General features: G+C 33.1%; 2 protein-coding genes across 2 annotated transcripts; one reads left to right on the top strand and one right to left on the bottom strand.

The window, feature by feature from the left end:
• The first annotated feature begins 14,596 nt into the window (after positions 1–14,596).
• On the top strand, positions 14,597–98,730 carry LOC118193063 (DNA repair-scaffolding protein-like). The gene is made up of 17 exons (XM_085811984.1): positions 14,597–14,848; positions 14,925–15,111; positions 47,448–48,169; positions 50,448–50,608; positions 52,304–52,395; positions 57,978–58,293; positions 60,481–60,587; positions 60,987–61,194; positions 69,771–69,935; positions 74,378–74,438; positions 76,982–77,122; positions 79,180–79,372; positions 85,131–85,316; positions 88,843–88,930; positions 91,685–91,799; positions 91,882–91,935; positions 98,518–98,730. The coding sequence occupies exons 1-17, from the start codon at positions 14,828–14,830 to the stop codon at positions 98,644–98,646; spliced, it is 2,946 nt and encodes a 981-aa protein (XP_085668110.1). The 5' UTR covers positions 14,597–14,827; the 3' UTR covers positions 98,647–98,730.
• A 32,652-nt stretch (positions 98,731–131,382) lies between these two features.
• On the bottom strand, positions 131,383–358,071 carry LOC118193064 (uncharacterized). The gene is made up of 2 exons (XM_035364103.2): positions 357,188–358,071; positions 131,383–132,175 (listed from the first exon to the last, which is right to left on the bottom strand). The coding sequence occupies exons 1-2, from the start codon at positions 357,413–357,415 to the stop codon at positions 132,005–132,007; spliced, it is 399 nt and encodes a 132-aa protein (XP_035219994.1). The 5' UTR covers positions 357,416–358,071; the 3' UTR covers positions 131,383–132,004.
• Between the last annotated feature and the right edge of the window lie 218,645 nt (positions 358,072–576,716).

The following is a 576,716-nucleotide window of genomic DNA, read 5'->3' as shown; positions in this document are numbered from 1 at the left end:
AGCATGTGGAAGACCAAATTTGAAATTTGAAATTTGTTTTATGATCGATTTCCTATTTTTTAAAACTTTGACGAATTTTTGATTAACAAACTCAAGGATTTCAAAGCGAGCAATGGCAACGTTGTGCAGAAAAAACATTTTTATCTCCAGCGCGTGAGTCTCTGTATCGGAAATTCTAAAGATAGGCTCGTTTTAAAACTATTTTGCGATATTGCTGTTGCACTGGATCTTATGGTTTAAGTGCGAGGAACATGATATTTAATAAAGAAAGGTAACACACAAAATGTTAAAAAACGCCCCTTTGGACGTAATTTAAAATCTGAAACATTTCAGATTTTTTTTTTTTTTTTTTTTTTTTTTTTTTTTTTTTTAAGTGAAAATACATCGATGGGACACCGAGTTTGTGCAATTCTTTGACTTCTTAATTTGCTTTCGTTTGGCGGCGATCTTTAAATTGTGCCTTCCGGGCGCCGAATTTGGCGTCAAAAAAGAATCGCCAAACCAACAAGGGGCACCCAAAGGTAAACTTTTACCTGTAGTTTTTTATTTTTGAAATACATTGCATCCCGAAAAAAATGGATAATTACAAAATGAAAGCATTTATATAAAGTAATGTATATTAAACTATAATCATTATGCTAATAGTCTTGAAGGCATTATTATTATTCATGCAAGATAATTTACGTATTTTCATTTTTTATATTTCTGATATTTATTAATAAGTGTCATAAAACCAGGGTCTGTAAGGTCCTTAAGAGTCCTTAAAAGTCCTTAGATTTTCTGGAATCGATTTTTGGTCCTTAAAAGTCTTTAATTTCGACCAAATCCGAAAGGAGGTCCTTAATTTTTATCTTCTGAAATTTTTGTCTGTTTTTACAACTGCCATTTTAATGTGAATTAGCATTTTGGACGAACATTTTTGACGATTCATTGACAAATATAATTATCTTTTGAGTGTGTGAATAGGCTCATGGATTATAATTCGTTTCTATTTCTAATACAAACAATGTGAAACTTAAGTTTCTGAGCAAGAAGTGAAATATATAAACATTTGGAAATTGCTTCATTTTTTCTAATGAAAAGATCTTAAACTACTTTTCGCTTTAGGGAATGTGAATTCTTTATTAAACGGTTCCAAATTTTGCGACTTATCAACATTTTGGGGATTTTAAGATCAGTTTCTGTAAAATATTTTTAATTCGGAAATCTTGGAATTTTTCAACAATATTTTTTTAAACATTATAACATTAATCATTTTCATTAAAATAATGGTAATGTATTGAAATCTCCCAATGGCTCTCTATCGTGGTTCTGCAGGCAAATGATGCCTGGAGGTCATTGTTACGAATTGGCTATCTCAGATTTCTGATGTCACTATCACAGCGAAATATGTGGGTTTGACTTAGACTCTATAATTGACCGAGCTATTGCGAAGAGCAATGTTGCCGGTTTCAAAATTAAAGCCCAAGGGCACTTGACATAAATAAATCCGGACTTGGAGAAAATCTCAGATGAGAAAACGGAGATAAGTGGAAGAAGAGAAGTACCAAAAGGAGCAAGACAATCCAATCGGACAAGTTCGCAAAAGGTGACGAGCGATCATAGCTTTCAAGGAGGACCGAAGACAATGGAAATCAATGACAATAATACGAGAAGATACACTACAGCAATAGTTCCAATGACAAATTCAAATATAATAAAATAACAACAACAATCGGTAGTGCTAAATACAACACAATACAAAACAACTACACAACACAATTTAAATACAATTCTTCAACGAAGCAACAGAAGAACTTCAATCAAAATCAGATGCATTGGAAGTGTAAATAGCTAACAAATGAGGATCTAAGTGAAAAAGTTGTCGTCTCCTCCCATGAAGGTGTGGGCTGCAAGTGGTCTGACGCTTCTATCTTCGAAGAGAATTTCATAATTAAAGACTTGTGAGTAATTAACAAAGTCACATTGCACAGCTTTGTTGAAGAATTTTTCATTAGATCTTCTGATGTAATCTGGAATCGTCTCAAGTTTTAAGTCTCTGTGTAAAAGTTTATTGCGGATAAGATAGTGAGAATCGGTAATAATGCGCAGAAATTTGTTTTGCACTACTTGTAATTGATGCAGTGGAGTTTGAGTGACCGTGTTCCAAGCAGGAGCAGCATAACAAAATATCGGTCGAATGCAAGTGGTATATATATGTTTTTTGGTACGCAAGCTAAGATTTGAATATTTTCCAATGACCGGGAGAAATCTGCATATTATGCCCATGGCTTTGCTCTTGACACTATTAATGTGATTAGACCATGTGAGCCTTTGGTTCAAAATAATTCCTAAGTATTTGGCCTTTGTGACCAGAGGAACAGCTTCCTGAAAAAGGTAGAGGTCTTTAAAAGCAATGTTTTTCTTAGTTTTGCTAAGAATTAAAAGTTGTGACTTGCTAGCATTGATTTTTACTCGCCAATTTGTGCACCAGTATGTGTGGGTTCGCTCTCTAACATGGACTTTTATGCTCCTCGCAGATGACGTATTCTGAGTGCAGCGCCACCTATTTGCATATTGCAGTTTTACTCAGCTACTCTTACTTGGCAACATATACAACTTTTACACCGGTTTGACTTATTTTTGAGGGAGTTATCGCTATTTTGGGGATTTTTTCTTAATTTATGATAACCAGTGTATTTGAAAGTTTTACCTCTTATACAAGAAGTCTTTTTCTTAACATGTTTATCTTTTCTTTGTTTTCTCTACTTTTCACTAGACACAAGTATAGAAAGATATCAAAAATGCTTCTAATCTTATCACATGGACAAGCATTTACAGAAAGAAATTTTTCTATTAATGACAATTTAAAAGAGTCATCTTATATGTCTCAGTGCATCATCAATGGCATAGCTAGGGTGGGGCAAGAGGGGACATCTGTTCCCGGGCGCAGCACCCAAGAAGTACCAAATTGATGTTACACAATTTTAGAATGGAATGTTTTTCAATCTTGGCATACAGAAGGGGGCGTAAAATCTTCAGTTGTCCTCGAGCGCTGAAAACTCTAGCTATGGCTTTGTGCATCACACACAGGTCTGGCGCTAAGCATATTCCCACCTGATGCAATCTCTGTGTATCCTAAATTCTGCTGCCTAGTGCTTTCCTAAATTCTAAAATGCTGCCATTTCTAGAATTTTGTTGTTCAATGTGTCACTAAATTCTAAAAATTCTACACTGGCTCTGTAACCGTCCCTTACCATACATCTTTTCATATTTATTCTGATACCTTTTCCTATGCATTCTAAATCCATTTAGTTTTTTAGAATAACGGAACTCTTTAAGGGGGCTCATACACCTTAAACCCCTTAACACCCTTCGAATATGTGACTGTTGCAAGAACTGGGATATTTTATTTATATTAAAAGCAATTACTTCCAACTTTTTACATCTGACTACATAATATAGCTGCTTTGGAAATTAGTAACCAGAAAGTTTGTGTTGCCACAAATATTTTTGTAATTTAATCCGCTTTGTGACAAAATATTTCGTCATGTTTCCACCTTACGCGCAGGATATTTTAAAAATGGTTAATGGTACATACTTGAAATTTTGTGGAATTCTTTATATGAGCCCTATTTTTTAACTGAACTAAAAAATCTGATGAATGTTTTAATATTAAAAAATTTTATGGACGGAAACATTACAGGTTTTCTTTAATAAAATACATTTTATAAACTCGACTCCAAATAAAATAAAAATTGAACATGGAATTCTTAGAATTTTTGGTTCACGGTAATTTCCAAATGTTATAAAAGCTATATATTAAATATGGAATTAAATTATGCAACAGAATGTTTTAAACTGTGCGCGCAAGGTGGAAACATGACGAAAAATGTTGTCAAAAAGCGGATTAAATTATAAAAATATTTGTGGCAACACAAACTTTCTGATCACTATTTCAGAAAGCAGCTATATTATGTAGTCAGCTGTAAAAAGTTGGAAGTAATTGCTTTTAAAATAAATAAGTTATCCCAATTCTTACAACAGTCACATATTCAAAGATCTTATGGGTTTTAAGGTGTACGAGTCCCCTTAATTAAATACAAAAATTCTAAAATTAAGAGGAAATATATTGAAAAAAGAAATCAAATACATGAACCGAAAGAAAATTATTTTTCAAAGATAGTATATACAGTTATTATTATATGTAAATTTAGCAATTGTTTATAATTTCAGCCTTTGCTATAATTTTCCGTTTCCGTTTTTCTCACCAGAATGAAAATCACTTAAAATAATTTTTAAACTAAGGTTTTGGGGTTGTAAGCTGAATTTGTTTCTGGCCTTCGCTTACACGGGGCATTGGTTCCTAGTCGCTCTGGTAATATGCAATTATTCGTCTTTGCGTTATCGCTGCTGATATTTGAATTTGTTACGCGATAACTGTTACGACGAGTTACGAGTTTGTTTTGACGTGTTACTCAGATTAAAATTAAATCGTGCAGTGTTTAATTACTAGTTCACAATTTTAGTTTGAATTTACTGTTCCTGCTTAATTGGATCACCATAATCTGTAATTGATTTTGCTAGCATAAGAACATGCCTTTACGTCCTAAGGTCTTTTAGAATAAAGCGGTTTATTTAAACATTTATCTGATTTTGTGTTTACTTTCAGAAATGGCGATAATTTGATTCACGTCTGTCAGAGGTTTTGGAATATTTAACTTTTATCAGATCAAGTAAAATCTCATAAGTACATAGTCGAGAGATTGACAAGTCAGGAGCTAAAGGGTATCGAACTAGCTAATTTAATTATTTGTAACTAACAGGTTGCCCTTAAAAGTTATCTCTGCATATTAAAGTGAGTTATTGCCTTTCATTAATCTTTACCATAATCAAAAGATACAGCACAAAAATAAAAAAAAAATAATGTAAAACTTAATTGTTTGCATCTGGTGAGACTTAAATAATGCAAACAGCGTATCACCTCTGACGCCTTAGTGGCTTATTGGAATCTTAAAATGCATTAACTGGGTTACAACAACTGGGTAACACGAAGTGTTAACACTAACTGCGTCAGACAGGCAGAGCACAGCTAACCTTCAAAACTTGCCAACCGTGCCTACATCAGGCTTTATGGTTTGATCTGATCAGCAGGCCTATAGGCAGCAGCAGCGGTGGCAACAGCCAGTCTTCTGTAACGAATCCTGCTGATTATGATTTTACTTCTCATTTTAACCTATGCCATTGGCATAAAATCTACCTGCTCTTTACCAAACCTCTAAACCTAGCAAGTATATGACAAAAAGAGATATAAAATAAAAAAATCAACTTAGTAAAACATAAATAAAATGTCACTAATCTTCTTTAAAATATGTCGTACTATTATAAGGTATTTCTCCCACCTTCTTAGCATGCCGTCGTGGTGAAGTGGTCAGCACACTCGAAGCGTATTCAAGAGGTCCGTAGCTCGAGTTCCAGTGAGGGCATTGCTCATTTTCCATCTCCTGCTAAAAGATTTCCTGCTAAAAGCTGAATTAGAAAGATCAATCTATCGACTTCTACATTACAAAGAGGACCTTCACACTAAAAAAGATTTACATCTATCCTATGCCAGCATAGAAAGCTTCCAAGATCCCCCTGACTTACACCCAGGAGATCTACCCATCCTTTCTTGGTGCAAATCGCCACCTCAGGACAACAAAGAGAGATTTTTTCTGACGGTTCAAAAATTTCAGGACGAGTAGGGGCAGCTTTCACGGTCTTTTCGAACAATGAAGAAATTTATCAAGCACAATTCCGTCTAAGCAATCATGCTTCAGTCTTCCAAGCCGAGTCCCTAGCACTCAAAGACGCAGCACTATGGTTAGGTACGCAACCAGCAGCTCACACTTCATTCTTCACAGATAGCATGAGCGTTCTGAATGCGCTGAATTCCTTTCCTCCAAAACATCCGCACACGGCAGCACTTAGAGAGATCTTCTTGACGTTAGGCTCTTCCATACCTTTAAAGATCAACTGGATAAAAGGACATACCGGGCAGAAAGGCAACGAACGAGCGGATGAACTAGCTAAGACTGCAGCTCTCAAACCAGAAATTGACAAGGAAGTTCCGCTTTCCGCAGAAGTTTCAATAAGGCTCCTCAAGACAGCATTTCAAGAGACATGGTCATCACGATGGCAGGAAGAAGAGACAGGAAGATTTACTTACAACATCTTCCCAATACCTTCTCTCAAGAGGCTGAAATGCAACCGACTCTTCCTCCAAGCCTGTACCAACCAGCGTATTACAGACGTTTCCTCAGAAGGGACGTGAACTGTTCTTGCGGTTTTCGCGGGGAAGACGCGGACGCACTTCATTACCTGCTCTCCTGCCCTCTTCTGGAAGCCTGCTCTCCTCTGTCTGCTCTCCTTTGCCTGCTCTCCTTTGCCTGCTCTCCTCTGGAAGGAAAGAACTGCTGTCGAAGGTGCCCTCTGACAGAGCACCTTCGACAGCAGTTCTTTCCTTCCGACTACATCACATATCCTGTGAATAGACTGTTCACGGACTATTACTGCAACAATGGTATCTTAGAGATAATGAAGCAAGTGAATGAAAATAATTATATCCAAGAAACTACAGATTAAAGTAAAATGTAGAAAGGCGGCCTAACCGTCAGATTGCTAGCAATGACTAGGATGACTTCCTAACCCTGTAGTGCCATTAACTCAGTTTGGCGGAACAGGTTAAGTAAAGTGACTATATCTGCTGCTTCCTAAAATTATAATGTCTCTGCAGTGGCGCCCGAACTAAAATAGGTGGTGGTTGATGATTGTCTACCACCAGGGTTTGGCGATTATGTCCCCTAATTCCCAGTCGCCCTTTAAAAGGGGGAGAAAAACCTTATAAGGTAGAAGATTTAATGCTACCCGATAAATTTTATAAAGTTTATATTTTATTCTCAAATTTGTTTTATAATTATGTTTATTAAATTATGTTTAATAATAATGCATTCTACTTGCGAATCTAATTTATTCTTAGAATAATATCCCAAAAATGAAATTCAGGCATAGCAAATATTTTTAATTTAATTTATTCAGTTCCCATTTGCTGAGAGGTCCTTAATTTTTTTCTTTAATGGTCCTCAAATGTCCTTAAAAATACTTAATTTCCATGTGAAGAAATGTGTGCAAACCCTGAAAACGTGTAGATTTGAAATACGTACGATAATATTATGACAATTTTATTACTGTAAATAAAGGTATAAACAATAAACTGAAAATATTGTTTTACAGCAATACAATAAGTGAAATTTTTATTTATAAATGTTCTTTTAAAGTTCCGTACTCCAAGTTTTAGATTTTAGCTTTTTAATCAAATCAATAAATTCCTGTTTTTCGATACATCCTTCACATACAGCATTCATATCAAATAAAATATCTTTAAGCTGTGTAATGCTTAACTTTTTTAAGTCCTCTTTCAAAATATTTGGTTTTATTTTATACCGAAGGTCGCATATTTGCTCATCCAATTTTCTTAGCTTCGTGCAAATTTTTATTGGTGGCAATCCCCAGCTCATAGGCTTAACCATTTCAGATAAAATTTTCGTTGGAGATTCATTCAGACCTCCAAGATAATAGCAAAATCGCCTTGTCGTGTAATCAGCTGTTTGACAGAATTCAATGAATTTCTGCTCTATTGCTTGAGGAGAAGGCTGGTGCTCTTCAGATAAATACTTAGTGAATTGTTTTAGGCTTTCGACACACACCTCACATTGTAGTTCATTCATATTTCTTCTGGGTAAAGTTAAAAGCACAACGAATAAAATTAAATATACTTTAAACATGTTAAAACTTGAATAACAAAATGAAATCAACTTGAATAACTTCGTCTAGAAAAGTAGAAACAACTCACAATTATAAATTTATTAATAATATTCTGTTGCCATCAATTTTAGTTCAATTCTTTTCACGTAATGAGTCAACGAATCCAATGAATATATATTAAAAAAAAAAAATTCTGAAATGTTTCAGATTTTAAATTACGTCCAAAGGGGCGTTTTTTAACATTTTGTGTGTTACCTTTCTTTATTAAATATCATGTTCCTCGCACTTAAACCATAAGATCCAGTGCAACAGCAATATCGCAAAATAGTTTTGAAACGAGCATATCTTTAGAATTTCCGATACAGAGACTCACGCGCTGGAGATAAAAATGTTTTTTCTGCACAACGTTGCCATTGCTCGCTTTGAAATCCTTGAGTTTGTTAATCAAAAATTCGTCAAAGTTTTAAAAAATAGGAAATCGATCATAAAACAAATTTCAAATTTCAAATTTGGTCTTCCACATGCTCATATTCGTTGGAGGATTACGTTATTGAAAATTCGATGACTCTATGTACCGTTATTTTATGACAATGTGAGAAATATACATACATTTACGCAGATTTTCATTATTTAATTTCTTCAAATATAATGCAAGACTCTAACATTTTATGGCAACACTTTGAAAAGTGAACCGACATTTATCCGTCCGACGCAAAATGCCAAAACGAAACTAATAGTCCTTCGGGATTCAAATCCCTTTGGACTAATAAGTTATAGTGGAATAATAAAAATGAATATGATATTTTCTCAAATATTCTAGGGCTGTGTGTTAAAATATATCATTTGTACATGTAGTAAATTGTTTCTGCTCTAGCAAACCTAGACATAATTACTATTTTCATCAATCTGCATAATATTAAATTTAAGTATCTATGGAAAGAACATGGCTTGAAAGCAGCTGAGCAAGGAAAAAATCTGATGCGGACACCACATAACTTCTTTATACGGAATATTAAATTATACGCATTTTTTGCTGCATTTCATTTAAACTTATTTCCCCGAATATCATTAGAGATAGATTTCTCATTCAATTAATTCAGTTCTCAATTCGCGAAAAGGCAAAAATGCATAAAAAATTAAAAATATTTTCATTACAAATCGCAAAATATTGAAAAAAAATGAAACACCAAATACAGTTAATTTTTTTAAATTATAATTAAAATTACAATTTCTATGCAAAAGCCAGCAATTCGGCCAGCAGACAACAAGGCAGATTTTTCTGTGCACAAAAAAAGTTTAATTTTGGTCCCACTTGGCAAAAAGACACTGAAGGTGCAGAAGCTAAATTCACTATTCTGCTGAGTTTCAAATGTAAACAAATATTGCAAACAAAAATTAGGCTTATCCGCACTTAAAAAAAATTTAAATTGTTGACAATTCTACAAATATTGCATGCAAATTAACTATTAACTAACTAAAGGCATAAAAATCTTAACCGGAAGATAGGAACAACATAATTCAATTATTTTTAAAGCAAAAAAAAAAAAAAGTATGCAATTTACCAACATATAAGAATAAAAACATTGAGCTCACTGAGCCGAGTAGCAGAGTGAGTATATATACATAAGACATAAAGTAAGAAACTTAGACTTAATGTTAAATAAAGACCAAAAATTTTGAAATTCACAATTAATAAATTTCAAATAATTCTATAAATGCAACAAATAATTAAATAAATGTTAAAACCAAAGCTTTTAAACAAGTAATACGCCAATTCTAAAAAACTTGTTAAAGAAATTTAAAGAAAAAAGAACATAAGAGGAATTCAATCAACTTTAAAGAAATTATGTTTTAGTTCTGGTTTAATCAACAGATGGCGCCAGTAACTTATCTCCTGTCCAGGCTTTCTTAGCTTATCATTATATCTTATCTCGTTCATTTGCGCTTTTGCAGCTGAGGATGATATTTCGGTAAAACCATCAAAACTAGTCCTGTGAAATTTGAAAATACAATGCTGATTTTTGTTGTTTGACTTCTAAATTAATAAGTTTCTAAATATTCTTACAGTTTTCCCTTTCCTCAAGTAATTTAGAAAGCAAACTTCCCTAAATTTAAGAATGGATTCGTTCGCATAGTGATTGTTCTCGTCTTATTAATTCATTTGCTCGTGGCTTTGTGTGCATGGGCTGTGAATGATGACGCTATACTAGGGAAGAACTTCAAGGAAACTATTGCTCTTGCTCTATTGCTCTTGATAGTTCTGAAGATCATATATCAGAGACGCTTTTGCGTGACTTCTGTAATAAACTCCAAAGCCGTATAGGCCAAGATTTTCAAAAGCGTAGGTAAATACTATTTCTGTCACAAGCCCACTGCACCAGCCGTTCAAAATTCAAAGTTTTGAATATCATCGCATGTGGAAAGACAGACCGACCAATGATGAGCAGGATGACAAAGGCGACGACTGCGAAAGACTTGCAAGCTGTAGCAGATGGCACAGACGACAGTTCCTATAGGACAGACAACACTAAATGATCTTAGGCCTAAGCAGTAACAGTGGACAAAATAAGAACGCGCAAGATTCAAGGTACAAGGAAGCAGATATGAAGATATACGAGTATTATTACATATTGTAATTTTTATATTAATATGGATTCTTGTTACAATGTAGGTTCTATTAAATAAATAACTGTGCGATAGTTACTGGTAGTTTATTCATGAACACTTTTCATTTGTTATATTTTGACTGCAATCTCGTCTTGCGTCCTTCGAAGATTGAATGATTCGTATAATTTTCCGTTCTATCTTAGTCCCATAATTACTGCTCCGTCGGAAAAATAACGTTATAGGGGCAAGTCTATTTAACATTGAGATAAATGGATAAAGACATATGCCTACAGACAACAAAAGCGTTATATAAAAACTTTTAATGCAGCTGTCTCTTTCTGCTTTTTTTAAAAATATTTCCAACACTACTGGCCTTTACCCTATATAGGTATCTCAAAGCACAGGCAACATAGGCAGCGATTTAGAGCACCTTTTGCCAGTTACATTTTTCTCATAACAGGCAAATAAATATAAGTATATTTCAATCTGTATTTATTTACCAAAGAAATATTGATTATATTATCTCCTAATATAAATTTAGTAGAATGTATCAAAATGAGGGATGATACATTCAATCATTCAATCGGTAGAATTTTGATACATTCTACTTCTGGGTTCCCTCATTTTGATACATTCTACTAAATTTATATTAGGAGATAATATAATCAATATTTCTTTAGTAAATAAATTATTATTATCTTGCAGCTATTGCGCAAGTATTAGAAAAAACTTGTTTTCGATTTCAATGAATTTTAGATCATTCAGTATTTTACTCTGTATTAATATATTAATTTATAAAGAATGCTTACAGTTCCGACTGCTTGGAATACTTTAAGTGCTAGAACTTGACCTGGCTTTGCCAGTAGTAACAAATGTAAATACTGTTTTGTTCATGTAAGAAATCAATATTTTTATACGATTTTGATCAGGAATTATTTTGGCAATAGTAATGCTCATTTATATTTCCTTAATTCTCTTCTCCCTCCCAGAATAAAATGATTTGACACTTATTATTTTGTTCATAAAGTTTCGTGTATAATTTGAGAATTACAATTTTTTATCTGGTGAATCATAATTTTTGTAATCTATACTATTTAAAACTTTTTGAGTAACATCTTGCTGTGTGATTATTTACTTTTTTGAATAAGAATTTGATTTGGTTTAACAATTTAAATTTTTCGAAGGAAATGAAAATCAGTCCACTTCAAATATAAATAAAAATTGCTTTATTACCAAACAGTAAATTATTTCAGCCATACAAGCGCACTGACCACTAATTAAAGCTTACCTCTGGTAGCAGCTAACCATGGATTATGAGGTTTATTATTATTATTATTATTATTATTATTATTATTATTATTATTATTATTATTATTTGGTTTTGTTTTGTTTTGTTTTTTCCCCCAGAGTCTGATAGCTTGTACATCACAGCTCAAAAGACATACTTTTAACTTAACACATTCAAGTAAATAATAATTTGAAGCTTGCCACTAAAAAAATAATTGTAATAATCCAAACCATTTAAATAAATATATAATTTGGTATATGTACATACCTTTTCATTTGCATGAATATAAATGAAATGCATATATATGTTTCCAAAGGCTATCTTTGCCCACATTTTCATGTTATTTAATTTTAAAACACTATTATGTGCATGTATATCTACAGGATCTTTCAATGTATATCCTTCACATGACAACTTCTCAATGCAACTCATTTCAAATTGTAGGGTTTCCCTTAGTTTACATAATAAATTATTTTAAGTTTGGTACTTTTCCTGAACCTCTCATTTCCTCGTCAAGATGCAAATAGTTAAGTGAAAAGAGTATAAATACGGACGATCATTATAGTTTATTCAGAACGTAATTTCGCTAGCCACCGCATGTTCCTTGTTTGTCCTTACTGTTACGCTGAGTTCTTATACGCCTTTTGGGCCATTTAATAAGTATATCTCCGGGTAGGTTGTTGAGTCAGCTTAGTTAGCTTTAAATTTAATTGTTAGTTCATCACTACTCTTTATCTTTGAATTTATTGTGAAATTATTCTTAAGTTCCACTTTAAGTCGTTGGTGTTATTGTAAAGACGAAATACATGCAATTGTGTTAAGAATTTAAAGAATAATAAAGGGTTATTTCCCCCTTCGTCTGTGCTGTATTTTACCTGGCGACTAAGAAACCTGGCAACTTCTCGCACATTCTTTCTGTGCGAGAAGTCGCCAGGTTTCTTAGTGAGATCTTTTGAACTTTATGATAGTAAAGAGAGTTAGATCTCACAAAATCTATCATCTCAGGTCTGGAAAGAGCCACCTGAAGTATATGCAAGAACTGTACCTAAAGCGAACTATCACAATAATAACTCCATCATATAATAAGCAAAAAATATTCACTTGACATATTTATTAAATTAAACTTGAAAACAGGAAGCATAATAGCTGTTTACTTATATATGAAGTATAATGTTGTTTTATTTTACTATGCAAACTGACAATATTTTGAAGGGAAAACTGAAACATATGTAATTTAGCAAAACGGTCTGTCTTGGATCAAATATGAATTCTTGATGAAATTTCTAAGAGAAACTGGCTTAATTTACATGACTCATGATATGTGTAGTGGGAAAATCATCAGTAAACGCATTCTGTTGCCAAGAATTAATCCCATGTTGCATTTCCAATGTTTAAGGGTTTTATTTTCATTATTATTTGTTGCCTGACAAAATCAAACTAAAAAATCTCAACATTCAGTTCTTAGAATGAAATACTACTGACTAAAAAATAAATTAACAAATAAATAAAAAAATTTTTAAAAAAATTTTCAAATATCACTTAGAGAAAAAAAAATAGTGTTGACATTTTTTGTACTTCTTAGAATACATTTAGCTTTAAAGATGTGTTTTGCTCAATCAAGCCTTTAATTCATTCCTCTTTGAAAAATTTCATCCGATAAAAGATACTAAAAATTAGACAGCGGATTTCTGTGTAGAAAATTTAGACATGAAATAAGTTAAAAGCGATTATATAAACTATTAAATGAATTATTCTGTATGCCTGCTTATTTTTTTTATGGAAATACTTGGCATTTTCAGGACACAAAAAGTGCTTCAAAGAACTTCAAAGAAATAATAGTGCAAACACATTAATCAATTAAATTGAAATAAATAATGGGATGTAATTTAAAAGACAGAAATAATTTAATGTAAGAGATTTAGATTTAAAAAAATTTGCACACACAAATGATTTATAAGATTTTATAAGGTTTTTATTTTATAAATAACTTTGAAATTGAATATGGCATTTTGACCTATAAACATGAGTGGATACTGAAACAGTGATGAATATATAAGAATATTATAATTTTCAGTAAGTTTTCTTATTGAATAATAAATTCTGACAGTCCAATGCTATAAGACTAGGGTCTAAGTTTGCATAAAATAAAAGAACTTAAGTAATTTCTGTAGCCTTTTTGTGAATAAACTGAAGAGTTTTTAACTAATTACTCGTCCTCGCTTGCAATTAGAACCATCATTAAATCCCTATTTTATCTAATCATTTCCTTAACATTAGCATGTATATAGATTGACTTTGTAACTGATAATTATTTCTTGCAAATTATTCTCTTGCTGGTGAACTATTAACAACACTTTCTATTGCTGAGTTAGGGTTAACAACCTTCGCTCTCACTACCGCCTGCCGTGTACCTCGGCTGCTTGTGCGCATGCGCGAACGTAGGTGGTGTGAATAGCCTATTAGCTATTTGCACCGTCGGTGCGATTAGCCACTGCGGAATGGAGAACGGGGTTACTGATCGAAGGAATCTTTTTGAAAAAGTTAACCAAAAGTCGCTGTACAAAACGATTTAAGGAAATAATTTTGGCTGCATTATGAATGTCCTCGTTCGTAACAAACCAAGGGACTTTGTAAATTTGCCAAGGGCCATAATATTTTGGTTATGTTTTCTGTTAGTAAATGCTGCTGCGCCCCACACGAGACTTGCGTAAGTCAGAATAAGCCTTATCATTGATTCATAGAGCAAGACCTTGTTTTTCGTGGACAGGTCGCTTTTTCTACCGAAAAAAGACAGTAATTGTGATTTGACAACCTTCGCAAACATGACTCGTCCAAAAAATAGAAATTAAAGTGCTGCCATCTACGAACGATAGTCGTAAGAAATTTTACACAGTCATTAAGTTTTCTAAAAGTGGCAACATGTTTTTGATTTTTGGCGCTGCGCTTGTAAACAAAAAAAATGTAATACTATGAAGTGATTTCAGACTATTAAATAAAAGCATGTCATTTCGATATTTGCCAAAATTTACGTAGCGATTCCATTAAAAAAACGCAGGCATTATGTCAGATTGTATGTTACATCTGTAAAATATACGTTACACTTTGCGTTTCTTATACTAGTATCTTGATCGAAGGTCGTCTGCTGATGTGATGGCACTTTCTGTGTCAAAGGTATTTATTTAATAAGAAAAAAAAAGTATTAAATGAAAGAAGGAATATTTTTGTATACTCGTTTAATCTTTTTCAGGATCCTGAATCCAGGTATGCATTTTTAAAAAGGCGTCGGTTTCCAAAGGTTCCTAAATGCAAGCTTAATAAAGTATCGTCCGATAAAGGATGGAATGTTTGTTCTCTTGGATTTGATGAAGGTATTGTTTCTTCGCCAAGGAAACGGAGTCGATTTGCAAATAAATTTTCATCAAGTAAACTTCTGAGTGAGTTTTTTTTTTTAATACTAAAGTTAGTTTTCCCAGTTTTGACTGTAATCAGCATTTTTCATTATTTCCATTCATTTAATTATTTCTGAGTTCATGATTCTTTTTTTCGTTTATATTATTCTGTGTAATTTTAGGAAGAGTAATATGATTAGTGTGAAATAATTAAAGGTCATGATACTCATTTACATTATTTTTGCTATAATATGCAATTAATCTGAGTTCATTTGCTTTCAAATACAGTGTCTCACAAAAGTGATGGGACACTTGTGCTTTACAAAAGGAAATTGTAGTAAAATAATTTAAAAAACATGTAAAAATGTTTTGTGGGTGTGTTTCATACTTAAATTTAGTAACAATTATTACATAACATACATTTTCTCAAAATATTAAAATATTAATTTAATAAAAATACAATTGTTTAGAACGGATCAAAAAATGGCTCACATAAGTGATGGGACACTTACTTTTCCATGAAATATTTATCCAAAAATTTTACTTTTTAAAAGGTTTTAATATTTTGTTGGATTTCCTTTTACTTTTAAAACATGATTTAATCTTCTTGGGATGGATTCGACAAATTTTTTTGTGATTTCTGGAGTAATTTTACCCCATCCTTCTTGAAACACCGATTTTAATTGTTGTTTTGAAGAAATGGTGTGTTTGCAAATTCTTGATTCCAATTCTTGCCAAATATTCTGTATGGGATTTAAGTCTGGAGATTATGGTGGTGTTTTTATTATTTCAGGACAGTTATACAGCAGCCAGAGTCTAATGTTCAAAGCAGTGTATGTGGGGTCATTGTCCTGGTAGAATTTAAAATCATTATGAAGGTTCAATTTTCGCACTGAAGATTTCAAATTTTGATTTAAAATGTCAATATACTTGTACTGATCCATTATACTGTCAATAAAAACAAGAGTACCAACTCCAGCAGACGACATATACCCCCTTACAATAACTCCTCCTCCACCATGTTTTACTGTTGGCACCAAGTTCTGTTTTCGAAATTCTTCCCTGGGTTTTCTCCACACCAAGATTCTACCGTCAGAACCAAATATATTAAATTTACTCTCATCAGCAAATATAACTTAATTCCAGTAATCAGAATTCTTATTTATGTGGGATTTTGTGAAAGCCAGTTTGAGTTTTCTATTCTTTTCATTTACGAAGAATTTTTTCCTGGCTGCTCTACTGTGATATCCAGCAGACCGAATTACTCTTCTAATAGTCTCAGGTTTAACAATTACTCCATATAATGCTTGTAAATCAGCAGCAACTTTAGGAGCACTCATTCTTGGATTTTTTTTAATATTTCGAATGATAATTCGCTTTATTCCATTGGATAGCTTCGATGGTCGGCCATGTCTTCTTTTATCCTGAATCATATGATTCTTTTTATATCGTTTAATGATATTGTAAACTGTTGAATGACTCAAGTTAACTGTTTCAGGAGTTTCTCTAATAGATTTTCCACGTTGAATATGCAAATTAATAACTAGTTTTCGAATTTCAGGTAAAGTTTCTTTTCGTTTAGCATTCGTGGCTGCACAGAGCTAAAAAACACAAAAATTCCAAAACAAACTGGAGAGAAAGACTGCAGACGATTATATAAATTACTGCCAATTGCTTTTGAGTAAAAATAAAAACCTAAAAAAAATATTTTTATTGTAGTACGTAGTAGTATCTAATGGTGTCCCATCACTTATGTGAGCCATTTTTTGCTCCGTTCTAAACAATTGTATTTTTATTAAATTATTATTTTAATATTTTGAGAAAATGTATGTTATGTAATAATTGTTACTAAATTTAAGTATGAAACACACCCACAAAAAATTTTTACATGTTTTTTAATTTATTTTATTACAGTTTCCTTTTGTAAAGCACAAGTGTCCCATCACTTTTGTGAGACATTGTAGAAGATTTACGATTGTAAAGAAGATTCATAGATATGAAACTACGAGTTTTCATCTGCATAGAACCCGTTGGCGCTGTTGCATTTTTACTCGCCAGGCTTGATGAGTCGAGCCATAAGCGCGATATTTTGTAAACGGGGCTATTAGTATATGTAAATTCAAGTTAGCAGACAATGTTAGTAAAAATTCACAGATAATAAGTATGTAGATGTAAAACTAACAGGTTAAATGTGATGTACGAAAATAAATTTGTATTAAATTCAAGTTAGCACAGAAAACAATGTATTAAACATAACAGGAAGTAAAAATTCATTTAAGAAATAACAATTAGTATTTTTATACTTACGTTTACATTATACTTATATGTATTTTCTCTAATTTGTATAGAATACTAATATTTCTATTACAAGTGTCTTTTTTCATTATTAAGTACTTTGCCTGTTGATTGATGTATTTCGGTAAGAGCCATGCCCATGTAATAAATTAATGAATGCATGACCTAACCATTTTACATAGTTTTCAGTATTTTTTTTTTTCCAAGTTACTTGCATACAGCTTAAAGCATTTTTCGTTGAAACAAATACCTGTCCTTTTTCATAATATATTTCACAATACAAATAACCTTCAACAGTTATCAAATTGGTGAATCTTCGGATTATGGTAATTTGGCAATTTTTTGGGAAAACTTTGGCGACCAACCCGGCTACAGCAACCTGCTAGTTTTGGGGGTAGGACGCCATTTTGTTTTCACGAAGTAAAGGCATTTCTTTTTTTACTCAACATTTTTTCCAACAATTTGGTAGCCGAATTACGCTTATACTAAAACTTTTATGGAACAAAGGTGCTTAATCAAGATTAGGTGCGAAATTGCGAGCTTGCCACGTTTTTAAGAATTGCATACACATGATATCCACGTACACGTCAACCTATTTTCACTTAAAAAATATCCCAGAATTGCACAAAAATGGCATTGCGCACAATCTTGACTTTATCCATGTACACATCGACCTATTTTCACTTAAAAAGTCAAAGAAAATTGACAAAATTCCAATTCTTCCTACTCTTGTAAAAAGGGCCAAACAAATAAGTGGGCGATTCTGCACTTTAGCAGCAAAATTGTTTCTAAGTGCTTAGTAGCTAAAATCACGATTGGAATTTTCCGGAAAATGTCTCATAATCTCTCATTTCTCTGAGACAAAATAATCTGTGATTCGAACTGTGTACTTCTCAGATTATTGCTAATGTCCTAGCTAGTAACCTTTATTGCCTTATCAAAATGTCGCCGAACTACCTGTTACCATATTCCAAAGATTAGCCATCAAATTTTCTTCAGTAGCATTGTTAATGAAACTAGAACTTTATACATTTTAAAATAATTATATGGGTTGGAAACCTCATAGTTCTGCGTGCTTACAGCTGTTAATAATTAAGAACGGCTGATCTTTAGAATATGGTAACTGGTAGTTTGGCGATATTTTGGAGGCAATAAAGGTTACTACCTGGGACTTTGGTAATAATGTGAGCAGTACTCAGTTCCAATTACGCATTATTTTGTGTGAGGGAAATAAGAGATCATGGGATATGTAATGTAATATTAATGGACGAATTACGGTTCTTTAATCGGAAAAGGGGGGAATTTGGAAAAATATCTGTGGCTGTATATTATTTTGTATTAAGCTTCATTGTGTGTTGTGTGAAGTAGGGTTGAATAATTTTGGGATTGTATGGCACTGTCTAAAGTGAATTCTAGATTTTTAATGCGTTTGTGTGATAATTCAAAAGAATTGGTTGAATGGTGCATGAGTGTAGGTTTAATTGCGGATAAGTATGAATGTCCAAAATGTGGGAATGAAATGAGATTGTGTGAAAGGAAGGATATTACTGATAAGTTTGAATGGCGGTGCAAGAAATCTGGTGAAAATGGACATTTTGTGAAACGGAGTGTAAGGAAGGGTACATGGTTTTAATTATAATTTTATTGAATCCATAATAAAAGTGTATCCACCATGTAAGCAAGATTCTGAAGAAGATTAGGTAAGTTAGTATTTTTAATTATTTGAGGATATTATTTTTATGCATTGTTCTAAATGTAAGGTGGAAGTAAAGTAATTTGGTATTATTGGGAAAATTGTTATTAGCAATAATTTAGTTTAAAGTAATTAGGATTGTAAGCTAATTTTTATTAATTTAATGTATGTGCTTATTTATATTTTAAGTAGTGTTTTTGAATTTAATTATATTTTAATTAAATGATAGTTATTTTGTGAATTGTATGTTTGTAGGAATTTGGTATACGTTTTAGTTGAAGTAAATGTGCATGGAAATAATTTAAATATTTGACACTAAGTATTTGTAATGTTTGCGGTATGAATTCGTTGGTGACGTTTATAATAAAATAGATAATTTAGAGGTAAAAGTTTTTGGATATTTTATTTATTTTATATGTGGAAATGTTCATATTTGGAAAGGGTATATACTTTTTCGTTATTAGGTAATTTCATATATGTTCTTTTTAACGGGTTTAAAGATTCAGAAAATTGTCATGCATTTTCGTGAAATTTTTCTAATTTATGAGAAAAAAGCAGTGTACATGGATATAGTGAAGAGTGTGCGCAATGCCATTTTTGTGCAATTCTGGGATTTTTTTTTAAGTAAAAATAAGTCGACGTGTACATGGTTTAGTGATATTTTAATTAAGTGATAGTTATTTTGTGAATTTTATGTTTGTAGGAAATTGGTATACGTTTTAGTTGAAGTAAACGTGCATGGAAATAATTTAAATATTTGACACTAAGTATTTTTAATGCTTGCGGTATGAATTCGTTGGTGATGTTTATAATATAATAGATGATTTAGAGGTAAAAGTTTTTGGATATTTTATTTATTTTATGTGTGGAAATGTTCATATTTGGAAAGGGTATATACTTTTTCGCGATCAGGTAATTTCATATATGTTCTTTTTACCGGGTTTAAAGATTCAGAAAATTGTCATGTATTTTCGTGAAATTTTTCTAATTTATGAGAAAAAAGCTGTGTACATGGATATAGTGAAGAGTGTGTGCAATGCCATTTTGGTGTAATTCTGGGATGTTTTTTTAAGTAAAAATAAGTCGACGTGTACATGGTTTATGTGTATGTGTTATTTTGGAAGTAAGGAGTATGGTATTGTGCACTTTTTCCCAATTTTGCAGTGAATATTTGTCATGATTAAGCAGTTTTGTTAGATAAAATTTCTAGCATAACTGTAATTTGGCTAGTAGATTGTTGGAAGAAGTGTTCAGTAGATAAAAAGAAAAGAAACATGTCTTTACTTCGTGAAGACAAAATGGTGGCGGGAAAAAAAAAGATAGAGGGTTGCTGTAGGAGAGTTGGTCGCCAAATTTTTGCCAAAAAATTGCCAAGTTACCATAATCTAAAGATCAACCATTAAGAACATAACGTGAACAGCCATGTTACAAATTAGCATTCACCCCTCCCGCCATATTTTCTTCCTTGAATCCCGGACTGACGAGCCGAGAACCGGCATCTTTCTCCGAAAACTTCTTTAATTATGCAAAAATATTTCTATCTATTCGTTGTTAAAAAATTCAGAAAAAATAATAATAAATAAGAGAAGAATAATATAAATCTCCAAATGCGAACAACGACAAGCTTCGCACAAGCGAATAGGATGAATTAGCTTGGTTACCAGGTTTGAACTATTATCGCCAAAGTTGGCGATGTTTACATTTACCGGGTTCTCTGCGGAAGTGCTTCCAAAACTACTCTTATGTACGCCCTCGCTTGGCAACAGATTTCTTGCCAAATATTTTTGGTGAGAAACTCCACGCTGCCATATTACTATCTAAATTTTTGGTCGACATTTCAAAGCCTAAAATATCTTCAAAAACATAGTTTTCGCAGGTGCAAAAACCAGGTTTTGAGCACACAATTTAAGCTAAAATTCCGAATCAAAAAGAAAAAAAATTAGATAGCAAAGTCGTAAAGTTTTTAACCAAAAATATTTGACAAGAATCCCTGTACACAGAGATCTGTTTTAACTTTAAAAAAATCACAGAATTGCGCAGTCTATGCAGCAAAGGAATCTATGAACTATGCACACCTCACTTAAATAAATTAACATAACAACAAATTACAAACAATACCATGTACACAGCATTCTGTTTAAACTTTAAAAAAATATCTGCAAATTGCACAATCTAGGTATTGCGCACTAATCAACAAAATAAACTGAAATAACTAAAATAAATTATAAACAATTCAAAAAACAATAATAACAACAGAAATTCATTCTAAAAAAACAATGAACATAACATTCTATAAAATAAGAAAACAACAATAAAATAAAATGCACTTACCATGAATGAATGCCTCTTCGAACAGCAGAAATATCAATTTCAAGCATTACCAAAACAATTTCACCACAAATTTGTTGAAAGATTTTCCTTTCAGAACAGTGATGGAAAAAACATATAAACCACCAAATAAATCTCAAAATCGCATTTCCGATTATAACTAGGGAATGTAGCTTTAACATGCCACATAAACTCTATCATATTTACATGACAGCCAGACTCACTATCCACAAAATTCATACTATTTTTCACAAATAAGTGTTCAAAAACCTTCTTTTCCGAAATCCTTGTAGAATTTCCAGCCACCCTAAAACAGTTTTACCAGGCATGCAACTAAAATTTTGCCAACCCATCTTTCATTGCATCATAAACCATTTATTTGAAACCACCCACCACATGAACCAACCAGCAACTAAAACCACTACAGTGAAATCCAAGTTTCCACATAAAAAGGGTTGCCATAGCAACCAAAACCATCGCAGAATACGCAATCGCACCAAAAACCAGTGCAGAACACATATCGCCACATTTGGCGACTTCAGGGCGTATATAAGAGTAGTACCATAAATATCATAGAATGACTTCGATAATATGAATTAACTGTTATTTAACCCCTTCGCGACGACTGTCACGTCTACGTGCCAGCAACGAACACACTAACTTCCCGGCCGACATGCAGGCGTGCCAGAGCATTTTCCCGTTTAGCCCCGACTGTCACGTATTTGTGCCCGCGTCCTGGAACGTTTTAAAAACTATAATTTCTGCCACAAGTTGGCACTGTATGTCCATATGGTTTCAGATACATGTACATTAGACCTTCTACTCGAAATGAGAGAAGTATGACTCACATACACGTGTTTTTGATTATATAAACAAATGTGGAAATAAATGTTTCCGAATGGCGTGATTTATGTCATCTCTTTAAATTCGCACATGGTAGTTGTTTATTTAAGTAGAGAAGTTTTATTTTCGCTAAAGCGTTGGGTATTTCGGTTTGCAGTTCAGTTTTTAGAGAATAATTAGATCTTGTTAGACGTGAATTCTTTCTGTTTTTACCGTTGAAATGTCGAAGCGTCGAAAATGTTTAACAGAGCATGAAATAGCAAAAATGATGCAAAATATTTCAGATATTGATTCTGAAACAGATTCTGATAGTAGTGATAGTGATACTATGATATATTCTGATCATAAAGAATCTGGTGAATCTAATGATGATGAGGACACTCGGCATACAGATGTCCGAAATGTCCTCATCATCATTAATCCTTAATTAATTAATGTCCTCATCATCAATGTCATTATTACAAGTGCAAGGAATGTAATGTAGGACTGTGTGTAGATCCCTGTTTTTAAATTTTTCATACGAAAAGAGAATTTTAAGTAATATATTTAGTTTTCAGATGTATAATGTTAAAAGTCATAAAATGGTGAGTAATGAAAATAAAATGTGCAAAATATGTATTTAAACAAGAAATAAGGTAATTAAAGTATATATATAAAAATATCTATAAAGCATAAGCCGTTTAAATACTCTATAGAGCATTATTAAACAATGCGTTGATACTTCGGAAATTTCATGGATTTAGGCTTAGTAGCAAAAAAGCCCCCGGCCCTGGAGAGACGCTCGCGGAAGACACTGCCGGCCTCCGCGATAAGCGCGCATTTGCGCTACCCGGCGCGAAGGGTTAAGAAAGGAGGTAAAATTTAAAATCAAAACCGTAAAGCAAATAAAAAAATATCTGCAAAAAGAAAGGTAAAAGTATATTTAAGAGTACCCCTTTGCAAAACTTGGTGATTTTTGGCAGTAGATGAATACCGAGTTTGTGCAATTCTTTGAATTGTTATTTTGGCTTGTGTAGCAAAAATCACCACTACACAAAACCAAAATAACAAGACAAAGAATTGCTCAAACATGGTATCCATGTACACATCGACCTATTTTTCATTTTAAAAAAATCATCCATGGCATTGCACACTCCCTTGACTTTATCCATGTACACATTGATCTATTTCCACATAAAAAAACATCAGAGAATTGTACAAACTAGGCTTTGCGCACTCCCTTGAGTTTGCCCATGTACACATCGATATATTTTCACTTAAAAAGTCAAAGGAGCACCCAATTCTACAGTAGAGGCAAACAAAAAATACATAATCTCAATAAACTACATTTTAACGAAACAATAAAATAACATAAAAAGGAAAAACATGTTATGCATTTAAGCACTAAACAAAGCAAATATTGACTTATTTAGAAATTCCTTTGCCTTCAGTCTGTGGCACACAAAATTCATTAATAGCATCCAAAAACTTCCTAAAATGATCTGAACTAGAATCCGTATATCGGCGGCGTCACATAAATTCACAAAAATAAGAGTAAAAAACATAGTTCTGGACTGTCTGGAAAATGGCTACTAAGTAAACCTTCATTTACACACCAGTCAATTAATGCACTCTTCCCCTTTCGTTTCAAATCGTACATCCTACTACATTCAGCCATTGTACCGTCTAAACAATGAAACAAGCAATGCACTTTCTAACCAACACACATCACAAAAGCCCTTACAAAACATCCCATGTTTCAAAATTTCCTGGAATAATGCAAACGTCTACGTCATAATAAGGTTTCCATAACATTCAACTACTTAGGTTACCATAAATGAAGCAACAACTTCACGATAATACAAGGGTACCCTATAAAAAAAATCAATAATATTTTATAAGACAAATTTCAGAATAAAAACAAAACAAAAAAAAATTAAGAAAAAAAGTCTTTTGAATTTCATTAAGATATTTCAGGAAGAAAATATAGCTTTCTCTTCCTGAGAAGTGAAAAGGGGACGGGAAGCAAAATATAACAAGAAAGGAATTTGAATACAGTTTTTCATTGCAGAGCAGTTGACTTAGCCTAAGAAAATTGTTTTCTAATTGTTAAAATAACATGAAAAGTGAGAAATTAAAATTTTTAAGAATGTCACTACGTAGAATAAAATAAATTTTTTACGTCATACAAAATCTAAGCCAGTTGCTTATAAAGTTGGCATTTTGTAGATGTGGGCACTTCATTAGATATAAAAAATAATAAAACTTTTTTACTTCCTTGTACAAAGTAGAGGAAATATTGTAATTGTGGAAAATTTTGGTTTTCAGATTTCAGTAGAAATACCCATTTTGACTACTTTTGTGTGACGTCTTTGTGTACGGACAGAATAATGGAAACTACTCCAAAAAGTATTCGAAATTGATTTTTTGGTACTTTTCCTTTTTGGCGGCACGAATCTCGCCAAGCAGACTTTATCAGCGACAACATACAGTAAAAATGTTAACAAGTGTTAATTCTAAGAATTTTGTAGTTTGAATTTTATTATTATTTTTTTCATTTTAATATTGCTTAAAATTTTGTAAAAAGCCAATAAATAAATGCAATAAATTTGTAAAAAGACATTAATTTAAGAATTTACTATGCTTTTGGGATTCAACATCCTGATTTGTCGGCTCATATCACGTGACTCCAAGGTTATTCTCATCTCACGTAAACTACGCTACAAAAATCTAATCCTGCCAGTAATTATTTACATTAATTTCAAGTTAAATCTTAAAATTGGCATACAAATTTAAAAAAAGAATTATTTCAATTCGTACGAATAGCTTACTCAGAAATTATGTAAAACCGCAGTGCTTTATTTCACTAGTGTATTGTCATCTGAATTGATGAATTTAATCCTTGACCTTGCCTTTTCTGTATTTTCGCCTTCGGGTGAGCCGTATGATTGCATCCTAATTGACTTAATTACCGCGAGCGGCATCTCTGATAAAAATTCTATGTAATTGTATGCCAGTATTGAAAGAAATAATCAATATGATAAGAAATAGCTGCGAATTGTTTTGAAAACGAGGCGTAAAAGGTTACCAGTGAAGATATTCCATTTTGCACCAGTTTCATCATTACTGACGATTTTATCGCCTGCGCCGGCAAAACAGAAAAGTACCAATTTTTTTTTGTGTCATCTGTACATACATATATATCTCACATAACTGATAAACAATTAAAACATTGAAAAAATGTATATGGGACTTCTATAACATCTAATTAGGCACCTCCTTTTTTATTGCAATTAGCAGTAGCAAAAGTGTGTTATGTGACTTAAAAGTACTTACCTTGTCTTTATTTTTGTAAATGTTGGCCGTATACATATACTTCCAATTACAGAAGTGTTTTAAATGACAAAAATATTCATGTTTTAGCAATTTCAAATTTAGAAAAAAAAATTAATTTTGAACAAATAACAAAATGTAACTTTTAATGCAGTCTTTCAGCTCCTATATTTATATCTGGGAAAGTTTTATGTTACTTATGGCGGGGCGGGGGCAAATATGAGATGTTTGACTCCTGTGCAACAAAAATTGACATGGATATTTAATTTCAAGATTTGCAATTTTTTATGTCATTTTAAACTTGCCTTGAGGGATTGGTTAGTTAAGCTAGAATAATTTGAGGTAAAAGTATATTTTAGGGTATCCCTTGGCAAAAATTCGCGGTACATGGATACTAAATTTGTGCAATTCTTTGACTTGTTATTTTGACTTTGTGAAGCGGCGGTTTTTGCCCTAAAAATCTCTGCTACACAAAGCCAAAATAACAAGACCAGGAATTGCACAAATTCGGTATCCATGTACACATCAACCTATTTTTCACTTAAAAAAAATCCCAGAATTGCACGAAGAATGGCATTTTGCACTCCCTTTATCCATGTACACATCAACCTATTTTCACTTAAAAAAGCATCAGAGAATTGCACGAACTGGGCTAAATCACACAAAGACAAAATAGCAAGACAAAGAACTGCACAAACTCTGTATCCATGTACTCATCGACCTATTTTCACTTAAAAAAAGTTCCAGAATTGCACAAAAATGGCTTTGCCCACTCCCTTGACTTTATCCATGTACACATCGACCTATTTTCACTTAGAAAAACATCAGAGAATTGCACAAACTATGCCTTACGTACACCCTTGAGTTTGTCCATGTACACATTGATATATTTTCAAAAGAGCACCCAGTTCTACACTAGAGGCAAACAAAAAATACATAATCTCAGCCAATAAACTACATTTTTAACCAAACAATAAAATAACATAAAAAAGGAAAAACCTGTTATGTAGTTTAGCATTACACAAAGCAAATATCCACTTACCTTATTTAGAAATTCGTCCGTCTTCATTCTGTGGCACACAAAATTCTTTAACAGCATCCAAAAACTTCCTAAAATGATCTGAACTACAATCCGTATATCGGCGTCGCAACATAAATTCACAAAAATAAGAGTCAAAAACGTAGTTCCGAACTGTTCAGAAAATGGCTACTAAGTAAACCTTCATTTACACACCAGTCAATTAATGCACTCTTCTCGTTTCGTTTCAAATCATACAGAAACTTCAAATTAATCCTACTACATTCAGCCACTGTACCATCTAAACAATGAAACAAGTAATGTACTTCTAAGCAACACACACCACAAAAGCCCGTGCAAAACATCCCGTGATTCAAAACTTCCCAGAATAATGCAAACGATTACGTAATAATGGGGTTTCCATAACATTCAACTACTCAGCTTACCATAAATGTAACAACAATTTGGCGATAAATGAAACAACTTGGCGATAAATGAAACAACAACTTTGTGATAATGCCAGGGGTACCTTAGAGTCAACTCTAACCTAATTTGAGGAAATAAGTTTAAATGAAATGCAGCAAAAAAAAAAAAAAAAAATGTGTAATTTAATAGGCATACAAAGAATTAATGTGGTATCCAAATGAGATTTTTTCCATTTAGTTACGATAAGCATACTAAAATTCAAGATATGAGGATAAATAAATGAGGATAAATAATGTGAAATCAGAACTAAAAAAAAATGCATCTGTAGCATATGCAGAAAAGAAACCAAATACAATCAAAAGTCGTTAATCCGGACTCGTCGGGACTTTGGCGATTCCGGATTATCGATTTTTCTGGATTATAAATCATCAGTTTAAATCTGGTAAGATGGCATGCAGAAATTATAAAATTAAAAATATGAAACCGTAATTTATGAAACAAAGAACAATTATGATCTAAAGGGTATCAAAATTTACAAAAAAAAAAAAAAAAAAGCTTAATATTTATTTGTTTACTTTATTAAACATTTCTTTAAATGCAAGTTGTTATGTTGCTTCGTTTTATGTGATAATACTTTCTCTTTAATTCTATAAACAGACATAATTTCTTGTTCAGTTACAAAGTTCCACTGTTCAAGTCCTATAATTGCTGTGTCGAGAATACCGACTAATTTGTCAATCGAAATTTTTTTGTTTTCAATAACCTCTGTGTCTCTTTCTTCACTATCGGAAGCGAATTATAATGAGGAGGAATTTGATTTAAATCATCTCAAAGATGGAGTACATCGAGATGAAATACTACATTTAGTAAGGAATTATAAGCCAAATAAAATAAAAACATCTGCCCTGAAGATAAGAATAGTGCTGACAGATCAACTTCCAATTCATTGTGCCCCCCCCCCCCCCCGCCCGCAGAGCAGCGTGAAATTGATAAACATATTTCGGAATGGTTAGAGAAAAGAAAGATATGCCTTAATCCATGTTTTGCAGCAATTCCACTTTTTGTTTAATGGAATTCGAAACTACTTTCGCTTTGTAGATCCTTTACATATTAGTAAATATATATCGGAAATTCTATTTGACATAATCGGAAGTTCAAGCTTACTTTTATAAAATTGCTCTAACAGTCTGCAAAAAATAATAAGCCGCATCCAATTCGAAGTTTAAGGAACAACGCAATCTGCAACATTAACTGAATTAGATAATTTTAGCTTAGCTTATACCGTCCGTTATACATTAAATGTGCATGCATAAACGTATTATTCCGGATTATAGATCATTCTGGATTATGGGTGTCCGAATTAACGACTTTTGACTGTATTACTGTTCAGTATTAAAAATTTTTCCTTTTAATTTGAAATGATTAAAGACATATATTTGAAATGATTAAAGACATATTAATTGTATGTTAGTATTCACATATTATTATCTTGCATGCCCAACAGCATTCTACATTTTATTTTTCATAGAAAAAATGAAGAACTTATATACATAGTTTTTCAGAAGCCTAATGCTTTCTCATAACAGAAGTAATACAGTCAAAAGTCGTTAATCCGGACTCATCGGGACTTCGGCGATTCCGGATTATAGATCATCAGTTTAAATCTCGTAAGATCGCATGCAGAAATTCTAAAATTAAAAATATGAAACCGTAATTTATGAAATAAAGAACAATTATGATCTAAAGGGTATCAAAATTTACAAAAAAAAAAAAAAAGGCTTAATATTTATTTGTTTACTTTATTAAACATTTCTTTCAATGTAAGTTGTTTAAGTTGCTTCGTTTTATGTGATAATACTTTCTCTTTAATTCTATAAACAGACATAAATTCTTGTTCAGTTACAAAGTTCTGCTGTTCAAGTCCCATTAATTGCTGTGCCGAGAATACCGACTAACTTGTCAATCGAAATTTTTTCGTTTTTACTAACCTCTCTGTCACATTCTTCATATCTTTATCCATTTTTTTGCAGCAATTCAACTTTTTGTTTGTTGGACACCGAAACATACTTTCGTTTTGTAGATCCTTTGGAAGTTCCTGCATCGGAAATTCTATTTGACATAATCGAAAGTTCAAGTTTACTTTTATAAAATTGTTCTTACAGTCTGCAAAAAATAATAAGCGGGATCCAATTCGAAGATTAAGGAACAACGCAATCATTAACATTAACTGAAATAGATAATTAGATAATTTTAGCTTACACCATCCGTTATACATTAAACGCGCAGGCGAAAATGTATTCTGCACTTGCGCACACGCATATGCGCAGTAGTCAAGGTCTTACGCGCACACGTAAAACGCTTAAGAAAGAAGGTAAAATTTAAAATCAAAACCGTAAAGCAAATAAAAAAATATCTGCAAAAAGAAAGGTAAAAGTATATTTAAGAGTACCCCTTTGCAAAACTTGGTGATTTTTGGCAGTAGATGAATACCGAGTTTGTGCAATTCTTTGAATTGTTATTTTGGCTTGTGTAGCAAAAATCACCACTACACAAAACCAAAATAACAAGACAAAGAATTGCTCAAACATGGTATCCATGTACACATCGACCTATTTTTCATTTTAAAAAAATCATCCATGGCATTGCACACTCCCTTGACTTTATCCATGTACACATTGATCTATTTCCACATAAAAAAACATCAGAGAATTGTACAAACTAGGCTTTGCGCACTCCCTTGAGTTTGCCCACTCCCTTGAGTTTGCCCATGTACACATCGATATATTTTCACTTAAAAAGTCAAAGGAGCACCCAATTCTACAGTAGAGGCAAACAAAAAATACATAATCTCAATAAACTACATTTTAACGAAACAATAAAATAACATAAAAAGAAAAAACATGTTATGCATTTAAGCACTAAACAAAGCAAATATTGACTTATTTACTAAACAAAGCAAATATTGACTTATTTAGAAATTCCTTTGCCTTCAGTCTGTGGCACACAAAATTCATTAATAGCATCCAAAAACTTCCTAAAATGATCTGAACTAGAATCCGTATATCGGCGGCGTCACATAAATTCACAAAAATAAGAGTAAAAAACATAGTTCCGGACTGTCTGGAAAATGGCTACTAAGTAAACCTTCATTTACACACCAGTCAATTAATGCACTCTTCCCCTTTCGTTTCAAATCGTACATCCTACTACATTCAGCCATTGTACCGTCTAAACAATGAAACAAGCAATGCACTTTCTAACCAACACACATCACAAAAGCCCTTACAAAACATCCCATGTTTCAAAATTTCCTGGAATAATGCAAACGACTACGTCATAATAAGGTTTCCATAACATTCAACTACTCAGGTTACCATAAATGAAGCAACAACTTCACGATAATACAAGGGTACCCTATAAAAAAAATCAATAATATTTTATAAGACAAATTTCAGAATAAAAACAAAACAAAAAAAAATTAAGAAAAAAAGTCTTTTGAATTTCATTAAGATATTTCAGGAAGAAAATATAGCTTTCTCTTCCTGAGAAGTGAAAAGGGGGCGGGAAGCAAAATATAACAAGAAAGGAATTTGAATACAGTTTTTCATTGCAGAGCAGTTGACTTAGCCTAAGAAAATTGTTTTCTAATTGTTAAAATAACATGAAAAGTGAGAAATTAAAATTTTTAAGAATGTCACTACGTAGAATAAAATAAATTTTTTACGTCATACAAAATCTAAGCCAGTTGCTTATAAAGTTGGCATTTTGTAGATGTGGGCACTTCATTAGATATAAAAAATAATAAAACTTTTTTACTTCCTTGTACAAAGTAGAGGAAATATTGTAATTGTGGAAAATTTTGGTTTTCAGATTTCAGTAGAAATACCCATTTTGACTACTTTTGTGTGACGTCTTTGTGTACGGACAGAATAATGGAAACTACTCAAAAAAGGATTCGAAATTGATTTTTTGGTACTTTTCCTTTTTGGTGGCACGAATCTCGCCAAGCAGACTTTATCAGCGACAACATACAGTAAAAATGTTAACAAGTGTTAATTCTAAGAATTTTGTAGTTTGAATTTTATTATTATTTTTTTCATTTTAATATTGCTTAAAATTTTGTAAAAAGCCAATAAATAAATGCAATAAATTTGTAAAAAGACATTAATTTAAGAATTTACTATGCTTTTGGGATTCAACATCCTGATTTGTCGGCTCATATCACGTGACTCCAAGGTTATTCTCATCTCACGTAAACTACGCTACAAAAATCTAATCCTGCCAGTAATTATTTACATTAATTTCAAGTTAAATCTTAAAATTGGCATACAAATTTAAAAAAAGAATTATTTCAATTCGTACGAATAGCTTACTCAGAAATTATGTAAAACCGCAGTGCTTTATTTCACTAGTGTATTGTCATCTGAATTGATGAATTTAATCCTTGACCTTGCCTTTTCTGTATTTTCGCCTTCGGGTGAGCCGTATGATTGCATCCTAATTGACTTAATTACCGCGAGCGGCATCTCTGATAAAAATTCTATGTAATTGTATGCCAGTATTGAAAGAAATAATCAATATGATAAGAAATAGCTGCGAATTGTTTTGAAAACGAGGCGTAAAAGGTTACCAGTGAAGATATTCCATTTTGCACCAGTTTCATCATTACTGACGATTTTATCGCCTGCGCCGGCAAAACAGAAAAGTACCAATTTTTTTTTGTGTCATCTGTACATACATATATATCTCACATAACTGATAAACAATTAAAACATTGAAAAAATGTATATGGGACTTCTATAACATCTAATTAGGCACCTCCTTTTTTATTGCAATTAGCAGTAGCAAAAGTGTGTTATGTGACTTAAAAGTACTTACCTTGTCTTTATTTTTGTAAATGTTGGCCGTATACATATACTTCCAATTACAGAAGTGTTTTAAATGACAAAAATATTCATGTTTTAGCAATTTCAAATTTAGAAAAAAAAATTAATTTTGAACAAATAACAAAATGTAACTTTTAATGCAGTCTTTCAGCTCCTATATTTATATCTGGGAAAGTTTTATGTTACTTATGGCGGGGCGGGGGCAAATATGAGATGTTTGACTCCTGTGCAACAAAAATTGACATGGATATTTAATTTCAAGATTTGCAATTTTTTATGTCATTTTAAACTTGCCTTGAGGGATTGGTTAGTTAAGCTAGAATAATTTGAGGTAAAAGTATATTTTAGGGTATCCCTTGGCAAAAATTCGCGGTACATGGATACTAAATTTGTGCAATTCTTTGACTTGTTATTTTGACTTTGTGAAGCGGCGGTTTTTGCCCTAAAAATCTCTGCTACACAAAGCCAAAATAACAAGACCAGGAATTGCACAAATTCGGTATCCATGTACACATCAACCTATTTTTCACTTAAAAAAAATCCCAGAATTGCACGAAGAATGGCATTTTGCACTCCCTTTATCCATGTACACATCAACCTATATTCACTTAAAAAAGCATCAGAGAATTGCACGAACTGGGCTAAATCACACAAAGACAAAATAGCAAGACAAAGAACTGCACAAACTCTGTATCCATGTACTCATCGACCTATTTTCACTTAAAAAAAGTTCCAGAATTGCACAAAAATGGCTTTGCCCACTCCCTTGACTTTATCCATGTACACATCGACCTATTTTCACTTAGAAAAACATCAGAGAATTGCACAAACTATGCCTTACGTACACCCTTGAGTTTGTCCATGTACACATTGATATATTTTCAAAAGAGCACCCAGTTCTACACTAGAGGCAAACAAAAAATACATAATCTCAGCCAATAAACTACATTTTTAACCAAACAATAAAATAACATAAAAAAGGAAAAACCTGTTATGTAGTTTAGCATTACACAAAGCAAATATCCACTTACCTTATTTAGAAATTCGTCCGTCTTCATTCTGTGGCACACAAAATTCTTTAACAGCATCCAAAAACTTCCTAAAATGATCTGAACTACAATCCGTATATCGGCGTCGCAACATAAATTCACAAAAATAAGAGTCAAAAACGTAGTTCCGAACTGTTCAGAAAATGGCTACTAAGTAAACCTTCATTTACACACCAGTCAATTAATGCACTCTTCTCGTTTCGTTTCAAATCATACAGAAACTTCAAATTAATCCTACTACATTCAGCCACTGTACCATCTAAACAATGAAACAAGTAATGTACTTCTAAGCAACACACACCACAAAAGCCCGTGCAAAACATCCCGTGATTCAAAACTTCCCAGAATAATGCAAACGATTACGTAATAATGGGGTTTCCATAACATTCAACTACTCAGCTTACCATAAATGTAACAACAATTTGGCGATAAATGAAACAACTTGGCGATAAATGAAACAACAACTTTGTGATAATGCCAGGGGTACCTTAGAGTCAACTCTAACCTAATTTGAGGAAATAAGTTTAAATGAAATGCAGCAAAAAAAAAAAAAAAAATGTGTAATTTAATAGGCATACAAAGAATTAATGTGGTATCCAAATGAGATTTTTTCCATTTAGTTACGATAAGCATACTAAAATTCAAGATATGAGGATAAATAAATGAGGATAAATAATGTGAAATCAGAACTAAAAAAAAATGCATCTGTAGCATATGCAGAAAAGAAACCAAATACAATCAAAAGTCGTTAATCCGGACTCGTCGGGACTTTGGCGATTCCGGATTATCGATTTTTCTGGATTATAAATCATCAGTTTAAATCTGGTAAGATGGCATGCAGAAATTATAAAATTAAAAATATGAAACCGTAATTTATGAAACAAAGAACAATTATGATCTAAAGGGTATCAAAATTTACAAAAAAAAAAAAAAAAAAGCTTAATATTTATTTGTTTACTTTATTAAACATTTCTTTAAATGCAAGTTGTTATGTTGCTTCGTTTTATGTGATAATACTTTCTCTTTAATTCTATAAACAGACATAATTTCTTGTTCAGTTACAAAGTTCCACTGTTCAAGTCCTATAATTGCTGTGTCGAGAATACCGACTAATTTGTCAATCGAAATTTTTTTGTTTTCAATAACCTCTGTGTCTCTTTCTTCACTATCGGAAGCGAATTATAATGAGGAGGAATTTGATTTAAATCATCTCAAAGATGGAGTACATCGAGATGAAATACTACATTTAGTAAGGAATTATAAGCCAAATAAAATAAAAACATCTGCCCTGAAGATAAGAATAGTGCTGACAGATCAACTTCCAATTCATTGTGCCCCCCCCCCCCCGCCCGCAGAGCAGCGTGAAATTGATAAACATATTTCGGAATGGTTAGAGAAAAGAAAGATATGCCTTAATCCATGTTTTGCAGCAATTCCACTTTTTGTTTAATGGAATTCGAAACTACTTTCGCTTTGTAGATCCTTTACATATTAGTAAATATATATCGGAAATTCTATTTGACATAATCGGAAGTTCAAGCTTACTTTTATAAAATTGCTCTAACAGTCTGCAAAAAATAATAAGCCGCATCCAATTCGAAGTTTAAGGAACAACGCAATCTGCAACATTAACTGAATTAGATAATTTTAGCTTAGCTTATACCGTCCGTTATACATTAAATGTGCATGCATAAACGTATTATTCCGGATTATAGATCATTCTGGATTATGGGTGTCCGAATTAACGACTTTTGACTGTATTACTGTTCAGTATTAAAAATTTTTCCTTTTAATTTGAAATGATTAAAGACATATATTTGAAATGATTAAAGACATATTAATTGTATGTTAGTATTCACATATTATTATCTTGCATGCCCAACAGCATTCTACATTTTATTTTTCATAGAAAAAATGAAGAACTTATATACATAGTTTTTCAGAAGCCTAATGCTTTCTCATAACAGAAGTAATACAGTCAAAAGTCGTTAATCCGGACTCATCGGGACTTCGGCGATTCCGGATTATAGATCATCAGTTTAAATCTCGTAAGATCGCATGCAGAAATTCTAAAATTAAAAATATGAAACCGTAATTTATGAAATAAAGAACAATTATGATCTAAAGGGTATCAAAATTTACAAAAAAAAAAAAAAAAAAAAAAGGCTTAATATTTATTTGTTTACTTTATTAAACATTTCTTTCAATGTAAGTTGTTTAAGTTGCTTCGTTTTATGTGATAATACTTTCTCTTTAATTCTATAAACAGACATAAATTCTTGTTCAGTTACAAAGTTCTGCTGTTCAAGTCCCATTAATTGCTGTGCCGAGAATACCGACTAACTTGTCAATCGAAATTTTTTCGTTTTTACTAACCTCTCTGTCACATTCTTCATATCTTTATCCATTTTTTTGCAGCAATTCAACTTTTTGTTTGTTGGACACCGAAACATACTTTCGTTTTGTAGATCCTTTGGAAGTTCCTGCATCGGAAATTCTATTTGACATAATCGAAAGTTCAAGTTTACTTTTATAAAATTGTTCTTACAGTCTGCAAAAAATAATAAGCGGGATCCAATTCGAAGATTAAGGAACAACGCAATCATTAACATTAACTGAAATAGATAATTAGATAATTTTAGCTTACACCATCCGTTATACATTAAACGCGCAGGCGAAAATGTATTCTGCACTTGCGCACACGCATATGCGCAGTAGTCAAGGTCTTACGCGCACACGTAAAACGCTTAAGAAAGAAGGTAAAATTTAAAATCAAAACCGTAAAGCAAATAAAAAAATATCTGCAAAAAGAAAGGTAAAAGTATATTTAAGAGTACCCCTTTGCAAAACTTGGTGATTTTTGGCAGTAGATGAATACCGAGTTTGTGCAATTCTTTGAATTGTTATTTTGGCTTGTGTAGCAAAAATCACCACTACACAAAACCAAAATAACAAGACAAAGAATTGCTCAAACATGGTATCCATGTACACATCGACCTATTTTTCATTTTAAAAAAATCATCCATGGCATTGCACACTCCCTTGACTTTATCCATGTACACATTGATCTATTTCCACATAAAAAAACATCAGAGAATTGTACAAACTAGGCTTTGCGCACTCCCTTGAGTTTGCCCACTCCCTTGAGTTTGCCCATGTACACATCGATATATTTTCACTTAAAAAGTCAAAGGAGCACCCAATTCTACAGTAGAGGCAAACAAAAAATACATAATCTCAATAAACTACATTTTAACGAAACAATAAAATAACATAAAAAGGAAAAACATGTTATGCATTTAAGCACTAAACAAAGCAAATATTGACTTATTTACTAAACAAAGCAAATATTGACTTATTTAGAAATTCCTTTGCCTTCAGTCTGTGGCACACAAAATTCATTAATAGCATCCAAAAACTTCCTAAAATGATCTGAACTAGAATCCGTATATCGGCGGCGTCACATAAATTCACAAAAATAAGAGTAAAAAACATAGTTCCGGACTGTCTGGAAAATGGCTACTAAGTAAACCTTCATTTACACACCAGTCAATTAATGCACTCTTCCCCTTTCGTTTCAAATCGTACATCCTACTACATTCAGCCATTGTACCGTCTAAACAATGAAACAAGCAATGCACTTTCTAACCAACACACATCACAAAAGCCCTTACAAAACATCCCATGTTTCAAAATTTCCTGGAATAATGCAAACGACTACGTCATAATAAGGTTTCCATAACATTCAACTACTCAGGTTACCATAAATGAAGCAACAACTTCACGATAATACAAGGGTACCCTATAAAAAAAATCAATAATATTTTATAAGACAAATTTCAGAATAAAAACAAAACAAAAAAAAATTAAGAAAAAAAGTCTTTTGAATTTCATTAAGATATTTCAGGAAGAAAATATAGCTTTCTCTTCCTGAGAAGTGAAAAGGGGGCGGGAAGCAAAATATAACAAGAAAGGAATTTGAATACAGTTTTTCATTGCAGAGCAGTTGACTTAGCCTAAGAAAATTGTTTTCTAATTGTTAAAATAACATGAAAAGTGAGAAATTAAAATTTTTAAGAATGTCACTACGTAGAATAAAATAAATTTTTTACGTCATACAAAATCTAAGCCAGTTGCTTATAAAGTTGGCATTTTGTAGATGTGGGCACTTCATTAGATATAAAAAATAATAAAACTTTTTTACTTCCTTGTACAAAGTAGAGGAAATATTGTAATTGTGGAAAATTTTGGTTTTCAGATTTCAGTAGAAATACCCATTTTGACTACTTTTGTGTGACGTCTTTGTGTACGGACAGAATAATGGAAACTACTCAAAAAAGGATTCGAAATTGATTTTTTGGTACTTTTCCTTTTTGGCGGCACGAATCTCGCCAAGCAGACTTTATCAGCGACAACATACAGTAAAAATGTTAACAAGTGTTAATTCTAAGAATTTTGTAGTTTGAATTTTATTATTATTTTTTTCATTTTAATATGGCTTAAAATTTTGTAAAAAGCCAATAAATAAATGCAATAAATTTGTAAAAAGACATTAATTTAAGAATTTACTATGCTTTTGGGATTCAACATCCTGATTTGTCGGCTCATATCACGTGACTCCAAGGTTATTCTCATCTCACGTAAACTACGCTACAAAAATCTAATCCTGCCAGTAATTATTTACATTAATTTCAAGTTAAATCTTAAAATTGGCATACAAATTTAAAAAAAGAATTATTTCAATTCGTACGAATAGCTTACTCAGAAATTATGTAAAACCGCAGTGCTTTATTTCACTAGTGTATTGTCATCTGAATTGATGAATTTAATCCTTGACCTTGCCTTTTCTGTATTTTCGCCTTCGGGTGAGCCGTATGATTGCATCCTAATTGACTTAATTACCGCGAGCGGCATCTCTGATAAAAATTCTATGTAATTGTATGCCAGTATTGAAAGAAATAATCAATATGATAAGAAATAGCTGCGAATTGTTTTGAAAACGAGGCGTAAAAGGTTACCAGTGAAGATATTCCATTTTGCACCAGTTTCATCATTACTGACGATTTTATCGCCTGCGCCGGCAAAACAGAAAAGTACCAATTTTTTTTTGTGTCATCTGTACATACATATATATCTCACATAACTGATAAACAATTAAAACATTGAAAAAATGTGTATGGGACTTCTATAACATCTAATTAGGCACCTCCTTTTTTTATTGCAATTAGCAGTAGCAAAAGTGTGTTATGTGACTTAAAAGTACTTACCTTGTCTTTATTTTTGTAAATGTTGGCCGTATACATATACTTCCAATTACAGAAGTGTTTTAAATGACAAAAATATTCATGTTTTAACAATTTCAAATTTAGAAAAAAAAATTAATTTTGAACAAATAACAAAATGTAACTTTTAATGCAGTCTTTCAGCTCCTATATTTATATCTGGGAAAGTTTTATGTTACTTATGGCGGGGCGGGGGCAAATATGAGATGTTTGACTCCTCTGCAACAAAAATTGACATGGATATTTAATTTCAAGATTTGCAATTTTTTATGTCATTTTAAACTTGCCTTGAGGGATTGGTTAGTTAAGCTAGAATAATTTGAGGTAAAAGTATATTTTAGGGTATCCCTTGGCGAAAATTTGCGGTACATGGATACTAAGTTTGTGCAATTCTTTGACTTGTTATTTTGACTTTGTGAAGCGGCGGTTTTTGCCCTAAAAATCGCTGCTACACAAAGCCAAAATAACAAGACCAGGAATTGCACAAATTCGGTATCCATGTACACATCAACCTATTTTTCACTTAAAAAAAATCCCAGAATTGCACGAAGAATGGCATTTTGCACTCCCTTTATCCATGTACACATCAACCTATTTTCACTTAAAAAAGCATCAGAGAATTGCACGAACTGGGCTAAATCACACAAAGACAAAATAGCAAGACAAAGAACTGCACAAACTCTGTATCCATGTACTCATCGACCTATTTTCACTTAAAAAATGTTCCAGAATTGCACAAAAATGGCTTTGCCCACTCCCTTGACTTTATCCATGTACACATCGACCTATTTTCACTTAGAAAAACATCAGAGAATTGCACAAACTATGCCTTACGTACACCCTTGAGTTTGTCCATGTACACATTGATATATTTTCAAAAGAGCACCCAGTTCTACACTAGAGGCAAACAAAAAATACATAATCTCAGCCAATAAACTACATTTTTAACCAAACAATAAAATAACATAAAAAAGGAAAAACCTGTTATGTAGTTTAGCATTACACAAAGCAAATATCCACTTACCTTATTTAGAAATTCGTCCGTCTTCATTCTGTGGCACACAAAATTCTTTAACAGCATCCAAAAACTTCCTAAAATGATCTGAACTACAATCCGTATATCGGCGTCACAACATAAATTCACAAAAATAAGAGTCAAAAACGTAGTTCCGAACTGTTCAGAAAATGGCTACTAAGTAAACCTTCATTTACACACCAGTCAATTAATGCACTCTTCTCCTTTCGTTTCAAATCATACAGAAACTTCAAATTAATCCTACTACATTCAGCCACTGTACCATCTAAACAATGAAACAAGTAATGTACTTCTAAGCAACACACACCACAAAAGCCCTTGCAAAACATCCCGTGATTCAAAACTTCCCAGAACAATGCAAACGATTACGTAATAATGGGGTTTCCATAACATTCAACTACTCAGCTTACCATAAATGTAACAACAATTTGGCGATAAATGAAATAACTTGGCGATAAATGAAACAACAACTTTGTGATAATGCCAGGGGTACCTTAGAGTCAACTCTAACCTAATTTGAGGAAATAAGTTTAAATGAAATGCAGCAAAAAAAAAAAAAATGTGTAATTTAATAGGCATACAAAGAATTAATGTGGTATCCAAATGAGATTTTTTCCATTTAGTTACGATAAGCATACTAAAATTCAAGATATGAGGATAAATAAATGAGGATAAATAATGTGAAATCAGAACTAAAAAAAAATGCATCTGTAGCATATGCAGAAAAGAAACCAAATACAATCAAAAGTCGTTAATCCGGACTCGTCGGGACTTTGGCGATTCCGGATTATCGATTTTTCTGGATTATAAATCATCAGTTTAAATCTGGTAAGATGGCATGCAGAAATTATAAAATTAAAAATATGAAACCGTAATTTATGAAACAAAGAACAATTATGATCTAAAGGGTATCAAAATTTACAAAAAAAAAAAAAAAGTTTAATATTTATTTGTTTACTTCATTAAACATTTCTTTAAATGCAAGTTGTTATGTTGCTTCATTTTATGTGATAATACTTTCTCTTTAATTCTATAAACAGACATAATTTCTTGTTCAGTTACAAAGTTCCACTGTTCAAGTCCTATAATTGCTGTGTCGAGAATACCGACTAATTTGTCAATCGAAATTTTTTTGTTTTCAATAACCTCTGTGTCTCTTTCTTCACTATCGGAAGCGAATTATAATGAGGAGGAATTTGATTTAAATCATCTCAAAGATGGAGTACATCGAGATGAAATACTACATTTAGTAAGGAATTATAAGCCAAATAAAATAAAAACATCTGCCCTGAAGATAAGAATAGTGCTGACAGATCAACTTCCAATTCATTGTGCCCCCCCCCCCCGCCCGCAGAGCAGCGTGAAATTGATAAACATATTTCGGAATGGTTAGAGAAAAGAAAGATATGCCTTAATCCATGTTTTGCAGCAATTCCACTTTTTGTTTAATGGAATTCGAAACTACTTTCGCTTTGTAGATCCTTTACATATTAGTAAATATATATCGGAAATTCTATTTGACATAATCGGAAGTTCAAGCTTACTTTTATAAAATTGCTCTAACAGTCTGCAAAAAATAATAAGCCGCATCCAATTCGAAGTTTAAGGAACAACGCAATCTGCAACATTAACTGAATTAGATAATTTTAGCTTAGCTTATACCGTCCGTTATACATTAAATGTGCATGCATAAACGTATTATTCCGGATTATAGATCATTCTGGATTATGGGTGTCCGAATTAACGACTTTTGACTGTATTACTGTTCAGTATTAAAAATTTTTCCTTTTAATTTGAAATGATTAAAGACATATATTTGAAATGATTAAAGACATATTAATTGTATGTTAGTATTCACATATTATTATCTTGCATGCCCAACAGCATTCTACATTTTATTTTTCATAGAAAAAATGAAGAACTTATATACATAGTTTTTCAGAAGCCTAATGCTTTCTCATAACAGAAGTAATACAGTCAAAAGTCGTTAATCCGGACTCATCGGGACTTCGGCGATTCCGGATTATAGATCATCAGTTTAAATCTCGTAAGATCGCATGCAGAAATTCTAAAATTAAAAATATGAAACCGTAATTTATGAAATAAAGAACAATTATGATCTAAAGGGTATCAAAATTTACAAAAAAAAAAAAAAAAAGGCTTAATATTTATTTGTTTACTTTATTAAACATTTCTTTCAATGTAAGTTGTTTAAGTTGCTTCGTTTTATGTGATAATACTTTCTCTTTAATTCTATAAACAGACATAAATTCTTGTTCAGTTACAAAGTTCTGCTGTTCAAGTCCCATTAATTGCTGTGCCGAGAATACCGACTAACTTGTCAATCGAAATTTTTTCGTTTTTACTAACCTCTCTGTCACATTCTTCATATCTTTATCCATTTTTTTTTGCAGCAATTCAACTTTTTGTTTGTTGGACACCGAAACATACTTTCGTTTTGTAGATCCTTTGGAAGTTCCTGCATCGGAAATTCTATTTGACATAATCGAAAGTTCAAGTTTACTTTTATAAAATTGTTCTTACAGTCTGCAAAAAATAATAAGCGGGATCCAATTCGAAGATTAAGGAACAACGCAATCATTAACATTAACTGAAATAGATAATTAGATAATTTTAGCTTACACCATCCGTTATACATTAAACGCGCAGGCGAAAATGTATTCTGCACTTGCGCACACGCATATGCGCAGTAGTCAAGGTCTTACGCGCACACGTAAAACGCCTGTGCGCATGTGCCAACGTGGCGCATACGCAGAAAGTTTTTAGCTTTGAGGTCCAGATTATAGATCATTCCGGATTATGGGTGTCCGAATTAACGACTTTTGACTGTACAGTACAAAGTTCGAGATCCATCCAGTATCCTGAATGATCTATAATCCAGACCTCAATGCCACCAAGAACTTTTTTAATTTTTTTTTTTTTTTTTTTTTGTATGTATTATGCATGTGCATTTGATTCCTTACCCCACATATAATAAAACACGTGGAGAGTCCCAATTCGTAATTTCTCTTCGGCACTAAATAAAATACCTTGTTATTGAAGAAACAAACATTTTAGTAAATTTGTATGATCAAGAATTTGTCTTCAATCTGTATTTACTTGGTGTACATCTCAAACCAAAACATTCTACGTAGATACATCATTGATTTTACCTGTTAAATTTTATATTCCTGATGCCAACGTGGTGAATCATTACTTATTATATTTTGCTTTCATCAATGCATGTTTATCAACAGATGACAGCTTCAGTAATGACTCATGTAGCAAGGCCTAAACAATTTTTGTATGTTGGTAATTGAATAATAAAGAGTATGGTAACCTTTTACATTGACAGTACACTTAGTGATGATTACAGATTTAAGTTAAATGGTGCAAAAAATGTTGACGAGGAAAAATTTAACAAAAATTTCTTTCCATATGCTAAAAATAGATTTTCTTAATGATACTCATAGGCCAAAACATAACATTTAGTGCTGTTTGAATTAAGAATAACCGATTTGTTATTCACATAAACCCAGAACCAGCCCCAGGGCTCATATGGCCGCGCTGGGCGGCAGAATTTAGGAAAGGCAAAGGGAGGCACTTGCTAGCAGAATTTAGGACCCACTGAGATCAGGCAGTAAGATATTTAGCACCTGCCCTCAATTAAGTCTGAAGTATATGTAGGAATTTATTTATTCAGAACTCAGATAAACCTTAAGCATGTGCAAGAAAAGACATAAGTATAATAACTAAACTAATACAATTCAGGCTTAATTGTCTCAAAGCGTGATAGAAGCAAGATAAAATTTAACGGAGCAACTTGTCTTTAGGTTTCAATTTCATGGTACTTAGCCAAATATGTATAATGAGCGATAGCTAAATTTTATGATCGTAGCCGCGAAATTTAATGGTTTTCCGATATCGCAAACCAAAGGTGAAATTTTTGAATTAAAGGATTTTGTAAAGAAATGTGAAGAAGTGGTAATAAATGAAGATGATATAAGAGAAGTTTTTCATTGTGATGACTATGCTCCTCAATCATGATTTAGTTAATGGGCAGCAAAATCTGTAGTTCTGTTCTAGATCCAGAAAATACTGCTAAATAATAAGTGAAGAAAGTGACAGAGAGTTTACTGAAAATGAAAAAATTTCGACTGACAAGTTAGTCGGAATTCTCGACACTGCAGTTGCAGGACTTCAGCAATGTAACTGAACAAAAAATTATGTCCGTAGAATTAAAGAGAAAGTATTAGTACAAAAAATGAAGCAACTTTAACACCTTACACTAAAAGAAATGTTTACTAAAGTAATCATATAAATATTAAGCTTTCTTTTTTTTTTTTTTTTTTTTTTTTTTTTTGTGTGTGTGTGTGTGTGTGTAAATTTTGATGCCCTTTTCTTTGTATTTTTTAAGCATTTATGAGATTATAAATTTTAACATTTATATCATAAATTGGTAATACTTATATAAGTGATAATCATTATTTCATAAATCACAATTTAATTTTTTTTTTAAATTTTATAATTTCTACATGCCATTTTATTAGATTTAAACTGATGACCTAATATTCGGAAAAATCCCAAATCTAGAATCTCTGAAGTCCCGACGAGTCCGGATCTCGGACGTTGCGCTGTACTTGTATAACCGTAACATTAATTTCACAACAGCTTCACTATATAAACATTGACTCAGTTTTGTTGCTAAGCTATTATTTTTTTTAATAACAGCATTTTTTAATTGTGGTATTTAAATTTTCTGTTATATATAGAAAGAAACACACTAAATGGAAAAGAAAAAAAAAAAAATCTGTAATTAAATAATCTCAGTGCAAGTCCTTATTCTTCAACAGGAACACACTATTGTGAACATACAATATGGAATGGATATTTCCACTGAACAATTTTAGTTGGATAACAGCTACCAGGTATACAAGTATGAAATTGTGGATTTTGTTTTAAAAAAAAAAATGTTAAATTTGAAAGAATGATAAAAAAAGGCTTTATTCAAAGTATGCTTATTACACATCTTTTATATATTTTTTTGTTGGCTGCTTCTTTGACTTCTTAAGCGAATATAGATCGATGTGTATAAAGTCAAGGGAGTGCGCAATGCCTAGTTTGTACGATTCTCTGATGTTTTTTTAAGTGAAAGTAGGTCGATGTGTACATGGATACCAAGTTTGTGCAACTCTTTGACTTGTTATTTTTTATTTGTGTAGTGATTTTTGCGCCAAAAATCGCCACTACACAAAGCCAAAATAACAAGTCAAAGAATTGCTCAAACTTGGTGTCCTTGTACTGCTAAAAATCTCCAATTATCTCCAAGGGGTATATATATATATAGCATATATATATATATATATCCAAGGGGTATATAAATATATGTTTACCGAGCCATTTTTTTCACATCTTCTGGTAAGTTGCATGGGGTAGAACTTCCCAGCTGAATGCTTCCAACGTGTCGCGAACCGCTTTTGCCATATGTGATGGAGCATTGTCATAAAGAAAATTGGCTTTGCTTTGCTCTTTCGGTATTTTGCCCTTTTTTCAAGAAGTGAATGGTTCAAATTGGTCATTTGTTGTTAGTAATGTTTAGTATTAAACATTTTCCCAGGTTTTAACAGCTCATAGTAGACCATGTCTCTGTGGTCCCACCAAACAGAGAGCATCGTCTTTCTGCCAAAGCAATTCGGTCTTGCAATTGATTGTGGATGGTGTGCCTGGGTCTATCATGATTTTTTATGCCTTGGGATTCTCAAAATAAATCCACTTTTCATCCCTGTATCTATATGATGGAAAAATGACTTCCTTTCATACTGAGCAAGCAAAATCTCACATGTGTTTTGTGCTTTTCCATTTGTCTATCATTCAACTGAGATGGTAGCCATCTACTGATCTTCTGAATCTCTCCCAATCTCTGGTAGATGATTGGAAACAGCTTGTTGACTAATGCCCAATTGCTCGGCGAGTTGTTTTTGTGTTTGTGAATCATTCTTCATCCAACAATGCTTGTAATTCCACATCTTTGCTTTTTTTTTTTTTTTTTTTTTTAAGTTTTCCACATTCTTTGTCTGCAATCATCGAAGTCACCACTTTTGAAATGCCAAAACCATCGTTCACATGTGTGTTGCGAAGGAGCATGTTCACCATAAGCTTCTTGAAGTAATCAGTAGGATTCATCAGTAGTTTTCTTCAAGTGAATACAAAAAATTAATGCTGTCTGTGAATGCTCTTTGTTCAGTATAAATTTCGACATATTGAGCACAACACCATGCACATATTTTTCCAATTTATCACTTATGTGCATCTGACACTTGTTGACGACACATCAAAATGGTGCAGTGTCAAATCATTATAGCACAAAGTGCATTGATACACCATCTGCATTTCATGCTTGTACACCTGGTAAGTTATTTCTAACTTTATAACAGTTAAGAAGCTAATTTCTATAATTAAATAAATTATTATCTATATATGTAGGCACTCGTGATTAATATAACCACCTGGTGCATTTCACTGAGTTTTTACAGAAAAAAAATCCCCCCTTTCTACTACCACTTAACCTACATCAAGTTGCTTCTCCTACCACTTAATTAATGTCAGTTCCTCTGCCCAATAGTAAATAAATTGCTGTACTGTTCCAAACAGTGTTTTGAAACTACTGAATCCGTGGACAAACATATGTTGTATTCTTTCCTTTACTTGCTTTTCTCCTCCTACAAATACTTTTATTGATATCTAGTTGTATTTAATGGCCATTTTCACATATTCATAGGCATCTTTTTTGGCAGAAAACTATACCATCTCTTTCAGTTTTCTGTAAATAAAAGATTTTTAGGATTAGAAAGAAAGAAAGGGAGAAAAAAGAAAGCAAATACATTAACATGTGAAATGTTCAGAGCTGTTTTTGTGATGAGATTATAAATTGTTAATATTTATATCATAAATTGCTAATACTTATATGAACGATAATGTGGGGGTTTAATTGGACCTTTTGTCATCTACTGTAGATGCTATGCTGAGTCAATACATGGTATAATTTAATAACTTAAATGATAATTCCAGAATGGATGAAGCATATTTTAATTCAGAATAATAAAAAAGATGTTAGGGTTACAACAATTTTTTTTATTTTCAGTTTTTTGTTGCCAATCTAGAGAAACTAAACTTTGCAATAACAAAGATAATATTAGACATAAGAGGGAGCTGCTACACATCATGAGCAAACTACAAATAATTGTTATTAGAACTGCTGGACATTTGAAGATGGTTGTATTGCCTATTATCGATAATCCTGCTAAATCCCAGTCCCCCTTAAAATAGGGAATATATAAGGTATTTTCTTTCTCCTTTCTGCATGCCTTCATAGTGTAATGGTAGCAAACTCGTTATGTATTCGAGAGGTTCAGGTTCAAGTCCCAACGAGAGCATTGCTCATTTTTCATGTTTCTTGCTTCAAAAATCCTAACGACTCTACATCATGTTTCTTATGCTGGGAATATTAAACTGTATTTTGGCACATCTCAAAGTTTATTTATTATTTATACTCATTAGTCATTCTTTCATTTTTTAATTTATTTTTGCTCTCCTGCTGTACAGAGTTGAAAATAATTTTAAAATTGTGTCTGTGTGTCAGCTTGTTTTCCTGTTTTTCACTTCCTTACAAGTCCAAAGTTAAAACTTGTCATTTATGGAATCTTAAGTCAGTTTCTGAATATAAACCCATACACATTTATAACTGCCATTTAAATGTATTGATTTAACTCTTTAGGCAGTCAGTATATCAGTTTTATGTTCAATATCCGAATTTAATCCCTTAGTCAATATTGCAAAGTATCTGAATTGCTTGACAGAAGTAGCTGCCCAGATGGGAAAGTGGTTAGCGACTCTGACTGCCGTACCAAAGAACCTGAGTTTGAATCCCATTGAAGGCATGTATGTAAATTGTCTGTCCCTTCATAGGGGGTAATAGTAGCTCAGCTACTAGGTGCATCCATAAGTGACCTGACCACTTTGAGCCTTAGTAGTGACCAATGTCTATGATGACTTGTGCCCGTCATTGGGGGGGGGATGCTTGTGGGAAGTGACTGTGCCAACTAAAGGCTTTAAAAAGTTCCAAATTGTTAACTGTTAGTTTCTCTCAAAGTTAAGACTAAATATTTTTTAATTTCATATTTAATGATTTATATTTTTACATATTTATTTTTCAGCTAATGAAATTCAAGAGAATCCTGAGTGTGAAGATCAGTCTAGAGAAAATTACCTCTCAGAAAGGAGATGGAAATATTTGAAACAAAAATCAGTGCTTCTAAATATTGAAAACATTCAGTCTGAATTTACTGCTCATAGAAAAAGAATATCCTCTATCTGTGATGACAATTCATTTCAAATCGAAAATGACTTATCACAGACACAGAGTAATCATCCTTTAGATTCATATCATAGGACAAAACAGAATGCTTCTGTACTTTTAAAAGTGAAAGATATTCAAGAAACATTTTTGAATGATAGATCTCTTATTTCTTTCAAGCCATTTTCATCAGAGAATTTGACTTTATCAAGTGTTTCGAATCTTGAGCAAAGAAATGAGTATAAAATGATATTTTCTCATCCTGGTAAATTTAGTGATTTTTCAACAGTATTTTCAACTGATTATTTAAATTTTAGTTTTGGGAATAATCAAAAGCTTGTTGATTCCTCAGCTTTACCCTTAAAAAAACAGGGATCTGATATTAGTATTCCTTTGAAATCAGCAAATAATTTACCTGTTATGCCTGAATTGAAAAGTGTTATAAAAGAAATATGTGATAATTTAAATGTTGAAAATCTTGATAAGCACAAAAATACTGATTATAAAGAACAGTTTCATATTTTAAATACTGAAAATGTTAAAAAATGCAAAGAGGGTGATTGTACCAATAAACAACTTCATGTAAGTATGATCTCAATTTTTTAATAGTTCTCTTCAAAGTTAATTATTTATTGAATTATATGTCATATTCCATGTAATTTTAATTATGTAATATTCCATGGAATTATAATAAGTGATTACAATATGTAGTGTATAATGACTGATTCACATTACAAATTAAATAAAGAACTGATGCTTATTAATAATTACAGTAACTAATCGAATTCAAACTCTCACATAATTTCAGCTGAAAAATGTCAGGACATTTAAATAAATCTAACTATGTCCATTTTTCTTTAGGCAAAAATTATTCTGTAATATATACTGATTTGATCTTTCAATGTGTGCATATACAGTAGCTTGCATTTGTTTTCGGACAATTGTTTTTTTCAGTTTTATTTGCAAACATTAGTTACTAAATATAAGCAAAATGACTTTTTCTTTCACTTATAATATTGATCATCTATTAAAATCAGCTTGTTTTGAAAATAGTTATTCAAAGAATTTTTGGTAAACAAGTAATTTATTCAAAAAGTTCTGGAAGTGAACTCACATAAGTATTCAGACAATTCGAATAAACAGTTTATGTCTAATAAAAACATCAAAATAATGAGACATTCAATATTTCTATTCTTTAGTTAATATTGCACTTTGGCATGGATTAAGTTTTTTTATATAAGAATGTTCCAATTGTTTCACTGCTACATAAGACATGCTTTTAGTAGAACTTTCGAAGACGTGTCGTGTTCCCTTATTCTTTTCTTCATCTCACTCCATATATGTTCCGTAGGATTTAAGTCCTGAAAATATGAAGATTTGTTAACTTCAGGGCAATTATGCAATAACAGCAACTGAACATTTAGAGCTGTTAACCTGATAGAACTTAAATGTATTTTGCATTCCAAATTTTCATACAGATGCTTTCAGATTTTCATTAAGAATATTTATACTAATCCATATTATTTTTGATAAATATTAACCAGAATAATAATCAGAAATCAATGTTATCAGAGATAATGAATGTTGCATTTCAACCACCCGCAAAAAGAAACCCAGCAATTGGAAAAATAATCAATTTGCATTACACTTGCTTTTACTTGAGTACCCTATTACCCATTCCTACACTGTGTGAGTAAAAATTAAAACATAGTTACACAGGAGGTTCGAATAATAAATTGATCCAGTTAGCATGTCTGTACTTTGAACTTTGTACTGTATGTCCTACTGATATACTAAACCAAATTCATCAGTGTAAACTTAGAAAGAAATAATAATAATAAATAATAAAAAAACCTTTTAGTAGCTCAGGGGATAAATGGGTATTCGAAACAATTTATATATAAGTTAAGACTTTTGAATATCAATAGTAAATGACATTCTGTTTTCAAGAGGTATTTCTAAAATTTCTGTTCTAATTATGAAATAACAATCTGTCATTTAGTGCATTCACCCAGTTTATAATTGTCTAAAAACTTATCATATTTTTCATCCAAATCCAAATTATTCATATCCAAATTTAGACTTTTGCTTCAAATCTGACCACTTCACAAAGTCTTTTTTTTTTTTTTTTTTTTTTTTTTTTTTTTGTTTGTTTGTTTGTTTGTTTTTTTGTATATGTGCAGAAAGCAGTATTCCATGCTCAAGACAATTCTGAAAGGCATTTTATCATTCTTATTTTCAAAGAATTTTTCTTTTTGTTTTATCGAATGGTGATCACTTGCCTTTTTTCAGCATTGGCCACTCCTAAGGTCAGCAGTGGTGGCCATTTTATTGTGAAAGCACCTAAAAGGCAGTCACCGTTACATCCTGTGAGAGGACAGACAATTTACATCCATGCTTTCTCCAGGATTTGAACCCGGGCCCCTCAGTATTGCAATCAGCTTCCCTAACCACTGTACTATCTCAGTGGCTTTTATAAAGAATGTAAAGAATTTGTTTTATAACCTTTGAAAATTTCAGATCTTTATAGCATTTATTGTATTGCCATCTGCAATGAATGTGTTTGCAAAATTTGAGCTCAGTAGCTTATAAGGGAATAGCTGAAAAATTGGATAATGCAATAATGATTCTATTGAAAAATACCAACTAGTTCACTGGAAACTTATAAAACATAGCCGGTTTTAAAAGAAAATTTAGAAAGTTGCCAAACTGATATTTTTATCATTATATTCAAGTTTTGCCACTTACTTTACAGTTGACATGCAACTATATTTTCCTTTAAATTGGTGTTTCCAACACATAAATGTATTTTGCTGAATTCTTAAATTATTGAATAAGCAGTTTAAAATCATGATTTTAGAATGGTTCTGAATTCAAAGCCACAACAATTTTGGAAAGTAAAACTTCTGGCAAAGGCAGCAATTGGGTACATTCCTTGAAATGGACAGAGGCATGTGAGAAAAATGAAAGTACTGATTGCAGTGATCAAGCTGGAAAGAAAATTTTAAAGAATCTCGTGCAGTAAGTTTAAATCTGTTTATGTTGTTCATGCATGCATGTATATTATTCTTCATATAAATAGCTTATTTCAAATCATTCCCTCTTCTTCTGTAGTGTAGGAAAACTTCCAGAACTTGTCATTCTTAAAGGTATGACAGGCTAATCCCTTAAAGTGGACAAAAGATTTTTATTTATTTTTTATTTTATTATAATGAAAGTTAAGTAAAGTTGAAGTGACCAATCTTTTTTTTTTTTTTTTTTTTTTTTTTTTTTTTTTTTTTTTATGATAACAATATACTTAATACTGGGGATTTATATGGAAGTCACCAGTGACTAGTTGCTTTGATAGGCAAGGGGCCCTTCAATTTAATTTAATTAAAAATTTTTTAATTTATTCCTCTATCTGAGATTGATGATTTGTTGATTGATTTCTAATGTTTGACAACTTTTAGGTCTCTGATCACCAACAGTTTTGACAGGCACTGGTTCACTTTGTTTTCTTTTTAATTTAAAACTGTAAATTTACTGCAGTGCCTGCACTAGTGACCTAGGTTACAGGTCTAGGATGATGACCATCCTATCAATAAGCTGCATAATGTATAGCGCATTAGACAATGTTTTTGTAAATTTTAGAGAGTTACGATACAATTGCATTTTAACTGCACAACTTTATTTGTATGGAGGGAATAGAATCATCACACAGAAGTGCTAAATAGTTAGTTTCTCACTCGCAAATTTTTCTTCTTTTAATAGTTGCATATAGAAAATTAATGTTTCAATTGATTTAGTCACTCTGAAATTTTGTATGTAATCTAATTTTGTAATTCTTTGTACTTTAAAAATTTATTATTGTTATTTCATTAATCCACTTTGATAAATGTTAAGTTGTTTTACAACAAATCAGAGTTATTTGAGCCAATAGTGGAATGTAAGATAGAATTTTTTCTGCCATTGTCATATGTGTTATTTTAAGTGATTGAAATTAAATCATGTGTTATATATATATGTATGTGTGTGTGTGGTAATAGTTTCTGTAGTAGAACACAGGTGGCTGAATCTGTAATGGACAGCAAGAAATTTTATGGCTTAGAGATGTTGAAACTCGAATCCACAATGAATAAGAAATTTGGAAGTCAAGGTATATTTAATTTCAGTTTTATTTCAGTAAACATGTGTTGTGACCACAAAAAAGTTGGCACATTATTTATGCCTATTCCAGAAGTTAGCATTTTTGATAAATTTACAGTAAGAAAGAAGGAGCAGACAGACTGCAGTCCAGCTAGGCCAAAGTGTACAATGCAAGTGTGTTATGTTCAGGGTGAAATCTCAATTGTGACTTAGTTTTGATTCTCAATGCATTTTAATTGGATAATTAATACTACTCTAAAATTACTATTGGCTGTTTTAGTTCTATTTACATCACCAGAATTATGTAAGAGTCATATGACATGGATTAATCTCGAAATGATGCAGTGCAGAGAAATTGCTCTTTTTAGAATAGAAAAGGAGAATTAATTTACGCTGCTAATTTATTCTTTTCATATTCTTTATTTATATTTGTATGTATAAAATATTGCAAGTATTGTTTTTATTCCTTATTAATAATTAAATAAGAAATTAGAATAAATAATAACTAAGCAAATATTACAAAACACATTCAAAATATTTAATCAAATAAAATTAACACTATGAAAATGCATTAACTTATTTTCATAGGGGAGGTTTTGCGGAACAGTTGTTGAAACTACAGAGGCTAGAGCTGTCAGATAAAGTTATTTGGAATCATAAATTTCATAAAAGGAAAAAAGGTATTTTTAATATTTTTAAGCATTCCTTTTCAATTTAAAAAATCAACAGTGCTTTTCTACCTGCATATCTTCAAACCAGGCCTTAAATTTAGGCCTGGCCTGAAGGGAAGACCAGGCCTGAAGGGCTTCAGCATTTGCCATTTTTTGAGTAAAATCATTACACCATCTGAAGTCCCAAATAAGATGAGCTCTGTTACTTTAATTTATAAAACTTAGCTGTTTGCAATATATTTAATTTATTTATTTTTTATTTGTCACTTTATATTTTATTTAATTATAAATTATTTATTATCTTTTTTTTTTTTTTTTTTTTTTTTTTTTTTTTTTTTTTTTTTAACCTCCTTACCTGGTGATATTTCATAAGGACATAACATTTCTAAATTTAGAAATTAAGCACTACCTTAAGTTACAAAATTATAATTTGTGATCAAGTGTATTATATTGGAGTCTGAGCATCTGCCAAATTCAAACAGTAATCTGGAGCCCCAGATTATATACTGTGCCTTTTTACTCCTTAAATTTTTTTCACTGATCTTGGTTACATTCTTCTGATGATTGTATTTGACAATGCATTTCTGATTTCAACAATTCCACTACATTAGTTTTGGGAAAACTAGATTAATGATTTGGTTTGTCCTTCTTTGACATTTTCATACTACTTTGTGATCATAATAGGCTGGAAAATATATGTTTAGGCTGATATCTATACAGACAGGTACAGGCAGAAGTGGTGAGACACCGTAATTTCACTATTTTTTGTATAGGTATATTCCTACTGTACTAAATGTGAGGGAGAATATTCCAGGGGTGGTCTGAGGTTTTCCCACCCATCTTCCTCTTAAACCAATCTCTCGAAAGAGCTTTAGGCTCATTTAAGTGCCTCCTTGCTGCACAGACACTCTATACATGCAAACATCCATGCTTTCTCTGGGATTCAAACCTGTTCCTTTTGGTATGGCAATCTGCATCACTGATCACTATCCTTTCTGGATGGCTATCTAGATAGAAAGGCCAGTCAGAGACCTTTTCAAATATTCTGGGCTTTTCATTTTGTTCACTTGTCAATGCTTCCAGAGTGAAATTTTATATTTACTTTATAAATGTGATTCACATGGTATGTTTCCCATCATAGGGATAAGTTTGTCTGTAGCTAAGTGTCCAATAGCACTTAGCTATGCAGTTTATCTCTTAGCTAATAATAAGTGATTTGTATTTTTATTTTAAGCCTGATATAATAGATGTTTTGTGAAACTTAGTGTTTTATTCCAAGTCCTTACTCAGTGTTTGCCATACGTGTATTCATTTATACCATTAAAGAATTTATGTTGTAGTTTTACACATAGTGAATCTATCTACATAGTTTTGTATATATCTGTATAAGCTATCTAATCTTTACAATTAAACCCCACTATAATGAACTTCAAGGGACTGGAAGTTTGGTTCACTGTATCCAATCTGATTTAAAAAAAAAAAAAAAAGGTTTTTACAAAATTATTAAAAATCAAATGATGAAACATACACACACACACACACACACCAAAAAATGTTATTAGCATTGTCATATTTACCCAAATAAGTGAATAATAAGTCTAATTAAAAAATCATATTAAGATTTAATTACAATATCTAATTTTTGAAAAGTCATATTAAGATAAATTACAATTATTATTTTATATGCAGCAATCAAATTTATTGGACATTCTTATCCGGGTTCATTATAATAATTTTACATAATAAATTACTTAGTATAAATATCACTTCCTTCTCTTGAATTACACATTTATAAGTATAAATGTTTTATCCACAAAATCCACTGTTTTATCCATAAAAATGTAAAAAAACTGAAAATGAATTTGCCCTTAAATTTTACCTAACTTTTGAATGCAAAAATAATCTGTTATTTTCTGTTGCTGCAATGCAGATTGCAGAAAAAAAATATTCATATTTTTGTCCAAAAGTTGAAAAGATTCCATCACTTCCAATTTTACTGTTTGTGTGAATAAAATAATGATATTAAATAATTTATTATATGCATTGCAGTCTTGGTATCTGCTATGGTTGGGAATATATTTTCTGTGTGTTACATTTTCTAAACATTCTCATCATCAGAACAAGATGCTTCACTGTTAGCATTTTTCATTTTAATTCCTGTCACAATATCTTCAGCTCTTGAATCTTTACAAGTAACAACATTATTATTGCATGATTGAAAAACTCTGTATCACATTGTGGAACTATTGAAAAGCCCCCTTTTTTTTTTTTTTTTTTTTCCCTTAGTGATAAGTAAATCCTCATTTTCATCTTCCTCTTCAGCACCTTTTACTGACCAGCATATCATATCACAAACAGTTTTGGATAGCTGATTCTGCAACAAGTCAGCAAGACTTTTCTATTATTAATATTCCATCAAAAGGAATATCATATTCGACACGATTGTCTTACTTTTCCAAAATGCTTAAAGCAGTCTGTTTCTTGTAATGACACTTCAGGTTCTAATCACATCGTGGTGTATAGATGGCAGCATCAAAGTTGCATTCAGGGCAAGGAAACAGTCTAATTCCATTCTAAGTTTCTTTCTACTGTCTTTGTATGCAGTAGAGTTGCCAGTTGAGAGAAAATCTTTTGTTTTTTGGCCAAGCATTCATCATACCACTTTCACAACTCTTCTCCAAGCAGCTTTTGACATCATCCATGCTTTACAATTAACTTTGAGAAAATGGAATGAGTGTTCACATTTAAACATCTTGAGTCTTAAGATTTTTGAATTACTTAAAGCTTATAATGCATTCATATTGGCACACAAGAACTATGATTCAGACTTTTGACAGTCATCAGCCTTGAACAAAGTTGTGTCTGACAGCTCATTCAAAGAATTTGGATGGACTCAAAGAATTCATTGACGTTATTTGATTTAGTGGCACGTATATCATATACATATCCTAATATATGTTTGTGTTCCAGAACTGAGTTCATGCCTGTCTTGTAAATCATTGATTTTGAACAAAAATTAAAGTGGATATGAAGTTAAAAGAAAATTAATATAAAAGTGTTACCTTTATGAATGGAATGTGGATTTTAACCTTATTAATGTGAACAATTTTAACAGTTTGTAATTTTTTCATTAAATGTTGCAAAATTTCCAAAATAAATAAATAGTTTGATATATTCAGTTTTCATACTTTTGGAAGTTTATTGTAGCAGTATAAAATAAAATTTAAGTGCATCAGAAATTGGATAGGACCGAAAGGCTCGTTCATATATCTGGGCATTCATTATAAGCCAGGTTCATTTCAGTGATGTTGAACTGTATCTAACGGGGCCATACATAGTGGAGCCATCCTAGTCCGTGATATTCATTCTGTTAGTTACTATGTAGCAGTTGCATATATGTAGTTCAGTTTGAAAATGTTGATAGAACTCGGTGACTGTGCAGGAAAAGAACAGCATGCTGTTATCTGTTTCAGGGAAGGGGAGGAGCGAAAGGAAGCATGAAGGATATTCATAAAGAATTATTTTCTATTTATTGTTTTCGAGCACAGGTGAGTTGAGAAAGCATTTGAAGCAGGTGATAATGATGTTCAAGATGAAGTTTTAATGTCTCTGAGACAGAAACACAAAACATTTTATTCAGTTGCTATTACAGCACTGATAAAATGATTGGACAAGTATATCAATAATTATGAAGATTATGGTGAGAAATAAAAGTAGTTTTTTTCAGGTGAAAATCTCATTAGGTTATTTTGTAGTTGTCTATTGTGATTTACTTATTGACTTCCTCTCATATTATCAGATTGTATTTGAATCCTGTACCTGGTAAAATTTGTCTTCACTATAATAATAACTGAATTTAAATGTGGTATAACAGAATTTTCATGATTTGTATCATAATACAGAGGATAACAAAACCTTTTAGAATCACTTTTTGTGCTATATGGCAGGGATTTTCCACCAGGAGGGAATTCTTCCTCTGGAGAAATTTCATGTATTTTAGAAATCAAATTTTAGATTTAAAAGTTTAGAAAGAAGGGGGAAATTATTGTCTAGCAATTATAAAAGGAGTGCTTGGGACTAAAAGTTTTGAGAACTGCTATCTAGTTCTTTAATTTTACAAAATTTAGTAATTTTTAAAGAAGACTGGCTTTTTTGTATTTGATTAGTACTTTGTTTGATATTTAAAGTACATAATCTTATTGTGGAGAGATTTTCTTTCTTCTTCTTATAACTTTTAAACATTTTTAAGGTTTGATGCAGCAAAAACCTCTCTCATATATACAGGGTGCATCAGAAAAATGTATGCACACTTTGAACTGCCGTAGAAAATTTATTTTCCAACCTACAAAGTTAAATTTTTAGAAAAAGTGAGGATATAGTCTAAATTGAAAAATAAGTGTACTTTCTGATCAAACAGAATGTTTGAAATGGTGTTTAAAATAATATGTTCAAAACGGTAGCCCTCATCTATAAATTTCTGAAAATAAATCACGACTGATTCCATCCTCGCACACAAAATGGGATTTCTGCACACACCGCTTGAATCTGATCCCAAAACATGTCGAGGTAACATGGTTTACAACAGTACACCTCATCGTTTACTTTGTTTCATAAGAAAAATTGAGGGGTGCAACGTCTGGAGAGTGTGCAGGAAACTTGATTGGCTCCCTGCATCCTATCCATCGCTCTGTTAAATTATCATTCGCTACTAGCACTTACACCACATTCAAGTGATCCTTGCCTTGAAGATTTTTGTGGTGACCATTTAAACAGTTTCAACTATAAAACTGAGGATTCATCACATGTAGCCATGTAAGGTATCGCTGATTGACCTTTCTGCACATCACACAGTGTTCCATGAACCTTAAATTTTTCTCGTAGGCATGTAATTATTAACCTTGAAGGTTGATCATTCCTATACTCAACATCTGCACTGTCACTGAACCACAACAACATTCTCAAACTTTTTAGTACCTAGATAACCTGCTTCCGTTCTTGCAAGTTCAAACATACATTCGTCATGTCAATGTTATTCTCTTGGCATTAACTGTGTTGCGCAGCTAGACAGCTTACTTTGCTGCCATATGTTGAGGAAATGTAACTTTACTTTCTTTTATAAACTTAACCTTGTAGGAATGATAATAAATTTTATACAACAGTTCAAAGTGTGTATACATTTTTGTGAGGCACCCTGTATATATCTATTTAGATTTGAAGACATGTTTAGTAGGATTAGATTTTTTCCTCCACTGTTTAAACTGAGACAGGATCTGGGAATATTCAGAAGCTTATATCTGCTTAAATTAATGCTGACTGCTTCTTTGCTTTGCACTATTTTGGTACTACAAAAGGTTGTGCAGGGTGGGGGCAAAAATAGTTTAAAAATTAAAATGATAGACAATGTCAAAAATCATCCCATCCATTTTTTTGTTTTGTTGTTATCCTGTAAACTGCATTATTAGTGCATAAAATATATCATCATCTATCTAGCCATATGAAATGGAAATAATTTAATAATTTTCATTATGATGTAAGTAGCAGCTGCTGTTATAATTTTGTAAATTGTATTTTTATTTTCTGATTCTTTTTAGATATCTGCAATAGTTTGAATTTAAAGATTACTGCAGTTTCATATTTTGGAGATCTTGTTATAACAAAATGCATATTATTGAATTCACATGCATCTTTCTACAACAATGCTAGAAATAAATTTGATTTAAATTGTGAAGACTCTGAAATTGAGCATTCGAACACCATCATTTCTGCCCCTGTTAACAATGTAGATAGCTCTTTCAATGGAAATGAACGATCATTGTATCCAAAGATATTCTGTGTTCTTTTCAGAAGAAATTTATTTTGTAAACAGCAGTTGAAAGTAAGAGAAACCTTTCACCTATTTGAACCTTGGTAAGATTACTTTAAATAGTTTTTTTTAGTAAATTACGTGAGAAATATTTTCAAAAGCTTTAAAAATCATTTTATCTGCTTTTTGTTAAAAAATGTGTGTTATCTATGTAGAAAAAATAATGCTAGTTGTGCTGATTTTTATTTTCCAATATTTATTTATTTTTGTTTTTCTTTATAATATTTTTTATTATAAAAAATTTATTTGTTGCAAAACATTTTTACAGATAGACCTAAACATAATTACAGTTATTGTACTTTTAATTCTCCGAATTTTTGTTATTTTTCTTTTTTTTTTTTTAAATCTTTGTTTGATATATGTTCACTTACTGTTTTACTCTTTTTATGTAGGATAATAATGGAAAGTTAACTTTTTGAGTGACATGACTGCTTTAATTCAGCCATGAAATTTTCTATCACTTAATATACAGTCAAAAGTCGTTAATCCAGACTCGTCGGGACTTCGGCGATTCCGGATTATCGATTTTTCCGGATTATAGATCATCAGTTTAAATCTCGTAAGATGCCATGCAGAAATTCTAAAATTAAAAATATGAAACTGTAATTTATGAAATAAAGAACAATTATGATCTAAAGGGTATCAAAAAATTACAAAAAAAAAGCTTAATATTTATTTGTTTACTTTATTAAACATTTCTTTCAACGTAAGTTGTTTAAGTTGCTTCATTTTATGTGATAATGCTTTCTCTTTAATTCTATAAACAGACATAATTTCTTGTTCAGTTACAAAGTTCCACTGTTCAAGTCCCGCAATTGCTGTGCCGAGAATACCGATATTTTTGTTTGATGGACATAGAAACATACTTTCATTTTGTAGATCCTTTGGGAGCTCCAGCATCGGAAATTCTATTTGACATAATCGAAAGTTCAAGTTTACTTTTATAAAATTGCTCTTACAGTTTGCAAAAAATAATAAGCCTGATCCAATTCGAAGATTAAGGAAGAACGCAATCATCAACATTAATGGAAATAGATAATTTTAGCTTTTACCATCCGTTATACATTAAACGAGCAGGTGAAAACATATTCTGCGCTTGTGCAGACGCATATGCGCAGTCGTAAAGGTCTTACGCGCACGCGTAAAACGCCTGTGCACATGTGTCAACGCGGCGCATGCGCAGACAGTTTTTAGCTTTGAGGTCCGAATTATAGATCATTCCGGATTATGGGTGTCCGAATTAACGACTTTTGACTGTATATTGATTCTGATTTCATCAACAGATGGCACCACTTGCTTATTCTTGTCCAGGCTTTCTTATCTTATCTAATCATAATTTCCTATTTTGTTCATTTGCAGTTTTGCAGCTAAGGATGGTGGTTCCGTAAAACCATCGAAACTAGTCCTGTGAAAATTTTGAAAATATAACGCTGATTTTTGTTAAACAACAAAAATCAGCGTTATATTTTCAAAATTCTTCTGAATACTTCTGAATTAGTAATTTTATAAATGTTAATAGAAAAATGATAGTTTTAAGTAGTCCTCCTGCATTACTTAAATGCAACAGTGGCTGAGCGGTAAAGTCACTGAACACCGGGAGTTCGATTCCAAGTGAACGAGCTAACTACATGGCCGTTTTCCAGGTTTTTCCCATGTGTAATGAGGAGCTGAGCTAATTTCCCTTAGAAAATTCTCTACGAAAGCGTATCTTCCTTTAGGCAAATTGCTCTCACATGCTTTGCTGTAATCAAATAAACCAGACCAGCTTATGTATTCTTTATATTACTTTTCTGACTCAGATTTGTGGCTTATTAGTAAAAAAAAAGAGCAATTCATATTGATAAGTAAAATAAATGTATGTACTGATTTTGTTAACAAATAGTAGTTTCCTAAAGTTAAAATTTTTTCTAGATTTTTAATTCAAATATGTTGCCATCTGTCGGCAACAGAAGTGCAAATTTATTCTATAAACAACAATAATTTAAATGTATCATTTAGACCTTTAGAAATTTTTAAGACTACAATTTATAGTCTTAAAATATTTTAAAAAATTAATTTCAGAAAATTGAACATTGTATACTCTGTAGGATATTTTTTATAGTTTCTGTTTTATTTTGTGGTGTGTTTCCAACTTATATTTATTGTAGCGAATGAAGTCTCACTTTATAAAGTAGTTAATATTTGCTGTAAAGCTCATTATATTTAGTTACTGATAATTGCGTTTCTTTCAGGCATATCATCTCCCTAACTTCTGTGCCATTTCCAGTCATCCTGAATACTTATTTTATTGAGTCAGAAAAATTTCAGCCTGTGAAAGATTTTGCGTGCCCTCAGTGTAGTAAGTATATTGGTTTATGTTTAAAATGTTTTTATTATTGCGTCTTTCAGAATTTACGATAAAGAATACTTTTCTCTCATTTTTTAAAGTATGTTTAAATATTATTCTTTAAATACAAAATGTATAGTTCCGATGTTATATTAATTGAAATGCTTTATAGAAAGTTTATTCTTGTATTTAATTTTGTTTCTCAAGAAGCTTATTATTGTTATTTATTTATTATTTTTTTCACAGGAAGCATTAAATATGAATATTTCTTTCTTATAATTTCTTTTTTTTTAGCTTGCTTATAAATGCATTACTTAGTATTATTTTCTTGAATTATAATGTTATTCTATTTTCTTCTATAATATCTGAAAAATTTTTAAATATTCAGTTATAAGCATTTTCATCTTATAGATGAACATGAAATACCTGACATTTTAAAGACTTTACAGCACAGCCGTGTGTCTGCTACTCAGAAAAAAATTCCTAGCTTGGATGAGCAAATGTTGTTTTTTTCACGATGGAACTACGTAACATTGACTGCTCGAGTTCAGAGGATATGGGAAAACAAAATTTCATCTAGAGGAAGAGAAAATTGTATCAGTTTAGAAGATAATACTAGGTAACAATTTATAATTGTATGTTTTATATATATTTTTTTTTTTTTTTAAATAGTATACTTTTGCATAAAATAATTACTGTATTTGCTGGCGTATAAGACCCCCTTTTTGCACACATTTTTGAAGGATGAAACTTTAGTACTGATCATTATAATGACTTTACAGTATTTTAAATATAAAGTAATACTTTCTGCAAATATCTAATCTATTTGGAAAGTACACCTTTTAATCTTCTTAGTCAAAACCCAGACATTCATCTCCAGAGCTAAATGAAGAGTCACTCACAATCTCTTCTAAATCAGCATCTGAGCCCTCATACAATAAATTGTCCCTGTTCTGTACAATCCAGTGCATTGCTAATGTCACACTTCCTAAATGATTTAACCACTGTCTCAGTTGTCACAACATTACATAAAGCTTGATGGATGCAACAAAATTTGACCCATTCACAAGCGACATACAAGACGCACCCCATTTTTCAAATCTATTTTTAAAGAAAAGAAGTGTGTCTTATATGCTGGCAAATATGGTATGTAAAAATTTTAATCTATTTTTATTCAGGTTGTTATTCAAATTTAAAAGTTAGCAGAAATGTTAATTACTTTCTTTACTATATACTGAATTAAAAGAAATTCTGGTTTTTAAAAAAAATTCTGAAGACAATAAAGCCCCGTTCACATGCAACGCTCTTTCACACAGCCACAGTTCGTATTGGGAGAAACGAGGATATGAAGGGCTTTCGCCTTCAGGATCAGTTCAGATGCACATCATCTTCCATCCCTTAACCCATAAGCCACTGCGAGCAATGAATGATGTCACAAACGCAAATCAGATTGGCGGATTTCTAACGTTTACTTAATCTTTTTTGACATTGTTTACTATTGCTATAAAATGCTATCGGAGTTTAATTCCTCAATTAATTAAAATACATTTAAACTAATTAAAAATGCAATTTATATAAGAGACCAAATGATTAAAAGAAGAAAAGAAACCATATATGCTGCTGAGCGGTTTTAAATAAAATGTTTTGTGGCTGCTAAAATTTCAAACTTTGCTTTTCGAAAAAAAGAATAAAATGACAAATTAATAACATTAATATTAATTATAAGTAATTATAAATGTTTGAATATTGATTATAAACATTTTATAAAATATATTAAAATTAATTAATATGTTAAAATTGTTCTGAACATGTTTCACGAAGATTTTAAATAAAAGCTTGTAATTTATGTTTATATCAACCAATTGATTAGCACTAGGTTTTATTTTATATATATATATCTAATGAAATTCAGTAATAAAATTTTTAAGAAATTTGAATTGATTTAATGATCGTATAGGCAGTTTCTTTAAACTGCGTTTTCTCAGTTTGCATTTTTTTCGATAAATCCCTTTATTTAAAGTCCTAGAACTTATATAGGGTGACTCGAGAAATGCCTACATGTAAAAAGCCCACAGGAAAAATGCTCACAGAATAATGCTCACAGGTATAAAAGCTCACAGGAAAAAAGCCCACAAGGAAATATGCCCTCATAGAAAAAAGCTCACATGGGAAAATGCTCACTTAGAAATATGCTCATATGAAAAAAAGCTCACATGAAATATGTTCACATTGACAAATGCTCACATTAACCTTTTCAGCGGCAGTAAATAAAAGCATGAAAACTGGAGTAAAATTTTGCATGTACTGTAATATTTTATACCACTGCCCCTGTATGACATTTTTTCCTGTAACTGCCAATAATTAATTTTTGTTTCTTTACTCTATTTTTGTATGCTTTTGATGTGTATCGATAGAAATTGATGTTTGAATGTAGTTATTCAAGTTTGGAGTCAAAACTTACAGAAATTAAAAATTTTAGAAATAAAATTAACATTTTTAGGCACTTGGATGATACCTCTCAGTTGAACATTGCGAAGCAGCCTTCAGAAAATCTCCTAAAACTACAAATTGTTATGAAGGCTCTCATAATGTACTAAATTCATTATTTAATTGTAGCCATCCCAGTATGTGGTTTTTATTTGACAGGCTGAAAAAAGATTTAGCCTCTCAACGTTTTTTATTAGCTAATGTAAATACAGGATGTACTGAAGTAAAAAAAAGAAAACATGAAAACTTACATTTGGTAATCGTGAATCATGCAAGAAAATATGATGAAATCAATGATAAAATTAAATATTTTATGTAATTTAAATAAAATAATCATTCTAAATTCTCATTCATTATTCATTATTCTTCTAAATGTTTATATTATAAAATGTGTAACTTATATTTATTATTATTTTATTTTTTTAACAATTAAAGTTGTAATAATTTTTCACTGTATAATTCTGTTTCATGTTTACTTCCTTTCTCCTCTCCTTTTCTTAATTCAAAATGGCCAATTTGTTAATCTTGTGTAACAACTGAATCTGCACATAAGTTATAAAGTTTTTTAAATATATACCATAGATGTTTTGGTAATTTAAATAATTTTTCTTTAGAAAATTCAAGTAGGTGAATGATGTTCAAATCGATTAATTATTGATTCATTAATGTAAGGACATTTCTATAAGAATTACTTATCAGTGGGCTTATTTCCATGTGAGCATACTTCTGTGTGTGCTTTTTTATGTGTGAGCATTTTTCCATGTGAGCTTTTTTCTATGTGCGCATATTTCTGTGTTGGTTTTTTTCCTGTGAGCATTATTCCTGTGCACTTTTTTCCTGTGGGCTTTTTTCCTGGAACCCTTATATAGATATGGCCTAAATTATTAAATACTTTTACCATTTAATTAATATTATATACTTTAGAGAAACAATAATGAGTTTCGCAAAATACTGACAAAAATTATTTGAAGTGGACATGTGATTGAAATCATATTTGTTTCAAAGTTTTTGCATAAAAATGTGTTTTTATTTTTGCACAGAAACTAATTAATTTATTGCAAAATCGATCCTTTAAGTTATTAAGAACTTTCTAATAAATACAATAAGAAAATATGGGGGAAAATCATTGAAAATTGTAGGAGATAAATGACATTTTAATTGTAAACTTTTCTTCCAAAACTTTAAAATTAAAAAAAAAAAAATACTGGCAATTTTTTTTTTCTCAGCTTAAAATTATTTTGTCTTACAAAACCATTTAATAACAATCATAAAAGTAGATGAAAGTTCTTAAATAAAAAAATCATTCAAAAGGTACCGCATCCCTTGTCAAGTTGAAGCCGATTTGCACATCTTTAGTTTTAGTTTGAACAGTATTTCTGGAATACCCAGCATCAGATAACTTTGTCCATACAAATTTCCATATTTCGTACAGTTCTATATAATTTTTTGGATGATATTGCATCCTCATATATCTACCAATGTGATTGTTTCGCTCCCAGTCCAGCGAGCTGTCAGTTGCACATTAGCCATGTTGTTTGTTAAAATTAAATGAACCACGCAATCGCGCAGTGCAGTATGGGAAATCTCCCCATTTGCCCTGCTCCCGAGAGGTGGGAATGTTCTACCTCCAATTCGGAGAGGCAGTTAATGCTTGTCGCCATGTGAATGGGACACTTTGGAAGAACTAGTTTTCGCTACCAGTCGAATCTGCTCTTGTGAATGGGGCTTAAGATAAGGACAATTTGAATTCAGCTTACAGCTGTGAATTCCTTATAAATCTGAAAGCTTACCAAATCAGAAAGAAATTCAGGATCTTTTGTGTTCCAAGATTACTTTCACCATGCAGTTTCCTCTGCAGCAAACTTCTAGCAAAAAACACTTTTATTATCAGCTTATTTTAACTATGGTAAATTTTTCTAACAATAGGAAATGCCAGTACTTGCGTTTTATCTCTTTGGCTGTGGAAGTTGGCTTCCATCAAACCATGAGTTACCCAAGGTCCTGCCAAAGTTACACCAGTCACTTTTGAAGAATTCTGAAGAAACTGATTCCTATTTATTTAATCAATAATCACACATCACTTTTTATTTACTTGCTATTTTGTTATGCCCTTAAGTTTTATTGAAAGCCCTGCTTAGAATGCTATGAGTACAAACTTTCTCAGATTATTTATTGTTCCAGTTGACTTTTGTCAGCCATATACAGCTGTTCTTTTCTCCATTCAACACATACTAATTTTCTCAGTCAGCTGTAAATAAGCTGAAGTATAGTTACAAGTGTGATTCTACAATGCTGGAATTATGTTCATTTTCAACTGGATATTCTCTTGTCATAATTTTTCATGTTGCATGGCCATTTAGGATGCCATAACTTTGAAAAACAATCCACTGGTTACTGTTCTGTAGAAGGCTTGTCCCAAATTTTAATTATATTATTCAAAATGCAGGAAAAACATGCAGCTATAACAATTAATTCATATCCTTGCTCATAAACAAAACATGGCTTATACAGAATCAGATTGTGTTACATCAAATGAAAATGCAGATGTTATGATTGTGTTGTTATGTCATGCTTATCCATTATTGGTGCAAGATTGCTCTGCTTGAGAATGGCAGTTGATGGGATAATATGTAAGTACCGGAACATATTTCATAGGTTAATTACTTCAATAAATGAACAAAATTGAATAAGCAATATTAAAACATTTTATTGACAGTATTTGCTTTGAAAACAAGAACCGTACTCTAAGATATAAGAGTAACACATTTAATTTAATGGTGTGCAATAGGCAACATTGTCATGCAGATCTTTCTGTACAAAAATATGCACTTTTCCTCTAAAGGTAATTGATGTTGTTTTTGATTTGGTGTATTTTCTTGGCACCAGATGTCACCAGTTTGATATGGCTTCATTCTACTAATCTGACTATACTACTTTACCTTAAGTGTTATTTATGCAACCATGTTTTTCATCTAAATATGTTTTTTACTCCCTCTGGTTTCATAACTTGGCATTTACTAAGAGATGAAGAAGTAGTTATACTGTTTCTTTAAGAAACAGATATTCTCAAGGAAAGATTATGTTGAAATAACCATGTCATAAATTTAAAATGTGACTTCTTGCTGGGAAGAAAAAAGGTGTTCAAAACACTAAAATGGTTTGCTAGATTATGGAGTTTTATGAACCAAAATTTGCATCAAGTGAATATCAACACAATGGTTGACTGGAATAATTATCTCACAGAGATTTGTGCCAGTTTGTTGTTATATCATCCTAATGTGAAATTGATGGCTGCAACAAAATTCTGGAAATTAATAAAATCTTATAAAAGAAAAAAATCTAATTTGGACACCACACATGACTTAACACAGCATATTAAATTATGCACATTTTTTGCTGCACTTCTTTTAATCTTATTTTCTCAAATTATTCCAACTTAATTAACTGATCCTTCAAATCAAGTTGAAAATGACATAAAAAATTAGGAATTTTGAAATTAAATATCCCAATCAATTTTTGTCATATGGGAGCCAAACGTCTTGCGTTTTTATTTTTTTCATAATGAGTATAAAACTTTCTCAAATGTAAGTATGGGAACTGGGAGATAGCATTGAAAGTTAGATTTTGTTATTTGTCAAAGTTTATTTATTTATTTTTTTTTTTAATTCAACATTGCCCAAACATGAATATTTTTGTCATTTAAAACATTTATGTAGATAAAAGTATATGACTACAATCAATAATTACGAAATAGCTTAAGTAAGGACTCTTAAGCTGTGTAAGTGGGGGGGGGGGGTCCATATGTACTTTTGGTACTGCTGATTACAGTGAAAAAAGGAAGGTGCACACTAGATGTTACAGAAGTCCCATATATCAAATTTCAGTGTTCTACTGCTAGTCGTTTTTGAGTTATAGGAATTATGTACATACAGACATGAAACACTCCATTTTGGAATAAAAATTTTTTATTCTATTTGTACAATTGTTCTTTATTTTGTACTTACTAATTGCGGAGGTATGAGAATATTGTTAAGAAAAGAAAGAAAATCTGAAAGGATTTCAGTTTTAACATTGGTCCAAAGGGTTTGTTAAGGGTTTTATACCCTCACTGAGCAGCACAGGTTACCAATCTGCTCTTGAACTCATGGCTGCTAACAAAGTTTTTTTTTTTTTTTTTTTTTTTTTTTTAGCATAATCACAAAATATTTAAAAACAGCATATCTTTAGAATTCCCCGATAGAGTGTTAGGGAATGCCATACATTGTTTATATTAGCTGTATCATTTCTTTAAAAAGTAGCTGTTCATACAGCCAATTGCCTAAAATAATTAACATGAAAGGAAAAAAGTATATAATGAGTCTGCTTGTGTAATATCATAAAAATATTTAATATTTATGATTAGAAATCTCATGATTTTAATGCATTTTTATTTAAATCAATTTTATCAAAAAGTATTCCTAAGAACTGTGTTTATTTCTTTTAAATCACTTAGTTTGTTATGCAGTCAACTTTCAGATTAAATCAGAAAGTTAAATATCTTAAACTTTAATGAATGACACCATACTGTGGTAATAAAAATATGTATTTTATTCCCAACAGTGGCAGCACATTGCTTTCATATAGCTGAATTTGTTGATTAAAACTGAAGGATGGATATGGCAGTAGTCTGATGCACAAAAGAGTATTTTATTTTGAAGTGTTGTCATTTCCCACTTTCAAATCACCGAGTTTGTTAATCAAAAATTGAATAAATTGGTAAAAAATATGAAATAGATAAAAAAAGTCAAAATTCAAAATTTGAGATTCCAGTAGCACTTGTTTGGATGGAGGACTATGTCTATTTAAACTTAGCTGGCTGTAGGTGCCATCACTTTTCCACAATGCATGGAACATACATACAGATTTTTTGTTATTTAATTTTTTTAAAAAATAGTGTATGCGGATAGCATTGGTGACAATAATTTGAAAAATGATTGAGACACAAAAGTGTTGCAGACAGAAAGTGAGTTTTGAGACTAATATAACTTCTAGTGCTAAAAAATTATGTCGAATACTGAAAAATTTGTAAGGCTCATCTGTCTCATCCTTTTCATTAAACTTGTTTTATTTATGCCTTAGTTTGTGTTCCTGTGCTTTATATATTAATTAGTTAAACAAGATAGTGCATTTACTGTTAATTTCATTAATATATGGATAACTCATCATTGTTGTTTTATTTTCTTACACTTATAAAAAAAGATAGATTTGGATTCCCAAAAGGGCACTGAACATTCAGCTTTTTCTGAAAGTTACAGTAAACCAAAAAAATTTGAGAAACACTGCTGTAAATATATTTAATTTAGTTACTCTACATCATTCATTGCAAAAGACAGATTTTGTAATAAATATGTAAAGTAAATAAATCCCAAATATGTCGATTCCACTTATTAGTTTTCTGTTTTTGTTTAATTTTGGCCTTTTTTCATGTTAAAAATTTCTGAAAATATTTCTGTGAGTGAATTCAGAAATGCTGTTAGTGGTATTATGCATATGTGTAGCTTCATAGTGCCCTCCCTTTTTTGGAAAGAGAGGTTTGTTTTTCATTTTCATATTGCTTTTCTCTCTTTTTCTTTTTCTTTATTTTATTTTACTTTTGTATTTTAATGCTTTGATTGCGTTATTTTGAATAAGTTCACTAGGGTTGTGTTCTTTAAAGGAAGAGTTTATAAACTGCTCGTGAATATACCGTGTTGTCTTTATTTTAACTGTTACATATTTTATTTTCATATTTATACATTATAATTGCTTTTATTTTTACATTTGTGTAATTCTTTAAATAAATCTGAATGAGGGAACCTCATATCTACTCTGAGAAGCAGAAAAGAGTAAGATTAGAATTCCAAGATGAACTTACAACAGTATTGTGAAAGCAAATAAACCATACCAAAAGTTGCAGGGTGTGATTTATTTATCAGAGCAAAAACTCAAAGCAGAAGCTCAGAATGGTGTCTCGTACACTAAAAATTTCATGTGCCGCGAGAGGAAAAAAGTCCAATGCTTGATATTGGTGAGCAAAGAGGCTAAACCACAGGTCTAGTTCCTCATGCAGGATATTCTGCCTCTCAGAGTAGAAAGTGAACCTATCTTCCATAGAAATTATTGTACATTTTTATTATGGATACTATCACCCTTCTTATTTTTGTAAAAACAATTTAAACTTGTAGAGACATTAGGTATTTTGGGGAGCAGGAAAGATGAAAAATGAGCAATCGCCTTTGCCGGGAATCGAACCACGGACCTCTGGAATACTGGCCCAGCATGCAGAACCACTATACCATGAAGGCATGCTAGGAAAGTGTGAGAAATACCATATAGACTCCCCCCTTTTTAAAGTATGACTGGGGTTTTTAGGGGACCCAATCGTGAAATTCTGGGTGGGGAGAAATCATCACCCACCACCCTTTTAGTTGGGCACCACTGTAGAGACATTAGGCATTTTGGGAAGCAGGAAAGATGAAAAATGAGCAATTGCCTTCGCCGGGTATCGAACCATCGACCTCTGGAATACGGGCCCAGTGTGCAAAACCACTACACCATGAAGCCACGCTAGGAAGGCAGAAGAAATACCTTATAAACTCACTCTGTAGATACACACACTTACATATATGTATATGCATCGCATTATTATGTATACATAAATCTATAATAGTTCATACTCTTGTGTTTCAGTTTCTCAATGCTGTTGCAGACTCAAGATGGAATATTCTGTGAATTATGTATAAAATCAAATTTTTTATACTTACAAACCTTATGGTCTGAAATAATTGAAAATGGAGAAGGCAAATGCTACATATTTCATGATCTGCTTGTGACTCATAGATATCATTGTAAAAAGTAAGGATATGGCTACTTTTTATTAAATTTCTGTATTTTATTAATCATGTATAGGTCTTCACTGTGTATGTGATAACAATGTTTTATCAGTAAAATAAAAAACTTCAAAACTTGATTGTTATCAGCTTTATGTAATCAAGTATGAAATGATAACTGCATACAGAAATTAAATGCAACAGTATATTCTGCTAACACAAATACATAATTTATGATAATATGCAGGATACAAGAGGCATTATAATTCAAATAGTCTCATTTTAGGATGGCATTCATAAATCCACAAGACTACTTACATGACTTTTGTCACTTAATATGCGCTATCTGTTCACCACACAATATCAATTGAGCTAGTAATTTCTTGCACAGGGTTGCCATAGATTTAATGGATTACCACAATACTGTCTCTCAGTGCAAAGCACAAGACTGCAAGTGTCATAGGGTAAATTTGGTATGCCCAGATGTGTGAATAGTCTTTGAACTAGTTTGGGATGTTCCGAGATTGGGATTTGGGATACTGCTACAGGATAGTGCATAAGTACCTTCACAATTTTAAATTAAAAAAAGTATATGAAAAGTTTAAATTTATATTTTGAAGCTCATAATACAAAGTGTGTTTCTTGAAGTTTTTATTTATGAAAAATGGTGCCTAACAAATGATATCTCCTTTTACGATTACAAATTATGAGCTCTTTTTAGTACATCTTCCATCTTCTAAGTATTTCTGTTGTCTTTGCATCTCCTACTGATCCTCTCTGTTCAAATTTGGCTACAAGGTACAATATCATGTGGTTAGAAGGAGCATATCTGACATTAAAATATCATCAAAGGTTTCTTTGAGTAGGAATAATGCTTCTTCCATTTTCCAAGTAAAAAAAAAATATGATCTTTATCCTTTCTTCAGATATGTATCACACCATATCAAAACTCCCGGAAAGAACTAACAGAAATTTCCAGAAAGAATTATTGAAATTAAAAATTGTGAAAGTACTTTTGCATCACCCTGTATTTTGAACATTCTTACCACATGCCACTGATGGCAGTAACTTGTCTTTTGTTCATGTTCATAATAAATGCTTTGTCATACTTTGAGATTAATTTGAAAATATCATCATAAGGCAATCAAAGAGATCACCCACATAGTTATCAATGCAAACAAAAACATGTGAAATGTACTAGATGACAAAAATGGTGTGTAAGGTGCAAGGTGTTTGGACTAGAATAAATCTTTACATCATTTACTTTAGTTTTTGTACAGATGTTGATCCAGTATGGAGAATTTGGAGCTATCAAACAGGGATGAAAAAATATCTGGTACTCTTAATCATTGTTCTGTTGTACTGTCTTAGCAAAATTACTGTACAAATTGGCTTCAAGTGAGACAATTGGAAGTGCTTCAGCTCATTACACTTGGTTCACTTCATTTTTTTAAATGTAAAATAATAATAATAATAATAATAAAGTACATAAACAACAGTTATAAAATTCTTGAACATGCAAAGCACATAGATTAATTAGCTTTATATTAGGAGTGTCTAATAATGTATTGGTTTGCTTTGTGTGGCTTAGAGATAATGAGGAACTTTTTACAAGACTTCAAATTTTTCTGCTGCAATAGCTTGTTTGGTTCATGGAGTGCCATCAACAGCCTTCACTATGCATTGTAATATTTTTTATTTGCACTTATTTTTATTTGTTTTATGTTCAGAATCAAAAGAATTTAAAGACCAAGACTTCATGGAAATATTTCTCAGTAATTGTGGCAAGGTACGTTGTAATATTAAAAGACAGTGTAATTGTTAAAGTGAGATTCTTGTAGACATGATGATGTTGACTAATAGCTTCCCATTCTACTAGTTATCTACTGCTTCTAAGGTAATAATAATGCATTTGAACTATGCCAAATAAAGCTTATCAGATAAAAATATCAATTCAGTCAGTTTATTGAATTACAAAATGGGTAGAAGAATATAGCCTGAAGTTCAGTTAAATGTTGCATGGTATATGTAGAAATAGGCCAGACTGCTGCAGTTTCCTATTTCCAAGGAATACCTCTGGCAGGATGAGATATAATTTTTTTTTTTTTTTTTATGCATCAGGGTTGGAATGATTGATGTTATTTTTAGATTCGAATATGTATGGTTGATTAGTGTGTGCTGTTCTTTTAGAAGAATAATTAATTAATGCACATGCACAAGTTACAGTAGTTTCACACAACATTGGCACCAAGTGTTCCTTCATTATTGTTTTAAATGTGTAAACTAAAGTGGCAAAACATTTGGCTTACTTAAGTACTAGTGTCTAGCTCGTTCGTATGTGTACATTAATAAAAATGATCAATGACAACATTAGAATATTAATGAGGTGAATTTGGGAGGTTATTTCAAGCCAGTGATTTCACAACAAACCGTAATGCAGTTCCCCTCCTTAGATATCACTGTAAAATGGTATCCAATAGTGACATAAGATTTGCATAGTATTTCTTGTCCTCCAGATTTAAATCCTGAATACGAGAGAACCTTTAGTAGCTAGACGAATGGTAAAATGCAATTTTATCACCTATATGTATCTGTATATGATGGTGATTTTTATTATTTTGCTGGCATAAACTATATTGGCGGAAGAATAGGCCTTTCTTATTGGTGTTCAAATGATGTGCACTAAAATCTCTGTATGCCTTTCTTGTTAAAGAAAACTTTATAGTTTCCTAGTGATTTTAAGAAAATACATCCTAAAGTTTAGGAGCCACTACTATCTGCACTGCTTTCTGCTGGCAGGATAATGTAGTTTCCTTTAGACAAAGGTACATACATCTGCCTGAATTAGTTGGAAAATGGGAATTAGATAACCAGACTATGTAGTTTCATTCATTGCATGGTCTAAGGTTGATATCCGAGTATATGGAAGGCTATTATCTGATGCCATGGTGAGAACAGTGATACTTTGCTGATAACTATCAGATTTAATGAAATGTTAGGTATACTGTATTGATGATTTGAGTGATAACAACATTGAAATGGACTGAGATTTGTTTGCTCTTTTATTTAGGTGATTACTACCTTTTTTAAGGACGTGTAATCTTGTTTTTGCTTTGCTGTGGTTGTTCACTCTTTTTATGCACTTTTTGATAATGGTTCACAACAAATCCAGTGAAACCTTATTACTGTTATGAAAAGAAGAGCATTTCTACTTAAAAGGTAGAAAGTGCTGAACCCATCTTCTGGACAATATACCTATGGCCAAATGATGATAAAACATGTCTCTAATTCTCATCTATCAAATCTGCATTGAATCATGATTTCTAAGATTCACAAGATCATGCATTCATTGTGTAGTTCAACTATTTCCAGCCCTGAGAAGGAGGCAGCTGTAATGTTACATGTAAGAGATAATAATGTTTCTTGAGGGAAGGGGATGAAAAATAGAATATTTCTAATATGAAACTAATTCAGCATATAATTCAGGGGGAAAATAATGTGTTTTTTATTACTATTATTTCCTTTATTGTATAGTAATTCTTTCAAAATTTATTTTACTGTGTAAAATTTAAATGCTATTTTAGGTCATTGGTGAATATCTATGTTTTTTATCAACAAATGTAAGGAAATTCTAGTTTTGAATAAATGTAAAGTGGGATCGACAGATATTATATTTAGCACTGTTAAGAAGAAACTAACCACATATAGGTTTGGCATTCAGTTTTCTTTAAAATATTCATTTTCCAAAGCTGCACAGTTTATCCAGCCTTGTTATCATTGCTGGGTGTATCACTGCTAGAATTCTTTTTCTAGGTTAGCAGCTGCTTTCTACATCCATTTTAAGTAATAAAGTATTAAAATAATGGCAATAAATTAATAAAGTAATGGCTATAAATTTTCCTCCATTGCATGGAATATTATTTGGATTCGAGGATTGCATTTGATAACTACATCTTATTTCTGAGAACATATTGTCAGGATACAGTTTATGGTATTCTGTAAACAGCTGCTATACCTATCATATATAATAGCCTAGTGTTCTTATAATTCAGTTTCTGTAACATAATTTTCTGAAGAAATGAGCATAGAACATTTTTCTGTAGAGAAAGTGATGCCATACAGAAGGGATGCCACTCTTCAATTAAATGTACCTAGTCATATGTCACTAAAGCCAGCTATGTTCATTACTGTTTACATCTCCAACTTTCATGAGAAAATACATATATCAGTCATCATACCAAAATACTAATAACATGTTCCAGTTTAATGTTCTTCACATTCAACAAATGGCAGTTCAAATGTCACAGGAAGTGCACATTTAAGTTTTCTTAGACATTATAAAGATTATTAATAAACATCAAGAAACTTACAGAGTACAAGCATGTCTGAAAATTATGCAGAATAAAAGCTAGTAGTTTACTAAATTGTTATTTTTTTAAATTTTATTCTTTATTTTCCTTTTTTTAGGTATTTACAGTTATTCCAAGTTATCCATGCACTCTCTCAGAAGCAAGCAGAGTATGAACATGTAAGTTGATATTGTTTACTTTATAAAAATACTCTGCCTTTTCTTATCTTTTATTTTACTGATTATTAAATATTCCTGCTTTAATTTATTATGTAAATTGATATCCAGTTGCATCATGCTGAAAAAGATGGACATGACAGAATGTTTTTCATGTGCAATTTTTAGTTTGATTGAAACATAGCAATACAAAAAATATTTTTCTTTGACTAAGTTTTAACTGTACTTTTATATTTTGTTTAAGTGAATATGTAATGATTTATTTATTTCCATTTTTTCCCGTAATTATGGCGCTATATATATATGAAGCGCTGTGTAGACAGGCCATGTATCATCAGTTGAAACAAGTACCCTATTTGCCAGTCTATAAGACGCACCCCCTTTTGCAATCACTTTTGCTTGATGAATAATAATTTTTTGTTGAGACTGAAAGTCCTGCTTCTCTGTGGTCTAAACTCCAAGTATTCAGTTCTGACTCAAGTTCAGGGCATTGTTTAGTTCCCCTTTGTAGATTATGTTATAAGGAGGCCTTCTTAGCATGCCTTTGTGGTGTAATGGAGAGCATGCTCGGCCCGTATTCAAGAGCTCTGAGGTTCGAGTTCCAGCGAGGGCATTGCACATTTTTCATGTCTCCTACTTTGAAGTAACCTAATGGCTCTACAGTAGTGCCTGAACTAAAAAAGGTGGAGGAGGATGATTCTCCACCACCAGGATTTGGCAACTGGTTCCCCTAATCCCCAGTCGGCCTTTAAAAGGAGGAGTACGTAAAGTATTTCTCCCGCCTTCTTAGCATGCCTTCGTGGTGTAAGAGTCAGTATGCTCTGCGCGTGTTCGAGAATTCAGAGTCCCAAGGAAGCATCACATTTTTTATGTGTCCTGCTTTGAAATAACCTAATGGCTCTACAATGTTTATTGTGAGTTGCTTTTTTCAGATTCCTTGCTGATTCCGCCAAGTTCTTATCATTATCTCAGTTGGGGGTGCCCCGAAATGCCTCTCTTCAGTCCTGTTTCCATGTTCTTTAGCATATGCAATTATATGTTGTTTGTATGTTATGTTATAGCAATGCTGACATTGTTTTTTGAGCCATAACTAGCCAATGAATTTTTAAAAAATTTAACAGTAGAAATTTCGCACACTTAAAAGTCAAAAGTCATTTACAAAAATTGGAAAGTTTAAATGAACCCAGCTGTGATCGTCGATGACAGGCATGTGCATTCACTGAACTTTATGTAACTGTAATATTCTCACACTTCACAAGGAAATAAGGAAAAAAAAAATCACCTAACTCCAAACAGAGGAGATTTCCAGAAATGAATGTAATCAAAAACTGAGTACCAACATAGAAGACGCACCCAGTTTTCAGACCTATTTTCAAAGAAAAAAATGCATTTTATACGCCGTCATATCCGGTAATTATAAGAAGAAGCAATATCTGGTGAATATAGCAGGAAGAGTAGAACTTCTCATTTAAGTGTTTTTGTGTAGGTTTTGACCAGCACTGCAAAATGTAGATGAGTGTTGTCTTGTCTGGAGTAGTAGTGGACACATTTTTCTTTGCATACTCGACTCAGTCTCATGAATTATGTTTGGTAGAAAATCCCAGTAATAGTAGTTATATTTGGTTTGAACTACTCATATTGCATAATACCAAGTTGATCCCACCATATATGCAATAGGTTTTTTTTTTTTTTTTTTTTTTTTTTTTTCCCCCATGAATATTTGGCTGGCTGTAGATGTTAAAGCATTGGCCAGGTGGTCCCCAGGATTTCTTCTTGTTTGAGTATTGTAGTTGATCCATTTTTCATCACCAGCGACTATATGATGCAAAAAATCATTTCATTTATACTTGGGAAGCAGCACATCATGTGTAAAAAGTCAGCACTCAACGTTCTTGGCTTCAGTTCAGATGGGACACAATTTCCTTGCTTTTGAATCATTGATGTGAAATTGTTTGTTGAGTCACTCCTAACGTAAGTGCAAGTTCTACATGCATTTAGCATGATGATTACCTTCAAAAATGCTTTCAATTCAAAGTCTTCATAGACTTTCATCTTTCTGCTCCATTCTTTGTCTTAGACATCAAAATCACTGTTCTTAAACTTTTGAAACCACTTTCGACATCTTCTCTCACTTAAGACAGCCTCACTATATGCTTCTACAAGCAATCAATGTGCCTCACCTGCAGATTTCTTCAAATTAAAGAAGTAAATCAAAAGCCCCGCAAATGATGCTCATTTGGCTTGCAACTCGACATTTTTGCACGAAAAAAATATACGATGCTGATGCAAAATTGCTAATATTTCAAGGTTATGCTGCTAGCAGATATCCAGCCTTATGGTGTAATGTTTTATATCAGGCAATTATAACCATAACTTACTGGTGGTGCCATTTTTTTTAAACGGCAGAGGCCTTATTTGTATTCTGAATATATGTATATATATATGTTTTTATAGAGTAGGGAAAATATTTAAAAATATGATTTCCTTCTTGCGCATAATATATTGAAATAAATTATTGTATTTATTTACATTTTTCTTTTATTTAGTTTCCTGTGCCTGTAAGAAAATTTTGCTATCAATTTATGCCCAGCGCTGTATCAAGTGTAACTACTTTAGATGAAATAAGTCAAGAAAAATTTCCTGTGTATAGTAATTTTGACATTCAACCTCTCAGTATGTTTCAAAAGGTAATGAATGATTATTTTAAAGTTATTATTTATAAATGTCAATATGTTACTGAATCTGATGTTTTGCTGATTTATCTTTAAAAAAACAATTTTTGATTTTATAAAATTGCAATATTTAAATTTATTAAACTATTTTATTTTGATCAGGAATAACTCATATCATTGCTTCCAGACATAGTTTAGGAATAATTTTTTATCACTAGAATTCAAAGGAAAATAAAATAGTGTGGAAAAATATTTTTTTAATGAAAATTTCTTTAAAAAATGCATTATCATTTTTAAAATTGTGCAAATTTATTTTTTTCCCTGAGTAAAATTTAGTATTTAGTAATTGATCTATTATAAAGATTTATATAGAATTTTATGAAATCTTATGTTTAAATAGCTAATACGTAGCTGTCAATTCTCAAATTTTTCCATCTCATCTTCCAATTTCCTGGTAGATCACAGAATTCCCCAGTTTTTAATTTTTAGCCTTGACTAAGGATAATATTTCATAGTCATAAAGGAAGCTTTTGAATTAATGAAACTTTAATTGTGTAAATTCCATTTCTCCATCTCTTTGTTTTGAAGCATAATTTTTCGTATTAAATTTTATTTAATCTGATTTATCTTAATCTACTGGACATCTGTAAAATTTTGGTAAAGATTCAAGTATGTTTAACCAGCTAATATTTGTATTTAATTTTGTTTTACATTAATTTATGGTACATTGCTAAGTTTATCCACTTTCCTAATCTTTAATTTGATTTTTGTCACATTTAAAAGTACTTTGATAAATAAGAGCTCTTCTTCTCTACTTAAGCTTTTCTGAGTGTAAAATTGTGAGATAATTAGGAAATGAAATTTGCTAAGGAATACAAAATTTAGTATTCTCTGATTAAATAGTAATATATTTTGCATCATATTATAACAAGTTCGGTAACCTAAATTATGCATTATTAAACCGACTTAAGTTAATTTAAGTTAAAAATTATAACCAGAATAATAAATTAAATGTGAAAATAATATATTTTTTATCATGTTATACTCTGTTTAATAACTAAAATTCTGCATTATAAAATTATTTTAAATTAAATTTGTCAATTTGCATATTGAAGTCATATTGTAGCACAATCCTATAATCTCGCAGTTTCTCATGTTTGAAGGTAGGCGGCTATGTATAACTATTGAAATGGCAAGTAAATGTGGACTTCTTTATCTTCCTTCTAACAAAGCAAGATCTGAATAAGTGTCAGTGTATTTTACTTTGAGTTATAGAAATATATATATATATATAAGTGAAACATATATAAAACTGTTCAAATTATAGCAGTTTCTAATTTCTATAAACAATTTTGTTCAATATATGCATATGTATTTTTCAGTAACATTTTAAGGGCGATTATAATTTCTATATAAATTATTTTAATATTTCTCTGAATTTATCTGTAGTTGCACTTGAAGTTAGTGCTGTAAGAATTAAAATATCAGTTAAAAAGCATAATCTTTCCTATATTGAAAGTTCAGTGATGCAGGAAAGCAGTTGATTTTTCAGAAATGTTTCAAATTAATCAGTTAGAACAAAAAACATCTTGAATGTAAATCATTTAAAACTTTATTTAAAAAGTTAATTGTATGTTTCAGATTTTTTTTTAAGCCTTTAATTTTGTTATGTTTCTGTAATATAGTAAGTTGGTACATGAATAAATTTGTCTGCACTTTCATTCTTTAAAATGCTTTTTACTTACATTTTGTTTCTTAAAAAAGATAAGATATGTTTTTCTTTTGGGTATCCCTCTTTCCCCACTTTCTGTTTGTCGCTATTTGGCTCCTTTTTCAACAGGACAGCTAATTAGAATTAGATCTGCAGCTTAAATTGTACTCCAAAATACTACAAATACCCATAATTTAATTAGCTTGTGAAATTACTATTGCTGAATCATAAAGAATTTCATTATCAAACAAGCACTAATATTTGTTATTTAAATTAATTGTTTTTCCTTGAAATGGTTCATATGCATTTATCTCTCTGTTTTTTAAATTTATAACATTATATATTCCTTTTTCATTTGCAGGTTGCTCAATGTGATCGTTTTACATGCATTGGTAAAGTTTTATTGGAATTTAAGAATGAATATTACATGACTGATGAATCTCTTATAAATATGTCTTCAAAATATGTGAAATTTAAGTTTGCACCATTATTTCAAATTGATGAAAGTGTTGTTGGTTCTATTGTTTTACTTAAGGAAGCAGTGTTTGATGAAGGTATGTATATACACTGCTGGCCATTAAAATTGAAACTCCATGAAGGAAAGCAAATACAAAAAAGATATTTATTGCAAATAAACAGTATGGCATGAATACAAAATGTTTAAATTTGTAAACAGTTTGGAGATGTACAGAGGTGTGAAATTAGTAGAAACAGCTACTATCCCAGGCAGCTAAAGCGGCCCTTAGCCGGTTAGGCATGGAGTCGAACTGAGCTTGGATGACAAAAATGGGCAACTCATTTCATGCTGCTTCAAATCTATGCCACACTTCATCAACCATATTAGCTGGAGAGGGGTGGTGGGCCCGTTTCTTAGCAGCCCATAACCAGATGTTTTCAGTGGGTGACAGATCTGGAGACTGTGCAGGCAAAGGCAGCAATCGAATACCCTGTGTAACGAGGAAGGTCAGAGCAAGACCTGCAACATGTGGTCTTGCATTATCTTTTATTGGAAGTGGGTGTTTGGTAGGCCTCGAAGATAGAGCACAGCCACTGAATGTAAGGTGTTAGAAATGTACCGATCTGAATTCAAATTGCCATCGATCCAAACTAAAGATGTGCATATCCTGTACCCAATGGCTGCCCAAACAATCACACCAGGTGCAGGGCCTCTATGCCGCTATCGAATGCAAGCAGGCAACATGTGGTCTCCTCGGTGCCTCCAGACACATATACGGCCATCAGATTACTGAACGCAGAACCGAGACTCGACTGAAAAGACGACATTGTGCCATCCTGTATCCAGCTTTGTCATTCGGCACCCCAGAGTTGCCGTCTCTCTCTATGCTGCATTGTCAAGAGAAGCCAAAGTAGTGGTCGCCATACTGATAGTCCATGCTGCTGCAAACCTCGACACATTGTACGAGCCAAAACTGGGTGTGCTGCAAATGTGTTCATTTTCTGACAACTGTGATGTGGTTGTATTGTTTTGCAGGGCTGACTTCACAATGTGTCTACCCTTTCGAGCGTTAGTCATGAGAGGCTTTGAGACCCTGCATGCCGTTCAATATGACCCTCAACAACCCATAGATTCCATATTCACATGGATATCACACAGTGGTTGGATGTCGACCAGTGCGACAGGCGATATCATGGAACGATAATCTACATTCTTGATACACGACAATCTTGCTTCTATCTAATTCCAACATTTGCTGGTACACATTTCTTCTTTTTTTTCAAGGCATAACGATATTCTCAGCAAACTCCGACCTTGCAAAGTGCTTTCCGAGAAATCCATTGCACAGCTTTTTTTTTATGCAGTGCTTTAGATGTCGTTTCTCCTGCGTAGTCTAAATGCACTGAAATACTAATCATTTACATATCGCAACCTCTTCTTCCTTTTATGTGATTTTTGACATTCATTGGATCATTCCTTCTTAGTGTTGCAATTTTAATGGCCAGCAGCGTATTTCATTATTATATATACTCAGTTAGTTTAAACTGCTGCAGTTAAAATTATTTGTTAATTTTTTACTACAATTCATATTTAATAATATATAATTGTTTTTAGTAATTGAGATAGGCTTTTCCTCTGTATGTTTCACTCTGATTTATAATATATCAACTTAATACAACTAAATTAATGTAATGTATAAAATAATGTATTTTGATAAGAGTCTTAAGCTCCTTTATTTTGCATTTTGTTCAATTGCTCAGTTGCTATTATAAATAACAGTCCCTTTCTTTGAAATGATATAATAAATATTTAGAAGGTGTTTTAAGCATAACATTTTTACTTTTATATATCCAATACATAATTAATTGAACCAACTTATGGCTGATGAACTTTCTGTAACTTATTCACTCTGCTTTCCTCTGCTGAAATCTTTTAGTTTGTTTACTTTTTTCAGCTTATGGATCTACTGTAAAAGTTTTTAATTTTCTCAAAACTTAAGTGTCTAGTAAACTTAAGTAATTTTTCCTAGTAAGTTAATTTTTCTTCTGAGTTTATTTCATTAATTAATTAATAATAGTTTAACAAACTCTTACTTTTTTTTGCACTCCCATTGCAGTAACAAAATTACTTCTGAAATGTAAAATGAAAATACTCCGTTGGGGGAGAAAAGTCTCTTTGATTGATCTTAAAATTATTATAATATTTATGACACCACCCCTGTATTAAATAAACTCAATTAGTTTAGTCAAAAATCCACTATACAAGTAGGACTCTTTTGTATCTAGAAAGAAACTCTTCCAGCAAGCTAAATATGTTTATGCTATTTATGGTGCATAGCTTAAATGCAAATTAGCCATTATATAGAAAATGTTAATAAAGATATAAACTGTAAAAAAATATGTACTAAATGTTTGCAATAAATTAAAGTATTTTATTTGGATAGAATAAAATGTTTGTATGCTTCTTAGCAGTGGCTGCTAAAATGCAGTTAGTGAGTGACCTCTGCAGAAAGTCCAAAGGCAGATTTTTTAGGTTGTGAAAATTTTATAAATTTATATTTTTGTTACATATTCATATATGTTTAGGATCTTATATATAATTAGGATTTGATTTATAATTGTTAATTCCTAGATATTGTTTGTTCATCATTATTTCATGACATTTTCTTTAAGATATCTTCTTTCTCCCATACTCTATTCTTAGAATAATTGACTGCTTTCATAATAAACTGCTACCTAATGCATGGTCCTAAAATATAAACCAAATTTGGGAAACACTGTGTTATACATTATTAACAAGCTTTATAAATTATTAGTATATTATATTAAAAGAGTTGTAAAATTGCACATTATCTGTGGTATAATCTGGACTGGTATTTCTTGCGTGGTATTCTAATGGTGTCCAATTTCAAGGAACAGCAGCCCTAATAACTTGGTATGACAAAACTTGTTTGTTAAATAAGAGAAGTATATAAAGTGAAGAACATAGGACAAGTTAAATGTGATAATTTTTTTAACCCAACGGGCATTAGCCCCGAAGGACTATTAATTTCGTTTTGGCATTTTGCGTCGAATTGCTATAAACAGGGTATCACTTTTCAAATTTCTGCCAATAAATGTTAGAGCACTGCATTATATTTAAAGAAATTAAATAATGAAGAATCTGCATAAATGTATGTATGTTTTCTGTTTAAAAAACAACAGCACTTAGAGCCATCAAATTTTGAATAACATAATCCTTGACCCGAATATGTGCATCTAGAAGCCCTAATTTGGAATTTCTTTTATTATCTGTGTCATACTTTGTAAAACTTTAAAGATTTTTGTTTTTTTATTAACAAACTCAACGATTTCAAGGCGAGCAACAGCAACACTGTGGGGAGAAATAAATATTTTTATCTCCAGCACATGAGGCTGTGTATCGGAAATTCTAAAGATATACTCTTTTTAAAGTATTTTGTGATATTGCTAATGAATTGAATTTTATGGTTTAAATGGGAAATACATGATATTTAATAAATATAGGTAACACACAAAACGTTAAAAAAAAAAAGTTCCCTCTGGGCATAATATAAAATCTGAAAACTTTCAGATATTTTTTTTTTATTATTAAATTTATTAAGTAATGATTTTATACTGAAACTTTTCAGTTGTTTCTGTATTGTATCCCATCATATGCTAAATAAAAAAATGAAAACATTACTTTAAGTTGTAAATTAAAATTAAATGCATAAAATTTGGATGGTGTGTCAATTTTTAGCTGCGTTTCTATAACATGGATTCCATTATAAATATTTTATTTCTTAATGCTGCAATTTAATTAAATGTAATTTGCTTTTCTTATGATGTTACAAAAGGCTTCTATATCTTATTTGTGTAAGTTTGATCTCCATTGAGCAGGCAGAAGCTTTTTTTACTGCAGAGAATTTTAATTAATTTTTCGGGCTGTTTTGATAGAAAACTAAATATTTGATGTAGCTAAGAAATACATTTCTTTAATTCATACAAAATAATAATAATAATAATAATAGTTTTGCAATCTTTCTTTTTGTTTCTCTTTTAATGATATTTATAAATTTGTAAGCTCACATGAATAAAAAACATTTTAGGTATAAAAAAGTAATGCTTGTTTAAATCAGAAAAATTATATTGCAGTAAGACATATTGTCCTTAGCCTCTTCAAAATATTCCTGCTCACTTTTAATATTCATGCGCTATAATTTTCAACACTTTCTAATGAATTCTGGAAGTCATTTCTTATGAATGTCTTTGGTTGTATTTATGGTTGCCTCGGTGTCTTGAATCATTTCCAAATGTTAACTTTTCATAGTCATTTTGACTTTGAGACAATGTCCAGAAGTCATATGGTGCCAAACTTGGTGAATAAGGTGGATGAAGACACACTAATATTTGTGTTTGACAGAAGTTATTGTACCTAAAGAGATTTCTGATCCAATGTTGTCATAATAGAAGATGAAATTGTTTGCCCATTTCTTAGGATGTTTGTTATATATATATGTATATTTACCAGTACACTAATAAGCCCTTATAATATTTAAAATTTGTTCTCAGAATCCTAACCATTAAGTGATGAAATTCTTAAAAAAGCTGAATTCTGAGGTAGTGCAATTCTACAACTCCAATGAAATTCAGAAAAAGAGTTGCTTTTATCAAAGTTTGTGGAACAAATTTCACATTTAACTTGTCCTATGTTCAAGTCTGTGGCCAAAATACTTTAAGTGATTTCAAAAGAAAAGTTCAAATCCTTAGAAATTGTCCTAATAATAAATAATCTATTGATTTAATCATTTCCTTAAATCTTCAGCAATTTTCTTCAGTTAAATAAAATGTCATTGTTATTGTATTTTTCATTATTCATGGCACACTATAAAATGCATCATCTTTCAACTTTAGCTCACAGCCAATTGACTGCTCTAAAAACGTTGAAATTTATCACTGATTTTTGATATTATGTTTCCTATATTGAAGATATCTACCTTTCTGTTGATGATGTGCATACCAGTCTTCATATTTTTTTAGCCCAAAAGTAATTCACTCATTCAAGTCTGTTGCCATTCAGAAAAGTGTAAGATATTCGTAAGATATTCAGTTCTTTCATATTTAATCTCTCTTGTGTGTTACTTAATAATTTAAGTAACGCACATTAAAAATCATAGATGCAGGTCTTAAGAACATTATTTTTTTTTTACTTTTTAATCTGATTTAAAATGAAAATGCATTTAATTCATGATGGATCTAATTTAAAACATTAAATATTTTCTTAGAATTACTTCTATGTTTTTTCATTTTTTTAAATATACAGAAGATATACAATGCTCTCGTGATAGTTTAAATGCATATTCTTCTGATATAAAAGATTTTGCTTTTCCACCTGAACCATCTCTACTGATAAACCATATTGAACTTTAAAAGAGTTTTTTTTTTTTTTTTGCTATTGTTAAAATCTGAACCCTTTCAGATATTTTTCTTTCAGCCTTTATAGTTATATTCTGATCTACAGACCCAGGGCTGGATTAAGACTTTTAGAGACTCTAAATCATTCAAAAGATTTCAGTGTCCTCATGTATGTTTCTGCCAGTTTTTTCTTCATTCCTTCTCTCTCTTGCTTTTGGTTTAGCTACACCATGCAGTCCATGATATAACCAGCAATAAGAAATACTATTTTGGTGCCCCCTTTCTACCTAAGGACATTTTGTGGTGCCCCATTTCCATGATGTCCTAAGCACAGCCTTATATTAACGATTAATCTGGCCTTGTACAGGCCTTAATATTTTTTAATTATTTAAGAAGCTTTGAGATGTTATGTATTGATGTCTTAATTGACTTTTTTTTTAGATTGTCTTGAGATTGATAAATATTGCAAATTTGTTATTTTGGCAAAGTCAGCAGAAACAGCTGGTAGTGTAAAGTTACCATCAGCTACCTTAAAAAGAATAAAAGAATTTGCTTGTGTTAATTTACTGCATGTGATGTCTCCTCTACATTTGCATTCAAATTTATCAGATCTGGTAATTGTTGAAGGTATGTTATAGTTTTATAATATATTTAAAATTATTGTTTTATTATCATCTGAAAGACCTTTTTAGATGTTATTATTAAACTCCTAGATTATATCTCACGTTATTGGCATTAAAAAGATAATATATTGGCATTAAAAAGATTTCTCCTAGATATAAATCAAAACCCTGAAATCAAATATAAAGGCAAATGCAAAGCTTTGTTGAGCTATGGGGTATAAGATCTTTCATCTATTTCCATATTATAGAAGTATTTGCCAGACTATTGTGTAAACACAATCTCTATTTAAACATATTTTTAGAAAGTGTTGTCAGTATTCTACCTTTACTGTAATTAATAAAAGTTGTTCTTTGTAATTCAACTGCATGTAAATTATCAAATTATCACTTATATCATAAAGAAAATTTAATGATATTTTAAAATTCCATAGCTACATTACTATATAAGGGTGCCCCACCATAATTTGAGCAGTTTAAATACAAGGTTTTTTTTTTTTTTTTCAACCTCCGATTGCATAGTATGATGGCCAGGCATGTGGTAGGTGGTTGGTATGCATAGTAGGCGACTGTGCACTTCCCCCTCCACATGCTCTGTCACTGGCGGGTTCAACACGCCATTTCCTGTTGAGTTGTAGTCACATAAACATGGCTGTCGCTATTGATTCTTGTGCCAAATGTGAATTGCGAGCCATTATTCATTTCTTGCAGGCAGAAAGGAACAGTGCATTGAAAATTCATCAAAGACTGAGTCAAGTGTATGGAGACAGCTTCATGAGTGATGGTGTTGTTCATGAATGGTGTGGAAAGTTTAAAGATGGCAGAACTGATGTGCATGATGAAGGAGGTCAAGAATGCAAGTGTATACATTGTTCAACGAGTCGACCAAGCGGTTAAGGAAAATCAAAGGTTCACCATAAGTGAATTATCGATGAAATTTCTGGAAGTTTCAAGATCTTCCCTGTACTCTATCGTTACTGAACAGTTGCGGTACAGATAAGTTTGCACTCGCTGGATCTCGCAGATGTTGACTGTCGACCACAAAACTCGCCGAATGGCTGCATTGGAGTTACTTGACCGTTACAATACTGATGGAGAAGATTTTTTGAAATCCGTTGTGACAGGTGATGAGACATGTGTTCAGTATGAAACGTGCAAAACAAAATGACAGTCACCACAATGGATGAACACAAATTCTCCAAAAAGACCCACAAAACTCAAACGAAAATTTTCAACCGTAAGGTTATGGCAACTGTTTTTTGGAACCTAAAAGATGTGTTGCTTGTGGAGTTTATTCAGCCTGGAACAACAATTAATGCAGACTCATATTGTGAAATTTTGCGACCCTTACAAAGAGCTGTTCAAAACAAACAAAGAGACATGCTGACTTCTGGAATTGATTTGATCCACAACAATGCCCGTCCTTACAGTGCTTGTGTAACCCAATGGCTTCTTCAGCAATTTCATTGGGACATTTTCGAACACTCGACATATAGTCTCGACCTAGTGCCGATTGACTTTCATCTTTTCCCTGAACTAAAGTAGTGGCTTGGGGGGCAGTGCTTCGAAAATGATGGGAAGCTCAAAGAAACCATCACAACTCACGTCCAATCATTAGTGGGAACATTTTATGAAAAGGGTATTGCAAAGCACAGATATGACAAATGCCTCAGTCATCAAGATAATTATGTAGAGAAATAACCTGTATTGTACATTACTTTTGGTAATAAAATCTTTTTTCTGTATTCAACCGTCTTTTCTTTATAGCCCATAGGAGGTTGAAAAAAAAAATAGCCTAAGTAATTATACAGAGAAATAACCTGTATTGTACATTACTTTCGGTAATAAAATCTTTTTTCTATATTCAACCATCTTTTCTTTATAGCCCATAGGAGGTTGAAAAAAATAGCCTAAGTGTATATAATATATATGTATATATATTTAATAATTTATGTCTTTATTTTTTTTGATAATTTGTCTAACTGATATTATTTGTAATTTGTGAGGTATCCAATTAGTAATTTTTATGAATGTTTGTAGCATGTAGTTGAAAAATATATTGTGAAAATAAATACTTAAATTTCTGTCTAGTGACAAAAAAACTTGAAATAAAGTGCTGGAAAAAGAAATGTGTAGTTTACAAAAGCATACCATGCACATAAAAGAAATTCATGTGAATAAAAAAGACAAATTATTAAATATGATAATACTTATTTAAAATATTTAGTTAAAATAGTGAATGCCTTTTTTATTATTAATTTATTTTTAAAAGAAAAAACTGATAAATTTGAAGAAAAGTTTATATTATATATATTTAAACTTTTCTTCAAACAGGGCCCACCAGCGGCCGAGGAATAAAGTCGCTGAACACTGGTAGTTCGGTCCGAGGTTCAAATCCCGCAAACAGGCTGACTGCATGAGTGTTTGTGGGGTTTTCCCCATGTGTAACATGTATACAAGCCAGTTTCCCTTAGAAAGTCCTCCATGAAGGCTTCCCTCCCCTCATGCAGATAGCCCTTGAGGCTTTGCCGTAATTAAATAACCTAACCTATCAAACTTATTAGTTGGAAGTTTGTATATGTTTTCTCTAGAATATTGAGCATAATACATTTTAAAATATGATCAGGATTCCCAGGAATAAAGTGATTACCTGAGTGCTGAAGAAAGAGTTTTAGGAAACCTGTCTTACCTAATCAAATGATAAAAATATGCTAATAAAAACAAAAATGCAAATGTTCACATTTCAAAATGTGATATTGCTAATAACAATCATGATGCATATTACATGCCATGAACATTGCTAAGGATTTCATAGGAATTTTAAAAGCCATATAAAATGTATCTGTTAGACTTTCATACTTTAGTGTTTACTTTATCTCCCTATGCATATATTCAGCTTTTTGCTTTAAGTATTTATGATTTCACTCAACCCAAAATTAAATCACTATCAGATGCACAGAAATTTACATTATGTTTTATTTCATAATTTAAACTTTTATTCACTTGCTACTGAGTTTGCTGAAAATACCAGTGTTTGTTATGTCATTGCAACCAGCATATTGAACTGGTTACTTAAAGCTAATGACAACATAAAAGATTTATAAAAAAAAATAATAATAATATATTCAGTATCTAGAAGAAAATGTATTATTTAATGGCTAGTGAAGTAGGTTTTTTGGACAAGTTATACGTCGTGATTCAGCCATCTGATATAATTTTTGAAAAACATGTGGACCTAAAAATATAAAATATATAGGATATAAAAGAGCAATAATTATGTAGCTTAGAAGCAAAGCTGAATTCAATTTGAAATTTTTCCCAGATATAAATGATTTTTTTGATTGATTAAAGTGAAATCTGTTTATTGTTTTAATTCTTATTCTATTCTAGTTCTATTCTGGTCTAGTAATAATTCTATTCTAATTTTTTATAACTTCATTTTTGTGTCTTTCCATTCCTTTAGGATAAAATTTTATGATATTTTTATAATTTTTTAAATAGTTATAAAATTTTATTTATTTTTTGTTTATTAGGCATAATTACACATGTGGATGAAAAGGAAGCTATGTCATGGTTGGAGTGTAGTTTCTGCTTCAAAGATAATTTATTACAGGATGCAAAGTATGTCTCAGCAGAAAAGTTTGATGAAGTATTTGTGTGTAGAGTTGTATAAAAGTATATTTCTCCTTTGTTCTAAAGCAATTCTTTTTAAAATTAAAAATAATTAATAAATTGTAATTAATAAACTGTAATTTTGGCTGCATCCCCTTTCTGTCTTAAAACTAATTGTGTCATCTGAAAATTAATCCACGTTATATCATCTACAATGTGATGGCTCTTGTCCAATCACTGTTCAAAATTTAAATGAAGAGAGCAATTCTATAAATACCCCAGCTGCTGAATATGCACATACATTTTCTACTCTCTCTGACCCTGCTTACATGTGTTTCCTTCCTTCGCTGTATCATCTATTGTTTAAAGTTTTGTAAAATTGTAAGGATGCTTATTGTATGCATAAATGATGTATGATGAAGATATGTAACAAGAATACCAGGAATAAGTTATGTGGTGAACTCAGCTCATTCATTTGCAAGTCTATCGTTCCATATCTGCAACAGTTTAAAGCTATCTTCTAATTAAATAAATAAAAAATATAAAATTAGGTATTTTATAAGATGTATTTTTTTGATTAAATCTAAAATAGTTTAAAATACATGAGTTCATATTTTATAAGATAATTAATTTCAGAAATGATAAATAATAGAAACTATTTTATTTCTGCCAATTCCTATCATAGTTGGAAATAAAGTAGATTGTATTTTTTATCATTTTTTAAAATTAGTCATGCTATAAAAGATGAGTTCGTGCAGTTTGAGCTTTTTAGATGCACTGATTAAAAATGTTTTAATTATTAAATAAAGGAGGACTATTTTTTTTTTTCCTAGACCAAGAAGATCAATACTTTCTTTTGCATTTGTTAAATTTTCCAAATATCTGTTTAATTAAATTTTTAATTTAATTCTTACTATTTTTTATTAATTTTCATTCCTGAATGGAAACGATTTTTCAAAAGAATGATTTTCAAAAGCAGTGATTTTTCAAAAGAAATTTTTATATAAGGTAAAGGATTGAATTTCCTTGCGGGTTTCCCTTTAAAGAGATTATCATTAAATCTGAATAGTCAAACAATTGTATGATCAAAGATTTTCTTGCATCTTCCATTTTCTAATGGAAGCTAAACAACAAGACTTCAGTCCATCATCTTCTTGTTAAACAATTTGATACCAAAAAATTATAGCAGAATTCTAAACAGAAATGCATTTTCTAGTGCTTATTTCAGTTTCAAGTTATCTAGAACGCATTTGATCAAACTTAAATGAAATTAGACATTATCATAATTCTTAAAATTGCGAAGACTGTAATTGTAAGTAAGAAGCAAAATTATAAGTATGATTATGACGTACTAAACATGAAACTTCATGGAATAAATGAACAAGCAAACAAAAAGAAGAACAATCTTATAGATTTGCACAAATAATAATAAATTAAAATTTATTAATTATTATTAAATAATAAATAAATTCTTATTTATAATTTGAATCACTTATGTTTCAGCAATTATTGTAGTTTTTTCATTCACTGTAAACAAGCAGAACCTCACACATTTTAAATAAACTCATTCCTTTTGGAAATGTTTATAAATGAATTTTTTCTCAATTTATATGACATCAGAAGATATTAGTGTGATTCATTTTTTTCTTTTCTCTCTTTAAAATGTAAAAATTATGCATCAATTGGAAAGCAGGAGTTACAATACTAATACACAAGTGAAGAGCCTTATGAAACATTTCCATTTAACTTTCTAATGCCTAAAAATGTTGGGCTTAAAATTTTTTTAAAAATCCATAGTAATCTATAATAAAGAATGCTTATCAATCATACTTGTCATTGTGTTCAAATGTTCGTGTTTATTATTCATCATTGTATTAATGAAGAGCATGATTTGTCAGCATTCATCAATTCAGAAGCATTCATTCCGGTTCTGTATAGTTAACCTCAGTTTACATTTCTTCTTCTTCTACTTCTTCTTCTTCTTAGTGAATAGATGCTCTTCATCATCAGTGTTTTATGAACATTTTAAAGGGTTCAATACATTGAGTTTTAATAAAATTTTAAAATGTTTTTCGAGCTTTTAAGCCAACATTTTATATACATATTAATAAATCTGTCCTGCAACTTTCCTATTGGTATTAAAATGAGAATATATGGCAGATCTGTTTATGTGTGTCATATGCATTAAAAGAAATGGTAAATTGTAACATAAATGTAATTTTTCAGATCTTTCTTTTAACAAGTATTTAAATTTTTGAACCATTAAAATGTTTTAAAATTTCTATGCTTGTTCCTAATAATGTATGATCAAATCTTATTTTTGATTTGTTCATAAAAGTGATAAAACTTTTTATAATAAAACATTAAAATTCTAAAATCTTACAAAATTTATAAAAAAACAGACTACTAGTTGAATAAAAATTAAAACAAAAAAGTTTTTAGGTTAGAATGTAATACAAGACAATAATTTTAAGAAGCTAGCATAAAAATAATGTTGAGAAAATATTTAATACTATCAATTTTCTGCATTTTAATTAAAGAAATTTTAATATTTTGGGAATGAAAACCATTTCTAATTATAAACTTTTGGTGTAGTATAGTTGAAATAAAAACATGCAATATAATGGTAATTAAACAAGAAGTTGTAAAAACCTTCTGGTCCGTACTGTCAAATTTGTATTTTAGATATTAATATTACCTCCAGAAAAATAATTATTTGTTTTTTGTTTAGTGATTTTTAAGCATTTTTTTAATTCTTTGTAGTTCCATTATTTATTGTGAAGATTGCTCACGTATTGTTCCAAAACCTATCCTAAATGTGAAAATGGAAGTGATCATTTGTGACCAAAATGTGCCATCTTCAGGTGTAAAGATTCAGGTAACTCAAATTGTATTTGCATATGCATAGTTCTTCTGCTTTAACTAATTGAATATTTAAAATTTGCATCTTTTCTCTCTAGCTTTTGCCGTCAACAATCAAAAGCATTCTTCAGATAAGTGAGGATATTTTTCAGGTAAGGATTTATTTATTTTCGTGCTATCATTAAGAATATATCATTTTATGTTTCAGCATAATATTATTAAACAAATTAAAGCTGTGTTCAAATGCATAAATGCATTTAGAGAGCTAACAAATAAATATTCTAAGTGAAGTGAAGCTCCTAAACATTTTGTGGCCTTGAGTTATATTTTTATTTAGTTCAGAAAGAAACCTTGAAAGTCCCCATTGCTGTGCAAATCACAATAATTAGATGGCAACCATTTAGGAATACTTCTTGTACATGTATATATGTGTGTATACATATAGAAACCAAATAATGTAAATATTAATAATTGCCTTACTTTTGGAGGTTATAAATCAAGTAAATAAAAAAGAGCTTTTGAGAAAATTTGCCAAAATGATTGCATTTTATCTTTTTTAAATATGTATGTATGCTCAATAGAAAGTAATGTAAACAAATAAATCACTGTAATAACTTTTTTCGGCATCAAAATGAATTTTGGGAAAATTTGAGCAATCTTTTGAGAATAATTTTCCACATTTTTTTTCAAATAGGCTGCTGACTTTTCAATGTAATAACCCATATTTTCTTCAGATTCCAATACTAGCGCCTAGATCATTAATGAAAAAGAAGGTTGATGATAAATGCATAACCTATTGGAACATTCAAATGTCTGTGCATATTCTGCAGATTATACGAAGATATTTGATTGCTTCAATATAGATGCAGGCCATTTCTCGTTAATTACCTAAACTAAGTTGCAAAAGTTATTACTAACATCAAACTATTATTGTGTGTGCTTTGTTGATGCTCATTGAATCAGCACTGCATAAGATGAATCACTATCTCACTGAAAATTATGGCCTTCTTTTTTCTGATTGTGTCATAAATTCAGTCAATGAGCATAGTAATTCTCTAAAATTATTATTATTTTCCTTATCGAATTTTAGAATATCTTTCTCTTTAAGTACTTTATTTGTGTGTGCTGTTGCAATTCCTCAGTAGTGCTGTGCCTGTCATCAGTAGTGCTGTGAAATTATCGATTTTTCCGGATTATAGATCATCAATTTAAATCTCGTAAGATGGCATGCAGAAATTCTAAAATTAAAAATATGAAACCGTAATGTATGAAATAAAGAAAAATTATGATCTAAAGGGTATCAAAATTTACAAAAAAAAAAAAAAAAAAATTAATATTTATTTGTTTACTTTATTAAACTTTTCTTTCAATGTAAGTTGTTTAAGTTGCTTCGTTTTATGTGATAATACTTTCTCTTTAATTCTATAAACAAACATAATTTCTTGTTCAGTTACAAAGTTCCGCTGTTCAAGTCCCGTTAATTGCTGTGCCAAGAATACCGACTAACTTGTCAATCGAAATTTTTTCGTTTTCACTAACCTCTCTGTCACATTCTTCATGTCTTTATCCATTTTTTGCAGCAATTCCACTTTTTGTTTGTTGGACATCAAAACATACTTTCGTTTTGTAGATCCTTTGGAAGTTCCAGCATCGGAAATTCTATTTGAGATAATCGAAAGTTCAAGTTTACTTTTATAAAATTGCTCTTATAGTCTGCAAAAAATAATAAGCGGGATCCAATTCGAAGATTAAGGAACAACGCAATCATTAACATTAACTGAAATAGATAATTAGATAATTTTAGCTTACACCGTCCGTTATACATTAAATGCGCTGGCGAAAACGTATTCTGCACTTGTGCACACGCATATGCGCAGTAGTCAAGGTCTTACGTGCACGCGTAAAACGCCTGTGCGCATGTGCCAACGCGGCGCATGCGCAGAAAGTTTTCAGCTTTGAGGTCCAGATTATGGGTGTCCGAATTAACGACTTTTGTTAGTATTTTATTAGGATTTTAAATTAGTATTTTCTTATATATGTGTAAGAAAAATAGAAAAAAAATATGTAAAAGAGCAAAAGATAAATTATGAATTAGCAACGTAAATTAATTTCCCCTCTGTATTCTAAAAATAATAATCTCTATTTGCACTACATCATTCCGAGATTAATCCATGTCATATGACTCTTACATGATTCTGATGATGTAAATGGAATTAAAACTCAAACAGCCAATAATAATTTTACAGCAGTACTAATTGTTCAAACAAAATGCATTTAAAACCAAAACTAACTCAGTCTGAATTAAGATTTCACCCTAAACATAACACACTTGCTTGCCACTCTTCGATCTAGTTGGACTGCTGTCTGCTGCTTCCTTCCTGCTTACTGGAAATTCATCAAAAATGTAAACTTTTGGAATAGGCATAAATAATGTGCCAACTTGTTTGTGGCCGCTACATGTTTGTTGAAATAAAAGTTGAATTAAATCTACCTCGACTGCCAAATTTCTTATTCATTGTGGATTGGAGTTTCAACATCTCTAAGCCATTGAAATTCTCACTGTTCATTACAGATTCAACCATCTGTGTTCTACTACAGAATCTATTACATACTATATATATATATGTCCGTATACTTTTTGTGTGGCCTATAGCAACTAAAAAGGGAGGTGCACAACTACATGTTATAGCAGTCCCATATACAAAATTTCAATGTCCTGAGGCTACTAGTTTTTGAGTTGTGCTAAATGCATACATATGTACTTACAGACATCGCAAAAAAAATTTCTTCTGAATACATTTTAATTCCATTTTACAATCTGTTTTGTAAAAAAGAGTCTATTTTTCTGTTCATACATAGAGATGTCACACAAAAATATCATTAAATTGGATTCAAGAGTGGTCAAAATGGGTATTTTTGTTGAAATATGATACCCAAAATTTTTCACGATTACAATGCTTCCTGTATGTTGTACAACGAAGTAAAAGTAAAACATGTTTTGCTATATTTTATTGCTCTTCAAGCAAAAGAATTGCATACATTTAAAAACATATTTTCACCTCATAAGAAATTAGACTAAAACCTTAATGGCTAATATATATATATACATACATATATATAAGTAATATATATGTGTATGGGTGTGTCGGTACACATGTGTGTATATGTATTGGTGTGTGTATTTATGGGATATATATACATATATCTCTCTCTAAATACACTGGGCATCAAAATTAAAGGATAATGAGAGAAAATCTGCTCTCTAAGTTAATGTTGCAACCAGTGCCCAATGCTGTAATTATTTTGTTAATTAAATACAATTGAATGCAAAATTGCACTGCCATGCATATATTAGTGCAAGAAATATGCAAACTCAGTGATTGACAATATGGTGTGCAGTAAAAGAATACTGGAATTCTGGTCTGTAGTCTCATTTAAAGTGAATGGTTTCTGGGAGTGATAGTATTTAGTAATTACGGATGTTAGGCATCATTTAAGTGAAGGTCAAAGTGGCGAATAATTGGTAGAATCACAAGAGGTGAAATACATGGAGGTCACCCAAGATTGAATATCCCTCAAAGTGTCATATCAAGAGTATGAAGCTACTTTTTAAGTACTGGATCAGTTGATAGGCAGCCTCAAGGTTGACGAGGAGCAACAACTACATCAGAAGACTGTTTTCTTTCATTGTCAGCTCAGAGAATCAATGAAGTGACTACAAGTAATTTGATTTTAGATCTTCAGGCTGCCACAGGAACTTGAATTAGCCATTCTATTCCTGCACGAAAGCTTAACGAGTTTGGACGACTGTATGCGAGAAAACCAATGGTTTGTATCCCATTCACTCTAGTTTCCAGAGGTGCCCATTTAAACTGGAGTTGTCATCATGTTCATTGGACCAAGATGTCTGGGCCCGAGTATTGTTTACTGACAAGTCCAGATATAGACTGAACAGTGATTCTAGGTGTGTTTTGATTGGAAGAGGGAAAGGACTATGCAACTTGCCTTCCCTTTTCTATGAAATATCCCATTTCTGTGACTGCAGTTTAATGGTTTGGGGAGGAATCATGACCAATGGCCACACCGAGTTGCATATCTTTCAAGTAAGGTTCTGTAACCGCTCGGAGATTTGTTTATGGACAAGCTAATTTGTTATTATAGACAAGGTATTGGAGCTTCGAGTTAGACTGTTTAGGGGTGCTATTAGCCCAGAGTTTTTGTTAAAGGTTGAGCATTTGTGGTGTCAGAATACTTGCAAACAGAAGATATCACTCGAATGGACTGGTCACCCTTATTCACTCGAACTTCATTGTGCATGTGTGTGCTGTTTCTTTTATTTATTATTATTTTCTTTCTGGAGAAGATAATTTTTTGTTTAAACAATTTTGTATTTCTCAATAATTTTTAATAATTAAGCTATTTTATAGTTTTCCATATACTGATAACTGCCAGTAATGCATCTTTGAGCAAGTCAATAATGATCAGTTTGGACTATGTCAGCCTCACAGTCACCTTTCTCATCCTAAACATTTGCATCATACTGCTATATTGTACCTTTCCCTTCGCTACCCTTACACTGCAATCTTTAATTGACCCAGCACCTGTTTATGGAATCACTGCATTATTCAGACCTTGTAAAATTAGAGTAAGAGACATAAGAAAATGCGGGTCATATGATCTCAAATATTTAGCTGGAAAATGCAGTGAATATGTGTATTGTGTATTTAAAAAAAAAATATTCATATATTTATATTTGATTATGAAAATGAATATGCTTTCTGTTGTACTAGCATTCCAATAAACTCCAACAATTTTAAACGTGATTACCTGTAATCTGTGCTTAATAAAAATATAAATAAATAAAATTATGGTTTTTAGACAATGTAGCATAACAAATTTAATGACGTTTTCTGGTATATATAAAAACATTGATAAAAATTTCTTAAAAGAAGTAACTGATATTTTCAAAAGTACACTGTATTTATAACATAATTGGTTAGAAGAAATAAATTAATTTTATTATCAAACTTACTTAACATTTTCTGTGGTCACTGCAGTGCTGTATTGTTATAATAAATATGGATCATGAATTACTACTTCAAATTTTTTTGCTTTAGATAAACTTTTACTCTTGAGTACATTTTATGTATTCTATCTTTTAATATTAGTTTTCAATTTAGTGATTAATTCAGTGTGAAATTATGTAGCATGTGTCAAGAATTTATTTGTCTACTCTTTTTTAGATATTTTATCCTAACTTAAATGTGCACCAGTTTCCAAAAGTTAAACAGTATACTGAAATTGCAATATATTAGCTAAAAAATTTTTGAATTTTTGATATTACAAATAAAAGCAAGTTGCATCAAAAGTCACAAATAAAAGCAAATCCCATTTAAATACAATACACCATAAAACCACCTATTTAGGAGGAAATTCCTATTCAATGAATGATGGTATATTAAACAATTTCCAGTTAACCAAAGTATAAAAATGAGTGCTCTATATTGCAGAATTGCATTATAGAGCCATAGGCAGATTAGAAGCAGGTCAATGACTGTTTGATATTGCAAGATACCTAAATGTCAACCATCCATGATAAGCCAGTCATAGTACCAATTTCTAAGTACTGGTTCACCCTCTCAAAGACCTACCAAAGGTAAGCTAAGAGTTACAACATCTGCAGATGACCAGCATTTATGACTTAGTGCACATCGCAACAGGACTGCAACTCCATCTCAGCTTAGTTCTGTGCTTAAAGAGATCTGTATGCTAGGCGACTAGCATTGGATGTTCTATTTACTCCCCCCACAAATAGGAGCATTTAAATTGGGCACACAGTCCATGTAAATTGGGCTGAAAATCAGTGGAGGTCTGTTCTGTTAACTGATGAATCCTGCTTTGCTTTACAGAGTTATTCTCAATGCATTTGTATATGGAGAGAAGCAAACACTCAATATCTTCCATTTAACATAAGGGAAAGGAGTGTTCTTGCATGGTGAGGAGTATCTTTAGATGGATGCACATACCTGTATATGCTTCCACGTGGAAGTCTGAATTCTGAAAGGTACAGAGACTGATGTACCAGACCCTACTTTTTGAAATTATGTCTGTGTGCTGCCACAGTTGATAATACTTAAATTTTGCAAGCAGGTAATGCACACTCTTGCACTGCTTGCCTCGTGCACCAGTTTCTTGGGGGGGGGGGCTGTAGTCCTAATGGAATGGCAAGCATGCTCTCTCGATCTTAAATCCATTGAGGATGGGTGGGATGGTTCTTGGGAGATATGTTGCGAGCCTCCAACACCCTCCCCAAACCTTAAATGGGCTTAGAACTGCTTTACAAAATCAGTGGGTTTTGCTATCCATGCAGCTCATTGACAACATTATAAACAGCTAGACATCACTGTCAGGTCTGTATTGCTACTTGAAGTAATCATACTCACTATTGAGTTTTTTTTTTTTTTTTTTTTTTTTTTTTTTTTTTTTTTTGTTAAACAGTGTATTTAACATAAAAATTTTTTAAAAAATGGAAAATGTAAATAAAATTCAGAAAGATATGACTTACAAATCTTCAAAATTCACTAATCTGCACAATCCTTGGTTTTAAGGAATTCAGTTTATAGGAATTCTGCTTACGTAGTTTACATTTATTCATAAATACTGATAATATTTTCCACTGTATTATTTAATGATAGAATGACATTTTATAGCAATATTTTTCCTTTCTTTTTTAGCCTCAGTGCAGTGTTACTGATGTATTGGGTAAAAAGATAGGACCCCTGTGTTGTTACATGAGAACTTCTGAAGAATCAGGTGAAAAGAAAATATTTCATCTCACTGAAATTCAATCAGCTGTCAGCTAAATGTTTTGTGCAGTAAATAATTGTATAAAATGTGTAAATTTCATAGCACTTTTTTTGTAATAAATCACCACTGTTATGAATCCATTTGTATAAATTGTTTTTTATTTTACAAAATTTCCTCTAATACATTACTGTTGAGCATAGCTGTTTTTTGCTCAAAATACATACTTGCTCAAAGCTGTGTTGCTCCTCAATGCATTTTGAGCATTTGAATCCATTTTAAAGATCTATTATTCTTATAAATTGTATCTCATTTTAAAGAGAGTTTCCTAAGTGATTAAAAAACTACACATTTAACATATCAACTATGATAAAAAGGGTGACTTTGAGAAGCAAAAGTGATGTAGCTTAGTTCCGTCTTCAGTTGTTAACTGTTCTAATAACAGGATTTTTGTAAGTAAAACTACCACATGTCACATGCAAAGCTGAGAGCCATACCTTTGAGTTGCTATATACTTCTTATTTATTATTAATTTTTTTTAATTTGAAAGTAAATTGTCTGCAGATAGTCTGCTTATATATGCTAAGGTTGTTGTGTACATAATAAAGATGTGTCCTGTAATAAAATTGCCATGAAATATAGATTTTCCTTTCTTGATAGTTAGAAGGCATGGTGGTCATATTGCTATGACTTAAAGACTGATACTCAGGGCAAGGAAACTGTAATGTAAAATGACTGCATTTTTATTTAATTGCCACTTTGCTTGAGAAAGTGAAATGTCTTCATGTTTTGTAACCAGGTGATTGGCAAATTACATATCAAAATAAAATGTTGTATGTCCATAAGATTTTCATTAATAAATAATAATAACAAAAAACAATAGAGGCTGATTTTTGAGGGCATACTTTATAAATGATGGATTCCAAGATCACGTGAAATGATAAATAATTGTGATTAACGCTTCTTTTATGCCAACAAAGAAGCAAAGATGCAAACAAATAAAGCATTTCAAAGCTTAATGTATTATTCAAGCTTATATTATAGCTTGTAGCATCCTGTTGTTCTTATGATCTGGGCTTTCATGAAATAATGAGATCGCATAATGTTGAAGGCAAAAGGACTGCTGTCTTGTATATTTATGTTATAAATAGAAAAATGTTAATTTCATTATGTAAGCAAATTCAAAGTCAGCAGTCTATTCATTAGTCTGGTATATCTATTGACATGTGTAGTAAACAGATTATTTATACATACTATTGGGAAAGCCCGCCAGATGAGCGGGCTGCAGCCAAAGCAAAATTTATAAATTCTATGTGCAGTTGAAAAAAACATGTATAAAAACATTTTAGTATGAATGAAATCAGTTCGTTCTTTCTAAGCAACAAACAATTCGTAAATCATGTTTTTGTTGGCAAATCAGGAAACAAAAACTTGACACATCAGGTTAATACATATGACATCATGATTAATGTCATGCAACAATTTTTTCTTAATATCAACAAAAAAAATTAATGTGGTTATAACATACTATGCCAGTTATCCTAACCTGAAACAAAAAAGTTGCCAACAGCAGCTATATATTTAAAATGCTGACATTAACAAAAAAAATTTTGAAATACAATGATGTCGCATGCTTTTTTCATCATCAGAATATGACCTTATGTAATAAAAATACATTTAATGTTTGCAATATTATTTCTAATTCATATTTTGTAAAACTTTTTATTTTTATTAACTAGCTCTATGATTTGAAAGTGAGCAGTGGCAACATTTTTCGAAAGCGGATTTTTATCTCCAGTGTGTGAGACTGTTGCCACTCAGAAAAATGAGTGTGAAAGTTAACATTTTCAGAGCCTTTGAGTAATATCTCAGTTGATAAAAGTCTTAATATGAAATTGGTCGAAAGTGTTTCCCACAAATTTTTGAAATCCGAGGGACGAGTACCTCTCTCGAAATGAGAAAATCTCAGATTGAAATGTTTGTTTGTGTGATGTTACAAACAAACATTTCAATCTGAATCAGATCAGTTCATTCTTTTCAAGCAACAACCGATTTGTAAATAATATTTTTTGTGCCCATACCAGGAAAGAAAATCTTTTTGACACATCAAGTTGATATGCATGTGTATTTTAATAGTATAGACATGCAGTCATGAAATTATTGTGGTGTGCTCGATTTTAATCCGTTTGAAAACCTTTGGATGAAACTGAAACAGCAGGCTGCTGCAAAACATCTAAAAAAAAATAGTACAGCAATGGAAGCCATAATTCCATATCAGCATCATTTAACATTAACTAGAAAGTCTTAAAAGCTTGTGAATAAAATTTGTCAAAGGTTTTCCACTTCCAATCTGAATAATAAAAAACAAAAGCTGCTATATTCAGTAGTTATTGCCAAATTTTATTCAGTTTTATGCATTCAGACGTGTCTCTAATGTTCAATAAATAATGTAAAGAGCTTTAAGGGGTTTTGTGTATTTTTAATTTTTTCTTTTGGTTTTAATAGTTGTAGTCTGAAAAAAAAAAATTTTATATTAGTTTTAGCATTCATTTTCATCTTCCCATCAAATATAAATATCAATTTTAAGTATCAGTATTTTAAATTTCTGAAAGCTTTTAAATTATTTACAAAATTACATCAAAAACTGCATATTATTTATTTCATTTTCACTTTTTATTATTTTTAAAATGCAAGTTTCAAATGTCAAAAATGCATATGTGCATGAGGTGTTGCAGGATTTTTTAACATAACTGTTTCAGTTCATTTTTTGTATTACTGCTGAAAAATAAAATTAATGATACTATATTTTTTAAGGAATAGATTTTTAAAAGGATAGGTTGCTGTATTTAAATAGATTGTGATATGTAATTTAATAAATTTACTTTATATGTTTATAACATTTTATTAAATTGGTTGTTAATGGGTTCAAGTTTTATATCTTAATTTTAATTCAGATAGACACCAGTGTAATTTAAGCTAGTGTGATATTGGGCGTATAAATGGAAATTTGAAACCTAGAGTTATCGTCATGTGCATTGATCTTTTTGTGGTTGCTTTATATATATTTCATTAAGCTGCTAAATTCTTTTTTATTTTTTAACATCAGAGATTCTGTTAGTCTCGAAACTCACTTTTTGTTTGTATCATTTTCGTGTCCAAATCACTTTACAAATTGTTGCTAGCAAATGTTAAGTCAATGTATTATTTTAAAAAATTATATAATGAAGAATTTGGATATAGGTATGGGTGTCCCTTGCATTATGGAAAAATGACAGCTCCCCTAAAAGCCACCAGATTTTTAATATATGTAGTCCTCCACCCGAGCATAGACACCTCAAAGCCCGAATTTTAAATTAAAAAATTGTTTTGATTTATTTCATTATTTTGTGAAAATTTAATGAATTTTTATTCTACCAATTCAGTGATTTGAAAGCAAGAAGTGGCAACAGAGCCGGGAAAAGTGTGAGGCAAATGCTTGCCTCAGGTGAACAACTAGACGGGGTGCCAAATTAGCTACAGAAATTTAGAAATTCATTCTGAAAAAGAAATTCTGATTCGACTTTGAAAACACATCAAGCAGCAGCATAAGATTTGAAATAATTTTCTTATAAATCCTTCAGCTGAATTAAGCAAAGAATTTATATACTAATTTTTCTCAAAAGTGCTGAGGTGTGCATCAATGTGTATACTGCTGAATTTAATTTTAGCTTGTTATAATCAGCTGCATAGGCTAAATTTGCCAAGAACGCACCAATGTTAATATTCCCTACTATCATTCTTTAATATGGACTACAGGTTTTACTTCATCATAACAAACTATTCAAAGTTTACTGATTAAGTTTATATAGTATTGCAACAGCTTAACCTTTGTTGCAGATGACCTAGGAAAGCCTGAATGCAGTAGCATTGAAAGATCAAATGTAGATGTTTGCAGATGAAATGTACCATATTATCAGGCCTTTTCTTCTTTTGTGTAAAATTTGTTGTTGAACAAGGCCCATGGTGCGAGGTTGTGTCTATACTGAATCTACGGCAGAACTGTGTTGTTGGTTGTACTCATGATTATTTCTGAAACACATTCCTGGACTGATTAAATGAATCATGTATTAGTCTAATATCTCGTTCTTTGTTATGCCTAAAATGCAAAGATGTCTAAGGTAAGACATGACTTCTTTCTCTTTCTTTTTTGACTTGTTTTATTGTATACAATGAAATGATAAAATTAATTTAGCATCGCAAAATAGAAAAGGAAGTTGGAAGATTTAAGACAAACCATTGTGTCTAATTCTTATATAACTGATATTGACACATGTTTTAAAAGTGTAGTTCTTCTATGTTGATCATAAGGTAACCAGTATAAAATATATATTTTTTTGAAAAACCTGTTCTTGTAAAAGGAATTGTAAAAAATACAGTTTTGAAAAGATTGAAAATGAAGGAAGATATATAAATGAATGTGATGAAAAGATCTTATTTAAAGATTTGAAAAATGAAAATGAAATTGAAACATATGAATCAGTTAGACCAGACTGGCCACACATTGAAACCCCTTAGCTAACTGATGAGCTGGATAAAAGTAAGGAACTAAATCTTATTAATTTTAAATCTTTGCTTATTGTAAGTGTATGATGAAAACAACAGTTTATAAAAACATTTTCTGACAGCCCATCTATTGGCCATATTTTAAAAAAAGGGTTAGCTAGCAAACAAAGTTTTCTTCGAGCTCAAATAAGCTTTCCTTGCTTTTATAATAGATTTGAATGATGAGCAGTATGTGAATATTAAAGAACTGGCTCGTTGATTAATCTACTATAATAAAGTTTGGAGTTTGAGGCGGTAATAAATTTATTGTGGGAGCAAATTATTGCAGAATTTATGTAACAAAATTACAGTTCATATTAAAATATGAGATACTGTTAGTTATAGACATGTGCTAAACAATTATCTAAAGAAACATTTTATGTGCCAGTGTTGTCTATCAGCCACCATTAAATTAAATATGTTATTCTTATCCGTTAATAGTGCTGTTATTTTCAAAGCAAGTATTGCCAGAGAAATGTTTTTAAAAGTATGTTATTCTGTTTCTTTCATTGTTCATTGAAATAAATGACTAGAGATATATTCTTTATATATTTTATTTTAAAAAAACTGTACCGCTGTTGAAATGACACAGCCATATTCGATTTTTAATTCTTTCTAAAATCAAGGAAGTAAAACAGTTTTCTTTGATATTTGACTATACACCAAATACTTGGCATCAGCAACAATTGTGTCAGATTATTCGATAAGTATAGATATAGTTAACTTGTTTTGTGCATGTATATATTTCTTCTTCCTCCCCCCTCCCCAAATGGTCGGATAAATTTCATCATACACCAGGGGCACGAATTTACCGCTTTGCCTCAGGTGAAAAATTGTGTTGGCACGGCTCTGAATGGCAACACTGTTCGAAATAAAGCCTTTATATCTCCAGGGTGCCTGACTTTTGCCATTCAGCAAAATGTAACATGTTTATATTTCAGTTTTAAATCCACAAATTCAGCTGTGTTAATGCAGTGTGTTTATCACTGCTTCAAATAGCATGCCTATTATTTTCATGCACCAGCATGTTGCCATTCAGTAAAGTATAAGATATTTAATCTTTCTGATACAGAGTAGTGAATCAAGTGATTGAAAGACAATAAACACAGTTCTTGGAAATATTTTTCTACTTTTTAATCTGGTTAATTTAAATAAAAATGCATTTAAATCATGAGATGTCTAATTAGAAATATTAAATATTTTTATAAAATAATACTAGCTCATTAAAGTCATTATATACTTTTCTCATTTTTTATGAAAACTCATGGCCGAACAAGTGGATAATATTCAAAGAAATAATATAGTGAATATAAAAAAAAAATGTATGGCAATTCTAACATACTATCAGAACTTCTGAAGATATGCCGTTTTAAAATATTTTGTGATTTTGTTTCTGAATTTTATGTGCCGTAAGTGCGAAAAAAGTAATAAAGCTAAAAAGACAATATATATATATATATATATATATTCAAGAGTGAGTCCTAGAGCAGATTGGTAATGTTCAGCAAGAACATAAAAAACTTTTAATAAATCTTCTGGTGCGATGTTAAAATCTGAATTCTTTCAAATTTTTTTTTTTTTTTTTTTTAATTTTTTTTTTTTTAATGTATAAATATAGTGCATATATTGGTGTGTTTGCAGACATAATGTTTACTGTTTATAATAAGTGCAATAAACTGAATTTAACATCTCAGTGGTTTTTAATTATTTTTCTTTACTACGAGTACTGATACATACAGTAAATCTTTTCCCAGATATTCCAAAATTTTGCATTGAGGACTTATATTATGATTCTAAAACTGTATCTTCTATTAATTTTGCTATTGTTAAAAATTAAATAAACAGTTAAACTGTAACTGCAGTAATTTGTTTTCAAAAGTAAATGGGTTAGGCAGGTAAAAGTAAGAATAAAAGTTTTAAAAAATTTTGGTTTTAAATAAGTGTATTAAAATTATTCTTGAAAGCAGGAAATGACTACCTTCTGCAATAGTTTCAGTAAAATAATATTCTGATTGTTAATTAAAACTAAATATTTTCGGCGATATTGCAATATTAAAATACTGTAATGTTAAATCTCTCCCCTCCCTTGCCGATACAATGTGATGCAACGCACTTTCAAAATGCTTGAAAAAGTCTATACTAGATGGCGCTGTAAGTCCGTGAGTGTGAAGCATGTTGTGGGCGAAGTCATATTCCTCGCCTTTGATGACCTAAATTAAAAAGCTGGTAGTTGACAGAGCGGTTTTTTTGGCCGTGGGTTAGAAAGGGAACCCCAAATATGCCCCTGGCCCAAATGCCTCTTTCGGACATAACTTTCCCGTAAGGGTAGCCACCTGCGGGTCATGCAGTGTAATTAGAATTAAGATAAGGTAGAAAAAAAGGTCAAAATGGGGAAAAACACTTTCCTTACCTCCAAATAGTCATCTTCAAACTTGGAATAATCAAAACGATAATGAGTCAAAGACGTGAATGATGAATTAATAAAAATAAATTTGAATGTTAATCACACGTCTTTGATTTCCTGATAGCTTTTTATTGCATTTTTACGATATCATTATTGTATGAATAATTTTCATTTGATGATTTATGCTATTTTTCTATGCAGTTGATACAGAATTCTCTGTGGGAACTCTTTTTATGTAAGCTGAATACCTAATTCCTTATGCTATGCTTTTAATTCATGGTTTCTTCTTTCCTTCTATATAACGTTCATTTTAAAATTAGAACTCTAACTTTTTGCTCTTTACACTGCCTCCTACCCCGTGATAAAATATTATTATAGTTAATTGCACTATCCGTGCAAACTGATAGCAAATAGATACTGTGACGAAATAGCTTCATTTCCATTCAAGGAAACAAATCTCGGGAAAATATATACAGTGTAGGATATACAGACCTTTAGCAGCAAATCGCTTAAGCGAACGCTAGGCCGACATGATCAAACTTTCGTTCCCGCCAGCGATGTACATGATCCGTTTAACGCAAATTTCAGTTTGCATGGAATATTTAGTCCGTTGTGTTAGTAGATTTTTTTCATTTAACAAGACTTTTCCCGAGTTGTCAACTTAACCAACGTAAGTTCAATTCGCTCTTTTCCGCTCACATGCAACAGGTCGTCTTCAGCCTTGGAACACGGCATTATTGCTCTTCTGAAGAAGTCATCACAAGCGACTTGTGAGAGCTGCAATTCGCACTGCTGAAAAGGAAACGAAACTAGGAATGTGCTTCATGCAATAAAAGCTGACACTCCATTCTCGAAATCCAACGCGTACAGAATTGTTTTAGCAAAACATGAAGACATAAAGACTAATCAGTTAGAAGGTGACAACGATACCATTTCACATCACTAATGGGATATACTATAATAAACGTTGCGAAAGCACATGTTAGTTCTCTGGAGTTTGTTAGTGCACATGCCGTTAACGAACGCACATGAGGATGTTGCCGTGTGGACGCCCAGTGGAATCTGATGTACAAGTAGTTGTGTTTGAGGTGCAAGAAGTGTCCGAAGATAATGGGGAAGCACAGTATCATTTCTCCCACGCACCTTTAAGTGTTACACGCCTTCGACATTTAAAGAATGTTTTGCTGGAACATCTAAATTGACCGCTTTGATCGAAGCCATGAGTACATTTAGCCGTAAAGTTACCAGATATTTTTGTTCCCATCTGCGATAGCACAATATTCAGGAATTTTTCACACACACACAGAAAAAAGAAGAAGAAAAAAAAAAAAAAACTTTGAGTACATTTTTTTTCAAGTTACTGTACAGTAATTCATGTAATACTGTAGTGTTTTCTGCGGCGACATACTTAACATACTGTAGTCCGTATGCACTTACAAATTGTAAATGGGTAATGTGTAGAAAAACTATTCCAAAAATAAAATTTGAGTCTCCAGCTAACAGTAAATCTTGGTTTTTCGGTCCCTTCAGATTCGTCTTAACGGGGCTCTCTCTCTATATATATATATATTGAAAATATTGTAATAAAGGTAAATGTAAATAAATCAAATTCTTCTATACCAGCTATTTAGCATATGGCAATAGAAACGCATTTAAAATTTAAGCAAGAATGCAGATATTAAAAAAAATATTGTTAGTTGTATGTATTACAAATTAAATGTATTTTATATCAATTACATATATTACGAAAAAGAATAAAATAAAAATTGAAATTATTAAAAGCTGCATTTATTGCTTTTAGATCGCCGTCTAGCATTCAAAATTTGAAAAGTAAATTGAAGATCTTGTGCTTTGCTCTATTGCAACACTCTGAAAGTACGTGAGTGTGCGTGGAATATTAATTAGAGGTCTTAATTTTCATCAGCGTACCATCGGCCTAGCCGTAAAATCGTTGAAAGCCAGTAATTCATTAGAATTAAATTCAAATCCAGAACAGGCTGGATGCACGAGAGATTTGGAAGGTATTCCCATGCATAGTATAAATGTGAGTTACTTTCCTTTAAAAGGCCCTCCACGAAAGCATCCCTCCGTTACGCAGATTGTCCTCGTATACTGTGCCATAATCTAAATGATCCGTAGTCCAACTTAATTTTCGTCCTATGGCAACACTTGCCCAAAGCTGTTGGTATTTTTGTCTTCTCGTCCGTTAATTTCCTAAGCATGTCTACGAATTTTATTATTATTATTATTTTATTTATTTATTTTCAGGAAAAAAATTTTATTTCAAATGCAAAACAGATTTCTCCGAAGTGTAGAAAAGCGGTGTCGAAATGTTACGTTTTTATGAAACATTTTCATAAAATCCATGTTCGAAATTAAAGTTTCGAATTTTATTTCCTTTAATTTGGGTGTTTCCATATATACGGGGTTAAAATTAGCTTCAAACGCGACTGTGCTGTTACATTGATTTTGTTTAAATAATGAAACTGATTAAAAATCTCCTGGCCGTTATAAAATTTAAAATGAAAAGAACGGCAGAAAGAAAGTTGTTCATACTAAAAAATCAGAAATCTCAGAACACTGTAGTATAGAAAACTTATATAAATGCGCAGGCGCATGTCTGAAAAAATTGAAACAACGTTAGGGGGTACTGAAAAGAAAAAAAGAAGCGGAATAATTTAAATAGTATATTCTATGCATTTCAGAAATCCTTCAAAAACACAGGGAAAGCCAGTGAGTTTTCGTTGGCACCTCGACAACGACTAAGTCTGACTCTTGAGAATATTCATAATTTTTAATGGCATGTCAGTGAGCCATTTGGCACTTGCGCTGGGCAATTCGGAGACGCTACACTTCTTGCGGTTCTGTGCTACTTCAAAGTGTCAACCTACCAGAACAACACAGACAGACAGACAACTTTTTATCTGATCTTACCTTCTAACTATAGTAAACGCAATTAAAATTGGAGGTTTTAAAATAAAACCTCTTTTTTAGCATGTCACACAGAAATAATAGAATAACAGAAATTAAATCTGCAACTTGCGAGAAATGTAGAACAAACGCTGAAGTACAATTAAAGCGTGAAATACAAAATATCACACTCTATGTGAGCTTTGGCTCAGATCCTAAATATTCGCGAAGCAAATACGGCTTGCCAAATTCGTGAATTTTCTACATTCTATCGATTCAAGTCATGCAGCGGGGAAGCATAAACAGTGTAACAGGTTAGTACAGTCAGTATCAATATGCAAAAAAAATCTCTCAAGGAATACTATGAATTTCCTTAAGGAATTTTATAGTATATCTTCCTATATATTTGTGTTAACATAAAATTTTCTTCATAGTTTTGTTTCTTATATTTTTGTAAACAATTTTGCCTGTTTGCTTTTGCATTATAAACAAAGGATTCGGGAAATGAATGTTTGTACTCTCATCGGCTAGAAGTCCAAGCTTAATATTGAAGAATTTGTTAATAGAAAACATCGATTTCTTGTAAACATTGATACCAATCTTACTAACTGATGAGCTTAAAGATATCTCGAATGTAAGGCACTTCCAGCGAAATACATAACGAAGCGACATGAGCACAAAGAAATTAAGGGCATATTTCTTGCGGTGTGTTCAGGTGCATGGAAAAGAAAAGTGCGAATTGAGTTTTGGTACTAGGGTCTTAATAACCTTAGCTGTGTACAAAGTCGAATGACGGGATCCAAATTGGATATTTCTCGGTATGCATAGCTTTCCTGGAGACTAAAGTGGAAATTCTTTCTTCGAGAGATTTGTAAACTAAGACATTAAATTTTTAAAAAAAAGTGCCATTAATCTAAACCTTAGGATTATATTAAACATATGTTACGGTGAAACACCGTAATCTGGAGAATGTTGACTTTCACCGGTGAACGTCAACATTCACATAGTCTCTTGGTGTATGTCCGAAATATTTTCCAAATATTCTTATTTCTGACTTACACCGGTCAATGTCGACATTCACCATGTACTAATGGTGAATGTTGAACATATAACAATATTATATTTTCTTCTCCGTAATTCAGTCGCGAATAAACGCGCTCGAGACTTTAAATAAGAACATGAGAACCTAAAACACACAACACATTCAAAATGAGAAAATAAAATAATAGTTAAAAACTTACTTTATTATACAGTATGTTCTAAATGAGAAAATAAAATAACAGTAATGAAAAACTTACTAAATTATGTGATTCAAATCTCATTTATTGCAACAACTTAAACTATTATGGCACTTTATGACCTCTCTTTTCGACTTTCACCGGAGCATATCTGTGATTGTCGACATACACCGGTGAGGGTCCGAATATACAAGAATGTAGTGAAATATTCGGTCTGTCACCGACGCATTTGTGAATGTTGATATTCTCCGGTGAAAGTCGACATTCTCCAATTTCGGTCTTTCACGGTAACATATATATTGTTGTAACATTTTCTAGAATATTGAAAGAATTCCGTACGTTAGCAACGACACTAGATCTACGATAACCCATAACACCTGTTTGAGAAAGTGTCTCTGGTAGCCGAAATCAGTAGAACTGAAACAAAATCTATGAGAATCATAAATTTTATTGCAAGTCCGTACGCTGGTTGGAACATGAATTCCTGCAGTTGACTCAAGACTTTCAGAGGTAGTAATGATAACCAGGGAAGATGCGATGCTAAAGAATCTGTTGAGTCAAAAAACTGAATTTCAGGCTAAAGATGCATCCAATCCTAAGTATTTTAGTAACTATACGAAAGACTGCGTTTCACACTTTTATTAGGTTTCTGCTTATGCTGGGGAATAAAAAAATCGATTAATAATTTTGTTTAATTTCCATTCTTAATCAAATAAGTTGGTGAATGGAATATTATCTTGAAAAACCTTTCATGGAAGATCCTTCGTCGTTGTTGGAAATCATCCGGTTTCTATGTATGTAGTCTTCGTTTTCTTAATGTGTCCCATTTTAAGAATATATGCAGCGATTGCTAAGGAAGATTTCATGCTCCACAATTACTTCTCTCTTCAGAAATCACTAATGCGTTTTGTATTTTTTCCCATAAACGTTGTTGCATTTATTAAGCCAGAGGATTCAAAAAGTGTGATGTTGCTAAACTTTTTACTTTACTAAAAAAAAAAAAAAAAAACATGTGACATTTCGGTTGTCAAGAGCTCCGAACCTTTTTCTTAAAATACTAAAGCAATCTTCTTGAAATGCTGTCGGATATATCTATATGAAGAATTTTCTACTTCCTTTAAAAGCGAGATTTAAAATTGTGTTCAATAGGTGAGATTAAAAGCTGGAAACATTTCATTCGATTGACATTTTGTTCTTCCCATACTCGTTTTGATTTCATTTTTTAAACGGGGCTTTTGCGCAATATTTCTGAGCTCCCGGGATTAGTTTTTGAAATGAAAAGGAATAGTTTGGGTTTTTGCTGGTCTTTAAAAAAGTTTATTCTTTAAATCTGGAAAAGATGGAGTACGAAAACATTGCTGAGGTATTTTTTCAAATTTATGTCTATTTTTTTGCTGTTGGTGAAATACCTCTTAAATTCTTCTAAAATATCTAGAATGATCGAAAGATTATATTTAAGAACTTATCAGGTATTTCTCCCACTTCCCTAGCGTCCTTCGTGGGGTAATGGTAGCACGCTGGGCCGGTATTCCAGAGGTCCGTGGTTCGATTCCCGGCGAAGGCGTTTACTAATTTTTCATCTCTCTGTCTTCCAATCAGACTTAATGTCTCTACAAACTTAATAAATACGTAAGGTTTCGAATTTGAATTCTATGTAAAGTTGGTGGCAACATAATTTCGCAAGTGCGTAGCTGAATCGCTAATGTGTTGGTCAGATATGCTCTGTTTCTTTTCTTTTCGTGTATTATGGATGTAATATCGGTTGTTTAAAGTAAAATTAAGTTTCTGTCTTTAAAAGGCCTTCACCAAAAATGCATTATAAATTAAATTTTAAGAAATACAGAATGGAATACAGGAAAATACAGAATGTATTTAGCTTATGGACAATTAGGCTTATGCATTCCGTATTTAACTGGCTTCGAGGTCTAAGGATAATTTTTAGTTCAATAATTAAATTAATAATGTATTCTGCGCATCTGAGCCAGCCAACCTGATACAAATTTCGCTGGTGCAACATCTTTGCCGGTAGTCTCATTGTTTATACCGTCGCTTATGTGTGTCATTTTCGCTTTAACCTCTGAGGTTTATCTATTTATTTTAACTTATAGTTCATTTTAAGTTGAAAGACTTTCCTATTATTCTCTTTTCACCCATGCTTTTCATACCAGAATGTAAATAGCGAGAGTTTATTCAGATTAAGGACAAAGAAGTACTGAGCAAGTGGTTCGGAAGTTAGTTTTAGAGTGTGTCTTCTTATTTCACGCCACGTTGTGCTGTGATTAATAGCTACTTGAATTAGCGGCGTTGAGTGTTTCTAGCCATTCTGCTTTGTCTCGCCGGTTTACTACAAACCAGAGACCTTCCTGCTCGTTAAAGTATCCTGTGAGCTGTTAGGCTAATCTACCAGACTTTGAAATTATTATTCGTTACGTATTTCTGTTAAGCCAGAAGTGCTTAGCTTATTGTAAACCCAAGTTGGGACATTTGTTTAGTTGAGTTCAAATAAAAGGGTCTTATACACCCCCTTCTTCTGATTTCTGTTTTGTTTCACAAGGCTAGAAGATAATTCTTCAACAGTCCTTTTAAAGTTCATAGTGTATGCTCCCGAAGAGGCATAGACTTTGCAAACTTTCGGTTTCGATTTTGAGAGTATGTCTTTATCTTTATAGTCATGCCTTGAAAGCAAATCAGATTCTAATTGTCAAGCATCTATTCCGTCTTTAGCACTACAGTTATCTTCCTAGTAATGTTAGAGTATCATCTTGGGGAGAGAGGTACTTCCAGTAAAGAAGCTATTAATGCCGTATTAATTCCGTACTGATTTCTTTTTTGATCTTCTGTGTCTTCCTACTGAACTTTTCATAAACGTTTCTTTATATAATGTTCTGTTTAGCTGCAGTAAAAGCATTAACTTACGAGTATCTGTAACGTATTTTCACATTCCTTCCATTCTGAAATGAATCCCTTAATATCAGTACAGCGAATATAGTACAATATTTTGATTCTAATGGAATAAAATAACTGAACTAAAACACATCTGGCAAATATTTTTCAAAGATAAATTTTGATTTATTAACAACAATACTATTCCTGTTTTAATACATAATTTTGAAAGATTCATTATTTCGGAATAGTTAGTAATTCGGTAAAATTTGCGATTTTAATATGCAAATCACATTTGTAGAGATCAGGTGATCGTGGAGGCCATAGATCCTTAGAGACAGTCCTGTGGCGTGTGCTGTTGCGCCGTCCTGCCATCGAATGATGTTAAAGCGTTTCCGTTTCTCCTCTGATGCCATGTCCAGTTCGATTTATCTTCAGACACCTACATCTACATAATGCTCACAACAGGTTTTACCCGACTTATATTTTCGTAACTGTTAGTCGTAGTCTCAAACTGCAAGTCTCAAAATGGTTTTAAGGGACGCATCGATTCATCGTTTTGGCATTATAATGCATTTTTATGATTGCACACGAATAGACTGACTGCTTTGTTGGTTTTCGTAGTTTTCCCCGTGTGTTATGTGAATACAAGCTAGTTTTTCTTAGAAAGTCCTCCACGAAGTCATTCTGTCCCTTAGGCACATAGCCCTTGGGTGCTTTGGCATATTCACACCCACGGGTTTTTATTTTTTTTTAATGTTTATTTTTTTATTTTATTTTATTTTATTTTTTTATTTTCATTTTTATTTTATTTTATTTATTTATTTTATTTTATTTTATTTATTTATTTATTTATTTCCCCTTATGTACTCTTTTTATTATTGCGAAAAGATCATCTCCCCCTCCCAAATTTAGAGGATTTTTTTAATATGTTTGATAAATTAAACAATTAAACTACAAAAAGTTGTAGAAAATGTTGATAAATACCAGAACTTTAATAAAAGTAGTTTTTATATTCATAAACTAAAGCTGAATACCTAATAGCCAAATAAAAGGCTGACCGCATCCCCCTGAAACTCTGAAACTCCCCTTATTAGGAACCCCTGACCTAACATAACCTCGGCAAGGTGTCTGCCGATAACATCGCGGCAAAAACATCGCGGATGAAACCGTCGCGGAGAAAACAACGCAAAGAAAAAACATTGCACTTCTGAAACATCGTGGTACAAAATATCGTCGTCGAAAATAAAGCGGCTCAAAAACTTCGCGGTTTAAAAACATCGTCGTCGAAAATATCGGGGTAAAAAATAAAATATCTACAAATCATCGCATGACGATAACATCGCAGACAAGTGGCTTTTTTCAGGCTTTAATAATTGTAAATGGATATTCCCATAATTATTTGTGAGCGCAAGATGGAAAGAAGGATAATTTTTGCTTTCCTATTTATTATTAACTAATAAATTTTTGCTTATAAAGTTTTTTTATTTTTTACAGAAGCAGTTTTTACTTCCTTGTACGAAGTAAAAAGGAAGTATTGTAATCGCGAAAAGTTTCAGGCAGCATATTTCAACGAAAATATCCATTTTGACCGCTATCGAATGCAATTTAACGATGTTTTTGCGTCATATCTGTACGTAAGGACAGAATAAAAGACTCTTTTCCTTCAAAAAAATTATAAAACTGCTTTAAAACAAATTCTGAAGAGAATTTTTCGTGGCGTCTGTACGAACGTATGTACGTTCGTGCGTACGTACGTATCTCGCATAACTCAAAAACGAGTAGCCTCAGAACGTTGAAATTTTGTATATAGGACAGCTATAACATGTAGATGTGCACCTCGTATTTTGGTTGCAATCGGCAGCACCAAACGTATATAAATATATTTATATATATATCCACTCTATTACCCGGCTCAGTAATCTCAGTTTCTTTACTCTTATATGTTTGTAAATTGTACATTTTTTGCTTTAAAAATGATTGAATTATGTTGTTTTTATCTTCCGGTTAAGGATTTTATGCCTTTAGTAAATCTGTGTGCAATATTTTTAGAATTATCAGCAATTTTAAAGTTGTTTAATTGCCGCTAAGCCTGTTTCTAATGACGGCCATTGATGTTTACATTTGAAACAGGAGACTAGTGGATTTGTTGCCAATCTAGAGAAACTAAGCTTCGCAACAACAAAGATAACGCTTTCATTTATTATTGCGAATTAAATCATGCTTAATCCATTTTGGAATTTTTTCGGAGAAATAAATGTTTAAGATTTACTTCATAATTTTTAATATAGATAGTTTGAGTTTTTATGTATTTTTGCCTTGCCACGAAGTGAGAACTGAATTAATTATATGGAAATACACGAGTCGTCTGTGAAAAACTGTCTCCTCCCCCCCCCCCCACGTTTTAGATATATTATACACTGACTACCAATAAGTATTTTGACACCTGTGGTAGAAAAGAAAAACTAACTTTATTGAAAATCAACAGTTGGTAGAGCCTCCACGAGAGGTAATTACAGCGTGAACCCTCCGGGGCACACTTTCCACAAGTCTTTGTATGACAGCTAATGGTATTTTCTTCCACTCGGCTTGGAGAAGACATAGAAGTTCATTCACCGATTTTGCACGGGTAGTGCACCCCTGAATTCGGCGATGCAACTCGTCCCAGAGGTTCTCGATAGGGTTCAGGTCTGGACTCTGGGAAGGCCAGTCCATTCGATGAACTCCATTGGCCCCATACCAAGCCTTGGTTAACGTCGAAACATGACAACTGGCATTGTCGTCCTGAAAGTAACAGGGGTCCAACCCGTAAAACTGCCACAACGTAGGAAGAACATTGTCATCCAATATAGTTCAGTAGGCATCGGAGTTGAGCTTACCATGAATGGGGACCAAGGGTCCCAGCCCATACCAGGAGAAACACCCCCAGACCATAATTCCACCTCCGCCGAACTTGACTGTTGGCACAATTCATTCTGGCAGGAGACGTTCTCCAGGTAGACGCCAGACCCAGACCCTGCCATCCGAAAGGTAAAGGGTGAACCTTGATTCGTCACTCCAAAGAACCCGTTTCCACTGATCTACGGTCCAATTTCGATGTGCTTTGCACCACATTAACCGAGCAACGCGGTTGAACTTTGTGATCAAAGGCTTATGGGCAGCAGCGCACGAACATGAAAACCAAGCAGATGTGCTTCCTTACGGATGGTATTCATTGAAACAATACTCCCGGATGCCTGTTGAAGCTCCTCGCGGATGAGGTCCATCGGTTGGGTGCGGTTCTTCCGAATTTCTCTGGACACCACTCGTCGGTCTCTAGCTCCCAGTTTCGTTGGTCTGCCGACTCGGGGCACATTCCGACAATCACCGCTCACCTTCCACTTCTTAATCACATAGGCCACTGTCGATTTTGGGTACTTCAGATGGCTAGATATGTCCCTTAAGGATCGGTCACATTTGTGATACCCGAGAATTATACCTTTCTCGAAATCAGAGAGCTCCGAACTGCGAGGCATCTTGCATGCAACTAAAGCCGATGCTGTTTTCTACACGATATATATCGGCGGAGTCCGTGACGTACCTTAGGACCGCAGATATCGTCATTTGCATAGGTGTCCAAATATTTATTGGTAGTCAGTGTAGTATTTGAATAGAACATGTGGCAACGTTTAGATAATTCTTCAGATGATATAAATTTTGTGCATTCTGAGTTATAAAATGAATGAAATGTAATGCTGCTAAATAAACCTAGTGCCAGAGTGTCATTATGGTTAAATAAATATAGTGAATTTTAAAGAGTGCATTTATTCTATTGTGTTTATGCGCTATCTTCGATGTAGATTTAATTCAATCCAATAAGTTTAAATGAAATGCAACAAAATTTGCGTATAATTTAATATTCCGTACTAGGACGTCATGTGGTGTACACATTAGATTTTTATTTTATAGCAAAGCAAAATCGCCTAAAAATGTGCGAACTAGCTCTTATGTCAAGTTTGAAAATAATAGTGTAGCAAATTAAATAAAGAAAAAAAATCTTTGTGCTGTGCATTTTTGATTTATTACATTATGGGTCTTTACTGAAATTTTACTTTTCCTGTACTTTATTTCTCTGTTTCCTTTATCACTTTTTTATAACATTTATCCGTAAGAAAGGATAGAATTTTATCACGTAGCAAACTGCATGAGGTATTTTTCATGTAACCTGGTTTCATAAGTACCAGAACCAACTGGTTTCATCTGCTCTTCCTTGTGCATTTAATCGAGTTTGAACAGGTTTTTTTTTTTTTTCTTTTCGCAAGCAGTCTTTAGAAGATATAAATTAGCTTTTTTCAATTAATTTGCTGAGAATGTTGGAGAGGATGTTCCCAAACTAATTTCTTCCTTCTAAATTAAATCTATTTGGCAAAAGCAGATTTAATTTTTCTTTTCTTGTGTGCATTACAAGCTAGACATATGTTACGTATATTCTTACTTCCGTATTATGGCAATACACACATTTTTATGATGGAATGGAGATTTATGTTATTGTGGGAGATTTACTTGATTTCTAATCAATTAAATTTTTTATTGCTTTGAAGTGTGCATGCTTAAAACTAAACGATTCATAGCTATTGAAAGAATTCAATTAAAAAGGCGGCACACATATTTTTTCTCTTTATTTTATTTTTGAGAAACTTCCGCGTGAAATGATGAGTTTTCTCAGAGAACGGAGATTTAGCGATGGCTAGAAACGCTATCCAGTAGGGTTTAATCCATTCAACCATCAATTTTTTTCGTAACTCTTTGTGCTTCCTGCAGGAATTGAAACAATCTTACAAAAATCCAGACGCCGTATTATCTACATTGCTTTGCTGTTTCATGCTTGAAAGAATAACAAATAAGAGTAAATTCATGTCTGTATCAAAAGTATTTGTATTTTGACCTCTACATTAATATGAAAGACTGTCTAACCATCTTATGTCGTATTTGGTAGCATGTTGATCGTATTTAGCAGCACTTTTAATATCACATTGCGGAGAAGAGAGGCATCTGGGAGCAGGAAACTGCTGAAAACAAAGACTGACTTTTTGTATCGATTCGAACGCAAAAGAGTTCATTAGTTTAGTACAGAGAAAAAAAATTTTGAAAATTCAACTGAGCCCTCGACAGGGGTTGAAGTATTTTAGTTGCTAGACGTATATGCTAACAGCTGCACCACTCGACAGAATGGAGAGAATATATTTATTATTTGGAATTACCGCAAAGCCATCGAGGGCTATTTGCCTAAGGAGAGGGATGCCATCGTAGAGAAATTTCCAAGAGAATCTTTGTAGAGTCATTAGGACTTTTTTTTTTTTCCTTTTGAAGCAGGAGACGTGAAACATTTTACTTCCCAGTACGAATTAAAGGAAGTATTGTAATCGCGAAAAATTTCGAGCATCGTGTTTCTACGAAAATATCCATTTGAATTATGTTTTTTGCTTGACATCTGTACGTACGGACAGAATAAATCACTCTTTTTTTTTTCTCAAAACGGTTTGTAAAATGAATTTAAAATAGATTCAGAAGAGATTATTTTCGTGACGTCTGTACGTATGTATCTCGCATAACTAAAGACCGAGGAGCCGTAGAACGTTGGAATTTTGTATATGGGACTGCTGTAATTTGTAGCTCAGCACCTCTCTTTGAAAAGTCAAGATCCTTCTGTGTAATCAACAACGATTTAAATTATTTAAATATACTTTCCCTAAACACTTTTTAATTTTCATTAATCTACCGAATAATAAATCACAAATTACAATTTAATTAATTACAGCTTCCAATTTCTGATTTCTCCAATAGCACATCTTTACTATATAAATTTTCTTTTCATTTCCAAGGCGATAATCTAAGCATATATACATTACAAAGTCTGTAATCCGGACGTCCATTATCCGAAATGATATATAATACGGATCTCAAAGCCACAAACTTTATTTTGTATGTCTTACGCATGCGCTTTTACCACAAAAAACGAAGCAACTTAAACAACTTACATTGAAAGAAATGTAAAAAAATGTTTAATAAAATAAACAAACGAAAATTAAGTTGTTTTTTTTTTTTTTTTTTTTTTTTTTTTTTTTTTTGTAAATTTTGATACCCTTAAGATCATAATTACTCTTTATTTCATAAATTACGGTTTCATATTTTTAATTGTTCAATTTCTGCATGCCAGCTTACCAGATTTAAATAGATGATCTATAATCCGGAAAAACCCTTAATCCGGAATCGACGAAGTCCCGACGAGTCAAGATTACCTACTTTGTACTGTATATGACATAATAAAAGCAAGGAAATAACGGAGCAGTGTCGATGAGCATGTAGATCCATATTGAAGAGGAAGAATTCTGAATGCGTAATTTTTATTTATTTATTTATTTACCATCAGATGAGCAGCTGCGGCGCCTTTAAGACATTCAGCTTTTATGCTGAACTGATGGAAGCATCTACCACTGTGTTGTTATATATAAAATAAAACAAAATTTTAAAATTTGGATAATTACATAATAAAAAAATAAATATCAAGAAATAAATGTATAAATACATAAATAGATACAATAAATAAAAATTAAAAATTTAGAATTAGATAAAAGCCTAAATACAATGTTGTTATGTATAAAATCAATATAGTATTAGAATTTTGAGAATTATATAAATTTAAAAAAATTAAATGTATAAATATATAATATCTAAATAAATATGTAAGTAAATGAAACATAAATACTTAAGTAAATACTTAAGAACATCATTAGAAATTTTGAAAATGAACAAACAACATAATGTATGAAAATAGTAGAGCCTGAGAATGTAAGATTTTGTAAAGAGTTTAGAATAAGAGTATAGTTTTTTATTATGGAGAGTGATTGAATAACAGTTGATGAAAAATAGTATTTAAATGAATTAGGGTGGCTTGAATGAAAAGGAAATTCTCGACAGAGAATAACTCTTGAGTAAAAGTTTTGACTAATAATCTTGTGTTGAGACTTTATTAATATATTTAAGATTAATATATTAAGGAGATGGAGTTAGAAAATATTCTTAAATTCTTGATTGAGCTTGGGAGATCTTGAAGATATACTTAAATAAAGATGGTCTTGAGTGAAAGCATGGAAATGTATTTTTAAAAAGTAAGTAATTAAAATGAGATAGCAAAAAGGATGGCGTATTAAGTACGGTAAATGAACATAGAATAATATGATGAACATAGAATGATAAATGATGAGAATAATAAATGAACATAGAGTAATATGATTGCGTAGTATGCTAATGTGTTGCCTTTGTAATATCTAAGAAACTTGGCAGTCGAGGCGGTTTTAATTCCATTTTTATATGCGATTGATATTTGGGGTCACAGTTCACTTGTCACTCTAACTGTGCCTATTTAAGAACATTTACATTTTTGCTATTATAGCGATAGCAAGCAAGACAGTGAAGTTTATCCTAGCAGTGTAGAGAGCGAAGCTGAACTGTGTAGTTATGCAAGATGGAAGCACATGAAGAGAAAGGTTTGGGCTTGAGTTAAAAGTTTGAGTTCACAATTATTACGTCACCAGCGCTCATGCAAAAAGGAACGATATAGAAATGATGCAATGGAGATAAGTTCTTACGATTTTTTTAACAGAGAAGGAGAATTACAGTTTTACCCGTTAGTTTAAATTATAATTTTGATGTATATATTTTTTATTTACATATTTTTTATCTTACACACACACACACTCACACACACACACACACATATATATATATATATATATATATATATTGTTACGTGCGTACAGGTTCATAATAGATTGAATGCCCGCAGAAACCATGACAGTTTAATAAAATTTATTTTACCAAAAGAAATACTTCACAGTTCTGGAACATTCGACAAAAATACTCGTACAGTTCTTCATAGTATCACAGAATAAAATCAATAATTACACTTCAAACTACTAAGAACGTTAAACACCAGATGCGCTTGCATTACGTTGCATATCCGTTGAGAAGCTGATGCTATGCCCGGTCTTATATAGTTTCCTCCCGGCCGCTTAGAGATTTCTAGTACTTCTCGAAATTACTGGAATGCATATGAGGGCCGGATACAGTTATAGTTGAATATATAGAGAGAGTAATTATGGTTATTCAGTTACAATACCCATTACAGTTATACAGGATCGGACGAAAATGCCGCCAGTGACTGCCTGACTGTATACTAAGTTTGGCGTCGCCAAAAGGGCGTTAGCCCGAATCGGTTGTCTTGAAACGGGATTTTGCGGTGTATCACTTTAAATGTCTGAATCACTTTTCAGACCGTTGCCATAAAATATTATCGCCGTGTTTTACTTTTAAAGAAATTAAATAATGAAGAATCTGCATGAATGTATGTATGTTTCTCACACTGCGAAAAGAAGAGGGTGCTTTGGGTCATCAAATTTTGAATAACGTTGTCCTCCACCCAAGCATGTGCGCCTGGAATTTCGAACTTTGCATTTTGAATTTCATAGTATGCAAAACGTTAATGAATTTTTAGCAAATTCAGCGATTTGAAAGCGAGCAATGGCAACACTGTACCGACTAAAACATTGTTATTTCCAGTGCGCGAGACTGTCAATCGAAAATTCTAAAGATATCGTGTTCTTAAATATATCGCAATTTTGCTATTCAACTGAATTTTATGTGGCATGAGTGTGAAGAATATGATATTTAGTAAATAAATTTTGCACACAGAACGCTAATAATAATAATAATAATAATAATAATAATAATAATAATAACGTTTTGCAAGCCATTTTACTAAGAAAACTATACATTGATATGTTAAACTAAAGGAAGACTGAAAAATAAATTCGAAAATTATATAAGTATGCCTACACTTCACATTTCATCGAAAATTCTAAACGCATGCTACTTTTAAAATTTTTATAATTATTCTATTGATTTGTATATAACGTAAGTGAAAAAAAAAAAAAAAAAAAAAAAAAATGGTGCGCGATAATAAAGCTAAAAAGGCAAAAAGAAATTGTTTAGCAGGAGTGAGTGCAGAGAGCTCAGCGGCAGCTTAGAAAAACCATAACAAACCCTTTTGGACGACAGTTAAAATTTCAGCTTTGTCTGATATTTGGCGGGGCGTAAGAGGAGAGCAAATCATCCGGATAATTGGTATTTCGGATTTTTGAATATGCACATCTGTAGTTCTATTGTACTTCAGATTTTCTAGTCTAGCCAGTTTATTGTCTCGGTATGGTCAAAGAATTTTAAAATTTTAGTGGAGGACAAAATTTTAAAACGATCTTCTTATAAAGCTATTAGCATGACTGCCCTTTTAAGTCGACAGTTCTCGAATTGTATTAATGAGGTAACCTCCATAATGCATTTTGCGATGTAATCAGTTCATGCAAGTGATATTACTGTGAGACTCTCCATTTCGTAATTCTCTACTAGCATCCATTAAATATTTTATTTCCTTCATCCGTTTACTCAAAGTAGCTGAAGATTATACCCTGAAGTTGCTTTGAAGTTATTATTTCTGTTTCTTGTAAAACGTAATTCATTTTAGCCGTACGAAACTATCATTACCTGTCATTCGAAACCGTAATTTAGCTTCGAAAATTATATAAGCAGAAATATCTAAAATACATCTTTGTCCAGTCCTTAATTTAGAAATTCTAAATTCATTGAAATTAACATATTAAAGAGGAAATTATAAATTGAAAGTTGAAATTCATTGAAATTATACACTGAAATTATGTTGCTGATGTAGTAATAGTAATAGCTTGAATATTAAAAACTGTTTCGAATTTCCCGCAAAGATTATAAACTTCATTATTTATTACGATATTACATTGATAAAAATTAGCGAAGATAACTCCTATCAACAACTTTGGATTTCTAATGTCTAATGTGTATCAAAAACTAAATTTCTAATGGATTTCTAATGTCAAGTGGAATGATTCAGCTCCTAATAATAATGCTGGAAAATGAATTCAGTTTTGAAGGGATTTTGCAGCTATTGAGTCTATTAAAATTCCTGGGAATATTCATGCAGAGAAATCGCAGTTGCACGCATTTTGTGATGCTTCAGAACTTGCATATGCAGCAATGATTTATTCACTGTAATAACTTGAGGGCGAGTGTAAAGTAAATATTGTAGTCACGGTTGCTCCTAATTAAGCCGTTAACATGTTTCCAGACTGGAAATGAGTGCAACTCATTTACTTTCCAAAGCAAGTTCTTTGAGGAATATTGAGTAATTACAAATTTGAAATCTTTGCATGGACTGATTCTAGGGTTGTACTAGCATGGTTATTATCACCTTCTTGTAGACGGAAAACTTGCATCGCTAACCAAACGTCGGAAATCTTTGAGGTTTTCCCGATATTTCCGGAACAGAATTCCAATGATTTATCTAGAAACCTTGCTTCTAGAGCTTGATTCAGTTGATTCTAAAGCTTGCTTCAGATCTTGTTTCTAGAGCTTGCTTCAGTTGATTCTAGAGCTTGCTTCAGACCTTGATTCTAGAGCTTGCTTCAGATCTTGTTTCTAGAGCATGCTTCAGTTGATTCTAGAGCTTGCTTCAGACCTTGATTCTAGAGCTTGCTTCAGATCTTGTTTCTAGAGCTTGCTTCAGTTGATTCTAGAGCTTGCTTCAGTTGATTCTAGAGCTTGCTTCAGACCTTGATTCTAGAGCTTGCTTCAGACCTTGCTTCTAGACTTTGCTTCAGTTGATTCTAAAGCTTGCTTCAGACTTTGCTTCTAGAGCTTGCTTCAGTTGTTTCTAGAGCTTGCTTCAGACCTTGCTTCTAGAGCTTGCTTCAATTGTTTCTAGACCTTGCTTCTAGAGCTTGCTTCAGTTGTTTCTAGACCTTGCTTCTAAAGCTTGCTTCAGTTGTTTCTAGACCTTGCTTCAGTTGATTCTATAGCTTACTTCAGACCTTGCTTCTAGAGGAGTTTTCTGAGAAGTACAGTTTACCTGTTATTTGTCCTGTCATTTAACTCTGTCAGATGAATGCATCACGTGATTCATAATTATACTTAAAGCTAAGTACAGGGTGGTCACCTGTTGTTATAAATACGGCCCGGTAGGGTAACTGTTTCGAGAATACCAATTTCTTATCTTCCCTGTCATTCAGCTTTGCCAATTGAAAGAATATTAGACTTTATGTTTTGTAGCTTTAATTTTTGGAAGAATTAATCTTTAAATAAACTGACCTATCATAATTTATTTCAATTCATTAAAAGTGTTCCAGTTACAGTTTTATACCGTTCCTTAGAGGAACAAAAAACATTGTGCTTAAGACATGCCATTTAAGAATTTGTATGTCCTGTGTCATTCACACATCTGTTAACTTTCTCCAGTTGGGATCTTTAACAGTTCCGACACGTCCAAATTTATTACCGCTTACAGACGCTCTATCGGATACTAAGATTCAGTTACTTATAGAAAACCTTTTCTAACGGAATAATATGTAATTTAAAGTTTGCATTTATAACAGTATTATGCAGGTAAAATGATGATACACGAAACAGTATTACGTAACACAAAATTCTCAACTCAATATTCAAAATTAATTTTCAAATGCAGAAATGATAGAGTCACGTGTCCCTGAAAGACCTTTCCTAGTACCAGTACTTTTCAAACTTTATAATGATAATTTTCCTAGCCTAAACAGTGTATGTTGTTCAGTGTCAAGTTATGCTAATACATTATGTTGATACAACTGCTTTGATGCCGTCGCAGACACATAGCTGACGAGATATTTAACCGACAGCTGTTAGCCGACACAGGCATTTAACCAATACGGACATTTAGCTGATAGGATATTTACAAACATTTAGCTGACAGGGCATTTTAGCTGGCTTAGCTGACAGGATATTTACAATTATTTAGCTGACAGGACATTTAATCAACAAGGACAGTTTAGCTGGCAAGGCACTTTGGCAACATCTACATTTAGTCGACAAGAGTTAACGGACAGGGCACTTAGCTGACGAGGACATTTAGCCGACTATATCTGACAATGCCTACAGTTAGAGAAAAACATGCGATAATGTTTTAGTAAAACCTATCCATATTAATCAGATATATCGTTTTCAGGGTACGCAGTGAAAAGGTTTATGAGCAAGTACGACATTTTTATCTTTATTTATTGCCATGCAGAATATACTCGTAGATTTTAAGAAAAGCAATCTTAGGTTGGCATAGATTTTGAAATCACTTTCGCTTATCAGGTATAGGTCCATTTCAGGAGGGATGGCTGAAGAAAATTTCAGTAGTGAGAGATGTGAAACGGTTTATATGTAAATCAACGGGTGGACCAAAGAGAAAATGAATGTAGCATGATCTGTCCATGAAAACATTAATGAAATGGGAAAAAGCTAAGGTATCAGAATTCCGAAAGCTTTGGAAAGACCTAGGTTGTATGTCTGCTCAAATTTCAAATTTTGCTTTTTTTTTTTAAAGTGAATAAAACGACAAATTAATATTGTTACGGATTTGGTATTTAAATAGCTAATGTTAGTAGAATTACAAATTAAATGGTTTTATTCCCGCTTGCAGGGCTTGAAGAATATTAAAAGAAAGCTAAGCCGGAAAATTAAAAATACAAAAGCACGTGCCTTTAACATTTAATAAATAAATATCTCTTTTAATTTATATTTAATTTGAATAAATGTAATTGACTAGTGTATTTAATTGTAACCATAATTCTACTCTTTTTGCTTTCAAGAAATTGCTAGAATTATCTCGTGCGGCCGATTTAGAAAGCTATAAAAGCCAGAAAGAGGGCATCTCAATTTGAGGTTGGATCATAATTATGAGAAATTTTGTGCATTCTTAGTTAAAAAAATCACTTGCGACGAAGACTGCTCTTCTTGTTTTTTTGTTGTGATAGCGATAATGATTCTACTTATTCGAAGTATTCAAGAAAATCGACTACATCCAAAGAGATGCCTGTAGTTGCTTCAGATGACCCGGCGCTTCAAAGTATAATTGCTACTCTAATTTTTACTAAGAAAAGTAAATCCTAGAGAAGAGAAAAGAAAACCGCAGGAAGTCCTAAGAAATAATACCGATAATACTAAAAATTCAAACACTCCCCTTCAAATTTTGCAGCAGTAGTTAACAAACACAGAAAAGTTTTTCCTGATTTAACAGAAGCTATCTCGCAAGAATATCTTAATACTCAGTTTCCGACTAACCCAAAAGATCTCTCACTCAAATTAGAAAACGAAACCGCCGATAAATTAAACTGTATTGAGTCTATGATGACATTAATCTTCCCACCAGCGATAGAAATGCGTTCAAAGTTACAAGAATAAATTCAACAAAATCAGTTCATTTTAGCAAGCGTTCAGAACACCCCAGCTCGCAAATTCTAAAACAGATAATAAAACAATAAATCGGAATGACTTGCAAACTCCAAAGAACACAGCGAAGAGTCCATCCCACCACCAGATATTCCGCAAAATAACATATTTGAAACTCTTAACGAAAATAACGAAGCTATGGAAGTTACAGATGAAACGCAGACGACTACAACACAGAATAACGCAGAAAATAAAACGAAAATTTCCCCATTTGTCAGTCCAGAAAACGATGTTGATTGCCCTGAAATAGAAAAAATGCTGAGAGAAATATGTAAAAACGAATTTGAAGTTACAATCAAAGCCAGACAGATTTTCATTTACACTACCACCGAAGCTGATTATAAAGCTACAGTTAATAAATTCCAGAAAGCACAGATTAGTTTTCATACCTACCAAATTTCCTCAGCCTCTTCAATTAAAGTTATACTTAAGAATATCCCAAGATCCTACACAGAGCAAGCAATTCACGCAGACTTAAAACGCAGAAGCTTCCCTATAATTAAAAAGCAATTCACAAAGAAAGTAGAAGACCAAATTATCTGTTTACCAATATTTTTCCTTGAACTAAAAAGAAATTCTGCAGGAGAGAAGATTCATTAATTAAAAAATATGTTCGGATTCAATATCACAATAGAAAAATACCAGCCCAAAAAACTCCCAATTCAATGTTTCAATTGCCAGGAGTTCGGGCGCTCCCAAAATAATTGCTTTAAAAAGGTCAGGTGCTGTAAGTGCGGACAAAATCACAGATCCAATACCTGTAAATTAAAACCAGATGAAAAACCAACTTGCATTTACTGTCACGAAAATCACGTTTCTTCTTATCGTGGTTGTAAGGTATACAGAAAAAGATTCAATCATTTAGAGAAGCTAGAAAAACCACAAGAAATTCCTACTAAAGATTACTTCCCCGAATTCATTCAAGCTTCAGGCCAAACTAATCAAGAAATGCCTAAAAACCTTTATAGTGACAAAGTTAAGCAGAAAAACCCGCAGGAAAATTTAGCAGAAATCATTAACATTTTCAAAGATCAGAAAACCCTTTATCTCATGAAATCAATAACCACAATACCTCAGAGAATTAAATCAGCTAAATCAAATATGCGAAAACTTTGTCTAGCTTTTCAAGCGATCGAGATGATTTTGAACTTTACAGATCAAGATTAATTTGCAGCTTCTTTCAAGACAAGCATAACAGAGCGGCAGAAATCCTCAAGCTGCAGATCCTCACATCGTGAAGCCACGTTTACTTCTCTACTAGAGACTCTGCACGAGGTGCAAAAATTACGTTCTATCTTACTGGATTCAACTCATCATTAAAGACACACTACTTATAATATATTGGTAAAGGCCACACTAGGCCGATTGCCTCTTAATTGTGTTTTTACTGTAGCGAATTCGCAGTGAAATCGGATAAGCTTTCTGTTTTGAATTAAGTTCTGTTGAGTGTTTGAGTAGTTTAAAAGATAACTACTGTGAGATACTGCGATATTATACGCGTATCTGTGAAAATTTAAGCATTTTTTTTATTTGTTGTAATAATAATAAATTTTATTCAATTTTCATCGGACTTGTGCATTCACTTTACTATGAACCCGTACGCACGCAACAATATTATTAATATTCATTATAAGTGTTTTAATATCGGTTATAAATGTTTCAAAAATATATTATAATTACTTCATGTATTAAAATTGTTTTGAACATGTTTTACGAAACAGAAAAGTGTAAAGGAAAATTGTACTTGCATTTTATAATTTTTCTGCAATATTTCTGGCGAGATAAGGTTTTAAATAAATGATTGTAATTTACGTTTATATTAAGCAATTAAATGGTACTAGATTTATTTTATATGTATATATGTGATGTACCTGCTTTTGTCCGGAATAAATAGATTGGTGAAGAATCATAGACGTAGTCCAAGCTCAAAGTATCAGACGATAAGTTTAAAAAACAAGATCCATTTATTATTATTCAGGAGAAATAGCAGTTACAAAAATCAGATCTCCGAAGTAAATAAAAAAGAACTACTAATAACTTTTTGTATGAAGTTTACTGCATCGTTACATTAAAGAAAAGACCCCGATATTCCTTTGCGAGTCCTTTTATAGCCTCTGGAAAGGCGGAGCTTCCAAGAAATGACGTCAGCCATTCCAGTTCGCTTTAAATATCTCCAGAACAGTCTATAACTGTACGTGTAGAAAAGGCGGGAAAAACAACTTGACTACGGGGCCGTGGATTTAATTCCACGTACTTTCAAATAAGAGACCGTCGCCATTAAAAATGAAAAGAACATACAGTTAGATTTTAAGTGTATTTTTGACTATGGTATTTTATTATTACATATATGTATTGAAGTACAGTAATAAAATTTTTCAAAAAATTTGAAATGATTTAATGACCATTTAGAGAGTTTACATTCTTTAAACTGCGTTTTCTCTGTTTGTATTTTTTTCGATAAATACTTTTACTTAAAGTCCTAAGACTTGTAGAGATATGACTGAATTATTTAATATTTTTACTGCTTGTTGAGAATTATATACTATTTAATAGAAACAAGGGTAGGTTTTAGAAAATACTGAAAAGCAAAATTATTGGAAGTGAAAATGTGATTGAGATCATATTTTTTTTAAAGTTTTTACGTAAAAATGTCTTTTAGTTTTTTCCCACAAACTAATATATTAATTGCAAAATCGATCCTTTACGTAACTGAAGAAACGTAAGAAAACTGTAATAAACACAATAAAAAATTTTAAGGAAAAACATTGGAAATTGTAGAAGAAAGGCATTTTAACTGTTAGGTTTTTTTTTTTTTTTTTTTTTTTTTTTTTTCCCCAAAAAATTTTAATTAAAAAAATTACTGGCAAAAACGTTTTTCAGCATAAAATCATTCACAAAACACGGTATTTTCTGAGAACCTATTTAAAGTGTTAAAAGAGGGTTTGTTGTGGCTTTAACTTATACAAGAAATTTTAAATAGTGGTTAATATCGTTTTCTTTGTTTTTGGAATGGCAACGAAAAGATTGTTCATTTTTTTTTTTGTTCTAAAGAGTTGTTCATGTTTGCTTTAATAAAGATTATTTTCGAATTAAACAATGTGGATTAAAGTTATTTAATGAGATTAATTTGGAGTCGGGAAGCAATAGTTTTACCTGTTTTTAAAGGTTAAAAATTCTCCGAGTCATTTTCAATTTAAATTAAAATTGGAAATATTCATTATGTAGCTAATTCTTAATTTAAAATCAAACTTCATGATGGAGAGTTTATCTACAGTGTCTCAAAAAAGTGATGGGACACTTGTGCTTTACAAAAGGAAACTGCAAAAAAATAAATTTAAAAAACATGTAAAATTTTTTGTGGGTGTGTTTCATTCATACTTAAATTTAGTAACAATTATTACATAACATACATTTTCTCAAAATATTAAAATATTAATTTAATAAAAATACAATTGTTTAGAACGGACCAGAAAATGGCTCATTTAAGTGATGGGACACTACCTACTATGCAACAAAAATCGTCTGAAGTAAGCAATAAAAATATCTTTTGGGGTATTTATTTTTATTCAAAAGCAATTGCCAATAATTTATAAAATCGTCTGCAGTATTTCTCTCCAGTTTGTTTTGGAATTTTTGTGTTTTTTACCTCTGTGCAGCCATGAATGCTAAACGAAAAGAAACTTTGCCTGGAATTCGAAAATTAGTTATTAATTTGCATATTGAACGTGGAAAATCTATTAGAGAAATTACTGAAACAGTTAACTTCAGTCATTCAACAGTTTTCAATATCATTAAACGATATAAAAAGAATCATATGATTCAGGATAAAAGAAGACCTGAACGACCATCAAAGCTATCCAATGGAATAAAGCGAATTATCGTTCGAAATATTTAAAAAAAAAATCCAAGAATGAGTGCTCCTAAAGTTTCTGCTGATTTACAAGCATTATATGGAGTAATTGTTAATTCTGAGACTATTAGAAGAGTAATTCGATCTACTGGATATCACGGTAGAGCAGCCAGGAAAAAATTCTTCGTAAGTGAAAAGAATAGAAACCTCAGACTGGCTTTCGCAAAATCCATCATAAATAAGAATTCTGATTACTGGAATGAAGTTACATTCGCTGATGAGAGTAAATTTAATATATTTGATTCTGACGGTAGAATCTTGGTGTGGAGAAAACCCAGGGAAGAATTTCGCAAACAGAACTTGGTGCCGACAGTAAAATATGGTGGAGGAGGAGTTATGGTATGGGGGTATATGACGTCCGCTGGAGTTGGTAATCTTGTTTTTATTGACAGTATAATGGATCAGTACAAGTATATTGATATTTTAAATCAAAATTTGAAATCTTCACCACGAAAGTTGAACCTTCATAACGATTTTAAATTCTACCAGGACAATGACCCCAAGCACAGTGCTTTGAACGTTAGACTCTGGAACTGTCCTGAAATAATAAAAGCACCCCCACAATCTCCACAATTAAATCCCATAGAGAATATTTGGCAAGAATTAGAATCAAGAATTCGCAAACACACCATTCTTTCAAAACAACAATTAAAATCGGTGCTTCAAGACGAATGGGGTAAAATCACTCCAGAAATCACAAAAAAATTAGTCGAATCCATCCCAAGAAGATTAAATCATGTTTTAAAAGTAAAAGGAAATCCAACAAAATGTTAAAATCTTTTAAAAAGTAAAATTTTTGGATAAATATTTGATGGAAAAGTAAGTGTCCCATCACTTAAGTGAGCCATTTTCTGCTCCGTTCTAAACAATTGTATTTTTTTTATTAAATTAATATTTTAATATTTTGAGAAAATGTATGTTATGTAATAATTGTTACTAAATTTAAGTATGACACACACCCACAAAAAATTTTACATGTTTTTTAAATTTATTTTATTGCACTTTCCTTTTGTAAAGCACAAGTGTCCCATCACTTTTTTGAGACACTGTACATCTATTTATAGGAAATGACTGAGAGTATATGGTAAGGAAAAGCTTTAGTTCTGTTGCTGTTGTGTTCATCCTGGTAAAGAGTGCAAGATTGCGTCTGTTATAATTCCTTCTGAATTGAACTGCTGTTGAAGAATTATTTTATTTAAAATCGTATTTTGTACTTGAATGTACAGAAGTTGTTTAAAGTTAAAATTAAAGCTAGAAACATTTAATATATATTTCACTCTTAGTTTAGAATGACGACCCAGACTTTCTATGATTCATGCCATTATTTTAAAATAAAGCATTTACTACTGATATTAAATGAATAAGTAACCTCAATACGAATAAAAAGAAGAGATAAATAAAATTTTCAGTAAAAGATGAAACGAAACCATTAATATTATAATTCATTTTAATTTTGAAGACAAGCCTAAAGATTATTCTCCATGAATAAAATTTTAATTAATACCCGAATGCATTCATTTTACAATTCATTTTAATTTTGAATAAAAGCATAAACCTTATATGTATGATCAATGAAAAATTTTTGAAATACGCATAATAATAAGAGAGGATTAAATATAACAAAACATAAGAATTAAATATAAAAAAATTAAATGATAATTAAAGAATGATAATATTAAGGAAAAGAAATAAAAAATAAAGTATAATAAAATAACAATAATAAGCAAACATAAAGCATAAAAATGTGAATAAATATAAAAGTTTAATAATAAAAAGGATTAAATATAACAAAAAAATAAGAATTAAACATGAAATAATAAAAATTATATTTAAAGTATAAGAAAAGGAATAAAAAAATAAAAATCTAGTATAATAATATAACAATAATAAACAATTACAAACATAAAAATGTGGAAAAAATAAAAAATAGTCATAAAATAATTCAGTCATTCAGTTCGTGCCAGATGACAAGTTGATGAATGAAAGCTAAACAGCTTGTCTTACAAATTTTCACATTTTAGGTCTTTTTGGCCTAATCCTGCAGCCAAATGTTTGCCTACCAAAACCCAGAGGGAAATTAGAATGAGCAAGTAGACAGATTCATCCTATAATAAGGTGGATTCTTATTCCAAATGTGACTCAGTCCAGATATGTTTGATGATAGCATTATAAACGAGAAAACAAATGACACTCCTTAAGGCTTCAACTTTCTGACGCTGAGATAGATGACATAATTCTTCCTGTTCAACATTGTTTGCTCCAACCAGTTGTTTGAGTGTTGTTTTCTGTTTCATCTGAGAGGAAGAATATAATAACGCATATAAATACATACACCAAGAAATTGAACACCGCTGTTGGAAGGACAAAATAGGAAAGTTTTATTGGAAAAACGAAGAACATTTTTATAAATATCTCAAACTCAAAATGAAAATAAATGTAGCTTCACGAATGTTTAAAATTTTTTTATTTGTGCTGCGATGCGCGCTAGACTATCTGAAACTATCTACGCAGTTGCAAAGCGTTACCATGGTTATCAGTTTTTGCGTTACCATGGTTATTGTTAAAAAATAAAAGAAAAATGGCTGTTCTGAAGATCTGAAGTTATATTTTAATTGTTTATTAGAAAAGCTGATTTCCTTTTATTATTGGTCAAATGTAATTTCTAAAATAATTTGTCAGAATTCGGGCAAAAAATGATAAAAAAATAAACAAAAAAATGTTTCTTGTTAACCAAAGAAGGATACTTATATTCATATAGGTAACTCAAATAATTTGTTTTACAGTTAGATCTTTACGGAACCACTTTTCCTAAAGCACACGTATGCATATACATGCACGCATATAAAGGGAGTGCTTTCGAGATGATGCAAGTACAAACAATGTATGCCTTTTCCCCCATAATTTAAAAAAATATATATCCTTTAAACTAGGCTTTCTTTTTTGGGGGGACGGTTGGGTTAAGGCACAAGTTTTAAATGTGTAATACATACATTATCATTTAATATGTGATAAAGATATGTGCATGAAATATGTTTTCAAACTCAGCAAACAGAAGTCATTGATGCAAATTGCACCATTTCTGATTCGGTGACTTTGTTGGTCGACAGTTCTTCGAAAGGCTTAATATTTTGGCCCTACCGAGAATTTATATTGATACGGATTGTTATTGATACGGATATGTTATTGATACGGATATGTTTGTATTTAAGAAAAGTATCGGATGTCTTTGTATTTAAAACTTACTTAGACACTTAAGAAAACTTTACTAAGCGTAAAATATCGCAATTATTGAATTAATCCTTATTTTTATTACCGAAATTAATTGATCCTTCGGAATTATACCATTGATGAAAAATGGATTCGATTTCAAAGGGGTTGGAGTGTATTAAAATAATTATACATATTAATGCAGAGGCAGTTACACGATTTTGTGACGCATCAGAATTTGCATGGGCAGCATTTCAGGCTAAGAACTTGTAAGCGAGATCAAATACTAGTTTAGTTGCGAAGAATACGGTTTTTTCACTTAAGCCTTTATGTGTTCCTTAATAACAAATGAGTGCAACACATTTACTGTCAAAGCTTGTTAGCTGAATGCTTTCGTGATGATGTGGATGATCAGGAAGCGCATTTTGTTACTTATCTGCAGCTTTTTAATATCAAAATTTTATCTGTATGCCTTTTGAAAAGGGCAACTATATGTATACTTTTATCAAAAATACTTAAATCTCATGTTTGCCAGGTGTTCTGTGTAATTTTAAAGTATTAAATCTTTATAAAAAAAGTTATTGCTTATGGGTTCTCTTTAGATTCAATTCACACAGAATCGATGATAGCTTGATAAAATTTGCTTTCACAAAACAAACACGTAACAATTCTGGAACTTTCCACAAAAGTATTCGTATAGCTCTTCTCAGTAGGAGAGAGCACAATCAGTATTTACCACTTCAAACTGATAAACACAACGCAATGTGAAGGTCATCAAATGAGCGAAGCTCGCAATAATCTCACAACTCTGAGCTAAGAACTGAGAAACTGATGTTTTGTTCGATATCATATAATATATACAGTAGATTCTCCCCGGCCGGGCGGAGAAGCCTCTAGTATCTTTCACTGCTCGAAATTACTGGAAGGCATATACGGTTAGGCCCATATCACACGGCGTTTGTTTCACACGAACAACTGTTTCGGGCAATTTTTCTGCCTCGTTTGCTATTGAAAGAAAGACGTGCGACTTTTTCCTTCCTTTCCAAAAAAATTTGCAAGTTGTTTGTTTTCACCCAATCAGCTATCAGTTTCGAATGCTATCAGCTTGTTTGTAGTGGGGAACCAGTTTTCCCTGTGTTAACCCCAAAGCGATCTATGGTGATTGGCTGTTGTGACAAAGCAGAAAAATTGTTCCTAACAGTTGTTCTTCCGAAACAAACCGACGTATGATAGCAGCTTATTAAAGATAAGTATAAGGGCTGGACATGATTAAGTTACTGTAGCGATCTCAACGGACTATATTTCTTGAAAGGCGCGCGACTCGGATAGAGACAAAGGAGAACAGGTGGTGACGTGTCTCGAGGCGAGGAGAAATCAGACCAGGGTCGCCGGAGTACACTGGAACTCCGGACTTTATGACTCCGGACTGTGAGTACACTCCTGTACATTCCTGTACACACAGGAGCTACACTCCTGTGAGTACACTCCTGTACATTCCTGTACACACAGGAGCTACACTCCTGTGAGTTTCGATTTAAAAATGCTGTAAATACCTGCACAGTTTAAGGAACTTGTGTAAAATAAATTCTAATTTGAATGTGGATAAGTTGTATCTTACTTTATAAGGTTTTATAAGGCATTCTAATATATATTTAGTAGAAACACCCCTAAATTGATGACTCGGTGTCGCAGCACGCACATGGACTGAAAATTGGGAATCTTATTCCATCGACGAAGCACGAAACTTGAGTGAACTTTACCTCAGCGGAACTTACAGCTAGTTATTTTCTCTTCCGAAATATTCAATTTATTTGGTAAAATGGCAAATAACGACACAGATCAAGCCACGGGAAATACAGGTGACGGAGGACGGGGACGCCTGGTGTTTAACAGAAGTAAACAGGTATATGTCTCGCGGCCTACCCTATCTAGCGGCAACAACTCCATGGAGCCGCACGAGGCCACCTCGGGAGTTTATTGAAGAATTTTACGTAATTGTGCGTGGCCATATAGGGGCGTCTTAAGAATACATTAGTTTTGATCGATAGGCGAATGATTTGTTACATCTTGGTTTGTTAAACATAAATTACAGCACATACAAACTCATACACTTATAGTTGCACATATAAAGACACATACAAAACACGTGTAAAACACATATAAGAGCACATATAAAACATGTAAACACATTATAGAATAATAGAAATTAGATGTTAGTTCGCACACACTTATACAAATAAAACGTATACTTATAATGAAACATAATTAAAGTAATATATATTATTATACACTTACACATTTAAAGACACATATAGATCACATGTAAAATGCGCATATAAAACATACATAAAACATGCAGACACACTGTAGAATATTAGTAGATTGCTTGCACTTGTACAAGCAATGTACACAATGCTTATATACTTTGAGTAGTTACGCAGTGCTTATATTAGATACACGATGCTTGTAGATAGCTACACAGTGCGAAATCATATAGGTACACAGTACGAATAGATACACAATGCGAGATCAGATAGACTATGCTTGTAGAGTATTAGTTATTAGATTGCACACAATTACATAGACAGAATAAAACACTGTACAACAAAATAACACACAGTTTTTACACGCAGCACCATGCCACGTGAAATACAGCACATGTAGCGGTGAAAGCTTCTCCCTTCTGGCGAGCAAATCCGGAAGAAAGCCAGTTCGCGTTGGCCGGTGTAACAGCGGAATGGCACGAAATTTCACCACGTAGTTTCCGCTTTACAACCTGAAGAGTTAGCGGTTGTCGGAGACATTATTCTTAACTCTCTAGCCGAGGCTCCATATACGGCGATCAAAAACTGTCTGTGTACGCAATATGCAGATACGGAAGAACAGCGCTCAGATACCTCATTTCCGGAATGCAGCTTGGCGACAATAAGCTGTCACGCCTCTTACTGGTGATGCGAAGTAAGGCTGGCTCACGAATGAGTGACGATTTTCTTAAATCGCTTTTCCTGCAACGACTGCCGACGCATGCACAACAGATTTTAGTCATTTCCAGTGACAAGTTAGACAAGCTAGCCGAGATGGCCGATGATATCATGGAAGCCACCGGAAACAGTGCTTCAGTGTTTGAAGTAAAAACTGTGACTGTGCGCTAAAGAATTATTAATGGATATTTCATGTCGCCTTTCTCGGATTGAAACACGTTCCAGATCTCATTCAACCGAACGAGAGCAGCAGAACAAAAGAGGCCGTTCATCAAGCCGTCAACAACGAGGTAACACAGAGCATTGCTGGTACCATCAGCGTTTCAAAGAAAAAGCTACCATGTGCACAAAACCTTATACCTTCCACTAGGGGAAAACTAGTGCCGCCATCACTCGACTCTTTGGGTGACGGCAAAACCGAGATTTATCGTTTATACCCCTTAGATAAATCCACAGCGTCAAAGTATCTGATTGATACGGGAGCAGATATCTCGGTAGTTCCGCCCACAATTACGAAGCGCAATCAGCCACCCGCCAAGCGTCAACCTTTTGCTGCAAATGGCACTACAATACCTACTTTTGGCTAAAAACTCATTAAATTGGACTTATCTTTATAACAGAGCAATAATTTTCTAACTAAACTCCCTGCAGTTCTGATGCGCACTTATCGATGAAATCTGAACCCAGCATCTGAACATTAATCTGCCATTGATCTGAAATGTAATTCGGTATAAAAGATAACTGCGTCACAACTCCCCCTCTCTTTTCTTCTGCTTCGACTTTCCAATAGGCTTCGTGGCCTTGCCGCTAGCAACGCAGCTTCTTTCCTAATTTCGTACATTTCGTAGTACTTTTCTAATTTCGTACACTGTTTAGGAAGATGTAAGCTGTATAAAATTGCGGGGTGCATAGCGCATCCACAGAGATGATGTGCATTATCAAGAAATAAAATTATGTTTCCAAAATTAGCGGCTTCGAGTGTCGTCATACTAACTACGCAGTAAAGCCTCTCCAAGCTATTACAATGCGGAGAACCATTGTCATTCCGTTGCAACTTTCTTTTACCATGCCATGTTATTACATATGCTTATATATATATATATATATATATATATATATAATTTATTAAAAAAATATTGACCACATTATCTCCCAAGATTAACCCCAGCAGAATTATCCAAAAATAGTGAATCCATAGTAAGACCAATTCCGAGCCGATGAAGAATTTCGGAAACGCAACCCTTCTGAGTAAGACGCGAAGAAAACACTTTGCCCACTTCCCACTGGAAAGAACGTGTGTTAATTGGTGCCTTTTCTGGTTTTGTATATCTTCATGTGCATTTTCTTTTCTTATTGTATATATTTTGGATTTCAATTTTATTTTTTGATTTGTTTTTGCAGACATTACATTGTATTTCTTATGTGTCGTGGTTTTCTAATGTTTATTTCAATTGCTTTGACTTCTTTTTCATAATGCCAATTTCAAATGTTTAATTTTTACAGATAGTTTTGTATTAACCTTTTGAGGCCGGGGCTTTGGTAGCAGTAAAAGCTACCAAAAGACGGGAAATCTTGAACCGAATGCTTTCCCCCCCGTTAAGAAATCACCTCCTATTTGCAACAAAGATTCTTGTGTAGTTTAATGGATTCTCAGAGGGGTGCATCTATGTCGGAAAAGGGAGATCTTTGAAAGAGATAAGTGGTTGAAAACCCAGGGACGTCAAATTTGACATTTCATCCCACTTTTCAGCCTGTTAAATGGGGGAAAAAGACATGGCCAATAAAGTGGACAACCCCGTCCATTCAAACAGGGAATACAACTGCAAATATATTGGCCATCCGTCTACAAAAGGTTAAAATGCATAAACACGGGGGTGTCGGGGGACAATTACTCGAGTGATTTATCAATTTTACTGCAGGGGCTGCTTTTCACTTAGAATTGAATTAGCGAAAATGCTTAATCGGAGTGAGTTCTTTGATGCTCTGTATTGGTTCTTGGTCCTTCGGTTCACGGAGGTATTTGGCCTGGCTTGAATTGCCGGTTTGGCATCGCCTTATTACTTGAGTGGAAGACGAAACAGCTTCGTGTTTATTTCTTAATTATTGTTCATTGAACGGGGGTTGGTTTGTTCCCCTTGAAATGTCAACTAATTTCCGATCAATAGCAATAATTACTTGCTTTTAATTTAATTACTTGCTTTTGATTTGATTTCTTTTTGCAATTGAAATTTTGTTATTCATGATTTAATTCCGGTCCCCGTTGGACATTTTTGGCAATTTGCATTTGGAATGTTTTGGAACAGTTTTCGGAATTGGACTTACTATGTATTCACTATTTTTGGACAATTCTGCTGGAGTTAATCTTTGGAGATAATGTGGTCAATATTTCTTTGATAAATAAATTATTATTAACTTAATTTGCAGCAATTGCGCAAGTAGTAGAATAACTCGATTTCGAACTAAGTGAATTTAAGATCATACAACATTATATATATATATATGGCACTAGCCGTTTATAGGCTTTGGCCACTACAAAGGCCGAAAACGGTGGTCATTTTATTATGCAAGCACCTAGCAGGCGGTTACCATTACCTCCTATGTAGGGACAGACAATTTAGAACCATGCCTTTTCCGGGATTCGAACCCCGGCCCTTTGTTATCACAGAAGCACCGCTGGAAAGCACTGAAAAGTTTAATTTGATTATCGCAGTAAAAGTATTGTAAATATGAATTCATATAATGTTTAAATGTACACATAGCTGTCATGATTTTATGTATCTATCATATGTAACTTGTACAAGACAATGATTGTAATCAACATATCTATGCTTATACACAGGCCTTGTATGCCCATGTAATATTTATATGTATATTTTTACACGGAGGAAATTTTTCCTTCTGCCAGGATGACTATTAACACTGTAAGACTTTTACAACAAAGTCAGGTCAGTGGTTATCTCAGGGGGCGCTGAGTAGGCACCCCTAACTACTATACCGTATAGGTGGTTATTAATAAATATTTACCATATTCAATTAACATTGAGCAGCTAACATTTTTAGAGCTAATTTTTTAAAAAGTGCTAGTGCGATTTTTCCAAACCTGGCACTTCGGTGTAAACTAAATCTTAAAATGAAATATGGAAAAAAAAAAAAAAAAGAGTTATGTCATTTGATAAACAGTCCGATTTGGTTCAAAATACTTATGCTAGAACAACGCTATATAAAAATCTAACATACACATGTATAATTCCCGCTTTTGAGATATGAAACACGCAAGTTAAATTTCGTCAACCTGTCCGATAGAACGGGAGATAAAAAAACTGTTTCTTTTCTTTTCTTTTTTTTTTTTTTTTTTTTTTTTTTTTTTGTGCAAGGCGTACGTTAGTTTTCTATTTTTAAATAATTTCATGTCATCATTATAATAAAACTGCGCTGTTGCTGTCATTTTCATTGCTCTAAATTTATTAATGGACAACGACTTCTAAGAGCATGTAACTTTGATTTTCAAATCATTTTTTTTTTTTCCAAAAGAAAAGGAACCATCCAACAAAACATCTCTGTGAATATATCTAACGCATCAAAAAACACGTCACGTGTTTTTGTATTCCGTTGTGTTAACATCCGTACGTACTGCTGAGAGCTGTAACAAATGAGTCTGGAAAGGCGTAAACAAATTTGTCTCCACAACCTGTTCTTGTATCACTTTCTTTCGGTACTTCGCAGAATTATTCACGGTAACTAAAAGTTCAAGGCGTGTTCTTCACATACAGAGTCCTCAAAACGTGTTTGCTTCCTTCAAGATCAAATGCATAACAATGTTACCCACTGAGCGCACCTTTCTTATTCTTAGGTCGCACGTGCTTTAAATTGCCCAAAAATGAGAGGAAATACAGCCCATTGCCGTTCCTTTATTCATACTTTATCTTATCGCAAATGTTTTTGACAAATTCGACTTTTGACTAACTGTTCCGGTGTCGATTACTTTGTTTTGTGGTTTAGTTGTTTTTGTGCTTTGAAATTCACTAAAAAGAAACCGAGACAGTAGGTCAGCGAACTCCACAATGAAAAACAAAATCACCACTGAGGAGTTTTAAGGGAGGCGGACTGCTCGCATTTACATAAAATTCTCATAAAATCAATTTTGTACAAAATGTTGTACATAGTGAATCACCAGGTTTCGTGTAGAGGTATAAATAGAACACAAGTTAGAAGTTATTGTTGAGTACCTAATCTAAAGGGCTACTGACTTGAAAACTTTGAATGTTTTCTAAATTGTGCATCATTTATGTAAATTTCTTTTTAACCGTTCGTTTCTTTAACCTAACCGTAAAAAGTGAATAATGATTTTAATGAATCCAGCTAATAATTAATAATAATTGACATGAATCTGCGTTTAGCGTTTACTGGTTTTAAATCGCTTGGTTTGTTAATTAATAAGAGAATAAATTTGAAAGAAAATTAAATACTATCTTATGTTTTGCTGAACCAAAACGCACTTCCGAGTGAAAGATAAAAATATTTTAATTCTGGCAGAAGCAACACATTTATTTTTTAAATCGTTGAGTTTGTTGATTAAATTCGAAAGACAATTATATTGCGCGTTACCGAGTGGCAATACACTTCTCTTATATCGTCAAGTTTTCTGACTGAATTTAAAACGTAAATATCGTACGTTTTGCCGATGATAGCACAAAACTTAATCGCTGACTTTTTAATCAAACGATCCCTAAATTCGCGCAAAATGAAATAAATAAAAAACGAATTCAACTTTCAAAATTCGGCCTTCGAAATGGGCTTGTTCCAGTGGAGGTCTAGGTATGTCCAAAATTTGGTAGCACTAGGTGCCGACGTTTTTCATAATGCGAAGAACACATACAGATTCTTCATTATTTAATAATAAGCATAAGTGTCCAACCTTTCAGATATTCGGTACTGCATATCTCAAAAGACATCTTCCAGTGAATCACTGCTCGACAAAACTATGTCAGGATCCACACAGAGGATTTAATATTCATTAAAATCCACAATATAATTTACCTATGTTACTATTACGTGTAATAAAATTACAATTTCCTTATTCCAAAGGATGTTTATCAGAAGAAAAAAAAACTATGAATATATTTATTATGAACAACGAATTTCGTTTTTTGAAAGCTATCTCATGTAAAGGGAATTGGAACCGAAAGGAATCAGGACCGTCAAACTGTATTCAAAAAAGGACTTTGTACAAGCTTATACAGATGGTTCATCTGATGAGACAATCACTAATAGAGGTTCTCTAACTTTACACACGAGCTTTTGGCAATAGCAGGGGCACATAACGTGTATCCATCACTTCCCATTTCTGAGTAAGTAAAAAGACTCGTTGAATTTTGGGATTCAAAGGCAGATTTACAGGCGATCCTGGATGGAAACTCTCTGATCACCAGCGTGATCCGCTTACGCCTAAATGAAATTCAGAAGTTAGATAAGGTCTGCATTCTTCAATGTTTGTCAGCGCATGATAATATCACAGTTAACGAGAACGCAGATAAACTAATAGAAGAGGGTCGGAATCTCAACAACAATAATAGCGTAAATGTCACCCTCTCCAACGCAAATGCCATGGCCAAATACAGATTGAAGGAACGTTCAATTTCAATAAAGCACCAGTTCCATAACATCAATGGAGATCGACTACAGTCATAAAATCATAATCAGGCTTAGAATTGGCCATCACAGATGATTTAAAATTGACAGAGAGGGTAGGAAAACCTACAGAAATTGTGATAAATGCCTCGTACACATAATTGAGAATTGCACACACTTTCGATTGTCCGGCCATCCTTGCTGAATTATTCAAAATTGTGGTCTTACGTAAGAGACCGAGCCTCTGCAATGAAGACATTTTGCAGATTGACAGGATTGTCATCCTTGCCCTTGGCACTATTTGAATAGACTTTATCAGAGACATGACATCAACAGCAATAACCTCGTCTATATCTCGTTTGACTGATATGTGAATGATTGCTAAGACTATATTAAAGACGTTATTAGGATATTGTTACGTTATTTTCTGACACCAGTTGTTACGTTATTTTCTTCCTTCACGTTCCAACGAGGTTCGTGTGGATTTGGAGTGAATAACGGTGACAGCACTTGATGGAATATCGAAACACACTTTATTGGCCGGTTTTAATCAGAACAGCTCCAAAGTCACGTTTTAAGCGCCGTTCCCACTGGGGTTTATTTGAGCTAACGTTGTCGGTTTCATGTGTCGAGTAGCTCCGCTGTGCCTGCAGTTCAGATTTTTCGACTTGCTGCCCTATGTGGAAAAATTAGTTTGGGAGATGGGTCGACTACGTTAGCTGTGTTCGTTGACTCAGATGAATCCTAGTGGGAACGGCCCTTTACAGTCGTCGAAGATCTACTATAAACTCGATGGAACAATTAGCGATACAGCTTTCAGGTTATCAGGCTATAACGGCGGAGACAGCTTCACTGCAAAACACCAGAGTACAGCTCCCGACTCTGCTTGGTCGTTCTTGGAACTCCACGTACTCTCGAGACTTTCCGCGATACAACTCGCGACGCACTCGACGACACACAGAGCACAGCTCCCGACTCTTAGGTTCAGTCGTTCCCGGAACTCAACACACTCTCTCGACGTTACACTAAGAGACTCTTTCGATGCACTCGGCACTCGCTGCCCGGCTGTCATCTCTATCGACTCCTCACGGACTGACTAACTCGAGATACTAACTGCGGACCACCAGAGTTTATATAGCTTTCGGCTTGTGTTCGAGAACATTCTGGGCTAAACCAGTAAGAATTCGTTCCAGAAGATTCTCCATCCGTCCATGGCATATCGCCAATTGTGTCGCTAAATGGGCGTTTTCTCTCCAAATGCGGCAACCTCGCCTTCCCTTGCCATTTTATGGCAACCCTAAACCTGCTTTGCGGGGAAGCTATCTCACCGCGCCTCTGTATTTCGTAACAATGTTTTCTAGTTATGTATTTGAAATGTTTGTATCGAAGGAACATTTGTTTGCATATATATTTTTTTAATGACCGGGCGCTTAATTTAATAGCCTTATGTCACTACAAGGGCTAGAAGTGGTGGCTATTTCATTATGGAAGCACCTAATAGGTGGCCACCGTCGCCACCTGCGAATGGACGGACAGTGACAACTGCGCCTTCTCCGGGATTCGAACCTGTGCCCATAGCTACATCAGTTAAGCTCATTAACCCAGTACCGACTGGGCGGCTGTTTGAAGATATACATGCGGTGAAATACAGATGCCATGAAAAATGAAAGTTCGTGAACTTCTAAAAGGCTTTCTTCAGATATGACAGATTTATTTATTTAACTTTCTTTTCATTGCATATTAAACTGCAGCTCTGCTACTCCCTCTTCCATTCGTGGGTAAGTTAGATATCAACTGAGAATAGAGCATAGAGTAGAACTGAGAACAGAGTATAAATGAGAACTGAGTATATGATAAAGCCTATTTTTGAAATGTAGTTGGATTATATAAAATCTTGAAATCTACTTTCAAAATCTTGTTACCAAATAATAATCAGTACTGGAAATTATTCGATGCGTTCAATGAATTCCAGACAAAATTCCCACATAAATTAAGTTGGTGTTTATAATGTGAGGCTGCCACAGTTGCAGTTTGATTTAGAAAATGCTTTTTTTTTTTAATGCATCACTGATATTTGCCACTAACGTTTAAGATATGTATTCAGCAATGGGCCATAGTCACTAACTTCAAAAAATTATCCTGTAAACTTTACATCCCTACTTTAGACTATCCAAACTCGTATAATTCTCAAAACAAATGATGGAATCGTTTGGCTTTGATGTGTGCTTCCTCGTTTGATTGTAGAAAGACATGTTAATTAATTATTAAGCTATTGTTAAATTATTAAAGTATGAAAAGTATTAAATATCATAAAATATCTAAAAACGTCATTTGTTAAATAAAAAAAAAATCTCAACTGGAATTAATTCCAAATAACAGTTTTGCGAAACATTTGTGGCAACACCAGTCGATTTCTTTGGTTTTGATTCAGAAGCAAAGGGCTAAATTCGTTCTATTTTAAATAATAACATAGTAGTTACTGAAAATAACTTGGTGTTAGTAGTTTGTAGTAATAATGCTTAAGCTTTATCATATTAAGGCTTATACGATTAAGCTTAATATGATAAAGCTAATTAATTTAGAAGTCAAACAACAAAATTCAGCGTTATATTTGCAAATTTTCACAGGACTAGTTTCGATGGTTTTACCGAACCATCATCCTCGGCTGAAATGAGATAAAATAAGATGATGATAATTATTTTTACCTAAGGATAAAGCTTGTCATTTGTTTCTAGTTTGAATGCTGTATCGATATAGAAAACCAGTATCTATTCCTTAGATGTAGAAAGAAGAAAATTCAAGGCTTCTTCCTGATCACATTCAAATATGAAAAAATGAAATTAAGGATTAGTAAGTTTTTCTGGTACTTTTCTGTTCTACGCATGTGTCAAAGCACCAAATGTGGTATGCCAAATGTGGTTTTGTGGTATTGCTTGTTAAACTGAATTTTTGTAGTTTAAGTGTGAAGATGTGGTGTGTGGTGTGGTGTATTTAATTATGGCAAAGCACACTAGGGCTATCTGCCTAAGGGGAGGGATGCCTTTCGTGGAGGACTTTCTAAGGGAAACTGGCTCGTATACACGTTACACATGGGGAAAACCACGAAAACGCCCATGCAGCCAGTCCGTTCGCGGGATTCGAACCTCGGACCGAACTACCAGTGTTCAGCGTCTTTACCGCTCGGCCGCTGGTGGGCTTAAGTGTGAAGAATATTATATTTAATAAATAAAGGTAACACACAAAACGTAAAACAAACTACCTTTTTGGGCATAATATAACAGCTGAAAGCTTTAAGATTTCTTTTAAAAAATTTTTAAAAGGTTTTTTTTAATAATTTTTCTTCCCCCCCCCTGGGGGGATGGATATAACATTAGCTTCCTAAGTAACGGAACACGTTAAAACCTCTCGGTAGCTCCTTAACGTAACGCAGATGACTTTCGTGAACTCAGTTTGCATAATTTATGGTTTGAGCGAATATTGTGACGAACCAAGGAGAGATAGGATAGAATTTATCTTAAAATTAACTTTTAGGAAAATTTCCTAATTTTCGCAGTGTAAGCTTTAAAGTTTTTAAGTTTTAAGCTTTTTCAGTTTAAAAATAAACATTTTGGAAAAAATATCTAAAAACTTTAAATTACAGTCTGAAAACTCGAAACGTTGGTCATTAAATTTCAAAAGTTAAAACATATTAAAAAATTAAAACTATAAAAATCATAAGCTTAAAAAAGAAATCGCAGTTGGAGTTTGGTTCCCAGATTTTGGTTAATTTTGGTTTCAGTTTAACATCTGAAATGGTTTTAAGATAAACAGTTACGACAGACTTATTAGTTTAAGAATTAAAATCCCAGAAACCAATGATATAAATCATAAAATATTATATTCAAAACTAGCTGTTAGTAACAGCAATACCAAATAATAAGAAAGAATTTTCTGTGATATTACTTCATCGTAAACTGTACGTAAATTATACGTAAGTTATTTAATTGTCAGGTAGAAACTTATGGGCTTATTAAATATAAACCCAATGACTTGAGAAGTACCTGTGTATTTACTTCACTTATTCAATTTGCCCAGCAGGGCTATTGATTTCGTTTTGGTGTTTTGCATTGGTTCACTATAAACGTCGGTTCACTTTTCAAATTGTTGCCACCAAATATTTAAGCCCTGTATTATATTTGAAGAAATTAAATAATGAAGAATCTGCATAAATATATGTGTGTCTCTCGCATTGTGATAAAACAACGGTACTTACAGCTATCAAATTTTGAATAATGTACTTTTCCAATGGAATATGGGGATCTGGAAGCCAAAATTTGTAATTTGTTTTATTATCGATTTCATATTTTGTAAAACTTTAACGAATTTTTAATTAACAAACTCAACAATTTCAAAGCGAAGAATGGCAACACTAAACGGGAAAAACAAATTATCTCCAGCGCGCGAGTCTCTGTATCGGAAATTCTAAAAATATGCTCGTTTTAAAATTATTTTGCGATATTGCTGTTGAACTGAATTTTTTGGTTTAAGTGCGAAGAACATGATATTTAATAAATAAAGGTGGCACATAAAACGGTAAAAAAACGTCCCTTTGGGTATAATATAAAATCTGAAAGCTTTCGGATTTTTTTATTCACTTATTATGCTCGAATATTTACTTCAAGTTAAAATATTTTGTGTTATATTACGAAGCGAATGTTCGAGAACTGAAACAATAAACACCTCAAAGAGCTTTCGTTCGATGTGTCAAAGAAGACTCTCATACTTAATACATCACAAGGGCAAATCGGAGAAAAATATTTTAATCCCAGATATTCGTAATTCATTTATGCAGTTTCAAATAAAAAATACTTGTGAGGCATACGTATCGATATAACTTATTTACTTCCTTCATCATTGTTTCTCGAAATCATCTCATTTCTGACTTAGATAGATTAAAACCTAGAACAATCAAGCTGTTGGATGATTTCTTATTCATGTTCTTTTTGCAATTTTTTAATGTATTCTGAAATTTTTCTTAATAGATTTCCCAACAGCGGAAAGCGGAAACGAAATTGTAAAAATTTATTTTTCAATTAGGAGTCATTTCGTTTTTCCATTCTCTTCTCGCTGATGGGTTTTGTTTTTTTGCAAGTTTTAAGAAGAACACAAAACCTTTGTGTTTTCCTATTTTATAATTACTTTGAGAATATGAGGAAACTCCGAGTTTTGCCGTGATAAATTTATTACGTCGAAATGCAATGTCAGGACATATTGTTTTGCCATTAGGAAGTAGTGTGAGAAAAATTTTGAAACAGTTCTGGTAAATGCAATAACAAAAAACTGAAACGAAAATGTTAGTTCTGATGCTTAATCCTTTGGAAAGACATGTGCAGCAAATTCAATAAAAAAAACTGTTTTTTATATTGCTGCGAAGTGCTACATTTTTAGCATTGTTGTCAGAATAATTTTGTTTTATACAGAACCTGACAAATAGTTGCATAAATCAAGAAACAAAAGAAAATTGTGCGAAAAACAAAAGTTAAGTTAATGCTAAGCTTTAAGTTTATCAAAATGATAATATTATTACTAAATAACTTTATAATGTTGTTTTATAGTTTCCTTAATTACTCTTTTCAAAATCTAAATACGTCAGCCATTTGTATGCGAGTCCTGGTTCCCGCTGGAGGAGGCAGAGTTTGTAATTTGATGCAAGCCTCTTCGACACCTTTAGAGATGCAGGAACCCCCTTGAGGTGTTGTTATTACAGACAGAAGTGTAACTGAACTATATGTATTTACTCATAGGTGTCCATTATACAGGGTTCAGCAGCGTTCATAGCGTAATTTGGCTTGCGTAGCACAATGACGTACTGCATGTATGCGCGCCAGCTGCCGCATTCGTGTACTAATGAGCTGCCATTTCGAGTGTGACAGTGATATGGATCGGTGGAGCGCAGAGCATCGTGCCTTCGCTGTTGAAAGTTATTTCAAGAATAACTACTCTGTTATTGCTACCCAGCGTCTATTTCGGCAAACTTTCAACTTGGGACGTCTTGGGAAAGTTTCAGATGGACGGACCATTGCGACAGACATGTCCGGGTAGAGTAATTTCTCGTTTTGGTGACATTTCCTGGCCACATCGCTCACCTGATCTTTCATGTGCAGACTTTTTCCTTTGGGGCACCCTGAAGCAAGACGTTTTCTGAACACGTTGTACCACCATTCCTGGATCGCATCAGAACTGTCACAGGGAATATGTTACGCCGAGTTATGGCAAGCTTCCAACGCCGCCTAGATGAATGTGTTGTGCAGAGGGGGCATCATTTGACAGGCATCCTATTCAAAAAGTAATCCACGTAATGGACAACGACTTACGCTTTAGTCAATGGCATACCTTTAACTATTAATTGATATAAGAGGTAATAAATAAATTACAGTTACTGCCTTATGGTGTGTTTTTAATATCCTACTACGAACGCGGCCGCACCCTATACTTCCATTCCACCAGTACCAGTATCAGTTTCCTTAATTTTATTGTTGATTTATATAGTCCTTCACATTTGCCAGCTGTATTATGAAGGCACACGTAAAGGAAAATCCAGCTTATCTGAATTATGGAAAGGGAAGAAGGATATTTTGGATTAAATGTGTCTCAAATAACCGATGTGTAGCATTCCTTTATGTGAATTAACCAGTTATTTTATGTTTTGGATCTTTACTGTCACTCCTTTCTTCCGGTTTCCCTCCAGAATGCAAAACTGGTCGCGTGTATTTAAGATTACGCTTTTGGATCGTAAGATCGAGAGTGTTTTTCCTCTCGAGGCCACGCTAGTAGGTTGCTCGATGAAATAAGATTTGTAGTCTTCGGCCTTGCGTTACAATTGCCAATACTGAATCCACGCCGGTTAGATAAGTGAGCCAACTTCGCATTAAACTGATTTAAGCAGTCTTTGGCTACTAGCTTATTTAAGTTTAGCGTTATTTTGAGTTACCTCACCACAAGTGGTTGGTTGAAGAGTTGGTAAGAACGAGATATGCCGATGTGCCTTCTATTCTTCTTATGGTTTTAAATAAAACGGTCTTTTGCCCCCTTCTTAAGTTTTAATTGTTATTTTAGACTTAGCGATAATTGACTTAACCTTTACCAATATGCTAGACACCTTTTAGATGATTGCAAAATATGCAAACTTTATAGATGGAAATTATTCGGCAATTCAGAGACAGGAATAAATGGGAATAATACAGCTAAACAAAAGTATGTATTACAATATAAATCCATATATACCTTATTTAAATTGAAGAGGAGGGGCTCTTCTAAGCTTTGTTCTTATAAAACTCGCAAGCAGCTATGCTATATCAATGTTTTATGAATGTATATCAGCTAGTATAGCTTCATTACTTTATTCAACTAACTTTTATGAGTTCTGAGGTTTTCGAAGGGCATAGCAAGAAATGTTGTGTTTAGCGATAAGCTAAGCGCATAATAAGCTACCATAGCATACAAAATAAAAAAAAAAGTAAAATAAAAAAATCATTCTCGATTATTTTGAAAAAATAATCTAGGATGTTAATATTATTATGCATAATGTATCGTGGAAATATTTATTTCGCCTCTTGTATATCTGTAAGAGTACGGCTTCAAATGATAAGTGGAAATAATAACGGTCAATTTGTATATTACTCCTGTATGCACTTTTCTCCTTTTTAAATAAAGTGCAACATTATTGTGTTTACATACCCACACAGTCCATATAGTCCTCATTTTTGTACTATAAAAGTTGCTTCGTCCTGATTTTATCTTCGCTAACTTATACTTATTTCCTTTAAACGGACTTCGGTGTCTACTTGTAGTTTATGCCGTTTGATATCATATGCAAGATTGACAGGAAAATATTTCAAGGCTAATATATTGCAGTTCTTATTATATTCGATAAGAAAATGGAATTATCCAAGCCTCATCTTAGAAGATAAATACTTTCATAAGTCTGTTTCTCCCGCCTTCTTAGCGTGCCTTTGTGGTGTAGTGGTTTGCATGCTGGGCGCGTATTTCAGAGGTCCGTGATGAAGGCGTTCTCATTTTTCATCTTGCCTGCTTCCAAAAATACATAATGTCTATACAGTGGCGTCCGAACTAAAAGGGTGGTGGATGTTGATTATCTACTCCCAAAATTTGGCGATTGGATCCCCTAAAAAAGCACCAGTCGCCCTTTAAAAGGGGGAGTACATAAGGTATTTCTCCCGCCTTCTTGGCATGCCTTCGTGGTGTGGTGGTCTGCATTCTGGGTGCGTATTCCAGAGGTCCGTGGTTCGATTCCCGGCGAAGGCATTGGTCATTTTCATCACTCCTGCTTCCAAAATACCTAATGTCTCGACACTTTCTTTACTATGTGAATTTCACATTCAAATATCCAGGTTTACCATGTAAGTTAATGCGATCAAATGCTATGAGATCTTATTCTGTGAAAACAAAATAGTGATAATATAATACCAAATTAATAAATGAATGCCATTTAGCCTATTTATAAGAAGTGATCGCAAAGATTTTCGACTTCCTCTATTTCTTTCCCGATATCAGACATGACTATCTTATACTGGGTTTTGTGGAGATTATGTAAGGATCTTCCTTTGGACAAGCCATGTCTTGCGGTGTTTAATCACAGCGAGTGGAAATACTTGTTGTTGTAGGTGAGGAAGGCATTTTTAAGAAAATGTGACAGAAGTGAGATTTCGTATCTTATCAATTATAAAATGCCCCATTTTTATTTTCTGGAATTATTCTACTTGATTCTTGTTATTTGAAAAATAAAAATCATGATGCGTATGTAACATTTCGCAGAGCTATAGAACGTACTTTTCTAGTTTATAAATATAACTTCTGATAACTCTACAGTATGCAAACTCAATGCTGTTATTCTTCTTCTTTCTCTTTTTTTTTTTTTTTTTTTTTTTTTTTTTGAAACAGATGACTGCGCAATAGTAGTCTTTGTTACATTCTCTGATTAAAGAAGTTCTAAGTTCAATGACGATACAAAATTCGATACGAGTTCGAGTTAACTTTTCATATCAACGCGTGGTTAAATATAGCTCCCCGAAAGCCTGAAGTTCAATATTCAGTAGCGTAGTATGTTATTTTGGGAACATTAGATAACATAAATCTGAATTATCAGTTATGTTTAGACTCCTGTTGCTATTTCAGGCGTTTCGAGGCGACGGTGCTCAAGTAGCATCATTCAGGAAATATTTTACAATTGGTTTATTTAGCATTTCAGAATTACGCAACAAAATATTTGACGAAGTCTCAGACAGATTATTTAATAACGTAAACAAAATCTCACAGCATTATTTTAACAACATTAAAAAAATCCGATGTGTGCACCATATGACTTCCTTGTATGGAATATTAAATTATACGCATTTTTTCTTGCATTTCATTTAAACATATTCGATTGAATTAAACCTACTTCGCCGACAGCGCATAAACCACAATAGAATAAATGCATTCTTTAAAATTCACTTTGTTTACCATAGCGACACTCTGGCGCTAGGTTCACTTAACAGTACTATATTTCGTTCATATTATAACTCAGAATGCACAAAATTTATATCATTTAAAGAATTATCTAATCGTTGCCACATGTTCTATTCAAATACTATAATAAAGCTAGAACTATGTATAAAAGAAATTAAGCAAATAAAACAAAAAAGAAACAGTTTTTCACAGACGATTGAGTATTTCTCATTCAATTAATTCAGTTTTCACTTCGCGACAAGGCAAAAATACATAAAAACTCAAAATATCTGTATTAAAAATTACGAAGTAAATCTTAAACGCTATTTTCTCGATAAAATTCCAGAAAGGATTAAACATGATTTTAATAATAAATGAAGGCGTTATCTTTGTTGTTGCGAAGCTAAGTTTCTCTAGATTGGCAACAAATCCACTAGTCTCCTGTTTCAAATGTAAACAATCAATGGCCGCCATAAAAAAAAGGCTTAGCGGCACTTAGACAACTTTAAAATTGTTGATAATTCTAAAAATATTGCAGACAGATTTACTAAAGGCATAAAAACCTTAACCGGAAGATAAGAACAACATAATTCAATCATTTTTAAAGCAACAAATGTACAATTTACAAACATATAAGAGTAAAGAAACTGAGATCACGGAGCCGGATAGCAGAGTGGATATATAAAAATATATATATATATTTATATACGTTTGGTGCGGCCGATTGCAACCAAAATACGAGGTGCACATCTACATATTATAGCACTCCTATATACAAAATTTCAAAACGTTCTGAGGCTACTCGTTTTTGAGTTATGCGAGATACGTACGTACATACGTTCGTACAGACGTCACGACAAATTCTCTTCAGAATTAATTTTAAAGCAGTTTTATAATTTTTTGGGAGGAAAAAAGTGTTTTATTCTTATGTTATGTTTTTATTCTTATTCTTCTGTTATGTTTGTCCTTACATACAGATATCACGGAAATACATCGTTAAATTGCATTTGAAAGAGTTCAAAATGGGATATTTTCATTGAAATATGCTGCCTGAAATTTTTCGCGATTACAATACAAGGAAGTAAAAAGTAAAAGTTCGTACAAGGAAGTAAAAAGGGAGAAAATGCATGCCATGTTCCATAGCCCTCACGCATGTAAGCGTATCTTTATCTTTTGACTTTAAAATGTCTATTCATGAGGTTACTCCTAGACTTAGATGTGATGCAGGATGCATAACATTAATTGCAGTTTATCTCTCTGAAACTCTCTGAGCTAGAAGCATGAAAGGATTACCAAAATAATTTTGCCATTTTACGAACTAAGTTTGAGACTGTAGGATAGAAAAGAACCGTAATCGTGTTTTGGAGGCTATATTTTGAGCATTTTTCATGACACCTCCATGCAACAGAGGTAAAAAGTGGAGATACAGAGGAAAAACATATGGGATTGAAAATTATAAATGTTTTTGTAACTTAATATTAGGAAAACTATATTCCTATAAGTCAATCGAAATTTATTACAACGAAATCGAATTCCCGTAATCAATTAGAAGTGGTAGATTGGAACTACAATCAAAATTTTAATAATTTAGCTGATTCGACATGATTGATACAGAAGATAGTTTTACCATTTTCAAGGATCGTTGAGAAAACGACGTCTCAGCGTAGAAATCCGACGTCGGTGTATGAAAGTCGTATAAAAAGTCGGTGTATGAAACGAACTTTGATCTTGAAATGATCTTTGCAAGACCAGTTTCTTACCCTTCTTACCATTTTTTTTCTAACCCTTCTTACCAAATTGCAAATTTAGTACAGTACTTCAATAAAAATAGGCTGAATTTTTCTGCATTAAAAACCTTTTCAATAAATGAATTGAAAAATTAATATTAATTAAAAAGATATGTTCGAAAATTTACTTAAATCTATCTAACGCTATGAATCACGGGATCACTTTTTACTTCCTTGTATGAAGTAAAGGAAGTATAGTAATCGCGAAAAAATTCTTATTTCAAAGAAAATATCCAGACTGACCGCTTTTGAATCCATTTCAACGATTTTTTTTTAAATTTTAAATTTTTTTTATCTGTATGCACGGACATAATAAAGGACTTTCCCCCCCCAAAAGGAATTGTAAAAGGGATGTAAAATAGATTCAGAGAAGATTTTTCGTGACGTGTCTACGTATGTATGTATCTCTTGTAGAGACATTATGTATTTTTGGAAGCAAATGAGCAACGCCTTCGCCGAGAGTCGAATTGTGGACCTCTGGAATACGCGCCCAGCGTGCAGACCACCACACCACGAAGGCATGCTAGGAAGGCATGAAATACCTTATATACTCCCCCTTTTAAAGAGCGACTGGGGTTTTTAGGGGACCCAATCACCAAATTCTGGGTGTGGAGAATCATCGTCCACCACTTTTTTAGTTCGGGCGCCACTGTAGAGACAATAGGTATTTTTGGAAGTAGGCAAGATGAAAAATAAGCAATGCCTTCACCGTGAATCGAACCGCGGACCTCTGGAATACACTCCCATGTGTGCAGACCACCACACCACGAAGATATGCTAGGAAGGCGGGAGAAATACTTTATACTCTTATAAATCAAAAGCAATTAGCCGTAGAACATTCAAATTTGCAGCAGGCGTAAAACGTTGATATGGGCTGTTATAATATGCAGCTGTGCACCTCCCTATTTGTTTTTATTTTCATATATATGTTGGTAACGTATGCGTTTTTTGCTTTATAAGTGGTTGACTTATGTTGTACTTATGTTCCGGTTCAGTTTTTTATGCTTTTAGTTAATTTGCATGCAATAGTTGTAGAATTACCAACAATTTCAAAGCGGCAGCTAAGCCTAAGTTGGCGGCTGTTAGTTTACATTTCAAACTCTTAGCAAAACAGTGAATTAAGTTTATCTGATGGACCAACTGCAGTGTCTTTTTGCCCAGCGGGACCAGAAGTTAACTTTACCTTTTTGAGCACAGAAAATTTTGTCTTCCTGCCCGTTGACCAGATTGCATGTTTTGTCGTAGAATCTCTAATTTTAACTGCAAAAACTGTTTCTTTTAGCTGTATTTGGTGTTTTAGGTTTTTCTGGATTTTACAGTTTTTAATGAAGATGTTTTGTTTAATGTATTTTTGCTTTACCGCGAAGTGATAAAAAATGGATTGAATAAAAAATATATTTCTAAAGAATTTGGAGAAAATAAGTTTATGAGGTATTTCTCCCGCCTTCTTGGCATGCCTCCATGGTGTGGTGATCTGAACGCTGGGCGCGTATTCCAGAGGCCGCGGTTCGGTTCCCGGCGAAGACGTTGCATATTTTTCATCTCTCCTGCTTCCGAAGTAACCCTAATGATTCTACAATTTTAAATGAAGTGCAGCAAAACTGTATATAATTTAATAGGCCGTACAAGGGAATCATGTCGAGTCTATACCAGATATTTCTCTATACCATTTTTGTGAAGAAATGTCTAAACGAAAGAATAAGTGTAAAATCATTGCAAAACTTGCAACTCTAATCCCGTAAATTAAAAGGGTGAAACTGTTAACTCAGAAATTCCTACTGTAGTTATTTTTAATATTTTTTTCTGCTTACCTGAGGTTATTTAATCGATTAATCGTGATAACACGAAGGTTATCTTTTCTAAGTGGAGGGATGCCTGCCTCGAGGATTTTCTAAGGACTTACATTCACATTATACATGGATTCAAACATGAACCTACCCATGCAGGACTCATACATGCTTTATTCATGGAATTCAATTGGTGTCAAACTACCAGTATCAGCGGTTTTAATGGGAACAGTTTGGACACTGAACAACAGATTACAACGTAATAAACATTTAGGTAAAAATTTTTAAGATACAATATGAGTTTTTATAAGAGATTTATTTATTTAAAAAGAAGTAAAATTACTGTGGGAAATTCTGTTTCTGAAGCCATAATTTTTCTCATAAAATTAAATCATTTCAAATAATTTGTTATCAAAATACTTTTAACTTTTTATTATGCCGTTTATTCAAATGAGATATCAATGAAGATGACATTTATGAAAAAACATTGTGATGGAATTTCATGACATCAAAAATGTTCCTGTTTTTATTTCGTTCTGTTCTTATCACAATTCTCCATTCCCCTTTACGTTGAGAATATCGGGAATCGAACCACAGAGCTCTGGAATACCGACCCAGCATGCAGAACCACTAGACCAAGAAAGAACGCTAGAAAGGCGGGAGAAATACATTATAATATTACAAATACTTATGCCAGTGTTGTTATTGCGAAAGATGTTTCCGACGCTATGTACACTTTCGCTATCGTGCTTTGTTATAGTTTAGAGATTTCTGAAAATTTTTTAGAAGTACGGAAAAAAAATTCACAAGTATTTTCAATCACTAAACAGCAAAACTATTATTTCAAAGAAATAAAGGAAACTTTCCCGAGAAAACAATCTATTCCGTGGTGAAAAATTTATATCATACGTTTTTTATTTGTGGTTAATATAAAGCAGACGAGAGAATTGCTTTCAGATATAAAGTAAAGCAGAAACAGAAGTCTTGCTTGCATAAAAGCATTTATAGATACTCTATAATATGCGATGTTTTCCTTTCTCCGATGGATGCGAGGCTTCTAAGAAATGAAAATAACGATAAAGAGGATTCTTAGAATTTCATTACGTTATATTATTTTTTTTAGCTAAAATTGTATTAATCTCATTATACATTTTCTTGGAATTTTGCTGTTTATTTTTTAAAATATAATACGACTTCGAAAATTTACCTTCATCATTTTGTTTATTCTTTAACTATTTTATTCCCCCTTTTATAACTATTATGAAACTCTCGACGCAGTCTTCGAATATTCCACGAATGAGTAGTTTCCATTTCATAGTTTGAAATTCACTGCAGTAGAAGAACATTTGATAAGGGTTATAACTCAAAACCTGAAATTTCAGAATATTCTGAATAAGAGACGTTTTTAGAATATTTAATTTTAATGTTTATTCTCGGATATCAATAACTTCAAATATCTTACAAAATTCACCCCAGTAGGACATTTCTTCTTTGCTGATATAGTGATTAATTATAATCAACATCTTTACACAATTTTGAATACAGGCAGGAAAGGTTCCCAGTTTTCTTCACTATCGGAACATGAAACGGCGGCCATGTTTATGAGATCAAGCCACTGCTATGAGTCGGTAGAATATTCTTTATTTATATTTTTATTATATTGATTTATTATATAAAAATTTGCGATACAATGCAGCACTGTGTTAAAGTTTTGTTCTAATGTAAATAAAGAGGATATTAATAGCGTACCGTGCCTATTAAAGTATGACGACTTCTTGTGAAATATAAATGCAATATTAATTGTATTAAAGCGTTCTAAATAATAAATGCGGTACTTTAAAGATATACGACTACTGTCTTTTACATGGTACTTTTCCAAAATTGTCTTAAAAAGTTTGCAAAACAGATATTTTTATTTATTCATAAAAATATTGTAATTAAATAACGATATACTTCATATAAATGTGGCAACGTAATTTAGATCTTAGCATATGTCATTGCATGTTAAGGAACAACGATATCAGTTGTAAACAGATACAGGAAAATGTATATAATATTATTTACTTATTCATTAAGTCTTTTTTACATCTGGAAAAAAAAAAGAAAATTCCATGGTAATATTTTTCAATGTGTTTTGCAAATTAATTTACTAATGCTTTCTGAAAAAATATAGTACCTCAGAGATCGCTTTAGATGTTCTTTTCGTATATCCGTACGCAAGATTAAGATCCTGTATTTCTTCTTCTTACTCTTCTTCAAAAAAGTACGATTGACTCTGGGTGGAAGGCAGGAAGATTCACTTTCCAAGTTGAATTCTGTCTTCTAACCTACTTGCTTTTTTATGCTGCAGTACTGTAGAGTACTAAAGGTATTTTTTTTTATTTTGTTTCAAACTGAAGAGAAAATAACAACTAATTAGATAATCGATGTATTTAAAACTCGTTAAAATTTCAGATCCTTTGAACGCGATAAATTCAAGTTTTTGTAAAATATTTGCAACATATACAGACTTTAAATTTAAATTGGACAAATTTTTCAGTTCAAGAGCTAAAATCTGATGAGATCTTTTTATCGTTTTCATTCTACATAAGCAGTTAAAAATGAAACGCAGAACAACTCATTAAATAATTAATATATACAAGTTTCACAATTAATCATTTTCCACTTAACCATAATCACTATAAATGTCCGTTTCACTTTTCGAACTGTTGCCACCAAATGTTGGAGTCCTGCGTTATATTTGAAGAAATTAAATAATGCAAAATATGCATAAATGTATGTATATTTCTCGCATTGGGATAAAACAACGGTACATAGAGCCATCGAATTTTGAATGACGTAATCCTCCTACGAATATAGGCATGTGGAAGACCAAATTTGAAATTTGGAATTTGTTTTATTATCGATTTCATATTTTCTAAAACTTTAACGAATTTTTGAGTAACAAACTCAACGATTTAAAAGCGAGCAATGGCACCACTCTACGGGGAAAAAAAGACCTTTTTATCTCCAGCGCGCGGAAATGTGTATCGGAAATTCTAAAGATGTGCTCATTTTAAAATTATTTTGCGACATTGCTTGCGACATTTTGACCATAAAATTCAGTTCGAAAAGAACATGATATTTAATAAATAAAAGTAACGCACAAAACTTTAAAAATACGTCACTTTGGACGTAATTTAAAATCTGAAACCTTTCAGAATTTTTTTTTTTCCTTTTTTTTTTTATCGGCGTAGTTGCCAACAAGCTCATTGCTGTTTTAAAACACATAAATCTCGGAAGGTTGTGCGGTGACCACACCAGCCTTTTTGTACGAATACTAAAGCGAATTTCGCTAATTTGAGCAGGGAAGAAATAGAGAAAAAGAAGCCTAAAATTTTGAATTTGTGAATGACGAAAACAGGAATACATTGAATTTTAAACTACGTTCATTTACTCGCAACACAAAAACAGAAATAGATGAAAGATTTATTGATACGTTAAAATCTTCAGTTTCGAGAGAATAATATTATGAGTGCTGTGGAAAGAAATGCAAAGCATTAGAGCCAAAAATTCTTTTATCTTATTTAGTGATTTCTCAAAGTCCAGAAACTTGTAATCTTTAAGTACTTAGTTTACTTATTGCTATTATTAGATACTTAGGTTTTGATAATAATTAATAATCAAGTGCAGACATAAGTTCCTTTCTTTGTCAAATTTTCATCAAAATACTAGCAGGCAAGCCCTCTAGATGAGCGCACTGCGGCCAAAGCAAAATTTATTAAGTTCTATGCGCACGTGAAAAGAAAACGAATAAAAATATTTCAATGTGAATGAAATGAGTTCATTCTTTCCAAGCAACAACCAATTCATAAATAATTTTTTTTTTGTTGCCAAACCAGGAAAGAAAACCTGCTGATACTTTAGGTTAATACGTATACGTATGACGTCATGATTTAAATTTAATGTAATATAACAACTTTTTCTCAATATTAATAAAACAATTAACACGTAACAGTAACATACTGTGTCAATTATCCTAACCTGAAACAAAAAAGTTACCAATAGCAGTTATTTATTTAAAATGCTGACATTAACGAAAACTTTTCCACATAAAATGTCGTCACATGAAACTGCATGCTTTCCATAACGTCAGAACATGACATTATATGATAATAATATATTTAATGTTTGACAATGGTATTTTTAGTCCTAAGGGGCAATTTTCCCTGAAGGACTATTAATTTTGTTTTGCCATTTTGCATCGAAAACTTTAAGAGGCTGTATCACTTTTCAAATCGTTGCCACCATATAATATCGCCCTGACTTATATTTAAAGAAATTAAATAATGAAGAATCTGCATAAATGCATGTATGTTTCTCGCATTGTGATAAAACAACGGTACCTAGAGCCATTAAAATTTGAATAACGTAATCTTCCATAGAATAAGGGAATGTGGAAGCCCTAATTTTGAATTTGAAATTTGTTTTGTTATCGATTTCAGATTTTGTAACACTTCAACGAATTTTTGACTAAAAAACTAAGCGAGCAACACTGTACGAAAAAAAAATATCTTCAGCGCGCGAGACTCTGTATCGGAAATTCTAAAGATAGGTTCATTTTAAAATTAATTTGCGATATTGCTGTTGAACTGAATTTTATAGTTTGAGTACGTAGAACATAATATTTAATAAATAAAGGTAACACACAATGTTAAAAAACGCCCCTTTGGACGTAATTTAAAATCTGAAACATTTCATATTTTTTTATTTCATATTTTGTAAAGCTTACAAATTTTTTGTTAACAAACTCTACCATTTGAATGCTAGAGTAAAAACACTTTATTCAAAATAAAGTAAATGAATCCAGTGACAATTTGATTCAAATAAAATGTCTTCGAAATAAAGTAGATTTTATCTCCAGGGTACAAGACTGTTGCCACTCGGGAAAATGATGGTGAAAATTAAAATGTTCAGATTTTCTGATTAATGTCTCGGCTGATTAAAGTTGTACGAAGATGAGAATGGTCGAAATGGCTTCACACGAATTTTTAGAATCGGGATATACCGCTCTCAAAACTTAACTCCCAGCCTTTCCAGAGGAGATAATGCGACGAACAGACTTTAATAGTGTAGATAGTAATGATACAGGTACTTAAAAGGTAATTCATCAGTTACGTGCTTTGCTTTTCATTTCTTTGAACATATTCCTTTTCTATTCTTATATGTCTAAGAAAATTTTATGTAATGTTTAGAAAGATATGTTTTTTTTTTTTTTTTTTTTTTTTTTTTTTTTTTTCCCTTCAAACATTTAAACTGCTCTATTCTCAGGTGACATATATTCCAAACAATGTTTCCAGTTTAAATCTCAATTCAAATCCTAAAGCAACCAGGCAAAAAAATTCTAAAATATCACGCAAGCAAGCCTTCATACACGCTTCGATTTTTTTTAATTGACAAGGGATAATAAAAGAGCAACTGTCTTTGGGAATAAAATATGATAAAAAAGTTTCTTTCCGTTCTATTTATTCTTATTTTAATTATTCATTACGTCCTTTTTGATATTTCTAATTATTTCCTATAGAAATTAATCATTTAAACAAAGCATTATTTCATTTTGTTTTCGCTTTCTTTGTAGACAAGAGAATTTCATTTTAAGCATTTTTAATGAAGTGTACAATTGAGTGAAGTTTAAATGTAACATGGTGGTAACTAGTATTTTTGATTACTCAATATTTCTCGTCAAATGGAATTATACTTTTTCGATAGCATTACACGTATGATTAAATTTGATTTTGTTACGAATAGAAATTAAAATAAACAGACATTACACACGCTAATTTTTAAATAAAAATTATCCTTATATAAACTTTTTATTAAAATATATAAATATATATATAATTATATAAATTATTTATCCCTTATATTATATAAATTATTTATCTCTTATTAGTCCAAAGGGATTTCAGTCCCGAAGGACTATTGCTTTCGTTTTGGCATTTTGCGTCGGACTCATAAACGTCGGTTCACTTTTCAAACTGTTGCCACAAAATGTTAAAGTCCTGCATTATATTTGAAGAAATTAAATAATGAAAAATCTGCATAAATGATTGTCTATTTCTCGCATTGTGATAAAACAATGGTACATAGAGCCATCGAATTTTGAATGACGAAATCCTACTGCGAATATGGGCATCTGAAATCCCGAATTTGGAATTTGTTTTATTATAGATTTTATATTTTGTAAAACTTTAACGAATTTTTGATTTACAAACTCAATGCTTTAAAAGCGAGAAATGGCAACGTTATATAGAAAAAAAATACTTTTATCTCCAGCTCGCGAGACTGTGTATATCGGAAATTCTAAAGATATGCTTAATTTAACATTATTTTGCGATATTGCTCTTGAACTGAATTTTATGGTTTAAGTGCAAAGAACATGATATTTAATAAATAAAGGTAACACTCAAAACGTTAAAAAAACGCCCCTTTGGACGTAATTTAAAATCTGAAAAATTTCAGATTTTTTTTTTTATAAATTATTTATCCGTATTTAAACTAGCCGTTTGCGAGGCCTAAATACTAGCCTCAATAATAGCTTTTGCCTTTTCCAACTGAAGAATTAATTATGGAAAAGAAAACTCTATACTTATTTTAATGAACTTAGCTAGGCTAATTTTGTGAAAATGTTCAGTAACTCTAATTAGACATTTTATGATTTAAATATATTTTTACTTAAATCAATCCTTTTAAGCAGAAAGAGTATTCTTAAGTTTGCCGTTTTTTAATCGCTTTGTTTATTAATCAATTACAGACAGATTAAATTTGAAAATTAAATATCGTAGTTTTTTCCTAATGGCAACAAGCCGGCGATTGGAAGACAAAGTATTTCGAACAGAAATAGTCTGTTTGAGCAGTGCTGCCATTTCTCGCTTTTTAAGTTGCTGAATACGTTAATAAAAAATTCATTAAATTTATACAAAATATGAAATAACTGAAAAAAATTCGAAATTCAAAATTCGAGCTTTGAGGCGTGCATTTTTGTGTAGAAGATTATGTGTATTCAAAATTTGGCGGCTCTAGGTACTGTCGCATACATTCATACATGCAAACACAGAAACTCTTTATTTAATAATAACGGTAAAGAATGCTAGAAATATGCGATGAATAAAAACAAATTGCTTGATTATTTTAATGTGACGTACATACCAAAGAAATAAAAGCTAAAAATTATCAAAAATCAGAAATCAACTTTTATTTACTTGGCTTTAAATGTTATTAAGACTAATATTAAGATTGTTCAATACGAACACAAAACTGAATACTTAAGACTGCCTGTTTATTTCAAAAGAATTAAAGTACAATGTGTCTTTTATTGACTTTACGCTCAAATTGGTTTTTCAGTAATAAAATTATTCACAACAGAGATATTGGTTTTCTTTATCTATTCATATGAGATAAGAGTGAGTTGCTTAAGATGTAATCTGTACAAAATTTGAAGGATGCATACCGCACACACAGTGATGATGTGCATTATCAAGAAATAAAATTATGTGTGGAATTTATCGTTATGTGTGTTCTTCGAGTGTCATCTTGTTAATTACGCAGTTATAGTACTGAGAACCATCGCCAATCCGTTGCTTTCCACCAAGTCATCTTATTGGAATAATGACGCAATCTTATCACAATAATGACGCAATGATATTACACACACATTTATATGCATGTCCATATTTATAGATATATATGTATATTCCCTTACTTGGCTTAGAAGTCTTTATATAAGTCGTAACTGTTCGTCGTAGACATATATTTACAATTACGGAAGTGTTTTAAATAATGAAAATATTCGTGTTTTGGGAATGTCAAATTAAAAAAATTAATTTTAGTTAAATAACGAAATTTATCTTTTAATACGCCCTCCCGTTCCTATACTTATATTCGGTATTGCTACTCAGCAACTTATTTTATATATAGAGGCAAATGACACTGATGTCGCACTGATTCAGGAGCCGCACTTTTATAAAGGTGTTCTTCCTGGCTTTCCAATAAAATATAAAGTTTACTATGATTCCGAAGCAGAAGTTGTCAAGTCTGCTGTTATTGTTCGCAACCAGAATCTTTCTCCTTTTTTGGACTTAAATCATACAGTTTATAATACTGTTGTTTTAGATATAAAAATCAATGGATCTGACTTGACTATTTGTTCCGCTTATTTCGAGCCCCAAACTAATATTGACATAGAACTATTAAAAATTTCAAAAATTTTAACGATGAAGAAACCATGCAATTTTTTATGTGGTATGGATTCGAATAGCAAATCAGCGATTTGGCATAGTCCTAGTACTGATGCTAGGGGAACGAAACTTAGTGATTTTATTAGTGCGAATCATTTGTTTCTACTTTGTATGAAAATCGCGGACCTACTTTCTGTTCCACGCAAGACTCGAGTTATATTGACCTTACGCTTTGTAGCTTAGGACTGCTGCCATACGTTCAAGGTTGGGATATCTCTGAGGAAGATTCTCTTTCTGACCATAAAATGATTATCTTTGAACTTGTTTTATGCCGTCCGATTATATCTTCTAATTTGTGTACTTTTAATTTAAAAAGAGCGAACTGGTTTTTATTTACTGAACTTTGTAAGAGAGAATTGTGTAACTTGAATATCCTTCTTAACAGTTGCTCTGATTGTATTGCATTAGAAAATGTTGTAAACAGACTTTCTACCGTTGTTTTTAATTGTGCTTTACTTTCAATTCTGATGAAGAAAAGTAAGAAGAATGGGGTCCCTTGGTGGTCTAAGGAAATTGATTGTTATAGAAAGCATGTAAATGCTGCTAGGCGTAGATTCCAGAGAGAAAGAAACTGTCTTCTTAAAAATATTTATAAAATTAAATATTTCGAATTGCGGCATAAGTACAAGGCTAAATTAGCTAATGCTAAGCTTGAGTCGTGGAGAAATTTTCTATCAACTATTACTGTTCACAATGTCTGGAAATCTATATATAAGTATGGGGTCAAGACCAATTTTGCGAAAAGGATTGAGATTTCGGGAATTAAACTCCCGGATGGCAGTGTTACTTCGAGTTTGAGTGATACAATTGTTGCTATAATGACAAAGAATTTTCCAAGAGATTATGCGCGTGATGATAGAAATTCTCATAGAACTATGCGCACTGAGTCTGATGGACCTTATATTTCTTTTATGGACTGTCTGTTCTCTACTTCAGAAGTTAACAGTGTTATTAAAAATCTCAAGAAGAACAAATCACCTGGGCTTGACTCTCTTTCTAATGAAATGATACAGCACTTTCATGCGGTGGATAGCACATTTCTACACAAACTTTTCAACCTTTGTTTACAATTAGCAGTTTTTCCAGCACAATGGAAGAGAGCTCGGGTTGTTTTGATTCCTAAAACGTTAGATACGAGAACCCCTTATCTTGATAATATTAGATGCATTAGTCTTTTTCCTACTTTGGGAAAATGTCTTGAAACTCTCTTCATTAACAGAATAAATTGGTATTTGAGACAAAAATGCTTTTATAATCATTCTCAGTTCGGATTTACTCCTCGGAAGTCCGCTGAAGACGCCATTATTCGCCTTTGTAATATCTTGCAGTGGGCAAAGAAAATGAAGTATACTACACTTCTTATTTTCCTGGATTTCAAAGGAGCTTTCGATAATGCTTGGTGGCCATCTATCTTAAAAATTTTAAAAGATGCTGGTATACCACATAATATCTATAACCTTCTTAAAAGCTTCTTGAACGAGAGGACTGCTGAGCTTCAGCTTGGGAACGAAGCTAAGGTTTATTCTCTAGAAAAAGGCTGTCCTCAAGGCTCTGTATCCGGACCTACTCTTTGGAACATAATCATAAATGATCTTTTAAGTCATCTCGACGGTTGTTTAAAAATTGCGTTTGCAGACGACTTACTATTAATTTTCCAAGGAAGGATTTTGAATAACATTCTTTTGAGAGCACAAGAAGTTCTAGATTTTGTCTCCAGTTGGGCGATTTCTCATAAACTCACTTTCAATCCTTCAAAAAGTAAAGTTATGCTTGTTCCCAGTACGTTTGATGAACAAAATATTGCTTCTTTGATGCTCGATAATTCTCCGTTGGAATTTGTAGAAAATGTTAAATATCTTGGTGTCATTCTTGACCAAAAACTAACATGGAAAAAGCACATTGAATTCCTTTCTGCTAAATGTGAAAAAATTATTAATGGCTTTCACCGAATTGCCAAAAATACTTTTGGAGTAAGCTACGATGTTAAGAAACTCATGTATAAGCAGTGTATTGTACCTTTCATTTCGTACGGCTGTCGTGCTTGGGGACATGTTCTTGCCAAGAAGGTTAACAAAAGAAATTTAAGAAAAATTCAACGGAGAATTCTTCTTCGTATTATTAGTGGTTATAGAACCTTAAGCTATGAGGCTACTTTTGTTCTTGCAGGAGTTCCGCTTATTGATTTTGAAATTGCATATAAGAATAATATTTTTGAGTCATTGGCAACTCATGCTTCGGAAGACTGTATTAATGGAATTGTCCCCTTCACTGATCTTCCTCATCCCGCTTCTTTAGAACCCATTAATTTCTGCGATTATAAAGAGACTGCTGAAATAAATTTTCATATGGTTTTCTTTACAGATGGCAGCAAGATGAACAACAAGGTTGGCCTTGCATTTGTTCTTTTTGAAGGCAATTCCGAGATTTGTTTTCTTAGACACCGTATACGGAATGAATGTACAGTTTTTCAAGCAGAACTTCTGTGCATTTATCTTGCCGTCAAGTGGATCCAGGATCATGGGACAGCCTCCTCAAAGTACCTTATTTGTTCTGATTCTCTTTCTTCTCTTCAACTTTTGAACAGTATTACCAGCTGCGATAAATTAGTTATCGAAACCCTAGTAACTGTTAGTTCACTTAGAATTAGAGGTATTGATATCTGCTTTGCTTATGTGCGTGCTTATCATGGTTTCTACGGAAATGAAAGAGCTGATTTCTTAGCTAAAGATGCCTTAAATTTACCCATTGATATCAACATTAGCATTCCAAAGAGTTATTGGAAGTCCTTTCATTATAAAAAGCTTTTAGCTATGTGGAATGAGGAATACATTTCATCTTGTAATGCGGAAGTCACTAAAAAGTTCCTTCCTTCTATTTACCATAGACTGAATTCCGAGTCTTTCCTCTCGTTAAATTTTAAAGTGTCTCAGTTTTTATCTGGTCACGGTAAATTTGCAAGTTATCTGTTTCGTTTTAATCTACGATCAAACAATTTATGTGAATGTTCAAAAAGAGTTCCTCAGGATGTGGAACATTTGATTTTCTCGTGCCCTACATTTGATGGCCCTAGATTATGCTTACAGAACGATTTGAAAATGTTCGGAGTGACTTGGCCAGTGAACGTATCTGTTTTCGTGAAGTCCAGACTGCTGTTCTCTGCTTTTGTTCGCTTTATTTATGCATGTAATTTTTAATGTTTATTTATACATGTAACCTTTAATGTTCTAGTTAACTTACTTCTGTAAGCCCCGTGTTGTACATATGTGGTGCACGGGGAGTCTGTATGTTCTCAAAGGAAAAAAAGAAAAAGTTTTATAATAGTGCTGAACAAATAAAATTATAAGAAAGCTGACTCTCGTATGACGAAAACTGACATGCTTTGCAATTTTCCGTGTCATTTTCAACTTGCCTTCAGGGGTTGGTTAATCAAGATAGAATGAAGCGAGAAAATAAGTTTAAATGAAGTTATTACAGCTTTATTTTGAAAACACAAATGTATTTATAAAGTACTTTTCTTATTTTGTATTATGTAATATGAAAAGGAAAATGGCTGTGTAGAGAAGGCATTCAAAATTTTCAAATGAACAATAACAATAAAATAATTCTAAGCAGTTCATTAGCTAATTTTGTGTGAACAGAAACGCAGCTATTTTCTCAGGAAATGGGGTTCTAATAAAGTCTCATCTACCTCCTCTTGACAACGTTGAATCAGATTTTGATTGTATTTCTTCCCCATTTTTTATGCACTTTTTTATGTTTTCGTGTATTTCTTTTATTTTGTTATGTATTTCTTGTGTTTTCAAAACTTCTTCGAATTGTAAACTACCGAATTTTACATTTTTCATTCGCAAAAAATTTCAAAGTAATACTAATTTGAAATTCATTTTCTGTCAGGTCTTTGAATAGGTTAGTTCAAAATTATTTATTTTTTTAGTCTTTATTTAATTAATTTTTCAGCAGCATTTTGCGCAGAAATAATTTTAAGATCTTTTTGTCTAAACAAAAGTCCTGCAATACTACATATATGCTAAATATGCTAAAAAAAATATAAATTTTAAGCAATGTACACCTTTCGGTAACGATTACAATGCAGAAACATTTACGTATTAAGTAGTCACGATTCTTTAGAGACTAAACATGCCTCACAAGGTTTCAGATATGCTTTATGCAGTTAACCTTCTTACTGAAAATTTATGGGCTGAAATTGGTTCCATTCCTTTCACTTTCTGTCAGCAGAAGAGAAAAATATAGAAGGTGAAGGCAGGAAAAGATAAATAAAAGAGGATGAAAAAGAATTCATCCCATTGACCTACTACCGGCAGGCAGAACCTGTTCCTGGCAGACTACAGTTAAGACTCTTTCCATTGCCATAATCAAAGAATCTCAGTCACAGAAATGCAAACCAATAATTAAGCAAAATTCTTTAAATTCTGAAGAAAATTCTCTGAACTTATTTTATATATTTGCGTAATTTTATACAAAAATATATCCATGGGTAATGCTATTTATTGCCACATGTAATCCAATAACTTTGAAAATTCAGTTCACAAGAAAGCGGCATTCAGAAGATTAATTCGTTAGCATTTTAAGTGTACTAGCTAGCTGTTAATTGCAGCTGATGTAATGGCAGTTCAAACTTCGAATTCGTTTACTGGCTAAAGATAAAATATTGCTTTCCGACGTTTTGTTTTTGTTTTTATAATTATTAGTGCAGACTTCAAAAATCTTTTGATTATTAGTTTTCATTCTGCGCAATAAAAGAACAGTTTTATACCTCCCGTTCTATTGAGGCGATTGCCAAAATCTAACTTGCGTTTTTCATGTCTCAAAAGCGCAATTTAGGATAAATATTTGATTTATATACAGTATTCTTCTAACATAAGAGTAAGGTCTGAAAGTTTTATCTCCTCAACGTTAACTGAATTTTGCACGTATTTATATTAATAACTCTTCTTTTTATTACACTTATTATTTTTATTACTCTTTTTATTATTCTTGTTATTTATTTTTTCTTTCATAGTTCAAAATTTAAGTTGAATCCAAACAAAATTCGCATATATTTTCTGATTTATTCTTAAAATTTGTATTTTTTAGTAAATTTTATAAATTTTTTGAAAACATTTTTGATTATAACCTACAAATTTTTTTATCATCACCTTAAAGTAGAGGTATTTATTTCTAGGTAAACATCCAAAACATTAGACTTTTTTATTAAGCGATAGTAACGCCAAATTTGGTTTAAGCACTTTGTTAAAATTATTTGAATGTATCAACGATGCACATTTTTTAATCCGATAATTGTCAATGAAAAAGAAAGGAAACTAGCTTACCATAAATTAAGAATTTCGCCAAGAGACGCAAACCTTGGCGCAAATTGAAATAAGTGCCCCATCGGTGAATTTCTCACCAAATTTACAAAATTTAACATTTAGGTTTTTATAAATCATAGAAATAAAATATGAAAAACAAATCGGTATGTCATTTCAGAAAAAGTCCGATTTTGTGTGTCAAAATACCTATGTTAGAACAAAACTGTATATAAATCTTAAGTTTGCCACCTAGACGGTATAGTGGTTAGAGAAGCTTACTGCGCTACTCAAAGTCCAGGTTCGAAAGTGAACCAAGGCATGGTTGTAACGGTCCGTCCCTGCATAGGAAGCAACGGTGGCCAACTTGAAAATTAGGAAGTAAATCTTAAGCACTCATGAATAAAATTTCAGAATGGATTGAGCATGATTTAATTCGCAATCACAAAAGAAAGCGTTATCTTTGTTGTTGCGAAGCTTAGTTTCTCTAGATTGGTAATAAATACTTTATTTTGCCAAGTTTCAAATGTAAACAAACATGGAGACCATCGCAAAAATAATTAGGCTTAGCCGCACTTAAATAGATTTTAAATTATTGATAACTCCACAAATATTGCATACAGATTTACTAAAGGCGTAAAAACATAAACCGAAAGATAAGAACATAATTCAGTCATTTTTAAAGACAAAAAGGAACAATTTACAAACATATAAGAGTAAAGAAACTTAGATCACTGAGCCGGGTAACAGAGTGGATATACATATATATATACATATATTTATATACGTTTGGTGCAGCCGATTGCAACCAAAATATGAGGTTGACATCTACATATTATAGCAGTCCTATTTACAGACTTTCAATGTTCTGAGGCTACTCGTTTTTGAGTTATGCGAGATACGTACGCACGTACAGACATCACGAAAAATTCTCTTCAGAATTCATTTTAAATCAGTTTTTATAATTTTTTGGGTGGAAAAGTGTCTTTTATTCTGTCCTAACGTACAGATGTCACGCAAAAAGATAGTTAAATTGCATTCGATAGCGGTCAGAATGAATATTTTCGTTGAAATCTGATGCCTGAAAATTTTCGCGTTTACAATACTTGCTTTTACTTCGTACAAGAAAGTAAAAAAGCGTATTGTTTTCCTGTTCTTCATTTATAGGTTACTTTTGAATGCAGGAATCACGAAAAATCAATTGATTCCTCACCGTTATTTGGAACATTCAGCTGATAGCTGAATATTCCACCACGGAAGTACGTATCCGATAATTCCTTAAAAAACTATGAAAATATATGTGTCTTTATAATATCGATATGAAAAGTTTTATTGTGTCTTCATTTATTGTGTTTATTTCCAAGGTTAAATAAATAAGTTTCATAAATTAAACATGTCAATATAACAAGCAGACGTATTTAACACCGATTTCTTTTGAGTAATATGATTAGAACAATATCATTTCTTTGCCCATGTTCTATATTACGTTGGTAGAAAAGAATTGCATGAACTATCACTTATAATAACTTTAAGTTACGTAAATGATCCGAATCAAAATAAAAGTTTTTGCAAAAAATAAAAGTTTTTGCAAAGCGATATCATCTAGTGTATACCAGAATCCCATTATCATAAACGATAATTTTTTGGTCATGTCGTTATCATGTAAAATGCGAAGATTTGCATTTTCGCTCAAGGCGCTGAACAATTATATTTACGTTTGTTAAACATATGCGAGATAATTTTTATTCTAAATTATTCTACTTTTCGTTACGCAGTTGGATTTTTTGCAGAGGTGATTTAATACGTATTTTCAATTTCTTTTCGGTAATAAAATATGTAAATTAAAAATTCGTTTTGAATTTGAATTTTTATTATTGAATTTCGATTACATTTTGTTTAATTACTAATAATCGCTCATTCAAGAATATTAGCTCAAACGTTATTCGCTAATGAGTCAATGTTACTTTGAATATTGATTCTCAACATAATATAGAATGCGAATTACACAGACTAAATGAAATAACAACCCACCCTAATACCAGTTTATTATGGATAGAATGGAGGGAATTTTTATTAGCCCAAAGGAGCGTTAGATCAGAAGTCTATTAATTTCGTTTTGTCATTTTGCGTCGATTCACTTTTCAAACTGTTGCCACCAAATATTATCGCCCTGTATTATATATAAAGAAATGAAATAATGAAGAATCTGCATAAACGTATGTATGTTTCTCGCATTGTGATAAACAATGGTACCTAGAGCCATCCAATTTTGAATAACGTAATCCTCCATCCGAATATGGGCATCTGGAAAACCAAATTTGAAATTTGTTTCATTATCGATTTCATATTTTGTAAAACATTAACGAATTTTTGATTAAGAAACTCAACGATTTCAAAGCGAGCCATGGCAACACTGTACGGGATAAAATATTTTTATCTCCAGCGCGCGAGACTGTGTATCAGAAATTTTAAAGATATGCTCATTTAAAAAATATTTCGCAATATTGCTGTTGAATTGAATTTTATGATTTAAATACGAAGAACATGATATTTTAGTAAATAAAGGTAACACAGAAAACTTTAAAAACACATCCCTTTACTGCCATCGCCGGCGCTATCAACAGTACTCCTACTCCAGCGCCATTAACGGCAATGCTAATTAATAGCAATTAGCACTTTGCTTGGCTAGAAACAACAACAAACCATCCAAGCAATCAGGTTTCTGAATTTCTGAAAGCCCAGGTAATTGGCCGTCTGTTGTACTTGTCTTCTGCAGATAACTATTTGCGTTGGATTATTTGATACGGATTTCCTGTCTGTGATGAGGGAACTTTCATGAAGGTTTCTCCAAGGAAAACTGGCGCATGTTTGCGTTGAGGATAGCTACAAAAATCTGACATAGCTAACCTGCATAGTTGCTGAGAGTGGAATTCGGACAAAGTACCAGGTTTTGTGCCTTAGCCACTCATCGACGGACAGAACCTAAGACATGAAATCTTTCCTTCCATAGACGTGGTTTAATTCTATTGGGGAGCAATCATAATAAATGGTGACATTATCTGCATAGCTGAACAGAAGTTCTACAGAAATTTCTACAGAAGGTCTATAACCATGTAGATTAACTCCTGTATGAGAACTGTAAGAGCAGTAACTGCACAAAAGAAGGGTTAAAAGTATCCTTTATTAATTTTTTTAAATTTATAATGCGTCAACTTGATGCTAACAAACTACGCCTCTGCTTGGGCGGTAACTGAAATCAAAGAACTAACTAAAGATTTGAAGATATGTACAACTCGTCGAACTAAACTACAGGGCTCAGAATAATTCCTGTTTCTTAAACCCTCGTCGAAAACTAGTGGTAGCAAGTAAATGCAATTAAGCTACGCGAACCAGCAATAGCTCTGGAAGCAGACGTTTAAGCAACAGAGGTGACGGCAATAGCATAACTCACCTTTTTCTTTCCTACTGAACCTCGATTATTAAACTCTTTCGAGGTAGAATTTGCATTCCTTCATGCGCGCTACCAAATTTAAATATTTTGGCACTAACAATTAGGGAAATGAAAGCTTATAGGAAAGAATAACAAATTAAATAAATTGGTTATTTAAAATAAATATAAATGACTACAACCGATCAGAGGTACAAAAAGAGAATTCTTGTATTTCCAAGCAATTCCAAATAAGGCTGTTTAGGGGCAATAAAACAAGAGTTTATCTTAAGAGACGATGCTGCTACATTTTGCTGAGAATATATAGTAAATGAATGCTTTGAAAGAGAGGATATATAGCGTGGCTATATTGGATAGCTTAATTTGTCAGACCTCTGTCCTATTGAATATATCTGGGATTCTTAGCCAGCGAGTGGCAACGTACTTAAGGACTCCAGGAGCTCAGATCTGTCGTTCTGGAAGTAATGTATTCGTCTCAGTGGATTAAATTCTTAATTTAATGAATTCCATAGTGAGAAGCAGTTGGAAATGTTTCGTAATGCCTACATGTCAGTTCGTAGTGATTAGTCTGCGCCAATCATTTCTATGCAAGCTAATGGGTAAACCTGACATTTCTCTTATATAATATCTACATTTTGTCTACTGTCTGCAACTCTGCGGTCTATAAATCGTTTAATGTACCTGCTTAACGTACATCTGCATTAAAATGTAAACTTAAGTTAGAAACACAGAGCATTACTTTTCGTGCATCTCAAATAATGCCGAATTTTCTAAGTTATATTCTTTTCCACATCAGTATACATATCACGTACAGATTGATGATTTACTGAATTAATTATGGTGAATTCGAATTCGATATTTTTAACATAATTGTTTCCTTTTTAGATTTTTATCGAACGAATATTCGTTCGTTCTTATTTAACGAATTGATTTGATGCAACGAATTCGTTATTTAACGAATTGATTTGATTCGTTCGTTTTTATTTAACGAATTGATTTGATGCGTTCGAACGTTTTTATTTAACGAATTTATTGGATGCAAATAAGCATCCAATAAATTCTTAAATAAATTTAACGAACAAGAGCTTATTTTTAAAAATCCATAGATCATAATAAAAAGTTTTTATTATTATTTAGATGCTACCCTTTATTTCATTTCCACTCTGTAACTTTTGACAATCCTGCAAATTTTGTTGCATTCATAACCTTTAAGATTTTAATACATATTTAGAAAAACTATATTCGTAGAATATTTTTTTTTCTGAATATACTTTTCGTGTTAAAAGATTTCGTTTCTTGTGCTACTTAAAAGTGGAATTGCTAATAATGACAGCCTGCTTTTGCGATGTTTTTGAAACACAGGAATTTTCACGCTTCGTTCTATGCATGATTCAGCATAGTATATGGATTATATGCTCAGTTTCTGTTGTCTTAAACGGTCACCTGGTATGTGGGCGTTATTTTTTTATTTATATTTTTTCTCTGTTCTTTATTCATAATCTGCGGCGATTTGACCTCAACGGAGGCTGTTTGGGCGGATTTTCAACCCGACTTTCTTCCGGCGACCCAAATTTACTTTCTATCCTTCTACTGTGATAAGAAACTAACCTTGCCCTTTTACGTCAAAAGAAATTTCTACTGTTACTTTTATTTGTCGCATTCAAAATTTCATTGTTCACTTTCTTAATTAGTGTAATTGACTTTGTTTGTCGATTCAGAAATAAGCTTTCGATGATTATAAATGACGACTTGTTTAATAAGATCGAGCTGAGGTTACCTAAATTAAGAAACGGAGTTCTTGAGAAGGCAAGTAATAACCAAGAAGATGTATGAGATTGTAAAGCCAGATACAAAACTGAAAGTACGCTATGTAGCATTTTAATGTTAAAAGATTAACTGGTAGAGAAGTTATTATACATAATTCCTCATGAAATGTCATACTCGGAAAGGGGATTTTATAATTTTTAACACGCGGTATGTTATTGTAAATTTATTCGTTCAAATCGATATTAAAATGCTCAGTGTATTATGTAGGTTAGCTAATGTGCAGTATGACTTCATTATGACTAATTTGTTACTATACAACCTTCTTCAGGGCAAGTGGACATTCAAGTTTATGGTTTATGTTCAAGACTGTTCTCAGAGTGGCCTGAGGTTTCTGAATGTTCACGCAGAAATTTCAGTAAGCACATATTTCAGAGCTGGAATTCACTACATTGAAAGCGTTTTGGGTAGACCATCAATAAGAGTTGTATATTTTGTTGATGGATATTTTGACTCCCTGTGAAGTCCCATCGACGTCCAGAATTTTGGTTGTTGTTGGATATTGTGACTCCCTGTGAAGTCCCATCGACTTCCAGAATGTTGTTGATGGATATTTTGATTCCCTGGGAAGTCACATCGACGTCCAGAGTGTTGTTGATGGATATTTTGACTCCCTCTGAAGTCCCATCGACGTCTAGAATGTTGTTGATGGATATTTTGACTCCCTGTGAAGTCCCATCGACGTCTAGAATGTTGTTGATGGATATTTTGACTCCCTGTGAAGTCCCATCGACGTCCAGAATTTTGGTTGTTGTTGGATATTGTGACTCCCTGTGAAGTACCATCGACGTCCAGAATGTTGTTGATGGATATTTTGACTCCCTGTGAAGTCCCATCGACGTCCAGAGTGTTGTTGATGGATATTTTGACTCCCTGTGAAGTCCCATCGACGTCTAGAATGTTGTTGATGGATATTTTGACTCCCTGTGAAGTCCCATCGACGTCCAGAATGTTGTTGATGGATATTTTGATTCCCTGTGAAGTCCCATCGATGTCCAGAGTGTTGTTGATGGATATTTTGACTCCCTGTGAAGTCCCATCGACGTCCAGAATGTTGTTGATGGATATTTTGACTCCCTGTGAAGTCCCATCGACGTTCAGAATGTTCGCAGCTGTTGTTTGATTCGGCCACCGCAGAACCCCAGTCTTAATCCCTTTGAATCTTTCTCACGAGAATATAAACAAATTCGACGGAAATGAAAGCCATTCTTGTAGGATATGACACCAAATTTTCTAACGGTTTGTCTAAAAGTTTCACAAATTCTTCCATTTCAGAACGATTATAAGCTAACTTGCAAGGTATGAACATGTAGTACCATATCTTGGTTAGCCATCCTGCAATGAATATTTTAAAAGTATTTTCATGTCATGTATGAATCTATATATGGAAAATGTCATAAACTATTTTCAGTGTAAAATATACTCCAACCTAAGTGTTTTTGTTCTAATTTTGCATTCTGTACTGGAGTATGTTTCTTCAATGCAGACAAATGATTGAGATTTTTTGCGGAACAGATCGCTCGCTGCAAAATAATTTGCAAGGATTTAAATTGTTCCTCACCAGGATTTGGAAACTGTGTTTCCTAATGCCCAGTCGCCCTTTAAAAAGGGAATTACATAAGTTATGTTCTTCATTCTTTCCGCGTTCCTGCGTGGTATCATTAGAAGAATACTCGACGCGTATTCGAGAGGTCCAGGGTTCTGTTCCCGTCCCCGTATTTTTCATGTCTCCTTCCTCAAACAGTCCGAATGATTCTATAATTTAGTTTTCTAAATCCCCTCATTTAAAAAAGTTCAGTCTGCTTGTTGTTTTCTGTAGTAAATTACTGTGTTAACTAAAGTCTCCTTCTAACTAGGTAAGAATAGTGAAAATTAATAATTTGGTTTTGGTAACAACTTTAATTTGGGGATGTTTCTCTTGTATAATTTCCAAAACTTAGTGTACTCTGCGTTCTGAATTAGAGCCGTAATTGAATACCTCCTTTAGTGCAATCAACACTTCTTGCATTATAATATTAAGATCAAATATATCTAACCAGAGGCTCTATTAGCCATGATGGCGTATTCAAATTTTCAGTGTCTTCGAAACGAATATTAAGATCTTCTTTAAAAATTTTTAAGTGGTTTATGTATGTAACAATAAAACTCCTCATGCAGTTTTCAGTCATGGTATTTTTTGGTTGTGTTCTCTTTTGTATTTCTGCGTCGTACATTTTTATATTGCCCATAGTGCGTATGAAATGTATACGTTTTTCAAAAAAGTTATTATTCATTAAAAAATTATATTAAATAATGTTTGTGTATTTTTACCACGACTTTCCCTAACTCCCTTATCTGATTGCTTAATTAGGACATGGTGGTGTAGCTTTATACCACAAAACAATTAATTATATATTTTATGAATAATTTGTTTTTGTAATCAAGGGAATCTGATCTGAATTGACAGTTTATATTCTGCTATCGAACCCCAATAGCCGCCTTGTTCATCGTTGACTCCCTTTAAAATTTCACTGACTTCTAAAAGCCTAATACGGGCACCATTAGGAACCCTTGTTCGTGGCAAACCTGAAGAAGAGTGGGATCATTTTATATAATTTCCCGGTACTTTTAGATATCTTGAAACACGGATATCCTAAAAAATACAGACAGACATGCAATACAGCTGAGCTAGGAAGATTCAGGCTAAACTGAACTGAAAAAAGCTGTGACATACATAATGTATATACATGTTTTCGTACCCAGCATGTTAGAAAACTCATGGCATTAATAATATTGTTAGTGACCGGGATATGTTATAATTTTGTTTTTACAATATTTCGCGATATTGAACCGGGTTGCAAAAGGGATTAAAATTATTTCCATTGTAATGTATGAGAAACAGCGACCTACAAAATGAACGAATCGCATAGCGAGTACCACCGAAAAACTGATTGTGTTCACTTTGAGAGACACCAGAGTGTATAGAAAAATAAGAATGTAAATAAATAAATAAAAAATCTGAAAGCTTTCAGATTTTACATTACGCCCAAAAGGGCGTTTTTTTAACGTTTTATGTGTTACTTTTATTTATTAAATATCATGTTCTTCGCACTTAAACCATAAAATTCAATTCAACAGCAATATGGCAAAATAATTTTTAAATGAGATTATCTTTAAAAAATTTCCGATTTTTGTTTTCAGTACATTGTTGCCATTGCTCGCTTTGAAATCGTTGAGTTTGTTAATCAAAAATTCATTGAAGTGTTACAAAATATGAAATCGTTAATAAAACAAATTTCAAATTAGGGCTTCCAGATGCCCATATTCGATGGAAGATTACATTATTCAAAATTTGATGGCTCTAGTTATCGTCGTTTTATTACACTGCAGAAACACACATACATTTATGCAGATTCTTCATTATTCAATTTCTTTAAATGTAACACAGGGCGATAATATTTGGTGGCAACAATTTGAAAAGTGAATCAACGTTTGTAATCAATCGACTCAAAATACCGAAACGAAATTAATAGTCCTTCTGGGAAATCTGCCCCTTTGGACTAATAACAATATAAATTCTTACCTTTAACAAAAATATATAGATAATAACAATATGTATATTTAATAATGACATAAATTATTACATTTATCTGTATTACCTTTTTTTTATGACAACCATCAGAATAGATGTTTTTAAAAATATGGTAAAAATAAACAAAACCACGCGCAAATGCGAGGTAGTTTTCCTAGCAGATACCTTCATAAAGGCGGTCATCTCTTTATTTTTCCTTCACGACCTATATGCGGATATTGTATTTTGCAATGTTCAGAAAAAGAACTATCAAAATATCTTGCAGATCAAAATAGCGTGACATATGTATGGTGATTCTGCAATTTTTTTTAAATGTTCCTGGTAGATCACACATGCAGGACTTGATGCAGTGCATGTTGAAGTTATTCTACAAAAAGATAACAGATGTCTTCATTACCGTACTTTGAAAGGAAACTATATAAACACATTTTCGTTTAAAATAAGTGTTGTAAAAAGTTAAAGGCATTTCAACTGTGGTATCTTGTTTTACAGTGATCAATTTATCATTTCAGTAATCTGAAGACCCGTTTCGACTCCCGACTAAAGTACCTGCAGGTTAATTCTCACGAAACTTCGAATATATCTACAGAGTTAAAAAATAAACGATGAATTATTTTAATATTCGTTTATGATAGACATAGTTTTAAGAAGGGCAGCGTAAGACAAAATTCTTCTTCTATTCAGGTCAGTACGGTAATTATAAAGTTCAATTAGCACAAAATTTCATTCAGAGTAACTAACTCAATACTGGATAAATGTGATTTGGTTTAGTTTATTATGGCAAAGCCCACTAGGGATTTTTGCCTAAGGGAAGGGATGAGTTCGTGGAAGACTTTCTAAAGAAAACTGGCTCCGGTACAAGTTACACATGGGAGAAACCACGAAAAACCCCATGCAGTCAGCCTGTTCGCCTGGAATGGAACCTAGATAGGAACTACCAGAGTTCAGCGATTTTACAGCTCAATGGCTCGTGTGCCCTGTATTTCTCTTTCAGTTTTCTCTGAAACAAAGTTCGGAAATACCTTTGCTCCGGAAAGCATTAAATGAACTCAATTACTGTTCATAATGGCAAATATTTTCACAACGTTTACAAATGATTATTGCATAAATAATTATAAACTGTGTAAAATGAACCCATTCATGAACGAAATTTCTATGTTCTAGATGCATAGATAAATTGGCTGTTTCGTTGTTAATAACTCCGACAGTGAAAGAGAAAGGAAAAAATGTCAAAGAAAAAGAAGAAATAGGGCCAAAACTCATCAGTCCCTTCAAGGAAGAAGAGATTCCGAGTTTCACAACTTTCTCCTTCTCTAAACATTGCTGGCGGCAAGGCAAGAATACGAGGTTAGATCTACAAGGAAAAGTTAAACGTTACGGAATTTTTCTCAACCGTTTTTCGATGTTACGTGAAAAAGAAAGCCGAATTTCTTTCAAACGGTGATTCTTCTGTTTCGTCGATTAGGTAACAATTTTTGAAGTAGAGATGATAAATTTGCTCTGTAAGAAAAGTTTGCAAAAGAAACGAAGTGAAGTGAGTTACCATTTCACTTAGTTAAGGCTGTAAAAACACAAATTTGTGCTTCAGATGTGAAATTATTATAAATTAGTAAATTTATCTTTGAATATTTATTATTTTTTTACATTTTTAGCCGAAAGAGACATAGTCCCGAATGGGATATTAGTTCCGAAACGGAACACTATCCACCAAATATTATCACCCTGTGTTATATTTAAAGGAGTAATGAAGAATCTGAATGAATGTATGCATGTTTCTCCCATTGTGAAAAAACAACTGTACCTAGAACCATCAAATTTTGAATAACGTAGTTTTCCACTCGAACATGGGCACCTGGAAGCAGGAATTTTGAATTTCATATCTGTTTTATTAGCTATTTCATATTTTGCAAATTGTTAAACGATGTTTTTTTTTTTTTTTTTTTTTTTTTTTTGATTAACAAAGTCAATGATTTCAAAGCGAGCAATGGCAACACTTTACGGAAGAAAGCATTTTTATCTCCAGCGCGCGAAGCTGGATGTTGGAAATTCTAAAGATATGCTGCCTTTAAATATTTTGTGACTTTGCTGTTGAATGGAGTTTTACGTCGCGTAAGCGCCAAGAAAGTGATATTTAATACATAAAGTAAGAGCACGAAAAGTTCATAATATAAAGATAAGAAAAAGTTCTGTGAAGCCATCTTATTTCATCATCGTCTTTAACTGAGCATTCATATGACGTACAGAAAAAAGACTGAAAAAAGGAGAAACATGTTTTGCCAACACTTAACGCTGCATCGAGAATTCTAAACTGTAATTTTGCTGTTGAACTGTATATGGCGTAAGTGCGAAGAAAATTATTCTTAATAATGAAGCTAAAAAGACAAAAAAAAAAATCTGATGTGTACACCACATGAATATCTTGTGCGGAATATTAAATTATACGCATTTTTTTCTTGAATTGCATTTAAATTGATTGGATTGAATTAAATCTACTTCGTCGACAGCGCATAAACCACAATAGAATAAATGCACTCTTTAAAATTCACTATATTTGTTTACTACAACGATACTCTGAATGAACAAAATTTATATCATTTGAAGAATTATCATTGCTACGTGTTCTATTCAAATACTATAATAAAGCTAAAACGATGTATGAAAGAAATTAAGCAAACAAAACAAGACCATTTCACAGACCATTCAGTATTTCTCATTCAATTAATTCAGTTCTCACTTCGCGACAAGGCAAAAATACGTAAAAACTCAAAATATCTGCATTAAAAATTACGAAGTAAATCTTAAACACTTATTTACTCGAAAAAATTCCAGAAAGAATTAAGCGTGATTTAATTCGCAATAATAAATGAAGGTGTTATTTTTGTGTTGCGAAGCTTAGTCTCTCTAGACTGGCAACACATCTACAATTCTGCTGTTTCAAATGTAAACAAATATGTCCGCCATGTTATTTAAAACTTAAACCGCACTTAAACAGCTTTTAAATTGTTGATAATTGCACAAATATTGCTTCCAGAATTACGAAAGGCATAAAAACCTTAACCGGAAGATAAAAAGAACATAATTCAATCATTTTTAAAGCAAAAAATGTTTTTACAGACATATAAGAATTTACAGACATATAAGAGTAAAGAAACTGAGATCACTGAGCCGGGTAACAGAGTGGATATATATATAAATATATTTATATACGTTTGGTGCGGCCGATTGCAATTAAAATACGAGGTGGACATCTACATGTTATAGCAGTCCTATATACAAAATTTCAACGTTCTGAGGCTACTTGTTTTTGAGTAAGTACGTTCGTACATACGTTCGTACAGACGCCACGAAAAATTATCTTCAGAATTAATTTTAAAGCAGTTTTATAATTTTTTGGAGGAAACTTTTATTCTGTCCATACGTACAGATATCACGCAAAAACATCGTTAAATTGCATTCGATAGCGGTCAAAATGGATATTTTCGTTGAAATATGTTGCCTGAAACTTTTTTCGCGATTACAATACTTCCTTTTTACTTCGTACAGGGAAGTAAAAATGGTTAGTAGGAGTGAGTGTAATAGCAGACTGTTAGACTGCGTGCTCAGCGAGAGCGTAAAAACCTTAACAAACCCTTTTGGGCGACATTTAAAATCTGAAATCTTTCAATTTTTTTTCCTTAATTTTTTATTGTAAATAAATAAATAAATAAATAATAAATTTTAAAAATAAAAACGTCGTTTACCTATATTTAAAAAGTTTAATTCTGTAAATGTAATAGATTGGTCCGAATAACTGTAGCTCTACATTATCCAGAGGGACACGTGCACTGTATTGTCCTGCACGCTGCACTTGAGGAATACATGATACTTTTCTCTCCATTCACAGAGACCTTAATTGCACTCACTGCAAAGAAAATTTACTTGAGATTTCTGTATGTGGTGTAAATATAATCTAAATAGCACTCTTGTATCGTGGGAAAGAAAACTACAAAGTAAAAACTAAACAGAAAAGGGTTTACTATTAACTACTAAGCGAAAAATGTAAACCCTCTCTATGACGATCACCTATGCTTCAAGACAATTCCGGTCTTTGATGATCGTCTTGCAAAAGACGACTATTGGTGATGACAGTAACTGATTTACGTAATACATTTACAGTATTCAAAATTTTTAGAATCTGTTAAAAAATAGAAGTCCGCTATATCGGTTATTAATAAAATTCCAAATTAATCCCAAAGAATTAAATAACAAAACAAAAAAGTCTTGGAAAATGTCTTATATTATCCACGACTTTCTCAAATACTCTTAACTAAGTGAAAACTATTTTAAAATACATAAAACAGGTCTTATGATTTTAAACAGATTCCTACGCTAAATGTTATGCAGTAGTTTTAAAAGAACGCACTGTTCCTAGACAGAAATTTGCCTGCTAATTTTTCTGCTTTGGTTAATCATTTCCTTATAGAAGAGCTTAAATTTCATGAATAAGTAAACCATCTTAATGTTTCCTTAACAATGACCTAATTCTTTTAACTTGTTTAACAGTAAATAGTTCTTGTGATTTCCAATTTGTATGACATTCCACTTTTATCTTAAATGTACTCCAATTTTATCTTGTTTGTAATTAATTATTCATTACACTAGCGTAGCCTACCTGGCGTAGCCAGCTAAAATAGTTATTCATTACCTGGCGTAGCCAGCTAAAATAGTTATTAGAAAAAAGGAAATATATGTAGTGCTTTCAGTGAGTCCAGCTAGCGTTATTTCACATGTGGTGACCTAGTAATTAATAATAAAAGAGATGAAAAACGTTTATTCCTTTTAAATCGCTTAATTTCGTAATCAGTGACAGAGAGATTAAATTTGCAAGAAGTAGACGGGAAAGTGAGTAGTGACACTGACTACAGTACCAAACCCAGAAAAAGGCATGGGTGTAAAAAAAATATGAAAGCGTTCAAATTTTATATTAGGTTTACATATGTGGTTCCGAGACTAATAGCCCTTCTGGACTAACTCCCTTTTGGGTTAAGAATTGCAAGAAATGTCAGATATCTTATCCTATGCCAAATAGTAGCAAACTGACGCTACAGAGATAAATGTATTTTATTCCTAGCAGTGGCCACATATTTCTTTTAAGTCGCAGATTTTGTTGGCTAAATTTGAAACGCATATACAGTGTCTCAAAAAAGTGATGGGACACTTGTGCTTTACAAAAGGAAACTGCAATAAAATAAATTTAAAAAACATGTAAAATTTTTTGTGGGTGTGTTTCATACTTAAATTTAGTAACAATTATTACATAATATACATTTTCTCAAAATATTAAAATATTAATTTAATAAAAATGCAATTCTTTAGAACGGAGCAGAAAATGGCTCACTTAAATTATGGGACACTTACTTTTCCATCAAATATTTATCCAAAAATTTTACTTTTTAAAAGGTTTTAATATTTTGTTGGATTTCCTTTTACTTTTAAAACATGATTTAATCTTCTTGGGATGGATTCGACTAATTTTTTGGGGATTTCTGGAGTGATTTTACCCCATTAATCTTGAAGCACCGATTTTAATTGTTGTTTTGAAGAAATGTTGTGTTTGCGAATTCTTGATTCCAATTCTTGCCAAATATTCTCTATGGGATTTAATTGTGGAGATTGTGGGGGTGTTTTTATTATTTCAGGACAGTTATACAGCAGCCAGAGTATAACGTTCAAAGCACTGTGCTTGGGGTCATTGTCCTGGTAGAATTTAAAACAGTTATGAAGGTTCAATTTTCGTGCTGAAGATTTCAAATTTTGATTTAAAATGTCAATATACTTGTACTGATCCATTATACTGTCAATAAAAACAAGACTACCGACCTCAGCGGACGACATACACCCCCATACCATAACTCCTCCTCCACCATGTTTTACTGCTGGCACCAAGTTCTGTTTGTGAAATTCTTCCCTGGGTTTTCTCCACACCAAGATTCTACCGTCAGAACCAAATATATTAAATTTACTCTCATCAGCAAATGTAACTTCATTCCAGTAATCAGAATTCTTATTTATGTTGGATTTTGGGAAAACCAGTCTGAGTTTTCTATTCTTTTCACTTACGAAGAATTTTTTCCTGGCTGCTCTACCGTGATATCCAGTAGATCGACTTACTCTTCTAATAGTCTCAGAATTAACAATTACTCCATATAATGCTTGTAAATCAGAAGCAACTTTAGGAGCACTCATTCTTGGATTTTTTTGTGACTCATTCTTGGATGACACATTTTAAATATTTCGAATGATAATTCGCTTTATTCCATTGGATAGCTTTGATGGTCGGCCAGGTCTTCTTTTATCCTGAATCATATGATTCTTTTTATATCGTTTAATGATATTGAAAACTGTTGAATGACTCAAGTTAACTGTTTCAGTAGTTTCTCTAATAGATTTTCCAAGTTCAATATGCAAATTAATAACTAATATTCGAATTCCAGGCAAAGTTTCTTTTCGTTTAACATTCATGGCTGCACAGAGCTAAAAAACAAAAAAATTCCAAAACAAACTGGAGAGAAATACTGCAGACGATTTTATAAATTATTGGCAATTGCTTTTGAGTAAAAATAAATACCCCAAAAGATATTTTTATTGCTTACTTCAGACGATTTTTGTTGCATAGTACGTAGTGTCCCATCACTTAAGTGAGCCATTTTCTGCTCCGTTCTGAACAATTGTATTTTTATTAAATTAATATTTTAATATTTTGAGAAAATGTATGTTATGCAATAATTGTTACTAAATTTAAGTATGAAACACACACACAAAAAATGTTACATTTTTTTTTAAATTTATTTTATTGCAGTTTCCTTTTGTAAAGCACAAGTGTCCCATCACTTTTTTGAGACACTGTATTTTACGCTTTACTGAGTTGCAACATAGTTCTTTTAAATCGCGGAGTTTTTTGATTAAATTTGGAACATGAATATCTTATGTATTGCCGAGTGGCGCCACATGGCTTTTAAATCGCGAAGTTTGTTAATCAGAATTTCATCAAATTTGCACAAATAATTAAACCGATAAAGAACAAATTCCAAATTTGGTCTTCCAAGTGCACAAGTTAGGGTGGAACACGTACTTTCAAAATTTAGTGGCTCTATGGGCTGCCGTTTTTCCAATGCAAAGAACATATATGCATACATACTATGTATGTTTTAATTATTTAACTATGGAGATAGTGGTGTTTTCATCTACAGTACCTTAGTTACTTTTTGTTTACTTTTTTTAGTTCTATGCATATTTGAAAGTATGAAATAGTCAATAATTTTAGTGGTTACTAGTAAGCCCTCGTTTCTCTAACGAATGAAATAAGTGAACATGTGAAATTCGCCACGGTAAGCATTGCATGGGAATGGGAATGGGAGATTCGAAAATAAATTGAAATTTAAAGTTGTGGACTGTAGCTACGAAACTAATTTTCTTTTAAATTCATCTTTTATTGTATTCGAAAATTAACCTCTCAATTAGGAGCCATTCAAAAATCCAAGCAACAAATTTCTCATCGAACAAGCTATTAAAAAAGAAAAAAGAATTACAAAAAAAAAAAAAAAAAAAAAATCTGAAATGTTTCAGATTTTAAATTACGTCCAAAGGGGCGTTTTTTAACATTTTGTGTGTTACCTTTTTTTATTAAGTATCATGTTCCTCGCACTTAAACCATAAGATCCAGTGCAACAGCAATATCGCAAAATAGTTTTAAAACGAGCATATCTTTAGAATTTCCGATACAGAGACTCACGCGCTGGAGATAAAAATGTTTTTTCTGCACAACGTTGCCATTGCTCGCTTTGAAATCCTTGAGTTTGTTAATCAAAAATTCGTCAAAGTTTTAAAAAATAGGAAATCGATCATAAAACAAATTTCAAATTTCAAATTTGGTCTTCCACATGCTCATATTCGTTGGAGGATTACGTTATTCAAAATTCGATGACTCTATGTACCGTTGTTTTATCACAATACGAGAAATATACATACATTTATGCAGATTTTTCATTATTTAATTTCTTCAAATATAATGCAGGACTCTAACATTTTGTGGCAACAGTTTGAAAAGTGAACCGACATTTATGAGTCCGACGCAAAATGCCAAAACGAAACTAATAGTCCTTCGGGATTCAAATTCCTTTGGACTAACAAACGATATTGATTACAAGATTACAAGATTCGTTGTTAGGCAACTAAGTTAGAGGCGAAAGGTTTCGCATAGCACAGACGATCAGGCGCCAACAAGTTGTATACACATTTTGGGACTTGGCTATAAGACTAAATTAAATTAAATAATAAATAAATAATATTGAATACAAATTAAAAGAAAGTGGATCAGCTATTTTATTATTTTATTTTACATCATAACTCAGACCTTTCGCAATGAGCAGTAAAGTTAACAAAATAAATCAACTCATGAAATTAATCAAAACTTTTACGGTACACAGTGTCTCGGATAAAGCCATTGTTAAACATCGTTCAACATTTTAAACATTAATCACCTGAGTGCGTCCGCGCCATTTCTCTTTCTCTTCACCTTTTCTAATATAAGATTGAGAGATAATAAAAGATTCTTTTCGTTAACTTTATAAATGTTCTTGAGTCATAATTGTTTAAGGATAGCAACTGTTATCATATTAGTTTGCCCACAACTTAAATTTTGTAAAATACGTAGATTCCTGGTTAACCAGATTAACAATGTTCGTTTTAAAAAAATTAAATTTTTTTATAGCCAAGAATGGAAAAGTTACATCGACCTTAAAAACAAAAACTCTGCCAAAAACAAAAAATTCTAAGCGACATTTTTACGCGAGTGTTATCAGAGTTCTTTTGTAAATATTGTATATTGTTTATGAATGCCATTTGATTATTCTAATGTTATTTATATTACTTTTTTTTTCAATTTAAATACTTGAAGTGGCTGTCAAAAGTATTCGTACACTTACGAGTTTCAGTGAAATTATGCTTTATTCATTAATAAAAATTAATATTTGAGAATGAGAATTGTTTAATAATATCTGGAAATTTCTCGTAGCAAATATGCATTAGTTATTTTATGAACAAAATAAAACTTTTATGGGGGGAATTAGTAATTAAAAATGAACAGAAAAGTTACCTCACAAAAGTCTTCATACACTTTAAAGAAATCTCACATATTAGTAAATATTGTAGTATATCAGTTAATTAGAATTTTGTAGGATATCTTGTAGAATTTATGACTGTTTTTAAACGTATGGGCATCGGGTTCAACAGATTTTTCTTTGTAATATCTGCACCAATGTTCTTCCAACATTCCTGTTTCTAGTTCGGTTTTCGTTTTTTTTTTTTTTTTTTTTTTTTTGTCGTGGCTTCGTACTGACCTCTAGTTCTCTCCAACTGCTTTTTGTCCGGTTTTAATCTAGGACTGAGGTGGTATTTTCAGACATGCAGATAATTATAGACACACCAAAGGCGAACATTGAGGGAAATGTGCTTAGGATCGTTATCGTGATAAAAAATAAAGTTGCTTCCAATACAGAAATTTTGGGTGGACAATTTAAAGTTATCTTTCAAAATACGAAAATAAAGAGCATGGCTCATCAGGCCAACTAAATTACCTAATCCTGAGGTGAAAGAATACTTCCACCGCCGGGTTTTAATGTTCCAACCAAGATCTTGTGATTTAAGTTATAAGGTGTTTTCTCGCTCCTTTTAGCATGTCTTTCTGGTCTAACTGTTAGCACTCGACGCGTATTCGAGAGGTCCAGGGTTCGAGTTCCTGTAAGGGAATTGCTCATTTTTCGCGTTTCCTACTTCAAAAATCCTAATGACTACAGTGGCGCCCGAACTAAAAAAGGTGGTGGATCCTTCACCACGGCGGAGGAATTTTTGATTTGGCGATTGGGTCCCCTAATCCTCAGTCTCAATGGAAAGGGGGAGTATATTAGGTATTTTATCTCTTCTTCCAGCATGCCTTCGTGGTGTAACGGTTAGCAAACTCGGCACGTCCACTACAGGATTCGAGTCCCGTCGAAGGCAGTGCACGTTTTTCACATTCACTGCTTCCAAAAAATCCTAATGACTCTACAGAGGTCCTCATTTTTTATGCTGCATATAAATTATATGCCCATCGGAAACAAAAATGCTAAATTTGCTTTCATCTTCAAATAAGACATGATTCCAGTATGTTTAAGGCTTATTTACCTATTTTGTGAAGGAAAGAACAAACGTTCCATTTTTTGTACTTAGCAAAACATTTTCTTCGAGCAGCGCGCTATTGTAATCCAGCTGATCTGAGTACTCGTCGAACAGTTTCAGGTGAGATTAAAGTCGAAAATTTATCAGTAAATTCTGTAGAAATCTTTGCAGCATTCAAACTTAAATTTTTTACAAATTGTCGAAGTATAAATAACTATAAATCTCGGATCACATTGAGATAACTTTGCCGGACGGTTTCTGCTTACTTTATTTTCGATCCGATTTTCTTCTTAAAGCTTTTTATCACATACTGCACCGTGAAATGGGATAAGTTTTCTAATTTAGCGAAATCTCGGATCAATTTTCTACCCTTATGATGAAAAAAGATCAGTTTTCCAGTGATGTTTGTTGTTTTCTTACGACTACAGCCCACTTTTAAATATTGAATAAAATATAACGAAGTGAACAAACAAAGAATAAAACCAAGCGAATTTTTAGACGTCATCAAAATACAAAATAAGAAAAAGAAATGGCAGACGATAATTTGATTTATGAAATTTTACGAAATTGTTTCATTCCATGATCACTTTTGTGGAGTGTTTTATCTATGCCTCCGTAACTTTTTCAGTTTTAGAAAAAGAAAATAAATCCGTATTAAAAAGTAAAAAAGACTAGTTTTATTCAAAATCGCATAGAGATGATATGAAAAAAATATTACGCTTTTATATTCGAATTCATTTCCGTACTGCAACGCTTTTCTATAAATTCTTAGTATACGAACACTTTTGAGAGAAACTGTATTTAATTTAAGTAATTAAATGCAGTTTTTCTACTTAAAAATATGGGTAAATTCGTAATAGTAAATCTTCTGTTGGATTACAGTATTAGTCATTTCTCTTCCTTGCGTTTTTATATTGCTTTCTGATTAACTGTGATTTCGAGTTAACACGTACAGTGTCTCAAAAATGTGATGGGTCACTTGTGCTTTACAAAAGGAAACTGTAATAAAATAAATTAAAAAAACATGTAAAAATTTTTGTGGATGTGTTTCATACTTAAATTTAGTAACAATTATTGCATAACATAGATTTTCTCAAAATATTAAAATATTAATTAAAAAAATACAATTGTTTAGAACGGAGCAAAAAATGGCTCACATAAGTGATGGGACACTTACTTTTCCATCAAATATTTATCCAAAAAGTTTACTTTTTAAAAGGTTTTAATATTTTGTTGGATTTCCTTTTACTTTTAAAACATGATTTAATCTTCTTGGGATGGATTCGATTAATTTTTTTTTTTTTTTTTTTTTTTTTTTTTGTGATTTCTGGAGTGATTTTACCCCATTCGTCTTGAAGCACCGATTTTAATTGTTGTTTTGAAGAAATGGTGTTTTTGCGAATTCTTGATTCCAATTCTTGCCAAATATTCTCTATGGGATTTAAGTCTGGAGATTGTGGTGGTGTTTTTATTATTTCAGGACAGTTATACTGCAGCCAGAGTCTAACGTTCAAAGCAGTGTGCTTGGGATCATTGTCCTGGTAGAATTTTAAATCGTTATGAAGGTTCAATTTTCGTGTTGAAGGATTCAAATTTTGATTTAAAATGTCAATATACTTGTACTGATCCATTATATTGTCAATAAAAACAAGATTATCAACTCCAGCGGACGACATACACCCCCATACCATAACTCCTCCTCCACCATGTTTTACTGTTGGCTCCAAGTTCTGTTTGCGAAATTCTTCCCTGGGTTTTCTCCACACCAAGATTCTACCGTCAGAACCAAATACATTAAATTTACTCTCATCAGCAAATATAACTTCATTCCAGTAATCAAAATTCTTATTTATGTTGAATTTTGCGAAAGCCAGTCTGAGTTTTCTATTCTTTTCGCTTACGAAGAATTTTTCCCTGGCTGCTCTACCATGATATCCAGCAGATAGAATTACTCTTCTAATAGTCTCATTAACAATTACTCCATATAATGCTTGTAAATCAGCAGCAACATTAGGAGCACTCATTCTTGGATTTTTTTTAATATTTCGAACGATAATTCGCTTTATTCTATTGGATAGCTTTGACGGTCGGCCAGGTCTTCCTCTATCCTGAACCATATGATTCTTTTTATATCGTTTAATGATATTGAAAACTGTTGAATGACTCAAGTTAACTGTTTCAGCAGTTTCTCTAATAGATTTTCCACGTTCAATATGCAAATTAATAACTAATTTTCGAATTTCAGGCAAAGTTTCTTTTCGTTTAGCATTCATGGCTGCACAGAGCTAAAAAACACAAAAATTCCAAAACAAACTGGAGAGAAATACTGCAGACGATTTTATAAATTATTGCCAATTGCTTTTGAGTAAAAATAAAACCCCCCCAAAATATTTTTATTGTAGTACGTAGTAGTATCTAATGGTGTCCCATTACTTATGTGAGCCATTTTTTGCTCCGTGTTAAACAATTGTACATTTATTAAATTAATATTTTAATATTTTGAGAAAATGTATATTATGTAATAATTGCTACTAAATTTAAGTATGAAACACACCCACAAAAAATTTTTACATGTTTTTCTAATTTATTTTTTTACAGTTTCCTTTTGTAAAGCACAAGTGTCCCATCACTTTTGTGAGACACTGTAAATACATTGCAAACCGAATGGTTTCTGATAGAAATACATTTATCAGTTTATACTATATTCGAAAATATTTTACATGAACACTGAAGTTAAGACATTTATGGCGATTACGAAGTTAATCGAAGTTTACGAAGTGTCTGTCGATTTAAAGATCATCTTCTTTTCTTGCAGAAGTATATTATAGCAATACGTATATCTTTAGAAGTATTTCTTATATAAGTTTATTATACACCGGTATGAATAATGATTGGTATCGGTGTTTAATTGCATTTTTGGAAATGCTGGCTTTTTTTAAAATTAGGCGAAAGAGCAGACTTAGATATGTACGAAACCCAAATATCTAAAATGTTAAATTCAGGTTCAATAACAATAGCCAGGCGTCTTATCACTCCATACTAATTAGTTGCTTAATCTTCTACGAAAGCAAGACCAACTCGGGAAGAAGATTTTTTGCGAGGTTTAGTCTGTGTTTTGGCAGAATGCCAGCCACAGTTGCGTTTAGGACGGTTGAACTATAGCAGGTCTTTTCGTGCTGCACCCTAGGTAACGCTATAACGATTGCCGCCCATCTCTTTCGCCTAACGACCTAAGGGTCAATGGCCTGGCATTTGTTTGTTTGATTCTTCAAAGATCTGTCTGAATTATGATGCAAATATGTACATGCAAACACCTCAATGTCAAAGTTATGTCGGATATATTTTTCTCATATGATAAAACCATACGACTCATCTTATAAGCAAAGAACACACTTTATTTCCCTTTCAAACGTCAGGAAAGTATAAGAAGTTGACGAAGAAGTAGAACACCTAGTTCTTTGGGTTTTTACCAAATTTTATGTCTTGCTTAATGCTCCTAACAATGCTTTATTAAATTAAATGTGTTATGCATTTGTAACTTTTAATAATTTTACTGACCTAAAAAAGTGCCAATTATTATTATCTCGAATGAGTTGTTTACTATTTCCTTCTCAGTACAATATGATGATCATCTGAAGATTGCCGGTAGTAATAAATCAAATTTTTTTCTGCTCTTTCAAGTAGCTTATCTTCTTCCGAATTTTAAAATAATGGGTATGCTGACTTCCGGTTACATATAAGAAAATTGACATTCGCTGATGATATATTTTTCCATTTCAACTTACTTCAAAACCTTTTTCTTCTTTTCTTTTACTTTTTCCCCTACAAACACAATATGAGGACAAAGATGGTAATGAGTGAAGAGTAAAACAAACTCAGAAACACAATAGTCTTCACCGTTTTTATTTCATAAGCTTCATTAACTCAAAAGAAATGGGTTCCTGGAATTTATTTCCTTTTCTGAATTTTCCATGCAATTAAATTTCTATAGAGAACGATTCGCGCATTTTTAAAAGCTTCGTCGCCTTTTTTTTCCTTCGGGAATAACCAAAAGAAAAACAAACGGATTAATTGTTCGCAATGTGAAACGATTGTAGGTGAAGAAAATTAATTTTTTTTTTCTTTCTGAAAATAACATATTTTCCGGAGATGAAAGCGAAAGTAAAAATTATAATCCTCCATTTTTATTAAAAATACAGGAAACGTAACGCTGTAGCATCATTACATTATTTTGAACCAGGAGGTGTGAAAAATGTGCAACGATCTCGCCGGGACTGGAAACTGGACCTCTGGAACACACTCCGAGTGTGGTACCGTTACACCACGAAGGCATGCGGTAAAAAGAGGGAGAAAATAGTATTTTATGTACTCCCCATTTTAAAGAGACAGGCGATTGGTGACTAGGGGACCCAATCGCCAAATCCTGGTGGAGACGAATTATCATCCAGCTCCTTACAGTTCTGGCGTCACTTGTAGAGTCATTAAGTTTTTTGTTGCTGGAGCCGTGAAACATGTGCAGTGCCCTCGCTGAGAGTCGAATCCTGGGCCTTTCGAATATGCGTCCAGTAGGCTTCCAATTACACTACGAAGACATACGGAAAGGAGACAAAAAATACCTTACATACGACCTTTTTAAAGCGCGACGAAGAATTAGGGGACACGATCGCCAAATCCTGGTATTGATGAGTTGTCGTCCACCACGTTTAAGTTCCGACGCTACTTATATAGCCATTAGGTTTCTTGATGCTGGAGACAGGAAAAATATGCAGTACCCTCGCGGGGTCTCGAAACCTGGACCTCTCGAATACGTGTCGAGTATGCTTCCAATTACACCACGAAGACATGCGAAATGGAAAGAGAAAATACCTTATAAGGCTTATGGGTTGTAAACTGCTTCGTTCACTATTTTATAGCCCGACAATGTTTTTGTAAAGCCACAGAGCACTTTTTCTCAATCTTTATTAGGATTCAAATACATTTGATTTAACATGAATTGAAAATAAATATTTTATTTCTTTTTAGGCTTGTTTCACGCGTGCTCTTTTTAACACTATTGTAACAAGCCAACTTCTAAAATTGACTCTAATGTGGAGTGTCTTGGGAAATGTCAACATAAACTGAAGCTGTTGACAGCCTCGTTTAAAGAATCATGTAAGCTCTTATTCAAAACACGAACACAACGATTAATAACTGGATTCGTTCGTAAAACCGTGAATCCAGTGCTCCAGAAGACAATTGTTCTGATTTTGTTCAAGAGATCATGGAAAGAAACCCATTAAAAAGGGAAAAAGATACAGTCCACAACATTTCTAATGATAGCAGCGTTTTTACAATCATACGCAAAATGTATAAGCCGTTTACTATCAAAACGGAAAACGAAGAAAACCTTACTATGCACGAAACTGACTTTTTTTTAAAAACTCAAATTTTAGAAACGCGATTTACGTTGTTTCAATATTTATTCGAGTCTATTGCCATTGAGTAAAATGTAAGATTTCTTATCTCTCGTTTTTAATCCATCTGTTATTGAGGAACAAACGAAGCTGTTGTACAGTCATTCGGTTGTATAGATCGTGAGAAACGTGCAATGCCATCACCGGAATTTGAGCTCTAGATCTCCCGAAAACACGTCGAGCTTGCTTCCAGTTACACCACGAAGGCATGAGGAAAGGAGGAAGAAAATAATTTAACCCGTTTAAAAGCAATAAATGTAGATCTTAAGAACAGTACCTTTTTATTTCAAAATTTGATTCAATCAAATGATAATGCACTTAATTTATGCTGTATTTATATACAGTTTTTCTTGTTGTTGTCGTGTCTACGTTGAAGCCTTTCAAATAGTCCCATGGGTGAAGACGATAGCCTTGGCAATCTGCAAAATGTTATCCTCGTAGAGGTTCGGTCTCTTACACGATACCCCAGTTTTTAACAATTCATCAAGGATGGCCAAACAATAAATGTATGCAGCTTTCAATTCTATTATCACAGTTTCTATAGGTTTTCCTTTCTTCTCTGTTAATTATCAATCTTCTGTGATGGATAGTTCTAAGCCTGACTATTGTTTCAGTTATAAGTCGATCTCCACTGATGTTATGGAGTCATTAGGTTATTTTGAAGCAGGAGATGTAAAAAATGTGCAACGCTTTTGCCAGGACTCGAACCTGGACCTCTCGAATACGCGCCGAGTGTTACACCACGAAGACATGCTAAGTACTAAGGCGAGCTTGGGCTTGTCAGAAGAGTGGACTATGCTATACCTACCTACCCTTATCGTGCGTTATTGGAATTTGAATGTTGCGTGAGTCTGTATTTGGCCGTGGGATTTGCGTCAGAGAAGGTGACATTTACGTTTTTATTGTTGCTGAGATTTCCAGCCTCTTTTACCAGTTTATCTACGTTCCCGTGACCTGTAGTGTTGACATGCCCTGGCAATTATTTAACAATGCAGACCTTATGTTACTTCTAAATCCTCGTTTAAGCGGAAGTGGATCTCGTTAGTAATAACTTGGTGATTCCGTTGGTGATGTTAGAAAGAAGAAAAGAAATTACAAACGTGCTTTATTTAGTATTTAACAGTGAAGTTATAAGGTATTTCTCCCGCCTTCTTAGCATGCCTCCGTGGTGCAGTGGTCAGCACGCTCGGCGCGTATTCGAGAGGCCCGTGGTTCGAGTCCCGGCGAAGGTGTTGCTCATTTCTCATCTCCTGCTTCCAAAAAACCCTAATGTCTCTACAGTGCCGCCCGAACTAAAAGAGGTGGTGGATGACAATTCTCGACCACCAGGATTTATTGATTGTGTTCCCTAATCCCGAGTCGCTCTTTAAAGGGGAAGTATGTAAGGTGTATTTATCCCGCCTTCTTAACATGCGTTCGTGGTGTTACACGAAGGCATGCTAAGAAGGCAATACAGAATGTCTGCACGCATTCGAGAGGTCGTCGTATTCGAGAGGTATTCGTCGTATTCGAGAGGTATGCAGCGCGTATTCGAGAGGTTCGTGGTTCGATTCCCGGGGAGGGCATAGCTCATTTTTCAAGTCTCCTGCTTCCAAAAATTCCTAATGTCTCTACAATGTACGTAATTAAAAACATTAAATATTTTTTTATAGAATTATGTTGTATACTTCTCAAATCTATTTTTTCACTTTAATGCGTTTCACTTTTCACTAGTTACTTGTCATTCGGAAAAAAGCAAAATATTATTCTTTCATATTTAATCTGTCTGTTATTAATTATTGCTTAAAAATAGTAGATGCAGTTCTTCAAAACATTACTACGATTATCATTATTATATACCGCCATAGCTTGGAGCGTCACATTCTGTTTTTATGTATCACTTTAGTGTTTATATCACTTTTTTCAAATGGGTTGCCACTCGGCAATGTTTAAGACATTTATTTGTGCTTCGGATTTAATAAAAGAATTTAGCTATTTAAAAATAAATGTATTGCCCGATATATTAGAATGTTTTTATCATCCACTTTCCAGTTCGTTGCTATTTGGAGAAGCGTAACTTGTTTATTTGTTTAAAGTTTAATCTGGCTGTTATAGATTTAATTTAAGCGATTCAAATGCAATAAACGCAGTTCTTTATCTCTGTTATTAATGACTAGCTGTATAAGATATTTCTCCGCCTTCTTAGCATGCCTTCGTAGTGTGGTGGTCTACACACTGGGCGTGTATTCCATAAGTCCGTGGTTCGATTCCCGTCGGAGGCGTTGCTCATTTTTCATGACTCCTGTTTCCGAAAAATACCTAAAGTCTCTACAGTGGCGCCCGAACTAAAAGGGTGGTGGATGATGATTCTCCACACCCAGGATTTGGCGATTGGTCACCTTAAACCCCAGTCGCCCTTCAAAACAGGGGGTATATAAGGTATTTCTCTCGCTTTCTTAGCATGCCTTCCTAGTCTGGTGGTCTGCACACTGGGCGTGTATTCCAGAGGTCCGTGGTTCGATTCCCGGTGAAAGAGCTGCTCATTTTTCATGAGTCCTGCTTCCTAAAAAATACCTAATGTTTCTACAACTGCACCAGTGAAATTACACCAGACGTATTTATTAGTAACTTGTTATAACTTGTTAAGTATTATATATTTCTGTTCTGTAGTAAAAATTTTAGACGGCTGGCGTCGAGGTTCAAGACTAAGGGCCCTTTTGGACCAAAAAATTAGGTCACCAAGAACTCTAAAAATGTGTTACTTTTTAAAAAATTTGTGATTTTGCTATTTAATTTTCTCTGTGGCGTAATTGGTGTAAGTGTGCATAAAGTAACGTTTAATACTAAAGTCAAAAAGACAAAAAAACAGTTCTTTAGGTCATCTTGTTGTGAAATCTGAACATTGACATGATAAAATGAGATAAGACAGGACAAAAATATAAGAAAATGTGTGGCAAGACTTAACAATCTATTCGAAATTCTAAAAATATGCTACTTTTAAAAATTATCTAATTTTATTGCTGCATTTTAGTATGGGGCGTAAAGCCGATGAAAGCGACGTTTAATAATAAAAGACGGAAAAGATGTGTTAGCCGGAGCGAGTCCAAACTGTGAGCTCAGGGAAAGCATAAAGGGAAAATGTTTTTTAGGTATTTGTATGTTTTCGTCAAGTATGTTTTTCATTTCAAGTGCAAATTTACTTCAATACACTTTCGTTGCATATTATTATTATATGCGTATTTTATTTAAATAATAAAATAATAAGCTTAAAAACGGATATTTAAAATTTTTTAAAATTAATTTTTCTGATTTTTTCCCCCAAAACCTATTATGAGTATTTTAGCCTATAGATGAATGTGTCTAAAAATAAAATAGCAATTTTTCAAACGCCCTTTTTGCTTCCCTGTACGAAGTGAAAAGGAAGTATCGTAATCGCGAAAAGTTTCAGGTATCATATTTCAACGAAAATATCCATTTTGACCGCTATCGAATGCAATTTAACGATGTTTATGCCTGACATCTGTACGTGAGTACATGATAAAGGACTCTTTTCCTCCCCCCAAAAAAATTATAAAACTGCTTTAAAATGAATTCTCAAGAGAATTTTTCGTGGTGTCTGTACGTACGTACGTATCACGCGTAACTCAAAAACGAGTAGCCCCAGAACGTTGAAATTTTCTATGAAGGACTGCTATAACATGTAGATGTGCACCTCGTATTTTGGTTGCAATCGGCCGCACCAAAAGTATATAAATATGTGTATATGCTACTCCGGTCAATGAGTTCAGTTTCTTTATTCTTATTCGTTTGTAAATTGTGCATTTTTTTGCTTTAAAAATGTTTAAATTATGTTGTTCTTAACTTTCGGTTAAGGTTTTTATGACTTTAGTAAATCTGCATGCAATATTTGTGGAATTATCAAAAATGTAAAAGTTGTTGAAGTGCCGCTAACCCTAATTATTTTTGCTATGGCGGCCATATTTGTTTACATTTGAAACTTAGCACAATAGCACATTTATTGTCAATCTAGAGAAAGTAAGCATCGCAAAAATAAAGATAAACACTTCTTTTATTATTGCAAATTAAATCATGCTTAATCCATTCTGGAACTTATTCGAGGAAATAAGTGTTTAAGATTTACAGTATTTTAACAGAATATGTGGAAACGGTTAGATAATTCTTCAGATGATATAAATTGTGTGCATTCTATTCGCTATGGTAAACAAATATAGTGAAGTTTAAAGAGTGCATTTATTCTATTGTGGTTTATGCGCTATCGACGAAGTACATTTAATTCAATCCAATAAGCTTAAATGGAATGCAAGAAAAAATACGTAAAATTTAATATTTAATATTCCGTAAAAGGAAGTTATGTGGTGTATACATCAGATTTTTCCATAATCAACGAAACCTGAAATGAAAGAATAACTCTATGATATATACACATATGCATTACATGCTATTAAGTCAATTAATCCTAAACAGCAATCCACATGTTATGATTCAGATTTACATATATAAGACGAGTCAGAAATATGCGTACGATCTTCTAGTATATAATAATATATCAAATATTGTAAAATTTGATATATCTAAAATATTATATCAAATTCGAAACTTTATTTTTTTCTTTTCAGGTATGAGTCACATTTTAAAGCTTATATCATTAGCAATATGATACTGAACGCGCAGCAGCAAGTTACGGTTGCAGTGGGAATGCTTGCACTCGCAATAATCCTGATGCCATGAAAATGGAAGGATGGGATTTTAATGCTATATTTTTGTCTTCGACTGCGAGAAAGTGAAGAAAACATCTACTTACAACAGGAAACATCTAGGAAAAAGAACATCCTGAAACGACTCGCAGTAGCATCGATGCAACAACGTCGTAATAATTGTGGAAACGTTCCAAACGACCAGCAGTTTGAAGTACTGTATATTCTGGTGTATAATGCACACCTTTAATTTCAAACTACATTTTCTAATTTTTAGGGTACATTCGCCATATACCGCGCACCCTTTCCTTTATGAAGAAACTTGAAAAGTAAATGTGCGGTGCAGTTATCTTTTGAAGTCGTCCATTCGAAGATTTTTCGCAGGCTTTTGAACAATGGTATACTGAATTGAAAAGGAAATGCTTGAGAAACTAAATAATTCTGAAAAGAGGGTGAGTTGTATTCAATGCAGATGTGCACAAGAATGTTATTCTACGGTTTCGAAAATAAAGGAAGTAATTTGGTGTACGAATATACTTCCGACTCAAATGAATTCAAGGAATTAAGAGTCAGGTATTTTATCCTTCTTTAATCATTTGGAGCCACGATTCCATGATTTGTAAGTAAACATCGACGGCTTTAGTCAAATTGTATTTTCTTTAAGACCGAGGGCTTTCATTTTAGATCATGCGATCAGACATGTAGCCATTTTTAACACTATCTGTACATATATGCAAACCAAATATATATATTTACTTTTTGGTTGAAACCCTTCACTTTCAGTGTAACGTGGGTGGCTTTAATTTGGTTTACTTCTAGGGCCAACCCCTGTTTTATTACAAGGGAGCAGTGCATTTCTGAGATGATGGGCTTTGGAGACATCTTCGTTGCTCGTCTGTGCTTTAAACTTTCTTTTTCCAACACCTTGAACACCTGGATAAACACCGACACATGTCAAATTAGTATTCACCTGCCATTAATGAAAACAAATAGCTAGTCTTTTGCTCAGGTTAAGCGTTAAACATTTAAAACAAAACATCCCCATTTTTAGCTCGCAAACAAGGTTAAAAGATACCGCATAATGACGCAACGATCACTTTCACCTTCGACGAAAGCACCCCCTCGAGGATAAACCAAGGCAGCTCTTGAACCACCTTCATTGCGGTTTTCTCTTATCCTTCACTGCAATGATTTTTCTTATGTCAGAGTACTGTAAATTCGAAACTTGGAAGCTGAATGCGGATGAATATGTTTAAAGAGTTAAACAGGACGCTATGCCATCAAGAGAGGGGTTGAATCCACATTAAAAGCTGCAACTTGTCGATCTCTCTTTTAGCCAGATAAATTATTCTTAAAATCTAAAATGAAATATAATAAAATAATAAACATTTGCTTTTTTGCAACTTCTAAGCCACTTTGCACATTATTTTATGATATACTGAAATGAATAAATGTGTTAAAATATAATTAATATTAGTATAATTTATTATATTACTTTAGTACCACTTTTAATCACTCAGTATTGTTTTTCAGATCCAATAAATATATCAGTAATTAGGCGCATTCTTTTAGTTTGCTGTCGTAATATTGTATCTTTCTTGTTTGTTGGCCGTTAATCAAATGGCGTCGAATTTAAATGATAAGTTTCGTTTTTTTCGTTTTTTTTAAATATATTTCTTTAATAAATTCAACTACACCCAGTTTACACAAATCAAACTGCTAGCGTATAATAATTAAATATTCATACATAAAAACTAATAATAATCCAATAACGTAGTTTAATTAAAAGTAAGTATTAAAACAGCTATAAGTCAGATATATTCTAGCGATTAAATTCTATAAGCAATAACTCGAAAGCCTGTTGCCAACGCAGGGCAACGAATAGTTGTAAATAAAATTACGAGAAGCTTGAAACTAAATATTTCTCTTACCTTAAACTTCGTTAATGCTTTCTGCTTTCTTTTTCTTTACGTAAACTGTTTTATGTTCTTATTTGCTAGATTATTTTTAATGAACTTCAAAACAAACACCAGCAATAGACATTTATTAACGAAAATTTGTTTTTGAAGGGCATTTTATGATTTATTTTAATAACTGATTAATATTCTTCTCAATAAAAACTTCCGTCTTTTCTTCAATTGGCACTATTAAAATTGTGAAAATTTATTTAAATTAAAGTATAGTAGGTTCTTTCTTAGCAGAACGCTATTTCTTAATAGTTATTCTCTTTTTCTTAGCAGAAGAGTATCAAAAAGAATTAAGAGGCTATTGCAAATTAAAGCTGACATTTTATCTTACGCCCACCAGCGGCCGAGCGGTAAAGTTGCTGAACACTGGTAGTTCGGTCCGAGGTTCGAATCCCGCGAACGGGCTGGCTGCATGGGCGTTTTCGTGGTTTTCCCCATGTGTAACGTGTATACGAGCCAGTTTCCCTTAGAAAGTCCTCCACGAAAGGCATCCCTCCCCTTAGGCAGATAGCCCTAGTGTGCTTTGCCATAATTAAATACACCACACCACCACCATTTTATCTTACATATATATGTATGTATAATTAGATATATATATAATGCAAAATAAAATAAGATAAAGTAAATACTAATACGTTTACAATGCATCCCATATTCAGTTCTGTGTAACTTATATGCAAAAATCAAAAACACAGTGGCAAACTGCAAAAAAAGGGGTCAAAACATGCCAAAACCAAAAATGAAAACAAAAAAAATTACATCTTTCGCTGTATCGTCATCAGGGGGTTGGTGAAAGGAAATAAATTAAACAAAAACAAAAATAAAAATCCCAAAGGTTTTCAGATTTTAAATTACGTCCGAAGGGGCGTTTATTTAACAGTCTGTGTGTTACCCTTATTTATTAAATATCACGTTCTACGTACTCAAAATTCAGTTCAAAAGTAATACCGCAAAATAATTTTAAAATGAACATATCCTTTAGAATTTCCGATACAGAGTCTCGCGCGCTGGAAATAAAAAAGTTTTTTTTTTTTTTTTCGTACAGTGTTGCCATTCCTCGCTTTGAAACCGTTTAATTTTTTAATCAAAAATTCGTTGAAGTGTTACAAAATATGAAATCGATAATAAAACAAATTTCAATTTCAAATTTGGGTTTCCACATGCCCATATTCTATGGAAGATTACGTTATTCAAATTTTGATGGCTTTAGGTACGTTTTTTTACCACTATGCGAGAAACATACATACATTCATGCAGATTATTCATTATTTAATATCTTTAAATATAATACATGACGATAATATTTGGTGGCAACAATTTGAAAAGTGATTCGCCGTTTTTAGTTTTCGACGCAAAATGCCAAAACGAATTCAATAGTCCTTCAGGGCAAATTTAACCTTTGGGTTAATATATTATTAGTCCAAAGAAACATAAACGCCTGTTTCTGTGCGAATAAAGACACGAATTAAAGGTTAAAATTTAAAATAATCTAAAATAATTAAATTAAATTTAAAATAAATTAAAATTTGATTTAGAAAATAAAAATTTAAAAAGAAAAAAGAAAACAAAAATAAAAGAGGAGTTCGTTCTTAAATTCTGTAACATTAGAGAAACAAAAGTTTTGAAATGGGAAAAAATATACTGGACCTTTATCACCGTCAGAGCAGCTGTTCCACTTGGAGATGGTGCTTAACAGCCTATTTAAACCCTGTCAATGATTCTAATTTTGTTCCCTGATATACCATTATCTTGCAAAAATATATATATTACTCATCTGTTTTACTGCTATTTGTTCTAGTAGGGTGCCATGTAGTTATTTAGTCAATTGGAGAGGCCAAGATTGTATTGGACCTGTAGTAAATTTCTACTAGAATTTTTTTTTTTTTTTTTTAATTTTCATTTTTGATTTTGGTCAATTTTACCCCCTTTTTCTTGCACTTTGCCACTCTACTATGGTGGCTGAATTCTGGTTTTGTTTTTCCATATGGTTAATTTGGAATTAAACAGGGAAAGAATTTTAAACGCATTTATTTCGCAATGTTATTACTTCTTGTTGCTGCGTTCAGTGTGCAGTTGAATTGGGTTTTGTACATTCTTCTCCGTATATATTTTTTGTATTTTTTGTAATTTTGTATTTCAAACATCTATAATTCTTCAGGTTTGTTGGTTTTATTTTACATATTTATAGGGAATACAGAATTTTGCTGGCTTTGAATTTCATTTTTGTCATTACATACAAAAACACACACACATATTTCTATTAATATATATAGATAGATAGAAATTGAGTGTATTGTTGATACAAAAAATAAGGCTGGATATCTGGCACTTTTTACTTCCATGTACAAAGTAAAGGAAATACTGTAATCACGAAAAATTTCGGGTATCACATTTGAAAAAAAATATCCATTTCAGCCACTCTCGAAACCATTGGAGCAATGTTTCTGCGTGATATCTGTACGCATGGGCAGAATAAACGGCAGTTTTTGCCAACAAATATTGTACAATGGGTTTAAAAAGATTCAGAAGGAAGTTTTTTCTTAACATCTGTAGTGTGCATGTATGTATGTATGTATGTATCTTGCACAACTCAAGAACGAGTAGCCGTAGAACGTTGAGATGTTGTATATGGGACTACTATAACATGTAGTTGTGCACCTCCCTCTTTTTGCGATCGGCTGCATTTTTTGCTATCGGCATATATATATATATATATATATTCCCTCTCTCTCGGCGAGCTTAGATTTTTTTTATACTTATATGTTGGTAAATTGTGCATTTGTTTGCTTTAAAAGTGATTGATTTATGTGGTTTTTATGTTCCGGTTAAGGTTTTTATGCCTTTAGTTAATTTGCATGCAATAGTTGTAGAATTATCAACAATTTCAAAGTGGCGAGTTAAGCTAATGAACCGCCATTTGTTTACATTTGAAACTCAGTAGAATAGTGAATTAAGTGAGTTTCTGCATGTTCAGTGCCTTTTTGTTGGGTTGGACCAGAAGTAAACTTTCAGTTTTGTGCACCGAAAAATCTGCCTTCTTGCCCGCTGGCCAAATTGCTTAATTTTGCATAGAAAATCTAATTTTCATTCTAAATTTTCTTTAACTGTTTGAACTGCATTTGGTGTTTTGGGTTTTTAATGAAGACTTTTGGAGGTTTTATGCATTTTTGCTTTGCCGCGAAGTATCATTTTAATTAATTGGATGAGAAACATATCTCTAATGAAATTCTAGAAAATACGTTTAAATAAATTGTAGTAAAACATGTGTATAATTTAAGAACAAGGAGGTCATGTGGTGTCCATCAGATGATCATCGTTATTCGAAGCTCTTTTGACCTGAAACATTATCTTTATTCTGTAGCACACTAATATATTTTATGAAACATTAGCAGTTTTTTGGCAAATGGAGACAGAATATATCACAAAGCGAAAATAACTAAACACGTGTCCATTTTAAAAAAGTTACAGCATGAACTATCTGCATGTTAGTGCATGACAAGAAGAAGCGGTAGATAAAATATTCACAAAGCAAAAACAAACGTTAGAAAACGAAATATTACGCTGCTGACGTTAGATTAGTAGCTAATTGCTCAAGAGAGGGACGCAATATCTCTTCGTCGCTGTTATTTTATTTAAATTTTCGATTTAACTATGATTAGACGAAAGGATTTACTTTCACATTTGGTATAATATAAGCAGGGTCGAATTTACATATAAGCTACACAAGCTATAGCGTAGGGCCCCCACTTTATTTTGCCCCCCCCTCCAAATTAAAATATAGTATAAATAGTATTAAAACATATTATAACAGACTTACAAAGAGTCCCATATCTCAAATATCTTAGGGCCTTATCAAGTCTAAATCTGGCTGACGCATTTCAGAAAGCTGTATTATACGCATTTAGGGTAGAAAGGGGTAATGATCAAATTAAAAGCGATACTTAACGATCTGTTGACAATTAGTTTTATTTTACTCCTTATGTTATATGTACGTATACATATGTACATGTAATTGCTTTATTTTTCCTTTATCAAAATTTCACTTTGGGAGAAAATTACAGTTTGTTTCTTTGATCTGAACTTTGTTCTCTTTTAGGCTCCCCCCTCCTTCGTCCAAGTTTGTTCTAACAGGTAATTACAGAAGGCGGAGGAAAAAGGAAAAGTGTAGGCTCCCTCGTTTTTTCTTAGCCACAGCACATACATACTATGTATCAGAAATTGCAGACGAATTATTCCAACTCCATCCATCATCCCATGTCTCAGTATCGCAGGACGATAAACCTGACAACCCACTCCTAAATCTCCCCCTTTCTTCTCGTTTCACAATATCTAGACAACCCCCTTTCGAATTCGCGACACGTTCGTATAATATCTCCTAGGCCAAGGTAAAGGAAAAGTGCGAACTTAAAGAAAGAAAATGATAATAAAAAGAGAAAAAAATTCTTAAACGAGTTAGAAACACTTTCTTTAACGAGCTCCGTAGAAACCAGGTCAGCCGTAGCAGAAGAGCATTCGAGCCAACAGGTAGTTGTCTCAACAGAAAGGGGCCCCCTTCAAAGGCTCGTGTGGATCACGTGATCTGCCGCAGGTTAACCCCATTTCATTATGCTGTTGCCAGATTCGACATCGCTCATCTTTTTAAAATGCTTGGGTGGCAACGCTGTAGGCTGAAACTGACTTGAAATTCAATAACTTTCACATTCCATATACAGCAAATTTGGTTTTATCCTGTACCGACGTTACGGCTTAATAATCGAAATTTGTAACGGTAAGAGAAGGAAGAATTTTTTTCATTCCGTACACGTAGTAACGGGAATTTCAACGTCTGAAATCATTTCTTCCGGAAAATCCAAGCTCGTGGTGAAGAGAGCTCATTTTCTATTCATAATAATTTTATGATTATCCTATATACTCTCTGCATAAAACGTTTATTAAAACTCGACAAACCAGATTTAATTTTTGTCCTGAAAAGAATAAAAAATAAATGGATGACACCGAAAATCGATTAAACATTTCTAATCGCTCTCCATCGCTGTTTCTTGCAAACTGTATTCGTATGTTTTTTGTTGTCGAAACAGAACAAACGCTCCTATATACTCGTAATATTTTATTGCTTCTCGATGGCAACGAAACTACTACTAAAAGCAGTCTGGGAAATGTTTCATTGTTATTATAAATTACCGATATTATATAACGAAACCTCTTTTGAAAATGATCTGCCGATTTAAAAAGTACGAGTATTCACAGTTACCTTTTTAATGCTAAATGAAAAATTAAACAGTAGGAGGTATTAGCTATTCTTTGAGAGTTTAAATATTATCTTTCAGAGCTTATTATCTATAGCTGCAAACAATCCTCTGCATTTGTTTGCATGTCTTGTTTTCGTCCAAAGGGGCAATTTGCTTAGGAGGGCTACTAATTTCGTTTTGGCATTTTGCTTTGATTCACTATAAACGATGAATCCTTTTTAATTTCTGTTGCCACCAAATATTACAGCCCTGTGTTATATTTCAAGAGATTGAATAGTGAATAATCTGCATAAATGTATGTATGTTTTTCGTATTGTGATAATACAACTGTACCTGGAGCCATCCAATTTTGAATAACGTAATACTCCTGTGAATATGGGCATCGGGAAGCCCAAATTTGAATTCGGAATTTGTTTTATTACCGATTTCGTATTTTGTAACACTTTAACGAATTTTGATTAACAAACACAACAATTTCAAGGCGAGTAATGGCAATACTATACTGAAAAGAAAATATTTTTATCTCCAGTGCGTGGGACTGTGTATCGGAAATTCTAAATATAAGCTCACTTTAAAATAATTTTGCGATATTGCTGTTGAACTGAATTTTGTGATTTAAGTGCGAAGAACATGATTTTAAGTAAGTAAAGGTAACACAGGAAACTTTAAAAAAAACGCCCCTTTGGGCGCAGTGTAAAATCTGAAAGCTTTCAGATTTTTTTTTTCCATGAAACAAACCATTATTCACTAGGCATAATACAAAGTGTCATCAGCTATGGACTAACATCAATCAAAACAAGGACAGTAACCTAACATCAATCAAAACAAGAACAGTAACCAATGCAACGTCGTTCATCAGACTATCAGTTACTTCATTACAGTCATTATTTCAGTTACTTTGAAAGATCTAAATAACTCCTATTCAATGACGTACTCAGCTATGTGCAGAGATTTTACAGTAACGAATACAGTCAACATTCTAAAGTTACTAAGGGTATACGTTGCTTAGATCCACCGATCATATAGGCCAGTAAACCAAGAAATAATATATTCCAGCATGGAATTATTGTTATTATTGTCTACGTGGTAGTATGTTAGCATGGCGAACATTTATCCTTTTCCTAGCGATATGTAAAGACGTCCAAATTAAGATCACCAGACCCAGTATTTGTTACGCTAGTTTTCCCCACAAAACCCAATCAAACTTGAACTCGCAGATTGGCAGTTGAAATATTGTTCCATTGAAGACCAGAATTTTTCACAGTAGTTGGATTATTGCTAATTATATACTTCAGACTCACTTGTAGAAAAATAAACATAGTGTTATGAATTTTGCATTTACATAGCTAATTTTTAGTAGAATTATAATTAAAATTGTTTTATTTCCCCGTGCAATGCAGCGCGTTATAAATTTTAAGAGATATCTACGAAAAGTAGAAATATACACTGGTGTGCAAAACTTAAGCAACAGGTGTTCTTTTGGCCATAACTCCACAAATAATCATCTGAGAGACATGAAATTCAGAAATGAGAAACAGAATTTTGTATTTAAACGATGACAAAAGAATAGTAGCGCAAAAATGAATACAATGCCTACAGTATGGAATCAAACAAAAAAAGGCTTTATTGAAGTTATAGTATCGTTACACATGATTGTCTGCACAAGAGGAAGAACAACAAGCAAATGTTTCTTAGTATGGGATATGCCCTCCTGTTACTGCAATGGTTGCTTCGCACCGTCTCTTCATACCCAGCACCATATTGTCCAACAAATCATCAGGTAAGAGTGTCCATTCCTCAATCAGCGTCTGTTCAGTTGTTGGGTGTTCCCGGAGGATGTAATCGTGCCGCAAGTCGTCTCCCTAAAGCATGCCACACATGTTCTATGGGATTTAAATCAAAGGAATACGGTAGCCAATCCATTCCAGTGATATCTTCCCTTTCCAGTAGCTTCTGAAAAACAGGATTCCGGTGTGGCCATGTATTGTCATCCATAAAAACGAAATCTGCTCCAATGGCACCTCGGAACAGACGCGCATGGGGAAGGATTACTTCCTCACAATAGCGATCTCCGGTTACAGAACTTCTGTCGAAAACGTGAAGCTCTGTCCGTCCGTGCAGCATAACGCTTCTCCAGACGAGAACTCCAGGACCACCGTAACGGTCTCTTTCCGTGATGTTGCTGGAATGAAACCGTGTCCCGACCTCTCTCCAAATCAACTGGTGTTGAGAATCTCTTGTAGCACTACAACGACTCTCATCCGTAAAGAGGACAAAACTCCATTGATGAGATGTCCAAGTTTGTGCTCCTTGCATCTCTCTAAACGGTGGCGCCGATGGCCAACTTTCAAACGGATGCAGGGTTCAAAACGGCGGACATTCTGCAAAAGGCTACCTTCTGCGTCTGGATACGGAGCCGTCTGGACACAGTTAACCGCGACACTTGTCGCTGTACACACTTGTTGAGTTATGGCACTTCCTGACTGGTTTCGGGCGCTTTTTGACTTCAGGACGATATATCGGTCATCCACAGCAGTTGCTTCCCTGCGGCGGCAAACACCAACCTTTCTAAAAACTGTACCTGTTGTTTGTAAGGCTTTCCAAGTGCGCAAAACGACACTTTTGTTGATTCCGAGCTCTTGAGCTACACTGGCGACACTATGCTCCTCCTCTAGCTTTCCGATCATTCTTCCACGTGCGAAGTCATCCAGGTCATTTCTTCTAGCCATATTTCATGAAAGAACTCATCTGTACTTGAATTGAATGTCTTTAATTGCGTCTCCGTCCTTCCTTTTATTGTAGTCTCGATCTGAGTGCGCCGACTGCACGTGTTTTGTGTACCGTCACGTCGCCTGTGACGTTTTGTTCCTGACATTTGCATATGCACGATCGTTCTACTGAATTGCGTATTCATTGTACTGATCGAAAGAACCCCTTTTCTTCAATTTTATGGCTATCTGATTAAAATTTACATTGTTGCTCTTTGTTAAGTTTTGCACACCAGTGTACTAGCACGTGCATTTAACAATGAATAAATGAAAGCTATAAAATGCCAAACAGGGAACATCTCATCTCAGTTGTTGTTTAGTAAGCTACTCTTGTTATTGCTGATGGGATTAACTTTCTCTGCGCCGTGAATTGCGTTCTACATATTTAACGTTTTTAGTACTTTATAGCTACTGATTATATTGCGTGATACAGTGATATTCTAAAATTGTACGAATATCTCTGAGGAGAAATCTGGCGTCCTGTTATATTTCTTGCGATAAGCAAAAAATTAACCTTTTATTGGACTTGTGCATTCAATTTCTTACGAACCCGTACACATACAACAATAGAAGCGATCATAGCATGATTATGATAGGGTTCCTCGGCGGCTGGAAGAAGTAAAACGCCTCTTTATATGAATCAAAATTTTATATTTTAAAATGGCTGAGTGCTTCAAACAGTTGTATCACTATTTTTGTACTCATTTTTCTGAATTTTTATGCTAATTTAAGAGACACGTACGGACCTATAAATTACTTCAAAATGCAAACTTCTTTTTGAAGAGTGAACTATTGCTAGGAAAATGCCAATCTGTAAATGCGAGAAAATGGGAAACAATAGAAGATATATTAACACTGTTTAAAAATTTTAGAAGCTTGGGAAAAGTAAAGAAAAGGACAAGCTTGGTATTGTAAAACAATGAGTAAATAAGAAACAGCTAAATATGTTAGGAGTATATAAAAATATCTAAATCTTCAAATAATGGAAAAAATATCGACTCTGAAAACATTCAAGAAGAATCAACAAGAAAAAGAAAATAGCTTTAACATAAATACTCCACGAGACTTTAGTGTCTTAAAGGCTGTACTCTAGTGATTTAAGAAGTTACCTATTTCAGTTAAAAGCTAAATATTAAGATTTATATCGACGACCAATACTTATCACAAGCATGGCAAAGAAATATATTTATTGTTAAATGCGTACGGGTTCACGAGGGACTGATTGCCCATACAACACACGATAGATTGATAAAATATATTTTCCCAAAAGAAACACTTTATAGTTCTGGAATCTTACATAAAAGTACTCATACAGCTCTTCTCAATATCACGTGGCACAGTCAGTAGTTGCCATTTCAAACTCCTAAGAGCGTTAAACACAAGGCAATGCAAAGCGAATCTAAAGAGCGAAGCTCTCCCGGAGATATCTGAATACTCCGAAGTCGATTCTGAACTAAAAACTGAGAAATTGATACTCTCTCTCTGGTCTTATACAGTACAAAGTCTGAAATCCGGACGTCCATTATCCGGACCTCAAAATCCCCATCAACGTTTTTTCTCGTAGGCTTTACGCATGCGCATTTGATTCCCCCCTCCGCGCATAATAAAACATCTGGAGAGTCTTGATTCTTAATTTCACTAAATAAAATGTCTTGTTATTGAAGAAAAAATCATTTTAGTATCAATTTGTACGATCAGTAATTTGGATCCGTTTTGCTGCGTATCTGCTTTGGCACACATCTCAAGCCGAAACATTTCACATAGATACATCGTTGATCTGACGCCAATTTGGCGAATCATTATTTATTATACTTTCCTTTCATCACCGCATGTTTATCAAAATATGACAACTTGAGTAATGACTCATGTAGCGATGCCTAAACAAATTTTTTATGTTAGTAATTGAATAATAAAGGGCGTATGGTGAGCTTTAACAGATTTAAGTTAAATGCGCTAAAATATTGACGAGAAAAAATTTACCGAAAATTTCTTTCCATAGGCTAAAAATAGATTTTATTGACGGTACTCATAGATCCAAAGATTACATTTAGGGCTATTTGAATTAAGGATAACTGATTTGTTATTCACATAAACCCAAAACCAGCGCCAGGGCTCGTATCGTCGCATCGAGTCGCAGAATTTAGGACCCACAGAGACTGCATGAAGCGGTAAGATATTTAGCGCCGGCCCTCAGTAAGGCTTAAGTATATGTGGGAATTTACTTATTCAGAAATCTGATAACCCTTAAGCATGTGCAAGAAATAGAGTATAATAAATAACTAATACAATTCAGGCTTAAGTGCGCAATAGAAGCAAGATAAAATTTAACAGAACAGCTAGTCGCCAAGCTCATAATGCATAGCCAAATATATATAGTGAACCACAAATTTTAAAGGTTTTCGGATATCGCAAAACAAAGGTGAAATTTTCCAATTAACGGATTTTGTAAAGAAATGTGGAGAAGCGGTAATAAATGATGATGATATAAAAAAAGTTTTTCATTGTGATGACGATGCTTTTCAATCATCAGTAAATTACTGAATGGCGAAATCTGTAGTATGATTTAGATCCAGAAAATACCGCTACCGATAGTGAAGAAAGTGACAGAGAAGTTACTGAAAGCGAGAAAATTTCGATTGACAAGTTAGTCGGAATTCTCGAAACAGCAGTTACAGGACTTCAACAATGTAACTAAACAAGAGATTATGTTTGTCTACAGGATTACAGAGAAAGTATTAGCACAAAAATCGAAGCAACTTAAACAACTTACATTGAAAGGAATGTTTACTAAGCTAAACAAATAAATATTAAGCTTTTTTTTTTTTGTAAATTTTGATACCTTTTAGATCATAAATACTTCATTATTTCATAAATCACGATTTCATATTTTTAATTTTATAATTTTCTACATGCCATCTTACTAGATTTAAATTGATGATCTAATATCCCGAAAAATCCCAAATCCGGAATCGCCGAAGTCCCGACGAGTCCGGATTTCGGACTTTGTACTGCATAGTTTTCCTCCCCAGCGCCGTGAAAGTTCTTGTACCTTCAATTTCTCGAAATTACTGGAAGGCATTTATGATTAAAGTTATATATAAGGGTCGGATACGGTTACAGATACAGATAGAGATCCATTACAGTTATTCATTTCCAGTGTCAATAACTGTTATACAGAGACTGGACTAAAATGTTGCCAAATGTTCACAAAGTTTGTAGACTTTTGAGGAATTCTCGCCAAATTTGGAGACAAAAACCAGTCGCCAAATCATCGCCAGCTTGGCTGTCTCGCCAATTTAGCGAGATAGCTATTTACCACAGTGTTAAATAGATTTACCCCTGTGATCTTATTTTTCCGCCGCAGCTTCGCTCTCTTCAGACTTTTCATGTTACGTTATACAAAAATTATTGCAATTTTACATGTGCTCTCACTAAAATTAATTACATTACACAAAATTCGTAACAATATTTAAATTAAAGGAAGTCATAATTCACAATTAAATCCATCAACGTAGAAACAGTGTCAGAGATATGGGTACGGTCAGGTAACTTACTTCAATCTCCAAAAGTGGATGGGGCATTATTTAATTTAAATAGCTTATTAAGAGCAAGCTTGAAGCTATCAAATAGAAATATATCGGAATGAATTTGATGCGTCTGTCATGGATGCATAAAATATCTAAGCCTCAGAAGCTAGCAAAGCAGGTCTAATTGCTAAAGTCCTAATACCACCCATTCTATGACTCGGATTATACCTAAATACTAAATTTTGCAAAATAAGGTGAGAAACTTACCGAAAATTTAAAACATTTACATTGGCGCATTTGTTTCAGTTTGCGCCAAGAGTAATTCACTTGGTTAACTTCTTAATTTAGGGTAACCTATCTTCCTTTCCCTTTCATTGTGCACAATAAGAGAAAATCTGATGTGTACACCACATGACTTCCTTGTACGGAATATTAAATCATACGCATTTTTTCTTGCATTTCATTTAAACTTATTGGATTCAGTTAAATCTACTTCGCCCATAGCGAATAAATTACAATAGAATAAATGCATTCTTTTAAATTCACTCTTTAAAATTGCTTACCATATATATTAATACCATATGCCACCACCATATATTTATATGTACCACCATATATTATATATGTATACCATATATATATACCATATATACCATATATTTATATATGCTTACCATATATAAATCTACTTCGTCGATAGCGCATAAACCGCGACAGAATAAATGCACTCTTTAAAATTCACTGTATTTGTTTATCATAACGACACTCTGGCCCTAGATTCACTTAACAGCGTTATATTTCGTTCATATTATAACTCAGAATGCACAAATTTATACCATTTGAAGAATTATCTAATCGTTGCCACATGTTCTATTCAAATACTATAATAAATCGAAAACGATGTATAAAAGAAATTAAGCAAAAAAAAAAAAACTAAAACGCAACAGTTTTTCACCAGACGATTCAGTATTTCTCATTCAATAAATTTAGTGCTCACTTCGCGAAAAAGCTCAAAATATCTATATTAAAAATTATGAAGTAAATCTAAAACACTTATTTCCTGGAAAAAATTCCAGAAAGGATTAAGCATGATTTAATTTGCAAAAATAAATGAAGTCGTAATCTTTGTTGTTGGGAAGCGTAGTCTCTCTAGATTGGCAACAAATCTATTATTCTGCTGTTTCAAATGCAAACAAATATTTCCGCCATGTGATTAAAAATTAGGCTTAACCGCACTTAAGCAGCTTTTAAATTGTTCATAATTATACAAATATTGCTTTCAAATTTCTTAAAGGCATAAAAACCTTAACCGGAAGATAAGAACAACATAATTCAATTATTTTAAAGCAAAAAATGCACAATTTACAAACATATAAGAGTAAAGAAACTGAGATCACTAAGCCTGGTAACAGAGTGAATATATATGTAAATATATTCACTCTGTTACGTTTGGTGCAACCGATTGCAACGAAAATACGAGGTGCACATCTACATGTTATAGCAGTCCTATATACAAAATTGCAACGTTCTGAGACTACTCGTTTTTGAGTTATGCGAGATACATACGTATGTACGTACGTACGTACAAACACCACAAAAAATTCTCTTCAGAATTTATTGTAAAGCAGTTTTATATTATTTTTTTGGGGAAAAGAGGCTTTTATTCTGTCCTTACGTACAGATGTCACGCAAAAACATCGTTAAATAGCATTCGATCGCAGTGAAAATGGATATTTTCGTTGAAATATGCTGCCTGAAACTCCCGATTACAATATTTTCTTTTTACTTCGTACAAGGAAGTAAAAAGCTGTATTAATAAAAATTTACCAAACTCAGTTAACACTGAGAGCTAAAGTTTTGACAGCTAATTTTTTAAACACTATTCGTGCAATTTTTACGAACGGCACTTTATCATAATTGGTCATAATGTGAGTCGTAGAATCGAAATATGGAAATGAAATCTGTATGTCATTTCAGAAAAGTCCTATTTTGTGTCAAAACACCTATGACAGAATAACGCTACATATAAATCAAATATATATCCTAAGTCACAGTTCCGACACATGAAAAACGCAAGTTAAATTTCGTCAATCTGCTAAATACAACGGAAGATATAAAACTGTCCTTCCCTTTTTTTGTACGGAGTGTATCGTTAAGGAAGTGTTAATTCTACGAGTATTTTGACTTATATAATACACCTCAAAATCTAACATGTTAAACGGGTAAGCATCTTATTTTAAATTAGTATGACAAATCCTGAAAAACTTTCAGTCCTGTGTTGCAAGTAGACAAGTTTAACAAGGTTATGCTGATCCTTCTTATCCCATTGAAAAGCAATTAGAAGTATCTATCAAATCTTCTCTGAACAAAGTCTTCAAGAAATCATTTTTCACCTTCTTTTTATCATTTTCTTCCACAGATAGAATGAAAGAGATGGCCGTCCTTCCTCTGCTCTCGAAACGCCCAACCCAATCGCACCTGCCAACGCAGTTATAGCCACACTTTTTCAAGTTCTCATGAAAAAAGAATGTAAAGGAGAAGGAGTTAGTGACCTCTCCCCTTTTTCTACCCTCTCGCTAACCTCAATTCGGCGGAATTGGAAGTCCCAACATTTCGGCTGAACTTCCTCATGGAATCCTGGACCCCACGCTACCTGTTCAATGACTCCTGCGTCCATTTCCAAAATTTACCCAAGGACGCTCGTGAAGATCATAAAACTGCGCAACTCCGGTCCTATGCCTTCCGGTTAAGGTTTTTATTATGTGAGAAAAAGGTTCTTCATTTCATCTTCACGTGTGTCCTAAATTGTCGAAAGGTTATTTAGTGATTGCTGTCAGTTTTCCGATCGTTTTTGTTCACGTTTATCCCAACAGCGCCCAATGATTAATAGTGAAAATTACTTTCATTATAATTACTTAATGGGATACATGCGTTGAAATGGGTTCTAAGTATTTCCTATATATTTCCTATATATCTAAGGCGTGCCGCAAAATGATAAATCCCATTTTAAAACGGCGTTTTATAGTAAATCAAAATTTTTAATAAATCATGCATAAAAATAGAAAACTTTTCGTAGTTTTATAACATTTCACATTTTACATTCAAAGTACAACTAAATTTCAATATATGGTAAATTATTCGTCTAAAGGGGCTTTGTCTCTGAGGGACTATTGCTTTCGTTTTGCGATTTTGCGTCAAATCACTCTGAATGTCCGTTTCACTTTTCAAACTGTTGCCACCAGTCGTGCATTATATTTGAAGAAATTAATAATGAAGAATATGCATAAATGTTTATATCTTTCTCGCACTGTGATAAAACAAAAGTACCTATAGCCATGCAATTTTGAATAACGTAATCCTCCTCCTAATGGGCATTTGGAAGTCCAAATTTGAAATTTGTTTTATCATCGATTTTGTTTTGTCAGACATTAAATAATTTTTATTAAGAATCTCAACGATTTCAAAGCGAGCAATGGCAACACTGTACGAAAAAAAAAAAACATTTTTATCTCCAGCGCGCGAGTCTCTGTATCGGAAATTCTAAAGATATGCTCATTTTAAAGTTACTTTGCGATATTGCTGTTGAACTGAGTTTTATGGTTTAAGTGCGAAGAACATGATATTTAAATATAAAGGTAACACAGAAAACGTTAAAAAAACGCTCTTTTGGGTGTAATTTAAAATTCAGATTTTCCCTTTTTAAATTTTAACTAAATTAAAATTTTTATTTATTAAATATTTATGAAAAATGGTAGTAATAATGAAACATGGAAAACATCGGTATGTCATTTCAGAAAACTCTGATTTTGCGTCAAAACATCTATGTTTGAACAACAAATTCAAATATATTGAATAAATTCAAATTTGTCTTTTGTTTGAAATTTAAAGTGTGGTATCTGTAAGAAATTTCTCTTCATTTCACTTTGTAATTTAAACGTACTTACAGCTAAATATTACATTTCAACACTAAAATTTATTTCAAATAGTTCTAATATTTTGAATTGATACCAAGTAACAAACAAACAATTAGACCAAATAATGACAACCTATTCTCTTTCTATTATTTATTAAACTTTCTTTCATTCAATTAATTCAGTTTTTACTTCGCAACAAGACAAAAATACATAAAAGCTCAAAATATCTGAATTAAAAATTACTAATTATTAAAAATTAAGTAAATCTTAAACACTTATTTCCTCAAAAAAATTCCAGAAAGGATTAAGCATGATTTAATTCGCAATAATAAATGAAGGCGTTATTTTTGTTGTTGCGAAGCTTAGTCTCTCTAGATTGGCAACAAATCTACAATTCTGCTGTTTCAAATGTAAACAAACATGTCCGCCATGTTATTTAAAACTTAACCGCACTTAAACAGCTTTTAAATTGTTGATAATTGTACAAATATTGCTTTCAGAATTACGAAAGGCATAAAACCCTTAACCGGAAGATAAGAACAACATAATTTAATCATTTTTAAAGCAAAAAATGTACAATTTACGAACATATAAGAGTAAAGAAACTGAGATCACTGTGCCGAGTAGTGGATATATATATAAATATAGTATTTATATACGTTTGGTGCGTCCGATTGCAACCAAAATACGAGGTGCACATCTACATGTTATAGCAGTCCTATATACAAAATTTCAACGTTCTGAGGCTACTCGTTTTTGAGTTATGCGAGATACGTACGTACGTACGTACGTTCGTACGCTCGTACGTACATACGTTCGTACAGACGCCACGAAAAATTCTCTTCAGAATAAATTTTAAAGCAGCTTTATAATTTTTTTGGAGGAAACGAGTCTTTTATTCTGTCCTTACATACAGATATCACGCAAAAACATCGTTAAATTGCATTCGATAACGGTCAAAATGGATATTTTCGTTGAAATATGCTGCCTGAAACTTTTCGCGATTACAATACTTCCTTTTTACTTCGTACAAGGAAGTAATAAGTATGCGTCATTTAGTGAAAAGGGCTCATCGCCCTACAATCAGACACAACCACTAACTTATGAATTTTGAAGCAAAATTTAAAAATTCCGTGAGCCTTTTTCAGGAATCGAATCCGAGTCTTTGGTTATTGAATTGATTTGCTGTTTACTATAACATAACATGAAAGAAAAAGGCTTTCATTTGTATTTTAAAATGATCTAAGAATGTCGTAAATTCTAGAAATGGAATTTTCTCGTTGTAAGTACCTGTATGTCGTGCTTCAGTTGATCCCCTTCGTAAAAATTTTAACTTAAATCTAATTTTTGTAATGAAGTTCTGTACTTGAAAAGGAACTGCTATTTGATAGGTTATGGCAAAACACGTGACAGAATATTTGCTATAAGAGGATACCTTCATGGAGGGATTTCTAATTGAAAGTGGTACATATTCAAGCTACAAACGGGGAAAATACGAAAACCTTACGTATCCACCTTGTTTATCAGAAACTTAGTTCGACACGAACTACCAGCATTCAACGGTCTTATTCATTTAGCCACTAATGAACGAGATAACGGTTTGCAAAGAAAACCAAGTGAGTGCTAGAAGAAGAAATGGTTGAAAGAAGATGTGTAGAATTGATTCAGCTCCTGCTATCAGATTATAAAGAATTTTCGACTTCCAAACGGCGTTTTGTCATGGAGTAAATGGCAGTATATTCTTCTAGTAGTCAGAAGATTCGAACTTTGAAACCCCCGCAAGAGCATGGCTGATTTCTTATTTTTTTCAGGCTCAAACGGTAGCCTTTCAGTTGGACCTGACTAAAATGTAGTGAGCGGTAACTTATCACAATTTGAATTTGGTTGACTGGGTCTCGTCCTCCTCTCCCCATCCGCCTTTTATGTGGGTGAGAACATAAGGAATTTTCTCCTACTTTATCATGAGCTTTCCTGTTTTAACTTGCAGCACGTTCGGCTGGTAAAGAGTTCGAATCCCAGTGACAGCATAACTGAATTTCTATGTTTCTTGACTGTGATGACATTACACAGCTCCACAAAATCATTATCAGGATCACTTACAAAAGCTTATATGAAATATGGATTTTTAGTAACATTAAACATTTTTCCTCAACTTTTTAGCTTTGATCTAGAATGCATTAAATCTATAGGACGCTAACTGTCTAATACTTACTCAAAGTCTTTCAGACACAAGTAGATTAATAAGCAAATTATCGAAAATATTATCATAAGTCTTAAAATGGTTTATATAACTTTTTATTAACTATTTATATGAAAAAGAGGTACAACTTGCGCGCACAAATAAACTCCACTGCGTAAGGATGTTTAAAATAACAAAGCTGAAATTTCAATTGAAGGTGCTGTAGTCCGAACTACACAAATTCGCCTACTCAAGCTGCCTAAAAACTTCAAATTGTAGAGACATTATTTTTTTTTTTTTTTTTTTTTTTTTTTTTAGTACATGAAAAATTAGCAATGCCCTGGCCGGGACTTGAACCTGGAGCTGTCGAATACGCTCTGATTTTGCTACCGTTGCAGCACAAAGGCATGCAGAAAAGAGGGAGAAAATACCTTTTTAATCCTTTCCGGCACGCTACCTTTTAAAGTCGGAGTTTTGATAAAAAAAAAAAAAAAAAAAAAAAAAGGTAGGCAGTCTAATTAGGCCTAGAGGAGTACAAAAGTAAAATTTTCTGAAGATAGCACTTATTGTTTTAATTCTGTGGGTGTGCCCACAAACTGATGAATAGAGCTTCGAAAAGAGTGCTGAAACGAGCATTGTTGTCAATGAACTGACCGATGAGATGCGGAGAAACAAAAAATACAGACTCTCAGCTGTCCTAGATTATCGGTGAGCCCGGTCTGGGCACACCTAGGGTTCGCCGTTTGATTTTAGCAAAAATTTCAAGGTACAAATTTAAAACTAATATAGAATTAGGAGATTAGTATACAGCCAAAAATATAACATAGAAATTTCTTTTCAAACAATTCCTTTTATATCCTAAACAAAATCTGGAAGATTTCTTTGAAAAATGAGGGTCTTAAAAAACTAAACATGGCTAAAACATATGGACTAGTTTGTGTTGAGCTGCCATCTACTATAAATAAAGAAGGTTCAGAGTAAACTATAGTAATCTATAAATCCTTTTCCATTCAATTTTTCTGTGCGTACAGAAGGAAATTTTTAGGTGTGTCCAGACCGGACACACTGTGCCGCAAAGGGTTAAAGAGAGGGATTAGGGGACCTTATCGCCAAATCCTGGTGGTAAAGAATCATCATACACCATATTTTAGTTCGTGCGCCACTGTAGAGTCATTAGTTTTTTTTTTTTTTTTTTTTTTTTTTTTTTTTTTTTAAATAGGAAACACGAAAAATGAGCCCTGCCGTCGCTCGGACTCGAACTTGGACCTCTTGAATATGCGCCGAGTGTGCTACCGTTACACCACGAAGGTAAGCAGAAAGGAGTGAGAAAATACCTTGTAAAATGGTGCATTTTAAAATCGGCTAGCAAAATGGCTGCAGCCGAAATATTACCTGTCGCCACCTCTATATATAAAACATTCAAAATTCTCGACTGAAAACATTGCCATCTAGTTTTCAACTTTTTTAATGCTATGGAAAGGAGAAGTGAAAGTTTAGATCATCATAATTGATAAATTAACATAAAATACTTTACAAATAGTGCTCTTTCCTTTCTTAATCTATATAACTGGCACGTAAAATTGGTAACAAATATTTATGAACATATATATTAAATTACAAACCAGTTATTTTCGTAAAAAGTCCCTAAATGATACATGTTTTTGTCATTACAATTCCATTTCCACTTCAAGTTTATATAAATTTGTATGATTTCAGATGCAATTGGCAATTAATATTGAAATGTTTTAGGCGAACTTATTTGGACAAGAGGATTTAACCAAATTAAAATTCTCCTTTCTTCGCCACCTTCTGCCAAAGCCTTCTATTCCAATTTTTACTGTGCCTGTGGTAATTACATCTTAGAATATCTTCAAAAGAAATAAATTACTTTTTTCTTCTCTAAGTGCTTTCCAGATTTTGAATTTTCCTACACCTAAGCAATGAGATAAAGAAGTCCATAGATAATAAAATTACCGCAGAGTTACGTAAAAGAGTGAAATCTGTAAAAATAAATTAGGTTCTTAACAGTCTGGGAAGACATTTAAGCGCCAGAATCGGACTAAGTAACGGAATTAATCCGGCGCTCGGCGTTCCCGAGCCCTAAACGTGTAATTGAATTTTGTAATCTGGAAGCTGTGTCGCTGTGACCGTAATTACAATGTCATTTACAGGTGCGTTTCGCTGAAGACGAATAAAGTAGGCTTAAATTTAAAGGCATCGAAAATGCTGAATGAAAACCTACAATTTAGCGGGAACGTAACAAGAAACAAATATAAATTCCGTGAATTCATTTCGCAAAATTTCACGATGCTATGTTTATCACAGAAAATGTGAAGGATGTAAAAGATATTTTTAATCATTTTCAGATATTACATTACTAGAACAAAATTTTAAAATGCCCACCAGTAAAAGATTTGAGGACGAAAAAACATGGTGCAGAAAATTCGCCAACATCCATCTACATCAACTTCCCTGGATTTTTTACTTCTTTGTACGAAGTAAAGGAAGAATCGTAATAGCGAAAAACTTCGGGTATAATATTCAACGAAAATATCCATTTAAACTACTCTCGAAAAGATTTGAATGAAGTTTTTGCGTGACATCTGTACGTACGGACAGAATAAAGGACAGTTTTTGCCAAAACAGGATTATAAAATGGATTTTTAAGATGGATTGAGAAGAGATTCCTTTTCTTAAACGTCTGTACGTACGTACGTATGTATGTATATATCTCGCATAACTCAAGAACGAGTAGCCGTAGAACGTTGAAATTTTCTGTATAGGGCTTATATAACATGTAGTTGTGCACCTCCCTTTTTTGTTACAACCGGCTGCCCTAATTATATATATATATATATATGTATTCTCCCTTTCATACCTGTCTCGATGAGCAATTTTTTTATTCTTATGTGTTGGTAAAAATTATGCATTTTTTGCTTTAAAAGTGATTGCAATTTGTAATTTTTAATGTTACGGTGAAAGTTTTTATGCTTTTAAGTTACTCTGCATGTAATAGTTGTAGAATTGTCAAGAATTTAAAAGTTCAAGTGCTGGGTTAAGCCTAACGAAAGGTCATTTGTTTACGTCTGAAACTCAGCAGAATTGTTAATTCAGTTTCTGCACCTCCAACGTCTTTTTGCCGAGTGGGACCAGTAACCAGTAAGTAACCAGTAAGTAAACTTTCCGTTTTGTGCACCAAAAAAATCTGTCTTTTTTGTCGTTTGCCAAATTGTTTGTTTTTGCTTAGAAACTCTAATAGTAAAAATCTTTTTTTACTGTTTTAGTTGTATTTGGTGTCTTATATTTTTCTGTATTTTACAATTTTTAAAGAAGATATTTTGAGTTTTTATGTATTTTTGTTTGCTGCGAAATGAGAACTGAATTAATTGAATGAGAAACATATCTCTAATGAAATTCGAGGAATTAAGTTTAAACGAAATGCAGCACAAAATGTGTATAATTTAATAGGCCATGCAAGGAAGTCATGTGGTTAGATTATTACATGTTATTACATGTTACATGGTTAGATTATTACGTGCATACATTATTACATACAAGGAAGTCATGGGGTTAGATTCATAAGATTATTTTTTATAGCGAAGCAAAGCGCAAAACAATTTCCAAGCCACATTCGCTAAAGCTTGCTGAGATTATAAGCAGCATTAAATTAAACATCTCAAGCTGTTTCAGCGTTATTATGTATAATGGAGGTTTAATAATTCCATTTATTAGGTAATAGATGGTTTCGCAAACAGACGCGCCATTTTTCGAGTTTCCGCTAAAGTTAATCGTCATAATTTATGATTTTGCGACATGTAAAGTCTACAGTGGTGTAATGGAACATGAGCGTGATTCTCCAAAGCGCCAATTCAACAGATGTGTTTTTGGTTATTTTATCTTCACGGAAAAATCGATTAACGGGTGCATTTAGCAAGATATGTTACCAGAGTGGTTTGTTCCCTCAGTTGAAAGAAGCGGTTCCCGGCTACATTCTGTAGTAAGACGGTGCTCCACTACACCGGCATAAAAACTTACACCATTACCTGAACGATAGTGTACCCCATTGCGGTACTGCCGTGCTGGGTCAAACGATATGCCATTGATTTGTTGGCCACCGAGGTCTCCAGATCTAACTTCATGTGATTTTTTTCCTATGGGGTTTTGATAAACGCAAAGTGTTCGTTCCTTCATTTCCCCAGGACTTAACAGCAACTGAAGCAGCGACTGGAGTGCGAGAGTCACTAACGACTGTAACAGGAGTACCGCAAGGATATTTCCCGTGTCACCCCAAGGGCACACATGGAATATCTGTAGAAACTTGGATGACTTTAGTTTCACTGTAAATTTGATTTATCAAAATAAAATAATTACAGCGTTAGCAGCTATGGTTTCTTTTTGTCCCATTCAGTATGAATCGCCCTGTTTATGGATTGGCCGTTTGGAGGGTTTCAAGAGAGATATCTTTTTGGATGGCATTTTAATTGGTAAAGCTTGTACGTACCTTGCCCCCCAAAAATGCCACAGTTCTATATCTCCCGTTTTACTGGGGCGATTGACGAACTTCAACTTGCGTTTTTCATGTCTCGAAAGCGAGACATAGGATATGTATTAAGTATATGTACATAGTATTGCTCTAATATAAGTGTTTTGACACACAAAATCGGACTTTATTTTTGAAATGACATGCCGATTGTTTTCCACATTTAAATTCTACTATTCAAATTATGCCAAACTGGCAAGTTTTGTAAAAATCGAACGAGTATTTTTTTAAAAATCAGTTCTCAAAATCTTAGCTCCTCAATGTTAATTGAATTTGGTATATGTTTATTAATATCCCTTTTTTTATTAAACTTATTCCTTCTCCCAGAGTTTGAAATTTAGGCCTAATCCAAATATAATTGGAACATTTTTTATGATTTATTTTAAAATCTGTATTTTTAGATATTTTTTATAAATTTTTCGAAAAACATTTTTTATTATAAACTGCAAAATTTTTAACGTCATCTTAAACCAGATGTATTTCTAGGCACACCTTCAAAAAATTAGAGTTTTTATTCACACTTTTCTAAGATATTCGTCAATTTGCATTTTGGCGCATTTTGAAATTTGGCATATTCGTTATAAGGGATAATAACGCCAAGTGAGGTTTATGCAATTTGTTAAATTTATTTCAAAGTATGAACGATGACCTTTTTCCCTCTGGTGTACAATGAAAAAAAATCTGATGTGTACACCACATGACTTCCTTGTACGGAATATTAAATTATACGCATTTTTTCTTGCGTATTTTCATTTAAACTTATTGGATTGAATTAAATCTACTTCGCCGACAGCGCATAAACCACAATAGAATAAATGCATTCTTTAAAATTCACTCTAGTATTTGTTTATCATAGCGCTCTGGCGCTAGATTCACTTAACAGTATTAATAATTATATAACAGTTAACTTATATAATAATTATATAACGGAAACTAAGTTAACTGTTATATAATCCAATAATTATATAACAGTTAACTTATATATTTCGTTCATATTATAACTCATAATGCACAAAATTTATATCATTTAAAGAATAGAATTATCTAATCGTTGCCACATGTTCTATTCAAATACTATAATAAAACTAGAATGATGTATAAAAGAAATTAAGCAACAAAACAAAAAAGAAACAGTTTTTCACAGAAGATTGAGTATTTTTCATTCAATTAATTCAGTTCTCACTTCGCGACAAGGCAAAAATAGATAAAAACTCAAAATATCTATATTAAACACTTAGTTCCTCGAAAAAATTCCAGAAAGGATTAAGCATAATTTAATTGTCAATAATAAATGAAGGCGTTATCTTTGTTGTTGCTAAGGTAAGTTTCTCCAGATTGACAACAAATCCACTAGTCTGCTGTTTCAAATGTAAACAATGAATGGCCGCCATAAAAAAAGGCTTAACGGCACTTAAACAACTTCAAAATTTTTGATAATTCTAAAAATTCTGCATACAGATTTACTAAAGGCATAAAAACCTTAACCGGAAGATAAAAACAACATAGTTCAATCATTTTTAAAGCAAAAAATGTACAATTTACAAACATATAAGAGTAAAGAAACTGAGATCACTGAGCCGGGTAACAGAGTGGATATATTTATAAATATATTTATATACTTTTGGCGCGGCCGATTGAAACCAAAATACAAGGTGCACATCTACATGTTGTAGTAGTCTTATATACAAAATTTCAACGTTCTGAGGCTACTCGTTTTTGAGTTATGCGAGATACGTACGTACATACGTTCGTACAGACGCCACGAAAACGTCTCTTCAGAATTAATTTTAAAGCAGTTTTATAATTTTTTTGGCGGAAACGAGTCTTTTATTCTGTTCTTACGTACAGACATCAAGCAAAAACATCGTTAAATTGCATTCGATAGCGGTCAAAATGGATATTTTCGTTGAAATATGCTGCCTGAAACTTTTCGCGATTACAATACTTCCTTTTTACTTCGTACAAGGAAGTAAAAAGGAAAGGAAAATAGGTTGCTATAAATTAAGAAGTTCGCCAACTAAATTATCCTTGGCGCAAACTGAAAAAGATGCGCCAAAATAAATTTGTGAATTTCTCCATACATTTCCCACCAAACTTTATAAAATTTAATGTCTAGGCATAATTTGAATCGTAGAATCGAAATATGGGAAAAAATTAGTATGTTATTTCAGAAAAGTCTGATTTTGTGTCAAAATACCTATGTTAGATCAATGCTATATATAAATGTAATATATATCTTAAGTCTCGCTTTCGAGACATGAAAAACACAATTTCAATTTTGACAATCGGCTCAGTAGAACGGTGAATATAAAACTGTGTCACCCCCCCCCGCAGTGTACATATATTCATTTACCATGTACAAAATAACACTAATCTTGCGCAGCCTGATGATTGTCGGTACCGTTACAAGGTAAATTTTACCGTTACAAGGTAAATTGCCGGTACCGTTACAAGGTAAATTGCTGGTGATTAGAAGCTTCATCCATTTGATCAATGATGCTCCATGATGAGTTTATTAATATTCATTTTTATTTTCCATATAGTTTCTTCCAAAAAACCGTTTCTTCTGACTTTGTCGGTTAAAAGCTAGATTATGTACTTATTATATAATAAAAGCAATATTTACTCCAACTGCCTTTTCAAATACTAATGATAACAGGACATGTTAAACTCTTACATTTATCTGATGTACTAAAATTTTAATTCATTATTAGTTGACTAATTATATTGTAGATATTTTTGTTTTCAATTTTTGCTAAGCAGATTAAGTTTTTGTTTTCCAGGCTCTTTGTTTTTTGGTTTGCTTATTATAATAAAATATTTAGTTGAAAATTAATCCCCAAGAATTTTTTTCTTCGCATCGAAACAATGACTCGTTTTCTGCATGGAAAAGTGAAGATAAATGTGGCAAAGAGAATAAAATCATTTAATCTTTATTAAATATGTAAACATGACTAACTGACAGCTTATAAAAATAGCGTTTAAAGTCTTTATTTTATTGCAGTTATTTAATAAACATATTGAGAGGATTCTATCATTTTTTACTAATTTAATGAACAATTGAAACGTTTGTAATTCATATAAAAAATCTGCCAGGATTCGAATAGTTAATCCAAAAATCAGAACAAAGCCACAAGTTTCAGTGAACTTTTAATTACCAGCAGAAAAACCACTGTTGCCAAGATTTAAAGCAAAATGGTCAAATACTGATTTGATATATAAATATGGCAACTAATCTTAAACATATTACAGCAGATTTTCAAACGCAAAGATAAAAAAAAAATCGAGAAATAGTGGGAAGCTTAATTAAAGCTATTAGAAACTGAGAATTTCGGATTTTTTGTGTTTATTTTTTTCCTACTTAGTATATGAACTCCATTTTCCCTATTTTTCCCCAACATATAAGTATTTTCTTAGTTATTGATATTTTTGTCGTATTTCGACTACATTCTTTTTCGGAGCTAAAGATGGAGGTTTCTCCGTAAGAACTCTTAAATTCTTTGTAACATTTTATAATTATTTGTGTCTTATTGAAGTTCCTTTTATGTATATTTTTAAAATATGTAAGATTTATTATTTAAATTAACCAGTTGTTTATATACTTTCAGTCTTTACTTTTAATTTCCTCATCGGAATGTAAATCAAGGTAAAGAGTATTTAAGCTGAGGTTTTTGCATTGCAAAACAAAGCGTGTTTCTGCCTCTCTGATAAGTTAGTAATTACTCGACTTTGTGCTATTGCTGCCGACTTTTAAATCTGACATGCCGTTTAGAGTTTTTGAACCAACTTAAATTATGTAGTTTTTGACTGCTAGTCTTATGTTTTAAGTTTGAATATTACTGTTACTTATGTTACATTCCCACAAGTGGAGGTTGATTCTGTTACCATAAGAAATGAGTTTGTTGATTTAGAAGTCAAACAACAAAAATCAGCTGATTTTTGTTATTTGACTTCTAAATTAATACTTGTTTGGTATGTTATTGTATCTTAATTAAGTGAGTTTATGTTGAGTTTTCTGTTTTAATGAAAAGGGTCTTTAAACCTTTTCAAGTCGCTTTAATTACTTCAGACACGGCGATAATTCGCTTTACGCCTGTTAAGAATTTGAAACAAGGCTCCCGAAAGAAACCATACTCTACAAGTATTATGCATTTTATTTATTTATTCATTGCATTATATATAATAATTTTAGCATGTATTTTGTTTTATTGAATTTGATACTACATGTACTTGCAAGCGTTCATTTCAAGTATAATGCTGTAAACTGTAGCATCAGAATTCTAAAAATAGCTTCTATAAACAGAGATATAAACAAAAATGTTCCTGGTGATTTTTGGCACCATTTTTTTCGCCAAATTGGTGACACTTGGAGATTTTTTGCCAACTTGGCGCCTTTTTAGAATTTTTCCATTTTCAGAGCTCTATTAGCCCAAAAGTGATGTTAGTTCTGAGAGAGATACTACTTTCGAAAGGGCATTTTATATCGAAACGTTTAAATGCGCTGTATCACTTTTCAGATTGCTGCCACCAAATATTATCGCCCTGTCTCATATTTAAAGAAATTAAATAATGAAGATTTTGAATGAATGTATGTATTTTTCTCGCATTCTGAAAAAACACAACGATACCTAGAGCCATTAAATTTTGAATAACGCAGTTCTTCACCCTAACATGGGCACCTGGGAGCCCGAACATTAAATTTCTAATTTGTTTTATTATCTATTTCATATTTTGCAAATTTTCAACGCATTTTTGATTAACAAACTCAATGTTTTCAAAGCGAGCAACACTATACAGAATAAAACATTTAAAAAAAACTCCAGCGTGTGAAACTGTCTATCGGAAATTCTAAAGATATGCTGTTTTTAAATATTTTGTGATTTTGGTATTGAATCGAATTATATGTGGCGTAAGCACCAAGAGCGTGATATTCAATAAATAAAATAAACACACAGAACGCTAATAATAATAGAAAAATTGTAAAGCCATCTTAGAAAACTGAGCATTGATTATGATAAACTGAGAAAAGACTGAAGAAAAAAAAAAAAGAAAAATTTATGCCAACACTCTTAATGCTTCATCAAAAATTCCAAAAGCATACTGCTTTTAAAATTTTCGTTATTTTGTTGTTGAAGCTGTATATGGCGTAAGTGAGAAATAATACTAAATACAAAAAAAATCTGATGTCTGCACCACATGACTTCATTGTACGGAATATTAAATTATACCCATTTTTCTCGCATTACATGTAAACTTATTGAATTAAATCTACTTCGTCGATAGTGCATAAACCACAATAGAATAAATGCACTCTTTAAAACTTCACTATATTTGTTTACCATAGCCTCACTCTGAGCCTGGTTCACTTAACAGCGTCACATTTCATTCATTTTTTTAACTCAGAATGCACAAAATTGATATCTTCTTAAGAATTATCTAATCGTTGCCACATGTTCTATTCAAATACTATAATAAATCTAAAACGATGTATAAAAGAAATTAAGCAAATAACAACAACCAAAAAAAAAAAAAAAAAAAGAAAGAAAGAAACAGTTTTTTGCAGACGATTCAGTATTTCTCATTCAATTAATTCAGTTCTCACTTCGCGACAAGGCAAAAATACATTAAAACTCAAGATGTCCGTATTGAAAATTATGAAGTAAATCTGAAACACTCATTTCGTCGAATAAATTCCAGAATGAATTAAGCATGACTTAATTTGCAATAGTAAATGAAGGCGTTATCTTTGTTTTGCGAAGCTTTTTTTCTTTAGATTGGCAACAAATCTACAATTATTCTGTTTTAAATGTAAACAAGCAATGGCCACCATGGAAAAAACTATTAGGCTTAGCTGCACTTAAACAACTTTTAAATTGTTAATAGGTCTAAAAATATATTGCATACAGGTTTACTAAAGGCATAAAAACCTTAACCGGAAGATAAGAACAACATAATTCAATCATTTTTAAAGCAAAAAAGTGCACAATTTACAAACATATAATAATAAAGAAACTGAGATCACTGAGCCGAGTAACAGAATGGATATATATATACATATATTTATATACTTTTCATGCGGCCAATTGCAACCAAAATACGAGGTGCACATGTACATGTTAGAACAGTCCAATATACAAAATTACAACGTTGTGAGGCTACTCGTTTTTGAGTTATGCGAGATGCATACGTACGTACGCACAGACGCCACGAAAAATTCTCTTCAGAATTCATTTTAAATTAGTTTTACAATTTTTTTGGGAGAAAAAGAGTCCTTTATCCTGTCCTTACGTTAAACTCAAAAACATCGTTAAATTGCATTCGATAGCGGTGAAAATGGATATTTGCGTTGAAATATGATGCCTGAAACTTTTCGAGATTACAGTACTTCCTTTTTACTTCGTGCAAGGAAGTAAAAAGAAGGTTCAGCAGGATTGCAAGACAGAACGGTAGACTGCGAGCTCAGCAAAGCGTAGAAAACCTTAGCAAATTTTTTGGGGCAACCGTTAAAATCTGAAACCTTCCAAACATTTGTTTCTCTGAAGCTTCCAGAATGTCGGAGATCTCTATTAAAAGGCTGCATTAAACAGTGGGAGTGAATCTAAGCTTAGAATCAGCTTAATCATGACTCCAGAATCCTACTGTTATATTGATTTACTGTTCAGTGATTAATAGTTTACAGTTGATATCGATGACTGTAAGTGATATCGGTGTTGTGCGATATTTTTTGCGCATGTAAAAGAAAATTTGTCTTATCTCTGTTGTTTTCCTTGAGATATTAACAGCTGTGTTACTTTTCTTTATGCTGTTGTTTACTTGAATAAAGATGTCCATTTTTTCTCTCATACGTGCTGTATTTATTAAAAAGACTTCGAGAATCCGTAACTCGCAACAATATTCCGTGCTATAATGTATGACTGTGATCATAGTATTGAATAAAACGAAGGAATTCAGTAAATCCTGTCATAACGGACTTATTGTTTTCCATGATCGCATTGAATAAGAGAATCCTTTACTATGCTGCACAATGTTTGCCATAAATAACTACTGTAACTTAAACGAGAATTTCCTCCGAAAACCACTCCACAAGCAACTTTAAAATATTTACTTGAGAAACATAACATACAAGAACAAAAAAGAAATATAAGAATACAGCTCGGAGTGGAAAGCATATCTTCAAGCTATTGTCGGTTCCTAAGTAAGTATATTGTATATTGTCTTTTTGCTGTTTGTTTCGAGCGTCGGTAAGGTCCACTTCAAAACTTACGATCCTAGCTTGCTGTTAGAGGGACAGCGCACTAGGAAGAAAGGACTCCCAGATCTGGCTTATTAAATGTCTAAACGCGGTTAAATTCCCCAACCCCTAGATGCTATCCAAGGAGGCATAACCTCGCCGGTCAACCCAGGGGACTTAATTAAGGTACAATAACACGGCGAACAAGTATTAATTTAGAAGTCAAGCAACAAAAATCAGCGTTATATTTTCAAATTTTCGCAGAACTACTTTCGATGGTTTTACCGAACCCTTATCCTCAGCTGCAAAAATGAATGAAATTCATTCATTTGCGCTTCTGGGGCTGAGGATGATGATTCAGTAAAACCATCGAAACTAGACCTGTGAAAATCGGAAAATATAACGCTGATTTTTGTTGTTTGACTTCTAAATTAATATCAGGGGGACTTATATGACGCACACAATCTGGGATTATATTTCGCAAGTCAGAGGTGAACTTCAAGTCCACCAACGAAGTCCATCCGTAAGTGTTTCCAAGGCGAACCTGCTGGAGAGACTCAATTGTTGGATAGCCGAGTCTCTTCAACAGTAGAACCTCAAATGAAGGGAGAAAAACTTTTGTTCCATTTCGGAACTTGCCTAAAATCGCGAAACATTGTAAAAATGAATATTATATAGGACAATAAAAACGCCGCCAACACTAAAAATGCTGCGAATTTATTAGTTTATGATTTATAAAAGTATTTACATATGCTATTTGCATGTACATATGCTCCCAGTTTTTTCCTGCAGTTTAATCCGAATCTTCCCAATCTTTCACTGAATTTAGAAAACTGTTTAAACTTCTCGCACGATTTCGCACTATTTGTTTCGCAGAAATGACAACGAGGGAAAGGCAGGATTCGAACTGTTGAAAAAGAGTTAACATGTTCGTGTCAGGTTTGATGTTCGAAACAAATGAACTTGCCAGGGTAAGTACGATATTGTGAGCTCCGTGATTTATATTTGTTAACGATATTCAACAGCCGTTGTTTTCCTTTTATTTTAGACGGAGTTTTGTTTTTGTAGTTTGGCAACAGGAACAAAAATTAGAATAATGTTTTGATTTCCTTAAGCGTGTAAGTAAATAAAGTTTGGCTTTCTTAATGTAAATGTTTCTTAATGAAAATGTAATTGTTTATTTCAAATATTTCTTTTCAAGTGTTATAGAATGAATTCAGATTTAATTTAACGACTGAATGAAATAATATTCAGGTAGATTCAACGCAATATACGATGTTGACGAATACAGCTGCATTTTAAGTACGCTTATTCATTTTCGAATGAAATTTGACACACACGGATTTCGTATTCTCTAAGTTGACTTGTCACGTGAAACTTTAGACAACATTCGACAATTTTAATAGCGCACTCAAAAGGGATCTTTGAATTAATTAGAATTCGACTGTTGAATTTGAGGAATTATTGAGTCTGAACATACCTTCGTAAAACTTAGAAGTTGGTGAATACAAAAACTGATATTTTGATTATGGAAGAAATATTAAAGTTCGAAAAAAAAGCATTCTATATCGCTTATAATAAATCGCTGATGATAAAAGTGTTATCGAAAATTGAAAAATATTTTAGTAAACAGTTGATGTTTTAGAACTTTTGACACTATTAAGCTTTAAATTAGCCACTTTTAAAGAAACTTAAACCGAAATCGAGAGTCGAATAAACGAAGACGAAATAAAAAGTTAAATTTTTAACTGATCAGAATATGAAGGAAATTAAAAACAAAAGTAGATGGACGTGTTAAACAATTCGATAGTAATAATTTTCAAGCACAGTTCCCAGCATTTCTGATATAAGAACAGTCGAAGAGCCCAATTTGTTGCAAATAAATTTTATGGAGTAGCTGGTAAATACTTTGATACTACTGAATTTTAGAATCAATGCAAGAATGCAATCCATAATAATTCCTCTTTATATGACAATACTAAATTTAATTATTTAAAATCATTGTTTGGTGGAATAGCAGCGAACGCCATTAACGGATTTAACGCAACTGAAAAGAATTATGCTGATGCCATAAAATTGTGACAGGAACGTTTTCAAAAGGCAGAATATGCTTATACATGCTTAAGTAATTTATTGAATCGTAGTGTTTTGAAAACTTCTGATGATGTACTACCTGAATCTTGTAATTATATGATAAACGCGAAAGGTAGATTCTTCGTTTAGAAGCACTTTACTATCATCAGGCACATATTATGGCTTACTTTGTCCCATATTATTGAAATTGTTGTCACTAATGTAACTCCTCAAACAGAGGTAAAAAATGGAATGTCGAAACTTTGATCAATTTTCATCGAAACGGGCATTCGCTGTTGACAAAACAAAGTCTAAGGAGTCTACTAATTAAAAATTAATGAATTTAACGAGAAACATAAATACATGGATAAAACACAGATTAATTCTAAACGTTTGTTTGGTGATAATCACCTGCAAGATCTAGTATCTTCATAGCTACAGAACACAAATAATTTCATTGGTTGATAAAACCTTGTGCATATTTTGCAGCAGCCTTGAACACAATAGTGAGATATACGAGTACATAAATGCAAATCAAAAGAAGGAATTCTTAAAAACACGGGACAGGTGTTGATTTTGTTGAAAACCGAAAGATAGAATTCAGAATTATCCAAAAAGTGGTTTATGTTCTTTTTGATGGGGAAAACTCTGCTACAAAAGGAAGAAATCTAAAATCGGAAATGCTAAACTAGACAGAGTAGTAAAATGCTGCCTCAGACCGCATTACAAATGAAAGAAATAAAAGTTTTATTACATACAGTTTTTTAGAATTAATATGTCTAAGATAAACAAATTATTCAATAACGGAAGTTAACAAGCATTAGTTAGGAGTGTATTTAGATCTTCGTATTAAAAATATGTAGGTGGAAATTCACACTTTTATATCAAAACAACCAAATAGACAAAAATGTCCGCTTGGTAGAATTTAAATAAAAAGCATTTTGGATGGAACGGAGTTGATTATTCATGCATTAGACATCTATGAAATGTCTAACGCAGCTTTTAAATCCCCTCCCATGCAGATTTATGACTCATTAAATCAAGAGCAATTGTCTTAACAGATGTTCCGGGGAGTTCAACGTTCGATATATATAATAGTGTAGTATGAGCCGATAATTACTAAAAAAATTTAAAGAAGAAGATCGAGTAACTAAATTATTTTTTAACCGCTACCGAAACAAAAATAGCATAGCTTTTGATAGGGGAACTATTTAAAAAAATTCCAAAGACATGCAGTGAAAATGTACCTTCTGTTTGCAACGAGACACCAGTTTTGATTGAATCTACAAATATCGAAAAAGCTTTGGAATTTATATCTTGTGGGCATTCGAAACCAAATAGAAATTAAAAATAACCATGAAAAAGAATTAATTGCCCTTGAACATTTAAAAAAAACTATTACTAGGCGTGACGACTGCCATTATGAGGTTAGATTATAATGGATTGAAAAAACAAAACATTTGAAGAATAATTTCGACAGGGCCAAACAGTCAAATGTTTCTTGCGAGTGGTGTAATAAAGAAGTAATTGAAAATGGCTTAACATCGAAAACTCGTGCATTTATCTGCCACATAGAAGAGATTTTAAATAAAATTTGATTACTATGTTAAGATCAGTATTTTATGCTTCTTGAGGGATGAATTCACTTTCCTTAAACGATTCCTATAAAAAAGAAGCGAATTTTCTCGAACAAATACCATTGATTTTAACTAGGTTTCAAAACAAATTAATAGGAGTTATTTCAGATATTCGGAAAGCTTTACTTCAAATATCCGTGGCCTGGCCAAATCATAACTTTCTGGAGTAACACTTGGGAATCTCAAGACGCAATCGAATAGCAGCGATCTGGGGCTTACACTAATCTTAACTAACTCAAGTACAATTTTCCTAGGTGTTACAAAGGTTTTGGGTGAGTTTTCTTCAGTTTCTTTATCTCAGGAAGCGGAAGAAATTCGCAATGTCCTCGCCCGGATTCGAACTCCGGACCTACTGAATACACGTCCAGTATACTTCCGTGTACACTCCAATGGCATGCGGAATGAGAGGACAAAATACTACCTTGTACACTCCCCCTTTTAAGGGGGACTGGAAATAGGGGAACACAATCGCCAAATCTTGGTGGCGACGAAATATCGTGCACCACCTTTTACAAGACTTGCTGTTTATGCTTCTGGCCTAATAATGAAAAAACGAATGTTTATGATCGAAATTGGTTTTATTGTTTTTCGAAATATTCTTCGCGAAGATAATGCATTTTTTTCATACGCTTGAACCAATTTTTGAAGCACTTTTCCCACTCCGATCGAAATAACTCCAAACCATGCATTTCGAATGCATCAACCTCTTCTTTGGTTGTCGCAAATCGCTGACCATGTAATTTATTTTTGATATGCAGGAATAAAAAAAGTCGTTGGGTGCCAAGTCAGGACTGTAGGTGGATGACCCATTAATTCGATGTTTTGGTTCATCAAAAATTCCTTTGTTTGAGCCGATGTGTGAGAGCTCGCATTGTCGTGATGAAGAATGATTCGCCTCTTCATCTGCTTTTTTCGAATTTCTCCGATGACTTTCGGCAAACAAATGGTCGTGTACCATTCGAAATTGACCGTCCTGCGTTGCTCTAACACCACGTGATCGGTAATGCCGAAGAAACAGGCAACCATTTGCTTCGATGTGCTTCTTCTACAAACAACTTCTGTTGGATTCGGCTCGTCTTGGAAGACCCATGCAGTCGACTGCTGCTTTATTTCGGCCTCATACGCATAGGTCCATGATTTGTCACCTGTGTAGATGTTATAGACAGTCTTTAATGCACTTTGAACTTATTTCTCCAATATTTCCTTGCAACAATCGAGACGAGCCTTCTTCTTATACAGGATCCAAAGCGAACAAATCTTTTTACGACTAAATGTTCATGTAATATCTTATTAAAGCTTGTCCTACTAATACCCGAAAGATACTTCAATTTCACGGTATTTCACGTGATGATCTTACTTTGTCAGTTCACATACAGCATCGATATTTTCTGGCACAACAAACGATTTTGGACGACCTTCACGGAATTCGTCCTGGAGCGAACGTCGACCACAATTGAATTCGTTATACCCGATTTTTACAGTGCTGTAGGATGGTGCTTTATCACTGTATAAAGAATTAAGTTCATCGAAACACTCTTATCTTGATAATCCACGTCGAATGTTATGAAAAATAATCGCGCGAAAATGTTCTCTACTCAAGTCCCTTTTTTTGCCCGAGATGAATTTTTCAATTTACTTAAACAGCACAAATCTCGCTAAAATAACAAAATGCTGTGAAGTCGTTATCGTTAAAATATAAAACTTTCGATTGGAATCGTCTGCGGTCGCCATAATATAGCAACCTTTGTAGTTGGAGGACACTTGTAGAGTCGGGTTTTTTTCGACGATGTCAAGAAACTAAAGAAATCCTTTTTTTTTTTTTTTTTTTTTTTAGTCCAAAGGGATTTTAGTCCCGAAGGACTATTGCTTTCGTTTTGGCATTTTGCGTCGGACTCATAAACGTCGGTTCACTTTTCAAACTGTTGCCACAAAATGTTAGAGTCCTGCATTATATTTGAAGAAATTAAATAATGAAAAATCTGCATAAATGATTGTCTATTTCTCGCATTGTGATAAAACAATGGTACCTAGAGCCATCGAATTTTGAATGACGAAATCCTACTGCGAATATGGGCATCTGAAATCCCAAATTTGGATTTTGTTTTATTATAGATTTTATATTTTGTAAAACTTTAACGAATTTTTGATTTACAAACTCGATGCTTTAAAAGCGAGAAATGGCAACGTTATATAGAAAAAAAAATACTTTTATCTCCAGCTCGCGAGACTGTGTATATCGGAAATTTTAAAGATAAGCTTAATTTAACATTATTTTGCGATATTGCTCTTGAACTGAATTTTATGGTTTAAGTGCAAAGAACATGATATTTAATAAATAAAGGTAACACTCAAAACGTTAAAAAAACGCCCCCTTTGGACGTAATTTAAAATCTGAAAAATTTCAGATTTTTTTAGTCCAAAGGGATTTGAATCCCGAAGGACTATTAGTTTCGTTTTGGCATTTTGCGTCGGACTCATAAATGTCGGTTCACTTTTCAAACTGTTGCCACAAAATGTTAGAGTCCTGCATTATATTTGAAGAAATTAAATAATGAAAAATCTGCATAAATGTATGTATATTTCTCGTATTGTGATAAAACAATGGTACATAGTCATTGAATTTTGAATAACGTAATCTTCCAACGAATATGAGCATGTGGAAGACCAAATTTGAAATTTGAAATTTGTTTTATGATCGATTTCCTATTTTTTAAAACTTTGACGAATTTTTGATTAACAAACTCAAGGATTTCAAAGCGAGCAATGGCAACGTTGTGCAGAAAAAACATTTTTATCTCCAGCGCGTGAGTCTCTGTATCGGAAATTCTAAAGATATGCTCGTTTTAAAACTATTTTGCGATATTGCTGTTGCACTGGATCTTAGCACTGGTTTAAGTGCGAGGAACATATTTAATAAAGAAAGGTAACACACAAAATGTTAAAAAACGCCCCTTTGGACGTAATTTAAAATCTGAAACATTTCAGATTTTTTTTTTTTTTTTTTTTTTTTTTTTGGTGTGTGTGTGTGTGTGTATAAAAGTTTGAAGAAATCGTTGCCTTTATACAAAAAACAAATCTTACTATTTCGCATATAATTTCACTAAAATTATTTACTTACGTACAAAATTCGTAACAACGCAAAGTATTTTGGGGGAAGTGAAGGTAATTCTGTCACAATCCGTTCTTTTTTGACGCAAGTTTCGTCCGTATTTCTTTCATTTATTTTAAAACAAATTTTCAAAGCTTTTGGGACAGGATAAACTGTGGATATTTGAAACCTCAAGCTGAATCTGTGCACATGAGAGTAAGCATAGAAACTAAATGCTCAAAATCAATATTGTGATCAAATCTTGTGGAAATTTGAACTAAAATTTTATTCTGGTTGGACTTAAAACTGATGAATTTCAAACTACTCTGTTAAAATGTTTGAAAATTGCATTTTTAGCTGGCCTAGATTGAAATGAAATAAATTATGAAATCTGGACGATCAAAAGCTGCATCCTGAAAATATCCGATCACCATCTCTCTCAAATTTTCCAAAGAGATTTTCTAAATTCTTCCAGTCGAAGAATTCTAAGCATTTATTACCTAGATCTATTCCGTAAATGTTGTACAAGCCATTTCAGAAAAAGTTATCATCATTCTTTCTTTTTATCGAAATACTAATTCAATGCCAGATTTGTCTTACGAAGGAAGCGTCAACAGTAGATTAGCATAGCTGTGTGATATAATTTTTTTATCTGTCTTGTGGTTATGAGAAATAGCATAAACAAACAAATAATGCCATAAAACAGGGTCAAAAGTTTAGTGCTCAAGCACTCGACTGTCGTTTTTTTGTCAATTTCCCCCCCCCTTTTGCTTCTTATCTTATCAGCAGTATGTTGTCCACAATCTTCTTTATTCTCGAACACAGTACATGAAATAAATAGGGATGAATATAATTACATTTTCCTACATTTGAAACGAAGCATAGGTCTCATGAATACACTCCGAGAACTGAGTGAAAATCGTCAAGATTATATATAGAACGAATATTCGTAATATTTGTAGAACGGTTAATTTATTTCCTTTCTCCAGCGAAAAAACGTTCTACTAGAACAAACATAGAGATTGATGTTTTTGACAGACAAATAGCCATATGTGTCGTAACATCAGTTCCTTCGTCAAATACATACGTATTACCGCTGCAGTGGAAGTCACCAAATTTTCGTAATATATCAAACTGTATTGCGCATAACCATTCGACAAGAAGCCATTCGCATTAGAATCCTTTAGTGAAGCAAGGCCGCCATTTTCAATTGCGTTTTCTTGCATTTCAAATTCCAAGCATTTTTATAGTGATGCCTTAAATTCAGTTTTAAAATATCGTAGGTGGAATTTGACAGCAATGAAAGAAACTGCGGCAAACTTTCTGTAGGAATACGGTATTTTGATGCAAAATTGCTAAAGAAAACAACGATGAGATACGCTTAGAAGACAGTCGGTGCAGAATGCCGAGATTATGTCATTCCCTAATTTTTTAAGCGAAAACAGATCGCTGTGTACATAGGAAAAAGAACAGAGCTAAAAAATTTGCAGAAAAATTTCGCGAAGAATGAGTGTTATTTTTATACGTCATATAATCCTTTAGTGAAGCAAAGCCGCCATTTTCAACTGAGTTTTCTTGCATTTAAAATTCCAAGCATTTTTATAGTGATGTCTTAAATTCAGTTTTAAAATATGGCTGGTGGAATTTGACAGCAATGAAAGAAACTACGGCAAACGTTCTGCAGGAATACAGTATTTTGATGCAAAATTGCTAAAGAAAACAACGATGAGATACGCTTAGTAGACATTCGGTGCAGAATGCCGAGATTATGTCATTCCCTAATTTTTTAAGTGAAAAAAGATCGCTGTGTACACAGGAAAAGGAACAGAGCTAACAAAATTGCAGAAAAATTTCGCGAAGAATGAGTGTTATTTTTATACGTCATATAATCCTTATTTAAAAATTAAAATTTGTGTTTAAAATTTATAAAATATGTTTTCCTTATATGTTAATAATATTTGCCAGCATAAATAGTTTCAGAATGTTTTAATCAAATTACAAAAATTTCCACTTCCTTGAGATCAGTAATTTTTACGTTTCATTTGTAAAATAAAGCGTCATATTGGCTGTTAGAAGACTGGGGTTCAGAGCTGAACCTCCGATAGGCAGTGTTGACTTCTGAAAAAACCTATGAGAAAAGTGTTGACTTCTGAAAAAACCTATGAGAAAAGTGATTAACTTTATATATATTTCCTCTAATATAATAATAATTTTGGGAATAGATTGATTTTCAGACTTTTGCATCAAAATACTCGTTGTTGTTATTGTTGTGAGTTAGTTATCTCACTTGTCTGACTGTAACATAACATCAGAACAAGCGCAAGAAATTCATCGCGGCAAGAAGGGTAATATTGCGCCTGTCATTGGCAATAGCCTTGCTCCCATACAGGTAACATTTGATATTTTTTGGAAGCAGGCAAGATAAAAAATGAGCAATCACCTTTGCCGGGAATCGAACCACGGACCTATGGAATACCGGCCCAATGTGCTGGCCATTACACCACGAAGGCACGCTAGGAAGGCTGGAGAAGTACCTTATACCCCTACCAACGAAATCTCGAGAGGACTTCTGGATCTCCGCATATTTATAGTGCCTCCATGCCGCACGGATACTATACATTTACAATTTTCCATGCCTTCTATGGCGTTCGAACCAGGGTCCTTCAGTACGGCAGTCACGTCGCTAACCACTAGCACGGTTGGATGGCTCAAAATGCTTCATATGTAGTGGAATTTCGATCATCGTTGCACAAATCGCGAATACCATCACAACATAATACTTTCTGCTCTGCCTTGCTGTATTTAAACAAGTTACGTCCATTCTCAGTTGGTAGGAGTTTTGCAACCTACAATTAGTTTAATTCTAAATTTAATTCCGGAGGACAATAAATCTCGGATAATTGTAATCGCTGATACCAGGATATTGAGGCATAAATGTTTGTTAAAATCTGGAAGAGAAAAAGATTTAAAAATTAATAAAATTGTTACTGTGAATCATTTAAAAAGTTATATACATTTATGAGGGAAAAAACACTTACGCTTCTGTAATTCTAGGTTTTAAAAGTAAGTTAAAAAAAAGGAGAATAAAAATTGAAAATAGTAAAATAAGCGAAAAAATAGCGAGTATAAAGGTAGCTAAAAAAGGTGCCTTTGTATTGTAGGTAGATAATTCATAATTTTTGGTGATCTTTGAAAACTACTATTCTCAATCTGAGTTAAATAATTTTAGACATAAAAACCTCTTGGGGGAGGAGGGTGAGAAGAAAAGTTTGTAATACGAAGCACAATCTAATATCTCAAAGAAAATATTGCCATAAAAATTGTTTTAGTTATGTAAGGCTGCCACTTCATCGGTGACGAATGGGAGAGAAGGAAATTTAAGAAACATGATAAATTTAGACAAATATTACGCTTTCCGTTTTAAAAAACTTCTGTTCGCTACTGCTAACAAAAAAAACTAAAGCTAAAAAAGAACTAATATCCATTTTTAAATCTTGTTTCTTCATTTTTCGAACGAAATAAGCTACCTAAACAGAAAAGCACTAAAATATTGAAAACTTTTAATACATTTTAACATTAAAAAAGAAATGCAGAAAGAGGCGAGACATTTATACGTTATTACAAAATCTCGTAACCATTTCATTTTTAATGCAAAAGATTGGATGGCTGGTTTTTTGAATATGACAGTGCACTCGAGTGCTATCTCCTAAGGAAATAGATGCCTTCATGGAGGATTTTATGGGGTTCTGGTTTGGTTTATTTGATTATGGCAAAGCATGCTAGGGCTATCTGCATAAGGGGAAGGATGATTACGTGAAACGACATGTTAAGGAAAACTGGTTTAGGATACACATAGGCGAAACCATAGAAACCCCTTTGTAGCAAGCTTGTTCTCTTGGAATCGAAACCAGGGTGAACTGTCAGTATTCAGTGGTCTTAACCATTCGGCCACTAGTGAACGACTTTCTAGGGGAAATTGGCTCTTATTCACGTTACACACGGAGAAAAGCAAGGAAACTTAACATGCAACTAGCCCGTTTGCTTGGCGATTGTAAACCCAAGAAGCAGAATTAGAGTTGATTGTTTACTGTTATAGAAACCTGTTTTATTTATAATGCTCATAGTATGAAACAATATTATATTAAAATATTCTTAAGAGGCCCAGATAAGAGGTCATATTATAGAGTAGAGGTGGCTAATGTGATTGCGGTTAGTTATCATTCGGATAATGTTACCGAATTGCGGATGTCTTGCTCTTTTGTATATGAAAACATTAAAAATACATAATTTACTCGTTCGATTATTGATCGATTTTGTTCGATTAGACTTTGCCGGCTCATGGAACCTTTAGAACTCTATAGGTTTTTCGGGAAACTCATCCCACCTTTAGAAAAATATATCTTAAAATAATATTCAAAGTAGATGAACATGCTATAGGTATTTATGTAAACATAATTAAAGAAAAGTACTGTAAATTTTATTAAAATATTTTAACATAAAATTAACGTAATTTACTCTTAAGTAGCATTAACTCGTGCTTCGGGTATCACCTACCCTTGCACTGTATTTAGTGACAGGTGTGTGTTTGGAATTTTTTACACAAACTCTCGAAGTCTAGATCTGATCATGTTATCTATAGTCGCCTTTCATATTCTGCATTTAATTTGATTCTATATTTTTTGTTTTTGTTGCCACACACGTCGAGAAAGATTTTTCACTGAAATACGCTGCTCCAAATGGCATCGAAATGTTTATAGCTGAGTGGGAAACTTATGAGTATCCTGCATGAATGTGCAATGAAACATTTATAAGCTGCTCTTAAATTTAGATTTGAATTTCGAATCTGTTGATACATAAGTTGTTCTTTTTTCCTTCATTGGTAAGTCTTCTGATTTATCGTTAGTATTCAAACGGATATTTTATCCAGTCTTACTTAGTTTCGTTTCTGGGAAATATTTTCTTACAATTTTCTTCATTTAAAAAGGTACTCCTTTGTATAAGTCCAAAGGGGCTTTGTTCCTGCAGGACTATTTCGTTTTGCAATTTTGCGTTGAATCACTATAAATGTCCGTTTCACTTTTCAAACTGTTGCCACCAAATGTTAGAGTCCTGCATTATATTTGAAGAAATTAAATAATGAAAAATCTGCATAGATGTATGTATACTTCTCTCTTTGCGATAAAACAACGGTACATAGAGCCATCGAATTTTGAATGACGTCATCCTCCTACGAATATGGGCATGTGGAAGATCAAATTTGAAATTTGGAATTTGTTTTATGATCGATTTCATATTTTGTAAAACTTCAACGAATTGTTGATTGACAAACTCAAGTATTTCAAAGCGAGCAATGGCAACACTCTATGGGGAAAAAATATTTTTATCTCCAGCGCGCGGAACTGTGTATCGGAAATTCTAAAGATAGGCTCATTTTAAAATTATTTTGCGACATTGCTATTGAACTGAAATTTATTATTTAAGAGCGAAGAACATGATATTTAATAAATAAAGGTAACACACAAAACGTTAAAAAAACGCTCCTTTGGACGTCATTTAAAGTCTGAAATCTTTCAGATTTTTTTTTATGTCTAATTTAAAATTGTTCACTACCATTTTTTTTAAACACTGTCGTGTAAATTTGATCAATTTTTCATTACAAAACTGTTTAGTTTTTCTAAGTATTACACTTCATTCTTTTTGACATATGATGATGACCAGAGCCGGATTTAGATAATGCTCTAAGCTAATTGAGATATGGAGCCCTATATAAGTCTGTTATAAATATTGTAACTTTTTGGGGGTCCCCAAGAAAGTGGGGGTACATTTACCTACAGACTAGTTTTAAAACAACATGTTAAATTTTAAAACTAATCTGTAACTAAATTTATTTTCAGATATTTTAGATGATAAACATTAGTCAACTAGTATGAGTTTTTCATAATTTTCTTTTCGAATTTTTATTTTGATTCGCGAGACTCTAGGGTTCGGCCCATGGAACACAGTTTCAAGAACACTGGATTATTGTGATCAATGATTCGATTAATATGATCGAAGTGTCTTATATTAGAAAGGGCGAATGTGTGTGCCGTGGATGCAGCCAGCTGATCAAGATCACGGCGAATTCCTTTTCCTCCGGACGAATTTTCCCCTACCTGTGGGAAAAGTAAGTATTTGTTGTTTAGCACTGATAATTTAGCAACTTATTATTACGTTTTTGTTAAAGCAAAGGCGAGTTTTCTGTTTCGAAGTTTGAATTTAGTTTAAATAACTAAATATGTGCATTAATATTTGACAATATTTTTAGGCGAAACATTGTCTACAGCGAAGTTTTTGATTCATTTCATCAGTTCCTTTGTTAATTGTTTAAATAATTTGTTAGTTTCTTAGTGTTGCGCAAATTTTCAGTTATATTGTAATTAACCTACCTCCGTTTAATCTTTATTTAATATTATTTACGCATTATTTAATTTCATTTTCACATCATTAAATCTCAAAATGTATAAGCAACTTTAATGCCGGATTTATTCCCTAATTTTTAACCCTCACATTCTCATTTCCCATCTATTCTCATATTCCCATCCCCATTCTTATTCTCATCCCCTTCTTTATTCGGGGCACTGTAGAACCCGGGGCTTGCTATGTAGAATAAATGTTTTAAACTAAAGTCGCTAAATAAGTTAAAAATGCTTTATAAAAATTGCCAAGCTGTAAAGAAATGTCGCCAAATAAGAGATTAAGTAGCCAAATATCTTAATTTCCGTTTTAGTCAACCATTTAAAATTAGGTAAAAAACAACTACATCTGACTTTTTGAATTATTTTTAATTGAAAACCAACTAAGGTGTTCAATAACTTTCTTAATTTTGAGTGGATTAAACACAGGTGCTTCTTCTTCAGGAGCAAAAAATAACTTCTTTTTTTTTTTTTTTTTTTTTTTTTCTTTTCTGAAAACATGTAAGCCAAACTAAGGTTACTTTTTGGCCCCTAATTTTAAATTTCACACTGGGAAGTTCTTTCCCGATGAAGGATGCCTTGCTAGTTGATGGCACAGCATCGGCCAGAAGTTTTATGAACATTTCCAGAAGTTTTATGAACATTTCATAAACAAGCTTATTTATTTTTCTAATTAAAATTCTCTGAAAAAGGCCAACTATATCTTTCTAATTACAGTTACATTAAATTAGTTATATTCTATAGCTACTTTTAAGGATACATTTCCTCATCGTTTACTGTTATGAAAATAGCCATGGACAAATGTGATCCCAATTTTAAGCGGCGCTTACTTGATGTGAAAGATGAAGATTATAAGATATTACGCATCGTTGATTGGTAACAACGTATATTTATATTAGACGTGTTTGATTTAAAACTGGCAAAAATAACACGTCTTCGAGATGATAAAAACTCTTTCATGTTTAAGAATAAAAGCTGGTAGTCAATTCAAATATGAAGCCCCCTGTTTTCGTAAAGAATAAATAAATTGTAGTCAAGAACATTTTCGCCACAATATTTATACCAGCTACATCTAGGAATTTCTTCGGTAGATAGACAGAAACGAGACATAAAGCGGATCGAAAGATTATTTCAAATAGCTTACGCGTTGCTAAGGCAACAGCTGTCAGGCTTAATGACGGGCGTTGCCAATTCACTATGCACTAAATTTTCGCCCTGAGATCTGAGGAGATCCTTTACCTTAAATAAGTAAACAAAATCTCAGAGAAGTTGACATATCACGTCACCTCAGGGATTGATCTCCTTTTTAGAGATCAGAGAATGTTTCTTTCCTCTTTATTTCGTATTCTAATTTAAGCGCGCTTATATATTATCGTAGAAAATTGGGGAAGAAGCTTTAGATGGGTCTATGTATTTAAGATGTTACTGAATATATTTTTGAAGTTTGTAAAGAGATAAGTTCCGTGAGAGCATCTCAGTAGCTGTTTATGTCCCAAGCACTCGCAACTAAATTAAGTCTTTAAAATCACATGAATTATTTGTGTTCTAGAGGATAACAGATTTTGTTTAAGATTCCAAAGTATTATTTTTTGAATATGTAAAAACTTAAAAAAGAAATCTGAAGTGTTTCAGATTTTAGTGGTCGCGCAGAAGGGTTTGTTAAGGTTTTTTACGCTCTCGTTGAGCTCGCAGTCTACCAGTTTGCTGTTACACTCACTCCTATTAACCCATTTGTCTTTTGTTGTTTTTTAGCTTTATTATTAAGCATCGTTTTCTTCGCCCTTACGCCACATACAATTACACCAAAATTACAAAAACTTTAGAAGCGGCATGGCAGTATACATTTAGATTTCTCAATGCACCTCTAAGTGTTGGCATACATTTTTCAGTTTTTTCCAGTCTTCTCTCAGTTCATCATATCAGTGTTCCTTTTTCTTACTAAGATGGCTTTACAAAACTTTTTTTTTTTGTATTTTTATTATTAATGTTTTGGGTGTTTGTTCACTTTATTTATTAACTATTATAATAATATATAATATTATAAAATTATAATTTTAAAATTATATATTTATTTATAATATATAACCACCTCCATAATTTAACCACCTCGGTGCGGTTAGAGAGGCGACAACAGTTTAATTTATATATTTATCTTGGTGCATACGCCACGAATTTCCAATTAGAGCAGCGGTTTGCATATCTTTAGATTTCTCGCGCGCTGGAGATAAAAAAAATTGGACTCCGAACACTGTTGTCACTGCTCGCTTTGAAAATCGCTGTGTCTGTTAAACAAAAATATGAAATAGATAATAAAATAAATTCGAAATTCAAAATTCGAGCTTCCAGGTAGGTATGTTCGGATGGAGCACTACGTTGTTCAAAATTCGATGGCTCTCGGTGACGCTTTTTTTTAAATACCTGAAACATGCGTACATTTATTAATTAATTTCTTCATTATTTAATTTCTTTAATACAGGGCGATAATATTTGGTGGCAACAGTTTGAAAAGTAATACAACTCATTTAACTGTTTCGGTCCAAAATTCCGTTTCAAAACTAATATCCCATTCGGGACTAACGTCCATTTTCAGCTAATAAAGAAAATTTAATTTTACAGAAATGTCCAATTAATAGCTAAGATTTGAAACGAAACCTAGATCATCTTTTCCTAATTTGACTATTGTATGACTGTCAAGTTGTTGTGACCATTATGTTTTAAGTTTGACTGACAGTTTTGAGAGAATCTGTGTCCTGTATTCCTTGGCTCGTTACGATTGCCGCTCGGACCAGAGGTTTATACAAACTGAAGGCAAGCACCGTAGTTTAAATGTAGGATGTTAATCTTAAGAGCATCTTGTTGGAAATTGTTCTGTGCGTTTGTTGTTGCTGTCCTAACCGGTATAACGGCAACAACGATAGGGTAGCGGGCTATCCTATCGTTGGGTTCTCCTTCGAATTTCCAGAGATTCCTTGCATGTTTCAAAGTGTATAATGCCACTGCTGCAAGGGAGCACTTAAAATGCTGGTGAGGCAAAAGCCCTGGTGTGGTAGGGAAGAAGGATAAGAAAACCTCGGATCCGTCCTCTTCCCCAGGTGTTCTTCATCAAACCGGATCGAAATTTCCCCTTTCTCAGGAGTGTTAAATCCTTCTGTTGTGCACCCTAAGCAAAGCTCTCGGTAAGAAGATATCTAAACGACTACCGGGTTAAGTGTTCCCCGACGCATGCAAAGTGCCCGGTCCTTTGGAGAAGAAGAAAAAAATATGTTTGCTGCCTTGGCTCTGGACATCGTCTGCAATTACTGTGTAAGAACTACCAGTTCCTTCCGAGGGTCCACCTCGGTGCGGTAGAGAGGTGACAATGTTTCCCAAAAGGGAAGCGGCCAACCTACCAAGCTGCGGCCAGGTTCCAGTATGGGAGCAGATCTTGGTGGTACATTTAAACATCAAGGTACATAAAGATGTCTTCGGTAGTGAGGACTTCACTTCGGCTTGGCGACGAACCTTAATGAAGTAGTTCTGTCAGGGCAGTTTCGGCGTGTACCAAACATACCGCTGATAGGCCTTACTTTAAGCTTGGAACCAGGCAATGCCAAATTATATAAGAGTTGCCTACAAGGTTTGGCTGCGCTCAGTAAACGTTTAAGAAAGTTAGGTATCTATTCCTGCCCTAGTGTAGTTGTTGATTTGAGCCAGGTTACTGTCTTAAACCCATTGTAACCTTAGCCTAAAAGGCAAGCAACTCGCTGTTATAAATCTTAACGAGAAGTGCTCAGTTTTACTTTACTATCATTTTAATTTCGTAACTACCACAAGTCATGATTTATATAGTTTATGTTAAGTTTTACTTTTGTGTTTTATCTTGTATTTTTTGAGTAGTGGCAGAAAAGATAACACGTCAAGTAACACTAACGCCATAGACTTTAGCGGATAGCCGTTATTTATTTAAGACACATAATTCTAAGTTTATTTTCTGGAGAATTTCTAGAGTAAAAGAAAACAGAATATCAATAAATATCACATGTAGCCTTACCATTAAATTTTCGCTCACTTAAAAATAAAAAATGAAATTAAAAAAATGACTGGGAAGTTTTTGCCTCAGTTGTTAGAAAACAGCTGTATAGCATATAAGCATTATTCTTCACTTTTCTTTTTATAATCTCGTTACTATTACGTTACTTTTTGTAACTTACAAAACAGCATTTTCGATTTCTCATTATCCAGGGATTTTTAACCGTTGAAAAAATCGCAGCTTTTATTTTTTATCGAAAATGTATCTACCTGCAAACATACTTTATTCACAAAAAGCTTTGTTTCTGCCAAAAGAAGAAAAGCGGCAAATCTAGAAAGTACTCCTTGTAGAATTGCCGCATGCATAACTGCAGCAATTTTTTTTTTTTTTTTTTTTTTTTTTTTTTTTTTTTTTGATTCCGTGGTAAAAACCATGTAATGGTCATATCTATCTTTAGTTATCTTTATGCTTATTTTTCGTTTTTTGGAAGTCACAGTTGCTATGGTAACCGTACAAAAGGAACAAAAAACGATAATATAACTCAATTTTATCTATGTTATATGTATACTGAGGTAAAATTGGTCATGTTAAGAGATACTAGCCTCTATTTCCGAAAGCTGTGCAATTATTACAATAATATCTGTTTTCTCGTAAAATCTCCAAGTAAATGTCTAGCGCATAGAGCATTTTTATTTCATTAATTATGCTATACATGGAAATTTCATTAGCTGAAGTATCCTTTTAGTTTAAAATTTCACTAACATTTAACAATTAGTTTTTAATTAAGGTACTAACACAGTTTAAGATAGGGTATTTCCATAGAAATATCCATTTTGACCGATCTCGAATCCATTTAGACGATTTTTGTTTGTTTGTTTGACGTCTGGACATGCGCAGAGAATAAAAAACACTTTTTACGAAAGAGGACTGTAAAATGGATTTAAAATGGTTTCAAAAGTTATTTTTTCGTGACATCTCTACATACTTATGTACGTATGTATCTGTGTACTTATCTAGCAAAACTCAAAAACGATTAAACTTTAGAACGTTGAAATTTTGTATGTTGGCCTGCTATAACATCTTGTTATCCACCTCCCTTTTCTATGCAACATATATATATATATATTAATAATTAATTTCAATATGATTATCTCCTAAAACATTAATGTAATGGAAAATTATTTAAAAAGAAGTACTATTGAAATGGCAGATTTTTATATGTGTAAATCTTAGTAAAGGTATTATGTATTTTGTAAACAAAAGTTGAAATATGTATTAAATTTAAAGAAGAATTTTAAATATAAAAATATAAAAATTGTCGATTCCATAGAAAGATCCTGAATTTTTCAAGAGTAGTTATTCGCTTTCTATAAAATCAACAACAATTCAATATGACCGCCTTTCGTCCCTCTCGCATTTTTAAACAAACCTCCTGCGCAAAAATGTAAAAAAAAGCAAACTAATATAATTTTTTAATTTGAATCTTTGAATTTCAATAAATGTAAAAGAAATTTCCCGATGTGGTGTAAGACGATACGCGTAGATACAATAAATGTATTATGCTACTAAACAAGATGTTAAACTTAAAATAAGAATAAGAAACAATAGTTACAAAGTAAAATTAAGTGAACAGAAACAAATATAATATAACTGTAACACATTTTAAATGGTCTTAACCACATTTTGATTTATACATTGGCCAAAACTAATTTTAATATTTACTTACTATTGTTACTCTAGCTAAATATTGTAATAGCTATTTTCCTATTGAAAATGAAGGTGTGTGTGCAGCAACATGCTGCACATATATGTAAATATATGTGTAGCGTGCTGAATATATACATATATATAAAGTATAATAATAAAATACGATGGCTACGCTAATAATGGCTTGGCAACCTTAAAACTGACTATTCTAAAATTGGTGTTCTCCTCCCTAAATTCATCTGTTCTCCCAAATTAAAAATCTTTCCACGTTACATAACAAACTAAAATTAACCAATTGTAGCTTAGATTTACTTATGCACCTACGTAGTATAAATAGTGCTTGACGTGGAGTTACGTCATACCTTTTCCTATTCTGCCAAGCAAACATCTCCGCGCTGCTTATGCTTTCTTGTCTAAGATACTTGCGTCGTACTTTAAAAAACCGTGTACATAAAAATTATCGTATTTAACTATTATGGATAATTACATTGTCTGCCAAAATGATAATGATTTGATATGCGTAAAAATATAGATTGTGACGCTTTAAATTCAGTTTCGTTAGCTGCATCATCCTGCCTTCATCCTCAGCCATCACGACTACATCTTAAAATATTACATGTAAATGCAGATTCTTTTTGGAGTCATAAATACCTTTACATGAAATACCAATTAAAAATTAAGTATAGACAGTATATGATATTATTTGTACCTGTAAAATATATCGCTATCACTGATCATCAAGTTCAAGGTCAGTAGATAAACTTGCTTTATCTGCCTAAAACTCTGTACACTTAATTCTAGTTCACAGCTTTCACATTAGGCACTTTTCAACGCTAGAGGTGAATGGCTCATATAAAGTACAGAACTGGAAGAAAACACAAAGGGAGTTGAAATGAGTTTGCCTTTGAGCAGAGTCAGTGACGTCACCGAAGAGCAAACACTGTAATATAGCAAACTTAAGCTGAAACTGACGGATTCCATCAGTAAACTGATGAATAAAATTAACTGTTTTCTAGTAGTAAACCACCCATTGCCAAAACATATTGGAATTTAAAAGGTTTTGCTCCAGTTACATCGAATTCAGGAAAGTCATCATGAGTAAAGGATGATTTAATTTAGTTGGCGTTGGTTTTATAGAATTTTCCATCATTTTAAGTGAAGCATGCAAGAAAATTACTCTTTTTCGAGAAATAATAACAATCTGTACATTGTAAATGTCTGACAGGGCAAAGAACAATATCCTGTTTATCTTACCTCCAGGAATGATTCTTTTAGCATCATGGAAGACAGGTTAAGACCTCCAGGCGGAATTATGTTTCCCTAATAGTCGTCTATACATAATTTACCTTGACACTGCAATTTTAGAAGTAGTGGCGAAGAAAGGGAAACTTGCTTTATCTACCTAAAACTCTATACACATAATTCTAGTTCACAGCTTTAACCAGCTACCTGTTTTGGGTGACTATGGTCTAAACCGGGAATTCTTATTTTTAGTCCAAAGGGGCTTTGTCCCTGAAGGACTATTGTTTTCGTTTTGCGATTTTGCGTCGGACTCATAAACGTCGGTTCACTTTTCAAACTGTTGCCACAAAATGTTAGAGTCCTGCATTATATTTGAAGAAATTAAATAATGAAAAATCTGCATAAATGATTGTCTATTTCTCGCATTGTGATAAAACAATGGTACCTAGAGCCATCGAATTTTGAATGACGAAATCCTACTGCGAATATGGGCATCTGAAATCCCAAATTTGGATTTTGTTTTATTATAGATTTTATATTTTGTAAAACTTTAACGAATTTTTGATTTACAAACTCGATGCTTTAAAAGCGAGAAATGGCAACGTTATATAGAAAAAAAAAAATACTTTTATCTCCAGCTCGCGAGACTGTGTATATCGGAAATTTTAAAGATAAGCTTAATTTAACATTATTTTGCGATATTGCTCTTGAACTGAATTTTATGGTTTAAGTGCAAAGAACATGATATTTAATAAATAAAGGTAACACTCAAAACGTTAAAAAAACGCCCCTTTGGACGTAATTTAAAATCTGAAACATTTCAGATTTTTTTTTTTTTTTCGGCCTTTGTCCCTGAAGGACTATTGTTTTCGTTTTGCAATTTTGCGTCGATTTACTAAAAACGGCGAATCACTTTTCAAACTGTTGCCACCAAATGTTAGAGGCCTGCATTATATTTGAAGAAATTAAATAATGAAAAATCTGCATAAATGCATGTATATTTCTCGCATTGTGATAAAACAACGGTACATAGAGCCATCGAATTTGGAATGACGTAATCCTCTTACGAATATGGGCATGTGGAAGACCAAATTTGAAATTTGGAATTTGTTTTATGATCGATTTCCTATTTTGTAAAACTTTAACGAATTTTTGATTAACAAACTCAAGGATTTCAAAGAGAGGAATGGCAACGTTGTGCAGAAAAAACATTTTTATCTCCAACGCGTGAGTCTCTGTATCAGAAATTCTAAAGGGGATATGTTCATTTTAAAACTATTTTGCGATACTGCTGTTGAACTGAATTTTATGGTTTAAGTGTGAAGAAGGTGATATTTAATAAATAAATTTAACACACAAAATGTTAAAAAAATGCCCCTTTGAACGTAATTTAAGATCTGAAACATTTCAGATTTTCCTTTTTTGTTTATTTTGTTATTTATTTATTTATTTATTTATTTAATTTTGCATGTACATCTTTTAAAGGAGTTGTTTTCTTCATCGACCCTCTTACATTTTCCTTTAGAGTATACAGCCTACAACGTAATCATAATACAAGAAATTGCACTTAAATAACTTACAGGTAACAATTAGACCAAGAATATACACAGAGATGGGAAAAAATGGCTTCTGATATTTATGACTTATTATTTTTGTGTTGTTATTACTTTTTATTTTACAGGATGTTCGTTTTTTGTTATGAAAACGTGTTTGTTTAAACGAATCTTCGGAAATTACATAAAACTTGGATTTTAATTGCCCTGTTGATGACTTTTTTAATTATTTGGAATAAAATTTCTTAATTCTTAAATCACATCGTTCAAAACGCAATCAACCTAAACTAGACTAGACGATTTTGATTGAGCAATCAACCTGTTTCTTGTTTTCAGTGTTAAATTATTAATTTGACTAAAGCATGCTTAAGTGAGAAGAGGCTATGTTTTTTGGTGTTCCTGCGTTTTATTTATTTATTTATTTATTTTTGTATTGCACTTATAGCATAAAATATATATAATTTTATGGGTTAGTGTGCAAATCTTTAGCAGCTTTTCTGACTTTGACCGTCATTCCATAAAAAATAAACTGGGAGATATTAAATTCATACTACAGAGAGACAAAGCTTTAAAGGATGAGAGAAGTGTAACAGAAAACATAAATAGGTGGCATACAGTACGGAAGGAACAAAAAAACGCTTCTTTGACAGAATAGCGTTGGTACAAAAAACAGTTTGGCAAAGCAGGAGAACAGCAAATCAAAAAGCCTTAGTAAGGGATTCATACACTACCGAGCGAATAGAGAAAGGCTTTATTGACAGAATTGCTTTGCTACGAAATACGTTCTGGTCAAGAAGGAGAACAACAAACCGAAGAACCTTAGTAAGGGATATGAAAGCTTACTAAGCATGTAAACCTCCCTAACTGCAATAATTAAATGCGTTTCAGGGTCTGTTAATACTCAATACCAGATTATCTAATGTCCTTTGAGATAAGTGTTCCCGTTAACTCTTCTGTGGACATCTTTACTTTCGAGGAGCTCTTCACCAACATGAGGCTGCGTCGCCATGTATTCTTATCTATAAAAACAAAAATGGGTTCCAATGGCACCTCGGAAAAGATGCACATGAGGGAAGATAACTTCATCACAGTAACGATGTCCCGGAATGTGAACCTCTGTCGAAAATGGGAACTGCGTGCTTTCATCGTCCCCATACAAGCAAGCATGGTCCTTCTTCCTGAAGTTAGAGAGATGAAAGTCTGTCCGTACTTCTGTCCATATCAACTGGCTCTGAGAATCGTTTGTCATATTGAAACGACTTTCATCGGTGAACAGGATGTGACTCCATCGATGAGGTGCCTAGTCTTTGTGTTCTCTGCACCACGGTAAACGTTGCGACCAATGGACTGCTGACAGGGGTATACAGCGTTCAGGATGGCGGGCGAAGACACCATTTTTCTGAAGTCGAATAGCCACAATAAACAGGGACACATGTTGTCCGCTTGCCAAGCGTAACTGCTAAATAATTTTGCCAGCTCTCTGGTTTCGGTCTCTTTTCGCCTTCTGGTTACCAGATACCTTTGGTTAATCGGTTATCAGATACCGCTGGGTTTTTTGATCGACCAAAAAACTTTGCTTACAGCTGTAAGTTGTCTTGCACTGTGCTTGATGACTCTTCGCGTTTTGCGTGCTCTGACGTGATTTCTAGCCTCATGGTGCTGATATTTGCACATGCGTCACCTTTCTACTAAGCTGGTTGTTCATTGTACATATCGCAAAATCTCTTTTCAAGATTTTCACGGTTGTTTGTTGAAAAATGGATTTGCTGCTTAAGCTTTGCACACTAGTGCATTTTAAAATATTGTTGCTTTTTTTAAAAATATGTTAAATAATTTTAGAGTATTTTCCCCTTATATTTGTTTAATACGATTTCTTCCTTACGACATGGTATACTTTTATATCAACACACGATTATTTTTATTAATTTTATTAATACTATAATTATTATTTTGTAGTCAACGGGTTTTTGAGTATACTAATCAATTGTCCATCCATATTCGGTCTTTGGCTCCCAGTCGACCACTTGATCACCTCTGACATTTTAAAATTTTACACATTCCCCAGAGGTAAAAGCTGACCCCACTGGAAATCCCTGGTTTAAATCCTTGGCGATGTTTTCACGTTTTGGAAGACTAGCCTTTGAGCAAATGTTCTTTTAGGATTCGAAAGTCAAGTTTGCTTATGTTATTTCCTCTTAATCTATTTTATAGTGGAAACGTATTGTTTAAAATCATATTTACCCTATCACAATCACTGGTCTTCAAGAAAAGTGCTATGAGAATATAATATTCAATAGAAATTAATTGCATTTCAAATTTAATAAATTTTGTTTTTCATAATTGTTACAGATTTTTTGTGCTTATTCAGGAAATCCAGTTTACCTTTCGAAAAACTTTTTTGTGAAAGATTCTTCTTTAATCTTTGTTAAAAACAGCCAAACTATAATTTGCTTTACTTTAAATGATTTTGTACTTTATTTTAATCCTTCATCAACAATTGTTCATTTAATAATTGTCTGCTTTACTGAAGAGAGAAGAAAAACTTAAGTAAAATGAAATGCGCATAAGTGTTTGCATAAAAAATGCACTGCATGCAGTTACAGTGATTAGTCGACTCATGTGAGTGAAGAAGGTTATTTCTGAAATTTTCTTCCTGCTATGATTATGTATTAGGTGGCAAGAGATTTCCTTATTATTACCCAATTAACCTAGATATAACACCGCATTTGAGCTTCGTAACGGGAAAGAAAATTAGTTCAACACAAAATACATTTACTCTTGAAATTCTCATTCCTTTTTGCTTATTAATATTCATTTTGGATGGAAAGCGTATTTTAAGTACTAACATGAACATAATTTCTAAGAAAGACAGTATTGTCATTTTGTATCGTGTATTTGGTCCGCATGCATTTTGAGTTTGACACCACTGCATTATTTAATGGAACAGCTTTGATTACATGTTTGAATTAAGGGGTCTCATACACCTTAAACCTCTTATGATTTTCGAATATGCTACTGTTACAAGAATTGCGATATTTTATTTATTTTAAAAGCAATTACTTCCAACCTTTTACAGCTGACTACGTAATATAGCTGCTCTGGAAACTAGTAACCAGAAAGTTTGTGTTGCCACAAATATTTTTGTAATTTAATCCTCTTTGTGAGAAAATATTTCGCCATGTTTTCACCTTGCGCGCATGATATTTTAAAAATGGCTAATGGTACATACTTGAAATTGGATGGAATTCTTTATATGGGCAATATTTTCTAAATGAACCCAAATTCTGATGAATATTTTAATACTGAAAAATTTTATGGACGAAAAAGTTACAGATTTTTTTAATAAAATACATTTCATAAACTCAACTCAAAATAAAATAAAAATTTAACATGAAATTTTTAGAATTTTAGGTTCACAGTAGTTTTCAAATGTTATAAAAGCTATATATTAAATATGGAATTAAATTATGTAACAGAATGTTTTAAACTGTGCGCGCAATGTGGAAACATGACGAAAAATTTTGTCACAAAGAGGATTAAATTATAAAAAATATTTGTGGCAACACAAACTTTCTGATTATTATTTCAGAAAGAAGCTATATTATAGCTGTAAAAAGTTGGAAGTAATTCCTTTTAAAATAAATAAATTATCCCAATTCTTGCAACAGTCACATATTCGAAGATCTTACAGGTTTTAAGGTGTATGAGTCCCCTTAAGAAAAGGAAAAAAATATTAGATTCATATATCGGGATGTCAATAAAATAATTTCGGCTTGCACAAACGAATAGCGTTATGTTCGTTTTGTTATTCTTCTGTAAATCTTACAACTTTTTTTCTTTTTAGATTTTGCAGCTGACACTTTTAGGTTGCTACCGGAAACATTAATTGTATTTTTGTTTACATCTGTTAGCATGGGGTGCAAAAATAAACATTTCCGACACATTTTATTATTTTTTTTTATTTTCATAAAGGCAAGAAAGCGGCTGAGACTCACAAAGAGATATATGAATAGTGTATGGTGTTGATTGCTTAATAGAACGCATGTGTCAGAACTGGTTTTGTTCTAGAGGTTTTTTACTTGAGGATGACCAATGTTCTAGCCGACCTTCTGAAGTTGATCACGATAAAATTAAAGCTATAATTGAATCGAATAGTCGAATAGTGCGAGAAATTGCAAAAAGGTTAAATACATCACACAGAATAATAGAAAATCGCAGATCTCTTCAGAGGTTCAATATTTCGGTTCCGCATGAATTGAAACAAATTCACACAACACAACGAATCAATACGCATTTCAAACGAGACACAATTGGCCCTTTCTTTGAAATGAAACTAATTATCACGAATTACCAATTGCTGATGAAAAATGGATGGTCTATGACAACATGAATCGACGAAGTTTATGACCAAACCATGATACTTCAGCAAGAGTCAAGTTATATCAAAAGATAAACTGCATTAGAAAAAGAGTCTGCTGCCAAATTGGTGGGATTAAAACGGTGTTGTGTATTTTAAGCTTCTTCCTAGCAACCAAACGATCAGTCAGAAGTTTACTGTCAACAACTTATCAAACTGTTTAACCTCTTCGTCGTCCGTAACGCGTATAGCGCGTTCAAGTGAAACATCCGCAGGACGGCCGTAACGCGCTTCAAGCGTTCTTCTACATTTTAAAACTTTTAAACGTTTAAAACGCTTTCTAAATGTTTACTTGTTTGAGATTTTACTTTTCTTTGTTCTAATACCTCCTAGAGGGCAGCTCTAATTATACATTCTATTTCTAATTGAATTTACCCCGGGTTTTCTGAATATTCGCGCCATTTTTAATAACATACAAGACAGTGAGAGATGGCTTCAACGTCTACTCAACAGAAAAAGAGAAAAAATGAGGTCGTGAATTGGAAAGACAAGACGGATATACCTTTGATGAGTACAGTTCATATAACTCGATGACTGATGTTGGAACACGGAAAAGAACTTTAAAAAAAACAATAATTGTAAAAGATTACAACAACAAAATGGGAAGAGTGGACCGCCTGGATCAGATGTTATCAAATTATCCTGCTGTGAGAAATAAGCAGAGATATTATTTTTCAATTCTGCTTTATTTCCTTATAATATTACTTAATATTCATTGACATTCATCCACTACGAAAGTTGTGTATGGAAAGTTCGGATGTACAGAGAAAACAACATTACACGCTACGAAAAACAGACGGCCTCTGGAGAGAAATTTTCGCGGACAGGAGAGGACGGCGAAAGGGTTAAAAACTGTTTCTTTTTGGAAGAAGCAATAGAAGACAAAAAGGCCAGAATTGATAAATAACAAAGGAATTGTGTTCCACTACGACAATTAGATTACTGGAGTTTGGCTAGGAGAGGATTTCTCATCCTCCATATAGCCCCGACCTGACACTATCGGATTATCATTTATTTCGAAATTTACAAAGCTTGTTAGATAAAAATGTTAGTTATAACGATGACCTCAAACCGCACTTGGTTACGTTTTTTCCTGATAAGAACCAAAACTTCTATGAGCATCGAATCAGGAAGTTATCAGAAAGATGGTAAAAGTTTATAAGGTATTTCTCCAGCCTTCTTAGCGTGCCTTCGTGGTATAGTGGTCTGCACGCTGGACGCGTATTCCAGAAGTCCGCGGTTCGATTCCTGGCGAAGGAGGCGCTGTTTATTTTTCAAGTCTCTTGCTTCCAAAAATGACCGAATGTCTCTACAAGGTTACCGAACAGAATGGAAGATGTCTGAGTGATTAAAGTTCAGTTTATATATATATAACCGATATAGACACGATATGACTTCCTTGTCCAGTCTATTAAATTATACACATTTTGCTGCATTTCATGTAAGCTTATTCCCTCGAATTTTATTAGAGGTATTAATTTCTCAGTCAATTAATTCAGCTCTCACTTCGCAGCAAGGCAACAATGCATAAAAACTCAAAACATCTTCATTAAAAATAGTAAAATACAGATAAACCTAAAACACCAAATACAGTTAAAAACAATTTAAAAAAACAATTTTTACAATTAAAATTAGAGTTTTTACGCAAGAGCAAGCAATTTGACCAGGGACAAGATGACAGATTTTTTTTTTTTTTTTTCCTTGGTCCACAAAACTGAAAATTCACTTTTGGATCCATTCGGCAAAACGTTGCAAGACTTAATGGTGAAGCTGATGCAGAAACAGACCTAAAGATTCACTGTACTAATAAGAGTTTCAAATGTAAAACAAATGGAGCTTCGTTAGGCTTAGTGTCACGTTGTTTTAAGATGGTAAGCAACTTTTAAATTGCTGATAATTCTGCAGATATTGCACAAAGATTAGTTAAAGATATAAAAAATTTAACCGGAACATAAGAACAACATAATTCAATCCCTTTTAAAGAAAAAATGCACAATTTAACAACATATAAGAATAAAAATCTGAGCTCAACGAGTCGGGTAATAGAGTGTGCATATATATATATACTATATATACTTTTGGTGCGGCCGATTGTAACGAAAAGGGAGGTGCACAACTGCATGTTATAGCAGTCTCATATACAAAATTTCAAAGTTCTGAGGCTACTCGTTTTTGAGTTATGCTAGATACATACATAAGTATGTAGTCGCATCACGAAAAAATCTCTTTTGAATTCATTTCAAATCCATTTTACAATTCATTTTGGGAAAAAGAGTCCTTTATTCTGTCCGTATATACAGATGTCACAGAAAAAAAATCGTTCAAATGGATTCGAGAGAGGATAAAATGGATATTATCGTTGAAACAGGATACCCGAACGTTTTCGCAATTACAATACTCCTTTTACTTTATACAAGGAAGTAAAAATTTTCCACTCTAAAAAACCGAAATTATTTTCTTGTCAACCCGATATTTTTATATGCGTGAGAATTTAAAGCAAAACTTTTCTACGCAGTATTATCGGTTACAGCCGAAAACATCGCGGACGAAAACGTCGCGGAGAAAACAACGCAAGGCGAAAACATCGTGTTACAAAACATCGTGGGAGAAAACATCGCAAAGAGAAAACATCGCAGTTCTAAAACATCGTGGTACAAAACGTCGTCGACGAAAATAAAGCGGTTAAAAAACTTCGCAGTTTAAAAACATCGTCGTCGAAAATATCGTGGTAAAAATAAAGTATATACAAATCATCGCATGACGATAACATCGCAGACATGCTTTTTTCAGGCTTTAATAACTGTAAATGGATATTCCCATAATGATTTGTGATCGCAAGATGTAAGGAAGGAAAATTTTTACTTTCACATTTTTTTATTAACTAATAAATTTTTGCTGAAAAAATAAGAAGGAAACTTGAGCATAGAAAATTAAATGCAACTTAATAGATTATACTTTTTATGAAAAATTACCAGTAAAAACTTTATAAAAAACGATTTATTAATGGTCTTTGTTAGTTAACTATGTCGGTTTAAAATTCTATTAAGTGCTATAAGTTGCATTAATTTTCTATGCTGAAGTTTCCTTTTTATTTTCTCAGCAAAGATTTAATATTTAATAAAAAATATGAAAGTAAAAATTATCCTTCTTTACATCATGCGCTCACAAATCATTATGAGAATATCCATTTTCAGTTATTAAAGCCTGAAAAAAGCATGTCTGCGATGTTATCGTCATGCGATGATTTGTAGATACTTTATTTTTTACCACGATATTTTCGACGACGGTGTTTTTAAACTGCGAAGTTTTTGAACCGCTTTATTTTCGGCGACGATGTTTTGTACCACGATGTTTTAGAACTGCGATGTTTTCTCTTTGCGATGTTTTCTCCCACGATGTTTTGTGGCTCGACGTTTTCGCCTTGTGTTGTTTTCTCCGCGACGTTTTCGTCCGCGATGTTTTTGCCGCGATGTTATCGGCGGACACCGTATTATCAGTAGATTTTGTGTAACCAGTATAACCACCTCGAAATATTTTTCTTCAATTTAACAAAAAAATTTAAAAGTTTAAAATCATACATATTAGTCATCGTGGTATACATTATTTATAGAGAATAATCCAAGAATTTTTTTTATGATTTACTTAACGTAACAGGAAATATACAAAGCTCGCTTTCATTTTTACTAGAAGTCTGGTTTTGGCTTTTCTGTAACACATATCCTATTTCCATTTAAAGCTGACTCTCAAACAGAGGGTTCCAATTATTGATGAATTGTTTTCGCATTTTATATAAATTTCGCAATCTCCAAAATTGAAAATATTTTTGAAATTGGATATGGTTTTTAAAAGCTTGCAGACAAACTGCGTTACTTTAAAATATTTAAAGTATTAAGGAAGAGTTTAAAACGTAATGAATACATGAAATTCTTATCCAAAATAATCTGCTCAATTCTTAATGGCCATTACATACATGCAGACGTATTAACAAGAAATTTTCTTTTTGAATTAAATTGTTAATAACATGTTAGTACGTAGGCACTGAATGCCAGGCGATTTATGCTATTTTATTATTAATTGTAAAGTACCAACTCAAATCTTAATAACCGCCCCGACTTCTGGTCCCATCTGACTTCTAATCAGAAAACTCTGATGGGGACACCACATGATTTCCTTGTACGGCCTATTATATTGTACACATTTGCATTTCATTTAAACTTAGTTTTTCGAAATTATATTAACTCAGTTAAGTCTCACTTCGCGGCAAGACGAAAATACATGAAAACTCAAAATATCTTCATCGAAAATTTTAAAATATGGAAAAGCATAAAACATGAAATACAGTTAAAAGAATAAAAAAAAAAATTAGAATCAAAATTACAGTTTCTGCGCAAAAGCAAGTAATTCGGTCAGCGGGCAAGTAGGCAGATTTTTAGGGGCACAAAACTGAAAGTTTACTTTTGGTCTCACTCAGCATAAAAACACTGAAGGTGCATAAAGTGACTGAATTCACTACTCGGCTCAATTTCAAATGTAAATAAATGTTGCTGCTCCTATTTAGTTAATCTGCATGCAATAGTTGTAGAATTAGGCTTAGCCAAATTCTACAACTATTGCATGCATATTAACTAAATGCATAAAAACCTTAACCGAAATATAAGAACAACATAATTCAGTCATTTTTAGAGCAAAAAATGCACAATTTACCAGCATATAAGAATTTAAATACGTGAGCTCACCGAGCCGAGTAACAGATCGGGTATATATGTATACTTTTGATGCGGCCGATTATAAACAAAAAGGGAGTAGTCCTATGGTACAAAAAGTAGTCCTATATACAAAATTTCAACGTTCTGAGGCTACTCGTTTTTGAGTTATTCGAAATATATACGTACAGATGTCAGGAAAAAATCTCTTCTGAACCCGCTTTAAATCCATTTTGGGAAAAAGAGTCCTTTATTCTGTTCTTACGTATACATGTCACGTAATTGCGTTCAATAGTGGTCAAAAAGAATATTTTCGTTGAAATATGATATCCGAAATTTTTCGAGATTACAGTACTCTCTTTACTTAGAGCAAGGAAGTAAAATACGCAGCGAAGTTAAATGGTTGAGTAAAAATGTTATTAATGCATCGACATGACTGTTACACAAATTGAAAATTATCGGAACTCTGCTAGTAGAATTCAGCTAACGTGCAGGTAAAAAAAAAAAAAAAATGTACTACTTCAATCTTAAATCAAGGTTAAATTGTATGTAGAATGCACTGTTGTTAGCAAAGCCCAGGCTAACCTTAGCTACTCCAGCTTCAAAGGGAATTACGGCACGGAAATGTTTGCTAGCAAGCTAATTGCAAAAGCAAAAGCATGAAATAAAGTATCAGCCATTCGCCTAAGCTTCCAAACACTCTCTCTGGTAAACTGCTAAACTTGACACTTGCTTATTCTTTTAACTAATCAACGTAGTGATTAAAGCTGAAGAAAATAGAAGCGTAGAAAAACTAAGATAGCTTAAAAGGTATTTTCTCCCACGTTTCTGCACAAATATAACCTAATGACAGCAAACTCATTAATTAATATATAACCTTGCAGACTCCTTTTGCAAATAACAAATAATACAAATACCTATTAATAATTATCGAAAAATAAACTGTAGCATTAATAGAAGAATTTCTTGTTTTTATGAATTTTTATAAGCGTTTATTTACTTTAATCATCTATATCATAAGAATAAATTTCCTGATATTATAACGTTCAAAATATATGCTGTAAGTGTTTTATGCTACCCACAAAGCTTCCGTTAAACATGAAGCTATTAATAGTCGGTTATTTGTACATTCTTAGAAGGAGTTTTAACACCGCTATATCTCAGCCCCCATAACGCCAACATTATTAAAGGCCAGCTGCATTTAGAATTAGTTCATTACCTATTTCGATAAGGTATAGCTTATTTCTATGGATGCATATATAATAGGCTGTGAAAATAATTTATTTGTTAATTTTACATGAATCTTTTGTGCACACAGAAAACTGAGATATGGATGCTAATTCTTCAGTCGCGAAAAACAATTCAATAGAATTAACAGTCCTAACATATACATTAGACCATTGTTACCAAGTTTCTGTTTATAGACGAAATTTGTTTCAATGCTTCTTAGACATGAGTCTGATTTTTTACATCTTTGTACGAAGCAAGGAAAATATTGTAGTCGCGAAAAATTTCGGATATCATATTTCAACGAAAATATCCATTTCAAACCATTCTCGAAACTATTTGAACGATTTTTCTGCGTTACATCACTACGTTCGGATAGAATAAAAGACTGTTTTTGCCCAAAAAGGGTTGTAAAATTAATTTTAAATGGACTCAGACAGATTTTATTATTGATGTCTGCATAATAAAATCATATTGTTTTAAAATTTTCTATTTATTCTTTCAAACTGAGCATTTTAAATATATTTATTAATATAAATTTTCCAGAATTTGACTTTATTTATTTGAATTGCGTTTCTTTCGGAAGAATACTTTGTAACTCAGACTACGATGCGTTTGAAAACTGCATACATTAAAAGAGAAAATACAGTAAAGCACAGTTTAACACGCCTTTCAATGTACGTACGTATGAATAACTCACCAACGAATCGCTGTTAAACGTTTAAATTTTGTATATGAGACTGCTACAACACGTAGTTGTGCACCTCCCTTTTCTTTACAATCGGCTGCACCAATCTTATACAAATATACATATATAAAGGCATAGAGTAAGAAATTTAGAACTAATTTTTCACAAACACCAAAAATTGAAATTTATAATTAATAAATTTCAAATAATCTTACAAATACAACAAAGAATTTTAAAAAGTTAAAAACAAAACTTTTCAAACAAGCAAATACACACACACATACATATTCCCCCTCTGTTTCCTGCCTCGCTGAGCTTAGCTCTTTTATTCTCATGCATTACAAAATAGAGCATTTTTTGCTTTAAAAGTGATTGAATTATGTTGTTTTTATGTTCACGTTAAGGTTTTCATGCCTTTAGTTAATCTGCATGCAATAGTTGTAGAATTATCAACAATTTAAAAGTTTAAGTGGAGAGTTAAGCCTAACGGACCACCATTTGTGTACATTTGAAACTCAGTAGTATAGTGAATTATGTCAATTTTTGCACCTTCAATGTCTTTTTGCCGAGTGGGACCAAACGTAAATATTCTGTTTAGTACAACGAAAAATCTGCCTTCTTGGCCACTGGCCACATTGCTGGTTTTTGTTGCCTAGAAACTAATTTTAATTGTAAAAATTGTTTATTTAACTGTTGGTGACTTATGTTTTTCTGTATTTAGAATTTTTAAAGAAGATGTTTTGAAATTTTATGCATTTTTGCTTTGTCGCGAAGTGAGAACTGAACTGATTGACTGAAGAATATATCTCTAATGAAATTCGAGGAAATATTTTTTTAAAGCGAAGTGCATCAAAATATGTGTATAATTCAATAGGCCGCAGGAAGTCACGTGGTGTCCATATCAGATATTTTTTTCCTTTAACTATTAATAGATAAAGAAATAGAAAATTCAATTAACTGAGCAAATAAAGCTTTAAAATTTCGTTCATTATTTATTAGGGAATAATTTAAGACGTCTTGTATGCTTGCCATCATTAACTAACCTCGAGGTTAAAAGCCTATTTAGAGAATAATCCCTTTGTCTTAAAGTGCGACAAAGTCAGGGAAAAGATGTAAAAGAACCCTTTATTAGCTCAAATAAAGTTTCACATATGGCCCCAAATAGTGCTTACGATTGCCAACACTTTTGGCTTAACTCAGAATGTAATCGCTAGAAAATCAAGATAGCAACGTGGCCTTCAGACAGACAGAACATGCTCTGATTTTTTCTCTGACTGATGAACGTTTCAATATCACATTTGAATACATCGCGCTAGCCGATTTGCATTTTGGCAAGAAAGTGTGATTAAAAGCAAGAGAAATAGGAAAGGTTTCTTAAACATAAAATAACTGTTAAGTAAATTAAATAAATCCCTACAAATTCACTTGAGTAAAGTTTTACGATATGCTCTGGTCACTATATTTATACTGCAAACAAGGCATTTGAAATTCCAAGCAGGATATTTTAATAACATTAAGTTATTAGCTATTACTCTTATACCTTTTGCTTAATCTTGAGTTTTCAATAGAATTAAGGAATAAAGGTTGAATTACTTTGTTTTTACATTGCTTATGTAATCCTAAACAACTTATTTGAACTTAAGTGGAGGATCAGAATTTATATTTAAAAAAAAAATAAATCTGATAAACTTATTATCAGCAATTTACAAAAATATATATTAACAAGCACAGCAACAAAAAGAAATGTTACATCAGCAAAAGTTTAAAAATTTTCATGTTAATAAAATACTGGCAAATCGTACATTGGGTGTTTTCAGTTGTGCATCTGAATAACGATGAAATCACTCTAGAAGATAAATTTGAATATTTAAAGGCAAATTGTTTGTTAATCAAGCTTGCCACATATTTTTAATTTAATTCGAAAATTTTAACACTTTTGTCACCTAAGGGGACATGCGTCTCTTTCTCGACAGCTAGTACTATTTAGTATTAAATGATAGCGAGATCATACTAAGCTATTGTAATTCTTAGAGTTACAAAATATGATGAGATGCTATTCCAAATTTTAACTTATAATGCGATTACATAATAAGGCGATTTTAGAACACCGTATGATTTTAATGTATTTTTAGAAATGGTGAAACTTTCTGTCAAGATGATAACTTATTAAAATAACAGGCCTTTTGCAAGAAGGCAATGATTTTGCCTAAGAACAGGAAATCCATTTTTGATATCCCTCTTACTGACAGAAATGCAAGAATTAGGACAAAACTTCATAACTGTTTAGCTTAATACGATAAATTTTCTAAGATTTGTCAAAAAAGAAAGCAAACAAACATGTAAAAAATATAAGGAAAAGGCCAAGCACTGAAATAAAAGTGTAACTGTCCCAATACCTTTCTTCTTGTTTCCTTCCAAGCGTTATGGACGTAAAATTCCTTATCAAGGAATGGCTTACATGGTAAACTTCCGTATCGAAGAATGGTTTCATTCGTTATACAGAGGCTGTTCGCACATTTTTTAGACGATTTTGGTACGCGGTAATAAAATATTGTTTGCGGCAAAAGAAGTAATTGCAATTGTACTATGTTTTTAAAAGCTTCGTCTGTAGCTTGAAAGTTTTGTTTTTATTCAAAATGGCGAATTTAACAAAGCAGTGGTTCGAAGGCTACATTTGCGCTCTTTCCGAAGAGAAATATGCATACTCCGTTATCCAAAAACGATGTGAGAGTTATGGTTTTGTGATATCTAAAGCGTCGATAGGTAATATCATCAACAAGAAAGGAAAAAAAGTCCAATTGGAGCCTCAAGTGAGACAAAAATTCCAAACAAGTATCCAAGAAAAAAACGGACATCTTCGACTATTGCAAAGGTACGTTGTTTAATGTTAAAAGAAAATCTCCCTACTCAAAGAACAGTTCCAAAATCATTAAAATGCTCGTGTCCACTGTAAACAAAATGATAAACGTTGATTTAAATCTTAAGAAAGCGAAAAACCGCAATGTGCATCTTCTTCTTCCACAGCATATTGCTCAGCGCAGGACACGCTGCAGAATTCTATATGAGAAACACTTATTCAAAGAAAAATGGAAAACAATTGTCACAATAGATGAAGCATGGGTGTATTTAAATGACTGTAACAAAAAAAGAGCCATTTATTATCATAAAAGGGGAGAAAAAGATTTAAGTACATGATTCAAAGAATTGAAAGAAAGTTTTTCTAAGGGATTCATGATTGTTGCTGGTTTTTCTTATAATGGCAAGTTAAAAATAAAGAGAGTGCAAAAAATGTCAAGATTAACTCCAAATACTACCAGGAATATATTTTATCGCCAATTTTTCTGAATGAAATACCATCGCTTTACCCACAGTGCCGTCAATCTGTGAGACTCCATCAGAACAAATCTGGCAGTCACACATCAAAATCCACTGTAAATTTCCTAAAAGAAATGGAACAAAAACCTGGTATCAAGGCCATACCCTTCACTGATATCCCTACTAAATCTCCCGGTGTGTCACCTATGGAGTTTTGTGCTTTCGGACTTTTAAAAACTGCATTATCCAAAGGTTGTCCCAAAACCCTAACAGGCCTCTGGAAAGCTCTTCGGGAGGAATGGGATAGAATACCTCTTTTGCCACTTCAAAAGGCATTATTATCCAGGAAATTGCGGTGTCGAAAGATAGTTCAGAATAAGGGATGTCAAACAGAACATTTAAAACACAAGAATTTTATGTAACTTAGTTTTGTGAATACAATATTCATAATCTAAAAAATGTGTGAACAGCCTCTGTACAGGAAACTTTCTGACAGATTGGTATGAATCCGGTGTCGGGTTGAATGTATATTTCGAGAAAAGGAGTCAAGCTAATTTGGAATTATAATCAAGAACATTCCGTTTATTCATGGCATTTGCAGATCTCTGAAATTTTAGAGCCAAATTCGTAATACTGGAAGACATTACGGTTTTGTATATGCAAGATTTGTATGTCAAGCCTTCCTTACGTATTCGTTGCAAATGGATGGAATGGAAGGAGTTGTATACCTTTCTTCTGTCGAGGATTTTTTTCACTGCCCGATCTAAGATTAAGCTTTTCAATTTATGCTGTCATTGATAACCAATGTCTAGAACATTGGTTATCAATGTCTAGACATTGGTTATAAATGTCTTAGAACTGTCTTATAAATGTCTTAGAACTGTCTACAAATGTCTTAGAACTGTCTTAGAACTGTTAAACTTTCCTGTTAGTTGTTAACAGAATATTAATGCCTAATCTTGCTCGCAAAGGCTCACTTATGGTCACAAAATAACCTCCTGGAATCTGGTGATTCCGTTGCCAGATACTAAACACCTTGTTAAGTAATTTACACTTCGACTAAAAGCATTTTTACTAGCTATAAGAGATGAAATAATGTAATTCTGTTGCTTTTTGTATTTAATGGTACTTTTAACACTAATTCATGAAACAGTATTTTATGCAATTCAATACATAAATTAATTTTATATGAGAGTTGTTTGCATATCTGAAGTGAGCAAAATTAATTTTTTAGTTAATCATTTTATAGAATAGTTGATGTTTAGTGAGAAGTTTTATTTTCGTTTATTTAAATGAATTTTTCTAACGAATTCTTTTTTCTTTCTGAGAAAAGAAAACTGTAGTCAGATTTATTCTCCTCATTCGTAATGTTTTTCAATTAGATAATACCCCTAAAACTGCTAATATCGATACAATAATCGTATTGTCATCATGAGCAGTGCATAGTTACGACTAAAATGCCACATCTTTTAGCTAGTCTATCGGGAAAGAACAAAGTTCTCTACCGCTGAAAAAACTCTGTTCTGTGTCCGTCTCAGGCTTCGTCCCCATTTTGTGGTAAAAAATAGCATTAGTTTGGCTAAAACAAACCCTAAAGTCCATATCAGCAACCATCCAAATGCAGACGAAACAGAATGGAAGAAACGTGGAATACATCTGGCAAATGGCTTTCAAAAACTCCTGAGACACGAAGCATGTAGGGTAAAAAAAAGGGGGAAATCTGCAAAGGAAAGAACCAAGGAAAAAGAATACTCGGCATGTGTACTCTTGCCTCTTTATGGAAGAAATGCGACTCGGGAAAAGTGCGGATAAAAAATTCCCCTGTCTTACTGTATATTTCCTCGCATTAAGGGAATTGTATTCTAGAACTATTTTTCCGAGCATTTCTTAGATAGCACAACAAACGAAATGCATGTTCCTGACATGCAACTGAGCGGTTATAGGTGTGAAAAGCAATTTTCCTTTCTGTTCTCTATTAAAGGTATGATACATATAATTCGGGACTGGCAAGACTTTTTTTAATGGCTTATCTTGGTTAAGTCAAATAAAAGTTTACCTGTGAGCAATAATTGGATAATTAAGACACAATAACACGCCGAATAAATACTAATTCAGAAATCAAACAACAAAAATCAGCGTTATATTTACAAAGTTTTCACAGGACTAGTTTCGATGGTTTTACCGAACCACCATCTTCAGCTGCAAAACCGCAAATGAACAAGATAGGAAATAATGATTAGATAAGATAAGAAAGCCTGGACAAGAATAAGCAAGTGGCGCCATCTGTTGGTAAAACCAGAACTAAAACATAATTTCTTTAAAGGCCGAAGGCAAATTTGGATTGGAATTAGGATCGTTAACTAGAACAGAAAGATTTTTATGAATGTGAAATGCCTCTAGAAAATCCAGTTCTCCAATGGAAGATGTTTTTTGAATAATTTTGGCAGCAGAAAAACTGAAAGTGTGGTTTTCGGACCAACAATGTTGAGCAACAGAAGACTTCTGTGTTTCCTTTTTTCTAACATATGCCTCATGTTCCTTGACGCGAAATTTTAAGGCTCTCTTAGTTTGGCCAATGTAAATTAAACCACACTGGCAAGGAATCCTATAAATACCCCAGGAATTCATATCCGGAATGGGGTCCTTGAGTATGGAACTCGGAATTTTATTGATGGGAGAATAAACAACCCGAAAGTTAAATTTCTGCAAAATATGTGCAACTTTATAGCTAATTGATGGAAAGAAGGGAATGACAACAGAATTTTTATAATCTCCTAAAACAAGATTGTGCCTTTTAGTGTGTTGAGATGAGAATTTTTTAACTGCTTGATTAATAATGTTGGGTGGAAAGCCCCTGTCAATAGCTATTGCTTTTAAATACTTTAGTTCTTCATCAAGGGCTAGTTCGGAGGAGCAAACTTGAAGAGCACGGAAAACATAGGAATAAAATGAAGCTAACTTTTGTTTAGTCGGATGACATGATTTAAAGTGTGGTGGAAGGCAAACCGATGAAGGTTTACGGTAAACTGTAGTACTGAAGTTGGATGTGTTACGTGTGACCAGAATGTCGAGAAACGGAAGAGAATTGCAAGTCTCAAGTTCAAAAGTGAACTGAATAGCAGGATCAATAGAATTCATTGTTGAAAGAACTTTATTTAAATCATCTTTATTACCTTCAAACAGGGTAAAAGTATCGTCTACGTAGCGGAACCATGCCGGGAAGTTTAAAGTTTCAAACAATTTTGATTCATAATAATGCATGTAGATATCAGCCAGGATGGGACTGAGGGGACTTCCCATGGCTAATCCCTCAGTTTGCTTGTAATATTTATTTTGGAAAACAAAATGTGTTTGTTTCAAACAGAGTTGAGTGAGAGAAATTAGCTCATCAATTTCGATGCATTTCATTTCTCTTGCATCGAAATTGATGAGCTAATTTCTCTCACTCAACTCTGTTTGAAACAAACACATTTTGTTTTCCAAAATAAATATTACAAGCAAACTGAGGGATTAGCCATGGGAAGTCCCCTCAGTCCCATCCTGGCTGATATCTACATGCATTATTATGAATCAAAATTGTTTGAAACTTTAAACTTCCCGGCATGGTTCCGCTACGTAGACGATACTTTTACCCTGTTTGAAGGTAATAAAGATGATTTAAATAAAGTTCTTTCAACAATGAATTCTATTGATCCTGCTATTCAGTTCACTTTTGAACTTGAGACTTGCAATTCTCTTCCGTTTCTCGACATTCTGGTCACACGTAACACATCCAACTTCAGTACTACAGTTTACCGTAAACCTTCATCGGTTTGCCTTCCACCACACTTTAAATCATGTCATCCGACTAAACAAAAGTTAGCTTCATTTTATTCCTATGTTTTCCGTGCTCTTCAAGTTTGCTCCTCCGAACTAGCCCTTGATGAAGAACTAAAGTATTTAAAAGCAATAGCTATTGACAGGGGCTTTCCACCCAACATTATTAATCAAGCAGTTAAAAAATTCTCATCTCAACACACTAAAAGGCACAATCTTGTTTTAGGAGATTATAAAAATTCTGTTGTCATTCCCTTCTTTCCATCAATTAGCTATAAAGTTGCACATATTTTGCAGAAATTTAACTTTCGGGTTGTTTATTCTCCCATCAATAAAATTCCGAGTTCCATACTCAAGGACCCCATTCCGGATATGAATTCCTGGGGTATTTATAGGATTCCTTGCCAGTGTGGTTTAATTTACATTGGCCAAACTAAGAGAGCCTTAAAATTTCGCGTCAAGGAACATGAGGCATATGTTAGAAAAAAGGAAACACAGAAGTCTTCTGTTGCTCAACATTGTTGGTCCGAAAACCACACTTTCAGTTTTTCTGCTGCCAAAATTATTCAAAAAACATCTTCCATTGGAGAACTGGATTTTCTAGAGGCATTTCACATTCATAAAAATCTTTCTGTTCTAGTTAACGATCCTAATTCCAATCCAAATTTGCCTTCGGCCTTTAAAGAAATTATGTTTTAGTTCTGGTTTTACCAACAGATGGCGCCACTTGCTTATTCTTGTCCAGGCTTTCTTATCTTATCTAATCATTATTTCCTATCTTGTTCATTTGCGGTTTTGCAGCTGAAGATGGTGGTTCGGTAAAACCATCGAAACTAGTCCTGTGAAAACTTTGTAAATATAACGCTGATTTTTGTTGTTTGATTTCTGAATTAATAATTGGATAGCCAGCATTTGAGATGCTAAACATCAAGATTAAACTTGTTATCATGTCCATCAGTTCATGCCCAAATGTTACGAATCCATAACACTGTTTACAGTTTCACTGGTAGATAATAAAACATTCACTTGCAATGAGTTTGGAACTTCATGTCATTATATGCTTTCGCCTTCCTTTCGGTATGCCTTCGTGGTGTAAAGGAGCGTATACACTCGGCGCGTATTTGAGAGGTTCAGGTTCGAGTTCCGGCGAGCGCATTGCTTATTTTTCATGTACTGCTGCTTCAAAGTAACCTAATGACTCTACAGTGGCGACCGAACTAAAAGGTTGTGGATGACGATTCTTCACCACCATGATTTGCGATTGGGTTCCCTAACTCCAGTCACTCTTTAAAAAGGGAGTGCATATAAGGCAGTGCTCCGCAACCGGTGTGCCGCGGCACACTGGTGTGCCATGAGTAGGATATAGGTGTGCCGCAATCAAATACATGTATTTGACATTTTGCAATTTTTTATCATGTATTTAATACACAATGACAAATTTTTCCTTAATAATGTCTATTTTAAATGTTTTTATATATTTCACTGTTGTGTGGTTGTCTGTGTGATTGTAAGTGTGTCAGCATTTAAATTTTTTCGGCACTTCCTTGATAACTCGGAACTTTTTGGTGTGGCACGAAATTCCAGAAAGATTTTTTGTGCGTCGCAGGTGAGAAAAGGTTGCGGAGCACTGATATAAGGTACTAGAAGAGGACGCAGCCCGGTTCACATAACCAAACAACTTGGTCTTACAGTCATAACATGCCACGCCGAATATAAGGCTTTTTTTTCTCCTTTCTGCACGCCTGCGTGGTGTAACGGTATCTAACTGGACGCGACGAGAGGTCCAGGATCGCGTCCCTGCGAGGGCATTGCTCATTTTACAGGAAATCTTGTTTCAAAATATCCTAATGACTCTAAAATATAAAAGAACTGGCTAAATTTTAACTAAAATAACTAACAGCAATTCTGAGTTTTATAATTAAATATAAATTGACATAATGCTTCAATCTGTTTAAAATTAAAATCTCGGGCTATATACGTATTATTAACAAATGCGAGTTCAATTCACGAGGATCTAGTCACAGAGGCTAGCAATTTTGCACTGCATTTTTACTATTGCTGGCATTTACATCCTGACGTCCAGTTGTGTCTCTAACAATATTTGCTTACTTATGCAATTAATGAGCTAGAAACGAAGAGTAAAGTAATATATAGCTAAAATAAAAATTGGTCGGTTTGCAAGGATTATTTTATCTTCTGTAGTGCTTTTGCCGTGGTGTGAGTTGTTAATATTACCAGCTGATAAATGGGAGATCCGTGGCTCCAAACACCCTTGACACAGCAGTTGATTTTTCATGTTTATTGTTCCAAAATGTGTAATGGTCTTTACACTGGAACCCGAACTAAAATGTTTAAATTATTACAACTTGGATATGATTGAGTGGGACTCGTGTCTCTCCCTAGTCGCCATTTAAGTGGAGAAAAATTTAGGAAGTTAAAGCGTGCTGCCCCTTGCTGCAAACAGGTCTTACGTGCATCTAGAAATATCCTTTGTTCAAGTATTCGCAATGGTATAGTTGATTTCTCGTGCTTTCCAATTTCGAAGTACCTAATAATAACATCATAAATTTAATTCGAAGTAAAAAAAAAACCTAGAAAATAATTTTTAGTCCAAAGTGGCGATTTGCCCTGAAAGGCTATTAATTTCGTTTTGGCATTTTGCGTTGGTTCAATATAAACAGCTTTTCACTTTTCAAATTGCTGCCACCAAATATTACAGCCTTGCATTATATTTAAAAAAATTAAATAATGGGGAATCTGCATGAATATATGTATGCTTCTCGCACTGTGAAAAAACAACGGCACCTAGAGATATCAAATTTTGAATAACGTAGTCCTCCACTGGAAGCCCAAATCTGGAAGCCCAAATTTGGAATTTATTTATTATCTATTTCTTATTTTGTAAACCTTTAACGAATTTTTGATTAACAACGATTTTAAAGCGAGCAATAGCAACACTGTAAGGAAAAAAAATTAAAGGTAGAAACACCAGCGCTCGAGATTGTTTATCGGAAATTCTAAAGACATGCGTTTTTTTAATATTTTGTTATATTGCTGTTGAAATGAATTTTAAGTTTAAGTGCGAAGAACATGATATTTAATAATTAAAAGTAACACCCAAAATGTTAAAAACTCCGCTTCGGATGTAATCTTATTTTATTTTTTTTTATATTGTTTGTTTATTTTGGTAAGATTTAAATTTAAACCTATTTTGACCTTATCTAATTCTCATTCCAGTTTTCTATATGAAAATAAGTTAAGACTATATAAAGTTAAGACTTTAATAAAATTTAGAACTCATTGAAAATTATAACCAGGAATCATATTTTACGAAAAACTATTGTAAAATTTTATGCCTTACCTTAAATTCGCTACTGTGCAAAACTTATCCAAGACCGTAATCCCTCCGAGTGTTTACAGTAATTATTTGGCTTCGAAAGTGACTTTATTTAAAAGAATTTTTATAAACGTCTAAGCCGTTACCAAAGTATCGGGAAAAATTAATTACTTTAGAGATGAATCAGCATTTTCTTCAAATCGAAATGTATAGATATTTTGTTCTTTTGAAAAATTCCAACTAACAGATATTTTGCATAAGATTTATTTACTAAATTTCTTTTATTTTTATTTGTGCCGTATTCTTAATTTTGTAGTCATTCGAAAACTCGTTTTGGTTACTTTGAATAAGTAGGCTTAAGTAGGAAAATATTAACAAAACTCTTTAAAACTTTTACAGAGTAATACAGAGAAAAATATGTAATTAGATGATCACCAACTTCTGCTATTGTTCTTTAGAAATGAGTTAAAAGCCAGCATGGCTGAGTTACTAACAGAGAATAGGAAGCTATACTTCAGAACACAGTGTTTAGTTGCTTAGTTTCTCCCATTTTTTTACTAAATTATTAAATGTAAATTAAAGACAACGTTCTGCGCCATTTCGTTTTGTGAAAGGTTTCAAAGAGGTGCTCTGTTTTCATAAAACATGAGAAACCTCTTTAATAACTGCGACGCGTTTTCGTTCTTAAAACTGTTGTTCATATTTAGCGCTTCGAAAATACGGTATTAAAGAAAATTGCGGAGGTAATCTTTTATAATTAAATCTCAAATATAGTAAAGAAATAAAGTATCACAGAATCATGCGAATAAATGTGTTTATCTCTGTTTTTATTTATTTACATCGCATGTACTGAAGCGTAATAGCATGTTTAAGCGTAATACTGTACTGCATTGTATAACGCAATCTTTTTTCCCCACAAAAATATGTGAATGTACATTTTAATCATTAAATGCTTAGTATTAGAATAAAAAGTGTTTTTAAAAAATATGCGAGTGAATATAATTAATTACGCTCCATAAAATGAGACATCGGTTACTTTATATGCAACTGAGCTGTTTTATATGATCCTTGTTGATGTTGTAATTAGAATTTGATTTTTAAATCAAAAGGAATGGGCTCTTTTTAAATCAGATTCTAAATGGTTTACAGTGCTAGTTCGAGCTTTAAATTACAGGGTTGCAAGTGTAATGTATTTTGCAGTAATTGACAAAACAGATAATCTTCTTAGTAGAACATAAATTTTAATTCTAGTTCACGGAGATAGATAAATTTTATACAATTCTTAAGTGGCAAAATTTTCATACTACTGCTAGTTGGTAAAAACTTCAGAATTCTAATTTTAAAACAATTTCTCACGTTGCTAAGGCAACGGTTACATAATACAAATATGGCGTTGCCACTTCAACAATAAATATAGTTATTTATTAAATAACAAGATATTACATAAGCATCCATGTATTCTCCGCGATTCGAACCCAGGGCCCTCGGCACGGCAGTCAGCGACGCTAACCATATACAGTGACATACTCTTAATTGGAAAGAGACGGAGTGAATAAGTTATAACTTTGTCACTTGTATACCAGAATGTCTGATTGGAGCAAAGGGGGAACATTTCTCACGTCGGTGCAGTCAGTAAATTTGGTTGGCCAGCCAACAGTTGGTAGTGCTTTAGTATTCTGGTATTTATAACTTTTTTCCCCTACAAAAATTGGTACTTCTGATGTATATTTTTCAATAGTTGGTTTTAATATACCCAGCTGATATTGTTCAGTATAATGTATCAGAATGACTTCTTATATCCAAGCTATCACTGACTTCTAGAGTAAACATTCTATGTAAACTCAGAATCACAATGCATAAAAAATATGATGTGTACACCACATGACTTCCCTGTACGGAATATTAAATTATACGTATTTTTTCCTGCATTTCATTTAAACTTATTGGATTGAATTAAATCTACGTCGCCGACAGCGCATAAACCACAATAGAATAACTGCATTCTTTAAAATTCACTCTATTTGTTTACCATAGCGACACTCTGGCGCTACGTTCCCTTAACAGTATTATATTTCGTTCATATTATAACTCAGAATGCACAACATTTATATCATTTAAAGAGTTATCTAATCGTTGCCACATGTTCTACTCAAATACTATAATAAAGCTAGAACGATGTATAAAAGAAATTAAGTAAACAAAACAAAAAAGGAAACAGTTTTTCACAGACGATTCAGTATTTCTCATTCAATTAACTCAGTTCTCACTTCGCGACAAGGCAAAATACATAAAAACTCAAAATATCTATATTAAAAATTACGAAGTAAATCTTAAACACTTATTTCCTGGAAAAAATTCCAGAAAGGATTAAGCATGATTTAATTGGCAATAATAAATGAAGGCGTTATCTTTGTTGTTGCGAAGCTAAGTTTCTCTAGATTGGCAAGAAATCCACTAGTCTGCTGTTTCAAATGTAAACAACGAATGGCCGCGGCACTTAAAATAAAGGCTTAGCGGCACTTAAACAACTTTAAAATTGTTGATAATTCTAAAAATATTGCATACAGATTTACTAAAGTCATAAAAACCTTAACCGAAAGATAAAAATATCATAATTCAATCCTTTTTAAAGCAAAAAATTTACAATTTACAAACATATAAGAGTAAAGAAACTGAGATCACTGAGCCGGGTAACAGAGTGGATGTATATATAAATATATTTATATACCTTTGGTGCGGCCGATTGCAACCAAAATACGAGGTGCACATCTACATGTTATAGCAGTCCTATATACAAAATTTCAACGTTTTGAGGCTACTCGTTTTTGAGTTATGCGAGATACGTACGCACGTACGTACATACCTTCGTACAGACGCCACAAAAAATTCTCTTCAGAATTGATTTTAAAGCAGTTTTATAATTTTTCGGGAGGAAACGAGTCTTTTATTCTGTCCTTACGTACAGATATCACGCAAAAACAACGTTAAATTGCATTCGATAGCGGTCAAAATGGATATTTTCGTTGAAATGTGCTGCCTGAAACTTTTCGCGATTACAATACTTCCTTTTTACTTCGTACAAGGAAGTAAAAATTGCTAAAATCCTCATTCAGCAAAGTCTTGACTCTCAGTACTCTGACTTAATATCTGAACTTTTTAATAACCACAGGTCCCATCTTCCGAAGTAACTTTATAAATTCCTCTACAAATTTTAATATTGTATAGAGATTTTTGGCTAGACCTAGCGACAAAGAATGCTGCACCAATTGAATACAAATGCTGATATGCATATAACAGGCGGTACACCAACTCAGCTGGTGGCAAGTAAGTAACGTAAGTTAGCTTTAATAGGTGTTTGGCTGGTGCTGTTTATTTATGCTTGTCTACCTTATATCAATACCTATGTGGAATTGTGCTTATTTTTTGCATGAATTAAAAATGCAGCTAACAGAAATTTCTTTCAAGTAGCAAAGTTTAGATTTTCAAGTAGAAATTTGATTTTTTACTTTTTTACTCTCAGTATTATTTAGGTATTTTTTATAAATATTTAGTAAATAAAATTTTTAATTTAGTTTGAATTTTTTTTCAGTTTGACAAAAAAAATTAAAGAAGAAACCAGGCTCATCAGCTGCTTTCAGATCAAGCATTTAGCGCGTATGCTGCTCTACCATACAAAATGGCAATTTTCTTTACATCCGTAATTTTTAATCCAAAATGATTTTGACCATTTCATCTGTCCAAAGTGGCATCGATCCACACCTAGGATAGTAGAATCTTTATTTTATATTACATATATACGTCTACAGATTATCTCTACATATAATAAAAGAAAGAGTCTGTTCGTGTGCGTGTTTCGTTCGTGCTTACGCGTAAGCTAATAGACCCAGGACTACGAAATTTGGTATATAGGTGCATCTAGACAAGAGCCAGTGCACCTCGAAGCGATTTTTTCAAAATCCGAATCAGATTTGTTTTATTTTATCTTTTTTGATGAAATCGCATCATTTTCAATAGTTGCATTCTTTTAGAAATGTGGCTTTGGCAACAGATTTTCACTCAACGCTTTGTAGACTAGACTGGACTGCTGATTGTTAAAAATATGAGATAAGTTATTATTAATTATACACGCAACACGCACATCGCTATCTTCTTATTCTGACGCGCATGTGTCTCGTGAGGCACATGGTTATTGCTTTCTGACGATAGTTTCATTCTTTTAGAAATGTGGTTTTGGCAACAGTTTTTCATTCATTGCTTTGGATACTGGACTGCTGACTGTTTTCTCTCGAAAATATGAGATTTATTGCTTATTTCGTTGTAATTTTTTTTATATTATGTTTTAATTACATAAAAATTTTGTATATATTTTTTAGGAAACAAAAAACTTCTTTTATAACATTTGAATTCTTAAGATTTTGAAACGAGAAGTTGGTTAATTTAGTCATTAGGATAATTAATATTTGTGTTAAGGGATATTGCTTATTTCATTGTAATTTTTTTATGTATGATACATTTTTACTGAAATTTCTGTTTTTTCCTTTTTTGTTGTTGTTGTTCGTTTTTTTGATAAAGTTGTTCTGTGGAGTAAAATTCTGTGTAGTTTTTAAATTTAATGTTTGGTGTTTGTTCCCTTTAGGTATTTTTCTGGTACATTTAAAAGCAAGACGAAGACTGGCCGCGTAACAGCTAGTATTAGATAGCTACTTGCGTGAATTGAGTGCTACCTGCGTAACAGCTAGTATTAGATTTACCTGCGTGAATGACCGTAGCCTACAGCCTTACAGGCTTCCTAAAAAACTTTATAAATAGGCACAAACATGCAGCTTTAGTGCTTCACATGTTTGGAGAATGAGATTTAGAAGCCATGACAACGCAGCTGTACTATTACTTTCGTAAAGAAGGGGAAAGAAGTGAAACGTCTAGAAGTCCCCCATCAAAGAAAGTTTCCGAGCAATAGAAAAACGGCTCCGACCTTGAGTCCGAGGCTATTCACCCTTTGCCTGTATCGATCTTTTGCTCTGCAGCTCCCCCAATCCGACCCTCTCGCCACAACGAGAGAAAGTTCTTTCGCCCCAGATTAAAAACTTGGCTTGGGAGGCGAATTCAACCAATGGCTTTAATGGACAGCGCGAAAAAAAAAAAGAAAATCTAAGGATCATTGACGTAAATGATCGGGTCTCCGGTATCGTTTGCGTTCAAAGATCTGATTGGATATGGAACGCATTTTTTACTATTAACATCTTAATGACACATGCAGTTTTCCTTACTCTTATTTCATTGCAATTGCTTTATTTAGAGTTTAACTCGGTTTAGTTTTTAACATTTTGTATGTTTCTCCGGATTTGGTTTCGCTTTCTGTTGCCTTTAAGATGAGCCTCATACGAGATCTCATTTTTAGAAATTTTCTAGTCATACGTGTGCTCTTTTCAGCAGAAAATCCAACGTAGCGATTCTTACATCCATGCTGAATCATGTTGTTTCATAACATGTAAAACATTTTGTAAAGAAGAAGATAGTTTGGAAAAACGTATCTTGGTAAACAAATCACATTACTCATATTCGTATTCGTTTACCAAGTTGCTTTGCTATTCTGTAACACAAGAGCACATGAGATGAATGACTAATTCCTTGATGTCTATAAGTGATTGTCTTCTTTCGCTTAAAAATGATTGAGGAGCGGACGAATTCTATTGACCAATTCCACTTTGGTGAAGAATTATTATCCATTATCTATAAGTCTAGCGAAAACTGTACAGAATGTGAACTTAAAATAAAGTAGCTTAGAAAAGCAAATTGTGCCCCAGCCTGATCTCGAACCTGCGGCGGGTGTTCAGACTGCTGCATCGCAATAACAGCATTACACAACAAGAACATATGAGAGTAACGAACATATTAATTCCTTACATGTTTTAATAAAATCATAACCTATCGTAAATGAGGTAGAGTCATTAGGTTATTTTGAAGCAAGAGACGTCAAAAATTTGCAATGTCCTTGTCGGGACTCTAACCTGGACCTGTCAAATACGCACCGAGTGTACTGCCGTTACACCACAAAGGCATGCTTGAATGATCGAGAAAATACCCTATATACCCCCTTTTAAAGAGGGACTGAGGATTAGAGGATTCAGTCACCAAATCCTGGTGGTGACGAGTTACTGTCCATCACATTTTAGCTCAGCGCCACTGTAGAGTCCTTAAGGTTTTGGTTCTTTTATGTTGGAAATGGGAAAAATGTGCAATGCCGTCGCCGGGTCTCGAGCCTGGACCTCTCGAATGTGCGCCAAGTGTGCTACAGTGACACCACGAAGGCATGCTTGAAAGAGGGAGAAAATATGTAATTGGTAAAATTAACTGTGACCTCTTGCACGTATGTATGTAATCATAACATTTCTAAAGTGATTTGAAGTTAACTGACAGGCGGGAAGGTGATACCAATATAGTCATTTATTTAGAAGGGCACTTCAAGGTCATTTCTTTCGCCTAAATCTATGGCCTACCAATGACCGAGCGATAAAGTCGTTGAACGCTGATAGCTCGGTCCGAGGTTCGAATTCCTCGAACGGGCTGTCGGTATGGGCATATATTCGTGGCATATTCCATGTGCAACGTTTATACAAGCCAGTTTTCCTTAGAAAATTCTCCACGAAGGCATCCTCACCCTTAGGTAGATAGCCCTCAAGTGCTTTGCTAAAAGCAAATAAACCAAACCAAACCAAACCTTGTCCCCAGATCTTGACTCATAACTATAACAACGATTGCAGCAGAAAAAGACTAAATGCTCTAATTTGTTTTAAAATCGCCTAATTCCCTCTGCACAGTGATGACGATGGTACACGTTACGATCGTAAATGACGGGAGGGTCGCAACCTTAACTTCTCTATTTTAATAATAGTAACTTATCCGGGCTTCATTCCACTGACGGACTTCACAACACTGTCATAGGCTTCATCATATCTGATGTGAATACGACAAAGTTTGTCTTGCGAAGCCCGCCACAAAGGTTGTCTGCCTTAAACAAACAGCCCATAAGCGCTTTGTTATAATGAATAACTTATTTAACATAAATTAACCAACTAGTTTGTTCTGCATTGGTTGTATCTTTAATGTATGTGTTCTTTCTAGGACAAAATAGTTCCTTTAACAACAGATGATTACCATTCACGCAGGAATTTAAATCAAAAATATTAATTCACCTAATAATCACATCGCAAAAAAGGTCATTCACATGTTTTTAATCATCCGTCATTTTTAAACATTTTAGAGTTATGAGCTTTCCGAAGCAGGAAACAACTGCGATAATCTCGCTAGGATTCGAACACCGGACCTCATGACTACCATCCGGGAGTGCTTCCAATTACACCACACAAGCACACGGTAAGCAGGGAGAAAATACCTTACGAATGGGAGTGAGTCAATTTCACTGAAGTTATACGTGAAACTGTATTATCTTTTGTATAACGTAACATGAAATGCTTGCGAAAGCGAAACTCTCCCAGAAGAATAAGGTTACAGGTGCAAGTCTATTGAACACTCAGACAAATGGCTATCTCGCCAAAATTGGCGAAATATTGTAATGTTTAAATACCATAATATTTGTTCTAAATTTTGTTGAATCTTTAATCCATTATCATATATTCTTTAGGACTCACCATTTGACGGCTGGAAGAACTCAAAATGGCGTAGAAGAGAAACATCATCAACTTATGGACAAACACAGAAAAGACCATATTCGAATGTTCGAATGCAAGCTGATGCCAGTTGAAAAATATAAATTGTTAAAAATAGATTATTTTATTTTATTATGCAAAATAGAATTTCGGATTAAATGCAACGACTTATTGGTGATTCAGTAAATAAATAGATAACTTGAGAACAACATGTTGTTGCCATTTCTTTGTTATTAAAAAATATATTTTATAGAATTCGGAACATCTTAGATGCACAAAATGTTGAAGCTTAGGCTGAGGCTTAGACGCATTTCTGCAGCGTGTTTTTGATTCGGTGTGTTTACCAGCTACTTTACTTTTTACCACGTTGTTTTGTTTGACGATTTTTTTTTTTTTTTTTTCAAATTGTGAAATTATACAATCAGTTTATTTTCCACAACGATGTTTTGCACCGCGATGTCTTAGAACCACGAAGGTTTTAACCTTGTATGTTTTCTTAGTATTGTAACAGAACTATTTAACTGTAACCGAACTATTGTATTGAACGCCATCTAGTGGCGAAAAGGAAAAACGGCAGCCGACCTCCAGCCGCCATGATGATAGGTTACCATGTACTAGATATCTCTGTAATTCTAATGTTTGATATTCCATTTCGCATAGTTTCATTTTTTATGTATAGTTTTGTTTGTAACCGTTCCCACGTGCTCTGTTAATTTTAGATCTAACCCGGCATTAGTGTCTATTGACAAACGGCTACATCACAGTATGATATTTTTCGTGACGATGCTTTTTTCTTGCATTTACTTTCTTCGCAACATTCTCGACAGGATGTTTTCACTGATACCTAATAAAAGTTATATAAAACAGTAATCGTTTATTTCTGACAACATTTTAAGTCATAGGTGTCTTTTGATTTAAATATTAAGCATTTTATTTACCAAAATTACAACGACACTTTTGCTTAGTATTTATAGCTTTAAATTAATGTGCTTTACCTTTTTATAGTTTATTATGGAATATTTTGTGAAGAAGTAAACATTTGTTTAAAAAATAAGGCCGCTGCAAACGTTTCTTAAATGCTGGACTTCTATGCACACTGCGGGAAAAAAAAAAAAAAAAAAAAAAAAAGACAGTTCTATCTAAATTCAACTTGCGTTCTTCCTGTCTCGAAAGCGCGACTTAGGATATGTATTAGATTTATATATAACATTGTTCTAATATAGGTATTTTGACACAAAATCGGACTTTTTCTGAAGCATACTAATTGTTTCCCCATATTTCGACTCTATGACTTAGATTACGACAAACTGCCAAGTTTTGTAAAAATTGCACGAGTAGTTTTTAAAAAAATAGCTCTAAAAATTTTAGCTCCTCAATATTAATTGAGTTTGGTATATATTTATATAATCTCTCTTTTTTATTAAACTTATTTGATTCTTCCTTTCACGTTTCGAAATTCCGGTTCATTCCAAATAAAATTTACCCATTTTTTATGTTTTATTTTTAAAATTTGTATTTTTAAGTAATTTTTATAAATTTTTCAAAAACATTTTTAATTATAACCTATAACATCTTTACCATCATCTTAAAGCAGACGTATTTCTAAGCATACCTGCAAAAAAATTACAGTTTTTTATTCAAAACTTCCGAAGATATACGCAAATTTATATATTTATATATTGGTATTTGAAATTTGGCATATTTGTTCAGAGCGATAAAACATCAAATGTGGTTTAGACACTTTGCTAAAATTATTTGGAAGTAGAAACGATGTGACTTTTTTTTCCGCTCATGCACAATGTAAAAAATTAGGAACGAGGTGCCTTTTTTTCTGCTTCAGCATAATGGAAGGGAAAGGAAAATGGGTTGCCACATATTAAGAGGTCCGCCAAGTGAATTATTCTTGGCGCAAACTGAAAAAAATTGTGCTAAAATAAATTTTTGAATTTCTTCGTACATTTTGCTCCAAATTTTACAAAATTTAATATCTGGGTATAATTTGAGTCATAGAATTGAAATATGGAAAAATTTGGTATGTTATTTCAGAAAAAGTCCGATTTTGTGTCAAAATATCTATGTTAGAACAATGCTATATATAAATTTGATATATATCCTAAGTGACGGTTTCGAGATATGAAAAACGCAATTTGAAGTTTGTCAATCGGACCAGTAAAATGGGAGATATAGAGCTGTCCTTTTTTTTCCGCAGTGTACATGTTATCGGCAATGTATATGCAAGTCGGCATTCTGTAGAATACCTAGGCATTTTATACAAAGCCAAAAACTGGCTGACAATGTATGAAACGAATGACATTTCATACATTTCCTTAACATAACATAGAATGCCAAATGACAAACCGGTAAATTATGAAATAAATTTCCAATTCGTTTCAAATATCCATGCATTTCATATACTTTGATACGTTGCGTTCTTTAATAAGAAAGACATAAACTTTGTTTTGCAGAATCTGTGAGGTTATTATTATATTGAACGCTTAAGGTTTTTATGCTTTTCGTTAATCTGCAGGCAATATCTGTAGAATTTTCAACAATTTAAAAGTTGTTTTAAGTGCGGCTAAGCCTTATTTTTTCGTACCATAGCAGCCACATTTTTTTTTATATATTTGAAACTTAGCAGAATAGTAAATTAAGTCTTTCTGCACCTTCAGTGTCTTTTTGCCCAGTGGGAACAAACTGGAACTTAGAGTTTTGTGCAATAAAAATCTGCCTTCTTGCCTGCTGGTCGAATTGCTTGTTTTTGCGCAGAAACTCTAATTTTAATTGTAAATTTTCTTTTATATTGTTTTAATTGTTTTTGATGTTTTATGTTTTTCTATATTTTTCAAATTTTAATGAAGATAGTTCGGGTTTTTATGTATTTTTGCCTTGCCGCGAAAAGAAAACTGAATTAATTGAATGAGAAATATATCTGTAATTAAATCCGAGGAAATAAATGTTTCGTATTAACGGCAAATATTGTCTATCTCGGACAGAGTTAATGTTTACGAGTAGCGCATGCGCATTAGGTAAGCGGCGCTAAATCGTCTGTGAAAAACTGTTTCTTTCTCATTTCTTTAATTTCTTTTACACATCGTTTCAGATTTATTATAGTATTTGAATAGAACATGTGGCAACGATTAGATAATTCTGCAGATGATATAATTATTGCGCATTCTGAATTATAAAATGAATGAAGTTACGCTGTTAAGTGAAGCTAACGCCACAGTGTCAAACAAATATAGTGAATTTTAAAGAGTGCATTTCTTCTATTGTGGTTTATGCGCTATCGACGAAGTAGATTAAATTCAATTCAATATGATTAAAGAAATGCGGGGAAAAAAAAGCGGATGATTTAATACTACATACAAGGAAGTCATGTGGTGTACACATCAGATTTAGACACTAGTCAAATAGTATGAGGAATATTCCTTGAAGACCATTGTTCTATAGCAGGTCTCAGCAACTTGTTCGGAATTTTTCTTTCTCCTGTAAAAGTACTTTCACTGTTCGTCACTTGTACGTGCAGGACAGTTGCCGATGCCGTAAGTTGCTGGATATTATTCCATTTTTATGAGGTCAAGGATAACTCTCTCTCTTTTTTCCCATGGGGCCTCTCATGTCCTGCAGGTAGAGGAAAGTGTTATTCTAAATTCCAGTTATGCCGCCTTTAATGGGCACGTTTCGGCTTAAGAATTATGTGCCCGATCCCCTTTATCTGCCCACTTTCATGTTTTTCTATTTGTTCTTTTCTTTCTTTTCGTGTTTCAGCTCTTCTTTTAATTTCTTGAGGAGATCTGGTCTAGCCACTAAGTTAAATGACCTTTAGAGGTGAAACATTTTTGGAAAGGGGGTACAGACGAGGGGGAGAGAAGCCAGTAGTAACATTCTAAAGTATTTCAAGAATGATTCTGAGAAGTTGACGATAGTTTTTCCCCGAAGAATACCTTTCAAGTGATAACGCAGATGTAGAATAGTACTTTTCTACACCTTTGATAATAAATATGAAGAACTACTTACGAAATGTATGATGCACAAGTGATATTTCAGATAAATGTTTGGCAACGGTTTTGAAGACTGCTGTTATCAAGAGTTCATTTTGCTATTAAGTTCAAGGAAATGCTATCAAAATTTTAGAAGTTATTAGTTTTACATTTCTTACATTCAAGGTTTGGTTAAAAAATAAACTTATCTGGTTTATGCTGACGGGTAGAAGGAAGTTTGAAAGTAATGATGAAAAGAATTTTAAAACCCGATAACAGAGGAATTTAGTAACAGTTTCTGTTAGCAGCAGTCTTCTGAAAATGATTCACACTTTTTTTCTTTCATTTTAGGTAAAATTCCGGTGAGTCATTTTGCGCTTTTAAAATTCTAATGCTTTTTCCTTCGTGAATTTTAATTTTCGAATGCTACTTTGTCTTTAAACTGATGCTGGTAAATTCTGAAAGGACTTGTTTTTTATCAAGTCTAAAAAAAAGAAGAAATGTTTTAGTTTCAAACTTACGAAATTTAAGTCAGTCGTGATCCTGCAGTCTTAGTTTATTATAATATCTACGAATGTTTGGTCCCACTAAGCAAAACGACATTCAAGTTGCAAAAACTGACTTAATTCACTCTTCTACTGATTTTCAACGGTAAAGAAATGGAGATTCATTAGGCTTAACTCGCCACTTTTAAATTGTTGACAATTGTACAACTATTGAATACAAATTAACTAAAAGCATAAAAAATTCTTAACCGTAACATAAAAACCATATAATTCAATCACTTTTAAAGCCAAAAATGTACAATTAACCAACATAGGAGAATAAAAATGTAATCTCACCGAGTCATGTAACAGAGTGAGACTATATCTGTATATATATGTATGATTGGTGCAGACGATTGCAACGCAAAAGGGAGGTGCACACAAAAGCAGCCCTTTATTAGGTCCATACGTACAGATATCATGTCAAAAAGCAGTTGAAATTGATATTTTCTTTGAAATAAGATACACAAATATGTCACCGGAAAATTTTCGCGTTTACAATACTTTCTTTATTTCGTACAAGCACGTAAGTTGGCTGCACAAATGGGAATTTTTCTAGTATTATAGCAGACGCAAAATATTATAAAAATACGCGAATAATTGAAAATGATTTTCCTTTCAAAATACTTTGTCGCGTAAAAGTTAGTGTGCGCTCTTAGAAAGCATATCCGTATTTCAAACTTAGCTTCAAGAATTCTTTTCAGGCTATTTAAAGTTAAGTCCTTAGGAATTCCATGAACATATATTTCTTATTCCTACTTCGGGGCTTACAGTTTATTTACAACTTCCAATTACTGAAATTCTGAGAAATAGCTTTCAAAAATCAAAAGGAAGAATTTCCAGAATTCCCAGATAAAAATTTTCGGATGAAATTTTTTTTCATGCATTGAGTATTTGGTGAATTTCTGCAGCTGCCACAAAAAAAGAGTTTACAATTTTTCTGAGACATAATTCGTACTAGAGAAAGATTTTATAGTAAACATCGTGTGTTACGGACTTGAAAGATAAAATTTTATATTTGACAAGGTCTTTCTTAACTTCTCAGAGTTCGTGATGTATAAGTATCGGCATCCAAAAACATAAAAGCTTACGTATCGTTCTTTTTAAAGAATAAAAACATTAACACTCTTATTCTTTTACAAAGCAGTTTGAGATAAAAGGCAAGCATATCCTCTAAGCCCGTGATTTACAGTCTTGAAAGATTGAAAGAAAATTGCAAAGATCTCATAAAATCTATAAACACAGAACGTTGGCCGATTGTTAGCTATGCAGTTGGACCATAGATAATTGAAAATGCGTTAGTTTGACAAATCATGTTTCAGCTGCAATCTTTTAATATTTGTTTATATTCTTGAAGGCAGAAATATCAATCTAAAGAACAAGATGTATTAGGTGTAACTGGTATAGGTGCGGACATAGATGCTAAGTGGTGGCATAGATGCATATTATAAGATACCAGAAAAGGGCGCTGTCTAACACACCAAACCAAACAAGTTGGTCATATGGTGATAACAAGCCACGCTGCATATTATAAGGTATTTTCTGTCTTCTTTCTGAATGTCTTCGTGGTGTAACGGTAGCACGTTCGGAGCGTATGCGAGGGGCCCAGGATCGAGACCCGGTGAGGGCATTGCTCATTTTCATGTCTCCTGCTTCGAAATAATCTAATAACTCTACAGCAGGGCCCGAACTAAAAGGTGGTGGATGATGATTCTTCACCACCCCGATTTGGCAACTGTGTATCCCCAATCGCCGTTTAAAAGGGGAAGTATACATATATAAGATATTATTTGTAACTTTAAGTGTAACAGACTGAAAGCGGCAATTTTCTCCCTTCTTTCTGCATGCCATCGTAGTGTAACGGCAGCACACTTGGCGAGTATTCATGAGGTCCAGGTTCGAGTCCTGGCGAGGACATTGCTAATTTTTCATATATCCTGCTTCGAAACAACCTAATAAATCTACAATATTATTAGACATGCTTAGCTGTCCTGAACTAATACTGCTGCTGAATACTGAACGGTGTCTGAACTCTAACTGCAGTCTCTTAGATAGCTAATGTATGTCAATGATGATGTATGTCCCACAATACTCCAACTTCATTCAAATACTGTGATGTACTTTTGCGTACAGCTCCATAGACTAAGTAGTTTATTGTGTGTAGGAATGGTTGGATCATAAAGATGTGGAAAATCTTGAACAGATTTTAGATTCGCTTGATTTTACTTTGTGGTGTTGCGCGGTCCCAACCTACGCGCAACAATAATAGTGACTGCTATGAACTGGAAAGTGCACAAAACTCTTAACTCCCTTTTAATTCTACTTTAGAAGTTACAGATGCGTGCACTTGACGCTCACAAACTACGCCGACCCGGCGGTAAATAAAAATAAGAAACTAAAAATGAATAATAACAAGTTACTACTTACGAGGCTCTCTAAACGTAACTAACCTAACCGCGTTCTAAGATACCGCTGATATTTCAGCAAACTTCTGAATATTAAGTTGAAAGACTCGACTATCTGCCGAGGCAAGCACACAGGCCGAAACGCGTGGTTCTTCAATTTCTACCTAGCACACCTTCACGCTCGTGAAGCAAGAAAGCACACTTACGAACTTGTTTCCCTTGTATTTAACTCAAATTACTTCCGCTGACAATTTGAATACTTTGCGCGTTCTACTAAAATTTACATACTCTAGCATTGGCAATTCCAGGGGAAAGTAAGGTTTGACAGGAAAGATAGTTTAAACTTAAAATAAATGTTAGTTAAAATAAATATAAACCCTACAACTTTAACAACCCATTTAAAGTAACACGACGATTCACATTGCACACATGTGAGTAAGTATGTAGTAGTATTATGAAAGACATCAAATAAAAAAATTATATACATTGTACAATATAATTTCTATCATTACTTATGACCTATTGCAAGCGTGATGGTAATTTGTGAACCCCATTTTTGAAAAATGTCTTGTCGTTAGATATGAAGCACCTAAGAAGTGCTTCACTGACATCTACTTGAATTTGTTTCCCTTCAAAAAATTTCACAAGGAGTGAAACAAGCGATAATTGGAGGTTTCTAGATCAGGGAAGTATGGTGGATGTGGCATAATATCTCTGCCTAATTCTACGATTTTTCTGAAGGATTTCCAAAACAGCATGTGGTCTGACATTATTATGATGTAATATGATGCGCTTTCTACTGAACATCACCAGCCTTCTTTGTTTGACTGCTTTGTTTAAATCATCCACGTGCTGACAGTATCTTTCCGAATTGAGCTTTTCATGAGGTTTCAGAAGCTGGTAACGTATTGATTTTTTGACGTCCAATCATATACACAGAAATACGAAACTAAAGAACAAGATGTATTAGGTATAACTGGCATAGATGAGGACATAGATGCTAAGTGGCATAGATGCATATTATAAGATACCAGAAAAGGGCGCTGCCCGACACACCAAACCAAACACGTTGGTCATATGGTGATAACAGGCCACTCCGCATACCTGCCACATTTTCTATTCAAGCTCAAGCTCGTTTTACAGCTAATGACAGGTTGTTCGGGATCGCAGTATGCTCTTTTTTCAACGATACCTGTCGATATTTTCGTAGGTAATCTCTTTTCGTCACCAATCACCATGTGGGCCAAGAAGGGTTCGTTTTTTTCTGAGCAAGCAGAGATGTGTATAAGACGACTCAATCATACAAAATTCTCTCATTTAACTCATAAGGCGCCCATAAATCAATGTTAGTTTACTAATGTGGTCCAAAATAATTTGTTAAGCTTTTCCGCAATCTCCGATGTTGTCAAGAAAGAATCGTGCTCTGCCATTATCTTGACAATATCGTCATCGATAAAGATGGTCGCTGAGAAATTGACTTATCAAGTCAAAATCACCTTCAAAACTTTCGATCCATCTTCTAGACGTGGTACCCGAAAATGCACCTCCATCAAGAACTTTCACTAAATTTCAACACACTTTTGTACCATTTCTACCTTGTTGGAATCCATACAAATTACAGTGTCGTAAATGAACCTTATCGGTAGTCATGTTTACACGACTTCATCTCGTTAATAAAGATATGAGACATTTTTGTTTCAGTTAATTTAGAATAACACATGTGCATAAATGCAATGATAAAGAGGGACGATCATATGTGTCTCAAATGAACACGTGCATGCCTGTTGACGCTTCAAATGACATTATCCGGCAGAGCATTCCGGTAAACTTGATATGAGACAATGAAGATATATTGACAAGGCAGCTGAATGAAGTTCCTGTCTCTTTTCTGAAGTAAGTGAGACTATTCAAACAGCTTCCTTGCACAGTATTATAAAATATTTTAAAGTGTTATAGAAATGCATAGTTGAGGTTATAACTACCAAGGACGAGTACCAAGTACGTAAATAGAAGAACCAATTAAATGTCGAGTGAATGGTGATAATTCAACGAATTCTAGGAACAGCTGTTACAACTTTTATCAGCATTCCCTGAATTATAACTGAATCATAAACTTGTAGAGACATTACGTTATTTCGAAACAGGAGACATGGAAAATGAGCAATGCCCTCACCGGGACTCGAACCTCGGGCTTCTAAGATACCTGCTGGCACGAAGGCTTACTAAGAAAGCGGGAGAAATACCTTACATCCTCCCCCTTTTAAAGGGCGACTGGGGATTAGGAGACCCAATCTCCAAATCCTTGTGGTGGACAATCATCATCATCCACCTTTTTTAGTTCGGACACCACTGTAGGGACATTAGGCGATTTCGAAGCAGGAGACATATGGTCACTTTACTTAACCTGTTCCGCCAAACTGAGTTAATGGCACTACAGGGTTAGGAAGTCATCCTAGTCATTGCTAGCAATCTGACGGTTAGGCCGCCTTTCTACATTTTACTTTAATCTGTAGTTTCTTGGATATAATTATTTTCATTCACTTGCTTCATTATCTCTAAGATGCCCTTGTTGCAGTAATAGTCCGTGAACAGTCTATTCACAGGATATGTGATGTAGTCGGAAGGAAAGAACTGCTGTCGAAGGTGCTCTGTCAGAGGGCAGGAGAGCAGGTAATGAAGTGCGTCCGCGTCTTCCCCGCGAAAACCGCAAGAACAGTTGACGTCCCGTCTGAGGAAACGTCTGTAATACGCTGGGAATTTCCCGTGGTTGGTACAGGCTTGGAGGAAGAGTCGGTTGCATTTCAGCCTCTCGAGAGAAGGTATTGGGAAGATGTTGTAAGTAAATCTTCCTGTCTCTTCTTCCTGCCATCGTGATGACCTTGTCTCTTGAAATGCTATTTTGAGGAGCCTTTTTGCAACTTCTGCGGAAAGCGGAACTTCCTTGTCAATTTCTGGTATGAGAGCTGCAGTCTTAGCTAGTTCATCCGCTCGTTCGTTGCCTTTCTGCCCGGTATGTCCTTTTATCCAGTTGATCTTCAAAGGTATGGAAGAGCCTAACGTCAAGAAGATCTCTCTAAGTGCTACTGTGTGCGGATGTTTTGGAGGAAAGGAATTCAGCGCATTCAGAACGCTCATGCTATCTGTGAAGAATCAAGTGTGAGCTGCTGGTTGCGTACCTAACCATAGTGCTGCTTCTTTGAGTGCTAGGGACTCGGCTTGGGAGACTGAAGCATGATTGCTTAGACGGAATTGTGCTTGATAAATTTCTTCATTGTTCGAAAAGACCGTGAACTCTGCCCCTACTCGTCCTGAAATTTTTTGAACCGTGAGAAAAAATCTCTCTTTGTTGTCCTGAGGGTGGCGATTTGCACCAGGAAAGGATGGGTAGATCTCCTGGGTGTAAGTCAGGGGGATCTTGGAAGCTTTCTATGCTGGCATAGGATAGATGTAAATCTTTTTTAGTGTGAAGGTCCTCTTTGTAATGTAGAAGTCGATAGATTGATCTTTCTAATTCTGCTTTTAGGTCGAGTGGGAGCGTGCCAGCTAAAACCTGAAGTGCTGCGGTTGATGTGGTGCTATACGCACTGGTGATTTTTAACAGGATTACTCGCTGTATTTGATGTAGTTTTTGACATATTCTTGCTGTGCCATTCATCCAGACTGGGCAGCCGTAGAGGATCAATTGCATTAAGGTATAGATGTTTTAACAGCCCCCCCCCTTTGGCTCCACTTATCTGTGATTATCCTGTTTAGTTTATTGATGATTCGATGCGTCTTATCTCGGACTTCCGTAAGATGTGACACGCACGTGAGCTTCTTATCAAGCATGAATCCGAGGTATTTAATGGTATTCTGGCGTCGCTGTGGATGCCCTTCCCACTTTATGCGTGGTGGATTCGCGTCTATTTTTGAACTTTTTGGAAAGACTATCATCTGTGTCTTTTCAATACTGAAACACAGTTTGTTGTCTTGACTCCATTTTGCAAGCAATTTGAGTGCTGCGTCTGCTTTACGCTCTATTGTTGTCCTATTGCCTCCGTCTATTATGAGTATAATATCGTCGGCGTAAGCTTGTATCTTGGCATTGTCTCCAAAGTTGATGTTCAGCGCTGAGTCTGCAATTATGTTCCACAAGATGGGTCCGATATTAGACCCCTGTGGGGCTCCTTTGTGGTAATTCATCGTGATATTTAAGCCGTCTCTTTTGTAGGTCACTTGACGTTCTGTGAGGTAGCTTGCGATCAGTTGGTAAAGATTCTTTGGACAAAAAATGAGCAATAGCTTTGCCGGGAATCGAACCTCGGACCTCTCGAATACGCGCCGAGTGCGCTGGCCGTTGCAACACGAAGGCATGCTAAAAAAATGGGAGAAAGACCTTATAGAATCTTAAAGAATTTAAAGGACACAGACACTTTTACATTATATTAAAACTCCTGCGAAGATTTTAATATGATGTAAAAGTGTTTTATTTAGTAAATGACTAATTAATAAAGAAAGTTTACTAATGTTTAATCTATAATTATAATATAATAGATGGAAGTTTTTTTTTATTTTTTTATTTAACGCTTTTGGTTATTTGAATTTGAGGGTATGATGAAAATTCTTTTTAGAAATTGTAATTCTCACAGTGAAATTTACTTATGTTTTTGTTAGGGAAATTAAAATATTACGAATTTTGCATATATGGAAATAATTTTAGTGAAATTATACGAAATTTGTAGTATCTCTTGCATAATACTATAACATGAAAGGTCTCGGGAATGTGAAGCTTCACCGGAAAAATAAGTCTATAGGGGCAAGTCCATTTAACATTGAGGTAAATGGCTAAGGCAGACTGGGGATAGTTTTTAAAGTCTTTTCGATTTCCCGAAGTTGCAGGGAACCATAGTATATCGTAACAGCCACAAAGCCTCTGACCAAAGTCTAGCTAAATAAATTCCAAGTTTTGCAAGAAATCTTCAAATGTCGCCAATGTTGGCGATCATTTGGCAGCACTTTGGTCAGGCCCTGTGGAGCTGTCACGGTATACTATGCTTTCCGGCAACTTGGAGAAATCGAAAATAATGGGAATTTCTTGGCAGTCGGGGGAAAACTATGCAAAATCGAATAAAGGATCAGTTTTCAGTTTAATTAAGAGCTGAGTTCAGACTTTAGCTCAGACTTTTGAGAAATCCCCGTGCGAGCTTACGCATTGAGGCTTCTTATATTAACTATTGTATCTTAGCTTCCTTATATTGTTTTGCGTTTAACGTTCATGTTAGTTTGAGGGGGTAATTACTGATTGTTCTCTGCGATAATGAGCTGAGCTGTACAAGTACTTTTGAGAAGGGTTCCGGAACTGTAAAATGGTACATTAATAATAATTAAAAATGAATAAAATAAATTTCATCAAACTGTCATCGGTTCTGTGCGCATTGAATTGATTAAGAGCCTTTACGCACGTAACAATAACATACCACTTTGCATGAGATGATATGTGTACTGAAGTGAAGAAACTGTTACGCCAATTTCAGTCAATTAAAGTTGTAAGCAAGTTTAATTAATTACCTTAAATAAAAATCGGATACTGCAATTAACGCTTTTTTAAATAAATTTAAGAAGAATAAGCTAGCAATACTTTCCTGAGTGATATCAAAATTACTATTATCCCAGAATTTTCTTTAGTTATGAAATACCACCCCCCTTCCCGGAGGTCGACCTGGAGAATTCTGCGAAGCTAGTGGCTAGGATCTGTACCCAGGCAGTCTCAGCCACTGGCGTATACAAATTCAGAACCTAATAGAAAGGTTACTTATTGGTCGGCGCGTGGCTCTGGCACGTCCTAAAGCAGACGGCTCTAGTAACTCGGGGTAGCGTCCCGGGTTTGCTGGGTAACGTCCCTCTGTGACGAGTACCCCAAGCGACTGGTAGATAGCAAACGGAGGATAAGTGACGCCCTGGGAGTCTGTGTCACTCCAGGTGAGTCGGCGCCAATCCCTCCAAGGTTCTAGGACAGGGCTGAACCCCTGGGCCTAGTCCGGCGGGGGGCGTGAGGTTAGTGTGCTTAGTTCACGGGAAGGGGAACGCCCATTATATCATAGTTCAGTTATGAAAAAAAGAAAGAACTTGAGAAATTTCTATAAAACTTCATGATAAAATTGGAAATATCATGAAATGTACTCCGTCTCTTTAACTTAACACAGTCTTGGGGATCGTTACATTTCCAAAAATATCGTTTTAAATCATAATTTAGTTTTAATTTCTTCTGTAGTTTTCTAATGCTACATTTAAAAACAATACAAATAAGTTTTTTTTTTTTTTTTTTTTTTTTTTGTTGTTGTTTGTTTGTTTTGCAAAGAATGTAAAAATAAGTCATTTTTTCATTTAGAAATTTAGTGAACTTCCCGTTTCTTTAATTTCGATCGGATCTTTTATTTACTAAATATTGCTTCTTATGGTCTCTTCTCTTCGCGTGTATAAGAACGATATTCTTTACTATTCATGACAGTTGTTGACAACTGTAGAGCTCGAATTTCTTTAGAACTCACCTTTTCTTTAATGCATTAGATGCGTTTATTTCAGTTTTATTTTTACGTTGCCATCATTTTTATCCCAAAGGGCCAATTTCCTCAGAAGGACTAATAATTTCATTCTTGCGTTCATTCACTATCTGCGTTGTTTCAGTTTTCAAATTGTTGCCACCAAATATTATCGCTCTTCATTATTTATTTACAGAAATTTAATAATGAAGAATCTGCATAAATGTATGTATGTTCCTCGCATTGGGATAAGACAACGGTACCTATAGCCATCACATTTTCAATAACGTAATCTTTCGCCGAATGTGGGCACCTAGTAGCCCTAACTTGGAATTTGTTATATTATCGGTTTTATAATTTGTAAAACTTTAACGAAATTTTGATTAACAAACTCAAGGATTTCAAAGCGATCCATGGCAACGCTGTACAGAAAAACACATTTTTATCTCCAGCGCGCCAGACTGTGTATCCGAAATGCTAAAGATATGCTCGTTTTAAAATTATTGTGCAATATTGCTGTTAAAAACCGAATTTTATGGTTTAAGTGTGAAGACCATGATGTTTAATAAATAAAAGTAACACAGAAATCGTTAAAAAAAAAAAAAACGCCCCTTTGGACGTAATTTAAAATCTGAAACCTTTCAGATTTTTTTTTTTTTTTTTTTTTTTTTTTTTTTAAGTTCATACGTACGTTGCACCTAACACATAAATGCCTCTCTGAATATCTTACATGATATTTTTATGAACTCCATACGTAATAAAAAGCAAAACATTGAATTATACATATTATGAGCTATTATTACCAATTAACTCATACGAACGATCCCAGTTTCCTGTGATTAATCTTTGTGCACAATATACACCCCCTTAAAGATGTTATTCCATAACTAGAAAATCCATTACTCTCATCAGTTCGTCTTCAAGGTCATCCACGCACTGCTTCTAAGTCCTGGCAAAGGCCGTAAACAACCCAATAAGCCCCGGCAACACCATAAAGCTCGTATTTGCCTTTTTCGAGTTGAGTGATGCGTCTCCACGGGCACCGGAGGAGCGTCGCCATAGAAACAAGGTTCAGCGTCCTACTTTGACTGACAGCGCCATCTGTCGGACAGCTTGATCATTAAGAAGTTCAGGTGGGTTATGTAATTGCCAGTGTATTGAGACGACCGAACGGAGGAAAAGTAAATTTTGCTTGATGTTTAATATGGCTTAGGAACGAAAGAGAAAGATTATCGTCCTCTGAGATTCGCGTATTTTTCGGCTTCGACCAATAGCTTTATTTTCGAATTTTTAACGGAATTTTTCGAATTAGCTCATTTAAACCATGAAAATAAAATTATAACTTTGTTTCTTTTTTAATTTTTTTTCTTTTTTCTTTTTTTTCTTTTTGTATGAGACAAACTTTCCTTTCCACTGACAATTAATAACATATGTAATTGATGAATTTTTGCCTCTTGATTAAAATTTAATAAAATATATTTCTAAGGTTGTATGTCATGTGCATTGTAGTACAAGATGACAACCCAGGGAAAAAATTACGTACTACGTTATGTGAAAAGGAAGTACTGGTGTAGAGACATTAGGTTATTTCGAAGCAGGAGTCATGAACAATGAGCAATGCCCTTGCCAAGACTCGAACCTCGGACCCCTCGAATACGCGCCAAGTGTGCTGACAATTACACCACGAGGGCATGCTAGAAGGGCGGAAGGTACACTTTATATTAGATCTTAAAGAAAAATATTAAATTATTAATTTCCTTTGTTTAGAACAATTTGCGTTTATTTCTGTCCTCTAAAATGAATTTAATGTAAAACTGATTTACTAGATTACGATATTGAAAACCTTTGCAAAATAGCAACCTTATTTTTGGAGTAAATTTTAATCAAAACTCTAACCATTTTTAGAATGATCGGATACACGTCTGTCTTGTTCAGGAGCGAAAAAAAAAAATCCCAGTGCTCCTAAAGAAGAGGGACTTGTGTCTGATTATCATCGAAATCCATAAAGTGTTTTTTTAAAAAATTTAAGCCAAAATAAGATTACTGTTTTTCAAAATGTTGTTTCGGCATGTTTATCTTCTCTAAATTAAAACATGCGTGGCAGATACAGAGTGCATATCAAAACTTACAAACTTACCTCACTGTAATCTTCTATAAATTCAAGAGCTATAGCTATCAGCTATCGTAGGAGTTCATTTGTAATCCTAGCAATTAAATATGAGCATTTAAAGTCTGGTTTTGCTGTTTAAACTTATGTAACAGTTCATTTTTCAGACATTAAGATACTATATGTGTACTACAGCGTAAAATATATAGCATAAAATAATAGTATATAAAATAGTGTAAACAGTTATCCTTTTAGCAGATTTTGTTGAATAACTTCACTGTTTATAAATAGTGAAATGTGTAGCTGATGAATATTTACTTTTTTCGCTCAAAGGCGCTAGCCATAAGGGCTATTAATCTAGGAATGGAATTTTGCGCTGAATTATAAACAGCTGAATCAGTTTTCGAATTGTTGCCACCAAATATCATTGCCCTGTATTACATTTAAGGAAATTAAATAATAAAGAATCTGCATGAATGTATGTATGTTTCTCGTATCGTGAAAAAAGCAACGGTACCTAGAGCCGTCAAGTTCTGAATAACGTAATCGTCCACCCGAATACGGGCACCTGAAAGCCCAAATTTGGAATTTGTTTTATCGTCTGTTTCACATTTTATTAATCTTTAACGAATTTTTGATTAACAAACTCAACGATTTCAAAGCCTAAAATGCTAACACTGTATGGATAAATCAGCATTTTTATCCACACCGCGCAAGACTCTGTATTGGAAATTCTAAAGATAGGCTTGTTTTAAAATTATTTTGCGATATTGATGTTGAATTGAATTTTATGGTTTAAGTGCAAAACACGTGATATTTAATAAATAAAGGTAACGCACAAAACGTTAAAAAAAGTCCTTTTGGGAGTAATGTTAAATTGGAGAGCTTTAAGTTTTTCTTTTTTTTTCCCTTTTCTTTTGTTTTCCTTTTTTTTTTTGTGTGTGTGTGTTATGTGTGTTAAAAGAAATTCATTCATTTGACAAAAGCATTTGCTTACGGTTACCAACGGTCATGAAAATAAAGGTTGGGTAAGGACTTTTGTGAACACAGTATGTATATATTGCTCATCATATATATATATATTGCTCATCAAATTGAGCGTTTTATTTAATGTGTAGAATTCTATTATGCTATGTAACACAAATATTTCGCACATACGTTAACACTATTTTTTATATATATTGCACTCTTCTTGTCATAAAACTAATTGAAATGCCATTTGGAGATCATAATGAAGATAGAACACGTTTATTCACCAAACGCTACCCACAGAAATAACAATGCAATCAGTTCGTCGTTACATATCTCTTGTAATTTATCTAACTGAATTTTACACGTTGTAGAGACGTGTAAAGACGTTGTAGAGACGTTGTAGACACGAGGTATTTTTTGAAAGCAAGAGAGATAGAAAAATTAGCAACGCCTTCACCGGGAATCGAACGGCGGACGTCTGGAATAGGCGCTCAGCGTGCAGACCACCCCACCACGAAGGCATGCGAAGAAGGCGAGGGAAATACCTCATAGCGTGACTCACAACAGGTGCCAAATTTCATTTGGTCAGTCGCAATTACTTATTACGTATCACGCGACCCACAGTAGTTGAAAACAGTTTGTAATACTGAGTTATATATTAAACAGGACCAAACTGTAATTCTTTGCCCAGTTAGATGTGTCTGCATTGTAAGGAATACTGTATTTGTGAAATTTCATCAAAATTCGAAACAGCTGTCGCTATAAGCTGCTCAACAATCAATAATTTAATTCGTTGAATTGCGTTTTGTATACAACAATTGCAATTTAATTCTAAAATAACATGCAAAATAGCAAATACAAAACAAATCATTCCATTCTGTGACTTCCGCCTGTTTATAGAGCAGCAAAATGAAGAACAGGAAAAACAAATGCATTCTAACAGTGCTCTACGAGTCTTATATAATCATACTATAAACATATATAGTTGAAGTTTAAATGGAAAGCTAAAAGTATGTGATTATCTATTTCGTATAGAATAAATTAAATAGTTTAAGTAATAAATTGTAACAGTTTAAGTAATTAAATAGTTTAATTAAATAGTTATAATAGTATTCTCAATATTTGTGCAATATCCAACAGACTGTGTTGCTATTTTTTATGCCCAAGTAAAATATCAGTTTATTTAAAATAAATTTTTATTTGTACAGAAATTTTCTACAACGCATTTTATCCAACACACGCGTTTTTGTTCTTTCTTGACAACTGCGTATGAGCAAAAGAAGTGCGTAATTGTAAAGAAACAATCGCTGATTCTGTTCGGCAAATTGTTAATCCAGAGGCGCAAATTGCCCGGAAGTTAATTTCGTTTTGGCATTTTGCGTTGATTCATTATAAATGTCGGTTTACTTTTGAAATTGTTGCCACCAATTATTATAGCCCTGTTTTATAATTAAAGAAATTAAATAATGAAGAATCTGCATGAATGTATGTTTATTTCTTGCATTGGGATAAAACAGTGGTATCTAAAGCCATCCAATTTGAATAACGTACGTTTCCGCCCGAATATGGGCATTTGGAAGCCCAAATTTGGAATTTGAAATTTATTTTATTATCTATTTCATATTTTGAAAACTTTAAAGAATTTTTCATTAACAAACTCAACGATTTCAAAGCGAGCAATGGCCAAACTGTACGAAAAAAAATATTTTTATCTCCACCGCGCGAGACTATGTATCGGAAATTCTAAAGATATGCTCATTTTAAAATTATTTTGCGATATTGCTGTTGAACTGAATTTTTTGGTTTAAGGGCGAAGAACATGATATTTAATAAATAAAGGTAACACAAAAAATGTTGGAAAAAAGTCCCTTTGGGCGTAATGTAAAATCTGAAAGCTTTCAGATATTTTTGTGTGTATTTGTTGTTCTAAAGTAAAGATTTTAGCATAGGAAAGACCAGCAAACATTCATTTCATATCAATTTACTTTTACGAGAGTAATCAGTAGGCAATTATTAAAATAATTATAAATTATTAAAATAAGTTAAAAAAAACTGAAAAAATATGAAAACTTTCAGATTTCATATAACACTCAAAGGGGCGCTTTTTTAACGTTTTGTGTGTTACCTTTATTTATTAAATATAATGTCTTTAGCACTTAAACCATAAAATTTAATTTAACAGCAGTATTACAAAACATTTAAAAAGAGCGTACCTTTAGGATTGCCGATGCACAGTCTCGCACGTTGGAGAAAATTTTTCTTTCAGTGTTGTTATTGGTCGCTTTGAAATCGCTGAGTTTGTTAATCAAACATTCTTTAATGTTTGACAAAATATGAAAGGGATAATATAACAAATTCCAGATTCCAAACTTGAGCTTCCAAATGCCCATATTCGTGTAGAGGATTACGTTATTCAGAATATGATGTTTCTGGGTACCGTGGTTTTCTCACAGTGCGGGAAAATTACACACATTTATGCATATTCTTCGTTACTTAATTAATGCAGGGCGATAAGAAACGATTTGAAAAGTGAAACGCCATCTTATAGTTGACGATGCAAAATGCCAAAACGAAATTAATATCCCTTCTAAGAAAATTTCCCTTTTGGACAAAAAACAAAATTTGGAGATCAGAAAAAAAAATTACTTTTCTTTTAATCTGAAAGGGAGATTTTCCAGAACTTGGTGTTGGTGTATTTAATTATGGCAAAGCACACGAGGGCTATCTGTTTAAGGGGAGGGATGCCTTTCGTGGAGGACTTTCTAAGGGAGACTGGCTCGTATACACGTTACACATGGGGAAAACCACGAAAACGCCCATGCAGCCAGCCCATTCGCAGGATTCGAACCTCGGACCGAACTACCAGTGTTCAGCGACTTTACCGCTCGGCCGCTGGTGGGCTCATTCTGGAATTATCATTTAAGTTATTAAATTATTTCAAAATTTGATAGAATTTCAGAACTTGATAGAAGCTATTGAAGTCGATATAACACAAAAAAATATTTTTAGACTTATTGATAATCACAGTAATTAAAATTCCCGAAATCTTTATTCATATATTTGAAACACCGTTTTTTTTTCTTTCCGCAAATTTTTTTACTGCTTTACTTGATAAAATTTCCTTTTCAAGCTTTAGAAAATCTAGAATCACATTTCATCCCCAAATAAATATTATTATCGAACTATTATTCTTGCTTCATTTTTAAATGTCGTCCAACTGTATAACGTTCTTACGCGAATTCAACAGTTATTATGATTTTGATCCTTACTTTAACGTCTTCTTTCCTTATTTCCATAATGTGAATTAGATTATTTTTGTGTTTTTAAGCTCAGGGTTTTGACAAGACAGAAGAGCGCCTGGCCCTCTCTTACCGGTATTTGCATTCTCTTTCCGCCAATTACTTTACACTTACACGCCAGTAAAGTTAGCTGAGTCATCTTATTTGTTTGATTCTTAGTCTTAGTTGATATGGGTAGTCTGAGAATATCTTATTCAACGTTTAAATTTAAGTGTCTTTTACTGTATGATTTACATTGGCACTAATAGTAGTAGCTGTAAATGATGTTGTTTCTTTTTTTGCGTTGTCCACTATAAACGACGAATCACTTTCAAACTGTTGCCATCAAATCTATCGCCCTATATTATTTTTAAAGAAATTAAGCAATGTCAGATTGCTGTATGTTTATTGCGTTGTGAAAAAAAAAAACGGTACTTAGCTCCGTCAAATTTTAAATTCTTGTCAATTTGGCGCTCATTCTACAAAAATAATCTAATTCACATTATGGTGAGGAATACGGAAAGAAGACGTTAAAGTAAGGATCAAAATCATAATAACTGTTGAATTAGCGTAAGAACTTTATACAGTTGGACGACGTAATTCTCCACTCGAATTTTGAGTTTTAAATTGGTTTTATAATCTGTTCCATATTTTGGAAAACTGTAACGAATTTTGGATTGAAAAACTCAACGATTTCAAAGCGAGCGGTGGCAACACCGTACGGAATAAAACATTTAAATCTCCAGCGCATGAGACTGTCTATCGAAAATTTTAAAGCTATGCTTGTTTTTAAATATTTTGTGCTTTTGCTATTGAATCGAATTGTATTTGGCTTAAACACCACAAACGCGATATTTAAAAAATAAAATAAACACTCAAAATGTTAATAATAAAAAGACAAAATAGGTACTTTTTAAAGCCATGTTAGTAAGAAAACTGAACGTTGATATGATGAACTGAGAAATGGCCGAAAGAACAGAAACATGCATGCCAAGATTTAAAGCTGCATCGAGAATTCTACTATGTTATTTTTAAAATTATTCCAGTTTTGCTGAATTATATATGGAATAAGTGCAATGAAATTTATGCTTAATAATAAAGCTAAAAAGGAAAAAAATATGATGTGTACACCACATGATTTCCTTGCACGGAATATTAAATTATACGCATTTTTTCTTGCATTTCATTTAAAGTTATTGGATTGAATTAAATCTACTTCGCCGACACGGCATAAACCCCAATAGAATAAATGCATTTTTTAAAATTCACTTTAGTATGTGTTTACATAGCGGCAATCTGGCGCTAGATTCACTTAACAGTATTTATTATATTTCGTTCATATTATAACTCATAATGCACAAAATTTATATCATTTAAAGAATAGAATTATCTAATAGTTGCCACATGTTCTATTCAAATACTATAATAAAGCTAGGAATAAAGCTAGAATGATGTTTAAATGAAATTAAGAAACAGTTTTTCACAGACGATTGAGTATTTCTCATTCAATTACTTCAGTTCTCACTTCGTGAGAAGGCAAAAATACATAAAAACTCAAAATATCTATATTAAAAATTAAGAAGTAAATCTTAAACACTTATTTCCTCGAAAAAATTCCAGAAAAGATTAAGCATGATTTAATTAGCAATAATAAATGAAGGCGTTATCTTTGTTGTTGCGAAGCTAAGTTTCTCTAGATTGGCAACAAATCCACTAGTCTACTGTTTCAAATGTAAACAATCAATGGCCGCCATCAAGAAAAAAAAAAAAAAAAAACGCTTTGCGGCACTTAAACAACTTTAAGATTGTTGATAATTCTAAAAATATTGCATACAGATTTACTAAAGGCATAAAAACCTTAACCGGAAGATAAAAACAACATAATTCAATCATTTTTTAAAGCAAAAAATGTACAATTTACAAGCATATACGAGTAAAGAAACTGAGATCACTGATCTGGGTAACAGAGTGGATATATATATATATATAAATATATTTATATACGTTTGGTACGGCCGATTGCAACCAAAATACGAGGTGCACATCTACATGTTGTAGCAGTCCTATACAAAATTTCAACGTTCTGAGGCTACTCGTTTTAGAGTTATGCGAGATACGTACGTACGTACGTTCGTACAGACGCCACGAAAAATTCTTTTCAGAATTAATTTTAAAGCAGTTTTATAATTTTTTTGTGGGAAACGTGTCTTTTATTCTGTTCCTTACGTACAGATATTATGCAAAACCATCGTTAATTTGCATTCGATAGCGGTCAAAATGGGTATTTTCGTTGAAATATGCTGCCTGAATCTTTTCGCGATTAGAATACTTCCTTTTTATTTCGTACAAGGAAGTAAAAAGTGGTTAGTAGGAGAGAGTGTAACAGCACACTAGTAGATTGCGAACTTAGCGAGAGCGTAGAAAATCTTAACAAACTCCTTTGGGTGACGTTAAAATCTGAAATCTTTCAGATTTTTTTTTTTTTTTTTCGTTCTACTCTGTTGCCATTCGAGAAAATGTAAGAAAGTAATTTTTCATAATAAATCTGTCTGTTATAAATTAAGGAACTATTTAAAAGGAATAGATAAAATTCTTAGAAATATTATTTTTTTACTTTTTAATCGGATTTATTTAAACAAAATGCTTTTAATTCGTGACCTATCTTGCTAACAACATTTAGCATTTTTAAAGAATGATATTGCATATTTTTTTTTTTTTTTTTTTTTTTACTTTTCAAGTATGCAAAAAGCATATAAGGTTCCCATGTTAATCTAAATGCATATTCATCATATATTCTATAAAATACTCCGTTCTTTCACCTGGACGATCTTTATTTGATAATCTCTATTGAATAACCATATTAAACTTTAAATCTACAATTCTGGGCAATAATTAATATGTGTTTTAAAACATTTTTATGAATATTTATAAATTTGTTCTAAATTTAGCATACGATTTTTATTAACATGAAACTTCTTGACATTGTTACATTTCTTCACATTACTAATTCGGATTAAATTTTTGTATTTTATGAAAACGGACATTAGCTCGTAAATACTTGAGAATAGTTAATTTTAACCAGTTCAAGTCTTAAAGTTTTGACTATTAGCTATTTACCGTTAAAAGGAATATGCTTTCAAGGTCATTCAACTTTTCCATTTTTCGTGAGAATTTAGACTGCTTTCAAAAATGGCAGACAAATACAACAGACTACGTCGATAAGGATATCAAAGCTGATAAGAGGAGTGATTCTTATTTTTCGATAACAGCCCATCGCAGTCATTTTCTCAATGTCAAATAAAAGCATAAAAGTGTAGCGTGATGAAAATTGTATCTGGGAAAAACTTTATCATACTATTTCGTTGTACAATACTTAGACTCTTATTCAAGTTTAAATTTTCTTTAAAATGCTTTCGTATTTTTTTTAAATTAGAAAACTACTATTAATATATAAATGCATCAATAGGTGTTTCAACCGAAGTAACTTGAACACTACTTGCTAAAAATAAGAGTAATCAGACATTTTTTTTTAAATACTAGCCGCTTCTGCGGCGAACGGTCTAAAATAGTTATTATAAGAAAGAGACTGTATAAGGTGTCTTCTCCCTCGTTCCAGAATTGGGAATTTGTTTTCTTATCGATTTCATATTTTGTAAAACTTTAACGAATTTTTGATTGACAAACGCAACGATTTAAAAGCGAGCAATGGCAACACTCTACGGAATAAAAAAACCTTTTTATCTTCAGCGCACGGAACTGTGTATCGGAAATTCTACAGATATGCTCATTTTAAAATTATTTTGCGACATTGCTACTTAATTGAATTTTATGGTTTAAGTGCGAAAAATGTGATATTTAATAAATAAAGGTAACACACAAAATGTTAAAAAAACGCCCCTTTGGCCGTAATTTGAAATCTGAAACCTTTCAGATTTTTTTTCCTTCAGATTTGATTCTGAGCGTCAATTTGAGAAAGAATTTGAAACTTCTGATTCTCCAAAGAATCATTGAAATCATTGCTAGCCATTGAAATCAAAGTAGGGGTTTAAAGATGATTTTTGGAAAGGTGTATAACATGTGGCACATTGGACACCTGAACATAATAAACCGTAATTTAACGGGAATACTAGACCGGAAAGATTCGCCATCCCTGCATAGAAGAGAGCCGCTCTGTTTTAGTTGGAAGCAAGCAAGCTGGAAAAAAGTGACGAATTCAGCAAAAAGCCTGGGAGAATGTAAAACGTTTTGGTTCCAAAAACGCGTTTTAATTTCAACTGAAACTTTATTCGCTGTTTGCCTAAAACGTATGTACATTCGTATGATATGGATTAATTTCAAACGAAGCAGTTTAGATTGAAATATTATAAATATTCACTACCGAAAAGGGACCGGAAAGGGAAAAACCTGAATTAAAATGAAGAATAAAAGGAGCTATTGACAATTAAAATCAGAAGTTTGCTTTACATAATTTTACTTACATATATAATGATTTTAATTAATTTTAGTGTAATTTCATTAGATCTAGCTAGTAATTAATAATAGCAGAGATGAAGGTCTGCGTTTATTGATTTTAAATCTGTTAATTTGTTAATTAATAAGAGACAGATTAAGTTTGAAAGGAAAAATAAATAACCGCCAAATGTCAACAAATTGGCACAAGGAAGATAAAACTATTTTATATCGGGCAGCGCCAAGATATTTCTTTTAAGTTACTGAGTTTTTCAATTAAATTTAAAACATTCACTTTCTGTGTGGCAGCACAAAGAACTCTCAAAATTTTTTTTTAATCTAAGGAAGATTTATAATTGCTCAGCCCACCAAACGATCCGAGGAAAAATGAAATCTGAATTCATGAAATTTATGTAACTAATTTATTACACCGTTCTTTTCAAATAATTCAATTAAAATATTTAATGCATTTTTATAGATATTTAGATTTTTATAGATATTATAGATATTTAGAATAACATAGAAATGTTATATATCTTACAAAATGAATATATATATGTGATGTACCAGCTTTTGTCCGGAATAAATAGATTGGTGAAGAATCATAAATGTAGTCGTAGCTTAAATTATCAGACGATAAGTTTAAAAAAGAGGATCCATTTATTATTATTCAGGAAAAATAGCAGTTCCAAAATCAGATATCCGGAGTAAATAAAAAGAATTACTAATAACTTTTTGTATGAAGTTTACTGCATCGTTACATTAAAGAAAATACTAAGTACTAAATAAAAAAGTACTAAAATAAAATTTTAACTTCAAATGCGAGTTTTATAACCAATCACATAATATGGAACGTAATATCATAATTTCAAATTACTGCGCGAATATTTGAAATGCTGAATATTCAAAAGATACAAACGTATAAAGTTTACCATTCAGAAAACAGATTGTTAGAATATTCAAGAGGACAATTAAAAAAAAATTTATTTCAACTAATTATTCCTTTAATCGAATACTCAAAATTTCAATTTCGAGCCAAGAGACAGACCATTTGGTGCATTTCCATATTTGGCGAATAATGTTTCACTTGGCGATTTCTAACGCCAATTTTATATAAAAAAATTATTTTAGTTATTTTAGCAGTAACCAATTCTTTAAGCAATTTGTTGTTTATCTTTCCTTTCTTCTTTGCTTTTTATTTTCAAATTATTTTTCTTTCCTTTTTCTTTTCTTTTGTGTCGTGTTAACTAATCACTTTGTTTCTCTTCAAGCATTTTATTTACCTTTAATTTCGATGGATACTTAACCCTTTTTCTAAAGGAAGGGATTTATTTTATGGTTCTAACGGTTTACTTCACTGATTTAATAATATTACTTATGCTAATATTATACTTATACTAAAATACTTATGCTAATATTTTGACAATGTTTTCAAAATGATGTCGGTTTTTATCTACAGATACGCGCATGGAATGTTTCGACTATTTTATTTAATTAGCACTGAAATAATACCGGTTTTAAATACATACTTCTGACATGTGCAGATGATATATTTATCCACACAAAACCTCATTATAGGTCAAATGCAACGTATTCCTTCAAAACTTCACATTCAATTACTAACTTATGCCTGCTTTTCAGACTCCGAAGAATGCAAAAATACAACTTTAAACAAACAAATATATTTTTAAATATTCTTAAGCTGTTCATTTTTAAGCCGCATTTGCTATTTCATAAGTTTATATAAGTCTTTAAAATCAATCTGAACCGAAGCCGAATTCTTTGACACTTTCTGTGTGGCAGCACAAAAAACTCTCAACACTTTTCTTTTTAATATGTGGAAGACTTATAATTGCTCAGCCCACCAAACGATACGAGGAAAAAATGAAATCTGAATTCATGAAATTTATGTAACTACAGTGTCTCAAAAAAGTGATGGGACACTTGTGCTTTACAAAAAGAAACTGTAATAAAATAAATTAAAAAAACATGTAAAACTTTTTTGTGGGTGTGTTTCATACTTAAATTTAGTAATTTAAGTATTACATAACATACATTTTTTCAAAATATTAAAATATTAATTTAATAAAAATACAATTGTTTAGAACGGAGCAAAAAATGGCTCACATAAGTGATGGCACACTACGTACTATGCAACAAAAATCGTCTGAAGTAAGCAATAAAAATATCTTTCGGGGTATTTATTTTTACTCAAAAGCAATTGGCAATAACTTATAAAATCGTCTGCAGTATTTCTCTTCAGTTTGTTTTGGAATTTTTGTGTTTTTTTAGCTCTCTGCAGCTATGAATCCTAAACGAAAAGAAACTTTGCCTGAAATTCGAAAATTAGTTATTAATTTGCATATTGAACGTGGAAAACCTACTAGAGAAACAGCTGAAACAGTTAACTTGAGTCCTTCAACAGTTTTCAATATCATTAAACGATATAAAAAGAATCATATGATCCAGGATAAAAGAAGACCTGGCCGACCATCAAAGCTATCCAATGGAATAAAGCGAATTATCGTTCGAAATATTTAAAAAAAATCCAAGAATGAGTGCTCCTAAAGTTGCTGCTGTATGGAGTAATTGTTAATTCTGAGATTATTAGAAGAGTAATTCGACCTTCTGGATATCACGGTAGAGCAGCCAGGAAAAAATTCTTCGTAAGTGAAAAGAATAGAAAACTCAGACTGGCTTTCACAAAATCCAACATAAATAAGAATTCTGATTACTGGAATGAAGTTATATTTGCTGATGAGAGTAAATTTAATATATTTGGTTCTGACGGTAGAATCTTGGTGTGGAGAAAACCCAGGGAAGAATTTCGCAAACAGAACTTGGTGCCAACAGTAAAACATGGTGGAGGAGGAGTTATGGTATGGGGCTGTATGTCGTCCGCTGGAGTAGGTAATCTTGTTTTTATTGACAGTATAATGGATCAGTACAAGTATATTGACATTTTAAATCAAAATTTGAAATCTTCAGCACGAAAATTGAACCTTCATAACGATTTTAAATTCTACCAGGACAATGACCCCAAGCACAGTGCTTTGAACACTGGCTGCTGTATAACTGTCCTGAAATAATAAAAACACCCCCACAATCTCCATAATTAAATCCTATAGAGAATATTTGGCAAGAATTAGAATCAAGAATTCGCAAACACACCGTTTCTTCAAAACAACAATTAAAATCGGTGCTTCAAGAAGAATGGTTTAAAATCACTCCAGAAATCACAAAAAAATTAGTCGAATCCATCCCAAGAAGATTAAATCATGTTTTAAAAGTAAAAGGAAATCCAACAAAATATTAAAACCTTTTAAAAAGTAAAATTTTTGGATAAATATTTGATGGAAAAGTAAGTGTCCCATCACTTAAGTGAGCCATTTTCTGCTCCGTTCTAAACAATTGTATTTTTATTAAATTAATATTTTAATATTTTGAAAAAATGTATGTTATGTAATAATTGTTACTAAATTTAAGTATGAAACACACCCACAAAAAATTTTACATGTTTTTTAAATTTATTTTATTGCAGTTTCCTTTTGTAAAGCACAAGTATCCCATCACTTTTGTGAGACACTGTATTTGATGGAAAAGTAAGTGTCCCATCACTTATGTGTGCCATTTTTTGCTCCGTTCTAAACAATTGCATTTTTATTAAATTAATATTTTAATATTTTGAGAAAATGTATGTTATGTAATAATTGTTACTAAATTTAAGTATGAAACACACCCACAAAAAATTTTTACTGTTTTTTAAATTTATTTTACTACAGTTTCCTTTTGTAAAGCACAAGTGTCCCATCACTTTTTTGAGACACTGTATTTTATTACACCGTTCTTTTCAAATAGTTCAATTAAAATATTTAATGCATTTCTCTTAGCGCATAAATATAAGAATTTAAACACTGTATTTGTCAAATGCAAATTTTGTAATTTTTCGTTTTGCGAATAATATCTATCGAAATAAAAAGAATATTTTTATATTCTCTCGCTATGAAATTTCATTGGAAAAAGATATATACTTCTTCCCTTGTCATGAGGCTGTTATAATAGTGACAAAAGATCGTCTGCCAAATATGACAGACAAATTTTAACAAACGCTTTTCCCCTTCTACTAAATGGAAGCATGCTGTTATTTAAGAGCTCAACTGATAAGGATTTATTCCTACTCTTTTGAAGTAAAGGTACTAAATCTCTCCTTTTCAAGTTCTGTTAATGGAAATGCTAGCGATAAGTGTATGGAAATTAACCGAGTACTGCAAATTATTTCAGTAATGCACTTCATATGTTTGCCTTTTTTAAATTCTAGAGGCATATCTGGCAACCCGAATGTTGTCTGATGGAAGATCGAATAACAAAAAGATTTAAATTCCTTTTTTTTTCTCTTTTCGGCAAATGTGAAATATTGTTAAAACAGATGACTAATGAAGTTTTCTTCACATTTTTCTCACATGATTATATGAAACTGGAATGTATGCATAAGTATTCTATCTTTTATCAATATTCTTTATATATATAAAAAAACTGGTAGTAATTCTTACGCAGCTATTTTTTTTACAAAAATATTATTTTAAAAGCTATTAGATTTAATTTAATTGACTCATTCTAGCTAGCTCTTTTTGAACTAATAATATTTTTAAGAATAAATATAAGAGGTAAATGTGCCATTACTTCTATTAAAGGAACACTTTAAATAGAAGACCTTCCTTAATTACTACTACAGTGCTTTAGAGTTCGAATCTTTAGTACATTTTGATAACTATAGTGGCTCTCATTTGTTTCCTAGCAATTATTTCTTTTTCAACTTTAGTTGAAACTTTAGTTTAGTTGATATCAGAAACTAAATGTTAGCGAAATGTGCTTTTCTTTCACGTATACTATGGATGATATGTTTTAAAGCCTTCTTATTTTGAAAAAGGTTATTTGAAATTTTTGGGGTTTGAAAAAAAAAGGTTATTCAGAACGTTCTGAAAATGAACTCGCATTAAGTATTCGAACACTTTTTGAACAAGCACTATATATTTAACAAAGACATGGAAATAACGGACTATCCAATACTTCGCTTGATATTTTTTAACTAAAATTACATTTTTCAGCACTTTCGCACGGATTTAACTGATTTTTCTCAATAAGAAAGTTTCACCTTTTTCCATCCCTCTGCAAGAATTCTTTTAATAGAGTATTTAAAGAAATGTCCTGCTTACTTACTTTTTTTCTGCAACCTACTTCACACATATTTGATAGGATTTTACGAATACATACGTGTGTTCATTTATGAATGAATACACATATTCGCATATAACTTCAGGATAGCTGAATGACATGAGGGAATATTCAAGACTCTATGTGTAGGATCGTTACTTTGACAGAACATGTATTTTATATTCTACGTTTTATTGAAGATGCTTTCAGTGTTTCATTAGCAATATTCGTATATTTATACTGATCTATTTTTATTCCCAAGGGGCAATTTGCCCAGAAGGGTTATTAACTTCGTTCTGGCATTTTGCGTTGGTTAACTATAAATGGCGTTTCACTTTTCAAATTGTTGCCACCAAATAGTTGAAACCTTCATTATATTTTAAGAAATTAAATAATGAAGAAGCTGCATGAATGTATGTATGTTTCTCACACTGTGAAAAACAACGGTACCTAGAGATATCAAATTTTATATAACGTAGTCCTCCACTCGAATATGGGCATCTGGAAGCCCAAATTTGGAATTTGTTTAGTTACCTAGTTCATATTTTGTAAAACGTTAACAAATTTTTATTAACGAACTTTACGATTTCAAAGCGAATGGCAACACTCTACCGGAAAAACATATTTTTATTTCCAGGCGCGAGGCTGTGTATCGGCAATTCTAAAGATGCCCTCTTTTTAAATTGTTTTGTGATACTGCTGTTGAATTGAATTTTGTGGTTTAACTGCGAAGAACATGATATTTAATAAATAAAGGTAGCACTCAAAATGTTGACAATCGTCTCTTTGGGCGTAATATAAAATCTGAAAGCCTTCATATTTTTCTTTTCTTTTTTTGGTCCAAAAAGGCTTTGTCCCTGAAGGACTATAGTTTTCGTTTTGCGATTTTGCGCTAAAAACTTTAAAAGGCTGTATCACTTTTCAAATCGTTGCCACCAAATACCATCGCCCTGTATTATATTTGAAGAAATTAAATAATGAAGAATCTGCATAAATGTAGGTATGTTTCTCGCATTGTGATAAAACAACGGTACCTAGAGCCATCCAATGTTTGCGAATATGGGCATCTGAAAGTCCAAACTTGAAATTTGGAATTTGTTTCTATTATCGATTTCATATTGTGTAAAACTTTAACGAATTTTTGATTAACAAACTCAACTATTTAAAAGCGAGCAATGGCAACACTCTAAGAGGGAAAAAAAACTTTTTAAATGCAGCGCGCGGAACTGTGTATCGGAAATTCTATTCTCATTTTAAAATTATTTTGCGACATTGCTGTTGAACTGAATTTTATGGTTTAAGTGCGAAGAACATGATATAAATAATAAAGGTGACACACAAAACGTTAAATAAACGCCCTTTAGACGTAATTTAAAATCTGAAACGTTTCAGACTTTTTTGTTTCTGTTATTTTTTCCCCTTTCTTTTTTGTATTTTTGGTGGCTGGCTGTGAAAAAATTAATCTTAATACATATTTTAAATTGTTAACCATCGCTATGGAACGCGTATGGCTTTCAGAACCATATTTTACGGGAAAAGGTACCATCTTACAAAGGACGTATACTTTGTATTGACAGCTGTCTCAACAAGAAAAATAAATCAACAAGAAAAACAAACTCATAATATTGTAATACAAAGATCTTGACACATGTCTGTACTAGAACATGGTTCTCCGGAAGAAAACGAAAATAAAGTCTCATTCATAATATGCTCCCAAGCTTTTATTAAATCTTCTTAGAATTTAAATATCAAACGAAAATTTAGAAAAATCCTTCTTAGAGAATGTGTTTTAGATTACCATTCTTTCGGAAACTTTGTATGCAGTTGAACGAAAACAGTACGATAACATGTTTGGCATACGATATCGTTTCCATTAGATCCTGTTTATTAATGTATGCGCGAAGAGCGGTCATAAAATAATAAGCATAATAGAAACCGCAATCTAATCTCGGTCTTTTTGTTGAGAGGAAATTGGTGGTAACAGTTGCAGTTCAACTTTTTCACTTGTTTACGGAGAAGTGATCGAAAACACTTAATCACGTAGAGTTCGTGACGTCACCGGGAATTGAGGTTGCCACTGAGACTTGTACACAATGCGTAGCTCTGGTGACTTGCCAAAAATCACGCGCTTACATCCGGCTGTTGTTTTAATTTATGCCTAGGAAATTCAGATAAAAGTCTTAGAACACCTACGTTAGAGTTTCACCGCCGCTTACATCAGGCCCAGATGTGAGTCGGCAAATCGCCCTAGTTATTTTAACTCAACATTCACGTACGTTTCTTCTCCTACTAAAGAAAATTTATTAAATACCTTTTATAATAATAATTGCTACCAACGCCGTCAAACGGAAGCTATGCTTTTTTTTTTTACTTCCTTGTACGAAGTAAAAAGGAAGTATTGTAATCGCGAAAAGTTTCAGGCAGCATATTTCAACGAAAATATCCATTTTGACCGCTATCGAATGCAATTTAACGATGTTTTTGCGTGATATCTGTACGTAAGGACAAACTAAAATACTCTTTTCCTCCAAAAAAATTATAAAACTGCTTTAAAATTAATTCTGAAGAGAATTTTTCGTGGCGTCTGTACGAACGTATGTACGTACGTATCTCGCATAACTCAAAAACGAGTAGCCTCAGAACGTTGAAATTTTGTATATAGGACTGCTATAACATGTAGATGTGAACCTCGTATTTTGGTTACAATCGGCCGCACCAAACGTATATAAATATATTTATATATGTATCCACTCTGTTACCCGGCTCAGTGATCTCAGTTTCTTTACTCTTATATGTTTGTAAATTGTACTTTTTTGCTTTAAAAATGATTGTATTATGTTGTTTTTATCTTCCGGTTAAGGTTTTTATGCCTTTAGTAAATCTATATGCAATATTTTTAGAATCATCAACAATTTTAAAGTTGTGTAAGTGCCGCTAAGCCTTTTTTTATGGCGGTCATTGATGTTTACATTTGAAACTGGAGACTAGCGGATTTGTTGCCAATCTAGAGAAACTTAGCTTCGCAACAACAAAGATAACGCATTGATTTATTATTGCCAATTAAATCACGCTTAATTCTTTCTGGAATTTTTTCGAGGAAATAAGTGTTTAAGATTTACATCGTAATTTTTAATATAGATATTTTGAGTTTTTATCTATTTTTGCCTTCTCGCGAAGTGAGAACTGAATTAATTAAATGAGAAATACTCTATCGTCTGTGAAAAACTGTTTCTTTTTTGTTTTGTTTGCTTAATTTCTTTTATACATCATTCTAGCTTTATTATAGTATTTGAATAGAACATGTGGCAACGATTAGATAATTCTATTCTTTAAATAATATAAATTTTGTGCATTATGAGTTATAATATGAACGAAATATATAAGTTAACTGTTATATAATTATTAATACTGTTAAGTGAATCTAGCGCCAGAGTGTCGCTATGGTAAACAAATACTAGAGTGAATTTTAAAGAATGTATTTATTCTATTGTGGTTTATACGCTGTCGGCGAAGTAGATTTAATTCAATCAAATAAGTGTTTAAATGAAATGCAAGAAAAATGCGTATAATTTAATATTCCAATTTAATATTCCAATACAAGGAAGTCATGTGGTATACACATCAGATTTTTTTTTACTGAATCCAGCTAATGTTACCTCCCGGATCAAGCTAGGATTTAATAATAACTGCGTTTATTGTTTTTAAATCGTATAGTTTGTTAATCAATTACAAACATATTAAACTGCAAAGAAAAATTAAATATCGCCAAATGGAAGCAAACTGGCGCGTGGAAGATAAAAACATTTTATATCGGGCAGTGGCAACCAATTTCATTCAAACTGCTGAGTTACTTTAGCAAATTTCATATGTAAATATCTTAAGCTTTGCCGTGTGGCAACACGTTGCTTTTTCATTTCCAAATTTATTAATAAAAAATTCATTAAATATGCATAAATATGAAATAAGTAAATTAAAAACAAATTTGAAATCCAAAGTTCCGGCTTCGAAATGTACGTACGTAGGTGGAAGCCTGCGCGTGTTCAAAATTTGGTGGCTCTAGGTGCTGTCATTTTTCCGCAGTGAGAAGTACCTACGTACATACGTATGACAGTAATACATAATCGATTCTTCATTATGTTGTGTTGATCATATGTATACAATAATGAAAGCGCATGTGCCACACAACAAATTCAAGCCAAAACTGATTAAAGTTTTAGCCCAGAAGGGATTTTAGTCTCGAAACGGCATTTTGCGTCAAATCACTAAAAGCGTCGAATCACTTTTCACATTGTTGCCACTAAATATTATCGCCCTGTATTTTATTTAAAGAAGTTAAATAATGAAGTTCAATTCAACAGCAATATCGCAAAATAATTTAAAAAGAGCAAATCGTATGCACAGTCTCGCGCGCTGGAAATAATTTTTTTTTTCCTCCGTAGAGTGTTGCCATTGTTCACTTTGAAATCGTAGAGTTTGTTAATCAAAAATTCGTTAAAGTTTTACGAAACATGAAATTGATAATGAAACAGATTTCAGATTCCATATTTGGGCTTCCAGATGCCCATATTCGAGTGGAGCACTACGTTATTCAAAATTTGATGTCTCTAGGTACAGTCGTTTCTTCGCAGCGCGAGAAACATACATACATTCACGCAGATTGTTCATTATTTAATTTCTTTAAATATAATGCAGGGCTCTAATATTTGGTGGCAACAATTTGAAAAGTGGAATGCCGTTTAGAGTGAGCCAACGCAAAAGGCCGAAACGAAATTAATAGCATTTTCGGCAAATTGCCTAAACCTGTTAAAAACAGAAAAATGTATGCCAACACGTCACGAGAATTCCAAATGTATGCTGCTATTGTGTTTTTAAAATTTTGTAATTTTGCTGTTGAATTATATATGACGTAAGTGCGCAGAAAAATGATATATTAATAATAAAGCTAAGAAGACAAATATATATATATATATATATATATGGTTTAGTAGTAATTAGTGTAATAGAAAACTGGCAGCGTGCAAGCTCAGCGGAAATGTAATCAACTTTAACAAACCCTTTTGGGCAACCGTTAAAATCTGAAACCTTTCGGATTTTCTTAAAATTTTAATGTTATATTAGTTCTTCACTCTAACAAAGACTCACAGCTCGTGTGTAACAAAATACTTCCGCTGATTACAGGATTATCGGAACATAACAGTTAAAGTGAATTAGACCATGGAATTCAAAAGAACTCGCAGCACATATGTTGAAGTAATTGGAATTATCTAATTAAAAATGTTCATAAAGGAGAACAACAGTGAGAACAAAAGACTGGCTTTTTGTTTCGTTTGGTTTCGTTTAATTAAATATAGTTGTTTATACAGTTAAATCATGTATTTATAATACAGGGTGTTTATAAAGTCCTGGACCCATTTTGATGTTTAATAACTCATAAAATAATAAAGATAGATTAAAATTAATAACATAAATGGTTAGATAAGTCGATATTCAGTTTCACGCCAGGTACCGGCAAACATGTCGACATCCACAGAGGCTATTGCAATTGTAATTCTGGCTTTTAGGTCATCAATGTTCGACACTCTCCTCCTGTAAATGTTGTCCTTTACAAATCACCAAAGGAACAAGTCTGTAACATTGCAATAGTTTCCAAAAACAAAAGAGAGAGAAATGTAATTATTAAGCAGACGATATTTAGAAAAGTAGAGATATTTAGACTGAAAAATGAAATTATCTGAAATTAACCACACGCGCAGACGATATTTACAAAAGTAAAGATATTCAAACCTGAAAAGGAAAATACTACATAAGTTATTCCATTAATAAATGCCATAAGTTTGTTTATATCTTTATTATTTTATGAGTTATTAAACATCAAAATGGGTCCGGGTCTTTATAAACACCCTGTATAATAGCTGAAACCAATGTGGAAAGATCTTGAGTAAATGGGTTAGATAGCACTTTCTGCAGGAAATTCTACTTCTTGTTCAGTTTTTTAATGCCAAGAGATAAGGCCTTTTCGATCATATTTGAAAACATCTTGAGCGAAGTCTAATACGGTACGAATGTACTTGACAGTCAAAGTAGAATATGCGATTAAAAATGAAAGCGTTCCAATTTTAGATGGAAGCTGCGATATGATAATGAATTTTGAAAACACGTGCAAAGCACCTCATTTATTTATTATTCATCGGATGTATCTTTCACTAAATAAACTTAAGCAGATTCGACTTTAGAATTAAATTATCTAATCTGTGTGTCTTTGTTATTTCTTAAATGATGCGTTTTGCAATGCTCATAATAAGTCAAAGAGCAGAATAAGAGGTAAATATTTTGAAAGAAATGACTAGAGAACTAAATGAGCAGATTTATAAAATCAAGTCATTTAAAATGTGTTTTTGTTATTAATAACTACACTCATGTCCATAAATTAAGGATAATTCGAAGTCACGCGGAAATCAAACTTGGATGGAATTATTCTGGATTCCAGAACTGACCTGCATGTTCAAATTGGAACCATGACAAGCCAAATCTATCGGGACGACATTCTGGAACAACACAATTTATGTTTATAGATGACAACGCCCGTCCTCACCGTGCAAACATCGTAAGCGAATGCCTGCAATCGGAGGATATCACCCGTATGGACTGGCCAGCAGTCTCACCGGACTTGAATCCAGTAGAGCACGTGTGGGACATGATTGGCAGAAAGGATGCAGCCCGTCAACCTCCTCCTACATGTCTACCGGAACTTCGAAGAGCATTGCTTTTTGAGTGGTGTAATATCCCCCAAGATCAGATCGATAATTTGATACTCAGCATGCCGAGGCGTTGTACGGATTGTATTGCATCGTCTGGGAGACATACAATGTATTAACAATCATACCAACCATGTAATACTGGTTTTTTGTAAATAGGTTTTTTTTTTTTTTTTTTTTTTTTTTTTTGTAATTTGCTCCAGGGAGAAAAAATAAATATATCACCTGTAAAATCACTACACACATCTTCAAGAATCATATGCAAATTTCGGGAAGTAACCAGATGACACCGATGGTACGTCACAATGACGAGAGTGTAAGAGAGTGATATATAAGGAATACAGGCAAAGAAGTAAAATTGTCTGCAGGCGCTTTATAAGCATTTCAGTGCAATAACCGAATAGTTATGACCCAAAGGACACATTTGGATGATTTTTTTACGTGGTAGAATTATCGGCCGTCTGGAATGTGGGCGTACCCAACTGGAAGTATCAGACGAACTTGGAATTGCCCAGAGTGTCACCTCCAGGCTTTGGCAACGATTCCACGATGATGGTAATGTGAGTAGACGTTACAGCACAGATCGCCCCAGAGTTACATCGCCGATTGAGGACCGGTATTTGGCAGTTACTGCAGAAAGAAACAGGCGGAGCACAGCCTCAGACCTGTCTCGTCAGCTTTCTTCAGCCACTGGTACGACAATTTCAAGGCAGATCGTGTACAGACGCTTAGGGCAGATTGGTCTATATGCTCGTAGACCTGTCAGATGCGTTCCACTTACTGCAACTCACTGTCGCCTGCGGTTAGCCTGGAGTAGAGAGCATGCATTGTGGACACCGCAACAGTGGGCTTGTGTGATGTTTTCCGACGAGTTCAGGTTTAGCTTGCAGTCTGATTCTCGCCGGACTTTCATATGGAGAGCTCCAGGTACCCGTTACTACCAAGAAAACCTCATTGAACGACACCGTTACGGTGGTGCAGGAGTGCTCGTTTGGGACGGAATTATTCTAGATTCCAGAACTGACCTGCATGTTCAAATTGGAACCATGACAAGCCATATCTATCGGGACGTCATTCTGGAACAACACAATTTATGTTTATAGATGACAACGCCCGTCCTCACCGTGCAAACATCGTAAGCGAATGCCTGCAATCGGAGGATATCACCCGTATGGACTGGCCAGCAGTCTCACCGGACTTGAATCCAGTAGAGCACGTGTGGGACATGATTGGCAGAAAGGATGCAGCCCGTCAACCTCCTCCTACATGTCTACCGGAACTTCGAAGAGCATTGCTTTTTGAGTGGTGTAATATCCCCCAAGATCAGATCGATAATTTGATACTCAGCATGCCTAAGCGTTGTACAGGGTTACAGCCGAAAACATCGCGGCAAAAACATCGCTGACGAAAACGTCGCGGAGAAAGCAACGCAAGGCGAAAACGTGGTGCTACAAAACATCGTGGGAGAAAACATCGCAAAGAGAAAACATAGCAGTCCTAAAACATCGTGGTACAAAACATCGTCGTCGAAAATAAAGCGGTTCAAAAACTTCGCAATTTAAAAACATCGCCGTCGAAAATATCGTGGTGAAAAATAAAGTATCTACAAATCATCGCATGACGATAACATTGCAGACATGCTTTTTTCATACATGCTTTTCGCAAACATGCGTTAATAACTGTAAATGGATATTGCCATAATGATTTGTGAGCGCAAAATGGAAAGAAGTATAATTTTTACTTTCACATTTTTTTATTAACTAATAAATTTTTTCTGAAAAAGTAAGAAGGAAACTTAAGCATAGCAAATTAATGCAACTTATAGCAATTAATAGAATTTTAAACCGACATAGTTAACTAACAAAGGCCATTAATAAATCATTTTTTATAAAGTTTTTATTGGTAATTTTTCATGAAAAGTATAATCTATAAGTTGCATTTAATTTTCTATGCTTAAGTTTCCTTCTTACTTTTTCAGAAAAAATTTATTAGTTAATAAAAAATGTGAAAGTAAAAATTATCCTTCTTTACATTTTGCGCTCACAAATCTTTATGTTAATATTCATTTACAGTTATTAAAACATGTATGGAAAAAGCATGTCTGCGATGTTATCGTCATGCGATGATTTGTAGATACTTTATTTTTTACTACGATATTTTCGACGACGATGTTTTTAAACTGCGAAGTTTTTGAACCGCTTTATTTTCGACGACGATGTTTTGTACCATGATGTTTTCTCTTTGCGATGTTTTCTCCCACGATGTTTTGTAGCACGATGTTTTCGCCTTGCGTTGTTTTCTCCGCGACATTTTCGTCCGCGATGTTTTTGCCGCGATGTTATCGGCGGCACCGTTGTACAGACAGTATTGCATCGTCTGGGAGACATACAATATATTAACAATCATACCAACCATGTAATATTGTTTTTTTTTTGTAAATAGGTTCTTTTTGTAATTTGCTCCAGGGAGAAAAAATCTCTAATTTTTTTAATAATATCAAACATATAGCATATTTTTTTGCTCTTTATCTTTTGTTTAATAAATAAGCTTTACAAATATGTCAAATTTGTTTTGCTTCTAACTCTTCCTTTGCCTGATTTTGCATTATCCTTAATTTATGGACATGAGTGTAGTTGTAGATTTTTCACATAATCTGGTAATGCTATTTCAAAAACCCTAACAGATGTGGAGCAAAATATCGCTATACCTAAAACAACGACAAAGTCGTGAGAGCGTTAAAAATAACCTTTTTTATTTAAACAGAATTAAGACTATAAAAGCTCTCTCTTGTGATGCAATATATAAGTCATACCTCACGGTAATACAACTAAACAGAACAATGAAAGCGAAATCAAACGTCGAACAGCACTCAAGGACCACCCAATTAAATATTACTAGAAATTGGCTCACTGCTCTACCGGAGTGTTAGTATCAAAGCGTCGGCAGCGATAGACTGAAAATCTGAATAATTACAACTATCAGAGCTAGCTGGAAACTAATAACTGTAAACACATGCGATGCCATTCTGGTGAGGAATACGGAAAGGAGAAGTTACAGCAAAGAGTTAATTCATAACTAACTGGTTAATGAATACAAAATTCCTTATGTAGTCTATTAACGCATCCTAACCGAGGTTTTGTGAAAGGAAAAAGATATAAAATATTTTAAGTTAATTATTTCGATTTATTTAACAAAACCTGTTTATAAAATGTGTATAAATATTATATATTTTGTATGTATGTGTGTTAAGGTAAACTTAAAATTTGTAATAACCACTGAAGGCTTCATTTTACATTGGTTATTTCCCTTTTGTAACTAAAAAAATAGTAAAACATTTAAAATAAATCTCTCTGATATACATAAATCCAAAATGACAGGATTTATAATAGGATTCTTATATAAAACAAGAGATTGCCGGATTGTCTAGTATGTCTGAACTGCTCCATCTTCCATGATTAAGGAATTCAGCAAGTAGTGATCTTGTCCCTTCTGCACCCTGTGGAATGGATTAGCAACGACTGCATGAATTTCAAGAATTGCAACGACTGACTATTATAATACCACAGCAACGTGTTCTGAAACTGCAATACAACATAGACGAAGACATAGTTAAAAAATCTGATGCGTACACCACATGACTTCCTTGTACGGAATATTAAATTATGCGCATTTTTTCTTGCATTTTATTTAAACTTATTAGATTGAATTAAACCTACTGCGCCGACAGCGAATAAACCACAATAGAATAAATGCATTCTTTAAAATTCACTTTGTTTACCATAGCGACACTCTGGCGCTAGGTTTACTTAACAGTATTATATATCATTCATATTATAACTCAGAATGCACAAAATTTATATCATTTAAAGAATTATCTAATCGTTGCCACATGTTCTATTCAAATACTATAATAAAGCTAGAACTATGTATAAAAGAAATTAAGCAAATAAAACAAAAAAGAAACAGTTTTTCACAGACGATTGAGTATTTCTCATTTAATTAATTCAGTTCTTACTTCGCGAGAAGGCAAAAATACAGAAAAACTCAAAATATCTATATTAAAAATTACGAAGTAAATCTCAAACGCTTATTTCCTCGAAAAAATTCCAGAAAGAATTAAGCATGATTTAATTGGCAATAATAAATGAATGCGTTATCTTTGTTGTTGCGAAGCTAAGTTTCTCTAGATTGGCAACAAATCCACTAGTCTCCTGTTTCAAATGTAAACATCAATGGCCGCCATTAAAGCAGGCTTAGCGGCAATTAAACAACTTTAAAATTGCTGATAATTCTAAACATATTGCACACAGATTTACTAAAGGCATAAAATTCTTAACCGGAAGATAGAAACAACATAATTCAATCACTTTTAAAGAAAAAAATGTACAATTTACAAACATATAAGAGTAAAGAAACTGAGATCACTGAGCCGGGTAACAGAGTGGATATATATACAAATATATTTATATACGTTTGGTGCTGCCGATTGCAACCAAAATACGAGATGCACATCTACATGTTATAGCAGTCCTGTATACAAAATTTCAACGTTCTGAGGCTACTCGTTTTTGAGTTATGCGAGATACGTACGTACGCACGTACGTACATACGTTCGTACAGACGCCACGAAAAATTCTCTTCAGAATTAATTTTAAAGCAGTTTTATAATTTTATTGAAGGAAAAGAGTATTTTATTCTGTCCTTACGTACAGATATCACGCAAAAACATCGTTAAATTGCATTCGATAGCGGTCAAAATGGATAGTTTCGTTGAAATATGCTGCCTGAAACTTTTCGCGATTACAATACTTCCTTTTTACTTCGTACAAAGAAGTAAAAACGATAGAAATGTAGCGCTGTTAAGTGAACCCAAGGGCAGAGTGTCGCTATGGTAAACAAATATAGTGAATTTTAAAAAGTGCATTTATTCTATTGTGGTTTATGCGCTATCGACGAAGTAGATTTAATTGTAAACAAATATAGTGAATTTTAAAGAGGGCTTTTATTCTATTGTATTTTATGCGCTATCGACGAAGTAGATTTAATTCAATCCAATACGTTTAAGTTAAATGCAAGAAAAAATGGGTATAATTAAATATCCCGTACAGGAAGTCAAGTGGTACACACATCAGATTTTTTCTCTTCGTTTTTGGTAATAAATAGACAATTTTTTGCTGCACTCGTTTAGGCAAACCCCTGCTTCATCAAAGTTCGTAACTCATTTCTTTTTATCTCCCGATAAATAGTTTTCTTATAAGGTTCTAGAAATTATTCTGCGTTTAGCCACATGCCTCGACAACAGCTGGTGAACATAATGTTTTTTTAGCTTTTTTATACTGTAAATGCAGGCTTATTATTTTATTTGTTATTAGTACAGATGTATTTAGCGACTTCGCAACCGATATCAGCGTTGGCAGCTTTTCCTTGTTACCGACGATTTAACTTTAGAAACATTAGAAGCAGTACATTTCTCTGGTACTCTTTCGAGTCTTCTTTCCATGTAAAAGTAATAATTGACGATTTTTCCTTTTCCGATAAATAATGTTGCTTATTTTACTCTTAGAAATTTTAATATCGTGCATTTCCCAAGATTTTTTGAATTATGAAATAGAAATATTTCTCTTCGGAAAGTGCAGAAACATATCCTTTGATCCACAGCCTGTTTATATGAGACATTTTGAAAGAAGAATAAATTCAAAAGTAGCAGACGATATTTCTCATATCAAATAATAAGCTGTTTCCAGAAATTTTTATTCCAAAATATTTGCTTGTTTTAAAATTCTTAATCGAAACCGTTCGAAAAATGTGTAAACATCCTCTGTAAGTGTGGATTTAATCTAATTGCACGATTAGAATCAAAAATCATAAAAAATCCTTCTTTAGTGTCTCATTACATCATCAAGATTATTTCCAGATTGATCTGGTCAGAAATAGTTCAGGTAAAACATCGAAAATAGGCTAATTTGGACGCTTGTCACTACAGAATTTCAAGAATAGGCAAATACTCTTTGAAATAGGAGGTTTTTCATATCAAATATGCTTCAGATACTGACTAGATATATGAAACAAATGGAAGGATAGAATAATTCAGATTCTGGTTTGCCTCATATCTTGCTTAAATCTGTGGGATGAATGCGTTTAAGAGCAGACGATTTTACCAAAAAGGGAGGCAAGGAGAGAATGAAAGTGCATGCTCATAATGAGCAGGTTATCTTCAGTGAAGATTGGGGGAAAAGGAAATAATAGGAATAAAAGAATAAAAATATTTTGTATTATTGGTGTTGAACTGAATTTTATGGTTTAAGTGCGAAGAACGTGATGCTTAATAAATAAAGGTGTGATGTTGCGCGGCCCCAACTTGCCCGCAACAGTAGTAGTGACTGCTATGAACTGGAAATTACACAAACTCTTAAGAAGGGTTTAACTCCCTTTTTATTCCACTTTAGAAGTTACAGATGCGTTCACTTGACGCTCACAAACTACGCCGACCCGGCGGTTAAATAAAAATAGGAAAGTACAACTAAAAATAAATAACAGTATGAATAAATAACAAGTCACTGCCTACGAGGCTCTATAAACGTGACTAACTTAACCACGTTTTAAGATACAGCTGAGATTTCAGCAAACTTTCTGGATAAGAAGTTGAAAGATTCAACTAACTGCCGAAGTAGGCACACAGGCCGAAACGTGCGGTTCTTAAATTTCTACCTAGCAACCTTCACGCTCGTGAATCAAGAAAGCACACCTACAAACTCGTTTCCCTTCTATTTAACTCAAAATTACTTCTGCTGAAAATTTGAATACTCTGCGCGCTCTACTAAAATGTACATACTCTGGCATTGGCAATTCCAGGGGGAAGTAAATGCTTGACAGGAAAGATAGCTTAAAATAAATGTTAGTTAAAATAAATATAAACCCTACAAAGGTAACACACGAAAGATTAAAAAACTCTCTTTTAAGGCGTAATATAAAATCTGAAAACTTCAGATTTTCTTTCCTTTTCTTTTTTTTTTTTTTTTTTTCCTTTTCTTTTTTTTTTTTTTTTTCTTTAACTTTTATTTTTCTTTTACTATTTATTTTTCTATATTGTGTTTTATACTTACTTCTCTAAGCTCCAAGTGGTACTTTGTGGCACAAGGAGAATTCTTTGTGTTTAAAGTTTTAAAAAAAGTGAAAGAATTCGTATAATAATTTGGTAGCTTTGAAATTATGATTTTATGAGCACTTCTTTGCAGTCTCTTTGTACACAAGAAATTGCGTAATCATATAAGGGAGAAACTTCGAATTACCGGGAGTTTCTTCACTTATCGTTATGATGGATCGTAAAGAATGCTCAAATGTTTTATTAAAAACACGAATCGGAAATAATATGTTTATATTTGATCAATCATAAAAGTTATGTTGCTCTCGTGTAATCTGTAAGATATTTTTGTCTCATTACTGCATCTTTTCGTAGTAGAATTGGAAAGCACGTCTGGTTACAAATCGGGAAGTTCGGAGTTCAAATTCCGGCAAAAGTGCTGCACATTTTTCTCGTCTCCTGTTCCGAAATTAAACTAAAATGGCTGTTTCAATTTACTCCAAATTTAAGGAAGATAAATTTTGCATAATATGATTACTATGCAAAATTACAGGTGATATATAACGCATATCTACCAACTGAAATTAGTTTAAAAGTAATTAAGAAATCCTTTTATTAGGTTGAAGAGATTTTTGTCCGAGGTTGAAAGGAATCAAAGTTTGTTATCAATCCAGATAACTGCGTATGAGAAATTTTCAGTCGCTTTTTTCTCAATATCTCGCTGATTGCTATCATGTAATCTAAAAAACTGCTTTGTAATTCGATAAAGGTTTACAGGCAAAACGAAAAAAAGAAAAAAAAGAAAGCTTAAATTCTGTAACTGATAAACGTGATACACGGCGTTAGAAACAGCCGTTATTAATTACATAACGTCCAAAAAAAGGATGACTCAGTGACGCTTAGAATCCTTAAATGCAGCTAGTGGCTAAAAGCAGATGAAACCTTTTGAAATCCCTTTCATTTGGAGGTAAAACCTAAAAATAATTCAAAGGTGTTAACCCATGAAAATGAGCTGTTGGGATAATCCTTACGGATATGAAAATTTATTTGAAAAAATCTGATGTGTACACCACATCACTTCCTTCTGCGGAATATTAAATTATACGCATTTTCCTGCATTTCATTTAAACATATTGAATTAAATCTACTTCGTCGATAGCACATAAACCACAATAGAATAAATGCACTCCTTAAAGTTCACTATATTTATTTAGCATAGCGACACTTCGCTAGGTTGACTTAACAGCGTTACATTTCATTCATTTTATAACTCAGAGTGCACAAAATTTATATCATATGAAGATTTACCACAAGTTTTATTCAAATACTACAATAAATCTAAAACGGTATATAAAAGAAATTAAACAAATAAAAAAGAAAGTTTTTCGCAAACGATTCAGCGCCGCTTACCTAATACGCATGCGCTACTAATTAATTGAGTTCGCGGCAAGGCAAAAATACATCAAAATTCAAAATATTTTGATTAACAATTAGATAAACATAGAAAAAATTTAGAAATTAAAAATTAAAAAATTAGAAATTAAAAATTAGAACTTAGAATTCACAAAAAAGTAAAAAAAATATAGAAAAAAATAAAACACCAATTACAGTTAAAACAATTAAAAAAACAATTTTTACAATTAAAATTACAGTTACTACGCAAAAACAAACTAATAACTTAAATGATAATTCCATAATGAATTAAGTCATCACTTAATGCACAATAGTAAAAGAAGACGTTATTCTGTTGTTGCGAAGCTGAGTTTTCCTAGATTGGCATCAAATCCATTATTCTTCTAAGTTTCAAATGTAAACAAATATGGCTGCAATGGTAAAGAAAAATTAGACTTAGCCGCACTTAAAAAAACTTTTAAATTCTGAATAATTCCGCAATTACTGCATGCAGGTTAACTAAAGGCATGAAAACCTTAACCGGAACATATGAACAACACAATTCAATCATTTTTAAAGCAAAAAGTGCACAATTTACAAACATGCAAGAATAAAGAAACTGAGTTCACTGAGCCGAGTAACAGAGTGGATATATATATACATTTATATACTTTTGGTGCGGCCGTTTGCAACGAAAATGAAAAATGCACGTCTACATGTTATAGCATACCTATATACAAAATTTCAACGTTCTGAGGCTACTCGTTTTTGAGTTATGCGGGATAGGTTTTGATTACTCGTTATTTGACTCGTTTTTGAGTTATGCGAGATAGATTTTTTATTAAAGAGATAGACGCCACGAAAAAATCTTTTTAAAATTCATTTTAAATCATATTTATAATTTTTTGGGAGGAAAAGAGTCATTTATTCTGTCCTTACGCACAGATGTCACGCAAAAACATCGTTAAATTGCATTCGATAGTGGCGAAAATGGATATTTTAGTTGAAATATGATACGCGAAATTTTTCGCGATTACAATACTTCCTTTTTACTTCGTACAAGGAAGTAAAAACTAAACATGCGTCTTTAAATCTGTATTATGACTTTCTCCTTCTTTTTCACAGTATTATCAGAATGAGCATGTGAATTTTATCGTGACGAAGATAGCAGAATTGGGTTTATCGATAACTGGCACTAGTAAGGTGCCGGCACTGTGCATCTTACTAGTGCCAGTACGACTTTGCGCAACACTTCTCTCTCATTTATGAAGAATAATCCCCTAAAGGACGAACCAAAAGTCTCTTTCAGTACCATCAAACAACACAATAGAAGTTTCGCCTATCTATATATTTTAAGGGACCATTCATATGATAGTCTAGTCGTCATTATAGTCAGTCATAGTCGGTGTAAAAGTCCGTTTACACCTGCGGAACTGAGTTAAGCTTCAGCCAGTCAGAAAAGGTAATGTCGCGTGGTCGTGAATGCGCAGCTGACTCAGGAAAACCTTCGACCGAATGTCAGTTCGAGTTTGCTTTGCTATAATTAGTCGGTTTTTATACCATGCTGGCATAAAGTAAAAAAGTTAGTACATTTATGCGAAACGATTATACCAGTGTTTGTAATGTAGTAAGAGCTGGCTGCCTAGCAACGAAGCTTGGCTTATAGTTCTGATGACCACAAAGCCTTCGTCTGAACGAAGCCTTAGTGTTCCCATGCCGCAGAGACACTATACACTTATAAGCGTCCAAACCTTCTTCGGGATTCAACCCCGGGCCCAAATATACGGCAGCCAACAATGCTAACCACTACACTGAGCAACTACATCAGGCCCGCGTTTCTAAAAGCAACTGATAAGTAAAGTCTGCCAGAAATTAAATTGAAATGGTAGCAATTTCATATCGAAAACAACTTAATTTAGTGACTGGAAAACGAGCACTATGCAGCATCCATTTTAATTTTACCGGAATATTTTCAAAAGGGTCTTTAAATTTCAAAAACTATTAACTGTGATTCAGTTTAAGCATTAACTACTTTAATTAAAATCAAAATCAACTGTAGATTTCAAAATGGACATGCAATCAACTTCAAGTAAATTTATTTAAGATAAACCTGTCTAGAAAACATTTGTAGAGACATTAGGTATTTTGGAAGCAAGAGAGATGAAAAATGAGCAACGCCTTAGACGGGAATCGAACCTCGGACCTCTGGAATACCGGCCCAGTGTGCAGACCATTACACCACGAAGGCATGCCAAGAAGGCGGGAGAACTACCTTGTAAACTTTCCGGAGCTTGAGGAAGTCGCTTTTTTCATGGTAACAATTTTTTGAAAGCAAGTGCGTTTTCAAGCAATATTCTCCCATAAGAAGCATACAAAAGTAAAATGCGAACAAAGATTCCAGATCACCATCTTGAACCTACATTATACAAACGGTGCCTCGTCTACCAAACTAGATAGAGATTAGCTGATATTGCTTACTGTAAATAATATAATGTATTATAAATAATAAGAATTTACTAGCTAAAGCTAAAAATGCTACGTTCATATTTTCAGATTAAAAGCATTTATAACGCTTTCAAACTTCTAAACCATTACATTTTTCAGAGCATTTATCAACTATGCGACATTACGAGTATTATTTTCCCAGCACCTTGAAATAGAGTTGATTCTCTGTTGCCATTTACGGTGGATAAATCTTTAAATTTTCTTTCTAATTGCAATGAACTATGAGATTTAAAAGCAATAAAGATGTTTCTAAATTAAAATTCTGCTTTATTTGTTTAATAATAATCTAACTGATATAATTTATAATGCATAAAACTACCGCAATTTATTACAGTACATATAATATTACAACGTAAATTAAATGTTTTATTATAACTGAAAGAAGAAATTTTTAACATCATATATTACACAATATTTTCTTCCATAAAAATATTTTTGTTTTAAAAGCAAACGTAATTTTTTATCAGACGATATCGCAACGTAAGTTATACTGTCGTTTTTAAAAAGTATTAAATTTTGCTTATGGAGCTTGATATATCTTCCTTAGGCCGTGCTGTTAAATGTACTATAGTTGTGAAGGTTTACGGAAAAGAGGTGAAATTTAAATAAAATTAATTCGTTATTAAAATTTGAAAGTAATTTAAAATCACTAACTCTAAGATTTTCCCGAGGTATTACAATCTATCAATACAGCTTTGCAATTTTCAGTTTGTAGCATAAATGAAAATTGGCAACAGCTTTATTGTTCACTCGGGCGTGACTTAGAAGAGAGTTGCTAGTTTACGCTGAACATGATCGGAGTAATGTGAGGCAATTACATCTATAAAGCCCATCGCATAAAACGCTTTGTGTTTGCATTCATTAAGCCGCATTGTTTTCTGTTCCTGACCTTCTCTTCTTGAGCGTATGACGTCAGTGGCTCATAGTCTTCTCCAAAGCTACTACCGCCATGAGGAACTAATGCCATTGTGTCTTCGTTCCTCCCGCTTCTGTAAGCGAAGTGGCGTCATTAACCTTCAGCGTTAGGAAGAGCTAAACATTCTCTGTCTATTAACCTTGATGAAAAGTATAATAGCGCAACGATACAAAAAAGAAGAAAATATAAATACATTATACATTTCAAATTAGTATAATGCTATACAAAAAAAAAGTATAAAAAAGAATTTATTTTATTGTGTCGATTGCGTATACACATAGGATGAATAAAAAATATAGCTATACGTTGTTAGTAAATACGATATGTTATTGTCTAATGTAGAGATAAATGGTAATTGGTATATTAATTTGAAAATTTTTCACGTATTCGAGCTCATATCAACGCCCTCTTGGCGCAAATATAAGCATAATTTATACAGTAAGAGAGCAGTGGACATGCAATAGGAATCTACAGTTGCAACACAGTCGTTTATGTTTGCAAATTGCCCTTGCTACAACTGGTCACTGCTCAGAATGATCTTACGTCACGGGGGGGGGGGTACTGAAGGGACGTGATTTTAATCCTACATTGTTGTCGTCGACTGTAGAAAAGCGGAGGAGAGAAAACGACTGCTTACAATAAAGAGCATCCGCCAAAAGAAAATCTCCTGAAAGCACTTGCAGTATATATGTACATATGCAGCGACATTTGTAAAGATTGTAAAAGGCGTCTGAAACAGTGAGCATTTTGAGGAAATAAAATAAATCCGGTTGGTATTTTTATGCATTGTTCTTAGTTTAATTTAACTCTTTCGCATCGATTGAGGACAAATTCTATTCCTCCCTAACATCTGAAACGCCCGTGTATACTAATTTTTATTGGAATGATTTCCTCTCCGCCTTGTTATAAATACTATATACTATAACGTTAGCAATAACGTTATAGTATATAGTATTTATAACAGTATATAAATACTATAACGTTAGCAATAACTAACTTAAGTGAAGTGATTACTTTTCTTTTGGAGATCTTTGTGCGGTTCCACCCACTGTGTGCATTTCCCCCCTAGGGCAGGATTGCAAATGCGAACGCTACAAAGAAGAGAAAAGGAGTATTCAAATAAGAAAGCTACTTTAGTTTCTCCAAAAGAATTAATGACATATCATTTACCAACTATCAAAAACAATCAACTATGCACTAACGTGATGGGGAAAAAACTGAGTAGAAAATGGACGCAAGCGTTCAGGCGACCTGCCGATCGATGTCTAAATACACTGGTGGTGATTAGGGGAACTTCGCTGTCAAAGGGTTAGAAACTTATATTTTAAATAGCACTACCTCCCTTCTCTTAAGCCATAAGCATACCACACGAGGCAGTGGAATGTGTAATCATATTTCTGACTCATCCTATTCATTAAGAATTCGAACATTTCATTACTGATGATATAAAAATAATAACACTAAGTTTTGTATGGCATATACATTAAGATAACAATTTTAAGCATTCCCAGAAAGATTTTGGAATTTCAAGCGCTGAATATTACGCAAACTGATTTTGTAACAGAAAAGAGCATTAGCATTGTTGACTGATTACATTGAACTTCATTATTTATCTAACACTAAAAGAATGCAATAATAAAAATAGTTCTTTATTACTCATTATACTCTAATTATTCTTTAATTCATTTTAGATAACGCCTCGAAAACATGTTACTGATTGCAGTTAACTATAAAATCTAGCACATCATAAATAAAGATCTGACATCAATGCGTGTGATCTTATATTTATTTTTGGTAGCTTGAACATCAGCTTAACCCTCTAACCGGTGAAGAGCTTCGCTAAGAAAGTCTAAATTTCCTAAAATTGCCACGAAGAACAGATATATATCCTTCTAGCATTTTGCGTTGGTTCACTATAAAAGTCTGAACCACTTTTCAAATTGTTGCCACCAAATATTAGAAACGTGCATTATATTATATTTAAAGTAATTAAATAATGAAGAATCTACATGAATGTATGTACGTTTCTCGCATTGTCAAAAACCAACGGTACCTAGACACATCAAAACTTGCATAACGTAGTCCTCCACTCGAATATCTAAAAACCCAAATTCCGAATCTGCAATTTGTTTTATTATCTATTTCATATTTTGTAAAACTTCAACTAATTTTTCATTAACAAACTCAACGATTTTAAAGCGTTCCATTAACATTAACATCGTATGCATCTTCAAGCACGGAAATTTTATGCGCTAGGTTTCTTTATAGTTCTTCTGGTATTATGTTGGTAGCATAGCAACGCGAGGACGTTACGATGTCTAACAGCATTTTACGCCGAATGACTTTGAATGTCTGTATCACTTTTCAAATGTCGTTTTGAATCCCCTGGGGGAAAATAAGTCCCTTTAGGCGTAATATAAAATCTCAAAGCAATCATACTTTTTTAAAAAAATACTATAACTGTTGTAAAATCTTAGCTGAATCTGAGTTCCCTAAGAGCCAGAATATCGAAGAACCGTGTAGCGACTATTCGCTGAGTTCTTGTAAGTAAGAAGTCCAAAAAAGGTTTAAATTTATCCTTTATATTCCAACTCAAAATAAGTTAACAGGCGGCCCCCTTCTCGTGCTTACAATAAGCCTCCAGTGGAGCTTAAGATCACCGGCGTATACGAGCAGGCACGTAACACTAAGCTCAGACTAGCAGTAACAACGTGGCAGAAAGGCAGACTCTTCTGAAGTGAGCCAGACTTGAGCTTAAATACTCGTTTCTACTTCTTTTACATAAATCGTAATCCTGAAAATTCTTTCTGGCAGGTAAACGTATGGTGAGAAATGAGAAGGTAAAGGAAAGGCTTGCTCCAAAATAAAAATAGCTATAAGAAAAATAAAATAAACCCTACACTATGATAAATTAAATACGTTTCTAATATACGGTATAATATGTGGAATGGATTGAAAATTTTCAATTTTACCTTCTCTATATTATCGCTCTACATCTGAATGAAAATCACACAGAGATGGTAAAATTTTGCAATCAGTTGGTACAGGTGGCAAATTTCTGTTCATGTTGTTGCGTTCTACGGGTTCGTGGATTTGGAGTGACTGATGAAGAACGAAATGAAGAATTAAAATACAATTCATTAGCCAGTATTACTCAGGGCAGTTCAACAGACACGTTAACAGTCGTCGGAAAACTCCGTTAAACACTCTGAAACAATCAGCACAGCCTTCAGGTTATAACGGGAAAGACAGCTTCGGCAAAGCACCAAGCTACAGCTCCCGACTCGGTCGATCGCTCACGGAACTCAAGACAACTCAACGTATTCTAGATACTCTCCAAGATAAAACTCACGATACACTGCTACTTCGCGTACAGGCAGTGTTCATATAGCTCTTGACCTGCCTTCGAGATCATTCTGAGGCAAACCAGTACTAATTCTTTCCAGAATGTTCTCTCTCCGTCCATGGCATATCTCCAATTTTGTCGTTAAATGTAGCCAAATTGGCGTTTTCGCGCCAAATATGGCAACCGTGGCTTCCTTTACCATTTTCTGGCAACCCTAAACCTGCTTTGCGGGGAAGATATCTTACCGCAGCTGGGCATTCGCAACAATGTTTTGAAATAATTTTATACAAATAGAAATGTTTTTTTTTTAATAGCGGGCCCTTGCCGATGCCGGCATCGGCCACTCCTAAGGCCAGATGTGGTGGTCTCTTTATTACGGAGGCACCTACCTTTGCTCCCCTGAAGGGACAGATAATTTTTACATCCATGCCTTCTCCGGGATTCGAACCCGGGCCTTTCCGCATCGCAGTCAGGCTCCCTTATCTACTATACCGCCTGGGCGACACAAATAGAAATGTAACATTTTGTGTTTTAATAGTTTCTCGTTTGTGTTGTTTTACATTCAAAAACGAAATGCAGAAATAAACAGTGGAGTTTTTAAATTAAGATTTTTTTAAACTTCAGTTTTAAAATATTATTCTGCACGAGTTCATCTCGCGAATTACGTTTATTTAAAAAGAGAAAATAAATATTCATAAAATTTTCATATTTTTTGTAATAATTATTTTCCATATGGCAAACTTATCTACGAGTTAGAACGCAGTCTGAAATGATTTCCACTACAAATTAATTTCTGTCTCCCTCCCTCCCCCCACTTAAATTTCCTTTTTATGATCAGTAAAACTGTTTACCTAATGTGGATAGATAGTCTTTCATTGTTTTTTTTTTTCCTCTAGACCATCGTATAAAGTAAATATAATAGTTTTAAAAACAATTCTGTTTTTTAAATGACCGATAATAATTCGACATTCTGCGTTACGTGTTTCCGAAGACAACGATAAGGTCCAAGAGGGTGTGTTCGTTTCAAATGGAACCTTCGATCGGTGGACTATGAACTCGTTCAGAGCGTTATCAAAAATTATTCGATCGAATTTCTGCGGTCACAGAATGGAACTCCTGTTCTGTGCCAGAAGATAATCGTTACGTCTTGAGTAGGTATACAAATAAAAAGCGATAAGTAAATTCAGAAGTTGAACATGGTCATGCACATGACCTTTTTCTTTATAGGTTGCACATTTTGTGATTAAACCATGAGTGGTGGTAGGATTTGCTCGATAAAATGACCGATTTAACTATACTTTCGAAGAAATCATGTTTCTTGGTAATTTCTCTTCTTAATTAATCTGTACATGTTTTCATGGACTTTTTTTAATATATATATATATTGAATTAACATTCAGAGCTCACGAATTTTTTAAACCCGTGTTACACGACATATGAGTCACATCTACTTCCAGGTTTTATTACAAATCTAAAGCAACTCTCTAAAATACATGAGAACATAAAATATATGACAATTTATTACTGCATGCGAAAAATAGGGATCATGGTTGAGGTTCTGCGACAAATGATTTTAAAATTAAGGCAGTCTTAGGAATTTCCCTTTCATGTCCCCAAAAGATATTTAATTTTCTATTCAAATATTGTTTGTTCTATCTGTATGAAATCGAACGCAGTCTACTAGACCATTGCAAGAAAAAAATATTTGTATTACTAAAAAATAAGTTGAAAAATAATGAGTTTTTATGATAAAAAGTATTAAATCTTTTCATGAATACGATACATAGATGTATCATTTTCAAATCAAATTAAAATTTCTATTATATACAGGGCGGTCACCAAAAAACTTCCTCCATACATGAACCCCTCTAGCGACCCCTCTGAACTCATCGAAATGATATTTCAGATGCTGCTATTTAAAGGTGAGCTCAATATTGTGATGATTTAAAACAGAGCTCTCACGGTTACGGTTACTGTAAAAACCTTTCAAGATTTTCAAATGGCAACGCAAACTTTTCTCCTGCGAGAATTGATCAGTGCATTGAAAAACCACAATTGGCGTTGGAAAGATATGCATATGACGAAAATTGTTGGCTTGCAAAGAGCAAAATGTAAAAGACCAATGGCAGCGCAAGAGAGGTGGGGGGGGATTTTATCGGGATTAGAAGTTTTCTACGTGCTTACCTTTGCAGACTATAACGCATTGCATGCGGGAGATTGTTGACAACAATGGCGAACGTCACATGGCAGAAAGAATCCGTAGAAATTCGCATTTTATGACAGCTTTCAATTCTGACAAATTTCGTGTATTTGATATATCTGCCTTAGACTTCAGGCAAGTGCAGATCCAGAAATCCATCTTAGGGAGGTCGGAAGACCACAGTGGCCACGAAACTGCAAATTTATGGGAGATGACTCTATCTTGAAAACTTGCAATTTCAATAAAAGTTTTTTTTTTCTTGTCCTTTCATGTGTTGTCATCTGCCTTTTAAAATGCTATTCTTTGCAAATGTTTTACTCCGGCAGTCTGGGTCGTACATGTATCGTTCTAACGCCATTTATGGTTTTTCAGTGCACTGATCACTTTGAGCACGGAGAAAAGTGGGTGTTGCCGTTCGAAAATTTCAAAATTCTTTCACTGTAAACGTAACCGTTAGGGCTCTATTATTTAAATCATCACAATCTCGAGCGCATAGCATCAAATAACAATATCTGAAACTTCATTTCGATTGGTGTGTAACGTGTATACGAGCCAGTTTTCCTTAGAAAGTCCTCCACGAAGGCATTCCTTCCTTTAGGCAGATAGTTCTCGAGGCTTTGCCATAATCACACACACACACACATCATTTCGATTGGGTGAGCGGATAAGCCTCTAGACTTCATATATCGAATAAGTTTTTTTATGACCACGCTGTATACTATTTAAGAATCTAACCTAAGAAGTTTGTTAAATATAGTACACTATAAGTATACTATATATAAGAAACGCATATATCAGAAACGCAATATTGAGAGTTAATTGTTAACACAATCAAAGCATTAATCTCAGAAAAAGTCTAATCTTTTAACTAAAATTACCGCTATCGATTGCAAATAAGAATATCAGCTTTTTTCTTCAGACGTTTCTGATGCATTTTAATTAAAAAATTAGGAAAGTTAGCAAAGAATTAGAAATTTCATATTTATTGAGGTATACACTGATGTCAAAATCACAGAAAACTAAGTAAATCTTTTGAAAAGCGATCAACCTTTATTCTGTATAAATCTGTAGGAAAAACATTTTGGTCGGTCCATTCTGCTTATATTTTCTGTTACAAATATAGGTAGCATCATTTTTATAAATTCACTTGCAGTGAGAAACTGGAACATGGAGATTTAAATCACTATGAAGTTTTGCTAAAGCATCAGACCTCTCATTTCCAAAATTTCCCCAGTGTCCACGAAAAGCAAAATAAATGTGGATATCAAGACCTTTCAAATTTTTTATAACAACCTGAATTTTAACAAGTTTTTCTAAAACACCAATTTTTTTCACTAATTGTAGCGAAGAAACAGAATCACTACGTATTAAAATTCGCATTGATCTCAAACCGCTACAAAAATTTTGAATTTTTTCATAGCAAGTTTCAAGCATAGCAACTCAGCCTAAAAAACTGAGCATTCATCACTAATTCTGCACTCCTTGAAGATTATTTCTTGTTTATCTTCATAAACAATAAAAGCAAGGTCAACCTTATCATTCATCTTACTTCCGTCAGTAAAACGAATTAATTGGTACCCTTCAAGAATGGTATCGCAAAAGACAACTGGTACAAAGTTCCTGTCAAAAAGATTCGGCTAAGAAAAAACTGAAATATTGACGTCGAGAAAATTTGAAGATGAATACCTGCAAATGCTATCCTTCATCGCAAAATGTGTCTAAGATTATATTTTATGCATCTTCGCTAGATAGTTTCCACTTCATTATCCTACGCATACACTGCTATGTTCATCAGAAATAAAATAATAACGATTATAAAATTCTACAATAATGATATGCATATTTCGGTACTTTTCTTTTAGCGTTGTGCCATTTACAGCCAAACATAAGCCTTGGCGGGAAATCTAACTAGATGGCGGCTACCCTAGCGATACATAATACTTTATCAAAATAAAATGAATATGCAAAAATCGTTTAAATATATATAACGTTTATGGGCGCCATGCCAAAGCTGTGCGCGATGCCACATTTGTGCAATTCTCTGATGTTTTTATGACCAAATAGATTGCTGAGTTTATGGTGAAAACTGTTGTTTACAACAGCTATTGCGTGCATATTAAACACTGCACGGCTATTCATTGTACTACAATTTATTACACGGTATTAAAAGGCAACCACATTTGGCGCTTCAGCCTAAATTTGGTGGTTTGTGCCCCATTAACAGAAGAGTAGCCATATTTCTTTCATTTACTGTAAATTTCTGTACTCAAAAATATTTTAATTACATTTTCCAAATTATTTTAATAATGCTGGGAAACGCCCATATTACAGTTAAATTCATTAAAATTACAATAACGTATTATATGTATTATAACCCGCATTATAATTAAGAAAAACTATCACTAACAATTTTCCAGCTGTTTAATCCGAAGAGTGATTTCATTTGATTAAGTAAATTCGAAAGAAAAACAGTACGCTGTAAATAACGGAAAAATAAACATGAATAGACATACAGAAGGATCAATGATTACAAGAGGATATGAATATTATTGCAAGAGAACAGAAAATTAACGACTACACAAACAATTTATTTTTACCATTGAGGAATTTGCTTTTAATCGAATGATTTAAATAGGTTTATGTATTCTGCAATACGTGCACTTAAATTACCCACTTTTGTGAATAAAAGCGATTTCCAAATACGACACGGCCCACCAAGCCGTATATGCAAAGTTGCTAAACACAGGTATTTCAGTACGGGGTTCGAATTCCGATGAAAAGGCAGATTGCATGAGCTTTTTCATGATTTTTCCCATGTGTAGAGCGCAGACGAAGCAGTTTTCCTTAGAAAGGCTTCCACGAAGCCACCCCTTCCATTAGGCAGATAGAGCTCGAGTGCTTTGCCGTAATCCAATAAACCAAACCATACCCATATATTATAATACCATCTACTTTCACTGATAAAATCATCACCGTAGATATTTATCCAATCATAATGAAATCCGATGCATTTCTATGATTCAATCATAAAGAAATATGATAAAGTTTACACCCTATGACTTCCTTGTACGGAATATTAAATCAAACGCATTTTTTCTTACATTCCATTTAAACTTTTGAATTGAGTTAATTCTACTTTGTCGATAGCGCATAAACCACAATAGAATAAATGCACTCTTTAAAACACTACCATAGCGACCATACCGTTTACCATAGCGACACTCTGGCGCTAGGTTCACTTAACAGCGTTATATTTCGTTCATTTTATAACTCAGAATGCACAAATTTATATCATTTGAAGAATTATCTAATCGTTGCCACATGTTCTATTCAAATACTATAATAAAGCTAGAACGTTGTACAAAAGAAATTCAGCAAACAAAACAAAAAAAGAAACAGTTTTCTACAGACGATTCAGTATTCCTCATCCAATTAATTCAGTTCTCACCTCGCGACATAGCAAAAATAGATAAAAACTCAAAATATCTATATTAAAAGTCACGAAGTAAATCTTAAACACTTTCCTCGAAAAAAAATTCCAGAAAGCATTAAGCAGGATTTAATTCGCAATAATAAATGAAAGCGTTATGCTTGTTGTTGCGAAGCTTAGTCTCTCTAGATTGGCAACAAATCTACTATTCTGCTGTTTCAAATGTAAACAAACATGTCCGCCATGATGTTTAAAACTTGAGGCTTAACCGCACTTATACAGATTTTAAATTGTAGATAATTGTACAAATATCGCTTGCAGATTTACTAAAGGCATAAAAACCTTAACCGGACGATAAGAACAGCATAATTAAATCATTTTTAAAGCAAAAAATGCATAATTTACAAACATTTAAGAATAAAAAGAAACTGAGCTCACTGAGGCGAGTAACAAAGTGGATATATATATACATATATTTGTATACTTTTGGTGGGGCCGATTGCAACCAAAATACGAGGTGCATATCTACATGTTACAGTTGTCCTACATACAAAATTTCAACGTTCTGAGGCTACTCGTTTTTGAGTTATGCGAGATACGTACGTAGGCACAGACGCCACGAAAAATTGTCCTCAGAATTCATTTTAAATCAGTTTTATATTTTTTTGGGGAAAAAGAGTCCTTTATTCTGTCCTTACTTGCGGATGTCATGCAAAAACATCATTAAATTGCGTCGGACAGCGGTCAAAATCGATATTTTGTTTGAAATATGATACCCGAAATTTTTCGCGATTACAATACTTCCTTTTTATTTCGTACAAGGAAGTAAAAATGACGCAGGCATTTTACAGAAGCGAAGTGAGGAGATATTAGCAAGGTAGAAGCTAGCAGAATAATAAGGACGAAATCAACTCCTCGGGTGTATTTATACCAGAGTAGATGCGATTCTAGAGACAAGCTATGATTGGTTAATATTAGTTTTAGTTGCCCTTTTCCAGTAGCATTACATAACATGAAAAATCTCGAATTTGGGAGAAAGATGAATTTAGGAGGAGAGTACCAAATCTAGAATGTTAATTTTGAGATCGCCAATTGTTTTTAAAGCAGCTATATATTTTTTATATCTTTTATATATATATATATATATATATATAATAACAATTTTTTTTTAATCTTAATTTAATCGTGCCTTGTACTTTCGGGCATTACGATTGTAATGTTCCAACCTATTATTTACAGCTATATGTGTTGAACCTTGAGAACTCGTAAGCGAATAATTGCTTTAGTACAGTAAATAGAGAACAGAACTCGGGAAAGGTTAAATACCCTTAATATCTCAAAATAATAATTTAACAATTGACTCCTTCTCCGAGTTTACAGCAAAGCCTCCACCTGGGATTGAACTCAGGAATACTAAAACTTAACTAAACTTAACTAAAGAGATATAGCCGAAGCTATAAAGATTCTACAAGAGTTGGTCCCTTAACGCTAACTAAACGGAGAAGCTATCAAGGGCCAGTACGGCCGAGCGTAGAAATAGCTTTAGACAGATTATAGCGAAAAGGCAAACACGTGGTGGCTAGAATCTCTGGCTCTCTAACGAAGTCAGTAGAACTTCACTGTTAAATACTTTCTCCTCCTTCACTTGCATTTAACCGCTAGTCTAAAAACACGTTCTGGCAGGAACTTGTAAGCTGAAATTAGGAGAGATAGGACAGTGGTTTAACTAAAAATAACTGTTAGCAACTTAGGATAAACCTTACAAGGTGCTGAAAAATTATCATTAAGACATAAAGTATGAAATTTAGAACTAATTTTTCACAAAGACCAAAAATTGAAATTCCCACTCTGTTACCTGGTTCGGTAAGCTTAGTTTTTTTATTCTTATATGGTAAAATGTGCATTTTTTGATTTAAAAGTGATTGAATTATGTAATTTTAACGTTCCATTTAAGGTTTTTATGCCTTTAGTTAATCTGCATGCAATCGTTATGGAATTATCATCAATTTAGAACTTAAAGTAAAAGTGGTAAGTTAAGCCTAACGAACCGCCATTTGTTTATATTTGAAACTCAGTAGCATAGCGAATTAAGCCATCAGTGTCTCATTGCAGAGCTGCCTTTTTGCCCGCTGGCCGAATTGCTTGTTTTTGCGTAGAAACTCTAATTTTAATTATAAAAATTGAATTTTTAACTGTATTTGGTGTTTGTGCTTTTCCGTATTTTACATTTTTAGTAAAGATGTTTAGAGTTTTTATGTAATTTTGCTTTGCCGTGACGTGAGAATTAAAATTAATTCAATGAGAAATATATAACTAACGAAATTCGAGGAAATAAGTTTAAATGAAATTCAACAAAAAATGTGTATAATTTGATAGGCCATAGAAGGACATATTTTGTTCACATAATTTTTTTTTTTTTTTATTGTTTTCGTAAATGAAAAATTCTTATTAGCTAAACGATTTTATCTTTTAATGAATTCTTTCATTTACATTCAATCTTCAGAACTCATTCTTTAGAATTCGCAAATTAAAGTGGGTTGCATAACCGATATTTAAGTCTTAGAAGAATTTTGCAGGTACACCGAAAGTGTCCTTTTACTGCCACATTTATTTGTCAAGGAAAGAATATTTTTTTCCCTGTATTTACAAATAAAACAAATTAAATATCTTCTATCATTCCTAATCTTTAAAAAATCAAATATTTACTTTTTTGAAAAAAGTTAAAAGATCTTATTCCTTAATATCACATTTACACACCGTGTACTGGCATTTTTAAACCCTTTACCTCACTGAATAGCGTTTTTAACATAGCTTTTTGGCTTTTGATAATACCTGTGCGCATTCAGCTGAATCTCAAGGTCGGACACTTATTTCCTTCGCATTTTATTTTTTAACTTTTCTGAATGGACACAAGTCCCACAAGGACGGAATCGCAGCACGCCCTTCCGATTGGCCGGCGGCAATTCTGACGTAGGTTTTTGATGGTCAAGGTCGACAGCCATCTTGAATGCGAAGGAATATTCATCAAGTTCAGATACGATTTTTTTTCAACCCTTTCTTTCTCGTTCGCTTCTTCTTTCCCTCCTCCTTTCTTACTTTCTGGTTGATGATGTTTCTTCATTTTACCGTTATGTATGATGTAATGGTTTTCGTCTGCGTCTACAAATGATTGCCTAAACTATTTTTCGCATTTGTTTGAGGAGTTAAGAAATTCAAATTAACTTTTGCTTCTTTTATATTTTTTTTAATTCCATTGTTTCGATGATAACTTCAATAATTTTAAACAGTTATTATTGCGAAGATGAGAAAATATGATATGTTGAATTTTTCATACATTTACAAGGCAGTTTTCATTTATATGCACCGTTACGTTAAATTCACCCACTTTTGTAACTTCTCAGAAACTGCATTTAAAAGAAACAAATGTGCTGACACACTCCAAAATATTTTCATTGAGTCAAAACTTTCAACATAGGAATTGAGATTATAATATTCAAAATTTAAATTTACCCCTTCCCCTATTTAATTGTTTTTAGTTTTCTTTAAATTTGTTATATCGCGTAGATAAAAACTCTAACTTTTTATAATTAACAGAAAAAACAGTTTTTTATAATTAACAGTAAAAACAGTTTTTTTTAGTGTATCTTGTCGATATCAATATTTTGAAGCAGCATCTTTTTGCACAGATTCACCGTAAGTACCATTCAAGACTAATAGCCTTTCTGGGATAATGCCCCTTAGACAGAATTTTTTTACTAAATAAAGAACATTTTGCTACATATGTTTCAAAATATGCATACAGAAATGCTGCGACAGAAAAAAATTCAAGTTTCTACTTATTTTCTTTCAGAAATCTAAAATATGGTATCTGCAAAAAGTTTCTGTTAGACACATTTTATAATTCAAATACATTGAGAGCTAAATACCAACATTTTCCCTACTGATACTTATTCAAAACATCTGATGTGTACACCACACGACTTCCTTATACGGAACATTAAATTATACGCAGTTTTCTGCATTTCATTTAAACATATTGAATTAACAGTTAACGAATTTTGAATCAAGTCTACTTCGTTCATAGCGCATAAATCACAATAGAATTTGAAAATCTTTAAAAGCACACTTTAAAGTTCACTATATTTATTTACCATGGCGACACTTCGGCGCAGGTTCACTTAACAGCGTTACATCACATTCATTTAACTCAGAGTGCACAAAAATTATATCATCTGAAGAATTATCACATGTTCTATTCAAATACTATAATAAATCTAAAACGATGTATAAAAGAAATTAAACAAATAAAAAAGAAACAGTTTTTCCCAGACGATTCAGCGCCGCTTACCTAATGCGCATGCGCTACTAATTAATTCAGTTCTCACTGCGCGGCAAGACAAAAATACATAAAAATTCAAACTACTTTCATTAAAAATTCCATAGAACAACATAAAACACCAAGTACAACTAAAACAATTACAAAAACAATTTTTACAATTAAAATTACAGTTTCTACGCAAAAACAAGCAATTCGCCCAGCGGGCAAGAAGGCAGGTTTTCCGGTGCACAAAACTGAAAGTGTATTTTTGGTCTCACTCGGCACTGAAGCGTAGAAACTGACTGAATTTATTGTGGACTCTATGTTGAGTCAATATATGAGATAATTTAATAACTTAAATGATAATTCCAGAATGAATTAAGCATAATTTAATTTGGAAAAAAAAAAAAAAAAAAAAAAAAACCAGGAAGACGTTACTTTGTTGTGGCGAAGCTCAGTTTCTCTAGATTGGCAACAAATCCACTATTCTGCTAGGTTTCAAATGTAAACAAATATGGCTGCTATGGGAAAATTTAGGCTTAACCGCGCTTAAAGAACTTTTAAATTGTTCATAATTCTACAATTATAACATGGAGGTTAACTAAAGGCATAAAATACTTTTGGTGCGGCCGAAATACAAGGTACTCATCTTAATGTTGTAGTAGTTCTATATACAAAATTTCAACGTTCTTAGGCTATTCGTTTTCGAGTTACGCGTGATACGTACATACATACGCACGTACGTACAGATACCAGGAAAAAAAATCTCTTCAAAATCCACTTTAAGTCAGTTTTATAACTTTTTGGCGTGAAAAATAATCTTTCATTCTGCCCTTACGTACAGGTGTCACGCAAAAACATCGTTAAAGCGCATTCGATAGCGGTCAAATTGATATTTTCATTGAAATATGATACCCGAAATTTTTCGCGAATACAATCTTTCCTTTTTACTTCGTAGAAGAAGTATAAACTGCAATATGTCGAGGCAACCACTAAATAACTTAATTCTTACTTAAATTAAAAAGAAATACATGAAACCTTTCAAGAAGGGCAAAACGTGAAAATAAATAATGACAGCTTGTTCTCTTGCTTTGATTCATTACATTTTTCTACGAAGCATTCCGAAAAAATACACATTTTTTATGTAAATAATTACAAACTTCTTTGTTTCGTGTGACATATTTCAGTTATAAAATCTCATGACATTTCGATCTTCATAAAGTTTGTTAGCTTGAAGGAAAAATTAATAGAAAACATCTTCATCACAAACTGCAGATACTCATCGGCACTTTCTCTGGATTCGTAGAATTATTCATTTTCAATTATGGAAGAAAACTGTTCATATGGAAGCATATTTCCCAAAAAAGCAATTGTTCTTATTGCAAAAATATATAGTATTTATATATAGTAAATATATAGTATTCATAGTATTTATCTTTTGCGAAGTACTAATAAAATTTAATCAAATTTGAATCATCAAATCTTTGAATAAGATTAATATTACAGTGTAAATTAATTAGCTCAATTTCTGAAGAATTACTAAGATTTATTTTTAGTAAAAATAATAATAATAATAATCTGAAATTCCAAACCAAATTATTAAAATCTTAAACTTGTTCTTCAAGTTCTAATCATAAAAATGCTAGTAAATTTATGGGAAGTGTATCTGAGGGATACATAAATTTGTTTCGTGGGCCACATCCTGCCCGCAGGCAGCCAGTTTGAGATCGCTTGCTTAAAATCCATTCGCAGATTTACTTTAAATAAAATAAACGAAATCCGTATTAAAACAGAGAACTAAACTGCACCATTTTTAGCCCAAAGCGGCGGTAGCCCAGAAAGGCTATTTTAGTCTCAAAACGGCATTTTGTGGCGTTTCATCATAAACGGCGAATCACTTTTCAAATTGTTGCCACAAAATATTAGAGCCCTGTGTTATATTTAAAGAAATTAAATAAAAAAAATCCTCCATGTACGTAGGTATGTTTCTCGCATTATGAAAAAATGACGGTACCTACACAGCCGTCAAATTTTGAATAACGTAATCCTCCACCCGATTATGGGCACTTGGAAGCTAGAATTTTGAATCTCGAATTTGTTTTATTATCTATTTCCTCTTTTGTAAAACATTAACGAATTTTTGATTAACAAACTCAACTATTTCAAAGCGATCAATGGCAACACTGTACGGAAAAACACTTTTATCTCTAACGCGCGAGACTGTGTTCGGAAATTCTAATGATATGCTGATTTTAAAACAATTTTGCGACATTGCTGTTGAACTGAATTTTATGTGTAAGTGCAAAGAACGGGACATTTAATAAATAAAGGTAGCACACAAAACGTTAAGCACACAAGCGTTAAAACACAACTTGTTGCAAGTGCTGTACATTTAATATGATCATGCATAATCCATAAATTTAACAGAGTAATTTCATGATTCCACATATTTCATACATTGTTTTCTTTAATAAGAAAGACATAAATTTTGTTTTGTACAATTTTAATATTTCTTTGCATGTTATGAATTTTTTTTTTTTTTTTTTTTAAAGCCCAGAAGGGCTATTAATTTCGTTTAGGCATTTTACGTCGATTTACTATAAACGGTGAATCACTTTTCAAATTGCTGCCACCAAATATTATCTCCCTGTGTTATATTTAAAGAAATTAAATAATGAAGAATCTGCATAAAATGTATCTTTCTCATATTGTGCTAAAACAACGGTACCTAGTGACATCCAGTTTTGAATAATTCTTAATCATTTCGAAAATTCCAAAATTCTAAATTGTGCAAATTTGGAATTTGTCTTATAATCTATTTCATGTTTTGTAAAGCATTTATGAGTTTTTGATTAAGAAATTCAACAATTTTAAAGCTAGCCATGGCAACACTGTGAGACATTAGCTATATTTTTTATAGCAGGAAAGATGAAAAATAGCAACCGCCTTTGCCGGGAATCGAACCACGGACCTCTGGAATACCGGCCCAGCTTGCAGAACCACTACATCACGAAGGCACGCTAGGAAAATGGGAGAAATACCTTATATACTCCCCTTTTTAAAGGGCGACTGGAGGTTTTAGGGGACCCAATTGCCAAATCCTGGGTGTGGAGAATATTCATCCAATACCCTTTTAGTTTGGGCGCCACTTTAGAGACATTAGGATTTTTTGGAACAAGAGAGATTCAAAATTTAGCAACCGCCTTCGCAGGGAATCGAATACCGGCCCAGTGTGCAGAACCACTACACCACGAAGGCACGCTAGGAGAGCGAGAGAATAACCTTATAACTCTACGAAAAAAAAAATGTTTCTATCTCCAGCGCGTGAAACTGTGTATCGGAAATTCTAAATACCTCGTTTAAAATTATTTTGAGATTTTGCTGTTGAAATGAATTTAATGCTTTAAGTGCGAAGAACAAGATATTTAATAAATAAAGGTAAGACACGAAACGGTAAAAAATAGCCCCTTTGTTCGTAATGTAAAATCTGAAAGCTTTCAGAATTAGTTTTTTCCTTATTTTTAACCTATCTAGTGTTTTATACTGAAATTACTATCGAGAGAATCAAATATGCCGCTATATTAAATTGAAAACTAGCATCGTAAACAAGCGCTATTAAGTGGAATAACTTGAATAAATATATAAATTTTTATGGATAATTACAAAATAGTCGTCGAAGTTATAGTAACTGTTTGCGCATTGTTTTAGACGCAAATAAATGATTTACCATAGACGTAGAACCAAAGAACAGTAATTTCACTGACAGACGAGAAGCAACACACGAATGATCCGAATGGAGAACCAAATATTTTACTGCTCTCTTCGTATTTCTATTTCCTAGTATTTCTCGCAATTATTTTCTCGGAAACTGGATTTAGTTTACTGTGCACAAAACGGAGGCGGAGACCGAATGGGTCTGATCCCAACTACCACAACAGCTAAATCAGATCTGGATCAAGAAAAAAGAAAGCATCTCATATGACCAAAACGAAAATAGAAACTCCGGTTAACGGAATGCAAATTTAAATAGTTTATTTGGAAAACAGACCTCGAGATTCTATTTCAGATTCCACCTGCCAAGTTCCCGGAAGCCTGACATTGGGTATTTCGATTACTCCCACCTCCGTCCTCAAGGTCAATAAACAAATCAACGTGATGAATAATTAACAATAAAACTTGGCGATGTTAAAAATGAAGGGAATCCAATAATGAGTGAGTGATAGATACAGTTACAAAAGTACTAATGAGCAATGTTAAAGAAATATTACAGTAGCTGAACAATATAATCGTTATGTGAATATCGGTTTAAATAAAGTCATTAGATGATGAAAGCGAATTTCTGTAATAGTCGTCGATGCTTTTAAATAAATCACTTTCCTTGATTGATTACCTGCATAATCTGAGTAGAAACCTACTAAAATCGCTTAGAATTCATAGGAAAGAGGAAATACTGTAAATTTTCGAATATACAGGGTGGATATGAAAGAGAAGGCAGAACTTTAGGGGATCATAAACGGTAACTATACGAGCTAATATTCGTCATAGACTGTATGGTCGGAAAGCGAGCGGTGAGAAGTTACAGGGTAGTTTTCCAGTGTCATATTTAAAGAATTAACGCAATGAAAGGACATGCTTCAGAAAACATTTTATTAACAGAAAGTGCTTATAGAAATTGCTCCAAAAGACTTTATGCCAGCTGTAATGTAGGCTTTACCCCTGTGGGATAGGGATTGATGCACACCAGGCATTTCCCGAATATCGCCAGCAACAACGGCGATCCTGTCGACTAAGCTCCATGTTGGTTTTATCGGGACACATGTAGATTAGGCTTTTCATATGGCCCCACAAGAAAAGCACAAACAAGAGAGATCCGGTGAGCTTGGTGGCCAAGCTATGGGACCACCTTAACCAATCCATAGCCCTGGAAATTTTGTGGTTCGTATAACCACCAAACCTCTCGGCAAACCTCTTCCTTTGGGCTAAGAATATTTTAAAACACCCTATCTTTAGAATTTCCGATAGACAGTCTCGAGCGCTGGAGATAAAATATAAGTTTTTATGTACAGTGTTGCCACTGCTCGTTAGAAAATCATTGAATTTGTTTATCAAAAGTTATTTAAAGTCTCACAAAACTTGAAATACACAATAAAATATAAAATAGCGTATCTTTATAATTTCCGATAGCGCTGGAGAGGATTCTTTTTCTCCCCCGTACAGTGTTGCTATTGCTTGCTTTGAAATCGTTGAGTTTGCTAATCAAAAATTCGCTAATGTTTTACAAACTATGAAATGCACAGTAAAATAAGTTGGAAATTCCAAATTCGGGCATCCAGGTGGAGGACTACGTTATTCAAAATTGGATGGCGCTAGGCACCGTTGTTTTTTTCACAATGCGAGAAGCATGCATACATTCATGTAAATTCTCCATTATTTAATTTCTTTAAATATAATATATTGCAATAATATTTAGTGGCAGCAATTTGAAGAGTGATTCAGACGTTTATAGTGATTCAACGCAAAATCCCGTTTTGAGACTAACAGCTCTTCTGGGTAACGTTCCTTTGGGCTGAAAAGAGAGAAAGTAATTTACATATTTTGCTAAATCGTGCTATACGATTAAACCCCTGATGAAGATGAAGCAAAAGGAAAATGTAAAATATTTCTTCCCTCTTTTTTCCCTTTTTCCTTTTCGGTTTTAACATTTTTTGCACCATTCATGCAATTTACTACAGTGGTTCTATTTTTTTTTATTATTAATGCATACGGTTTGAATTGAATATGGGAGGGGTTTTAAACATATTAAATTAATTTATTTTGCATTATTACCGCCATTTGTTGCTGCTACCAGCGTACAATATGTAATGAAGCACACTGATTGCAATGAAGCAAACTTAGAACTAATGAAGCAGACATATTGACGGCTCAGAATGTTGATCCACAACGAAAACCAGCTTAGCAGCCCGAGCAGATTAAATATTCATCTTTATTCATAAAACACGTTGTGGCCACAAACTACTTAGCAAACTACTCGGGCTTATTTCAAAACGTTTGCATTTTTTATAGCTTTGCAAATGAAAAAGATTCTAAAAATTACATTTATTTTTATAAAATCTTAAATTAATAAATTATACTTTACAATTATTAGCTCAAAGGGGCTTTGCCCCCGGAAAGGACTGTTTTTTTCGTTTTGCGATTTTGCGTTGAATCACTATAAATGTCCGTTTCACTTTTCAAACTGTTGCCACCAAATGTTAGAGTCGTGCATTATATTTGAAGAAATTAAATAATGAAAAATCTGCATAAATGTATGTATATTTCTCGCATTGTGATAAAACAACGGTACATAGAGCCATCGAATTTTCAATAACGTCATCCTCCTACGAATATGGGCATGAGGAAGACCAAATTTGAAAATTTGGAATTTGTTTTATTTTCGATTTCATATTTCGTAAAACTTTAACGAATTTTTGAGTAACAAACTCAACGATTTGAAAGCGAGCAATGGCAACAAACTACGGGGAAGGGGGGGGGGGGAAACCTTTTTATCTCCAGCGCGCGGAACTGTGTATGGGAAATTCTAAAGATAGGCTCATTTTTAAATTATTTTGCGACATTGCTATTGAACTGAAATTTATGGTTGAAGTGCGAAGAACATGATATTTAATAAATAAAGGTAACACATAAAACGTTAAAAAAAAACGCCTCTTTGGACGTAATTTGAAATCTGAAACCTTTCAATTTTTTTTTTCTTTTAGTGTTTTTTTAATTAATTATGCATGTCAAAATTTTATAATTTACCTTTCTCTTCATTTGTTATTGCTTTAACCTTTTTCTTTAAAAAGGTTTCTCTGTCGCTAAGCCTTTTACTCCTTGAAGCATATATAAGACAAATGAAATATAATTTAAATTAGCAATAGCCTTTTAATGCTTAGTTTTAATTTGAGTATTACCCTTCTCTATTTTAAAAATAGCAACCCTTTTCTGTACTGCATTTCGAGACTAATCCGCGTTATATGACTCTGACATAACGCTGATGATGCAAATGGAGCTAAAAACTCGAACAGCCAATAATATTTTGCTGCATTATTAAGGAGATACATTCCGATGACCTCATTGATCGCGTGACTGATGTATACCGAGCGGAATGTATCTCATTATCCAATCAAATCAACTGGAACCGAAACTAACTCATTCCGAATTAATATATCATCTTGAACACAAGACTTTCTGCACTTCGGCCCAGATGGATTGCTGCTTGCTTCTCTCTTTTTACCTCAAACTTGTCAAAACTGTAATCGTTTTGAAATAGGCACGAGTAGTGAGTGTGCCTGTTTGTTTGTGGCCGCAAAATGTTACCGAAATAAAAAAGAATATTTAATGGGCCTCGGCTGCCACGTTCCTATTCATTATGGATCGACATCTTCATTATCTACGCAATCAAATTACTACTGTTCATTACATTTAAGTTTGATTCATTGCAATGTACAATATCATTACAGCTAAGTCTTCTTTATTACATATATTACGCATACATATAGTATTTCTGTAGCTTCATATGACAGATATATTACAATAATTCTGTATGATGATTAAACAGAGTGTTAAAGGTAGTCAAAACCACATACTATTTTATGAACTTAAAACAAGCTGTCTGGTAATAATGATTAGGCGTCTCATAAAGCGCCAAATCTGGTAACCCTAGCTATGTCTCTAAAGGTTGAATTCTCGGAAACTAAAAGGAAATTTTCAGTCCGGCGACTTCATAGAAGGCGAGGTAACAGCGGAGGAATGGGATTTGAGATAATTTTTTCATTTTTGTATCCGTCATTAGGCAGCAATGTTTTAAATCGTCTTGTGCTCTATTAACCCATTGCTTTTCCGTTAAACATTTAAAAGGATATTTAATGTGTCATTGAGGCTAGAATTTTATTCAGTTTCATTGCTGGTGAATACAGAGTAAAATCACACAGATTCGGTATGATTTGAACTCTGCATAACGACACAATTTAATACTTTCGGACAATTTGTATTACGTTCACTGTTAATATTCATTTTTATGAGGAATGCTAATTAACGGGTATAAATGACAGAAAAATGTTTGTCATTTAAAAATTTTATTGTTTTATGAGTCACATATGAACACAACAAATAAATTTACGTAATCATGCGAAACTCAGTATCTTATACAATACAAAACAACTTCAGTAATCTGGTCTAACAGAGGCAACATCCCATTCGATACTCATATTTCATTTTTTATATAAATTAATGCAAATTAATGTATAATTAAATACAAACATATATTTCATTTATTTATTTATTTATTATTTTTGTTTATTAGCCCAAAGGAGCGTTAACCCAGAAGTAGTGTTATTCTCAAAACAGCATTTTGCGTTGAATCGCTATAAAATACTGAATCACTTTGCAAATTGTTGCCACCAAATATTATAGCCCTGCATTATATTCCAGCCTTCCCAAGCTTCGAGACCCAGACCACCCGATAGCTAGCTGGACGTGCTTCCTGTTACACCACGAAGTCAGTTAGTAAAAGGGGACAAAATACCTTACATTCTTCCCCACTTAAAGGGCGACTCGTGAGTAGAGGACATGATCGGGAAATCTTGGAGGTGACGAATTATCGGTCTCCTCTCTGCAGAGGTTCGAGCGCCACTGTAGGATCATTAGACTTGCCAAAGCAAGACACATGATAAATAGGCAATGCCTTTGCCGAGATTCAGACTCTGATTGCTACCCAGATGCTATCATCTTCCAATTAGATTACGAAGCAGGTAGGTGACAGGTGACGGAGGACGGGGACATAGGTAAACAGGCATATGTCCCACGCCCTCCACTGTCTCGAAGCAGCAACTCCCTAACGCTGCACCGGGAGTTTACATGGCCATACAGGGGCTAGGTGTCAAGTAGATGTTACATAGGACGTTGTTTATAAGACAAAGTAACTTAAAAGAATATGAAGGATAGCATTAAAACGCTAAAATACAGATATAAGCTAAAACACATAGATACACAAAAATAAACATAAAAACACACTCATAATTACATAACATAAAGACATAAAAACACACACGAGAATACATAACATGACACATAGAATACATACGGAAACACATAGAGCACATAAATGCAAATATTGCACACATAGGAAACATATCAGACATAGTAAGGTGTGCGTAAAGCAGAAGCGCTATGCGGAAATATGCTCAATACCCATAATAAATAATGTACATACTTTCATTAGATGCGTGTGTTGCATGATTTATATATGTTTCGTTGCGTACATTACATTGCTGCATTGTACGGGTATTATGCATTTCGATCTGCGATAATTACAGGAAGGATTCATGGTTACATTAGAGACATACAATACATTGGATAAATACACTACATTAGGAACATACGTTACTTCATTAGAGACTTGCATTACATTATTTTCATATATGTTACGGTGCATACTCTACATTGGGTACATTGTACGAATTTTATGCATTTCGATCTTGTATAGTTACAGTTATACAATTCTGGAAGGCTTCATGGTTACATTAGAGACATACGATACATTAGATGAATACTCTACATTAGGAACATACATTACTTGATTAGAGACTTGCATTGCATTATTTACATATATGTTACGGTGCATACACTACATTGGGTACATTGTACGAATTTTATGCATTTCGATCTTGTATAGTTACAGTTATACAATTCTGGAAGGATTCATGCTTACATTAGAGACATACGATACATTAGATGAATACACTACATTAGGAACATACATTACTTCATTAGGGACTTGCATTACATTATTTACATATATGTTACGGTGCAAACACTACATTGGGTACATTGTACGAATTTTATGCATTTCGATCTTGTGCAGTTACAGTTATACAATTCTGGAAGGATTCATGGTTACATTAGAGACATACGATACATTAGATGAATACACTACATTAGGAACATACATTACTTCATTAGAGTCTTGCATTGCATTATTTACATATATGTTACGGTGCATACACTACATTGGGTACATTGGACGAATTTTATGCATTTCGATCTTGTGCAGTTACAGTTATACAATTCTGGAAGGATTCATGGTTACGGTACATTAGATGAATACTCTACATTAGGAACATACATTACTTCATTAGAGACTTGCATTACATTACTTACATACGTTACGGTGTAAATACATTACTTTACATTTGGTACTACGAAGCAGGCAGTAAGGAAGGAAAAAATACCTTACACAGCTACTGCAAAATATGTGCTCTGTGAGTGTAATGTACTGCAACTACGAAAAGAATTCGGCAGGCAAATTTCTCTAAAGTTTGAACATGCTAGTATCTATTTGTGCATGTCAGTATGTAAAGTATTCGCAAGATAATACTGCTTTATGAAGGTAATACAATGTTATCTACGATCTAAAATGATACAGGAAATTAAAAGGGAAAAATATCTAAAAAGGAAAAAACTAAGGAAAGGAAAACAAAAGTCCCTTCAATATAGTTCCGAAGGCACAAGACAAATTTTATATTAATTGATTAAAAGTAATTTTGAAAAGCTATCAGGCTATGCATTTTAAAGTAATTTACAGCAAAATTTGAAACTTTTATATTTTATATTTCGGCCAAAGGGGCGTTTTTTTAACCTTTTGTGATATAGCTTTACTTATTAAATATCATGTTCTTAGCACTTAAAACACATAAAATCAATAGCAATATCACAAAATATTTAAAAACAGAAAAATTTTTAGAACGTCGGATAGACAGTCTCGCGCTGGAGATAAAAATGTTCTTTCTGTACAGTGTTGCCATTGCTTTGAAATCGTTGAGTTTGTTAATCGAAAATTCGTTAAAGTTTTTTAAAATATGAAATAGATAATAAAACAAATTCGAAATTCAAAATTCGGGTGTTCAGATGCCCCTGTTTGGGTGGAGGATTACGTTATTCAGAATTTGATGACTGCACGTATTATCGTTTTTCTCACAATGTGAGAAATATACATACATTCATTTTTTAATTTCTTTAACTGCAATACAGAGCGATAATATTTGGTGGCAATAATTTAAAAAGTGTTTCGCCGTTTATAAAGAAACGCCACAAAATGCCGGTTTGAGACTAATAGCCCTTCTGGGCTATCGCCTCTTTGGGCTAATAATCTTCTAGAATCAAGAAAATGTAGATTAAAATTGTGTTTGTGTTAGCTCTTTCCGCCGTATTTTATAATCCTACATGCTGAAATAAGTATGTTGTAATTGGGAATTAAGTGAAAATAAGCTTAGAATTTTAGATTTGTTTCATTGAAATTCTTATGCACCTTAAATAATGCTTCAAAATCAGTTTTTCAATATGTTTGTAATTTATATGTTGATGAAAAACTAAATCACCTATAAAACTTTAGAATACAAAAAAATATTATGCACATACATATATTTCTTATGCTGATAAATTATGTAATATTTTAAATAAGCAGTGGAAAAACATTTTTAGATGATTTCATGAATGGAATAAATGAAATTAAAACTATAGATAAACAACATACAGTTGAAACATTTATGAATGGGTTGGCAACCCATCCATAAATGTTTCAACTGTATGTTGTTTATCTATAGTTATAACTATAGTTTATCTATAGTTATCTATAGTTAATATTTTAAATAAGCAGTGGAAAAACATTTTTTAGATGATTTCATGAATGGAATAAATGAAATTAAAACTATAGATAAACAACATACAGTTGAAACATTTATGGATGGGTTGGCAAGCAGACAAATTTTCCCCCTTGTTCTAAACATACAGAAGATCTGATGCCTTATATAAAGAGAAATAGAAGAAATCAAAATAAAGGAAATTCTGAGATATATCTAATCACATTAATTAATTCTACTTAAACTGACTCAAAACTGTTTTTCAGTTGATGAATTAATTTCGATTAGAGTTTTCTATGTCACGAAAATCCATTATTTTTTTAATTCATCGTATTAATTTTATTCTTGATTATCTAAAAGTTTTTATTCATGTCATTTTAAAAATCTGATTTTGTGCTTTCTTTTTTCTTAACAGATGGCGCTACGTGCCCAGTTGTTTTTTACGAAGTAACCAGTGCGTCTGCGCGTAATAATTTGATTCTGAAGAAGGAAGACAGCTGCTTTGTCTTTCGAAAAAATACTGAGCTTTTTTTAAATATTACAAGCGCTAAACGGAAGGTACAGTATTAGTAGCATTTAAAAAACTTCTCTTAGCAAAGAAGAAGATAGCTTATGATAGCCCCAGAGTTCAAGGACAAAAACAACAAACATTTTGTAAACAAGTGCAAGGTGCTTTAACTAATTTGCGTTAAATGATAAGTCAGCATCCCATAACTGTATGATAAAAGTTATACCAAAATGAATCATGCCGAATTATAATTTCTCATCAAGTTGTGGAAATTATTTTTAAATTAAAAACTTTTTTTTCATAAGTGTTTAACCCACACACTTAAAATGTTGTTTCTGGTGTTATTTTGATTGGCAGATAAATAGATCTGCTCCTAAAGGAGTCTGACTTTCAAGAGTCCATTCTTCTTTCTTGATAACGCTGCTTCAGGTTGCCATTCTGAAAAAAGTAAATAAAGGAGTACTTGACAGAAAGCCAACGTCTTCTTTTCTTTCGTACTTCATAACTGAAGTATTACACTGCTGAAACACAAAAGCTGATAAACAAGATTAAGATTCACCTCCGTTCTAGAGAAAACGTTGAGGAATTATAAACAAGTCGCCTATTTTTCATGATGAGGCTTTTATTAAAGACATGCAAAAGTGAAACTGTCATCTAAATTAAAGCAACCAAAAAAAAAAAAAAGGAATTAATTTTTTTAGTAAGCCCGAATAATTACATAATTCACTATTAGGAATTATCTGAATTAATTCTTTTTTACTTAGAAATGGTTATATCTTTTATTTAAAAATTAATTATTTCAGTTTTTGAAATTTATTATTGATTCGTTCTATTAATCAAAATTCATTTCAGCTCTCCTTCGTTGTATTGCAACGAAGAAAAATACAATGGAAGAGTTTAATGATAACATATTACAGTGTACGCCAAAATATCTGGTTGTCTGAAAATTTATGACGCATTTTTCGTTGTTCTTCAAAGGTTCTTTATATACCACGAAAGAAATTTTAAAGAGAGCGAAACAAGTGAAAACCTCAGGGCACACGATCAGGAGGTTATGATATGCGTGGCAATGCTTTTCATCCAAACTCGATTAACTTTTGGCAGGAGATGAAATTTGCGTGTTATCTCGTATTATCGGGATGAAATGCAGTTCCTCCACGATTAATGAGTTCTAGAAGTTTCTGGAAGGTGGGTTCGTTCAAATTGTCCATTTGGCGACAACACGCATTCGATTTGTTGGCTCGTTGGTAGGAGCTTGGAACAAGACCGTACACAAGTTTGATCACCTTACAAAAATTATTGAGGTTTGGATGAAAAGCGTGGTACTTTTCCATTTCGTCGGCGCAAATCTCGCCAAGCAGACTTTATTGGCGACAACATACAAAAGCCAATAAGTAAAAAGAATAAATTTATAAAAAGACGTTAATTTAAGAATTTACTATGCTTTCATGGTTCAACATATCCTGATTCGCCGGTTCATATCACTTCACCCCAAGTGATCTCATCTCACGTAAACTACGTCACAAAAATCTAATTTTCTCAGTAATTATCTACTTTAATTTCACGTTAAATCTTAATTTGGAATATAAGTTTAAATGCAAGAATTATTTTAATTCGTACGAATAGCTTACTCAGAAATTATGTAAAACCGCAGTGCTTTACTTCGCTAGTGCATTCTCGTTAGAATTGTTGAATTTAGCCCTCGACTTTGCCTTTTCTATATTTTCGCCTTCGGGTGAGCGGTGTGATTGCTTCCTAATTGACTTAATTACCGCGAATGGCCTTAAGGCATAAAATTGAACTATCTAGGTAAACATTCTATGTAATTGTATGCCAGTATTGAAAGAAACAATCAATCTAACAAGAAATGGCTGCGACTTGTTTTGAAAGTGAGGCGTCAAAGGTTACCAGCGAGGATATTCTGTTTGGCATCAACTGGCGACTTTATCGTCTGCGCCGGCAAAACGGAAAAGTACCAAAAGTGTTGCCACGCGTATCATACTCGCCTGATCTTGAGCCCTCAGATCTTCACATTGTTTCGCTCTCTTCAAAATTTCTTTCGTCGTATAACATTCAATTCAAACGAGGCCGTAAATCAGCACCTTGTTCAGCTTTTCGCCGACAAAGCCAAGCTGTTTTGTGAATGAAGAATTAACGTAGCTCATTAAAAGAAAGAAAAAAAAATATCAAACAAAGTGGGCAATATATTATTGACTGATCATTGTTCTTTAGATAACTAAAGAACCTTTGATGAACACAGAAAAAATGTGTACACTAATATATCCATTTCATTTTCAGGTTCGTTAGATTAGAAAGTTCTTTTGATGATAGGTTGTAGAGTCTTTAGGTTTTATTGATCCTAGAATGTGAGAAGTGCCCCCGCCAGGACTCGAACTTTGGACCTCCCGAGTACGCCTCGAGAGTGCTTGTAGTTACACAACGAATACTTGCGGAAAGGACCGAGAAAATACCTTATATACTCCTTCTTTTCAAGGGCGTCTGACGATTAGAGAACCCAGTCGCCAAATTCTGGTAGTGAAGAATTATCGTCCACCACCTTTTAGTTCTGGAGCAACTTGTTATTAGGTTTTTTTGAAGTAGAGTGACTACGTTTTTTGAAGCAGGAGATGTGATAAACGTGTAGTACCCTCGTCAGGACTCGAACCCTGGACCTCTCGAATACGCGTCGAGTGTGCTTCCAGTTACACTCAGAAGGCATGTGGAAAGAAGAGAGAAAAAAATTAAAAAAAGTTTCAAAGTTATAAACTTATAAAGTTCCAAATCTTGTCTTTTTTTCAAACAGAAGCAGGTAGTAATGCATACAATAATTAGTTTTGGCAAATAAAAACTAAGTATTATTATTCAAACTAGCGTACTATTCCAAACTGGTACAATAACGGATTGTTAAAATCTCTACATTTAATAAAAGGAAGAGTCTCTCTGTCTGTGTGTGTGAGTTTCGTTAGTGCTGCGCGTAAGTTACGAGACTTAGGGTTCGATATTTGGTACATAAAGGATGCGTCTAGACAAGAACCAGTGCACCTCGAAACGATTTTTTCAAAATTCGAATGAGATTTTTTTTTTTTTTTTTAATTTTAGGTTTTTTCATGAAATCGCATCATTTTGAGACATAATGGGCTAAAGGAACAATGGCACGCAGCCATTGTTGCTGATATATCACTGTTGCCATTGTTACTGTTATCAGCACTGTTGCCACTCGAAAAAATGAGGACGATAATTCTGTGCAGTTTTTAAATTTAATGTTTCTCTTGGATACTGGACGTCTGTCGTGAGAAAAATGACAAAATTGCATCAATTTATATTTGCGTTTTCAGAATTTTTTTCTATAAGTTTCTTGAAAGAATTCTTTTTCTAGAAGATTCTTGAACGTATGCCTCAGCCAGCAAGAAAAAAGAAATATTTGAGTACAAGTGAGCAAGTGATAGAGAACGCGGAGATATCCAAAGAAAAAGAATCGGAACGAGAGAGTGGTAGGACTTTTAGAATACCATTCAAGGCAAGGGAAAGGCTCCGAAGAGAGAAACATAAGGCAAAAAAATAATAGGAGCGCTGCCATCCAGATTTTCGACGAAACTCTGTGTTTCAAAAATGGCGGCCATATTGATTTCACCAGAAATCGTGGATAATAGAAATAAATTTACGACTATTATAGACGATTTTAAAAGAAAGAAGTATTAAAGAATGATTAATAAAAATGATTAAGGTTAAAAGGATGTAATTTTAAAAACAGTGCCGAAAAATCTCACCTTTGCTTGGCTTTCCCAAATGTAATCCTTCAGTAATCCATAATCCATCAAAAATCCTCTAAAAAGTTCATACTCTCTTGTTAATTCATTCATAAAATATCTGTTTGGTATGCCTGGCTTTCCCAAACTTTTACGCTTGTTTGAAAATTCCCATTTTAAATTTTCCTTTAAAATCTCTTGATACTTATTTACAACATCACTAACAGCAGCAGGTTTAGAGCAATCCATAACTAAATACAAAAATCTGATCTCCAAAACAGTATTCTCCACAATATCTGAGTGTTAAACACTCGCCGAAAATAGTGTTACGAATTTTGTGTTTAGATAGTTAATTTTAGTACAATTCTAATTAAAAAATGTTGTATTTCCGCGTGCAATGCGGCGCGAGATAAATTTTAAGAGAAGGTATGCCGTAAACGTAAGAATACAGGGGCACGTGCATTTAACTATGGATATCTCGGTAATTTGTATTGAAATTGAATAAATGTAACTGACTACTGTATTAGCTCTAACCGTAATTCCATCCTCTTGTTTACATTGCGTTTGACGAATAGTATGGGTTACTACATCATATCATTTATCGCCGCTCTTGGCGATATTTTTTGGTTAAAATTCTGGGTGGGCTATACTGAAGCTGTGCCGTAGAAAATAACAAAAATGAGCAAGCAGGTCAGTAATTACTTATGCTTGTAAATAGTGCAGAATACTAACAAGCAAATAAATTCAAATCTAAGTTCATATTCAAATCATGGGTTTTCTGATGAAACTTTTTGATAAATGCTATCACGAACTATTTAATCGCGCAGTGTGTTGGCCATCAAACTGATGGCGAATATATATTAAGAAAAAAAGAAGGTCAAAGCCGTCAATAAGAGGTCACGCGAAACGCGCGATGCGAAAGCTCATGCCATCTCGGAAAACATTGCTTAGAACAAAACAACTTTCGATAAGGTTCCAGAAATCTTTCTCTGCGACATCAGATAGTGAAACGAGCCCCCAAATATTTTCATATTTATCCAATAGAAAAAGAGAATGTTGGTGCTGTATAATCATATCGCAATCAGCTGACGTAGTTTAAAGGGGGGGGATAAGAAAGCAGAGCCTTTTAACTCATGATTCAGGTGGGGAGGAAAAGGGATAAATACGATCTCGCGATCCTCAAGTGGCGTAAATAAGATAAGAAGTGGTGTTATGAAATTTGAAAAAGAATTTACGCTGGTCTATAGCAGTTGACAGCTTAGATTCTATGTTCTACATGTTATTTACCTATATGTAAATGGAACCGGATACACTAAGCGACGAGAATGTTTTTCGTCACATTATCGCTCGCCGAATGGGGGCAAGTAAGGGGAATATGCGAGAGATGATGATAAAGATATACAGCTGCAAGGCAGAGAAAGTCAGCGACAGGAAAAAAGGCTGTAGACAAACACTCATAGAAACTTTATGAGGTTTTACTTGATCTGAAACTAATGATGAGTCCAAAACCTCTAAGGCTGCCATCACACATCCATTCGTTTAGGACCAAGAACTGTTTCAAACAATTTTTCTACTTGCTTTACCACTAAAAGAAAGACGCAAGAATTATTCTTTCCTTTCAATAAATAAATAAATAAATAAATAAAATAAATAAATAAATATAATTGTAAGTTCGTTTTCAGCAACCAATCAGCTTTCAGAATCGAGTCCCCCCATCATCAACCATCATTTGCAATGGTGAACAAATTTCTCATTCATATGGCACCCACCTGAAGTAATTCCTGGTGATTGTCTGTTTTATGTCATGACACAAAGCAGAAAAGTTGTTCTTTTGAAATGTTTTGAATGTGTGATAAGACCTAACAAACGTGAAGCGAATTATGGCTGTATCTGAAAGTAACTAAAGTCTTGGGAAAGTTTAAACAACCTTTTTATTTAAACAGACTTTAGGACAGGTGTTATCAACCAGGACGAAATTTGCTTCAGGTGGAAACGCGGCAAAGTAGGCCAGAAACACATTCTCTGTTACAATCCAAAAACGTCATTTCAAATAATAGCTAAATCATTCTGGTGAGAAAACGTGAAGAAGTTATAGTAAAGGCTGAAATTATAGATAACTGATTAGTTTAAATAATAACGTTACAACTTTCAAAATTTGGCTCATCAAGCAAATTAGACGAAGGAGATATAGATGCTCCAAAAAAAAAAAAAACACTATATGGTACCGTTGGAATATTTGGAACAATAAATGGAATATTTTTAACAAGTCCTGAAGACCGTTTCTTTGTGATACTTTCATTACCTTCAAAACGGAACAGAGCATTCAGATTAACACAAAGGAATATGGAGTTCTCTTGCCAAAACCATTTCGTCAGAGATATCTTTCTTGTAATACCTATTTCCGAAGACAGAGGACACTTAAAAATGTTGAACGGCGGTACTTCGGGAAATTGGCTGTTTGCTAGACCACGTGGCAAATAAATGCATACAGCATAACACAAAGGTTTAAAAATTTTGAAAAGAATACACTTAAAGACGTATACAACGTTACAATGGAAAGACTAAGCTATGCATTTTTTAACGTCAAAAAGAAATAAATACGATTCTTAATGAAACTTTTAACACAATTTCCTATCAATCAATAGATTTCATTTTTGATCCTGGTAGATAGAAGATAAAATTTCAAAATGTTCTATATGTAATGAATACCAGAACCAAAACGTAAGAGAGCCTATGATACCACATGAAATTCCCAATTTACCTTCGTATAAAGTTGCGACAGATTTACAGTGGATGGACAAAAATATGGAAACACCTTGTGAAATGCATGTTTGAAAAGAAAGATTGATTTTAATGAAATATGTAGGTGGCGCTGGCGTTTTTGACTACTGACGCCACCTATACAACTTCGTAAATGTGCTAAACAGTTCAGTTGTTGTCGGAGTACTGTTATGTGAGGTTGTCATTGCATTATGTCAGAGTTAACAGACTTCGAACGTAGGCAAATTGTTGGAGCACGTATGGTAGGTGCTTCCGTAAGCAAGGTAGCCGAGGTGTTTAGTGTTTCAAGAGGTACTGTATCGAAGATTTATTCCGCATATTTGAAAAGCGGAAAAACATCATCTGCTAAATCACAGCGCGGACGAAAGTGTGTCCTGAGTGATCGTGACAGACGATCATTAAGATCAATTGTGACGAAAAATAAGAAGACCACAGCTGTAAAAGTTACTGCCGAAATGAATGTTGTGTTACCGAACCCTGTGAGTACCAAAACAATTAGAAGGGAGCTTCATAAACAGGGAATTGCTGGCCGTGCTGCAATTGAGAAGCCACTCATCAGTGATGCTAATGCCCGTAACAGAAAAAGGTGGTGTTTAAGTCATAAAGCCTGGACTATAGAGCAGTGGAAGCGAGTAATATGGTCTGACGAGTCTTCTTTCACATTGTTTCCCCACTTCTGGCCGAGTTTACGTCTGGAGAACGCCATCTCAAGCCTGTAATACAGACTGCTTGTTGCCAAAAGTGAAACATGGCGGGGGTTCTGTTATGGTTTGGGCAGCCGTATCGTGGTTCTCTGCCAGCCCCATGATAACTGTGTCAGGGCACATGACTGCCAAGACTTATGTGAACATTTTGGCCGATCGAGTTCATCCCATGATACAAACTTTGTTCCCCGATGGTGATGGTGTCTTCCAAGACGACAAAGCCCCTGTTCACACAGCTCACATTGTCCAGGACTGGTTTTCTGAGCACGAGGATGAGTTGTCCCATCTCCCCTGGCCACCACAGTCACCAGACCTGAATATTATCGAACCTTTGTGGTCTACATTGGAACGGAAAGTGCGTTCTCGTTATCCACCGCCAACATCGTTATCTGAACTTGCCACCGTTTTGCAGGAAGAATGGTATAATATTCCCTTGGCAAACATACAGGAACTGTATTTATTCATTCCGAGAAGACTGCAAGCTGTTTTGGATGCCAGCGGTTTTCCTACACCATATTAAGCAGCAAAGAAACATGTTTTTTGAAAGGTGTTTCCATATTTTTGTCCAACCTCTGTATTTGAGATTAACAAAGATGTATATTTATTAATTGTAGATTACTATTCCAACTTTTTTGAAATCTTCAAACTACCGGATACTCGAAGTCAGACAGTGATCAGTTACACGAAATCTCATTTTGCAAGATACGGTATACCATTGATAGTGATATCTGATAATGGACCTCAGTTTGCAAGTAAGGAATTTGCAAAATTTGCAAAGAAATACCAATTTAAACATACAACAAGCAGTCCATACCATCCACAGTCGAACGGATTAGCAGAGCGTTCAGTACAAACGGCGAAGAAATTGTTAAAGAAAGCTCAAGCAGATCATGCTGATCCTTATCACTCCAACTAATGAGATGCTAGGATCACCAGCTCAACGACTTATGAGTAGAAGAACAAGAACAATTCTTCCTACATCTGAAGAATTACTTAAACCTCAAGTTGTGAAAAATGTAAAAGAAAATATCAACCAAGAAAGAACTAAACAGAAGTCATATTATGATCGTCATACAAAAACATTACCATCGCTAAATAAAGGAGGTTGTGTTCGGGTATATCAAGATAATCGCTGGAAACCAGCAGTTGTAGAAGTGCATAAGACGCCTAGATCATATATACTTAGATCAGGTGGATCAGTATTGAGAAGAAATAGAAAAGATATTAGAGAAAACAGTTCAGCTGTGGATGAGAATATCAGAGGAACAGAACAAGGAGTTAATACACAGAAAACAGATGTAAAAGGATATGATTCCAGATATTCTCAAGGGCAAAGTTTAGAAGATCAATTACCAAACTCTGCTAACTCAAAAACAAGGTACGGTGAGCTAAGAACTAGAAGTGGGCGAGTGATTAGAAAGCCGGCCAGATATTTGGACTGATTTTAGGCTGTTAAAACTTTTGAACTCTTTAAAAAAACGGAAGATGTAATATTTAATAATTTGTAAATAGTAACATTTAATATTTAGTAATTTATAATTGGCAACACTTTGGATACAGATTTGAAAATAGAACTATGCTGGTATTGCAGCTCTCTGTGATTATACATTTTAAGATTGTAAATAAATAGTTTTTAAAAGCTAAAAGTGTACCCTCATAATTTTATACCCACCAGATGAGGGAGTTGCAGTTAAAGCAAAATTTATAAGTTCTATGTACTCCTGTAAAGCAAATGCATGAAAACATAGCAATATGAAAGAAATTATTTCATTCTTTCCCAGCAAAAACCAATTCGTAAATAATTTTTTATTGCCGAACCAGGAAACTAAAACTTTTGACACTTCAGGTTAATATGTAAGACGTCATTATTTAAATTTAATATTCATTTAATATTTCCTATTTAATATTAAATTCAACACCATTTTCTGAATATTAATAAAAGAATTAATGTGGCAATAATATATTGTGTCAATTATACTAATCTGAAACAAAAAAGTGCCAACAGCGCCTATTTATTTAAAATGCTAACATTAACGAACAATTTTCGACAGGCAATGACGTCACATGCAATCGCGTACTTTCTTCAATGTCAGAATATGATCTTATATAATAATAATATGTTTAAAGTTTGGCAATGCTATTTTTGTTTCATATTTTGTAACACTTAAAAATTTTTTATTGACAAACTCTGCGATTTGAAAGCGAGGAGTGGCAACACGTTTCGAAATAAAGCAGATTTTTATCTCCAAAGCGCAAAACTGTTGCCACTCGGAAAAATGAGTGCGAAAATGATCGCTTTCAGAGTTTTTAATTGATATTTCGGCTGATTAAAGTCGTTCGAAGATGATAATGGTCGAAATTGGCTTCGCACGAATTTTTTGGAATCAGAAATAATGTACTTAATGTTTGGCAATGCTATTTTTATTTCATATTTTGTAAAAATCACAAATTTTTTATTAAAAATCTTTACGATTTGAAAGCGAGCAGTGGCAACATGTTTCAAAATAAAGCAGATTTTTAACTCAAGCGTGCGAAACTGTTGCCACTCGAAAGGATGAGGGCGAAACTAAGCGTTTTCAAAGTTTTTAATTAATATCTCCGCTAATTAAAGTCGTACGAATATGAGAATGGTCGAAATGGCTTCCACGAATTTTTGGAATTCAATGAGTACTTTTCTCTAACTTCAACTCCTTGCCGTTCCAGAGGAAATAAGGCCACAAACAAACATACGCGAAAAGATTTTAATAGTATAAATTCTATAGCTGTATTAAGGCCGCAAGTCACCGAAAACAGAAGTCTTAGGAACCTCAAAACTCGTAAAAGTTTTATGCTATGTAAAGTTACCAAAAATGAACTTAATGTGCAATTAATTACACTGAATATATTATTACTCGTAGTTGCACTGCCAAGGAAATGAGACAGAAAGTGATAGAAAAATTAATATTGAAGTTGTCCGCGAAATAAAACTTGCAACGCAAATATGCAACGCTGATGTCACGGATGTAGACAACATGAGACTCTTTCCTGGCAGTAACACAACGGTATTTGATGTATAGGTGTATTGCGGGAAAAGCATGTCTATGACATTGTAAAGAAAAAGTTGAAAATATTGTTACGAAACAATCCGATAGAATTTTTATGCAGATGAGATTCTTACGGATCTCGAGCGCTAGTTGCGAAAGCGATGGGTGCTTCGAACTTTCAGGTGACAGCTTGGATGGTCTGTGCTTTAAAATATCGTTAGCAAAGATCTGATATGCAACTAATATTTGAAACGTGCAGACCTGCGTATTCCCTATTGGTTATTGAAAAATGGATTTTGTAAACTTTTATTAAGGTATCCAAATGTTCACATTCTTTTATTTGTTTCAGATAAAGAAATAGGGAATATTTCTTAGAGGTTTTAAAATTTTGCCGTCGTTATGAAGTTTGCTAGTAACATTTTTCAAAAATAATGAAACACATAAAGCAAATATTAAGAATGTGAAACGTTGTATGTAAAATGAGTCAATGTTTAATTATTTGTAATGTGAAATGTTTATTTTCATTTTAAAAGTTAATGATTATTATCATATGATAAAAGAAGATATTGGTGATGAAATGTGGTAATTGATGATTATTTCAGATGGTCGGTACATATGTCGTTACTTTCGTAGCAAAGGATTATTCACGGCCCACTACCGGCCGAGCGGTAAAAGAAACTGACTGCTGACAGTTCGGTCTGGGGTTTGAGTCACGTAGAACCGGCTGGCTGCATGGGCGTTTTCGTGTTTTTTCCCTCTTGTGTAAAGTCGATACGAGCCAGTTTCCTTTAAAAAGACCTCCATGGGGCACTCCTCGCCTTCCGTGTAGTGCCTAAAGGCGGAACAAGTTAATAAGTATAAAAAAATTGAAAGATTTCAAATTTTGGACTAAAAAAAAAGAATTATTCATCTTCAAGTGCGAAAGTTTTCTCTGTATGGATGAAATATGATAGAGGTAAATGTGTTCTCAATGAAAGTCTTAAAAAATTTTATAATGGTTTCTAGCTACCATATGTATGATGTACCGACACAATGCATGTGCATACACTTTTACCATCTAATATTAAGTTAGGTTTTCGATGAGTCCAGTTTAGAAATGCTGGAAACTATAGAGACCTTCTTTACCATTACAATAAACCCTTGTTAATACGAATCACAAGGGACAGAAAAATCGTGTTAAAATTATTCGTATTAACTATGAGCACAAATTTTATTTTTGAAATAGTTTTTTCTACACCCTAACTATTTATAGTATATACTGCGCCAAAAGAAATAAATAAATTAAATTAAATTAAATTTTAAAAAAAGTGGGACAGTTTTATATCTCCGGTTCTATTGGGCCGATTGACGAAATTCAAATTGATTTTTCATTTCTCGGAAGTGCAATTTAGGATATATATTAGATTTATATACAGCATTGTCTAATATAGGCATTTTGACACAAAATCGGACTTTTTCTGAAATAACATGCCAAATTTTTTCTTCGATTCTATGAGTAAAATTATGCCTAAATATTAAATTTTGTAAAATTTAGTGAGAAATTGAAAGATATATTTTGTCGCAATTTTTTATGTTTGCGCCAAGAACAATTTACTTGGCGAATTTCTTAATCTATGGCAACCTATTTTCCTTTCTTTTTTTTCACTGTGCACGAGCGGGGAAAAAGTCATCATTCACACTTTCAAATAATTTTAACAAAATGTGTAAACCACATTTGGCGTTATTCATCTTCAAGGTAAATGAATTTCAACATTTTGGATTCTTGAGATTTCCACATCGCTTATAACAAATAAGCCAAATTTCAAAACGCTCCAATATGTAAATTCACCTACATCTTAGAAAACTTTGAATGAAAAATTCTAATTTTTGCAGGTATGTTAAGAATTACATCTACTTTAAGATGATGGTAAAAAATTTATAGGGTGTAATTCAAAATTTTTTCGAAAAATTGATAAAAAATTATTTAATAATAAATGATAAAAAAATGGATGAATTGTATTTGAAATGAACCTGAATTTCAAAATGTGAAAGTAAAAATCAAATAAGTTTAATAAAAAAAAGAGATATTTGTTCATGAAAACCGAGTGCTCATCATAAGCAAGCTCTTGTTAAGAAGGGTTTACTGTATTTTTTTCTGATCACCGTATTAAGATATTCGCTTCTAGTAATTATATAATATTGTTGCGTTCTACGGGTTCGCGGATTTGGAGTAATTGATGATAACACTTGATGAGGAATCAAAAAAAAAAAAATTATTCGCCAGTATTACACAGGATAGTTCGAAAGACACGTTTATACTCGTCGAGAAACTACGATAAACATGATGAACCAATCAGCAACACAGCCTTCAGGTTATAACGGTAAAGACAGCTTCACGGCAAAGCACTAAAGTACAGCTCCCGACTCGGTAGATCGCTGTCGAGCTATCTCCAAACTCAAGACACTACTTCTTCTCTGTACAGGCAGGGTGTATATAGTTTTAACCTGCCTTCGAGAATATTCCCGAGAAAACCGCAAAAAAGGCGTTCTACAATGTTATCGCACCGTTTATGGCATATCGCTAATTGTGTCACCAAATATCGCCAAATGGATGATTTCGCGCCTACATCTGGAAACCCCGCCTTTTCCTACTTTTCTGGCAATTCTAACATCGGTTTGCGAAAAAGCTTCTCACCGCTCAACCGCTGGGCATTTCTCGAGAAGCTACTGAGAGCTTATAACGATTCATTGTTCAACAATATAATTCGAATCATACACCAGATGTGACCATAGACTACATTTCTCAGAGTCCAATGATGCGATACAAGTCAGATAACCAAAAAAGGCTGATGTGGACATCACGTGATTTCCTTGTACGATCTGTTAAACAATACACATTTCTTTGCTACAATGCATTTAAATTTTAATTCCTCGAATTTCATTAGAGATATATTTCTCATTCAACCAGTTCACTTCTCAATTCGCGGCAAGAAACTTCAAAACATCTTCATTAAAAATTGAAAACAACCGAAAAACCTAAAACGCTAAATAAAGTTAAAAAGAGTTTAAAAAAAAACAATTTTTGCAATTAAAATTAGAGTTTGTATGCAAAAGCAAGCACTTAGACTAACGGAGAGGAAAACAAAATTTTCAATAGACAAAACTGAAACTGCCGCCACATTAGGCCTAGCGACACTTTAACTGTTAAATTGTTTATAATTCTAAAACTATTGCCTGCAAATTAACTAAAGGTATAAAAACCTTACCCGTAACATAAGAACAACATAATTCAATCACTTTTAAAGCAAAAAATGTACAATTTACAAACATATGAGAATAAAAACGTAGAGTTTACAGTTCATCGTTGTATGGCTAATCGTTTTTGAGCTCTGCAAAATACATACGTATGTACGTACAGACGTCACAAAAAAAAACCCTTCTGAATCTATTGCAAATCCATTCTACAATACGTTTAAAAAAACATTCCTTTATTCTATTCGTACGCATAGACTTCAAGCAAAAAATCGTTCAAATAGATTGGAGAGCGATCAAAATGGATATTTCAGTTGAAATACGATACCGAAATTTTTTGCGATTTCAATACTTCCTTTACTTCATACAAGGAAGAAAAAATGAATGAAAGAGTGAAGGCATGCTTATGACGCTAGATTTGAAAACTAAAATTTGTTGGATGACTTTTAGTTGATAGGACTTTCCAATTAAATTCATAATTAAGACCAACATCAATTTAAGAATTATGTTTCAAAGAAAGACGGTGTTTTGATACTGTCAGCAATTCTAAGATATGCCTATCTCTAAAATATTTCCATTACTTCACGAAATTTCAGCTGCCCATGTCTAGCCTCTTTGAAAGCATGCACCAGCAACTACATTTCCTGCACGGGATATACAAAAATTAAACTAAGAATGAAAATTCCCAATGAACATTTTGAATACATTCTTCAGAATATTTACCAAATTTGTTAAATTAGGAAACTTTGGGTAACTCCATCTTGGGCATTCTGGACCTTTGTGAAATTCTAACAGCATATGAAGATCCTTTTCTCTGTTATCGTAACTATACCGTGTGACTGTCAGCAAAAAAGTAAAGATCGTTTGCTGAAGTATTTTCATACCACATAAATTTGTCATTCATTCTAGAACTTCTATATAATATCTCATTTACATATTCCTGCATTGTATTGAAAAGAACAACGCATATAACTGAAGCTTTCATAGTGCTCCGTTATTTTCTTCCTTTGGTACGTTTGTAACAGAGTTCGTGCGGATTTGTAGTGAATGACGAAGACAGTACTTGACGAAGTGTCAAAAACGCAATTTGTTAGTCAGTATTATTCAAGATAGCTCCAAAATCACGTTTTTAAAGTCTTCGAAGACCTACTATAGACACACTGACACAATCAGCGACACAGCCTTCACACTATCAGGCTGTAACGGTGAAGACAGCTTCACAGCAAAGCACAAGAGTACAGCTCCCGACTCTGCTCTGTCGTGCTCGGAACTTCACGTACTCTCGAGACTCTCTACGCTACAACTCGCAATGCACCCGACGATACACTAGAGTACAGCTCCCGACTCCTCGGTTCAGTTATTGCCTGAGCCGAACACACTCTTTCGACGATGCACTAACTGCGATACACTAAGAGACTCTTTCGGTGCACTCGACGGCCAACTCGGCACTCACTGACTCTCTATCAACTCGATGGACTGTCACTAACTAACTGACTGACCAACTCTCCGCGTAACGGTACGGTTTATATAGCTTTTGGCTTGTGTTCGAGAACATTCTGAGCTAAACTGGTAAGAGTTCGTTCCAGAAGTTTCTCCATCCGTCTATGGCATATGGCCAATTGTTTCGCCAAATGGGTGATTTCTCGCCAAATGTGGCAACCCTGCCTTCCGTCCCCTTTTACGGCAACCCTGAACCTGCTTTGCAGGGAAGCTATCTTAAAGGGCCTGGACATTTCGTAACAATAGGAAAGATAACATAGCAGAATTACCTGTGAAAATAAATTAAAAAAAAAAATTAGAGTTATTTCTATATCTCCTTTTCTATTGGACCGATTGATGGAATTCAACTTGGGTTTCTCATGTTTTGAAAGCGCTACTTAAGATATGTGTTAGATTTATATATAGCATTGTTCTAATCTAGGTATTTTGACACAAAATCGGACTTTTTCTGAAATGACATACCAATTTTTTTCCATATTTCAATTCTACGACTCAAATTATGCCTAACTATTAAATCGCATTTTTTTCAGTTTGAGCCGCCAATAATTTACTTGGCGAAATTTTCAATTTGTAGCAACCTATTTTCGTTTCCCTTTTTGCATTGTAAACGTGCGGAAATCGTTCATTGTTTCAAACATAATTTTAACAAAGTGCGTAAACCATATTTGGCGTTATTATCGCTTATAACAAATATGCCAAATTTTAAAACGCGTCAATATGTAAATTCAAGCATTTTTAAAAATTATTTTAAAATACAAATTTTAAAAATAAACCATAAAAAATGGGGGAATTTTATTTGGAATGAACCCAAATTTCGAATTCTAGGAGAAGGAATCAAGTAAGTTTAATGAAAAAAAAAAAAAAAAAAAGAGAGAGATTACTAAATATATATCAAATTCCAATTAATATTGAGGAACTAAAATTTTGGAAGCTAATTTTTTAAAAACTATTGGAGCGATTTTTACAAAACTTGGCAGTTTGGCATAATTTGAGTTATAGAAGCGAAATACGGAAACAAAAATGGCATGTCACTTCAGAAAAAGTCCGATTTTGTGTTAAAATACCCATATTATAACAATGTTATATATAAATCTAATACTTATCCTAAGTCGCGCTTTCGAGACATGAAAAATACCGATGATTAATATAAGAATCCAATGAAAATTATCAAAGAACATAATTATTTAAAAGCAAACATCGAACATTCTTTTTCGTAGCATCTTCAATACAAAATTCAAATCCAAAGTTCTAAGCTTCACTCTCGTTGCCAAATTAAGCATTAAAACAAAGTAAACAAATTTTCAGTTTCACAGCGCCATCTCGTTCGGAGAAGAGTCTGCGCAGATAGTAAACTAATTAACTCAATTTTTACAAAAGAAGTAACGACATCAACCACAAATGAAAATAAAGGAAAAGTACTGGAAATAAATTTTTAACTAATTTTTAGAGAAGCGTAGAGCTAATAAATCTTTCAGCTGCTTTATTATATTCCCGAATTTTATGCTTTATATATTTTTCTATCGGTAGCTAATTAGCATTTTAGTCTTCTTACTTTTCTCGTCGTTTTACTAGAACCCACTTTTTGTGAACACGAAAAAGTACACAACAAAGTAAGACTTAATAAATACAGAGTGAACAAAAGACTTAAAAAGTAGAGTGAAATAAAATAATTTATGTGATTTAAAAGACACTGTTATTACTTTAGTTTGAACTTAACCTTAATACAATGATTTGTCTCCTTAACATTTCGTCTAAAAAGGATTTCTGAAGTTTTAAACAGCAGTAGCTTCGAGAGATTTTGAGACACACAGAAAACACTTTATTTACCTTTGGGGTAAATTTAATTAAATTACTTTAGCGCAGGCTAGTTGGAGGTAGAGAGCCAAGTAAGCGTATGTAGTTACGCTTCTGTTGCAATGCAGATGGCTATATGAATTTGCATTGTGTTGTCTTGTCGGAATGTACTTTTGTTAACTTCTGGTTATTTTCAAGTCTTCAAAACAAAAGGTAATAAAGGTAATATTATAAGGTATTTCTCCCACTTTCCTAGCGTCCTTCGTGGTGTAGTGGTTCTGCACACTGAGCCGGTATTTCAGAGGTCCGTGGTTCGATTCCCGGCGAAGGCGGTTGCTAATTTTTCATCTCTTTGGCTTCCAAAATATCCTAATGTCTCTACAGTGGCGCCCGAACTAAAAGGGTTGTGGATGATGATTCTCCACACCCAGGATTTGGCGACTAGGTCCCCTAAAACCCTAGTCGCCCTTTAAAAAGGGGAGTATATAAGGTATTTCTCCCACTTTCCTAGCGTCCTTCGTGGCGTAGTGGTTCTGCACACTGAGCCGGTATTTCAGAGGTCCGTGGTTCGATTCCCGGCGAAGGCGGTTGCTAATTTTTCATCTCTTTGGCTTCCAAAATATCCTAATGTCTCTACAATATTAAAGCAAATGTGAAGTCCCTCTTTCATAAGTTTACGAAGTTTTGACGTTAAGGAAATGATGTTATTTGGTTTATTAGATTATGGCAAAGCACACGAGGGCTTTCTGCCTAAGGGGGAGGATGCTTTAATGGAGGACTTTCTAAGAGAAACTGGCTCGTATACACATTACACATTGGAAAAAGCACAAAATTGCCCATGCAGCCAGTCCGTTCAGTGGGATTCGAGACTTGAACCGAACTACCAGTATTCAACTACTTTACCACTAGGCCGTTGGTGGGCTTTGTTAGGAACGTCTTTTGAAAAATGTTTCCAAATTTCATGGAGCCTTACGTTATGTTACGGTTATATTACGTTACGATATCAAAGCCTTATCACCATTTTTTGTCAAGGATTCCTATTGCAACAACACACTTCAGTGTTACACTGCAGTATATTAGTAGACGTATATCACCTGTGACGAAAACACGTATATCCCCTCTGACCAGTTTCCTTAATGTTTGTCGGTAACTATAGGTTTCACGGGTTTCGGTGTACTTTAGCTCTGACTAACAATGCCCTTTTTGGCTATATTTAATTTGAACAGTTTATCTACATTTATTGCACTGTTCCACTACAGTGATTTTATTAATTGCCAGGACCCATATGCCATGGCGATTAACTGCTATGGAGAGAAGCAGTGTCATTTGATTTATTTTATTTTTCAAAATTTATCCCAATTTACTCCACTGTTCCACAGCGCTTACCACTGAGAGCTGACATCCATTGAATATCAACCTCTAGCTTATCGGTAACCAACAGTATTCAAAAGCCCCGGTGAGTTTCGAGTTAGTTTTAATTCAAAACATATACTTAAATTTATTGTATGTGCTAGGCTAATTGACACCTCTTCATTGATTTCAAAGAGAGCAAACTCTTCCCAGTGATAATGATGTCGTCCAGCGCTGATGACCGATGTATTTCGCTGAATACCGTGTTTTGCAATCGCTGTTTATTTCTTGGGACAAAACAGCACCGACAAATTAATTCTGTAGACAAAACATAAGTGCCCTTTTTTTCCCTTTCAACCTCGGCAACTCTGCCCGGGATAACGGTATTAGCCTACGGTATTAAAAATCCAAACTGTAATAAACGGTAACATTGCAATCTTTTCGTTTGCCACTACTACGCCAACACCGTTATGTCGATAGCCAAAAAATCTTTACGAGATTACAATCCTATACTGCTGTGTGTGACACGACATTTAGAACCTTCTCTTCGAGTCTACCCTCTTCTTTTATCCAATCTTAGCATACTCTTTCACCAGAAACAGTCAGCACCTCGCGACAATGTCGTGAAAGAAGCAGTGAGCTTTCCCATACGAATAAAGTGTCCTTTTCAAAAACCGCTTATCTTACAGTTGACGTTGCAGATACACAGGTATCCTTAAGGGATTATAACATCTAGCGACGGTCACTGTTAGATAGGACTTTTCTGAGAAAGGAGATTCTGGTAGCACTGCTTTAAACGGGAGGATTCCAAAAGAAAAACAGTTCCCATGGAAGCAAAGTCCCGCCTAGCTACGGAAACGGATTTTTTTAAACCTCGCCGAAAATGTTTCAGTTGGAGCTCTGTCCCGGGTAGAGATCAACCAATCAGACGAAAGTTCTGCTTCTGAAGGATCACGTGATCCCAAACTGAGCTATAATCGATTACTGTTTGGTGTTCAAGTCTTTGTAGTAAGTGAAAATAGTAACCTCGCTACGTGGGTTTCCTGGAAATGTGCGGGTTCCGAGAATTGTTCCTTTCGACGTCAAGTCCCTCGTAGCGGAAACATAACGTGATTGGGACTTTACTCGCCGCTGAATATGGACTAAAATTCGTAAATTGCGATGAAGCTCTTCTGAAAGGATCAAGGCTAACTCACATATGGAAGCACTTTTAATTCATATTTGCTTAATACTTTGAAATATATGGGCCAATGAGACTGAAATGTTAATCACTTGTTTTGTATTTATTATTTTGTCTATGATCAAAAAATAAACGTTGTAGCTACATTCTTTTTTTAGGTGTCCTGTTTTTGAAAAACAGTTGTGTTTATACTTCTACTCTATCGAGTTGTGATGTGATGACATGTAGTCATCCTGGAATAGAAAGGTCGAAGTAACAACACAAAATATCGATTTATTTTTGCGTTTTATGTACACAATTTATCCAGGAATATAAACACTTTCCTCTCGCTTCACCTTATTTCCTACAACTTGAAAAGGCCAGGGTGAAACCCAACTTGTGAAACTATTACTGATATCTTAGGACTACGTGCGGGAATTTCCGCCTAGTGAAGAGGAAGTGAAAGTAAATTAAACTACTCCAGCTTCTAGCCACTTGTTTCTTGGAATAACTTTTAAGGCTATAGATATCAAGACATTTATTTGGATAGTTTTCGTTTTCTTGCTTCAAAATTTACAATTGCCACCACTGTCATATTAAAAAAATGTTTAATTAATCGCGCATCGTTTATATAACTCGATGATTTCGAAATAGATTTATTTATGGCATCCGAATAGATTAGTGCAAACTATGCACTAATATGTATGTATCATGTAAAATCAGAATATTTTTATTCACTTTAAAATTCAGATCTTAAACTTATTTTTGGCATCCGAATAGATTAGTACGAACTTATGCACTGTATGAACTATGTACTATGTGTATCGTGTTAGAATCAGAATATTTTTTTAATTCACTTTAAAAGTCAAATCTTAGATTTATTTGTGGTATCCGAATGGATTAGTACGAACTATGCACTGTATGAACTATGCACTATGTGTATCGTGTTAGAATCAGAATATCTTTTTAATTCACTTTAAAAATCAAATCCTAGATTTATTTGTGGCATCCGAATGGATTAGTACGAACTATGCACTAATATTTTTGTATGATATTAAAATCAGAATATTTTTATTTACTTTAAAAATCAAATTTTAGATTTATTTACGACATCTGAATGGATTAGTACGATCTGTATATCACGTTCGAATCAGAATATTTTTATTCGCTATAGAAATAACTTCTTAATGAAGGATAATTTATAATAATCACCATTAATTTTACTATACTACTAAATGGATTTAATTGGAATTGCTGACAAATTAATACTTTTCTACCAATAAATATTCATAATGTTTACTTTTGCGTCCTATGAGTATAACAATTAGTGTTTTAATAAATACTTCATAATGGAAAATGCGTTGTCCTAAGTTAGTAACAGATATTGAATTTTAAAAGCAAAATGAAACTTTGTTTTTCTTAGCAGCATGAAATCAAAACTGAACGCTACAGGTTTATGCATCGTTTAATAAAAAACTGCTTATAAAAAACGTACTTCGTAATTAATTACTGACAGAAATTGCATTTGTTTCCATTTTTGAAAATGGCATCATGTGAGAAAGGGAAATGTTGCCAAACTATACACCTTAATATTCCTTTCTTTAAAATACCTGAAAAGTGTTTTGGCTTGTTTCTTTTACTCAATGGATTACGTATTCTGACGAAATAAAATATAAAAACATGGTTTTTATATTTTAAAATGATAAACACATGGTTATGTCTTGAATAATAAAAAACTTTCACTGTTAAACGCTCACGCAGTGTTAATTTTCGTTGGAAAAGTAGTAGCAAAGTTTTTCCTGTATCGTCTGATTTGCCAATTTTGAACAGCTGATTTTAAATATACGATTTTACGTGTTATATTTTAAATTTCTGAAAACTTAAATTAGTTAGCCTTTCATAAATTGCTCAGCATAAAATTGTTTCAATGCTTAGCTTAAAATTGTTGTGAAACATTTACCAAGGTCAATGAAATTTCTTTTAAGCACGTGATGTTCTTTTCTTTTCAATTTAAAATTTGAATAGTAAACTCTTCGAAGTATTAGATCATAATCTCAAATTTTCAGATTCCTGTTCTTTGAATATTTGCGTATCATGTGTATATATGTACGATTAAAATTCCCTATAATTAAGTAAAATTTTTTATTTACTCGTTTCACGCTGCAATGATGTTACCTTATATCAGTTTTAAAACGTTCAGCTATACTCTGAAAAATTATGAGCCCAAATGGAATAATATGCGAAATGGCAAAACGAAATTAATACTCCACGTTTTGGCATTTTGCATTGGTTCGCTATAAAAGTGTGAATCACGTTTCAAATTGTTGCCGGTAAATATTAGCGCCCTGAATTATATTTAAAGAAATTAAATGATGAAGAATCTGCATGATTGTTTCTCGAGTAGTCCTTCACTCGAATATGGGCATCTGGAAGCCCAAATTTGGAATTTGGAATAAATTTTATTATCTATTTCATATTTTGTAAGACTTTAACGAATTTTCAATTAACAAACTCAACTATATCAAAATCGTTCCATTAACAATTAACAAACTCAATTATATCAAAATCGTTCCATTAACATGACAACGCGTGCATCTTCAAGCACGGATATTTTATGCGTGAGGTTTTTTTTTACATTTCTTACTGGTATTATATTGGTAGCGTAGGAAGGCAAAGACGTTACAATGTCTAACGGTATTTTGAGTCTAATGATTGAATGTTTGTATCACTTTTCAAATCCCGTTTTGAATCCCCCGTGGGAGGAAAACGCCCCTTTGGGAATGATATAAAATCTGAAAGCTTTCAAATTTTACTTTTTAGTCCAAAGGGATTTGAATCCCGAAGGACTATTAGTTTCGTTTTGGCATTTTGCGTCGGACTCATAAATGTCGGTTCACTTTTCAAACTGTTGCCACAAAATGTTAGAGTCCTGCATTATATTTGAAGAAATTAAATAATGAAAAATCTGCATAAATGTATGTATATTTCTCGTATTGTGATAAAACAACGGTACATAGAGTCATCGAATTTTGAATAACGTAATCCTCCAACGAATATGAGCATGTGGAAGACCAAATTTGAAATTTGAAATTTGTTTTATGATCGATTTCCTATTTTTTAAAACTTTGACGAATTTTTGATTAACAAACTCAAGGATTTCAAAGCGAGCAATGGCAACGTTGTGCAGAAAAAACATTTTTATCTCCAGCGCGTGAGTCTCTGTATCGGAAATTCTAAAGATATGCTCGTTTTAAAACTATTTTGCGATATTGCTGTTGCACTGGATCTTATGGTTTAAGTGCGAGAAACATGATATTTAATAAAGAAAGGTAACACACAAAATGTTAAAAAACGCCCCTTTGGACGTAATTTAAAATCTGAAACATTTCAGATTTTTATTTATTTATTTATTTATTTATTTATTTTTTTGTATTGCAGATTTTTTTATTATCACATTTTGGGGACTACAAAATACATTTTATTATTGCTAAAATAAAACCAAATTTCATAAACCTGTTATAGTGTGAAGTATAATGCTAAGAGTTGACAAGTTGTAACACCGGCCATGTATCACAAAGTTATAAATAATACAAAATTAGCTATGAATTATATCGCAAAATTTTAATTACAATTGATAGTAATCCTGTAGGTACAAGATATTGTTGCGTGCGTACGGGTTCGTTACGAAATGAATGCACAAGTCCGATGGAAAATGAAGAAAATTTACTATTATCACAACAAATATGATTAATTGTCCTCAAATAATCGTACAGTGTCACAATATATCACAGTAGTATCTTCTAACTACTCAAACGTTCAAGAGAACTTAATTCAAAACAGCTAAAGAAAGCTAATCCGCGAATTCGCTACAATCAGCAAGAGCAGTTTTCTAAACAAAGTCTTAAAACAACAACAAGCTAACTAAAATAACTGACTGACTGAATTGAGAGGTTTTGCTTCTTTTTATAAGATTTTTCAATCGCGCGCGAGAGCTTTCTGGAACTTTCTCGAAATTAAAAAGAGATATTTATTAAATGTTACATGCACGCGCTCTTGTATTTTCAATTTTCCGGCTTAGCTTTCTTTTAATATTCGTCACGCGCTGCACTGCGCTGGAAATAAAACCATTTAATTTACAATTTAACTAATATTAGCTTTTTAAATACCAAATCCGTAACACTGCCCCCCTCCCAAGGACTGCACCTCCCAAGGCAGTACTATCCCTGGACAGGAAGTCAAACTTACAAATGTGGCATAAATGCAATAATAAGCATTACATTTCAATAATAAACAACATGAACAATAAATGCAATAGCTAACTTTAAACAAATCAAATACAAAATACAAATCAAATCAAATACATATTTAGAAACAAAAAGGACCATGGTCTTACACTATTTACAATTATTTACATTACGTACTATGGCCATAGTAATGAGCTAACCTGTCGTAATGAACGACTTTAGATTTAGAGTTCGAAGACTTACGGATCCGAACTACGAGGTGATTCAGCCTGTTTAAGACCATGTACGGACCATCCCAAGGTGACTGTAATTTATACCTGACTCCTTTTCGTCGAATCCGGTTCCACAACCACACCTTGTCTCCTTCGTTGAGTCTGTGTCCAGTAGCGCTCGTGTCGTATCTCGTCTTCACTTTCTCCGTCGTTAAGTTGACTCGCTTTCGTACAGAACGGTGCATCACTTCAAACCGGGCCTGGACATCTTGGATGTGTTCCTCAGGCGATGAAGGCGCATCCGTAGGTTGACCAAACAGGCGTTCACAAGGCAGATGAAGGGCTCGACCAAAGAGCATCTGGGATGGAGAATAGCTGGTAGTCTTGCGTTTCTTTTCGACCCTGGCATGATTTCGGCAGCTTCTCGAGCTGGTTCTTTCGGACAAAGCGTCGGCATTTCCAGGTGAGAATCCCTTCTGAGGATGGATAGTCATGTCTTCAGATCCTGAAAGCAGTTTATTGTTTTTGAAGTCTAAGGAAAAATTGTGTTTCCTTAAAATGTCCAGTCCAAGTATGCATGGATCTGTAATATCCGCCACATATGCCGTGTGATGGTAGGCGGCAATTCCAAACGTGATGTTCAAGTTTAATTTTCCAGCTATGATGATCTTGTCACCAGACGCAGTCTGAAGGGTAACATAGGATGGTGTCCAAATAAGTTTATCTTTAAACTGTTCAGCTAAATCTTTCCTAATGATGGTAACATTAGCTCCTGTGTCAATGATCATATTGCAAGGAACTCCATCGATATGCCCATTGATGGACAGTCCGTTACTGTTGCCACTCACCGTAGAAATCTTGAGTGCTTTAAAACAAGGTTTTTCATTCTCTGGCAACCTCCGTTCCTCGATATGGTCATTCATTTGTTTCCTCCGTCGCCGTTGGGAAATGGTCTCAATTTCCGTGCTTCGGGGTGTTCTGCAGTTCCTTCGTACGTGGCCTTCAGTTCCACAGTTCCACCATTTTGGTTTCTTGTCACTCCTTTTTCGTTCGATGGAATTTAATTGTCTGTTCAACTCGTCTGTCTTATTTTCCGTGCTCTGGGGAGTTCTGCAGTTCCTTCACACGTAGCCTTCAACACCGCAGTTCCAGCAGTTTAGAACTGGTTTCTTTTCACTTCTGTTCCGTCTCAAGCCACTGACTTGTCTGGTAAAATCATCTCTACGAGTTGTTTGCTGGGCTGCCTCGAACTTCATGGCGTACAACAGAGCGCTTTTTATGTCCTTAACATCCGCCATTCGCAGTGCTTTCTGTATTTCAGGGTCCCGGATGCCATCTATGAAATATTGCAGGGGCAGGATTTCCCTTGTTTCTGTCGGGCACTCCGAAAAGGCGAGATGGGATAGCCTTTCAACATCTGTGCCGAGTTCCTGAAGTGTTTCGGTGGGCTTCTGTTGACGGGATTTTAATTGAAGCCTGCTGTACTCTTTAAACATTTTTCGCCGAAGCGCAGCTCTAAAGCGCCGGATAGAGCTTCGAAATCTAGCCTTTGATTTTCGGGAAGCGTCTGCAGGAAATCCGCTGCGTCTGCTCTCAGAGAAGCGGCGAGATGACAGACCTTAGCTTGGGAATCCCATCCATTCGCATCCGCAACTATAGAAAATTGGGTCTTATACACCTGCCAGGATGTCTTTCCATCACATGTCGACAGCTTCAGACAGGGACGAGCAGGCATGGGTAGAAATTTTAAACCATCCGAAAGGCTCCCTGCCATCGCTACGAATTTCTTTAAATTATCATCTTCTCTGGCAACTTCAGAAACCCTGTCATCAATCTGTTGTTGGACGGCAGAAACTCTTCCTTCTATCCGTTGCTCCACATCGGAAACTCTTTCTTCCATTTGATCGTTCACTGAAGAAACTCTATAATCGATTTGTTGTTCTACGGCCGAAATTCTCTGTTCTATTTGTTCTTTGACAGAAGAAACGTTTTCTCCAATTTGCCCAACTTTGTTTTCAACCGCGTCTATTCTGCCTTCTATAGCTTCAAATTTGTTTTCTATTATGCATGTGATTTCTTTCTTAGTTTCCTCTTGGCCCACATTCATTTCTGCTTTAACAGCTTCCATTTTTTCTTGAACTGTTTCCATTTCCTTTTTAACGGATTATTCCATCTTTTTCTGACCAGCTTCCATCTTTTCCTGACCAGATTTCATCTCATCTTTCATTTCTTCTTGTCCCGCTTTCATTTTCTCCTTAAACGAGGCAAAGGCTGATATCAACTGCCTCAATTGTTCTTCCATCGCTCTGGTTATTGGCATTCAAATCCCACTTCTGACACCAAAAATTGTTGCGTGGGAACGGGTTCGTTACGAAATGAATGCACAAGTCCGATGAAAAATGAAGAAAATTTATTATTGTCACAACAAATATGATTAATTGTCCTCAAATAATCGTGCAGTATCACAATATACCACAGTAGTATCTTCTAACTACTCAAACGTTCAAGAGAACTTAATTCAAAACAGCTAAAGAAAGCTAATCCGCGAATTCGCTACAATCAACAAGAGCAGTTTTCTAAACAAACTCTTAAAACAACAAGCTAACTAAAATAACTGACTGACTGAATTGAGAGGTTTTGCTTTTATAAGATTATATATTATAAGATATAATATATAATCTTATATACTTTTTATAAGATTTTTCAATCGCGCGCGAGAGCTTTCTGGAACTTTCTCGAAATTAAAAAGAGATATTAAATGTTACATGCACGCGCTCTTGTATTTTCAATTTTCCGGCTTAGCTTTCTTTTAATATTCGTTACGCGCTGCACTGCGCGGGAAATAAAACCATTTAATTTACAATTCAACTAACATTAGCTATTTAAGTACCAAATCCGTAACAATATCATGGTAATAATTAAAAATTAGGAGTGTCTAAATATTGTTGCACAATAAAATATCCTCCCCCTAAATTATGTTTCCCACTAGAAACCTAGATTCGTCTTACATGGTCCTTTGGGTTTTGTCGTCGGAAAAGTGCATTGATTGTAGTATATATTAAGTGTATAAACATGAATTATTTAAACGTAAATGAACAAAAGCTTTTAAAGGTTTTACGTTTTTCGATTCGAGAATGTTTCCCTTCTTGCAGAGTAATCCCAGATTCATTAACATTTAAAATCGCGCTGTAAAAAGCAAAAACAGATAAATCAGTCATTATCTTAATTAGTAAACTGCCTGTCAACAATCATGATAAAATTTTATTATCCGTTTCAGAGTGCGAGTTAGAAGTCCAAGAACACCGATCATAAAAACACTCGCTAAAAGTTAAATCGACGAAGGATCTAATTTTCAGAGACCATTCAAGACTCATTTGCTGAACTGATTTCCACTCTTCGTTATTCTTTCTTAAACGCATATATGCTAGTTATTTATTAGAGTCTACGTTAACTTGCTTCACAGATGTATACAGTTACAGAATATTGTATCTCCTACTCAGTAAAAAATTATTTGCCAAGTAAAAACGGAACTATAGTCAAAAATGTCTACAGAGTAATTACATGCAGTTGACAGGGTTGTTGACAAGGTTGACGCGCTAGTTGTTTTTATTCGGTTGATGTTATCGAATTGCCGCAGTCTTGCATTTGAAAACATGGAAAATATATCGGTTATTGTCATCAACAATTCGGTTATTATCCAAAATATTATATAATAATTTTTTTAAAGTAAGGTAGCTTCAAAAGTTATAAAAATTGCCAAGTAACCGTGAAATGTCGCCAAATCGAGGATTAAGTCGCCAAACAGCTTGGTTTCTGTATTAGTCAATCATTTCAAATTACGGGAAAAAAAAAAAAACCATCTTAATTTTGACATGGAATTTTAATAACTCTGCTGATTTTGAGGGCGATCAGATACAAGTCTAAGGAAAGCTAAGTTTTCTTTTCATTGCCTAGTTTAAAATTTTACATTAGAAAGTTTCCTGTTGTGTTGTTGTTTTTGTGACGTATCTCGTTTGTCTGATAGTAACATCAGAACAAGCCTACGAATTTCATTACCTTTGCCAAGAGCCTTGAACTCCATACAGGTAGGGTTCCCACCTCTCCCGGAATTCCGGGATTCTCCCGAAATTGAGTCCTGAAAATTATAATCTCCCGTCTTCCGGAAGGAATTTAAAATAAATATTACTCTCCCGGAATATCAAGTTTCTCGAAAATTAACGACACAATGCACACGGACGAAATGCTTGAGAGCATCGAAAATCACACGACCACGCACAGCAGCCAAAGAACGTCTATGTATATCAATACATATTCTTTGCTGCAACGATCTACGATGAGCGGTGAGTAAGCGCATTACGGGATGAGTCGTGGTTCCATGCGCCCTCATCTCCCCTCACCCTCTCATTTTCAATCCATTCTTTCATTTAGTCTGCAATTAGCTAGCTAGCTATCTACAAACAAGTGCGTATTTTGAAGTTATTTAAATGCTTTCATAATAATGTCTAGTGAAAAAAAAACGATTCTGATTCTGCAAGTAAACAAGTACTACAAAAAAAAAAAGACAAAATATTCGACGTCGTTTTCAAGACAAGTGGTTAACTCAATTTGATTAGCTTATGAAGAGAGACAACTTTAACGGAGACTGTAAAGTATGTCGGAAAACGGTTAATATTAAGTACGAAGATGTTAGAGCTTTAACTGGACATTCCCAAAGGCAAGAAACGCCAGTCGCTAATATTGATTAGGGATTCTTCGCAATCGGTTTCGAACTTTTTCAGGAAGAAACCTTCAGAAGAACAAGACAATATATCAGCAATTGAAATGACTTCAGTCTATCATAGAATTAAGAAGCATCACTCTTTTAATAGCCAGGATTGCACAAATTGTTATAGCACTCTACTTCCAGATTCTTCTTTTCCAAAAACGATTTCTTGTGGTAGAACAAAATGTATAAGTATTTGCGAGAGTGTGCTTGCTCCTGCAGTTAAAAAAATACTTTTAAACGAGATTAAGGAGGCATAGATTTTTTTCAGTTCCGGCTGAAAAAAAAAACTTTTTATTCTTTTCCCGGAGTTTGACAGCCAAGAGGTGGCAACGCTACATACTGGGAGTATTTTGCTCAGTTCCGTCTCTAGTTTTGATGGAGAGCACCACGTAAAAAAAAACGGGGACCAGGTCCGTGAGTTTCCCCACTCGTCTTACCCTACCACCAACCTATCGATAGGACTTTCGGCTCGCCATATATTTAGAGTGCCACATGCCGAAAACGTACTACACAATTACCAGCATGCATGCCTTCTCCGGAATTCGAACACAGGCCCTTTGATACCGCAGCAGGCTTCCCTAATTACGATACCATCTGGGCAGCGAAAAGTTCTCTTTCAGTAAGGAATGTCCTCCCAATATTAAGATTAGGGTTAGGACATCGGTCAACTAATTTCTAGAAACATAATAAAGAGTTTTTAAACAAACTTTTGCATTAAAGACATTGCAGGTCTCATTAAATTCTTTGATGATGGAGACGTGAAAAACGTGAAATACCCTCGCCGGGATTCGAACTCCAAACCTCCAAATACGAGTCAAGTATCCTTCTAATTATGCTACAAAGGCATGTGGAAAGGAGGGAGACATTGCTTTATAATATTATAAACAGTTTCTATACAAACTTTCTCGTTTTCCCAGTTAAAATGTTCTGGAAGTATCTCTTTGTATGTTTTTGCTTATATTTATATTAAATTAGTTAAATTACATTGCTATTTTGAAGGATACTTTTTCTCATAGTTTAATGTCATCATTCGACTAATGTTTTCAGAGTAGACAAAAGGCGGTGTATATACATTAGGGTGTGCATACTGATTCATACAAAACAAATACTTCCGATATATGAATAATTTTGTAACTAAATAGATGCCTTAATTGGTTTTGGTTTATCTAATTTTAGTTGTTTTTAGTCTATCAAAGCGCGTCACGGCTATCCGCGCAAGAAAGCGATGCCTTGGTGGAAGACTTTACAAGGGAAACTAGTCGTAGATACGTTACACATGATGAAAATCACGAAACCGCCCATGCGGCTGACCCGTTCATCGAACCTAGGTCATAACTAGCAGTGTTCAGCGACCCAGTCCCTGGTGAGCCTTCCTCCAGTTGAGTGTTTTTCCCCATGTGTAACGTGTATACGAGCCAGTTTCCCTTAGAAAGTCCTCCACGAAGGCATCCCTTTCCTTAGGCAGATAGTCCTAGCGTGCTTTGCCGTATTCTCAATACACCGTACACCATACCTTCAGTTGAGAGTTGTAACTTTCATTGAAGTGGTTGTATTATTCATTAGATTAATGGGTACTATTCCGTTTTGAGGACCGTAAAAAATTTGCAGCGAAAATGTATGCGCAAAAACGCCAAATCTAGCAAACGCGCCATTTAAGAGCTCGCCAAATCTAGCGTACTCCCTGATTTCAGATTGCGTAAGTTTATATAGTTCTATATTTCTTAAGACGACAGTGAAATACTAGTTTAATTTTTAAATTCTTTTTTGATATCCTATGGATTTAACAATTTGGGAACTGCTCGTGCCGAAACGACTGCAATAGAATTTTGAGTAAAGTGCAGAATCACCCACTGCTTGACGCGTTTTTAAGAATTGCACATACCCGGTATACACATCGACTTATTTTCACTTAAAACAATTCCCGGAATTGCACAAAAATGGCACTGCGCACACCCTTGACTTTATCTATGTACACATCGACCTATTTTCACTTAAAACGTAAAAGAAAATTGGCAAAAATCCAATTCTTTTTACCCTTGTAAAAAGCGGCAAGCAAATAAGTGGGTGATTCTGCACTTTACCGAGAGTTTTTTCAGAGAAAAGGCATCATTCATTATAGAAAATTATGTTTGAACAACCAACGAGATGAAATTATGCTTTAGCGATAACTCGGTAGCGAAATAGCGATGCAGGCATCCATTCAGTTATGTTTAGCAATTTTTATATAAATTATAATAATGATCTGAAATAGTTATTTACTCTTATGCTTCCATTCGGTCATGTTTAGCCTTTTTTATATAAATTATAATAATAAAAAAGTATTATACGAAATTAACCTTTCACCTAAATTAAAACATCAATCTTATTAGATAGTTATTTACTTTTATACTTCCTTTCTTGCGTTAGGGTTGCCGCAATTATTTTTGGCAGCACTGCCATCAACAATAGTTTGGCGATTTTTTACGGCCCTCAAAACTGAATAGTACCAATTAATGATAGTTAACTATTAAAAAAAATCAATAAAGAATAGCATTGATTAATTGAAAAAATAAAAGCAGACTGGTTTTAAAACAGACTAATTTAAAATAATAATGCGAGATTATTGGAAATTACCATAAAAATGATAGTAGAATATTGCTAATAGAATATTGAGATTAAAAACTTTTTGAATAGCAATCAATCAATCAATAATCAAGATATAATCTTCTCCGAGGTAAATCTAAATAAGTGATATACAATATAAAACTTAACAATAAAAAATAGCTGGAAAAGCAATTGGGCAAATTAATTAACCTCCAGGAACTTGTAAAAATAGAAAATTAAAAAAAAAAAATTCCGATACTTTGAAATCTGGTCAGTTTTTGTGGTATGGAAGTCAACCATGTTGTATTTTATTTTTTAGAAAGAGTATAAACTTTTGCTAAATGTAACTATATGAACCGGAATGATCGTAAAAAAGATTTACTTTCATAATTTTTACAAAATACTTTTCTTAATTTAAAATTATCATAGCATGAATATTTGCTTCATTTAAATCATTTTTCTTTTTTCGAAATATTATCCGGCATTTGTAAATTTAAAAATTAAACCATGATATTTGAATTTTTAGAAAAGTAAATACAACTTTCTGCAGTGCATTTTCAGATATACTTTGCGTTCTTCGTTAACTTTAATATATTGAACTTAATTATGTCATGTTTCATTCATTATATGGTATGACAAATAAACCTGTGTTAAAAATTTTTAAAAATCAGTTATTGAAAAGATTTTCACATTTTGAAGCGAAACTAAATTGAATTTTATTAATATTTTACTCAAACATATTCACGTTATGCATTTCAGTACAAGAGATTTTTAAATTTTTCAAAATATATATGATTTTCTAAGCGAATTTTAATTAAATACTATAATGTGCATTATCTTTCGCAATATATGTATATAAATTTAAGAAAAAAAATAAAATCCATTTAAAATATTTACGCTTGTAAACTACCAGGCATTTCTGTAATTTAAATGATTAGAAATGCAATATATTAGCTATATAAAAACTAGTAGCTTTAACAAAACATTTAACGTATATACATCTACTCAGGAAACAACCTTATAATCGCCACATAAAAGTCACTCCTAATGCTGTATTATATTTATTTTAATACTCTTGTTGCCAAAAAATTTCATTAATTCTTAGATTATTTTTAAAAGTCACTATTAATGTTGTATTATGTTTACTTTAATACTCTTGTTGCCACAAAATTTCATATTATATTAATTTTAATACTCTTGTTGCCACAAAATTTCATATTATATTTATTTTAATACTCTTGTTGCCAAAACATTTCATTAATTCTTAGCTTATTTTTAAAAGTCACTATTAATGTTGTATTATATTTACTTTAATACTCTTGTTGCCACAAAATTTCATATTATATTTATTTGAATACTCTTGTTGCTAAAACATTTCATTAATTCTTAGCTTATTTTTAAAAGTCACTATTAATGTTGTATTATATTTACTTTAATACTCTTGTTGCCACAAAATTTCATATAATTCGTAGCTTATTTTTAACTGAATCTTATTTTTAACTGAATTAGAATATGAAAAATTATTTATACTTTTTATTTTCAATTTATGAATGGCAATCACTTGCAATTAGAAATATGAACCAATAACTGTTTACTTCGCTGTTTTTTAACTATAGCTGCTGGTTATTCGGTAACGCTTTTTACATTATAGTTTTATATTATTTATTTAAACAGTTAAGATATTCTAACCGATGACAAAGCCTAACTAAAATATTTGGTACTTTTCCGTTTTGCCGGCGCAAACGATAAAGTCGCCAATAATGGTTTAACTGATGCCAGATGGAATATCTTCGCTGGTAACCTTTTACGCCTCAGTTTCAAAACAAGTTGCAGCCACTTCTTATCAGATTGTTTCTTTCAATACTGGCATACAATAATATAGAATTTTTACACGATATTTAAATTTTATCCCATAAGACAATTCACGGTAATTAAGTTAATTAGAACGCAATTACACCGCTCATCCAAAGGCGAAATCAAGTGTTAAATTCATCAATTCTAATGAGAATGCACTAGCGAAGTAAAGCACTGCGGTTTTACATAATTTCTGAGTAAGCTATTCGTACGAATTGAAATAATTCTTGCATTTAAACTTGTATTCCAAATTAAGATTTAACTTGAAATTAATTACTGAGAGAATTAGATTTTAGTTTACGTGAGATGAGATCACTTGGGGTCACGTGATACGAACCGGCGAATCAGGATTTTGAACCATGAAATCATAGTAAATTCTTAAATTAATGTCTTTTTACAAATTTATTGGCTTTTTACAAAATTTTAAACCATATTAAAATATTTATGCCTTCAAAATGAAAAATAAAAAAATTCTTAGAATTAACATTTTTTATGTGTATACTGTATGTTGTCACCAACAAAGTCTGCTTGGCGAGATTTGCGCCGGCGAAAAGGAAATGTACCAAAAATTTTAATTTATGTTTCAGTAAAAATATTGTATTAGCCTTGGCTTCAGTTCCCTTCACAGCATCGAATACAACTTTATAACCTTCATTTTATCTCTCAGTTATCGCTGACTTTCAAGGCAAGACGATTTCTGTAAAAAAAACTCAAAATTTGGAACTTTCTGCTGACTCGAAATCTCAGGAAATCAGGCGACCAGCCTACGTATTCTTTATCACCAGTGAAAAGATCACTTGGAGTTCGGACTCTCCGATAAGATAAAAGCTTCTGAGAGAGACCTCTTATCTGATAAGCGTTTCATTTTTTCTTTTTCCTTATTTTTTGGATTGTCCTTGCAGATAAAGAAGATTGCAGTTTTCGACCTCGCATTTGGTTTCAAATCTGATTTTTCTAGCTTGTAGAATTGAGATAAAAAAAAATATGGCGAATTTAATGTAGCTTGAATTTTATTCACTCAACAAATTGCGACTGAGATTTTAACAAGATTCTAACTTAGTTTTCTACTAATAAAAATTAAGCAAAATTCGATTTTTTGGGTGAAAGGAATTTAAATTATATTTTTAACGTAGTTATAACTTCTAAACCAAAAAGGTACAGAAGTCTGTAATACGTATACTTCGGTTCTTATCAGCGATAAGGACCACGGTTGGCGATTGTTCCGACTACGCTTTCGAGTTCCGGTGTAAGCTTATAGAGTTTGACTTGCTTTAGTAGCAAAAATAAGAATCAAACTTCCAACAAATTAGAAAAGCGAATTATCGCTGTGTTTGAACTAACGACAGAGATTTGAGAAAGACAAAACAATCTTTTTATTAAATCAGAGACTGGCTCTAGTGTAGAATTGGGTGCCCCTTCAATTAGCGACAAATTTTGTTAAATTAAACCTCATTTCTGGTTACCATGGTAGTTTTAACTTTGTTTTAACTTCCTGATTTTTTTTTTTAAATGAAAGTAGATGGTTACAGCCGAAAACATCTCGGCAAAAACAACGCGGACAAAAACGTCGCAAAGAAAACAACAACGCAAGGCGAAAACGTCGTGGCACAAAACATCGTGGAAGCAAATAAAGCAAAGAGAAAACTTCGCAGTTCTAAGACATTGTGGTACAAAATATCGTGGTCGAAAATACAGCGGTGCAAAAACTTCGCAGGTTAAAAACATCGTCGTCGAAAATATCGTGGTAAAAAATAAAGTACCTACAAATTATATATATATATATGCAATGCTTATGTACATGCATAAAAATAAATTGTTCATAAATGTTACGTAAATGTAAACTCATTATCTATATATATATAAAGAAGAAAGTCTGTATGTTTGGTTGCCCTCTAATAACACAGTCACTACTCTAGCTATCGTCACCAAACTTTTTACAATTCTTTTCTGGGTCCTGGAAAAAGTCGACGTCCACTTTTTTCCAAAAAAAAGTAGCTAAAATCAGAGATGTTAATTAAAAACTAAGAAAAATGATAATTTCCGCTCTCATTTTTCCGAGTGGCAACAGTCTTGCAAGCTGTCTTATTTCGAATGTTGTTGCCACTGCTCACTTTCAAATCCTGGAGTTTGTTAATAAAAAATTTCTAAGTTTTACGATGAAAAAAAAATAGCATTGCCAAACATTAAATATATTCCCGATTCCAAAAATTCATAGGAAGCCATTTCGACTATTCCCGTCTTCGTACGACTTTAATCAGCCGAGATATTAATTAAAAACTCCGAAAAGATTAATTTTCGCATTCATTTTTCCGAGTGGCAACAGTGTCGCGCGTTGAAGACAAAAATGCTTTATTTCGAAAATTGTTGCTACTGCTTGCTTTCAAATAGTAGAATTTGTTAATCAAAAATTTGTAAGTTTTACAAAATCTATATATGTCTGTTTCTTTGTTCGCGTTATTCATTTTTGATCAATTATGATCAATTTTTTGCCACATTTAATGGATGAAACTTGAGCTTTTTACGACCACCTGATTAGAAAGACGAAAATCATTAAAAACTGCGTGCCATTTTGCTGATATAATGAGAAAGAATTTATTTATTTTTCTGTCTACAGTTTTTACGTGGGTTCCACATCGCATCAGACTGAAAAATGTACGACTATGAATCGTATTTTTTACATCGTTACTAGAGAAGGATTACAGCGGTATCGTTCTCTCTGTTCTTAGACACATTACTGTCAATCTAACTTACTCATCGGGTACTTCCGCTAGTGTTAAAATAAAAGGCTAATTTATAGGTATATGAAGTATCATGATTACAGTAAATTCTAGATAGAATCGACTTACGAGAGATTATCGAAGCGGCATTTTTCGTAAGCCGAGGTTTATCATTATTTGCTGTTTCATATTTCTGTGTCACGTTCTAATAATTATCACAATATAATGTTACGAATTGTGTACTTAAGTAATTTTAGAGAATTATAAGTAAAATTATCGTATTTTTCTGTGTGATGTAGTCGGAAACAAATTTTACTAGAAAGCTATGCCGGAAAAGTAAGAATACAGGAGCAGGTGCATTTAACATTGAGTAAATAGACATCTCTCGGTAATTTGTATTGAAATTGAATAAATGTAATTGACCACTATGTTATCTGTAACAGTAATTCCACCCTCGTGTTGCTTTGCAGTAATTTAGAGAAGCAGAAAGTACTGGGAATATCTCGCGGCCGATTGAAAACTATTTAAAGCCGAAATGAGAGCACCTGCTCTCAGGTCTTTAGTTAGCTGCTGTTGTTATTGTTACGAGTTCAGCGTAAGATCGGATTAGCTTTCTCTTTAGATGAGCTTTACATTGAGTTGTATGAGCTTTACATTGAGTTGTGTTTAACGTTCTTAGTAGTTTGTAGTGCAAATACTGATTATACTGTGTGATACTGTGAACGCTTGTACTGTGAATATTTCTGTGGAAAACTGCAGAGTTCTAAAATGTTTCTCTTGATAAAAATAAATTTTTATTAACCTATTATCAGATTTTTTGTTCAATCTATTACGAACCCGTACGCACGCAAGAATATTACAAATTTTCTTTGCATTGAATATTGCAAATAACAGACGTACGATAGACTAGTCATGTTTAGAAAAATTTGTTATTTAAATTTTCATAATAATGTTCATTCAGGTTATCTATTTAAACTTATCTTTTCTACCAGTACTATAGAATTCTAATTATCCAGATTTCAATTATCCGGAACATCAAATCTGCGAAACTCCAACTGCAGCTTATTTTTTTAGCACCAAAGACGCTATTAGTCTCAAACTTCCCATTTTTATTTGTATCATTTTAGAACGTTGCCACCAAACGTTTTCTTTATTTATTAATTTTATAAAAAATAATGCAGCGAATATAAAAATATGTCTGGCTACATTTGAAAGTGGAGTTCTAAAGATATATCATGTAAAAGATTTTTAATTTTCCAATTTCAGTTTATTTGATAAGATATTTGACTTTCTTTTAATCGATCTGGTACTGATTTACAAATAAAGCGATTTAAAAGCAATAAACGAATTACCATTTGACCCGTGAAGTGACAGTAGCTTGATTTATTAAAAGTAGCTCGATTTATTATTTATTTTATTATATACATGTATATATATATATATATATATATTCTTTTTCATAGTAATTAAGTAATTATATTATTATAAATATATATTAACGAGGACCATCGGCAAGTTATTTAAAAGGTGAAACGGACACCTAAAACGATTCGACGCAAAAGTGAGGTTCGAGAACAATATCCCTTCTGGGCTAAATACATGTATAGCAACACTTAACACTATATCGGGATTCTTAAATATATGCTTTATAAAAACAAATTGTGATTTTCCTGTTGAATTTTATGTGACATAAGTGCCAAGAAGGTAATGTTTAATAATAGGTTAAACCAAAAAAAGTTCTCTCAGCAGGAGTGAGTCCAAGACCGGATAATAATCGAAAATTTAAAAATTAAGCTAATAGAATTTTAAAACGATTAACAAGGACTCAATTGGAATTAAAAGTCCTTCCTAACGGTTTTAACGAAGTGTGTTCAAGATGGATATAATTCGAAGACTTCGAAAAATCAGAATGAATGCTTTCCACGAGCAATTCGAATTAAAAAGTAATACAGTTGACAGTCGTTATAATGAACGTTCCATCACAACATCCGATACTAAAAGTACGCGCTGATTAGTGCTTTAAATTTATTTTCATTATAGCGAACATTCAATACAGCGTCCCTTTTTAGTACGTGAAGTGTTATAGCGAGCATCATCTGTATTAACTTTTCTTGATAAGTCGTATTTACTTAATTAAGGAAATTCAATAGTTCTGAGCTTTTAGAATGAGAAATGAAAAATTTTAGAAATGTGTTTTTAATTTTCTTTTTTCGTTTTATTCTTTAGAAGCCAAAATTAGAAATTTTGCGTAAGCCATAGAATCATACTCCACAGCTTGTTTGTAGCATCTGTAAATGCTAAGCAGTTTAGTTTAGTTTATTATTATGAAAAAACACACTAGGGCTATCTACCCTATGGGGAGAGATGCCTTCGTGGAGGACCTTTTGAGGGAACTGGCTCGTATACATGGGAAAGCCATGAAAAGGCTCATGCAGCCAGCTAGTTCGCCTGGATTCAAACCCAGGTCAGAACTACCAGTATTCAGCGAATTTACCGCTCCGCTGCTGGCGGATTGTTATATGCTAAGATCCTTCAGTTAGCTAAGTATATAATTCTACTATCGTTTTTAGATAATTTTAAAATGCGTATTAAGTTAAATTGTAATTTATTTCAAAATGCAATTCGTTTTTATAAGGAATTTTACTTTTCTGACATTTTACATTTTTATCTTATAACTATTCTAACTTAAAAAACAAAGAAAAAAATTTTCAGTCCAAAGGGGCTTTATTCCTGAAGAGCTATTGTTTTCGTTTTGCAATTTTGCGTGGTTCACTATAAATGACCGTTTCACTTTTCAAACTGTTGCCACCAAATGTTAAGAGTCCTGCATTACATTTAAAGAAATTAAATAATGAAAAATCTGCATAAATGTTTGTATATTTCTCGCATTGTGATAAAACAACGGTACATTGAGCCATCGAATTTTTAACGACGTAATCCTCCTACGAATATGGGAATATGGAAGCCCAAATTTGAAGCTTGGAATTTATTTTATGATCGATTTCCTCTTTTGTAAAACTTTAACGAATTTTTGATTAACAAACTCAAGGATTTCAAAGCGAGCCATGGCAACGTTGTACAGAAAAAGCATTTTTAATCTCCTACGCGCGAGACTCTGCATCGGAAATTCTAAAGATATACGCTCAATTTAAAAATATTTTGCGATGTTGCTCTTGAAATGAATTTTATAGTTTACGTGCGAAGAACGTGATATTTAATAAATAAAGGTAACGGACAAAATGTTAAGAATTAAACGCGCCTTTGGACGTAATTTAAAATCTAAAAGATTTCAGATTTCCTTTTTTTTTTTTTTTTTTTTTTTTTTTTTTTTTTTTTTTCCCTCCTGTTGTTGTTACGCAGTTCCCTATCATATTTCTTACAAAACATTTCTACTGTTGAAAACGAAAAACAAGCAAAAAACAAAACAAATTGCAGAATTCAAAGAAAACACTCTATTAATTTCCGCTATCACTTTCGAGTGGACATACGCAGTAAATTCTGTACGAGAACCATGCGGCTCTTTGTCGTTATCATATTCTGAACAATTGCTTGCGTCACTTTTGCTATCATTGTTAAAATTTCTAGCTATAAATTTCTGAATTTAATTATATTTCAAAATTTGCTATGCTCTAAATAATTTTTATCGTACATGCAAGCATCAGTTTCCGATTTGGCTAGTTTATATGAACAATTCGCCCACAAATTTTTGGGACTAAGTTTGTACTAACATACATCTTTAATATCTCTATAGGAACTATGAACAAAATTATAAAATCTAATTTAAAGCTAACAAAAACAAATAAGAACAAACAAACAAACAAAAGCACGATGTTCATCGCCTAACGCCGCATCATGTTTCTCAGCGTAAGATATGTGCAGGTTGCTGTACGAAAATTATTTGGCAGGTGAAGAATGGAAATATATAGTTACAACTGATGCGGCTTCGATATACATATCTGATTGGAATAGAAAAAGATTCATTTATTACCGAAAAAGAGGAAAAAAAGTATGAATATAGTGATTCAGAGAAAACAAGGAAAGCTTTTCCTAAAGAGTTTATTTACTCTTATAACGGAAAATTTAAAATAAGGAAAGTACAAAAAAATTTCGAAATTTATACGGATTACCACCAGAAATATGTTTTAACACCTATTTTTAAAGAAGTAATTTATCCAGACAATCAAGACAATTTATCCTTTATCCAGACAATCTTCAATGTAATAAGTTCCGTCAGAATAAGACTCCAAGCCATACCTGTAAATCTACTCTATATTAAAAAAAATGAAAAATGAAACCGAAAAGAAAGCGCACTCTAAATGCATCCTACCCAAGTCCCCTGATGTGTCTCCTATGGATTACTGTTCATCTGGACTTTTAAAACAAGCTCTTTATAAGCGGCATTTCAAACATTGGTTGGACTCAGGAAGATTGTGAAAGAGGAGTAGAGGAAAAGAACATTTATCTGGAAATCAAGATGTAGTATGATAGTTCAATAAAAGAGCTATCAGGCTGAAATATTAAAAATTAAAATTCTAAGATTTGTTTATATATAAATCTTTGCAAAATTGTTACAAAAATGTGTGAACACTCTCTCTATATATGCATGTTTGATACTACCATTTGCAATGAAACATAGAGGCGCACAACAGGATGTTATAGCAGTCTCATGTATAACATTTCTACGTTCTACGTCTAATCGTTTTTGAGTCGTGCGAAATACATACGAACAGATATCACAAAAGAAACCAATCTGAATCCATTTTATAACCCTTTTGAATTAAAGAGTACATTATTATGTGAGTACATATACAGACGTCAAAATTACAAATACAGACGTCAAAATTGTCAAAATGTTTAACTCATTTTGAAACATAATAAAAAGTAAAAAATAAAAATCTGTCCTGAATTTTTGTAGACTCACTGTGTGTTAACTTCTGGTCATCTCAAGCATGCTTATCTTCTTAGGATTTATCAGATATAATGAGAACAATTTTAAAAGGAAGCAAATATAAGGAAAACAACAAGAGAAACAAATTTTTATCGAATTGAAATGAAAGTGAAACTTACGAATACTTTAACAAAGGTTTAACATCAACAAATAATCAGTGGTGAGTTGTGATATGTCTACGGTGAGCGCATTTCTCCTTAAGTGGAAAGAATAAATTATTTCATTTATTCTAACTAACGTACAACTTTTCAGCGTAAGCACACTAAGGAGAAAAAAAAAAAAAAAAAGACAGTTCTATATCTCCCTTTCTACTAGAATGATTGCCGAAATTCAAATTGCGTTTTTCATGTATATTAAATTTATATATACACTGTTCTAATATAGGTATTTTGACACAAAATCGGACTTTCTTTGAAATGACATGCCAATTTTTTTACATATATTTCGATTCTACGATTCAAATTATGTCTAAATGTTAATTTTGTAAAATTTGGTGCGAAATTTACGGAAAAATTCAAAAATTTATCTTGGCGCCTTTTTTCTCAGTTTGCGCCAAGAATAATTCACTTGGCGAACTTCTTAATATATGGCAACTTATTTTCCTTTCCCTTCTACTGTGCAGGACCGGAAAAAAGTCACGGCGTTCCTCGCTTTTACATTGTGCATGAACGGTAAAAAAATCACATCGTTTCTACTTTCAAGTAATTTTAACAAAGTACCTAAACTACATTTGGCGTTATAACAAAATATGCCAAATTTCAAAAGGCGCCAATATGTAAATTCGGTGGCCTCCGATAACATCGCGGCAAAAACATCGCGGACGAAAACGTCGCGGAGAAAACAATGCAATGCGAAAACGTCGTGCTACAAAACATCGTGGGAGAAAACATCGCAAAGAGAAAACATCGCAGTTCTAAAACATCGTGGTACAAAACATCGTCGTCGAAAATAAAGCGGTTCAAAAACTTCGCAGTTTAAAAACATCGTCGTCGAAAATATCGTGGTAAAAAATAAAGTATCTACAAACCATCGCATGACAATAACATCGCAGACATGCTTTTTTCAGGTTTTAATAACTGTAAATGGATATTCCCATAATGATTTGTGAACGCAAGATGAAAAGAAGGATAATTTTTACTTTCATATTCTTTATTAACTAATAAATGTTTCCTGAGAAAATAAAAAAAGAAACTTAGTCATAGAAAATTAATGCAACTTAAGCATTTAATATAATTTTAAACCGACATAGTTAACTAACAAAGGCCATTAATAAATCCTTTTTTATAAAGTTTTTACTGGTAATTTTTCATGAAAAGTATAATCTATAAGTTGCATTTAATTTTCTATGCTTAAGTTTCTTTCTTACTTTTTCAATAAACATTTATTAGTTAATAAAGAATATGAAAGTAAAAATTATCCTTCTTTCCATCTTGCGCTCACAAATCATTATGGAAATATCCATTTACAGTTATTAAAGCCTGAAAAAATCATGTCTGCGATGTTATCGTCACGCGATGAGTTGTAGATACTTTATTTTTTACCACGATATTTTCGACGACGATATTTTTAAACTGCGAAGTTTTTGAACCGCTTTATTTTCGACGACGATGTTTTGTACCACGATGTTTTAAAACTGCGATGTTTTCTCTTTGCGATGTTTTCTCCCACGATGTTTTGTAGCACGACGTTTTCGCCTTGCGTTGTTTTCTCTTTGCGATGTTTTCTCCCACGATGTTTTGTAGCACGACGTTTTCGCCTTGCGTTGTTTTCTCCGCGACGTTTTCGTCCGCGATGTTTTTGCCACGATGTTTTCGGCTGTAACCGTAAATTCACGTATATCGTAGGAAACTTTGAATAAAAAAACTCTAATTTTTTGCAGGTGTACTTAGAAGCACATCTACTCTAAGATGATAGTAAAGATTGTATAGGTTATAATTCAAAATTTTTATCGAAAAATTTATAAAAATTATTTAAAAATACAAATTTTAAAAATAAATGGTAAAAAATGGGTGAATTTTATTTTAAATGAACCTAAATTTTGAAATGTGAAAGGAAGAATGAAATAAGTTTAATAAAAAATGAGCTAGATATTAATTAATATATATTAAATTAAATTAACACTGAGGAGCTGAAATTTTGAGAGCTAACTTTTTGAAAACTATTCGTGCCATTTTTACAAAACTTGGCAGTCTGGCATAATTTGAGTCGTAGAATCGAAATATGGAAAAACTGCCATGTTATTTCAGAAAAAGTCCGATTTTGTGCCGAAATTCCTATATTAGAACAATGCTATGTATAAATCTAATACACATCTGTAAGTCGTGCTAAGAATTGTGTCAATCGGAGTAGAACGGGAGATATAGAACTGCCCCCCCCTTTTTTTTGGCACAGTGTACCAACAGCTGCAGCTTCAGCTAGCATAAATGATTAGCAATCCATCTAATCGCACGAATGTTTAGCAATCTGTCTAATAATAAACGATTAGCAAACCATCTGATAGCGGAAATGATTAGCAATCCACCACACAGCATAAATGATTAGCAGCCTAAAGCAGCATAATGTGATGAAGAAAAAGCCAAGATTACACCAGTTTTCAACATTAAAAGTTATATGTACTGATACACCTTTTCGGTCACCCTAGTCGGTGTAGTTAGCGATGCTTGCCGTCGTATCGATGGGCCCGGATTCGAATTCCGGAGATGATTTGGATATCTTTGTAAATGTATATTCCGGAGATGACCTTGGATCTTTGTATTGTTTGCGGCAAGGGGATACTCAAAATACATGGCGAGCCGAAAGCTCTCTCGAGTGGTGTGGTGGTAAGGAGAAAGGAGTGTTAAACCCTTGGATCTATCCCCTGGGGGATTCTCCCTTAAAACTGGGATGGAACTGGCCAAAGTCATTTTGTCACCTAAACTGTGTTCAAATATTAATTCAGAAGTTAAACCATAAAAATCAGCGTTATATTTTCAAATTTTCACAGGACTAGTTTCGATGGTTTTACCGAACCACCATCGTCAGCTGCAAAAGCGTAAATCAACGAGATAGGATATAATGATTAGATAAGATAAGAAAGCCTGGACAGAAAATAAGCTAGTGGCGCTATCTGTTGATGAAACCAGAACTAAAACATAATTTCTTTAAAGGCTGAAGGTAAAGATGGATTGGAATTCGTTAACTAGAACAGAAAGATTTTTCCCAAGAAAATGACAAACGCTATTGTCAGAAAAGTGAGATAAATCAAAATACAAAAATACATTTTCGATCTGAAACGTGAAACTTTAACTGTGTAGTCCCTAGGATTTGAACTATGAATCTTCCGCTGCTAGTTGGACGTAATTCGAGAGAATCTGATTATTTCTTACAAAGTATTATTTATCTTATTCAAAGAAATCTACTAATCAGCACACATTTAAATAAAATATTTTAATGATTACACACACAAAAAAAGTAGTGTTTGTAAAACGAAATGCACTGTGTCAAATATTCGTTTACTATATAAATAGTTACTGCGTAAATGAATTTAGAAAAATATCCAATGCTTTAATATCATGTTTTAAATCCTTCGATCTTTTGATGCTTTCCGAGTTATCGGTTTTATCAAATCCTCTTACTTCAATAGAATTTTTTATGAATGGATTACGAATCAAAATACTTTATTTTAATCTTTTTATGTAGGAATAAAAAAAAAGTAAACGTTAAGTAATTATAATCATTAATTCCCATAAATTTAACACCTTCATTTTAAGTACTACTTTTTTCGATAATTTTATTTTTAAAGTATTTCTTCTTTTGCTTCTATTCAATAAGTTTTAAAAAGTGGCTTTGGTATATTCTTACGTTTCTCGGCTTAAAATTAAAAATAACCTTCACAATTAATCTTTCGTTAATTGCATTGTTTTATCAAATGTTTTATTTTATAATATAAGAAACAATTTTTTTTTTACATTCGCAATCAATTTTATTTCTTTAATTGAAATAATTAGTTTTACTTAAAGTGATTTTTATATTATATCCTTAAACGATTTACTACCGAAATTCTGAAATAACTTAAGTGAATAAAAAATTTTAAAAAAATAATAACAAAATCTAAAAGTTTTCAGTTTTTATATTACGCTCAAAAGGGGTGTTTTTTTTTTTCAACGTTTTGTGTGTTACCTTTATTTATTAAATATCATGTTCTTCGCTCTTAAACGATAAAATTCAGTTTAAAAGCAGTATTATGGAATATTTAAAATGAGCATATCTTTAGAACTTCCGATACACAGTCTCGCGCTGGAGATAAAAATGTTTTTTCTGTACAATGTTGCCATTGTTCGCTTTGAAATCCTTGAATTTGTTAATCAAAAATTCGGTAAAGTTTTCCAAAATATGAAATAGATAATAAAACAAATTCCTTCCAGATGCCCATTGTCATGTATCTGGTTTCGGTCGTCCAATCAGCTGCCTACCTCGCGGTTTTCAAAATGCTCTAATGTTCCTGATTTTTGTTTGGAAATCCATTTCACCTCCTTCGCAACGTTAGTCGGCTTAATACGTTTTTGTTTTTTAAAGTCGTTAACACCATTGTACTTGGCATTCAGTGTATAACAGCCAAGTCACTAATATGCCACCTTAACGCGTTTAAACAACATCTTTTTCCACCTCCGTGGAGGCCCACCAGCGGCCGAGCGGTAAAGTCGCTGAACACTGGTAGTTTGGTCCGAGTCCCGCGAACGGGCTGGCTGCATGGGTGATTTCGTGGTTTTCCCCATGTGTAACGTGTATACGACCGAGATTCCCTTAGAAAGTCCTCCACGAAGGCATCCCTCCCCTTAGGCAGATAGCCCTAGTGTGCTCTGCCATAATTAAATACACCACCACCACACCACCTCCGTGGCGATCTTAACAATATTCAATCTTTGCTTTTTACTTCCTAGTACAAAATAAAGGGAATATTGTAATCTCGAAAAATTTCGGGTATCGTATTTCAACGAAAATATTCATTGTGACTGCTCTCAAATCCAATTTAACGATGTTTTAGCGTGACATCTGTACGTACGTGACATCTGTAATACAATAAAAAACTTTTTCCCCCCCCCAAACGGATTGTAAAATGGATTTGAAACAGATTCAGAAGAGATTTTTTTTCATGACGTCTGTAATTACGTACGTACGTATGTATGTATCTTGCATAACTCAAAAACGAGTAGTAGACTCAAAATGTTAAAATTTTGTATATGGAACTGCTATAACATGTAGTTGTGCATCTCTTCCTTTGGTTGCAATCAGGCTCACCAAGCATATATAATTTCAGTTCTTGTTCTTTGTGATAAATTAGTTCTATAACCAAACTACCATAAGCAAAAAACTCACCTGTGCTTTTTAATTAACTTTAATTACGGAAACACAATTAAAATAAAACATTACATTTAAGGATTTTATAATTACACATTTAAGTTACAAAATAAACGAGGCAGTTTATTTAACGAGGCAGAACACCAAGTTTAGATTCTGATTCCAGTGCACTGACTGACAGGCTATTGCAATTTTTTTGCCTTAAAAGTGGTTGAATTATGTTAATCTTATGTTCCGGTTTAGGTTTTTATGCCTTTAGATAATCTGCATGCAATAGCTGTAGAATTATCAACACTTAAATGTTCTTTAAGTGGTACTAAGCCTAATAAAGCCGCCATTTGAAACTTAATAGAATAGTGAAGTAAAAAGTTTCCAGTTTTGTGCTCAGAAAAATCTGTCTTCCCGCTCGCTGGCTGGATTGCTTGTTTTTGCGTAGAATAATTTTAATTCGAAAAATTGTTTTTAAGTATATCTGGTGTTTTGTGTTTTTCTGTACTTTACAATTTTTAATGAAGATGTTTTGAGTTTTTATGCATTTTTGCCTTGCCGTGAAGCGAGAATTGAATTGGTTGAATGAGAAATATATCTCTAATGAATTTCGAAGAAATAGGTTCAGATGAAATGCAGCAAAACATTTGTATAATTTAACTTCTGACAACTGACATGTAACTGACATGTGGTGTCCACATAAGATTTTTTTTCTTCCTATCACTAAAACTCGTTGTTAATGAATTTACAAAAGATTTAGGTGAAGAAAACCCATAATCACTTGAAAAATCAGAATTGAATAGTAGCAACGAGCATACTGATGACCATATCATTGTCTCGAAAGATGTAAATAAATGTAGAGCGAGTAGTCGTGGTTCATCGAACTCCCAGTCGTATTCCAAACAAACATTTTCCAGTCCAAACAAGACATACACCAAGTTGGACGTAGTTCAAAGCGGATGCATTCCGAGGTACACTGCGGGAGGGGGGGAAGGAGACAGTTCTATGCCTCCCGTTCTACTGGGCCGATTAACGAAATTAAAATGCGTTTTCTGTGTCTCGAAAGCGCGACTTAGGATATATATTAGATTTATATATAGCTTTGTTCTAACATAAGTATTCTGACGCAAAATCGGACTTTTTCTGAAACAACATACCATTTTCTTTTCTTTCTTTTCCGTATTTCGATTCTACGACTCAAATTATGCCTATATAATAAATTTTGTAATTTTTGGTGAGAAATTCATAAAGAAATTTAAAAATTTATCTTGGCGAATTTTTTTTTTTTTTTTTTTTTTTTTTTTTTAGTTTGCGCCAAGAATGGCGAACTTTTTAATTTATAGCAACCTATTTTTTTTTCCTTTTTCTACATTGTCCGCGAGCGGAAAAAAGTCACCACCTTTCAAATTATTTTAACAAAGTGCGTAAACCATACTTTCGTTATTATCGCTTATAATAAATACACCAAATTTCAAAACGTGCCAAAGTGTAAATTCACGTATAAAAAAAAATATTTCTAATTTTTTTGCTGGTATGCTTAGAAATACATCTACTTTAAGAGTACGGCTAAACTTTTATAGGTTATAATACAAAACGTTTTTCGAAAAATTTATGAAAATTATTTAAAAATAAAATTTTTTTAAATAAAATAAATCATAAAAAGTAGGCGAGTTTTATTTGGAATGAACCTAAAATTTGAAATATGAAAGGGAGAATCAAATAAGTCTAATAAAAAAAGAGATATTAATAAATATATATAAAATTCAATGAACATTAAGGAGCTAAAATTTTGATAGTTAATTTTTTAAAAACTACTCGCGCGATTTTTACAAAATTTGGCCCTTTGGCATCATTTGAGTCGTAGAATCAAAATACAGAAAAAAATTGGCATGCCATTTCAGAAAAAGTCCAGTTTTGTGTCAAAATACCTGTATTAGACCAATGTTATATATAAATCTAACACATAATCCTAAATCGCGCTATCGAGATATGAAAAACGCGAGTTGAATTTCTTCAATCGCCCCCCCCCCCTTTTTTAGCGCAGTGTACCACTCTATAGATACACAATTTTATACTAACTGATGCTTTGTGTATTGCTGTTTGATACATGTATATTGTTTCGTATCCATGCTGTTGTTTACATAGTGGCTGTACGTTCACTTGTAAAAGAAGCATCTCTATGTGCCCGGTCTGCTCTTTACCACTACTAATACATTAATATTACTATCAAAACCTTAACGTTATTTGTACGCCACGTATTTTCTGGCTGGAATGTATGCTTTTCCACAATCCCTTTTCAGCTTCCAGACTATTCAAAATATAGTCTTATTATATTACGAGGTTCAGAAAAAATTGTGTAAAGATTAAATTGACACGCAAAATAACATTTAAGCACATCTGGCAATGCTATGTGAAATATACTCGGGAAAATGAACGACACTTTACTTCATTTTTTTTCACAACAAAGTTGGGGGAGGATGGAAACTGTTATGCACCCTAAACACACAAATTTCTCCTGTTGTTACTGTACCCTAGCCAAAAAAAATCCTGGATTCCTCTAGTTCTTGTAAAGGTTGGTTTCCAGAGGAATGGTGAGAGTTCGTTGTTTTCTGCCAAAGAAATTGGACGAGAGAAACAGAACAACTTGACAACAAATCACAGTAAGATCACCTAAAGCAAAGTCCTCGGAGTAGTCAAGGTTGCGACTTCTTTTTTATGACTTTAAAGTGCGTAAATAAAAAAAGAGAACTTCAAACATAAATGTCATTCGAAATGTAAACAATTTCTTCTGGAACGCTCCTATTCGGCTTCGTGCCAGATTTTTTATTTTTTGCAAAAGCGATCATTCGCCTCGGTTTTTTCAAGCTTGGATAACATACCATTGAAAAGAGTGAATTTTGTGGATCTAGATCTTACAGTGCTCCAATTAATTAATTACCTTTTCAAATGGCATTGCAATAAGCTCGAGTCATATGACTGTCTTTGCAGTATGGAGGTACTTAAAACCTCTCAACGTGAGCTCCTTGCATGCAGTGCAAGATTTACGTGTAAGGGCTACACAAGCTAGCTTTAGGACCCCCACTTTCTTGGGCTCCCCCAAAAAATAAAATATAGTATAAAAGGCTTATAAAAGGCCCCATATCTCAAACAGCTTAGGGCTTTATCAAGTCTAAATCCGGCTTTGCTTGTATGGAAGGGCGAAGGAAAAGGATGGGACAAGATTCTCGTAATCACTTTCCTGGGCTGCTTGAAGTCAAATGGTATGAAGATTTGCAGTACATATTTGTATTTGCTTTGGTTAAAATAATTCGGTTTAATCCATTGATTGAATACCTTGTTTGGGCAGCAAACTTAAAACGAAAAATGTTTTGCCACAAACAAAGGTACCCAGTAATACATCGCATCCTAGGTTAGATACATCTATAACTGCGTCAAACGGCGGATAATAGAAAATATTATAAATTGTTCTGTTTTTAACCCAAAGGAAAAATTTGTCCAAAAGGGCTATTAATTTCGTTTTAGAATTTTGCGTCGATTCACTATAAACGGCGAATCACTTTTAAAATTGTTGCCACCAAATTTTATCGCTCTGTATTATATTTAAAGAAATTAAATAATGAAGAATCTGCATAAATGTATGTATGTCTCTCGCACAGTGATAAAACGACGGTACCCACATCCATCCAATTTTGAATAATGTACATTTCCACCATTTGTTTTCTTATCGATTTCATATTTTGAAACACTTTAACTAATTTTTGATTAAAAACTCAACGATTTCAAAGCGAGCAATGGCAACACTGTACGGAAAAAAAAATTATCTCCAGCGCTAGACTGTGTATCGAAAATTCTAAAGATATGCTCTTTTAAATATTTTGTGATATTGCTGTTGAATTTAATTTTATGATTTAAGTGCGAAGAACATGATGTTTAATAAATAAAGGTAACACACGAAAAGTTAAAAAAACTCCCCTTTGGGAGTAATATAAAATCTAAAAGCTTTTTTGTTAATTTTATAAATTATGGTAAAGATTTATTAAGAAAGTAGTCGTTTTAGGTTCGTGACTGTCGTTGTGATGTCAAAAGAGAATGTATACTTACTTATTTTAGTCTCTGTTTTTACATACTTCCATTCATTCAGATGATAGTTACATCATTCAAGAAACTACGAAAACAAAATATTCTAAATTATAAGCTAATAAGTTTCAAAAAATGTCATGACCAGTCATGGTAATCATGCTACTGAGAATGCTAGTGGAGACTACATTTATAAATTAGAATGCTCTGCTGATCATCTTACTCTTGTCCCCTTCAAAAGCAATTTTTTTAAATACTTTACTACCAGTATACTTCTGCTTGAAAAATATAATTAACCCGGCGGAAGTCGCACCAAGAAAAGTTACTAGAGTGGGCGCGTAGGGTATCACATACCCCAATATTTAAAATACGATAGAAATAGTTTTATTTAGTTTTAAAGCTGGTTTCCTTGTTCTCGTGTATTATAAATACGTGAATAATAATTGGGTTTGAAAAAAATTAATTTCCAAAATAACCTTAGAGTTAAAATTAAGATAAATGAAAATATAAAAAAATAAACATCATGCCTCTAAGATTCATTGCATCTCTAATACACCATGCTTATTTTATTTCTTCACACTTTGAACGAAATACATTCATGTGCTCTTGGCACAGAATGTTTTCACATTTTAAACATTACATTCAAGTTCTTCTGCCCTTCGCGCGAGGGCAAAAAATTTATCACATCTTTCATACTTAGTTGTTTCGAATTTCATGTATTCGTTTTAATTCTTCGTCGAAACTTCTGCTTTTGTTTTGCATGCAGTACGTCAATTTCTTGGAAAAGTATTAATCTCTGCTCTTTGTTCAATACTTTTTTTCGTTAATTGTAATGCTAAGTCCTTCAAAAACAGACTTCTGCTTCTGGTTGGTGGATTAGCAGTTGAATGCAATATAATTCAAGCATTTATTACAGTGGAGGAAAGAAAATTACCATTGGCCACCTCCTTGTTATTCTGGCAATTGAATAATTGGCTGACATTTCATCCCCCATATCCACTGCTCCTTTAATCATATTATAAAAACATGTAATTCCTGACGTTTTATTTTCTCCAATAGTATCATCCATAGTATGATCGTTGTATAATGTTGAAAGCATAAGAACAGTTTTTCCTTTTTTAGGGACATTAGGAATTAATGTTTTATCTTTTTCGAATCCAAAACAGTGTAGAAAATATTCCTAGTTTCATCTTCAGTTTCCGAAATGTAATCTTCCTCGCTTTCAAATATTTCTAGTAAATCTTTTAGGCGTTGCATCTCCAATTCATAGGGAGTCATTCTTTTTACCTTTACCATAACGCGGTTAGAAATTTTCAAGAATTTAATGTCAAGTACTTTAAAATCACTTGCGAGTAGAAATATTTAATGTTACACTTTAGAATTAAATTTCTGAACTAAATATTCGGTCAGAAAAACACTTACGCGGACAGGCGCGTGGGGTGTGTCATACCCCAGTTCCAACAAAATACCGATAAATATTTTTCTGAAACACACAGACAAAGAAAAAGCGGTTCTGAAAGTCAACCACAATTAGAAACTCAGCTACTGAATGCAGCACAGAATTTCAGTTTCTCAAGTTAGGACTATTCCACTTTTATGTAAGGGTGGGGTATGATACACCCCACGCGCCTTCCCGCGGGTTAATCAATAGGAATTTAACTTATATTTAATGATATGGATGAGCCTTCCGATTCTTGCACGGCTATTCTCAGTTTCAATGTTTGCTGGTAAGATAAAGTCTGAGATCGGCACTTACATCAAGTTGATTTCGATCCTTTATTTTTATGTGAGTTTATAGTGAAAATCCTTTCTTAGACAAATACATAGAAGCAAAGTGAATTATAAACTTTAAAGAACCGTTTTACACTTCATTGGTAGGTGGGCCCAGAAGTTATGACAGTTTGATATTTTCAAAATCGCAATGGAAAAGATCGAGAACACAAGAAAATTTGTTATACTTACCACTTGGAAAATAACTTTAAAATTCTGACATTAGAGCTTCGAGAAGCGAACGCATATCATTCCATAATTCTTTTCCGGTAAGGATAAAATTTTCTATTAGAAACGATTCTGAGGCTGGAAATCGGTAAATCTTCCCAGTCTTACACATCTGACTCACAAACCAAGTTTCCTCTCATATCCCTTTACTTTTATATGTTTATTGAGGACAATCAAAGAATCATTTTGTAGACAAAGATTTAGCTCATTTATCGGGTCATTTATCGCGCGCATTAAGAGTATGCGTGGAATTCGCTATGACGCATTTACTAAAACAATACAATTTTGAAACTGTTGAAACTTGTCATCGTTTGACTAACATATTATTCAGCTCATCACCAACTTTCGTAAATATCGAACGCATTTTAGTACCCATACGAGATGAATATAATCAGAGTTGTCAGGACCAAATCAAACGATTCATTCAGAAATTTATAGTGAACAACTTTGCCGTCTAACTCAGAATTGATCAAAAAACACCCACGATGGGTGAATATCAAGAGAGCGTTGTTTCATCATGATAACGCTAGACCGCATACGGCTCGAGCAACGCTGCAAAAAATGAGTGAATTTAATTGGGAGCTTTTGCTATATCCTGCTTACTCCACAGATATTGCCCCAAGTGGTTTTCACTTATTTCGTGCCTTACAAAATTCTTTACTGGGAAAAAAATTAAATTCTAAACAGGATGTACACAATGAACTTTGATGTTTTTTTGCATCAAAACCAGAGTCTTTCTACAGCAATGGCATAAAACAGCTGCCTGTAAGATGGCGAGACATTGTATATAATGGAGGAAAATATATAATTGATTAAAATTTTAAATTGTGTTTTTTTTTTATATTATTTAAAAATTCACCAAAAAATGCTCACGAATTTACAGACTAACACAATAGTTTTGAGAACATATATGAAGATATGCCTGTGTACTTAGCCACATGTCATCAGCAAGAAATTATATAAAATCTCATTAGTTTCATTTACAAATAACTACATAATTTTGAAGATCTAGGAAGATTATTCGAGCAGGCTTTGAGACCATTTGTGATCGACGGAATCCATTTCAAGAAACGCTGCGATGGACGAATTAAAAATAGCCTTCACGTCATACCACCAGATACAGGTACTCGATAATCACGATAGAGCTTTCGTATAGCCGATTTATCATCATTATACGGGTAACAATCAAGCTTAGACTTGAAAATAGGTTGCATTATGGTTTCTTAATTTGCTAATACGAACGCTCAAAATAAAAGCAAAAAAGAGTCTCAACACAATAAATATCAAATGTCTTTAATTTTTCTTGAGTGTTTTAATTTGAAATTTAATTTAAAATAAAATGCGATGCTATATTGTATACCAGAAACTAAAAAAAAGATATATAAGAGCATTGGAGCATTAAATTTTAGAAAATGAGAGGAAAATTGTTCCTAACAAATGTGATACTTGTCAAGCACGAAATTGCACAATAATTTTGAATTGAAAATTTTTTCTCGGGAAGTTTCCATGAAAGTATTACTGTATATTTTGTAAAGCAGTATTTTATCATTTTGTACTAAATTAGATAACATTATCTCATTTAGAACTAGAATTAGTGTATAACAGGTCTATTTTTATCCCGACTATTAGTTTCGAAACGGAATTTGGCAGCGTATTACTTTTCAAACTGTTGCCACGAAATATTATCGTCCCGAATTACTTTTACGGTAATGAAATAATGAAGAATTTACATAAATGTATGTATCCTCGCACTGTGAAAAAACGACGGTACCTAGCGCCATCAGATTTTGAATAACGTTGTTCTCCACCCGAACCTGGAAGCCCGAATTTTTAATTTAGAATTTTATACTTCATATTTTATAAAACGTCTTTGTGACTTTACCTCTCATTTAAATTGTGGTGTAAATGCCAAAAACGAATGATATTTAATTAATAAATTTGATGCAACGTTAATAATAAAGAGAAAAAAAAACGTTTTGTAAGCCATCGTTGCACCATACATTCCTCTGTACTAAGAATGAAGTACGATGATATGATAAACTCAGAAAAGGCTGAAAAAAGATGTAAAATATATGCCAACACTTCATCGGGAACTCTAAACACGTGCTGCTTTATAAATGTTTGTAATTTTGTTGTGTTGTAGAGACATCAGGATTGTTTGGGAGATGGAAAATTAGCAACGCCTTCGCCGGGAATCGAACTACGAACCTCTGAATACCGGCTCAGTCTGCTGACCACTGCACCACGAAGGCGGGGGAAATACCTTACATACTCCCCCTTTTAAAGGGCGAATGAGGTTTTTTTTAGGGGACCCACTCGCCAAATCCTGGGTGTGGAGAGTCATCATCCAGAACCTTTTTAGTTCGGGCGCCACTGTAGAGACATTACGTTAATTGGAAAAGATGGACAGATGACAAATTAGCAACGCCTTCGCCGGGAATCGAACCACGGAACTCTGAATGCCGGCTCAGTGTGCTGACCACTGCACCACGAAGGCACGCTAGGAAGGCGGGAGAAATACTTTACAGTGTAATTGTACATGGCATATGTGCGAAGAAATTCACGCTTAATAATAAAGCTAACAACACAAAGGAAATGAGTTAGCAGGAGTGAGTGCAACTGCAGAGTAGTAGGCTGCGAACACAGCGAGAGCGTAGAAAAGCCTTAACAAACCTTTTTGGGCGATCTTTCAAATCTCAGTACTTTAGGAAAATATCCATTTTAAACGCTATCGAATGCAATTTAACGATGTTTTTGCGTGATATCTGTACGTAAGGACAGAATAAAATACTCTTTTCCTCCAAAAAATTATAAAACTGCTTTAAAATGAATTCCGAAGAGAATTTTTCGTGGCGTCTGTACGAACGTATGTACGTACGTACGAATCTCGCATAACTCAAAAACGAGTAGCCTCAGAACGTTGAAATTTTGTACATAGGACTGCTATAATATGTAGATGTGCACCTCGTATTTTGGTTGCAATCGGCCGTACCAAACGTATATAAATATATTTATATATATCCACTCTGTTACCCGGCTCAGTGATCTCAGTTTCTTTACTCTTATATGTTTGTAAATTGTACATTTTTTGCTTTAAAAATGATTGAATTATGTTGTTCTTATCTTCCGGTTAAGGTTTTTATGGCTTTAGTAAATCTTTATGCAATATTTTTAGAATTATCAACAATTTTAAAGTTGTTTAAGTGTCGCTAAGCCTAATAATTTTTTTGATGGCGGCCATTGCTCGTTTACCTTTGAAACAGCAGGATAGTAGATTTGTTGTCAATCTAGAGAAACGTAGCTTCGCAACAACAAAGATAACGCCTTCATTTATGATTGCGAATTAAATCATGCTTAATCCTTTCTGGAATTTTTTCGAGGAAATAAGCGTTTAAGATTTACTTCGTAATTTCTAATACAGATATTTTGAGTTTTTATGTATTTTTGTCTTGTCGCGAAGTGAGAACTGAATTAATTGAATGAGAAATACTGAATGGTCTGTGAAATGGTCTTGTTTTGTTTGCTTAATTTCTTTCATACATCGTTCTAGCTTTATTATAGTATTTGAATAGAACACGTGGCAACGATTAGATAATTCTTTAAATGATATAAATTTTGTGCATTCTGAGTTATAATATGAACGAAATATAATCCTGTTAAGTGAACCTAGCGCCAGAGTGTCGCTGTGGTAAACAATAGAGTGAATTTTAAAGAATGCATTTATTTTATTGTGGTTTATGCGCTGTCGGCGAAGTAGATTTAATTCAATCCAATATGTTTAAATGAAATGCAAGAAAAATTGCGTATAATTCACTTTTCCGTACAAGGAAGTCATGTGGTGTACACATCAGATTATTTTATTCATTATTAATTCATTATTAATTCCGGTGAACTCTGTAAGTGGTTTTTGGCTAACAGAAATCGGTGGTTGAAAAAATAACGGGTAATGTAATTTCCACTGTAGTAAAATATACGTACTATTACGCTTATAATGTATTTTATCTCCTTCTGGGAAGATATGAAACTGCCTAATCTTAAGCAGACAACAAAACGACGAAGAAACGTTAAACGTCTAAGGTACGTCAAAGCACTACATGAATTTGCAATTCTTTGATAGATTTTTAACTACATTGCATCTTACGCAATTTCAAGAGATGATGCAATGATAAAAAAATATTCCTGCTAAAGCAGGATGTTTTTACAAATGTTACAAACCACGCATTACAATGTTACCACGCATTCATATTTGAATGATGTCATGACAACATATGGTACGTTCGAGCTGTCACATTCATCGTTTTACGGTACGTTGTCTCCTGTTGAACATTTTGTAATTCTTAAATTTTCACCAATTTTTAAGTTTCAATTTTTGATAAAATTTTGTGAGTCATACACTTATTTTATATGTCATGTATTTAAATTATTTTTATATAACAAAAACCTGTTGTTCGGTGTATCATTATTTTGCATTAACTTTTATTAGCACAAACACGCAATTTGCCCAGAAGGGCTATTCATTTCGCTTTGGCATTTAACGTCGTCCACTATTAAACAATGCTTCACTTTTCAAATTGTTGCCATCAAATATTAGAGCCCTGCATTATAGTTAAAGATATTAAATAGTGAAGAATCTGCGTGAATGTATGTATGTTTCTCGCTTTGTGAAAAATCGACAGTACGTCTAGAGGCATCCCATTTTGAATAACGTAGTCCTCCACTCGAATATGGGCATCTGGAAACTCAAATTTGGCATTTTGCATTTGTTTTATTATCCATTTCATATTTTGTAACACATTAACGAATTTTTGATTAAGAAACTCGACAATTTCAAAGAGTGCAATGGCAACAGTGTACGAAAAAAAAAAACCTTTTTATCTCCAGCGCTCGAAACTGTGTATCGGAAATTCTAAAGATATGCTCTTTTTAAACATTTTGCGATATTGCTATTGAATTGAATTTTATCGTTTAAGTGCGGAGAGCATGATATTTAATACATAAAGGGCTTAACACAAAACGTTAAAAAAACGCCCCTTTGGGCGTAATATAAAATCTGAAAGCTTTCAGATATGTATACCTGCAATGAAAGCACAAATTTGGAAGCACTGCTGAGATTTAGATGCGAAGCTACTTCATGCTTAGAGCGTCCATCCATTTTGAAGAAGAAGCAGTCGAGCCGGATGAAGTTCCATATTCATTTAAATTCGCATTGATGGCCACAATTCACTTGGCACTTTACTCGTGCCTATTAAAGAACATTTACATATTTGATTACTGTTGCGATAGGAAGCAAGCAGAGCGAAATTGTCCAAACAGTGCACAGAGAGAAGTTGAAGTGAAAAAGTGACGTCTCATATCAGAGAAAGAAGGGAGGGAGTCAAAAGTTTCAGTTTTAAGTTTTGGTTTATAATTTGGTGATTGGTCAAGAGACATATGCATTGCGCTTTACGTAAAATCACATGATTAATTTGATTGACGCTGTTTAGACTTACGGCGTTATTAAGACGGAGAGAGGAAGTTTCCAAATTAAATAAAAAATAAAAGATGTTATAGTCAATTAAATTTAGAAGTTTGCTTTCATATTTTTTATCTTACACGCAGACACACACACATATAGTATATATATATATATATACTGTAAGTACTATAACTAAATATGACTTTAACAACCTGTTACAAATCGATGGCAAAATGTTTAGCTTTATATCTTGTCTATGCTATCGACTTTACCGAAAATAAAATATGATGATTATGATACAACTTGCTGGCAGCATATAGATTTTAAACATATATTTTTCTAATAATGTTCAAATGAGTACTTAGTATGATTTTTTAACGCGTTTTCAGTCCAAAGGGATTTGAATCCCGAAGGACTATAGTTTCGTTTTGGCATTTTGCGTCGGACTCATAAATGTCGGTTCACTTTTCAAACTGTTGCCACAAAATGTTAGAGTCCTGCATTATATTTGAAGAAATTAAATAATGAAAAATCTGCATAAATGTATGTATATTTCTCGTATTGTGATAAAACAACAGTACATAGAGTCATCGAATTTTGAATAACGTAATCCTCCAACGAATATGAGCATGTGGAAGACCAAATTTGAAATTTGAAATTTGTTTTATGATCGATTTCCTATTTTTTAAAACTTTGACGAATTTTTGATTAACAAACTCAAGGATTTCAAAGCGAGCAATGGCAACGTTGTGCAGAAAAAACATTTTTATCTCCAGCGCGTGAGTCTCTGTATCGGAAATTCTAAAGATATGCTCGTTTTAAAACTATTTTGCGATATTGCTGTTGCACTGGATCTTATGGTTTAAGTGCGAGGAACATGATATTTAATAAAGAAAGGTAACACACAAAATGTTAAAAAAACGCCCCTTTGGACGTAATTTAAAATCTGAAACATTTCAGATTTTTTTTTTTTTTTTTTTTTTCCTTATATTTTTCTTTTGCACCATTTTATATTAGAAAAAGAAAAGCAAAGCGAAATTTTTAAAACTTTTAATTTGAATTTCGATTTTATTCAACACTAAAGATTTAATTTTCTGAGATAGCAAAGGCAGGGGCTACTTTTATTTAAATATTTGCTTGTTTTTTTTAAACATTTTTAAAACGTTTTTATACTTTTTTTAAAAATTAGAAACATTGTAATGATAAACGCTGTTATGAGGTATCGCTTTGTAATCTGAGATTTTCAGACTGCAATCTAATTTCTTTTTCTTTTATTAACGATATTTGAATTGCAAATTTATGACGAATAGAAAGGTTTACCTAATAAGAATAACGCAGTCTTACAAAATCACATTTATTCTTTTACATTCCAACCCATTCCTCATTTTATTCGTTTGAAAAACAATATTTTGTTTTAAATGGCCGGTAGCAACGTCATGCTTTGTGTTGTATCTTTTCGAAGAGTCTCACAAAAATCAGAATAATGTGTTCGTTTCAGTGGGGTATTCGAGAATATTGTAGTGGCACCTGACTCTCTCTCTCTCTCTCTCTCTCTCTCTATATATATATATATATATACAGAGAGAGAGAGAGAAAACAAGTTAAAAAAAATTCCTAATTCGTACGCCAAAAAGTTGCTTAGATACTGTGGTTCCGTTGACAATATTAACATAAGTAAAATAAAGTGCAATGAAAGGTGTAAATATAAAAGATTAACTAAATAATATTTATAATATTTAAGTAATATTTGAATATTTACAACGAAAATTTAATACTAATTGTAAGTAATATGCTGATCAAAGTAAGGCATATTTTAAACATTAGAATTAAAGTTAGATATATAGATATACATATATAGATATGTCAACAAGTTTTTTTTCCCTAATCAAACAGTTATGTTCTTTTTTCAAACTATAATTTACTTTTCGATATTTTGACATAATCTTTTTTTATGTAATTTTGTATTCAAGAAATGAAATGTGTTAGCAAACATCAAAACTTTCGAAACTGAAATTTCGTTTTTGATTTGAGATTTAATTTAGTACTTATTAATAATAGTAACGTTAAATTTATCAACTGGACGCGCTAGATATATTCGAATCGAATTTCTGATTAAAATAATTTGTTTCTAATGATTACAAGGCCACTTGCTCGCAGCCGCTTAAAATGGCTATCATAAATAATAATAGTAATAATCATAATGATAATTTTCGTGAGTCCAATAATTTTACGGGTCCAGCCTATAATTAATAATAATACAGATGAAGGATTGCGTATATTGCTTTTAAATCACTCAGTTAGTTAATCACGAAAAGAAGAATTATACTTGAAAGAATTTAATATTTTACGCTTTGCCAAATGGCAACACTTTGGCGAGGGGGAAATAAATTTTTTTTATTTCCGGCAGTGGCAAAATATTCCTTTTGAATCACTGAGTTTTCTTATTTAATTTAAAATATAATAAAAAATAAATAAAAATCTGAAAGGTTTCAGATTTTAAATTACATCCAAAGGAGCGTTTTTTTAACATTTTGTGTGCTACCTTTATTTATTAAATAATTTTTTAATAAATAATAAAATTATTTATTAAATATCGTGTTTTACGCACTTAACATTCAGTTCAACACCAATATCGCAAAAGAATTTTAAATTGAGCATATCGTTAGAATTTTCGATACACAGTGTCACGCGCTGGAGATAAAAATGTTTTTTCTGTACAACGTTGCCATTGCTAGCTTTGAAATTGTTGAGTTTGTTAATCAAAAATTAGAGTTTTTATTCAAAATTTTCGAAAATATACATGAAATTACATATTGGCGCGTTTTGAAATTTGGCATCTTTTTTTTTGAGCGATAATAACGCCAAATGTGGTTTATGCAATTTTGTTAAAATTATTTGAAAGTATGAACCATGACTTTTTTTTCCTCTCGTCTGCAATGCAAAAAATTCGTTAAAGTTTTGCAAAATATGAAATCGATAATAAAACAAATTTCAAATTCAAATTAGGGCTTCCATATGGCCATATTCTATGGAAGATTACGTTATTTAAATTTTGATGGCTCTATGTACCGTTGTTTTATCACAATGCGAGAAACATACATATAGTTATGTAGATTCTTCATTATTTAATTTCTTTAAATATAATGCAGAGCGATAATATTTGCTGGCAGCAATTTGAAAAGTAAACAACGGTTATCGTGAATCGACGCAAAATGCCAAAACGAAATTAATAGTCCTTCTTTGCAAATTGTCCCTTTGGACTAAAAAACATTGTTTAAAGTATTTATAATTTGGCATTTTTGGTTTTCGAATTAGGAAAAAATGAGCATTTCTGAGAAGTATGATCAAAATTATATTCTCTGAAACCATTACTTCCACAGAAAACGAAAATCATCGAACGTAAAGTGATCGCCTTAGGGAAACTTCACTGCACATTATTTTAGTTTTAATTAATTATGGAGACTTAATATGATTGTATTTAATTAAAACTAATAAAGTTGAAATTAATGAATATGTAATTTTTTCATATTTTTAATGCTTTTGTGTATAACGTTTTAAGGAACACGCATCAAATACCAAATAACACTTTCAGAAATTCCAAGGTCGAGAACAGAAATGGGTTTGAAAGCCTAAACTGTAAATCCATTTCACCTTATCTTTGCCTTTGTTTCTTTTGGGGGCAAAGTGGGGGTAATTTGGCAATTTAATGCATTTATGATTTCCATCGTCTATTCTTTTCAGTGGTTATGTCCACTTGTTTACCTTTCTTCTGTAGTCAGACAGGCTGGCTAAAAATTCGAAAGGTGCTTTAAAACCTCTTTACCCTAACTCTCCCGCATTTATGTGGGTGCCATTCTTGATGGAGCTATCAACTTCGAAGATAGCTAATTGTACAAGATGTCCAGGGAACAACAACTTGTTTCGGATTCGATACCATATTGGCGGCAGTTTACCAGTTGGTGAGGTCTGAGGCGACTAGGAAGATAAAAACACCTTATTTTGTCTCGGCCATACACCGAAAAGACAGGTCGACGACGAAGTCCACGACGGGAGCAACACTGTCCATTGTGTGTATCTTTTAGGAGGGATGGGGTAGGATGGTAGTTACCAGACAGTCTGAAGCTCTTCATCGTGTGATATAGACCATGATAATTGCTGAATACTTGTATGTGACACGAAGAATCACCTTTTAGTGGGGATGCTTTTGTTATGGGTGAAGTGTCGCCTTCGGATAGATGTCTTCGACATGGAGGATGGTCTTCGACGCCATAAACTGACCAACCAATTAATCTCACCTGGCTGTCAAGCTCGAAATCTTGGCAGGCAGTGAGTAGCGTTGTTTTACGATGCTTAACTGGATCTTTTTTTGAAGATGAATGAAAATTCCAATGAGCTGGGGAATGACTTTAGATAGCTCCGGAATTCTCATTAAGGGACAACTAGAGGAAATACTTGTCGCGCTTTCAACCTCCCTGAAGACATTCCAGAAGGGTTATTCATGCAGTGATTTTTTTCTATTTATAACTTGATAAAATCACAAATCATGGGAACTTGGGGACAAAGAGACTTAATTTTGAGAAATGCTTCGATTTGGTGAACTAATTCTATTCAATAATATTAATATAATAATTAATAATTAATATTCAAGTATTGCTAAATCGAAGATTTTCAACGGATTTTAGCTGACTTTGCATTTGAAACAAGAACACATTTTAAACTAAAATTTTTATAAACATTTATTAATAACACATATGTATATAAATAATATTAGTTATAGTATTTTACTAACATAAAACCCATTCCGGTGAGTAGAGTTGTTAAAATTGAATTATCTGAAATATAACAGTTTATATTCGCTGTTATTAAAATGTTTTAACAAATATAGATTTATAAATTCATATTCAGAGAACCATTACAGACCACGAAGTTTTTAAGTATTTTTTATCTTCTTTTTTCTTTTCTCAAATTTTTACTTGTATTAAAAATTTAACATATTGCAAAGAAAAATTTCATTTGATTTTCGAAAATATTATTTTTAAATATTATTTTTAAATTTAAAAGAAGAAAAAAAAAGGTTTCGCTGATATATTTTAAATCTGAAACAATTTGTTGTTTCGCAATACAAAATTTAAAATAGTAAAATTATTTTACAGATTTTTATGTTTTATGAAAACACCGCAATTTCTTCGAAGTATAATGAATTCTAAAAACATTTTTCAGTACATATCAGATGAGTTTTGTTGTTCTGTCAGTAAATTCGTAACATGCGAAATACTTCCAGTATTCCAAGAGAGGATTTTTGAAATTAGTTTTTATTTACGAGATATCACGAGTTCCCCCCCTGACATTTTTTAATACCTTGCAACTCTATTGATTTTATTATTAATTTTTCCAGTTTTATTTTTAAAATATAGGTTCGGTAATTTTAAAATTTTAATTATCCCCAAAATACAAATTCATCGTTTCTTTTGTGCAAACACAGAGCCACAGTATTTTCTTCTTGTGATTAAGAGGAAACAAGAAGTTTAAGAGAACAATTTTGAAGGTCTTATATCACTTTACTCGTAAATTATATTAAAAATAAAGCTGTTAGTGAAGATGTATCCAAGAATTTGTCTAATAGAATAGAATAGTAAGTTCTGTTGCTGTCAGATGCCAAAATAGGGTTGAGAAAATTAGGAAGAAAATTGTCCATTGTTTAAAAAAAATAATATGTAAATATATTGTAGTATAAGTAGCTAAATACGTATTTTCTAATACTTTAGATAAATATATATATTCTGTAATACTTTGAAATACTTTGTTGATAAAGTATGCGATATACATATACTTCTTCTGAACAATGCTATAGGTATTTATTTGTACGTTTAGTTGCAGAAAATACTTAATATGTGTTATTCAGAAAACAGTATTATCCGTAATAGCAACTAGTTCTCTAGTTTTATCTCGACTAGTACGCATAACTATGGCTCTGCTCTCGATAGGAAACGAGATTAAGAATTAATAATAAAAAGCGAAAACATATACTGTGAAATTATTTATTTATTATGCTTGTATATTTATCGGGGAGGGGAATCCTGTTTATTTCTTAAAACAGAACATTGTATTCCAAAATACAGTTTACGCTGACCTAAAAAAACGTTTGTCCTTCCGTTAAAAATAAGGGCGTGAAAAAATACGGGGAAAAAAGGTCTCGTCCCCTCCCATCAGAACAGTTAAAGCGAACCAAGTCAAAGAAATCCGAATAATTATGTTCCGTTCTTACGTTGTGGAATTCTGTTGTTTTAAAAATCAGCTGTGCCGAGAGTTCTTTTATTTATTTGTTTTTTACCGTTATATTTGCGGTTATGCCAAATGAGAAGACGTCGTTGCCAAAATATGTGCGTAAAAAAGTACCGGAAAAAACTGCACGTGCGTTGAAAAGCTCAGAAACCTCTCAGTCGCCCTTGATTTTAATGCGCTGTTTTTGCTCATCGACATTGAGTTTCTAATTTCGACTTTGCGCCATTGTATGGTCGTTGTTTGACTATGACTAGATTCATACATTATTCGAATTATATTTTTAATTTCACTCAAATTTTAATTCGTACTTTCTATTTGAGTTTTATATTATTCGGATAATACAGAATAAATAAATTATTAATTTACATTTAATATAGAAAACATCGTTTATTTTATACGTTATTCGAATTATTACTTTTAATTCCTTATACAGATAAATATAATATTAATTATTGGTTCCTGTATTTTGTTAATTATCACATAATTTAGAAAAACTAGGATTTAAACAAGATAATAGTTAAACATTATATACATGATTTGAATTAGTTATTTGACTTAAGAGCATTTTTATTTCTGCTATTTATATATAAAGGTATTTGTCTTAAAGACAACTAATACGCAGTTTTGATGCACAAAATTCAGGTTGCGAAGCATATGTAAGATTAAATTTAAGTCGCTAAGATAAAGTTTTTGCCAAAAGTTTAATTGTACAGTACGACCAGTTGTCAAAATAACGAAGCTAAAATGAGATTAAGACTACTCATAATATTAAATAAATTACACTTAGGCTGATTGTTATCCAAATATCTAAAAATTTAGAATTTAGATATTTGAACAGCCGGGCACTTCTGAATTGTTTCGGGGGCATTTTGGTGGCCGTTGCTGATCCTAGCCTTTTAGATAGATGGCGCTGGAGGTGTTAACTTGTAGAGTCTTTTTTTTTTTTTTTTTTTTTTTTTTTTTTTTTTTTTTAAATAAAGCAGGAGACATGAAAAATGTGCAATGCCCTCTACCTGGAGCTCTCCAATATGCGGGAGAAAATGCCTTATATATCTCCCCCTTTTAATGAGCGACTGGTGATTAGGGAACCCAGTCGCTACATCATGGTGATGAAGAATCCATCATCCACCACTTTTTAGTTCGGGCGCCACTGTTGTGTCATTAGGATTTTTTGAAGCTGAAGGTGCAATACCCTCACCAACTGGACCTCTCGATTACACATCGAGTGTGCTACCGTTACATCCCGAAGGCATGAAGATAGGATGGTAAAAATGCCTTATAAACTGAAAAGAGAATAAAACAAATATACTGTGAGCTGCAAAGAGAAATGTAATAGCACTTGAATTCATACGAAAATATGAGCATCTGCAACACTTGAAATATTCACCTGAGAAGGGAACAACCACTGCAGTATACCAATTGAAATTAATGACAGGAATACTGCAAAAAATCCATGTGCTACTGGGGATGCAGAAAGATGCGCCGGAGATTACCCTACAATCAAAAAGACGATCATCATCAGCATCCAAGAATGAAAAAATAGGCTGCGCAGTTTCTTCAACTAAAAACTGTGCAACCTGCAAAACTGGAAAAAAAAGTTCATGTTAATTCAATAAATTTTACATCTTTTTTCATAAATGCTTTACAATTTTTATTAAAATAAAAATAATTTGGAAGGTATATTTATTTCATTAAATTTAATTTATGCAGTTAAATAAAAAAATTAATTTTTATATATATTTCTTGACACATTCAAGAAATTAACTGCATTGCACCAGCACGTTCCTTCTATAATTTGCGCAAGACGAATCATGCGCAGACTTCCGATGTTATGCCCTTCTACCATGCTCTACTGTAAGACGTGAAAATTAACGCTGGTTACGGTAAAATAAAGTAATGCGCATAATAACGTTCTACACTAGCAACCTTATTCCATTAAATTAAATAAAAATTAAGATCTGAAAGTGTTCAGATTTTAATGATCGCCCAATAGGGCTCTTTTAAAATTTAATGTGGTTTATCAGTAGACTAATATAAAAACGTTACATATCTTCTGTTTATTTAAAAAGGGGAAAAAATATGTTACTTAATTCTATAAAAATATTTCATAAAAAATTCATAAACATTTTCCTTAAAATGTCCCATTTTATAAAAATCAAATAAATCACATTTCATAAAAATATTGCTATATCGTTATTAAATGCATTTTAATTTAAATCAATGAAATTAAAATGTAAAAAAATAACATTTCTAGGAACTGCATCTCTTGCTTTTAATTTCTTAGTCTTCTTATCGGTAGTTAGACAGATTAAAAATGAAAGAATAATATCTTACGTTTTTCCGAATGGCAACAGGCTTGAATGAAAAGTTCAACAAAACGTATTTACATAGTACTACACAAAATCGCGTTTCGAGACGAATACCTTTGAGCTGTTAAAAAGAAAATTCGGCTAGCCTTTAATTTATGGCATACCTCACTATTTTTAACATTCATAGAATAAGCAAGTAACAAAGATCCCAATTTCAAATACTCGAGTATTATAACCGCAATATTTTTCTTTTTTGAGAGAAACCAAGAGATTCAGCACTGAAAGCACTGAAATGAAAAAAAAATATAGAAAATTAGAAAACATGTCTTGCTAATTACAGCAGTGCTACAAGCTTTCATAATATATGTCATTTGAATATATTTTACAACGAGTTTACATTTTAAATAATTTCAGTTAAGTATATTATTTTTAAAAAATACAGATTAAAATCATCAATATGTGCGTTATTACTTTTATATAATTCCTTTAAAAAATAAATATTTATACTATCAAAAATTGTCCTTGTTACTTTCCAGCTTAAACAATTTGTGATAGTTAGCTAATGGACTAATAATAGTTATATTTAAAAAGCTTATGTTTTCCCGAATGGCAATAATCTAAGAAATGATTAAAAGGGAATTTGGGTGAGGTATAATCTAGACATCTCTGACGATTACTGGCAAGTCGCGAAGATTCGCTCGCCCTAGAGCAAACGATATATTCTGTAAAATAAAGAAGTTCCAATACTATTGCTTTAAAAAAAGTATTAAATACACGTCTACTCATCTGACAGAATACGTTTCTATCTCTTTTAACGTAGAGTAAAACGTTCAAAAATAATACAGAAATGAATAACGGTATGTATGTTCTTTATTTCCAATATTTCTCAATAGATGGCGCTACAAGTACAGCTTTAAATTTTTTTATTTACTTTATTAACTTTTTGTTTTATTTACGAATGGCTTCCAGCAGTTTTGTTCCTTGAAGTAGAGAGATCTTGGTTCTCTCGAAATGCATGAAGCATTTTTATCGTGTTAACTATAGTCTACGATTGAAATAACTAACATTCATTTGCACAATTTTTGTTGGGGTTTAAATAGTGCAAATGTGTTCACTCTAGTTGTAAATATCTAAAATTTTAACTTTAAAAATGGTGCGGTTTTAGAAGTCATGTAATGGCAGGAAGAAAATTAAACATTAGAAAATTAGTAACATCAATTAAATAATCATGTATCAATGAAATTAACATATATTCATAACAATATTTTAATACATTAAAATACCTAACACAAAATTATTGATCTCTTTAAAAATTCCTCTTCGTAGGTTACCCTTCCTCATCAGTGGCTAAGTGGTTAAAACAACTGAATACTGGTAGTTCGGCTTGGTTTGGGCTGGAACTTTTCCCAATGCGTAGCATGAATATAAGGTAACTTTTCTTAGAAAATCCACCAAGAAGGCATCCCTTCCTTCAGACTGTTAGCCCTAGTTGCTTTGCTACATTCAAATAACCTAGCCTTGTATGTTTTCCAGCCTAGAGCAAAAATTTATGCATTAATAAACATGAAAGCTGGTGAAAATGTTTGAAATTTACAGAAAAATTTGTAGTCGAGACATAAAATATATGTAGTTTTTTATCCATGCAGTTATTTTTCTTAAAGTAGTCTTTTACTAGTATTTATTAATATCTACAAAAAACACTGCATTGAACTTGCAGGTACAAAGTTTAGCTTTTACCTAGAGTCCTCTATAGTGGCTTATGGCTTGCAATGAATTGCTTAATAATTCGAAGTCATTAGGATTGCAGATTTAGAAGATTCAGCAAAATGGTCAAATACCGACGAGAAGTTCTGAAAAATTTTATTAGAAGAAAAATAAATTACGAATAGCTTTATTTTGGTTAGAAAAGTAATCAGAAAATTAAATTAATATCCTTTTGAAAATATAACATTATAAAGCCTTCTATGTACAAATTAAGCTTTTTAATTAATTATCAACTTAGAATTCATCGCGTAAAAGTGCTTTACAACTTATATGAAATAAATAATATGTGTCTAACGCTACCCTAAGACACTTATTAGTATGGGTGTACTTGTTGTGGTTGCTTATACTCACTTGTCTGACGTAGTCATCCCAAACCCGCGAAATTCCTCGCGGCTAAGAGGGCAAGATTACGCCTTCCGTTGGCAACAGCCTTGAGCACCTAACAGGTGACAGTGCGATTTGGATCAGTTCCGCCCCCCCTCGATTTTGATGGAGAGTACCCCGGGAGGGGGAACGGGTCCGAGGGTCTCCCACCCTTCTCCCCTTCTACCAAACCACAGGACAGGACTTTTGGTTCGCCGCATATTTGCCGCCATGCCGCCCTGACGCTATACATTTACAAACATGCATGCCTTCTCCGGGACATGAACTCCGATTCGGGCAACATTACCTGGCATCTTCTAGAGCGCCTTAACATGATACAGAGGCCTTCGTCAGTTGACTGTGCCGGTGGGGCGCCAATCCACCGAACAGCCCGCAGGAACTTCTCATATTCATCGCCACAATCCATCACACTAAGGGCTGCGCGGGGAGCCGTCCCCCCCGGCACAGCGCTTAATATCTGCATGAGAGCGTTCCCGCAGCGAAGGCAAGGGACACGACAGTACCAGTACGGTCCCTGCCAAGCTCGCGCCCACCATAGGATGGACCTATGGTTCTAGTCCTGTGAAGGGTTCTAGTCCTTCTCCGGGATTCGAATCCAGGAATTTTGGCACGGCAGTCAGCGACACTAAACACTATACCGGTTGGACGGCATGGGGGTACTTAAAATACATGGCCAAAAAGTTACCCTCGAGTAGTTTGGTGGAAGCAGAAGAGAGATGGAAGACCCTTGACCCAATTCTCTGCTGGATTCTCCATTGACACCTACATAGTTACAGCTGTTGGACTGTACCTGTACGACCAACTGATGAAATTCCGGTATGCACCCGTTTCTGCCTGCATTTGTACCGGAGTATTTATGGTAAATGCTGCCGCTCTACAAGGTATACGATCCTTCATTTATCATCCCAAATTCCTAAAAAATCATTTATTAGTTTTTCAGAATTATTGCCATTCATGATTGAGATCTTTTATTTGTATTTCAAATTAAAGTGTATTGTTAAATTGTCTAAAAGCTATACTCATATTTCTTTATAAATCACATGTTTTTTTAATAACATCTATAATTTTTAAAATTTGTCATTCACACAGTTTTGCAAGTTTCTCATTCTACGAAGCATAGGTCTTTCATTTATCAACGAAGTCCTGTGTGAAATTTCTTTATACATCTGATTTATAACACACGTTAAGCATACTTTTTTATAAACATTTATCTCGTTATTTTAATTATTTAATGATATTTTTAATGTTATGTATTACATACATCGGCGAAGGCTAGTCAACTAAAATCAAGGATTTTCAACTAAGTCTCAATAACTGTAGACACGATCTTTGGAAATTTTAACGGCTAAATGCCATTAAAATTGAGGAATGAAAAATAAACTTTCCTTAAAAAACTGACATCAATTACAATTTCTTAGTTTTAGTTTTATTTCTAGAAGGATTTGGGGGTTCCTAAAATAAAACAATGCTTTCTTTTTTGGGGGGCGGAGGGGTTGAAGTTATACAACAGCTGCGAATGGTAGTTTGAGTGCACATAAAATTTGTCTTCAACGCACTATGGAGTTAACTCCTTATTTACCACGTACGATTCAAAATAATGGTTAATCGGAGGGCAGTTGAAAAATCTCAGCTAAGGATAAAAACAATATCCTAATTAACAGAAAAATGCTATTAACTACTCAAGCGATGCTTTCAAGCAGAGTAATTCATCTGTTTGCGTAAATTATATCAGCATTCAAAACAAACAGAACATATTATAATGTAGAAAGAATAACGATCAATAGAAAAATGTTAGATCTTTAGAATATTTAATGGATTGGCAATCTACCAGATATTGTGTGCTATCCCCACCGTTGCTAATTTTCCATTTCTCTTAAGAAAAATGCCGTGATTCGGAAATGACAGAGTAAAAGTTCAGTGTAATTATACGTAGTTAATTGAACTCGAAATAATCTTTTAATAATTCAAACTGCGAATATTTTGTTAACAAGTCCGGTTGCCATCAAGACGCTATAAATAATAATTAAAAACTTGTTAAGTCAGCTGCCCCTCACACTGTATAGTAGTAATCGTTATAACTTAAAACTGAAGGTCTTGTTTAGATGAACTGAACTGAAGATCATAAGAAGTGTCTGCAAATGTCTTAATATGTCGTTCGGGACGTAAATTCGAAATTACCTCTACTGCGTCTCTTACATTAAAAGTTACATGTCACTCTTTTCGATATTGGTGGCTAACGGTGCCGCGTGCCGTATTAGATAGAGTTCGAATCCTCGAGAAATCATGAATGCTTGTATATGTATAGTGTCTTTGCTGCACGTAGGTACTTTTTAGTACCATCAAGCCAGAAGTCCCTTTGCATTCATCCTCCTCTCCCCCTTCCTGAGTTTCCCCCCATCAAAATTGGAATAGAGCTGAGCAAAGATGGCCAAGAGCTTAGATAACGACTTCTTCCTCTCAGCATCTATGGAAAGTCCTATAAGAAGTCTAAAACCTTAACCAATGACTTCTTCCTCTTGGCCTTTGGATCCATCCTCTTTCCATGGTTTTCTCCATCAAAACTGGAATGCAGCTGAACAAACTCTTATAAGATATCCAAGAGCTGTCCACCGGCTCCTTGCACTTAGCACCTAGATAAATTTTCATAAGAAGTCTAACAGCTTGGTCAACGATTTCCCCTTCTTGGCTTTTGGATCCACCTCTCCGACATTTTTTCCATCAAAATTAGAACAGAGTCCAAGAGTTTGTCCACCGACTTCTTGTGCTTGGCACCTAGGTAAACTTCCATAAAAAGTCTAACAGTTTGGTCAACGATTTCCCCTTCTTGGCTTTTGGATCCACCTCTACTCTCCGACATTTTTTCCATCAAAATTAGAACGGAGTTCAAGAGTTTGTCCATCGACTTCTTGTGCTTGGCACCTAGGTAAACTTCCATAAAATGTCTAACAGTTTGGTCAACGATTTCTCCTTCTTGGCTTTTGGATCCATTTCCACTCTCCGACATTTCCTCTATCAAAATTAATACGGAGTCCAAGAGCTTGTCCACCGACTTCTTGTGCATGCTTGGCACCTAGGTAAACTTCCACAAAAGGTCTAACAGTTTGGTCAACGATTTCCTCCTGTTAGCTTTTGGATTCATCTCCACTCTCCGACATTTTCTCCATCAAAATTAGAACGGAGCTAGGCAAACTCTTATAAGAAGTCCAAGAACCTACCCAACGACTTCTTCCTCATAGCATGTGGATCAATTCCTTCCTCCACGAAACTTTCTTCGTCAAAATTAGAAGGACTTGGGCAATTTCCTATGATATGTTGAAAGGCTTGTCCAAAGACTTATCCTATAAGATATTAAAAGACTTCTTCCTCTTGGCCATCAGAAGGATTAGTCGCAACAAAAGCAAAATGTTTATGTTGTGTCATTGTTCATTTATGATTCTGACACAAAATATAAAAGTTCAATGCAGCTCTTTCGAGCAGAGTAAAAATGAAATACTCGCAATTTAAGTAAATGGGTAGTTCATGTAATGAGCGATTAACCACCTTTCAGACTTACGTGATTAATTGTTTTTGTGGTACTGTGATATCGGTTTGATCTGTAATATAAATTACCACATTTATATAATTGGCTCTATAGATTTAATATGTAATCTAACAAAGGAAGAGTCCAAAAATTACTAAATATTTAAAAATTTTCTGAATTTCCAAAGCAGTTTTCATTGTATATTACAAAATTATGCTGTCTCTTTTGCTTTTGAACGGTTGCTGCGAACTTTCAACTGTTCTCTAGCCCGCTATGAAGCTGCATATTTTTTAAACTGGAAGAAAAGCCAGCACAGGATTGTGTGACATTCTCGGATCATTATTATGTGTTTCATCTCCTGTAAACAACTCAGCCGCCATGTTCAGATGATAACGACTTATTTTTAGCATAAATGACCACACAGATTCCTAGACTTCAATCTCTACGAGTTTTCACTTCGGAACTACCTTGATATTCTTAATAATAGTTATTTTACTTTGTTAGACTTTCCTGTCCCTTCTGATTTCTCTCGCGTTTCCTCGCCAGGATGTAAATGAGTTAGGGTGAACGAGAGAGTATTTGAACTGAAATAGCGAAATGGTTATTCAGAGCGTGGTTTCGCTACTGAGAGCGCACGTTGTTAATTCTAGCCGCTGTTTGAGCTCTGAATCTCGACTTCGCATTCTTGCCGCTGAAATTAGCCTTTCGCAGGTTCAGGTTTCTGAGTCAACCTGATATGTTAAATCGAATTGTGTAGTCTTGCAAGTGGTTGGTGACTGTCTAAGCAGGTAAGTCCGTGCCGTCTGTAAACTATTGTGATCAATAAATGGACTTTAAAACCCACCTCCAGTTGTATTCATCTTCGAGTATTTGCGAGAAGTCGCAACACAGTCTATTAAGTACACTCGTGTCCATAAATTAAGGATAATTCGGAGTCACGCGGAAATCGAACTCTAAAATAAATATATCACCTGTAAAATCACTACACACATCTTCAAGAATCATATGCAAATTTCAGTAAGTAACCAGATGACACCGATGGTACGTCACAATGACGAGAGTGTAAGAGAGTGATATACAAGGAATACAGGCAAAGAAGTAAAATTGTTCGCAGGCGCTATATAAGCATTTCCGTGCAATAACCGAATAGTTATGACACAAAGGACGCATTTGGATGATTTTTTACGTGGTAGAATTATCGGCCGTATGGAATGTCGGCGTACCCAACTGGAAGTATCAGACGAACTTGGAATTGCCCAGAGTGTCATCTCCAGGCTTTGGCAACGATTCCAAGATGATGGTAATGTGAGTAGACGTTACAGCACAGGTCGCCCCAGAGTTACATCGCGGATTGAGGACCGGTATTTGGCTTTTACTGGCAAAAGAAACAGGCGGAGCACAGCCTCAGACCTGTCTCGTCAGCTCTCTTCAGCCACTGGTACGACAATTTCAAGGCAGACCGTGTACAGACGCTTAGGAAAGATTGGTCTATATGCTGGTAGACCTGTCAGATGCGTTCCACTTACTGCAACTCACTGTCGCCTGCGGTTAGCCTGGAGTAGAGAGCATGCATTGTGGACACCGCAACAGTGGGCTTGTGTGATGTTTTCCGACGAGTCCAGGTTTATCTTGCCGTCTCGCCGGACTTTCATATGGAGAGCTCCAGGTACCCGTTACCACCAAGAAAACATCATTGAACGACACCGTTACGGTGGTGCAGGAGTGCTCGTTTGGGGTGGAATTATTCTGGGTTCCAGAACTGACCTGCATGTTCAAATTGGAACCATGACAAGCCAAATCTATCGGGACGTCATTCTGGAACAACATGTACGTTTGTTTCGGGGCGCCATGGGCGCACAATTTGTGTTTATCGATGACAACGCCCGTCCTCACCGTGCAAACAGCGTAAGCGAATGCCTTCAATCGGAGGATATCACCCGTATGGACTGGCCAGCATTCTCACCGCACTTGAATCCAGTAGAGCACGTGTGGGACATGCTTGGCCGACGAGTTGCAGCCCGTCAACCTCCTCCTACATGTGTACCGGAACTTCGGACAGCATTGCTTTTTGAGTAGTGTAATATTCTTCAAGATCAGATCGATAATTTGATACTCAGCATGCCTAGGCGTTGTACGGACTGTATTGCATCGTCTGGGAGACATACAATGGATTAACAATCATACTAACCATGTAATATTGGTTTTTGTAAATAGTTTTTTTTTTTTTTTTTTTTTTGTTTGTAATTTGCTCCAGGAAGAAAAAATCGCTAAGTTTTTTAATAACATGAAACATATAGCATCTTTTTTTTTGCTCTTTACCTTTTGTTTAATAAATAAGTTTTACAAATAAAACAAATTTGTTTTCCTTCTAACTCTTCCTTTCCCTGATTTTGCAGTATCCTTAATTTATGGACATGAGTGTAGATCTAGTTGCAGTGTATGTTAGCAGAAAAAACTAGATCCTACAACCCCAATTCGGTCGTCAAGTGTTAGTAAAATGAAATGTTATTTCTGTTGACCATAAGTTTGTAACTCATCTTTAGGACAATGCTCAATAATGATAGCTACTATCCTGCTGTATTATAATATTTTGTGTTATTTTATAAATGAATCGCCAGCTGGTGGACATAACAATAATTAAAAATTCATACCGAAAAAATTTCTTTAAAATTTCTTAATATATTTATTTTTGTTGTGCATTCCAAATTCATAGAAATATGAATTTTTTAAATATTTATTGACTTTGGGAAACAAATGAAACATTTATAATGAGGGGGGGAATATCTGAAAGGGATCATAATTTAACGACGTGCACGAGGATTTGTTAAGTTTTTTTTACGCTTTCCTGAGATCGAAGTTTACCATTCTGTTCTTAGACTCACTCTGGTATGAAAAAAAAAATCATTATTGTTGTTGTTGCCTTTTTAACTTTATTAGTAAACATAGCTTTTTTTTCGTACTTTTTTTAAATAAAACTCAATAATAAAATCACAAAATTTTTCAAAGCAGCTTATTTTTAAATTCCTTGATAGAATGTTAAGTGTTGCCATACACTTTTTTTTTATATTCACTACATTATTTCATTAAAAATAAAACATGACAATAACAAATAAAAACAAATAAAGCTTGGTGTGAGTCAGAGGTCTCAAACGGACGGCCTCCGAAGCAATTTTATGCATCCCGCGAAAACATTTCAATCATGTATTTATTGCAAATACGATGTTACAAAGAAACGTAATTAAACTCGAAAATGAATAACGTATCACATATTGTAAAACGGAGCTAATTAAATTAGAATGTGATATAAATCTTGTTCATAAATAAGAAAATAGAGATTTTATTAATTTTTATACTTTTTTTTCAAAAAAAATTAGTCCAGTTACGATTTTTTTCGCTCAGAATAACCGTTTTCTTTGCGGATACATTTTATATATGAACAGAGATTCTTTTTCATAATTGAAAACTAATGAGAAAAGAACTCGATTGAAGGATAAGTATCTGAATTCCATGAGGAAGATAATACTTAATCAATTTTCTTCAAGGCTGCAAAGCTTATCAGATTCGAAATGTCATCAGTTGCCAAGCTGTAGTAAGAAATAAAGAGGTTTATAATTATTCACATACAATCAGACGAATTTTTATTTATACTTCGAAGAAAAATTTTGTAAATAAGACAAAGAGTCTAGATTATTATTATTAATTCTCAAGGTTGGTTTCATTGATAAATTTTTTCTAAAAACTTCGATATTTTAAATTTGTTTATTTTTGTTTTAAATTAAATTATTTAATGATTCATTAAATATGTTTAAATTATTCGAAGGAAATGTCAGTTTAAGAATTTAATATCTATCTGTTACTATAGTGTAAATAGCAAAAATGTCTTACAATCATCAGACTTTAGATTTCAGACAGAAAATAAATATAAATTTGAATTTTTTTTTTCTTTTGCGATACTATTATTATTGTTTTGTATGTTTTAATAAGTATTTAGTAAGGTAATTTAATTTTTTTTAACAATTAAATTTACAGTTCCTACGCAAACACCAACACGTAGTGTTCAGACACTGAAGGCGTAGAAACTGAATTTATTGTGGACGCTATGCTGAGTCAATATATATAAGATTATTTAATAACTTAAGCAATAATTCCAGAATGGATTAAGCTTAATTTAATTCAAAATAATAAAAAAAAAGTTACTTTGTTATTGCGAAGCTTAGTTTCTCTAGATTGGCAACAAATCCACTATTCTGCTAAGTTTCAAATATAAACAAATATGGCTGATATGGTAAAAAAATTAGGTTTAGCCGAACTTAAAGAACTTTTAAATTGTTGATAATTCTAGAACTATAACATGCAGGTTACCTAAAGTCATAAAAACCTTAACCGCGAGATAAGAACAACATAATTCAATAATTTTTAAAGCAAAAAATGCACAATTCACAAACATATAAGAATAAAGAAACTGAGATCGCTGAGCCGAGTAACAGAGTGGATATGTATAAATAGAAATATTTATGTACTTTTGGTGCGGCCGTTTGCCATCAAAATGGAACGTGCACATCTACATGTTATAGCAGTCCTATATACAAAATTTCAACGTTCTGAGGCGATTCCTTTTTGAGTTATGAGAGATGCATACATATATACGTACGTACAGATGGTCAGGAAAAAATCTCTTCAGAATCCATTTTAAATTAGTTTTATAATTTTTTTTGGGGGGGGAAGTGTTCTTTATTGTGTCGTTACGTACAGATGTAAAGCAAAAACATCGTTAAATTGCATTCGATAGCGGTCAAAATGGATATTTCCGTTGAAATATGGTCCCCGGAATTTTTCATGATTACAATACTTCTTTTACTTTGTACGAGGAAGTAAAAACCAAACCAATTTGAGTTCTAGACGACTGGTGTAAAGTCACCAGTCGTCTAGTCTTTTCATCCAACTGAAAAGAGCTAGAACTGTTAAATGTGGACATCATGTAAGTGAAATAAAGTCAACAGATATTTTCCTTTAATTTATTTTCCTCCGTGTAATAAATTATTAATTACATGTATGAAATTAATAATAATATTTCAACAAGTAATTAAACTTATTAAATACTTATTAAATGAAATACGTTTTAAATTTATAAATATAATTATAGCATAGCATATTGGCATATAATATTTCAGTTTTTTAGCTATTTATTGAAATGTGCCAAATAAAGAAAAAAGGGGAAAAAGAGAGGGAGAAAGGGGGAAGACATTTCTGACACGTGGGTCATAAAAAGGGGAATACAGCAATAAAGATTCAGAACAATGGTAAGTACATTTATAATACGAGTTCTATAGTTCTTAATATTTCCGTTTCGCTAAAATGACGGTGGCTTCGATTGCTACAGGAATGTCCATTCGAATTAATTATATTATCTGTAGGTTTTTTTTTTTAAATAGAGCCATAATTAGACAAAAACTTGAGCAACAGGATTTAAATAATTTTTCCAAGGGAGGAAAAAAATGTATTGCACACATACACGATACATGATATCCTGTAATTATATCAAGAAGCGAAGGGACCTTCCTTCACATAAATGTCTTTACCGCAAATATTCTGAAATCTTTTCCTTTCTTTAATTTCTGGCAAGTTCAAGAGTAAGGTCAGATTAGCATAGAAAGTGCCGGAATGAAGAAATCTGATGAATATGATTACATTCAATATGTCAGACTGACATGAGGCTGTCACGCATGGTGTGACCATTAATGGAGTAGGCGTGTACAAAGGGGTCATAAATGTTATAATAGCGCGGTCAGATATGATCGTAATTTGTCGCGAACGCATAAAGTCGTTAAACTGGAAGTTTTTTTTTTTTTTTTTATTTATTTCAAATTCATGTTGTCATTTACAGATTGCCTGTGTTGCCAGATTCAGAAATTTATGTTTTTATCTTCCTCTCTATTCTGTTTCGAAAGGAATACCTGATTTACCTGGCTTTACAAAAAATCGAATGATTCTTTTTCTTTAACGATACTATTAGTCCAAAGGGGCAATTTGCCCAGAAGGACTATTAATTTCGTTTTGTCATTTTGCGTCGATTCACCACAAGCTTGTATCACTTTTCAAATTGTTGCCACCAAATATTAGAGCCTTGTATTATATTTAACGAAATTAAATAATGAAGAATCTGTATAAATGTATGTACGTTTCTCGCATTGTGATAAAACAACGGTACCTAGGGCCATTTAATTTTGAATAACGTAATTCTCCTGCGAATATGGGCATCTGGAAGCGCAAATTTGAAATTTGGAATTTGTTTTATTATCGTATAAGGTATTTTTCCCGCTTTCCTAGCGTGCCTTCGTGGTGTAGCGGTTCTGCACGCTGGGCCAGTATTCCAGAGATCAGTGGTTCGATTCCCGGTGAAGGCGTTTGCTTATTTTTCGTCTTGTCTGCTTCTAAAAAATCCTAATGTCTCTACAATCCATTTCATATTTGTAAACCTTTAACGAATTTTTTATTAACAAACTCAAAGCTTTCAAAGCCAGCAGTGGCAACACTGTACGGAATAAAACATTTTTTTCTTCAACTCACGATACTGTCTATCGGAAATTCTTAAGATATGCTGTTTTTAAATATTTAGCGATTTTTTGTTCATTCGAACTGTGGCGTAAGCGCCAAGAACGTAATATTTAATAAATAAATAAATAAATAAATAAATAAAATCTGAAATGTTTCAGATTTTAAATTACGTCCAAAGGGGCGTTTTTTAACATTTTGTGTGTTACCTTTCTTTATTAAATATGTTCCTCGCACTTAAACCATAAGATCCAGTGCAACAGCAATATCGCAAAATAGTTTTAAAACGAGCATATCTTTAGAATTTCCGATACAGAGACTCACGCGCTGGAGATAAAAATGCTTTTTCTGCACAACGTTGCCATTGCTCGCTTTGAAATCCTTGAGTGTGTTAATCAAAAATTCGTCAAAGTTTTAAAAAATAGGAAATCGATCATAAAACAAATTTCAAATTTCAAATTTGGTCTTCCACATGCTCATATTCGTTGGAGGATTACGTTATTCAAAATTCGATGACTCTATGTACCGTTATTTTATGACAATGTGAGAAATATACATACATTTACGCAGATTTTCATTATTTAATTTCTTCAAATATAATGCAGGACTCTAACATTTTATGGCAACAGTTTGAAAAGTGAACCGACATTTATCCGTCCGACGCAGAATGCCAAAACGAAACTAATAGTCCTTCGGGATTCAAATCCCTTTGGACTAATAACACACAAAACGTTAATAAAATAATAATAAAGGCAAAAATAATTTCTGTAAAGCCATCTTAGTAGAAAAACTGAACATTGATATAATGAAGTAGCAAAAGAGTGAAAAAAAAGCTGAAAATGGATAGCAAATTACCGCTGCATCAATAATTCTAATCGTATACTACTATGTTGCTTTTAAAATTCTTGTAATATTGCTGTTGAATTATATGTGGTTAAAATGGAATGAAAATGATGTTTAATAAAAAAGCTAAAAACACAACAAAAGTGATTTAGTAGGAATGAGTTTTACAGTTGAATAGTAGACCGCTAGCTCAGTGAGAGCATAAAAAACTTTAACAGACCCTTACCCTTTTGGGGGACCGTTAAAATCTGAATATTTTCAAATTTTTTGCATTTTACTTTCGTTATTTTTCGTATGCTGGTCGCATACGTTAATAAAGTTTATATGCATACAGAGAAGCATTTCTCAGTGTAAATTAAATTTCTGTTGAAAGCTTGCTCTTTGTTGATTGCATATTGCATCAGGCAAGCGGGAGACTCAAGAACGCAAGAGTTAATTTAGATATTTTTACTTCATTCATCTACGACAACAATATGAAACTTTTTCCCGCTTCAATGACTCTTCCCTAACTCACCATAAAAACAGTCAACGTAAATAACAGCTATGCTATTCAATAAAGAATGGCTCCATTTTCCGTGAAAAAAATGCTGATGGTTCTGTAGATTTAGTTATAGGCGCGTTTGAAGTAGACCTGTTTGCAAAAAACAAAATCATGAAGTTGTTTCACTCAAAAGGCAGACATCTATCTTTCGTGTAGTGTGTATATAACCTACTTAATTTTCGCTTCTAAACTTAGCGTTCTTTGAAAATTGGGCCGTGTTTGCGAGTAGTGTTATGTCATTCAAGTCGCGTCAAAACAGCAGTAGAAACTCAACATGAGGGAATTTTCTAAAGCCATCATTAAGCTTTCGCAGGTTTAAAAATTTTACAAATGAAAAAAAATTCTGAAATCAACGATGGGTTCGTTGCTTTTGTAATTAGTTTAACTGGACAGATCGTAGATAGTAATGTCATTATTGACGATGGATCGTATTTTGAAAATGCTCTTTAACTTGCGGAGAGATCAAAAGACAACTTCATCAAGGTAACACAAAATGTGTTTCCTACTGTGCAAGCTTAGAGTAGAATACTTACCATATCCATAAAATAGTTGTAGTATTAAATGTAGGCAGGGTAAAGTAAAAATATCGGTATAATTGCGGTTAGAAGAGATTTCAAACCAGTTTACCGCAACGTGGCTTCAAACGCGTTCCAAGGAATGCCAGTGATGGTTATATTGTTGAAACAAAAGTACAGGGTTATTACAAATGACTGTCGGGTTTTGGAATCTTACAGTTTGCAAGTCATGGACTACATATTTTCTTCTGTTCACATAAAGAGAAGACAATAACTTAAATTTTTAAATTAGCAGGAGAAAATGTTCATGTGGTGCATCTTCTAAAACACGTGATTTCTAGTTTCAAAATGAAAAGTTTAAAGAAGAAAGAGTTTTATAGGTTATACTACGTGTTTATCCATTCTCACATGTGATTCGAACGTAATATGAGACAGAATCATTAAGACACCAGAGCATTCTGAGATTTTATCGAGAGTTCAAGAAGACCAGACAAAAGGAAAAACCTCAAATGTCCAAGCTTTTTTATTCCAAACAGGGAAGGAATTTAAAGAGAATTTCGTTCGCAGCCCATAGAAATCAACAAATCGTTCTGTTCTCACACCGGATATTGCACCGCGAACCATTTAGAAGATTTTGCGACTGCTACTGCAACTGAAACCATTTCCAAACGTTGCAGCATTCAGAGCCAACAATGAGAAGAATACAGCAAGCAACATGAATTTTGTAATCACAGCGGGAAGTAAAGCAAACGACACTTTTCTTGATTGTCTACGATACTCATTAATGAAACGATGTCTTAGTTTTTTGGAATAATAAATCGTCGCAATATTCAGATATGAAGCACGAAAAATTATCTTGTACAGGCATGTGATTAATCTAAGACAAATATCTTCTGCACCATTTTACAGACGATAAGGGTGTAAGAAGCCGCCTTTTTTTTCTGGTTCGAGAATACTGCGTAAGACATTTATATGCTTCTGTTGTTATTTGCTCAAATGAAAGATACCAAAACATTTCACATTCCCACTGGATGAGCCGCCGCCTCATTGTCATAACGAAGCACTACGCTATCTGTATAATGATCTTTCAAGTCATTGGATTAGTCAAAATGTGCACGATTTAGCATTGCAAGATGTGTGTTAAATTAATTTTTTTTTTTTTTACCCCCAGCGAATTTTATACTTTCCGGGTATACTAAAACTATGTTTTTGCGCCTCTATTGCTAAAAGTATTGGAGGAGTTTCAATACAGCATTACTGCTTATTTAGAGACCATTACTTGAGAAATGTTAGACTGTGTGTGGCAAAACTTCAGTACTCCTCAGACATGGATTGTGAAATAATTGGAGCACACATCAACTATCACACACGAAGTGTTTTGAGTGAGATTTGAAATATTTATAAATTATTTTCTCCCTCCTTTTTGATGCCTTCGTGGTGCAACGGTAGCACACTCAGCGCATATTCGAGAGGTCCAGGTTCGAGTTCCAGCGAGGCACTGCACATTTTTCACATGTCTCTACAGTGTCCTAATGTCTCTACAGTAGCACCCGATCTAAAAGGTAGTGGATGATGATTCTTCACCGCCATGGTTTGAAGTTTGAGTCCAATAATCCTCAGTCATCGTTTTAAGATTTTCACCCTCCTTTCTGCATGCCTTCGGTGTAACGGTATTCCACTAGACACGTATTCAAAAAGGTCCAAGTTGGAGTCCTGGCAACTCTATTGCTCATTTATCACGTTTCCTGCTTAAAAAATAGCGAAGTCTCTACAATCTTACTCATGTTTTGCAACTGTAGTAATATGCTTACAATAGGATGGACACGTTTCTAAACTTCAGATCCTTCAGCTAGCTGTAGAAAGAGTATCTTAATGTCATGCACTTTTTTCCCTAGGAATTACATTTATTAGCATATGTTATTTAAAAATGTTCTGGAATCAGTGTTGTTAATAAATCAAAAAACCTTTAAAATAAAAACAGATATATTTTTAAATGGCGTCGGCAAAGAAACAAGAATTTCCATTTAAATAATTCAGATCGTTATCAACGTATATGAAGCAATTCTATCGTTTATTATTTCTTTCTCTTTTAAATGAATAGTCAAACTTTAGGAAAGATCATGCAACAAGTATGTAGTTTAAGCGGCTTTCCTCATATCTCACTAGATAGCAGCTATTCTTATGCTAGACATTCCATGGCACTTTGACTGTTTTTAGCACATAGTTTCAATTTATCATTTGATGCACTCGAATATCAGATGAGAAATTATTGCCATCATAAACTCTTTAAGCTTTCATCTTCAGCTAGGAGATTCCATTGCATTGTGAAAAAAGCATGCATCCATAAAGCAACTGAACTATAGCTTTGAAATTGGACATGCAGATTTTTTGGAACTGTGTAAATGTAGAGAATTTCAGTGCACTTATAACGCAGAGCTGATTCAAAGCTCTGAGTTCATCGTGCAGTATTTAAAAAACGCAGGTGTTCTTATTCTGAGGTAATTTTACCTGAATTTTTTCTTTGATATTTTAAGCTGTGTTCAGAGATTTCTTCTAAAAGCACCCCACGGTGCCTTGAAAAATTATTGATTAGAGGCAGTTGGTCTAACAGATATATCAACAGCCGTCTTTTCCGAAGAGATATGGTAGCTCTTCGGGGTTCACAACAATGGCTCAAAAAAAGCACAGTTAAATAATGTAGATTTAAATCACGAATCTGTCTTGTTGATGGCCACTGCACGTGTGTATGTCAACAGACTTGTGATTCCGCATTGGCTGTCGAAAGCCACATGACCATCACATATGATATACAGCAACTTGGAAAGCCATCTTTTAGGACAGTCAGTCTGCTCTGACTGTGCTACAAGCTGATCTGATGGTTCGCAAATACATCGGCATTCTGCAGCAAATTACACTGCCTATGCTATCAAGACAACCAGGTGCCCAACACCGGGGTGCCAAATGTTAACTTGAGCTGCGTACGTTAAAAATGGCCTATTAAATCTACAGAATTGCTAAGAAACTCTATTCGCTTATTGATAGCATTTCTAAGGAACATATTCCGCTTTATGATTACCAGGTCTATATTACATTCTCCCTCGCTTATTATTCAAGGCAAGGAAACAAAACTTTTAGAAACTTCATTTTTCGTAAAGCCAAGTACCAAGTAATACAATATATATTCTTTGTTTCGTGCAGAATAACTTTGTTCTCATAGATTTAAAAATGGACAGCATAAGAGATTATGTATACATACTCAGTTTTTCTCTAAGGTAACTACTGAGCATTTTAAAAGAAAAATATGGTGAGTCTTTCCTTTTCAATATCAACTCGAGTTTAACGATAATTTCTGTAGAGATTTCTAGGGAGTGAATGAATTTTCTGAGATTGAGTAATACGGTTCAGGATATGCATATAGCTGCAAGACATTTTCCAGGTACCATTCCAATTAAAATTTATAATTTGGATCTAGAAGTCTCGTGATTGAACTCATTAACTGTGCGCGTGGCGCCAGATCAAAAGACAACGTAAGCGATAACCGAAATACCATAGGCCTGACGTGTAAAGGATGGAAGGAAAAAAATTGCCGTTCTGAATGAAGTGCACACACGAGGCTTGCGCAGTACCGGACGGAAAATTACAATAAAAACGGCTTTTAACCCTTTCCATGTCGACTGCCTGGATTCGAATTTGCATATAGAGTAGTAAAAAAGTGCTTGTAATTTGCCATGACCTTGGTAAGAAAGCGGCTCGCGCTTCTGTTGTTTCCCCCACCGCCTTTCTTCGTTCGATGAGCAGTCAGTCACGGTCGCGAGTGTGGTAGGAACGAACTCCGAATATTCAAATTAGAGTAACCAAAGGGTTGTGTTTTTCTGTTGTGTTCTGTATTTTACGCGAAAATTATGCTAATTAATGAATTATGGCGGCCCTTTGTCTGCCTGCAAGTGTCCCGGAGAAGTTGGGAAAGATTTCGACTCATTGTTTTAATTGAAATAAAATAGAATGATGGCGGGTATTTTTGGAGGAAATATAAATATGGTTGACAGAAAGGGGAAAAAATAGCCCTCCCTTTTTTTTTTTTTTTTTTCGTGTTGCTTTTTTTGACCTCCAAGAAGGAAATTATGATTACGCAAAAGTGGTTTGTAGCATTCTTATTTCATGAATGAGCAATTTTGAAGCTTTAATTTATATCTTAGCCATACCTCATTCCGTTTAACCGTTTCATGTAAATGTCAAAAATTCTTATGTGAGAGCCATCGGAATTTTTTCTCTCTCTCAGCTAAGTTTTTAAAATTTAATGTCTGTAGCAACCATTTTCAACCTTCCATTTATTTCTTTATTTTTGATTTAAATTACGAACCGATACTGTATTTAGTTTTTGTTCTTCATTGATAAAGCCATTTTGAAATTAATCTTCAATTTTTTTTACAAACGCTTGCAAACATTTTAATGATTTGTAATAAACGAAAATGCAAATTTCAACACAGACTTTTAGTTATTAAATTTAAGAGATTTATCCTATAATTTGCCTAATGCGTTTTTGACGGAAAATTTTCCAATTACGTTATATATGAACGAATCACATAAATGCAATTTGCGTCGTATTTTAAATTCTTTGCAACTTTAAGTTAGATACTAAAGCTCTGCATATGTGATGTATCTTACTTTCTCGCTTGTTTTTTGTTATAAATTCTAATACACAGCTTTAGAAATATTTTTTATATCGTTTTAAAATACGTAAACATGTCTTAAATTTAAGGATAAAAATCCTTGCAAAAATACTCACGATTCCTACAATGAAATTTCCCTTTCTTTTTCAGAATCACGTTTTTTCTAAAACAGTTTGAAATTTATGAATAAGTCAATTAATTTACAGTTCCTAAATTATGACCTAATTGTTTTAACTTGTTTAGAAGAATTTAAAGCTTATAAAATATTACTCTTGTCACCCAGGATTTTCGATTGTATAGCATCTCACTCTGAACTTAAATACAGGGTGTTTATAAAGTCCCGGATCCATTTTGATGTTTAATAACTCATAAAATAATGAAGATATAAACAAACTTAGGGCATTTATTGATGGAATAAGTTATATATTTTCCTTTTCAGGTTTGAATATCTTTACTTTTGTAAATATCGTCTGCGCGTGTAGTTAATTTCATTTTCCAGTCTAAATATCTGTACTTTTCTAAATATCGTCTACTTATTAATTGCATTTTTATTTCTTTTGTTTTTGGCATCTTTCTGGCATTGTTAATCGCCATAACGAGCGCATATGGGGATCTGAAAACCCCCATGAATACCTGAGGCACAAAGGGATTCCCCAAAGGTTAATGTGTGGTGTGGACTAATGCACGACCGAGTCATTGGGCCTTTCTTTTTTACAGAAAAGACGGTCTCGTCAGTCGTATACTTAGACACGTTGGAAAACTTCGTATTTCCACAACTAGAAGAGCTTCAGCCACATGTCTTTTTGCAACAAGATGGTGCACCACCTCATTGGAGTACCATCGTTCGTAGTTCTTTGAATGACCATTTTACAGGAAGATGGATTGGGCGAGGAGATCCAATTCCTTGGCCACCCATATCACCTGATATAACGCCGCTGGACTTTTTCCTTTGGGGATTTGTAAAGGACAACGTTTACAGGAGGAGAGTGTCGAACATTGATGACCTAAAAGCCATAATTACAACCGCAATAGCCTTTGTGGATGCCGACATGCTTGCAGGTACTTGGCGTGAAATTGAATATCGACTTGATATTCTCCGTGCGTCGAAGGGGGCACACGTGGAAATTCATTGACAAGGGTCATGAAACTTTTTGAGTCTATCTAACCATTTATGTTATTAATTTTAATCTATCTTTATTATTTTATGAGTTATTAAACAGCAAAATGGGTCCAGGACTTTATAAACACCCTAGCAGCGTTTCTCGATCGGTGATCCGCGCCTTGTAAGTGGTCCTTGAAGTCCGTCCTAGATTTCCAAAAGCAACGAAAAAAAATAATATTCAAATTATCTGCGTGTATCATACTATAGATAAAAATCTAGAGTTTGCAAATTTCACATGGCAGTTATTTATAACTTTTTCTCCCCAATTCCGAATTTAAGAAATTTCTTACGTAGTTTATAAATATTGAGCGTTTCTGTTTTACATTTTCAAATTCAGGTTACGGGTGTTTGTAAAACTTTCACTTACACCGCGTTGACGCACGAGCGTAGAAGTGATTCATTCTACGCTTAACGGATGTGAAAAGAGTGATTCTTCCGTTCCAATAACTAAACAATTACTCACGAATTGTTTTTGTTATCGATGCAACCGGGTGAGAATATGACTCTTACTGGACTGAAAAAGAAATGAAATAAAACATTTTCTTTAATATAAATTTACCGTCAAATTACATCTACTTAACCTACGAAAACGGTTCATCAATAAAACTTAATGACCTGAAAATCAGGGTGGAAATGAAATCGGTCCGTTGATACTACTTACTAAGTAATCACTACATCGCTTACCTTGTTGACCAATCAGGCGTGGGTAATAGTATGCGAACCTTGGTTTCACTTTTTTCGCGACCTGTCTCTAAATATAGATATTGAAGGATTAAAATTTCTGATTTTTGTTGATTTTAATGTCAAATATGGTTAAAAAAAGTAAAATCTGAAAGTTTTCAAAAAATGTTTAAAAACAGCTTATCTTTAGAATTTCCAATAAACAGTGTGGCGCGCTGGAGATAAAAATGTTTGATTCCCCTATAGTGTTGCCACTGCTCACTTTAAAATCGTTGAATTTTTAATCAAAAATTCATATATCAAAGTTTTACAAAATATGAAATAGACAATAAAACAAATTCTAAGTTCAGACTTCCAGATATTCGGGTGGAGCGCTACGTTGTTCAAAATTTAATAACTCTAGGTAACGTTGTTTTTTCACAATGCAAGAAACATACAAATATTCGTGCAGATCCTTCATTATTTAATTTCTTTAAATAAAATACAGGGCGATAATATTTGGTGGCAACAATTTGAAAAGAGATTCAGACTTTTATAGTAAGTGAACGCAGAATTCCGTTTTGAGATTAGTAGCCTTTCTTGGTTAACGCCATTTGCGGTAAAGATGATTAAAAAAATGTATAGAATTTATTTTAGTAAGTATTACTTTAGCGCGGGGGTAGTAGTAAGTATTAGCGCGGGGGGGGGAACCCAATATAAAAATTTAGTAATTTTTAATCTAATAATTTAATAAAAATAATCGAATAATTTCAGAGATTGTAGATTAACCTCTCCAAAAATTTATTATCAAAAGTTTTAAAAAATTGAATTACAAATATAAAACTTGTAAGATTAAAGAGAAATTGTAATTTGATCTTAATATGCAGCATATCATTTTAACGCTTCTAATTATTGAACCTGAACAGTTACAATAGGTCTGCACGTCTCAGAATGGGTTCTCCAGAAAGTGGACAGTGTAAAATCCGATATTTAAAATGGACTGCTCCAAATACTAAAATCAAATGATACAGAAAAAAAAAAAAAAAAAAAAAAAAAAACTGTTATGTAACCGGCAGCGAAATATTTCTAGTACTTTCTGCTTCTCGAAATTACTTGAAAGCAATACGAGGGTGGAATTACGGTTACAGCTAAAATTTATTCAATTTAAACGCCCTTAAACGATAAAATTCAGTTCAAGAGCAAATTACCGGGATTTAACATCTACTCAGTGTTAAATGCACGTGTTTTCTTACTTTTCCGACAGGGCATTTTTCTTAAAAATCTGCCTCGCACAACATTACACAGAAAAATACAACAATTTTACATATAATTCGACTAAAATTACCTAACTAAGTACAAAATTTGTAGCAATATGATTATCCTCGCAGAAGTCCTAGTGATATCTGCAGAAACATCGGGTTGCAGGTCATTGCAATTGAGAAATATTGCGGTAATTATGTGTAAGAAATTAGTGTTACACAAGTAATTTCTTATCCCGTGCTCCTCATCATTTTCCGAGACTAAGTCTTCCATATGCATTAATAAAAAGAAAACTGAATGCATAATTGTTGTAAATATTACGCTCTAGAAAGCTAAGTATAACAAGTCAAGGACTGGCAATAAACCCTTTGTTACCTAACACAAACAACAGGTGATTCTATATTTTAAAATCAACCATTAAGTCACAAGATGTCCGTTGCGAAAGTATCCATTGCGACATAATGTGGGTGACATGCATCACCTAATACATTCAATTGTGGTTTTTTTTTTTAGAGAATGAAGGGTAATGAAGCTTAAATAAGTACATTTCAAATTATTATTCTTTTAATTACACCTGATTTTTAAACTTTTAAAATGATTTTCCCGTAGTTTATAAAAGCTGCTGAAAAAGTCTGCGAAACGCAATAACCGGATTCCAGTTATCCGGATCAATTTTTGTTTTGTTTAACCAAACTAAAAGACAGCTTGTTGTTAATTTATTTATGTGCTTTTAATTTTTTCGTTAAATATAATAAATGCACAAAAAAAAGTTACATCATTGTTTTATATCAGTTATTTAAGTTGTTTATCAGTTATTTAAGTTGTTAGTTGTTGTTTGTTGTTTTAAAGATTATTGTTTATCGTTAATAAAGAAATAACACTGTAGTTATACTTAATTGCAATCCCAAAGGGCGTTAGTCCAGAAGGACAATAAATTTCGTTTTGGCATTTTGCGTTGGTTCACGATAAACGTAGGTTCACTTTTCAAACTGTTGCCACCAAATATTACTGCTTGTGTTATATTTAAAGAAATTAAATAATGAAGAATCTGCACAAATGTATGCATGTTTCTGGCATTGTGATAAAACAACGGTACCTAGAGCCATCCAGTTTTGAATAACGAAATTTTCCATAGAATATGGGCATGTGGAAGCCCTAATTTGAATTTGTAATTTGTTTTACTATCGATTTCACATTTTGTAACATTTCGACGAATTTTTTATTAAAGGATTTCAAAGCGAGCAATGGCAAGATTGTACGGGATAAAAAAAATCTGAAAGGTTTCAGATTTTAAATTACATCCAAAGGGGCGTTTTTTTAATATTTTGTCTGTTACCTTTATTTATTAAATATCACGTTCTTCGCCCTTAAACGATAAAATTCAGTTCAAGAGCAATAACCCAAAATAGTTTTAAATTGAGCATATCCTTTAGTATTTCCGATACGCAGTCTCTCGCACTGGACATAAAAATGTTTTTTCTGTACAACGTTGCCATTGCTCGGTTTAAAATCCTTGAGTTTTTTAATCAAAAATTTGTTAAAGTTTTACAAAGTATGAAATCGATCATAAAACAAATTCCAAATTTCAAATTTGGGGTTCTGCATGCCCATATTCGCAGTAGGATGACGTCATTCAAAATTTGATGGCTCAATGTACCGTTGTTTTATCACAATGCGAGAAATATACATACATTTAAGTAGATTTTTCATCATTTAATTTCTTCAAATATATAATGCAGGAATCAACATTTGGTGGCAACAGTTTATAGTGAAACGGACATTTATAGTGAACCAACGCAAAATCGCAAAACGTAAACAATAGTCCTTCAGGGACAAAGCCCATTTGGACCAAAAAAAAAAAAAAAAAAAAAAAAAAAAAAAAAAAAAAAAAACCTTTTTATCTCCAGCGCGCGAGACTGTGTATCGGAAATTCTAAAGATACGCTCATTTTATAATTATTTTGCGATATTCCTGTTGAACTGAATTTTATGGTAGAATATATAATATTTAATAAATAAAGGTAACACACAAAACGTCGAAAAAACGCCCCTTTGGATGCAATTTAAAATCTGAAACCTTTGAGATTTTTTTTCTTTTTGTTTTGTTTTGTTTTTTGTTTCTTATACTTCAAATGAAAAATAATGCCTGCTTGCTTCTTTGTTTAATGCAATACAAGGAAGGGAGGATAAGTTGGCTTTGGATTTTTTAGGCTATAGCAAAGTACATGAAGGTAATTTGCCTGAGAGATTGGTTTGGTGTGGTTTAGTTGATTACGACAAAGCACACTGGTGCTATCTGCCTACGGGGTGGGATGCTTTTTAAAAGCTGCCTGAAAAGAGGATGGAGGATATTTTAAGTAAATTTTAAGTCTTCATATGATATAGGGGAAGCCGCGAAACCTGCCATGTTGCCACCCATTTCATCAGGATTTTGAACCCAGTTTGAAGTTTCGATGACCAATGCAGTGCCGTCTTAACAACAGTACGAGTCCTTGTACAAGTTGCTGTGAGCTCTAATACAACAATCATTCACAGAAACAGAATGTAAATGGATTAGTATGGGGCACTAAGGGCCGCTGGGAATGTGCATTAAGACGACTCTGGTTTAGCGGATTTATTGCTCGGCAGTTAGTTAGCCACTAAATAATAATCGTAAGAATAAGCAATAAATAAGAGACAAAATTATGTAAAAAATTTTAGAGCCTTTATTAACTTTATTAGGGAAAAATTAATTTCGTTGTTTTAATTTAGTTGAAAGAGAAATGAGTTGCGCGATTAAAGAAATAGATTAAAAACGCTGAACCTTCTCTAAGAGGACCACCCAGTATTTTAGATGACAGTTACCGATTTATGTCATGGATTTATTTAGGTTAAGCTGCTGAAATCTGTTAAAGAAAGATATTGAAATAGAAATATTTTTTATCTTGATTTACGAATATATCTATATTAATAAAATTAAGATTTACTGTGATGTAGCCATTCCTCAATAGACACTAATGCCGGCTAGATCTAAAAGGATTTATTAACAGAGCACGCAGGAACAGCTACAATATATATATACAGCGGTGGCCAAAATTGTGGACACTTTTATGTATGGAAATTTTTATGATTTTGAACTTTATATGCTTACAGAAAATGTTACGTTTCGCAAAATGCAAACTTGTATATATCATTTTAAAGAGAATTTATTACTGAATTCAATACAAAACACAAAATTCAATTATTTGCAATACAAAAAAAGTTATATGTACTTTAATATAAATAAAAAACACAGTTATGAAGTGGTTTGTAATGTCTAGCTTTCCTGACCAATCACTGTTCTTGTTCTGAGAACCAATCAAATGTTAGTAACTGCCAGTAGAAGCTGACATCATGTTTACACTTGAAACAATTTATTATTATACTTTGTTCTGTAGAAGGAGAACTTGTTTCTTATACACTGCAATTACAAGTAGAAATTTTTGTAAAAATTTTTAATATTTAGTCAAGAAGCAATGACATCAAATAAACGAGTAGATTGGACACCTAGAAAGAGATGTAATATGATTGTGTTACGAGAAAGTGGTCTTTCCTATGATGAAATTGCAAGACAGGTGGGTGGTTCAGTGACTACATCTGGAGTCCGAAAGTTTTGTTTACGATATCAGGAGACAAATTCAATAAAAAAACAAAGAAGGAAAAGGCCGAAAAAGGTGCACCACATCTATTGATGACAGAAGAATAAAAAGACTATGAGACTATGTCTCCAAGATAGAAAAATGTCATCAGCGGCCATTCGGAAGTGATCTGAATGATGCTGGTGTTTCTGCCAGTTCAAGAACGATCAGAAGATTAACAGATGTTGGACTGAGAGGTAGAATTCCACGAAAAAAACCTTATCTTAATTTTCAGCAACGAAAAAAAGACTACAGTGGGCAAAGGAACACATTAATTGGACCGATGATCAGTGGTCACAAGTTATATGGAGTGATGAAACTAAGATATCGTTATTCGGTAGAGATAGGCGAAAATATGTAAGACATAGAATAGGAGAAGAGCTACATCCTGACTGCATTCAAGCAACTATGAAGAACCCAGTTAGTGTTATGATTTGTCAAGCATGTCAGCAGATGGTATTGGTCGCCTTCATGTCATCGATGGGAAACTGAATGCCAGAAAATACATTGACACTATTCTAGAACCAAAACTTCTACCTTCCATCAGAGATCTCTTTGCCAACAATGCTTCGTTTATTTTTCAGCAGGAATCTGCTTCTTGCCACACGGCCAAAATATCGAAAGAGTGGTTTCGTACAAAGAGCATTAAATTGCTGTCATGGACAGGAAACAGTCCTGACCTCAATCCTATCGAAAATTTGTGGCACCGTTTGAAAACTCTTGTCCGAATGAGGCGCCTACCAAATAAAAGGGAACTAATTGAGGCTATAATTGTTTCCTGGCATCGTGTAATAACGAAAGAAGAGCTTAAAACTCTTGTCAGCTCAATAAAACGTCGATGTGAAGCTGTGATAAAAAATAAAGGGTACCCTACTAAGTACTGATAACTCACTGCAATCATCATTATCTAATGTATATCGATAACTATTATCGTTTAACTTTTTTTTGTATTGCAAATAATTGAATTTTGTGTTTTGTATTGAATTCAGTAATAAACTCTCTTTAAAATGATATATACAAGTTTGCATTTTGTGAAACGTAACGTTTTCTATAAGCATACAAAGTTCAAAAACATAAAAATTTCCAAAAGTATCCACGATTTTGGCCACCACTGTATGTAACATATACCAAATGGAACATCAAACATTAGAATTACAGAGACATCTAGTACATAGTAACTTATCATCATGGCGGCTGGAGGTCTACTGCCGTTTTTCCTCTTCGCCACTAGACGACGTTTCAGTAAAATAGTTCAGTTACAGTTAAATAGTTCATGGTGTTCAATAAAATAGTTCGATTACAGTTAAATAGTTCTGTAACATTACAAAGATAAATAGCGAAATGTAGCCCCAAAATTTATTTTATATCGAACTTTTTAAAATATTCTTAATGAATAATTTCTAGAATATTTAAAAGCAGATCTTACGTTTAAAGGGCAAAAAAGCGCTACGATTATTTTACGTTATAAATTTAATTAATTAATGAATTTTACGTTGTTTAGGAATTTCAAAATTTCTGCTTATTAAAGTAATCATCAAAATGAAGCATATTTTCTTTATTTGATTGATTGTTTTCTTTTATTCCTTTTGTTTGATGATAACAAAATAAACGATTAATGAAATTATTCATTAATTGTTTATTTTGTTTTATAACACATAGCGAAATATCGACATTTTGGTTTCTACGTCTTGTTATAGTGTGCTGTTTTCCTTAAGTAAATGATGTTTCCTAACAGCCATTTCAGGGGTCCTCGACTCGTAATAATGGAATGTACTCGACAGTGTAATAATGTACTGTACATATCAATGTAAAATTTACATATGCATGTTACAAAGCTGGATGTAAAATATCGACTAAGGCTCGAACCTAGGTCCTCCTACTCTACGAATGGGCAACTTACTTTGATGTATTACCATACCATAAACAGATTCTCTTAATTCCTTTTGAAATCTGATCTCAATCAGAAGCGCGTTTGTACTTGAAATCTGTAGTGCAATCTGACAGTGACCTTGTGAAAGGCACACATGGATTACATTCGCTGGAATATCAAAACCGGCATATCACGTCATCAAGGTCAAATCATCCAATTCGCGTGCTCAAGTCATCTCCCGTCATCTTTCTGATTGCAAGCTTTCTTGATTGCTTTAAAATTGCTGACATATTTTTTATTAATTTAAATGCATTGGATTTAAAAAATATTAACTATTTTTATTCCTTTCAAAATTGTTAGCTTTCTTAGTTAAAAATAATAACTTACCGTAATCCTCTCTGAGCGAAAGGTGAAGTCAGTAATCTTTTAACATTTATTTCATTTAAAAAAATTATTTCAATAAATTTGCAGCGTAAAATACATTTGATATAGAAATTCATAAATTCTCTGGGGGAGGAAGTTTAAAAAACTTTTGTTTGACAACTATTTAACCAACATGATATTCGTTAATAATCTCATTAATAAATGTGTAGATAGCATTAGGTATTTTTATTTTGTAGCAATAGATCGAAAAATGTGTAATGACTTCAAAATCAGGAACTCTCAACTGCTAGACGTGCTTCCAGTTATACTGTGAAGGCACGCCGTAAAGAGGCAGAAAATACCTTATATTCTCCCTCACCACACCCACAGTTAAAAGGCGACTAAGGAGCAAGGGGCTTAGTCGGCAAATCTCGGTTGTATAGAACGTAGAAGGTTGAACTTGTAATGAATAGGAAACTGGCAGCCGAGGCAAATTAAATCTTCATTTTATTTTCAGTGAACATGTTGCGGTCACAAACAACTTGGCACATTGCTCGTGCGTATTTTCAGAATATTTGCATTTTTGAATACTATTGCGATAGGAAGAGAACGCAGCGAAATGGAAAGGCATCCAAGCAGCAATAGAGACACAAGCGAAGTAAGCATTTATCCAGTATGGCAGCTCACTAGGGAGGAAAATTTTGGTTTGCGTTAGAAAGGTTTCAGCTCAGAGTTTAGGTACCGAAATATCTACGTCATCAGCGTTACACAAGCTTTGTGTTATAGATCAATCTAGAAGTGACGCAGTTCAGAAATGTTATTATTATTTTTAGAGTAAAGAGAAAATAACCAAATTAAAAAAGAGCAATTAAAAGACTATTACAAAATCAATTATAAAACTGATTAACATGTTTTTTATCTTACATATATATAACGATGCACAGGCCTGCTCCGAGATTTTCATGCTTGTCAATAATCTAAGCGATCCTCGGTAGGCCTTGTGTATTGTTATCGGGGATTTTAAGCCGTTGTTCTGTGATATGATAAGTGCGCTAAAGGGAAGATAATGGACTAGTTTCTCCACAGATATAAAGATTAGTATGGCTGACGTCCTGTCTATAAATTATTAGGGAAAGGGACCGTGTAATATAATAAATCTTGCTGAAGTGGTTCACTTGCGTGATGTACTAGTATGTGAAGCGGCCTTGTTCCCATTCATCACACTATGCAAAAACGCACGGCACGTTTTTGCATACGTAAGGCACAATCTATTACGTAAGACACAATCTGATTTGTGCCTAACGTTTCAGTTGTTTCTTCAAGTATGAGCATGACCAGAGTGCTGGTTGTGGATAATGAATACTTCCTGACGTTGCCTCCTTGGCTAATCTGTCAGTAATTTCGTTACCATTCGCCTCAGCATGTGCATTATCCCAGGAGAAAGCGATATCGTGATGCTGATCCCTCTGTAAGGCTCTCTGGATCTGTGTAACTGTTCGGAATGCGTGGGGTATGGACAGAAGTACCGGCATGCTGTCTATGTGGATGGTGATGTCCTGTAGGTTTTCCTGAGTGATATACTGGAAAGCTCTGATACTAGTCAATGCTTCTGCCTGGAACACTGTGCTATTATCGCTTAGTCGCTGCTTCCAAATCCATAAGTTTTCTTCTGCATGTTGAAGAAGTACAGTGTTGTCAAATTTACCATCCATAAGTGAGCCATCCGGGTATATAGTCGATGTATTAGCGATTACTACTAAGTTTACCTGAAAATGAGTTAGGCGTGTGGTCAGTAGCAGTCATACTTCTTTGGAGATATTTGATACATGCAGCCGGATAGCGGCCTTTTTAAGTTCTGTAGCAATGTTAAGTGATTGATCTATGTGTGCTCTTTATTTCAAGAAATCCCGTAAAAAAATTATAGTATTCATATGTATGGTCTTCATACCGGAAATGGCAGTTTATCACTCGATTTTCTTCAAAACTGTCACCCATTATAGTCAATAAGTTTAAAATAGGTGCTTCAAGGCCATTTCTTTCCCCTAAACTATTGACTCATGACCATGGCAACAGCTGTTTCGGGAGAAAAAGGGTCGGATCTTCTAATACGCTGAAGTCATCTATTTCCTTCTGTGCGACGATGACAACACACGCATACACAATCATGCCTCGTCAAGTCATCAACGAGAAGAATGGAGAAAAATAATTAGAAGCAGTGCTTAGCAAGCGTTGCCACTACTCGAAACATAAAATCATTATTTTATCTTTCACCTCCCCTTATCCCAACTTATTCTGGGAGTGCTGTCATTCAAAAAGAATAAAATACTTTAATTTAACTGTTAAATTTAATTAATCTGCTAAAGCTTGACAACAGGAGCGGTTTAAAATCGATAAACGCCCCCCTCAATGATTTAAATCCTTATTTTACTTTTTAATAATATTACTTACTGATATGAATTACTAATTCCCATTTTTCATTCTTTCCATAACGCTGAATGACGCAGTTGATGCGGAACATAAAGTCAAAACTTGAAAACTAAAACCTTTCTCCTTTTAAAATATCCTTCCATACTGGATGATGCACTCTCTGTCCGCTTTTTCTGTCAGTTAGATGTTCTGCTACAACTCTCTTCAAAATGTAGCAGGTCTGTTGCATTTTGACCTGTTCTGTAGCAGGCCTGTTCAGTAATGTACATTTGGTAGCAGACCGGCTTATTGCGGCCATTTTATTGATGTTATCTTATATTGTTATGCTTGGTCAACTAAATAAAAAGGAATACATAAATCTGCCATGATTACTTTTCATTGCACCGACGTGAGAAGTATTTCTAAAGTATGGATCAACATCTACGAAATCAACCATTCTTAATTATTACATATATGTAGGCTTTTAACTCCGGATATATTACAAATTGTTCATTAATATTATTATGTTTTGGAATTAAGATTATTGATACTCGTGCATTTCCTCAGATGAACAGTAAAACTGTACGTGTTTGATTTTTTATCAGAAGATACAATTATTCATTTTAGGAAGAAAACACGTCGAAAGTCATAAGGAATTGAGAATTAAATTTTTTGCATCAAGAGTCTCTTGTTTTCTTGTGTATTTTCTGCCCTATATTTTTAGCATCAGATTCTGAAAATTTTAAAGATGTTCGAGTAATTTACCATTTCCTGAATGCGTTCAGAACTCAAGTTCCCCTAAATTTGAAAATGTATCCTTTCACGCAGTGCTTGGTTTCGTGTTATTAACAAAGACAAACAAAGGCCCACGCAAACTCTCTTTGAAGAAGTGTGAAGGACAGGTGTGGCTCTGAAGGACATGCCGAACCTGTCGCTTTTAACTATGAACTTTATCCCAGCCTAATACAAGAAACCGAGCCATTACAGCAAAGCAAACACGAACTGACATCCAGTCTATGATTTTGCCCAATCAGTTGCACAGTCATTTTCTATCATTCTTTATGGATGATTTGAGGCCTAAGGAGTAGCAGAGATGCCAACAAGAGCTGGTGAGTTTCAAGTTACAGGGAAATAGAAATTAAGCTTTCTCATTAAATATTGCACTGTTAATATTATCATGTATTCTTATTAGAAAGAAAGTTGGTTTCTTTCAAAGAAATAAATATTATGATAGCAACATGTAGATTATCTATGACTACTTTACATTTGTTATGTTCTTACTGTAACCGCGTCCTTCGGAAATTAAACTATTCGTATAAATTTCCTCTCTCGATTTTCGGACGATAAAATTAGTAATAAAAGAGAGGGTAATGTGCGAGGAAAGACTTGTATATCCGAGCTGTGATCATAAAAGAAAAGTTCTTAAAATAAATTGAAAGCAAGACAAATAATAAGAAAAGCCATTTGGTGGATTTTTACAGAAAAACACTGGCAAATTTTTATAGCGTTAATTACTTGGCCTCAAGTGGACAGAAACCGAAGCTCGAACCGAATATCTTGAAGTACGCACACATAAGCCGTTACGCAAAACGCTTTTTTAGCTTTTTTCTCCCTTTAAGGGGCTTACATATTTCTAAATATTAGTGCAAAAATGTGCTTTTGTGATCTTAACAAAATTACGAATTCGCAATAAAATTAGTCCTAAAAAGGCCTTTGCTTTGATAAGGACTACGAACCAGGAAATGAATCAGATCCGCGCATTAGCATTATTTATAATTTTAGATAACTAATCTAATGATAGCTAATCTACAGCAATGATAAATATCTGAAGTTCAACATTTGTTTTGAATCCTGATTCACACACGAAAAACACACATGCGTCATAATTAAAACAGCCAAATCATGTTCTCAGAGGGCATCAAATTATATATTTTCGGTAAAATAAGGAGTAAAAAAACTTCATCCTTTATACTTCTAATTAGCAAAAAATAAAACGTAGTCAAACAGCTATTGTATTGCAGCCTAAGCAAAATTTAAGTTCTATGTGCCCCTGAAAAGTAGAAACATTTCGATATGAATGAAATCAGATTATTCTTTCCAAGGAACAACTAAATCGTAAATAGTTTTTTTTATTGCCAAACTAGGACACAAAAACTTTTAACACTTCATGTTAATAAGTATGACGTCATGATTTGAATTAAATGTAATATAACAATATTCTCAATATTAGCAAAAGAATTAACGAAGCAATAACATACCATGTCAATTGTACTAACCCGAAATAAAAGCGTTGCCAGCAGCGCCTATTAATTTAAAATGCTGATGTTAACAAACAATTTTCGACATGCAGTGACGTCACATGCAATCAAGTGCTTTCTTCAACTTCAGAATATGACCTTATATAATAATAATATGTTTTATGGCCTTATATAATAATAACAATTTAATTTATAATTCAACTAACATTAGCTATTTAAATACCAAATCCGTAACAATATTATTATGTATTCTTATTAGAATGTTGGTTTCTTTCAAAGAAATAAATATTATGATAGCAACCTGTAGATTACCTATGACTACTTTACATTTGTTATGTTCTTACTGTAACAAGTTCTTACTTTTCAAGTTTGGAATGCTACTTTTATTTCATATTTTGTAAAACTTACAAATTTTTTATTAATAAACTACGATTTGAAAGCGAGGAGTGGCAACACTTTTCGAAATAAAGCAGACTTTTATCTCCAACGCGCAAAACTGTTGCCACTCGGAAAAATGAGTGCGAAAATGATCGCTTTCAGAGTTTTTAATTGATATCTCGGTTGATTCAAGTCATTCGAAGATGATAATGGTCGAATTGGCTTCGCACGACTTTTTTGGAATCAGAAATAATGTACCTAATGTTTGGCAATGCTATTTTTATTTCATATTTTGTAAAAATTACAAATTTTTTATTAAGAATCTCTACGATTTGAAAGCGAGCAGTGGCAACATGTTTCAAAATAAAGCAGATTTTTAACTCAAGCGTGCGAGGTTGCTGCCACTCGAAAGAAATAGGCCGAAAATAAGCGTTTTCAAAGTTCTTAATTAATATCTCGGCTAATAAAGTCGTACGAAGATGAAAATGGTCGAAATGGCTTCCCACGAAATGTTAGAATCCTGGGGTACTCCTCTCGAAGCTCACCTCCCAGTCGTTCCGGAGAAGATAATGCCATAAACAAACAAATAAACAGACAGGCGAGCACAGATTTTAATAGTATAGATTGCAATTAATTGCTTGACCTGTATCTCTATACATGAATTTCTCTGTTCTATGAAAGAGAAAAAAATCAAGGGCAAGTAGTCAAGAGCTACTGGTAAGGCAGAAAGCGGTTCCTATCCATATTGAGTATGGATCAGAACCTATCTCGTTCAGATTTTGTAAAGGAAGATATTGCTGCAGGTAAGAAATTAAGAAAGTGAAGTTAAAAAATTTTAATAATGGTCTGCTCATTCAACTGCAGTAAAGAAGTACTCATGAAACAAGAAGAAGATGCATGATTTTTAGGAAAATTTTTTGACTATAGTGCCACGTACCCCAAAGACTTGATTATGAAATTTTAAAACAAATTACCCCGTGATGAAAAGTATGAGTCATATTCTGTTTCTAAATTTCATACAGCGTCACTCAGCGTTCTTTCCATTTCCCGCTCTATGATGTACTCGTGAGTGAACTACGGAGGAATTTATTTTTAGGCAGAAATAAATAATGATTATAATTCCATAATAATGACTAATAATTCCATTCGGTGGTCTCACATTCAAAATGTATGTGGGATGAATGCTGACGCGAAAAGAGCTAACGGATAATATTTTTATAAAAATAGAAAAATTATTAAAATATAAAGTATTTTAAATAAATTTTAAATTTCCCTATCTGAAATCTAAAGTTTGGTATCTGTAAAACATTTTTGTTGGTTGCAATTTGTAATTCAAATATATTCACAGCTAAATATTAAATTATTAGACTCCCATTTCTTTCAAATAATTCTAACAGGCTTAATTGATCATTAAACAATTTAGTTTAATTTAAACTTAAAATAATCAGATTTCTAAATTTTCAAAGAAAATTTTCCAGATGGAATAGAACTTAAAAAAATAATGAGTATTAACCAGTGTTCAGTATCATCGTTTTCTCCCCACGTGACGACATTCAATTTTTCTTTTTTAATATATGAATATTGTTTATAATACGGAAAAATCAAGATGTTTGCTCCGTTTATGTGATTGGGAAAGGCATTTTAGGTAACATTTAAGTCAAAATATTAATTAAAATGGGAAACTTATGGATCAAGAATACAATAAAAACACGAATTTCACGTATGTTTACCTTTTTTGACACATTAGATAAAAACTTAATATACAGTGGGTATTTTTTAAAGCGTTAAAGGCTCATATGGAATGCAAAACAAGGAGTTATAAAATATGTTCTGTAAAGTGTTTTTAAACCTTTAAGCTTCTCGTAAGGAGATTATTTTTAAGCATTTTCTACTTTTTGTTTTCAATACATACTTTGCAAAATTTTTCTCCAGCAATTATTTTTAACGGTTTGAAGAAAAGAAAATGGTAGTATAGATTTTTTCGAAAAGTAAAGTTAAGTTCTTTTAAAGGGTTCAGATCCTTTAAAAATTTTTATCATATCTTCTAGAGACTTAAACATTGTCTCCTCATAGTAACAACTTGTATTTTCGTAAGAAACCAAGAAAATAAAATAAAATACCTTCAGTTTTAGACAATTTGAAATTATATTTGAATCTCAATCTATAAGGAATTATCGCCTCTCCTTCTGTGTGTTTTAGTAGTGTAAATGGTAGCGCATTGGCCTAGCAGTCCGAAGATAAGTCGCTCGAATCCCAGCAAGGGCATAACTGACTTTTCGTGTATTCCACTCCGTAAAAAATTACCTAATAATTCTATAAATCCAATGTTTTCCAATGGGATGGAGGGACAAAACAATCAGTGAAACAGAATGGTTAAATTAAAAAATTACTAGGCATTGTAAATATTTGAAATAAATAATACTAATCACTTTTACAATGAATACATTACCTTAAAAAATCTATTTTTTAGTAGAAAAAGTCGTAGAATATCTTCTTGCTTGAATTTCGCCTCATGAGAATACACAATTTTTTGAGACTGAAAACATCTTCACGAACCACATAGTTTCCAATTAGCGCGTAGAAAAGCGCTGTAACTTTTTGTATAGCTTATAATGGAGTAAAGCTTTAGACCTCGATGTACCTTTTAATCTTAATGAAGTAAGACATCATAACATGTTCACATGTTCAATTAAGCTGTGAAAAAAATCTATAAAGCTAAAAACTATTCAAAAGCTTCAATTAAATAAGAGGCGTGGTCATTAAACGTAACACTTGTAACTGAGCACCGTTCATGCATTCTCTCTAAGATCACGTGAGAGGACAGTTGAAGCCCAGTGGTCCATTTAAGAAGCCCCACCCACGGTTGCAATATGGATGTGCACTTAGGAAACCCACTTACAGGACCAATAGATTGGAACTGTACTGAATAAGACAAACAGCAATGGAACTGATCCTAGATTAAAAGGAAGAGGAATCGGGAGAAAAACTCACCTTGTATAACAACTGCAGATTATGTTTGACCATTTTTCGTAAAAGCATAAGAAATTTTTTTTCGTGGCAAACTATTTCAATCTAGCGTTCGATTTACGAATCTAGACGCCCTTATAAGACCTTATAGAATGAACGTAACTGATGCCAGATATCTAAAGCATATAGCGAAATATCAATAATTTACTATATTTTAACTTAAATTAGATTTTTATCTCTACCTATATTTTGTTTTCATGGTTTCGCTCACGACTTTCAGTTTATTTTGTATTGTGTAAAAGAATGTTCATCAGATTTTTGTTTCATTGTGGGGACTACAGAATATTCTGCGTTTTTTTTTTTTTTTTTCCACTTTTACAAATTAAGGTGTTCTGTTGACCACCTTACTTTTACCTTTCCTTCGACAGCAAGAAAATATATGTTTGTTTCTAATAATTCAAGGCTATTATAGATTTTGATCATCTTTACCTTGTTAACTGAAAATTAAATAAATATTGGTACTCACATTCATGAGTTGGAACTACCAATTTTTGTATAGCAATTCGATGTTTGAATGTACGCCCGTTAGTAGCACCACTGTAAAAGTTCTTTAAACACACTGGTTTCCAAAAATTAAGGAAAAATAACAAAATAACGATAACTCTTTCAAAAATAAGCCAATCCGAATAAAATTCGAATATGTTGTCAAATATCAGTTGTTGAGTAAAATTGTAGTAGGCAAATTAGTGGCGCTGCAATCGAAATGCGTCATCTGCGAGCAGTATAAAATTGCATGTTTGAGAGAAAGCTTGTAAATTTCGCTGTGATACCGAGATAAGAAATCTGGGATGGCCAATTTGTAACAATGACCTCCAGGCATCATTTGCCCGAAGAACTGCCATGGAAAGTTGTTGGGAGATTAGAGGTAGGACAAAGTAGCCATATGGCTAAATGTGAGTCTTTCTGTGGTTCATAGATTTTGGCAACAATTTCGTCCATTCTATCTACTTCAATATGATGGCGATTACCAAAAGATTCGTGAGGGAAAATATCATCCCTTGCCAAATGATCTCGTCTGTTTTCAAGCTGGTTAGAAATGAATAATTTAGACATTTCTAAAACAGGTGGTTCTTGACTAGCCCTATTCAAAATTACCCTATCATATATTCCCATATTATCTTGAGAGCTATTCATCCAATTAGTCTGAAGATTACTCATTTGTGGCTTTTTCAAATCTTGATTATGTTCATTATTAAAAAATCTTCGGCATCCAAGAAAATAAATCAAGATTTATTTCTCCTCAGTTACAGAAGGATTTAGTGGTCTCTTAAAGTTGGAGTCCATTTGCCCTTCTGCAAATCAAATCTGTTACAACTCTGTTATTTAATCATTAATCCTTATTACAACTAAAATACTTTTTGAGGAATTTTGAAACAAAATACAGAATTTTCTTGTTACAATAGTTTGAAAAAATAAATAAATAAATGAAATAAAATAAAAAATAAATGTGTGAAGCAGTAAATTTTAATAAATAAAAATGCGGGTAGTCGGAAAATTTATAATACTCTGCAAAGTGAAAATTTCTGAGTCTTACAGATATTAAGTAAAATGCGTGAATATATGAGTAATACTTCATTGTACACTAAAAACAAATTTCCTAATCAATTTCACTTTAAAAAAATTGTAGGTGTGTGTGGGATGAAATTTCATTTCAACAGTGGTAATAATTTAAATGAAGAATTAAGGGAGTAGTAATTTATATAGCTCCAATGTTTTTTAAGTTAATCACACTTTTTCTTTTCCATTTCTTTTTTACACTTGTTTGGTGACTTTTGGAATTGACGATATATTTTATGGCACTTTTAAATCGGAGATATTCATTCTCTATACAGAAAAGTATACTTTTAATGGTACATTTTTATGGCACTTTTAAATCGGAGATATTCATTCGGTATACAGAAAAGTATACTTTTAACGGTATATTTTTATGGCACTTTTAAATTGGAGATATTCATTCTCTATACAGAGAAGTATACTTTTAACGATATATTTTTATGGCACTTTTAAATCGGAGATATTCATTCTCTATACAGAGAAGTATAATTTTAACGGTATATTTTTATGGCACTTTAAAATCGGAAATATTCATTAACGAAATGTAGCCTCTAACATTATTAATTCAAACTCACGAGTAACTCAAATGCACAATAAATTTGTTGTTGGAAACTGTCACTCTTCAAAAAAACATTTACTCCGTTAAAAAAAAAAGGCTTTAAGAGAATAAGTAAGTAACAACTTGCTATCTGCGTGCAAAGGGCATGCATATATTTTTCTCCAAAAGGATACTAGAAAATGCAAAGAGCAGGTTCATTGTTATTTCAAAGCAAAGTAAAGGTAGAATTTTGTCAATTATCCATTTACATGTTAGCATGCTATTCGTGCATCTATTTATCCTAGTATTTGTAAAAGAATGACAACACACGCAAGAAACGAAAGTTTTTAGCTAAGAAAATTTAATATGTTTAAATATATACACCAGTGTGCAAATCTTAAGCAACAACGTCCTTTTTCAACATACAACCATGAAACTGTTGATAAGTGCAATGAAAAGCCATCTTAGTAGAACGGAGAAGAATATTCAATTGTCAGCACCATGACGTCAAAGATACGTCAAAGCACGCGAAACGAAAAAAAAAAAAAAAAAAAAAATTCAGAGCGCGCAGTGCAAGACAACTTTAAAAGAAGAAAGAAAGGCTCGTTTCCACGCATTCTTCTGCAATTGAAAGTGAGAAGTGCAATATGGTTATTAATACATCAGGACAGCATCAAACAAGAAAATATCAGAACAAAACACATCAGGATGCTTTATACGTGGTAGAATGATTGGCAAATTTTTCTACTGCAACTGTTTGGAATTGAAAAAAGTGTTGCTTCACAGACTTGGAAGTCTTTCAAATGACAGATAAGGCTGTAAGAAAAGTTGGTAAATGTCGGTCAAGAAAGACAACGGTGAGTAATGACCGATATACCGCTTTGCAGGCGAAAAGGAATTGAAACCAGACATTGGGCAGCACTGTTAAGCAGTTGCGCAAGGCAACCGGACGACAGGTATCCCGGTTTACTGCGGCCAGACAATTTCATAAAGATGGCCTATTCGTCCACTGTCTTGAACATTGCATACCCCTGGCAGCAGCCCATTGGAGGCACTGTTTACTGTGGTGTAGAGTGCTCAAAGACCGGACTCGTCATTAGTTGAGTCACGTCCTCTTTGCCAATGAGAGTCATTTCAGTCTAACAAGCGGTTCACGGCACCACGGTATGGAGACAGGTAAGGACACACTTTCTTTCCGAACATCAGGAAAAGAGACCGTTGGGTTGGCTCTGATATGCTTGTGTGGGGAGGTAGTATGATGAAAGGAACGTATTTCCACGTTTTCGATTAGAAATTCACTTACCGGAAATCGTTATTATGATGAAATTATCCTTCCCCACGTGCGTCTTTTCTGGGGTGCTACTGGTTGCCACTTTCTTTTTACGAATGACAATGCACGGCCACTCAGGGCTCATTCTGTTGAGGCGCTCCTGAAAAGCTAAGATATCCACAGAATGGATTGACTAGCGTGCTTCTCTGATTTAAATTCCATTAAACATGTATGGTCTTCTTTAGGGAGACGTCTGGTAGCATGATTTTATCCTCCGGAGAATACCAGACAACTGAAACAAATGTTCTTTGAAGAATGAGAACTCTTACCTCAAGAATTGTTGGATAATCTGGTATTGAGTATCGAGAGATAGTGCAACTCAAGGATTGCAGTTATGAGAGGTCATATTCCTTAATAAAGCTCTTTGGTTTATTGTTCTTTTTGGCCAGAGAGATTTATTTTTTTAGTGTCATTTTGGCACGAAACCCTCTGTTCATTACGTACTGTATGCGTCCTATTTATTTTTTAGTACTGTACTTTCCTCATCTTTTAAGTATTGCATTTTGCTTCTGTAGTATAAATTCCATGTCTCCAAGTTGATTTCTTGCGGAATTACGGCCCAAATTCAGAAAAGTTGCACACTTGTGCAATATATATATATATATATGTGTAAGAAAAATAAAGACTATGTAAAAGATTAAATTAGCAGCGTAAATTAATTTCCGTTCTCTATTCTAAAAATAGCAACATCTATTTGCACTGCCTCATTTCGAGAAAAATCTATGTCGTCGAAGACTCTTACGTAATTCTGGTGATGTAAATCGAACTAAAACTCAAGCAGCCAATAATAATTTTACAGCAATATTAACTATCCAATCAAAATGCTTTGAGAACCAAAACTAACTCAGTTTGACTTAAGATTTCATCCTGAACACTACGCACTTGCTTTCCACGCTTTGACCTAGCTAGACTGCTGTCTGTCTGATGTTACTTTCTTGCTACAAAGTTATCAAAAATGTAAGCCTTTTGGAACAGACACATTTAATGTGCCGACTTGTGTGTAGCCGCAATATGTTGCTGAAAATAAAACTGAAGATTTAATCTGCCTTCGCCTCCAATTTCCTAGTTATTATGGATTGACACTTCTATGCCATCCAAATTCGTGCTCCTGAATATATTACATATATATGTATTTTGGTAATACAACACTGCAGCAAAAAATACTGTAATTCTTGTGGTCACTTGTGTTCCCGAAGCGTCATCCTCATATTCCTAACATAAAGAATAACGCTGATATTTTAAATCTATAAATCGTTATTTTTATATGGACTCAGAAATACATGTTTAGTGTGGGAGTTTTGCAACCGAGGTTGCACTTGCTTTTGGCATTAAGAATTTCGTGTTGTGTTGCAATAATTTTACTTAAAATTAACCCTTATCTGGAAAGAATTAAGTTTAGTTTTTTTTTTTATCTGAGAAAGAGAAACCATTTTTTTTTTATAAAAACCATATCTTCCATATTTATGAGCGAAACGTTTCAAGCTCTGAGTTCTTTTGCGAGATAATCAGCTTGCTGACACTGCTAAAATCTCTAATCTTTTCTCAAACGGCAGAAATATTCAACCTTTAAATAGCAGTTTATGTTCCATCATTTTGAAATGTTTTTTTTAAATGCATAGCATCTACATAAGTGTCTGAAAATCATCTAAGAATCAGCATAAATTCATCAGACATCGATTTTCCTCTAGTAATTTATTGCTGCGTTCTACGGGTTCGTGGATTTGGTATGATTCATGACAGCACTTGATGAAGAAACAAACGAAAAATTAGTCGTCATTATTTTACAGGACAGTTCCAAAGACGCGTTACAATCTTCGAAAAACTACGACAAACACGCTGAAACAATCCGCAACACAGCCTTCAGGCTATCAGGTTCTAACAGTGCAGACAGTTTCACGACAAAGCACCAAAGTACAGCTTCTGACTTGGTTGATCGCTAACTACTGATCTCAGCATACTACTGAATTCAAAATACTCTTCTATCTTCTACTCCGCGTACAGGCAGGATACATACAGCTTTATCTTACCTTAGAGAACATTCCCGAGGAAAACCGCCAAGAATGCTTTCTAGAATGTTCAACTCCGTCTATGGTATGTCACCAATTTTGACGCCAAATGTCATTAAATGGGCGATTTCCAACAAAATATGGCAAACCCACCTTTCCCTGCCATTTTCTAACAACCCTAAATCCCGCTTTGCGGGAAAGCTGTCTTACCGCAGCCGAGCTTTTCGTAACGTTAGAAATATTTCCGACTGAACGGTCTCAGATAGTGTACGGTCACTTTAAGTAAAATGGACATGCCTTGTAGAGTTGTATTTTCTAATGCGTTATTTTAAACCTAATGTACCTTCCCTTTCAATTCTCATTTCATTTCCCTGCTAGAATACAAATTTCCAGCCCGCGCGATATTCAAATTAGGTAGAAGGAAGTACTTAAAGGGAGGTTTGGGGAAGTGAAATCAGAGCGTGTTCTGCCTGCTTGAAGACCACGTTGATTCTGTAGCGATTAGAATTCTGTAGTGTTGAGTTATTCTTGCTATTAGGCTTGTTTACGCCTACTTTCGAGACAGAGCCAACTTGCGTGATAGTTAAACTGTGAAGCTGTTAGGCTATACTTAACTTCATAAAATTTGTAAGTTATTCATTACCTTTTGATTTAAGCCAAAAGTGTTGGTTTCTGTAAGCACGAGTTGGAGCCATCTGTTAAACTTTATTTGAGTTAATAAAGGGTTCTTTACACCCTTCTCCTCACTTTGTTGTACTTTAAAGGACTTGATAGTCATTCACCAAACAATCTTCAACTTCGAGCACATTTTATGATAACAAAGAGAACACGACATTACAGCCTAATCGAATAAAAGTAACTGTAGCGCCACCTGTAGGAAACTAAAGAAGTAATGAAATTTAACTCCGCAAAGAGGTGGAAAAATGGGAGATGCTGAACTGATATAAAGATATACAACAGGTTCTAACAAAAATGCATTAAAGTGTAACTGTCAATTGGACGTCATCTAATGTAAACAAACAACAAAATTCACAGAATTGACGCAAATATGGTTAGAAATGCATTTCTGCCATATTTGATTATATATTGATGAAATTTTAGCTATATGGAATGAATACAGTAAATGTTCAAAAGTTCCTACAAGCATTAAGATTTAACCTATGTCTTTGGTCATTGTCTCCATGGATCGCTGTGTTCTCGCCAATAATAGAATGCTAAAGGCCAAAGTCTCCGAATGTCCAAACACCTAAAGCATGCTAAATAAACGGCATGATTATGCTCAGCTGTTTTAGGTGGCGAGCAGCTTTAAAAATGGTTTTTATCATTTGGATTTAAACCGAAACAAAATTATAAATAAGCTGTTTAGAAGCATATTTGACATTATGATTACATTGGCCACAGAGCTATCACTATACTAATCAAACTAGTAGCAGACCAGGGCAAGTTTTCAAAAAGATTTAAAAATCTCATACTAATATCATTTTTGATTTTCTTGATTTGTATTCGATTGACGTCGAAACCTCTGTCTCGCAGCCAGATTTTACCGTTCCGAGCATGAAAAAGAAGGCCATAAAAATACTTCAGTGCTATTAGAAAATCTCGAATAAGTATACTGTGGAATAGAATCATCATACAATGTAACAGAAAACTGTTAATGGTGGTATAAAACAATGCCTTCTGTAATAGATTTACATTTTATTGCGTGTAACTGGTAATTATGTCTGGTTTGTGCATGTCTGGATTTTAATCCACAGTAACTTAAAGCTTCCATACGACTTTGTAATGGCTGCATTTCTTCTAATTCACTTATTTGCAGAATTAACGGCAGACCTTTTCTCTGGAAACTGTTGTAAACGATTTTATTCCGTTGGTCAGCTTTCACAAAAATAGATGGAACGTGAACAGTAAGGAAATATTTTATACGAAATAAAAGGGATGAATATCGACTTTCTTTCGGATCAATACAGTCAAAATTTTGGGGAAAATTCCGTAAATACTTAAAAACTAACAACAGATTTAAAGTATTACTATTATTTTAAAAGTTATAACGAAAAGAACAACCCATTCGATGCGCGATTAACCATAAGACCTGCATAACTTCTTACTAATCCCTCTGATCTGAATCAAATCAGATCCATAAGTTCATTCGCCTTCATTACTCCCAACACAAAATTAGATGTCTCCAAAATTAGTAGTCTTAATTCAAGAAGGCTTATAAGAAGTGAAGATGCGAGATGCAAGGCTTAGAAGAAGTCTTTCTCGAGCAAAATTCAAAGTAGGTCAAAGGTTTAGCATATAACCTGAGGAATGGAAGTACCCTTCTTTGCTAGTCTATCAGCTATAATAATATATTTTAGATTTACATGAGATGGTATCCATTGTAGGTAGAGGACAGAAGAATTGGACAAAAGGTTGCAGGATATTAACTCCAAACTATACCTTATAAAGAACTTTAGATTGTCATAAAGAGATTTTGCAAGGCTCCTTATATCGGATGAATGGAGAACATATGAGACCTTAAATTCTCAAATATAACGGTCGATATTGAAGATACTTCAGGTTGGAATGTAGTCTTCTTTCGATAATAAGATATATAAGTTTTGTTGTAGGGCTATGAATTGTTGCTTACGCTGAGTATTAACTGAATACTGTATGTTTACAAAATTTAAGTTTATGCATTATCCAAATTTTAGAATCTTTGTGGAAGATAAACTTTAAAATATATAATTTTTAATGAACAAACTCATATGATCGTAAGAATATTTGTAGCATAAGACATAATCACTAACGAGGGTTGGCTGTTCTAACAGCTCTCCACAAGTTTGAAGTAGAAGCATTTTATTTTATTTTTCGAATCATAATATCACATTGTATACGAATGTAGAAAACTGAAGGATTTAAAACCATCATAAGTACTTTCTAAATATTATTTTGTTTTTAACAGTTTATTTATCTTACGATATTTTTATTGAGCAAAAATGGACAAATTTTATAAACGCTTTGAATTATAAAATATCATACTAAATAAAGCACAGTTCTAATCTGTCAAATATTTGACAAGAGAATAATCCCTAGCCTTGCAGATTTCTTTTCTCTTGATGAAGAGGCCTCTACCTGTTTACTCTCGAAACCGATTGAGCCCTTGAGTAAATCTAAACTAAACACAAAGTTGCTGCTTTGCTAATTTGATGTTTTATTTTGCCGTGTTTATCTTCTGCTTCGAAGAGAATAATTGTTCGAATACGCTAATTTCTCTAGTATGTAGCAAGTGTTTTCTAAAGAATTTTACGTATGAAGTAATTTTTTCGATTCTAAAAGACTGAGGAATTGATAATACTGTGGAGTCGAAGAAGAAAACTTAAGTATTAAGTAATATAATTCTTACTAGTCTTCCTGAGACTTTATTTGGGCTAACAGCAGTAAAATAAAATAAAATAAATAAAACAAAAAATTCACCAGGAGATTATATAGATTATCTAAGAAGTTATTCCGTCGCCGAAGCTGTCCTGAATGTTATCTAGTAAATAGATTTCGAGTAAAACGTGCAAACTCACGACGCATGAGATTTGTTCAGAGACAAAAGAAAACAACAGTCGACGCCATTTTGCGGGACGTTTTGTTAAGAGACATGTCAAAATAAACATGGCGACCGTACGTCGTAAATTCTTTAATATCCATTGTGCCCAAAGGGTTAATCGGCAGTCTGAACTGATTCGAATTATGCAGATGAGCGTGTTAGAAGCGTTGAACTCTCATTTTCATCATGCTTCTATTTTCCGCTTCGAGGTCTTGGCCGTTCGTTTGCGTTGTCTTTTTTTGTCTCGGTATAAAAATTTCCCCCTTGCGCAGTCGCCTGTCATGTGGATAAATCTTGAACTTACACAACAACTGCTTACGTAAACCCGTAATTGCGATTCGGAAAGAGAAAATTTATGCATTTCTGTTTGATCACAAAGCAGAATTCCGGAATTTTATGAATCATTTACACGTACACACACATACTCAAGCATTCTAGCGGTTAAACTGTCAGGTGAAATATATCTCGTTCTAAACGCATTTGCCTCTTGCGATGCTTCGGTTTTTTTTAGCTTTAGAACTAGTCTTTGACGAGTGATTGAACATTTGCGCGCTGTGAAAAATTACACTACATTTAAGTGTGATAATTAAACTGAAAAAAATATCTTAATTTCTGAATAAAAGTGCCTAAGGTTCTCTTTAACATTTGAAACATCTTTAGGAGTATAATTAGTCTACGATTACTACGTAGTAAATTTATTAATTTTAATAACTGAATTCATTGACGTTTCCTTTCAAAGTACTGCGTCAATCATTTTTAATGCTTACATACTTCTAAGCCCCGTGTTAGATTTTTAACAACATCTGCTTTCAGAGAACTGTATTGTTCAAATATTTGCTAATACTGTGATTTTTTAAAATTCTGTCAAAACGATGCTCTTTAGCATAAGAATTCTATTTAATAACGGACAATTTCCCATAATCGCCAAATCTGACGAATAAGGGAGGTTATAAAATGAAAACATTATTTTAATAAAAGTTGCTTGACGAAAGCTGTGGGAAGCACTTGGATGACGCACACTGGAGCGGACCAATTTATTAATTTCCCGTTTCCAATCTCCACAATATTAAACATCACACGAAAAATGTCACATGGCTATCGGAAAATTTCAGGTATCTAACTAAAATTTCAAAGAAAATTTTATTATTAAAAACATTAAAACAAATTAAGACACAATAACACGCCGAATAAATACTAATTCAGAAGTCAAACAACAAAAATCAGCGTTATATTTTCAAAATTTTTCACAGGACTAGTTTCGATGGTTTTACCGAACCACCATCCTCAGCTGCAAAACCACAAATGAACAAGACAGAAAACAATGATTATATAAGATAAGAAAGCCTGGACAAGAATAAGCAAATGGCGCCATCTGTTGATGAAACCAGAATTGCGGTTTTGCAGCTGAGGATGGTGGTTCGGTAAAACCATCGAAACTAGTCCTGTGAAAAATTTTGAAAATATAACGCTGATTTTTGTTGTTTGACTTCTGAATTAGCATTAAAACAAAGTCTGAAAGCTTTCAGATTTTATATTACGACCAAAGGAGCATTTTTTTTAACGTTTTGTGTTACATTTATGCATTAAATATCATGTTCTTCGCACTTCAAACCCAATTCAGTAGCAATATCACAAAATATTTAAAAACATCATAGCTTTAGAATTTCTGATAGTCAGTCTCGTACGCTGGAGATAAAAATGTTTTTTTCTGTGCACAGTTGCCAGAGCTCGCTTTGAAATCGCTGAGTTTTTTAATAAAAATTCGTTAAAATTTTACAAAATTTTAAACAAATAATAAAACAGTTCCGAAATTCAAAATTCGGACTTCCAAGTGTCCATGTTCGGTTGGAGGAAAAAGATGGCCTTTGTTTCTATGTCCCTTGAAATAGCCTGTTATACTCTAGATTCAATAATAGCCTATTATATTGTAGATTCAGGAATGGCTTATTACACTGCATATAGCCTATCATACTTAAATTCATCTGAAGCTTGGATGCACAATTTCTTAGTTTTCAAGTGAAATTGTAATTCCAGCTGAAGCCCCAAGAAAGAAAATACCCAGCTTGTTTTCATTTTGTTATGCAACTGTTTGTCATTAATTTAATTTATTAAATTTTAATTTATCGCTTTACATTTCAGTGAATTTTTATTACAATTATTCCATTATTTTAATTATTCATTATTTTTTACTATTTACTTTATTTATTTATTTTTCTTTGTCTTTCCATAGAGCTTCGATGCTTCTAATTTTAGAAATTAAACACCGGTCGGTCACTTTAATTCCACCTTTCATATTTTTCAGAAGAAACTTCCTATGAAACATTTCTCACTTAATAGAATTCAATTTATCAATTATAGAATTCAATTTAAAAAATTTATTTAATTTATCAGATCTTTGTACTTCAAAGATACTTCTCTAACTATTGAAGTTACAGAAGGAATGAAAAAAAATAATAATAATAAAGTTTTCTTAAGAGCCTTCTTCCGGAAACAGACAGCTAATTGTTGAAAATTTGCCTTTCTACTTGCTGCGGCTCTGCAAAATGACGTCACTCAACTATACACGATTTAAGACTACTAAAATTAGGTTTCTTTTAAATAAATAACAATAATAATTACCTGCAGTTCATTCATGAATATTTTTCATTTGTTGTTATTTTACTGTAACTGAGTTTTTCGGTAAATAAATTATTCGCATAATTTCCCTTCTCGACTTTCGAACAACAAAATTATTTAAAAAAAAATGGAAGAAATACGCGAGTAAATACGGTACTTATTTCATTCCTTCACCTTTCATAAAATTTATCATTGTATAACATCGCTGAATCGTACTCGATTAAAATAACTCAGTTTCTAATCGATTATTATTAAGCGTCTAAATTTCTCGTAATCAAACCAGTTAAAATTTTAATTGCAATCGATTAAAATCTTACAGTTTTGATCGATTACGATTACGCTTCATATCTTTCATAAAATTTATTATTGTATGAAATCGCTGAATCGTACGCTATTAAAATAACTCAGTTTCTAATCGAACACTATCTATCAAGCGTACAAATTTCTCGTAATCGAAATCGATTAAAGCTTACAGTTTTGATTGATTACGATTACGCACTGTTGTATAATACCTGCTTTCGCGTATCAAATCGTACGCACGTCTAGGAATGTCAAGCGAATATGAATTCTAAACTATGCGAATGAATAAACACGCACAATTTAGCGCAATGTATTATCAAAACAAACAAATGCTGTCCATTTCACGCAAGAATTAGCACACATTTAAATTTATCGCTTTTTCACAAAAGAACTGCCCAGAAATCTTTCCTGCATTCACTTTAAAAACTGCTTCAAATACGAATTCAAAACATATTATTTGAGGTGGAAAGATGCCAAATGATAAATATCTTTCTTTCTTTCTTACAAGGTCTGGTAAACAAATACACTGACATCGATAATTTTTATTACGTGACATCGATTGCCCAATCAGCAGCGTCCTAACATTCTTTGCTATTATACCCAATACAGTGACTCAAGTTAAGTTTCAAGGTTAAACGTTTTGAAGACATCTAATACGATGATGTGGCTTGAAAAGTTTTGTTAGCGTTCTTTTATTATTATACCCACCGCAAATACGGAAGTGCAGGGGCAAGGTCATTTACAATTTTATTGTCCTGCTTTTTTTTTTTTTTTTTTTTATTTTTTCCATTTTTTTTATATGAGAAAGCATCGTTTCAGTGATTCATAACACTGGTTGCTGTGATTTGCGAAGGATAGGGAAAGGCAACGAACATATTTGAAGTTCGCGTATTGATATAAAGAACATATGCTTAATCCTTTTATATTGTAATGACAATTTGCTGATGATAACATGCATGTAAAATTTGTTTAAGTTTTGAAACGATTTGCATGTTAAATAAAGTTAGAAAACTTTTTAATTAATTACATTTCTGGCATATATAGAAAACTACGATTCAGACAATATATATATACTTTAATGATTTTACTGAAATATAATGAAAGTTTATAAAAGGACCACATATGTTTCCAGAGAATTTTGGTCTTCTGTGGAGGAACACGCCTTACAGAACACGATCATCGATGATGTTGAAAGCCGTTATTTAATCAATGTTCTCAGAAATGGTTGAAACGTATTAACAAGAAGTATATTGTTTCTTCATGAATATTTTTGCGACAGGGTAAGCAATGTTATGTTATAAAACTCTGCCAGAAACATGATGAGTTGTAGGAATGAGATAATTAGAATTCTTTCACTAAAACAACTGTCATGAATATAAAATCGAAAAGCTTGCAATGAGAAAGTATTAAGTTTTGAAATGAAAGTGAATTATGATGTTGGAAAGTGTTTCTTATATAGACAGAGATATACTACAGGCTTTTTCTTTTAATAGGTATTTCGTAGCGACTCATTTACGATAGTAATATATGTTATAAGGCAGTTATTTTAACCAGTTATTATGATTAGAATTAACCAATCATAATGATTAGAATTAGCCAGTCAATATGATTAGAATTAACCAGTCATTATGATTAGAATCTGTACTTTAAGTTCTTTCCGTACTCCTCATCAGAATACATATGTGTGTAGTGTATTTGAGGTTTTTGGCTTTTGAGAGAGAGTGTGTTGCTGGTGTGCGCGTTGCATGGTTAGATTCTGCCAGTTCTAATTAAATGTATCTATCTCGTATTTACATTCTCTCGCCGCCAATACTTTAAACTTCCTCGCAGTTACTTCATTTGATTTACGTTTTAGCTTAGTGTTTAATGTATAGTCTTAGAGTATGGATCAAGGTTTAAATTGAGTTGACTGTTCTTATTTAATTTGCATTGCCACAGACAAGCAGTGATTATCTGTAGCGCGAGCCGTGCTCCAGCTCTATAGAAGGTTATTTAAAACCAACTCCAGTATCAGTATAATGTCATCATTACGGCACAGAGGAAAAATATGGAACAAATTAAATTTTAACGAACAAGAGGATTCGAACACTATTCCGCAGCAATCGCTCCTATGGTTTGGAATCACGGTTTGGGAAAAAGAAATGGTTTGAAGTGCCTAATCGAAAGTAAGACTATAATTATTGAAGAAGTGTCAAACAAATGAAACCAAAACAGGTATTTACTACATAAATACATAACACTGCTTAATTTATTTAAACATCGCTTTTACAGCAAATATTCCCTTACTTGTTTAAAATATTAGTGTGTTCGAACATTATAGAAAATCTCCGAGGTCGTATACGTTGTATAATTGCATAGATGTCGTTCTTCTTCGTGTAACAGTGAAAGCCACTTAAAATAAATTATAGTTTGTACTAAAGTATAAAATGATAAAAGCTCTTAAAATTTAATTACACTCATGTCCATAAATTAAGGATAATTCGGATTCACGCGCAAATCGAACTCTAAAATAAATATATCACCTGTAAAATCACTACACACATCTTCAAGAATCATATGCAAATTTAGGAAATAACCAGATGACTCTGATGGTATGTCACAATGACGAGAGTGTAAGAGAGTGACATATAAGGAATACAGACAAAGAAGTAAAATTGTTCGCAGGCGCTTTGTAAGCATTTCAGTGCAATAACCGAATAGTTATGACACAAAGGACGCATTTGGATGATTTTTTACGTGGTAGAATTTACGGTCGTCTGGAAAGTGGGCGTACCCAACTGGAAGTATCAGAAAAACTTGGAATTGCCCAGAGTGTCATCTCCAGGCTTTGGCAACGATTCCAAAATGATGGTAATGTGAGTAGACGTTACAGCACAGGTCGCCCCAGAGTTACAACGCCGAATGAGGACCGGTATTTGGCAGTTACTGCAGAAAGAAACAGGCGGAGCACAGCCTCAGACCTGTCTCGTCAGCTTTCTTCATCCACTGGTATCACAATTTCAAGGCAGACCGTGTACAGACTCTTAGGGCAGATTGGTCTATATGCTGATAGACCTGTCAGATGCGTTCCACTTACTGCAACTCACTGTCGCCTGCGGTTAGCCTGGAGTAGAGAGCCTGCATTGTGGACACCGCAACAGTGGGCTTGTGTGATGTTTTTCGACGAGTCCAGGTTTAGCTTGCGGTCTGATTCTCGTCGGACTTTCATATGGAGAGCTCCAGGTACCCGTTACCGCCAAGAAAACATCATTGAACGACACCGTTACGGTGGTGCAGGAGTGCTCGTTTGGGGTGGAATTATTCTGGGTTCTAGAACTGACCTGCATGTTCAAACTGGAACCATGACAAGCCAAATCTATCGGGACGTCATTCTAGAACAACATGTACGTTTGTTTCGGGACGTCATGGGAGCACAATTTGTGTTTATGGATGACAACGCCCGTCCTCACCGTGCAAACATTGTAAGCGAATGCCTTCAATCGGAGGTTATCACCCGTATGGACTGGCCAGCATTCTCATCGGACTTGAATCCAGTAGAGCACGTGTGGGACATGCTTGGCCGACGAGTTGCAGCCCGTCAACCTCCTCCTACATGTCTACCGGAACTTCGAAGATTGCTTTTTGAGTGGTGTAATATCCCCCAAGATCAGATCGATAATTTGATACTCAGCATGCCTAGGCGTTGTAAGGACTGTATTGCATCGTCCGGGAGACATACAATGTATTAACAATCATACCAACCATGTAATATTGGTTTTTTGTAAATACGTGTTTTTTGTAATTTGCTCCAGGAAGAAAAAATCGCTATTTTTTTAATAATTTCTAACATATAGCATCTTTATTTGCTCTTTATCTTTTATTTAATAAAAAAGCTTTACAAATAAGTCAAATTTGTTTTGCTAACTCTTCTTTTGCCTGATTTTGCATTATCCTTAATTTATGGACATGAATGTACTTATTTTGTAACCAATAATTACGATTTCAAAACAGACGGTTTGTTGCTATTAAAATAGTTTGCATTAAATGCATTTTTCTCCATAAAACTGGTTAATGTTTATTATTTTAATCATTTTTGATAAACTGATTCATTTTTTTTTTAAATTGACTATTGTACAATTGACTGTTATGTTAGTATGTTACATTGCTCATATAACGTAACTGGAGTTAATTAAGTATAAGCGCGTTACTTATAAAAATTTAAAAATTGCTAAGCTTTTTGGAGTATGAAACTTAAAAATGTAGCTGTGTTTTCGCCTGGATTTGAATCAAGAATCTTCAATTTGCAAGGTGGATGCACTATCGACTTTTAATAACAATATAATCAACTCACGATTAATTCGAAGACAGTTAAAGTGCCACAAAAAGGTAGAATAACTCAAATTAATAATTAAGAGAAGAAAGTTAGCAACTCTTTGATGTGGTTTAATCTGGAGAAATTCATTTGGTTACACAGGGTAAATAAAATTTCAAACCACACTCACTCGTTTTGACAATGCCAATTTCATACGCATTAAAATTGAATTTTATTGCGTAGAAAAAGTTTTAAATTTTAGCGTTTCTGAAAATCAAAATTTAAAACCCTCTATGTATATATCTGTGCTTTTCTGATATAAAAAAAGTATTTTTTAGAAACATACTTTCAAACACCTAATAATCTATAGCAATATTTCTGTATATTTCGTCAAAATTTTGATTAAGAAAAACTTCAACAAATCCCCTGCATTTCAAACAATTAACTATGTAAAATGTTTTTATCCTAAAATTAAAATAAAAGAATTATTATTTTAAATAATATGTCGCCTTTTTCCCTCCCAAACTATATATTGTTATAATGTTCAGTTATGATTAAAACTACTTTCTTCCAAACGCAGGTCGTTTGCATCGCCATCTAGTGCTGAAAGCGAACATTATTTTCCCCAAGGCATTCTTTTCAAAAACGCTTCACTTAAAAAACAGCATATTTTTAATGTTTCAGGGGAAAAAATTGAGATATATGGGCATTTTAAAAGCAGAAATAAGAGGGTAAAAATGTTCAAGAGATATTTAGAACGAATATTCATTTTCTGACTCAATCTTTTAAGTAATTTAACAAAACATTATTTTAATTTTCGAAGAAATGTTGACTTGTTGTCAAGAAGAATTATATTTTTAGTATGTAATTCTTTGAAGTAAACTTACGCATAGAGTAAAACGAAAATTCCGTGATTTTAATTTTTTATTTCTTTTACCCATCACTGAATTAAACTGGAAAGCTGTGAAATATTCCTTGTTTAAAATTTTGGGAGAATGCATTTTGATTATCATTAATTTAATTATCATAGCTGGCATTATCGGGCATTATTAAATGCAGCTGGGCAATTTTGTGTTCATGTTTTTGTCTATATCTGTACAGCAGATTTATAATTATCAAATAATTTTATAATTACCAATAATCAACATAAATTATGACGTGAAATACGTAAAAGTATTGATTCAAAACATGTCAATATTCCTTTCACTGTCATTATTTATAATTTCAGACATGTTTTAGTATATTCGGAGCACTTTTTAAAAAAGCATAATAGGTAAACATTTTAACCAAATATACTTTTTTATTTTACAAAAATATTAATTAAGTACAGAAAGTAAGAAAAAAAATTCAAAATATTTTTTTAAAAATTTTATTTTATTGCAATTGAGCGTTTATTCCGAAGCTGAAAGTAGAAGGCATAATTGCGTCTAGCCTTTTTGCTTTAAATTTCATAATTTTAAGTGATCTTAGATTAGGATGTTCCAATAACTTTAGACTAATATAATATAAAATCAAGAATCAACACAGTAGAGTTTAGAAACACAGTTAAAACTTATTGAAGGTGTTGATGGAGGTCTCTCAGAGCTTGGTAGAAAAGTGCAATATACAGCTACCGTCTTGTGGAAAATTAAGAGATTTTGCAAGCTATGTTTATTTTTTATTTATGTTTATTTTGTTTTATTTTGTTTTTTATGCATTTTTAATCTATGTTTATTTTTAGGAAGGTACTAATTATGCCACCGAAGAATTATGCAAATATTCAGACTCAAATACGTAAGCGTACACGTGCGTGTCTGCGGGCCTGCGATTATGAAGGAGATGTAAGTGCACGAGGCGTTTTCAGCAATCTAAATACTCGTACTCTTTCACGACATTCGCCATATTTCTTGCAAGAGTTGGGTGACTTTATCAGGTAAAATGAGTAGTCACGAACATATAGACGACAGAATGTGACGGAGAATTGTCGGTAGATTGAAGGCACACCAACCACGAACACAGGTGGCTACAGAGCTCATTGGAACACCCAGTGTTTTCTGCAGTTTGTAGAATCAGTTTCGGGACACTGGATCCATATCGAGAAGGCCTGGGCAAGATCGATCAAGATCCACAACAACGAAGAAGTTTCGTTAGTTGGCACTTTCAGTGAGACGACATAGAACAGCTACAGTTTCAAAGCTCTCACGTGAGCTGTATGCTGCCCCTGGAATCCGTGTTTCACGGTCTATAGTTGCCCGAAGGCTTCATGAGATAGAGCCGTGTGCCAGAAGACTCGTTGTTTTGCGTCCCGATCTCTGCAGCACACAAGAAAGCACGTTTAACATGGTGCAGACAACATGCGCCGTGGACCAGACTTCAGTGAAGCACAGTGCTTTGTACTGATGAGATTCAGCCTGGATAGTGATTCTTGGCATACCTGTATCTGGAGAGAGCCTGGAACACGATACCTTCCCACTCTCATCAAGTAAAGGGCCATTATGGTGGTGGAGGTGTAATGTTTGAGCAGGCAATTATATTGGACGGCCTCACACCCCTGCATGTACTTTACATGTATTTCCCTGACTGCTATGAAGTATAGAGTGTAGATCTTAGAGTCCTATATTAACTTTTCAGGGACAGCTTTGGTCTTGGGTTCCTGCTAATGTATGACACTGCTCATCCACACAGGGCTCAGCTGGACAACGTAAAACATCTTAACGAACCTTTTCAGTGACCGTTTAAATATGAAACCTATCAGTTTTTTGGGAGGAGGGTACGGTGAGGATTGCAGTGGATTGATTCACCAGGTATTCGTTCCTGAAGGAAAAACAGTGGACGCGCTGTTCTACAGGGGTGTACTGGATCGGCTATTGAAACGCATCGCGCGTGGGCGTCTGGACTTTCATGCAAACAAAAATTGGTTTTTGCTGCACGATAACGCAATGTCTCACAATGCAGTTGTTATTCGTACGTTTCCGGAAGGGGGGGAGGAAATGTGAAAGCTTTCAAATTTATATTACGCCCAAATGAACGTTTTTTCGACGTTTTTGTGTTACCTTTATTCATAAAATATCATGTTCTTTGCACTTAACCACGTAAAATTCAATTCAACAGCAAAACCACAAAATGTTTAAAAAGAGCAGAACAGCATAGCTTTGGAATACACAGTCTCGCGCGCTAGAGATATTTTTTTCCGTATAGTGTTGGCATGGCTCGCTTTGAAATCTTTGAGTTTGATAATGAAAAATTCGTTAAAGTCTTGCAAATTTGCAGGTAATAAAACAAAGTCGAAATTCAAAATTAGGGCTTTCTAGCATGTTCGGTTGGAGGACTACGTTACTCAAAATTTGATGCCTGTAGGTACCGTTGTTTTTTCAGAGAAACATTCATGCATATTCTTCTTAATTTAATTTCTTTAAATATAATTCATGGCTATAATATTTGGTGGCAACAGTTTGAAAAGTGAACCAGCGCAGAAAGTGAAACGAAGCAAATACCATTTTGACACTAATAGCTCTTTCGGTCTCACGCCCCTGTGGGGTAAAAAAGTAACTGCGCTACAATCCTTCCTTATTCGCTGGACCTATCACCAACAGATTACATTTTGCTTCCAAAACTGAAATTAAAGCTGAAAGGCCATCTATTCGACGTTATCAAAACGATTCAACCAAACTTTTTAGAGAGCTAACAGGCGTTCCAAAAGTTAACTTCTAGCACGCAATGGGAATGTCTGCCAACCTATGTATAACTTGACAAAAGTTATATGTAGAAAGGCAATTTTTTACTGCACTCGTTTTTTTTTTTTAATGAGCTCAGTCCTAAAACTGTTTAGCCAGGCTGTGTATACATACATACATCATACATAGACACATATACATTATATTTAGTAATGAAGACAGAATGGAACTGACCATTCATTACATGTGCAATTAATTTATATTTATAACGCTATTAAAACTGATTTACCGCATTTCTATTTCCAAATTTTAACTTTTTTAAAGAACCTTGAAAACGGTAAACCCATTACTGCGCATCGATAACGGACATAGGATAATCATCTTCTTTAAGACTATCACAGAAGATCAAAATCTCGTAAAACTATAAGCACTCGTCTTAAAAAGAGTTCGCTATTTGTCTAACAATTCAGCTTAAATAATTACATGAAAAATACACGAGAATTAAATGATGTTAAAGGAAACGGTCATAAAATTTTTAATATTTAGTATTTTTAAAAATTGTATTTACATAAATTCAATTAAAGTGAAAGAACTTTATATACTGAATGGCTTCAAAGCTAACAATCTTAACGGCTTGTTGCTAAGAGCTTAAAACAATTGTTCCCCCAAAGTTTTATGACTCTTTTCTGACTGTAGTGAAAGAAACCACAAAGCGAAATTGAAAGCGTTGCTGATATCGCAAGGCACGAGAAGAGTTCGTCCCAAAGATCACAGTTTCGTTCCTGTAAAGATAAACTTTTCGGTGCATTATTTATTTCGTGATTGCTGTGTATGAGAACTCTAAAAGAAGGATGTTTGTGCAACACGTGGCGGTTTTCAGCGTTTTATTTTTGACATCTTAAAGAAGCTGTTTCAGGTGTTGTTGTTTTGCATTTTGTAAGGAAATTATACTTTGGCAAGACAGGTTTCTTTTCCAGAACGAAGGAAAACTTCATTTCGTGTCTCCAACAACGAAGAAATTTTACAAAAATAATATTCTATAAAACTAGTAAAAATTAATTATTTCTTTTACGATTACGAAAGGGATATTACAAATTAAATGTATCACAATGTAAATGTAGTGTATTTCATAAAATTTGGAAAAATCAGTTTTAGAATTTTCTTTTTTTATGAATGAGAAAGTAATACCGGAAATGGATATTTTTCTCAATACAAATAAAAATTATTCTATACAATTTGTAAAAATTAACACAGGTATTATTTTCCTTTTATGAATATGAAAGACATACTGAAACTGAATATTTATCCCATTCAGTTATTATTTATTATTCATTTTTTTTCAGAATATTTATTTATTATTTATTTTTTTTTTATGAATGAGAAAGTAATACCGGAAATGGATATTTTTCTCAATACAAATAAAAATTATTCTATACAATTTGTAAAAATTAACACAGGTATTATTTTCCTTTTATGAATATGAAAGACATGCTGAAACTGAATATTTATCCCATTCAGTTATTATTTATTATTCATTTTTTTCAGAATATTTATTTATTATTTATTTTTTTTTTATGAATGAGAAAGTAATACCGGAAATGGATATTTTTCTCAATACAAATAAAAATTATTCTATACAATTTGTAAAAATTAACACAGGTATTATTTTCCTTTTATGAATATGAAAGACATGCTGAAACTGAATATTTATCCCATTCAGTTATTATTTATTATTCATTTTTTTCAGAATATTTATTTATTATTTATTTTTTTTTATGAATGAGAAAGTAATACCGGAAATGGATATTTTTCTCAATACAAATAAAAATTATTTTATACAATTTGTAAACATTAACACAGGTATTATTTTCCTTTTATGAATATGAAAGACATACTGAAACTGAATATTTATCACAACATAAATATAGGCTGTTTTGTAGAATTTGTAAAAATTTATTTCAATATTTTTTATGAACAGGAAACTAATATTGAATGCAAGATAAAAATATGTTTGTTAAAATTGTAATTTCCATTAGCAATAGCCTACAGTTTAATTTGATTATTCTTTCGTCCCATCTTAAACATGGAAAATAAATCTCTGTAAATTGTAATTTCAAAATTATTCCTTCCCACATGAATCTGAAGGCTTTCAGATTTTCTTTTGGATTTTATTTATATTTCTGTATATTATACAAATAAGGAATGCAAATAACAAGTGTTATGTAACATTAGGGTCCACCAGTACCTGAGCGACAGGTGACGTTAAACGCTTCTTGTTCCTCACAGCGGCGGATTACGGAAGGTGACCACGTTGACTACGAAATTCATTTTTTGTTTACTCCATACGTAAAGTAAAATATTTTGTCTTCCTTTCCGTTGGCCAAACTGCTTCTGTTTGCAAACAAACTCTAATTTTAATTGTACAATTTTTTATTAACTGTTTTTAACTACATTTGTGTGCAAACATTTTTGATTGTTCGGCCATCCTTGCTGAATTGCTAAAAATTGGGGGTCTTGTTTAAAAGACAGAACATTTGCGATGATAACATTTTGCAGATTGCCAGGAAATGGCATGGGCGAAAATCTTCGCCCGTGGCACTATTTGAACAGGCTTTATCATGGACATGATGGCAACAACAATAACTGCATTTGGCGTTTTAAGTTTTTCTGTATTTTACAAGTTTTAATGAAGATGGATGTTTTGAGTTTTTATGTATTTTTGCCTTGCCACGAAGTGAGAACCAAATTCATTGAATGAGAAATACATCTCTAATGAAATAAGTTTAAATGAAGTACAGCAAAAATATGTATAATTTAATAGGCCGTAGTCCACATCACATATTTTAATATTCATATAAGTAATTTACAAGGAAGGAAAAATTTTAAAAAAAGACTTATGGTATGGATTACAATCATTTACAAGAATAGTCAAAGCCACTTCTCTCGGAAATAAACTGATGAAAACCAGGGGGCCAGTTTATATTAATATTTTTAAGTGCCACTTTTAAGATCCTTCTTTCAGTATCGATTTTGGAGCACAGAAGAAGTGCATGTTCAACATTTTTCTCCCCACCGGCACACAAAATGTCTGTGGACCCAACTTCAATCTACTCAGATATCTCTTATAGTTTCCACGGATCTCCAGTAAGAAAGTGGATCATTTTATGGCTTGTCAAAAGATGATGGCAATCTCATTTTGGCGGATCTTTCAGTTAAACGTCCTTTATTTGAACTAATCTATTCATGATTCCATGACTCGACAATACTTTTGTTCATGACCTTCTTTATAAAAGGATTTAGAGATATTGACAAAAATGTCAGTTTCGCGCTTGATGGAAGGCTTTGCAAAAAGTTCGACCTGTCATTCCCAACAACACCCGTATGTCCACGAACACATTTAAAATGTTTTTAACTTTCAGGTTTTTAAGTTGCTTTTTAATCTCGGCGATTAGAAGTAGAAATACTTTTTATGGTCTACAAAGAAGCAAGGGAATCGTTACGAATGAGGTAGTCTGAAACAGTGGTATTTTGTTCATTTGGATGGCGAAATTTAAACACAAAAGTTCAGCTGTACAAAACCGTGCGTTCATCTCGAATTCTAAATAGAAAGTGTTCGAATTTGAGGCCATTTCTGAAGACAACAAATGCAAAACCAAATTTGCTATTCGATTTTACTGCCGACAGTATAGCAAGTTACAGCGAAATCGTCTGCGATTTTATTGCTAAATTGAATAACTTTCACACCATTTCTTTCCAAGGTATGAGGAAGAACAGATAGAGGCTAAACACAATTTAATGACTATTAAATCCACAGGAACACAATTTAATTATGAAGTCCTTCCTTTTATATCTGTAGAATATATATGACACGGTGGTATTATTAAGCATGTTTACTAAATTCCATGGAAAATAATTCTAGGAATCTTTAAAGACGTTCTATTTGTGCATCTGTATGCCATATGATATCCCACTCTTCAAAAATTTAAAAGAAATTAAAATTATTATGACGAGTCAAGCGGCCAGTGAAATACGACCGCCTGGGATTCACTTTCTGAATGGAACTCTCCTTCCTTCTATTATAACCTTCTTGTCTGATATTTACCATGAGACCTTTTGTGCCCCAAATACTTTCTGGAGGCTCATCTTATAATCCCAGTTGTCCTATACACTGAAACAATCTTTTATTGCAGTTCTGATATCCGTATCGATTTAAGTGGTCACAAAAATTTTCTTTGAGAGTTAAGGAGAAGGGGAAATTGCTCGACTCCAAGTTAGGATTATGTTGGCGGATAATTAACAGTCTCCCGAGAACTTCTTGAATTGAAAAGTCTCTGCGCAAGGAAGTGTTTTATACAGGAGTAATAAATATTTTGTTAACGTTTCAAGACGACGACTTCTGTTGGCAGCTCATTGAAGGTCATTATTGCACTGCACTTATTTGTATTAGCTTTTGTTCCTGTATTTCAGTCAATTAATCCGTAAACACCTTCATGATGCTGAAGAATAGTAGACGTAACTTTGTCAGCAAATGTCATCATGTTGGATTGTTAATAAAAAGTGTGTTAGTTTCTCATGACAAAGCTCGTTTAAATGCAAATTTTTCAATTCAGGATCTTTACCATAAGTTTCCGAAGAAACACTTTAACCGTAATTCTAATTTGATACGAAATGATTTTCTTTCCTTTCCGGCTTCCAGGTAACATTTGACTGCACAGAAAATTCTGAGCTGTTTTTGCAATAAGGATGTCAAAATAGTTATGATTTTCCGTTTACTCTAAATGACACCACATTGGACAATATGGATATCGAGGATTTATCTCATGCTTAGACAAATGCTTCTGATGTCATGATGATTACGTGGAAAATTGTTTACATACTAAAGATTTTTTGGAAAATATTTGTTGAGATATGAAATGTACCCAAAATTGTTGAATGAATGAAATGACATCCATAAGAACACTCACAACTACAACGCTCCTTCCATTTCTGGGAAAATTGTCAGAATGTCCCTTTTGGTGTGTATTATAAGGTGGACATTTAATCACTTTGGATAACTTGAATTATTTGGAAAGGCTGATTCCATAGTAGATCTTAATAAAAGAAAACAGCAGGGTCAAACTATGAGGAATCTGGTCTTCGAGGTCCTTTGGTACAGCACTCAGCGTCATTAACTACTATGCCGTTTGGAGGGTTGAGATTTCTCCCAGATAAATGGGCCATGGATCCAGGAAAGGGTATAATGTCTGCTAGGCAAGGTGGAACTCAAAGCACAACGAGCCGAAATCCTATCGAGAGGTTGTGGTAGAGCAAGAGAGCGGGAGGCCCTGGGAGTGTTCTGTCTCGGAATTCCATCTGGAGTGGAAGCTTAGCAGTCAGCAAGGCCTGGCGATACTTAATATCCCTACTTGAAGGCCCAGATACCGATCTTTCTTCATCCTATATCAGTGAAAAGTCTAGCAAATAAAATAGTTGCAGCTTTATAAGGATTTGTTTTTGATCAAAGAAACTCGAGCTTCTTTGCTCAAAATGTGAAATATGCTGAATGGTTGAAAGACACTATAACATCGTTTGTATTACAACTCAAACTACGCTGCCGTTGATAATGTCACTATTTCTTCTGCAGCGAGAACTAAAGCTTTCTAGTAGCTAAATTCAAGCATTGCAAGTTTCACTCACGTGTTAATGTTTTTTTCTCTAACAGAGCAGAAAGATTCTAAAATGTAATCTTATTGTTTGTTAGGCCAATGATATTGCTTTTGAAGTAATAAACCTTGTAACGTTACTCTGAGAGGATTTTCGTGTATTTAGTGACAATATCTGTAAAATGTATGTTCGCGCATGTGATCATATTTGTAGATCATTAAAAGTTCAATTTAAAAAATTCGAAAATTCGAATGAAATAAATAAATATTCCATTGTTGTTCTTTAGATGGAAATATTTAAATTAATGATGATCTGAATCACAAAGACACTGATAAAAACAAACTGTTTACAGTGAATCTTACGTACGATTAGATTCTTAACGGTCTCAAAAAGAAGCTTAGGGAAAAAAATGCCAATAAAGCTTATAAATCGACGCAATTCTGGTTAACGAATTGAAATGCACACCTTCTTTGTTAAAAAATCATACATGGATTACTAATTAAGGGAAAAAGTGAAAATATAAAAAGTGAAAATGAGGGAAAAAGTGAAAATGGAACACTTTAGAAATAATCAGAGTAGTCACAGATGTAATAGAACACAACATTGAATGATTTAGGGAATATCGACCATAAGAAAAAATAGCTAAACCTTCACCTCGTTTTCCCGCGTCGGTTGTTTACTTGTCGGATGCACTCGCGGTGGCAATTCCACCTGTCACTGCTTTGACGTCACGCCGGTGCACGTGGATATGAAATGTGACGTCATCCATATCAAACCTGGTTTGATAAATGGGGAATGCTTAAAGTCTAAAACAGAAGTTTCCAACCTTTCCTAGACCCCCGCCTCCTTAACAGGAAAACAAAGTTCCATTATGCCTCGTCTTCCATAATAATTAATAAATGTTAAGATTAAAATATTGTTGCATATTAACATTACATATTTTATCTGCCTATTAGGAATCATGGAGTGAAACTTAATTGAAACGACCATCAAATATAGTAAAACAATTTTTATTGAAGATTTAAAAATTAGCATAATATCAATAAGAAATTTTAAAATTAGTGATATGGTTGAGGTTGAGGCAGTTTTAACAGTTTGTTAGCGTCGGGTTCAAGTTTCATTGACATCAGTCACAAATTGTCACCTTCAGCGATGTGTAGTCCGTTTCCTTACTTAAACAATAAATTAGCTACTGCGCTGAATCCACACTCATCCAAATACGATGAAGGAAAAGCAATTAAAAATTTCTGTACAATTACCCCAATCCAGAGTACATAGCTGGCATAGATTTTTGAAGCCAAAACTCTTGGCTTCAAAATGTTCCTCCTGTTTGTTCAACTCTTGTTTGGTATCTATTCCCGAATTTTAATTTCTCGTTAGTTGTGATTTCTACGAGTTTCTATTCTAAATTTGATGATTCTGCTGTATGGGTGTCGACTGGGGGGCAACTCCCGGCGTTCTCGCTAGGACCTGTACCTAGACAGACTCGACTTATGTATAGGGTAGACTTCACAGTGACTAGAACCATCATTTATTCGATGGTAGGCTCAGATTCGGCAGAGACCGTACTGGTATTGTCTTGTCTGCTGCTTGGTTGTGGGGACGTTACATGGTTTGATATCGAAGGTTGTCCTTGAAGGTTTGATACCCCTTGGTCAACACTGTGAAACAGCCTACGACGTTCTATGCCGTCTTTCGTTTTTGGTGACCGTCGTCATTGATTTGAGTTACTTTTTCCCAACTTGTGTGCAATTCTGTACCCCTCAGTTAACTGAGGGGTTATGCCTCCTTGGATCGCCTTTAGGGATTGTTTCCTTAAGGTAGAAGTGGCCATGTATATTACACAAAGTTTCCACTGGACTTATCTCGGCACCTTTTGTAACAAGATTTGTAACCGGCCACGGCCCCTTTCCAGAGTATATCTGTAAAAGGGGACTTATATCATCTAACCTTTGTGTGGTGACACTAGTTCTCCAGATCATTACATGACAGCATGCCCATTCACAGAGGCGTGGCACATGCGGCTGCAGGTTGATGGTGCACCATGCATGCGCTTCTTCATTAAGCAGCCTACTCAGAAACTCAAACTTCTCTACTCAGAAACTTAAACTCTTAATGGGAAAACTGCAAGCTTTGGCACAGGACCTTTGTCATGTCATCTAGTGCACTACTGATTCCTGCCTAATCTTCAGTACTAACTATCTTACTCTTGGGTGTCTCGTTGCTCTTGAACACTCTGAAGTTACTAACGTAGACACCGCATCGATTTTATCGCATCATTTTGAATAGTTTCATTCTTTTAGAAATGTGGTTTTGGCAATAGTTTTTCATTCAATTGTATACTGGACTTCTGACTATTTAAAATCAGCACTGTTGCCACTTGGAAGAATTAGGGCGATAATTCTGTGCAGTTTTTAAATTTAATGTTTCTCTAGGATACTGGAACGTTTGTTGAGAGAAGGTAACGAGATGTTGGTTAATTTATTTATTACGATAATTAATATTTCTATTGGGGATATTGCTTATTTCATTGTAATTTTGTTATACGCAATAACTTTTTTCTATGAAGTTGTTCTGCAGAGTAAAATTCTGCGCAGGTTTTAAATTCGTTTCGTGTTCCCTTCAGGCACTTTTCCGGCACATTTAAAAGCCAGACGAAAGCTGGCAGCTTAGCTGCTGGTAATTTAGTAATTCACATAAAATGCACTACGGTAATGTTTAATTATTAGCGCATCAGTTTACAATTATTGTATTGTGTAAAATGTTTAAATATCAGTTTAAAATGCTCCGATTTCAGTATACAGCTTCAACAAAAGTTTCTATTAAGTTTCTGACGCCGCGCTTCTGGGGGCCAAAGAGTTCTTTTGGTGTACAGTTGCGGATTCCGGGCGATACCCGAATAGTCCTTCGGGTGTCCGGACTCGATTTCACCTGACACTTTCTAGGGGTTGGGGCATTATAACCGTGTAAAGGCATCTTAAGCCTAGGTCTGGCAGCCCTTTCTCCCTAGTATTCTGATATGCATTTGCGAACGGATTTAAGACCCAACTCGGCATATTCATGCTTAAAATATTCTGGAATCCTTCCGAAAAAGTCGCATTAAGATAATGATTCTGGTAATTAAGTAAGATTCGGCCAGATTCTGGTAATTAAGTAAGCAAATCTTCCTACTTTGCAGAGACTGCTGATAACGTGCAAAAGTGGCTTTTTTAACCTCCAACTTAGATATCGTTTGAAAGGAAGAAATTTTCCCACAGAAACAGCTATAACGTTATTTGTTTTAATTATATTCAAGCGATCACTTTGCAATAGTAATTTTGTTTTTTATATTTTGAACAGGTCTGTCAACTAAGTGATGTCACTTCTGGATGCAATTTCGTACAGTTTTTCATCTCTCTTTTCAAGGAAATCAAACACTGAGTCAAATTGATTGAAAAACGATTCAGGCAAATACCTTTTGAGACCTAGCGAACTTCTGTGTTTAAAATATCCTGCGACGCAGCAACAAGCGATTGTAGTCTTCCTCATTTTCACCACAGAGTTGACCAAATAATCTGTCATGAAATCTGATTGACTGTTCTGATAATATAATGAAGCGACATATGCAGTCCTTCGTTCAGATATTTTGCGACCAAATGCTAACGATGAATTAACACAAGGTACAGAGAGTGCATCTGGTACTTCTTGTTTCAAATGCGCTATGAATCCCTTAGGACGTCCCGTCATTATTGGAGCACCATCAATAGCAGCTGACAAAATATTACGAATAGGAATCTTTTCCTTTAAAAAACTTGTTCGTGGCATTAATTATCGATTCTTCCTTTGTATCCGTTCCCAAATTTTTTGCAAACAATAACTCTTGACAAATTGTTTCTTCTTTTAAGAAGCAAACGTATGATAATTAGTGCTTCGATATTTGATTCATCCAGTTGAATGGAAAATTTGCAAGTTTTTAAGTAATCGCCATAACGATATTCCAAGGTCTTTAGCCATTTCGGCTGTTCTTCTTTGCACCGATTTATTACTCAGAGGGATTTTTCTGATGATACCTGACAGTGTCTTATGATGAAGAACAGCTTTATTACACCTTTGACTACCGTCATGATGAATTCCTCACCACTGCGTGTGGTTTTCCGGCTTTCCGGTTTATTTCAATGTTAATAAATTTTATTATAGGACATTCGTAGCCCTTCGTCCATTCTGATGCACCAAATTCCATTTTGACCACCAGATATTACATCCAAATTCCCCCCTTTTGACACACCAAATATTTCTTTCCCAGTTCTTGGAAATAGGATAAATCTTTGTCCTTTTTTATCAGCATGCATTTCATTCAAATGCTGTCTATAGGATACAAGAGTCTTGTAGTCTATAAGTCTTGTCTTGTAGGCTTCACGGGTCCATTTTTAGAAGCTTTTTTTGGTTAATTAAACACATAGGGCGTGACTGGTTTGTAGGAGTCCATGTTTTAGATACTCAGTACTGTACTGCAGGCATTTCTTCTTAGATTCATACATTTTGACACACCAAATTAGCCACGATATAAATAAATTAACTTTTCAACAGATTTATATGTAGTTAAAACAATAAGGCTATAATGACTGGTATCATTTTCAGTTTCGCATATGGATTATTGGCGAAGCGCACAAAAATAATAAGATATTCCTAAAGGTAGTCCTGGCGTTTTATAGATTTGATTTCTTGCATCCATCACTTGTATGCCTTTACTTGTTTGCGATGTCGGTTCACTTGCTCTGTTAGCAAGTCATTACATGCTCTCGTATTTTTGCCGAAATGCACCTGAATGCATGTATCACGTCTCAGCTTACCAGCTTGCAAGGAAACATATCACCGCCCGTCGTAAACCGAATTGGGTATACGTATACCTAAAGCAAATTAAAAATTTTACTGCTTATTTAGGCGATAACAATATCATAAAAGTTTTAAGTGGCTGCATAAATCTTTTATTCATGAAAACAAGAGGTATTTTTTATTTTTCAATTTTAGCAGTAGGTAATTTATTATATTAATTTCCTAAATCGGTACGTCCGTCATAGCAGTCCTTTTTGATTTCATAAGCCCCCCATTTGCTTTTGGATCTGCTACAGACATCATAGAAGGTTCCAGCGCTCTCGGTAGGTCCGCCATAGCAGCCCTTTTTGATTGTCTAAGCTCCCTATTTGCTTTTGGACCTGCTACAGACCTCATAAAAGGCTTCAGCGCCGTCGGTAGGTCCGCCATAGCAGTCCTTTTTGATTGTCCAAGTTACCTATTTGCTTTTGGACCTGCTACAGACCTCATAGAAGGCTTCAGCGCCGTCGGTAGGTCCGCCATAGCAGCCCTTTTTGATTGTCTAAGCTCCCTATTTGCTTTTGGACCTGCTACAGACCTCATAAAAGGCTGCAGCGCCCACTGGAAGGCGATACCTCTACCTTTGGGAACCTATACTCTGATCTAGAAGAATTTAAATCTTATTGCTCTAGGTGGCTAAATTCTGAGGTGACTACTTTCAGTAATCCCAATTTTATTGTTAAGCAAACATTTTATATTTAGTTGCCTCTTATTAGTTTGGATAATTAGAAAAAAGTCCACTGAAGTGGATATGGAATTTAAAAACATTTTTTTTTTAAAGTAAAATTCAGCTTTCCCGGTCGCTTATTCCTTGATGCATTGCAGTTTTATAAAGTAACTGAGTAATATGGAACTGACTTTCATGGAAATCTACTAGCACAGAATTACAGAGAAACGGTCCAGAAATTTTTACATGACCATCTTGATAAGTTCCCGAAAAATCTTGGTACAGTCAGTGATGAGCAGGGTGAGCGATTCCACCAAAATTTGAAGGTCATGGAGGTACGGTACCAAGTTACGTGGAATGTTACATATGATGGCTGATTATTGTTGAAACATCAAGCGAGAATGTCCACAGTTTATACGCGAAATTTTTACCTTAATATGTTATTTATAACTTTTTACCTAATATGCCAGAAAGCCAAGGGTATGTGTTTCATAATCTTTACAGCAAAAGAGGGATCGCTTTAATTTGTGCAATGAACATCAGAACACGAGTCAACTCCGATGGTCCCGTATTTTCTTTACTAATCAATCGAGATTTGATTTTAATATCTAATTCTGAATTTATTTAGATCTGGAGAGAGTCAAGAATGCCAAATCTTCCTTCGAACATTGTGGAACGTGATCGTTTCGGTAAAGTAGTTGTAGTAGTAGAGGCGAAATAATCATCGATGGACTTACACCCCTATGCGTTTCCAACAGCGGATCTGTTACAGGCTGGAGGTATCGAGATGAGGTCTTATAACCTTATGTAAGACATTTCAGAGGTGCTGAAAGTTTTGATTTTTTTTTATTTATGCACGCTAATGCTTGTCTACATCGAGCAAACCTCGTTGACGAGTTAATTGAGTGAATACTGTGTCCAACAAAATCTTCTTGTCTAAATGCAATAGAGAACTTATGGGAGTACTCTGAAAAAGCAGCTGGAAGTAGACATCCTCATCTTACAGATGTAAAGGCCCTGATGACCGCATTGTTGGAGAAGTGGAATTTAATTCAACTAATTGTGATTGACAGCGCTACTACCAGCATCAAAACACGTTGTGATGTGCGTGTAGAAGTCAGGAGAGATTAAGTTTGATATTAAATTCATTAACCTTAATTGTTTTCTCAGTTATTTTCCCCCTGAATTCTGCTTATAACCCGTGAAGCAATACAAATATAACGTGCAACAACAAAAATGTGAAGTTATAAGGTATTTTTCCCACTTTCCTAGCGTGCCTTCGTGGTGTAGTGGTTCTGCACGCTGGACCGGTATTCCAGAGGTCCATGGTTCGATTAACGGCGAAGGTGGTAGCTAATTTTTCATCTTGCCTGTTTCAAAAAAAAAAAAAATCCTAATGTCTCTAGTGGCGCCCGAGCTAAAAGGGTGTTGGATGAAGATTCTCCACACCCAGGATTTGGCGAGTGGGTTTCCTAAAAACCCCAGTCGCCCTTTAAAAAGGGAAGTATATAAGGTATTTCTTCCACTTTCTCAGTGTGCCTTCGTGGTGTAGTGGTTCTACACCCTGGGCCGGTATTCCAGAGGTCCGTGGTTCGATTCCCGGCGAAGGCGGTTGCTACTTTTTAATCTTGCCTGCTTAAAAAAATAATAATAAATAAAAATAAAAACATCCTAATGTCTCTACAAAATTATCTATATATTATTTTGTAACACAAAAATTAAATTGTAAAGGAAAAATTAATAAAAATTTTTAAAAAGTCTGAAAGCATTCAGATTTTATATTGCGCCTAGAGCGGCGGTTATTTTTTTTTTTTTTTATATATAGTTTTGTGTGTAACCTTTATCATATTCTTCGCCGCACTTAAACCACAAAATTAAATTCAACAGAAATATCGCAAAATAATTTTAAAATGAGCAAATCTTTAGAATTTCCGATACACAGTCTCGCGCTGGAGATAAAAATGTTCTTTTTCGTACAGTGTTGCCATTGCTCGTTGAGTTTGTTAATCAAATATTCATTAAAGTTTTACAAAATACGAAATAGATAATAAAAGCAATTCCAAATTTTGTTCTTCCAGATACCCATATTCGGGTGGAGGATTACGTTATTTAAAATTGGATGGATCTAGGTACCATTGTTTTATCACAATGCGAGAAACATACATACATTTATGGGGATTCTTCATTATTTAATTTCTTTAAATATAACACAGGGCTCTAATATTTGAAAAGTGATACAGCTTTTTAAAGTCTTCAACGCAAAACGCCAAGACGAAGTTAATAGCCCTTCTCGGCTAATAAACAAAATATAATAAATAGATAAATAAAATATGAATTTAATTGTAGATGTTGTCCTTTTTTGTTTATTTTTTTTATTTTATTTTATTTATTTATTTATTTATTTTTTTTTTTTACTCTAAACTCTCTTTTTCGGAAAGACCCAAAAAAAAAAAAAAAAAAGATACCGAACCGAAAAAGAGAGTTTCTAAAAATAAACTCTCTTTTCCGGTTGACTGGTAAAAAACAAACAATAACTATTTTGAAAAAGAAATGTTTTATGTGGAGCTTAATGTTTGTGATTGTTATCTGCAGACACTGAGACAAAATGAATATGTGTTAGTAAAGAATTTCTCTATTAAATTTGTAAACCCAATTTGGCGAAATTAAAAAAAAAATTAAAATGCCTTCCTTTTTCTCCATAGGACATCTGATGCTGTCCGTGAGCCTTTTGGCTATAACAGCAGGCCGAATAAACAAATAACATTTTACCCACGTGTGGACAAACACTTTGCGGATTATCTGATTCGTAGGGCACAAAGGGTTGTTTTGTACCGGAGGGCGCATGCTGTTCACCTGATTCCGCTCGTGATAGTAAGAACAATATTGAAACAGCATAAAAATCGCGTCGGCGTAGTTGTTTCTTTTTATAAAATCTGCGCACAATATTTTCTCTAAGGCGTTTTGTTTCACAGTGATACCTTAATGGAAATTTCTGTTTATTTTTAGGTGTAATCGTGTCTTTTAAAAAGGATAAGAAACATTTTTCCTGAAATTGAAAAATAAACAGCTTTTCTGCAAATAAAGGGAGCTTAACAATAAAAAATAGGGCTCATAAATTATGTTCAATACATATATAATTTGTGTAAACTCACATGAATATTCATTTTGTGCACATGTGTAAAATTATTTACTTATATAGCAATCAGTTTTATGTATATACCTATATATATTTTATATATTTTTCGGTTTTATATGAGTTGCTATGTAATGTAAATTTATTTCTTGTTTCAGTTTTAAATCTCAGATTTACCGGGAGAACGAAACACGTTTTCGAAGCATATTAATTAACTTTTGTTAAGCTTTAATTCATTATTACCTGAAGAGTTCTGAATTGGAGTGTCAATAGAAGGGAGATAAATTTTTATATTTTTATTATTTTGTATATATTTTCCCTTCTTGCATTTTTGGTTTTCGAGTTTGTACTGTTATGATAATTTTTATTTTGAATTGTTCAGATTTTATGTTTAACCCCTTTACAAGCATGCAATTATTAATATTATTGAGGAATTGCCTCGCTTTGCAAATAAAAGGATTCATTTCCAATAATAATAATAATAATTAACTTTTAACTTTAGGTGCTTTATGTTTATTTTACTTCATTCCTGCAGCTATTGCACAGGACGGTGTTAAAAAATTTGTTTTTACTTTTTTGCCCCTTATTAAGTTTCTTTATGTATTTATATATATTTTATGTATATATTAGATATATATATATAATAAAAAATTTTCTGACACTATGTTGATCATTGATCAGTATGAATATTCCAAGAAATCTATAACTTATTTTACACAAAGCATATTAACAAAAAAATGAAATTATATACCAACAAATTTCAAAATATCTTATAAATATACAAAATCAGAATTAAAGAAATGTGAAATTAAAAACCTAAAAAAAATCTGAAAGCTTTCAGATTTTATATTACGTCCAAAAGGGCGTTTGTTAATAAAGGGTGTTTTGTGTGATACCTTTATTTATTAAATATCATGTTCTTCGCACTTAAAACACATAAAATTCAATTCAACAACAATATCACAAAATATTCAAAAACAATATATATTTAGAATTTTCGATATACAATCTAGCTCGCTGGAGATAAAAATGCTTTTTTCCGTACAGTGTTGCCATTTCTCGCTTTAAAATCGTTGACTTTGTTCATCAAAAATTCGTTAAAATTTTACAAAATTTTAAATAGGTAATAAAACAGATTCCAAATTCCAAATTCGGGCTTCCAAGTGCCCACGTTCGGTTGGAGGACTACGTTATTCAAAATTCGATGGCTCTAGATACCGTTTTTTCTTCACAATACGAGAAACATTGATGCAGATTCTCCATCATTTAGTTTAAATATAAAATCAACGCAAAATGCCGTTTTGAAATTAATTAATAGCCCTTCTAGGCTATCGTGTTTTGGGCTAAAAATTACAAAAACCTGAAATCAGGCATTTATAATGTGTGAGTCTCATGTCAAAAGTGAAGTCTCAGTTCAACAGTTATTTCAGAAGAAGTCTGATTTTGTGTCAAAATACCTATGTTAGAGCAATGCTATATATAAATGTAATAAATGTCCTAAGTCGCGCTTTCGAGACGTGAAAAAAAAGGCAATTTAAATTTTTTCAATCGGCCCAGTAGAAAGAGACATATAGAACTGCCTCCCCCCTTTTTTTTTTCTTTTTTCTTTCTTTTCTTTTTTTTTTTTTTTTTTTTTTTTTTTATGAGAGGTGTACCTATAACTTAACAGACTGGTAAAGATATTTTTAACATAAAACCTGCATTGTTTACGTGCAAGTTTCGCTGTCAGACACAATTAATATTCTAAGAAGGGAATCAATATTATGATGGTTATTTTTATGTTTAAAAGAAGCAACAGCATATGATTTCTCATCTTCCGAATTTCCTACAGTTAAAAAACAAAACCACTCTTGTCAAAACAGCCTATTTTAGCCTCGACAACAGCACATGTTGATATCTTCAGACCTCGCAACGAAGAGAAGTACTGGTGAATGTTGATGCTCAGTAACTATTTACACAAAACATTTTTGGTTTTATACTCCGTTGCATAATAGTTGCAGAAGATAGCTGCTGACCTTGAATTTCTAGTAACTTCTTTTCAAAACAGTACCCTAGAATGCGTAACAAATATTGATAATTTTGTATGCAGGTGTTAAAAGGTCTACTTTGAATAACACATTTATTACATATCTAATAATTTCTAGTTTTAAAAACAATGTATATGTTAAGAAAGTCTGTTATTCATATTGTAAATTTCTTCTTACCTTTTATTACACAAGAGTTCTTGACCTTCCATCTAAAATGTTTTCGTCTCGAAATTTATAATGAACTTAGTTACTTTTAAGATGTTAATTATCACTGACTGGCACATCTGGTAATTTAGATTAGTAGACAGTAATTTTATAATCGGAATTACTGATGAGGAATTTGTTGTCTCGAAATTTATAATGAATCTAATTATTTTTTAGATGATAACGGAAACAATATGTGCGTGGCTGAATGTGAAAGACAAAAAAACGGTTTACGTAAAACTGGACGGCACGCTAAATCTCACCTTACGCGCATAGTAAAACCCATGGTTATTTCTGAAAGACAGACAGTGCGAAAATATAATTCCCCACATGGTGTTTTCGTCCATTTTCACGAGAAAGGATGAGTGGACGATAACGGTTTCAAACTGTGCTAAGAAATATCTGGCAAAAGCGTCCTGTTGCCTTAAAGAATCCAGAAAGTCTTTCAATTTGGGACATTTCAAATTCTATCTAACGAACAATACGAAGAAATCGTGTCATACAGCCATGGCTGTTATATCAGGGGGGTTAACGCTATTAGTTCAAACTTTTGTGTGTGTATCGATAAAGCATTCAAAGAACAAAAATATCTGAAAGGTTTCAGATTTTAAATTACTGCCAAAGGGGCGTTTTTTTAACGTTTTGTGTGTTACCTTTATTTATTAAAAATCATGTTCGTTGCATTTAAACCATAAAATAAACAGAAAAATAATCTTAAAATGAGCATATTTTTAGACTTTCCGATACACAGTCTCGGACGCTGGAGATAAAAATGTATTTTTTGTACAACGTTGCCATTGCTCGTTTTGAAATCCTTCACTTTGTAAATCAAAAATTCGTTAAAGTTTTACAAAATATGAAATCGTTAATACAACAAATTCCAAATTTCAAATTTGATCTTTCAGATGCCCATATTCGCAGTAGGATAACGTCATTCAAAATTGGATAGCTCTAGGTACCGTTGTTTTATCACAATGCCAGAAACATACATACATTTATGCAGATTCTTTATTTAATTTCTTCAAACATAATGCAGGACTCCTAACATTTGCTGGCAACAGTTTGAAAAGTGATCCGTAGTTTAGAGTGTTCCGACGCAACGTCGCAAAACGAAAACAATAATCCTTCAGAGACAAAGCTCCTATGGACTGAAAATTTAAACGACAGTAAAATAGGTGGATGTTATGTGAAAAAAGAAACATTTGCAAGAGGAAGCAGATGCGTCTTGCCTGTCTAGAAAGTGTGAGTGGATAATAAATGTACGGAATGAAATTAAACCCGACGTAATTCAAAAGTCATTAAAAAAATCTGATGCGTATATCACATGACTTCCTTGTGCGGAATATTAAATTATACGCATTTTTTCTTGCATTTCGTTTAAACTTATTGGACTGAATTAAATCTACTTTGTCGATAGCGCATAAACTACAATAGAATAAATACACTGTTTAAAATTCACTATATTTGTTTACCATAGCGACACTCTAGCGCTAAGTTCACTTAATAGCGTTATATTTCATTCATTTTTTAACTCAGAATGCACAAAATTTACATCATTTGAAGAATTATCTAATCGTTGCCATATGTTCTATCCAAATACTATAATAAATGTAAAACGATGTAAAAAAGAAATTAAACAAACAAAACAAAAAAGAAACAGTTTTTCACAGACGATTGAGTATTTCTCATTCAATTAATTCAGTTCTGTCTTGGCGACAAGGCAAAAACACATAAAAACTCAAAATATCTATATTAAATTTACGAAGCAAATCTTAAACACTTATTTCCTCGAACAAATTCCAGAAAGGGTTAAGCATGATTTAATTCGCAATAATAAATGAGGGCGTTATCTTTGTTGTTGCGAAGCTTAGTCTCTCTAGATTGGCAACAAATCTACAATTCTGCTGTTTCAAATGTAAACAAATACAGGGGGTGGACAAAAATATGGAAACACCTTTAAAAAAACATGTTTCTTTGCTTAATATGGTGTAGGAAACCCGTTGGCATCCAAAACAGCTTGCAGTCTTCTCGGAATGGATAAATACAGTTTCTGTATGTTTGCCAAGGGAATATTATACGATTCTTCCTGCAAAACGGTGGCAAGTTCAGGTAACGATGTTGGCGGTGGATAACGAGAACACACTTTCCGTTCCAATGTAGACCACAAAGGTTCGATAATATTCAGGTCTGGTGACTGTGGTGGCCAGGGGAGATGGGACAACTCATCCTCGTGCTCAGAAAACCAGTCCTGGACAATGTGACAATGTGAGCTGTGTGAACATGGGCTTTGTCGTCTTGGAAGACACCATCACCATCGGGGAACAAAGTTTTTACGATGGGATGAACTTGATCGGCCAAAATGTTCACATAAGTCATGGCAGTCATGTGCCCTGACACAGTTATCATGGGGCTAGCAGAGAACCACGATATGGCTGCCCAAACCATAACAGAACCCCCGCCATGTTTCACTCTTGGCAACAAGCAGTCTGTATCATAGGCTTGAGATGGCATTCTCCAGACGTAAACTCGGCCAGAAGTGGGAAACAATGTGAAAGAAGACTCGTCAGACCATATTACTCGCTTCCACTGCTCTATAGTCCAGGCTTTATGACTTGAACACCACCTTTTCCTGTTACGGGCATTAGCATCACTGATGAGTGGCTTCTTAATTGCAGAACGGCCAGCAATTCCCTGTTTATGAAGCTCCCTTCTAATTTTTTTGGTACTCACAGGGTTCGGTAACACAACATTCATTTCAGCAGTAACTTTTGCAGCTGTGGTTTTCTTATTTTTCGTCACAATTGCCCTTAATGATCGTCTGTCACGATCACTCAGGACACACTTTCGTCCGCGCTGTGATTTAGCAGATGATGTTTTTCCGCTTTTCAAATATGCGGAATAAATCTTCGATACAGTACCTCTTGAAACACTAAACACCTCGGCTACCTTGCTTACGGAAGCACCTACCATACGTGCTCCAACAATTTGCCTACGTTCGAAGTCTGTTAACTCTGACATAATGCAATGACAACCTCACATAACAGTACTCCGACAACAACTGAACTGTTTAGCACATTTACGAAGTTGTATAGGTGGCGTCAGTAGTCAAAAACGCCAGCGCCACCTACATATTTCATTTCTTTTCAAACATGCATTTCACAAGGTGTTTCCATATTTTTGTCCATCCACTGTATGTCCGCCATGTTATTTAAAAATTAGGCTTAACCGGACTTAAACCGCTTTTAAATTGTTGATAATTGTACAAATATTGCTTGCAGATTTACTAAAAGCATAAAAACCTTAACCGGAAGATAAGAACAACACAATTTAATCATTTTTAAAGCAAAAAATGCACAATTTGCAAACATATAAGAGTAAAGAAACTGAGGTCACTGAGCCGGGTAACAGAGTGGATATATATATAAATATATTTATTTATATGCGTTTTGAGATTTCTCAAATCTCATTTTTTCATAGAACTAATAATAAAATTCTAAAATAAAGGAACGTTAAAAAATTTGGGAATTGATAAAAATTAAACTCATATTTAACATACAAGGATAAACACTTTTTTCTCCCCTTATATGGGAATCGAACTTCCCTGGCACAATTACAAAAGAGGCTCTCGGTGAAAGAACTCTAAAAGAGCTGCCGCTCTTTTCTGAAGAATCGTCATTCCGTTCTTCAGAAAAGTGAACCAATTCTTTGAATCAGTTCTAGAACGAATAGCACATTTCTACTTCAAACCAAAGTTTTCTAAGTAATTTGTAGAGATGCCAACTAAAGCAGCGCTGTCCGTGGTAGCATAATATCAAACTTCCATTTTACTGTGTTGACAATACGATATTGTCTGGTCCTTGACGAATAAAGCAACTACTATTAAATTTTTTAAAACCTAAACTGGCAACTTTTATGTCAGTGAGCCTATGCCATCACTATGAAAGTTTAAAGAAAATTATAAATTTCATAGAATTTCCCCTTTTCTTTCTAGTGTTTTTAATAATTAAAAATTTTTATATCAATATTTAAATTAATTTTTGACTAAAAGTATTTCATATTGTATAATAGGCATATTTTGTCGAATTTATAAAGCAGCTTCATTCTTGTCGTGAAACTTAAACTCTACCAGAAATAATTGTGTCTTTGCTGTAAATATTTACTTATATTTTCGATGCATACGCAGAACCGATAGATAATAAGTCTAAAAAAGTGACTTATGATGAATATATAGCGTGCTTTTCCTCGAACATATTAAATTTCGGAGAATATAATTCCAAAGTTTCTTTTCTAGGAAATCGAGATTTAAAAATTTTCTATTATCATAAACTACTCGTTTGTGTGTTCCATAATACATTAATTCCAGCGTTTTTAATAAGCATAAAAATTATTTTAAAATTATTCTTTAAGAAATTCATTCATTCCAATAATAGATTTTAGTCTTCTTTAGTCATTTCAATAATTGAAGAAAATTCTGATTAATTATTTATAAGTCTTGTTGTTTCACTTGTAAGAAATGTCTCCTAGATCATTTCGCATCTTTTGTGTTCAATTAAATAAACTGACTGACTATTATATTGAATAGTATATGAGCCATATCAATGCATTCCGTGTACTGCTGAGGAAAACATAACTCTGCAATACTAGTACTATATTTCTACGCGTATTTTTCTCCCTAGCTTTTTAGAGCCAGGATCTGAAATTTTTTTTTTTAATATTCGCGTAATTTTCTCCTTCTTCAGTGCTTTCAGTCGATGCGAAGTAGAAATGAAAATATTGTTACGAAATGCCCAGCTGCGGGAAGATTGCTTCCTCGCAAAGCGGGTTTAGGGTCCAGAAAATTGAAAGGAAAGACAGGGTTGCCAGATTTGGCACGAAATCGCCCGTTTGGCGGCAAAATTGGTTATATGCCATAGACGGAACAAGAACATTCTAGACCGAATTCTTACCAGATAATCCCAGAATGTTCTCGAAGACAGGCCAAAAGCTATAAATTCCCTGCCTATATGCGAAGTAGCAGTGTATCGTGAATTTTATTGTGAAGAGCATCTTGAGTGTGTTGAGCTCCGAGAACGATCGAAGTCGAGAGCTGTATTTAATGTTTGGCCGTGAAGCTGTCTTCATCGTAATAGTCTGATAGCTTGAAGGCTGTGCTGCTGATTGTTTCAGCTGGTTTATCGTAGTCTTTTCGACAATTGCAAACATGTCTTTGGAACTTTCCTGTGAAATACTGGCGAATAAATTGTGTTTTGATTCTTCGTCAAGTGTTCTCGTCAATCAGTCCGAATCTACGAACCCGTAGAAAGCAAAAATATCTTATTAGATACTGTAATATTACTATCACTATGTAATTTTGTCGGAAAAAAGGGTTGTTTTGAAGAAATAATATTGCGATAGTTACCTATAGTTTATCCATGGTTACCTTCCATTTGTTAAGTTTTTACTGTAACAGCGACCTTCGGAAATTAAGTTATTCATGTAACTTTCCCTTCTTGATTTTCGGACGATAAAATTAGTAAAATATTGTGTAGCAAAATTTTTTGTTGAATTTTTGCATTTAGTTATCATGTTGTTTCAATTCTGATTCATTTATATTACCTAATTGTTCGTTGAATAATTTCATTAATAATTTATACGATTGGTTAAAATAACTCATAAAAATTACATAGTTGAAGAAGAAGTATCAAATGTTTACATTAAATTAAGACTAAATTCAAATGGTCCACATTATATCCTTCTCACACGACATCGTTCATTATTAACCCTTTGCAGCACAGTGTGCCAGGTCTGGACACACCCAAAAATGTCCCTCTGTACGCACAGAAAAATTGAAGGAAAAAGGATTTATAGGTTACTTACTATAGGTTACTCTGAACCTTCTTTATTTATAGTAGATGGCAGCTCAACACAAACCAGTCCATATATTTTAGCCATGTTTCGTTTTTTAAGACCCTCATTTTTCAAAGAAATCTTCCAGATTTTTTAGGGTATAAAAGGAATTGTTTGAAAAGAAATTTCAATGTTATTTTTTGGCTGTATGCTAATCTCCTTATTCTATATTAGTTTTAAATTTTTACCTTGAAATCTTTCCTAAAATCAAACGGCGATGCCCAGACCGGGCTCACCGATAATCTAGGACAACTGAGAGTCTGTATTCTTTGTTTCTCCGCATCTCATCCGTCAGTTCATTGACAACAATGCTCGTTTCAGCACTCTTTTCGAAGCTCTATTCAATCAGTGTGCCATCTTGGGCACACCCACAGAATTAAAACGATAAGTGTTATCTTCACAAAATTTTACTTATGTACTCCTCTAGGCCTAATTAGACTGCCTACCCCCCTTTTTTTTTTATCAAAACTCCGACTTTAAAAGGTAGCGTGCCGAAAAGAGTTAACTAATACTAATTAAAGAAAACTACTGCGAAATAAAAAGGGGGGAAACAGTTCTAATTCTCCCGTTCTACTGGGCCGATTGACAAAATTCAAATTGCTTTTTTCATGTCTCGAAAGCGCGACTTTATATATATATATATATATTAGATTTGTAAGGATTATATTAATTTATCTAAAGAGTTAAATTTTGAGTTAAACTTTCTTTCCTATCATTTCTGAATTTCAACTTACATCTTCCGGCCAGAACGTAGTTTTATATTCACGTTTGAATGCAAATTGAGAAAGAGCGTTATTTAACCGCGAAGTTCTACTGTCTTAGTGAAAGAGAACCAGAGATTCTGGCTAGCACGCGTCCGCCTTTTTAGGCTACTCTCTCTTAAGTTATTATTACGCTCGGCCGTACTTTAGGCCCTTGATAGCTTCGCAGTTCAGAGTGAAGGGGCCAACTCTGTTAAACTTTAGATACCTTCGGCTTTATTGTTTTAGTTAAGATTAGTTTAGTTTAGTTCTTAGTCACTTAAGTTCAAGCCTCGAGTGTCGGCTTTATTGTACAACTCCAAGACGGAGTTTTGTTACAACTTATTGGAATAAAAAAAGGGTTATTTCCTGTACTCGGAATTCAAGCGATTATTCGCTTATTAATTCTTAAGTTTCTTCACATCCACTGTAACTTTAAAGTATGCAGTAAAGATCTTGCAGATTTATATATAGTGGTATTTTGACATAAAATCGGACTTTTTTATGAAATAACATACCTTTTTTTTTTTTTTTTTTTTTTTTCAGTATTTCGATTTTACGACTCAAATTATGCTAGATATTAAATTTTGTAAAATTTGGAGCGAAATTTCCGGAGATATTCAAAAATTTATCTTGGCGTAATTTTTTCAGTTTACGCCAAGAATAATTCACTTGGCGAACTTCTTAATATATGGCAACCAATTTCCCTTTACCTTTCATTATGCCGGAGAGGAAAAAAAGGCACCTCGTTCCTACCTTTTTACATTGTGCATGAGCGGGAAAAAGTCATATCGTTCCTACTTTCAAATAATTTTATCAAAGTGTTTAAACCTCATTTGATGTTTTATCTCTTTCAACAAACATTTATTATTTTTATAAATTTTTCAAAACGCGCCAATATATAAATTCACGTACGTCTTCGGAAATTTTGAATAAAAAAACCGTAATTTTTTGCAGGTGCGCTTAGAAATACGTCTACTTTAATATGACGGTAAAAATTTTCTAGATTATAATTCAATTTTTTTTGAAAAATTTATAAAAATTATTTTAAAATATAAATTTAAAAAATTAAAATTTAAAATTAAATTTTAAAATTAATTTTAAATTAAATTTTTTAATTTAAAATGTAAATTTAAAAAATAAATCATAAAAAATGGGTGAATTTTATTTGGAATGAACCTAAATTTCGAAATGTGAAAGAAAGAATCAAATAAGTTCAATAAAGAAAGAGAGATTAATAAATATATACCCCATTTCATGGACACTTCATAGAAAAAAGTTAGCTTATAATAACAGTGATGGATTATGAATTATAATACATATTATATTTAATCAGTGCAAGATTGTAATTTTCATCATGTACATGTTTTGGTTTAAAAAAAAATTGGAATTACACAAATTCGGCATAGCCCACAATCTTGGCATTGCGCTCATTAAAGACTGAACAGCTGTTCATGATACGATATAAACTGCTTACCATATTTGGTTCTTTGGCGGACATGGCGACTGGTTAAAAGTAAAGTATCAGTTTTCCTTATTAATCACCTTGATCACTAATAGTTACTAAAGAGAATTATTAACAAATATAACATCAGCTTCACCCTCCTGAAAATCAAAACTATTAAAAACTGTCCTTTCCCCCCCCAAAAAAAAACTAATTAAATTCTACGTTTGTTGTACTTGATTATTCATTCGACATATATGGTAAACTCTTGTCGAGTGCGGATTTGCCGAACGCGATTTCACATATACACGTTATCTTAATATTATTTCCATTTAATTTGTCCTGTGCTAGAGCTTCATTCATTCATCAACATGGAATGATTGTTAGCATTGGCAGTATTCAGAAATTACCAACAGTTTTAAAGGATTTCCATCGACTGAAAATGAGGCCAAAGGAAGCCCACAAATTACAAAAGTATTGAGTAGCGAAGGTTTTCATATATAAAAGGTCAGATTAGGGTATTGAAATACGACCTGCCTATGAGGTTAGGTTAGGGTATTTACGCATTATTGCAACCGTCTTAAAACTTGAAAATAATCAGAATTTTCCAAACTCTAGCAGCCCATTGAGTATAAGCATTTTTCAAGACACCATACTGCTACTGACATTCACCATACTGCCAATTCTTCAATCAAGCAAACACGCCATTTTCATATGAATTCTTGTTTTATTCTTAGTTCTGACGGTTTTTATAGACAAATCATGACATTTTTACCTTAAATTCAATTTTAAAATACACGGTTGGTGAATTTGCCGACAATCGAAGTAACTCCCGAAGAATTCCCGCAGGCCTGGCAACTTTACGAAGTTCAGTTTGTATCACGAAGAATGCGATCTTTACAAAGATGCCAGGACATGATGTGAACATCTAAGTGAATATTCGCTTACTTGAATAAAGGTGCCCAAAAAGTTTGGAAGTTAACCCTTATTTGCTAAAGCTTCCGGAACCTTTATGAAGTTGAGTTTATACCATGAAGAATGCAACCTTCATCAAAATGAAGGGACGTGCATGTGAAGTGAGTAGTTGAATAAAAGTGCACTTTTTCCAACTTGGAGGGTCATTGTTTGCCGAAATACTTTGGAGGAACTCGGTACCTTTATGGAGCTTGGTTTATATCATGAAGAACGCAAACTTCATTGAGATGGAGGGGAGATCTAAAGGAATAATAACCAACTGGCATAAGATCCATCGTTATAAAACTCGGATGTTAGACTCCGTTCAGACGGTGGTATAAATGTCATAACTGGTTTAAGGCGAGCTTCGTTGCTAAGTAACCAGACCTTGCTACGTCACGAAATCTGTTTTAAGGGTTTTGGAGTAAAGTACGAACTTTTCAACTCTATGGTTACTTGATATAAGAATCGACCAATCAGAGAAAACGCGCGAAACCTATTGAGCAGGAAAACGGGGAGAGAAAGCAGTAGACACATCCAACGCATGGGCAAATTTAGCTTCTTGAATTGTCTACGGTTTAGAACCTGTGTCGCAGGTGTAAATGGAACTCTCGCATTTTATGCCTTATGACTATACCTCTATGACATTTATACCACCATCTTAAGCTGCATTCAGACGACGGTATAAAGGTCATTAGTGGCTTAAGCCGAGCTGCGTTGCCAGGCAACCAGTCTGTGCTACGTCACAAAATCTGCTCTTGGCACAATTTAGCTTCTCTAATTGGTTGCGGCTTAGACCCTGTGTCACAGCTGTGAACGGAATTCCGGCATTTTATTCCTTGTGACTGTGCCTCTGTGACATTTACGCACGCAGCCTTAAGTTACGTTTAGACGGTGGAATAAATGTCATAACTGGTTTAAACCGAGCTTCGTTGCTAGTTAACAGATTTTGCTACGTCACAAAAACTGGTTTAGAGCTTTTGGCATAAAGTTCGAAGTTTCCAACTTTATACCGATTTAGTATTAGAGTCGACCCATCAGAGCGAACGTGCGAAACCTGTTAAACTGTAGACACATACACTCATGCCGAAATTTAGCTTCTCTAATTCGCTAAGGCTTAAACCCTGTCTCGCTGGTGTAAACGAAACTCCAGCATTTTATGCCTTACGACTACACCTCTATGACATTTATACCATCGTCGGAACGGAGACTTATAGACGAAAATTTTATCACTACCTTTGCATTGTTATAAAATCGTCAAGATGGCGAAACATGAAAATTCCCCACTTTTATGTCATAGAGTAAAGAATCAGATCTATCGCTTTTGAATTTGCGATCAGTTAACGACAACGACGTGAAGACGATGAATTAAATACGCTTAAACCATTAGTTTATTTTTCTTGAAATTACGCTTATGCCACCGGCGCATCGGAAAATTTCCCGGTTGTTAAATATATGCTATTTCAGTTGTTAAGTAAATGTAAATTAATGTTACATTTAAGCGAAATTACCTAATCTTTAGTTATAGGTGACTTACGAACAAACACTATATAAATAAATGGAAAATATTTTTTCCTTTTCTTATCTGGCGAACTTATTTTCAGAACCTTGAATACTTCCAGGGAAAAAAAAAATAAATAAAAGACACACCTGTTCTAACATAAACACAAAGTAAATATATCAAAATCATTACTGAAATTCTACGCACCAGATAGTGCGGAACAGGGGAAAAAAAAAAGAAAGAAAAGAGAATAGCTTTTATTTCTTTTGCAGATAATATTCCTGTTTGTACAGGCTCTTCCGAGTTCGTCACATGCTGGGCGGAAAATCTACTTTCTAGGTCATACAGACGATTCTAAGACTATTCAATAAAACGTAAACCACAAATTAACACTTAATAGTATTTTACGGTTCCTTTTGTGTTGCTCTATAAGCATCTGTAAAGCCAGTCGAGTTGATTTTTCACTCTCGCTTTGTTTGCATTGCTTCCAAACTGGTATTTTCCCAGACGAAAAGCAATCTTTTGCGTGAAAATCTCGTGATAAAGAGCATTTACGGTCCACCATTATCGTCGAGTTATAACGCTTTCCAAGACACATGTGGACAAATATACACCGTGTCTACGAAAGTCCTTATCTGAACTTTCATTTTCGCAACACGTTGGTAGTACCTTCACATGTTTCAGATAACGCAATGATACACATTTTTGTACTTTTAAGTTTGAAAAAAGTTAATTTTGCATAAAATATGAATTATAAATTTTTGTACGTTTCTCCAGTCTTTGCATCTATATTTAGGAAACTTTTGTACTTTTTATCAAAAATAAATGTTTGACTTCTCTACGATATAGATTGATTAAGATACTGAATTCCAAAATTTGCGTGGCTCACCAGCGGCTGAGCGGTAACGTCGCTGAACACTGGTAGTTCGGGCCGAGGTTCGAATCCCGCGAACGGGCTGGCAGCATGGGTGTTTTCGTGGTTTTCCCCATGTGTAACGTGTATACGAGCCAGTTTCCTTTAAAAAAGTCCTCCAATCCCTCCCTCAAGGCAGATAGCCCTCGAGTGCTTTGCCGTAATCTAATAAACCAAACCAAACCAAACGCAAAATTTGCGATATTTAACTCTTGAATTTGTGCTGAGGGATAGGTGAATAAATAAATTACGATAATTCGAAGTTGATTATTTTCGCTTCCAAGCTATTCATTGTTTATCTTTTGTGATTTATTAGTATCTTTATTTATAACATTGCTACATTTTATTTATAATTTTGTCAGTACTTACGTACTATCGCAACCATCTTCAGGTAATTTGGCGATTTTTTACGGATGAAAAATGTAAAAGTTACTTAGCTTGTGCAAGTTGATGGTTTTTGCGCCTTCTTTTACAGAAAGATACCAAACCATCGATATTTATAGTAAGTTTGATACAATAAAACTATCGATATTCATAGTTTCTCTATGTTGATATTGTTATATCAACATAGGGAAAGACAATATACTTTAGCAATTTAAAACACAAGTTTAAATTACTAATTAAGGATTATGTCATACATAAAAAAAATAAAACACTTATAGTCTTCTTCGAAGCTTTCTGTACTTTTCTTTTTACATTATTCTTCTCCCGAAGTACACAGCGATCTGCTTTCACTTAAGAAAACATCAGGAAATTGCGGATACTCCGTTTCGTTCTATCTTCGGCAAGAGTGGCTATTTACAAAACGCATTTCCTCGTTTATCCTTTACAAAATTTTCATCAAAATTCTGTATTACTGCCGACATTTTTCCGTATTTTTTTTCCATTACTCGTGAATTTCAAAGCTCACATTTTGTGTCATTTACAGTTTTTTAGAAGTCAAGAAAGTGAAGAAATATGCATTGCCCTCGCCAGGATTCGAACTCCGGAACTCCCGAATGAATACACGTCGAGCATGGTTCCAGTTACACTGCACAGGCACTCGGAAACGAAAGGGGAAATACCTTACAGATGTATAAAAATAATTTTTCCATTTTTTTATGTGGCATTTTCTTTTATCATTATACGAAAACAAATCTCCAGAGTAAAATTTGTAAATTTTGAATTTTATTTTCACGTAATGTTTTGAAAATTTTAATATCAGAATTTTTTTTTTTTTTTTTTTTTTTTTTTTTTCATTTTTGTTAAACAATGATTTATTCTTAATCGAAGATTGAATTATGAAATGGAAAGAATCTATTGAGCAAAAGTTAGGAAATATTAAATTACTAAACATACGAAACATTTCGACGAAAACGCTCTCATACTTATTGTTCTTAGTTCCAACGTCAGAATGGGGAGGGAAATCTAGATGGGAACAGAAAACGTATAACATGATATAGCTGGTCTCTTGCTATATTTTTAAAAAGATCATTCTTCTTTCTTTTTTTTTTAAACCATGCATTGCTCAAATAATTTTGCAAATATTTTTAAACATATGCCATTGCTGTTCGAATTTCTGATAAAAAAATGAATCCTTAATTTGTGGTCCAATAGAAGTACCTTCTTTGATTACAGATCACTTGGCTGTAATCAAAGAACATTTCTTTATCAGATATGTGAATCTAAACATTCTTATTCATTGCTGTAAACAAATTCTGTCTAATATCTAACTTAATATGTAATGGACAAAATTATAAATTTTCAAGGTCTGCAATAGGAAGGAGTGAAAAAAAAAGTAAAACAAAATTCAAATTTTATTATTTCCTTACCTAACAAATGGTTCTGTTCGATGGAAAAAAAACTGCAGCTCAATCGTTCGTCATCTTCAGGTTCCACATGAGGCAAATAAAAAAAAAAAATTATTTGCCTCATAGTTTGATGTTAATGTTAATGATAACATCAAACTATTTTTGATAATATTTTTTTGATCAGTCCAAAGGCGCCACAGTTTTCGTTTTGCGATTTTGCGTCGAATCACTCTGAACGTCCGTTTCACTTTCCAAACTGTTGCCACCAAATATTATCACCTTGTATTATATTTAAAGAAATTAAATAATCAGAAATCTCCATAAATGTATGCATGTTTCTCGCATTGTGATAAAACAAAGGTACCTAGAGCCATCCAATTTTGAATGACGTAATTTTACTGCGAATATGGGCATCTAAAAACGATAATTTAAAATTTGGAATTTGTTTTATTATCGATTTCATATTTTGTAGAACTTTAAAGAATTTTAGATTCACGAACTCAAGGATTTCAAAGCGAGCCATGGCAACGTTGTACAGAAAAACCATTTTTATCACCAGCGCTTGAGACTTTGTATCGGAAATTCTAAAGATATATTCAGTTTAAAATTATTTTGCGATACTGCTCATGAACTGGATTTAATAGCTTAAGTGCGAAGAACATGATATTTAATTAAAATAAAAAATCTGAAAGGTTTCAGATTCTAAATTACGTCCAAATGACGTTTTTTTAACGTTTAGTGTGTTACCTTTATTTATTAAATATCATGTTCTTCGCACTTAAATCATAAAATGCAGTTCAACAGCAATGTCGCAAAATAATTTTAAAATGAGCCTATCTTTAGAATTTTCGATACACAGTTCCTCGCGCTGGAAACAAAAGGGCCCGTAGAGTGTTGCCATTGCTCGCTTACAAATCGTTGAGTCTGTTCATCAAAAATTCGTTAAAAGTTTGCAAAATATGAAATCGATAATAAAACAAATTTCAAATTTCAGATTTGGTCTTCCACATGCCCATATTCGTGGGAGAATTACGTCATTCAAAATTCGATCGCTCTATGTACCGTTGTTTTATCACAATGCGAGAAATATATACACATTTATGCAGATTGCTCATTATTTAATTTCTTCAAATATAATGCAGGACTCTAACATTTAGTGGCAACAGTTTGAAAAGTGAAACGGACATTTATAGTGAGTGATTCAACGCAAAATCGCAAAATGAAAACAATAGTTCTGCAGGGACAAAGTCCCTTTGGACTAATAATAAAAATAACACACAAAATGGTTGTAATGTAAAAATGGTCTAACCCCACTTATGGTTGTAATTATTAAAAAAATGCCAGTAAAAGTTTTCAGTTTAATCACTTGTCATCTTCGGGTTCCATTACAAAACGAAAGAAATTCATCTTGGCGTTGAAGAATCCATGCCTGGTTTCTGCACCACATGTTGCCAATGATGTTTCTGCCATCAGTCTCACATGCCTCTCAACGATCCGAGAATGGCAAGGGAACTTTCTTTTTTCAAACTAAGAGCCGCTTCTAATCAATCTTATTTCTACATTACTGAGATTCAAGGTAGCCGATGATTTCAAGGGAAGCACAAATTGTCGTACTTTTCCCATTCAGTCAGTTTTTCTTGCTTTCAATATTCTTCGTTGGCGAAGTTCACGAATATGTGTTCGTTCATCTTCCAGCATCGCCAACAGGATGTTTTCAGCGTTTCCCTTTTCAAATTGTTTCCACCAAATATTAGAGCCCTGCATTTTAAAGAATGAAGAATCTGCACGAATGTATGTGTGTTTCTAGCGCTGTTCGTCTGAATAAGCTTGTGAACGATTTCTTGCACATTTTCTGGCAAGCATAAACTTTTCTGGATCATTCCGTGAATATGACGTGCTCCATGTGCCGCTATTGGAATTTTCTTTATTTCAAACCAAGACAGCATATAAACTTCTGTAACATACTAGGCTAGTAGCTTCAAGTTGTCTGTTGGTTCGGCGGTCGATACATAAATGCAAAGAATTCCGTTGGCTGTAGTGAGCCATCTTGAGTGGATCATCTTCCCAGGACTCTTGTTTGCTAGCTCTGAAAGGTAGTCAAACGAGAATACTGCCTTAGAGATAGGAAGGAGATATTTTTGGCTAGTACTGAGTTTTTTTTTTTTTTTTTTTTTTTTTGTTGTTGTTGTTTGTTTTGTTTTTGTTTTTTGTTGTTGTTGTTGTTGTCAGTTTCAGGTATATCAACTAGAGTAGGGGCACAACTCGTCACGGGAAGGTTTTCACATGTTTCATGGATTTTCCTATTCTTCCAGAAAATTGTTGTGGCCAACATATATTTCTTTCAATCTTTTGGAAAAGATGACGAAGAGGCAATTCATTGGTGTGCAATAAGCATACAAACCAATGCTGTTTATGACCAACAAAGATCTCAAAAAGATCCACTTCTAGCTGACGCCTTCTGAGTCCAACATAAACAATGACTGATAAAGCAGAATTGACGAAACACATCGAACAACCAACTAAATAACAATAAAAAGTCGTTCATCTTTGAACGGAAAGCTAAGTCACTGGAGGCCAAGCTAGAACCGATAATCAGATTAGAACCCGTTCTGCATCTCGTACCATATTCTGGCATTAAATTTGATATTTTTGTGTGGGAAGCAATTTTTCGTTCTAATAATAACTATTTTTTTTTTTGACAAAGTAATTCATGAAAAAGCATAAAACCGTTAAAAAAGTCAGTACAGACATTTACTTGAGGTGTGGAACCTCAAGATGTCAATCTTTTGAGCTGAAATTTGAACATAATTTCCTCTATCTCATTTGGAACCGTATAATGACTCAGGCAATATGAACTTCAAAAAATGTTTCTTCACTCCACCCTAGTTTACAACTGCTCTGTTGGTGACATTAAACTTTCCTCTGGTTGTTGATGGTCGTTTTCCTAATACGTTCGGAATGATTTTTACTATCTGCAGTGTCTTATTTGCAAAGGAAATAGCGACATTTTGTGTAACACAGATGAAATCTTTTGTAAAGAAATAAATAGCAGAGAATAAAAAAATATTTAAACTATTTTTATTAAATACATTTATGTTTTTATTCTGGATAATATGATCTTTCGATCCTAAGCACGAATGCTTCCGGAATTGATAGAATTTGGTTTCCTCAGTAAAAATTACAGCTGGATTTGCGGTTACAGCTAACAGGAAACGGAGTATAAAATCAGAAACATCTGAAACAGCTGATAAAGAAAAGTAAAATTGTTTCCGATATTTAAACGCCATTTTACTTACGTATAATTTAAATGACGTTTTGTCCTACAAAATACTAGCATTTTCTTGAAAGACATTTGTAATGTCATCAAAAGATGTTTCCTTCAAATTGAATTACTTATAATTTTATAGATGCAATCCATTTTAATTGGATACTGTTTATAAATAGTATCAACCTTACATTTGAATAAATAAGTTATGTTACTTTATAATAAGCATCTCAGGGTTGTTTTCCCGCCTGACTTGCCTCATAACCATGGTAACGACTGCTGCTGTAGATGTTCGAGCTCCTTAATATTTTTTTCACTTCATTTCCGTTTAGCTTGCTTCACTCCGTCACAAGTGCACGATAAAGACTGACGTAAACTCCAGTTTCAAATGAGGTGGAGAAAATAAGTGCTGTACAGTGATGACGACCATCATCGTAAACAACTGAAAAGACAATGAAGTGCTTATTTTTAAAGCAAGAAACTATAATAATAGTATTAGCCCAGAAGAGCTATTAATTTCGTTTTGGCATTTTGCGTCGTCCACTATAAAATATGATTTCACTTTTCAAATTGTTGCCACCAAATATTATTGCCCTGCATTATATTTAAAGAAATTAAATAATGAACAATCTGCATAAATGTATGTATGTTTCTCGCATTGTGATAAAACAACGCTACCTAGAGTCCTCAAATTCCGAATAACGTAATCCTCTACCGAATATGGACATCTGGAAACCCACATTTGGAAATTGGAAACTATTTTTATTATCTATTTCATATTTTGTAAAACTTAACGAATTTTTAATTAACAAATTCAACTATTTCAAAGTGAGCAATGGCAACACTGCACGGAAAAAAAACAGTTTTATCTCCAGTGCGCAGACTATGTGTAGGAAATTCTCAAAATCTGCTTTTTTTTAATATTTTGTGATATTATTGTTGAATTGAATTTTATGGCTGAAGTGCGAAGAACATTATATTTAATAAATAAAAGTAACACACAAAACGTTAAAAAACATGCCCTTCTAAAAGCTTTCAGACTTTTTTTTTTTTACTTTACTAATTAAAAGCGCGTTTGATTACATAAAAAAAGTATTCTCTTAATTAAAATATATAAATATGTAATTTGTTAAACTAATTAATTTATACATCTTGCTCGGCATTTCTAATTTGATATAGTACATCAAAAATAGCTGAAATGTTGGAAATTTTCATATTTGATTGTTTAAAAATTTTATGATTGATTTAATCAAAAAACTGTTTTTTACTGTTTTATAGCATTTAATTACTTTTTAAAATTTATTAAAATACCAGGTATAGTGCATATTGCAAGTCCCCCTATATTTGGATATTTCATTTATCTACTCGTATTTGAGATTACTACATTAATTCTGCAGTTACTGTTAGTTAAGTTATGAAGATATCGTAAGGACGAATGGATAGCAAGCTCTCAAAGAATGGATAGCTGCTGTGGTCTTTCGTTTTGGTGTCATCAGCTGTGCATATTACCTTTAAAACATCACTACGCAATTCAAAAGAACAAAATTTTGGATTTATATATTGAAATTCAGTTAATGGAGAAGTCTTGAAGTTATTTTCTTTTGCCAGAATAATTCAGCATCCTATTGCGTAATTTGGGTAGAATCGAAACACATTAAGGGCCCACCGGCGGCCGAGCGGTAAAGTCGCTGAACACTGGTAGTTCGGTCCGAGGTTCGAATCCCGCGAACGGGCTGGCTCCATGGGCGTTTTCGTGGTTTTCCCCATGTGTAACGTGTATAGAGCCAGTTTCCCTTAGAAAGTCCTCCACGAAGGCATCCCTCCTCTTAGGCAGATAGCCCTCGAGGCTTTGTCATAATCCCACACACACACGAAACACATTAAGCGAAAATAAAGTGGAAAAAAAATTGAGAACTCAACTATCCTTTTCATCGTTGACGGTTATGAAAGAAGCCTGAATGGAAAACCTGTCTTTGATGTCTTATTCGAAAGTATGCTTGGAAGATAGATAATTCGATTCCCAGAGAAGCATCAGCTGATTTTTTGTGTTTTCCTCTTCGAAAAGCTTTTACAAATGTGCAAAAGAAGTGTAAAACGTAAAACAATTAGCTACGCATTATTCAAATTCAAATTGCCCTATATTTATATAATAAAGCACAATGTCTGTTAAAGTTTATCTTTAAATACGAACAAAAGTAAGAGTGTGATAACTTGAGGGCTGATTAAATAATTCAAAAGTCTATGAGAATAAAACTTATTTCGTATTTAAGGTTACAAAGTATTTTTTACGAAGGAGATTTAGGGAATGATCTCAGTAGCTTGGGGATATTATATAACTTTTTTTTTATCGGGAAAGAAATTCAAGATAGTAATTCAAAAAATGTTTATTGCACATGTAAAAAATAAAAATTATTATTCTGTGCAACATCTATGTTAACCTTTTAATAAGTATGAGGAGAAAAAATCAGTTCATTTTATATTTTCAGTTAAGAAGTTCAACATATCTACTGAAGTTTAATAAATTTCACACGGGGTTTTTTTCATTCTTGTACAAGTGGAAAAAACTTCATTTATTCTGTGCAACAACTATGTTAACCTTGTAATAAGCATAAGAAAAAAATCAGTTTATCGAGTGTTTTCAATTAAAAGTTCAACAAAGCTAGAGAACTCATTATTAAATGTAACAAGTTTCACATGAATTTTAGTTAAAGTTTTACTATACATGTGAAAAAAAACTTTCTTTATTCTGTACAACATCTGTGTACGTATATAATAGCACAAGGAAAAAATCAATTCACGGAATATTTTTAATTAAAAAGTTCAACATCGCTAGAGAACTAATTATTAAATTTAATAAATTTCTCATGGGTTTGAGTTATCGAAAGTTTAAAATAAAAATCATTATTTATTCTGTACAACATCTATGTTAGCCTCTTGATAAGCATAAGAACAAAAATCAGTTTATCGAATATTTTCAATTAAAAAGTTCAACTAAGCTAAAGAACTCATTATTAACTGTAATGAGTTTCACATGAATTTGAGTTAAAATTTTACTATACATGTGAAAAAAAACTTTCTTTATTCTGTGCAACATCTGTGTACGTATATAATAGCACAAGGAAAAAATCAGTTCACGGAATATTTTTAATTGAAAAGTTCAACATCGCTAGAGAACTAATTATTAAATTTAATAAATTTTTCATGGATTTGAGTTATCGAAAGTTTAAAATAAAAATCATTATTTATTCTGTACAACATCTACGTTAACCTTGTAATAAGCATAAGAAAAAAAAGCAGTTTATCGAGTGTTTTCAATTAAAAAGTTCAACGAAGCTAGAGAACTCATTATTAAACGCAATAAGTTTCACATGAATTTGAGTTAAAATTTTACTATACATGTAAAAAAAAAAAAAAAAAAAACTTTATTTATTCTGTACAACATCTGTGTACGTATATAATAAACATAAGAAAAAAAATCAGTTTATCTAATATTTTTAATTAAATAGTTCAGCATATCTAGAGAACTAATTATTAAATTTATCAAATTTCACATGGATTTGAGTTATCGAAAGTTTATAGCACATGTAAAAAATAAAAAACTTTATTTATTCTGTATAACATCTATTTAAGCATATAATAAGCATATGAAAAAATCATATTTTCAAAAATTTTGAATTAAAACGTTACACGTATCTAGAGAACTAATTATCAATTTTAATACATTACACATGGGGTATGAGTTATGAAAGCTTTTTTGCACATGTGGGGGAAAAAACTTTATTTATTCTGTAAAACGTTCATTTCATTTTATAATATGCATAAGAAATCAATCAATTTATCGAATATTTTTAATTAAAAATTCAACATATCTATAGTATTAATTTTGAATTTAATAAATTTCACTTGGGGTTTGAATAATAGACGTTTTAATGCACATGTGAATAAAAACAATTTTATTTTTTTCCATAAAACATTTCCGTTAACTTTGAAATAAGCATCAGAAAAAAGTCATCTTAATGTATGCCAGAGTGAAGATAAGCTAGGACACAGCTTTAATTAAATAAATTGGATTTTCTAAAAGATACGAGCTATCATCATGTTTACAATGCAGAAAGTATAGCAATGTACAGGGAATGCCACCCTATTCTCCCATCCAGAGAATTTTTCTATATTTACAAATCTTCAAACGGAATTTTAGTCCCAAACAACTCCAAGTAAAAGTGGTAAACCTCTCTGCGAAGCCAAATTTTCCAAATCAATGCTCATTACAACAAATCTTCTATTAATTCTTAGTACCGGGAAAACAATTCTTCACTGACATATTTGACATGCCGAAATTGCGACACTTAATTTTCATCACGCGCGCGTACTTCGATATGTGCCCGAGATTATTACAAATCTCGCAATCCGAAAGTTCAGGATGAATTAATTTCTGTGATTCTTGTTATGCGAGGTACCTAATTAAAAATCTTGTTTGTGAGAAAGTCAATGTCCAGCCGGACTTTCGATGCTAATACTACAGACAATCCACCTAATGAGGAATACAAATTGAACGGCGAAAATTATTAAGGAAGGTAGATTAATATTATTCAAATCATCCATTGCCAAACTAACCGATGCCCGCATAATAAAAATTAGGTCATACCCTTACGAGCAGCTCATTGTGAATATCACTAAACTATAGCAAAACAGAATAATGCATCCGACATTGAATTTTCATATGAGTGCAATTAACCCTCTTTAATTGTCACCTTCGTAACACATGCCTTCGCTAGAAACATTTTTTAGGGGGGGAGGGGCAAGTATCAAAGTATTTCATCTGTTCGCATATAATTTAAACCGTTTTTTTCCTTTATTGTACGTAGCAATATTGTAATCGAGAGAATTTCGGTTTTCAAATTCCAAAGGAAATATCCATTTTGACACTTCCCGAATCTATTTTGACTCTTATTTTGCTTGACATCTGTACGTATGGAAGAATAAAGGACAGTTTTTTAAAAAGGATTTAAAATGGATTTTTTTCGTGACGACTATACTTGCATATGTATCTAGCCTAACTCAAAAAAAGCATAGAATGTTGAAATTTTGTTATACGGGTATGCTATAACATCTAGTCCTGCACCGACCTTTTTTATTGCAATCGGCAACGCCAAAAGTGTGTGTACTCCTTAATTTATTGGATTATCCGTTTAAAGGTAAACATTTTGATTTAAAATTTTTCACTAAAGTATTTTGTTTTTTCACTTTCGTTTTCTATTCTTTTAAAAGAGTAACATTCTCTTCATTTAACTCTTTCCGGCACACTACCTGTTAAAGTCGGAGTTTTGATTTAAAAAAAAGGTAGGCAGTCTAATTAGGCCTAGAGGAGTACACAAGTAAAATTTTCTGAAGATAGCACTTATCGTTTTAATTCTGTGGGTGTGCCCACAAACTGATGAATAGAGCTTCGAAAAGAGTGCTGAAACGAGCATTGTTGTCAATGAACTGACCGATGAGATGCGGAGAAACAAAAAATACAGACTCTCAGCTGTCCTAGATTATCGGTGAGCCCGGTCCGGGCACACCTAGGGTTCGCCGTTTGATTTTAGGCAAGATTTCAAGGTAAAAATTTAAAACTAATATAGAATAAGGAGATTAGCATACAGACAAAAAATAACATAGAAATTTCTTTTCAAACAATTTCTTTTATACCCTAAAAAAATCTGGAAAATTTCTTTGAAAAATGAGGGCCTTAAAAAACTAAACATGGCTAAAATATATGGACTGGTTTGTGTTGAACTGCCATCTACTATAAATAAAGAAGGTTCAGAGTAACCTATAAATCCTTTTTCATTCAAGTTTCCTGTGCGTACAGAAGCAAATTTTTAGGTGTGTCCAGACCGGACACACTGTGCCGCAGAGGGTTAAGATTAGTCTAATTATTCTAATTAGAATTTACTTTGTTTTTTCCTTGCTTTGGGGAAGGGCAGAATTTTCGAATGAACTATTATAATTATAATTAAAATACATTGAAATGGTTCATCGGCTAATTCTGGATACAGAAAAGCAAAGATTTGTGTAAAAGAGAGGTTTCAATTGATTTCAAACTTCCTCCTTCCTGATGAAGTGACATTGAGTTTGATTGAATTCTTCTTCTGTTTTTGTTCATTTTTCTTTAACTTTCAATAATTTTTTGAAGTTGGATTTTGCTTGTTTGAAATATTTTGGTTTTAATATTTTTAAAGTCTTTGTTTCATTTCTATGATTATTTGAAATTCATTAATTAATAATTTCAATTTCTGGTCCTTGTGAAATATTAGTTCTAAATTTTTTACTTTATGTCTGTAATGATAGTTTTTCTGCAGCTTAATGCGCGAAAATACTAGGTATGCTAGTGTTTTGTTTTAAAAAAGAATTGTTTTGCAATGATATATATATATATATTTAAAATAAAGTAATTAAAACTAAATTAAAAGCCTATGACTTGCGCTAAAGCTGCAAAGTAATAAACCAATAATTCATAATAATTTATAATAAGAACACTTTCCATATACCATCTCCAAGGAACACAAATTAAATTAAAACCATTAAGGAAAAAATTGTTTAGAATTTAAATTAGTATTTAAATAATTTCAACTTTTTGTTAAAAATCTGCTAAGTAACATCTTTAATCGCAAAAATACCAAAACCAAAAGTAAATATTAAATATTGAAAAAGTAGCTATTGTCATTGATCGCAAATTAATCGATTTATCAAGGGGAATAACCTAATCTACCATCAATTAACAACAACTAAATTAAGATAGTGTTTCATCTTACTTCCAAGTAAGCATCAAATATATATATATAGCTTTAGTGGTACACTGCACAAATAAATAAATAAATAAATAAATAATGCAACAGAAAATGTATACATATATGTGTGTGTGTGTGCAAGATATAACAAAATACGATGGATTAAAAATAATTGGCAACCCCAAAGTTAACTATTCTAGATTTGGTGCTCTTCCCCTAAATTCCTCTGTTCTCCCAAATTCAGGATCTTTCCATGTTATATAACATTGCTTGAAAAATGAAATTAAAACCCAACATTAACCAATCATAAAATATTTTCCGCATCTACTCGGTATAAATACCGCTCGGAAATTAATGAAATCTTTCCATTCCTTTCCATTAAATATGGCTCTGCCAACCTCGCCCCGCTTCGCTTCTCAGATGCCTACGTCTGACTTTGAAATCAATGTACATAAAAATATGATTGAATAAATACCTCGCCTATAAAAATTATCTGATATGAAATACAATGCAATAAAATTATACTTTGAAACGACTACATCTGGCAGTTTGTGGATTATGCATCCGTCTATCCTAACTACGTAGACTCCAGCGCATCAAAATATCCTTTTTAGGCCATCGAAGACTGCAAAGCTGTTAAAGTATCCGATTCCTTCTACGCATTAAATGACAGCTTTAATAAAAATGACATGTGATAATAATATTTTGTACTGTCGTTGCTGTAAAATTCCGCACATCCTAAACACCTGGATTAAATTTATGAACACGAACTTAATACAATGTAGACAACCAGTAATTCGTACCACCTATAGCTTAAGACGTATAACGTTTAAAGTGGACAATTATAATAAAATTAATTTATTTATACGATTAGTTCCAACAAGGTTCACAAAGATGTTTTTTATTTTCTTGTCAACTCCACCACATAAGGTCGTGTACCTATCCTTTGCACGTTAGGCTTTGAATCATAATCTTTTCTTGGTATTCCTCACAAACATTACAGGGAGACAAACACGATGTGAAACATTGTGCTTGACTAGCGGGTAACTCGTTTTGCCGATAGAGGCGCAATTGGCTAATATTTAAAAGTTACGACTAAAGTCACAGTCACATTATGTTTCGGCTACGCGGGACCTGACGTCGAAAGAGACAATTCTCAGAACCTGCATATTTCCAGGAAACCCACGTAGCTAGCTTACCATTTTCACTTACTACAAAGACTTGAACGCCAAACACTAATCGATTATCGGTCAGATTGAGATCACGCGAGGCTTCAGAAGCAGAACATTCTTCTGATTGGTTGTTTCCACCCGGGACTGAGAGCCAGCCGAGACATTTTCGGTGAGGTTTGAAAATATCCCGCGTAGCCGCAACTTTGTTTCCGTAGCCAGGCGGGATTTCGCTTCAGGCGGGGCTCTTTATTCTAGGAATCCTCCCGTTTAAACCAGTGCTACCAGAATCTCATTTCTCAAAAAAGTCCCGTCTAGCAGGAACTGTAGCCATGTGTGATAACCTCTTTAAGCGGTGGTATGACTTGCACAACCTTACCCTAATTTTGAGTTCCCTCATGCCGCACAGACACTATACATTTACAAATATCCATACCGTTTACGAGATTAGAATCTGGGCTCTTCGCTACGGCAGTCAGGGTTACTCACCATTATACCGTCTGGGCAGCAAAAGCATAAATTTCCCATGAATTATCCATCATGTTCAGTTCACGTATATAGAATTTTTTAACAAACCTTTAGAAATTTTTCCATTATTTCAAAATGTATACTGTTAATTCCAAAAATAACTCTTCTGTGTTTATTACTTACTAATCCTTTCATGCGCAATACGGATATTTATATGCGCAATACGGATATTTATACACATGGATTTTTTGAAATTAATGAAATTATGCAAACCCATGTTCGTTCTGAGTAATATCCATCTTTGAGGATCGTCATAACCAAACTAGGTCACAAGAAGCATTTCCAAGAAATTTCCAACAGAAAAACATCTCCCTTTCTTGAACTACAGCTGTTATCATATATTCTTAACCCTTTCGCAACTTACCAACCACCTCTAACATGCGATTTGCGAAACAAGTTTTATTCCACCAAATTCTCGCTCTCTGATGTTCGCTCATACATGACTTCATCTCCTATTCATGAGCAAACAGTTATGTAAGCCCCTGCTAACACTCGTAAAGATACATTTCGTCACAAAAGTGGCCAAAAACTTCTATCGAAATCTTCACTTTTAACAGCTACTCAAACACAGATGACAAGACAGTTGGGCAACACCAGAGATTTGAATTTGTGGACGAATTCCTGTCGTATTGTTTTCCAGGTAATCATTGTGGGGCACGGTTTTGATTACGTCGTATATTTTGCGAGGAATTTTTGCGCATATGAGAGATTTCGAATAAAATATGTGAGTATACACTATGAAATTAATGTAGGTCAACTTAACGTAACGGTCAACTTTCGGTAAACGGCAAAATTTACCAAGGAATTATCATTCACGTTCTTTTGTTGAGGTAATTTGATGAAGCTTGCATCAAGCATTGAATTCTTCTCATTAAAAATGTGCTAACAAAAAAATTACATAAACAGTCCTTGTTGTGACCGTCCCCATAAACAAAAAATCTGATGCGTACACCACATGACTTCCTTGTACAGAATATTAAATTATACGCATTTTTTTCTTGAATTTCATTTAAATTGATAGGATTGAATTAAATCCACTTCGTCGACAGCGCATAAACGACAATAGAATAAATGCACTCTTTAAAATTCACTATATTTGTTTACTATAACGACACTCTTAATGCACAAAATTTATATCAGTTGAAGAATTATCGTTGCCACATGTTCTATTCAAATACTATAGCTAAAACGATAAATAGCTAAAACGATGTATGAAAGAAATTAAGCAAACAAAACAGAAAAAAAAAACAGTTTTTCACAGACGATTCAGTATTTCTCATTCAATTAATTCAGTTCTCACTTCGCGACAAGGCAAAAATACATAAAAACTCAAAATATCTGCATTAAATATTACGAAGAAAATCTTAAACACTTATTTCCTCGAAAAAATTCTAGAAAGGATTAAGCATGATTTAGTTCGCAATAATAAATGAAGGCGTTATTTTTGTGTTGCGAAGCTTAGTCTCTCTAGATTGGCAACAAATCTACAATTCTGCTGTTTCAAATGTAAGCAAATATGTCCGCCATGTTATTTAAAACTTAACCGCAGTTAAACAGCTTTTAAATTGTCGATAATTGTACAAATACTACTTCCAGAATTACGAAAGGCATAAAAACCTTAACCGGAAGATAAAAACAACATAATTCAATCATTTTTAAAGCAAAAAATGCACAATTTGCAAACATATAAGAGTAAAGAAACTGAGATCACTGAGCCGGGTAACAGAGTGCATATATATATAAATATATTTATATACGTTTGGTGCGGCCGATTGCAACCAAAATACGAGGTGGACATCTACCTGTTATAGCAGTCCTATATACAAAATTTCAACGTTCTGAGGCTACTCGTTTTTGAGTTATGCGAGATACATATGTACGTACATACACCACGAAAATTCTCTTGAGAATTCATTTTAAAGCAGTTTTATAATTTTTTTGGAGGAAAGGATTCTTTTATTCTGTCCTTACGTACAGATATCACGCAAAAACATCGTTAAATTGCGTTCGATAGCGGTCAAAATGGATATTTTCGTTGAAATATGTTGCCTGAAACTTTTCGCGATTACAATACTTCCTTTTTACTTCGTACAAGGAAGTAAAAAAGGCAACTATTTAAGAATTTCTGATCTCTTTGACTGGAAAATGACCGTTATAAATCACTTCGCATTGAAAATTAGATACTTTTTTAAACGTTTTACCGCCTTAATTTTTACTAGAAATATGGTATTCAAATTCTCGAATCTCGTGAATCTTGAAAAAACTCGAGATAAAAAATCTTGAATATTTGCGATTTTTTTCGTCTCTTCAGTCTTTAGATTTCCAACCTAAAAATCATTTAAATATTTCGGCTCAAAGCTATGAAAACGTTAATTTTCTTGAAGTGCATTAGAAGTGTTCATTAAATTACGAAGATTGTTGCAATTCAGTGTTATTTTGGTAACACTAATGTCACCTTGTCGAGAGCCTGAGGGCTACATTTTGTCCTTATACTATCTACAACGCCGCAATGTTTCCAAAGCGAAATCTGTCGGAATATCAAGTAATCGATACACTGCAAATTCTCGAAAATTTTTGAAACTATCTCTGGAATCGCCTGAAAAATTCTGGACGTAGAAAATAAACAATTACTATTAGATCTTGGATGTTTTTAGAACTCCCGCCATGATAAAAGCTGCGTTACACGCATGATTTCAATTGTCTAGGAATTGTATTTATGCAGACATAGCTGCTGAATTTTAAATTTTTAATTGAAATGTAAACTATGACTCAAGTATACTTTTATTAAATTATGTTTATGAAATGAAACTCAAGCTTCACGAGTTTTAATCATGTTCTTTCCTTATTTAATTTCATGTGTATCTTAACGCAACTTATACATGTAATTTTAAAATTTGTGTTTTTAAATTTGTTTTTCATTAAAATTAATTTTAGACTTTTTCTTTGTTAGTTTTATTGTATTATTTGATTTGTTTTCGTTATGTTCTTTATTTACTAAATTTGATTTGCATCATTTTAAACAATCTACACGTATATTTTCAAAATTTGTGTTTTTGATTTAATTAATTTCAAAATTTGATTTACTGCTTTTATTAATTTTTAGTTACATTCTTTATTTATTGAATATCACATTCTTGGCGCTTTTGCCATATGAAATTCGACTTAACGGCAAAATTACAAAATAGTATTTAAAAATACCATATCTTTAGAATTTCCTGTACGCAGTTTCGCGCGCTGGAGATAAAAATGTTTTCTTTCGTACACTTTTGCCACTGTTTACTTTGAAATCTTTCAGTTCGTTAATCAAAAATTGGTTACAGTTTTATAATAATTTGTATAATTTTTACAAAATATGAAATCGATAATGAAACAAAATCGAAATTTAAAATTCGGGCTTCCAGATGACCATATTCGAATAGAGGACTACGTTATTCAAAATTTAATGTCTCTAGGTGCCGTTGTTTTTTCACAATGCGAGAAACACACATACATCCATGCAGATTCTTCATTCTTTATTTTCCTTAAATATAACACAGGGCGATAATATTTCATGACAACAATTTGAAAAGTGAGACGCCGTTTATAGGGATTAACACAAAACACAGACTAATATCCCATACGAAACTAATGTCCCTTTTAAGCTAAAAATAAAAATTACGTACCAAGTAATGATTATCCATTTGCTCTGGCAGATGTTGTATACTGGCACAATTTTACACGAATCTACATTGGTTACCTGAAAACGCATAAAGAAAAAGTGACAATAACTTTTAAAGGTTACCAGTTTCGGTTAAGCTATAGATGTTGATCAGTTTCATTTATTTTAGTAGTCAGCTTCGGTAGTCAGAGTCACTAATCACTGTCCCGTTTGAGCGACTCTGACCATAATGTTATGCGCTGACCGCTAATAACCAAATGTTACAGGTAACCAGTTGCTTCAACAAGCAACGACGCAATTGGATTTTATTTTATTTCTAAAATTTATCTAAATTTACTCTGGTGACATAAAGGTTGAATTTTAGGGACCTTCTATCTGTAGGTAACCGGAGACCTTGACATCCATGAACTGGCTTCACGTTCAAATTAGTTTTAAACTATAGCTGAATTTAATGCTGCGCTCCATAACAGTGACAAATATGGCACTAGTGTGGGATAATGACCATCAGCATGCAGGTCACCTAACAGTGACCCAATATGTCACCTGCCGCTTAGTATGTTGTTGGTGGCCAACAAACTTTCCGGGCACTGGGTATTAAATTGTAATTTTAAACTATATTTAAATCTATTACGTCACATCCAACCAAGGGCATGTGGATTGACCGTTAGGGGCTGTCAGTTTACAGATTATAAGCAATATGCATTTGGCTGCGATTGCAGGTATAATGCAATAATGGTCACATCGGGACAGGAAGATTTTGGACCACAGCTTTCTTGAATTTATTTGTAGCTTATTAAAAAGATATTTGTTAGTCCAAAGGGGCTTTTGTTCCTGAAGGATTATTGTTTCCGTTTTGGCATTTCGCGTCAAATCACTATAAACGGCGTATCACTTTTCAAATCGTTGCCACCAAATGTTAGAGTCCTGCATTATATTTGAAGAAATTGAATAATGAAGAATCTGTATAAATGTATGTAAGTTTCTCACATTGTAATAAAATAATGGTACATAGAGCCATCCAATTTTGAATGACGTAATTCTACAGCGAATATGGGCATCTGAAAACGCAAATTTGAAATTTGGAATTTGTTTTCTGATCGATTTCATATTTTGTAAAACTTCAACGAATTTTTGATTAACAAACTTAAGTCAACACTCTAAGAAACCTTTTTATCTCCAGCGCGCGGAACTGTGTATCGGAAATTCTATAGATATGCTCCTTTTAAAATTATTTTGCGACATTGCTGTTGAACTGGATTCGATGGTTTAAGTGTAAAGAACATTATATTTAATAAATGAAAGTAACACATGAAATGTTTAAAAAACGCTCCTTTGAACGTAATTTAAAATCTGAAACCTTTCAGATTTTTTTTATATTTATCGTATTATTATTTTCTTTTTTTGTGTGCATATCATTGCATATAAGTTGCAGTGATTTATACATTAAAAAGAAATGCTATTTTTGAATAAAGGTAATGATTTTTATTCGTATATATCAAAAGAAAGGAGGTAAAGCCAAGAATTATGATTGTGTTGACTTAAAACACATATAAAAATCAAAAATAAATAAAGAAAGAAAAAAGAAATGGGAATTCAAAAAACCATTATTTTTAAGTTGTTAATTTAATTAATGCAAAGAATGGGGAAAACTCATCTGAAATAGGAGACATCGTCTGCAAAAAAATGCAGCATATTTTACGCATACTCGTATCTTTCATAGCAGACGATAAAAGCAAAATGTATATTTAGAATTCTTTTACATTCTTAAGACAGCAACTTCAATACCTTTTCGGTTTCTAGCTTTTGTCAGGTTTTTTTCAAACAGTCGATGCAACGAAAATATCAGTGTATTTTCTAGCTTGTAGCGGCGCGATCGTCGTGATTAAGCCCGATATTTATTCTCGTTTTCAAGAATTCATTGATCTATTATCAATATTCTTTTTAAGTATTTATTTTTTAAAGGTGTTAAGAGTTCGCGGAAATAATTATCCTTTTATGCATTCCTAAAATTGAAAAAAGAAATTTTTTATGTTTCCTCAGACGACAAAACTTAAAAAACCACTGCCTCGAATATGCCACCATGAAACCAGCTACACGAAAAATTTCGCGTCTGTCTGTCAAGTGATTTTGTAAGACTTGACTTAAGAGATAAAGTCACAGGAGTATTTTATTTTTACACATTAATAACGATTTGCATTTTATAACTGATGATGCTATCTGAAATGTATTGTTATTATTCAAAAAATGACGACCGTGGCAATTATATCTATCTTTTAGACATACATTGCCGATGATATCGTTTTATTTAAAGTTGATTGTGAGCAGGAATGTAAAAAAAAAAAAAAAAAAAAAAAAAAAATTACCGTCGATTACAGCCCCGCGGTAAAACTGTTTCTCTGTCCGCATGTGCGCATTTTTAAACAGCTCATTTCTATTCAGATATATCCTATCATTAGGAGACATACGAACAATACTTCGAAGAGTCATATGTTACTTTACCGGAATTTTTCAGCGGCGGACCTCACGGCGACACGTGAAATGTCAATTTCTGGATTCACTGTTGCGTATCCGCAGACGACAATTTTTCTCTCCCCCTCATTTTGTTATTTGTTTTAAAACTCCTCTCTTTATTTTCTTCCTTTTTTATTTATTTTTTAACTTGTTCGGCGCTTGCCACTTTCGCTCGCATTCAATCTCAAATAAGCACTTTGACACAACCTTGACCATATGGCCTTGACACTGGAAAAACATTACGTGCATTACGGTCTCTGGAAAATGAAAATGAAAATAATCCGGGAGAAAGACAAGAAATGATGGATTGATTGCAAAGGTGCGAAATTTGAGTTGTGTGTAATGGATTTTAGCTTTTGCCGTAGCCGAATGGCAACAGAAACCGAGTAAATCATGCGACAGGTAAGCATCAGGACAAGTGAATCGAAAAATTTCTTGTCCTTCTTTAATCACAATAAGATACCATAAGAAACAATTAGGTAAAAAATAGTAGAATTCCAATGGAGAACAGAAAATTCGGATAATACTGTAAACCGCAGCTGTTTCGGATAACAGACTGCGGATGTAAAATACTACTGTTTTACATGGTACAGTGGATTGCCTCCACATTATTAGCCTTATTTATTTTTAAGTCCCACCTTGTGAATCAAATTTTAGTTTCCTGTTGCAGAAAAATGCATTGTGTTTATAATATGTACAAAATGCACTGTTGCAGTGCATTTTGTTTATAGACAGTGTATAACTTCGCCTGGAATGTAAAGTGCTGTTAATGACAGTTTATTGCTAACTAGTAAGCTCTCCCCGCCCGGATTCTTTAAACCAGTGGTCTACAAACTTTGTCGGCTCACGGACTCTTTAGGACTGTAAATTCTTTTTCGGGAAGCACACCCCACACTTGGAAAAATATATCTTGGAAATTTTAAAAAAAATCTGACAAGTTTCAGATTTTAAATTACGTCTAAAGGGGCGTTTTTTTAACATTTTGTGCATTACCTTTATTTATTAAGTATCATGTTCTTCGCACTTAAACCATAAAATTCAGTTCAAGAGCAGTATTTCAAAATAATTTTAAAATGAGTGTATTTTTAGAATTTCTGATACACAGTCTCGCGCGCTGGAGATAAAAATGTTTTTCTGTACAGCGTTGCCATTGCTTGCTTTGAAATCGTTGAGTTTGTTAATCAAAAATTCGTTAAAGTTTTACAAAATATGAAATCGATCATAAAACAAATTCCCAGTTTCAAATTTGGTCTTCCACATGCCCATATTCGTAGGAGGATGACGTCATTCAAAATTCGATGGCTCTGTGTACCGTTGTTTTATCACAATGCGAGAAATATGCATACATTTTTGCAGATTCTTCGTTGTTTAATTTCTTTAAATATAATATAGGGCTCTAGTATTTGGTGGCAACAATTTAGAAAGTGATTCGCCTTTTATAGTGAATCAACGCAAAATGCCAAAACGAAATTAATAGCCCTTCCGGGCAAATTGCCCCTTTGGGCTACTCATAAAGGAGATCAATATGTTATATTTACTTTATGTAAAGGTAATGAAAGAAAAGTATTGTACATTTTATTAAAAAATGTTAACATAAATTTAATGTACTACCTTACTGATTCATAGCATCCAGTCATGCTTCAGATGTCACCTACCCTTACATTATATTTAGTGACAAGAATTGTACTGACGTTTCTTTTTTTACATAAATTGTGCGAGTCTAACTCAAGAGATGTTATCTACGGTTGCATTTCATATTCTGATTCAATTTGTTTCCATAATTTATTTTTGTTACCAGATAAGTTGAGAAAACGTTTCACTTAAATACATTGTTTCGAATGCCATTCAAATATTTATATCTGTGTGAGAAGCCTCTAGGTATCTGCATGAAATTAGAACTAAAACTTTAGGAGCTGTTCTTGCTTAAATTTAGATTTTAGAATCGTAGTGTAATTGTCTGCACGCTGGGTGCGTATTCCAGAGGTCCGTGGTTCGATTCCCGGCGAAGGCGTTGCTCATTTTTCATCTCTTTCCTGCTTAAAAAAAAAAAAAAAAAAAAAAACCTTAATGTCTCTCTATCTTTATTGAAAAACCTGCTGATATATCGTAGTACACGAACGTGTTTCACCCAGTCTTGCTTTGTTTTTTTCTTGTGGGGAAAATATTCTTTTATAGTTTTTTTAGTTTTATAGTTTTCTTAAATAGTTTCTTTATAGTTTTCTTATATAGTTTCTTTATAGTTTTCTTAGTTTTACAGTTTTTTTAAAGTTTTCTTAGTTTTATAGTTTTTTTGTACAATTTCTTTATAGTTTTCTTAGTTTCATAGGTTAGTCTTCTTTTATAGTGTTTTATAGTTTTCTTTAGTTGAAAAGGTACTTGATTGTATAACTGTTAACACTGTCGTCTACATTCATTTCAATTTCCATTAAAAAGCTTTTTAGTTTTACAAAGCATTGCACGTCATTCTCATTAACTTAACACGTAGTCATCTACGTGTTAAGTTTATGAGTTAAGTTAAGTACTTTGGTTTTAGTAAATGATGACTACGAGTTACGTTTTAAAACTAATCTGTAACTAAATTTATCTTTATGTTTCGTACTTAATAAAAGTTAGTTAACTAGTGTGGTGGGCTTTATAATTTTCTTTTCGACTTTTTATTTTGATGCGGAATCTCGGGGTTTGACCGACGGAACCCTAGAATTCCGTGGAACACAGCTTCAAGATCACTGTTATGAACGAATTAAATAAGGGAACGCGTCGAACACTCTGTGCTAGTGGTCTCAAGCCTGGAGGTTCCAAATACAATTTTCTGCGGAACATGTATCGTGTGTTACGTGAAGACATTCTAATTATGCACTTGTTACAAACACAGTGTTGTAATCCATTTTGGAATAGAGTCCTTTATACGGACCGTAAGTACAGATCTCAAGCAAAAAAATAGTAAAAATGAATTCAGGAAAGGTTAAAAGGGATATTTCCATTGAAATATGATAAATGGAACTTTTTGCGGTTACAAAAGCACAAAAGCGATACATTTCTTTAATCACGTAGTAAAATAATGCGAGGCAAACCATTAAGTAATACAATGCAGGAAAAATAAGAAAGTTTTCTAATGCAAGGTCAAACCATTAGGTATTATAATGCAGGGGGAAAAAAATCTGATGTGTACATCACATGACTTCCTTGTCCGGAACATTAAATTATACGCATTTTTTCTTGGATTTCATTTTAAATTTATTGGATTGAATTAAATCTACTCCTTCGATAGCGTACAAACCACAATAGAATAAATGCACTCTTTAAAATTCACTATATTTGTTTACCATAGCGATACTCTGGCGTTAGGTTCACTTAACAGTGTTATATTTCGTTTATATTAACTCAGAATGCACAAAATTTGTAGCATTTGAAGAATTATCTAATCGTTGCCACATGTTCTATTCAAATACTGTAATAAATCTAGAACGATGTATAAAAGATATTAAGCAAATAAAACAAAAAATAAACAGTTTTTCACAGACGATTCAGTATTTCTCATTCAATTAATTCAGTTCTCACTTCGCGACAAGGCAACAATACATAAAAACTCAAAATATCTACATTAAAAATTACAAAGTAAATCTTAAACACTTATTATTCCCTCGAAAAAATTCCAGCAAGGATTAAGCATGATTTAATTTGCAATAATAAATGAAGGCGTGCTCTTGGTTGTTGCGGAGCTTAGTCTCTCTAGATTGGCAACAAATCTACTATTCTGCTGTTTCAAATGTAAACAAATACGTCCGCCATGTTATTTAAAACTTAAGGCTTAACCGCACTTAAACAGCTTTTAAATTGTTGATTAATTCTACAAATATTGCTTGCAAATTTCCTAAAGGCATAAAAACCTTAACCGGAAGATAAGAACAACATAATTCAATCATTTTTAAAGCAAAAAATGCACATTTTACAAACATATAAGAGTCAAGAAACTGAGATCACTGTGCCAGGTAACAGAGTGGATATATTTATATACGTTTGGAGCGGCCGATTGCAACCAAAATACGAGGTGCACATCTATATGTTATAGCTGTCCTATATACAAAATTTCAACATTCTGAGGCTACTAGTTTTTGAGTTATGCGAGATACATATGTACGTACATACACCACGAAAATTCTCTTGAGAATTCATTTTAAAGCAGTTTTATAATTTTTTTGGAGGAAAAGAGTCTTTTATTCTGTACTTACGTACAGATGTCACGCAAAACCATCGTTAAATTGCATTCGATAGCGGTCAAAATGGATATTTTCGTTGAAATATGCTGCCTGAAACTTTTCGCGATTACAATACTTCCTTTTTGCTTCGTACAAGGAAGTAAAAAGTGAAAGTTAATCATGGAAGGTTTTCATAACTGCGACATATTTTTAGCTTGTTTTGAAAAATTTGTAATTTAATGCGAAATAAAATTCTTAAAAATAAAAATGTCTGTTTAATTAACATAAACAATGGAAAGTTCGAGAAGAAATGATTTGCTTAAAATTTATAAAAAATGGTTCGCTGAACAATTTCATATTTTTTAGATCCTGATCTTTTGGAATTCTATGGCCATTTATGAATTTTATATAGTAGTTAATTCCCTCCATTAATACCTATTCAAATAAATATAACTCTTTTCCCTCAATTATTTTTAAAACGTAATTTTTAGTAAATCGTACAAAATTAGAAATGAAAATAAGAAACACAAAATTAGGCATCCAATCAAATCAGCGTTAATTTTCAATAGAAATTTGTTTACTAAAAATAATGCCGATAACGTGTTCAATATTTTTCAAATAAACAGCCAAATGGAACGAATAGTTGCCAAATGTGGTAACCTTGTCGAGTCGCGTGTGGATGCGATGATTTTCCTCTTTTCATCTGATCGTCTTATTCACCTGTCCTTGAGTTGTGAGAGAAGGGAGGAGGGAAAAGCACACTTCTACGTTACGTACCGGTAGGAAAGACGGATGGACAGACGAGGAGACTAGTACACTGTCGCACGTCTCGCTTCCGTTCGGCAATTGTCTTTCTCATGCTTTTATTCTTTTGGAGGGGGGGGGGGACAGAACAGAATTTTCTGTTATTTTTATTTGTTTTATTTTTTGTTCTTAATCATGTAATATCTGAAGTTAATTATATTCGTTACCTGTAACTGTTACTTTGTCTTCTCAGCTTTATTATGTTGTAAAATGTATTTATACTTCAAGAAGCATCATAGTATAAAAACGTTTTATCCATCGTAATTATTATAAATTGTTAGTCTTTTTATTTTGAAACTTAGTCAACAAAAATCCAATTTCTTTTTATGCATAAAATTCGCAAAGCACTTCTACAGTATTTTAATAAATAAAAACCAAAAGGGTGCTAATTACCGGTATCAGAAACATTTTTTATTAATCACAATCATGCATTAAATGTTCATAAAAATTGTCTTTTCAACATAATAGTAATTAAATTGTATCAATTAAAGATATTATTCTGGAAACAAAGCAAAAATTTAAATTATTTAATTAAGTACTTTTATTGCTTTTTAATTGCTCAGAATGTTAAGAATATTATGAATTTATTAAATCTCAAAGAAAATTTAAACTTACACTGCGACGAATGGCAACACTCGGAAAATCAATTATTTGTCAGCCACGTTAAAGATAAATTAGAAACTTTTTTTTTTTATTTTTATTTTCTTTTTATTTTTTAATTATATTTTATCTTTTTTTTTATTTATTTTTATTTTTTATTTTTATTTTTAGTCCAAAGGGATTTGAGTCCCGAAGGACTATTAGTTTCGTTTTGGCATTTTGCGTCGGACTCCTATAAATGTCAATTCACTTTTCAGACTGTTGCCACAAAATGTTAGAGTCTTGCATTATATTTGAAAAAATTAAATAATGAAAAATCTGCATAAATATATGTATATTTCTCGCATTGTGGTAAAATAACGCTACATAGAGCCATCGAATTTTGAATGACGTAATCCTCCAACGAATATTAGCATGTGGAAGACAAAATTTGAAATTTGCAATTTGTTTTATTATCGATTTCCTATTTTGTAAAACTTTAACGAATTTTTGATTAACAAACTCAAGGGTTTCAAAGCGAGCAATGGCAACGGTTGTGCAGAAAAAAACATTTCTTATCTGCAGCGCGTGAGTCTCTGTATGGGAAATTCTAAAGATATGCTCATTTTAAAATTATTTTGAGATATTGCTGTTGAACTGGATCTTATGGTTTAAGTGCGAAGAATATGATATTTAATAAAGAAAGGTAACACACAAAATGTTAAAAAACGCCCCTTTGGACATAATTTAAAATCTGAAACATTTCAGATTTATTATTATTATTATTATTATTATTATTATTATTATTATTATTATTATTATTATTATTTTATTTACGAAAGGAAATATCTGCAAGTCCCAGAGATGATAGACGAACATCAACATAGCATAATATAGCGTAACAAGAGAATATCCAAGTTATAAAACAAATTGAAATATATTGTATAGATTATCTATACTTTCATTTCTTTTTCTGAAATATAATTTTAAAAAATCTGATGTGTACACCAACATGATTTCCTTGTACGGAATATTAAATTATACGCATTTTTTCCTGCATTAGTGATAGATTTCTCATTCAATTAATTCAGTTCGCACTTCGCCACAAGGCAAAAATGCATAAAAACTCAAAATATTTATATTAAAAATTGAAACCTTTAAAAAAAAACCAAATACAGTTAAAACAATTAAAAGAAAATTTACAATTAAAATTACAGTTTCTACGCAAAAACAAGCCATCCGGCGAGCGTGCAAGAAGGCAGATTTTTCGGTGCGCAAAACTGAAAATTTACTTTTGGCCTCACTCGGCAAAAAGACACTGAAGGAGTAGAAACTGTCTTAATTTGTTGTGGACTCTGAATCAATATATGAGATAATTTAATAACTTAAATGATTATTCCGGAAGGAATTAAGCATACTTTAATTCCCAATAATAAAAGAAGACGTTGCTTTGATGTTGCGAAGCTTAGTTTCTCTAGATTGGCAACAAATTCCCTATTCTGCTAAGTTTCAAATGTAAAACAATATGGCTGCCATGGTAAAACAATTTAGGCTTAGCCGCATTTAAACAACTTTTAAATTGTTGATAATTCTATAAATATTACATGCATATTTACTAAAGGCATAAAAACCTTAACTGGAACACAAGAACAATTCAGTCATTTTTAAAGCAAAAAATGCACAATTTACAAACATACGAGTATAAGAATAAAGAAATTGAGATCACTGAACCGAGTAACAGAGTGGATATATGTATACATATATTTATATACATTTGTTGCACAGATTGCAACCAAAATAGGAGGTACATCTACATGTTATAACAGTCCTACATACATAATTTCAGCGCTCTGAGGTACTTGTTTTTGAGTTATGCGAGATACATACATAGTACAGACGCCACAAAAAATTCTCTTCAAAATTCATTTTATATCAGTTTTATAATTTTTTTTGGGGGAAAAGAGTCCTTTATTCTGTCCTTACGTACAGATGACAGGCAAAAACATCATTAAATTACATTGAATAGCGGTGAAAATGGATATTTTCGTTGAAATATGATACCCAAAATTTTTCGCGATTACAATACTTTCTTTTTACTTCGTACAAGGAAGTAAAAATAAAGGCAAGTTTGTGGGATATAATACGGTTAATATAATTTCTGTATAAAAACTGACAATAAACATTTTATAATTTTTTGTTGCTATGCGTTTTTCGAATTCCAAATCTTTACTACTGAATCTACATCTGCATCAAAAAATATTACTCATTCCTGAAAGAATCTTTTGTGACAGATTCAGCAATATTACTTACATTGTTGAAAAAAAGTACATTTTACAATTATGCAATTTATTGCATCATTATTTTGTGATACTTCTGCATTATAATAAAAAGCATTGCCTATATTATTATTATGTAGTATATTGTTTTATATCTTATATATATGCGGCTTAAGTGTTTGTCGCCGATAATTTATTGGTTGCTTGCGTAACTGTAAATTGTTTTATTCCCCGTGCAGTGCAGTGCGTGACGAATGAGAAAGCTAAGCCGGAAAAATTAAAAATACAAGAGCACGTGCATTTAATATTTAATAAATAAATTTTACATCTCTATATAATAGAATTCGGAAATATGCAACCGGCAAAAACCGGCAACGATGAAAAAACAAATAAAATGAAATAAATAAATATCTTTATTATATGCGGCTTAAGTGTCTGCTTGTCGCCGACAGTTAATGGGTTGCTTGCGTAACTGTACTAGCCAATGGGGTGAAGTTGCCACGGCACAGGATTGCCGTTTTAATTGAGACGGAGACAATTTCCTGTAAAACTTGCCTTTGCTATGACCATCCATAAGTCTCAGGGTCAAACGCTTAAGCGTGTTGGCATTTTTTTTACCTGAGCCTGCATTTGGACACGGTCAACTTTATGTTGCCTGTTCAAGAGTTCGTGATAGAACGGACGTAAAATTAAAAATAATAAATGGTCCTCTGCAAGGCGAGCTGAAAAATGACGGAAAGACATACACACAAGAAATGTTGTGTACAAAGAGATCTTTGACATGTGAATTAACATTTTATTATTTAAATCACCTTTATTTATTGAGCTAGCGGTGGCTCTTAAGATATATACCGCCAATGGTTTCCTTCATTGCACTCAGTTTTGAGCAATTAAGAAAGTAACGGTCCAAGGTCATAGAGTAAGCCCTTGGATCACGGGGGGAAACCCCGTGGAGCAGTAAGCGAAGGGGCGTCCTCGCCGCCTGCCCTGGGTAATTCAGTTTGAATTAGAAGACATTTTTGCACAAAGCATTTTAATTACAATTTATAATATCTAGAGCAGCCGTCATTTCGTATGACCGTCGGGCTTTCTAGTATAATATGGTGTTGGTGTATTTAATTATGGCAAAGCACACTAGGGCTATCTGCCTAAGGGGAGGGATGCCTTTCGTGGAGGACTTTCTAAAGGAAACTGGCTCGTATACACGTTACACATGGGGAAAACCACGAAAACGCCCATGCAGCCAGCCCGTTCGCGGGATTCGAACCTCGGACCGAACTACCAGTGTTCAGCGTCTTTACCGCTCGGCCGCTGGTGGGCTCTAGTATAATATATTACATTATAATAATACAGTGAGGAACAAGAGATCGTATTTTATACAAGCCTTAAATACAGCTGAGTACGAGAGTATTAACAGAATAGGAGGAATTTCGATTACAAAGATTTTACTGAAATTTATACAATTAGTGTAAAGAAAGCAAATACGCAAAAATTCATGCACTCTTAATAATGTAAGTAAACAATGTAAATAATAATACAAAATTTCTGTAATCTGGCATGCTTGTGACATCGATAATGCCGGATTGCTAAGTAGATTTAAATAAACCTCTCAGTTTTTTATTTAAATTTATTTCTGTCTTTTTGAGTAGAAATCTCTTTGTTCGAGTCTTCCCAAAATTTTTGGAATGTAATTTGCATTATGCAGTGTAGTTACAATGCGTATGTTTGATAAATAATTCATATCGATGAAGATAATAAAGTTCATTTATTTATGTTTGTTTTTATAGGAATTAGAATTATAACTTTCATGTTTAAATTTTAAAGCATATTGTAATTATTTTCTCAATAAAATTTTCCCTATTATTCACCAAGAAATATTGTTCTAAGGAAACTACCACTGATCCGAAAACTTCTTTTTAATAAATTTTGTTGATTTTATTGAAATCAGCCGCAGCCAAGAAAATGTTGCCGTCGCCTGGTTTAGTCTCTGGATAATCATTGGTACTTTTAGGCTTAATTTTATTTCAATAATTTACATAAATTTATTATCCAGCTCCTCTATGTCCAACTTACTCTTTATGTCTAGCTTACTCTATGACCTTGGATCATCCGTGATCGCTTGGATGTTCGTTGGTGTTTTTTCACTTTATTTTGGATATTAAAAAAAATCATAGCGAAGTGTTTCCAAAATGTTTGGATTGTTACGGTAAATTACGTTGCTGTGTTATTTATCACCTATACGAATAGGCGTTGCCATTGCAAGAAACGTAATATTTTTAATTTTTTTATGTGGTCTCATAACTAAACAGCTTTGAGAAAATTGCCATTTGCCCAAACCTAAGATCTTTACTTTATTTTTCAAACCTAATCATTTGCAGAAATAACTGAACGATTCAGAAATAATAAACGCACTTCTTGATAACTCACTGTATCTTAGAAGTGACAATTACTTTATATTAATAAAAATACCTAAATGTACTCTGTCGCTCTTAATCGGTAACTGTCAACCGTAGGTTACGTATACATGCTTTCATGGTCACCTTTATACCTTTCATGGCTTTCATGGTAACCTTCGGCTCAACTACTACAGTAATAAACACACTTCTTGATAATTCACTACGTTATATCTTTAACAATTAGTTTATTTTAATACTATACCAAAATGTACTCTGTCGCTTTTAATCGGTGACTGCTAACCGTCGGTTACGTATACGGTTTTCATGTCACCTACGGTTTAACTATGCTGTAGTAATAAACACACTTCTTGATAATTCACTACGTAGTATCTTAGAAGTAACAATTATTTTATTTTAACACTATACCAAAATTTACTCTGTCGCTTTTAATCGGTGACTGCTAACTGTAGGTTACGTATAACCTTTCATGGTCACTTTTGGTTTAACTGTTCTAGAGTAATAAACGCAATTTTTGGTAATTCACTATATCTTAGCAGAGATAATTAGTTTTTTAATAATATACCTAATGGTATCGCCTTAAATCGGTAACTGCTAACCGTAGGTTATGTGTAACCAATGGCTTTCACGGTCACCTTTAGTTTGTGCTATAATAATCCAACTAATATAATTTACGCAGATTTAATATACAATGTACCCAAATAATAATTTATATGAACATTTCTTGCATTATTTTAATTAATAAGAGATGTATCATATATTATATATTTGGTGCAAAAAACCTTTTCCTGTTTTTTAATTCATTATTATTCGTGGAATAAAAAAAAAAAAAAAAAAAAAAAAAGGAAGTGTCATTGCAGACAATAAGAGACCTATTATTTATGCGAGTCATTACGTTGTTATGATTATTAGTTCTATGAAGTCTACGAATATGTTTCTATTTTAAATTATACTTACGCCAGGTAGGATTACTAATGGATTCTTCTTCATCTCCATTTTCCATTGCTTTCGTTTCCGATCTCCTTTTTCCATTGGTCCATTCCACTGGTTTTGCCGTCTGCTGATTTAAAGCATATTAAATAACAAACGAGTTGTTTAAATCTTTTACAAATGGAACGCTTTGAATTTGACACCCAAGTTGGTGATATGACAATCGGATTGTTGGATGCGCGAACCTCTGGTTGCTGGATTATCACATTTTTATTTTTATTACATTATTATTATTATTTATTATTACATTATTATTATTATTGTTATATTTAAAGTCCTGAAAAAAGAGCTCATTAATAAGATGGGAATGTTTATTAATACTAATTAGACAACTTTCGAAATGGTGGATAATGTTTTTTATAAAGGTCAGTAGACATATAAAGTTAGGCTCCTTCCAACGTTCAAATTCAGTGACGTCACTTGACTTACAGAAGTGGGGAACACGTAGACACAGATACATTTAGTTCCCCAAGGGTGTAGTTAATTCCGAGCGGACTATGAGTCAAGCGTCCCATAAGCTCAAATATTTCCTATCGGGAAAAGCGAACCTTGTAGTACAGTAACCTTGATATTTATGATTTTATCACTCATGTATACAAATTATTAATTAAGAACTATACATTTTTCTTTACAGCTAATTTTTTAAAAAAGCAGTAACTTTATACTTTTGTAACATGAAAGATTAAAATAGTAAAATAAAGCGATAAAAGACGTGAAAAGGCACAGATTTCTTTTATTACGTATTTCATTTTTTGTAAAACTCTTAACAAATTTTTGATTAACAAAATCAACGATTTCAAAGCGAGCAGTGGCAACATTGCACAGAGTAAAACAATTTTATCTCCAGCGTTCGAGACTGTTTTCATTCGGGAAAGTACACTGCTCGACATTGAAAATGCAACACCGAGAAGGAGTGGTCAGAAATTTATGCAAATTTTAGAAGTAGACGCACGTCACTGAGTTATGCGAATGATGTGAAATGCGCAGCTCTTTGACGCACGTGAAGTAAGATATAAGGGAAGGAACGTGCAGAATGGGCAATATTCGTGTCGTCATTTCTGCCAGACGAATTATCGAAGAAAGTTGGTTTTTGTCCCGGAGGATACCTGTAATAGGAGAGAATGCCAGGCCACCGTCAACGAAGGCACTTCCAGCAGACAGACGATTTTACGTATAGTTCACAGATTATGTGAACCTCGGCCCTGGAGAGAAAGGAAAGGACAGTGTCCCTCGGCTCGCGGAAGACACTGCCGGCCTCCGCGATAAGCGCGCGTTTTCGCTACCCGGCTCGAAGGGGTTAAGGGTGTGTTAGTCCTTACGTCAAATCGACGAAATACCCACGTGGATGCGAGTGCGGTGGCGAACATCGTTGGAACAAGAAAATGTGGGAAGAAGGAGGGGTGCAGGTGCAGCCAGAGTGACGTCAGCACGCGTGGAGCGACGCATCCGCCGACAAGCTGTGGCGGTCCCGCAAGTCACCGCGATTCTGCAGCATGTGCAAGATAGCCTGAATGTTCCCGTGTCGACTAGAACCATTTCCCGTCGATTGGTTGAACGTCAGGGATAAATAGTCTCTTCTAAGTCCTGGTTGAACGTGGCCTGCACTCACGGCGTCCGTTAAGAAGACTGTCATTAACCCCACAGCATAGACACCAACGTTTAGAATGGTGCCGGACTGGAGCGATGTGGATAACAGAATGACGAAATGTCGTGTTCTCAGATGAGTCACACTTCTGTTTATCCAGTGACAATCGCCGCATACGTGTGTTGCGTCGACGTGGAGACAGATCTAATCCGGCAGTAACTGTGGAACGCCCCACCGCGTGACAACGTGGCATAATGGTTTGGGGTGCTATTACCTACGATTCCAGTCACCTCTAGTTCGTATTCAGGGCACTATGACGGCCCAACGATACCTGGATAATGTACTGCGGGGGTGGCAATCCCTTACCTTCAGGGGCTGCTTAATGCAATTTTTCAGCACGATAACGCCCGACCACACAGTGCTCGCATCTGCTAACATGCTCTGCAACGTATACAGATGCTTCCCTGGCCACCGTACTCTCCTGACCTGTCACCAATCGAACATGTATGGGATGTTATTGGACGCCGTTTGCAGACTCTGCCCCTGCCTCGTTCAGAAGACGAACTGTGGCAAATGGTTGAAAGGGAATGGAGAGACATCCTTCAGGACACCATTCGCACTCTTATTGACTCTATGCCTAGACGTGTTTCTTCTTGCATCGCTGTCTGCGGTGGTCCTACATCCTACTAAGCCGACGCTGTTCTCGCTCTGTATTTTGACTAACATTTTGAAATAAAGATCACTTATTGTTGCTTGCTGTCTCTGTCGTTTTCCAAATTTCATCACTTTCTGACCACTCCTTCTTGGTGTTGCATTTTCAATGTCGAGCAGTGTATAAGGTACTTAGCATTTAATTTAAATTAACACACACAGCTCTAGGAAGGCAATGTCTTGCCGCTGCCGGAAACAAGATACTTTTATCTTCCACGCGTCAGTGTCTTGCCATTCAGTAAAACCTAAGACACTTTCAAATTTAATCTCAAAGGTTATTTATTTAAACTTTTTAAATGGAAGAAACACAGTTCTTAATAATTTTTTTTTATTTTTTCATGCGATTGATTTAAATACAGATGTATTAAAATCATAAGCTGCATAATTACAAACATTAAATATTTTTTATGAAATGACACTAGCCGGACTCCTCGAAATCGTTATATAGTTTTTTTTTTTATGATAACCATTTTAGGCGGCTAGTTTTTAAAGAAATAATGTAACAAATTTGAAATACACTGGTGTACGAAATTAAGAGAATTTTCATATTTGATCTACGATCTCCAGAACTATTGAACAGATTTTAATAAAATTTGGTGTGAACATAGGTTGATATAATACAAACAAAATAAACATTCAACAGTTACAATAGACACACATGTTCGTGTGTAACACTCATGAGAGTCTGAAGGTCTGAAACAGCGGTTGCAGAAGACACAAAGGAAATGGGTTAATAGAGTATATGGTCTCCTCTTACAGCCATACAGGCCTCGCAGCGTTATGTCATACTGGAAATAAGGCAGTTTATCAGTGACAATTGTGTTCCTCTCACTCAGCAACGCTGTTTTCAGTTCCTTCTCGGAGGGGATTGCGAGTTGCAATTGCCCTCCCCAGACATGCTCTATAGGGTTGAGGTCTGGAGACCTGGCTGGCCAATCCATCCGGAGAATATCCTTCCTCTCGAGAAATTCGTCGACTCGAAGAGCTCTATGTGGCCTCCCGTTATCGTCCTGTAAGATGAACTCGGGACCCACTGCACCCCGGAAAAGGCGAACATAGGGCTCCAAGACCTCATTCCTATACCTCATACCAGTCACAGTCACAGTCACCAGTCACACCGAAGCCTCTGTCAAAGACGTGGAGAGGTGTGCGGCCATCCAATGTGATGACTGCCCAGACTATTACATCCCACCGTCATAATTGTTGATTTCGAGGACATTGGAGGGTAGGTAGCGGGTCCGTGGCTCTCTCCATATGAAAGTACGGCGAGAATCGGTGGTTAGGCTAAAACAGGACTCGTCGGTGAACAGTAAGGTCGTCCATTGCTCCGTACTGCAATCACTATGCTGCCTGCACCATGCTAATCGAATTCTCCTATACTTAGACGTGAGCGGGACACAAACAGCCGGTCTTCTGGCAAGCAACCCTCTTTCATTCAGTCTTTTGGAAACAGCCATCCTTGCTACACGGGTTCTTGTGGCTGCATACAGCTCCCGAGAGAGCTGAGAAGCTGTAGCCCCCTCTGTTAGGCCTCGCTAAAATGGACAGATGGCGATCTTCTCTGGCCGTCGTGGCTCTTGGAGGACCTTGCCCAAGCTTTCTCTCGATGGATCCAGTATCCTGGAACTGTTTCCATAGGTTACACACGGCGCTGAGCGTTAAATAAAACTCTCTGCATATCTGGACTTTCGATTGGCCTGCCTCTAGCCTCTTCACAATTCACCACCTCATTCCATCATTTAAACTTTGGTGGTGACTCATGTTTAGTGTTCCGATGTGAATTTAACCGATTGCCGCAAGATAACACCAAGAAATTCGCCGAGGTGTGCTAGCGCACGTAATTCGTCTTACCCTCCACGCACTTATAAAGCCTGTTTTTCTGCTGGTTCCACCTAGACACACGTGTACGCTTACATATTCGCCGTACAAGATTTGCATTTTTACCTAGAAGCAGTGGTTTTTCCTTCGGTTCAGTTCTTTTCATGCAATTCGATAAAAAAAGCAAATTCTCTTAATTTCTCACCAGTGTATATTTGGCTACCTCTCACACTCTTTTGTTAATTCTAATTCTCTTTTGTTATTATTTTAAAAAATTCTTCATCGTTTTGCTCTTGAATTGTATGTGGTGTAATTGTGATGAAAGGATTTAATAAAAGCTTTATTATTCAGCTAAGGATGCTTAATAATAAAGCCAAAAAGACACACACACACACAGACACACACACACACACACACACAAAAAAAAAAAAAAAAAAAAAAAAAAAAGGAAGAGAGGGAAAAAAAAAAGAGAGAAGAAAAAAATTAAAGAGAAGCAAAGTAAAAAAGAAAAAAAAAATTGCTAAGAGGCGTGAGTGCAAGAGCAGATTAGTAGACTGTGAGCTCAGCGAAAGCTTATGAAACCTTAACAAACACTTTTCAGCGGTTGTTAATCACACAAATGAAGAAAATGAGTTTAATTATAACTTAAAATTAAGAAATTATATTGCAGAATGGCATCATTATTGAAGAATCTCGAGATATTATTATTATTATTATTATTATTATTATTATTATTATTTTGTGAAATAGTTGAAAAATAATGTGAAATAGTTGATCCGAAAATAACAGAAGAAAATCAAGAAAAAAGAGAAACAGTGCAAAGTAAAACATAAAGTCATGCAAAGTAAGAACCTTGTATTTGGCGTAGATTTTAGCCAAGAAGCTATCGATTTCAACGGCAGACATTGACAGATCCCTCTTCGTCATGAACAAAGAAATCTTCGAAAATCCACGCCAGACACAAGGTTGCCTATGAAGAAAATTAGTCAATTTATGTTCCAAAAAGATATTCCAGTTTTATATTAAAATTTTTTTAAGTTACAAAACAGGAAAAAACCAGCGAAATGGATGTAATAACTAAAATATAAAAACTTTTGAAACAACAACAATTTTCATTCACGGGAAACAATGAAACATCTTTGTAAATACTATAATAAGATCGCCTTTTGCTTCATCTAAAATCTTTTAAGCCTATTTTGCCATTTATTTCAGAATTAACATGAATTAATAATTTGCAGTAACTGTTTATAAATTTTCTTCTGTATATTTTCAAACTAATAAGCATTTAAACAACAGTCGAATTAAGAATATTTGTTAGTAAATCTCTTCAGTCAAAATATGAAATAATTCTGCAAAGGTAATTGATTTCTGGTGTAATAATCCTTAATTAACGTATAGGAATTCATAATTTGCTAATTAAGTCTGAAAAGAGTTGTTATTAAAGCAATAATTACATTCGAATTATTGTGGCGTGCTTGTGGAACAGAATTTAAATGTTAGGGAATTATTCTATAAGCATCATTGCAGGTATAGTTAATTATTGGAAAACATTAGTAAAAACTCTGCCTTTTCATTGGTTAAAAGTTATTTAAAGGCGAAGTGTACGAGGTTGTTTTCCCATTCCTATGTCTTACAGTAACGACTGATGTGAATAGCACACGACTTCCTATGCACATTTTTGGGACATTTCATTTAAACTTATTTCCTGAAATTTCATTAGAGATATATTTCTCATTCAAATGATTCAGTTCTCACGACGCGGCAAAGAAAAAATGAGTAAAATACTTCCTAAATCTTCCTTAAAAATTGCAAAATACAGAAAAACTTAAAACATCAAATACAGCTAAAACATATAAAAAAAATTACAATTAAAATTAGATTTTCTAACAAAAGCAAGCAATGGAGCCAGCGGACAAGAAGGCAGATTTTTCGGTTCACAAAACTGAAAGTTTACCTTTGGTCTCACTCGGCAAAAAGACGTTGAAGGTGCAGAAACTGACTGAATTCACTATTCTACTAAGAGTAGAATATTCTACTCTTAGTAGAATAGTGGATTCAGTCAGAGAGTCTACTAGGAGTAGAATAGTTGTTTCATTAGGCTTAGCGGCTCTTAAACTATTTTTAAACTATTGATAATTCTACAACTATTGCATGCAGATTAACTGAAGGCATGAGAACCACATAGTTCAATCACTTTTAAAGCAGACAATACGTAATTTACCAACATATAAGAATAAAATAAAAACAGCTCACAAAAGCGGATAAAAAGTGGGTATATATATATATATGTGTAAAAAAAATAAAGAATATGTAAAAGATTAAATTAGCAGAGCAAATTAATTCCCTTCTGTATGCTAAAAATAGTAACCTCTATTTGCACTGCGTCATTTTGAGAAAAATCTTTGTCATATGACTCTTACATAACTCTGATGACGTAAATGAAACTAAAACTCAAACAGCCAATAGTAATTTTACAGGAATATTAACCATCCAATCAAAATGCATTGAGAACCAAAACTAACTCAGTCTGAATTCAGATTTTACTTTGAACATAACTCGCTTCCCACGCTTTGGCCTAGCTAGACCGCTGTCTGTCGCTGCTTTCTTGCTACAAAGTTATCAAAAACGTAAACTTTTTCGAATAGGCACAGTTAATGTGCCAACTTGATTGTGGCCACAAAATGTTTACTGAAATAAAAGATAAATTAAATATACATTGACTTCCAAATTTCTTATTCCTCGTGGATCGGCGTTTCGGCATTCTACGGCATCAAAATTCTCGCTGTTCAATGTGGATACAATCACCTGCGTTCTAGTACAAAATTTACAGTACCTCCTTTACTTTGTACAAAGAATTAAATATAGAATCCAGAGCTTCGATCTACAATTAAATTATAATAAATAACTCTTGAAATTGATTTGAAGTAGAGTAATAAAACAAAGAACATCAAATGTGGAATCATACAGAATGCTTATCCCTAAGATTTCTTTTTAAATTCAATGGTTAATCTACAAAAAATAAAGAAATATTTCATTTTGCTTATGTGTCTTTTTGCCTTCTTTCGAAATAGCTCTTAGTTCGATTTTTGTTATATTTAGGATAAGAAATAAGTTATCCCTTCCTCTAACAATGTATCAAAAATCTTAGCTGCTCTTGCATTCTTACATAATATGTTTATAATTTTTCCTTTTTATGAATTATTTTCTTCCAATATTACTATTTGACACATGGAAGAATTATCTGCGTATAAATATGAGATAGCGTAAAGAATTTTGTATTTTCTGCAGGTATAGGTTCATTCATATCTATTACCGCATGTATAAATTTCTTTTGTTTTCTTCTTCTTCTTTCCTGGCATAAAACTGCAAGAGGTTCATTGACTTAATACTCATACTCTTCAATTTTTTAGGTATTTAAATTTTGAGTTATGCGAGATACGTATGTACGTATCTCGCATAACTCAAAAACGAGTAGCCTCAGAATGTTGAAATTTTGTATATAGGACTACTATAACATGTAGATGTGTACCTCGTATTTTGGTTGCAATCGGCCGCACCAAATGTATATAAATATATTTATATACGTATATATCCACTCTGTTACCCGGCTCAGTTATCTCAGTTTCTTTACTCTTACATGTTTGCAAATTTTACATTTTTTGCTTTAAAAATGATTGAACTATGTTGTTTTTATCTTCCGTTTAAGGTTTTTATGCCTTTAGTTAATCTGTATGCAATATTTTTAGAATTATCAACAATTTTAAAGTTGTTTAAGTGCCGCTAAGCCTAATAATTTTTCTGATGGCGGCCATTGCTTGTTAACATTTGAAACAGCAGAGTAGTGGATTTGTTGCCAATCTAGAAAACGTAGCTTCGCAACAACAAAGATAACGCCTTTCATTTATTATTGAGAATTAAATCATGCTTAATCCTTTCCGGAATTTTTTCGAGGAAATAAGTGTTTAATATTTACTTCGTCATTTTTAATATAGGTATTTTGTGTTTTTATGTATTTTTGCCTTGTCGCGAAGTGAAAACTGAATTAATTGAATGAGAAATACTCAGTCGTCTGTGAAAAACTGTTTATTTTTTGTTTTATTTGCTTAATTTCTTTTATACATCTTTCTAGCTTTATTATAGTATTTGAATAGAACATGTGGCAACGATTATATAATTCTTTAAATGATATACATTTTGTGCATTCTGAGTTATAATATGAACGAAATATAATACTGTTAAGTGAACCTAGCGCCAGAGTGTCGCTATTGTAAACAGAGTGAATTTTAAAGAATGCATTTATTCTTTTGTGGTTTATGCGCTGTCGGCGAAGTAGGTTTAATTCAATCCAATAAGTTTAAACGAAATGCAAGAAAAATGCGTATAATTTAATATTCCGTAAGTCATGTGGTGTACACATCAGATTTTTTGTAAAGTAATACAAAAACAAAAATTAGCACCGAGACAAATATCACGTGTGGTGCTAAAAAATCATGGATATAATAAGCAGAATTAAAGATGGAAACAAAAAACGTTACTTTCATTGATTGCTTTTAAATTATTTTTAGTTACAAATTTCCTGCGCCTTTCTTAAAATTCATTATTAGAGACCTTCAAGTGTTTGCAGTAATTAATTTCAAAGGCCTTTTATTTTGATAACAGTACTTATCTTTCAGAATGGCAACCCTTTTCTATAATAATAGAACAAAAAACTGCTGGCTCATAATGATGCAGTAAGAGGAGCTTTACCTTTGATAGACGGAAAGAAAAAAGATAAAAATGTTCTAAGTCAGATGAGAGAGTAACTGAAAGGAATTTGGAAAAAATAATAATAATAATAATATTTTTCAAAAATTCTGAAGGGTTTCAGATTTTAAAGGTTACCCCAAAAGGTTTGTTAAGATTTTTTATACTTTCGTTGAGCTCACAGTCTACAACTTTGCTCTTACACTCACTTTTACTAACCACCCCTTTTTATTGTCTTTTTAAATTTATTATTCAACATCCTTTTCTTCGCACTTTTACGCCATGTACAGTTCGAGAGCAAATTTACAAAAATTTAAAAAGCAACATAACAGTATATGTTTCGAATTCCCGATACCGCGTTCAGTGTTGGTATACAGTTTTTTTGGGGGGTGGGCGGAGTCTTTTCTCAGCTCATCATATCAATCCTGATCAAGTATTAGGTACTTATCATACCAATATGATGAGATACTAAGGCAGACCTCCCAAAAATTAAACTATCCAACTTGGACTCTTCGTACAGATGTCATCAGAGCCCGAGGGAAGTCTATAACCTAACGGTAAACGACAAAAGTCAGAAACCAAGAGTAAATTGCGTTATGTTACTTATTTTAATTAAATTTACTTTGTTAAATGTGAAGTTTACATGGCCCTCTGGTTATATACTAACAAAATCTTTTATTAAATGAAACTGAATGATAAGAAATTTCAAATTCTTAATTTGTTATTAACGGAAGAATTTTTCTAAAACAGAGATCAATCAAAAAGATATTTAAAATTAAATTAAGTTAAAATTGAGCAAAGAATTCAAAAAAGTTGTAAGGTACTTCTCCCGCCTTCTTGGCATGCCTTCGTGGTGTGGTGGTCTGCACACTGGCCGCGTATTCCAGAAGTCCACGGTTCGATTCCCGGCGAAGCCGTTGCATATTTTTCATCTTACCTGTTTCCAAAAAATCCTAATGTCTCTACAAGGTCTTATATTTCATTACATGGCCGAATATTTTAACTTGAGAAAAGTAGAAAAATGGACACGCTTCTGATTTTTGTGGTGTAGCAAAATGACTAAAATGCTTTTTTGAAGCTAAATATAGGAGAAAGACCCAGCTTGCCATATTCTGCAGCCTAAGGGGATAGGTGTCTGTGTGTGTGTACATATATATAACCGTGTCCTTACCCGGCCTTTATTTTTGCAATGGTTTGTCGTGATCATACACTTTCAGCTACAGAAGTGTTTTAAATGACGAAGATGTTTATTGTTTTGGCAATGTCAAATTTTAAAAATAGATTTTATTTTCAATAAATTTAACTTTTAATGAGGTCTTCCAGTTCCTAGAGTTACATTTGGGAGAGATTTGTACTGGCTATGAATAAATAAATGTATAAAAAATTTGACTCCAATACGACCAAAAAATTGACTGAAATTTTTCATTTCAAAATTTGCAGTTTTTGATGTCATTTTCAACTTGCCTTAAGCAATCGATTCATTAAGTTAGACTAATTCTAGGAAATCATTTTAAATGAAGTGCAGCAAAAAATGTACATGACGTCATGCGGTGTCCACATTATTTTGTTTTACAGTTTTACAATGACAACTAATAATGATTAATGTTATACGAATAGTCATTTGACGCAACCGAATTCTAGTGACATTCAAATGCCAAGACGTAAAGAACAAAAAAATGTCGTTGAACCTTTTTTTATGCTTGTTTCTATCTTGTTAAACAGATGGAAATCTTTCATGTCAAATTTTTATTTCTGATAACGTATCTCATTCGGCAATGACCCGTGTCGTATCGATACTAATAACGGGTTATCACAGTCACACGTGGAGGTATGTTTAACCTCGAACTAAACTGAATTTGACATCATCGACCAACAGTCTTTTTTTTTTTTTTTTTTCTTGCTCTTTCTTTTTTGAGAGTGTCGAATTTGTTGATGAAGAGCCCTCCAATAAAAGATTGTGGATGTATAAGGTAAAAAAGTATTCCGTAGTGATTGCATATCTGATTGCACGTGCAAATTTCTGAGCGATATCGTATTCATGATAAATTTAAAATCAGATGTTTCGCCATTAAGGTCCCGAAATGTTGGAGCCTGATTAGAACGCACATGTCAAGGTCATATTTTTGACAATGCCGAGGTGCTATGGCCGTTAGTAACAAACACCAAGTGTAGGTGGCATTTATAAGTGTTCTCACACGTATTTCGAATAAAGGAAGATATAAACATAACGAAATAATTCCCGAAAACCAGCATTTTTTTTATTTCCCGTTAGTAAATTATATCATCTTATGTTTTAAACTCTAAACGGGCAAGTTTGGTGTAAAATATTTAATTATTTATTTTTTAATTTTGTAGGGATTTATATTTATTTTAAATAACCAAGTTAATTTAATTTTAATTAAATTCTTTCCTATAACACTTTATTCCTCTGCCAGAATATTTAATTGAATAATATTGTGCGCCAGAATATTTAATTGAATAATATTGTGTGCCAGAATATTTAATTGAATAATATTGTGTGCCAGAATATTTAATTGAATAATATTGTGTGCCAGAATATTTAATTGAATAATATTGTATGCCAGAATATTTAATTGAATAATATTGTGTGCCAAAATATTTAATTGAATAATATTGTGTGCCAGAATATTTAATTGAATAATATTGTGTGCCAGAATATTTAATTGAATAATATTGTATGCCAGAATATTTAATTGAATAATATTGTGTGCCAGAATATTTAATTGAATAATATTGTGTGCCATAACAATATGGTGGTAGCGCGTGCAAGAATGTAAATTCTACCTGGAGGAGAAAGAGTTTAAATACCGGGTTACAGAAGGAAAGTTAGAGTTAGGTTATTGCCGCTAACTCTTATTAAAGAACCTTGCTCTGCAGTGTGAACTTTTACTTTCGCAGTTATTGCCGGTTTACCTGGCATAAGAGCATTTACTTTGCTGCCACTAGAAGATAAGCAAGTGGATCCCTGCAATTTAAATGATAAAGCATTTTTAACTCCTTGTGGATTGATTATCGTATAACACAAGGCTTACAAAGGTAAATAAAAAAAATATGATGTGGACTGCACATAACTTCTTTGTACAGCCTGTTAAACTATGCACACTTTTTGCTGCATTCCTTTTAAATTTATTTCCTCGAAATTCATTAGAGATGTATTTCTTATTCAATTAATTCAAATAATTCAGTTCTCACTTCGCGGCAAGGCAAAAATGCATAAAAACTCAAAACATTTTCATTAATATTGTAAAATACAGAAAAACGTAAAACACCAAATACAGTTAAAACAATTAATTTTTTTAGCAATTAAAATTAGAGCTTCTACGCAAAAACAAGCAATTCGACCAGCGGGCAAGAAGCCATATTTTTCGGTGCACAAAACTGAAAGTTTTACTTTCGGTTCCACTCGCGAAAAGACACTGAACGTACCGAAACTGACTTAATTCTTGAAACTTGACTTAATTGCACTAAAGTGTTTCAAATGTAAACAAATAGTAGCTACGTTAGGCATACTGGCACATAAACAACTTTTAAACTGTTGATCTATAACTATTGCATGCAGATTAAATAAAGGCATAAAAACCTTAACCGTAACTTAAGAACAACATAATTCAATCACTTTTAAAACAAAAAATTCAGAATTTTCCAACGTATAAGAATAAAAAAACCTGAGCTCACCAAGCTGGGGGACACAGTGAGTATATGTATGTATATGTATGTGTGTAAGATAGAAAAAACGATAGCTGTAAAAATAAATGGTGACCTCAAAATTAACTATTCCAGATTTGTACTGTCCGCTTAAATTCGTCTGTTCTCCCAAATTTGAGATCCTTCTATATTATATAACAACCTAAGATTAGCTAAACATAGTTTAGAATACTTTCTGCATGTACTCTTGGCATACAAAGCATAATAAATACAAAAACTCTTGGAATACAAAACTACGAAATTCTTTTCATAGCGTCGCCACTGCAAAGATATCCCCGCTGCTCCTCTTGTCCGTTTAAAATGATGTCGCCCCTGCTCAACCTGTGTACATAAGAAATTATTATAATTCATTATGATTGGATAAATATCTACTCAGATGATTTTATATGCGTGGAAATAAAGATTGGGAATTCGTTTAAATATATATATATATACTTTACTGCAACCGATTGCAACCAAAAACGGAGGTGCACAACTACATGTTATAGCAATCCCATGTACGAAATTTCAACGCTCTGAGGCTTCTCATTTTTGAGTAATGCGAGATGTATACGTATGTACGTACAGATTGCGAGATGTATACGTATGTACGTACAGATGCCATAAAAATCTCTCGTGAATTCATTTTACAATAAGTTTTGAGAAAAAGAGTCCTTTATTATGTCCGTACGTACAGATGTCACGCAAAAATATCGCTAAAATGGATTCGAGTGCGGTTAAAACGGATATTTTCGTTCAGATATGATACCGCAAACACCACAAAGCGAAATAAAATGAATTTTCAAATTCATAAATGAGGTCAAATATTTAAAAAAAAATTTAAATTGTAATCGAAAAATTTCAGATCACAATCGAAGACTTTATCGATAAAATTTCAAAAAAAGAAATTTAAAAATATGTATTTAAGTATTGAATGGTATAGAAACATAAGGCATAAAGGAAACTGCAGTCTTATCATGTTATGCAAATTTCCGTTTAACTCCAACCAAAGTAGTTATAACAGACTTACTAGTTTAAGAATTAGTTCCACAGAAACTAAGGATATAAGGTCTAAAATGTTCAAAAAAGAACTATTCAAAATGGTAGGGAAAAAATTTGCTACGATATCTTTCATTGTAAACGAACACATGTCTGACTTAATTATTCAAGACATAGCTGTACGTTTATTTCACTGGATTACTTGGAAATGATTCTTACATTATATGCTTCCTTCAAATGGAAGGGCCCACCAGCGGCCGAGCGGTAAAGACGCTGAACACTGGTAGTTCGGTCCGAGGTTCGAATCCCGCGAACGGGCTGGCTGCGTGGGCGTTTTCGTGGTTTTCCCCATGTATAACGTGTATACGAGCCAGTTTCCCTTAGAAAGTCCTCCACGAAAGGCATCCCTCCCTTTAGGCAGATAGCCCTCGTGTGCTTTGCCATAAATGAATAAATAATCCAATCTAATCCAATCCTTCAAATGGAAGGAATACTCACTGTTTCGCAGGTCACTAAATCGTGAACTGAAACAATAAACACTTAAAAACTTTCCCTTCGATGTGTTTAAAAATGGTGTTAGAAATTTCATTTAGTATTTATACGATAAACGTTAATAATGCTGTCAAAAACATAAATAAGAATAATGCTGTTAAAAGCGTTAAAAATGCTGTTAAGAACTTTAAATAGTCTGAGATTGCTACATGCAATGCTAGTCGTCCAGATGGTATAGTGGTTTGTGATGCTGACTGCTGTACCAAACACCTCTTCTGTTAGGTGATGTTGGTTCGAGTCCAGGAAAAGGCACGAATATTTGTAAGCCTATAGCGTCTGTGCGGCAGGAGGGCACTCCTAATACATGGCGATCCAAAATCGAAGCGAGGTTATGGTAGAAGAGAAGTGAGAGCGATCAGACCGCACCTTGAGGTCTTCTCTCTCGGAATTCCATCTGGGGCGGAATCTTAGCAATAGCAAGGCCCGACGACACGTAATATGCTTTCTTGGATGCGTAAGTACCGACCTTCCTTCAAGCTGTAGTAATATTTACCTGCACATACTACGTTACAGCTGTGAAATGCATTGTAAGGTTTCCTTAAGTTATTTTATGTTTTGGATTTTTACTGTCACTTTTCCCTTCCGTTTTCTCACCAGAATGCAAATTAGTTCGCATGTATTTAAGGTGGAGGTTTATACACTGCAAGTTAGAGTATATTCTGGCTCTCGAGGCCGCATTACTAAAAGTTGCTATCTTAGATAAGATCTGTAGTCAGTGGCTTTGCGTTATAAACGCTGATAGTTGAAGAGCCACGCCGGTTAAGTTTTGAGCCAACTTCGCGTTAATTGGTCTGTGTAGCCTTTGGCTTCTAGTTTATTAAAATCAAATTTCACGTTTGATTTACTGCTACTTTTAATTACCTCGCTACAAGTGGTTGGCTGAGTTGTAAGCACCAGGTGTGATTTCTGTTCTTATTTGAGTTATAAATAAAGTTTTCTTTACACCCTTTGCAACTTTCAGTTGTTATTTTAGACTTAGAGATAATTCGCTACTAGTGAGTTCAGTTACAGTTTATGATTGCAAAGAAGATTTTTTAATTTTATAACACTTTGAAAATCATGAAATTGTATATAAAAGTACTCACTAAAAATACGTTAATAGAACATTCTCTATAAATTAATGGGAAAAAATTAATTAAAAATGCATTAATGGAAGCCCTAAAATGTATTGTTGAAGTTGAAGTTTGTAGTTGAAGTAAATGTATTGTATTGGTTGAAGAATTCACGATGGACTCAACTAAGACTCTAGTTAATTGCAACCTAATATAGAGCAAAGGAACAAGCAACTAAATGAAGAAAATTCTAGATCTTCTCTCCAAGTTGATGAGATGCTGAAAAGATATCGGAGACAACGATATCTGAAAACGTTCAACAATTTATACATAAATAGTTTCAAAAATGTTGCTAACTCATTATATTATACACAGAGTATCCACAAAAGTCTTTACTCGGTTTTTATTATTGCAACCGTTTGGCTTTAACTTATATGTGCTTCCATTAAAAAAAAAAAGTTTTATATGACTGGAAGATTCATGTTTTGGCCTTTTAAATTTAAAGAAATCAGTGTTGCCAAAATCACGAAATAAACTTTTTATATGTTTCTCCGGCCCCTATATTTTGTAGGAAAATTTTGAAGCCTGTAAAAATACTGATATCGTAATTTTTTTCAAGATTGATGGTTTTATATCTAAAATGACAAATCATGAATCGTTGCATCATTTAAAACGTTTCTGTAACTCAAAATATACATCTACAACAAACTTTTGGGGAAATAAAAACTGAGCAAGTACTTTTCTGGACGTGATGTAAATGGTTCTATTACAACTGGCTATTAGTCTGTGAAAAAATAGCAATAAACAATGAAATATTTTACTTTACAGTATAAGAAATATGTACTCCTGTTTGTTTAAAATATTTATAAGATTTAATAGTATATTATAGTACGCAAGCTGCATCGTAAAGCAAAATTGTATTACTTTTGAAGGTTATTGTGCGCCACAATTCAACATTTTAAATTCTGGTTTTGCCCTCAGATTACGTTTTATCAAGAATATTTTGACCACTCTAACTTCATACCGCAATAGTAAAGTTCATTGTACTGAGTTACGAAAATAACAAAATGTTCACAGGTTAGATAAAACCTAAAATTTAGAACTTTTTAATGTTATCTGTTCTAACTTTATTTTTTCTTTTAATTATTCTTTTCTTTCGAATAAAAAGAAACAACTCGCCTTGGAACGTCAACATGGTCTGTTAAACACGCGTCGCTTCAAGAGGCGAAAAGGCTACACGCGAAACACACAAAAAACAAAAAAGAATATTATTTAATTCTCGTATTCTGCTACAAGAAATCTCCTTTTCTTAATTATTTTTTTCTTATCACAAGGCAATAAAACAACAAACATTATTAGTAATTACTTTTAAGAATTAGATATCCCGTCATTATGATAACAATTAATAACAATTAACTAAGTTTAATTAATTTTTGATTGAAACTGACCACTGAATTCAAATCAAAATACGGTAGAATTTGTTTTCATCTAAAAAGTGGCAGCAAATAACTTGCCCTTAATAAAGAAATTATGCAGAGAACCTTTTGTCAAATAGATAGATCTATAGAAGCTCTGATTTTAATTACAAATTTTTTAAAAAAGTTATTTAACTATATTTGGTGCTTTATATATATTTTTTTAAGTCCAAAGGGGCTTTGTCCCTGAAGAACTATTATTTTCGTTTTGCGATTTTGCGTTGGTTCAATATAAATGTCCGTTTTCCTTTTCAAACTGTTGCCATCAAATGTTAAAGTCCTGCATTATATTTGAAGAAATTAAATAATGAAAAATCTGCATTAAATGTATGTATATTTCTTGCAACAGCGGTACATAGATAGAGAGATCGAATTTTGAATGGCGTAATCCTACTGCAAATACGAGCATGTGGAAGCCCAAATTTGAAATTTGGAATTTGTTTTATGATCGATTTCATGTTTTGTAAAACTTTAAAGAATTTTTGATCAACAAATTCAAGGATTTCAAAGCGACTAGTGGCGACGTTGTACAGAAAAAACACTTTTATCTGCAGCGCGCGAATATGCATCGGAAATTCTAAAGATATGCTCATTTTATTTTAATCTTGCGATACTGCTGTTGAATTGAATTTTATGTTTGAAATGCGAGAACATAATATTACTAAAGGAAGGTAACACACAGAACGTTAAAAAAAAAAAAAAAAAAAAAAAAAAAACGCTCCTTTGGAAGTAATTTAAAATCTGAAACCTTTCAGTTCTCCCCCCCCCCGGTCTTTTTACTTTTATGGCCAAAATCATTTTTGTGGTCATGGTCACTATAATTTTTTTAAAAAAATACATATATTGCAGCACCTTCCATGGGACACTAAAGATATAATCTTTTTAAATAATTTGCGATTTTATTGATTAATTTTATATGGCATATGTGCGAAGAAAATGTTTAGTAATTAAAGTTAAATAGAAGAAAAAAAAGTTTTGTATTACTAAGAAAGCTGAACATATACGGAATGAATTGAGAAAAGACTGAAAAAGAATTAATAGCAATATTTAACTCTATATCAGGAATTCTAAACACATTGTTGCTTTGAAAATTTTATTCATGATTTTTGCCACTGAATTTCATATGACATACGTGTATGTCATATGAAATTATTATTATTAAAGTAGGGATATTTAATAACATAGCTAAAAAGACAAAAAAGAATTTGTGAAGTCATCTTGTTAAGAAAATTAACCATTGATATGGTGAACTATTAAAAGAGTGAATAAAATAGAAAAATGTATAGCGATACTTAACACTCTGCCGGATATTATAAAAATATATTGCTTTAAGAAATTTTATGATTTTACTGTTGAATTTTATTTGGCGTAAATGCGAAATTAAAAAGGTAAAGAAAGTTATATTAGTAGGTGTGAGTCCAAGAGAAAATAGATAAACTGCGAACTCGGTGAGAGCATAAAATACCACATCAAACCCTCTGGTATGACACTGGAATCTGAAACCTTTCAGCATTTTATTTATTTATTTTAATTCGTCTTTTCTTACGACCTTCCATAAGGTTCTGGCACGTCCAATTTTAGAAGATAATTTCTGGTTAAAACTAATATAAAAGAAACGAAATGAATTATACCGAACCGAAACGCTATGTCCCCGTAAAAGCCAAGAGAAATATACAATTAATGCACGTGAATCTCTCAGCAAAACAGAAACGCATAGAGAAATTTTCAATACAAATAATTTTGAATAAAAAAAATGGCAAAATTTCAAATACCAAAAAGATTTTACAAGACTTCGCCATTCTCTTCCAAAGTCGATACAGATAGTTATAAATCACAAGCTACATTGTTCTTATGAAATTTTGCAAATGAAATTATAAAAATAAACACTATATAATTTCTCTTGCACAGCCTATTCACTTCTCTGCAACGCAAAAATCATAAAAACTCAAAATATCTTCATTAAAAATTTTTAAATGAAAAAATCACCGAATATAATTAAATAAATAATAAAAAATTTTTTGCAATTAAAATCAGAGTTTCTACGGGTAAAGATATTTTTTTTTCTTTCCACCAAAATTTAGTGTCAGCTTTTGGCGCCACTGTGCGAAAAGACACTGAAGTTAGTGCACCAACAGACTTAATTCACTATACTACTAAGTTTCAAATGCAAACAAATGGCGTCCACGTTAGGCCTAGCGCCACTCAAACTTTTAAATTGTTGATAGTTCTGCAAATATTGTATGCATATTAATTAAAGATACAAAAACCTGAACCGGAACAAAAGAACAGCATAATTTAATCATTTTTAAAGCATAAAATATACAATTTAGCAACATATAAGAATGAAAATAAAGATTTCACCGACTCGGGTAAGAGGGTGGATATATATATATACGTTTGGTGCGACCTATTGCAATAAAAAACGGAGTTGCACAACCGGACGTTATAGCAAGCCGGCATAAAAAATTCAACGTTCTACGGTTAATCGAAAAAAATCTGTTGTGAATCCATTTTAAATCCCTTTTACAATCCGTTTTGGGGAAAAGAGTCCTCTATCCTCTCCCTACGTATAGATATCAAGCCAAAAAAATTGTTCAAATGGATTCAAGAGCGGATATTTCTGTGGATTAAAATGGATTGTAAAAATTAAAATGGATATTTCTGTTGTCGTGAAATTTTACTTTTCACTTCTTTACCATCGTACAACTTGTTATAAATTATGTGTGATTATCAAAATATATGTGCAGGGCTCTGTGTTCCTATTTAGTTTAGGATTTTGGGACTTTACTACGTTTGAAAAATTTCAGAACTTTGAAGTTCATTTTTATTTCACTTCCGTAAAAGCGAGAGAAGACACTTTATTCTTTGTAAAATAAGGAAATCCATCTAAAATTGTAAAAGGAAATAGCACTGGGCGGATTTTAGTACGTACCCAGTAACCGTGATATTTCACGAGAGGTTCTCTAATTTGTGACTTTCCTTAGTAACCTGTATAATCCGGTTTTAAAGATATTTCATTCCTCAAACTCTATGACAGATCAGAAAACTCTTTCACAAAGTTTAAATTTCGCTGAATAAACCACCTGAACAAATGCTTTTTGCAGAAACAGGTGAACTAGATGAAGTTAGGCACTCGAAATCACGCCATATTCTACAGTCTTCGAATGCTCCAAAATTAGCTAACTTTCATAACATATTAATAAAAAAGAGAAAACGAATTCGTAACGCTATAAAAAAGAACTTTTAAAAATATAAAAATGTCATTTCTTTTGAATTTTAAATCACTCATTATTTCGCGGTTTGCGTAACTAGATTTCGATGTATTTGGCGAACAGTTTTCTTTTCTTGAATACACCATACCTACATCCGGGTATCTAGCTTTTCTAAATTTTTTTTTTTTTGCAAACCACCTCACATTATCTGCGTTTTTTCCCGCATTTTTGCCTCGAATATAGGTCGTCTGCTGAAAATAAGGGTTACGGTCAAAGCAAGCCGTAGGACATACGGGAAAAAACAAATGTCAAACAATTTGGAGCACGAGAATCAACCGTTATCTCTTTGTCTTCAATTTGAGGCTTTAATTTCCGTCAGATACAGCGCCCACGAGGAAATTTTTTGAAGTATAACAGGTGCCTAAGGGCACTGAGCAGTTATCCATAACTTGATGAATCCTCATGATGATGTTCCAGTTTAAAAAAAGTAAAAAATTAAAGAAGTGTGAAAAAGTGCGGATTTTAAGGTCGACTAGAAGGACTTTTTTTTTTTTTTTCTTTTTTTTCTTTTTTTTTTTTTTTTTTCTTTTTTTTTAAAAAAATCTGCTTTCACTTAGGTCACAGTTCATCAGCTCTTGTAATCGCAAAAAAAATTTTGAATAGCGTATTTCAAAGAAAATATCTATTTTGACCGCTCTCGGATGCATTGAAAGGTTTTTCAACCCAAAGGCGTTATCCCAGAAGGGTTTTTAATTTCATTCTGGTATTTTGCGTCACAAATTTTAAATGTCCGTTGCACTTTTCGGACTGTTGCCACCAAATATTATCGCCCTGTGTTATACTTAAAAAATTAAATAATGAGGAATCTGCAAAAATGTATGCATGTTTCTCGCATTGTGATAAAACAACGGTACCTAGAGCCATCCAATTTTGAATAATGTAATCTTCCACCGAATATGGGCATCCGGAAGTCCTAATTTGGAATTTGTTTTATTATCGATTTCATATTTTGTAACACTTTAGTTCTTGATTAACAAATTCAAAGATTTCAAAGCGAGCAATGGCAACGTTGTACAGAAAATAACATTCTTATCTCCAGCGCGCGAGACTGTGTATCGGAAATTCTAAAGATATGACCATTTTAAAGTTATTTTGCGATATTGCTGTATAGAGTGTTCGTGTATTCTTTGGGAGCATACACTCTTAAACCCTAAAAGACTAAGTAAGTAGCGAATTCTCGCTATCTCGTTAAGAATAAATACTGCAGAAAAGCTTAAATAACCTTTTTATTTAGTAAATCTAAATTAAAACAGGTGCACGCACTTGGTGCTCGCAAATCACCGCCGCTTGTAGCTACGTAACAGAAAATAGAATGTAACAACTCAATAGTAAATTAAGATAATTTTAATGACCGGCTCCTTAACATAACTAACTCTAAATCCACTGCACACAGCGAAGCCGAGCCGAGAAACATCAGTATAAACTGAAAGGTGTCGAAAACCGAACTAGAGAGCTAATTTTAAACTCGCAGCATAAATATCGGAACTAATTAAGTTGAAGTTGTTGTATTTAATAAAAAGAAATAGCATTTTGAGCAATAATTTTTATATAGAATTTATATAAGTATATATAAATTATATAGAAAGTATAAATTTTATATGGCATTGTTATAACGTAAAGTTCTGCGTTTCCCTTTTTATTGAAACTGTCAATACGAAAAGTATATTATATATATATATATATATATATATATATATACACACACATACACACACACACTCCCTTACCCGGCCTTTATTGATCGTAGCCACCATATACTTCAAATTACAGAGGTGTTTTAAATGACGAAACTATTCATGCCTGGGCAATGTTAAATTTTAAAAAAAAATTTCTTTCGACAAATAAGAAAATCTGACTTTTAGTACGGTCTCCCGTTTTCTATACTTATATTTGGAAATGTTTTATAATATATTAATATATAAAATATATATAAAAGTACAAAATGTTTGACTTCCGTAAGACAAAAATTGATCGAGATGTTTCATTTCAAAATTTGCAATTTTTGATGTCTTTTTCAACTTGCCCTCGTGGATCGGTTAATTAAGTAAGAATATTTCGAATGAATAAATTTAAATAAAGTGAAACAAAAAATGTGTATAATTAAGTCGTACAAGTCCCCACATCAGATTTTTTTTTACCTAACAACAGAAATAACTCTCTCAAGTTATAAGGTATTTCTCCCACTTTCTTAGCGGGCCTTCGTGGTGTAGCAGTTCTGCATGCTCGGCTGGTATTCCAGAGGTCCGTGGTTCGATTCTCGGCGAAGGCGTTTGCTAATTTTTTATCTCTCTGTCTTTTCCGAAATACTTAATGTCTCTACAAAGTTTCAGAACAATTGGTAAATGTTATATTTCAACTAACCTTTTTTATATTTGCACTAAATCTTTTTTCTGCGTTAATTTCTCTTTATAGCTTAACTGATACAACTAACAGGATGCTCTTGATGAATAATGTAGTACGAGAAGAAGTAAGAAGAAGTAAGTACGAGAAGAAGTAAGAAGAAAGAATTCTGGAGTTGATACTGTAGCACAACAACATGCACAATCTGTAGACTTACATTTCGTTGTCATGAATGCTGGCATGTACTGGTAATGCTGGTAAACAGGTGGACCTGACGTTTTTCATTACTTTAAAAAGATAACACTTGATAACCAATCAAACAATCATAGGAGACTGATTTTATCAAAACATAATATTGTGTCAAACATGAAAAACAGAAACATATTGGTATGTGCTAATTTCCTTTATTACGGAGTTATTTAAAAAGCGTCTTGAAATTTTGGCAAAAGTTTGCATTCAACATGCTTCTTTGCAACTGATATTTTTCTTTATGAGCCTTTAAATGGTTTAAATGGCTGTTAAGGTCACGGTCGCAGTTGAACCTCTTTGTTTGTCTTTGGTTTAATTACCATACTTGCCAACGAAGAAAAGTCGAATTACGAAATTCATGAATATTTTTATTAGCTATTCGAGACTGGGAAAAAAAAGTGTTTTATGCAGTTTAAGTACTTTTTTATCAGGTTTTCGTGCTTTACGAATTAGGTCAAGATTTATTCAAACTTTCGAATACAGAATGGCATGAAAACGGGCTCACTTTCGTTTGGCCGTTCCCAAGTAAAACGATTTGAACTTTCGAGATTTGTAGGTTTTGTAATTATGTATAAAGTAAAATAAATAATTATAAATCAACTAGCGGGCTGCAGCCAAAGCAAAATTTGTAAATTGTATGTACTCCTGAAAAGAAAATGTATGAAAACATTTCAATGTAAAAGAAAGTAGTTCATTCTTTTCAAGCAACAAGCAATTCGTAAATATATTTTTTTGTTGCCAAAACAGTAAACATAAACTTTTGACACTTCAGATTAATACGTATGACGTCAAGATTTAAATCTAATGTAATATAAGAGCATTTTCTCAATATAAATAAGAGAATTAAAGTGGCAATAATATATCGTATCAATTATACTAATTTGAAACAAAAAGCTGTCAGCAGCACCTATTTATTTAAAATGCTAACATTAATGAACAATTTTCGACATATAGAGATGTTATATGTTATTGTTATATGTTATTTCGACATATAAGGATGTTATAATTATATATTATTTTCGACATATGTTATTGCGTGCTTTCTTCAATGTCAGAATATGACCTTATATAATAATAATATGTTTAATGCTTGGCAATGTAATTTTTATTTCATATTTTGTAAAACTTGAAAATATTTGCTTAATAAATTCTACGATTTGAAAGCGAAAAGTGGCAACACTTCTCGAAGTAAAGCAGAATTTTATCTCCCGAGACTGTTGCCTTTTAATTAATGTCTCCGCTAATTAAAGTCGTACGAAGATGAGAATGGTCTTCTACGAATTTTTGGAATTTCGGAGGTACCTCTCTTGAAATTCAACTCCGCGCTTTTCTGGAAGAGATACTGCCACAAACAAACAAACGCGCACATGGTTCCTACGAAAAGAAACAGTGCTAGTTTAAAATGTAAAGCCATTCATTTTGCGAAAGGAAATGGAAATCGTGCTGCAGCAAGGATGCTTGCTGTTGGTGAAAGATCGAACGGATAATGATTATCTATTTATGGATTAAAATAACAATGATGACGAAGATGAAACAAAATTCGATGATACGCCTGAAGATATAATGGAAGACGAATATGACGAACTCTTCATGTTATCCGATAATGATTATATTTAATTTCATAACGCATGTCGTTTCTTTTAAATAAGCAGCAGTTTGGTGCATATAAAAAAATCTAATTTTTTTCTTAATTTTAAACTATTATTTTCATATCCGGCGTATAATGTGTTCACGTAAGCTTCGGTTATAAGCCGGAATATACGGTAATTTACTTGTGTCTATAAATAACCAAATTAATTGCTATTAAAAGTACGAAATTCTTATTAATTTACTTGGGACTCTTCTTTCTATTCATAGCTATTTTACTATTTTTGAAGCGATATAAGTATCCAATTGTAGTTGTAAATTTCTGAATTTTTACTGGTCGTCCCTGCTATACAAGTATAGACGTATCTAAAATCAAAAACTATAATACGGACTTAATGCAGGAAACTATATGTCTTAGTTTGAAGATTTATCTTTTCTAAACAATAGATTTGAATAAAAAAATTAGGAATATTTAGCGTTATCTCAAACTACTTACAAGATATTATCGAGGAAGCAAACATGCAGACATAAAAGCACTCAGATCGGATTAAATGAAGGTCAAAACATCGTTCGCTAATATTTCCTATCCTGAAACATAGTATAAAAAGTAATAAACCTGAAGGTCGAAAAATTTTAGAAATTACTAGACAAAAAAATTCTGCTTGTACACATAATGGTAATTTATAAACCTTGAATTGAAATAAGCATGGAAACGTAAAGTTCTGCGTTTCCCTTTTTATTGAAACTGTCAATACGAAAAGTATATTATATATATATATATATATATATATATATATATATATATATATATATATACACACACACATACACACACACACTCCCTTACCCGGCCTTTATTGATCGTAGCCACCATATACTTCAAATTACAGAGGTGTTTTAAATGACGAAACTATTCATGCCTGGGCAATGTTAAATTTTAAAAAAAAATTTCTTTCGACAAATAAGAAAATCTGACTTTTAGTACGGTCTCCCGTTTTCTATACTTATATTTGGAAATGTTTTATAATATATTAATATATAAAATATATATAAAAGTACAAAATGTTTGACTTCCGTAAGACAAAAATTGATCGAGATGTTTCATTTCAAAATTTGCAATTTTTGATGTCTTTTTCAACTTGCCCTCGTGGATCGGTTAATTAAGTAAGAATATTTCGAATGAATAAATTTAAATAAAGTGAAACAAAAAATGTGTATAATTAAGTCGTACAAGTCCCCACATCAGATTTTTTTTTACCTAACAACAGAAATAACTCTCTCAAGTTATAAGGTATTTCTCCCACTTTCTTAGCGGGCCTTCGTGGTGTAGCAGTTCTGCATGCTCGGCTGCAGTTTGTGAACTGAAAGTTTATAAAGTGAACTGAAAGTTTATAAAAATTTAATCCCCTTTTTTCTTTAAATTTTAATAATTCTGTATCGTTTCTACGCATAACAAATACTGCATATACAGCACGATCACAATTGAAATATAGTTCCAAAAACTGTAATTACCACATAGACACTGTTCAGCAGGATTACATTAGGCCATTCAATAAGATACTGCACAAATAGTACTAAAAATCATATGTACGGTTTTACTATTGCCGTGTCAAGTGTGCAAGACAGTGACATAGAGATATCTATAAAAAGGTTTTGTATACTTGTGTCATGGGAAACTGTTCAATAAGATTGCGTTGCCCTTGCGTTAGTGCACCAAGAAAGAGCAGTAAAGTTTGTGTGATTTTTGCTAAGCAAAGGAGAGAAATCTGTACATGTTTATCGTCTGAAAGTATACACTACGGTGTTTAGTGTTAGATGAGTCGCACATATGTGCACGAATTAACTTGAAGCTTAGCGTCATTACATAAAGTGTAGAATTAGTCTCTCAGATGTCCAGCAGCAACTGGTACCAAAACAATCACGGAGAATGTAATTTGGAAAAGCGGCTCTCTTATTGAACATTAATGTTAAATCGGCGCATCGCATCATCAAGTGAAGTTCTTCAAAATATGTGCGAGAGGGTTATGCAAGAGCTTGATATAGATCAGCCCACTGCATCATCATATAACGTTCTGCAAAGTATTTGCAAGAGGGTTATGGGAGAGCTTGACATAGATCAGCCCATCGCATCATAAGTGAAGTTTTCTATGTTCAAGAGGGTTATTCGAGAGCTTGAAATAAATCAGGCCATCGCATCATCAAGCGAAATTCTGGAAAGTATGTGCAAGAGGGTTATGTGAGAGCTTGAGATAGATCAGCCCATCGCATTGTCAAGCGAAGTTCGGCAAAGTACGTGGAAGAGGGTTATGCGAGAGCTTCATATAGATCAGCCTATCGCATCATCAAGTGAATTTCTGCAAAGTATGTGCAAGAGGGTTATGCAAGAGCTTGACATAGATCAGCCCATCGCATCATAAGTGAAGTTTTCTATGTTCAAGAGGGTTATTCGAGAGCTTGAAATAGATTAGCCTATCGCATCATCAAGTGAATTTCTGCAAAGTATGTGCAAGAGGGTTATACAAGAGGTTGATATTTGAAATGAAAGAAGGACATGTCGATGCTTGTTAAGAATGACTCCACAGGTATGTCGCTGATAGTGAAACCTCAATGCAGCATATCATTATTGTAAACAGATGAAATTCGTCAGAAATCAACAGATTCGTCGGCTTAAAATAAAAGCATGACTTTCTCGATAATGAAGTTGCAAGATGTTTTCTGGCTACGTGTCTAGTTCTTACTATCTACAGTTTTGCATGTCTGAGGGCGATGGTTATCCGCTTAAGTGCACTGCTCGTCAGAGCTGTAGTTCGAATACAGCATTACACTTCAAGCTCCAAATGCATATGGAGACTATAGAACAATTTACGAACACATAAATGATGGGCATGCACATTTGTTATAGTGAAGTTCGCTTCAACAGAAGGGCTGCGGCACGGTTGTATGTCAAACCCGAACAGACGTGCATCGAATTGCCGAAGGTTTCTGAATTTTCACTGTAACCTCTACAAACAAAGTACATTCTACAAAAGCTAACATGATAGAGGCGGCTACAAATGACGCGTACACCTGCCTTACAAGATGAGACATTTCATCGCGTAAAAGAAACTCCTGATACAAGCACACGAACTTTTCCTACGATATTGCAGCATCTCAATCAAGTTTATAACGCACATTATAAAGTCAGCGCTTGTGGTTCAGTTATTATCCAGCAAATGGTCCAGTTATTACATCTTGAGGATTATCCTCGATGCGTAGAATTCGTGCGCTAGTGCAGGACAAAGGCAAGCAGAAACCGGTGTTTCCATCCTGCAGTCTTTTCACAAATGATGCTCTTTTCTGTCGTGAAGGGATCTTCAATCAACGCAGCCACCCACATGCTGCTAAAGACGTTTTTCGTGAATGTATGGGAGGATATTATTGGTGATTATTTAATCGGGCCATATCTCTCACCAACCCTATTGGATGCTCGAAAAAAATGCATTTTTCTGGAATAGGTACTGCCATAATTACTCGACAATATTGCTACGTCTGTTCCATGTGAAATATGGTATCAGCAGGATGAGGCTCCAGTTCATTTTGCTCCTGCCACGTGGGATTACGTGAACAATATGTTTGTGCAGCAGTGGACTGGGCGCGGAGGACCAGACGCATGCTCATCACAATCACCATGAATTTCTAGCCTGAATTTTCTTCTTGTGGAGATCCTGAACGACATGGTCTACGAGACACCCGTTGAGAGTAACGCCGACTTCGTTGTAAGAATCTCCGTGCCAGCTGCAAACATCTGCGATATGCCAGGTAATTTTGAAAGGGTGCGTTGCCGTTGTGAAGCCTGCATAACGGTGAATGATAGGAACTTCGAGCACTTATTGTGAAAGTGAAGTACGCGTACTATGAAATTACCATTAAATAAAGACTTTTTCCGCCCATTATTTGGCTTTTCATTCCTCCGTCTTTGTTTATCCTCTTGATGATCAGGAGTAGTAGGGGAACAAAATTGTTGGAATTCATCGTTATCGCAAATTCACATTTAAAGATCATAAAAATAAGTCTCGACTTTCCTGATGATGAAGGTCCCCGACATGTGAAGTAAGTCTTGGAATCACGGACATTTTGAAATGGCCCTTCTTCGTGGCTACCGTAAAAGTCCGACAGATGCCCGGAGTATTTCAGAACGTCCGATATTCCCTGCGATGATCACGGTACGAAATTTCGGTCAACTTCATTATCAGGAAACATATGAACAGCCTCGCATATAATTTCACTAAAATCGTACAAAAAGGAAATTCGTTATACTATAAATTGATAAAGCGTGCGCCAAGCTTTTATTATTCATATCATGTTAAAATTGCAGATGAATTTTGTAGTTTGTAGATAGAATTATTTAATCTTTTTTTCCCATGAAGCAATATGATTAATTACTTTTTCTTCTTTTAATTCATTAATTATTTGATTAGTTTTGACTAAAAGCTGATACTATTATTATTTTTTATTAGTTCAAAGGGACAATTTGCCCAGAAGGACTATTAATTTCGTTTTCGCCTTTTGCTTTGATTCACTGTAAATGTTGATTCATTTTTCAAATTGTTTCCACCAAATATTATCGCCCTGTGTTATATTTAAAGAAATTAAATAATGAAGAGTCTGCATGAATGTATGTATGTCTCTCGCACTGTGAAAAAAACAACGGTACCTAGAGCCATCAAATTCTGAATAACGTACGTCTCCACCCGAATATGGACACCTGGAAGAACTAATTTGGAATTTGAAATTTATTTTATTATCGATTTCATATTTTGTAACACTTTAACGAATATTTTGATTAACAAACTCCATGATTTCAAAGCTAGGAATGGCAACACTGTACAGGGGGGAGAAAAAACATTTTTATCTTACTAGCGAGACTGTGTATCGGAAATTCTAAAGATAGACTCATTTTAAAATTATTTTGAGATATTGCTATTGAATTGAATTTTCTGATTTAAGTGCGAAGAACATGATATTTAATAAATAAAGGTAACACACAAAACTTTTTTTAAAAAAAACGTCCCTTTGGGCCTAATGTAAAATCTGAAAGCTTTCGGATTTTTTTTTATTTTATTCACATTATAGACACCTTTTATGACTTCTATTGAAAATTTAATAATAGAAATTATCAGATTTTCATGAAACAGCAATAACTATTGCTTTGATTCAGGTCATTTAGCGTGAATAAACCGGGAGCCTAACAACAGTCTTTTAAAATGCAAATTCAGTTCTTATCTGCTGTGAAGAAGTAGAACAGCTCAGAGAAGTGCCTAGTGACGTGGATTTTTGCGTCAAGAATTTTTAAACTGCTACACGTGCAGTTATCGCAATTAAACTCCCATGTCATCGTCTGACACTGGTATGACGTCACACCTTGTTAGCAGCATGTGCCTCGGCGGCCTTTGGACGATCGAAAAGGGCTACTAACTTGTATCTGTTTCTATTGACTTTTCCCTCCTTCGAACGAAACTTCGAGATCCCAACTCGTGTAATAAAAGTTTTTGAACTTCTAATGACCCACGAAATATTTTCAGACTGCATTTTCTATAACGTTCCATTATAAGAAAAAAATAGATAAAATAAGCCGAATCGGTATTACATTCTCTGAATTACTACTTGTTTATTGTAGAAATAACTCTGAAGTTCAAATGAAGAATTCTATTTGTTTATGTTGTAGCAGAAGTTAAATAATGTTCGAAATGAATATAGGTAAATATTTCAATTCACGTTAAAAATTTCTAGAAATGTAGCTCTTAGGGATTACCAGGATGCATGCTTATCAGATTCAACTTACCCATTTCTGTTGTTTCGAGAATATTTATATATTTTCAGAGATGTCAGATACATCAAAATAATAAAACGAATAATCAAAACATCTAACCTATATCCTGATCATTTCGCTGTCCAAGTTTGGAAATAAGTAATTTAAAATCTAATTAATGTAAATGCAACAGAATCTGGAATTTAGTTGAAGGAAATTAATAATACGCATTTCTTCCATGGCAGGAAGAACCGTGGGGGAAAAATATGGAAAAAGAGGCTGGAAGGCAACAGAGGTTTCTTCCATTAACGTGGTAGGGGAGAAATTAATCTTTAATAAATTAATTTTTCATATTTGTAGAAAAAATATTTATGGAAAAAATCTGATGTGGACACCACATGACCTTCTTGTATGGCCTATTTTGCTGAATTTCGCTTAAACATATTTCCTTGAATTTCATTAGAGATATATTCCTCATTCGATTAATTAAGTTTTCACCTCGTGGCAAAGCTAAAATACATAACAACTCAAAACATCTTCATTAAAAACTGTAAAATAAAAAAAAAAAATTAAAAAAAACACCGTAACACAATTAAAATTAACACCTTTTTACAATTAAAATTAGAGTTTCCACGCAAAACTCAAATTTTTAAAAATTGAGAAGAATGGGGTAAAATCACTCCAGAAATCACAAAAAAATTAGTCGAATCCATTCCAAGAAGATTAAATCACGTTTTAAAAGTAAAAGGAAATCCAACAAAATATTAAAACCTTTTAAAAAGTAAAATTTTTGGATAAATATTTGATGGAAAAGTAAGTGTCCCATCACTTAAGTGAGCCATTTTCTGCTCCGTTCTAAACAATTGTATTTTTATTAAATTAATATTTTAATATTTTGAGAAAATGTATGTTATGTAATAATTGTTACTAAATTTAAGTATGAAACACACCCACAAAAAATTTTACATGTTTTTAAATTTATTTTATTGCAGTTTCCTTTCGTAAAGTAACTGTGTCCCATCACTTTTTTGAGACACTGTACGTAAAATCACTTTTATCCGGTTATCAGCTGCATGATAGTCTCCCACTTGCTTCTTAATAACCAGCTGTTGCTTCGCTTTCAAACATTAATGTGTATTCTGCTAAAGTTCTGTAAAATAAAACCGTTTCTTCTGCATTACAAATTTTATATGATTAGTATTCCTTAAACAACCTCGTAAAATGTCTTTTATCCAGTTATCAGCTGCATAAGATCTGCTACTTGTTTCTTACTAACAAGCTTCCAATGAAAACTTTATTTTTATATTGTTTCGTTGTCAACTGAGACATCCATCAATTGGTACAATGTTTCTCCCTAACATTTTAGCGAATTTTATAGCTTTTGTGGTTAAATGAGTTCTAGCAATAGGGACATTTTTTGGAACTCCTCTGCTATCGGGACCGAATTCAGAAATGTATGTACATATGCACGGATGTATGTGGGTATACATATATGTATGTACACACGCATACATACGTACGTACATATATACACGCATAAATGAACCCATACATCCCATACATGCAAACGTACATTTGTGAATTCGGTCCCAACAACAGATGAGTACCCATTTTTTTTTTAATATCATGGTTTGAATCTATTCTAGAAGAGCACTTGCAACACCTCTCAATTTTCCATCCTTTTTTTTTTTTTTTCTTGGAACATTTTCATCTTTTTCTAGTTCTACATTCCTTCTTTCAGCAATTTTTTTCAGTTTCAAAACTCATGTTCCTAATTAGCAGAGAGATGGTACTTTGTTCGTTAAGTTCATCTCCAACTTCATTTAATTTTAAGCATGATTACTGTTTTTTCCTCCAGCCTACAACCCACCATTCAAAGACGTTAATACTAGGAAACTGTGTAAACTCCTTGTGAGTATAAAATAAGGATTTTAAATTTTACTCAAGCGAGTTATATTGTCGTTCACTCAAATACAGGTGGCTGAGAAAGCGATGTCCGAGAATTAATAAATAATTTTACAAAAATTAATGTTCCAAGATACAGATTTATTTTTTTTAGCCCAAAAAAGTACGTTAGTTAATGGGATATTACTGTCAAAGTACTTAAATGCGTTGTATCACTTTTCAAATTGTTGCCACCAAATATTATCGCCCTGCATTATATTTAAAGAAATTAAATAATGAAGAATATGCATGAATGTATGCATGTTTGTTCCACGGTGAAAAAACAACGGTATCTATAGGCAGCAAATTTTGAATAACGTAATCCTCCATCTGCAAGCCATAACGTTGAATTTCGAACTTGTTTTAGTATCTATTTCATATTTTGTAAACCTTTATTGAATTTTTGATTAACAAACTCAACGATTTCAAAGCGAGTAGTGGCAACTCTGTACGGACTAGAACATTTTCATCTATTAAGTTACTAATGATTTAATTAAATTGTTACGATTATTATTAATGTCAGTTTATATTGTTATTATCTGAAAACATGGAAGTCATGAAAAGGTTTTCAATATTTACAACCCGTACTCAATATTTCATCTTCGTGAATTCGTTTCGAATCTTCGACCCAAAACTCCAGAACATTTTCTGTTTATCAATACTCTAGAAACTTCGGATTATTAAAAAAAAAAAAAGGATTATTTTCAAAAATTTCTGTTCGACGTAAGCAGAATAAAAATTCCATGCCCTGAACTTGACTCGGATCCCGTCTACATGTGACTCGTTTTACACGCGTTAAACATGGTCGCAGTTGCTTATCTCCAGTCTAGTTCGAAGAACCGTGAAAAGTAAATATTTTTTTTTTTTTTTAAATCTTAAAGCTTTGAAAAGTTATTTTAAAAGCCAACAATTTTTTATCTCTATTTTTGAGCAGACAGAAAAATTCAAAGTCGTTCTCAGTATCAGCGTATTTTTTATTATCTTTCCCACCCATGTTGACCTCCTAAATAATAGTGAACATGGGTTATCTTTCTCATTTAAAAATGAAGAATTTGTAAGTGTGCGTGTGAGTTCGTCGCTCTGTGTAAAGACGTTGGGTATCTACAGAGGGTAATTACATATTTTAGAACGATTTCAGGGCCATTTAATTAATGATTAAAATGTACAGAATATTTTTTTCAAATGTTCGATCTAATTTTTTTTTTTTTTTTTTTTTTTTTTTTTTTTTAGCCCAAAGAAGTTATCCCAGAAGAAATTAAATAATGAGGAATCTCCATGAAAGCATGTATGTTTCTTGCACTGTGAAAAAACAACGGTACTTAGAGCCGTGAAATTTTGAATAACGTAGCCCTCCTCTCGAATACTGTCATCTGGAAGCCCAAATTTGGAATTTGGAATTTGTTTTATTATCTATTTCAGCGGTTCTCAACCTTTTGACTAACGCGTACGATCTAAACAAAAAAAATGAAAACCTTTAGTACGTACCACCACTACAAAGTACTACTACCATAACCATTCTTGAACAAATCTCAGATCGCATACATTTACAAGTCTTAGAGAAAAAACTCAATCAGGATGTTGGGGTTCTAATTCTTGAATTTAATAGTTAAAAATACTTTGCTTATTTGCGTACCACCAATTTTTCTCTTGCGTACCACCGGTTGAGAACCCCTGATCCATTTCATATTTCGTAAAATTTTTTATTCCCAAACTCAACGATTTCAAAGTGAGCAATGGAAACATGGCTTGAAAATTTGATGGCTCCAGGTACCGTTGTTTTTTCACAGTGCGAGACACATACATACATTCATGCAGATTCTTCATCATTTAATCTCTTTCAATACAACACAGGGCGATAATATTTAGTGGCAAAAATTTAAAAAGTGAATTAACGCAGAAAGTGAATATCGACACAAAATGTCAAAACGAAATTAATAGTCATTCTGGTAATTATCCCTTTGGACTAAAAAAATAACTCTAATAGTAAATTGTCCCTTTGGAATAATAATCTTAATACTAATAATAAATCTTAATAGTAAATTGTCCCTTTGGACGAAAAAAAAAAAAATTATCTCCAGCGCCGAGACTGCGTATTGGAAATTCTAAAGATATGCTGTTTTTAAATTATTTTGTATATTGCTTTTGAAATTAATTTTATGTTTTAGATGCGAAGAACATGATATTTAATAAATAAAGGTAACACACAAAACGTCAAAAAATACTCCTTTGGTCGAATATAAAATCTGAAAGTTTTCATTTCTTTTTACATTATAAATCTACATTGTGTTTTCCGTGAGAGAACGGCTTTTCATAAAATTTCAAAGGGTAGTAATTTTGCAGTTCTCTTTCAATACTTTCCAGAGTCCATCAATCGTTGTGGGTTTTCTGTTGGACAGAGCTCTTTTCGAGAGACCAATGGCAGCATAATAGTCCATAGGTAAAACGTCAGGGAACTTCGAATGAATACATTGAAAAGATATGTATGCAATACCAATATATACCAGCATACCAAATAACTTCAAAACTTCGCACAAGGTAAGATTTATGATTTCTGCACAATTCTCATTCAATCGTTGTTCATACCATAGTTTGATGTAATTAATTGAGAACTTTGTAGAAATCATGTTTATATGATTTTATATTACAGTACAATTTCATATGTTGAGTGAAAGTTATGTGCATTTATCTTCTAGTATAGTATAAAATTATAATTAGCATGATATAACTTTACATTATGCTAAATGATCAATTAGTATCATGTTAAAACACTGATGGGCAACTGATGACCCACAAGGTCACATCATAATGGCTTGCCTAGGAGCCCACAATGCTGAAAGGTTGCAAGAGAATGAAGATTAGCCGAAAAAACAAGATTACAAGGGAAGAGTTCATTTAACACTGAGTTAAATGCGCTATCTCGCCAGTTTGGCGTCGTCAGCATCGCCTTTAATGCTGATTCGCTTAAAAAGGCAATACCAAACTGACGACGCCAGTTTGGCGACATTTCGGCTGTTTGGCAAGATAGTGCCAAGCTGACGATGGTTTTGGCGAAAATTTGTGTCGCCAAATCCAGCAAGAAATAGCTAAAAGTAGCCCAACTTGGTAACCATTTGAGACATTTTGGTTCGATTCTTGCACACTTGTAATTCGTCTAATATGTGCAAAAATATCGAGAAATCTAGGTTCTGGAAATTTCTCGGCGGGGCGGGGAAAACTGTGTAAGTGACAGCATTAGTTCTCAGCTTAGATCAGAGTACTGAGAGTATTGCGAGATCGATGTGCGAGCTTGCGCACTGAGATTTTTTTATATTGTTTTGCGTTTAATATTCTTAGTAATTTGAAGTAGTAACTACTGACTGTGATATGTCATATCAACAAGTGAACCCCCAACAATACTCCCGGAGGGTCGACGCAGAAAACTTAGCGAAGCTACTGGCTAGGATCTGTACCTAGACAGTCTCGGCTACGGGGGTATACAAATTACGAACCTAGTGGTTCTGGAAGCCCGGAAAGGTCACTTAATATCTCGTCCGTGGGTCCTGCAGAAGGCTCTAGTAGCCCGAGGGTAGAGTCCCGGGTTTGCTGGGTAATGTCCCTGTGTGACGGGCAGCCCGAGCAACTGTTAGGTAACAAACAGACGATCAGCGCCGCCGTATGGCGTCTGGTGTCAATCCACTCCAAGATGCCGAGACAGGGGTTGAACCCTTGCGCCTTGTTCTGAGGGTGGATTGGCCTCGCAGTACTGGCACCTTTGCAAGGCGGAGCGTGAAATCCACTTAAAAACTAGTTAAAAACTATACCAAGAAGTATGACTCTCTGTCACTGCACTGATACTCTTATAGAGACATTAGGTTAAGTCGAAGCACGAAAGATGAAAAATGAGCAATACCCTTGCTGGGACTCGAACCAGGGAATTCTCGAATACGCGCCGAACGTGCTGACCACTACACTACGAAGGCATGCTAAGAAGGCGGGTGAAATACCTTTTATTCTGTCATACTGCAAATCATTCTTTGAGAAGTTTCAGAGCTGTAAAGTCTTTCTTTTGGGAAAATAAATTTCATCAAGCTGTCATCGCTTCTGTGTGCATTCAATCCATTACGAACGCGTACGCACGTAACAATTTATGGGGTCAGAGGGGAGATTCGAACCCACTTCGACAAAAAATTAGTTAATGAATGTTAGGAACAAATAAAAAATAACATTTCCCCACTATCATACAATATCGTTTTAGTGACCGAACTACATGTAAACCATTATAAGCTCATATAATATAAACTTATCCCAAAATTCAATAGCAAAACAAATTTGAAACATTTTTGACTTATTAATGGGAAATACACAGTATTCGAAAATTAAAACCAGAATATTTTTGTAGTAACAGGTATTCATTATTCCGGGACATGTTGTCAAATATTTACTAACCATAACGCAGTGTATAGCTTGCGACCCTGAGCAACTTAAATCGGCTCTCGAGGATACAGAAATTAGCTGCCTTTGCAAAATATTAAAAACTAATGTCAAAAATGGATATAAGGCGAGAACATCAAAAAATACAATGGAAATAGATCTGACGAACTTTAATAGCACCAAAATGACCGTTATTTGCCGGTTTCAATTTACACACTTGTTTTAAAAAAAGAAACTGAAGATAAAGGGCTTATCAAAAGTAATGTTTTCATTAGTAATGAATCCCCCTTTCTTTCTCTCACTCTGTTCTCCCCCTTTTTTTATTTTATTTATTCATTTTTATTTTTTTTTTATATTAACTGAAATTACTTTCTGAAAAAAAAGAATATAAAATTTTGATTTTATCGTCTGAATAATTTTCTCATTTCAGGAAGATATAAACGTGATTCTTTTAATGATCATAGAATTAGAACTGACGTCTTATCGTCGTGACGTAGTAGTTTTCAGCTGACCTCGATAGTCTAAGAAACATGCAGAAGAACTCTGACTCGTCATTCGTGGTGCAAGTCATTAAACAAGTCTCTTTAAGGCAAAGGCATCCTATTGCGTTCTACACACAAGCTTTGAGAAACAGTATAAATAAATCTATTACTGGGGTTATTTAGCAGAATGGCTGTTTAAAATGACTGAAAAATATATTATCAAAGTATAATATTTTATTTCAAAGGAGCGTTAACTCGGAAGAGCTATTAATTTCGTTTTGGCATTTTGCGTCGATTCACTGTAAATGTCCGTATCACTTTTCAGACTGTTGCCACCAAATATCATCGCTCTGTATTATATTTAAAGAAATTAAATAATGAAGAACTCGCATAAATGTAAGTAAGTTTCTGGCATTATGATAAAACAACGGTACCCAGAGCCATCAAAATGTGAATAATGTAATCTTCCACCGACTATGGGTATCTGAGAGCCCTAATTTGAATTTGAAATTTGTTTTATTATCGATTTCATATTTTTTTAAACTTTAACGAATTTTTGATTAACAAACTCAATGATTTCAAAGCTAGGAATGGCAACACTGCACGGAAAAAAAAACACATTTTTTATCTCCAGCGCGCGAGTCTGTATATTGAAAATTCTAAAGATATGCTCATTTTAAAATTATTTTGTGATACTATATCGGAAATTCTAAAGATATGCTCATTTTAAAATTATTTTGCTATAATGCCGTTGAATTGAATTTTATGATTTAAGTACGAAGAACATGATTTTTAATAAATAAAGGTAGCACACAAAACGTTAAAAAAAAATCTCCTTTGGGTGTAATGTAAAATCTGAAATATCTCAGTTTTTTTTTTTTTTTTTTTACATTTTATTCTCATTATAGACACCTTTTATGACTTCGACTGAAAATTTATTAATAGAAATTATTAGAATTTCGTGAAACAGCAATAATTTTTCCTTTGATTCATCTCATTCAGCGTAAATAAATTCAACATGAATAAAAATTCAGCGTCTGCAATAAAAGCCTTTTCTTCATTATTAATCGATTTGTTCTGGAAAATATCAAAACTCTATCGTAGCTCTAGAAGAAAATTCTTAGATTTATACCACCTTCAATCGAAAAACACCTTGAAAGGAACTATTTGTTTCAGCCGAAACTACCACTTTTATGATAATCATTTTTATCCAAAAGGGCGTTAGCCCACAAGGACTATTAATTTCGTTTTGGCATTTCGTCTTCGTTCACTACAAATGTCTGTTCACTTTTCATATTGTTGCCATCAAATATTACAGCTCTGTGTTATATTTAAAGAAATTCAATAATGATGAATCTGCATAAATGTACGTATTATATCTGCAATAATGTTTCTCGCATCGTGATAAAACAACGGTACCGAATTACCAGAGTTCAGCGGTTTCACCGCTCGGCAGCTGGTTGGCCCGTGGGGAAGGGTAGAAAGGTGGAATAGAAATGACCTTCAGACATCTCAGCTTCGATATGCGAAAAATGTGCATTAAAAGTTGAATTTGTCGTAAATTTTGCGCATACGTGCGTGTTGGAAGGTTAAAGCCTTAACTCCAAAGAATTTTACACAAAAAACCCTCTCAAAGAATCCAGTCGCATTTAATTCTATTGAATCATGTTTAGTTTTTACCGGGGTCTTTTTCTTTCCACATTTTAATTTAATAGTTCATAAGTTCTTCTACGTTTAAAAAATTAAAAATCTTTTTTATTATAAAACAAAAATTTCTGCTGTGAATTAAATATTGTTACGAAATGTCCAGGCGCGGTAAGATAGCTTCGCAATGCAGGTTTAGGGTTGCTATAGATGGATGGTGAACCTTCTAGAACGAATTTTTACTGGTTTAGCCCAGAATGTTCTCGAACATAGGCCAAAAGCTATATAAACCCTGCTGGTACGCGGTCAGTTAATTAGTCCGTGCGGAGTCCATCGAGCTGATAGTCAGTCAGCGAGCGCCGAGTTGGTCGTCGAGTGCACAAAAAGAGTCTCTTAGTGTATCGCGGTTAGTGCATCGTCGAGAGAGTGCGTTGAGCTCTGAACTGAGGAATCGGGAGCTGTACTCTAGTGTATCGCCGAGTGGATCGCAAGTTGCAGTGTGGAGAGTCACGAGAGTACGAGCAGAGTCGGGAGCTGTACTCTGGCTTTGCCGTGAAGGTGTCTTCATCGTGATAGCCTGAAGGTTGATTGTTCCAGTGTATTTACAGTAGATCTTCGACGACTGTAAAACGTAATTTTGAAGCTGTCCTGAAAATACTTGCCAATAAAGAATGTTTGATACTTCATCAAGTGCTGTCGTCGTTATTCACTCCAAATCTGCACGAACGCCGTAAAGAACGTACCAAAGAAAGAAAACTAATGCAACAATATATAACAGATAATATTATGATACACAGTATCACAACCACGTTAATAAAAGTCGCCAAATTTTCAGAATGTGAGAAACTATGGCAACCATGCGTATAGTGATTCTTCAGGCAACCATGCTCATTACAATCCTTCAGTCAAGCAAACGCCGCCATTTTCGCATATGTTCTGTTATTCTACCGGCTTTTATAAACAAATCACGGTATTTTATGCCTTAAACTTAATTTTAAAATATGCGCTTGTCGAATTTGCCAGCGACTGCTGTAGAAGTTCAGGAACACAGAATTTTGATGCAAAATCTTTAAAGGGAACAACGAGGAGATGCGTCTGGTTGATAGTCGATGATACCGGATGACGTAGCTTTGCAATTCTCTGACTTTTTTTTAAGTGTAAACGGATCGCTGTGTACTTGGGGAGAAGAATAGCACACACACACGCACACACACACACAAAAAAAAAAAAAAAAAAAAAGAAGAAGAAGAAAAAGAAAAAAGAAAAAAGAAAGAAAGAAAAATGTAGGGAAAAGTGTGTTTTATTTTTTAATGTATCACGCAATACTTATTAATAATTGAAATTTGTGTTTTAAATTACTAAAGTCACGAAAACCACCAACTTGCACCCGGTAAGTAATTTTTTCTTTTCATCTGTAAAAAGTCACCAAATTGTGCCAAGATGATTGTGTTAATATGTAAGTACCGATATTATTATTTTCTATTTTAAAAGAAAAAGTTCTGTGACAGAAGAATTCGTAATTTCACACAGTTAAATTTTCGATACCCAGCTGGAAATAGGTTACAATAAAACTGTACAAATTTTATTGATAAGATTTGTATTTAAATGAAAGATTTTTTTTCCAGAACTAAGCATTTTAATTACAAAAATTGCTTCTAAAGAAAGAATTTTCGGTTAAAATACTTTTTTGGCTAAAGTATAAAACCAGCGAAACATTAAATGTTTACTTTATCGAGAAATATTTTTTTATTTACGAATCTTAAAATATTATAGTGCACAAAAGTACAAAAAGTAACCTATTTTGAAGAAACTAGAGCTGTGGTGATAATCCATCGATTTACATTTAACGGAATATTAATTAAAATTTTTTGAAACCAAAAGAATTTCTCCTATTATACATTTCATCATTTTTAAAAGAATTAATTATATTTTTTCCCTGTCTGTCAATACCGTAATAATGAGTTATTAATTAAGATTGAATTTTAGGCATCTGTTGAAGCATAAGTTAAATATTTTATTAATATTCAAATTCTGAAGGAGAAAAAAATAATTGCATTACTTGAGAAGAAACTTGATATCTAAATGCGTACTTCTAAAAAGCTAAAAAATAAGCGCAATAGAAAAATATATTTTTTCTATTATGCTTATTTTTTACCTTTTCGCTTTGTAAATATTATTTTTTGATTTTAATTTAATATTATTTCCTCAATTCTGAGAATGTTAAATGTTCTTTAATTGCAGCAACGATCTGCTCTTTCTTTTCTGCATAATTTTATTGCGCATGCGTTGTAGTCTCGGTGATTAACCGTATTTTCTGGTAAAAGCGGCCATAGCAAAAGCCATTGGCGATATTTGAATTTTGTAAATTGAATTGACTGAATTATTCATTTGCCAGTTTTTGGCGACTAAGCATGGAGGCCGCTATAACAAGGAAGTACCAGATTGAGTTATGTGAATTAAGATATGTGATATTTCGGCAGTCGTGATGAAGCTTGGCATTGCTTTTGGAGAGTGGTAAGGCAACATCAAATAACGACACAATAGGATTTAAATTTATAGCTCCATGCTTTATTTCAATTCAAGAAGCAGATCAATATTCGTCACTATATAAGATTACTTTAAATTTAATGCGTCATACTTTGAACAAAGGAAGGCAAAAAAGCAGTAGCGCGGTTTGGTAGCGCAGGAGGAAAGCAGCTTCTGTTGCTGTTTCGCTAAATAGCGCGTATTCGTTATTTATAGTAGCGGTTACGTAATAGACTAGAATGTTCTGGAAAGTACTGGTCTAGGGGGAAGATCCTAAATTGCGCAAATTTGAGGCTGCGTGTTCGCGTAGAGCAAAGCCATCGTACTTTTTATATTTTACATATATATATAAGTCTGTCTGCGTAAGACAATATATATATAAAGGAACGTCTAATTTTAAATGCCAGTACCTTGTTGTTTTTTTCATTTTAATTTGGTATTTCCCCTTTCCGTCCTAAAATTAGCAACTGCTTATAATATATCTATCTAAACTGCGTCGTTTCTAGTTAATCCATATCATACGATCTTACATAACGCTACTAATGTAGGTACGCTTTAGCCAATCAGTGAATAAGATTTCAACTGAATTAAAAATGTTTTTAGGAATATTTTGACTCTCTCCAAGGCTTTCTGAATACGTTGCATTTTCCTGTTTTGCTTGCTTCGAGTTAAGGTCTCGTCGCTTTCTTCTGTAATTTATCGAAACTTGTTTTGTATATAAAGTTGTAGAACATTTAATTTTAAATCCATCAACGTATAAATTAAGTAGATAGCTCAAATGTAAGCCGAGATATGCGTAGAAACTTTCATGATAGGTCTCGGTTACAATTTATGTTGCTATGGAGATATTTAGCAATTTCTCGCCAGTTTGGCGACCCTCTGGAAGTTTCCAGATACCGCATTTTGCAAGCCATGGTTGCGATTTGTCCGGGAGCTTCCGAAGGACAGGGCAACCTTTCACATATATAGTACACGCAGCGAAAAATCAACTAGTTACATCAGAAACCAGTACTTCGTTACTTCCGGAACTTATTTCGGTTCACAAAGTTAGCTAAATAAACCATGTACACCCTCTAACCATATCGGCAATCTGCGATATTTCTCACGCTCTAAGGAGAATTTCACGCAGGCGCAACTTATGCGCTCTTGGCTATAATTAATTCGTGGGCTTGATATGTTATTACTGTCAGAGAAGTGGGTTACAATCAATAACAAAGCGTTAAGTAAGAAACTTAATATCTAGTGTAAAGAATACATTTTGAGCCAAAATTAAGAAACTCCTCATTCTTTTAGTTCAAATGTTCTCTTTTCGTTGTATGAGTATATGACGGGTATGGTTTCGAGAGATCATTATAATGCTTCATATTTGGTGTCGGACATTTCTATTTTTGAAAGTTATTTGCATAGACCTTGCACTAAATGCTGAAAAAAGATTGTTTTTACTTCCTTGTGCGAAGTAAAAAGGAAGTATTGTAATCGCGAAACGTTTCAGGCAGCATATTTCAACGGAAATAATCCATTTTGACCGCTATCGAATGCAATTTAATGCTGTTTTTGCGTGATATCTGTACGTAAGGACAGAATAAAAAACTCTTGTTCTCCAAAAAAATTATAAAACTGCTTTAAGATGAATTCTGAGGAGAATTTTTCGTGTCGTCTGTACGAACGTATGTACGTACGTATCTCGCATAACTCAAAAACGAGTAGCCTCAGAACGTTGAAATTTTGTAGATAGGACTGCAATGACA

Source organism: Stegodyphus dumicola, chromosome 2 (assembly GCF_044657685.1).
Source record: "Stegodyphus dumicola isolate Sdum_Otavi_A_Nest chromosome 2, ASM4465768v1".
In the NCBI taxonomy this organism is placed as follows: domain Eukaryota; kingdom Metazoa; phylum Arthropoda; class Arachnida; order Araneae; family Eresidae; genus Stegodyphus; species Stegodyphus dumicola.
The sequence above is the reverse complement of the archived record's forward strand: the minus strand, read 5'-3'. Positions and strand labels throughout refer to the sequence as shown.

What these genes read in the sequence shown, in the direction of transcription:
- LOC118193063 (XM_085811984.1), top strand. Translation starts at nt 14,828, where the DNA reads ATGGCACTTTCTGTGTCAAAG. An exon ending in TGGCACTTTCTGTGTCAAAG is followed by an intron (nt 14,849 to 14,924) that starts GTATTTATTTAA and finishes AATCTTTTTCAG; the next exon opens with GATCCTGAATCCAGGTATGC. An exon ending in TTCATCAAGTAAACTTCTGA is followed by an intron (nt 15,112 to 47,447) that starts GTGAGTTTTTTT and finishes TTTATTTTTCAG; the next exon opens with CTAATGAAATTCAAGAGAAT.
- LOC118193064 (XM_035364103.2), bottom strand. Translation starts at nt 357,415, where the DNA reads ATGGATTGCTCTAAACCTGCTGCTGTTAGTGATGTTGTAAATAAGTAT. An exon ending in TTTGGGAAAGCCAAGCAAAG is followed by an intron (nt 132,176 to 357,187) that starts GTGAGATTTTTC and finishes TCTTCCTCTCAG; the next exon opens with ATGAAACAGAAAACAACACT.